Source organism: Rhea pennata, unplaced genomic scaffold (assembly GCF_028389875.1).
Source record: "Rhea pennata isolate bPtePen1 unplaced genomic scaffold, bPtePen1.pri scaffold_47, whole genome shotgun sequence".
In the NCBI taxonomy this organism is placed as follows: domain Eukaryota; kingdom Metazoa; phylum Chordata; class Aves; order Rheiformes; family Rheidae; genus Rhea; species Rhea pennata.
Window position 1 is genome coordinate 112,669 of NW_026907686.1, and position 576,716 is coordinate 689,384.

Here is a 576,716-nt window from a genome sequence, read left to right on the forward strand (position 1 = left end):
CAGTGTTTCTCTTTTCTCACTGAGAGTCATGTATTTGAGCTGAGACACATGGAAGGTGATATTTTGTTTGGGGTTTTTTGTTGTTCTTTAATGAGCACTCATTAAGCATGTCAGTGAAACACATGTGTCGATATCCTTTCACTTTTTGCTCCTAAAGTGGTACTGCTCAGCAGAAGCATCTAGCTAGTGGGGGCTCTGAGCAGAGCCTGAATTTGTGGATGAGCCCTCATGGGCAATTTATTTCCCACACACACCTCTGCATCTCTCTAGAGAGGTGCTGTTTCTCCCCACATTAGTATCTTCTTCCCCTTGCCTTTGTAGCAGGTCTGCTTCCTTGCTTTCCTAGGTATGATGTTTATTTGCATTGATGGAATTTTTCTCAGACTGGTGCCTTGAAAGCTTCAGATCTGTGGATCTGTGTGGTTTGCCCGATGCCATTGTGTTCATCCTTCCCATCCATAGTGGGACACTGATCTCTGAGAAGGCTTTCTCTATTTATTCCCTTTACTAGATTATTGCTGCAAGGCTTATGAGCAGATCCACGTCACCAAGGTGGAGGAGCGTGTCACCACCATCTGCCAGCGAGAGAACTCTTTCTATGTAGACACTGTACGAGCTTTCAGAGACCGTCGCTGTGAGTTCAAGGGGCTGCATGAGGTGCTGGGCTTGAATTTCTGTTTTATTTGTGCTGCCAAAGCTAGAAGGTCCTCACCTCTCACTGAAAACTTGAACCCTAAAGGATCATTTTGTTCAATCTGTATGGTCAGTAAGAAATATTAGCTTTCCTGACAGCTCTGGTGCAAGTGCAGGTTTTTCCCCTGCTGAATCCTAAACAGCTGCTGCCACAGTGGTTCCTAGCTCTCTGATGCAATCACTTTCAGTGCTAGGAAAGAAAACAGCTGGGGTTTTTTTTTGGCTTTTACTGGATCTAGAAAATCCTCAGCTCAACTATTTTGTGATCTGGTTTGTGTTCAGTGTTTTCAAAGAGAAAGATGAGACAAGCAGAGAAACAATTGATCTTAGGCTAAGAAGTGATTGATTCTAGGAGAAAGAAGCAGCATGTTCCAGTTCTCAAATGTTTGGAGTCTTGTGGCAGAGGGAGGAGCCTGAAATGTAGTTGCTAATATGTTGAAAGAAATGACAAGACGCTGGGACTCTGTCTCTGGAAGAGTTTAATAAAGAGCCATTTGCTTTGCAATTATTGCTAGTTCTGTCGTGAATCATGGAGGTGGCTGGGAGGCCTTTTCTGCAGAAATGGTTCTGCTGTTTGTCTCGATCTAATCTCTTGCTGCAAGCATTTAGTTCTTGCCAGCACAATACGTGGTGTGACAGAATTGATGTAGGATGGCAGTTCTGCTGGGATTAGGTAATTCTAACTATGGGTGTGAGTTACAGTTGATGCTGCAAGACTCTTCCCTAATATAGCATAATGCCTATGCCCAACGCTTCCCCCTGAAATGCAAAAGAAAGTGCAGAAAGAAAGAGGAATTATCTTCATAACTGATATTGTTCTAGGATCACAGTGTCATATTAGGATTGAGGTGGGGGGAATATCTGGCTATTGGTACTGCCTGTAGTGGAATGTAGGGTTGTCCTGACTCTGCCTCTTGCCATCAGGTGTGGAAGAAAAAGCTGTCTGCGGCTGTGGAGACAGGCGAAGCCTCTGAAGTGAAGCACTGCAAGAATATGGAAATCCTCTATGACTCCCTGCAGCTGGCACACAAGTGTGTCCTCAGTTCTTTCTATGGCTATGTCATGCGTAAAGGGTGAGTCTCACCTGTGGTCGTTGCTGAAGTCCTCCAGCAAAGAGCATTGTAAACCAGAGCTGTTCTAGTGAGGCTCTCACCTTGTTAACGTGCTTCCGAAGCACAAGGGGGATGATAGGTGATCCCTGTAACACTTTTTTTTTGTTCCTATTAATGACTTCTTATTTATTAGTCCCCTTAGCAGGGACTTTTGCTAAACAAGGCCCTGTAGCACTGACAATGGATGGCAGGGTTTGTCTATAGGTGATTCTTCAGGGTGTGTGGTTTCCTGAAGTATCACAGGGAAGGAAAAGGAAAATGATCTCCTGAGGGCTGCTGTGATTGTCTTTTTTGCCCTGAGACTTTATTTTCTGTACGACCTGATGCGCTTCCCCGCAGCTGTACTTAAGAGGTAGCACTGCAGCCTTTTGACTGTCCCTCCTCCATTCACAGAGCTTGCTGGTACTCCATGGAAATGGCTGGGATTGTGTGCTTCACTGGAGCAAATATGATCACACAGGCTAGGGAGCTGATTGAGCAGTTTGGGTGAGTATGTGCTGAGCTGAGGAAGAAAGGTTCTCCTGTATGTAGTGTGAGCAGATGGGTAAGGGCAGAATTTGACCGGCAGAGAAGTGGGGCAGTGGGATAGATGTGGGATTAATCAGTGGAAGCTCTGGTGTTCTGGAGATTCAGGTTTCTGACATTGCCATGGCTTATTAATGCAACTGGTGTTGTATGACTAGGACTTCCTTTGCAGAAAGGACACTGCCTCTGCCTGACTTGTGGACAGAGAACAGTTCTTTGGCATATTTTCCAATCTCTTCCTGATGGTGATTTTTTTTTCTTCCGTTCTTAGGAGACCTCTAGAACTGGATAGAGATGGGATTTGGTGTGTCCTTCCCAACAGCTTCCCGGAAAACTTTGTCATCGAGTCAACCAATGCAAAGAAGCCAAAGGTGACAATCTGCTACCCAGGTGCCATGCTGAACATCCCCGTGAAGGTGAGTCTGGCATCTGTACCAGCCAGCTGTACAGTCTGGTAAAAACAGTGAAAGGGAAGAAAATGTTTTAGCCTTCTGTAGGCCTGCAAGCCAATCAGGCAGTTCTTGTGAAGGGAGTAGCTCTACTGGCAGTGGAGTATGCATCTTTGTTCTCGGAGTTGGCTTCAGCCCAGAGGACAGCCTGTCTTTTGTCTCTGGTCCCCTGTGTAATGAGCAGGACGTTGGGGCTGACAGCTTTGCTTGCTACACAGCTACTCTCTGCCCTGCACAGCCCATAGCTCAAACCGGCGTTTGAGTGGAAGGAGAGACTCTGATATAGCAGAGAGGGTATAGTGTAAGAGACCAGGGTTGGTGTCTGCTTCTGTACATAGACTGCCAGAAGCAGTAGGAGTCAAGACAACAAGGTCCCGTGCTCTGCTTGCTCAGACATTTATAGCTATGAGCCAAAAGAAGTGACTTTAGAGTCTCCTGCACTTTTCTTCAGGTCTCATGTTTGAGTCCTACCTGCTAAATTGTTCTGTAGGTTTCCAAGGAGTTGCTTGGTCACAAGGAATCAGGATACTTTATTCTCTGCTAAGATAGGGTAAGTTATGCTCCCTCAGGAGAGCAGGGATTGATCTTTCCCATCATCCGGAAGGAACAAAGGCCGTCAGTGATCCCTTCAGACAGGATGATGTATCTGGGGGCTATCTGCTCGTATAATCAGCCGAGCTATTGAGTGAGGCTATTCTGTTGGGGCTGTGCCGGCAGGAAGGCTTCACAAATGATGAGTACTAGGAGCTGGCGGACCCAGCCTCTCTCACCTATGTCACACGCTCAGAGAACAGCATCTTCTTTGAAGTGGATGGGCCCTACTTGGCCATGATCCTCTCAGCGTCCAAGGAGGAGGGCAAGAAGCTGAAGAAAAGGTAAGAGTTCAAAGCTTGAAAAATCACCACTTCCCCAAGGGAAGGGCTTGAGGGTCCTTTTCCTTGACTACATTTGAGGCGTGTTAGTCCTTGCCCCGTGTTGCCAGTCCTCTGGAGCTGGCAGCATGTTTGGTTTGCTTGTTGCTGCATACCACCGAGATCATGCTGCCTTTAAACAGCAAGTTCCTTGCATGAGATCAGTCTTTGAATCCAGCTATGCCCTGGCCTTAATTGACACATCTGACAGTAAATTTCTGAAGATAACAGTAAAACAGCACTTCTCAAATTTTCTGATTAGTCATGGTCTCCCTGTTTGGTTCTGAGATGCAGAGGCAAACTTTGATTTTTCTTTCTATCTTTTCTCTTTAAATTCACTAATCTCTGTCTGTCCCTCTCTCAAGTTTACAGACCTCTAGTAATACTTTTCCCAGAGGTTTCCACTTTAATCCCCATCTAGGGGAAGGAGTGGATCTTGCCAGTGTCATCATGGCATAGAAAAGCAATTGCACTTGACTTCACTGACTTTCTCATGCAGCCTGCTTAAATACGAGCACGAGCAATCACGAGAGGACTGCCCACAGACCTGGGTCTGGGTTCAGAAAATACTGTCACTGTCCTCCAGCACTCTCTGTTCGTACAAGACTATGTTTGTTTCTGCTTGAATGTCTCTGTTGGATGAACTCCAGCATCCACTGTGAGTGCCTTTGCATGCCAAGGGAGTCTATCGCAGAAGTCAAGAGGATGTCAAGCACTGAATGAACTCTGCTCATAGGAGTCTTTATCTCAGGGGCCCTTGATTTTTTCCTGTGATTCTTGGGATGTCAGCAAGTGCACTTATTTCTTGCTCACTCTGCAAGTGGAAAGAGCAGTAGTGTGGAGCTGGCTGGCAGGTACCGCTGCCAGCTGAGGAAGAAAAGACTGCCTGGAGGAGGGGTGACAAAGTATGTACGCTTGAGTCTCACCTCTGTTCCACTGAAGCTTCCTGTGATGGTTGTATTGAGCCATACAAATAATTGGCAGGCATGTGAAATCCAAGAAACATGACAGAAGAAAAGAGGGCAGTGTGTTGTCATAGTTGTTTCGATAGCAATGTCCGGTTTCCTCTGAGTCCATTTTGCCAGCGTCCCCTCCTGTTTTCCAAACAAAGCTTCATTCTCCTGTATAAGGCTTTTCCTAGTATTTCACTCCACTTCTCTACTCCTCTCACCCTGACTCTCACTTCTTGCCCTTTATTTGTGTGCATTTAAGAACATTTTGCCAGTTAGTACTGGCAAATTGGGGGCAGAGGCTGATGTGCTTTTGCAGCTGGAGGTGAAGTAGTTCATGATGTTGTTGTCTCTAGCTGTGTAAATATGCCTAGATCATGGTAGTCCAGAGCCCCACAGCTTGGATTAATTTACCTGGTGGCTGCCTGGTTTGGCAATACTAGAAGTACTTTGGCAGGAGGGTAGTAAGCAGCATCCTGGGAGATGTGTTCCTTGGCACAGAGCTTGTGCAAAAGCTGGTCTATATCCTAGGTATGCAGTCTTCAATGAAGATGGATCCTTGGCTGAACTGAAAGGGTTTGAGGTGAAGCGATGGGGAGAGCTGCAGCTGGTGAAGATATTCCAGTCTTCTGTATTTGAGGCCTTTCTGAAAGGCACCACACTGGAGGAGGTCTCTGCCTCTGTAGCCAAGGTGGCTGATTACTGGTTGGATGTACTGTAGAGCAAGGTGAGTGTAGGGTTTGCAGGATATGCATCCGCTGCATGTTTGTCTTCCCAGGTAGGGGCCAGAGAAGGTCAAAGCTACCCTAACACTGTAGGGAGGATGGACTTTGTCGAGAATGGTTGGTCCGTTGTGCCTCTGATGGCTGTTTGTATGTAATTTCTGCCTCTTTGATTCTCTAGGGCTGCTCTTTAGGGTCTTTTAGCACCAGACGTGTTGTTACAGCACTTTTGTCAGCTGTTACCGCTTAATTGTGGGTAAGCGTTGTCCTCCAGTCACCTCTTTCACAGAGGTAGCGTGGTGGCCCTCTTGCACCAAGGACTTTCTCTAGAGCCACTCACTGAGACAGAGGATGGCAGAACCATTTGCCTGCAGAATCTTTTCTGAGGAGGCCAGAAGAGATTAGCTTTAAAATAACCAGCAAGAGCAGAGACAATGCCAGAAAACAGAGCCTCAAACCGGGGAGCAGGAGAGATGAAAAGCCGGAGCGACTGCTCTGCTTGGGAGTTTATTGGGAGCACTTCCCCTTTGTATTTTGCATCTGGCACTACAGAGCTGGGCCCACTAAGAGTTTGCCGTACAACATCATTTCAAAGTATTGCATTCACAGCAGGAGTTTTGATGCAGACCTCATGTCCGTGATCTCTATGTTCCATAGGTCGTGTTGGCAACTGGAGCAGAGATTGCTCACAAACTCCTCATAAAGACAGCCATATCAATTGGTTTAAATGTTCCATGTATTAATAGCAATGAGGTTTGATCATTAGGTTCCTGATAGTGATTTTTTTCCCCTTGTTCCTTTTTTCAGGCTGCCAACATGCCTGATTGAGAGCTGTTTGAGCTGATCTCAGAGAACTATTCCATGTCTCGCAAGCTAGAAGACTCCGGGGAGTGCACAGACAAAAGAAAATGAATGAGCTCTTCACTTCTGAAGGCAAGAGACAGGCAATAAGAGTGAGAGAAAGGAGCTGGCTGTGCTGATGGGCCTCTCTTGCTGATACTGTGTCCTCAGCACCCAAAACTTCCTGCTGTCGTTTCTCTCAGGTCCTTGCTAACCAGCACCAGGGGGGAACACCGAGCTCCCAGATTGGAGACATAGAGGATTTGGGGGCTGCTAAGCCCCTTCAGCCATTGGTTCCAGTTGCAAATAAACGGAAGCGGGTCCGTACGGCAGAGGAAAGCCAGCAGAGGTCCCAGTATCTGGAACTGTCGCAGTCCTGGTGAGAGATCCCGGGCCCACCTGCTGCCATGGGCACTACTAAGGTGAGTGCCCTCTCTGTGCTTCTATGACTGAAAACTACAAAGGGAAATGTTACCGGGAGAGTCCCACTAGCAGAGAAAGTCAGGCCAATGGCAACTTCACAGCTATGCCAGTAACATGATCAGGGTCTGAAGGTGGAAGGGCTTGGCTTTATGGTGCTTGATCCTCATGTGTAGGAGATGTGTGCTAATTTCTATGGTTCCTGTTCATGCACTCTCTCTCTGATTAGGAAGAACAACTGGTCTGGCTGTGCTACCACAAGAAGAAATGGGAGCTGCAGGCTCGGCGGCGCCAGGACCGTTGGAAGAAGCGGCACCTGGAGGATGGTGGAGTGATGACAGGCGGAGGCATAATCCGTGATACCCTCTCCAAAGGACTGAGCAGCTACCTGTTCAGGATGGCACGCGGCATCCTGGACTTGCCCTGGCAGATTGTGCAGGTACCAGGCAGCAAGGCAGGCCCACTCTTAACCCCTCACAGAGGCCAGTTCAGTGCCCTGTGCCTCATGTTTGCAATACCTGTAGTCAAACCTTGAACTTCAGGGACAGCTTACCTCAATCATGCTTTAGTTTTACCTCCTTGAAGGTCATGTGGGACTGCATAGCCTCAGGCTCAGAGAAGCTTTGTAAGGAAGTGAGGTCCTCAAGTGATTGTGCTTGATTGCAAATCTGGGACTTCTGTGTAGAGCCTGTAGAGCCTGTGTGGGGCAAGCTCAGCTGAGGAGCTGAATCCTAGATTTAGTCAATGCGAGCATGAAGAAGTTGATGGTACAATCCAAGCATTTTCTTAATTTCTTGTTATGCTTGGTTGCCTCTGCTATCTGAGACCCAGCCTCTTGTTGTGACACTTCTCATCTTCCAGAAAAGTCTTGTTTGGTTTAAGGTCCCGTGCAGCCTTTGACTGTGTGTGTAACCATGAGCTGGAGATGGGACACCTAATCCAGCATGTCCAAATGCTTTGGCTAAAGTCAGACAATGGCATGAATTTGTTAGCTAATGCTAGCCCAAAGCTAAGAGATGTGTTTGAGCCTTTACCAGGTGTCCTCTTCCCTTCAGAAGCACAATGACTGATCCTGCAGATCAGTCAGAGCTGTCTTCATTCATGTTCTGACGTTTCCTCTGGCAGGATGATTTTTTTCACTGTACCTGTAGGACAATAGCAGGATGTGGAGATGCCAGAGCTGAGAGCAATGAATCTTTGGGTCCACTGCTGTCTTTGTGGTCACCAATTGCTCCTTAATTGGAGAACAAAGACATAGGTAGCAGAGCCTTTGAAGATTCCAGAAGTGCTCCATGGCCTGTATGTAAGAGCTAAGAATGGGTTGCATCTGTCCAGCAAAGCTAACTGAAATCACTCTGTCCTGCAGATTGCTGAGAGCAGCCAAGCAGGCTTGTTGAGGCTGTGGGCAGTGATCGGAAGCGACCTGCACTGTATCAGACTGAGCATCCCAAGAGTGTTCTATGTCAATCAGCGTGTTGCAAAACCAGAGGAGGGAGCTGTCTACAGGAAGGTGGGGGTCATGTTTTTGACCCTGCTGCTTCTACAAGGGAAGACAGCTGGTTGAATACATACAAGTTGCTCTAGCCACTGCGGGCAGATACTACAGGCAGTTTGCCTCACAAGACCTCCCTGTCTAGCCCTGCTAATGCACCTTAATGCAGTCCCTTTTGCCTGCTGCTAATCTCAGCCTGACCAGAAAGCAGGTTGACAGTTACTGCAATGTGGACAAAGCATAAATCCCGCTAACTGCCTTAGGAATGACCAGCACCAGCAACTGGATTTCTTCCTGAGTCAGCATGTTTCTGGAAACATAAGGCTGGCTCAAACTACAACTCCTTGCTGCCCTTTAAGATTCCCCTGCTGTTGGGAGGAGCACGGCCTGAAGCAAGGTGCCCTGCTGAGTGTGTCTGTTTTCCTGGCAGGTGAACTGGATCTTGCCCCGCTCAAACTTGGTTTACAATCTCTACGACTACTCAGTCCCTGAAGACGCGTACCAAGAGCACATCAATGAAATCAATGCAGACCTGTCTGCTCCAGACGCTGAGGGAGTGTATGAGACTCAGGTAACCCTTCCAGGTGCTCGTTTTCCTTCCTCATCCTTTAAGGAGTGCTGAGTGGTAGCTGACTGGTCTGTGTACCAATGGCACAGATAGAGGCATGGGAGCTCAAAATGAAACAAGTTAGTAAGACGCTAAAAGGAAAGACCCTCTCGAGTAGCTTTCTCAGAAATGTACCCAGTTTTATATGAGCAAAGATACTTGTTTGGTTTCCAACCCCTTAGGGGAAAGAGGTTTAGATTTATTTGAAATTAGGAGACTCTGGGAAAAGATGGCACTTGAACGGGAAGAGTGAGTTTCCTCTAAACCAAACCAGAACCATCTTGCTAGCAGTTGAACTGCAAAGGTATGGGAGTTCTTTCGAGTAAAGATGAGGAAAACCCCAGCATGTGGCATGTACATAGGCCAGGGTGCAGTGATAAAACCTCTTTATTCCAGGAAGAAGGATAGGATACCACTTTTTAAAGTTCAGAAAGAGCAAAGAAGAACCTAAACTGTATTCAGTAGTAGACATACGAAAGCAGTGAGACCAAGATTAAATGTACTAGTGCTTCTAATGCTGAAAGTCTGAAATGAAGATGGGCAGCTGGGATGCCTGCTTTTAATGAAGATATTGATTGGTTAAGCAGTTCAAAACTTGGTGGCTTGAGGATTATCTGAGTGTCCCTGTCACTACAGGTGCCGTTACTATTCCGAGCCCTGATCCAGCTGGGTTGCGTGTGCATGGTCAGCAGGCAGCTTGTCAGACACCTCACAGGGCGAGAGGCTGACACTTTTGACATTGAACACCTGGAAATGCGCTCTCTGGCTCAGTTTACTTAGCTGGAGCCAGGTAAGGCACCCTAGGAGAAGGCTTGTCAGTGTACCCAGGACCAAATAGCTTGAAGATACTATTGATGCTGCATGTTTGCTCTGTGTCTCTAGGAAGTATTCGCCACATCTACCTCTACCAGAGCTCCCAGGGCAGCAAAGCGCTCTTTGGTCTTTTCATCCCCTCTCAGCGCAAAGCTGCAGTGTTTGTGCTGGACACGGTAAGAGTAGGGCTTAAAGGCTTGGGAGGGAACGCAAGGGGATCAGGCAGCGGTTTGGAGCTGAGCGGTTTCTTTGCACAGACACAGATCTCTATTGCTGTGCAGCAGGGATTCTCGTATTTTGAAGTGTACCAAGCAGGTCTGTTCCTCAACTGTCACGTGAAGCATTGTGATGTGTAGAGGAAAGAGCTTCCTTGAAATTTGCAGCCTGGAGCCTGTCTCTTTTGAACCCTGTTCCCTCTGATCACGTTTGCATTTGGTACAGGTATGCAGCAACCAGATGCCAAACCTCACCAACATGTACTCATCGAAGTGCAGTCTGTGCTGGAAAAAGTGGGCGAAGAACTACTGCTTCCAGACAAGCACACCTTTGAAGTGCGTGCTGAGACCGACCTCAAGACAGTCTACAGAGCCATTCAGCGGCTCCTGCAGGGCTGCAAGGTATGAGCTGAGGGCATGAGGAAGGTCCCCACTGAGACCTTGTCAGCGCAGGTACCTGGGAGGAGGAAAACATTGCATGGAAGGCATTGGTCCAGCAGTTCAAACAGCCTCTAAGCATAGCTCTCTGCACACAGCTAGTGCTCCAAAGTTGAAGGGTAAAAATGGATGTTGCCTGCGGGCTCTGGCTTGCCTGGGGTGAGCTTACATAGCGCAGTGCAAGCAGTGAGGCTAGATCATACCCCCAAACCCCAGCTCTCAGTTGTGGAGCTGGTTATTCAGTGGGAGGTGCTTCAAGAGACTCTGAGTACACTGTCTCTACTGTGTGGAGGACCAGGGACCACTACAGGAATGGGGCATGTGAGCACTCATTTACATGACATGCTGACCCTGGGGCACAGCACTACTGTGCACACAGCTTGGCCATGGGCATGATAAGCCAGCAAGCATGGCACGGCATTTCCCCCCACTCAGGCGTTAGCACAGCTTTCATCCTCATCACCCGCTGGGAAAGGCCAGGAATGCCACCATACTGGGGCACACGGCCCTGCCAGGGAAGCCAGCAGCACTGCTTGCAAGGCTGCTTACCCAGCGGAGCTCTGCCCCAGCAGTGGGCTTTCCAGATGAGTTGGGAGCATGGCTAGGCATCAGGGAGCATTCCCAGATGCAGAGTGGGGGGCCTCTAGGGTCTGGAGGGTGCTGGGGCTGAGCAGGGGATGCAGAACCTGGAGGGAGGATGGAACAGTGCTGAGTTCCTTCCCTGGATGGGAATTATCTACTCCCAAGAGGGCAGCAGAGGCAGCAGGGCCGGATGGGGCTGGAGACCAAATGCTGGGTGCACTGCCCTCCCCTGGCAATGTCATGGTATTTGCCAAGGTGTGTGGATGAGTCCCCACCACTGGGCGAGCAAACCTGCCAGTCCTGGCAGTGATACAGGCACACCTGCAGTCTATGCTTTGCTGCCAGCTGGCCTCCTGCTCTCCAGCCTCTGCACAGGGTCCTTGTAAGAGAGACCCTGGGCCTGGGAGCCTTGCAGGACTCTGCATGCACATGGTGGGCAGAAAGGACTGCTCAGGGGCTGCAGTGGATGTGCTGTGCTCCGAGCTGTTGAGGCTGGCTAAGCTGCCACTGCCCTCAGCCCATCCCAGCTAGCCCCTGCAGCATACTGCCAGGGCAGCAGGGCCAGGGACCTGCCTCCAGCTGCCTCTGAGTCTCAACAGTGCCAGTGTGTGAGTGATGATCCCGTGGAGCCAAGCACTAGAGCAGGTGCTGAGGGAACGCCCTGTGCCCAGCCAGCAAGACCTTGGGCCCTCTGGGAGGAGCATCCTCCCAGGACATGACACCTTCTCTGCCAGCTCCCTTAAGTTCTCTCCTGCCTGCTCCACCATGAAGCTCCGCTTGAAGATGGGGCAGTAAAGGGCAGAGGTGGTGTTGAAGGTGCAGCTTTTCAAGTAACTGCTCTCAGCAGCTTGAATGTTGCCCCTGGGGAGACAAACCCAGAGCCATGGCATAGAGCAGCACACCAATACGCCTCAATTTTCTTCCTAATATCGTGAAGCACCCAAACGAAACATTAAACCCCAGCTCTGCTCATTGGTATCCATGCCATCACTGACGGTCCCAGCTGATGAACGGTGAAGGGATTTCCTAGGAGAACTACATACCAGACGTGGATGTATGCAGGCACTCAGAAATGCACATGACTGACTAAGGGATGGCCTGCGCAGCAGGAGGGTGGAGAGCAGGAAGAGGAGGAACCCTGGGGTAGTTACCTGGTGAGATGCTGGCATTTTCAAAGGGATTCTTGTTCCCAAAGACTTTAACCGCTCCCTTTGCAAGGCCACATGCCCCATATCTACCCACCAGTGTGAGCATTCCTGCTCCTTCTTGCTCACTAATTACCATCCTCATCATCACCACCTTCCTCAGTGGAGGCAGGGACAAGCAAGAGTGAAGGACAGATGGATGGAGTAAGGGTTGGGAACTCCGTATCACAGAGACAGCAGCTGAGCACCAAAAAAACATCCTGTCCCAGCAGGTTGAGGGAGGTGATTACTGCCCTCTCCTCAGCACTGGTGAGGCCACAGCTGGAGTGCTGTGTGTGGGTGTGGTCTCACCAGTACAAGAAAGACATGGACCTACTGGAGCAAGTCCAGCAATGATGATGAAGGGACTAGAAGCATCTCTCATGCAAGGAGAGGCTGAGAGAAATGGGACTGTTAAGTCTGGAGAAGAGAAGGCTCAGGGGCATCTTATCAATGTGTACAAATACCTGATGGGTAAGAGTAAAGAAGATGGAGCCAGGCTCTTCTCAGTGGTGCCCCGTGATCATATGAGAGGCAGTGGGCATAAACTGAAATACAGTAATTGTGTCTGAACTTAAGAACAAACATTTTTTTACAGTGAGGGTGATCAAACACTGCACCAGGTTGCCCAGAGAGGTTAGAGAGTCTCTATCCTCGGAGATACCAAAAACCCGAGTTGGCTTGGCCTAGAGCAACCTGTTGTAGGTGACCCCGCTTTAAGCAGCTGTTGAACAAGGCAATCTCCAGAGGTGCTTCCAACCTCGGTCATTCTGGGAGCAACCTAGGAACAGGGATCCCCTGTGAAAAGCCGGCATCTCCTCCAGCTGTCAAATGGCACTGCTCCTGCACAGCTCCACTCCTGCCTCTCCATCCTTCAGGCTTGTCCACGTATTTCAACCACATCTTCCTGCTGTCAGTGAACACTCATTCCTCTGGTACCTAATTGTTACGGGAAATGGCTGTGCCATCCTCCATTGCACTTTAAGGAAGGCATCTGACCCATCTTTGGTGCCCGTACCCGACTCTCACTTCCTCTGCTGGACACGAAGCCAGCATTTCAGAGCTCTTCTCGGTGCCGCCAGCACTGGGCACACAGCGCCCTGTCTTCTGCCCTGTGATGACGAACACACAACGCTGAACTTCCTGGCAAATGGGATCCTGCCCAGTGTGCAGTGCTGCACAGATCACTTGTCCCTGCACATGCCCAGCTCTCTGTGGCCCAATATGTCCGTGTCGCCAGGGGTGCAATCATGGTCGCAGCTGCATACAGCACTGCAAACTGCTAGCCCCTGCAGGGTCATGGAGGACATGATGAGAACAGGACATGCACCTGGTAGTCCTACACTGTGGCTGCAGAGGGGACGGGGCACCCCATGTGCTTCCCCATCTCTGCATGGGTGCCAGCCCTTGCAAGCTGCCTGGGGTAAGCAGCCGTTAAGCGTGCCTGCGGTGGCCCTACTCTAGCATGGCTTTCCTTGGTGTGTCCTCTGGAGTAGACAGTCAACCCTCTTCTCCATTTCCTTGCATGGGAACTGAGCCAGGGGCAGCTGTGCTCACTAGGATTCCCCACGTCTCTGCATCTGCCAGCAAGCTCCGCTCAGTCTCCACACATCTCCCCTCCCGTGATCCCTCACTCAGCAGCCCGCAAACAGTGCCCAAGGCAGGCAGGGGGATCCCTGCCACAAACTGGTAGCGGCAGAGGAGCGCTGCAGGCACCAACATCACGTCCACGTGCAGCTCCGCACTGTCTGTCCTGGGGTCTCTGCTGGCAGCTCCACACATCTCTGTAACCCGCCATCCTCTCCATTCCTCTTCCCAAGGCCCACCTCACCTCAGGGCAGGGCTCTATCATCTGCGCAGGGCTGACCTCCACCCACGCAAGGATGCGGAAGGTGCTGCCGCCCTACGAAGCAACCAGCAGAGATGATGCTATTTGTAGGAAGGCAGAGCTATGCTTTGACACAAGGACATGCAAGCGTACGCACATGGAGATGAGACCACATGCATTCTCATGGAGAGTCACGTGTAGCTGTGCACACATGCATTTGCACATGCACGCACACAGGGGGCACACACAAACTGGGACAGTGCACACAGGTTCACACCTGTGCTCGTACCACCACGTACACATGCCTATTCACACAGGGACATGCAAGCCATGACTTTGCACTGCTGTGGAAAGCACCCCCTGGCAGCACTTTGCTGAATCTGGAGCTGGTTCTGCAGGCAGCACACAGGGCAGAGCTGCTGTCCCACGTACCCAACAGGCTTGAGCCAACCTTTGCTCTTTGGAAACGACCAAATCCTGTCGAGAATGGCAGTGGCAGGGAAAAACTCCAGCGCTGTGTCCTCACACCAGGGTCACCACTATCCCCAAATCACCTGCCTCCTGAAAGCTCCGATCTGCTTCAGTGCAACAGCAAGAAGCATTCTGCCTTCAAAGTCATTTCTCCACGGGTTCTTGCTGCTTTTAATCACAGATTGCTGAAAGCCTGAGGTGGGCAGGAGGTTTGCAGGCCTCTAGTCCACCCCTCTGCTCTAGGCAGGGCTAACTCCATGTAAAGCAGGCTGCTCAGGACCTTGTCCAGCTATGTTTTGAACCTCTCCAAGGACACAGGGCTCCCGCCTCACTGCAGCCTCTCCCAGGGCTGCACCGCTCTCAGGCACAAGAATAGTTTCCTTTCTACCAGTCCTAATTGCCCCAGGGGCACCTCAGGCCAGCTGCCTCTCGTGCCTTCACTGAGCACCTCTAAGAAGAGTCTGCCTCCATAGCCTCCTCCGGGTGCTGGATCACTGTCTTAGATCCCCCTTCATTATCCTTTCCCGAGACAGAACAAATGCAGCTCCTTCAGCCTTTCCTCCTAGGTTGTGTTCTCCAGCCCTGACCACCTTCATGGGCTCTGCTGCACTTGCTCCAGCTTACTGGCAGCTCTCATGGTCCCTGCACAGGGCACTGCATTCCAGATGTGGCCTCACTGTTGCCACCGAGAGGGGATTCATCTGGCTCAACATCTCTGTGAGAAGACTTCTGGGGATAGTGGAAGGCTCCGAGACTCTCTGTGTAAGAGAGGTCATCTAGCAGGTCTGACACACTGGCCAGGTGATGCTGGGTGGTGGCTGCAAGCCATGTCCACACTGGCAATGCTTGAGGCCAGCCCAAGCTCTTCCACAGACCAGCTTGGTAATTTCAAAAGCACTTGGCCAAAACCACCGCAAACTCATCCTCTCTCCCATGGCACCCCTTGAAAAAGCTAAGATCCTGCCCCAGTGCACCAGGCCATCTCCACTCTGGCCACGCAACAGGCCTGGGGCAGCTGCCACATCTGAAAGTGCCCCACCAAAGTCATGCGGTTGCCTCGAAAGACGAAAAGCTGAGAGAGTGCCTCTCCTCCGCGACGGAGCCCAGCATCAAAGGCACGTTCTTCTTCCCGCTTCTCACTTGCAGAGTCTGGCAAGGTCCAATCTGTTTCCCGCAAGCTATGGGGCAATACAAAGCTGATCTGCCCTCTGCTACAAGAAGCTGCAGCTGGCAATAATAGCCCTGGCAAACAAGGAGGTGAATGTCAGAGCTTCCCCTGACCTGATCTGAGAGTGCCCTCTCCCGCCCTGAACATCCAAAACCACAGAGGCCTGACGCTGCTTGTCAGGGCAGGCAGAGCATGGCGCACCTGCCTGGCTAAGGCCACAGGGCCCTGCCCGGTGCTACGTGCCAAGCTCCGCTGAGCCTGCCGCACAGCACTGCAAAGGTGACCTAACATGCAGTCCCAATGTGTCTGGGACGCAGCTATGGTTGCCTCATCGGGAGCCAAGGACAGTGCTGGGCCTGGAGGAGGGAACACAGGAGTCCCCATGCAGGCAGCGGGGACCACCACACACGACAGCTTCCTTTGCTGGGTCCATCTGGATGAAGGAGCAGTTGGGAAGCCCTTGCAGAAAGTCTGCTGCACATCTACTGCTCCAAGAGGCCACCCAAAGCAAGCAAGACAAGAGAAGAGGAGGGAGAAAGGCAGGTCGGAGCCTCATCTCGGCTGTGTGTGTGTGTGTGGGGAGAGTGGAGGCGGGGGGGGTGGTTGTGGGCTATGTACACCACAACATCGCACACCTTGCTTGGTGACTGTGTCATGCCCTAGACTTTGGTGAGGACAGAGCTCTGCGGGCTTATCTCCCATTCCTGGTAGCCCTTCTGAAGGATGACAGGAAAAGGCGCTATCAGTGATCTCCTCGCCTCTGGGACCCAGAGTGCTGCATCTGTACTACGGGATACTTGATGGGAATGGTTTGTGTTGCAACTTTTGTATCCATACTACATGATACTTGGTGGGAACGGTCCCTGCTGTAACTTTTGGGTGTCTAGAACACTACCGCTGTGTTAAGCAGAATACGAATAAGTAACTAACAAGGTCCTGGAAATCTGTGAGAAAGAACAGCGAACAGATCCGGTGGCTTCCAGCCACAGAATAACCGTGAGAAACAGTCAACCAGAAGGTCTGAAGTTGAAGAGTAATGAAATAGCGAACCCCAAAGTCAATGTGGCCCCCAAAATAAATCTGCACACGCGCGCAGTGTCATAGCCCGGTTATGCAACCGGGGCGGAGTTGGGCTAAACTCCCTGTGGTGCAGAGCAACCCTGCAAGCCCCACAACAGATCCTGCAGGCAGCAGGGTACCTGCGCTTCCTGGCAGCACAGCTGCACGACAAAGCTCTCAGGCCACAGCCACGACTCACACGACACACACAGCAGAGCCAGCAGAGGTTACAAGCATTGCACTTTTATTACATGCAGAGAGAGCTGACAAGTGGCAGCTGCTTCCTGATGCAGCATCAAGCCCGGAGCCTTTGCAAACGCACATTGTTTTGCACAAGGCAGAACAGCCCAAGCATATGGAATGCATGGAAGTGCCTGAGCTTGCCCCAGGGCAGAGAGCGAGAGAGCTGCAGGGCACAGCTGGTGTCTTGGTGCTGCAAGAGCAGGCAATCAGTGGCCTGCAAGGGCTCCGAGGAGCCCTGGGAGAGGGCTGTGCTCAGTGCTGCAGAGGAAGGCGAAAAACCCCCAGGCACTGCTGCCAATCTGTGCTGGGGGAAAATTCCTTCCTGACCCCAAAGGTGGCGATCGGCTGTTCCCTGCGCATGTGAGCAAGGCCTGCCTCCCGGCCAGCCCTGGGACGCTTCTCACGCCCACCGGGGCACACCAGCGCTGCCCAGCTCCTTTCCTCTCTCTCTCAAACTGAAGCCACTTTAGGGGCTCCAGAGCATGGCAAAATTTAAGGGAAAAAAAAAGAAAAGAAAAAAAAAGAAAAAAAAAGGAAGAAATAAAAAGCAAAAACCAGACCTGATAGAGCCTGGGGGAAAAAGCTCTTTCCTGGGCCCTGCAGGAGACCAGCTGGCCGGGTGCTCCAGAGTGTTGCCTGAGACCTATGACACTGATGATGAGCACTTGGAGCATCTTCGCATCGCATGGCCTGCATTTCCTGGGTGCTGCATGTGGCGCCAAAGCAGATAGGCATGGGGATCTTTGGAAGGGTCTCCGGCTCCGAGAATGGATGCCCTTGCTCTTTGCGGGCCATCGAGTTAACTTTCTCCACTGATCTCCAGCTGAAAAGGCCTGGAGCCCTTGCGGAGCTTGAGGGGCGTGTGAGGGGTCTTCTCCCACTCCCAAGGGCTTGCTCCGGTCTCTGAAAGACCAAAGTTACATCCGGCTTTGAATCCGAGCCTGCTCGGAGCACAGATTGGATCGGAGGGCCTCCAGCGAGCTCTTCCAACAGAAAACCTTCCACGATCGGATGGTGCACAAGGGCTGAATCAGCTGTGAGCTTCAGCGCGCTGCCTGCCCCTGAGCAAATGCCTGGGCACAGTCTGCGCTCGCACAAGAATGGCTACTGACAGTGGTGGCAGGGGTCACTTCCATTTCCCACAGGAGGCATGCACAGGCCAGCTGTGCCCAGCAGCGCCACACAAGTACAGCAATAAAAGCAGAAAGCCTGCTTGCCTTGGCCCCTTTGCGTCAGCTCAGCTGAGGCAGCTTAGAAGAGACCTGGAGCTGGCAGATGCTGACCTCCCTCTGCTTTCCTGAGAGTGAAAACACTGTGAAAACCTTGCTGTCACTTGGTATTGCTCTGTGCATCTTTGGAGGAGTGCCAGGCGGAAGAGGAAGAGGATCCACAGTCTTTCTGAGGCTGAGGCAAGCCAAAGACCCAGTCTTAGAGCCGGTGCTGGAAGGGGTCAAGGGCTGCAGGAGGAAGGGGTTGGTCGTGCCTATTTGTGTTGGGGAAGAGGCAGCCGGCACAGGAGACAGCGTTAGGCAGTGTTAGGGAGTGAAGCAGCAGACACAGGCACTTTCCAAGCCTGCGAGGCACGGGGCACGGCAGGGAGTGCTCTGAGCACCAAAGCAGGGCAGAGAAGGTGCAAAGCAAGAGCTGGCAGTAAGGTCAGAGGAAGGCCACAAAGAGGTCTCCATACCAAAGGGAGGTGCAGCTGCTGAGCACTCCATCGTTTGGCAGCCTGAGGTGCAGGCAGCCGTGCCCCCGCAAGTCCTGCGACAACGTCGCGCTGGGTGGTCGTCGAGAGCCCTGCTGCCCTCGTGGCGGTGGGTGCGCCTGCGCCCAAGGACAGCGTGCAGAGAGCCTCGGCCCTGGGCGGCAGCCAGCTGCGAGCCGGCTGCGGAGCCTGGCAGAGCGGCAGGGGCGCGGGCGCCTTCTAGCCCTGCTCGTGCCGCGAGCACTGTGACTGCGTTGCCGGGTCACAGTGCTGCGACATGGGGGCCCCGGGGCCGCGCTGCAGCCTCCCTGCCAGCCGTCTGCCGGCCCGGCGTCGGCGTGGCACAAGGCCCCGGGGCTGCCGGCCCTGCTGCAGCCCCTGTGCCCAGCACCCCAGGGCAGCTGCGCCTCCTGCTGCGGGGCCGTGCCCGGGCCATGGCCCAGGATGCCTGCGGGCCCCTTGCTCTGTGTCAACGCGCCCCACGCTGCCCCAGGCTTGTTCCAGGTCACTGCAGAAAGGGCAAGAGTCCGCTCCCATGCTGCCATTGGGAAGTGGCATCCCTGCGCCATGGCACCCCCTCCCTAGGCCATGGCCTGTTGCTGAAGGGGCCAAACCTCTCAAGAGCACCCTCAGAGGTGTCCCGCCCAGAGCATCCCCTGGTGTCCAACGGGACCTTGAAGATGGGCCAGCCTTTTGGTGCATGTACCATCCTAGCAGAGGACTCTCCTCCCCAGTGCCACGACCCATCTTTGGGGCCCATACCCGACACTCGCTTCCTCTGCTGGACACCAAGCCAGCATTTCAGAGCTCTTCTCGGTGCCGCCAGCACTGGGCACGCAGCGCCCTGTCTTCTGCCCTGTGAGGACGAACACACAACGCTGAACTTCCTGGCAAAACACACAACGCTGAACTTCCTGGCAAATGGGATCCTGCCCAGTGTGCAGTGCTGCACAGATCACTTGTCCCTGCACATGCCCAGCTCTCTGTGGCCCAACATGTCCATGTCGCCAGGGGTGCAGTCATGGTCGCAGCTGCATACAGCACTGCAAACTGCTAGCACCTGCAGGGTCATGGGGGACATGATGAGAACAGGACATGCACCTGGTAGTCCTACGCTGTGGCTGCAGAGGGGACGGGGCACCCCATGTGCTTCCCCATCTCTGCATAGGTGCCAGCCCTTGCAAGCTGCCTGGGGTAAGCAGCCGTTAAGCGTGCCTGCGGTGGCCCTACTCTAGCATGGCTTTCCTTGGTGTGTCCTCCGGAGTAGGCAGTCAACCCTCTTCTCCATTTCCTTGCATGGGAACTGAGCCAGGGGCAGCTGTGCTCACTAGGATTCCCCACGTCTCTGCATCCGCCAGCAAGCTCCGCTCAGTCTCCACACATCTCCCCTCCCGTGATCCCTCACTCAGCAGCCCGCAAACAGTGCCCAAGCCAAGGCAGGCAGGGGGATCCCTGCCACAAACTGGTAGCGGCAGAGGAGAGCTACAGGCACCAACATCACGTCCACGTGCAGCTCCGCACTGTCTGTCCTGGGGTCTCTGCTGGCAGCTCCACACATCTCTGTAACCCGCCATCCTCTCCATTCCTCTTCCCAAGGCCCACCTCACCTCAGGGCAGGGCTCTATCATCTGGGCAGGGCTGACCTCCACCCACGCAAGGATGTGGAAGGTGCTGCTGCCCTACGAAGCAACCAGCAGAGATGATGCTATTTGTAGGAAGGCAGAGCTATGCTTTGACACAGGGACATGCAAGCGTATGCACATGGAGATGAGACCACATGCATTCTCATGGAGAGTCACGTGCAGCTGTGCACACATGCATTTGCACATGCACGCACACAGGGGGCACAGACAGGGGCACACACACACTGAGACAGTGCACACAGGTTCACACCTGTGCTCATACCACCACGTACACATGCCTATTCACACAGGGACATGCAAGCCGTGACTTTGCACTGCTGTGGAAAGCACCCCCTGGCAGCACTTTGCTGAATCTGGAGCTGGTTCTGCAGGCAGCACACAGGGCAGAGCTGCTGTCCCACGTACCCAACAGGCTTGAGCCAACCTTTGCTCTTTGGAAACGACCAAATCCTGTCGAGAATGGCAGTGGCAGGGAAAAACTCCAGCGCTGTGTCCTCACACCAGGGTCACCACTATCCCCAAATCACCTGCCTCCTGAAAGCTCCGATCTGCTTCAGTGCAACAGCAAGAAGCATTCTGCCTTCAAAGTCATTTCTCCACGGGTTCTTGCTGCTTTTAATCACAGATTGCTGAAAGCCTGAGGTGGGCAGGAGGTTTGCAGGCCTCTAGTCCACCCCTCTGCTCTAGGCAGGGCTAACTCCATGTAAAGCAGGCTGCTCAGGACCTTGTCCAGCTATGTTTTGAACCTCTCCAAGGACACAGGGCTCCCGCCTCACTGCAGCCTCTCCCAGGGCTGCACCGCTCTCAGGCACAAGAATAGTTTCCTTTCTACCAGTCCTAATTGCCCCAGGGGCACCTCAGGCCAGCTGCCTCTCGTGCCTTCACTGAGCACCTCTAAGAAGAGTCTGCCTCCATAGCCTCCTCCGGGTGCTGGATCACTGTCTTAGATCCCCCTTCATTATCCTTTCCCGAGACAGAACAAATGCAGCTCCTTCAGCCTTTCCTCCTAGGTTGTGTTCTCCAGCCCTGACCACCTTCATGGGCTCTGCTGCACTTGCTCCAGCTTACTGGCAGCTCTCATGGTCCCTGCACAGGGCACTGCATTCCAGATGTGGCCTCACTGTTGCCGCCGAGAGGGGATTCATCTGGCTCAACATCTCTGTGAGAAGACTTCTGGGGATAGTGGAAGGCTCCGAGACTCCCTGTGCGAGAGATGTCATCTAGCAGGTCTGACACACTGGCCAGGTGATGCTGGGTGGCGGCTGCAAGCCATGTCCACACTGGCAATGCTTGAGGCCAGCCCAAGCTCTTCCACAGACCAGCTTGGTAATTTCAAAAGCACTTGGCCAAAACCACCGCAAACTCATCCTCTCTCCCATGGCACCCCTTGAAAAAGCTAAGATCCTGCCCCAGTGCACCAGGCCATCTCCACTCTGGCCACGCAACAGGCCTGGGGCAGCTGCCACATCTGAAAGTGCCCCACCAAAGTCATGCGGTTGCCTCGAAAGACGAAAAGCTGAGAGAGTGCCTCTCCTCCGCAACGGAGCCCAGCATCAAAGGCACGTTCTTCTTCCCGCTTCTCACTTGCAGAGTCTGGCAAGGTCCAATCTGTTTCCCGCAAGCTATGGGGCAATACAAAGCTGATCTGCCCTCTGCTACAAGAAGCTGCAGCTGGCAATAATAGCCCTGGCAAACAAGGAGGTGAATGTCAGAGCTTCCCCTGACCTGATCTGAGAGTGCCCTCTCCCGCCCTGAACATCCAAAACCACAGAGGCCTGACGCTGCTTGTCAGGGCAGGCAGAGCATGGCGCACCTGCCTGGCTAAGGCCACAGGGCCCTGCCCGGTGCTACGTGCCAAGCTCCGCTGAGCCTGCCGCACAGCACTGCAAAGGTGACCTAACATGCAGTCCCAATGTGTCTGGGACGCAGCTATGGTTGCCTCATCGGGAGCCAAGGACAGTGCTGGGCCTGGAGGAGGGAACACAGGAGTCCCCATGCAGGCAGCGGGGACCACCACACATGACAGCTTCCTTTGCTGGGTCCATCTGGATGAAGGAGCAGTTGGGAAGCCCTTGCAGAAAGTCTGTTGCTCATCTACTGCTCCAAGAGGCCACCCAAAGCAAGCAAGACAAGAGAAGAGGAGGGAGAAAGGCAGGTCGGAGCCTCATCTCGGCTGTGTGTGTGTGTGTGGGGAGAGTGGAGGCGGGGGGGGGGTGGTTGTGGGCTATGTACACCACAACATCGCACACCTTGCTTGGTGACTGTGTCATGCCCTAGACTTTGGTGAGGACAGAGCTCTGCGGGCTTATCTCCCATTCCTGGTAGCCCTTCTGAAGGATGACAGGAAAAGGCGCTATCAGTGATCTCCTCGCCTCTGGGACCCAGAGTGCTGCATCTGTACTACGGGATACTTGATGGGAATGGTTTGTGTTGCAACTTTTGTATCCATACTACATGATACTTGGTGGGAACGGTCCCTGCTGTAACTTTTGGGTGTCTAGAACACTACCGCTGTGTTAAGCAGAATACGAATAAGTAACTAACAAGGTCCTGGAAATCTGTGAGAAAGAACAGCGAACAGATCCGGTGGCTTCCAGCCACAGAATAACCGTGAGAAACAGTCAACCAGAAGGTCTGAAGTTGAAGAGTAATGAAATAGCGAACCCCAAAGTCAATGTGGCCCCCAAAATAAATCTGCACACGCGCGCAGTGTCATAGCCCGGTTATGCAACCGGGGCGGAGTTGGGCTAAACTCCCTGTGGTGCAGAGCAACCCTGCAAGCCCCACAACAGATCCTGCAGGCAGCAGGGTACCTGCGCTTCCTGGCAGCACAGCTGCACGACAAAGCTCTCAGGCCACAGCCACGACTCACACGACACACACAGCAGAGCCAGCAGAGGTTACAAGCATTGCACTTTTATTACATGCAGAGAGAGCTGACAAGTGGCAGCTGCTTCCTGATGCAGCATCAAGCCCGGAGCCTTTGCAAACGCACATTGTTTTGCACAAGGCAGAACAGCCCAAGCATATGGAATGCATGGAAGTGCCTGAGCTTGCCCCAGGGCAGAGAGCGAGAGAGCTGCAGGGCACAGCTGGTGTCTTGGTGCTGCAAGAGCAGGCAATCAGTGGCCTGCAAGGGCTCCGAGGAGCCCTGGGAGAGGGCCGTGCTCAGTGCTGCAGAGGAAGGCAAAAAACCCCCAGGCACTGCTGCCAATCTGTGCTGGGGGAAAATTCCTTCCTGACCCCAAAGGTGGCGATCGGCTGTTCCCTGCGCATGTGAGCAAGGCCTGCCTCCCGGCCAGCCCTGGGACGCTTCTCACGCCCACCGGGGCACACCAGCGCTGCCCAGCTCCTTTCCTCTCTCTCTCAAACTGAAGCCACTTTAGGGGCTCCAGAGCATGGCAAAATTTAAGGGAAAAAAAAAGAAAAGAAAAAAGAAAAAAAAAGGAAGAAATAAAAAGCAAAAACCAGACCTGATAGAGCCTGGGGGAAAAAGCTCTTTCCTGGGCCCTGCAGGAGACCAGCTGGCCGGGTGCTCCAGAGTGTTGCCTGAGACCTATGACACTGATGATGAGCACTTGGAGCATCTTCGCATCGCATGGCCTGCATTTCCTGGGTGCTGCATGTGGCGCCAAAGCAGATAGGCATGGGGATCTTTGGAAGGGTCTCCGGCTCCGAGAATGGATGCCCTTGCTCTTTGCGGGCCATCGAGTTAACTTTCTCCACTGATCTCCAGCTGAAAAGGCCTGGAGCCCTTGCGGAGCTTGAGGGGCGTGTGAGGGGTCTTCTCCCACTCCCAAGGGCTTGCTCCGGTCTCTGAAAGACCAAAGTTACATCCGGCTTTGAATCCGAGCCTGCTCGGAGCACAGATTGGATCGGAGGGCCTCCAGCGAGCTCTTCCAACAGAAAACCTTCCACGATCGGATGGTGCACAAGGGCTGAATCAGCTGTGAGCTTCAGCGCGCTGCCTGCCCCTGAGCAAATGCCTGGGCACAGTCTGCGCTCGCACAAGAATGGCTGCTGACAGTGGTGGCAGGGGTCACTTCCATTTCCCACAGGAGGCATGCACAGGCCAGCTGTGCCCAGCAGCGCCACACAAGTACAGCAATAAAAGCAGAAAGCCTGCTTGCCTTGGCCCCTTTGCGTCAGCTCAGCTGAGGCAGCTTAGAAGAGACCTGGAGCTGGCAGATGCTGACCTCCCTCTGCTTTCCTGAGAGTGAAAACACTGTGAAAACCTTGCTGTCACTTGGTATTGCTCTGTGCATCTTTGGAGGAGTGCCAGGCGGAAGAGGAAGAGGATCCACAGTCTTTCTGAGGCTGAGGCAAGCCAAAGACCCAGTCTTAGAGCCGGTGCTGGAAGGGGTCAAGGGCTGCAGGAGGAAGGGGTTGGTCGTGCCTATTTGTGTTGGGGAAGAGGCAGCCGGCACAGGAGACAGCGTTAGGCAGTGTTAGGGAGTGAAGCAGCAGACACAGGCACTTTCCAAGCCTGCGAGGCACGGGGCACGGCAGGGAGTGCTCTGAGCACCAAAGCAGGGCAGAGAAGGTGCAAAGCAAGAGCTGGCAGTAAGGTCAGAGGAAGGCCACAAAGAGGTCTCCATACCAAAGGGAGGTGCAGCTGCTGAGCACTCCATCGTTTGGCAGCCTGAGGTGCAGGCAGCCGTGCCCCCGCAAGTCCTGCGACAACGTCGCGCTGGGTGGTCGTCGAGAGCCCTGCTGCCCTCGTGGCGGTGGGTGCGCCTGCGCCCAAGGACAGCGTGCAGAGAGCCTCGGCCCTGGGCGGCAGCCAGCTGCGAGCCGGCTGCGGAGCCTGGCAGAGCGGCAGGGGCGCGGGCGCCTTCTAGCCCTGCTCGTGCCGCGAGCACTGTGACTGCGTTGCCGGGTCACAGTGCTGCGACATGGGGGCCCCGGGGCCGCGCTGCAGCCTCCCTGCCAGCCGTCTGCCGGCCCGGCGTCGGCGTGGCACAAGGCCCCGGGGCTGCCGGCCCTGCTGCAGCCCCTGTGCCCAGCACCCCAGGGCAGCTGCGCCTCCTGCTGCGGGGCCGTGCCCGGGCCATGGCCCAGGATGCCTGCGGGCCCCTTGCTCTGTGTCAACGCGCCCCACGCTGCCCCAGGCTTGTTCCAGGTCACTGCAGAAAGGGCAAGAGTCCGCTCCCATGCTGCCATTGGGAAGTGGCATCCCTGCGCCATGGCACCCCCTCCCTAGGCCATGGCCTGTTGCTGAAGGGGCCAAACCTCTCAAGAGCACCCTCAGAGGTGTCCCGCCCAGAGCATCCCCTGGTGTCCAACGGGACCTTGAAGATGGGCCAGCCTTTTGGTGCATGTACCATCCTAGCAGAGGACTCTCCTCCCCAGTGCCACGACCCATCTTTGGGGCCCATACCCGACACTCGCTTCCTCTGCTGGACACCAAGCCAGCATTTCAGAGCTCTTCTCGGTGCCGCCAGCACTGGGCACGCAGCGCCCTGTCTTCTGCCCTGTGAGGACGAACACACAACGCTGAACTTCCTGGCAAAACACACAACGCTGAACTTCCTGGCAAATGGGATCCTGCCCAGTGTGCAGTGCTGCACAGATCACTTGTCCCTGCACATGCCCAGCTCTCTGTGGCCCAACATGTCCATGTCGCCAGGGGTGCAGTCATGGTCGCAGCTGCATACAGCACTGCAAACTGCTAGCACCTGCAGGGTCATGGGGGACATGATGAGAACAGGACATGCACCTGGTAGTCCTACGCTGTGGCTGCAGAGGGGACGGGGCACCCCATGTGCTTCCCCATCTCTGCATAGGTGCCAGCCCTTGCAAGCTGCCTGGGGTAAGCAGCCGTTAAGCGTGCCTGCGGTGGCCCTACTCTAGCATGGCTTTCCTTGGTGTGTCCTCCGGAGTAGGCAGTCAACCCTCTTCTCCATTTCCTTGCATGGGAACTGAGCCAGGGGCAGCTGTGCTCACTAGGATTCCCCACGTCTCTGCATCCGCCAGCAAGCTCCGCTCAGTCTCCACACATCTCCCCTCCCGTGATCCCTCACTCAGCAGCCCGCAAACAGTGCCCAAGCCAAGGCAGGCAGGGGGATCCCTGCCACAAACTGGTAGCGGCAGAGGAGAGCTACAGGCACCAACATCACGTCCACGTGCAGCTCCGCACTGTCTGTCCTGGGGTCTCTGCTGGCAGCTCCACACATCTCTGTAACCCGCCATCCTCTCCATTCCTCTTCCCAAGGCCCACCTCACCTCAGGGCAGGGCTCTATCATCTGGGCAGGGCTGACCTCCACCCACGCAAGGATGCGGAAGGTGCTGCCGCCCTACGAAGCAACCAGCAGAGATGATGCTATTTGTAGGAAGGCAGAGCTATGCTTTGACACAGGGACATGCAAGCGTATGCACATGGAGATGAGACCACATGCATTCTCATGGAGAGTCACGTGCAGCTGTGCACACATGCATTTGCACATGCACGCACACAGGGGGCACAGACAGGGGCACACACACACTGAGACAGTGCACACAGGTTCACACCTGTGCTCATACCACCACGTACACATGCCTATTCACACAGGGACATGCAAGCCGTGACTTTGCACTGCTGTGGAAAGCACCCCCTGGCAGCACTTTGCTGAATCTGGAGCTGGTTCTGCAGGCAGCACACAGGGCAGAGCTGCTGTCCCACGTACCCAACAGGCTTGAGCCAACCTTTGCTCTTTGGAAACGACCAAATCCTGTCGAGAATGGCAGTGGCAGGGAAAAACTCCAGCGCTGTGTCCTCACACCAGGGTCACCACTATCCCCAAATCACCTGCCTCCTGAAAGCTCCGATCTGCTTCAGTGCAACAGCAAGAAGCATTCTGCCTTCAAAGTCATTTCTCCACGGGTTCTTGCTGCTTTTAATCACAGATTGCTGAAAGCCTGAGGTGGGCAGGAGGTTTGCAGGCCTCTAGTCCACCCCTCTGCTCTAGGCAGGGCTAACTCCATGTAAAGCAGGCTGCTCAGGACCTTGTCCAGCTATGTTTTGAACCTCTCCAAGGACACAGGGCTCCCGCCTCACTGCAGCCTCTCCCAGGGCTGCACCGCTCTCAGGCACAAGAATAGTTTCCTTTCTACCAGTCCTAATTGCCCCAGGGGCACCTCAGGCCAGCTGCCTCTCGTGCCTTCACTGAGCACCTCTAAGAAGAGTCTGCCTCCATAGCCTCCTCCGGGTGCTGGATCACTGTCTTAGATCCCCCTTCATTATCCTTTCCCGAGACAGAACAAATGCAGCTCCTTCAGCCTTTCCTCCTAGGTTGTGTTCTCCAGCCCTGACCACCTTCATGGGCTCTGCTGCACTTGCTCCAGCTTACTGGCAGCTCTCATGGTCCCTGCACAGGGCACTGCATTCCAGATGTGGCCTCACTGTTGCCGCCGAGAGGGGATTCATCTGGCTCAACATCTCTGTGAGAAGACTTCTGGGGATAGTGGAAGGCTCCGAGACTCCCTGTGCGAGAGATGTCATCTAGCAGGTCTGACACACTGGCCAGGTGATGCTGGGTGGCGGCTGCAAGCCATGTCCACACTGGCAATGCTTGAGGCCAGCCCAAGCTCTTCCACAGACCAGCTTGGTAATTTCAAAAGCACTTGGCCAAAACCACCGCAAACTCATCCTCTCTCCCATGGCACCCCTTGAAAAAGCTAAGATCCTGCCCCAGTGCACCAGGCCATCTCCACTCTGGCCACGCAACAGGCCTGGGGCAGCTGCCACATCTGAAAGTGCCCCACCAAAGTCATGCGGTTGCCTCGAAAGACGAAAAGCTGAGAGAGTGCCTCTCCTCCGCAACGGAGCCCAGCATCAAAGGCACGTTCTTCTTCCCGCTTCTCACTTGCAGAGTCTGGCAAGGTCCAATCTGTTTCCCGCAAGCTATGGGGCAATACAAAGCTGATCTGCCCTCTGCTACAAGAAGCTGCAGCTGGCAATAATAGCCCTGGCAAACAAGGAGGTGAATGTCAGAGCCTCCCCTGACCTGATCTGAGAGTGCCCTCTCCCGCCCTGAACATCCAAAACCACAGAGGCCTGACGCTGCTTGTCAGGGCAGGCAGAGCATGGCGCACCTGCCTGGCTAAGGCCACAGGGCCCTGCCCGGTGCTACGTGCCAAGCTCCGCTGAGCCTGCCGCACAGCACTGCAAAGGTGACCTAACATGCAGTCCCAATGTGTCTGGGACGCAGCTATGGTTGCCTCATCGGGAGCCAAGGACAGTGCTGGGCCTGGAGGAGGGAACACAGGAGTCCCCATGCAGGCAGCGGGGACCACCACACATGACAGCTTCCTTTGCTGGGTCCATCTGGATGAAGGAGCAGTTGGGAAGCCCTTGCAGAAAGTCTGTTGCTCATCTACTGCTCCAAGAGGCCACCCAAAGCAAGCAAGACAAGAGAAGAGGAGGGAGAAAGGCAGGTCGGAGCCTCATCTCAGCTGTGTGTGTGTGTGTGGGGAGAGTGGAGGCGGGGGGGGGGTGGTTGTGGGCTATGTACACCACAACATCGCACACCTTGCTTGGTGACTGTGTCATGCCCTAGACTTTGGTGAGGACAGAGCTCTGCGGGCTTATCTCCCATTCCTGGTAGCCCTTCTGAAGGATGACAGGAAAAGGCGCTATCAGTGATCTCCTCGCCTCTGGGACCCAGAGTGCTGCATCTGTACTACGGGATACTTGATGGGAATGGTTTGTGTTGCAACTTTTGTATCCATACTACATGATACTTGGTGGGAACGGTCCCTGCTGTAACTTTTGGGTGTCTAGAACACTACCGCTGTGTTAAGCAGAATACGAATAAGTAACTAACAAGGTCCTGGAAATCTGTGAGAAAGAACAGCGAACAGATCCGGTGGCTTCCAGCCACAGAATAACCGTGAGAAACAGTCAACCAGAAGGTCTGAAGTTGAAGAGTAATGAAATAGCGAACCCCAAAGTCAATGTGGCCCCCAAAATAAATCTGCACACGCGCGCAGTGTCATAGCCCGGTTATGCAACCGGGGCGGAGTTGGGCTAAACTCCCTGTGGTGCAGAGCAACCCTGCAAGCCCCACAACAGATCCTGCAGGCAGCAGGGTACCTGCGCTTCCTGGCAGCACAGCTGCACGACAAAGCTCTCAGGCCACAGCCACGACTCACACGACTCACACAGCAGAGCCAGCAGAGGTTACAAGCATTGCACTTTTATTACATGCAGAGAGAGCTGACAAGTGGCAGCTGCTTCCTGATGCAGCATCAAGCCCGGAGCCTTTGCAAACGCACATTGTTTTGCACAAGGCAGAACAGCCCAAGCATATGGAATGCATGGAAGTGCCTGAGCTTGCCCCAGGGCAGAGAGCGAGAGAGCTGCAGGGCACAGCTGGTGTCTTGGTGCTGCAAGAGCAGGCAATCAGTGGCCTGCAAGGGCTCCGAGGAGCCCTGGGAGAGGGCTGTGCTCAGTGCTGCAGAGGAAGGCGAAAAACCCCCAGGCACTGCTGCCAATCTGTGCTGGGGGAAAATTCCTTCCTGACCCCAAAGGTGGCGATCGGCTGTTCCCTGCGCATGTGAGCAAGGCCTGCCTCCCGGCCAGCCCTGGGACGCTTCTCACGCCCACCGGGGCACACCAGCGCTGCCCAGCTCCTTTCCTCTCTCTCTCAAACTGAAGCCACTTTAGGGGCTCCAGAGCATGGCAAAATTTAAGGGAAAAAAAAAGAAAAGAAAAAAAAAGAAAAAAAAAGGAAGAAATAAAAAGCAAAAACCAGACCTGATAGAGCCTGGGGGAAAAAGCTCTTTCCTGGGCCCTGCAGGAGACCAGCTGGCCGGGTGCTCCAGAGTGTTGCCTGAGACCTATGACACTGATGATGAGCACTTGGAGCATCTTCGCATCGCATGGCCTGCATTTCCTGGGTGCTGCATGTGGCGCCAAAGCAGATAGGCATGGGGATCTTTGGAAGGGTCTCCGGCTCCGAGAATGGATGCCCTTGCTCTTTGCGGGCCATCGAGTTAACTTTCTCCACTGATCTCCAGCTGAAAAGGCCTGGAGCCCTTGCGGAGCTTGAGGGGCGTGTGAGGGGTCTTCTCCCACTCCCAAGGGCTTGCTCCGGTCTCTGAAAGACCAAAGTTACATCCGGCTTTGAATCCGAGCCTGCTCGGAGCACAGATTGGATCGGAGGGCCTCCAGCGAGCTCTTCCAACAGAAAACCTTCCACGATCGGATGGTGCACAAGGGCTGAATCAGCTGTGAGCTTCAGCGCGCTGCCTGCCCCTGAGCAAATGCCTGGGCACAGTCTGCGCTCGCACAAGAATGGCTGCTGACAGTGGTGGCAGGGGTCACTTCCATTTCCCACAGGAGGCATGCACAGGCCAGCTGTGCCCAGCAGCGCCACACGAGTACAGCAATAAAAGCAGAAAGCCTGCTTGCCTTGGCCCCTTTGCGTCAGCTCAGCTGAGGCAGCTTAGAAGAGACCTGGAGCTGGCAGATGCTGACCTCCCTCTGCTTTCCTGAGAGTGAAAACACTGTGAAAACCTTGCTGTCACTTGGTATTGCTCTGTGCATCTTTGGAGGAGTGCCAGGCGGAAGAGGAAGAGGATCCACAGTCTTTCTGAGGCTGAGGCAAGCCAAAGACCCAGTCTTAGAGCCGGTGCTGGAAGGGGTCAAGGGCTGCAGGAGGAAGGGGTTGGTCGTGCCTATTTGTGTTGGGGAAGAGGCAGCCGGCACAGGAGACAGCGTTAGGCAGTGTTAGGGAGTGAAGCAGCAGACACAGGCACTTTCCAAGCCTGCGAGGCACGGGGCACGGCAGGGAGTGCTCTGAGCACCAAAGCAGGGCAGAGAAGGTGCAAAGCAAGAGCTGGCAGTAAGGTCAGAGGAAGGCCACAAAGAGGTCTCCATACCAAAGGGAGGTGCAGCTGCTGAGCACTCCATCGTTTGGCAGCCTGAGGTGCAGGCAGCCGTGCCCCCGCAAGTCCTGCGACAACGTCGCGCTGGGTGGTCGTCGAGAGCCCTGCTGCCCTCGTGGCGGTGGGTGCGCCTGCGCCCAAGGACAGCGTGCAGAGAGCCTCGGCCCTGGGCGGCAGCCAGCTGCGAGCCGGCTGCGGAGCCTGGCAGAGCGGCAGGGGCGCGGGCGCCTTCTAGCCCTGCTCGTGCCGCGAGCACTGTGACTGCGTTGCCGGGTCACAGTGCTGCGACATGGGGGCCCCGGGGCCGCGCTGCAGCCTCCCTGCCAGCCGTCTGCCGGCCCGGCGTCGGCGTGGCACAAGGCCCCGGGGCTGCCGGCCCTGCTGCAGCCCCTGTGCCCAGCACCCCAGGGCAGCTGCGCCTCCTGCTGCGGGGCCGTGCCCGGGCCATGGCCCAGGATGCCTGCGGGCCCCTTGCTCTGTGTCAACGCGCCCCACGCTGCCCCAGGCTTGTCCCAGGTCACTGCAGAAAGGGCAAGAGTCTGCTCCCATGCTGCCATTGGGAAGTGGCATCCCTGCGCCATGGCACCCCCTCCCTAGGCCATGGCCTGTTGCTGAAGGGGCCAAACCTCTCAAGAGCACCCTCAGAGGTGTCCCGCCCAGAGCATCCCCTGGTGTCCAACGGGACCTTGAAGATGGGCCAGCCTTTTGGTGCATGTACCATCCTAGCAGAGGACTCTCCTCCCCAGTGCCACGACCCATCTTTGGGGCCCATACCCGACACTCGCTTCCTCTGCTGGACACCAAGCCAGCATTTCAGAGCTCTTCTCGGTGCCGCCAGCACTGGGCACGCAGCGCCCTGTCTTCTGCCCTGTGAGGACGAACACACAACGCTGAACTTCCTGGCAAAACACACAACGCTGAACTTCCTGGCAAATGGGATCCTGCCCAGTGTGCAGTGCTGCACAGATCACTTGTCCCTGCACATGCCCAGCTCTCTGTGGCCCAACATGTCCATGTCGCCAGGGGTGCAGTCATGGTCGCAGCTGCATACAGCACTGCAAACTGCTAGCCCCTGCAGGGTCATGGGGGACATGATGAGAACAGGACATGCACCTGGTAGTCCTACACTGTGGCTGCAGAGGGGACGGGGCACCCCATGTGCTTCCCCATCTCTGCATAGGTGCCAGCCCTTGCAAGCTGCCTGGGGTAAGCAGCCGTTAAGCGTGCCTGCGGTGGCCCTACTCTAGCATGGCTTTCCTTGGTGTGTCCTCCGGAGTAGGCAGTCAACCCTCTTCTCCATTTCCTTGCATGGGAACTGAGCCAGGGGCAGCTGTGCTCACTAGGATTCCCCACGTCTCTGCATCCGCCAGCAAGCTCCGCTCAGTCTCCACACATCTCCCCTCCCGTGATCCCTCACTCAGCAGCCCGCAAACAGTGCCCAAGCCAAGGCAGGCAGGGGGATCCCTGCCACAAACTGGTAGCGGCAGAGGAGAGCTACAGGCACCAACATCACGTCCACGTGCAGCTCCGCACTGTCTGTCCTGGGGTCTCTGCTGGCAGCTCCACACATCTCTGTAACCCGCCATCCTCTCCATTCCTCTTCCCAAGGCCCACCTCACCTCAGGGCAGGGCTCTATCATCTGGGCAGGGCTGACCTCCACCCACGCAAGGATGTGGAAGGTGCTGCTGCCCTACGAAGCAACCAGCAGAGATGATGCTATTTGTAGGAAGGCAGAGCTATGCTTTGACACAGGGACATGCAAGCGTATGCACATGGAGATGAGACCACATGCATTCTCATGGAGAGTCACGTGCAGCTGTGCACACATGCATTTGCACATGCACGCACACAGGGGGCACAGACAGGGGCACACACACACTGAGACAGTGCACACAGGTTCACACCTGTGCTCATACCACCACGTACACATGCCTATTCACACAGGGACATGCAAGCCGTGACTTTGCACTGCTGTGGAAAGCACCCCCTGGCAGCACTTTGCTGAATCTGGAGCTGGTTCTGCAGGCAGCACACAGGGCAGAGCTGCTGTCCCACGTACCCAACAGGCTTGAGCCAACCTTTGCTCTTTGGAAACGACCAAATCCTGTCGAGAATGGCAGTGGCAGGGAAAAACTCCAGCGCTGTGTCCTCACACCAGGGTCACCACTATCCCCAAATCACCTGCCTCCTGAAAGCTCCGATCTGCTTCAGTGCAACAGCAAGAAGCATTCTGCCTTCAAAGTCATTTCTCCACGGGTTCTTGCTGCTTTTAATCACAGATTGCTGAAAGCCTGAGGTGGGCAGGAGGTATGCAGGCCTCTAGTCCACCCCTCTGCTCTAGGCAGGGCTAACTCCATGTAAAGCAGGCTGCTCAGGACCTTGTCCAGCTATGTTTTGAACCTCTCCAAGGACACAGGGCTCCCGCCTCACTGCAGCCTCTCCCAGGGCTGCACCGCTCTCAGGCACAAGAATAGTTTCCTTTCTACCAGTCCTAATTGCCCCAGGGGCACCTCAGGCCAGCTGCCTCTCGTGCCTTCACTGAGCACCTCTAAGAAGAGTCTGCCTCCATAGCCTCCTCCGGGTGCTGGATCACTGTCTTAGATCCCCCTTCATTATCCTTTCCCGAGACAGAACAAATGCAGCTCCTTCAGCCTTTCCTCCTAGGTTGTGTTCTCCAGCCCTGACCACCTTCATGGGCTCTGCTGCACTTGCTCCAGCTTACTGGCAGCTCTCATGGTCCCTGCACAGGGCACTGCATTCCAGATGTGGCCTCACTGTTGCCGCCGAGAGGGGATTCATCTGGCTCAACATCTCTGTGAGAAGACTTCTGGGGATAGTGGAAGGCTCCGAGACTCCCTGTGCGAGAGATGTCATCTAGCAGGTCTGACACACTGGCCAGGTGATGCTGGGTGGCGGCTGCAAGCCATGTCCACACTGGCAATGCTTGAGGCCAGCCCAAGCTCTTCCACAGACCAGCTTGGTAATTTCAAAAGCACTTGGCCAAAACCACCGCAAACTCATCCTCTCTCCCATGGCACCCCTTGAAAAAGCTAAGATCCTGCCCCAGTGCACCAGGCCATCTCCACTCTGGCCACACAACAGGCCTGGGGCAGCTGCCACATCTGAAAGTGCCCCACCAAAGTCATGCGGTTGCCTCGAAAGACGAAAAGCTGAGAGAGTGCCTCTCCTCCGCAACGGAGCCCAGCATCAAAGGCACGTTCTTCTTCCCGCTTCTCACTTGCAGAGTCTGGCAAGGTCCAATCTGTTTCCCGCAAGCTATGGGGCAATACAAAGCTGATCTGCCCTCTGCTACAAGAAGCTGCAGCTGGCAATAATAGCCCTGGCAAACAAGGAGGTGAATGTCAGAGCTTCCCCTGACCTGATCTGAGAGTGCCCTCTCCCGCCCTGAACATCCAAAACCACAGAGGCCTGACGCTGCTTGTCAGGGCAGGCAGAGCATGGCGCACCTGCCTGGCTAAGGCCACAGGGCCCTGCCCGGTGCTACGTGCCAAGCTCCGCTGAGCCTGCCGCACAGCACTGCAAAGGTGACCTAACATGCAGTCCCAATGTGTCTGGGACGCAGCTATGGTTGCCTCATCGGGAGCCAAGGACAGTGCTGGGCCTGGAGGAGGGAACACAGGAGTCCCCATGCAGGCAGCGGGGACCACCACACATGACAGCTTCCTTTGCTGGGTCCATCTGGATGAAGGAGCAGTTGGGAAGCCCTTGCAGAAAGTCTGTTGCTCATCTACTGCTCCAAGAGGCCACCCAAAGCAAGCAAGACAAGAGAAGAGGAGGGAGAAAGGCAGGTCGGAGCCTCATCTCGGCTGTGTGTGTGTGTGTGGGGAGAGTGGAGGCGGGGGGGGGGGTGGTTGTGGGCTATGTACACCACAACATCGCACACCTTGCTTGGTGACTGTGTCATGCCCTAGACTTTGGTGAGGACAGAGCTCTGCGGGCTTATCTCCCATTCCTGGTAGCCCTTCTGAAGGATGACAGGAAAAGGCGCTATCAGTGATCTCCTCGCCTCTGGGACCCAGAGTGCTGCATCTGTACTACGGGATACTTGATGGGAATGGTTTGTGTTGCAACTTTTGTATCCATACTACATGATACTTGGTGGGAACGGTCCCTGCTGTAACTTTTGGGTGTCTAGAACACTACCGCTGTGTTAAGCAGAATACGAATAAGTAACTAACAAGGTCCTGGAAATCTGTGAGAAAGAACAGCGAACAGATCCGGTGGCTTCCAGCCACAGAATAACCGTGAGAAACAGTCAACCAGAAGGTCTGAAGTTGAAGAGTAATGAAATAGCGAACCCCAAAGTCAATGTGGCCCCCAAAATAAATCTGCACACGTGCGCAGTGTCATAGCCCGGTTATGCAACCGGGGCGGAGTTGGGCTAAACTCCCTGTGGTGCAGAGCAACCCTGCAAGCCCCACAACAGATCCTGCAGGCAGCAGGGTACCTGCGCTTCCTGGCAGCACAGCTGCACGACAAAGCTCTCAGGCCACAGCCACGACTCACACGACACACACAGCAGAGCCAGCAGAGGTTACAAGCATTGCACTTTTATTACATGCAGAGAGAGCTGACAAGTGGCAGCTGCTTCCTGATGCAGCATCAAGCCCGGAGCCTTTGCAAACGCACATTGTTTTGCACAAGGCAGAACAGCCCAAGCATATGGAATGCATGGAAGTGCCTGAGCTTGCCCCAGGGCAGAGAGCGAGAGAGCTGCAGGGCACAGCTGGTGTCTTGGTGCTGCAAGAGCAGGCAATCAGTGGCCTGCAAGGGCTCCGAGGAGCCCTGGGAGAGGGCTGTGCTCAGTGCTGCAGAGGAAGGCGAAAAACCCCCAGGCACTGCTGCCAATCTGTGCTGGGGGAAAATTCCTTCCTGACCCCAAAGGTGGCGATCGGCTGTTCCCTGCGCATGTGAGCAAGGCCTGCCTCCCGGCCAGCCCTGGGACGCTTCTCACGCCCACCGGGGCACACCAGCGCTGCCCAGCTCCTTTCCTCTCTCTCTCAAACTGAAGCCACTTTAGGGGCTCCAGAGCATGGCAAAATTTAAGGGAAAAAAAAAGAAAAGAAAAAAAAAAAAAAGAGAAAGGAAGAAAAAAAGAAAGGAAGAAAAAAAAGCAAAAGCCAGACCTGAAAGAGCCTGGGGGAAAAAGCTCTTTCCTGGGCCCTGCAGGAGACCAGCTGGCCGGGTGCTCCAGAGTGTTGCCTGAGACCTATGACACTGATGATGAGCGCTTGGAGCATCTTCGCATCGCATGGCCTGCATTTCCTGGGTGCTGCATGTGGCGCCAAAGCAGATAGGCATGGGGATCTTTGGAAGGGTCTCCGGCTCCGAGAATGGATGCCCTTGCTCTTTGCGGGCCATCGAGTTAACTTTCTCCACTGATCTCCAGCTGAAAAGGCCTGGAGCCCTTGCGGAGCTTGAGGTGCGTGTGAGGGGTCTTCTCCCGCTCCCAAGGGCTTGCTCCGGTCTCTGAAAGACCAAAGTTACATCCGGCTTTGAATCCGAGCCTGCTCGGAGCACAGATTGGATCGGAGGGCCTCCAGCGAGCTCTTCCAACAGAAAACCTTCCACGATCGGATGGTGCACAAGGGCTGAATCAGCTGTGAGCTTCAGCGCGCTGCCTGCCCCTGAGCAAATGCCTGGGCACAGTCTGCGCTCGCACAAGAATGGCTGCTGACAGTGGTGGCAGGGGTCACTTCCATTTCCCACAGGAGGCATGCACAGGCCAGCTGTGCCCAGCAGCGCCACACAAGTACAGCAATAAAAGCAGAAAGCCTGCTTGCCTTGGCCCCTTTGCGTCAGCTCAGCTGAGGCAGCTTAGAAGAGACCTGGAGCTGGCAGATGCTGACCTCCCTCTGCTTTCCTGAGAGTGAAAACACTGTGAAAACCTTGCTGTCACTTGGTATTGCTCTGTGCATCTTTGGAGGAGTGCCAGGCGGAAGAGGAAGAGGATCCACAGTCTTTCTGAGGCTGAGGCAAGCCAAAGACCCAGTCTTAGAGCCGGTGCTGGAAGGGGTCAAGGGCTGCAGGAGGAAGGGGTTGGTCGTGCCTATTTGTGTTGGGGAAGAGGCAGCCGGCACAGGAGACAGCGTTAGGCAGTGTTAGGGAGTGAAGCAGCAGACACAGGCACTTTCCAAGCCTGCGAGGCACGGGGCACGGCAGGGAGTGCTCTGAGCACCAAAGCAGGGCAGAGAAGGTGCAAAGCAAGAGCTGGCAGTAAGGTCAGAGGAAGGCCACAAAGAGGTCTCCATACCAAAGAGAGGTGCAGCTGCTGAGCACGTCCATCGTTTGGCGGCCTGAGGTGCAGGCAGCCGTGCCCCCGCAAGTCCTGCGACAACGTCGCGCTGGGTGGTCGTCGAGAGCCCTGCTGCCCTCGTGGCGGTGGGTGCGCCTGCGCCCAAGGACAGCGTGCAGAGAGCCTCGGCCCTGGGCGGCAGCCAGCTGCGAGCCGGCTGCGGAGCCTGGCAGAGCGGCAGGGGCGCGGGCGCCTTCTAGCCCTGCTCGTGCCGCGAGCACTGTGACTGCGTTGCCGGGTCACAGTGCTGCGACATGGGGGCCCCGGGGCCGCGCTGCAGCCTCCCTGCCAGCCGTCTGCCGGCCCGGCGTCGGCGTGGCACAAGGCCCCGGGGCTGCCGGCCCTGCTGCAGCCCCTGTGCCCAGCACCCCAGGGCAGCTGCGCCTCCTGCTGCGGGGCCGTGCCCGGGCCATGGCCCAGGATGCCTGCGGGCCCCTTGCTCTGTGTCAACGCGCCCCACGCTGCCCCAGGCTTGTCCCAGGTCACTGCAGAAAGGGCAAGAGTCTGCTCCCATGCTGCCATTGGGAAGTGGCATCCCTGCGCCATGGCACCCCCTCCCTAGGCCATGGCCTGTTGCTGAAGGGGCCAAACCTCTCAAGAGCACCCTCAGAGGTGTCCCGCCCAGAGCATCCCCTGGTGTCCAACGGGACCTCGAAGATGGGCCAGCCTTTTGGTGCATGTACCATCCTAGCAGAGGACTCTCCTCCCCAGTGCCACGACCCATCTTTGGGGCCCATACCCGACACTCGCTTCCTCTGCTGGACACCAAGCCAGCATTTCAGAGCTCTTCTCGGTGCCGCCAGCATTGGGCATGCAGCGCCCTGTCTTCTGCCCTGTGAGGATGAACACACAACGCTGAACTTCCTGGCAAAACACACAACGCTGAACTTCCTGGCAAATGGGATCCTGCCCAGTGTGCAGTGCTGCACAGATCACTTGTCCCTGCACATGCCCAGCTCTCTGTGGCCCAACATGTCCATGTCGCCAGGGGTGCAGTCATGGTCGCAGCTGCATACAGCACTGCAAACTGTTAGCCCCTGCAGGGTCATGGGGGACATGATGAGAACAGGACATGCACCTGGTAGTCCTACGCTGTGGCTGCAGAGGGGACGGGGCACCCCATGTGCTTCCCCATCTCTGCATAGGGGAGCGGGGACTGTCATAAGTTACTCTCTTGAAGGTTAATTCATACAGAGAGTTTGTTAAATCATGTGAACAATTTATTTAATTAAGTAAGCAGCCACAAGCAAAACAGCGCTGGGCGGCCGGGGAGTCTCAGCTCCGCCAACGGCGCGCGCCTCCTTCACATACAGTCCCCTTTTTATAATCTGCGTTGTAATCTCCTGGGGCGTTTTGCACATGTGTGAGTTGCTGGGGGGGTCGTCTGAAGCTCTCTGGTGGTCGTGGAGAGGAAGGCCGTGGTCTTCTTCCGTCTCTTTATTTTGGTTTGTCTCCTTGTGAGTGATCACAGGGGTTTGCTTATCTGTTGTGTTGACTCCCTTTCGGGATGCTGTTCTGTGAGAAAATTACAGGCGCCTGCTTATCCTTTCTTTATCCTTTTACCTTCAAAACCTCTGAGCAGCTTGTTGCTTACTTCAGCTCTTCATAGTCCTGCAAGATAGCTAGGGCCCCGACACCGGTTCCACAAGGGGTCATATAAGCTTTTGTGCTTACCATAATTTATTTGTCTGACACCATGTCTCAACCCTGATTGTTGTAAAACCTCCTCCTCCCCCTCCATCGGCTTATTCCTCCTTCTAAACAATGAACAAATAGTTACCATTTATTACAATCCCTCCTTTTTCTTTTTGGTTACTTATTTTGTTCATTGAATTCCTGGAGCGCCCGGCGACTCAACGCTAATGCGTCCGCATCATTGTCTAATTCAAGTGATTCATACTTAGCACGTAGCAGCATTAGGTGTACAGCTTCTAGGCGGCTTTTTACAATTGCCATTATTTTATTAAAAATACATAGTCCAAAAGTTAATGTTATTATTAACAGTAGTAAAGGCCCTGCTATGGTTGACAACAAGGTGGTGAGCCAAGGTGAATGATTAAACCAGGATTCATACCAGTTCTGTCGAGCCTCATTTTCTCTTTTTCGTTTTTCTAGACCCTCTCGGAGTTTCATCATGGTATCTCTTACCACTCCAGTGTGATCAGCATATACACAACATTCCTCTCGCAGGGTGGCACAAAGCCCTCCTTGTTGTAAAAAGACCAAATCTAATCCCCTACAATTTTGTAGTACTACCTCTGAGAGGGATCTAACTGATTTTTTTAACACCGAAATGGATTGCTCGATCCTGGCCAAATCTTCGTCAACTGCGATACGCAGAGAGGTGAACTCTTGGCTTTGTTTTACTAGCGAGGCAACTCCAGTACCAGCTCCTGCAACCCCTAAAACCATTAATGTGGCCAGGGTTACAGTTGTGACTGGTTCCCTCTTTTCGAGATGGTAATCTGCTACAGTGTGGTGACTGTATATATATTCCTCAGAGTGGTATAGAATCCTTGGTATAATTATTACCTGTACACAAAAATCATGAGACGAATTGAAGAGTTTTAATGATAAGCATGGAGCGACTCCTAATGATGAGCATGCCCACCTCGTGTTGTTGGCCGGAATTAACCATTGGTGTGACTGGTCGCGATCCTCTAAGATGTTACAAAGACTGCCCTTTCCTCTGGGGACGGTACCCACGCACCTACCACTTCCAGATACCTGGGTTAGTGTTACCCCGATTTCTTGTCCCCAGTGGCATTGTGAGGGGTTACTTTCGTTTGAATAGACGGGATCGCCTAAATCTCCGATGGCCTCATAATATGGGGGTCTTATGTTAATACATAACCAGCAGCGTCTGGTTATATTTGGATTTGTTTGATTCAACACTCGATAACTAGCATCTATGACTTTCCATATGCTGTTCCCAGATGTGATTCTATGTTCCCCTGCAATGGTGGGGACTACATCTGTAGGGAATGACTCTATTGCACTATTGGGAGGTGTTGTAGATAGGTCTGGCCCAAGGGTTTTTGTAGGTTGGGCTTCTAGGATTCCCTTTGACAGTACACTATTTGGTCCGACTGGTTGGGAAATCTTGGCCTCCTCTTTTTTTATCAGTATGAGGCCTCCCCTATCAGGTCTGTGTGAATAGAGTCTAACGCCCCACATTTTCCCTAGTAACCAGCTGATATCTTCCGGCTTGGTTACATTTAGATACAGAACCTTGCAAATCTCCTCGTTCCTATAATGTCCTGTGTATCCCAAATTTTGTCCTTGCCATCCTTGGCAGGGATCTGCTCGACAACTACATCCTAGCGGTCCATAGCCCACTTCTAAGAACTTGTCGCGACCTGCCCCAGGATTCCAGTCTGTAGCAATGGTTTCACAGCCCCAATATGCACAATAGTATTCATTTGGATAATTACAATACCCCCTTCCCGGGTTTGAGCTCGGACAGAAGTAAAGTCCTGATTGGTTGAAACACATTGTTCCTGTAGTTAGGTTACACGGTGTAGTGCGGAAACTAGGGGCACCTGCTGTCGTTACTTGCTGTATAATCTGTTGATCTTCATATCTAATTAAACTCCACCGAAAAGGTCGATGGGGGTGGTGTGGTTGTAGGATACCGCAGCTGACCATGATAATAACGCTAATTCCCGTGTACCGCAAGAGCTAGTCGGGGCCCATTTCTCCTAATGTTATGTTTTACCTGGCCTCTTAACCTCCCCACCGCCTGCATTCCTCTGCCTCGCTTGTCAGTTCGGTTGCAGCGAACTACAAGGTATTGGTTCTTCTCGGCAGCAGTAGTGTTCTTCAGGGGAATCTGTTAGAGAGCCTTTGTCTAGGAGTGGGGCCCCTTCTCTCGTTACGGTACATGGACAGGGGAAATAATACTTATCGAGTCCGTTTAAGCGTTAATTTTAAGTCGGCGGAGCCTGGAACCGCCCTCCACTCTTCTCCCAGGATCGGTCCTTTCACATGGCTGGCATGAGTCCACCCTTTTTCTGCAGTCCGAACAGCCGTTTCTGTAGTAAGCAAAACAACGCAGGGGCCTTCCCACCGAGGTGCTAATGAAGTCTCTTTCCATGTTTTGATTAGAACTTTATCTCCAGGCTGTACTCGGTGTATGGCTATATCTAATGGGAGTCGCTGCACCACTAGGCCTCTTTTCTGTAACTCTCTATGTCGGCTCATTAACTGTGTTAGGTAGGGCTGTAATTGAGTATCTTGCGAATTGGGGTGGTCAAGAGGCATCTCTAAATCATATGGCATACCATAAAGCATTTCGAAAGGCGAAAGCCCCACGTCAGTTCGGGGCTGCGTTCGTATGTTTAATAAAGCAAGCGGTAAGCATTTTACCCAGGACGCCTTAGTTTCTAGCATAAGTTTTGTTAACTGTTTTTTAATTTCACCATTCATTCGTTCCACCTTTCCAGAGCTTTGAGGATGCCACGGAGTATGATATTCCCAGCTTACTCCTAAAGCTTTCATAGTTTCTCGGGACACCTTAGATATAAAATGGGGACCTCTATCAGAGTCAATTGTTTCTACAATTCCGTATCTGGGAATTATATTCTCAAGCAATATTTTTACCACAGTCTGAGCTGTAGCCCTTGCCATAGGGAATGCTTCAACAAAATGTGTGAGATGGTCTACATCACAAGCACATATTTGTACCGTCCTGTTTTTGGAAGTTCTGTAAAATCTAATTGAATTTTTGCAAAAGGTCGATGAGCCAGTTCTCGACCTCCCAACACTCTTTTTCTGACATGTTGAGCATTCACCTTTCGACAAGTTATGCAGTCATTCACAACCCTCTTTGCTATATTGTAAATTCCTACACACATATACTTTATAGCAAATTGATCTATCAATGCTTGAGTTCCCCAGTGCGTGTTCTCATGAAACCTCCGTAGCACTCCCAAGGCTACCGACTTTGGGAGTACTTCTCGCCCATCCGGCAGTACCCACTTTCCCTTATCAGCTTCTTTTATACCCATTTGTACCATCTTGTTCTTTTCTAGCGGCGTAAAGCAAAATAAGTGAGTAAACTGGTCTGTGCAAATAACAGCGTTCGTATTCAGGGGCCTCGTCCCCAGCCGCTTCCTCAAGGAAATTACACTGTATTCCTCCGACACTCCTTTCCTTCCAACAATCATAACATGTTAACTTCTTTAAATCCTTTCCACAATTTGGACGGTCTTCCCTCATCTTTATAACCTGTAAACTCATCAGGGCCGCTCGTTTAGCTTCCTGATCTGCCAAATTATTTCCTCTAATTTGAGGAGTAAAACCTCACTGATGTCCTTTTACATGGACTATATCAATCTCTTTTGGTTCTCTAATAGCCTGCAGGACCTGAGTAATCAGTTCCTGGTGTATCAATCCCTTCCCCTGCGAGTTGACAAGTCCCCTCTCTTCCCAGATTTTACCGAAAGTATTATTACCCCATAAGCATATTTAGAATCTGTGTATATCGTGCCGCTTTTGCCTTTTAACAACTTTAAAGCTCGCAGCATAGCATATAGCTCACAAGCCTGAGCAGACCAGCTTGGACTCAAGGGTCCTGATTCTACCACCTCGAGTGTCTTCCCATTCACCAATGCATACCCTGATTTCCTTTTTCCTTTAACTATTCTCAAAGAGCCATCTATAAATATTCGCTCGCCCTCAGGTAACTCCATCTCTTCACTGATGTCCTTTTACATGGACTATATCAATCTCTTTTGGTTCTCTAATAGCCTGCAGGACCTGAGTAATCAGTTCCTGGTGTATCAATCCCTTCCCCTGCGAGTTGACAAGTCCCCTCTCTTCCCAGATTTTACCGAAAGTATTATTACCCCATAAGCATATTTAGAATCTGTGTATATCGTGCCGCTTTTGCCTTTTAACAACTTTAAAGCTCGCAGCATAGCATATAGCTCACAAGCCTGAGCAGACCAGCTTGGACTCAAGGGTCCTGATTCTACCACCTCGAGTGTCTTCCCATTCACCAATGCATACCCTGATTTCCTTTTTCCTTTAACTATTCTCAAAGAGCCATCTATAAATATTCGCTCGCCCTCAGGTAACTCCATCTCTTCCAAGTCAGGTTGCAATTTTGTTTGCTCTTCTATATTTCGGAGGCAATTATGCTCTAAGGGTTTGCTTGGTTCTCCATAAAGGAACTGAGCAGGATTTTGTAAGGAAGTCATTTCTAAGGTTAACTTTGGAGAGGAGATTAGGATTCCTTCATACTTTAATAATCTAGCATCCGTGATCCATTTTTCAGCTTTTTGTTGTAGTACCCCTCATATATTATGAGGGGATATTACTTTAATTTCTCCTCCAAATGTAATCTTCTGCGCTTCTTCTACTAATAAGGTGGCTGCCACCACTACCTGCAGACAGCTAGGCCAGCCCCGGCTAACCGGGTCCAGTAATTTGGATAAATAGGCAACTGGCTTTTTACTTCCCACCCATTCTTGGGCAAGTACTCCATAGACAGTACCCTCAGTGCTGTTTACGAATAAAAAGAATGGATTTCTTAAATCTGGAAAGCTTAATACTGGGGGATGCATTAGTTCCTCTTTTAATTTTTCTTAAATGCTCTTCATCTTCTTCTGTCCACTTAAGTAATCCATCCTTATTTAATTTATTGTAGAGGAATTTGACCTCTCCGCTATAATCCTCTATCCACTGCCGACAATACCCAGTTAATCCTAACAGTTGCCGTACTTGCCTCTTTGTTGTTGGGGCCTTCAGAGCCGGGATACCACTAATTCTCTCCGGATCCAGTCTCTTAGTCCCCCCACTTAATCGATGGCCCAGATATCTTACCTCCTTCTCTACAAACTGCAACTTTGATTTTGAAACTTTCAACCCTTGCAGGCTAAGAAAATTTAACAACTGGACGCTAGCCTGCCTTACCACTTCTTCATCCTTTCCTGCTATCAACAGGTCATCCACATACTGTACTAATGTCACTCCCGGCACTTTATTATAGTCCTGCAGAATCTGTTCCAGGGCCTGTCCGAATAAATTTGGGGATTCGGTAAATCCTTGAGGGAGGACAGTCCATCTTAGTTGCTGTTTTCTATGGGTATCCGGGTCCTCCCATTCAAAGGCAAAATAATCCCTACTGCTCTCATCCAAAGGACATGCCCAAAACGCATCCTTCAAATCTATCACACTATACCATTGATCATCCGGGTGTAACTGATTTAATAGAGTATGTGGATTCGCTACTACTGGGAACCTAGTCACAGTTCTCTTATTGATTTCCCTCAAATCATGCACCAATCTATATTTGCCATCCTTTTTCCTTACTGGTAATATTGGGGTATTAAAAGGGGACATACAAGGTTCCAATAGCCCCCGTTGTAGTAACCTCCGAATCTCAGGTTTTAATCCCCGCCTGCCCTCTTCGGACAGGGGATATTGCTTAATCCTCGTTGGTACATCCGGGTTGGTTATAGTTACCTTAAAAGGTTTAATATTCAATTTACCCACACTGTCTGGAGTGTACCAAACTTACGGGTTTATGCTTTGTTCATCCTCTATTCAGAGAGGACACAATTTAATTTGTAGCCTATTATCTATCACTTCTAAACTTATGCCTAATTCTATTATCAAATCTCTACCTAACAGGTTATACTCAGCTTCGGGTACCAAAAGTAAAGGTCCCACACCTATCTTGGAACCTGATTCGATTAATACTTCTTTTATAACGGGGACCCCAAATGGTTCTCCTTTTGCCCCAATTATTTGTACCCTTTCTGCCGAGGCCTTACACCCTAAAGGTAAGGTTTGGACCGTAGATCTTTCAGCCCCTGTGTCTATGAGGAATTCCATTTCCTCACGCTGGGGACCCACTTTTAATTTATCAAGGGCTCGTTTTTTTCTCAGGTCCCCAGCAAATAGAGCCCCTGGCACCCCTACTCATCCTTGAACATCTGCTCATCCTCTTTTCTCTGTCGACATTATCTCTTAATATAACCCTTTTATTACAATAAAAACAGATCACATTTCTTTGTCCCTGACCATTTCTCCCTTCTTCTCTTTCAAGCTTCCCACACACCATCCTAGGCCTTCCTCTTTGACCTTCCCGTACTGCTGCCACCATCATTCGTACTTGTTTCTTCTCTTTTTCATCCTCTCTTCTAACATACGCCTTCTGTGCCTCTCTCAGGAGTTCATCTAAGCCCTTATCTTGCCAGTCCTCTATTTTCTCTAACTTTTTCCTAATGTCCGTCCAGGATTTGGCCACAAACTGAGTTTTAAGTAAGGCCCCTCCCACAGGAGTCCCTGGATCTAAGCCACTATACAACTGCAAGCTTTTTCGCAGCCTTTCTAACCATTCTGTCGGGGTCTCATCCCGCCCTTGCTGTTCATTAAAAGCCTTATTAATATTCTGTCCCCTCGGGACTGATTACCTTATCCCCTGAATGATAATGGTTCTTAAGCCTTGCATATGACTGCGATGGATTGGGTCCTGGTTATTCCAATTAGGCGACTGCATCGGCCACTTAACATCTGCTGCTGGACCTTGCTGGTGTTGTTGGTCCCAGATTCGCATGCCAGCTCGCCTAATCATCCCTCTTTCCTCAGATGTGAACAGGATTCCCAGGATGGACTGTAGCTCCTCCCAAGTGTAAATATTTGGTCCTAGAAACTGGTCCACCCGCTCTGCCACTCCCAGTGGGTCCTCTAGTAGGTTTCCCATTTCCTTCTTAAAATCTCTCACGTCCCCGGAATTAATGGGGACGGTTACATATCCCGTCCCCGGTTGGGGTCCTCCCATAGCTATTTCCCGCAGTGGATATAGTCCTCCTTCGAGACTTAACCCCTGTGCTCTGGTCTGACTCCTAGTCACTGACTCCCCACACCCTGGGGACCAGGGTTAGCCTCGCCATCCGACTCCCCCGAGGACAGAAGTTCAGTCGGCCCGGGAAGAGAAGGGGCTGTAGGTATAGGAGGAAGCATATAAGGGGGTGGCGATACTGGGATCTCTAATTCTTGCTTCTTTTTTCCCCCACCCTCCTTTTTCTTTTAATGGGTATAAAAGGGTTCTCGCCTCTGGATTTATCCAGAGGTGTGCATACTCGCTCTCTTCTAAGCTGAAGAGCTCCTTTGAATTTACGTAACTATTTAGGGCCTGGCATATCCAGTCCTCAAATGAACCAAAAGGGGCCCAGAAAACACTTTCTCCTTTTATAGGTTTGTTGCCCCAGACTTCAATACAATAATGGATCATCTTAACTTTTACTTTTTCCCTGCCTAGAAGGGGAATCATCCCAATATTTAATCATCAATCCTAGTGGGCTATCCGGGGGAATGGGAGGTAAGCCTCCGCTACGACCTCCCCCACCCATGGGACCAGAAGGCTTACTTTTCTTTTGTCCCATCTTCCGGAGTACCTTCACACACACACACACCCCGCTTCCCCCTTTTCGTGGCCCAGTCCCTCGCGGGATGTGGGAACCGCACTACCGAGGGGTCCGCACTCACTTTGTCCTTACTGGACGTCTCTCACGTGTACTCCGGGATACCCAACCCCAACCGAATGGATCACTGGCCTATACTTACTCAATCCTGAGTCCTCATTCGGTCTTCGTGCACAAAGATTACTTGGGGTTGCCGGCTCCTTTTTGCTTGTGGCTAATTTAGGGTTCGTCGGTGAAGGGCTTGAGTGAAAATCGCTCTCGGCAGAGGCGAACTCGGCGGGGCGCCTCCTCTTCCGAAGAGCTTTTCAGTCCATTGCCTTCATCCGAGTCACGGCACCATATTTGTCATAAGTTACACTCCTGAAGGTTAATTCATACGGAGAGTTCGTTAAATCATGTCAGTAATTTATTTAGTTAAGTAAGCAGCCACAAGCAAAACAGCGCTGGGCGGCCGGGGAGTCTTAGCTCCGCCAACGGCGCGCGCCTCCTTCACATACTGTCCCCTTTTTATAGTCTGCTAGTTTTGGGACGCGTTGTAATCTCCTGGTGCGTTTTGCGCATGTGTGAGTTGCTGGGGGGTTCGTCTGAAGCTCTCTGGTGGTCGTGGAGAGGAAGGCCGCGGTCTTCTTCTGTCTCTTCATTTTGGCTTGTCTCCTTGTGAGTGATCACAGGTGTTTGCTTATCTGTTGTGTTGACTCCCTTTCGGGATGCTGTCCTGTGAGTGATTACAGGCGCCTGCTTATCTTTTCTTCTTTATCCTTTTGCTTTCAAAGGAATTCCTTCTTGGTGACCTTTGAGCAACTTGTTGCTTACTTCAGCTCTTCATAGTCCTGCAAGATAGCTAAGGCCCCGACACCGGTTCCACAAGGGGTCATATAAGCTTTTGTGCTTACCATAATTTATTTGTCTGACACCATGTCTCAACCCTGGTTGTTGTAAAACCTCCTCCTCCCCCCCCCTCCATCGGCTTATTCCTCCTTTTAAACAATGAACAAATAGTTACAATTTATTACATCCCATGGCACTACGCATGCGCAAGGCTCAGCATGGGCGGGGCCAAGACCCTCCGGCAGTACTGCGCATGCGCGAGTCTCTGCGAGGGCGGGGGAGGCGCGGCTCTCGCTTACTACGCGTGCGCACGGGGCCGCACGGGCAGGGTGGAGCGCGGCTCCCGCGCACTGCGCACGCGTCACTCTCGGAGCCGGCGGGGCGCATGCGTAGACCGCGAGAAACCGCGGAGCCACGCTGGGGGGGGGGGGAGCGGCAACTCCTGGAGGCTGCGCGTGCGCAATCGCGTGGAGGGGGCGTGCTGCAAATACGCACCGCCGCCCGAAGCGGCCGCGCATGCGCAGTGCACTCCCGGCTCCCCCGGGGGACCGGCGTTTTGCGGGGGGGGTGTCAACAGCTCTCTCCTCCCAATGGTGACACAGGCACCGGGACCCATTTGGTCTGCAGTGTTTATTGCCATGGGCCCAGTTTGCCCAGCTCAGTGGGGGGGGGGAGGGGGCTGGTGACGTCGCTGGGGGGGTCACTCCAGGAGGCAGAGGTGAGAGGTCGAAGGTCACTTCCGGGGGGGGGAGGGAGATGGGGGGAGGCTCGAGGGGGTATTGAGGGGTTCGGGGGGGAATATCGGGGTCTTCAGAGGGCTCTGGGATTTGGGGAGATATTGGGGGCTTCGGAGGGGCTGGGAGGGACATTAGAGGCTTTGGGGCCGTCTGGGGAGGGTTTGGGGGGAAATAAGGGGCCTCGGGGGGGGGGCGGGGGGATATTAGGGGCTTCAAGGGGGGCCTGGGGAGGGCTTAGGGGGATTCTTGGAGGTTTGGGGGGATACTGGGGGCTTCAAAGGGGTCTGGGAGGGCATTGGGGGGCTATTGGGGTCTTCGGGTGGGGTTGGGAGGGATTTGGGGGGATATTGGGGTCTTCAGGGGGGTCTAGAAGGGATGTTAAGACCTTGTGAGTGGGGTCTGGGTAGGGTTTGGGGGTATTAGGGGCTTCGGGGGAAATTTGGGGGGATATTAGGGGCTTCAGGGGGGTCTAGGAGGGATATTAGGAGCTTGGGGGGCCCTGCGGAGGGTTTGGGGGATATTAGGAGCTTCGGGGGAAATGTGGGGTGATATTAGGAGCTGGGGGGGAGGGGGTCCGGCAGGAGAGAAGAGGCTTTTGGGGCGAATCAGTGGCGTTTTTGGGGGGCGGGCAGGGGGGAAACACGCAGCCTCAGCAGCCCCCCGGCGAGACCTTGCTGCCCCGCGACTGGCTCCGCCCGAGGCGCCGCTCGAGAGCGAAGCCATGCGCGACCGCGACAGCCGCGTCATGCAGGACGACGCCACTGCGAAAGGGGAGGGAAGGGCGGGGTGAGGCCACGCCCACCCCTGTCGTGGCCACGCCCACCCCATGGCCACGCCCCCCCATGGCCACACCCTCCCCCTCCAAAAAATATAACAGAGCTCCTGCAGGGAGAAGGCTGGCTGCTGCTGCTGCTGGCCACACCCCCTACCTGCTGGCCACCCCCCCCCCCCCAACATGCATGTGCTCCTGCTTCGGGCACTGGTCACGCCCCCCTGCCACTGAGCCACGCCCCTCTCTGGCCTGGATTGGCTGGTTGGCCACACCCCCTCCTCCGAGCTTGGCTCTGCCCCCATTGGACCTACCCAGCGCTGGCCACGCCCCCTCCCTGCGTCTACCCTAGTAACCCCCCCCCCCCCCCCCAATCAGCCAGCAACAACCTGATTGGCCATCTCCTGCGCTGGCAACGTCCCCTATTATCCACGCTTTACCCCCTGCTTAGCCACGCCCCCCACCCACGGCCACGCCCCCATTTGTCCAAGCGCCTCTGTTGGCCATGCCCCCCTCCTCCCCCAGCCACGCCCCTTGTCTATTATCTCCCCCTGCTGGCCACGCCCCCTCGCTGCTGATCACGCCCCCCCCCCCAGAGGCGACCTGGTGGTGTGTGTGGGGGGAGAACACACATGCCGCAGGGTTGGATGGGGGGGGGTGGGGAGGGAGGAACCGGGTGCACACGCGTGTGCAAGGGTGGGGGAGAGGAGGAACATGCGTGACTGTGGCGGCCGGGGGGACAGCACACGTGACCTCCCCACCCCATCGCACACGCGTGTGGGCCCGGTACTTGCGGCTCTGCCCCCTCTTTGATCTGGCTCTGCCCCCTTCTGTGATGCGGCTCCACCCCCTCTTTAATACAGCTCTGCCCCCATGATGCAGCTCCGCCCCTTCTTTGATATGGCTCCACCCCCTCTGTGATGGCGCTCCGCCCCCTCTGTGATGTGGGTCCGCCCTCCTTTATGATGCAGCTCTGCCCCCCCACCGCAAATTGGCTCCGCCCCCCGTGACCTGTGCTCTATTCCAGCCCCTGCTGCGGCTCCGCCCCTTCTATGACATTGGCCCCGCCCCTTCTATGACACGGCTCTGCCCTCCCGTGACATGCTCTCCTCCCTCCCCTGCTGCGGCTCCGCCCCCTCTATGACCCTGCCACCGTGTGAAGCAGCCCCGCCCCTTCTATGATGTGGCCCCGCCCCCCTCTGCGACGTGGCCCCACCTTCCCTCACGCTGTCCCCGCCCCCGGGCTTGAGGCCCACCCCCCCCGCACACCACCTCGCGTCCTCGTGGGGGGAGCCGTTGCCCACCACCAGCAGCACGGGGCACATGCAAGGGTGGGGGGGGTCAGGGGTCACGCCGGGGGTGGGGTCACGAGGTGCCCTAAGGGTTTTTTGGGGGGGAGGGGTCACGTGGGGTCAGGGGCAGGTCACCGTGTGGAGGGGGGGTCAAGGGTCACTGTGACGATCACAAGGAGCTCGAGGAGGGGAGGTCACAAGGGTCACCGGAGGGGGTCAGAAGGGCTGAGGGCCCGTTTTTTTGGGGGGAGAGGGCAATTGCATGGGGTCGGAGGTCACCCCAGTGGGGGGGGTCATCAGGGGGTCACTGCCAGGGGTCAGGGGTCACTCACTTGAGAAGCCATCACTGCTGCGCTCCAGGCCCAGGTCCCGGTGGCTGGGGGGCGGGGGAGAGTCACTCCAGCCCCACTGAGCCCCCCACGTTGGCCCATTTGCCCCCCCCCAAGTAGCTCCCATTGACCCCTCGTTGGCCCAGTTGACTCCCCACTGGCCCAGTTGCCCTGCAGTCAGCCCAGTTGTCCCCCAGTAGCCTCCACTGACCTTCTATTAGCCCTGTTGCCCCACCAACACCCTGGTTGCCCCCCCAAGTTGGCCCATTTGCCCCCCCCCAAGTAGCTCCCATTGACCCCTCATTGGCCCAGTTGACTCCTCACTGGCCAGTTGCCCTGCAGTCAGCCCAGTTGCCCCCCAGTAGCCTCCACTGACCTTCTGTTAGCCCTCTTGCCCCCCATTGACCCCCCCATTGACCCCTCACTGGCCCAGTTCACCCACAGTCTCCCCAGTTGCCCCCCAGTAGCCTCCACTGACCTTCTGTTAGCCCTCTTGCCCCACCAACACCCCTGTTGCCCCCTCATTGGCCCATTTGCCCCCCCAAGTATCTCCCGTTGACCCCTTGTTGGTCCAGTTGACCCCCCCCCCACCGGCCCAGTTCCTCCCCCACTGACCCCACCTGTTGTACATGGACCAGTAGAGGAGGGTGTTGGGGGCCATTGCCAGGGACCAGCGCTGCTGCTGCACCAGGGCCGAGTTGGCCGCGAGCTCCTCCTGCGGGGATGGCACCCCGGGGCACCTCAAAATCCCCCTCCCCAATTAACCCCGAAACCCCCTAAATCCCTAAAAAACCCTCCGTACCCCAAAACACCCCCAAGTACCCCCAAAAACAACCTAATGCCCCCCCCAGCAGGACGCGGGTGGGCCGCCAGGTCCTTCTGCAGCAACGTCACCTTTCAGACCCCCCCAAATACTGCTCACACCATGCCACCCCCCAAAAAAATCCCCCCCCAAAAAATCAAAATATCCCCCCAAACCCCCAAATATTCTCCAAAACACCTCCCAAAACCCCCCAAACCCACCCAAAATGCCCCTGAAGGTCCCACCTGGCTGAAGAGGTGGGCCAGGATCATCTCGGTGGAGGAGGACATCAGTCCTGAGAGCCGGAGGTGGGGAAGTCTCAGCCTGGGGCACCCATGGGTGATCCATGCCGGGGGGGGTGGGGTGGGGGGGGGTGGGACATGGGGACCCACAGAGACGTGGGGACCCACTGGAGACCCATGGGCACCCATAGGGCACCCATAGGGCCAAGGGACCCTACTGGGGACCCATGGGACACCACAGGGACACAGTGACCCACAGGGATGTGGGGACCCACAGGAGACCCACGGGCACCCACAGGGCACCCATAGGGCCAAGGGACCCTACCGGGGACCCATGGGATACCAGAGGGACACGGGGATCTACAGGGTCCCCGTAGGCCACAAGGACCCATCGGGACACCGGGACCCACAGGAGACCCATAGGGACAAGGGGACCCACTGGACACCCATAGGAGAACCCAAGGGACACCGGGACCCACAGGAGACCCATAGGGACAAGGGGACCCACCAGACACCCATGGGAGACCCCAAGGGACATTGGGACCCAGAGGGACAAGGGACCCACTGGAGATTCTGAGGACCTTTTTGGTGACCCCACAGGAGACCCCTAGGCCCATGGGGCCCCACGGGGAACCCATCGGGACACGTAGACCCATAGGGCACCCACAGGGACCCACTGGGGACACGGAGACCCAGAGGGATAAAGGGATCCGTAAAACACCCGTGGGGCCCAAGGACCCTTAGGAGACCCATAAGGATGTTTGGACCTAGAGGAGCCCCATAAGGACATCTGGACCTAGAGGAGCCCCATAAGGACGTTTCGACCTAGAGGAGACCCATAGGGACCCATGGGTGATTCATGGGCACACGGAGACCCCCTAGGACACCCACGGGGACCTGGACGAGACCCAGAGGGACATGGTGACCCACAGGAGCCCCATAGGGCCGATAATACCCACGGAAGACCCACAGCAGAGGACAAGCTCCTACAGAGGCCCCATAGAGGACGGAGACCGCCCCCACCCCATAACACCCAGGCCTGGGGGCACAGGGAGACCCCTTCGGCCCCTCCCCCTACCTCCGCCAGGCTCCACCGCCCCCGCCACCCCATAGGCCCCGCCCCTCTCACCTTGTGGGCAGCCCAGTCCATCCAGCCCTTGGCGTGGGGGTCGATGTTGATGAGCACCAGCCCCTCCACGGCCTCGGGTTGCGTCAGCTGGAGGTGGGGGGGGCAAAGCAGGGGATGTGTCATGGGTGGGGGGCAGGGTGGCCTGACCCCCCCCTCCCCACAGGGACCCACCGCTCACCCTGAATTTCGCCAGGACGAAGGCGCCAGCTCCCACCCCAATGCCGATGATGCTGTGGATGCTGCGGGGACGCAGGAGAGGTCGGGTCGGCCCTGACCCCACCACCTGCCACTTCACCTGGCCCCCTCCATGGGGCACACCCACCCCTCCAGACCCCATAGGGCCCCCCTGCCCCCTATAGGGCCCCCCCCAACTCACTTGAAGTGCTCAAGGATGCAGGGGATGGTTTCGGCCAGTTGCTCCAGAGAGGGGTACTGGTACCTGGGGGGGGCAGTCACGGTGGGTGCCAGGGTCCAGGAGGGCCACGAGAGAGTCAATGGGGCCAACAGGGGGGTCAACCGGGCCAAGGAGGGCCATGAGGGGGTCACTGGGGCCAATGGGGGGGTCAACGGTGCCAAGGAGGGCCACGAGGGGGTCAATGAGGCCAACAGGAGGGTCAACAGGGCCAAGGAGGGCCACAAGGGGGTCAATGGGGCCATCGAGGGGGGTCAACGGGGTCAAGGAGGGCCCTCTTTAGATAGGGGCCCAGGCGTCCAGGGTGTGTGTGGAGGGGCCCAGGCGTTCGGGAGGGGCCCAGGCGTCCGGGGAGGGGGGGCACTCATGCGTGTGCCCCACGTCAGGCCAGCCAAGCAGCGCTGGGTGCCCGAGCCGGCGGTTCCTGACCGCCACGGCGCCGACGGCCCCGAACGGCGTCTCCAGCCGCGCCCGGACCTGCCCGACGCTCGTTAACCCCCCGCTTAATTAACACCCCCCGCTTAATTACACCCCCCACCCGCTCCCATCCCTCATCACACCCTTAATTAACCCTCCTGTTCCCTATTAACCCCTTTATTAACCCCTTAATACCCCTTTATTAACACTATTAGCCCTTAATTAACCCTTCATTAAGCCTATTAGCCCTTTATTAACCCTTAATAATCCTATTAGCCCTCAATTAACCCTTCATTAAGCCTATTAACCTTTCATTAACCCCTTATTAATCCTACTAGCCCCACATTAGCCCCTTATTAATCGTAATATCCCTGTGTTAGCCAATTAGCCCTTGATTAACCCTTAATAACCCTCAATTAACCCTTTATCAACCCTTAAATCACCCTATTAACCCCTTATTAACCCTTATTAACCCTTTATTAAGGCTATTAACCCTTTATGATTCCTTAATTAACCCTTAAATCACCCTATTAACCCTTTATTAAGCCTATTAACCCTTAATGATCCTTTAATTAGCCCTTAAATCACCCTATTAACCCTATATTAAGCCTATTAAACCTTAATGATCCCTTAATTAGCCCTTAAATCATCTTATTATCCCTTTATTAACCCTTTATTAAGCCCATTAACCCTTAATGACCCCTTAATTAGCCCTTAAATCACCCTATTCACCCCTCATAAACCCTTTATTAACCCTATTAACCCTTAATTGCCCCTTAATTAACCCTTAAATCACCCTATTCACCCTTCATTAATCCTTTATTAACCCCATTAACCCTTAATTAGCTCTTTAACCCTTAAATCACCCTACTAACCTGCTATTAACTCTTTATTAACCCTTTATTAAGCCTATTAACCCTTAATTACCCCTTAATTAACCCTTAAATATCAACCCATTAACCCCTTATTAATCTATTAACCCTTCATTACCCCTTAATTAACCCTTAAATCACTCCATTAACCCCTTTTAACCCTATTAATCCCTTATCAGCCCCTTATTAACCTCCTTAACCCTTAATTAGCCCCTTATTAGCCCTTAATTAACCCCCATTAACCCTTTATTAACACGATTAACCCCCAATTAATCCCATTAACCCTTCACTAAGCCTTTATTAGACCCAAATAGCCCTTTATTAACCCCTTATTAGCCATTAATTAACCCCATTAACCATTTATTAGCCCTTTAACAGCCCTAATTAACCTCTCAAGTACCCCCCTCAAACTAACCTTTCATTAAAACCCCAATTAACCCTTTATTAACCCTTTATCAGCCCCCTAATTAACCCTTTAATTACTCCCGATCCCCCTTAATTAGCCCCAATTAATTGTTTATTAACCCCTATTAACTCTCTCATAAACCCTTTATTACCCACAATTAACCTTTTAATAACCCTTAATTAACACCCTAATTAGCCCTTAATCAACCCCCAATTAATCCTCTATCAACCCCGAATTAACCCCAATTAACCCCTTATCGAGCCCCGATTAACCCTTTATTAACCCCTAATTAACCTTTGATCAACCCCCAATTAATCCCTAATTAATCCCTAATTCACCACAATGAACCCCCAACTAATCCGTTATTAACCTCCAATTAACCCTTAATCAAACCCCAATTAACCCCTAATCGACCCCAATTAACCCCTAATTAACTGCAATGAACCCCCAATGAACCCTCTATTAACCCCTAATTAACTCAATCAAAAACCAATTAACCGCTAAAAGACCCCCAAGTAACCCTTTATTAACCCCTAATTACCCCCAATTAAACCCGTATTAACCCCCAATTAACCCCTAATTAACTCTTAATCAAACCCCAATTAACCCCTAACCGACCCCCAATTAACCCTTTATTAACCTCCAATTAACCCCCAATTAACACCTTGTTAACACCCAATTAAACCCTAATTAACCCCTAGTTAACCCTTAACCAACCCGTAATTAAACCATAATTAAGCCTTAATTAGCTCTTAATTAACCCGTAATTAACTCTTAATTAACCCTTAATTAACCCTCAATTAATCCTCAATTAACCCTTAACCCCCCTCGCTCTGAGGGGTCCCTGGACTCCTGGGCCCCGTCGGGGTCAGGGGCGGGGGTGGGGGGGGGAGGGGAGATGCCCAGACGCCTTGGCCCCCCGGGGTGGGGGAGGGGCCATTCACCTTTGCGGGGGCGTCGCCAGCTTCCTGCAGCTCCGCCATGTCCTGGGGGGGCGGGGTCAGAGGTCGTGACCTCCTACCCCCCCCACCCCCAACCCCATCCCCACCCTGCTCTCCCACAATGCCCTGTGACTGGGTGGAGGAGAGCGGGGCGAAGGGGCCCAGGCGTCCGGGGAGGGGTCCAGGTGTTCTGGGGGGTGCAGGAGTCTGGGAGGGGCCCAGGAGTCTGGGGGGGTGCCAGGAGTCCGTAGGGGGCCCAGGAGTCTGGCAGGGTCCCAGGAGTCCGGGGAGGGGCCCAGGAGTCCGGGAGGGGAGCAGGAGTCTGGGGAGGGGCCCAGGTGTCCCAGAGGGGCCCAGGTATCCGGGAGCGGCCCAGGCATTCGGGTGGGGCCCATGAAATTCGGGTGGGGCCCAGAAGTCTGGGAGGGGCCCTGGCGTCCGGGAGGGGCCCAGGTATCCGCGGAGGGGGCCCAGGTGTCTGGGAGGGTCCCAGGCGTCCCAGAGGGGCCCAGGTATCTAGGAGGGGCCCAGGCATCCAGGTGGGGCCCAGGAGTCCAGGAGGGGCCCGACATCTGGGAGGGGAGCAGGAGTCTGGGAGGGGCCTAGGCGTCTGGGAGAGGCCCAGGTATACAGGAGGGGCCCAGGTGCCCGGGTGGGGGGCAGGTGTCCGGGAGGGCCCAGGAGTCCCAGAAGGGCCCAGACATCTTGCAGGGGGGGGGGGCAAGTGTCTCAGAGGGGCCCAGGAGTCCAGGAGGGGCCCAGGTTTCCGGGGAGGTGGTGGTGGGGGGGCAGGAGTCCCAAGAGGCCCAGGAGTCCGGGAGGGGCCCAGGAGTCCCAAGGGGCCCAGGCATCCAAGAGGGGGCCAGATGTCTGGGAGGGGCCCAGGTCTCCCAGAGGGGCCCAGGTGTCCGGGTGGGGGCAGGAGTCCAGGAGGGGCCCAGGCATCCCAGATGGGCCCAGGACTCTTGCATTGGGGGGGGGGGAATGGCTAAGGGTCCCAGAGGGGCCCAGGAGTCCTGGAGGGGCCCAGGTGTCTGGGGAGGTGGGGGGGGCAGGAGTCCCAAGGGGCCCAGAAGTCCGGGAGGGGCCCAGGCATCAGGGTGGGGAGCAGGTGTCTAGGGAGGGGCCCAGGTGCCCCAGGGGGGCCCAGGTGTCTAGGAGGGGGCAAAAGTCCGGGAGGGTCCCAGGTGTCTGGGAGAACTTTCATCCCGACTCTCCTGGATTCAGTCCTCCCCTTCCTGATCATGCTGGCCTCCTACGTGTCCATCATAATTGCCATCCTGAGGATCCCCTCCAGCATGGGCAGGCAGAAGGCCTTCTCCACCTTCTCCTCATGCCTCACTGTCGTCACTGTTTTCTACGGCTCCCTCATCATTGTCCACATGCTGCCCAGAACCCCCAAAGTCAGACAGCTCAACTAGGTGTTTTCTTCTTCCTACACAGTCCTCACGCCACTGGTCAATTCCCAGTGCTCTGCACAATCTGCAGAGTAAGGAGCTCAGGGAGGCCCTGAGGAAAGGACTCAGGAAAGATTTGGGTGGCACCTAGAACTCATGCCAGTTGACATGGGCACAAACAACTTCGAACTGGTACAAAGCAAAGCGCTGCCTACTGCAGGACCTCTTTGGAAGTGTGTGGTCTAGAGACTGCCTGTGGAGTGGCCATGGCAGGAAAGGGAAAGCTCTGTGGAAAGAAATGATCTTATTTTAGAAAAAGAAAGGTAAAAGGGTCATGTGATAACTTTCTTTTGATAATAAGAGCATGGTGTTCCTACACGTATCAACTACTGAGAAGTTTTCTTTCTCAGAGAATCTGGAAGGAATAAACTTGGGATGGCATACAAATTCTTTCCATTGGCATGCCCTGGGGGTGGGGGGAAGAGGGGATCCATCCTGCTTTTGGTCCCTGAGATGGGAGACATTTCCCTAAGCATTGCACATCCCTGGCGTATAAGATAACATGTGAGCAGGCAGGGAATGTCCCAATTCTCCACGCTTGTATGAAAAATGTGTCTTTTCTATCTGAGGGCTGAGGTGGGTTAAATGTAATATGTGATGCGATAATGTGACGTGATAGAATGTGACGCGACAGAATGTGACGCCATAGAATATGAAGCCAGAGAATGTTTCTGATGAGATAGAATGTGATGCCATAGATTGTGAAGCGATAGAATTTTTTGTCACGCGATAGATTGTGACGCGATAGATAGTGACGACATCATAGAATGTTTGTGATGCGATAGAATGTGAGGAGATAGAATGTGGCACGATATAATCTTTGTGACGCGATAGAATGTATGTGACGCGATACAATGTGACGCAATAGATTGAGACACAATCGAATATTTGTGATGCGATACAATGTGACGCGATAGAATGTTTGTGATGCGATAGAACATGACGCGATAGAATGAGACATAATCGAATTTTTGTGACACGATAGAATGTTTGTGACGCCATAGAATGTGACGCCATAGAATGTGATGCATTAGAATGTTTTTACCGCAATAGAATGTGACGCGATAGAGTGTTTGTGACATGATAGAATGTGAAGTTATAGAATGTGACGCGATACAGTGTGACATCATAGCATATTTGTGACGCGATAGAACGTGACGCGATAGAATGTTTGTGCCGCGATTGAATATTTGTGACGCGATAGAATGTGATGTGATAGAATGTTTGTGACGCGATAGAATGTTTGTGATGTACAGAATGTGATGAGATAGAATGTGATGTGATAGAATATTTGTGACGCCATAGAATGTGACGCTGTAGAACGTGACGCGACAGAATGTTTGTGACGTGATAGAATGCGACACAATACAATGTTTGTGATACGACAGAATGTGATGCGATACAATGTGAAACGATAAAATGTTTGTGACGCGATAGAATGTGACGCAATAGAATGTTTGTGATGTGATAGAATGTGACGCGAAGGAATGTGATGCGATAGAATTTTTGTGAAGCCATAGAACGTGACCCGATAGAATGTTGGTGATGCAATAGATTGTGACGCGATAGATTATGACGCGATAGAATCTTTTTGACGCGATAGAAAGTGAGGCAATAGAATTTAACGCGATAGAATGCTTGTGACACCATAGAATGTGAAGCGATAGAATATGATGCGATAGAATGTTTGTGACGCGATAGAATGTGATGCGATAGAATGTTTGTGTGGCGATAGAATGTGAAGCGATAGAATGTTTGTGATGCGATAGAATGTTTGTGATGCGATAGAATGTGATGCGATAAAATGTGACGCGATAGAATTTCTGTGACCCGATAGAATGCGACGGGATAGAATATTTGTGACGCGACAGACTGTGACGTGATAGAATGTGACGCAATAGAATGTGAGGCGATAGAATGTTTGTGACGCGATAAAATGTGATGCGATAGAATGTGACGCGATAGAATGTGACGCGATACAATGTGACGCCATAGAATGTTTGTGATGCGAGAGAATGTGACGAGATGGAATGTGACGTCATAGAATGTTTCTGATGCCATAGAATGGGACGAGATAGAATGTTTGTGATGCAACAGAATTTGACGCCACAGAATGTAACGCGATAGAATGTTTGTGATGCAATAGAATGTTTTTGACACAATAGAATGTGACGCGATAGAATGTGACGCAATAGAACGTTTGTGACGCCACAGAATGTTTTTGACGCCATAGAACGTGACGGCATAGAATGTGACGCGATAGAATGTTTGTGACGTGATAGAATGTGACGCGATACAATGTTTGTGATGCGATACAATGTGACACGATAAAATTTTTGTCACGCCATAATTTGATGCAAAAGAATGTTTGTGACGCGATAGAATGTGACACGATAGAATGTGACGCAATAGAATGTGACGCGATAGAATGTTTGTGATGCGAAACAATGTGATGCGATTGAATTTTTGTGATGTGACAGAATGTGACGTGATAGAATGTGATGTGATACAATTTTTGTGACGTGATAGAATATTACACCATACAATCTGACGAGATAGAATGTTTGTGTCACGATAGAATATGAGGCGATAGAATATTTGTGATGTCATAGCATGTTACGTGATAGAATGTGATGTGATAGAACGTAATGCGATAGAATGTGACCTGATAGAATGTTTGTGATGCAATAGACTGTAACGCAACAGAATGTGACGCGATAGAATATTTGTAATGCAATAGGATGTGACGCGAAAGAATATGACACAATAGAATGTTTGTGATGCCATAGAATGTGAAGCGATAGAATGTTTGTGACGCAATAGAATTTTTGTGATGTGATAGAATGTGACACGATAGAATGTTTGTGACGCGATAGGATGTATTTGATGCAATAGAATGTGACGCGATAGAATGTGACGCGATAGAATGTGATGCGATAGGATGTTATTGATACATTAGAATGTGACGCTAGAGAATGTGACGCGATAGAATGTGACACGATAGAATGTTTGTGACCTGATAGAATGTGAGGCGATACAATGTTTGTGATGCGATACAATGTGACGCGATAAAATGTTTGTCACGCCATAATGTGACGCAAAAGAATGTTTGTGACATGATAAAATGTTTGTGATGCAATAGAATGTGACGGAAGAGAATGTGAGAAGATAGAATGAGACGCGATAGAATGTTTGTGACGCGATACAATGTGACACTATTGAATGTTACGCTATTGAATGTTTGTGACGTTATAGAATGTGGCAAAACATAATGTGAAGCGACAGAATGTTTGTGACGCGATAGAATGTGACACTATAGAATGTTACGCTATTGAATGTTTGTAATGCGATAAAAATGTGGCACAATATAATGTGACGTGATAGAATGTTTGTGACGTGATAGAATGTGACGCGATTGAATGTTTTTGACGCCGCAGAATATGACGCGATAGAATGTGACGTGATATAATGTCTGCGATGCAATAGAATTTTATGTGACAAAATATGACGCGAAAGAATGTGACACGATAGAATGTGACACGATAGAATGTGACGCAATAGAATGTGACGCGATAGAATGTTTGTGATGCGAAACAATGTGATGCGATTGAATTTTTGTGATGTGACAGAATGTGACATGATAGAATGTGATGTGATACAATGTTTGTGACGTGATAGAATGTTACGCCATACAATGTGACGAGATAGAATGTTTGTGTCGCAATAGAATATGAGCGATAGAATGTTTGTGATGCCATAGCATGTTACGTGATAGAATGTGATGTGATAGAACGTAACGCGATAGAATGTTTGCCATGCGATAGAATATGACGAGATGGAATGTGATGCGATAGAATGTGACCTGATAGAATATTTGTGATGCAATAGGATGTGACGCGAAAGAATGTGACACGATAGAAGGTTTGTGACGCCATAGAATGTGAAGCGATAAAATGTTTGTGACGCAACAGAATGTTAGTGATGTGATAGAATGTGACACCATAGAATGTTTGTGACGCGATCGGATGTTTCTGATGCAATAGAATGTGACGCGATAGGATGTTATTGATACATTAGAATGTGACGCTAGAGAATGTGACGCGATAGAATGTGACACGATAGAATGTTTGCGACGCGATAGAATGTGACGCCATAGAATGTGACGCCATAGGATGTTTGTGACGCGATGGAATCTTTGTGATGCAATAGACAGCGATGCGATAAAAAGCGACGCGATAGAATGTCTGTGACTCTATAGAATGTGTCGCATAGAATGTGACACGACAGAATGTTTGTGACGCGACAGACTGTGACGCGACAGACTGTTACACCATAGAATGTCTGTGACACGATAGAATGTGACGCGATTGAATGTTAGTGAAGCGATAGAATCTTTGTGATGCAATAGAAAGAGACGCAACAGAACGTGACGCGATAGAATGTTTGTGACGCGCTAGAATGTGTGATGCCACAGAAAGTGACGGGATATAATGTTTGTGACATGATAGAATGTGACGCGATAGAATGTGACGATATAGAATTTTTGTGACATGATAGAATGTTTGTGATGCAATAGAATGTGAAGCGATACAATATGACACGATAAAATGTTTGTGATGCCATAGAATGTGATGCGAGAGAATGTGACGCTATAGAATATTTGTGAAACTATAGAATGTGACGCGAAGTAATGTGAAGCGAAAGAATGCTTGTGATGCGATAGAATGTTTGTGAAGCGATAAAATATGATGCCATAGAATGTGATGCGATAGAATATTTGTGAACGCAATAGAATGTGACACGATAGAATGTTCTTGATGCAAGAGAATCTGATGCCATAGAATGTTTGTGAAGTGATAGAATATGAGGCGATAGAATGTGACGCGATAGAATGTTTGTGAGGCCATAGAATGTGACGCGAGAGAATGTGACGCGATAGAATGTGACGCGATACAATGTTTGTGACGCAATAGAATGTTTGTGATGAGATAGAATTTGACGCAATAGAATGTGATGCGAGAGAATGTGGTGCGATAGTATGTTTGTGACGTGATACAATGTGACGCGATAGAATTTTTCTGATGCAATAGAATGTGACACGAGGGAATGTGACGCGATAGAATGTTTGTGACGCGATAGAATGTGGCGCGATAGAATGTTTGTGACCCGAAAGAATGTTTGTGATGCAATAGAATCTTTGTGACATGATAGAATGTGACGCAATAAAATGTGACACGATAGAACGTTTGTGACGCGATAGATTGTTTGTGATGGGATAGAATGAGACGCGATAGAATGTGACGTAATAGATTGTTTGTGACGCAATAGAATGTGACGCAAGGGAATGTGACAGGATAGAATGTTTGTGACGCGATAGAATGTTTGTGATGGGATAGAATGTGACGCGATAGAATGTTTGTGATGCGAAAGAATGTTTGTGATGCAATAGAATGTGACGTGAGAGAATGTGACGCAATAGAATGTTTGTGACGTGAAAGACTGTGACGCGATAGAATGTGACGCGATAGAATGTTTGTGACGCGATAGAAAGTGACACGGCTGAGTGTTTGTGATGCCACAGAATGTGACGCGATAGAATGCGACACGATAGAAAGCGACGCCATAGAATGCTTGTGACACGATAGAATCTGACACTAGAGAATGTGATGCGACAGAATGTGACGCAATAGAATGTTTGTGACGCGATAGAATGTTTGTGATGCAATAGAATGAGACGCGATAGAACGTGAAGCGATAGAATGTTTGTGTGGCGATAGAATGTGACGCGATTGAATGTGATGCGATAGAATGTGACTCGATAGAATGTTAGTGATGAAATAGAGTTTGATACAATAGAATGTGAAGCGAAAGAATGTTTGTGACGCGATTGAATGTGATACGATAGAATGTTTGTGAGGCATGAAATGCGACACTATAGAACGTGATGCGATAGAACGTGAAGCGATAGAATGTTTGCCACGCGATAGAATGTGACGAGATGGAATGTGATGCGATAGAATGTGACGTGATAGAATGTTTGTGACAGGGTAGAATGTGAAGCGATAGAATGGTTGTGATGGAATAGACTGTAACGCGACAGAATGTGACGCAATACAATATTTGTGATGCAATAGGATGTGACGCGAAAGAATGTGACACAATAGAATGTGACGCCATAGAACGTTAAGTGATAGAATGTTTGTGACGCAATAGAATGTTTGTGATGTGATAGAATGTGACACGATAGAATGTTTGTGACGCGATAGAATGTTTGTGACGCGATAGAATGTGACGCCATAGAATGTGACGGGATAGAAAGTTTGTGACGCGATGGAATGTGATGCGATAGAATGTTCGTGACGCAATAGAATGTGACACGAGAGAATGTGATGCGATAGAATGTTTTATGACGCGATAGAATGTTTTATGACGCGATAGAATGTGACGCGATAGAATGTTTGTGATGCGAAAGAATGTGACGCGATAGAATGTGACGCGACAGAATGTTTGTTATGCGATAGAATGTGACGGCATTGAATGTGACACGATAGAATGTTTGTAACGCAATAGAATGTGACGCGATAGAATGTTTGTGAAGGCATATAAGGTGACGCGATAGAATGTGACGCCATAGAATGTTTGTGATGCGACAGAATGTGACGCCATTGAATGTTCGTGACGTGATAGAATGAACGCGATACAATGTTTGTGATGTGACAGAATGATTGTGATGCGATAGAATGTGATGCCATGGAATGTTTGAGATGCCTTAGAATGTGATACGATAGAATATGACGTAGTAGAATGTTTGTGAAGCGACAGAATGTGACGGCATAGAATGTGACGCGATAGAATGTTTGTCACGCGATAGAATGTTTGTGATGCGACTGAATGTGACGTCATAGAATGTTTCTGATGCGATAGAATGTGACGCGATACAATGTTTGTGACGCGATTGAATGTTTGGGATGCGATAGAATGTTTGTGATGCGATAGAATGTTTGTGACGTGATACAACGTGACGTGATAGAATGTTTCCGACGTGTTACAAATGGATGCGGGAGAATGTGACGCAATGGAATGTTTGTGATGCCATAGAATGTGACGCAATAGAATGTTTGTGATGCGATAGAATGTTCCTGACGAGATAGAATATTTGTGACGTGATACTATGTGACGTGATAGAATGTTTGTGAAATGATACAATGTGATGCGGAAGAATGTGATGCAATGGAATGTTTGTGACGCGATAGAATGTGACGCAATAGAATGTTTGTGATGCGATAGAATGTTCGTGACGCGATAGAATATTTGTGATGTGATACAATGTGACGTTACAGAATGTTTGTGACGTGATACAATGTGACGAGAGAATGTGACGCGATGGAATGTTTGTGACGACATAGAATGTGACGCCATAAAATTTGATGCGATAGAATGTTTGTGACAACATAGAATGTGAAGAGATAGAATGTTTGCGACGCCATAGAATGTAACGCAATAGAATGCTTGTGATGTTATAGAATGTGACGCCACAGAATGGCACACGAGAGAATGTTTTTGACGTGATAGAATCTGACGCCATAGATTGTGACGCGATACAATGTTTTTGACGTGATATCATGTCTGTGAGGCGATAGAATATTTGTGATGCGATAAATGTGACATAATAGAATGTGACGCAATAGAATGTTTGTGACGCGATAGAATGTTTGTGATGCGATAGAATGTGACGCAATAGACTGTGATGCGATAGAATGTTTGTGACGCGATGGAATGTTTGTGACGCCATAGAATGTGATGCCATACAATTTGACGCGATAGAATGTTTGTGAAAACACAGAATGTGACGCGATAGAATGTGACGGAATAGAATGCCACACAATAAAATGTGACGGGATAGAATCTGACGAAATAGAATGTTTGTGATGCGTTAGAATGTGATACGATAGGATGTTACGCAATAGAATGTTCGTGACGCAATAGAATATTTATGACACGATAGAATGTGACGAGATAGAATGTTTGTGATGCGACAGAATGTGACACAAAAGAATGCTTGTTATGTGATAGAATTTGATGCCAAAGAATGTTTGTTACGCCATAGAATGTGACGCGATAGAATGTTTGTGACAGCATAGAATGTGACGCAATAGATTGTTTGTGATGCGATAGAGTGTGACGTGATAGAATGTTACGCGATAGAATGTTTTTGACGTGATATAATGTTTGTGACGCGATAGAATGTTTGTGATGCAATAAATGTGACGCTATAGAATGTTTGTGATGCGATAGAATGTGACGGGATAGAATGTTTGTGACGCGATAGAATATGATGCGATGGAATGTTTGTGACGTGATAGAATGTGATGCGAAAGAATGTGATGTGATAGAATGTTTGTGAAGCGATAGAATGTGATGCAAGAGAGTGTTTGTGATGCAATAGAATGTGATACGATAGCATGTTACGCAATAGAATGTTTGTGACGCGATAGAATGTGACGCAATAGAATGTTTGTGATGCAATAAAATGTGATACGATAGGATGTTACGCAATAGAATGTGTGTGACGCGATAGAATGTGACACCATAGAATGTGACACGATAGAATGTTTGTGAAGCGATAGAATGTGACGCAAGAGAGTGTTTGTGATGCAACAGAATGTGATACGATAGCATGTTACGCAATAGAATGTTTGTGACGCAATAGAATGTGATGCAATAGAATGTTTGTGATGCAATAAAATGTGATACGATAGGATGTTACGCAATAGAATGTGTGTGACTCGATAGAATGTGACACCAAAGAATGTGACATGATAGAATGTTTGTGAAGCGATAGAATGTGATGTGATAGAATGTTTGTGACGGCAAAGAATGTGACGCGATAGAATGTTTGTGAAGCGATAGAATGTGATGCGATAGAATGTTTGTGACGGCATAGAATGTGATGCGATAGCATGTTTGTGACGTGAGAGAATGTGACGTGATAGAATGTGACACGATAGAATGTCACGCAATAGAATGTGACGTGAGAGAATGTGACGCGATAGAATGTGACGCGATAGAATGTGACGCGATAGAATGTGACACGATAGAATGTTTGTGACGCGATAGAATGTTTCTGACGCAATAGAATGTGAGGCGATAGAATGTTTGTGATGCATAGATTGTGATGTGATAGAATGTGAGGCAATACGATGTAACGTGATAGAATGTTTGTGACGCTATAGATTGTGATGCAACAGAATGTTTGTGATGCGATAGAATGTGACGCTATAGAATGTTTGTGACGCTATAGAATGTGACGCAATAGAATGCGTCTGATGTGATAGAATATGATGCGATCGATTGTGTCGCAATAGAATGTTTGTCACGCGATAGAATGTGACGCGATAGAATGTGACGCGATAGAGTGTTTGTGATGCAATAGAATGTGATGGGATAGAATGTTCGTGACGCGATACAATGTGAAGTGATAGAATGTGACGCGATAGAATGTGACACGATAGAATGTTTGTCACGTGAGAGAATGTGACACGATAGAATGTTTGTGACGCGACAGAATGTGACGTGTTAGAATATGACGCGACAGAACGTTTGTGACACGATAGAATGTGACGCAATGGAATGTTTGTGGTGCGATAGAATGTGACGAGATAGAATGTGACGCGATAGGATGTTTGTGACACCATTGAATGTCACGCAATAGAATGTTTGTGGTGCGATAGAATGTGACGCTATACAATGTGACGCAATAGAATGTTTGTGAAAACATAGAATGTGATGCGATAGAATGTTTGTGGTGCGATAGAGTGTGACGCGATTCAATGTGACGCAATAGAATGTTTGTGACAGCATAGAATGTGATGCGATAGAATGTTTGTGACGGCATAGAACGTGACGAGATAGAATGTTTTTGACGTGTTAGAATGTGACGTGATGGAATGTTTGGAACGCGATAGAATGTGAAGCAATAGAATGTGACGCGATAGAATGTTTGTGATGCATAGATTGTGACACGATAGAATGTTTGTGCTGTATAGAATATGACGCAATAGAATATTTGTGACGCGAAAGAATGTGACGCGATAGACTGTGACGCGATACTATCTATGTGACGCGATAGAATGTGACGCTATAGAACTTTTTGACACGATAGATTGTGACGCGACAGAATGCTTGTGATGCGATAGAATGTGACGCCATAGAATGTGACGAGAAAGAATGTCACGCAATAGAATGTGACGCGATAGAATGTGATGTGATAGTATGTTTGTTACACGATAGAATGTGAGGCCAGAGAATTTGACGCGATAGAATATTTGTGATGCATATATTGTCACGCCATAGAATGTTTGTGACAGGATAGAATGTGACGCGATAGAATGTTTCTGATGCGATAGAATGTGACGCGATAGGATATTTGTGATGCGATAGAACGTGACGTGATAAAATATTTGTGACGCGATAGAATGTGACGCAATAAAATACTTGTGATGCGATAGAATGTGACGCCAGAGAATGTGACGTAATAGAATGTTTTTGACGTGTTAGAATGTAACGTGATAGAATGTTTGTGACAGCATAGAATGTGACGAAATACAATGTGACGCGATAGAATATTTATTGACGTGATAGAATGTTTGTGACGTGATAGAATGTTTGTGATGCGATAGAATGTGACGCGATAGAATGTTTGTGACGCGATAGAATGTGACGCGATAGAATGTTTCTGATGGCATAGAACGTGACGTGATAGAATGTGACGCGACAGAATATTTATTGACGTGACAGAATGTTTGTGATGCGATAGAATGTGATGCGATAGAATGTGACGTAATAGAATGTTTGTGATGCGAGAGAATGTGACGCGATAGAATGTGAGGCGGTGGAGTGTTTGTGACGCCATAGAATGTGACGCTATAGAATGTTTGTGACGGCACAGAATGTGACGCGATTCAATGTTTGTGATGCATAGATTGTGACGCGATGGAATGTTTGTGACGCGATAGAATGTGACGCAATAGAATGCTTGTGATGCGATAGAATGTGACGCCAGAGAATGTGACGCGATAGAATGTTTTTGACGTGTTAGAATGTGACATGATAGAATGTTTGTGACGCGATAGAATGTTTGTGATGCGATAGAATGTGATGGGATAGAATGTGATGTAATGCAATGTTTGTGATGCGATAGAATATGACGCGATAGAATGTGACGTGATAGAATGTTTGCGAAGCCTTAAAATGTGACACGATGGAATGTTTGTGACAGCATAGATTGTGACGTGATGGAATGTTTGTGACGCGATATAATGTGACGCCAGAGAATGTCACCCGATAGAATGTTTTTGACGTGATAGAATGTTTGTGACGCGATAGAATGTGATGTAATAGAATGTTTGTGCTACGATAGAATGTGACGCGATAGAATGTTTGTGACGCGATAGAATGTGATGCAATAGAATGTTTGTGACGGCATAGAATGTGATGCCATAGAATGTTACGCGATAGAATAATTATTGACGTGATAGAATGTTTGTGACGCGATAGAATGTGATGCGATAGAATGTGACGCGAAATAATGTTTGTGACGGCACAGAATGTGACGCGATACAATGTTTGTGATGCATAGATTTTGACGCAATGGAATGTTTGTGACGCGATAGAATGTTACCCAGTAGATTGCTTGTTATGAGATAGAATGTGACGCAGAGAATGTAACGCGATAGAATGTTTTTGACGTGTTAGAATGTGACGTGATAGAATGTTTGTGATCCATAGAATGTGACGCCATAGAATGTGACGCGACAGAATATTTATTGACGTGATAGAATGTTTGTGATGCGATAGAATGTGATGCGATAGAATGTTCGTGATGCGAGAGTATGTGACGCGATAAAATGTTTGTGAGGCAACAGATTGTGACGCGACAGAATGGTTGTGGCGCGATAGAATGTGACACGATAGAATGTAACGTAATAGAATGTTTGTTATGCGATAGAATGTAACGTGATTGAATGTTTGTGACGCGATAGAATGTTTCTGATGCGATAGAATGTTTGTGATGCGATAGAATGTTCGTGACGCAATAGAATGTGACGCGATGAAATGTTTGTGAGGCAATAGATTGTGACGCGACAGAATGTTTGTGACGCGATAGAATGTGACACGATATAATGTAATGCAATAGAATGTGACGCGACAGAATTTTTGTGAAGCAATAGATTGTGACGCCAAAGAATGTTTGTGGCGCGACAGAATGTGACACGATAGAATTGAACGCTATATTATGTTACGCGATAGAATGTGACACGATAGAATGTTTGTGATGGCATAGAATGTGACGCGATAGAATGTGACGCGATATAATGTTTGTGATGCGATAGAATGTGACACGATACAATGTTTGTGATGCATAGATTGTGACGCAATGGAATGTTTGTGACACGATAGAATGTTACGCAGTAGAATGCTGGTCATGCGATAGAATGTGACGCAGAGAATGTAACGCGATAGAATGTTCTTGACGTGTTAGAATGTGACGCGACAGAGTGTTTGTGACGGCATAGAACGTTACGCGATAGAATGTTTGTGACGCGATAGAATGTGACGCAATAGAATGCTTGTGATTCGATAGAATGTTACGCCAGAGAATGTGACGCGATAGAATGTTTTTGACGTGTTAGAATGTGACGTGATAGAATGTTTGTGACGCGACAGAATGTGATGCGATAGAATGTGACGGTGATAGAATGTTTGTGATGCGATAGAATGTTACGCGATAGAATGTGACGCGATAGAATGTTTGTGACGCCATAGAATGTGACACCATAAATATTTGTGACGCCATAGAATGTGACGCCATAGAATGTGATGCAATAGAATATTTATTGACGTGATAAAATGTTTGTGACGCGATAACATGTTTGTGATGCGATAGAATGTGACGGGATAGAATGTTCGTGACGCGATAGAATGTGACGCCATAGAATGTGATGCGACAGAATATTTATTGACGTGATAGAATGTTTTTGATGCGAGAGAATGTGACGCGATAGAATGTGATGCGATAGAGTGTTTGTGACGCCATAGAATGTGACGCGATAGAATGTTTGTGATGGCATAGAATGTTACTCGATAGAATGTGACGCGATACAATGTTTGGGATGCATAGATTGTGACGTGATGGAATGTTTTTGACGCAATAGAATGTGACGTGATAGAATGCTTGTGATGTGATAGAATGTGACGCCAGAGATTGTGACACGATAGAATGTTTGTGACGCGATCGAATGTGACGCGATAGAATGTTTTTGACGTGTTAGAATGTGACGTGATAGAATGTTTGTGACGCGATAGAATGTTTGTGATGCGAGAGAACGTGACGCGATAGAATGTGATACGATAGAATGTAACGCGATAGAATGTGACGCGATAGAATGTTTGTGACGGCATAGAATGTGACGCGATAGAATGTTTGTGACGCAATAGAATGTTTGTGACGCGATAGAATGTGACGCAATAGAATGTAACGCAATAGAATGTGATGCGATAGAATGTGATGTAATAGAATGTTTGTGATGCGATAGAATATGACGCGATAGAATGTGACGTGATAGAATGTTTGCGAAGCCATAAAATGTGACGCGATAGAATGTTTGTGACGCGATAGAATGTGACGTGATGGAATGTTTGTGACAGCATAGATTGTGACGCGATGGAATGTTTGTGACGCGATAGAATGTGACGCAATAGAATGCCTGTGATGTGATAGAATGTGACGCGATAGAATGTTTGTGACGCGATAGAATGTGACGCGATACAATGTTTGTGACGGCATAGAATGTGACTCTATAGAATGTGACGCGATAGAATATTTATTGACGTGATAGAATGTTTGTGACGCGATAGAATGTGTTGCGATAGAATGTTTGTGATGCGATAGAATGTGACGCGATAGAATGTTTGTGATGGCATAGAATGTGACGCAATAGAATGTGACGTGATATAATGTTTGTGACGGCACAGAATGTGACGCTGTACAATGTTTGTGATGCATAGATTGTGACTCATTGGAATGTTTGTGATGTGATAGAATGTTACGCAGTAGAATGCTTGTGATGCGATAGGATGTGACGCAGAGAATGTAACGCGATAGAATGTTTTTGACGTGTTAGAATGTGACGTGATAGAATGTTTGTGATCGATAGAATGTGACGCCATAGAATGTGACGCGACAGAATATTTATTGACGTGATAGAATGTTTGTGATGCGATAGAATGTGATGCGATAGAATGTGACGCGATAGAATGTTTGTGATGCGATAGAATGTGACGGGATAGACTGTTCGTGACGCGAGAGAATGTGACGCGATGAAATGTTTGTGAGGCAACAGGTTGTGACGCGACAGAATCGTTGTGGCGCGATAGAATGTGACACGATAGAATGTAACGCGATAGAATGTGACGCGATAGAATGTGAGGAGATAGAATGTTTGTGACGCGATAGAATGTGACGCGATAGAATGTGACGTGGTAGAGTGTTTGTGACGCGATAGAATGTGACGCGATAGAATGTGAGGAGATAGAATGTTTGTGACGTGATAGAATGTGACGCCATAGAATGTGACGCAATAGAATATTTATTGACGTGATACACTGTTTGTGACGCGATCGAATGTTTGTGATGAGATAGAATGTGACGGGATAGAATGTTCGTGACGCGATAGAATGTGACGCGATAGAATGGTTGCGACGCCATAGAAAGGGACGCGATAGAATATTTGTGATGGCATAGAATGTGACGCGATAGAATGTGATGCGACAGAATGTTTGTGACGGCGTAGAATGTGACGCGATAGAATGTTTGTGATGCATAGATTGTGACACGATACAATGTTTGTGACGTGATAGAATGTGACGCTAGAGAATGTGACGCGATAGAATATTTATTGACGTGATAGAATGTTTGTGACGCGATAGAATGTGTTGCGATAGAATGTTTGTGATGCGATAGAATGTGACGCGATAGAGTGTTTGTGATGGCATAGAATGTGACGCAATAGAATGTGACGCGATATAATGTTTGTGACGGCACAGAATGTGACGCTATACAATGTTTGTGATGCATAGATTGTGACTCAATGGAATGTTTGTGACGTGATAGAATGTTACGCAGTAGAATGCTTGTGATGCGATAGAATGTGAAGATGAGAATGTAACGCGATAGAATGTTTTTGACGTGTTAGAATGTGACGTGATAGAATGTTTGTGATGCGATAGAATGTTTGTGATGAGATAGAATGTGACAGGACAGAATGTTCGTGATGAGATAGAATGTGACGGGATAAAATGTTTGTGAGGCAATAGATTGTGACGCGACAGAATGGTTGTGACGCCATAGAACGTGACACCATAAATATTTGTGACGCGATAGAATGTGATGCCATAGAATGTGATGCAATAGAATATTTATTGACGTGATAAAATGTTTGTGACGCGATAACATGTTTGTGATGCGATAGAATGTGACGGGATAGAATGTTCGTGACGCGATAGAATGTGACGCCATAGAATGTGATGCGACAGAATATTTATTGACGTGATAGAATGTTTTTGATGCGAGAGAATGTGACGCGATAGAATGTGATGCGATAGAGTGTTTGTGACGCCATAGAATGTGACGCGATAGAATGTTTGTGACGGCAAAGAATGTGACGCGATACAATGTTTGGGATGCATAGATTGTGACGTGATGGAATGTTTTTGACGCAATAGAATGTGACGTGATAGAATGCTTGTGATGTGATAGAATGTGACGCCAGAGATTGTGACACGATAGAATGTTTGTGACGCGATCGAATGTGACGCGATAGAATGTTTGTGACGCGATAGAATGTTTGTGATGCGAGAAAACGTGACGCGATAGAATGTGATACGATAGAATGTAACGCGATAGAATGTGACGCGATAGAATGTTTGTGACGGCATAGAATGTGACGCGATAGAATGTTTGTGACGCAATAGAATGTTTGTGACGCGATAGAATGTGACGCAATAGAATGTAACGCAATAGAATGTGACGCGATAAAATATGATGTGATAGAATGTTTGTGAAGCGATAGAATGTGATGCGATAGAATGTGATGTAATAGAATGTTTGTGATGCGATAGAATATGACGCGATAGAATGTGACGTGATAGAATGTTTGCGAAGCCATAAAATGTGATGCGATAGAATATTTGTGACGCGATGGAATGTGACATGATGGAATGTTTGTGACAGCATAGATTGTGACGCGATGGAATGTTTGTGACGCGATAGAATGTGATGCAATAGAATGCCTGTGATGTCATAGAATGTGACGCGATAGAATGTTTGTGACGCGATAGAATGTGACGCGATACAATGTTTGTGACGGCATAGAATGTGACGCTATAGAATGTGACGCGATAGAATATTTATTGACGTGATAGAATGCTTGTGACGCGATAGAATGTGTTGCGATAGAATGTTTGTGATGCGATAGAATGTGACGCGATAGAATGTTTGTGATGGCATAGAATGTGACGCAATAGAATGTGACGCGATATAATGTTTGTGACGGCACAGAATGTGACGCTATACAATGTTTGTGATGCATAGATTGTGACTCATTGGAATGTTTGTGATGTGATAGAATGTTACGCAGTAGAATGCTTGTGATGCGATAGAATGTGATGCAGAGAATGTAACGCGATAGAATGTTTTTGACGTGTTAGAATGTGACTTGATAGAATGTTTGTGATCGATAGAATGTGACGCCATAGAATGTGACGCGACAGAATATTTATTGACGTGATAGAATGTTTGTGATGCGATAGAATGTGATGCGATAGAATGTGACGCGATAGAATGTTTGTGATGCGATAGAATGTGACGGGATAGACTGTTCGTGACGCGAGAGAATGTGACGCGATGAAATGTTTGTGAGGCAACAGGTTGTGACGCGACAGAATCGTTGTGGCGCGATAGAATGTGACACGATAGAATGTGACGCGATAGAATGTGATGTGGTAGAGTGTTTGTGACGCGATAGAATGTGACGCTATAGAATGTGAGGAGATAGAATGTCTGTTACGCCATAGAATGTGACGCCATAGAATGTGACGCAATAGAATATTTATTGACATGATACACTGTTTGTGACACGATCGAATGTTTGTGATGAGATAGAATGTGACGGGATAGAATGTTCGTGACGCGATAGAATGTGACGCGATAGAATGGTTGTGACGCCATAGAAAGGGACGCGATAGAATATTTGTGATGGCATAGAATGTGACGCGATAGAATGTGATGCGACAGAATGTTTGTGACGGCGTAGAATGTGACACGATAGAATGTTTGTGATGCATAGATTGTGACACGATACAATGTTTGTGACGTGATAGAATGTGACACGATAGAATGTAACGGAATACAATGTGACGCGATAGAATGTGAGGAGATAGAATATTTGTGACGCTTCAGAATGTGATAAAATAGAATGTGACGTAATAGAATGTTTGTGATGTGATAGAATGTGACGCGATAGAATGTGACGTGATAGAATGTTTGTGATGGCATAGAACATGACGCGATAGAATGTTTGTGACGCGATAGAATGTGTCGCCATAGAATGTGACGCGATAGAATATTATTTGACGCGATGGAATGTTTGTAACGCGATAGAATGTTTGTGATGAGATAGAATGTGACAGGACAGAATGTTCGTGACGCGATAGAATGTGACGCGATAAAATGTTTGTGAGGCAATAGATTGTGACGCGACAGAATGTTTGTGACGTGATAGAATGTGAGACGATAGAATGTAACGGAATACAATGTTACGCGATAGAATGTGACGCGATAAGATGCTTGTGACGCAATAGATTGTCACACGACAGAATGTTTGTGATGCATAGATTGTGACGCGATAGAATGTTTGTGGCGCGATAGAAGGTGACGCCATAGAAGGTGATGTAATAGAATGTTTGTGATGCGATAGAATATGACGCGATAGAATGTGACGTGATAGAATGTTTGTGAAGCCATAAAATGTGACGCGATAGAATGTTTGTGACGCGATAGAATGTGACGTGATGGAATGTTTGTGACAGCATAGATTGTGACGCGATGGAATGTTTGTGACGCGATAGAATGTGACGCAATAGAATGGCTGTGATGCGATAGAATGTGATGCGATAGAATGTTTGTGACGCGATAGGATGTGACGCGATACAATGTTTGTGACGGCATAGAATGTGACGCTATAGAATGTGACGCGATAGAATATTTATTGACGTGATAGAATGTTTGTGACGCGATAGAATGTGTTGCGATAGAATGTTTGTGATGCGATAGAATGTCACGCGATAGAGTGTTTGTGATGGCATAGAATGTGACGCAATAGAATGTGACGCGATATAATGTTTGTGACGGCACAGAATGTGACGCTATACAAATGTTTGCGAGGCCATTGATTGTAACGCGACAGAATGTTCGTGATGCGATAGAATGTGACACGATAGAATGTAATGCAATAGAAGGTGAGGCGATAGAATGTTTGTGATGCATAGATTGTGACGCGATAGAATGTTTGTAATGTGATGGAATGTAACAGGATAGAATGTAACGCAATAGAACGTGACGCGATAGAATGTGACGCGATAGAATGTGAAGTAATGGAATGTTTGTGACGTGATAGAATGTTTCTGATGAGATAGAATGTGACTCGATAAAATGTTTGTGAGGTATTAGATGGTTGTGACGCGATAGAATGTGACACGATAGAATGTTTGTGATGCGATAGAATTTTTTTGACGCGATAGAATGTGATGGGATAGAATGTTTGTGGCGCGATAGAATGTGACACGATAGAATGTAACGCAATAGAATGTGACGCGATAGATTGTGACGCAACAGAATGCTTGTGATGCGATAGAATGTGACTCCATAGAATGTGACGCGATAGAATGATTGTGACGCGATAGAATGTGAAACGATAGAATGTGACGCGATAGAATGTTTGTGATGGCATAGAATGTGACGCGATAGAATGTTTGTGACGTAATGGAATGTGACGCAATAGAATGCTTGTGATGCGATAGAATGTGACGCCAGAGAATGTGACGCGAAAGAATGTTTTTGACGTGTTAGAATGTGACGTGATAGAATGTTTGTGACGTGATAGAATGTGACGACATAGAATGTGACGCGATAGAATATTTATTGACGTGATAGAATGTATGTGACGCGATAGAATGTGACGCGATAAAATGTTTGTGAGGCAATAGATTGTGACACAATAGAGTGCTTTTGATGCGATAGAATGTGACACAATAGAATGTAACGCAACAGAATGTGAAGCGATACAATGTGGCGCGATAGAATATTTGTGACGCGATAGAATGTGATGCGATAGAATGTGACGTAATAGAATGTTTGTGAAGCGAGAGAATGTGACGCTATAGAAAGTGACGCAATGGATGTTTGTGACGGCATAGAATGTGACGCGATAGAATGTTTGTGACGCGATAGAATGTTTGTGACGGCATAGAATGTGACGCGATAGAATGTTTGTGACACGATAGAAAGTGAAGCGATAGAATGTGACGCGATAGAATGTTTGTGATGGCATAGAATGTGACGCGATAAAATGTTTGTGACGCAATGGAATGTGACGCAGTAGAATTCTTGTGATGCGATAGAATGTGACACCAGAGAATGTGACGCGATAGAATGTGACGGGATAGAATGTTCGTGACACGATAGAATGTGACGCAATACAATGTTTGTGAGGCAATAGATTGTGACGCGACTGAATGTTTGTGACGCGACAGAAGGTGACACGACAAAAAGTAATGCAATAGAATGTGACGCGATAGAATGTTTGTGACGGCACAGAATGTGATGTGATACAATGTTTGTGATGCATAGATTGTGACGCGATAGAATGTTTCTGACGCGATAGAATGTGACACAATACAATTTAAGGGAATAGAATGTGATGAGAGAATGTGAGGCGATAGAATGTTTGTGACGCTATAGAATGTGACGTGATAGAATGTGACGTAAAAGAATGTAATGCGATAGAATGTGATTCAATAGAATGTGATGCGATAGAATATTTATTGACGTGATAGAATGTTTGTGATTCGATAGAATGTGACGCGATAGAATGTTTCTGGCGCGATAGAATGTGACACGATAGAATGTAACGCAATAGAATGTGACGCAATAGGATGTGAGGCAATAGAATGTGATACGATAGAATGTAACGCGATAGAATGTGACGCGATAGAATGTGACGTAATAGAATGTTCGTGACGCGAAAGAATGTGACTCGATAGAATGTGACGCGATAGAATGCTTGTGATGCGATAATGTGACGCAAGAGAATGTGACGCGACAGAATATTTATTGACGTGATAGAATGTTTGTGACGCGATAGAATGTTTGTGATGAGATAGAATGTGACGCGATAAAATGTTTGTGAGGCAATAGATTGTGACGCGACAGAATGGTTGTGACGCGACAGAATGTGAAACGATAGAATGTTTGTGACGCGATAGAATGTGAAGCAATAGAATGTGACGCGATAGAATATTTATTTACGCGATAGAATGTTTGTGATGCGATAGAATGTGACGGGATAGAATGTTTGTGGCATGATAGAATGTGAAACGCAAGAATGTAACGCAACAGAATGTGACGCAATACAATGTGACGTAATGGAATGTTTGTGACGGCATAGAATGTGACGCGATAGAATGTGACGTGATAGAATGTTTGTGATGGCACAGAATGTGACGTGATAGAATGTGACGCGATAGAGTGTTTGTGACGGCATAGAATGTGACGCGATAGAATGTACGTGACGCAATAGAATGTGATGCCATAAAATGTTTGCGAGGCGATTGTAACGCGCAGAATATTCGTGACGTGATAGAATGTGACACGATAGAATGTAATGCAATAGAATGTGAGCAATAGAATGTGACGCAATAGAATGTTTGTGACGCGATAGAATGTTTGTGACGCGATGGAATGTGACGCGATAGAATGTGAGGTAATGGAATGTTTGTGATGCGAAAGAATGTGACTCAATAGAATGTGACGCGATAGAATGTTTGTGACGCGATAGAATGTAATGCAATAGATGTGACACAATAGAATAATTATTGATGTCATAGATTGTTTGTGACACGATAGAATGTTTGTGATGAGATAGAATGTGACGCGATAAAATGTTTGTGAGGCAAAAGATTGTGACGCGACAGAATGGTTGTGATGCGATAGAATGTGACGCGATAGAATGTGACGCGATAGAATGTTTGTGATGCGATAGAATGTGAAGCGATAGAATGTTTCTGATGCAATAGAATGTGACGCAATAGAATGCTTGTGATGCGATAGAATGTGACGCTATAGAAAGTGACGCGATAGATGTTTGTGACGGCATAGAATGTGACGTGACAGAATGTTTGTGACGCGATAGAATGTGACACGATAGAGTGTTTGTGATGGCATAGAATGTGACGTGATAGAATGTGATGCGATAGAGTGTTTGTGACGCAATAGAATGTGACGCGAAAAAATGTTTGTGAGGGAATAGATTATGACGCGACAGAATGCTTTTGACGCGATAGAGTGTGACACAATAGAATGTAACGCGATAGAATGTGATGCAATGGAATGCGACGCTACAGAATGTTTGTGACGCGATAGAATGTGACGCGATAGAATGTTTCTGATGGCATAGAATGTGACGTGATAAAATGTGACGCGATAGAGTGTTTGTAACGGCATAGAATTTGACACGATAGAATGTTTGTGATGTGACAGAATGTAACGGGATAGAATGTTCGTGACGTGATAGAATGTGACACGATAGAATGAAATGAAATAGAATGTGACGCGTTAGAAGGTTTGTGACGGCATAGAATGTGACGCGATAAAATGTTCGTGAGGCAATAGATTGTGATGCGAAAGAATCTTTGTGACGCGATAAAATGAGACACGATAGAATGTAACGCAATAGAGTGTTTGTGATGCGATAGAATGTGACGCGATACAATGTTTGTGATGGCATAAAATGTGACGTGATAGAATGTGACGCGATAGAATGTTTGTGACGCGATAGAACGTGAGGCCATAGAATGTGACGCGATAGAATATTTATTGACGTGATAGAATGTTTGTGACGCGATAGAATATGACGCCATAGAATGTGACGCGACATAATATTTATTGACGTGATAGAATGTTTCTGACGCGATAGAATGTTTGTGATGAGATAGAATGTGACGGGATAGAATGTTCGTGACGCGATAGAATGTGACGCTATAAAATGTTTGTGAGCCAATAGATTGTTACGCGACAGAATGTTTATCATGGATAGATTGTGACGCGATAGAATATTGACACAATAGAATATAATGCAGTAGAATGTGAGGCGATAGAATATTTGTGACGGCATAGAATGTGACGCGATAGAATGTTTGTGATGCATAGATTGTGACGCGATAGAATGTGACACGATAGAATGTAAAGCAATAGAATGTTACGCGATAGAATGTTTGGGACGGCATGGAATGTGACGCAATAGAATGTTTGTGATGCGATAGAATGTGCAACAATAGAATGTAACTCAATAGAACGTGACGCGATAGAATGTGACGCGATAGAATGTTTGTGACGCGACAGAATGTGATGCGATAGAATGTGACGCGATAGAATGTTTGTGACGCGACAGAATGTGATGCGATAGAATGTGACGCGATAGAATGTTTGTGACGCGATAGAACGTGATGCAATAGAATGTGATGTAATGGAATGTTTGTGATGCGATAGAATGTGAGGCGATAGAATGTGACGCGACAGAATCGTTGTGACGCCATAGAAAGTGACGGGATAGAATGTTTGTGATGGCATAGAATGTGACGCGATAGAATGTTTGTTTGGCGATAGAATGTGATGCAATAGATTGTGACGCGACAGAATGTTTGTGACGCGATAGAATGTGACACGATAGAATGTAATGCAATAGAAAGTGACGTGATAGAATGTTTGTGACGCGATAGAATGTGACACGATAGAATGTAACTCAATAGGATGTGACGCGATAGAATGTGAGGAGATAGAATGTTTGTGACGCGATAGAATGTGACGCGATAGAATGTGACGTAATAGAATGTTTGTGATGCGATGGAATGTGAGGCGATAGAATGTTTCTGATGGCATAGAATGTGACCTGATAGAATGTGACGCGATAGAATGTTTGTGACGGCATAGAACATGACGCGATAGAACGTTCGTGACGCAAGGGAATGTGACGCGATAAAATGTTTGTGAGGCAACAGATTGTGACGCAACAGAATGGTTGTGACGCGATAGAATGTGACACAATAGAATATAATGCCATAGAATGTGACGCGATAGAATGTGACACGACAGAATGGTTGTGACGTCATAGAAAGTGACGCGATAGAATGCTTGTGATGGCATAGAATTTGACGTGATAGAATGTTTGTGACGCGATAGAATGTGACGCCAGAGAACGTGACGCGATAGAATATTTATTGACGTGATAGAATGTTTGTGATGAGATAGAATGGGAGGCGATAAAATGTTTGTGAGGCAATAGATTGTGATGCGACATAATGGTTGTGACGTAATAGAATGTGACGCGATAGAATGTAATGCAACGGAATGTTACGCGATAGAATGTTTGTGATGCATAGATATTGATGTGATAGAATGTTTGTGATGCGATAGAATGTGACTCGATAGAATGTAACGCAATAGAATGTGACGCGATAGAATGTGACACGATAGAATGATTGTGACGTGATAGAATGTGATGCGATGGAATGTGACATAAAAGAATGTTTGTGACGCGATAGAATGTGACGCCAAGGAATGTTTATGATGCGATAGAATGTGACGCGATAGAATATTTGTGATGGCATAGAATGTGACGCGATAGAATGTTTTTGATGCATAGATTGTGACGCTATAAAATGTTTGTGACGCGATAGAATGTGACACGATTGAATGTAACGCAATAGAATGTGACGCAATAGAATGTTTGAAATGCGATAGAATGTGATGCAATAGAATGTGTCGTAATAGAATATTTGTGATGCGATAGGATGTGAGGCGATAGAATGTAATGCCATAGAATGTAACGGGATAGAATGTTTGTGACGGCATACATTGTGACGCAATAAAATGTTTTCTGACGCGATAGAATGTGACACAATAGGATGTAAAGCAATAGAAAGTGACGCGATAGAATGTGACGCGACAGAATGTTTGTGACGCGATAGAATGTGACACGATAGAATGTAATGCAATAGAAAGTGACGCGATAGAATGTTTGTGACGCGATAGAATGTGACGCCATAGATCGTGACGTGATAGAATATTTATTGACGTGATAGAATATTTGTGACGCCATAGAATGTTTGAGATGCGATAGAATGTGACGCGACAGAATGTTTGTGACGCAATGGAATGTGACACGATAGAATGTAATGCAATAGAATGGTACGCGGTAGAATGTTTGTGATGCATAGATATTGATGTGATAGAATGTTTGTGATGCGATAGAATGTGACCCGATAGAATGTAACGCGATAGAATGTGATGCGATGGAATGTGACGTAATAGAATGTTTGTGACACGATAGAATGTGATGCGATAGATTGTGACGCTACAGAATGGTTGTGACGCAATAGAATGTGACGCGATAGAATGTTTGTGACGCCGTAGAATGTGACGCGATAGAATGTTTGTGACGGCATACAATGTGAAGCGATGGAATGTTTGTGACTTACAGATTATGACGTGATAGAATGTTTGTGACGCGATAGAATGTAACGCAATAGAAAGCTTCTGATGCAATAGAATGTGACGCCAGAGAATGTGACACGATAGAATTTTTATGACGTGTTAGAATGTGACGATATAGAATGTTTGCGACGGGATAGAATGTGATGCCATAGAACGTGACGCGATAGAATGTTTGTGACGCAACAGAATGTGATGCGATAGAATGTGACGGAATAGAATGTTCATGACGCGATAGAATGTTTGTGATGAGATAGAATGGGAGGCAATAAAATGTTTGTGAGGCAATAGATTGTGATGCGACAGAATGGTTGTGACGTAATAGAATGTGACACGATAGAATGTGACACGATAGAATGCTTGTGACGCGATAGAATGTGATGCGATAGAATGCTTGTGACGTGATAGAATGTGATGCGATGGAATGTGACGTAATAGAATGTTTGTAACGCGATACAATGTGATGCAATAGAATGTGACGTAATAGAATGTCTGTGATGCGATAGAATGTGACGCGATAGAATGTTTGTGACGCGATAGGATGAAACGCCATAGAATGTTTGCGATGCGATAGAATGTGACGCGATAGAATGTTTGTGATGCATAGATTGTGACGCTATAAAATGTTTGTGATGCGATAGAATGTGACACGATTGAATGTAACGCAATAGAATGTGACGCAAAAGAATGTTTGTGATGCGATAGAATGTGATGCAATAGAATGTGACGTAATAGAATGTTTGTGATGCGATAGAATGTGACGCGACAGAATGGTTGTGACGCCATAGAAAATGACGCGATAGAATCTTTGTGATGGCATAGAATGTGATGCGATAGAATGTTTGTGACACGATAGAATGTGATGCAATAGACTGTGACGCGACAGAATGTTTGTGACGCGATAGAATGTGACACGATAGAATATAATGCAATAGAAAGTGACGCGATAGAATGTTTGTGACGGCATAGAATGTGACACGATAGAATGTAACTCAATAGAATGTGACGCGATAGAATGTGATGTGATAGAATGTTTGTGATGCGATAGAATGTGACGCGATAGAATGGTTATGACGCCGTAGAATGTGATTCGATAGAAAGTTTGTGACGGCATAGAAAGTGACACGATGGAATGTATGTGATTCACAAATTGTGACGTGATAGAATGTTTGTGACGCAATAGAATGTGACGCAAAAAAATGTTTTTGAGGCAATAGATTGTGACGCGACAGAATGGTTGTGACGCAATAGAATGTGACACGATAGAATGTAATGCAGTAGAATGTTACGCGATAGAATGTTTGTGATGCATAGATATTGATGTGATAGAATGTTTGTGATGCGATAGAATGTGACTCGATAGAATGTAACGCAATAGAATGTGACGTGATAGAATGTGACACGATAGAATGTTTGTGACGCGATAGAATGTGATGCGATGGAATGTGACGTAATAGAATGTTTGTGACGCGATAGATTGTGATGCGATACAATGTGACGTAATAGAATATTTGTGATGCGATAGAATGTGACGCGATAGAATGTTTGTGACGGCATAGAATGTGACGCGATAGAATGTTTGTGACGCGATAGAATGTGACACGATAGAATGTAACTCAATAGAATGTGACGCGATAGAATGTGATGTGATAGAATGTTTGTGATGCGATAGAATGTGACGCGATAGAATGGTTCTGACGCCGTAGAATGTGATTCGATAGAAAGTTTGTGACGGCATAGAAAGTGACGCGATGGAATGTATGTGATTCACAAATTGTGACGTGATATAATGTTTGTGACGCGATAGAATGTGATGCAAAAAAATGTTTTTGAGGCAATAGATTGTGACGCGACAGAATGGTTGTGACGCAATAGAATGTGACACGATAGAATGTAATGCAGTAGAATGTTACGCGATAGAATGTTTGTGATGCATAGATATTGATGTGATAGAATGTTTGTGATGCGATAGAATGTGACTCGATAGAATGTAACGCAATAGAATGTGACGTGATAGAATGTGACACGATAGAATGTTTGTGACGCGATAGAATGTGATGCGATGGAATGTGACGTAATAGAATGTTTGTGACGCGATAGATTGTGATGCGATACAATGTGACGTAATAGAATATTTGTGATGCGATAGAATGTGACGCGATAGAATGTTTGTGACGCCAGAGGATGTGACGCCATAGAATGTTTGTGATGCGATAGAATGTGACGCGATAGAATGTTTGTGATGGCATAGAATGTGACGTGATAGAGTGTTTGTGACAGCATACAATGTGACGCAATAGAATGTTTTTGATGCATAGATTGTGACGCGATAAAATGTTTGTGACGCGATAGAATGTGACACGATTGAATGTAACACAATAGAATGTGATGCGATAGAATGTGACGCGATAGAATGTTTCTGATGCGATAGAATGTGATGCAATACAATGTGATGTAATAGAATGTTTGTGATGCGATAGAATGTGAGGCGATAGAATTTGACACGATAGAATGGTTGTGACGCCATAGAAAGTGATGCGATAGAATGTTTGTGAGGGCATAGAAAGTGACGCTTCAGAATGTTTGTGACGCGATAGAATGTGATGCAATAAATTGTTACACGACAGAATGTTTGTGACGCGATAGAATGTGACACGATAGAATGTAATGCAATAGAAAGTGACGCGATAGAATGTTTGTGACGCGATAGAATGTGACGCCATAGAACGTGACGCCATCGAATATTTATTGACGTGATAGAATGTTTGTGACGCCATAGAATGTTTGAGATGCGATAGAATGTGACAGAATAGAATATTTGTGACGTGATAGAATGTGACGCGAAAAAATGTTTGTGAGGCAATAGATTGTGACGCTACAGAATGGTTGTGAAGCAATATAATGTGACACGATAGAATGTAATGCAATAGAATGGTACGCGGTAGAATGTTTGTGATGCATAGATATTCATGTGATAGAATGTTTGTGATGCGATAGAATGTGACCCGATAGAAAGTAACGCAATAGAAGGTGACGCAATAGAATGTGACGCGATAGAATATTTGTTTCGCGATAGAATGTGATGTGATAGAATGTGACGCGATAGAATGTTTGTGACGCGATAGAATATGACGCGATAAAATGTTTGTGAGGCAATAGATTGTGACGCTTCAGAATGGTTGTGACGCAATAGAATGTGACACAATAGAATGTAACGCAATAGAATGTGATGCGATAGAATGTGACGCGATAGAATATTTGTGACGCGATAGAATGTGACGCGATAGAATGTTTCTGATGGCATAGAATGTGACGCCATAGAATGTGATGCGATAGAGTGTTTGTAACGGCATAGAATTTGACACGATAGAATGTTTGTGATGCATAATCGGGACGTGATAGAATGTTTGTGACGCGATAGAATGTGACGCAATAGAATGCTTCTGAAACGATAGAATGTGACGCCACAGAATGTGATGCGATAGAATGTTTTTGACGAGATAGAATGTGACGTGATAGAATGTTTGTGATGCGATAGAATGTGACGCGATACAATGTTTGTGATGGCATAAAATGTGATGTGATAGGATGTGATGCGATAGAGTGTTTGTGGCGGCATAGAAAGTGATGTGATACAATGTTTGTGATGCATAGATTGTGACGCAAGAAAATTTTTGTGACGCGATAGAATGTGACTCGATAGAATGTAACGCAATAGCACGTGACGCGATAGAATGTGACCCGATAGTATGTTTGTTTCGCAATAGAATTTGATGTGATAGAATGTGACGTGTTAGAATGTTTGTGATGCGATAGAATGTGACGCGATAGAATATGATGCGATAAAATGTTTGTGACGCCATAGAATGTGACGCGATGGAATGTTTGTGACGGCATAGAATGTGACGCGATGGAATGTTTGTGATTCATAGATTGTGACGCGATAGAATGTTTGTGACGCGATAGAATGTGACGCAATACCATGCTTGTGATGCGATAGAATGTGACGCCAGAGAATGTGACGCGATAGAATATTTATTGACGTTATAGAATGTTTGTGACGCCAAAGAATGTTTGAGATGTGATAGAATGTGACGTGATAGAATGTTTGTGACGCGATAGAATGTGACGCGAAAAAATGTTTGTGAGGCAATAGATTGTGACGCGACAGAATGGTTGTGACGCAATAGAATGTGACACGATAGAATGTAATGCAATAGAATGTTACGCGATAGAATGTTTGTGATGCATAGATATTGATGTGATAGAATGTTTGTGATGCGATAGAATGTGACTCGATAGAATGTAACGCAATAGAACGTGACGTGATAGAATGTGACGCGATGGAATGTTTTTTCGCGATAGAATGTGATGTGATAGAATGTGACGCGATGGAATGTTTGTGACGCCATAGAATGTGACGCGATAGAATGTTTGTGACGGCATAGAATGTGACGCTATGGAATGTTTGTGATTTACAGATTGTGACGTGATAGAATGTTTGTGACGCGATAGGATGAAACGCCATAGAATGTTTGCGATGCGATAGAATGTGACGCGATAGAATGTTTGTGATGCATAGATTGTGACGCTATAAAATGTTTGTGATGCGATAGAATGTGACACGATTGAATGTAACGCAATAGAATGTGACGCAAAAGAATGTTTGTGATGCGATAGAATGTGATGCAAGAGAATGTGACGTAATAGAATGTTTGTGATGCGATAGAATGTGACGCGACAGAATGGTTGTGACGCCATAGAAAATGACGCGATAGAATCTTTGTGATGGCATAGAATGTGATGCGATAGAATGTTTGTGACACGATAGAATGTGATGCAATAGACTGTGACGCGACAGAATGTTTGTGACGCGATAGAATGTGACACGATAGAATATAATGCAATAGAAAGTGACGCGATAGAATGTTTGTGACGGCATAGAATGTGACGCGATAGAATGTTTGTGACGCGATAGAATGTGACACGATAGAATGTAACTCAATAGAATGTGACGCGATAGAATGTGATGTGATAGAATGTTTGTGACGGCATAGAATGTGACGCGATAGAATGTTTGTGACGCGATAGAATGTGACACGATAGAATGTAACTCAATAGAATGTGACGCGATAGAATGTGATGTGATAGAATGTTTGTGATGCGATAGAATGTGACGCGATAGAATGTGATGTGATAGAATGTTTGTGACGCGATAGAATGTGACGCAATAGAATGCTTCTGAAACGATAGAATGTGACGCCACAGAATGTGATGCGATAGAATGTTTTTGACGAGATAGAATGTGACGTGATAGAATGTTTGTGATGCGATAGAATGTGACGCGATACAATGTTTGTGATGGCATAAAATGTGATGTGATAGGATGTGATGCGATAGAGTGTTTGTGGCGGCATAGAAAGTGATGCGATACAATGTTTGTGATGCATAGATTGTGACGCAAGAAAATGTTTGTGACGCGATAGAATGTGACTCGATAGAATGTAACGCAATAGCACGTGACGCGATAGAATGTGACCCGATAGTATGTTTGTTTCGCAATAGAATTTGATGTGATAGAATGTGACGTGTTAGAATGTTTGTGATGCGATAGAATGTGACGCGATAGAATATGATGCGATAAAATGTTTGTGACGCCATAGAATGTGACGCGATGGAATGTTTGTGACGGCATAGAATGTGACGCGATGGAATGTTTGTGATTCATAGATTGTGACGCGATAGAATGTTTGTGACGCGATAGAATGTGACGCAATACAATGCTTGTGATGCGATAGAATGTGACGCCAGAGAATGTGACGCGATAGAATATTTATTGACGTTATAGAATGTTTGTGACGCCAAAGAATGTTTGAGATGTGATAGAATGTGACGTGATAGAATGTTTGTGACGCGATAGAATGTGACGCGAAAAAATGTTTGTGAGGCAGTAGATTGTGACGCTACAGAATGGTTGTGACGCAATAGAATGTGACGCGATAGAATGTAATCCAATAGAATGGTACGCGGTAGAATGTTTGTGATGCATAGATATTGATGTGATAGAATGTTTGTGATGCGATAGAATGTGACTCGATAGAATGTAACGCAATAGAACGTGACGCGATAGAACGTGACGCGATAGAATGTTTGTTTCGCGATAGAATGTGATGTGATAGAATGTGACGTGTTGGAATGTTTGTGATGCGATAGAATGTGACGTAATAGAATGTTTGTGACGCCGTAGAATGTGACGCGATAGAATGTTTGTGACGGCATAGAATGTGACGCTATGGAATGTTTGTGATTTACAGATTGTGACGTGATAGAATGTTTGTGATGCGATAGAATGTTACGCAATAGAATGCTTGTGATGCGATAGAATGTGACGCCAGAGAATGTGACGCGATAGAATATTTATTGACGTGATAGAATGTTTGTGACGCCATAGAATGTTTGAGATGCGATAGAATGTGACATGATAGAATGTTTGTGACACGATAGAATGTGATGCGAAAAAATGTTTGTGCGGCAGTAGATTGTGACGCTACAGAATGGTTGTGACGCAACAGAATGTGACACGATAGAATGTAATGCAATAGAATGTTACGCGATAGAATGTTTGTGATGCATAGATATTGATGTGATAGAATGTTTGTGATGCGATAGAATGTGACTCGATAGAATGTAACGCAATAGAACGTGACGCGATAGAACGTGACGCGATAGAATGTTTGTTTCGCGATAGAATGTGATGTGATAGAATGTGACGTGTTGGAATGTTTGTGATGCGATAGAATGTGACGTAATAGAATGTTTGTGACGCCGTAGAATGTGACGCGATAGAATGTTTGTGACGGCATAGAATGTGACGCTATGGAATGTTTGTGATTTACAGATTGTGACGTGATAGAATGTTTGTGATGCGATAGAATGTGATGCGATAGAATGTGACGGAATAGAATATTCGTGACGCGATAGAATGTTTCTGATGAGATAGAATGTGACGCGAAAAAATATTTGTGAGGCAATAGATTGTGACGCTACAGAATGGTTGTGACGCAATAGAATGTGACGCGATAGAATGTAATGCAATAGAATGATACGCGGTAGAATGTTTGTGATGCATAGATATTGATGTGATAGAATGTTTGTGATGCGATAGAATGTGACTCGATAGAATGTAACGCAATAGAATGTGACGCGATAGAATGTGACACGATAGAATGTTTGTGACGCGATAGAATGTGATGCGATGGAATGTGACGTAACAGAATGTTTGTGACGCGATAGAATGTGATGCGATAGAATGTGACGTAATAGAATGTTTGTGATGCGATAGAATGTGACGCGATAGAATGTTTGTGACGCCATAGAATGTTACCCCATAGAATATTTGTGACGCCATAGAATGTGACGCGATAAAATTTTTGTGAGGCAATAGATTGTGACGCTTCAGAATTGTTGTGACGCAATAGAATGTGACGCGAGAGAATGTGACACGATAGAATGTTTGTGACGCGATAGAATGTGATGCGATAGAATGTGACGTAATAGAATGTTTGTGACGCGATAGAATATGACGCGAAAAAATGTTTGTGAGGGAATAGATTGTGACGCGACAGAATGCTTTTGACGCGATAGAATGTGACACAATAGAATGTAACGCAATAGAATGTGATGCGATAGAATGTGACGCGATAGAATGTTTGTGACGCGATAGAATGTGACGCGATAGAATGTTTCTGATGGCATAGAATGTGACGTGATAGAATGTGATGCGATAGAGTGTTTGTAACGGCATAGAATTTGACACGATAGAATGTTTGTGATGCATAGATCGGGACGTGATAGAATGTTTGTGACGCGATAGAATGTGACGCAATAGAATGCTTCTGAGGCGATAGAATGTGACGCCACAGAATGTGATGCGATAGAATGTTTTTGACGAGATAGAATGTGACGTGATAGAATGTTTGTGATGCGATAGAATGTGACGCGATACAATGTTTGTGATGGCATAAAATGTGACGTGATAGGATGTGATGCGATAGAGTGTTTGTGGCGGCATAGAACGTGACGTGATACAATGTTTGTGATGCATAGATTGTGACGCAAGAAAATGTTTGTGACGCGATAGAATGTGACTCGATAGAATGTTACGCAATAGAATGTGACGCGATAGAATGTGACCCGATAGAATGTTTGTGACGCGATAGAATGTGATGTGATTGAATGTGACGTGTCAAAATGTTTGTGATGCGATAGAATGTGACGCAATACAATGCTTGTGATGTGATAGAATCTGACGCCAGAGAATGTGACGCGACAGAATATTTATTGACGTGATAGAATGTTTGTGACGCCATAGAATGTTTGAGATGCGATAGAATGTGACATGATAGAATGTTTGTGACGCAATAGAATGTGACGCGAAAAAATGTTTGTGAGGCAATAGATTGTGACGCTACAGAATTGTTGTGACGCAATAGAATGTGACACGATAGAATGTAATGTAATAGAATTTTACGCGATAGAATGTTTGTGATGCATAGATATTGATGTGATAGAATGTTTGTGATGCGATAGAATGTGACTCGATAGAATGTAACGCAATAGAACGTGACGCGATAGAATGTGACGCGATAGAATGTTTGTTTCGCGATAGAATGTGATGTGATAGAATGTGACGTGTTAGAATGTTTGTGATGCGATAGAATGTGATGCGATAGAATATGATGCGATAAAATGTTTGTGACACCATAGAATGTGACGCGATAGAATGTTTGTGACGCCATAGAATGTGACGTGATAGAATGTTTGTGACGGCATAGAATGTGGCGCTATGGAATGTTTGTGATTTACAGATTGTGACGTGATAGAATGTTTGTGACGCGATAGAATGTTACGCAATAGAATGCTTGTGATGCGAAAGAATGTGACGCCAGAGAATGTGACACGATAGAATTTTTATGACGTGTTAGAATGTGACGGGATAGAATGTTTGCGACGGGATAGTATGTGATGCCATAGAACGTGACGCGATAGAATGTTTCTGACGCGACAGAATGTGATGCGATAGAATGTGACGGAATAGAATATTCGTGACGCGATAGAATGTTTCTGATGAGATAGAATGTGACGCGAAAAAATGTTTGTGAGGCAATAGATTGTGACGCTACAGAATGGTTGTGACGCAATAGAATGTGACGCGATAGAATGTAATGCAATAGAATGGTACGCGGTAGAATGTTTGTGATGCATAGATATTGATGTGATAGAATGTGATGCGATAGAATGTGACTCGATAGAATGTAACGCAATAGAATGTGACGCGATAGAATGTGACACGATAGAATGTTTGTGACGCGACAGAATGTGATGCGATGGAATGTGACGTAATAGAATGTTTGTGACGCGATAGAATGTGATGCGATAGAATGTGACGTAATAGAATTTTTGTGACGCCGTAGAATGTGACGCGATAGAATGTTTGTGACGCCATAGAATGTTACCCCATAGAATATTTGTGACGCCATAGAATGTGACGCGATAAAATTTTTGTGAGGCAATAGATTGTGACGCTTCAGAATTGTTGTGACGCAATAGAATGTGACGCGAGAGAATGTGACACGATAGAATGTTTGTGACGCGATAGAATGTGATGCGATAGAATGTGACGTAATAGAATGTTTGTGACGCGATAGAATATGACGCGAAAAAATGTTTGTGAGGGAATAGATTGTGACGCGACAGAATGCTTTTGACGCGATAGAATGTGACACAATAGAATGTAACGCAATAGAATGTGATGCGATAGAATGTGACGCGATAGAATGTGACGCAATACAATGCTTGTGATGCGATAGAATGTGACGCCAGAGAATGTGACGCGATAGAATATTTATTGACGTGATAGAATGTTTGTGACGCCATAGAATGTTTGAGATGCGATAGAATGTGACATGATAGAATGTTTGTGACGCAATAGAATGTGATGCGAAAAAATGTTTGTGAGGCAATAGATTGTGACGCTACAGAATGGTTGTTACGCAATAGAATGTGACACGATAAAATGTAATGCAATAGAATTTTACGCGATAGAATGTTTGTGATGCATAGATATTGATGTGATAGAATGTTTGTGATGCGATAGAATGTGACTCGATAAAATGTAACGCAATAGAACGTGACGTGACAGAATGTGACCCGATAGAATGTTTGTTTCGCGATAGAATGTGATGTGATAGAATGTGACGTGTTAGAATGTTTGTGATGCGATAGAATGTGACGCGATAGAATATGATGCGATAAAATGTTTGTGACGCCATAGAATGTGACGCGATAGAATGTTTGTGACGGCACAGAACGTGACGCGATGGAATGTTTGTGATTCATAGATTGTTACGTGATAGAATGTTTGTGACGCGATAGAATGTGACGCAATACAATGCTTGTGATGTGATAGAATCTGACGCCAGAGAATGTGACGCGATAGAATATTTATTGATGTGATAGAATGTTTGTGACGCCATAGAATGTTTGAGATGCGATAGAATGTGACATGATAGAATGTTTGTGACGCAATAGAATGTGATGCGAAAAAATGTTTGTGAGGTAATAGATTGTGACGCTACAGAATGGTTGTGACGCAATAGAATGTGACACGATAGAATGTAATGCAATAGAATGTTACGTGAAAGAATGTTTGTGATGCGATAGAATGTGACTCGATAGAATGTAACGCAATAGAACGTGACGCGATAGAATGTGACCCGATAGCATGTTTGTTTCGCGATAGAATGTGATGTGATAGAATGTGACGTGTTAGAATGTTTTTGATGCGATAGAATGTGACGCGATAGAATATGATGCGATAAAATGTTTGTGACGCCATAGAATGTGACGCGATAGAATGTTTGTGACGGCACAGAACGTGACGCGATGGAATGTTTGTGATTCATAGATTGTGACGCGATAGAATGTTTGTGACGCGATAGAATGTGACGCAATACAATGCTTGTGATGCGATAGAATGTGACGCCAGAGAATGTGACGCGATAGAATATTTATTGACGTGATAGAATGTTTGTGACACGATAGAATGTGATGCGAAAAAATGTTTGTGAGGCAGTAGATTGTGACGCTACAGAATGGTTGTGACGCAACAGAATGTGACACGATAGACTGTAATGCAATAGAATGTTACGCGATAGAATGTTTGTGATGCATAGATATTGATGTGATAGAATGTTTGTGATGCGATAGAATGTGACTCGATAGAATGTAACGCAATAGAACGTGACGCGATAGAACGTGACGCGATAGAATGTTTGTTTCGCGATAGAATGTGATGTGATAGAATGTGACGTGTTAGAATGTTTGTGATGCGATAGAATGTGACGTAATAGAATGTTTGTGACGCCGTAGAATGTGACGCGATAGAATGTTTGTGACGGCATAGAATGTGACGCTATGGAATGTTTGTGATTTACAGATTGTGACGTGATAGAATGTTTGTGATGCGATAGAATGTTACGCAATAGAATGCTTGTGATGCGATAGAATGTGACGCCAGAGAATGTGACACGATAGAATTTTTATGACGTGTTAGAACATGACGGGATAGAATGTTTGCGACGGGATAGAATGTGATGCCATAGAACGTGACGCGATAGAATGTTTGTGACGCGACAGAATGTGATGCGATAGAATGTGACGGAATAGAATATTCGTGATGCGATAGAATGTTTCTGATGAGATAGAATGTGACGCGAAAAAATGTTTGTGAGGCAATAGATTGTGACGCTACAGAATGGTTGTGACGCAATAGAATGTGACGCGATAGAATGTAATGCAATAGAATGGTACGCGGTAGAATGCTTGTGATGCATAGATATTGATGTGATAGAATGTTTGTGATGCTATAGAATGTGACTCGATAGAATGTAACGCAATAGAATGTGACGCGATAGAATGTTTGTGACGCGATAGAATGTGATGCGATGGAATGTGACGTAACAGAATGTTTGTGACGCGATAGAATGTGATGCGATAGAATGTGACGTAATAGAATGTTTGTGATGCGATAGAATGTGACGCGATAGAATGTTTGTGACGCCATAGAATGTTACCCCATAGAATATTTGTGACGCCATAGAATGTGACGCGATAAAATTTTTGTGAGGCAATAGATTGTGACGCTTCAGAATGGTTGTGACGCAATAGAATGTGACGCGAGAGAATGTGACACGATAGAATGTTTGTGATGCGATAGAATGTGATGCGATAGAATGTGACGTAATAGAATGTTTGTGACGCGATAGAATGTGACGCGATAGAATGTTTCTGATGGCATAGAATGTGACGTGATAGAATGTGATGCGATAGAGTGTTTGTAACGGCATAGAATTTGACACGATAGAATGTTTGTGATGCATAGATCGGGACGTGATAGAATGTTTGTGACGCGATAGAATGTGACGCAATAGAATGCTTCTGAGGCGATAGAATGTGACGCCACAGAATGTGATGCGATAGAATGTTTTTGACGAGATAGAATGTGACGTGATAGAATGTTTGTGATGCGATAGAATGTGACGCGATACAATGTTTGTGATGGCATAAAATGTGACGTGATAGGATGTGATGCGATAGAGTGTTTGTGGCGGCATAGAACGTGACGCGATACAATGTTTGTGATGCATAGATTGTGACGCAAGAAAATGTTTGTGACGCGATAGAATGTGACTCGATAGAATGTTACGCAATAGAATGTGACGCGATAGAATGTGACCCGATAGAATGTTTGTGACGCGATAGAATGTGATGTGATTGAATGTGACGTGTCAGAATGTTTGTGATGCGATAGAATGTGACGCAATACAATGCTTGTGATGTGATAGAATGTGACGCCAGAGAATGTGACGCGATAGAATATTTATTGACGTGATAGAATGTTTGTGACGCCATAGAATGTTTGAGATGCGATAGAATGTGACGTGATAGAATGTGACACGATAGAATGTGATGCGAAAAAATGTTTGTGAGGCAGTAGATTGTGACGCTACAGAATGGTTGTGACGCAACAGAATGTGACACGATAGAATGTAATGCAATAGAATGTTACGCGATAGAATGTTTGTGATGCATAGATATTGATGTGATAGAATGTTTGTGATGCGATAGAATGTGACTCGATAGAATGTAACGCAATAGAACGTGACGCGATAGAACGTGACGCGATAGAATGTTTGTTTCGCGATAGAATGTGATGTGATAGAATGTGACGTGTTAGAATGTTTGTGATGCGATAGGATGTGACGTAATAGAATGTTTGTGACGCCGTAGAATGTGACGCGATAGAATGTTTGTGACGGCATAGAATGTGACGCTATGGAATGTTTGTGATTTACAGATTGTGACGTGATAGAATGTTTGTGATGCGATAGAATGTTACGCAATAGAATGCTTGTGATGCGATAGAATGTGACGCCAGAGAATGTGACACGATAGAATTTTTATGACGTGTTAGAACATGACGGGATAGAATGTTTGCGACGGGATAGAATGTGATGCCATAGAACGTGACGCGATAGAATGTTTGTGACGCGACAGAATGTGATGCGATAGAATGTGACGGAATAGAATATTCGTGATGCGATAGAATGTTTCTGATGAGATAGAATGTGACGCGAAAAAATGTTTGTGAGGCAATAGATTGTGACGCTACAGAATGGTTGTGACGCAATAGAATGTGACGCGATAGAATGTAATGCAATAGAATGGTACGCGGTAGAATGCTTGTGATGCATAGATATTGATGTGATAGAATGTTTGTGATGCGATAGAATGTGACTCGATAGAATGTAACGCAATAGAATGTGACGCGATAGAATGTGACACGATAGAATGTTTGTGACGCGATAGAATGTGATGCGATGGAATGTGACGTAACAGAATGTTTGTGACGCGATAGAATGTGATGCGATAGAATGTGACGTAATAGAATGTTTGTGATGCGATAGAATGTGACGCGATAGAATGTTTGTGACGCCATAGAATGTTACCCCATAGAATATTTGTGACGCCATAGAATGTGACGCGATAAAATTTTTGTGAGGCAATAGATTGTGACGCTTCAGAATGGTTGTGACGCAATAGAATGTGACGCGAGAGAATGTGACACGATAGAATGTTTGTGACGCGATAGAATGTGATGCGATAGAATGTGACGTAATAGAATGTTTGTGACGCGATAGAATGTGACGCGATAGAATGTTTCTGATGGCATAGAATGTGACGTGATAGAATGTGATGCGATAGAGTGTTTGTAACGGCATAGAATTTGACACGATAGAATGTTTGTGATGCATAGATCGGGACGTGATAGAATGTTTGTGACGCGATAGAATGTGACGCAATAGAATGCTTCTGAGGCGATAGAATGTGACGCCACAGAATGTGATGCGATAGAATGTTTTTGACGAGATAGAATGTGACGTGATAGAATGTTTGTGATGCGATAGAATGTGACGCGATACAATGTTTGTGATGGCATAAAATGTGACGTGATAGGATGTGATGCGATAGAGTGTTTGTGGCGGCATAGAACGTGACGCGATACAATGTTTGTGATGCATAGATTGTGACGCAAGAAAATGTTTGTGACGCGATAGAATGTGACTCGATAGAATGTTACGCAATAGAATGTGACGCGATAGAATGTGACCCGATAGAATGTTTGTGACGCGATAGAAATGATGTGATTGAATGTGACGTGTCAGAATGTTTGTGATGCGATAGAATGTGACGCAATACAATGCTTGTGATGTGATAGAATATGACGCCAGAGAATGTGACGCGATAGAATATTTATTGACGTGATAGAATGTTTGTGACGCCATAGAATGTTTGAGATGCGATAGAATGTGACGTGATAGAATGTTTGTGACACGATAGAATGTGATGCGAAAAAATGTTTGTGAGGCAGTAGATTGTGACGCTACAGAATGGTTGTGACGCAACAGAATGTGACACGATAGAATGTAATGCAATAGAATGTTACGTGATAGAATGTTTGTGATGCGATAGAATGTGACTCGATAGAATGTAACGCAATAGAACGTGACGCGATAGAATGTGACGCGATAGAATGTTTGTGATGTCGTAGAATGTGACGCTATAGAATGTTTGTGACGGCTTAGAATGTGACGCTATGGAATGTTTGTGATTTACAGATTGTGACGTGATAGAATGTTTGTGACGCGATAGAATGTTACGCAATAGAATGCTTGTGATGCGATAGAATGTGAAGCCAGAGAATGTGACACGATAGAATTTTTATGACGTGTTAGAATGTGACGGGATAGAATTTTTGCGACGGGATAGAATGTGATGCCATAGAACGTGACGCGATAGAATGTTTGTGACGCGACAGAATGTGACGCGATAGAATGTAATGCAATAGAATGGTACGCGGTAGAATGTTTGTGATGCATAGATATTGATGTGATAGAATGTTTGTGATGCGATAGAATGTGACTCGATAGAATGTAACGCAATAGAACGTGACGCGATAGAACGTGATGCGATAGAATGTTTGTTTCGCGATAGAATGTGATGTGATAGAATGTGACGTGTTAGAATGTTTGTGATGCGATAAAATGTGACGCGATAGAATGTTTGTGACGCCGTAGAATGTGACGCTATGGAATGTTTGTGATTTACAGATTGTGACGTGATAGAATGTTTGTGACGCGATAGAATGTGACGCCAGAGAATGTGACACGATAGAATTTTTATGACGTGTTAGAACATGACGGGATAGAATGTTTGCGACGGGATAGAATGTGATGCCATAGAACGTGACGCGATAGAATGTTTGTGACGCGACAGAATGTGATGCGATAGAATGTGACAAAATAGAATATTCGTGACGCGATAGAATGTTTCTGATGAGATAGAATGTGAAGCGAAAAAATATTTGTGAGGCAATAGATTGTGACGCTACAGAATGGTTGTGACGCAATAGAATGTGACACGATAGAATGTAATGCAATAGAATGGTACGCGGTAGAATGTTTGTGATGCATAGATATTGATGTGATAGAATGTTTGTGATGCGATACAATGTGACTCGATAGAATGTAACGCAATAGAATGTGACGCGATAGAATGTGACACGATAGAATGTTTGTGACGCGATAGAATGTGATGCGATGGAATGTGACGTAATAGAATGTTTGTGACGCGATAGAATGTGATGCGATAGAATGTGACGTAATAGAATGTTTGTGACGCCATAGAATGTGACGCGATAAAATGTTTGTGAGGCAATAGATTGTGACGCTTCAGAATGGTTGTGACGCAATAGAATGTGACGCGAGAGAATGTGACACGATAGAATGTTTGTGACGCGATAGAATGTGATGCGATAGAATGTGACGTAATAGAATGTTTGTGACGCGATAGAATGTGACGCGATAGAATGTTTCTGATGGCATAGAATGTGACGTGATAGAATGTGATGCGATAGAGTGTTTGTAACGGCATAGAATTTGACACGATAGAATGTTTGTGATGCATAGATCGGGACGTGATAGAATGTTTGTGACGCGATAGAATGTGACGCAATAGAATGCTTCTGAGGCGATAGAATGTGACGCCACAGAATGTGTTGCGATAGAATGTTTTTGACGAGATAGAATGTGACGTGATAGAATGTTTGTGATGCGATAGAATGTGACGCGATACAATGTTTGTGATGGCATAAAATGTGACGTGATAGGATGTGATGCGATAGAGTGTTTGTGGCGGCATAGAACGTGACGCGATACAATGTTTGTGATGCATAGATTGTGACGCAAGAAAATGTTTGTGACGCGATAGAATGTGACTCGATAGAATGTAACGCAATAGAACGTGACGCGATAGAACGTGACGCGATAGAATGTTTGTTTCGCGATAGAATGTGATGTGATAGAATGTGACGTGTTAGAATGTTTGTGATGTCGTAGAATGTGACGCGATAGAATGTTTGTGACGGCATAGAATGTGACGCTATGGAATGTTTGTGATTTACAGATTGTGACGTGATAGAATGTTTGTGACGCGATAGAATGTTACGCAATAGAATGCTTGTGATGCGATAGAATGTGAAGCCAGAGAATGTGACACGATAGAATTTTTATGACGTGTTAGAATGTGACGGGATAGAATTTTTGCGACGGGATAGAATGTGATGCCATAGAACGTGACGCGATAGAATGTTTGTGACGCGACAGAATGTGACGCGATAGAATGTAATGCAATAGAATGGTACGCGGTAGAATGTTTGTGATGCATAGATATTGATGTGATAGAATGTTTGTGATGCGATAGAATGTGACTCGATAGAATGTAACGCAATAGAATGTGACGCGATAGAATGTGACACGATAGAATGTTTGTGACGCAATAGAATGTGAAGCAATGGAATGTGACGTAATAGAATGTTTGTGACGCGATAGAATGTGATGCGATAGAATGTGACGCGATAGAATGTTTGTGACGGCATAGAATGTGACGCGATGGAATTTTTGTGATTCATAGATTGTGACGCGATAGAATGTTTGTGACGCGATAGAATGTGATGCAATACAATGCTTTTGATGCGATAGAATGTGACGCCAGAGAATGTGACGCGATAGATATTTATTGACGTGATAGAATGTTTGTGATGCCATATAATGTTTGAGATGCGATAGAATGTGACATGATAGAATGTTTGTGACGCAATAGAATGTGACGCGAAAAAATGTTTGTGAGGCAATAGATTGTGACGCTACAGAATGGTTGTGACGCAATAGAATGTGACACGATAGAATGTAATGCAATAGAATGTTACGCGGTAGAATGTTTGTGATGCATAGATATTGATGTGATAGAATGTTTGCGATGCGATAGAATGTGACATGATAGAATGTTTGTGACACGATAGAATGTGACGCGAAAAAATGTTTGTGAGGCAATAGATTGTGACGCTACAGAATGGTTGTGACGCAATAGAATGTGACATGATAGAATGTAATGCAATAGAATGTTACGCGGTAGAATGTTTGTGATGCATAGATATTGATGTGATAGAATGTTTGCGATGCGATAGAATGTGACATGATAGAATGTTTGTGACACGATAGAATGTGATGCGAAATAATGTTTGTGAGGCATTAGATTGTGACGCTACAGAATGGTTGTGACGCAACAGAATGTGACACGATAGAATGTAATGCAATAGAATGTTACGTGATAGAATGTTTGTGATGCGATAGAATGTGACTCGATAGAATGTAACGCAATAGAACGTGACGCGATAGAATGTCACGCGATAGAATGTTTGTGATGTCGTAGAATGTGACGCTATAGAATGTTTGTGACGGCATAGAATGTGACGCTATGGAATGTTTGTGATTTACAGATTGTGACGTGATAGAATGTTTGTGACGCGATAGAATGTTACGCAATAGAATGCTTGTGATGCGATAGAATGTGAAGCGAGAGAATGTGACACGATAGAATTTTTATGACGTGTTAGAATGTGACGGGATAGAATTTTTGCGACGGGATAGAATGTGATACCATAGAACGTGACGCGATAGAATGTTTGTGACGCGACAGAATGTGACGCGATAGAATGTAATGCAATAGAATGGTACGCGGTAGAATGTTTGTGATGCATAGATATTGATGTGATAGAATGTTTGTGATGCGATAGAATGTGACTCGATAGAATGTAACGCAATAGAACGTGACGCGATAGAACGTGATGCGATAGAATGTTTGTTTCGCGATAGAATGTGATGTGATAGAATGTGACGTGTTAGAATGTTTGTGATGCGATAAAATGTGACGCGATAGAATGTTTGTGACGCCGTAGAATGTGACGCGATAGAATGTTTGTGACGGCATAGAATGTGACGCTATGGAATGTTTGTGATTTACAGATTGTGACGTGATAGAATGTTTGTGACGCGATAGAATGTTACGCAATAGAATGCTTGTGATGCGATAGAATGTGAAGCCAGAGAATGTGACACGATAGAATTTTTATGACGTGTTAGAATGTGACGGGATAGAATTTTTGCGACGGGATAGAATGTGATGCCATAGAACGTGACGCGATAGAATGTTTGTGACGCGACAGAATGTGACGCGATAGAATGTAATGCAATAGAATGGTACGCGGTAGAATGTTTGTGATGCATAGATATTGATGTGATAGAATGTTTGTGATGCGATAGAATGTGACTCGATAGAATGTAACGCAATAGAATGTGACGCGATAGAATGTGACACGATAGAATGTTTGTGACGCAATAGAATGTGAAGCGATGGAATGTGACGTAATAGAATGTTTGTGACGCGATAGAATGTGATGCGATAGAATGTGACGTAATAGAATGTTTGTGATGCGATAGAATGTGACGCGATAGAATGTTTGTGACGGCATAGAATGTGACGCGATAGAATGTTTGTGACGCGATAGAATGTGACGCAATACAATGCTTGTGATGCGATAGAATGTGACGCCAGAGAATGTGACGCGATAGATATTTATTGACGTGATAGAATGTTTGTGATGCCATATAATGTTTGAGATGCGATAGAATGTGACATGATAGAATGTTTGTGACGCAATAGAATGTGACGCGAAAAAATGTTTGTGAGGCAATAGATTGTGACGCTACAGAATGGTTGTGACGCAATAGAATGTGACACGATAGAATGTAATGCAATAGAATGTTACGCGATAGAATGTTTGTGATGCATAGATATTGATGTGATAGAATATTTGTGATGCGATAGAATGTGACTCGATAGAATGTAACGCAATAGAACGTGACGCGATAGAACGTGACGCGATGGAATGTTTGTTTCGCGATAGAATGTGATGTGATAGAATGTGACGTGTTAGAATGTTTGTGATGCGATAGAATGTGACGCGACAGAATGTTTGTGACGCCGTAGAATGTGACGTGATAGAATGTTTGTGACGCGATAGAATGTTACGCAATAGAATGCTTGTGATGCGATAGAATGTGACGCCAGAGAATGTGACACGATAGAATTTTTATGACGTGTTAGAATGTGACGGGATAGAATGTTTGCGACGGGATAGAATGTGATGCCATAGAATGTGACGCGATAGAATGTTTGTGACGCGACAGAATGTGATGCGATAGAATGTGACGGAATAGAATATTCGTGACGCGATAGAATGTTTGTGATGAGATAGAATGGGAGGCGATAAAATGTTTGTGAGGCAATAGATTGTGACGCGACAGAATGGTTGTGACGCAATAGAATGTGACACGATAGAATGTAATGCAATAGAATGTTACGCGATAGCATGTTTGTGATGCATAGATATTGATGTGATAGAATGTTTGTGATGCGATAGAATGTGACTCGATAGAATGTAACGAAATAGAATGTGACGCGATAGAATGTGATACGATAGAATGTTTGTGACGTGATAGAATGTGATGCGATGGAATGTAACGTAATAGAATGTTTGTGACGCGATAGAATGTGATGCAATAGAATGTGATGTAATAGAATGTCTGTGATGCGATAGAATGTGACGCGATAGAATGTTTGTGATGCGATAGAATGTGACGCGATAGAATGTTTTTGATGCATAGATTGTGACGCGATAAAATGTTTGTGATGCGATAGAATGTGACACGATTGAATGTAACGCAATAGAATGTGACGCAATACAATGTTTGTGATGCGATAGAATGTGATGCAATAGAATGTGATGTAATAGAATGTTTGTGATGCGATAGAATGTGAGGCGATATAATGTGACGCGACAGAATGGTTGTGACGCCATAGAAAGTGATGCGATAGAATGTTTGTGATGGCATAGAATGTGACGCGATAGAACGTTTGTGACACGATAGAATGTGATGCAATAGATTGTGACGCGACAGAATGTTTGTGACGCGATAGAATGTGACACGATAGAATATAATGCAATAGAAAGTGACGCGATAGAATGTGAGGAGATAGAATGTTTGTGACGCGATAGAATGTGATTCGATGGAATGTGACGTAATAGAATGTTTGTGACGCGATAGAATGTGATGCGATAGAATGTGACGTAATAGAATGTTTGTGATGCGATAGAATGTGACGCGATAGAATGTTTGTGACGCCATAGAATGTTACCCCATAGAATATTTGTGACGCCATAGAATGTGACGCGATAAAATGTTTGTGAGGCAATAGATTGTGACGCTACAGAATGGTTGTGACGCAATAGAATGTGATGCCATAGAATGTGACGTAATAGAATGTTTGTGACGCGATAGAATATGACGTTAAAAAAATGTTTGTGAGGGAATACATTGTGATGCGACAGAATGCTTTTGACGCGATAGAATGTGACACAATAGAATGTAACGCAATAGAATGTGATGCGATAGAATGTGACGCGATAGAATGTTTCTGATGGCATAGAATGTGACGTGATAGAATGTGACGAGATAGAATGTGACGCAATACAATGCTTGTGATGCGATAGAATGTGACGCCAGAGAATGTGACGCGATAGAATATTTATTGACGTGATAGAATGTTTGTGACGCCACAGAATGTTTGAGATGCGATAGAATGTGACGGAATAGAATGTTTGTGACGCGATAGAATGTGACGCGAAAAAATGTTTGTGAGGCAATAGATTGTGACGCGACAGAATGGTTGTGACGCAATAGAATGTGACACGATAGAATGTAATGCAATAGAATGTTACGCGGTAGAATGTTTGTGATGCATAGATATTGATGTGATAGAATGTTTGTGATGCGATAGAATGTGACTCGATAGAATGTAACGCAATAGAATGTGACGCGATAGAATGTGACGCGATAGAATGTTTGTGACGTGATAGAATGTGATGCGATGGAATGTAACGTAATAGAATGTCTGTGATGCGATAGAATGTGACGCGATAGAATGTTTGTGATGTGATAGAATGTGACGCCAAAGAATGTTTGTGATGCGATAGAATGTGACGCGATAGAATGTTTGTGATGGCATAGAATGTGACGCGATAGAACGTTTTTGATGCATAGATTGTGATGCGATAAAATGTTTGTGACGCGATAGAATGTGACACGATTGAATGTAACGCAATAGAATGTGACGCAATAGAATGTTTGTGATGCGATAGAATGTGTTGCAATAGAATGTGACGTAATAGAATGTTTGTGATGCGATAGAATGTGAGGCGATAGAATGTGACGCGACAGAATGGTTGTGACGCCATAGAAAGTGACGTGATAGAATGTGATGGCATAGATTGTGACGCGACAGAACGTTTGTGATGCGATAGAATGTGACGCGATAGAATATAATGCAATAGAAGGTGACGCGATAGAATGTTTGTGACGCCGTAGAATGTGACGCGATAGAATGTTTGTGACGCGACAGAATGTGACACGATAGAATGTAACTCAATAGAATGTGACGCGATAGAATGTGAGGAGATAGAATGTTTGTGACGCGATAGAATGTGACGTGATAGAACGTGACGCGATAGATTATTTATTGACCTGATAGAATGTTTGTGACGCCATAGAATGTTTGAGATGCGATAGAATGTGACGGAATAGAATGTTTGTGACGCGATAGAATGTGACGCGAAAAAATGTTTGTGAGGCAATAGATTGTGACGCGACAGAATGGTTGTGACGCAATAGAATGTGACACGATAGAATGTAATGCAATAGAATGTGATGCGATAGAATGTGACACGATAGAATGTTTGTGATGCGATAGAATGTGATGCAATACAATGTGATGTAATAGAATGTTTGTGATGCGATAGAATGTGAGGCGATAGAATTTTACGCGACAGAATGTTTGTGACGCGATAGAATGTGATGCGATAGAATGTGACGTAATAGAATGTTTGTGACGCGATAGAATATGACGCGAAAAAATGTTTGTGAGGCAATAGATTGTGACGCTACAGAATGGTTGTGATGCAATAGAATGTGACACGATAGAATGTAACGCAATAGAATGTGATGTGATAGAATGTGACGCGATAGAATGTTTCTGATGGCATAGAATGTGACGTGATAGAATGTGATGCGATAGAGTGTTTGTAACGGCATAGAATTTGACACGATAGAATGTTTGTGATGCATAGATCGGGACGTGATAGAATGTTTGTGACGCGATATAATGTGACGCAATAGAATGCTTCTGAGGCGATAGAATGTGACGCCACAGAATGTGATGCAGAGAATGTTTTTGACGAGATAGAATGTGACGTGATAGAATGTTTGTGATGCGATAGAATGTGACGCGATACAATGTTTGTGATGGCATAAAATGTGACGTGATAGGATGTGATGCGATAGAGTGTTTGTGGCGGCATAGAATGTTACGCGATACAATGTTTGTGATGCATAGATTGTGACGCAAGAAAATGTTTGTGACGCGATAGAATGTGACTCGATAGAATGTAACGCAATAGAACGTGACGCGATAGAATGTGACCCGATAGCATGTTTGTTTCGCGATAGAATGTGATGTGATAGAATGTGACGTGTTAGAATGTTTGTGATGCGATAGAATGTGACGCGATAGAATATGATGCGATAAAATGTTTGTGACGCCATAGAATGTGACGCGATAGAATGTTTGTGACGGCATAGAATGTGACGCGATGGAATGTTTGGATTCATAGATTGTGACGCGATAGAATGTTTGTGACGCGATAGAATGTGACGCAATACAATGCTTGTGATGCGATAGAATATGACGCCAGAGAATGTGACGCGATAGAATATTTATTGACGTTATAGAATGTTTGTGACGCCATAGAATGTTTGAGATGCGATAGAATGTTACGTGATAGAATGTTTGTGACGCGATAGAATGTGACGCGAAAAAATGTTTGTGAGGCAATAGATTGTGACGCGACAGAATGGTTGTGACGCAATAGAATGTGACACGATAGAATGTAATGCAATAGAATGTTACGCGGTAGAATGTTTGTGATGCATAGATATTGATGTGATAGAATGTTTGTGATGCGATAGAATGTGACTCGATAGAATGTAACGCAATAGAACGTGACGTGATAGAATGTGACGCGATGGAATGTTTGTTTCGCGATAGAATGTGATGTGATAGAATGTGACATGATAGAATGTTTGTGATGCGATAGAATGTGAGGCGATAGAATGTTTGTGACACCATAGAATGTGATGTGATAGAATGTGACGTGTTAGAATGTTTGTGACGCGATAGAATGTGATGCGATAGAATGTGACGTAATAGAATGTTTGTGATGCGATAGAATGTGACGCGATAGAATGTTTGTGACACCATAGAATGTGATGTGATAGAATGTGACGTGTTAGAATGTTTGTGACGCGATAGAATGTGATGCAATAGACTGTGACGCGACAGAATGTTTGTGATGCAATAGAATGTGACGCGATAGATTGTTTGTGACGCCATAGAATGTGACGCGATAGAATGTTTGTGACGGCATAGAATGTGACGCTATGGAATGTTTGTGATTTACAGATTGTGATGTGATAGAATGTTTGTGACGCGATAGAATGTTACGCAATAGAATACTTGTGATGCGACAGAATGTGATGCCAGAGAATGTGACACGATAGAATTTTTATGACGTGTTAGAATGTGACGGGATAGAATGTTTGCGACGGGATAGAATGTGATGCCATAGAACGTGACGCGATAGAATGTTTGTGACGCGACAGAATGTGATGCGATAGAATGTGACGGAATAGAATATTCGTGACGCGATAGAATGTTTCTGATGAGATGGAATGTGACGCGAAAAAATGTTTGTGAGGCAATAGATTGTGACGCTACAGAATGGTTGTGACGCAATAGAATGTGACGCGATAGAATGTAATCCAATAGAATGGTACGCGGTAGAATGTTTGTGATGCATAGATATTGATGTGATAGAATGTTTGTGATGCGATAGAATGTGACTCGATAGAATGTAACGCAATAGAATGTGACGCGATAGAATGTGACACGATAGAATGTTTGTGACGCGATAGAATGTGATGCGATGGAATGTGACGTAATAGAATGTTTGTGACGCGATAGAATGTGATGCGATAGAATGTGACGTAATAGAATGTTTGTGACACCGTAGAATGTGACGCGATAGAATGTTTGTGACGCCATAGAATGTTACCCCATAGAATATTTGTGACGCCATAGAATGTGACGCGATAAAATGTTTGTGAGGCAATAGATTGTGACGCTTCAGAATGGTTGTGACGCAATAGAATGTGACACGAGAGAATGTGACACGATAGAATGTTTGTGACGCGATAGAATGTGATGCGATAGAATGTGATGTAATACAATGTTTGTGACGCGATAGAATATGACGCGAAAAAATGTTTGTGAGGGAATAGATTGTGACGCGACAGAATGGTTGTGACGCGATAGAATGTGACACAATAGAATGTGATGCGATAGAATGTGAGGCGATAGAGTGTTTGTGATGCGATAGAATGTGACGCGATAGAATGTTTCTGATGGCATAGAATGTGACGTGATAGAATGTTTGTGACGCGATAGAATGTCACGCAATAGAATGCTTCTGAGGCGATAGAATATGACGCCAGAGAATGTGATGCGATAGAATGTTTTTGACGAGATAGAATGTGACGTGATAGAATGTTTGTGATGCGATAGAATGTGACGTAATACAATGTTTGTGACGCGATAGAATATGACGCGAAAAAATGTTTGTGAGGGAATAGATTGTGACGCGACAGAATGGTTGTGACGCGATAGAATGTGACACAATAGAATGTGATGCGATAGAATGTGAGGCGATAGAGTGTTTGTGACGCGATAGAATGTGACGCGATAGAATGTTTCTGATGGCATAGAATGTGACGTGATAGAATGTTTGTGACGCGATAGAATGTGACGCAATAGAATGCTTCTGAGGCGATAGAATATGACGCCAGAGAATGTGATGCGATAGAATGTTTTTGACGAGATAGAATGTGACGTGATAGAATGTTTGTGATGCGATAGAATGTGACGCGATACAATGTTTCTGATGGCATAATATGTGACGTAATAGGATGTGATGCGATAGAGTGTTTGTGGCGGCATAGAACGTGATGCGATACAATGTTTGTGATGCATAGATTGCGACGCAAGAAAATGTTTGTGACGCGATAGAATTTGACTCGATAGAATGTAACGCAATAGAACGTGATGCGATAGAATGTGACCCGATAGAATGTTTGTGACGCGATAGAATGTGATGTGATAGAATGTAACGCAATAGAACGTGACGCGATAGAATGTGACCCGATAGAATGTTTGTGACGCAATAGAATGTGATGTGATAGAATGTGACGTGTTAGAATGTTTGTGATGCGATAGAATGTGACGCGATAGAATATGATGCGATAAAATGTTTGTGACGCCATAGAATGTGTCGCGATAGAATGTTTGTGACGGCATAGAATGTGACGCGATGGAATGTTTGTGATTCATAGATAGTGACGCGATAGAATGTGACGCGATAGAATATGATGCGATAAAATGTTTGTGAGCCATAGAATGTGACGCGATAGAATGTTTGTGACGGCATAGAATGTGACGCGATGGAATGTTTGTGATTCATAGATAGTGACGCGATAGAATGTGACGCGATAGAATGTGACGCAATACAATGCTTGTGATGCGATAGAATGTGACGCCAGAGAATGTGACGCGATAGAATATTTATTGACGTTATAGAATGTTTGTGACGCCATAGAATGTTTGAGATGCGATAGAATGTGACGTGATAGAATGTTTGTGACGCGATAGAATGTGACGCGAAAAGTTTGTGAGGCAATAGATTGTGACGCTAGAGAATGTTTGTGACGCGATAGAATGTGACGCGATAGAACGTTTCTGATGGCATAGAATGTGACGTGATAGAATGTGATGCGATAGAGTGTTTGTAACGGCATAGAATTTGACACGATAGAATGTTTGTGATGCATAGATCGGGACGTGATAGAATGTTTGTCACGCGATAGAATGTGACGCAATAGAATGCTTCTGAGGCGATAGAATGTGACGCCACAGAATGTGATGCGAGAGAATGTTTTTGACGAGATAGAATGTGACGTGATAGAATGTTTGTGATGCGATAGAATGTGACGCGATACAATGTTTCTGATGGCATAAAATGTGACGTGATAGGATGTGATGCGATAGAGTGTTTGTGGCGGCATAGAACGTGACGTGATACAATGTTTGTGATGCATAGATTGTGACGCAAGAAAATGTTTGTGACGCGATAGAATGTGACTCGATAGAATGTTACGCAATAGAATGTGACGCGATAGAATGTGATGTGATAGAATGTGACGTGTCAGAATGTTTGTGATGCGATAGAATGTGACGCGATAGAATATGATGCGATAAAATGTTTGTGACGCCATAGAATGTGACGCGATAGAATGTTTGTGACGCCATAGAATGTGACGCGATGGAATGTTTGTGATTCATAGATTGTGACGCGATAGAATGTTTGTGACGCGATAGAATGTGACGCAATACAATGCCTGTGATGCGATAGAATGTGACGCCAGAGAATGTGACGCGATAGAATATTTATTGACGTGATAGAATGTTTGTGACGCCATAGAATGTTTGAGATGCGATAGAATGTGACATGATACAATGTTTGTGACGCAATAGAATGTGACGCGAAAAAATGTGAGGCAATAGATTGTGACGCTACAGAATGGTTGTGACGCAATAGAATGTGACACGATAGAATGTAATGCAATAGAATGTTACGCGATAGAATGTTTGTGATGCATAGATATTGATGTGATAGAATGTTTGTGATGCGATAGAATGTGACTCGATAAAATGTAACACAATAGAACGTGACGCGATAGAATGTGACGCGATAGAATGTTTGTTAAGCGATAGAATGTGATGTGATAGAATGTGACGTGTTAGAATGTTTGTGATGCGATAGAATGTGACGCGATAGAATGTTTGTGACGCCGTAGAATGTGACGCGATAGAATGTTTGTGACGGCATAGAATGTGACGCTATGGAATGTTTGTGATTTACAGATTGTGACGTGATAGAATGTTTGTGACGCGATAGAATGTTACGCAATAGAATACTTGTGATGCGATAGAATGTGACGCCAGAGAATGTGACACGATAGAATTTTTATGACGTTTTAGAACGTGACGGGATAGAATGTTTGCGACGGGATAAAATGTGATGCCATAGAACGTGACGCGATAGAATGTTTGTGACGCGACAGAATGTGATGCGATAGAATGTGACAAAATAGAATATTCGTGACGCGATAGAATGTTTCTGATGAGATCGAATGTGACGCGAAAAAATGTTTGTGAGGCAATAGATTGTGACGCTACAGAATGGTTGTGACGCAATAGAATGTGACACGATAAAATGTAATGCAATAGAATGGTACGCGGTAGAATGTTTGTGATGCATAGATCTTGATGTGATAGAATGTTTGTGATGCGATAGAATGTGACTCGATAGAATGTGACACGATAGAATGTTTGTGACGCGACAGAATGTGATGGGATGGAATGTGACGTAATAGAATGTTTGTGACGCGATAGAATGTGATGCGATAGAATGTGACGTAATAGAATGTTTGTGATGCGATAGAATGTGACGCGATAGAATATGATGCGATAAAATGTTTGTGACGCCATAGAATGTGACGCGATAGAATGTTTGTGACGGCATAGAATGTGACGCGATGGAATGTTTGTGATGCATAGATAGTGACGCGATAGAATGTGACGCGATAGAATATGATGCGATAAAATGTTTGTGACGCCATAGAATGTGACGCGATAGAATGTTTGTGACGGCATAGAATGTGACGCGATGGAATGTTTGTGATTCATAGATAGTGACGCGATAGAATGTGACGCGATAGAATGTGACGCAATACAATGCTTGTGATGCGATAGAATGTGACGCCAGAGAATGTGACGCGATAGAATATTTATTGACGTTATAGAATATTTGTGACGCCATAGAATGTTTGAGATGCGATAGAATGTGACGTGATAGAATGTTTGTGATGCGATAGAATGTGACGCGAAAAGTTTGTGAGGCAATAGATTGTGACGCTACAGAATGTTTGTGACGCGATAGAATGTGACGCGATAGAATGTTTCTGATGGCATAGAATGTGACGTGATAGAATGTGATGCGATAGAGTGTTTGTAATGGCATAGAATTTGACACGATAGAATTTTTGTGATGCATAGATCGGGACGTGATAGAATGTTTGTGACGCGATAGAATGTGACGCAATAGAATGCTTCTGAGGCGATAGAATGTGACGCCACAGAATGTGATGCGATAGAATGTTTTTGACGAGATAGAATGTGACGTGATAGAATGTTTGTGATGCATAGATATTGATGTGATAGAATGTTTGTGATGTGATAGAATGTGACTCGATAGAATGTAACGCAATAGAACGTGACGCGATAGAACGCGATGCGATAGAATATTTGTTTCGCGATAGAATGTGATGTGATAGAATGTGACGTGTTAGAATGTTTGTGATGCAATAGAATGTGACGCCATAGAATGTTTGTGACGCCGAAGAATGTGACGCGATAGAATGTTTGTGACGGCATAGAATGTGACGCGATGGAATGTTTGTGATGCATAGATAGTGACGCGATAGAATGTGACGCGATAGAATATGATGCGATAAAATGTTTGTGACGCCATAGAATGTGACGCGATAGAATGTTTGTGACGGCATAGAATGTGACGCGATGGAATGTTTGTGATTCATAGATTGTGACGCTACAGAATGGTTGTGACGCAACAGAATGTGACACGATAGAATGTAATGCAATAGAATGTTACGCGATAGAATGTTTGTGATGCATAGATATTGATGTGATAGAATGTTTGTGATGCGATAGAATGTGACTCAATAGAATGTAACGCAATAGAACGTGACGCGATAGAACGTGATGCGATAGAATGTTTGTGACGCGATAGAATGTGATGTGATAGAATGTGACGTGTTAGCATGTTTGTGATGCGATAGAATGTGACGCGATAGAATATGATGCGATAAAATGTTTGTGACACCATAGAATGTGACGCGATAGAATGTTTGTGACGGCACAGAACGTGACGCGATGGAATGTTTGTGTTTCATAGATTGTGACGCGATAGAATGTTTGTGACGCGATAGAATGTGACGCAATACCATGCTTGTGATGCGATAGAATGTGACGCCAGAGAATGTGACGCGATAGAATATTTATTGACGTGATAGAATGTTTGTGACGCCATAGAATGTTTGAGATGCGATAGAATGTGACGTGATAGAATGTTTGTGACACGATAGAATGTGATGCGAAAAAATGTTTGTGAGGCAGTAGATTGTGACGCTACAGAATGGTTGTGACGCAACAGAATGTGACACGATAGAATGTAATGCAATAGAATGTTACGCGATAGAATGTTTGTGATGCATAGATATTGATGTGATAGAATGTTTGTGATGCGATAGAATGCGACTCGATAGAATGTAACGCAATAGAACGTGACGCGATAGAACGTGATGCGATAGAATGTTTGTTTCGCGATAGAATGTGATGTGATAGAATGTGACGTGTTAGAATGTTTGTGATGCGATAGAATGTGACGCGATAGAATGTTTGTGACGGCATAGAATGTGACGCTATGGAATGTTTGTGATTTACAGAGTGTGACGTGATAGAATGTTTGTGACGCGATAGAATGTTACGCAATAGAATGCTTGTGATGCGATAGAATGTGACGCAATAGAATGTGACATGATAGAATTTTTATGACGTGTTAGAACGTTACAGGATACAATGTTTGTGACGCGACAGAATGTGATGCGATAGAATGTGACAAAATAGAATATTCGTGACGCGATAGAATGTTTCTGATGAGATAGAATGTGACGCGAAAAAATGTTTGTGAGGCAATAGATTGTGACGCTACAGAATGGTTGCGACGCAATAGAATATGACACGATAGAATGTAATGCAATAGAATGGTACGCGGTAGAATGTTTGTGATGCATAGATATTGATGTGATAGAATGTTTGTGATGCGATAGAATGTGACTCGATAGAATGTAACGCAATAGAATGTGACGCGATAGAATGTGACACGATAGAATGTTTGTGACGCGATAGAATGTGATGCGATGGAATGTGACGTAATAGAATGTTTGTGACGCGATAGAATGTCATGCGATAGAATGTGACGTAATAGAATGTTTGTGATGCGATAGAATGTGACGCGATAGAATGTTTGTGACGCCATAGAATGTTACCCCATAGAATATTTGTGATGCCATAGAATGTGACGCGATAAAATGTTTGTGAGGCAATAGATTGTGACGCTTCAGAATGGTTGTGACGCAATAGAATGTGACGCGAGAGAATGTGACACGATAGAATGTTTGTGACGCGATAGAATGTGATGCGATGGAATGTGACGTAATAGAATGTTTGTGACGCGATAGAATGTTTCTGATGGCATAGAATGTGACGTGATAGAATGTGATGCGATAGAGTGTTTGTAACGGCATAGAATTTGACACGATAGAATGTTTGTGATGCATAGATCGGGACGTGATAGAATGTTTGTCACGCGATAGAATGTGACGCAATAGAATGCTTCTGAGGCGATAGAATGTGACGCCACAGAATGTGTTGCGATAGAATGTTTTTGACGAGATAGAATGTGACGCGATACAATGTTTGTGATGGCATAAAATGTGATGTGATAGGATGTGATGCGATAGAGTGTTTGTGGCGGCATAGAACGTGACGCGATACAATGTTTGTGATGCATAAATTGTGACGCAAGAAAATGTTTGTGACACGATAGAATGTGACTCGATAGAATGTAACGCAATAGAATGTGACGCGATAGAATGTGACCCGATAGAATGTTTGTGACGCGATAGAATGTGATGTGATAGAATGTGACGTGTTAGCATGTTTGTGATGCGATAGAACGTGACGCGATAGAATATGATGCGATAAAATGTTTGTGACGCCATAGAATGTGACGCGATAGAATGTTTGTGATGGCATAGAATGTGACGCGATGGAATGTTTGTGATTCATAGATTGTGACGCGATAGAATGTTTGTGACGCGATAGAATGTGACGCAATACAATGCTTGTGATGCGACAGAATGTGACGCCAGAGAATGTGACGCGATAGAATATTTATTGACGTGATAGAATGTTTGTGACGCCATAGAATGTTTGAGATGCGATAGAATGTGACGTGATAGAATGTTTCTGACGCGATAGAATGTGACGCGAAAAAATGTTTGTGAGGTTATAGATTGTGACGCTACTGAATGGTTGTGACGCAATAGAATGTGACACGATAGAATGTAATGCAATAGAATGGTACGCGATAGAATGTTTATGATGCAATAGAATGTGACACGATAGAATGTAATGCAATAGAATGGTACGCGATAGAATGTTTATGATGCATAGATATTGATGTGATAGAATGTTTGCGATGCGATAGAATGTGACTCGATAGAATGTAACGCAATAGAACGTGACGCAATGGAATGTTTGTTTCGCGATAGAATGTGATGTGATAGAATGTGACGTGTTAGAATGTTTGTGATGCGATAGAATGTGACGCGATAGAATGTTTGTGACGCCGTAGAATGTGACGTGATAGAATGTTTGTGACGCGATAGAATGTTACGCAATACATACGATAGAATTTTTATGACGTGTTAGCATGTGACGGGATAGAATGTTTGCGACGGGATAGAATGTGATGCCATAGAACGTGACGCGATAGAATGTTTGTGACGCGACAGAATGTGATGCGATAGAATGTGACAAAATAGAATATTCGTGACGCGATAGAATGTTTGTGACGCGATAGAATGTGACGCGATAGAATGTGAGGAGATAGAATGTTTGCGACGCGATAGAATGTGACGCGATAGAACGTGACGCGATAGATTATTTATTGACCTGATAGAATGTTTGTGACGCAAAAGAATGTTTGAGATGCGATAGAATGTGACGCGATAGAATGTAATGCAATAGAATGTTACGCGATAGAATGTTTGTGATGCATAGATATTGATGTGATAGAATGTTTGTGATGCGATAGAATGTGACTCGATAGAATGTAAAGCAATAGAACGTGACGCGATAGAATGTTTGTTTCGCAATAGAATGTGATGTGATAGAATGTGACGTGTTAGAACGTTTGTGATGCGATAGAATGTGACGCGATAGAATGTTTGTGACGGCATAGAATGTGACGCTATGGAATGTTTGTGATTTACAGATTGTGACGTGATGGAATGTTTGTGACGCGATAGAATGTTACGCAATAGAATGCTTGTGATGAGATAGAATGTGACGCCAGAGAATGTGACACGATAGAATTTTTATGACGTGTTAGAACGTGACGCGATAGAATGTTTGTGACGCGACAGAATGTGATGCGATAGAATGTGACGGAATAGAATATTCGTGACGCGATAGAATGTTTGTGATGAGATAGAATGGGAGGCGATAAAATGTTTGTGAGGCAATAGATTGTGACGCGACAGAATGGTTATGACGTAATAGAATGTGACACGATAGAATGTAATGCAATACAATGTTACGCGATAGCATGTTTGTGATGCATAGATATTGATGTGATAGAATGTTTGTGATGTGATAGAATGTGACTCGATAGAATGTAACGAAATAGAATGTGACGCGATAGAATGTGATACGATAGAATGTTTGTGACGTGATAGAATGTGATGCGATGGAATGTGATGTAATAGAATGTCTGTGATGCGATAGAATGTGACGCGATAGAATGTTTGTGATGGCATAGAATGTGACGCGATGGAATGTTTTTGATGCATAGATTGTGACGCGATAAAATGTTTGTGACGCGATAGAATGTGACACGATTGAATGTAACTCAATAGAATGTGACGTGATAAAATGTGAGGAGATAGAATGTTTGTGACGCGATAGAATGTGATGCGATGGAATGTAACGTAATAGAATGTTTGTGACGCGATAGAATGTGATGCAATAGAATGTGATGTAATAGAATGTTTGTGACGCGATAGAATGTGATGCGATAGAATGTGACACAATAGAATGTTTGTGATGTGATAGAATGTGACGCGATACAATGTTTGTGACGCCATAGAATGTTACCCCATAGAATATTGGTGACGCGATAGAATGTGACGGGATAAAATGTTTGTGAGGCAATAGATTGTGACGCTACAGAATGGTTGTGACGCAATAGAATGTGATGCCATAGAATGTGATGTAATAGAATGTTTGTGACGCGATAGAATATGACGTGAAAAAAATGTTTGTGAGGGAATAGATTGTGACGCGACAGAATGCTTTTGACGCGATAGAATGTGACACGATAGAATGTAATGCAATAGAATGTTACGCGGTAGAATGTTTGTGATGCATAGATATTGATGTGATAGAATGTTTGTGATGCGATAGAATGTGACTCGATAGAATGTAACGCAATAGAACGTGACGCGATAGAACGTGACGCGATAGAATGTTTGTTTCGCAATAGAATGTGATGTGATAGAATGTGACGTGTTAGAATGTTTGTGATGCGATAGAATGTGACGCGATAGAATGTTTGTGACGGCATAGAATGTGACGCTATGGAATGTTTGTGATTTACAGATTGTGACGTGATAGAATGTTTGTGACGCGATAGAATGTTACGCAATAGAATGTTTGTGACGCGATAGAATGTGACGCAATAGAATGCTTCTGAGGCGATAGAATGTGACGCCACAGAATGTGATGCAGAGAATGTTTTTGACGAGATAGAATGTGACGTGATAGAATGTTTGTGATGCGATAGAATGTGACGCGATACAACGTTTGTGATGGCATAGAATGTGACGTGATAGGATGTGATGCGATAGAGTGTTTGTGGCGGCATAGAACGTGACGTGATACAATGTTTGTGATGCATAGATTGTGACGCAAGAAAATGTTTGTGACGCGATAGAATGTGACTCGATAGAATGGAACGCAATAGAACGTGACGCGATAGAACGTGACGCGATGGAATGTTTGTTTCGCGATAGAATGTGATGTGATAGAATGTGACGTGTTAGAATGTTTGTGATGCGATAGAATGTGACGCGATAGAATGTTTGTGATGGCATAGAATGTGACGCTATGGAATGTTTGTGATTTACAGATTGTGACGTGATAGAATGTTTGTGACGCGATAGAATGTTACGCAATAGAATGCTTGTGATGTGATAGAATGTGACGCCAGAGAATGTGACACGATAGAATTTTTATGACGTGTTAGAATGTGACGGGATAGAATGTTTGCGACGGGATAAAATGTGATGCCATAGAACGTGACGCGATAGAATGTTTGTGATGCGGCAGAATGTGACGCGATAGAATGTGACGGAATAGAATATTCGTGACGCGATAGAATGTTTCTGATGAGATAGAACGTGACGCGAAAAAATGTTTGTGAGGCAATAGATTGTGACGCGACAAAATGGTTGTGACGCAATAGAATGTGACGTGATAGAATGTAATGCAATAGAATGGTACGCGGTAGAATGTTTGTGATGCATAGATATTGATGTGATAGAATGTTTGTGATGCAATAGAATGTGACTCGATAGAATGTAACGCAATAGAATGTGACGCGATAGTATGTGACACGATAGAATGTTTGTGATGCGATAGAATGTGATGCGATGGAATGTGACGTAATAGAATGTTTGTGACGCGATAGAATGTGATGCGATAGAATGTGACGTAATAGAATGTTTGTGATGAGATAGAATGTGACGCGATAGAATGTTTGTGACGCCATAGAATGTTACGCCATAGAATATTTGTGACGCGATAGAATGTGACGCGATAAAATGTTTGTGAGGCAATAGATTGTGACGCTTCAGAAGGGTTGTGACGCAATAGAATGTAATGCCATAGAATGTGACGTAATAGAATGTTTGTGACGCGATAGAATATGACGCGAAAAAATGTTTGTGAGGGAATAGATTGTGACGCGACAGAATGCTTTTGACGCGATAGAATGTGACACAATAGAATGTAACGCAATAGAATGTGATGCGATAGAATGTGACGCGATAGAATTTTTCTGATGGCATAGAATGTGACGTGACAGAATGTGACGCGATAGAATGTGACGCAATACAATGCTTGTGATGCGATAGAATGTGACGCCAGAGAATGTGACGCGATAGAATGTAACGCAATAGAATGTGACGCGATAGAATGTTTGTGACGCGATAGAATGTGATGCGATGGAATGTAACGTAATAGAATGTCTGTGATGCGATAGAATGTGACGCGATAGAATGTTTGTGATGTGATAGAATGTGATGCGATGGAATGTAACGTAATAGAATGTTTGTGACGCGATAGAATGTGATGCGATAGAATGTGACGTAATAGAATGTCTGTGATGCGATAGAATGTGACGCGATAGAATCTTTGTGATGGCATAGAATGTGACGCGACAGAATGTTTTTGATGCATAGATTGTGACGCGATAAAATGTTTCTGACGCGATAGAATGTGACACGATTGACAGTAACGCAATAGAATGTGACGCAATAGAATGTTTGTGATGCGATGGAATGTGAGGCGATAGAATGTGACGCGACAGAATGGTTGTGACGCCATAGAAAGTGATGCGATAGAATGTTTGTGATGGCATAGACTGTGACGCGACAGAATGTTTGTGACGCGATAGAATGTGACACGATAGAATATAATGCAATAGAAAGTGACGCGATAGAATGTTTGTGACGGCATAGAATGTGACGCGATAGAATGTTTGTGACGCGATAGAATGTGACGCGATAGAATGTGAGGAGATAGAATGTTTGTGACGCGATAGAATGTGACGCGATAGAACGTGACGCGATAGATTATTTATTGACGTGATAGAATGTTTGTGACGCCATAGAATGTTTGAGATGTGATAGAATGTGACGGAATAGAATGTTTGTGACGCGATAGAATGTGACGCGATAGAATGTTTGTGAGGCAATAGATTGTGACGCGACAGAATGGTTGTGACGCAATAGAATGTGACACGATAGAATGTAATGCAATAGAATGGTACGCGGCAGAATGTTTGTGATGCATAGATATTGATGTGATAGAATGTTTGTGATGCGATAGAATGTGACTCGATAGAATGGAACGCAATAGAACGTGACGCGATAGAACGTGACGCGATGGAATGTGACGTAATAGAATGTTTGTGACGCGATAGAATATGACGCGAAAAAATGTTTGTGAGGGAATAGATTGTGACGCGACAGAATGCTTGTGACGCGATAGAATGTGACACAATAGAATGTAACGCAATAGAATGTGATGCGATAGAATGTGACGCGATAGAATGTTTGCGACGCGATAGAATGTGACGCGATAGAATGTTTCTGATGGCATAGAATGTGACGTGACAGAATCTGACGTGACAGAATGTGACGCAATACAATGCTTGTGATGCGATAGAATGTGACGCCATAGAATGTGACGCGATAGAATATTTATTGACGTGATAGAATGTTTGTGATGCGATAGAATGTGACGTGAAAAAATGTTTGTGAGGCAATAGATTGTGATGGTACAGAATGGTTGTGACGCAATAGAATGTGACACGAGAGAATGTAATGCAATAGAATGTTACGCGATAGAATGTTTGTGATGCATAGATATTGATGTGATAGAATGTTTGTGATGCGATAGAATGTGACTCGATAGAATATAAAGCAATAGAACGTGACACGATAGAATGTTTGTTTCGCAATAGAATGTGATGTGATAGAATGTGACGTGTTAGATTGTTTGTGATGCGATAGAATGTGACTCGATAGAATGTAACGCAATAGAACGTGACGCGATAGAATGTTTGTTTCGCAATAGAATGTGATGTGATAGAATGTGACGTGTTAGAATGTTTGTGATGCGATAGAATGTGACGCGATAGAATGTTTGTGACGCCGTAGAATGTGACGCGATAGAATGTTTGTGACGGCATAGAATGTGACGCTATGGAATGTTTGTGATTTACAGATTGTGACGTGATAGAATGTTTGTGACGCGATAGAATGTTACGCAATAGAATGCTTGTGATGCGACAGAATGTGACGCCAGAGAATGTGACACGATAGAATTTTTATGACGTGTTAGAATGTGACGATATAGAATGTTTGCGACGGGATAGAATGTGATGCCATAGAACGTGACGCGATAGAATGTTTGTGACGCGACAGAATGTGATGCGTTAGAAAGTGACGGAATAGAATATTCGTGACGCGATAGAATGTTTCTGATGAGATAGAATGGGAGGCGATAAAATGTTTGTGAGGCAATAGATTGTGACGTTACAGAATGGTTGTGACGTAACAGAATGTAACGCAATAGAATATAATGCAATAGAATGTTACGCGATAGCATGTTTGTGATGCATAGATATTGATGTGATAGAATGTTTGTGATGCGATAGAATGTGACTCGATAGAATGTAACGAAATAGAATGTGACGCGATACAATGTGATACGATAGAATGTTTGTGACGTGATAGAATGTGATGCAATGGAATGTAAAGTAATAGAATGTTTGTGACGCGATAGAATGTGATGCGATAGAATGTGACGTAATAGAATGTCTGTGATGCGATAGAATGTGACGCGATAGAATGTTTGTGACGCCATAGGATGTGACGCCATAGAATGTTTTTGATGCATAGATTGTGACGCGATAAAATGTTTGTGACGCGATAGAATGTGACACGATTGAATGTAACGCAATAGAATGTGACGCAATAGAATGTTTGTGATGCGATAGAATGTGATGCAATGGAATGTGACGTAATAGAATGTTTGTGATGCGATAGAATGTGAGGCGATATAATGTGACGCGACAGAATGGTTGTGACGTAATAGAATGTGACGCGATAGAATGTTTGTGATGGCATAGATTGTGACGCGACAGAATGTTTGTGACGCGATAGAATGTGACACGATAGAATGTAACTCAATAGAATGTGACGCGATAGAATGTGAGGAGATAGAATGTTTGTGACGCGATAGAATGTGACGCGATAGAACGTGACGCGATAGGTTATTTATTGACCTGATAGAATGTTTGTGACGCCATAGAATGTTTGAGATGCGATAGAATGTGACGGAATAGAATGTTTGTGACGCGATAGAATGTGACGCGAAAAAATGTTTGTGAGGCAATAGATTGTGACGAGACAGAATGGTTGTTACGCAATAGAATGTGACACGATAGAATGTAATGCAATAGAATGTTACGCGGTAGAATGTTTGTGATGCATAGATATTGATGTGATAGAATGTTTGTGATGCGATAGAATGTGACTCGATAGAATGTAACGCAATAGAACGTGACGCGATAGAACGTGACGCGATAGAATGTTTGTTTCGCAATAGAATGTGATGTGATAGAATGTGACGTGTTAGAATGTTTGTGATGCGATAGAATGTGACGCGATAGAATGTTTGTGACGGCATGGAATGTGACGCTATGGAATGTTTGTGATTTACAGATTGTGACGTGATAGAATGTTTGTGACGAGATAGAATGTTACGCAATAGAATGCTTGTGATGCGATAGATTGTGACACAATAGAATGTAACGCAATAGAATGTGATGCGATAGAATGTGACGCGATAGAATGTTTGTGACGCGATAGAATGTGACGCGATAGAATGTTTCTGATGGCATAGAATGTGACGTGACAGAATGTGACGCGATAGAAAGTGACGCAATAGAATGCTTGTGATGCGATAGAATGTGATGCCAGAGAATGTGACGCGATAGAATGTAACGCAATAGAATGTGACGCGATAGAATGTTTGTGACGCGATAGAATGTGATGCGATGGAATGTAACGTAATAGAATGTCTGTGATGCGATGGAATGTGACGCGATAGAATGTTTGTGACGTGATAGAATGTGATGCGATGGAATGTAACGTAATAGAATGTTTGTGACGCGATAGAATGTGATGCGATAGAATGTGACGTAATAGAATGTCTGTGATGCGATAGAATGTGACGCGATAGAATGTTTGTGACGCCATAGGATGTGACGCCATAGAATGTTTGTGATGCGATAGAATGTGATGCGATAGAATGTTTGTGGTGCGATAGAATGCGACGCGATAAAATGTTTGTGACGCAATAGAATGTGACACGATTGAATGTAACGATATAGAATGTGACGCAATAGAATGTTTTTGATGCGATAGAATGTGTTGCAATAGAATGTGACGTAATAGAATGTTTGTGATGCGATAGAATGTGAGGCGATAGAATGTGACGCGACAGAATGGTTGTGACGCCATAGAAAGTGACGCGATAGAATGTTTGTGATGGCATAGATTGTGACGCGACAGAATGTTTGTGACGCGATAGAATGTGACACGATAGAATATAATGCAATAGAAAGTGACGCGATAGAATGTTTGTGACGCGACAGAATGTGACGCGATAGAACGTGACGCGATAGATTATTTACTGACGTGATAGAATGTTTGTGATGCCATAGAATGTTTGAGATGCGATAGAATGTGACGGAATAGAATGTTTGTGACGCGATAGAATGTGACGCAAAAAAATGTTTGTGAGGCAATAGATTGTGACGCGACAGAATGGTTGTGACGCAATGGAATGTGACACGATAGAATGTAATGCAATAGAATGGTACGCGGTAGAATGTTTGTTATGCATAGATATTGATGTGATAGAATGTTTGTGATGCGATAGAATGTGACTCGATAGAATGTAACGCAATAGAATGTGATGCGATAGAATGTTTGTTTCGCAATAGAATGTGATGTGATAGAATGTGACGCGATAGAATGTTTGTGACGCGATAGAATGTGACGCGATAGAATGTTTCTGATGGCATGGAATGTGACGTGACAGAATGTGACGTGACAGAATGTGACGCAATACAATGCTTGTGATGCGATAGAATGTGACGCCAGAGAATGTGACGCGATAGAATATTTATTGACGTGATAGAATGTTTGTGACGCGATAGAATGTGACGTGAAAAAATGTTTGTGAGGCAATATATTGTGACGCTACAGAATGGTTGTGACGCAATAGAATGTGACACGATAGAATGTAATGCAATAGAATGTTACGCGGTAGAATGTTTGTGATGCATAGATATTGATGTGATAGAATGTTTGTGATGCGATAGAATGTGACTCGATAGAATGTAACGCAATAGAATGTGACGCAATAGAAGTGACACGATAGAATGTGACGCGATAGAATGTGATGCGATAGAATGTAACACAATAGAATGTGACGCAATAGAATGTTTGTGATGCGATAGAATGTTATGCAATAGAATGTGACGCGACAGAACGGTTGTGACGCTATAGAAAGTGATGCGATAGAATGTTTGTGATGGCATAGAATGTGACGCGATAGAACGTTTGTGACACGATAGAATGTGATGCAATAGATTGTGACACGACAGAATGTTTGTGACGCGATAGAATGTGACACGATAGAATATAATGCAATAGAAAGTGACGCGATAGAAAGTTCGTGACGGCATAGAATGTGACGCGATAGAATGTTTGTGACGCGATAGAATGTGACACGATAGAATGTAACTCAATAGAATGTGACGCGATAGAATGTGAGGAGATAGAATGTTTGTGACGTGATAGAATGTGATGCGATGGAATGTGACGTAATAGAATGTTTGTGACGCGATAGAATGTAAAGCGATAGAATGTGACGTAATAGAATGTTTGTGATGCGATAGAATGTGACGCGATAGAATGTTTGTGACGCCATAGAATGTGACCCCATAGAATATTTGTGACGCGATAGAATTTGACGCGATAAAATGTTTGTGAGGCAATAGATTGTGACGCTACAGAATGGTTGGGACGCAATAGAATGTGATGCCATAGAATGTGACGTAATAGAATGTTTGTGACGCGATAGAATATGACGTGAAAAAAATATTTGTGAGGGAATAGATTGTGACGCGACAGAATGCTTTTGACGCGATAGAATGTGGCACAATAGAATGTAACGCAATAGAATGTGACGCGATAGAATGTGACGCGATAGAATGTTTCTGATGGCATAGAATGTGACGTGATAGAATGTGACGCGATAGACTGTGACGCAATACAATGCTTGTGATGCGATAGAATGTGACGCGATAGAACGTGACGCGATAGATTATTTATTGACCTGATAGAATGTTTGTGACGCCATAGAATGTTTGAGATGCGATAGAATGTGACGGAATAGAATGTTTGTGACGCGATAGAATGTGACGCGAAAATATGTTTGTGAGGCAATAGATTGTGACGCGACAGAATGGTTGTGACGCAATAGAATGTGACACGATAGAATGTTTGTGATGCGATAGAATGTGACTCGATAGAATGTAACGCAATAGAACGTGACGCGATAGAACGTGAAGTGATAGAATGTTTGTTTCGCAATAGAATGTGATGTGATAGAATGTGACGTGTTAGAATGTTTGTGATGCGATAGAATGTGACGCGATAGAATGTTTGTGACGCCGTAGAATGTGACGCGGTAGAATGTTTGTGACGGCATAGAATGTGACGCTATGGAATGTTTGTGATTTACAGATTGTGACGTGATAGAATGTTTGTGACGCGATAGAATGTTACGCAATAGAATGCTTGTGATGCGATAGAATGTGACGCCAGAGAATGTGACAATATAGAATTTTTATGACGTGTTAGAATGTGACGATATAGAATGTTTGAGACGGGATAGAATGTGATGCCATAGAACGTGACGCGATAGAATGTTTGTGACGCGACAGAATGTGATGCGATAGAATGTGACGGAATAGAATTTTCGTGACGCGATAGAATGTTTGTGATGAGATAGAATGGGAGGCGAAAAATGTTTGTGAGGCAATAGATTGTGATGTTACAGAATGGTTGTGACGCAATAGAATATGATACGATAGAATGTAATGCAATAGAATGGTATGCGGTAGAATGTTTGTGATGCATAGATATTGATGTGATAGAATGTTTGTGATGCGATAGAATGTGACTCGATAGAATGTAACGCAATAGAATGTGACGCAATAGAATGTGACACGATAGAATGTTTGTGACGCGATAGAATGTGATGCGATAGAATGTGACGTAATAGAATGTTTGTGATGCGATAGAATGTGACGCGATAGAATGTTTGTGACGCCATAGAATATTACCCCATATAATATTTGTGACGCGATAGAATTTGACGCGATAAAATGTTTGTGAGGCAATAGATTGTGACGCTACAGAATGGTTGTGACGCAATAGAATGTGATGCCATAGAATGTGACGTAATAGAATGTTTGTGACGCGATAGAATATGACGCGAAAAAATGTTTGTCAGGGAATAGATTGTGACGCGACAGAATGCTTTTGACGCGATAGAATGTGACACAATAGAATGTAACGCAATAGAATGTGATGCGAGAGAATGTGACGCGATAGAATGTTTGTGACGCGATAGACTGTGACGCGATAGAATGTTTCTGATGGCATAGAATGTGACGTGATAGAATGTGACGCGATACAATGTGACGCAGTACAATGCTTGTGATGCGATAGAATGTGACGCCAGAGAATGTGACGCGATAGAATATTTATTGACGTGATAGAATGTTTGTGACGCCATAGAATGTTTGAGATGCGATAGAATGTGACGTGATAGAATGTTTCTGATGAGATAGAATGTGACGCGAAAAAATGTTTGTGAGGCAATGGATTGTGACGCTACAGAATGGTTGTGACGCAATAGAATGTGACACAATAGAATGTAATGCCATAGAATGTTACGTGATAGAATGTTTGTGATGCATAGATATTGATGTGATAGAATGTTTGTGATGCGATAGAATGTGACTCGATAGAATGTAACGCAATAGAATGTGACGCGATAGAATATTTGTGACGCGATAGAATGTGATGCGATGGAATGTAATGTAATAGAATGTCTGTGATGCGATAGAATGTGACGCGATAGAATGTTTGTGACGTGATAGAATGTGATGCGATGGAATGTAACGTAATAGAATGTCTGTGATGCGATAGAATGTGACGCGATAGAATGTTTGTGATGGCATAGAATGTGACGCGATAGAATGTTTTTGATGAATAGATTGTGACGCGATAAAATGTTTGTGACGCGATTGAATGTAACGCAATAGAATGTGACGCGATAGAATGTGATGCGATAGAATGTTTGTGACGCGATAGAATGTGATGCAATAGAATGTGACGTAATAGAATGTTTGTGATGCGATAGAATGTGAGGCGATAGAATGTGACGCGACAGAATGGTTGTGACGCCATAGAAAGTGACGCGATAGAATGTTTGTGACGCGATAGAATGTGATGCAATAGATTGTGACGCCACAGAATGTTTGTGACGCGATAGAATGTGACACGATAGAATATAATGCAATAGAAAGTGACGCGATAGAAAGTTTGTGACGGCATAGAATGTGACGCGATAGAATGTTTGTGACGCGATAGAATGTGAGGAGATAGAATGTTTGTGACGCGATAGAATGTGACGCGATAGAATGTGACGTGATAGAATGTTTGTGATGCGATAGAATGTGACGCCAGAGAATGTGACGCGATAGAATATTTATTGACGTGATAGAATGTTCGTGACGCCATAGAATGTTTGAGATGCGATAGAATGTGACTCGATAGAATGTAACGCAATAGAACGTGACGCGATAGAACGTGAAGTGATAGAATGTTTGTTTCGCAATAGAATGTGATGTGATAGAATGTGACGTGTTAGAATGTTTGTGATGCAATAGAATGTGACGCGGTAGAATGTTTGTGATGCAATAGAATGTGACGCGGTAGAATGTTTGTGATTTACAGATTGTGACGTGATAGAATGTTTGTGACGCGATAGAATGTTACGCAATAGAATGCTTGTGATGCGATAGAATGTGACGCCAGAGAATGTGACACGATAGAATTTTTATGACGTGTTAGAATGTGACGGGATAGAATGTTTGCGACGGGATAGAATGTGATGCCATAGAACGTGACGCGATAGAATGTTTGTGACGCGACAGAATGTGATGCGATAGAATGTGACAAAATAGAAAATTCGTGACGCGATAGAATGTTTCTGATGAGATAGAATGGGAGGCGATAAAATGTTTGTGAGGCAATAGATTGTGACGCGACAGAATGGTTGTGACGTAATAGAATGTGACACGATAGAATGTAATGCAATAGAATGTTACGCGATAGAATGTTTGTGATGCATAGATATTGATGTGATAGAATGTTTGTGATGCGATAGAATGTGACTCGATAGAATGTAACGCAATAGAATGTGACGCGATAGAATGTGATACGATAGAATGTTTGTGACGCGATAGAATGTGATGCGATAGAATGTGACGTAATAGAATGTCTGTGATGCGATAGAATGTGACGCGATAGAATGTTTGTGACGTGATAGAATGTGATGCGATGGAATGTAACGTAATAGAATGTTTGTGACGCGATAGAATGTGACGGGATAGAATGTTTGTGACGCGATAGAATGTGACGCGATAGAATGTTTGTGATGGCATAGAATGTGACGCGATAGAGTGTTTGTGACGGCATAGAATGTGACGCGATAGAATGTTTGTGATGGCATAGAATGTGACGCGATAAAATGTTTGTGACGCGATAGAATGTGACACGATTGAATGTAACGCAATAGAATGTGACGCGATAGAATGTGAGGAGATAGAATGTTTGTTACGCGATAGAATGTGATGCAATAGAATGTGACGTAATAGAATGTTTGTGATGCGATAGAATGTGACGCGATAGAACGTGACGATATAGATTATTTATTGACCTGATAGAATGTTTGTGACGCCATAGAATGTTTGAGATGCGATAGAATGTGACGGAACAGAATGTTTGTGACGCGATAGAATGTGACGCGAAGAAATGTTTGTGAGGCAATAGATTGTGACGCGACAGAATGGTTGTGACGCAACAGAATGTGACACGATAGAATGTAATGCAATAGAATGGTATGCGGTAGAATGTTTGTGATGCATAGATATTGATGTGATAGAATGTTTGTGATGCGATAGAATGTGACTCGATAGAATGTAACGCAATAGAATGTGACGCGATAGAATGTGACACGATAGAATGTTTGTGACGGCATAGATTGTGACGCAATAGAATGTTTGTGACGCGATAGAATGTGACACAGTAGAATGTAACGCAATGGAACGGGACGCGTTAGAATGTGACAGATAGAATGTTTGTGACGCGATAGAATGTGATGCGATAGAGTGTGACGTAATAGAATGTTTCTGATGCGATAGGATGTGACGCGATAGAATGTGACGCGATAGAATGTTTGTCACGCCATAGAATGTGACGCGATAGAATGTTTGTGATGCATACATTGTGACGCGATAGAATGTTTGTGACGCGACAGATTGTTTGTGACACGATAGAAAGTGACGGGATAGAGAGTTCATGGCGTGATAGAATGTGACACGATAAAATATTTGTGAGGCAATAGATTGTGACGCGACAGAATGTTTGTGACGCGATAGAATGTGACACGATACAATGTAACGCAATAGAATGTGACGTGATAGAATGTGAGGAGATAGAATGTTTGTGACGCGATAGAATGTGATGCGATAGAATGTGATGCGATAGAATGTTTGTGATGCGATAGAATGTGAGGCGATAGAATGTGATGCGATAGAGTGTTTGTGACGGCATAGAACGTGGCGCGATAGAATGTTTGTGACACGATAGAATGTGACGCAATAGAATTCTTGTGATGCGATAGAATGTGACGCCAGAGAATGTCACGCGATAGAATGTTTTTGACGTGTTAGAATGTGACGTGATAGAATGTTTGTGACGTGATAGAATGTTTGTGATGAGACAGAATGTGACGGCATAGAATGTTCGTGACGTAATAGAATGTGAAAAGATAAAAGGTTTGTGAAGCAATAGATTGTGACGCGACAGAATGTTTGTGGCGCGATAGAATATGATGCGATAGAATGTGATGTAATAGAATGTTTGTGATGCGATAGAATGTGACAAGATAGAATGTGACGCGATAGAATGTTTGTGATGTGATAGAATGTGACGCGATGGAATGTTTGTGACGCAATAGAATGTGACGCAATAGAATGCTAGTGATGCTATAGAATGTGACCCCAGAGAATATTTATTCACGTGATAGAATGTTTGAGATGCGATAGAATGTTTGTGATGAGATAGAATGTGACGGGATAGAATGTTTGTGAGGCAATAGATTGTGACGCGACAGAATGTTTGTGACGCGATAGAATGTGATGCGATAGAATGGTTGTGATGGCATAGAATGTGATGTGACAGAATGAGACACGATAGAATGTTTGTGATGCGATAGAATGTTACGCGATAGAATGTTCGTGACGCAATAGAATGCTTGTGATGCGATAGAATATGACGCAAGAGAATGTGACACGATAGAATGTTTTTGACGTGTTAGAATGTGAAGTGTTAGATTGTTTGTGACACGATAGAATGTGACGCCATAGAATGTGACGCGTTAGAATATTTATTGACGTAATAGAATGTTTGTGACGCGATAAAATGTGAGGCAATAGATTGTGACAGGACAGAATAGTTCTGACGCGATAGAATGTGACACAATAGAATGTAATGCAATAGAATGTAACGGGATGGAATGTTTGTGACAGCATAGAATGTGACGCGATAGAATGTGAGGGGATAGAGAGTTCGTGACATGATAGAATGTTACACGATAAAATGTTTGTGAGGCAATAGATTGTGACGCGACAGAATGTATGTGACGCAATCGAATGTGACACGATCTAATGTATAGCAATAGAATGTGACGCGATAGAATGTGAGGAGATAGAATGTTTGTGACGCGATAGAATGTGATGCGATAGAATGTGATGTGATAGAATGTTTGTGATGCGATAGAATGTCACGTGATAGAATTTGATGCGATAGAGTGTTTCTGAGGGCATAGAATGTGACGTGATAGAGTGTTTGTGATGGCATAGAATGTGACGCGATAGAATGTTTTTGATGCATAGATTGTGACGCGATAAAATGTTTGTGACCCGATAGAATGTGACACTATTGAATGTAACGCAATAGAATGTGACGTGATAGAATGTGACGCGATAGAATGTTTGTGATGCGATAGAATGTGATGTAATAAAATGTGACGTAATAGAATGTTTGTGATGCGATAGAATGTGAGGCAATAGAATGGTTGTGACGCCATAGAAAGTGACGCGATAGAATGTTTGTGAGGCAGTAGATTGTGACGCGACAGAATGGTTGTGACGCGATAGAATATTACACAATAGAATATAATGCAATAGAATGTGACGCGATAGAATGTTTGTGACGACATAGAATGTGACGCGATATAATGTTTGTGATGCATAGATTGTGATGCGATAGAATGTGACACGATTGAATCTTTGTGATGCATAGATTGTGATGCAATAAAATGTTTGTGACGCCATAGAATGTGACACAATAGAATGTAAAGCAATAGAAAGTGACGCGACAGAATGTGACGCGATAGAATGTTTGTGATGGCATAGAATGTGACGCGATAGAGTGTTTGTGACGGCACAGAATGTGACGCAATAGAATGTTTGTGATGCATAGATTTTGACACGATAGAATGTTTGTGATGCAATAGACTGTGACGTCAGAGAATGTGACACCATAGAATGTTTTTGACATGTTAGAATGTGACGTAATAGAATGTTTGTGACGTGATAGAATGTGAAGCCATAGAATGTGACGCGATAGAATATTTATTGACGTGATAGAATGTTTGTGACGCAATAGAATGTTTGTGATGCGATAGAATGTGATGGGATAGCATGTTCGTGACGTGATAGAATGTGGCGCGATAGAATGTTTGTGAGGCAATAGATTGTGACGCGACAGAATGCTTGTGACGCGATAGAATGTGACACGATAGAATGTAATGAAATAGAATGTAACGGGATAGAATGTTTGTGATGGCATAGAATGTGACGCGATAGAATGTTTGTGATGCATAGATTGTGACGCAATAAAATCTTTGTGATGCGATAGAATGTGACACAATAGAATGTAACGCAATAGAACGTTACGCGATAGAATGTGACGCGATAGAATGTTTGTGACGCGATGTAATGTGACGCGATATAATCTTTGTGAGTCATAGAATGTGACGCGATAGAATGTTTGTGACATCATAGAATGTGACGCGATAGAATGTTTGTGATGCATAGATTCTGATGCAATAAAATGTTTCTGACGCCATACAATGTGACGCGATAAAATATTTGTTAGGCAATAGATTGTGACGCGACAGAATGTTTGTGACGCGATACAATCTGACACAATAGAATGTAATGCAATAGAATGTGACGCGATAGAATGTTTGTGACGGCATAGAATGTGACGCGATAGAATGTAAGGCAATAGAATGTCACGCGATAGAATGTGATGTAATAGAATGTTTGTGACGCGATAGAATGTGATGCGATAGAATGTAATGTAATATAATGTGATGCGATAGAATGTGACACAATAGAATGTAATGCAATAGAATGTGACGAGATAGAAGGTTTGTGACGGCATAGAATGTGACGCGATAGAATGTGATGTAATAGAATGTTTGTGATGCGATAGAATGTGACACAATAGAATGTGACGCGATAGAATATTTATTGAGGTAATAGAATGTTTGTGACGGATAGAATGTTTGTGACGCGATAGAATGTGACGCCATAGAATGTGACGTGATAGAATGTGAGGAGATAGAATGTTTGTGACGCGATAGAATGTGACGCGAGAAAATGTTTGTTATGGCATAGAAAGTGACGTGAGAGAATGTGACGTGATAGAGTGTTTGTGACGGCATAGAACGTGACGCGATAGAACGTTTGTGACACGATAGAATGTGACGCAAGAGAATGCTTTTGATGCGATAGAATGTGATGCCAGAGAATGTGACGCGATAGAATGTTTTTGACGTTTTAGAATGTAATGTGATAGAATGTTTGTGATGGCATAGGATATGACGCGATAGAATGTGACACGATTGAATGTAACTCAATAGAATGTGACGTGATAAAATGTGAGGAGATAGAATGTTTGTGACGCGATAGAATGTGATGCGATGGAATGTAACGTAATAGAATGTTTGTGACGCGATAGAATGTGATGCAATAGAATGTGATGTAATAGAATGTTTGTGACGCGATAGAATGTGATGCGATAGAATGTGACATAATAGAATGTTTGTGATGTGATAGAATGTGACGCGATACAATGTTTGTGACGCCATAGAATGTTACCCCATAGAATATTGGTGACGCGATAGAATGTGACGGGATAAAATGTTTGTGAGGCAATAGATTGTGACGCTACAGAATGGTTGTGACGCAATAGAATGTGATGCCATAGAATGTGATGTAATTTTCTGGGCATTTTGAAACACTGTGTGTTCAGCTACTTCTGACACTTCCTTTTCTATATGTGTGTGTGTGTGTGTGTGTATATATACATATATATATATATAAATTTGTATTCAATGCCCTCCACACATACCTGTATTGAAAATATTTTTCTGAGCTTTGTTTTTTCACTTCTATAGTATACCTGTTTCTATTAGCATTGGGTTATGGGGCAAGTGGTCCTGTCCTTCGCTATGCCCTCCCTCCATCTAGTACTGCTGAAAGGGGGGTTGAGGGGGCTGTACGTATGTGTTTGTTTTCTTGATATTAGAGTTGGAGGAAATGAGCTGGCCTGGAGGGGCAGAGAAACCTGGCCCTAATGCAATCACTGCGTTGTGCAATTGAGTTAAGGTTTGGTCCAGCGGAGCCTCCAGTGGCTTCAACCTGCGCCAGGCAGCTCCTCTCAGCCCTGCATCATTGCTCCTGCTCTCCTCAGGGCAATGAGCTGCTGGAGGTGGGGGCAGGCACTTGCCTTCATCCTGCTGCTCTACAGTGAGAGGCTGGCTCCTTCCCCCAAGCCCTTCCCATAGGTTTGCCTGCTCAGAGTTGCTCTTTGGTCCTAGAGAAGCCAGGTCCTCTTCTTGGAATGAGGACAAGGTAGACTCCTCTTGCAATGGTATTACCTTGTTCCTGTGAGCAATTGCACCCCAAGTCAAAGGGGGAAGATGCTCCCCAGCCCAGAAGGGGAGCAAGAGGAGGTTTTGGTGCACCAGAAGTCCCCTGCCTGTACCCCTGGCATGTCCTCCATCTGCATCCCCACCCTCCAGCCTGTGGGAGAGCCTTCAAGACATGGCTTGGGGTCTTCCCTTGCCCGGTGTGACAAGACCCCTTTCCCCCAAACTTCTGCCTGGGCTGAGCTATGCTGGGGGAGGATGTGCTGAGCTGAGCTGCTGTAACCTGAGAGCCAGAAAATAATCAGGTTATGCCTGGGTGAGTTACTGCCAGGTACCTGCTGTGAATTGCTTTGGGGCATAGGCTCAGAGAGCTGCAGCCTCAGGGCAGGGTTGGTGTTGGCAGAGGTCCATGCACCAGGCTGGCAGGGGTTGGGGGTGACTTGTCCTCCTCCCCTACTGCTGCAGTGCAGGGCAAGCAGGTGCTTGTACTCATGTTCCCTACCACCCGGGCTCCGGGGCAAGAGCATCCGTGCCCTGGCACTGCAGCAGGGTGCAGCTTTTAGGGTGGAGGGTAGAACGATGCACATGTCCATCTCTCACCCCGCTAGCCATGACGCTGCACTGTCACCCTCTCCCTCCCCCCAGCACATGCTGCAGCAATCAGGCCCCAGGCAGCAAGGCTGGGTGGTTGCAGTTTATTGGGTACTGGCTGCTTGGCTAGTGCAGGACTTGCTCTAGTCCTCAGTACGGCTCCAGGGCCACCACCACTGCTGCAGCTCCATCTGTGGCAGCTTTGCAGGGGCACAGGGGATGAGCAGGGCAGGCCTACTCGAGATGTGCCCACCCCTGCCCCCAGCACCCTGGGTGCCCGCAGCCAGGAGCTGCTCCAGGATGGGGCTGCCAGTGCTCCAAGCCAGCCAGAAAATGGTAATGCCCATTCCCGGTGTGCTGAAGCAGAGCCAGTAGTCAGGCACTGCCTTCTGCTCCAGAGCAAAAGCTCCTGAAAGCCCCCACAGGAGCCAGCCAGGGCACCACGGGTCTGCCCTGCCACTGGGGCTTTTCTTGACCCCCAGCCTCTCACAGCAGCTGGCAGCCATGGGGCAGGACCTGCCTGGAGCTGCTTGAAGCATGGCTGAGGGAAGGGAGGGGGCCGTGGCTCTTGGTGGCCAGCAGCAGCAGCCGGCAAGGTGCCCGGTGCATCCTGGCCATGCACAGGGATCATCGCGTGGGAAAAGCAGGTAGCTCAGAGTCGAGCAGGGCCCGGACGGAGGAAGTGTTATTGCTGCCTGGCACAGTGGCTCCTTCCAGCTGTGTATGTGGTGGGGGAGGGACAAGCGGTCAGTCCCTGCGGGACAGACTCTCTGGAGGCTGGAGAGCCCTGAGGTGCTGTATGTCGTGGAGCAGCCTCTGAGGCACCTTCAGCCTGCCGCGGGGGTGAGAGATGGCTGGAGGGGCCAGATGCCCTGGCAGCCCCAGCCACATGCTGCTGCCCACCCTGCAGCCGTGCCCAGGCACCCTGCCCTGCCTTGCTGGCAGCGTGGCCACTGCTCTGTCCCAGAGGACCAAACCTCCAGGGCCAGGATCTAGGGTGGTGCCTGCTCAAATTTCCTGCTGCTATACACCTGGTCCTTGTTCATGCAGCTCAGCAGGATCCAGTCCCAGAGGAAGGAGCCCTGGAAGGTGAGAGAGGGAGGTCAGTGCTGGGAGTGCGCAGCTGGGCCGAGCCCCCGGCACCAATACTCACCATTCCCAGCGAGGTCAGAGCCATGGCCAGGTTGATGACAGTGGGGATGAGGCTAAACTTCCCTGCCTGGCAGAAAGGATGGGATCAGCAATCGCTGCCCAGCCCAGGTTGCCTCCTGCCTGGGCCTGCATTCACTCTGGGTTGGGCACAAGGAATGAGACTGAGCAGAGACCTCCCTCTGCCCAAGCCACAGTGTGGACAACCTACCCAAGCAGCAGCGCACACTATGAGGTCTTGCATTTCCTTCCAGCACACTTTGCACACTTTGCCAAAGGTTCTAATTTGAGGCACCTGGGATTCCCCCATTCCTCTGCAAGGCTGAGCGGAAGAGGCCTGGCTGTGTTCATCCCAGCTCTGAGGCAGCAGTGGAGAAGAGCTGCTTTTCCAGGACGGTCCTAGCACCACGGCAGCATATTATGCACATATGCACCCCAGTAGCACATGGACCATGCAAAATCCTACCTGGCCCTGCACGATGACATCAATATGGATCCCACAGGCCTTGATCAACACTCGTGTGTGGGTCCCGTTCCATTTGTAATACTTCGCAGACCTCCTGGGGAGACAGGTAGAAGGGCCCAGTGATGGGGACCAGCCACAGCAGGACCAGGGAGGGCAGGAGGAGGATGCAGGACTGCAAGTGCCACTGCCTGGGACAGTGGTTTTGGGATCGGGGCGGTGGAAGGAGTAGTGGGGGTTGCAGTCGGTTTCAGGCAGGCCCAGGTTACAGTTCCAGCTGATGACCACCCCACCCTGCAGCAGAAACCAGCAGGCCTAGCACAGCACCAGCACACCATGGACACAGTGAGCCCAGGGCACAGCACTACTGTGCACACAGCTTGGCCATGGGCATGATAAGCCAGCAAGCGAGCAGGGCATTTACCCCACTCAGGCATTAGCACAGCTGTCATCCTCATCACCCGCTGGGAAAGGCCAGGAATGCCACCATACTGGGGCACACGGCCCTGCCAGGGAAGCCAGCAGCACTGCTTGCAAGGCTGCTTACCCAGCGGAGCTCTGCCCCAGCAGTGGGCTTTCCAGATGAGTTGGGAGCATGGCTAGGCATCAGGGAGCATTCCCAGATGCAGAGTGGGGGGCCTCTAGGGTCTGGAGGGTGCTGGGGCTGAGCAGGGGATGCAGAACCTGGAGGGAGGATGGAACAGTGCTGAGTTCCTTCCCTGGATGGGAATTATCTACTCCCAAGAGGGCAGCAGAGGCAGCAGGGCCGGATGGGGCTGGAGACCAAATGCTGGGTGCACTGCCCTCCCCTGGCAATGTCATGGTATTTGCCAAGGTGTGTGGATGAGTCCCCACCACTGGGTGAGCAAACCTGCCAGTCCTGGCAGTGATACAGGCATACCTGCAGTCTATGCTTTGCTGCCAGCTGGCCTCCTGCTCTCCAGCCTCTGCACAGGGTCCTCGTAAGAGAGACCCTGGGCCTGGGAGCCTTGCAGGGCTCTGCATGCACATGGTGGGCAGAAAGGACTGCTCAGGGGCTGCAGTGGATGTGCTGTGCTCCGAGCTGTTGAGGCTGGCTAAGCTGCCACTGCCCTCAGCCCATCCCAGCTAGCCCCTGCAGCATACTGGCAGGGCAGCAGGGCCAGGGACCTGCCTCCAGCTGCCTCTGAGTCTCAACAGTGCCAGTGTGTGAGTGATGATCCCGTGGAGCCAAGCACTAGAGCAGGTGCTGAGGGAACGCCCTGTGCCCAGCCAGCAAGACCTTGGGCCCTCTGGGAGGAGCATCCTGCCAGGACATGACACCTTCTCTGCCAGCTCCCTTAAGTTCTCTCCCGCCTGCTCCACAATGAAGCTCCGCTTGAAGATGAGGCAGTAAAGGGCAGAGGTGGTGTTGAAGGTGCAGCTTTTCAAGTAACTGCTCTCAGCAGCTTGAATGTTGCCCCTGGGGAGACAAACCCAGAGCCATGGCATAGAGCAGCACACCAATACGCCTCAATTTTCTTCCTAATATCGTGAAGCACCCAAACGAAACATTAAACCCCAGCTCTGCTCATTGGTATCCATGCCATCACTGATGGTCCCAGCTGATGAACGGTGAAGGGATTTCCTAGGAGAACTACATACCAGACGTGGATGTATGCAGGCACTCAGAAATGCACATGACTGACTAGAGGATGGCCTACACAGCAGGAGGGTGGAGAGCAGGAAGAGGAGGAACCCTGAGGTAGTTACCTGGTGAGATGCTGGCATTTTCAAAGGGATTCTTGTTCTCAAAGACTTCAACCGCTCCCTTTGCAAGGCCACATGCCCCATATCTACCCACCAGTGTGAGCATTCCTGCTCCTTCTTTCTCAATAATTACCATCCTCATCATCACCACCTTCCTCAGTGGAGGCAGGGGCAAGCAAGAGTGAAAGATAGATGGGTGGAGTAAGGGTTGAGAACTCCGTATCACAGAGACAGCAGCTGAGCACCAAAAAAATGTCCTGTCCCAGCAGGTTGAGAGAGGTGATTACTGCCCTCTCCTCAGCACTGGTGAGGCCACAGCTGGAGTGCTGTGTGTGGGTGTGGTCTCACCAGTACAAGAAAGACATGGACCTACTGGAGCAAGTCCAGCAATGATGATGAAGGGACTAGAAGCATCTCTCATGCAAGGAGAGGCTGAGAGAAATGGGACTGTTAAGTCTGGAGAAGAGAAGGCTCAGGGGCATCTTATCAATGTGTACAAATACCTGATGGGTAAGAGTAAAGAAGATGGAGCCAGGCTCTTCTCAGTGGTGCCCCGTGATCATATGAGAGGCAATGGGCATAAACTGAAATACAGTAATTGTGTCTGAACTTAAGAACAAACATTTTTTTTACAGTGAGGGTGATCAAACACTGCACCAGGTTGCCCAGAGAGGTTAGAGAGTCTCTCTCCTTGGAGATACCAAAAACCCGAGTTGGCTTGGCCTAGAGCAACCTGTTGTAGGTGACCCCGCTTTAAGCAGCTGTTGAACTAGGCAATCTCCAGAGGTGCTTCCAACCTCCGTCATTCTGGGAGCAACTTAGGAACAGGGATCCCCTGTGAAAAGCCGGCATCTCCTCCAGCTGTCAAATGGCACTGCTCCTGCACAGCTCCACTCCTGCCTCTCCATCCTTCAGGCTTGTCCACGTATTTCAACCACATCTCCCTGCTGTCAGTGAACACTCATTCCTCTGGTATCTAATTGTTACGGGAAATGGCTGTGCTATCCACCATTGCACTTTCAGGAAGGCATCTGGCTGCACTCCACACACACACTCAGACAACACACATGCAAGTGCAGGGCCAGGGTGGCCCCCTTCTCCCCACTATGCCAAAGACCTGACTACAAAGCACTGCTGCTGCAGCAAGGCTGTCCTGGTCCCAGCAGCAGGGCCTGACCTGCACTCAGCTGCTTAGCATCACCTATATTGCTCTCCACTTTGTTCTATACCCTGTACACACATGGCAGCCTGGGTACCCACTGGTCTACTTGCTCCATCCCTAGGCCCCACATTGATCTCTTCCACATGGACATCCTTGGAGAAGCCGAAGCAGGGGAAGTGGATGTTCCTCTTGATAAGGATGGGGAACTGTGGTGCCATGTTCGCCACGGACTCACTGTGGAGAGACCTAAGCACTATGGCTTCGGGAGCAAAATGGTCCCTGTTGGCATGGCCTGTGCAAGGCCATCCCTGTGCCATGGCACCGCCTCCCTAGGCCATGGCCTGTTGCTGAAGGGGCCAAACCTCTCAAGAGCACCCTCAGAGGTGTCCCGCCCAGAGCATCCCCTGGTGTCCAACAGAACCTCGAAGATTGGCCAGCCTTTTGGTGCCTGTTCCATCCTAGCAGAGGACTCTCCTCCCCAGTGCCACGACCCATCTTTGGGGCCCGTACCCAACACTCGCTTCCTCTGCTGGACACCAAGCCAGCATTTCAGAGCTCTTCTCGGTGCCGCCAGCACTGGGCACGCAGCGCCCTGTCTTCTGCCCTGTGAGGACGAACACACAACGCTGAACTTCCTGGCAAATGGGATCCTGCCCAGTGCGCAGTGCTGCACAGATCACTTGTCCCTGCACATGCCCAGCTCTCTGTGGCCCAACATGTCCATGTCGCCAGGGGTGCAGTCATGGTCGCAGCTGCATACAGCACTGCAAACTGTTAGCCCCTGCAGGGTCATGGGGGACATGGTGAGAACAGGACATGCACCTGGTAGTCCTACGCTGTGGCTGCAGAGGGGACGGGGCACCCCATGTGCTTCCCCATCTCTGCATGGGTGCCAGCCCTTGCAAGCTGCCTGGGGTAAGCAGCCGTTAAGCGTGCCTGCGGTGGCCCTACTCTAGCATGGCTTTCCTTGGTGTGTCCTCCGGAGTAGACAGTCAACCCTCTTCATTTCCTTGCATGGGAACTGAGCCAGGGGCAGCTGTGCTCACTAGCATTCCCCACGTCTCTGCATCCGCCAGCAAGCTCCGCTCAGTCTCCACACATCTCCCCTCCCGTGATCCCTCATTCAGCAGCCCCCAAACAGTGCCCAAGCCAAGGCAGGCAGGGGGATCCCTGCCACAAACTGGTAGCAGCAGAGGAGAGCTACAGGCACCAACATCACGTGGATGTCAGAGCCTCCCCTGACCTGATCTGAGAGTGCCCTCTCCCGCCCTGAACATCCAAAACCACAGAGGCCTGACGCTGCTTGTCAGGGCAGGCAGAGCATGGCGCACCTGCCTGGCTAAGGCCACAGGGCCCTGCCCAGTGCTACGTGCCAAGCTCCGCTGAGCCTGCCGCACAGCACTGCAAAGGTGACCTAACATGCAGTCCCAATGTGTCTGGGACGCAGCTATGGTTGCCTCATCGGGAGCCAAGGACAGTGCTGGGCCTGGAGGAGGGAACACAGGAGTCCCCATGCAGGCAGCGGGGACCACCACACATGACAGCTTCCTTTGCTGGGTCCATCTGGATGAAGGAGCAGTTGGGAAGCCCTTGCAGAAAGTCTGCTGCTCATCTACAGGTCCAAGAGGCCACCCAAAGCAAGCAAGACAAGAGAAGAGAAGGGAGAAAGGCGGGTCGGAGCCTCACCTCGGCTGTGCGGGTTGGGGGGGTGTAGAGCGGAGGCGGGGGGTGGTTGTGGGCTACGTACACCGCAACATCGCACACCTTGCTTGGTGACTGTCATGCCCTTGACTTTGGTGAGGACAGAGCTCTGCGGGCTTGTCTCCCATTCCTGGTAGCCCTTCTGAAGGATGACAGGAAAAGGCGCTATCAGTGATCTCCTCGCCACTGGGACCCAGAGTGCTGCATCTGTACTACGGGATACTTGGTGGGTAGTCTAGAACACTACCGCTGTGTTAAGCAGAATACGAATAAGTAACTAACAAGGTCCTGGAAATCTGTGAGAAAGAACAGCGGTTGGTTACATAGAGATTTGGTGGCTTCCAGCCACAGAATAACCATGAGAAACAGTCAACAAGAAGGTCTGAAGTTGAAGAGTAACCCCAAAGTCAATGTGGCCCCCGAAATAAATCTGCACACGTGCGCAGTGTCATAGTCCGGTTATGCAACCGGGGCGGAGTTGGGCTAAACTCCCTGCACTTGCTGGCCCCATGTGCCGGGACTCCCGCCTACCGCGAATAACCATAAATACCGGAATTTTTCCAAAGGAGAGGGAAGTTGCTACACAACAGAGGGCCAAGTTGCCTCCTCGGGAACACCCAAAAGGATTGTACCTGCCATCTCTCTCTCTCTCATCATGTAGACGATTGGGACAAGCATTGGAGTGGTCCTTCTCGAGATTTCCATTGGGTCGGTCTCTTTGTAAGTATTTATGAATAAACTGCTTGCTGGTGAAGGGTGCTTGTGTGTGTGTGTGTGTGTGTGTGTGTGTGTGTGTGTGTTAGTGCTGCCTTGCCAAAGCGGACACTTGGCCCCCGGGAACCAGAGTGGAACAGGTGCTCCCTAGCACCATCTGTGGGCACCAGCACATGGGGCTAGGAGACACAGGGCTCTGCTGCCGTTTGAGGTATTTGAGGGCAGCAGGCAGGATGGGAAGGGCTCTGCTCGGCTACTTTGTTCACCAGGCACCTGTCATCCATCTCCTGCAGCTCTGGAAGTCCCTGGGATCTGGCACTGCAATGCTCCAGCTGCGCCTTCTCTTTCCTATCCCTCTGCTCCACTTCCAGTCACGCTTCCAGGAGATCATGGTATGGGGCAATATGTGGGCAAGGAGGTAATCTCAGAGCCACCAAAGGCAGGCAGAGTGGACAGACAGCTAAGAGAGAGCTGCCACACTCGCCTTGCCCTGTACAGCAACACATGCCCACGGTCTCTGCGGTATCTCCCGCAGCCTGCGGGCATGGCCCCTCCGTCACCTTGTCCCAAGCAGCTTCTGGAGAGCATAGGCTCCAGCATAGCTGCTTTGTGGCACAGGAGAGGGTGGAGGTGGTGTGTGGAGAGTCGTGCCAGAGCAAGCACCAACACCCTGCTCTCTCTGGCTGCCAGCAGTACCTGCTAATCTGGGCTTTGCACAGCTCAGGAAAGGTGAAAGCATCCCAAAGGCAGGGATGGGATGATGCCAGCGTCAGGTCCTCAGTGCCACAGAGGAGCCGCGGCAGCCACCTGCGAATAGCCCTTGCCATGCTGCTCTGCACAGGCAAGCAGAGCGCCCCAGCAGGGCAGTCTCAGGAGAGCCAGCCTCCCTGGCCTGGGATTTGCACCTCACGGCTACCTCGCCTGCGCAGGGCAGGCCTTCGTGGTTGGCAGAAAGCACAGGCAGAGCTCTGCCACCCACTTCCTTCAGCAGCCAAGCATTACCCATCTCCTGCAGACGTAGAAATCCCTGGGATCCAGCATTGCCAAGCTGCAGTCGTGCTATCCACAGGTGTGCAGGCCACGTGGGAAAAATGGGACAAGGCTCAGGGACAGCACCCCTGCAGGGGTCCCAGTCGGGGGCGTACAAGAAAAGTGGCCCTAAGAGCAGGATGTGAAGGGACTGGAGCAATGGGACAGGGCACGGGGAGATCACCATCAGGGTAGGACAGAGACACTGCGCCCCCCGCCTCTTGCAGCACTATGGCTTTAGCTGAAATCGCCTTCCCCCTCTCCCAGCAGAGGCAAGAGAAGCTGCCCTGGCAACTTGTGGGGCTGCGCAGGGGCTGTGTGCGGAGCAGGGATAAACCGTGCGGCAGCAATGCCCCACCGGGAGGCAGCAGCTCCCAGCCCCGCACTCGCCTGACCAAGTAAAGCAGGACGAGGAGCTGCAGCGCACGGTGCGTGGTGCCGAGGTGCCCGTTCCTCACCACCATCACCTGTGGGGTGGAGTAGCTGCACAGCGCCCACAGGCAATCCCGGGCACCCATTGCTGGCGTGATCAGCATGGCACAGCACGGCATGGCACGGCACGGCATGGCACAGCTTGGGGAACCACTGGAGCGATAAGGACTGACCCCCCACCCCCACCCCACCACCAACGACACCCCACAGCTGCCACACAGCCCCAGCCCAGCACGGACGCAACCCCTGCTGTGCCATGGGGACCACGGTGAGGGACGGGCATGGTCAGCACGGACGCAAGTGGAGAAGTCTGGAGCTGGCACTCACAGCACAGCACCACGGGTGGGGCAGCAGGCAGAGGAAAGAGGCTGCAGGCGAGGGATGGGGGCTGCAGGCAGGGGACGGGGGCTGCAGATGAGGGACAGGGGTTGGAGGCGAGGGAAGGGACTGGCAGGCAAGGCACAGGGCTGCCAGCAGGGGACAGACAGAGGCTGCAGGAAGGGTTGGGAAGCAGAGGTAGGACATCTGGTTGCCAGGTTCGAGGAGAGGAGAAAGGGGCGATGCAGGCTACAGGACCAAGAAAGTAGTGGGTGAGCTGTGTGTCGAGCTCCTGTTCACCAAATGTTGCAGGGGAACTGGAGGGACGCAGTGAAACTGGTGGCAGAATGGGTTAAAGCAGGGAAAAGGCAGTTCTTCCTTGTCTGGTGGCCCTGAACTGGAGAGAGTTGCTCCACAGGAGGTGGCGGAGGTACCAGCAGGGTTCAGACAGAGTGGAGACATGCATGGCAGAGAGATGCCAGCGGGAACTCGTCAGAGCCATACCCTAGCAGCCCAACTGCAAGATGCGGGGTGCCAGCCTGTGATTGGGTCCAGGTGTGCAGGTTTTGAGGGCTCTCTGCAGAGAGCAGCTTCTCCTCCTACTCTTGCCACTGATGAAGCCTTTGGGCTGGACAGCAGTATGAGCATGCCAAAGTGTGATGCTGCTGGAGCGGGGATTGTGGGGAAGGTGGTGGTTGTCATAAGTTACTCTCTTGAAGGTTAATTCATACAGAGAGTTTGTTAAATCATGTGAACAATTTATTTAATTAAGTAAGCAGCCACAAGCAAAACAGCGCTGGGCGGCCGGGGAGTCTCAGCTCCGCCAACGGCGCGCGCCTCCTTCACATACAGTCCCCTTTTTATAATCTGCGTTGTAATCTCCTGGGGCGTTTTGCACATGTGTGAGTTGCTGGGGGGGTCGTCTGAAGCTCTCTGGTGGTCGTGGAGAGGAAGGCCGTGGTCTTCTTCCGTCTCTTTATTTTGGTTTGTCTCCTTGTGAGTGATCACAGGGGTTTGCTTATCTGTTGTGTTGACTCCCTTTTGGGATGCTGTTCTGTGAGAAAATTACAGGCGCCTGCTTATCCTTTCTTTATCCTTTTACCTTCAAAACCTCTGAGCAGCTTGTTGCTTACTTCAGCTCTTCATAGTCCTGCAAGATAGCTAGGGCCCCGACACCGGTTCCACAAGGGGTCATATAAGCTTTTGTGCTTACCATAATTTATTTGTCTGACACCATGTCTCAACCCTGATTGTTGTAAAACCTCCTCCTCCCCCTCCATCGGCTTATTCCTCCTTCTAAACAATGAACAAAGAGTTACAATTTATTACACAAATGACCACGCCTCGGCTTTTGACATTATTTGTGACAGCAACTGCATTTGCTCACACCCGCCCTGCACACACTTGGTGTCCTCATCCAGGGCGCACCTGCCTCGTAGGCCTACAGGCGTGCGCTTTCACTCCGACGAAAGCAGCACGGGCTCAGCAAGGCCGGTCATGTCAGTGTCCCCAAACTAGGTGGCTTTTGCAAGCTGCTGACATCACGGAGGTGTCAGCTGGCAACGAGCATAGCATGGAGACACTCTAGCCACCGCTCTGCACTTGCAGATCCAGAAAGTGGGTGAAACCCGGCTCCGCTTCCAGCCAGGCAGGCTGCCAAGGAGCCAGGTGAGCCACAGAAGCAGAGCGCTTCCCAACAGCCTTGCCGCTGGACATCTTGTCGGCATGGCTGTAATGACGAAACCACTTCCCTAGGTCCCCTCCTTTGCAGCTCCTCCGTGCCTGTCTGTCTGTACTCCCTAAGGGGTTGGGCACTCTGGGAGGTGTTAGATCATGTCTCTTCCAGGTGGACACCAGCCCCTGAGCCTCATGTTTCTTTTGGGGCTGGGGCTGGCATCAGAGACTATCAACTGCCCAAGCAGGTGCAGCTGTCAGTACCTGGAAGTGAACTGCACAGGGCAACAGCTGCAAGAGCTCCCTGTGACCATCCCACTGGATACCAGGCAGCTGATTCCGGCAGCAAACAAGATCTCATACCTGCCTGCAGTGGAACTGAGCTTCCTCGCTGACCTGGTCTATCTGGACTGCCGGGAGAACCTCTTGGGGGATGGTCTGGATTTCACTTTACGCATCGGGAAGCGTAACCAGTAGCTAGGATATTGCTACTTCTATAAAGTGCCTGCCCCAGCTGCAGGCGGTATCACTGCGAGCTTGTTATCACTTTTGTCACTGCGAGTCACAAGCACCTTACAGCTGCAGTGCCAAGAGTGAGGAGCCCGAGGAGGCTCTGGGGAGAGCTGCAGAGAAGGCTACTGCTCTGATTTTCCTGCCTTTTCTTCAGCTGCTCGATAGACTGCATCTTTTTGTTGCTGCTGCAGTATCGCTGCGTCCATAACAGTCCGTTAAAAACCCCTCTCTCCGTGGAGATGCGTGAAGTGCTCTGCTCCTGCCTCTGTTCTGTCCTGCTCTGCTCAGCCTCTCCAGCCCTGAGCTGCCCACCGTTCTGCCAGTGTCCCCTTCACCTCAAATGCCTCCTGCAATGCCTTTTTCCGAAAAAAATATGGCAGCTGTTGTGCTAAAGCAGATCGAAACGACAGTTCCTATAACCTCCAGCTATCACAGTGCTTCTAGCTGTCAAAGCAGGTACATTTGACAGGTTCTCAGGATCAAGCCGTGATCCAAATGCTCTGAACTCGGCAAAAGACTTTTGCTGTTCCCATGGGGGGTTCTGGTTTGGGTACCGGTGAAATGCGATTGACAGGGTGAAACAGAATGCAAGTTAAGACTGTGGTCAGAAAAGCGTCCCTGTATCCTTATGACTGACGGGCTTCATACGTTCCCACTCTTCCGCCAGCATCCCAGAACAAATTGGCTCGCTTTTGTTTTAAGTTATCCACAATAATCAAGGTATATGCATTGCAGATGAGCGTCCGCTTGAGTTCCTCTGACTTCTGCAGCAGAAAGGCACTTACTCCCGAATAAGAGCAGTTTACTGAAGGCAGGAGCCTTCTTTCCTTACATCATCTGGCTCACCAAAATCCAGCTCTTTTCCATCTTATTGAGAGAGTCTACAGCTGGACCACAGATATTGAATATTCATGAGGCAAAGTAATTACTGGTTCCCTTTTCCAGAGAAACACTAGTGCCGAGGGTAAAAAATTGTTATGCAGCTATGAAATTTGTATTTGATTTTCCAAATTGAAAAGGAACACATCCTGCACCAATGAAAAAAGCTTGATCCTCAGTAATTCACAATAAAATAATGAAGGAGAGCTGGGGGGAAAAAAAAAAGGAAATTTGAGAAAACCTGTCCATCAAGTAAGAAAAAGGCAGAAAAGAACCATAAGGAAGGGCAAAGGAAGCTGGTGTTAGGACAGAACAGAATTAGGGATGTCTGAGTATCTTAATAGGCGTAGTAAATGCCTGTAAAGGTACTTATTGTCCTCATACAGATTACAGACAGTTATGGAACAGTGTAGAGAAGTCCTACCCCTAGCAGCCGCCAGGTAGTTTGGAGATAACACGTGGAAGCCCTGAACAGGAGAGTAAAGCTCACTGCAGGCGGTTTGGAAGGCTACGAGCAGAAAAGCAAGTGGCAGCGAGGACTGGACGTATTCGTGTGGGTCCCTGCACAATCCCGGGAAGGATGGGAAAGAGACCAAGGCACCTACTGAAACCTTTCTGATGAGGCTGGGAGGAGATGGAACAGACTGCGCCAGGGCTGGGAAGAAACGACCCGTCTCCCTGCTTCCACGTGTCAGGGCAGGGGAGAAAGAGCGGAAAGACTCAGCAGCAGCCAGCGGAGGCAGCTCCAGTTTCCTCCTCTGTCAGACTTTGCTGCTATGTCCCAGCCAGGTGCTGCGGGTGAGTCAGCGCGAGGTGTTGTATTTCCTGGAACTGGTGTGAGAACTGGGTAAACTTTAATGCTGCAGGTAAGTGTATCCATGCTGGGAACCCCGGATCACGTGCGCCTATCTGCATCCAGGCAGGGAAAAGCAACTCCCTGTTTGTCAGGCCTAGGCGGCCCTAAAATGAGGGTTGTCCCAGGAGCTGACAGCTCTAGCAGAGGGACGGTGGGACAGACGGAACTGAGGGGCAACGCAGAGCACTGAAATCTGCTGCAAGCAGATCCCTGTCCCGGCCTTTAGAGAGCCACTGCAGCTTCACAGACCACTTTGTGCCAGTGTTTTACGCTCAGCTGGAGCTGCGCACGGTCGAGGCGCAGGCGGGAAGTTCCCACAGCTCGACGGCTTGGGGTAAGGGTGAACGAGCCCCGCAGTTACGCTCCTGACAGCGCGCGATAACAGCACCAACGGTTTCTGCAGCTGTATCCACTCGTCAATGTATAACAAAATACAACATAACATAATACAGTATAAGTTGTTGCTCGTCCCTCTCCCCTGCTCCGTTTCCCTAAGGACCACCCATCCAGCACTTCCAGCAGCGACCGACACGGTTCTGTCGCAGTAACCGAGTCTGTCGCACTGATTTCAAAACCCCCGGGGGAAGGAGGCGGCTGTGCTGGAGGCCACACTGGCCTTCTACAAACACCAGGAAGAGACATTGCTTCCTACTACGCCCAGCCTTCACTAGCTCCAGAGGGAAAAGCCAGCACCTGTTTTCTCGTGGCCTAGACTACAATACGGCAGAGCACAGTCATTATTTCGGCGGAACTGAATTACTGAGGACTTTCCTCTTTTTCTTTCACACAACAAGCTCGGTGACCCCTAACTGCAAACAACCCAAGTTTCACAGCTTGACTCTGTGGATGCAGACCTCACTATGCCAGCATAAAACAACCTCTTTCAGCTTAGCCTATGGCATGTCAGAAGATGTTTAAGATTTTTTCAAAAAAATCACAAGTGCTTTTATATTAAAATGAAGGTGCTCAGTTAGCAGAACTCAACAGTGCAGGTACAGAAGTTTGCCACTGCGGTATAATCCAACCGGCAGTATTTTCCTATCGCGACAATAACACAGAAATCGTTCTGATCATTCTGGCAACCTGGTTTGGCAAGGGACGGACTACGTATTTTCCCCCAGGCTGTTCAGGGAAAGGAGTGTGAAGTGCGGAGACATTTTTCAAAGGCTTTAGGAAACTCCTCCACTGCTTTTCTAGCAGGACTCCTACCCACTATTGCTCAGGGCACGGACAAGTTAGTCTTGCTTCTGCTTTTCCCTCTGCAGGTGCCGAGAACATCACCTGCTACATGCCAGAAGGTCTACGCGGCTTGAAAATGCCCGCAGTGGAGGCACAGCTCCAGCTGGACTGCCTGATCCAACTGCACAAGCAGGACTATATCTTTCTGTGTCTCGTTGGCTTCTGTATATTCTCAGCTGGCACTGTGGCAGCCTGGCTGGCTGGCATCTGTGCAGTGATAGATGAACTCCACACTGCAAAAGGGGAGGAGGATGAAGAGGAAGACACAACCACTTAGAACGGGCCCTGGAGAAGCTTCTGAATGCCTGTCCCGAGACCTGAAACCAGGTCCTTCCTGTCCAATTTTGCAAATTGTGCGTCCCACTCCAGAAGTGATTTTTGTGAACCAAAATAAAACTACAGGAGAACAAAGTCCCTGTGTTACAGTTTTGCTCACTCTGCTGCCTCCACATTTATTCTTCCGCCGGGGCGCAGGACATCATTGGCAAAATAGCGAGTGGCCACTAGAACTGTGGACAGTGCCTATCTGCCAACCAGGAGCATTAGCACTCCTCCTGTACCACATGACACCCGCTGAAAAGCAGGATCAGCATGGGGCCTACCACGTCCCACAAACAGGCTCGAGGAATTATGTCCCATGCACAGGAAAGGCCCCAGAACTGTGCTGTAGCCAGGGAGTTTACCTTTACCAAGGTCTTTGGGCCACAAAACCCAGCAGAGCTTGCTGGGACCAGCCCCGAGAGCTCACTGGTGCCCCAAAGAATCTGAGAATCTTCTGCTGTGCAAAGGCAGGTATATGAGCAAAGAGATTAAAAACAGGGTTGTCAAGTCAGGTTCTTATATTTACATCTAGGCTCTAAAGCAGGGTGCTCCTGTCACCAGAAGCCCAGGGCTCCAGTTGGTGAGCAGTAGTGGGGGCCAAACGCTACTGGAAACCAGGTCACCTATTTCCAAGCCTTAATGCAAGCACAAGAGCTTAAGTTTAAGCTTTGAGTTTCTGAAAAGCTTGTATGTGCCCCCCCCCACCCCTTAAACCTGGGCAGCTCAATAAGAAAGAAACAAATTTTCTCCCCAGAGAAACTATAAAGAAGAAGCATCCACATGTCACAGTTAAATGCAGAGACTGACACTTTGGGGGAAAAATAATCTGGCATTTTTGTAACTGTTGGAAAAAAAAAAAAAAAGATGTCCTTCGGTTGGATCCAAAAATCGATTTAATTGCTTGAATGAGGATTTTGACCAGTCACTAAAATTCCAGAGGCGTCTAATTCCTGTAGCAGGTACTTCTCGGATTCTCCTGAGCACCCCACGAGCCCCTTGCAGGCCAGCGAGGGGCAATGCCAACACCTGCCCTGTGCAGACGAGCACCCGGATCCTTCACGCGGCACAACTGGCATCAGCAGGTAGGTTTGGTCCCGACCCTAAGGACTGCTCGGAGCAGGCCTCAATCATGCTGGATTAGCACGGGCTGAAGCGTTTTGCTCATTTAGGGCTTTCAGGAACCTGGGATCCCACCGGGTCCCGTTTTCTTCCTTTCTTACACCAGCAACGGTGAAAAGATGCCATCTGTCCTCCTGCAGTGGGACCCCACTACACCGCCACTGGTTTAGGAACATTTTGCACATTTGTCCCCTTACAGACCTAGAAAGTCCTCCTGAATTTAAAGGTTTGTATCATATATTGCTGAAGCTGGAATCTTTTAACATAAAATATATTGCCTACACATTATCAAAGTATTCTTGGAAATGACTTGTGTTTTGATACCAAAGTGTATATACAGACCAGAATAAAGGGAGGTGCAAATAAGATCCTGTCATTTGCCTAACATTGCCATTTGCCTAGGGAGGTATCTGCTTGCATGAAAACACACAGCAACTCCACGTGCCAGACGCTGGCTTCTTCGTCCGACACCAGCTGGATCTGGTGAAATAAAAGGGAAAAGCATGATAAAATTCCATTAAGCATGCTAAACAGGCTATCTTATAACCATTACACTGTGACCTGTCTGCAGACTGTGAATCAAAAGTGAAATTACCAAGAAGTGATCTTGCCTCTAATCCATAGGCCCCAAATAGGCAAGAGTGGACGCAGAAGCGCAGTCTAACGGGCGACAGACGTGTGTTTGTTCACGCGTATACCAGAGAAGTGTATAAAGGCTAAAAAAAAATCACCAGTTAGTTGCAGTAAAGTTTCTGTGGGAAAAGCAAAGCTGAAACAGTTTTTAAAAAGCTAAAAATCATCTCCTGAACTATCACGTTACCGAGCTCCAAGACTAACCTGATCTTAAAGGCAGAAAGATGATCAATTAGCTGAACTGGAATTTAAACTATAGCCTATATCAAGGTACACTCACCAATTTTCGGGTCCTCTCTGCAATATCTGACTTTTTTTGTGAGATCACTTCTTGCAAAGCTGTCTAACAAAAAAAGAAACAAAGCAACAAACTTACAACAGGAACATCTTTTCAACTGCTACCTCCTTTACTCTTCCAGCTTAGATCTGTCAACAGAACAGACAATTGCCCTAGTGTCGGTTAAGACTCTTTCAGGGGAAGAGCTACCTTATACTAAGCTAATCTCCCAGATGCAAGCCACAGTTAAGGTCGTACACCTCACTGCTATTTAAATCTCACTGATAGTTTCTTTGGAATGCCACAACTAGCAGATAAAATAGCAGTCTGTAGAAACTTAAAATATAGGGAAGGAAAACATTGTTGAAAAGCCACTGGGAGCATCGAGGAGGCAGGCAGCCGCAGGTGACTTGGAGCAGGGGTGACAGATGGCACTAACTTCGGAAGGTTCTCTCCATCAGAGTGGGCAGGCAGCGCAGAAAACAAGAACACAGCCCATAGCTCCCAAGAGCCAAAACAGCTACCTCTGTACTACGCAGTGCTATCAGCACCCTTCTCTGTACTACCACGCCAAAGCCTTTTCGGCATGCTTGCATGTCTCACTTGCCATCCCAACTCCATCCCTACCAGCAAATACTGGTGCCATTTTACTTCCTCTGCTCTCATCAGCCCTTGTGGTTTGTTACACACACCCAATCTTCTTTGCCAGAGGTCATGTTTTTACTTTGAGAAGGCCTACATTAATACACCAGGTCTCCAGTAATAAGAAGGTGAAACATGGTTAATATTAAAAGCAGACAGACGGCTTACAGTAGCACCTCCAAAAAAAATACTAACCAGATTTTCATTTCTCTGAAGTGACAGAAAAGGTTACCTGCGAGACCTAGAAGAAAGCTGCCCTTGCTGGAAAGTAGCACTCTTCCCTACCAACATCACCTTGGCTTTTTTTCTTTTCTTTTTTTTTTTTTAAGAGTCTTTCCTTGGGTAACCCTTCTTAGGCCTCAGTCTATTTCCCAACATAGTTCACCCTCAGTTCTGAGTAAACCCTTCAAATTCAATCGCAAGACAAATCAAAAATTTCATGGCAAAACACACATATTACTTTTAACAAGAAAAGAGGTGCCTCTGCTCTTCTGGTGAGAGGCGTGCGCTGACTGCTCCAGCAGGAGCTGAAAGAAGGCGCCAGCCGAGGTGCCCGGGAATTTCCGGCCCAGCAGGCTCAGCGCCTTCCTGAGGGTCGTCTTGGCCAGCTCCACGCGTCCCACGTTGTAGCACACCTGCCCAGGAGAAGGCTTCTTCAGGCGGTGCCCGAGGGCTCCGACTGAGCTCCCTCCACATTTCCCGCCCCTGCCCGACGCGAGGCCGAGGGCCTCGACCGGCTGGGGCCGGAGGACGTGGCGGTCGCAGGCAGGGCTGCTCACTGCGGCCGGGCCTCAAAGTGCCAGAGGTGTCCCCCCGTTGCCCCCGCCGGCTGCCCCGCGCCATCACGGCATCCTGCTCCTCCCGCCCCGAGAGCCCTCGCGGCCGCCCTGCCGCTTTACCTCCCCTTGCAGGCTCAGGAAGGTGGCTTCTTCAAAGCAGGCCGGCACCGGGGCTTTCTGAGCCGCCGAGCTCCTCAGGGCCTCTGCTTTGCGCAGGCTCGTGAAGGCCTTGGAGCAAGCGCACGGAGAGCGGGTGAGCGGCGCTGCGGAGCCCGCCTCCAGCCCCAGCACTCCCACCCGCCTGCACAGCTCCCCGCGGAGGCCGTGCCCCTGCCCCTGCCGATGCCACCCCAGCGCACGCCGCGGGCACGAGCGCTCCTCCGCACTGCCTCCCTGCTGGGGCGCCTCGCGCGAAGGTCCCGCTCCCCTGCCCCGCGGCTCTTGCCCCGGGACAGGCAAGCAGGAAGAAAACCCCGGCTCCGACCCCAGCCCTTCGCCCCCAAGGGCCCACAGAGGCCGGTCCTAGTGCAGGGGGGAAATGGGCTTGCCCTAGGCAAGGCCACCGAGAGGCCTCCACGTGCAGTGGCCTCTGGCACGCAGTACAACTCATCAGGTAGTTGTCAGAGACGTGCAAGCAGGCAGCCGCGCTCTCCAGCAGGTAGTAGAGGGCTCTGGCATCGTTGCCCATTGCCGTGTGGTGGTGAGCCAGGGGCACGAGCACCAGCTCCACGACGGCCTTGCACTCGCAGGAGCGCGCGGCCCCGGGCGTCCCTCTGCTCTGGCCGGGCACCGCAGGCACCCGTTCCGCCTGCGCCAGAAACCGCTCTGCCTCCCTACGCCAAGACGAGGGCACGGAGAAAGAAGAGACACGCTAGCACCACCGCACTGCCCTGGCTGCCCGCACTAACACCGCGCTCCAGCGCGGCACACGGCCGCGTGCACGGCTGCCTCATGCGGCTGCGCTGCGTTTCACAGCCTCCCCAGGCGCGGAGAGCGCTGCCCAGCTATTCTCGCTGCCCCACGCGGCAGCAGCCGCGCTCTCGCCCGGCTCCAAGCAAAGCCTGTGCTACTCCTAACACAGGGCTTTGGGGCACGGCGCCTCTTCTTCCTCTGTGTAATAAATTGTAACTCTTTGTTCATTGTTTAGAAGGAGGAATAAGCCGATGGAGGGGGAGGAGGAGGTTTTACAACAATCAGGGTTGAGACATGGTGTCAGACAAATAAATTATGGTAAGCACAAAAGCTTATATGACCCCTTGTGGAACCGGTGTCGGGGCCCTAGCTATCTTGCAGGACTATGAAGAGCTGAAGTAAGCAACAAGCTGCTCAGAGGTTTTGAAGGTAAAAGGATAAAGAAAGGATAAGCAGGCGCCTGTAATTTTCTCACAGAACAGCATCCCAAAAGGGAGTCAACACAACAGATAATCAAACCCCTGTGATCACTCACAAGGAGACAAACCAAAATAAAGAGACAAAAGAAGACCACGGCCTTCCTCTCCACAACCACCAGAGAGCTTCAGACGACCCCCCCAGCAACTCACACATGCGCGGGACGCACCGGGAGATTACAACGCAGACTATAAGGGGGGACTGTGTGTGAGGGAGGCGCGCGCCGTTGGCGGAGCTGAGACTCCCCGGCCGCCCAGCGCTGTTTTGCTTGTGGCTGCTTACTTAATTAAATAAATTGTTCACATGATTTAACAAACTCTCTGTATGAATTGACCTTCAAGAGAGTAACTTATGACACGCAACTGCCCATGCGACAGCGCTGCTTCAGGAGCAGCAGCCGCTTCCCGCGCAGCGCCGCCGCCCCACGACAGGCCGGGCCGGGCCGGGCCGGGCCGGGCCGCGCCGGGCACCGCCGCGCAGGCGCGTGCGCGGCAGCGGCAGCCGGGGCGGGGGCGGGGCCTGCCCGGGAAGGTGCCGCGAGGGGCGTGGCCAGCGCAGCCGCCGTGCTGCGGGGCAGAGGTCGAGGAAGAGAGCGACCATTGGCTGCGGTGCCGCTCTCTGATTGGTGCTCTCCCTGGGGAGGCGGGGCTGGCAGGCTTCCCGCTCGCGGGAGGTGGGGGCAGCGCGCGGGGCTGCTCCGGCCGCGGCGGGATGGTGCTGCGGGGAGGCGCGGAGCCGGGCGGCGGCGGCGGCGGCGGCGGCTGGGGGGGGGCAGTGAGCACTGGGGCCAGGCGGCAGCGGGAGGTGTGGAGGGGTGGGGGTGGGTCGCGGCGGGGACTGGGCGGCGGCTGGTGGCGCGGCGTCCTGCAGGGAGGATGGCTCCTCGCTGTCCTCCCTCAAGCGCCTGGAGCGCTCGCAGCGCACGGAGCGGCTGGACACACTGTTCGGCTTCGAGCGGCCCACGGAGCCTGGCGAGCGCACGGGCTGGCTCATCAACATGCACCCGGTAGGACTGGGCCGGGGGGGGGATGTCACCGGCGGGGGGTGTCACCCACAGGCACCTGGTAGGACTAGGGGGGACAACGATGGGGGGGGTCACCGACATGCACCTTGTAGGACGGGGGGCGAATGTCACTGATGAGAGGGGGAGATGTCTCCGACAGGCACCCGGTAGGACCTGGGTGTGAGGGGAGGTGTCACCAATAGACACCCAGTAGGACTGGGGCAGGGGAGGTGTCACCGACAGGCACCCGGTAGGACTGGGGTGGGAGGGGGCGTGGGGGGGTCGTGTGTCGTAACAGGCCATGTGCATGTGCAGACGGAGGTGCTGGGTGAGGACCGGCGGCTGGTGAGCGCTGTGGACTACTTCATCCCAGAGGATGGGAGCCGCTTCGAGGTGCATCCCGTTCCTCCAGCGCAGCGCTGGTGCCCGGGCTGAGCGTCCTGCCTGCCCCCACCGGTTTGGCTGTTCTGGGCCCCAGGCATCACCCACAAGGCAGCAGCACTGTCTGCCCTACGCTGGGTCCACCTGGGACCCTTGGGGGCCAAGGTGGGTGCTGCAGAGATGCAGGGATGTGTATGTGGCGCACAAATGCCAGCAACGCGCAGCAAGGGCAGCGCGGTGCCCGTTGCTTCCGTTGCGAACCGTTGGGTTGGTTTCTCACCTTGGCTGCGGGGTCGCGCAATGTTCACCGGTTTTGATTTCTCCTGGGTGGCCCTGCCCTATAATCTGTATTTCTACATCGCTACCCAGAAGGCGAGTATGGACTTGGAAGCTGCGCACTGGCAAGCGGGGTCTTGAGTAAACTAGTGGCCGAGGTCCCAGAGACAAGGGCAGGTTTGACTTGAAGGGTCCCCCAGTCAGCTGAGAGGCCTTGTGACCGACCATCTTCTTGGGTTGGTAGGAGAAAAATCCAGCTCCAGTGCTTCTGTTGGTGGTTTTGTCAGAGCTGTTAGAGAAGACCTGAGATGGGAAGCAGCTGTATCAGTATGGTGGCTCCACTAAGGTTTCTTAGAGGGAGGTTGGTTTGTTATGTGATGAATTATCCCTTCAAGGAGCTGTCATATTTTTCCTGTTCTTTTTTTGTCCTAAAATTGATCTCTGGAGCCTATTTCACTTCTTCTAAGCCCAAACAGGGGTAAATTTCCCCTCTCATCTCGTCTTGTTCCTGCTCGTGCTGCAAAACTAGGTTTGTTCTGACGGTGCTGTGAATTGACCATCAAAGAGAGCCCCAGTGTGAAGGAACAGATTTCCAGACGGCCAGGATTTCAGGACAGCCTCGTGTCCTCCCCTCACAATTGAGGACACTAGTGTCAGAACCTCTTGTGAGCTTGTCTTCTCCTCTGGAGAAGTGTCTGGCTTTGTTGCTCATTCTCCAGTTTCTTTGCAGGGCTGTGAACGAGAAGTGTCATCCTTCCTCTCCAAGAAGTTTCAAGGGAACATTTCAAAGCTGGGAACTGTCCCCAAAGAAGATTTGGATCTGGTCAGTATTCCTCTGCCTGCTGTACTATTGTATAACCCTAATCTTTCTTTCTTTCTTTCTTTCTTTCTTTCTTTCGAGCTCAAGTGGAGTAGAAAGGGGCTAAGCAGTAAAGGGAAGCAGTATGCTTACCTTTAATCTTCAAGCACTGTTTGCATTGCATGTCATGAATAGGCTAATTATTGCTTATTGATAGTAATTGCTTATTATAGTAATAGTAAATAAAGTATATGTTCTGCTCCAGCACATAGTCTTTTTCACAGGATGCTCAAGAAACTTCCTGAGCTAGAAATGCTTGGAGATTAAGAGTGTTGTGGCAGAGGGGGATAGTATACATTTACTCTTTCTTGGGTGTGTACTGGTGATTGCACTTGGAAACAGACAACAAGACAAGATGGCCCTTGGTGTGAAGTGGCATAGCTCATATGTTCTTCGCTGTCTTACATGCTTGCTAGCATCTCTTCTCACTCCTAGTCTTTCCATCCAATTACTACCTCTTCTTTGGCCAGTTCTTCCACGTGTGCCAGTATAATTTGCATTTCCAGCGCTTTCTTACTGTTAGCAGTCTTCCCCTTTCCCTCATTACTCTTTTCCACCCTTAGCTGGCACTGTCTTGTTGCTTCGTAGCCAAATCGCTTGGTGGGTCTTAAGCAGAACTACATTAAGTTATCCTTCCACGTGGTGGATGACTTGGTGAAGGTGCGGAAAGAGATCTCTCCTGCTGTGAGGAAAAACAGAGAGCGAGACCAGGCGAGCGATGTCTATACGTCTATGCTGTCAAGGAAAGAGGTCTCCTTAGGATGGTTGGCCCATGGGCTTCTTAGGATTCCCCTAGTCACACAGACTAAAAAGTACAAATGAGAATTCCAATTTTCTCTTTGGTTTCCTACACCTGATGTCTGATTTCAGTTGAACCATTTCAAAGGAAGAGGAATCTAGTGAAGTGAGCACTCCCTGCCCCACTGAGAGGTGTACATTTTTTGTTCCAGGTGATTCCTGGGGTGCCCAACTATTCTTAAACTCGTTGTTATGCTTTATAAATCCAATGCCATAAGAAACCTCTCTTATAAAAGCATAGAGGTAATAAGTGTTTTTTGCCTGCGCAATGTTTCCTCACGTGCTGTCAATCCTGATGACTCTCTTTCTCGAAGGGGGTTGTTGCATTAAAGAGAAGCTTTTGTTACTCCGTTCTCTCCTGTTAATGAATTTTGCTGTTTGGTTATCAGTGGGTACCACTGTTGCTACCTTGTCTCCTACAGTCAAGCCTGCTGCGTCTGAGATGTGCATAAACCTACTTAGGTAAATGAGAACTGCTCGTTAAATCATACTCTAAAGCTGATTTGAGTTTAATGTATTTGGTCATATTCAGGATCCGGTTGTTCTCGCCTTTGACATTGAAACTACCAAACTCCCTTTGAAGTTTCCTGATGCAGAGGCAGACCGGATCATGATGATCTCCTACGTGGTTGATGGGCAGGTAATGGAACAACAGTTCTTTTCTTCATGCTTTGGAGCAAAATGCTAGACAGCAAACGAGCATGTCACCTTTGGCGGTCTGGTCCCTGGCTTGCTTTGTTGCTAGTTGCTTGGTCTATATGTAATGGCTGTGGAAATAAAATTGAAGTCTAGTCTGAATGATGCATAAGGATTTCCTCGTTTTGTATGTTGGAGAACCCAGGTAAGGCTACTGGTGCCCCTTTGAGGGGCAGTAGTAATTTGGAGAGTATAGTCCTTAAGTTGTCTCCCTTTTGGCACCCTTAGTTGATTGTAAGCAATTGTTCAGAAGGTGACCTCCAAAGAGCCGTTCCCACTTGACAAAAGCTCTACCTATCAAGCTGTGCAAGGATTATCGCATCGATGGAAGACTATTTCATCCTTTAGGCAGTGTGTTCCGGTTGTTCAGGAACGTGTCCCTGGTGTAGCAGGGATCTGAGTCCTCAGTAACTCTTCCTTTGTCAACTCTCTAGGGCTATCTGATCACAAACAAGGAGATTGTCTGTGAGGATATTGAGGACTTTGAATTTACTCCGAAGCCGGAGTGTGAGGGTCCATCCTGTGTCTAATGAACCAGATGAGGTAAGTAGGTTCTACTTGGGAAATCAGGCTGCTTTTTATCTGCCTTGGTCTCTTGTAGGCCAAAGAGAGCTTATCACCCAATAGAGTGTATCTTTGGGGAGCACAGCAGACAGTCACGGTGCTGGTGATGCTTTCATTTCATGGTGTGATGATGAGGCAGATCGGGTTCTAGCTAGGTCAAGAGCAGAGGGGAAGGACTCCATCAGTTGTATTATATCCAGTGCCTGCCTGCAGGAGGTGAATTTGCTGAGTGTTTGTGTTTGTGGGGGAGACGTTTTTTGTTTTGGGGTTTTTTTTTTTTTTTAATCCTCTGTTGCATACTAGGCTCATTTAATGCAGAGGCGGTTTGAACATGTCCAGGAGACCAAACCTACTATCATTGTCACATACGATGGAGACTTCTTTGACTGGTAAGATCAGGAATGAAAGCTAACCTGGTTTCTAAAAGGAAATGTTGTCTAGGCCATGAGGTGAGATTGGGTACCAGCCTGTATGTCCTTTGTCTGGAGGTCACATAGCGGCCACATGCGTTCTTATCTACGCAGACTATCCAGCCAGTTTGGGAACCTGTTTACATCTTGATTATGTGCTCTTTATCTGGAGTGCTGGGCTGAATATTGGGTCGCCAGCCTGCAGAGGACTGTCGAAGAGGGGGAGGTGGAATTCAGAACTTTTTTTTTTTTTTTCCTGAGCAGAGCTATGTTTATTGGCTTTGAAATACAAACTTCTATAGAGTCTCATCAGTTGGTCCAGGGATTGCTGAGCTACTTCTAGATTGTTGTTGATTTGGCAATGTTTGTACACTGATGACCTCAGTAACTGGAGAACAGGCAAAGTGTCAAAAGAGAACTGCAGAACAATAGGGAGACCAGAGCAGCCAAGCCTTTGGGGAGCGAGGGAAACTCGATCATAATGTTCTGCCTCCTGGTATAGGATGTAAGCAAGCAGCTTCCTTCTTGCAGTAGCTCTGCCCTACAGGGAGTTTTCCCTGTGGCCAGCTCTCACGGGTAAGGTCTGGAGCAAAGGAGAATTCACAAGAAAAATTCCTCATTAAGTAGCTTACAAGAAAGCAATTCTGAAACCCTTGGGGTGGGGATGGGGTGGAGGAAAGGGACTGCTTTGTTTCTTCTCTTCTGCATTGTCTCTCTCCTCAGGCCTTTTGTGGAAGCAAGAGCAGCAGCTCATGGAATTAATATGTATCAGGAGATTGGATTTCAGAAGGGCAGCCAGGGAGAGTACAAAGCCCCGCAGTGCATCCACATGGATTGTCTGAGGTACCGAATGCTGCGTCTGTACCGTATAACTGCATCTTTATCTGTTAAATTTGTATAAAATGCCTACAGTTGATGTATTTGAATACTGTCCCTTTTCCATCTCTGTGCACTGCTATCATGAGTTACATCTTACTAGGAAAGGACTAGCACCCCCATCTTTGGTTGTGCTGCTTCTACTCGGTACTCCGTTGTGTGCCATTATGTACAGAAGTTACATCTTGCCCACACTAGCCTGAACGACTAACTCTGTTTATACAGTCTGCTGGTGGCTGTCATTGGGAGTTTGAGAACTGTCCTGGATAGCAGGTAAAAGGACAGGATAAGACCAAACCATTGTAGTGGGCACAGGGCCATATTCTAACCCAAAAGCCTGCCTAGCACAGAGAGGAAAAGAAAGGGTGTGTGTGTGTGTGTGTGTGTGTGTGTGTGTGTGTGTGTGTACAGGAGAGGGCTGTCTGTCCTGGCAGTTGTGACTTGAATGTTTTTTCACATTGGACCAGTGTCCAGACTCTGGAAAACAACTGCCTCTCTTTGCAGTCCTGCTGATACCTCCTCCTGTGTTTAAATGTTTATCTTTGAAGTCTCTGAAGTATGAGGGTTGAGAAAAATCTGAGCAATAGAAATGATTTGAATAGCAGAATTTGTACGAGTCAGGATTTAAGAGCATGGGTAGATATGCAGACTGTCTAAAGCTGTGCAGCTTCTTATTCCACTGCACTTGGATGTTCTGCTCTCACCTTTCCCTGTTAGAGTAATGCAGATCTTTTTGTACGTAGCAGCCCTTTCTGAAGTGCAGGGCTGTCTCTTCGTAGACTGGCATTTTCATTATTCTGTCTAGGTGGGTGAAGAGAGAGAGTTACCTGCCAGTGGGAAGTCACAACCTGAAAGCAGCAGCGAAAGCAAAACTGGGTTATGATGCAGTGGAGCTGGACCCTGAAGAGATGTGCCGGACGGCTACAGAGGAGCCTCAGGTATTCCCACCCGGTGCTGTATCTCTGGGCATCTGCAGTATTAGTGAACCTTTGAGTTAGAGCTTTGTGAAATCCTTTAAGTTAATGCAGTGTCTTTGAGAAGTTGTCAGTATATCTTGCTGAATTTCAGACACCTGAAAGAACTTAAGCTTAGGGAAGAATAGAATTTCCTTGATGTGTTTCTGGCATTGGCGTTGCACTGTATATTTGTGTTATTTACACTTCTGCAAAACGGTAGTACTCTGGGCATTGCAATGGAGCAGTACTTTGCTAGTGTCCAGGAGACACCTTAATGAGGTTTCTGCCAAAGCCCTGGAGATCTCTGTAGGCCAAGAGTGGCCTCCTGACCACTCCAGAGTGGCATCTGTGCAGATATGTGGCAGTGAGCTCATCTTCCCCATTTCTGCTAATTCGGAGCTGGCTTATGTAATTCAGGTTAAAGCAGAATGTCGTCTTAAGCCAACTGATAACTCTTTACATGCTGGGATGTTTGTGTGCAGAAATATACCTTTTGCATCTTCCTGCTGATTTCAACCTTTCATTGTTTCCCGTTGTACGTGTTAACTGCTGTATTAAATGTGACTGGGATTGATTTGTCTTTCTCCTCAACAGACTCTGGCCACCTGTTCGGTGTCTGATGCAGTTGCTACCTATTACATGTATATGAAGTATGTGTACCCTTTCATTTTCGCGTTGTGCACCATCCTTCCCATGGAGCCTGATGAGGTGAGTGCATGCCTGAAACAATTTCTTTTCTGGGCAGAGAGCTGCATGCTTCATGCAACAGTGACACATTGGCAATAGAACTAATTTCTACTGTTTGGATAGTTTTTCCCAAGGAAAGGAGGGAAAGTAGTCTCCAAATGCGCTTCCTTTCTGCAGTACAGCAGTCATAGCTGTTTTTCCATAGACCAGTTATGGGTAGCCTAAGTGAAGGAGTTGGTTTTGTTTCCTTACTGTGCTCCTTCTTGCCTTGGGCTTCAATACTGCCTGAATAAACACATCATGTTGGGCACCAAATCAGACATTTAAGTTCATTGATGGGGTGATAAGGCCAGCCTAATTCCAGCAGCACCCTTTACAGCGCTTCTTTCTAAGTCCAGTTTTTGATGTCTGTCTTTTACAGGTGTTAAGAAAAGGTTCTGGGACACTGTGTGAGGCATTGCTGATGGTTCAGGCCTATCACGCCAACATCCTCTTTCGCAACAAGCAGGAGCAGGAGTTCAGCAAACTTACAGATGATGGCCACGTGCTGGACTCGGAGACGTATGTAGGAGGCCAGGTGGAAGCTCTGGAACCCAGGGTTTTTCGCAGTGACATCCCTTGCGCTTTAAAAAGGTAAGGACACAATCAAGGTGTTGTGACAGAGGCTTTAAAATGGTAATGCAATGATGCTCTTTCTCTTCTTTCTGGAGAACATGGCAGTAGGGAATAACCCTCCAACTGGAATTACCATCCTCTGTTCTTTTGGCGGATACCCAATAGCAATACCTGTTATAAAACTTGGATACCTAATTTATGGCTTGAGTGTATGAACCTGCTTAGAGTTTAGGTGGGAAGGGTTGGAGAAGTTGCTCTTCATGACCTCAGACTGGCTATAGGGTAAAGACAGTGTTACAGCAAGGAGAGTGGTTCATTGCTGTTGTGTGGGTTTGTTTACTTTGTTTATTGGTTGGTTGAGCGTTTTTTTTGGGGGGGGGGGGTTAATTTTCTTTCAGCCAGTGGTTGTTGGCAGAGATGACTCTGTTTTTGTCTCATCAGGATTATATCTTTGTCCTTCTCCCACTCAAGCCAAGCTTCTTTTGGCCTCTTTTACCTGTTTCTGGTTGGTGCTACTGTCTAGATTATAAGTTTTAGAGGCAGCTTCTCTCTTTGCTGTGTGATACACCACACCTCAGTGCTGCTTATTTTAGTGGCCTTAATCTCGTGAATGATCTTAAGGGAACGTGCACTGTGAATTTAGAAGGACCTTAAATCTAAATCCTTGGCCCCTTAGAGCCTTAGATGTGTGAGCAGCTGACTGCTAGGTCAGCCCCGTAAGTGTTGCACTCTGGAACATGCATGCAATCTTCTCTTCTTATTAGCTGCCCTATATAGCCTCCTTTGCAGGAGAACTCCAAGGGCCGGGGAGCAGCCACCATCTCTTCTCTGCTTTGTGTTTTGCCTTAGTGCCAGTGGTGTAGGCTTTTGTGAGTTGTAGGGTTCTTAGCAGAAAGCCACCGTCCTTCAGTTCTAGAGAGCTCTCAAGTTGGCTGTGGAGGTCAGGCCAGCTAATTGGCCAACATTATCTGCCTGCTCACATCGGAGCTGATCAGTGAACGAAGGGGCATTTCAAGATGCCATTCAGCTGACCTGTTTCAGCCATCTGCCCTTCAGATGAGATGAATTGCTCTCTACCCATACTGAGACATGCTCTGCTAAGTAGTGAGCCTGTTTTCAAAGATCGCCGAAGCTACGCTGGAGCATGGATAATCTTGCAGAAGCTGTCACCCCCTGTCCCCCTTCCCTGGGCAGTGTGTGAGGATGGGTGTCAGGGCTAGAAGAGGTCTCGGTATCATTCCTGTATCCTTGCAGAATCCTGCTGCCTTTAACTTCCGGGTGCAGCATGTGGAGAAGATGCTCCGGCATGCTGTCGAAGAGGAAGAAGGTTTGCCGTTGGATCAAGTCACCAACTTCCAGGAGGTCTGTTGTCCTGCCTCAGCCTGCAGGGCCAGAGGCATGACTGGGCTTTCCAAGGAGAGCAGAACTGTGAGGGTGGAGTTGCAGCACATTTCTTTAGGCAAGCCTGGGTCCTGTGCACACATATTGGTGTTGTATAACAACTTTCTTCAGCTTTGAGTTCTGCCCCATGTCCATCTGTGCCTTATTTCCCATATTAATAAAGAACTGGCATAGGCTGGAGGCAAGGCTGATTTTTCTCATCCTGAATATGTCTGGTGAGACACCACATGTTAAAGATGCCTGTTTAGACTCATTTTATACTCCATGGAGAGAGACAGGAGAAACTTATCTGTAGACATTTGCAGTGTAGATGAAACCTACCTTGGAGGTCCAAAAGAAAACCTTAAAGATTGGTGGCTAAAGAAGACTCGCCGCTGCCACTCTTCTTAATCCTGTTCCTTTAGTTCTTCATACTCTTCCTCTGTTCCCCAGAATCAGTGGCAGGTGTCTCTGTGCATGTTGGAAGTAAAGGACCAAATATAGTGCGTATGTGACTGCATCATTAGTTCCTTCTTGTTTGAATTTTACTTTTTTACATCTCCCCGCAGGCTTGTGATGAAATCAAAGTCAAGCTGAATTCCTTGAAGGATGTTCCTAACGGAATTGAATGCCCCCTTATCTACCATTTAGATGTAGGGGCCATGTACCCCAACATCATTCTGACCAACAGGTTGCAGGTGGGTAACCTCAGTCCAGTCAGGAAGGTGTCTTCTGTTTTGTCTTGCAGATGGTCTAGGAGGTCCCTCCGATTTGATCCCCTTAGCGGCAAACAATAAACTTTCTGCCCTGGACAGGGGGATAAAATAAGGCTCGGTTTCAAATCCAGTCAGGCTGTTACAGTTGCCAGGTGTACAGAGCCGAAAGGTCTGTCCAAGGTAGAGCAATAGCTTTAGCTGGCTTCTTCCAAAGAATAGTCATTGTTTTTGCTGTAACTTGTGTTCTGAAAAGCTTCTAGAAAGGAAAACTTACTGGACATCACCTCTGTGATGTTCACATTTGTGTTCTTCTAGTACCCAACATCGATTCCTTCTGGCATATGTCACTGGAGACAGTTCTGTTTTCTCTAACATGGGTGTGTCTGACCTGTGTCCAGCCCTCAGCAATGGTGGATGAGGCCATGTGTGCTTCCTGTGACTTCAGCAAGCCAGGTGCTAATCGTCAGCGCCGGATGACTTGGCAGTGGAGAGGAGAATTCAGTAAGTGTAATTCTGCTGTCTGCTTTGTCAAGTTCCCTGTTGCACTGCAGCATGGATAGAGCTTGCAGCGTGAGCTGAAGACACAGAGACCACTTCCTGTTCCTCCCCTGGAAAGCTCCTAGTTGCTGTTCCTTTGCAGTGCCTGCAAGCCGCAGCGAGTATCACCGCATCCAGCAACGACTGGAGCCTGAGAAGTTTCCTCCTCTGTATCCAGATGGAGCACCCCGGGCGTTCCACGAGCTTTGCCGTGAAGAGCAGGCCAAGTATGAGAAGAAGCAACTGGCAGGTGAAAATAAATGGCATTATCTGGAGCAGGTTTTTGGTGCCTAGACTACAAACACATCATTAATTACTTGTCTCTCAGGTCTGGGGCTACTTAGTTCGTGCTGGCTCAGACTGAATTTGATCTCGGTTTCATGCTGCAACAGTTTTCCCCTAGGATCCCAACCAATTCCTGTACGTTTTTTGAGGTGAAGGCAAGTGCTGTTTTTTGTCTCAGTGTTTCTCTTTTCTCACTGAGAGTCATGTATTTGAGCTGAGACACATGGAAGGTGATATTTTGTTTGGGGTTTTTTGTTGTTCTTTAATGAGCACTCATTAAGCATGTCAGTGAAACACATGTGTCGATATCCTTTCACTTTTTGCTCCTAAAGTGGTACTGCTCAGCAGAAGCATCTAGCTAGTGGGGGCTCTGAGCAGAGCCTGAATTTGTGGATGAGCCCTCATGGGCAATTTATTTCCCACACACACCTCTGCATCTCTCTAGAGAGGTGCTGTTTCTCCCCACATTAGTATCTTCTTCCCCTTGCCTTTGTAGCAGGTCTGCTTCCTTGCTTTCCTAGGTATGATGTTTATTTGCATTGATGGAATTTTTCTCAGACTGGTGCCTTGAAAGCTTCAGATCTGTGGATCTGTGTGGTTTGCCCGATGCCATTGTGTTCATCCTTCCCATTCATAGTGGGACACTGATCTCTGAGAAGGCTTTCTCTATTTATTCCCTTTACTAGATTATTGCTGCAAGGCTTATGAGCAGATCCACGTCACCAAGGTGGAGGAGCGTGTCACCACCATCTGCCAGCGAGAGAACTCTTTCTATGTAGACACTGTACGAGCTTTCAGAGACCGTCGCTGTGAGTTCAAGGGGCTGCATGAGGTGCTGGGCTTGAATTTCTGTTTTATTTGTGCTGCCAAAGCTAGAAGGTCCTCACCTCTCACTGAAAACTTGAACCCTAAAGGATCATTTTGTTCAATCTGTATGGTCAGTAAGAAATATTAGCTTTCCTGACAGCTCTGGTGCAAGTGCAGGTTTTTCCCCTGCTGAATCCTAAACAGCTGCTGCCACAGTGGTTCCTAGCTCTCTGATGCAATCACTTTCAGTGCTAGGAAAGAAAACAGCTGGGGTTTTTTTTGGCTTTTACTGGATCTAGAAAATCCTCAGCTCAACTATTTTGTGATCTGGTTTGTGTTCAGTGTTTTCAAAGAGAAAGATGAGACAAGCAGAGAAACAATTGATCTTAGGCTAAGAAGTGATTGATTCTAGGAGAAAGAAGCAGCATGTTCCAGTTCTCAAATGTTTGGAGTCTTGTGGCAGAGGGAGGAGCCTGAAATGTAGTTGCTAATATGTTGAAAGAAATGACAAGACGCTGGGACTCTGTCTCTGGAAGAGTTTAATAAAGAGCCATTTGCTTTGCAATTATTGCTAGTTCTGTCGTGAATCATGGAGGTGGCTGGGAGGCCTTTTCTGCAGAAATGGTTCTGCTGTTTGTCTCGATCTAATCTCTTGCTGCAAGCATTTAGTTCTTGCCAGCACAATACGTGGTGTGACAGAATTGATGTAGGATGGCAGTTCTGCTGGGATTAGGTAATTCTAACTATGGGTGTGAGTTACAGTTGATGCTGCAAGACTCTTCCCTAATATAGCATAATGCCTATGCCCAACGCTTCCCCCTGAAATGCAAAAGAAAGTGCAGAAAGAAAGAGGAATTATCTTCATAACTGATATTGTTCTAGGATCACAGTGTCATATTAGGATTGAGGTGGGGGGGATATCTGGCTATTGGTACTGCCTGTAGTGGAATGTAGGGTTGTCCTGACTCTGCCTCTTGCCATCAGGTGTGGAAGAAAAAGCTGTCTGCGGCTGTGGAGACAGGCGATGCCTCTGAAGTGAAGCACTGCAAGAATATGGAAATCCTCTATGACTCCCTGCAGCTGGCACACAAGTGTGTCCTCAGTTCTTTCTATGGCTATGTCATGCGTAAAGGGTGAGTCTCACCTGTGGTCGTTGCTGAAGTCCTCCAGCAAAGAGCATTGTAAACCAGAGCTGTTCTAGTGAGGCTCTCACCTTGTTAACGTGCTTCCGAAGCACAAGGGGGATGATAGGTGATCCCTGTAACACTTTTTTTTTGTTCCTATTAATGACTTCTTATTTATTAGTCCCCTTAGCAGGGACTTTTGCTAAACAAGGCCCTGTAGCACTGACAATGGATGGCAGGGTTTGTCTATAGGTGATTCTTCAGGGTGTGTGGTTTCCTGAAGTATCACAGGGAAGGAAAAGGAAAATGATCTCCTGAGGGCTGCTGTGATTGTCTTTTTTGCCCTGAGACTTTATTTTCTGTACGACCTGATGCGCTTCCCTGCAGCTGTACTTAAGAGGTAGCACTGCAGCCTTTTGACTGTCCCTCCTCCATTCACAGAGCTTGCTGGTACTCCATGGAAATGGCTGGGATTGTGTGCTTCACTGGAGCAAATATGATCACACAGGCTAGGGAGCTGATTGAGCAGTTTGGGTGAGTATGTGCTGAGCTGAGGAAGAAAGGTTCTCCTGTATGTAGTGTGAGCAGATGGGTAAGGGCAGAATTTGACCGGCAGAGAAGTGGGGCAGTGGGATAGATGTGGGATTAATCAGTGGAAGCTCTGGTGTTCTGGAGATTCAGGTTTCTGACATTGCCATGGCTTATTAATGCAACTGGTGTTGTATGACTAGGACTTCCTTTGCAGAAAGGACACTGCCTCTGCCTGACTTGTGGACAGAGAACAGTTCTTTGGCATATTTTCCAATCTCTTCCTGATGGTGATTTTTTTTTCTTCCGTTCTTAGGAGACCTCTAGAACTGGATAGAGATGGGATTTGGTGTGTCCTTCCCAACAGCTTCCCGGAAAACTTTGTCATCGAGTCAACCAATGCAAAGAAGCCAAAGGTGACAATCTGCTACCCAGGTGCCATGCTGAACATCCCCGTGAAGGTGAGTCTGGCATCTGTACCAGCCAGCTGTACAGTCTGGTAAAAACAGTGAAAGGGAAGAAAATGTTTTAGCCTTCTGTAGGCCTGCAAGCCAATCAGGCAGTTCTTGTGAAGGGAGTAGCTCTACTGGCAGTGGAGTATGCATCTTTGTTCTCGGAGTTGGCTTCAGCCCAGAGGACAGCCTGTCTTTTGTCTCTGGTCCCCTGTGTAATGAGCAGGACGTTGGGGCTGACAGCTTTGCTTGCTACACAGCTACTCTCTGCCCTGCACAGCCCATAGCTCAAACCGGCGTTTGAGTGGAAGGAGAGACTCTGATATAGCAGAGAGGGTATAGTGTAAGAGACCAGGGTTGGTGTCTGCTTCTGTACATAGACTGCCAGAAGCAGTAGGAGTCAAGACAACAAGGTCCCGTGCTCTGCTTGCTCAGACATTTATAGCTATGAGCCAAAAGAAGTGACTTTAGAGTCTCCTGCACTTTTCTTCAGGTCTCATGTTTGAGTCCTACCTGCTAAATTGTTCTGTAGGTTTCCAAGGAGTTGCTTGGTCACAAGGAATCAGGATACTTTATTCTCTGCTAAGATAGGGTAAGTTATGCTCCCTCAGGAGAGCAGGGATTGATCTTTCCCATCATCCGGAAGGAACAAAGGCCGTCAGTGATCCCTTCAGACAGGATGTTGTATCTGGGGGCTATCTGCTCGTATAATCAGCCGAGCTATTGAGTGAGGCTATTCTGTTGGGGCTGTGCCGGCAGGAAGGCTTCACAAATGATGAGTACTAGGAGCTGGCGGACCCAGCCTCTCTCACCTATGTCACACGCTCAGAGAACAGCATCTTCTTTGAAGTGGATGGGCCCTACTTGGCCATGATCCTCTCAGCGTCCAAGGAGGAGGGCAAGAAGCTGAAGAAAAGGTAAGAGTTCAAAGCTTGAAAAATCACCACTTCCCCAAGGGAAGGGCTTGAGGGTCCTTTTCCTTGACTACATTTGAGGCGTGTTAGTCCTTGCCCCGTGTTGCCAGTCCTCTGGAGCTGGCAGCATGTTTGGTTTGCTTGTTGCTGCATACCACCGAGATCATGCTGCCTTTAAACAGCAAGTTCCTTGCATGAGATCAGTCTTTGAATCCAGCTATGCCCTGGCCTTAATTGACACATCTGACAGTAAATTTCTGAAGATAACAGTAAAACAGCACTTCTCAAATTTTCTGATTAGTCATGGTCTCCCTGTTTGGTTCTGAGATGCAGAGGCAAACTTTGATTTTTCTTTCTATCTTTTCTCTTTAAATTCACTAATCTCTGTCTGTCCCTCTCTCAAGTTTACAGACCTCTAGTAATACTTTTCCCAGAGGTTTCCACTTTAATCCCCATCTAGGGGAAGGAGTGGATCTTGCCAGTGTCATCATGGCATAGAAAAGCAATTGCACTTGACTTCACTGACTTTCTCATGCAGCCTGCTTAAATACGAGCACGAGCAATCACGAGAGGACTGCCCACAGACCTGGGTCTGGGTTCAGAAAATACTGTCACTGTCCTCCAGCACTCTCTGTTCGTACAAGACTATGTTTGTTTCTGCTTGAATGTCTCTGTTGGATGAACTCCAGCATCCACTGTGAGTGCCTTTGCATGCCAAGGGAGTCTATCGCAGAAGTCAAGAGGATGTCAAGCACTGAATGAACTCTGCTCATAGGAGTCTTTATCTCAGGGGCCCTTGATTTTTTCCTGTGATTCTTGGGATGTCAGCAAGTGCACTTATTTCTTGCTCACTCTGCAAGTGGAAAGAGCAGTAGTGTGGAGCTGGCTGGCAGGTACCGCTGCCAGCTGAGGAAGAAAAGACTGCCTGGAGGAGGGGTGACAAAGTATGTACGCTTGAGTCTCACCTCTGTTCCACTGAAGCTTCCTGTGATGGTTGTATTGAGCCATACAAATAATTGGCAGGCATGTGAAATCCAAGAAACATGACAGAAGAAAAGAGGGCAGTGTGTTGTCATAGTTGTTTCGATAGCAATGTCCGGTTTCCTCTGAGTCCATTTTGCCAGCGTCCCCTCCTGTTTTCCAAACAAAGCTTCATTCTCCTGTATAAGGCTTTTCCTAGTATTTCACTCCACTTCTCTACTCCTCTCACCCTGACTCTCACTTCTTGCCCTTTATTTGTGTGCATTTAAGAACATTTTGCCAGTTAGTACTGGCAAATGGGGGGCAGAGGCTGATGTGCTTTTGCAGCTGGAGGTGAAGTAGTTCATGATGTTGTTGTCTCTAGCTGTGTAAATATGCCTAGATCATGGTAGTCCAGAGCCCCACAGCTTGGATTAATTTACCTGGTGGCTGCCTGGTTTGGCAATACTAGAAGTACTTTGGCAGGAGGGTAGTAAGCAGCATCCTGGGAGATGTGTTCCTTGGCACAGAGCTTGTGCAAAAGCTGGTCTATATCCTAGGTATGCAGTCTTCAATGAAGATGGATCCTTGGCTGAACTGAAAGGGTTTGAGGTGAAGCGATGGGGAGAGCTGCAGCTGGTGAAGATATTCCAGTCTTCTGTATTTGAGGCCTTTCTGAAAGGCACCACACTGGAGGAGGTCTCTGCCTCTGTAGCCAAGGTGGCTGATTACTGGTTGGATGTACTGTAGAGCAAGGTGAGTGTAGGGTTTGCAGGATATGCATCCGCTGCATGTTTGTCTTCCCAGGTAGGGGCCAGAGAAGGTCAAAGCTACCCTAACACTGTAGGGAGGATGGACTTTGTCGAGAATGGTTGGTCCGTTGTGCCTCTGATGGCTGTTTGTATGTAATTTCTGCCTCTTTGATTCTCTAGGGCTGCTCTTTAGGGTCTTTTAGCACCAGACGTGTTGTTACAGCACTTTTGTCAGCTGTTACCGCTTAATTGTGGGTAAGCGTTGTCCTCCAGTCACCTCTTTCACAGAGGTAGCGTGGTGGCCCTCTTGCACCAAGGACTTTCTCTAGAGCCACTCACTGAGACAGAGGATGGCAGAACCATTTGCCTGCAGAATCTTTTCTGAGGAGGCCAGAAGAGATTAGCTTTAAAATAACCAGCAAGAGCAGAGACAATGCCAGAAAACAGAGCCTCAAACCGGGGAGCAGGAGAGATGAAAAGCCGGAGCGACTGCTCTGCTTGGGAGTTTATTGGGAGCACTTCCCCTTTGTATTTTGCATCTGGCACTACAGAGCTGGGCCCACTAAGAGTTTGCCGTACAACATCATTTCAAAGTATTGCATTCACAGCAGGAGTTTTGATGCAGACCTCATGTCCGTGATCTCTATGTTCCATAGGTCGTGTTGGCAACTGGAGCAGAGATTGCTCACAAACTCCTCATAAAGACAGCCATATCAATTGGTTTAAATGTTCCATGTATTAATAGCAATGAGGTTTGATCATTAGGTTCCTGATAGTGATTTTTTTCCCCTTGTTCCTTTTTTCAGGCTGCCAACATGCCTGATTGAGAGCTGTTTGAGCTGATCTCAGAGAACTATTCCATGTCTCGCAAGCTAGAAGACTCCGGGGAGTGCACAGACAAAAGAAAATGAATGAGCTCTTCACTTCTGAAGGCAAGAGACAGGCAATAAGAGTGAGAGAAAGGAGCTGGCTGTGCTGATGGGCCTCTCTTGCTGATACTGTGTCCTCAGCACCCAAAACTTCCTGCTGTCGTTTCTCTCAGGTCCTTGCTAACCAGCACCAGGGGGGAACACCGAGCTCCCAGATTGGAGACATAGAGGATTTGGGGGCTGCTAAGCCCCTTCAGCCATTGGTTCCAGTTGCAAATAAACGGAAGCGGGTCCGTACGGCAGAGGAAAGCCAGCAGAGGTCCCAGTATCTGGAACTGTCGCAGTCCTGGTGAGAGATCCCGGGCCCACCTGCTGCCATGGGCACTACTAAGGTGAGTGCCCTCTCTGTGCTTCTATGACTGAAAACTACAAAGGGAAATGTTACCGGGAGAGTCCCACTAGCAGAGAAAGTCAGGCCAATGGCAACTTCACAGCTATGCCAGTAACATGATCAGGGTCTGAAGGTGGAAGGGCTTGGCTTTATGGTGCTTGATCCTCATGTGTAGGAGATGTGTGCTAATTTCTATGGTTCCTGTTCATGCACTCTCTCTCTGATTAGGAAGAACAACTGGTCTGGCTGTGCTACCACAAGAAGAAATGGGAGCTGCAGGCTCGGCGGCGCCAGGACCGTTGGAAGAAGCGGCACCTGGAGGATGGTGGAGTGATGACAGGCGGAGGCATAATCCGTGATACCCTCTCCAAAGGACTGAGCAGCTACCTGTTCAGGATGGCACGCGGCATCCTGGACTTGCCCTGGCAGATTGTGCAGGTACCAGGCAGCAAGGCAGGCCCACTCTTAACCCCTCACAGAGGCCAGTTCAGTGCCCTGTGCCTCATGTTTGCAATACCTGTAGTCAAACCTTGAACTTCAGGGACAGCTTACCTCAATCATGCTTTAGTTTTACCTCCTTGAAGGTCATGTGGGACTGCATAGCCTCAGGCTCAGAGAAGCTTTGTAAGGAAGTGAGGTCCTCAAGTGATTGTGCTTGATTGCAAATCTGGGACTTCTGTGTAGAGCCTGTAGAGCCTGTGTGGGGCAAGCTCAGCTGAGGAGCTGAATCCTAGATTTAGTCAATGCGAGCATGAAGAAGTTGATGGTACAATCCAAGCATTTTCTTAATTTCTTGTTATGCTTGGTTGCCTCTGCTATCTGAGACCCAGCCTCTTGTTGTGACACTTCTCATCTTCCAGAAAAGTCTTGTTTGGTTTAAGGTCCCGTGCAGCCTTTGACTGTGTGTGTAACCATGAGCTGGAGATGGGACACCTAATCCAGCATGTCCAAATGCTTTGGCTAAAGTCAGACAATGGCATGAATTTGTTAGCTAATGCTAGCCCAAAGCTAAGAGATGTGTTTGAGCCTTTACCAGGTGTCCTCTTCCCTTCAGAAGCACAATGACTGATCCTGCAGATCAGTCAGAGCTGTCTTCATTCATGTTCTGACGTTTCCTCTGGCAGGATGATTTTTTTCACTGTACCTGTAGGACAATAGCAGGATGTGGAGATGCCAGAGCTGAGAGCAATGAATCTTTGGGTCCACTGCTGTCTTTGTGGTCACCAATTGCTCCTTAATTGGAGAACAAAGACATAGGTAGCAGAGCCTTTGAAGATTCCAGAAGTGCTCCATGGCCTGTATGTAAGAGCTAAGAATGGGTTGCATCTGTCCAGCAAAGCTAACTGAAATCACTCTGTCCTGCAGATTGCTGAGAGCAGCCAAGCAGGCTTGTTGAGGCTGTGGGCAGTGATCGGAAGCGACCTGCACTGTATCAGACTGAGCATCCCAAGAGTGTTCTATGTCAATCAGCGTGTTGCAAAACCAGAGGAGGGAGCTGTCTACAGGAAGGTGGGGGTCATGTTTTTGACCCTGCTGCTTCTACAAGGGAAGACAGCTGGTTGAATACATACAAGTTGCTCTAGCCACTGCGGGCAGATACTACAGGCAGTTTGCCTCACAAGACCTCCCTGTCTAGCCCTGCTAATGCACCTTAATGCAGTCCCTTTTGCCTGCTGCTAATCTCAGCCTGACCAGAAAGCAGGTTGACAGTTACTGCAATGTGGACAAAGCATAAATCCCGCTAACTGCCTTAGGAATGACCAGCACCAGCAGCTGGATTTCTTCCTGAGTCAGCATGTTTCTGGAAACATAAGGCTGGCTCAAACTACAACTCCTTGCTGCCCTTTAAGATTCCCCTGCTGTTGGGAGGAGCACGGCCTGAAGCAAGGTGCCCTGCTGAGTGTGTCTGTTTTCCTGGCAGGTGAACTGGATCTTGCCCCGCTCAAACTTGGTTTACAATCTCTACGACTACTCAGTCCCTGAAGACGCGTACCAAGAGCACATCAATGAAATCAATGCAGACCTGTCTGCTCCAGACGCTGAGGGAGTGTATGAGACTCAGGTAACCCTTCCAGGTGCTCGTTTTCCTTCCTCATCCTTTAAGGAGTGCTGAGTGGTAGCTGACTGGTCTGTGTACCAATGGCACAGATAGAGGCATGGGAGCTCAAAATGAAACAAGTTAGTAAGACGCTAAAAGGAAAGACCCTCTCGAGTAGCTTTCTCAGAAATGTGCCCAGTTTTATATGAGCAAAGATACTTGTTTGGTTTCCAACCCCTTAGGGGAAAGAGGTTTAGATTTATTTGAAATTAGGAGACTCTGGGAAAAGATGGCACTTGAACGGGAAGAGTGAGTTTCCTCTAAACCAAACCAGAACCATCTTGCTAGCAGTTGAACTGCAAAGGTATGGGAGTTCTTTCGAGTAAAGATGAGGAAAACCCCAGCATGTGGCATGTACATAGGCCAGGGTGCAGTGATAAAACCTCTTTATTCCAGGAAGAAGGATAGGATACCACTTTTTAAAGTTCAGAAAGAGCAAAGAAGAACCTAAACTGTATTCAGTAGTAGACATACGAAAGCAGTGAGACCAAGATTAAATGTACTAGTGCTTCTAATGCTGTAAGTCTGAAATGAAGATGGGCAGCTGGGATGCCTGCTTTTAATGAAGATATTGATTGGTTAAGCAGTTCAAAACTTGGTGGCTTGAGGATTATCTGAGTGTCCCTGTCACTACAGGTGCCGTTACTATTCCGAGCCCTGATCCAGCTGGGTTGCGTGTGCATGGTCAGCAGGCAGCTTGTCAGACACCTCACAGGGCGAGAGGCTGACACTTTTGACATTGAACACCTGGAAATGCGCTCTCTGGCTCAGTTTACTTAGCTGGAGCCAGGTAAGGCACCCTAGGAGAAGGCTTGTCAGTGTACCCAGGACCAAATAGCTTGAAGATACTATTGATGCTGCATGTTTGCTCTGTGTCTCTAGGAAGTATTCGCCACATCTACCTCTACCAGAGCTCCCAGGGCAGCAAAGCGCTCTTTGGTCTTTTCATCCCCTCTCAGCGCAAAGCTGCAGTGTTTGTGCTGGACACGGTAAGAGTAGGGCTTAAAGGCTTGGGAGGGAACGCAAGGGGATCAGGCAGCGGTTTGGAGCTGAGCGGTTTCTTTGCACAGACACAGATCTCTATTGCTGTGCAGCAGGGATTCTCGTATTTTGAAGTGTACCAAGCAGGTCTGTTCCTCAACTGTCACGTGAAGCATTGTGATGTGTAGAGGAAAGAGCTTCCTTGAAATTTGCAGCCTGGAGCCTGTCTCTTTTGAACCCTGTTCCCTCTGATCACGTTTGCATTTGGTACAGGTATGCAGCAACCAGATGCCAAACCTCACCAACATGTACTCATCGAAGTGCAGTCTGTGCTGGAAAAAGTGGGCGAAGAACTACTGCTTCCAGACAAGCACACCTTTGAAGTGCGTGCTGAGACCGACCTCAAGACAGTCTACAGAGCCATTCAGCGGCTCCTGCAGGGCTGCAAGGTATGAGCTGAGGGCATGAGGAAGGTCCCCACTGAGACCTTGTCAGCGCAGGTACCTGGGAGGAGGAAAACATTGCATGGAAGGCATTGGTCCAGCAGTTCAAACAGCCTCTAAGCATAGCTCTCTGCACACAGCTAGTGCTCCAAAGTTGAAGGGTAAAAATGGATGTTGCCTGCGGGCTCTGGCTTGCCTGGGGTGAGCTTACATAGCGCAGTGCAAGCAGTGAGGCTAGATCATACCCCCAAACCCCAGCTCTCAGTTGTGGAGCTGGTTATTCAGTGGGAGGTGCTTCAAGAGACTCTGAGTACACTGTCTCTACTGTGTGGAGGACCAGGGACCACTACAGGAATGGGGCATGTGAGCACTCATTTACATGACATGCTGACCCTGGGGCACAGCACTACTGTGCACACAGCTTGGCCATGGGCATGATAAGCCAGCAAGCATGGCACGGCATTTCCCCCCACTCAGGCGTTAGCACAGCTTTCATCCTCATCACCCGCTGGGAAAGGCCAGGAATGCCACCATACTGGGGCACACGGCCCTGCCAGGGAAGCCAGCAGCACTGCTTGCAAGGCTGCTTACCCAGCGGAGCTCTGCCCCAGCAGTGGGCTTTCCAGATGAGTTGGGAGCATGGCTAGGCATCAGGGAGCATTCCCAGATGCAGAGTGGGGGGCCTCTAGGGTCTGGAGGGTGCTGGGGCTGAGCAGGGGATGCAGAACCTGGAGGGAGGATGGAACAGTGCTGAGTTCCTTCCCTGGATGGGAATTATCTACTCCCAAGAGGGCAGCAGAGGCAGCAGGGCTGGATGGGGCTGGAGACCAAATGCTGGGTGCACTGCCCTCCCCTGGCAATGTCATGGTATTTGCCAAGGTGTGTGGATGAGTCCCCACCACTGGGCGAGCAAACCTGCCAGTCCTGGCAGTGATACAGGCACACCTGCAGTCTATGCTTTGCTGCCAGCTGGCCTCCTGCTCTCCAGCCTCTGCACAGGGTCCTTGTAAGAGAGACCCTGGGCCTGGGAGCCTTGCAGGACTCTGCATGCACATGGTGGGCAGAAAGGACTGCTCAGGGGCTGCAGTGGATGTGCTGTGCTCCGAGCTGTTGAGGCTGGCTAAGCTGCCACTGCCCTCAGCCCATCCCAGCTAGCCCCTGCAGCATACTGCCAGGGCAGCAGGGCCAGGGACCTGCCTCCAGCTGCCTCTGAGTCTCAACAGTGCCAGTGTGTGAGTGATGATCCCGTGGAGCCAAGCACTAGAGCAGGTGCTGAGGGAACGCCCTGTGCCCAGCCAGCAAGACCTTGGGCCCTCTGGGAGGAGCATCCTCCCAGGACATGACACCTTCTCTGCCAGCTCCCTTAAGTTCTCTCCTGCCTGCTCCACCATGAAGCTCCGCTTGAAGATGGGGCAGTAAAGGGCAGAGGTGGTGTTGAAGGTGCAGCTTTTCAAGTAACTGCTCTCAGCAGCTTGAATGTTGCCCCTGGGGAGACAAACCCAGAGCCATGGCATAGAGCAGCACACCAATACGCCTCAATTTTCTTCCTAATATCGTGAAGCACCCAAACGAAACATTAAACCCCAGCTCTGCTCATTGGTATCCATGCCATCACTGACGGTCCCAGCTGATGAACGGTGAAGGGATTTCCTAGGAGAACTACATACCAGACGTGGATGTATGCAGGCACTCAGAAATGCACATGACTGACTAAGGGATGGCCTGCGCAGCAGGAGGGTGGAGAGCAGGAAGAGGAGGAACCCTGGGGTAGTTACCTGGTGAGATGCTGGCATTTTCAAAGGGATTCTTGTTCCCAAAGACTTTAACCGCTCCCTTTGCAAGGCCACATGCCCCATATCTACCCACCAGTGTGAGCATTCCTGCTCCTTCTTGCTCACTAATTACCATCCTCATCATCACCACCTTCCTCAGTGGAGGCAGGGACAAGCAAGAGTGAAGGACAGATGGATGGAGTAAGGGTTGGGAACTCCGTATCACAGAGACAGCAGCTGAGCACCAAAAAAACATCCTGTCCCAGCAGGTTGAGGGAGGTGATTACTGCCCTCTCCTCAGCACTGGTGAGGCCACAGCTGGAGTGCTGTGTGTGGGTGTGGTCTCACCAGTACAAGAAAGACATGGACCTACTGGAGCAAGTCCAGCAATGATGATGAAGGGACTAGAAGCATCTCTCATGCAAGGAGAGGCTGAGAGAAATGGGACTGTTAAGTCTGGAGAAGAGAAGGCTCAGGGGCATCTTATCAATGTGTACAAATACCTGATGGGTAAGAGTAAAGAAGATGGAGCCAGGCTCTTCTCAGTGGTGCCCCGTGATCATATGAGAGGCAATGGGCATAAACTGAAATACAGTAATTGTGTCTGAACTTAAGAACAAACATTTTTTTTACAGTGAGGGTGATCAAACACTGCACCAGGTTGCCCAGAGAGGTTAGAGAGTCTCTCTCCTTGGAGATACCAAAAACCCGAGTTGGCTTGGCCTAGAGCAACCTGTTGTAGGTGACCCCGCTTTAAGCAGCTGTTGAACTAGGCAATCTCCAGAGGTGCTTCCAACCTCCGTCATTCTGGGAGCAACCTAGGAACAGGGATCCCCTGTGAAAAGCCGGCATCTCCTCCAGCTGTCAAATGGCACTGCTCCTGCACAGCTCCACTCCTGCCTCTCCATCCTTCAGGCTTGTCCACGTATTTCAACCACATCTTCCTGCTGTCAGTGAACACTCATTCCTCTGGTACCTAATTGTTACGGGAAATGGCTGTGCCATCCTCCATTGCACTTTAAGGAAGGCATCTGACCCATCTTTGGTGCCCGTACCCGACTCTCACTTCCTCTGCTGGACACCAAGCCAGCATTTCAGAGCTCTTCTCGGTGCCGCCAGCACTGGGCACGCAGCGCCCTGTCTTCTGCCCTGTGAGGACGAACACACAACGCTGAACTTCCTGGCAAATGGGATCCTGCCCAGTGTGCAGTGCTGCACAGATCACTTGTCCCTGCACATGCCCAGCTCTCTGTGGCCCAATATGTCCGTGTCGCCAGGGGTGCAATCATGGTCGCAGCTGCATACAGCACTGCAAACTGCTAGCCCCTGCAGGGTCATGGAGGACATGATGAGAACAGGACATGCACCTGGTAGTCCTACACTGTGGCTGCAGAGGGGACGGGGCACCCCATGTGCTTCCCCATCTCTGCATGGGTGCCAGCCCTTGCAAGCTGCCTGGGGTAAGCAGCCGTTAAGCGTGCCTGCGGTGGCCCTACTCTAGCATGGCTTTCCTTGGTGTGTCCTCCGGAGTAGACAGTCAACCCTCTTCTCCATTTCCTTGCATGGGAACTGAGCCAGGGGCAGCTGTGCTCACTAGGATTCCCCACGTCTCTGCATCTGCCAGCAAGCTCCGCTCAGTCTCCACACATCTCCCCTCCCGTGATCCCTCACTCAGCAGCCCGCAAACAGTGCCCAAGGCAGGCAGGGGGATCCCTGCCACAAACTGGTAGCGGCAGAGGAGCGCTGCAGGCACCAACATCACGTCCACGTGCAGCTCCGCACTGTCTGTCCTGGGGTCTCTGCTGGCAGCTCCACACATCTCTGTAACCCGCCATCCTCTCCATTCCTCTTCCCAAGGCCCACCTCACCTCAGGGCAGGGCTCTATCATCTGCGCAGGGCTGACCTCCACCCACGCAAGGATGCGGAAGGTGCTGCCGCCCTACGAAGCAACCAGCAGAGAGGATGCTATTTGTAGGAAGGCAGAGCTATGCTTTGACACAAGGACATGCAAGCGTACGCACATGGAGATGAGACCACATGCATTCTCATGGAGAGTCACGTGTAGCTGTGCACACATGCATTTGCACATGCACGCACACAGGGGGCACACACAAACTGGGACAGTGCACACAGGTTCACACCTGTGCTCGTACCACCACGTACACATGCCTATTCACACAGGGACATGCAAGCCATGACTTTGCACTGCTGTGGAAAGCACCCCCTGGCAGCACTTTGCTGAATCTGGAGCTGGTTCTGCAGGCAGCACACAGGGCAGAGCTGCTGTCCCACGTACCCAACAGGCTTGAGCCAACCTTTGCTCTTTGGAAACGACCAAATCCTGTCGAGAATGGCAGTGGCAGGGAAAAACTCCAGCGCTGTGTCCTCACACCAGGGTCACCACTATCCCCAAATCACCTGCCTCCTGAAAGCTCCGATCTGCTTCAGTGCAACAGCAAGAAGCATTCTGCCTTCAAAGTCATTTCTCCACGGGTTCTTGCTGCTTTTAATCACAGATTGCTGAAAGCCTGAGGTGGGCAGGAGGTTTGCAGGCCTCTAGTCCACCCCTCTGCTCTAGGCAGGGCTAACTCCATGTAAAGCAGGCTGCTCAGGACCTTGTCCAGCTATGTTTTGAACCTCTCCAAGGACACAGGGCTCCCGCCTCACTGCAGCCTCTCCCAGGGCTGCACCGCTCTCAGGCACAAGAATAGTTTCCTTTCTACCAGTCCTAATTGCCCCAGGGGCACCTCAGGCCAGCTGCCTCTCGTGCCTTCACTGAGCACCTCTAAGAAGAGTCTGCCTCCATAGCCTCCTCCGGGTGCTGGATCACTGTCTTAGATCCCCCTTCATTATCCTTTCCCGAGACAGAACAAATGCAGCTCCTTCAGCCTTTCCTCCTAGGTTGTGTTCTCCAGCCCTGACCACCTTCATGGGCTCTGCTGCACTTGCTCCAGCTTACTGGCAGCTCTCATGGTCCCTGCACAGGGCACTGCATTCCAGATGTGGCCTCACTGTTGCCGCCGAGAGGGGATTCATCTGGCTCAACATCTCTGTGAGAAGACTTCTGGGGATAGTGGAAGGCTCCGAGACTCCCTGTGCGAGAGATGTCATCTAGCAGGTCTGACACACTGGCCAGGTGATGCTGGGTGGCGGCTGCAAGCCATGTCCACACTGGCAATGCTTGAGGCCAGCCCAAGCTCTTCCACAGACCAGCTTGGTAATTTCAAAAGCACTTGGCCAAAACCACCGCAAACTCATCCTCTCTCCCATGGCACCCCTTGAAAAAGCTAAGATCCTGCCCCAGTGCACCAGGCCATCTCCACTCTGGCCACGCAACAGGCCTGGGGCAGCTGCCACATCTGAAAGTGCCCCACCAAAGTCATGCGGTTGCCTCGAAAGACGAAAAGCTGAGAGAGTGCCTCTCCTCCGCGACGGAGCCCAGCATCAAAGGCACGTTCTTCTTCCCGCTTCTCACTTGCAGAGTCTGGCAAGGTCCAATCTGTTTCCCGCAAGCTATGGGGCAATACAAAGCTGATCTGCCCTCTGCTACAAGAAGCTGCAGCTGGCAATAATAGCCCTGGCAAACAAGGAGGTGAATGTCAGAGCTTCCCCTGACCTGATCTGAGAGTGCCCTCTCCCGCCCTGAACATCCAAAACCACAGAGGCCTGACGCTGCTTGTCAGGGCAGGCAGAGCATGGCGCACCTGCCTGGCTAAGGCCACAGGGCCCTGCCCGGTGCTACGTGCCAAGCTCCGCTGAGCCTGCCGCACAGCACTGCAAAGGTGACCTAACATGCAGTCCCAATGTGTCTGGGACGCAGCTATGGTTGCCTCATCGGGAGCCAAGGACAGTGCTGGGCCTGGAGGAGGGAACACAGGAGTCCCCATGCAGGCAGCGGGGACCACCACACACGACAGCTTCCTTTGCTGGGTCCATCTGGATGAAGGAGCAGTTGGGAAGCCCTTGCAGAAAGTCTGCTGCACATCTACTGCTCCAAGAGGCCACCCAAAGCAAGCAAGACAAGAGAAGAGGAGGGAGAAAGGCAGGTCGGAGCCTCATCTCGGCTGTGTGTGTGTGTGGGGGGAGAGTGGAGGCGGGGGGGGGTGGTTGTGGGCTATGTACACCACAACATCGCACACCTTGCTTGGTGACTGTGTCATGCCCTAGACTTTGGTGAGGACAGAGCTCTGCGGGCTTATCTCCCATTCCTGGTAGCCCTTCTGAAGGATGACAGGAAAAGGCGCTATCAGTGATCTCCTCGCCTCTGGGACCCAGAGTGCTGCATCTGTACTACGGGATACTTGATGGGAATGGTTTGTGTTGCAACTTTTGTATCCATACTACATGATACTTGGTGGGAACGGTCCCTGCTGTAACTTTTGGGTGTCTAGAACACTACCGCTGTGTTAAGCAGAATACGAATAAGTAACTAACAAGGTCCTGGAAATCTGTGAGAAAGAACAGCGAACAGATCCGGTGGCTTCCAGCCACAGAATAACCGTGAGAAACAGTCAACCAGAAGGTCTGAAGTTGAAGAGTAATGAAATAGCGAACCCCAAAGTCAATGTGGCCCCCAAAATAAATCTGCACACGCGCGCAGTGTCATAGCCCGGTTATGCAACCGGGGCGGAGTTGGGCTAAACTCCCTGTGGTGCAGAGCAACCCTGCAAGCCCCACAACAGATCCTGCAGGCAGCAGGGTACCTGCGCTTCCTGGCAGCACAGCTGCACGACAAAGCTCTCAGGCCACAGCCACGACTCACACGACACACACAGCAGAGCCAGCAGAGGTTACAAGCATTGCACTTTTATTACATGCAGAGAGAGCTGACAAGTGGCAGCTGCTTCCTGATGCAGCATCAAGCCCGGAGCCTTTGCAAACGCACATTGTTTTGCACAAGGCAGAACAGCCCAAGCATATGGAATGCATGGAAGTGCCTGAGCTTGCCCCAGGGCAGAGAGCGAGAGAGCTGCAGGGCACAGCTGGTGTCTTGGTGCTGCAAGAGCAGGCAATCAGTGGCCTGCAAGGGCTCCGAGGAGCCCTGGGAGAGGGCCGTGCTCAGTGCTGCAGAGGAAGGCAAAAAACCCCCAGGCACTGCTGCCAATCTGTGCTGGGGGAAAATTCCTTCCTGACCCCAAAGGTGGCGATCGGCTGTTCCCTGCGCATGTGAGCAAGGCCTGCCTCCCGGCCAGCCCTGCGACGCTTCTCACGCCCACCGGGGCACACCAGCGCTGCCCAGCTCCTTTCCTCTCTCTCTCAAACTGAAGCCACTTTAGGGGCTCCAGAGCATGGCAAAATTTAAGGGAAAAAAAAAGAAAAGAAAAAAAAAGAAAAAAAAAGGAAGAAATAAAAAGCAAAAACCAGACCTGATAGAGCCTGGGGGAAAAAGCTCTTTCCTGGGCCCTGCAGGAGACCAGCTGGCCGGGTGCTCCAGAGTGTTGCCTGAGACCTATGACACTGATGATGAGCACTTGGAGCATCTTCGCATCGCATGGCCTGCATTTCCTGGGTGCTGCATGTGGCGCCAAAGCAGATAGGCATGGGGATCTTTGGAAGGGTCTCCGGCTCCGAGAATGGATGCCCTTGCTCTTTGCGGGCCATCGAGTTAACTTTCTCCACTGATCTCCAGCTGAAAAGGCCTGGAGCCCTTGCGGAGCTTGAGGGGCGTGTGAGGGGTCTTCTCCCACTCCCAAGGGCTTGCTCCGGTCTCTGAAAGACCAAAGTTACATCCGGCTTTGAATCCGAGCCTGCTCGGAGCACAGATTGGATCGGAGGGCCTCCAGCGAGCTCTTCCAACAGAAAACCTTCCACGATCGGATGGTGCACAAGGGCTGAATCAGCTGTGAGCTTCAGCGCGCTGCCTGCCCCTGAGCAAATGCCTGGGCACAGTCTGCGCTCGCACAAGAATGGCTGCTGACAGTGGTGGCAGGGGTCACTTCCATTTCCCACAGGAGGCATGCACAGGCCAGCTGTGCCCAGCAGCGCCACACAAGTACAGCAATAAAAGCAGAAAGCCTGCTTGCCTTGGCCCCTTTGCGTCAGCTCAGCTGAGGCAGCTTAGAAGAGACCTGGAGCTGGCAGATGCTGACCTCCCTCTGCTTTCCTGAGAGTGAAAACACTGTGAAAACCTTGCTGTCACTTGGTATTGCTCTGTGCATCTTTGGAGGAGTGCCAGGCGGAAGAGGAAGAGGATCCACAGTCTTTCTGAGGCTGAGGCAAGCCAAAGACCCAGTCTTAGAGCCGGTGCTGGAAGGGGTCAAGGGCTGCAGGAGGAAGGGGTTGGTCGTGCCTATTTGTGTTGGGGAAGAGGCAGCCGGCACAGGAGACAGCGTTAGGCAGTGTTAGGGAGTGAAGCAGCAGACACAGGCACTTTCCAAGCCTGCGAGGCACAGGGCACGGCAGGGAGTGCTCTGAGCACCAAAGCAGGGCAGAGAAGGTGCAAAGCAAGAGCTGGCAGTAAGGTCAGAGGAAGGCCACAAAGAGGTCTCCATACCAAAGGGAGGTGCAGCTGCTGAGCACTCCATCGTTTGGCAGCCTGAGGTGCAGGCAGCCGTGCCCCCGCAAGTCCTGCGACAACGTCGCGCTGGGTGGTCGTCGAGAGCCCTGCTGCCCTCGTGGCGGTGGGTGCGCCTGCGCCCAAGGACAGCGTGCAGAGAGCCTCGGCCCTGGGCGGCAGCCAGCTGCGAGCCGGCTGCGGAGCCTGGCAGAGCGGCAGGGGCGCGGGCGCCTTCTAGCCCTGCTCGTGCCGCGAGCACTGTGACTGCGTTGCCGGGTCACAGTGCTGCGACATGGGGGCCCCGGGGCCGCGCTGCAGCCTCCCTGCCAGCCGTCTGCCGGCCCGGCGTCGGCGTGGCACAAGGCCCCGGGGCTGCCGGCCCTGCTGCAGCCCCTGTGCCCAGCATCCCAGGGCAGCTGCGCCTCCTGCTGCGGGGCCGTGCCCGGGCCATGGCCCAGGATGCCTGCGGGCCCCTTGCTCTGTGTCAACGCGCCCCACGCTGCCCCAGGCTTGTTCCAGGTCACTGCAGAAAGGGCAAGAGTCCGCTCCCATGCTGCCATTGGGAAGTGGCATCCCTGCGCCATGGCACCTCCTCCCTAGGCCATGGCCTGTTGCTGAAGGGGCCAAACCTCTCAAGAGCACCCTCAGAGGTGTCCCGCCCAGAGCATCCCCTGGTGTCCAACGGGACCTTGAAGATGGGCCAGCCTTTTGGTGCATGTACCATCCTAGCAGAGGACTCTCCTCCCCAGTGCCACGACCCATCTTTGGGGCCCATACCCGACACTCGCTTCCTCTGCTGGACACCAAGCCAGCATTTCAGAGCTCTTCTCGGTGCCGCCAGCACTGGGCACGCAGCGCCCTGTCTTCTGCCCTGTGAGGACGAACACACAACGCTGAACTTCCTGGCAAAACACACAACGCTGAACTTCCTGGCAAATGGGATCCTGCCCAGTGTGCAGTGCTGCACAGATCACTTGTCCCTGCACATGCCCAGCTCTCTGTGGCCCAACATGTCCATGTCGCCAGGGGTGCAGTCATGGTCGCAGCTGCATACAGCACTGCAAACTGCTAGCCCCTGCAGGGTCATGGGGGACATGATGAGAACAGGACATGCACCTGGTAGTCCTACACTGTGGCTGCAGAGGGGACGGGGCACCCCATGTGCTTCCCCATCTCTGCATAGGTGCCAGCCCTTGCAAGCTGCCTGGGGTAAGCAGCCGTTAAGCGTGCCTGCGGTGGCCCTACTCTAGCATGGCTTTCCTTGGTGTGTCCTCCGGAGTAGGCAGTCAACCCTCTTCTCCATTTCCTTGCATGGGAACTGAGCCAGGGGCAGCTGTGCTCACTAGGATTCCCCACGTCTCTGCATCCGCCAGCAAGCTCCGCTCAGTCTCCACACATCTCCCCTCCCGTGATCCCTCACTCAGCAGCCCGCAAACAGTGCCCAAGCCAAGGCAGGCAGGGGGATCCCTGCCACAAACTGGTAGCGGCAGAGGAGAGCTACAGGCACCAACATCACGTCCACGTGCAGCTCCGCACTGTCTGTCCTGGGGTCTCTGCTGGCAGCTCCACACATCTCTGTAACCCGCCATCCTCTCCATTCCTCTTCCCAAGGCCCACCTCACCTCAGGGCAGGGCTCTATCATCTGGGCAGGGCTGACCTCCACCCACGCAAGGATGTGGAAGGTGCTGCTGCCCTACGAAGCAACCAGCAGAGATGATGCTATTTGTAGGAAGGCAGAGCTATGCTTTGACACAGGGACACGCAAGCGTATGCACATGGAGATGAGACCACATGCATTCTCATGGAGAGTCACGTGCAGCTGTGCACACATGCATTTGCACATGCACGCACACAGGGGGCACAGACAGGGGCACACACACACTGAGACAGTGCACACAGGTTCACACCTGTGCTCATACCACCACGTACACATGCCTATTCACACAGGGACATGCAAGCCGTGACTTTGCACTGCTGTGGAAAGCACCCCCTGGCAGCACTTTGCTGAATCTGGAGCTGGTTCTGCAGGCAGCACACAGGGCAGAGCTGCTGTCCCACGTACCCAACAGGCTTGAGCCAACCTTTGCTCTTTGGAAACGACCAAATCCTGTCGAGAATGGCAGTGGCAGGGAAAAACTCCAGCGCTGTGTCCTCACACCAGGGTCACCACTATCCCCAAATCACCTGCCTCCTGAAAGCTCCGATCTGCTTCAGTGCAACAGCAAGAAGCATTCTGCCTTCAAAGTCATTTCTCCACGGGTTCTTGCTGCTTTTAATCACAGATTGCTGAAAGCCTGAGGTGGGCAGGAGGTATGCAGGCCTCTAGTCCACCCCTCTGCTCTAGGCAGGGCTAACTCCATGTAAAGCAGGCTGCTCAGGACCTTGTCCAGCTATGTTTTGAACCTCTCCAAGGACACAGGGCTCCCGCCTCACTGCAGCCTCTCCCAGGGCTGCACCGCTCTCAGGCACAAGAATAGTTTCCTTTCTACCAGTCCTAATTGCCCCAGGGGCACCTCAGGCCAGCTGCCTCTCGTGCCTTCACTGAGCACCTCTAAGAAGAGTCTGCCTCCATAGCCTCCTCCGGGTGCTGGATCACTGTCTTAGATCCCCCTTCATTATCCTTTCCCGAGACAGAACAAATGCAGCTCCTTCAGCCTTTCCTCCTAGGTTGTGTTCTCCAGCCCTGACCACCTTCATGGGCTCTGCTGCACTTGCTCCAGCTTACTGGCAGCTCTCATGGTCCCTGCACAGGGCACTGCATTCCAGATGTGGCCTCACTGTTGCCGCCGAGAGGGGATTCATCTGGCTCAACATCTCTGTGAGAAGACTTCTGGGGATAGTGGAAGGCTCCGAGACTCCCTGTGCGAGAGATGTCATCTAGCAGGTCTGACACACTGGCCAGGTGATGCTGGGTGGCGGCTGCAAGCCATGTCCACACTGGCAATGCTTGAGGCCAGCCCAAGCTCTTCCACAGACCAGCTTGGTAATTTCAAAAGCACTTGGCCAAAACCACCGCAAACTCATCCTCTCTCCCATGGCACCCCTTGAAAAAGCTAAGATCCTGCCCCAGTGCACCAGGCCATCTCCACTCTGGCCACGCAACAGGCCTGGGGCAGCTGCCACATCTGAAAGTGCCCCACCAAAGTCATGCGGTTGCCTCGAAAGACGAAAAGCTGAGAGAGTGCCTCTCCTCCGCAACGGAGCCCAGCATCAAAGGCACGTTCTTCTTCCCGCTTCTCACTTGCAGAGTCTGGCAAGGTCCAATCTGTTTCCCGCAAGCTATGGGGCAATACAAAGCTGATCTGCCCTCTGCTACAAGAAGCTGCAGCTGGCAATAATAGCCCTGGCAAACAAGGAGGTGAATGTCAGAGCTTCCCCTGACCTGATCTGAGAGTGCCCTCTCCCGCCCTGAACATCCAAAACCACAGAGGCCTGACGCTGCTTGTCAGGGCAGGCAGAGCATGGCGCACCTGCCTGGCTAAGGCCACAGGGCCCTGCCCGGTGCTACGTGCCAAGCTCCGCTGAGCCTGCCGCACAGCACTGCAAAGGTGACCTAACATGCAGTCCCAATGTGTCTGGGACGCAGCTATGGTTGCCTCATCGGGAGCCAAGGACAGTGCTGGGCCTGGAGGAGGGAACACAGGAGTCCCCATGCAGGCAGCGGGGACCACCACACATGACAGCTTCCTTTGCTGGGTCCATCTGGATGAAGGAGCAGTTGGGAAGCCCTTGCAGAAAGTCTGTTGCTCATCTACTGCTCCAAGAGGCCACCCAAAGCAAGCAAGACAAGAGAAGAGGAGGGAGAAAGGCAGGTCGGAGCCTCATCTCGGCTGTGTGTGTGTGTGTGGGGAGAGTGGAGGCGGGGGGGGGTGGTTGTGGGCTATGTACACCACAACATCGCACACCTTGCTTGGTGACTGTGTCATGCCCTAGACTTTGGTGAGGACAGAGCTCTGCGGGCTTATCTCCCATTCCTGGTAGCCCTTCTGAAGGATGACAGGAAAAGGCGCTATCAGTGATCTCCTCGCCTCTGGGACCCAGAGTGCTGCATCTGTACTACGGGATACTTGATGGGAATGGTTTGTGTTGCAACTTTTGTATCCATACTACATGATACTTGGTGGGAACGGTCCCTGCTGTAACTTTTGGGTGTCTAGAACACTACCGCTGTGTTAAGCAGAATACGAATAAGTAACTAACAAGGTCCTGGAAATCTGTGAGAAAGAACAGCGAACAGATCCGGTGGCTTCCAGCCACAGAATAACCGTGAGAAACAGTCAACCAGAAGGTCTGAAGTTGAAGAGTAATGAAATAGCGAACCCCAAAGTCAATGTGGCCCCCAAAATAAATCTGCACACGCGCGCAGTGTCATAGCCCGGTTATGCAACCGGGGCGGAGTTGGGCTAAACTCCCTGTGGTGCAGAGCAACCCTGCAAGCCCCACAACAGATCCTGCAGGCAGCAGGGTACCTGCGCTTCCTGGCAGCACAGCTGCACGACAAAGCTCTCAGGCCACAGCCACGACTCACACGACACACACAGCAGAGCCAGCAGAGGTTACAAGCATTGCACTTTTATTACATGCAGAGAGAGCTGACAAGTGGCAGCTGCTTCCTGATGCAGCATCAAGCCCGGAGCCTTTGCAAACGCACATTGTTTTGCACAAGGCAGAACAGCCCAAGCATATGGAATGCATGGAAGTGCCTGAGCTTGCCCCAGGGCAGAGAGCGAGAGAGCTGCAGGGCACAGCTGGTGTCTTGGTGCTGCAAGAGCAGGCAATCAGTGGCCTGCAAGGGCTCCGAGGAGCCCTGGGAGAGGGCTGTGCTCAGTGCTGCAGAGGAAGGCGAAAAACCCCCAGGCACTGCTGCCAATCTGTGCTGGGGGAAAATTCCTTCCTGACCCCAAAGGTGGCGATCGGCTGTTCCCTGCGCATGTGAGCAAGGCCTGCCTCCCGGCCAGCCCTGCGACGCTTCTCACGCCCACCGGGGCACACCAGCGCTGCCCAGCTCCTTTCCTCTCTCTCTCAAACTGAAGCCACTTTAGGGGCTCCAGAGCATGGCAAAATTTAAGGGAAAAAAAAAGAAAAGAAAAAAAAAAAAAAGAGAAAGGAAGAAAAAAAGAAAGGAAGAAAAAAAAGCAAAAGCCAGACCTGATAGAGCCTGGGGGAAAAAGCTCTTTCCTGGGCCCTGCAGGAGACCAGCTGGCCGGGTGCTCCAGAGTGTTGCCTGAGACCTATGACACTGATGATGAGCGCTTGGAGCATCTTCGCATCGCATGGCCTGCATTTCCTGGGTGCTGCATGTGGCGCCAAAGCAGATAGGCATGGGGATCTTTGGAAGGGTCTCCGGCTCCGAGAATGGATGCCCTTGCTCTTTGCGGGCCATCGAGTTAACTTTCTCCACTGATCTCCAGCTGAAAAGGCCTGGAGCCCTTGCGGAGCTTGAGGTGCGTGTGAGGGGTCTTCTCCCGCTCCCAAGGGCTTGCTCCGGTCTCTGAAAGACCAAAGTTACATCCGGCTTTGAATCCGAGCCTGCTCGGAGCACAGATTGGATCGGAGGGCCTCCAGCGAGCTCTTCCAACAGAAAACCTTCCACGATCGGATGGTGCACAAGGGCTGAATCAGCTGTGAGCTTCAGCGCGCTGCCTGCCCCTGAGCAAATGCCTGGGCACAGTCTGCGCTCGCACAAGAATGGCTGCTGACAGTGGTGGCAGGGGTCACTTCCATTTCCCACAGGAGGCATGCACAGGCCAGCTGTGCCCAGCAGCGCCACACAAGTACAGCAATAAAAGCAGAAAGCCTGCTTGCCTTGGCCCCTTTGCGTCAGCTCAGCTGAGGCAGCTTAGAAGAGACCTGGAGCTGGCAGATGCTGACCTCCCTCTGCTTTCCTGAGAGTGAAAACACTGTGAAAACCTTGCTGTCACTTGGTATTGCTCTGTGCATCTTTGGAGGAGTGCCAGGCGGAAGAGGAAGAGGATCCACAGTCTTTCTGAGGCTGAGGCAAGCCAAAGACCCAGTCTTAGAGCCGGTGCTGGAAGGGGTCAAGGGCTGCAGGAGGAAGGGGTTGGTCGTGCCTATTTGTGTTGGGGAAGAGGCAGCCGGCACAGGAGACAGCGTTAGGCAGTGTTAGGGAGTGAAGCAGCAGACACAGGCACTTTCCAAGCCTGCGAGGCACGGGGCACGGCAGGGAGTGCTCTGAGCACCAAAGCAGGGCAGAGAAGGTGCAAAGCAAGAGCTGGCAGTAAGGTCAGAGGAAGGCCACAAAGAGGTCTCCATACCAAAGAGAGGTGCAGCTGCTGAGCACGTCCATCGTTTGGCGGCCTGAGGTGCAGGCAGCCGTGCCCCCGCAAGTCCTGCGACAACGTCGCGCTGGGTGGTCGTCGAGAGCCCTGCTGCCCTCGTGGCGGTGGGTGCGCCTGCGCCCAAGGACAGCGTGCAGAGAGCCTCGGCCCTGGGCGGCAGCCAGCTGCGAGCCGGCTGCGGAGCCTGGCAGAGCGGCAGGGGCGCGGGCGCCTTCTAGCCCTGCTCGTGCCGCGAGCACTGTGACTGCGTTGCCGGGTCACAGTGCTGCGACATGGGGGCCCCGGGGCCGCGCTGCAGCCTCCCTGCCAGCCGTCTGCCGGCCCGGCGTCGGCGTGGCACAAGGCCCCGGGGCTGCCGGCCCTGCTGCAGCCCCTGTGCCCAGCACCCCAGGGCAGCTGCGCCTCCTGCTGCGGGGCCGTGCCCGGGCCATGGCCCAGGATGCCTGCGGGCCCCTTGCTCTGTGTCAACGCGCCCCACGCTGCCCCAGGCTTGTCCCAGGTCACTGCAGAAAGGGCAAGAGTCTGCTCCCATGCTGCCATTGGGAAGTGGCATCCCTGCGCCATGGCACCCCCTCCCTAGGCCATGGCCTGTTGCTGAAGGGGCCAAACCTCTCAAGAGCACCCTCAGAGGTGTCCCGCCCAGAGCATCCCCTGGTGTCCAACGGGACCTCGAAGATGGGCCAGCCTTTTGGTGCATGTACCATCCTAGCAGAGGACTCTCCTCCCCAGTGCCACGACCCATCTTTGGGGCCCATACCCGACACTCGCTTCCTCTGCTGGACACCAAGCCAGCATTTCAGAGCTCTTCTCGGTGCCGCCAGCATTGGGCATGCAGCGCCCTGTCTTCTGCCCTGTGAGGATGAACACACAACGCTGAACTTCCTGGCAAAACACACAACGCTGAACTTCCTGGCAAATGGGATCCTGCCCAGTGTGCAGTGCTGCACAGATCACTTGTCCCTGCACATGCCCAGCTCTCTGTGGCCCAACATGTCCATGTCGCCAGGGGTGCAGTCATGGTCGCAGCTGCATACAGCACTGCAAACTGTTAGCCCCTGCAGGGTCATGGGGGACATGATGAGAACAGGACATGCACCTGGTAGTCCTACGCTGTGGCTGCAGAGGGGACGGGGCACCCCATGTGCTTCCCCATCTCTGCATAGGGGAGCGGGGACTGTCATAAGTTACTCTCTTGAAGGTTAATTCATACAGAGAGTTTGTTAAATCATGTGAACAATTTATTTAATTAAGTAAGCAGCCACAAGCAAAACAGCGCTGGGCGGCCGGGGAGTCTCAGCTCCGCCAACGCGCACGCCTCCTTCACATACAGTCCCCTTTTTATAATCTGCGTTGTAATCTCCTGGTGCGTTTTGTGCATGTGTGAGTTGCTGGGGGGTTCGTCTGAAGCTCTCTGGTGGTTTTGGAGAGGTAGGCCGCGGTCTTCTTCTGTCTCTTTATTTTGGTTTGTCTCCTTGTGAGTGATCACAGGGGTTTGCTTATCTGTTGTGTTGACTCCCTTTCGGGATGTTGTTTTGTGAGAAAATTACAGGCGCCTGCTTATCTTTTCTTTATCCTTTTACCTTCAAAACCTCTGAGCAGCTTGTTGCTTACTTCAGCTCTTCATAGTCCTGCAAGATAGCTAGGGCCCCGACACCGGTTCCACAAGGGGTCATATAAGCTTTTGTGCTTACCATAATTTATTTGTCTGACACCATGTCTCAACCCTGATTGTTGTAAAACCTCCTCCTCCCCCTCCATCGGCTTATTCCTCCTTCTAAACAATGAACAAATAGTTACCATTTATTACAATCCCTCCTTTTTCTTTTTGGTTACTTATTTTGTTCATTGAATTCCTGGAGCGCCCGGCGACTCAACGCTAATGCGTCCGCATCATTGTCTAATTCAAGTGATTCATACTTAGCACGTAGCAGCATTAGGTGTACAGCTTCTAGGCGGCTTTTTACAATTGCCATTATTTTATTAAAAATACATAGTCCAAAAGTTAATGTTATTATTAACAGTAGTAAAGGCCCTGCTATGGTTGACAACAAGGTGGTGAGCCAAGGTGAATGATTAAACCAGGATTCATACCAGTTCTGTCGAGCCTCATTTTCTCTTTTTCGTTTTTCTAGACCCTCTCGGAGTTTCATCATGGTATCTCTTACCACTCCAGTGTGATCAGCATATACACAACATTCCTCTCGCAGGGTGGCACAAAGCCCTCCTTGTTGTAAAAAGACCAAATCTAATCCCCTACGATTTTGTAGTACTACCTCTGAGAGGGATCTAACTGATTTTTTTAACACCGAAATGGATTGCTCGATCCTGGCCAAATCTTCGTCAACTGCGATACGCAGAGAGGTGAACTCTTGGCTTTGTTTTACTAGCGAGGCAACTCCAGTACCAGCTCCTGCAACCCCTAAAACCATTAATGTGGCCAGGGTTACAGTTGTGACTGGTTCCCTCTTTTCGAGATGGTAATCTGCTACAGTGTGGTGACTGTATATATATTCCTCAGAGTGGTATAGAATCCTTGGTATAATTATTACCTGTACACAAAAATCATGAGACGAATTGAAGAGTTTTAATGATAAGCATGGAGCGACTCCTAATGATGAGCATGCCCACCTCGTGTTGTTGGCCGGAATTAACCATTGGTGTGACTGGTCGCGATCCTCTAAGATGTTACAAAGACTGCCCTTTCCTCTGGGGACGGTACCCACGCACCTACCACTTCCAGATACCTGGGTTAGTGTTACCCCGATTTCTTGTCCCCAGTGGCATTGTGAGGGGTTACTTTCGTTTGAATAGACGGGATCGCCTAAATCTCCGATGGCCTCATAATATGGGGGTCTTATGTTAATACATAACCAGCAGCGTCTGGTTATATTTGGATTTGTTTGATTCAACACTCGATAACTAGCATCTATGACTTTCCATATGCTGTTCCCAGATGTGATTCTATGTTCCCCTGCAATGGTGGGGACTACATCTGTAGGGAATGACTCTATTGCACTATTGGGAGGTGTTGTAGATAGGTCTGGCCCAAGGGTTTTTGTAGGTTGGGCTTCTAGGATTCCCTTTGACAGTACACTATTTGGTCCGACTGGTTGGGAAATCTTGGCCTCCTCTTTTTTTATCAGTATGAGGCCTCCCCTATCAGGTCTGTGTGAATAGAGTCTAACGCCCCACATTTTCCCTAAGTAACCAGCTGATATCTTCCGGCTTGGTTACATTTAGATACAGAACCTTGCAAATCTCCTCGTTCCTATAATGTCCTGTGTATCCCAAATTTTGTCCTTGCCATCCTTGGCAGGGATCTGCTCGACAACTACATCCTAGCGGTCCATAGCCCACTTCTAAGAACTTGTCGCGACCTGCCCCAGGATTCCAGTCTGTAGCAATGGTTTCACAGCCCCAATATGCACAATAGTATTCATTTGGATAATTACAATACCCCCTTCCCGGGTTTGAGCTCGGACAGAAGTAAAGTCCTGATTGGTTGAAACACATTGTTCCTGTAGTTAGGTTACACGGTGTAGTGCGGAAACTAGGGGCACCTGCTGTCGTTACTTGCTGTATAATCTGTTGATCTTCATATCTAATTAAACTCCACCGAAAAGGTCGATGGGGGTGGTGTGGTTGTAGGATACCGCAGCTGACCATGATAATAACGCTAATTCCCGTGTACCGCAAGAGCTAGTCGGGGCCCATTTCTCCTAATGTTATGTTTTACCTGGCCTCTTAACCTCCCCACCGCCTGCATTCCTCTGCCTCGCTTGTCAGTTCGGTTGCAGCGAACTACAAGGTATTGGTTCTTCTCGGCAGCAGTAGTGTTCTTCAGGGGAATCTGTTAGAGAGCCTTTGTCTAGGAGTGGGGCCCCTTCTCTCGTTACGGTACATGGACAGGGGAAATAATACTTATCGAGTCCGTTTAAGCGTTAATTTTAAGTCGGCGGAGCCTGGAACCGCCCTCCACTCTTCTCCCAGGATCGGTCCTTTCACATGGCTGGCATGAGTCCACCCTTTTTCTGCAGTCCGAACAGCCGTTTCTGTAGTAAGCAAAACAACGCAGGGGCCTTCCCACCGAGGTGCTAATGAAGTCTCTTTCCATGTTTTGATTAGAACTTTATCTCCAGGCTGTACTCGGTGTATGGCTATATCTAATGGGAGTCGCTGCACCACTAGGCCTCTTTTCTGTAACTCTCTATGTCGGCTCATTAACTGTGTTAGGTAGGGCTGTAATTGAGTATCTTGCGAATTGGGGTGGTCAAGAGGCATCTCTAAATCATATGGCATACCATAAAGCATTTCGAAAGGCGAAAGCCCCACGTCAGTTCGGGGCTGCGTTCGTATGTTTAATAAAGCAAGCGGTAAGCATTTTACCCAGGACGCCTTAGTTTCTAGCATAAGTTTTGTTAACTGTTTTTTAATTTCACCATTCATTCGTTCCACCTTTCCAGAGCTTTGAGGATGCCACGGAGTATGATATTCCCAGCTTACTCCTAAAGCTTTCATAGTTTCTCGGGACACCTTAGATATAAAATGGGGACCTCTATCAGAGTCAATTGTTTCTACAATTCCGTATCTGGGAATTATATTCTCAAGCAATATTTTTACCACAGTCTGAGCTGTAGCCCTTGCCATAGGGAATGCTTCAACAAAATGTGTGAGATGGTCTACATCACAAGCACATATTTGTACCGTCCTGTTTTTGGAAGTTCTGTAAAATCTAATTGAATTTTTGCAAAAGGTCGATGAGCCAGTTCTCGACCTCCCAACACTCTTTTTCTGACATGTTGAGCATTCACCTTTCGACAAGTTATGCAGTCATTCACAACCCTCTTTGCTATATTGTAAATTCCTACACACATATACTTTATAGCAAATTGATCTATCAATGCTTGAGTTCCCCAGTGCGTGTTCTCATGAAACCTCCGTAGCACTCCCAAGGCTACCGACTTTGGGAGTACTTCTCGCCCATCCGGCAGTACCCACTTTCCCTTATCAGCTTCTTTTATACCCATTTGTACCATCTTGTTCTTTTCTAGCGGCGTAAAGCAAAATAAGTGAGTAAACTGGTCTGTGCAAATAACAGCGTTCGTATTCAGGGGCCTCGTCCCCAGCCGCTTCCTCAAGGAAATTACACTGTATTCCTCCGACACTCCTTTCCTTCCAACAATCATAACATGTTAACTTCTTTAAATCCTTTCCACAATTTGGACGGTCTTCCCTCATCTTTATAACCTGTAAACTCATCAGGGCCGCTCGTTTAGCTTCCTGATCTGCCAAATTATTTCCTCTAATTTGAGGAGTAAAACCTCACTGATGTCCTTTTACATGGACTATATCAATCTCTTTTGGTTCTCTAATAGCCTGCAGGACCTGAGTAATCAGTTCCTGGTGTATCAATCCCTTCCCCTGCGAGTTGACAAGTCCCCTCTCTTCCCAGATTTTACCGAAAGTATTATTACCCCATAAGCATATTTAGAATCTGTGTATATCGTGCCGCTTTTGCCTTTTAACAACTTTAAAGCTCGCAGCATAGCATATAGCTCACAAGCCTGAGCAGACCAGCTTGGACTCAAGGGTCCTGATTCTACCACCTCGAGTGTCTTCCCATTCACCAATGCATACCCTGATTTCCTTTTTCCTTTAACTATTCTCAAAGAGCCATCTATAAATATTCGCTCGCCCTCAGGTAACTCCATCTCTTCACTGATGTCCTTTTACATGGACTATATCAATCTCTTTTGGTTCTCTAATAGCCTGCAGGACCTGAGTAATCAGTTCCTGGTGTATCAATCCCTTCCCCTGCGAGTTGACAAGTCCCCTCTCTTCCCAGATTTTACCGAAAGTATTATTACCCCATAAGCATATTTAGAATCTGTGTATATCGTGCCGCTTTTGCCTTTTAACAACTTTAAAGCTCGCAGCATAGCATATAGCTCACAAGCCTGAGCAGACCAGCTTGGACTCAAGGGTCCTGATTCTACCACCTCGAGTGTCTTCCCATTCACCAATGCATACCCTGATTTCCTTTTTCCTTTAACTATTCTCAAAGAGCCATCTATAAATATTCGCTCGCCCTCAGGTAACTCCATCTCTTCCAAGTCAGGTTGCAATTTTGTTTGCTCTTCTATATTTCGGAGGCAATTATGCTCTAAGGGTTTGCTTGGTTCTCCATAAAGGAACTGAGCAGGATTTTGTAAGGAAGTCATTTCTAAGGTTAACTTTGGAGAGGAGATTAGGATTCCTTCATACTTTAATAATCTAGCATCCGTGATCCATTTTTCAGCTTTTTGTTGTAGTACCCCTCATATATTATGAGGGGATATTACTTTAATTTCTCCTCCAAATGTAATCTTCTGCGCTTCTTCTACTAATAAGGTGGCTGCCACCACTACCTGCAGACAGCTAGGCCAGCCCCGGCTAACCGGGTCCAGTAATTTGGATAAATAGGCAACTGGCTTTTTACTTCCCACCCATTCTTGGGCAAGTACTCCATAGACAGTACCCTCAGTGCTGTTTACGAATAAAAAGAATGGATTTCTTAAATCTGGAAAGCTTAATACTGGGGGATGCATTAGTTCCTCTTTTAATTTTTCTTAAATGCTCTTCATCTTCTTCTGTCCACTTAAGTAATCCATCCTTATTTAATTTATTGTAGAGGAATTTGACCTCTCCGCTATAATCCTCTATCCACTGCCGACAATACCCAGTTAATCCTAACAGTTGCCGTACTTGCCTCTTTGTTGTTGGGGCCTTCAGAGCCGGGATACCACTAATTCTCTCCGGATCCAGTCTCTTAGTCCCCCCACTTAATCGATGGCCCAGATATCTTACCTCCTTCTCTACAAACTGCAACTTTGATTTTGAAACTTTCAACCCTTGCAGGCTAAGAAAATTTAACAACTGGACGCTAGCCTGCCTTACCACTTCTTCATCCTTTCCTGCTATCAACAGGTCATCCACATACTGTACTAATGTCACTCCCGGCACTTTATTATAGTCCTGCAGAATCTGTTCCAGGGCCTGTCCGAATAAATTTGGGGATTCGGTAAATCCTTGAGGGAGGACAGTCCATCTTAGTTGCTGTTTTCTATGGGTATCCGGGTCCTCCCATTCAAAGGCAAAATAATCCCTACTGCTCTCATCCAAAGGACATGCCCAAAACGCATCCTTCAAATCTATCACACTATACCATTGATCATCCGGGTGTAACTGATTTAATAGAGTATGTGGATTCGCTACTACTGGGAACCTAGTCACAGTTCTCTTATTGATTTCCCTCAAATCATGCACCAATCTATATTTGCCATCCTTTTTCCTTACTGGTAATATTGGGGTATTAAAAGGGGACATACAAGGTTCCAATAGCCCCCGTTGTAGTAACCTCCGAATCTCAGGTTTTAATCCCCGCCTGCCCTCTTCGGACAGGGGATATTGCTTAATTCTCGTTGGTACATCCGGGTTGGTTATAGTTACCTTAAAAGGTTTAATATTCAATTTACCCACACTGTCTGGAGTGTACCAAACTTACGGGTTTATGCTTTGTTCATCCTCTATTCAGAGAGGACACAATTTAATTTGTAGCCTATTATCTATCACTTCTAAACTTATGCCTAATTCTATTATCAAATCTCTACCTAACAGGTTATACTCAGCTTCGGGTACCAAAAGTAAAGGTCCCACACCTATCTTGGAACCTGATTCGATTAATACTTCTTTTATAACGGGGACCCCAAATGGTTCTCCTTTTGCCCCAATTATTTGTACCCTTTCTGCCGAGGCCTTACACCCTAAAGGTAAGGTTTGGACCGTAGATCTTTCAGCCCCTGTGTCTATGAGGAATTCCATTTCCTCACGCTGGGGACCCACTTTTAATTTATCAAGGGCTCGTTTTTTTCTCAGGTCCCCAGCAAATAGAGCCCCTGGCACCCCTACTCATCCTTGAACATCTGCTCATCCTCTTTTCTCTGTCGACATTATCTCTTAATATAACCCTTTTATTACAATAAAAACAGATCACATTTCTTTGTCCCTGACCATTTCTCCCTTCTTCTCTTTCAAGCTTCCCACACACCATCCTAGGCCTTCCTCTTTGACCTTCCCGTACTGCTGCCACCATCATTCGTACTTGTTTCTTCTCTTTTTCATCCTCTCTTCTAACATACGCCTTCTGTGCCTCTCTCAGGAGTTCATCTAAGCCCTTATCTTGCCAGTCCTCTATTTTCTCTAACTTTTTCCTAATGTCCGTCCAGGATTTGGCCACAAACTGAGTTTTAAGTAAGGCCCCTCCCACAGGAGTCCCTGGATCTAAGCCACTATACAACTGCAAGCTTTTTCGCAGCCTTTCTAACCATTCTGTCGGGGTCTCATCCCGCCCTTGCTGTTCATTAAAAGCCTTATTAATATTCTGTCCCCTCGGGACTGATTACCTTATCCCCTGAATGATAATGGTTCTTAAGCCTTGCATATGACTGCGATGGATTGGGTCCTGGTTATTCCAATTAGGCGACTGCATCGGCCACTTAACATCTGCTGCTGGACCTTGCTGGTGTTGTTGGTCCCAGATTCGCATGCCAGCTCGCCTAATCATCCCTCTTTCCTCAGATGTGAACAGGATTCCCAGGATGGACTGTAGCTCCTCCCAAGTGTAAATATTTGGTCCTAGAAACTGGTCCACCCGCTCTGCCACTCCCAGTGGGTCCTCTAGTAGGTTTCCCATTTCCTTCTTAAAATCTCTCACGTCCCCGGAATTAATGGGGACGGTTACATATCCCGTCCCCGGTTGGGGTCCTCCCATAGCTATTTCCCGCAGTGGATATAGTCCTCCTTCGAGACTTAACCCCTGTGCTCTGGTCTGACTCCTAGTCACTGACTCCCCACACCCTGGGGACCAGGGTTAGCCTCGCCATCCGACTCCCCCGAGGACAGAAGTTCAGTCGGCCCGGGAAGAGAAGGGGCTGTAGGTATAGGAGGAAGCATATAAGGGGGTGGCGATACTGGGATCTCTAATTCTTGCTTCTTTTTTCCCCCACCCTCCTTTTTCTTTTAATGGGTATAAAAGGGTTCTCGCCTCTGGATTTATCCAGAGGTGTGCATACTCGCTCTCTTCTAAGCTGAAGAGCTCCTTTGAATTTACGTAACTATTTAGGGCCTGGCATATCCAGTCCTCAAATGAACCAAAAGGGGCCCAGAAAACACTTTCTCCTTTTATAGGTTTGTTGCCCCAGACTTCAATACAATAATGGATCATCTTAACTTTTACTTTTTCCCTGCCTAGAAGGGGAATCATCCCAATATTTAATCATCAATCCTAGTGGGCTATCCGGGGGAATGGGAGGTAAGCCTCCGCTACGACCTCCCCCACCCATGGGACCAGAAGGCTTACTTTTCTTTTGTCCCATCTTCCGGAGTACCTTCACACACACACACACCCCGCTTCCCCCTTTTCGTGGCCCAGTCCCTCGCGGGATGTGGGAACCGCACTACCGAGGGGTCCGCACTCACTTTGTCCTTACTGGACGTCTCTCACGTGTACTCCGGGATACCCAACCCCAACCGAATGGATCACTGGCCTATACTTACTCAATCCTGAGTCCTCATTCGGTCTTCGTGCACAAAGATTACTTGGGGTTGCCGGCTCCTTTTTGCTTGTGGCTAATTTAGGGTTCGTCGGTGAAGGGCTTGAGTGAAAATCGCTCTCGGCAGAGGCGAACTCGGCGGGGCGCCTCCTCTTCCGAAGAGCTTTTCAGTCCATTGCCTTCATCCGAGTCACGGCACCATATTTGTCATAAGTTACACTCCTGAAGGTTAATTCATACGGAGAGTTCGTTAAATCATGTCAGTAATTTATTTAGTTAAGTAAGCAGCCACAAGCAAAACAGCGCTGGGCGGCCGGGGAGTCTTAGCTCCGCCAACGGCGCGCGCCTCCTTCACATACTGTCCCCTTTTTATAGTCTGCTAGTTTTGGGACGCGTTGTAATCTCCTGGTGCGTTTTGCGCATGTGTGAGTTGCTGGGGGGTTCGTCTGAAGCTCTCTGGTGGTCGTGGAGAGGAAGGCCGCGGTCTTCTTCTGTCTCTTCATTTTGGCTTGTCTCCTTGTGAGTGATCACAGGTGTTTGCTTATCTGTTGTGTTGACTCCCTTTCGGGATGCTGTCCTGTGAGTGATTACAGGCGCCTGCTTATCTTTTCTTCTTTATCCTTTTGCTTTCAAAGGAATTCCTTCTTGGTGACCTTTGAGCAACTTGTTGCTTACTTCAGCTCTTCATAGTCCTGCAAGATAGCTAAGGCCCCGACACCGGTTCCACAAGGGGTCATATAAGCTTTTGTGCTTACCATAATTTATTTGTCTGACACCATGTCTCAACCCTGGTTGTTGTAAAACCTCCTCCTCCCCCCCCCTCCATCGGCTTATTCCTCCTTTTAAACAATGAACAAATAGTTACAATTTATTACATCCCATGGCACTACGCATGCGCAAGGCTCAGCATGGGCGGGGCCAAGACCCTCCGGCAGTACTGCGCATGCGCGAGTCTCTGCGAGGGCGGGGGAGGCGCGGCTCTCGCTTACTACGCGTGCGCACGGGGCCGCACGGGCAGGGTGGAGCGCGGCTCCCGCGCACTGCGCACGCGTCACTCTCGGAGCCGGCGGGGCGCATGCGTAGACCGCGAGAAACCGCGGAGCCACGCTGGGGGGGGGGGGAGCGGCAACTCCTGGAGGCTGCGCGTGTGCAATCGCGTGGAGGGGGCGTGCTGCAAATACGCACCGCCGCCCGAAGCGGCCGCGCATGCGCAGTGCACTCCCGGCTCCCCCGGGGGACCGGCGTTTTGCGGGGGGGGGTGTCAACAGCTCTCTCCTCCCAATGGTGACACAGGCACCGGGACCCATTTGGTCTGCAGTGTTTATTGCCATGGGCCCAGTTTGCCCAGCTCAGTGGGGGGGGGGAGGGGGCTGGTGACGTCGCTGGGGGGGGTCACTCCAGGAGGCAGAGGTGAGAGGTCGAAGGTCACTTCCGGGGGGGGGAGGGAGATGGGGGGAGGCTCGAGGGGGTATTGAGGGGTTCGGGGGGGAATATCGGGGTCTTCAGAGGGCTCTGGGATTTGGGGAGATATTGGGGGCTTCGGAGGGGCTGGGAGGGACATTAGAGGCTTTGGGGCCGTCTGGGGAGGGTTTGGGGGGAAATAAGGGGCCTCGGGGGGGGGGCGGGGGGATATTAGGGGCTTCAAGGGGGGCCTGGGGAGGGCTTAGGGGGATTCTTGGAGGTTTGGGGGGATACTGGGGGCTTCAAAGGGGTCTGGGAGGGCATTGGGGGGCTATTGGGGTCTTCGGGTGGGGTTGGGAGGGATTTGGGGGGATATTGGGGTCTTCAGGGGGGTCTAGAAGGGATGTTAAGACCTTGTGAGTGGGGTCTGGGTAGGGTTTGGGGGTATTAGGGGCTTTGGGGGAAATTTGGGGGGATATTAGGGGCTTCAGGGGGGTCTAGGAGGGATATTAGGAGCTTGGGGGGCCCTGCGGAGGGTTTGGGGGATATTAGGAGCTTCGGGGGAAATGTGGGGTGATATTAGGAGCTGGGGGGGAGGGGGTCCGGCAGGAGAGAAGAGGCTTTTGGGGCGAATCAGTGGCGTTTTTGGGGGGCGGGCAGGGGGGAAACACGCAGCCTCAGCAGCCCCCCGGCGAGACCTTGCTGCCCCGCGACTGGCTCCGCCCGAGGTGCCGCTCGAGAGCGAAGCCATGCGCGACCGCGACAGCCGCGTCATGCAGGACGACGCCACTGCGAAAGGGGAGGGAAGGGCGGGGTGAGGCCACGCCCACCCCTGTCGTGGCCACGCCCACCCCATGGCCACGCCCCCCCATGGCCACACCCTCCCCCTCCAAAAAATATAACAGAGCTCCTGCAGGGAGAAGGCTGGCTGCTGCTGCTGCTGGCCACACCCCCTACCTGCTGGCCACCCCCCCCCCCAACATGCATGTGCTCCTGCTTCGGGCACTGGTCACGCCCCCCTGCCACTGAGCCACGCCCCTCTCTGGCCTGGATTGGCTGGTTGGCCACACCCCCTCCTCCGAGCTTGGCTCTGCCCCCATTGGACCTACCCAGCGCTGGCCACGCCCCCTCCCTGCGTCTACCCTAGTAACCCCCCCCTCCCCCCATCAGCCAGCAGCAACCTGATTGGCCATCTCCTGTGCTGGCAACGTCCCCTATTATCCACGCTTTACCCCCTGCTTAGCCACGCCCCCCACCCACGGCCACGCCCCCATTTGTCCAAGCGCCTCTGTTGGCCATGCCCCCCTCCTCCCCCAGCCACGCCCCTTGTCTATTATCTCCCCCTGCTGGCCACGCCCCCTCGCTGCTGATCACGCCCCCCCCCCCCCAGAGGCGACCTGGTGGTGTGTGTGGGGGGAGAACACACATGCCGCAGGGTTGGATGGGGGGGGGTGGGGAGGGAGGAACCGGGTGCACACGCGTGTGCAAGGGTGGGGGAGAGGAGGAACATGCGTGACTGTGGCGGCCGGGGGGACAGCACACGTGACCTCCCCACCCCATCGCACACGCGTGTGGGCCCGGTACTTGCGGCTCTGCCCCCTCTTTGATCTGGCTCTGCCCCCTTCTGTGATGCGGCTCCACCCCCTCTTTAATACAGCTCTGCCCCCATGATGCAGCTCCGCCCCTTCTTTGATATGGCTCCACCCCCTCTGTGATGGCGCTCCGCCCCCTCTGTGATGTGGGTCCGCCCTCCTTTATGATGCAGCTCTGCCCCCCCACCGCAAATTGGCTCCGCCCCCCGTGACCTGTGCTCTATTCCAGCCCCTGCTGCGGCTCCGCCCCTTCTATGACATTGGCCCCGCCCCTTCTATGACACGGCTCTGCCCTCCCGTGACATGCTCTCCTCCCTCCCCTGCTGCGGCTCCGCCCCCTCTATGACCCTGCCACCGTGTGAAGCAGCCCCGCCCCTTCTATGATGTGGCCCCGCCCCCCTCTGCGACGTGGCCCCACCTTCCCTCACGCTGTCCCCGCCCCCGGGCTTGAGGCCCACCCCCCCCGCACACCACCTCGCGTCCTCGTGGGGGGAGCCGTTGCCCACCACCAGCAGCACGGGGCACATGCAAGGGTGGGGGGGGTCAGGGGTCACGCCGGGGGTGGGGTCACGAGGTGCCCTAAGGGTTTTTTGGGGGGGAGGGGTCACGTGGGGTCAGGGGCAGGTCACCGTGTGGAGGGGGGGTCAAGGGTCACTGTGACGATCACAAGGAGCTCGAGGAGGGGAGGTCACAAGGGTCACCGGAGGGGGTCAGAAGGGCTGAGGGCCCGTTTTTTTGGGGGGAGAGGGCAATTGCATGGGGTCGGAGGTCACCCCAGTGGGGGGGGTCATCAGGGGGTCACTGCCAGGGGTCAGGGGTCACTCACTTGAGAAGCCATCACTGCTGCGCTCCAGGCCCAGGTCCCGGTGGCTGGGGGGCGGGGGAGAGTCACTCCAGCCCCGCTGAGCCCCCCACGTTGGCCCATTTGCCCCCCCCCAAGTAGCTCCCATTGACCCCTCGTTGGCCCAGTTGACTCCCCACTGGCCCAGTTGCCCTGCAGTCAGCCCAGTTGTCCCCCAGTAGCCTCCACTGACCTTCTATTAGCCCTGTTGCCCCACCAACACCCTGGTTGCCCCCCCAAGTTGGCCCATTTGCCCCCCCCCCAAGTAGCTCCCATTGACCCCTCATTGGCCCAGTTGACTCCTCACTGGCCAGTTGCCCTGCAGTCAGCCCAGTTGCCCCCCAGTAGCCTCCACTGACCTTCTGTTAGCCCTCTTGCCCCCCATTGACCCCCCCATTGACCCCTCACTGGCCCAGTTCACCCACAGTCTCCCCAGTTGCCCCCCAGTAGCCTCCACTGACCTTCTGTTAGCCCTCTTGCCCCACCAACACCCCTGTTGCCCCCTCATTGGCCCATTTGCCCCCCCAAGTATCTCCCGTTGACCCCTTGTTGGTCCAGTTGACCCCCCCCCCACCGGCCCAGTTCCTCCCCCACTGACCCCACCTGTTGTACATGGACCAGTAGAGGAGGGTGTTGGGGGCCATTGCCAGGGACCAGCGCTGCTGCTGCACCAGGGCCGAGTTGGCCGCGAGCTCCTCCTGCGGGGATGGCACCCCGGGGCACCTCAAAATCCCCCTCCCCAATTAACCCCGAAACCCCCTAAATCCCTAAAAAACCCTCCGTACCCCAAAACACCCCCAAGTACCCCCAAAAACAACCTAATGCCCCCCCCCAGCAGGACGCGGGTGGGCCGCCAGGTCCTTCTGCAGCAACGTCACCTTTCAGACCCCCCCAAATACTGCTCACACCATGCCACCCCCCAAAAAAAATCCCCCCCCAAAAAATCAAAATATCCCCCCAAACCCCCAAATATTCTCCAAAACACCTCCCAAAACCCCCCAAACCCACCCAAAATGCCCCTGAAGGTTCCACCTGGCTGAAGAGGTGGGCCAGGATCATCTCGGTGGAGGAGGACATCAGTCCTGAGAGCCGGAGGTGGGGAAGTCTCAGCCTGGGGCACCCATGGGTGATCCATGCCGGGGGGGGTGGGGTGGGGGGGGGGTGGGACATGGGGACCCACAGAGACGTGGGGACCCACTGGAGACCCATGGGCACCCATAGGGCACCCATAGGGCCAAGGGACCCTACTGGGGACCCATGGGACACCACAGGGACACGGTGACCCACAGGGATGTGGGGACCCACAGGAGACCCACGGGCACCCACAGGGCACCCATAGGGCCAAGGGACCCTACCGGGGACCCATGGGATACCAGAGGGACACGGGGATCTACAGGGTCCCCGTAGGCCACAAGGACCCATCGGGACACCGGGACCCACAGGAGACCCATAGGGACAAGGGGACCCACTGGACACCCATAGGAGAACCCAAGGGACACCGGGACCCACAGGAGACCCATAGGGACAAGGGGACCCACCAGACACCCATGGGAGACCCCAAGGGACATTGGGACCCAGAGGGACAAGGGACCCACTGGAGATTCTGAGGACCTTTTTGGTGACCCCACAGGAGACCCCTAGGCCCATGGGGCCCCACGGGGAACCCATCGGGACACGTAGACCCATAGGGCACCCACAGGGACCCACTGGGGACACGGAGACCCAGAGGGATAAAGGGATCCGTAAAACACCCGTGGGGCCCAAGGACCCTTAGGAGACCCATAAGGATGTTTGGACCTAGAGGAGCCCCATAAGGACATCTGGACCTAGAGGAGCCCCATAAGGACGTTTCGACCTAGAGGAGACCCATAGGGACCCATGGGTGATTCATGGGCACACGGAGACCCCCTAGGACACCCACGGGGACCTGGACGAGACCCAGAGGGACATGGTGACCCACAGGAGCCCCATAGGGCCGATAATACCCACGGAAGACCCACAGCAGAGGACAAGCTCCTACAGAGGCCCCATAGAGGACGGAGACCGCCCCCACCCCATAACACCCAGGCCTGGGGGCACAGGGAGACCCCTTCGGCCCCTCCCCCTACCTCCGCCAGGCTCCACCGCCCCCGCCACCCCATAGGCCCCGCCCCTCTCACCTTGTGGGCAGCCCAGTCCATCCAGCCCTTGGCGTGGGGGTCGATGTTGATGAGCACCAGCCCCTCCACGGCCTCGGGTTGCGTCAGCTGGAGGTGGGGGGGGCAAAGCAGGGGATGTGTCATGGGTGGGGGGCAGGGTGGCCTGACCCCCCCCTCCCCACAGGGACCCACCGCTCACCCTGAATTTCGCCAGGACGAAGGCGCCAGCTCCCACCCCAATGCCGATGATGCTGTGGATGCTGCGGGGACGCAGGAGAGGTCGGGTCGGCCCTGACCCCACCACCTGCCACTTCACCTGGCCCCCTCCATGGGGCACACCCACCCCTCCAGACCCCATAGGGCCCCCCTGCCCCCTATAGGGCCCCCCCCAACTCACTTGAAGTGCTCAAGGATGCAGGGGATGGTTTCGGCCAGTTGCTCCAGAGAGGGGTACTGGTACCTGGGGGGGGCAGTCACGGTGGGTGCCAGGGTCCAGGAGGGCCACGAGAGAGTCAATGGGGCCAACAGGGGGGTCAACCGGGCCAAGGAGGGCCATGAGGGGGTCACTGGGGCCAATGGGGGGGTCAACGGTGCCAAGGAGGGCCACGAAGGGGTCAATGAGGCCAACAGGAGGGTCAACAGGGCCAAGGAGGGCCACAAGGGGGTCAATGGGGCCATCGAGGGGGGTCAACGGGGTCAAGGAGGGCCCTCTTTAGATAGGGGCCCAGGCGTCCAGGGTGTGTGTGGAGGGGCCCAGGCGTTCGGGAGGGGCCCAGGCGTCCGGGGAGGGGGGGCACTCATGCGTGTGCCCCACGTCAGGCCAGCCAAGCAGCGCTGGGTGCCCGAGCCGGCGGTTCCTGACCGCCACGGCGCCGACGGCCCCGAACGGCGTCTCCAGCCGCGCCCGGACCTGCCCGACGCTCGTTAACCCCCCGCTTAATTAACACCCCCCGCTTAATTACACCCCCCACCCGCTCCCATCCCTCATTACACCCTTAATTAACCCTCCTGTTCCCTATTAACCCCTTTATTAACCCCTTAATACCCCTTTATTAACACTATTAGCCCTTAATTAACCCTTCATTAAGCCTATTAGCCCTTTATTAACCCTTAATAATCCTATTAGCCCTCAATTAACCCTTCATTAAGCCTATTAACCTTTCATTAACCCCTTATTAATCCTACTAGCCCCACATTAGCCCCTTATTAATCGTAATATCCCTGTGTTAGCCAATTAGCCCTTGATTAACCCTTAATAACCCTCAATTAACCCTTTATCAACCCTTAAATCACCCTATTAACCCCTTATTAACCCTTATTAACCCTTTATTAAGGCTATTAACCCTTTATGATTCCTTAATTAACCCTTAAATCACCCTATTAACCCTTTATTAAGCCTATTAACCCTTAATGATCCTTTAATTAGCCCTTAAATCACCCTATTAACCCTATATTAAGCCTATTAAACCTTAATGATCCCTTAATTAGCCCTTAAATCATCTTATTATCCCTTTATTAACCCTTTATTAAGCCCATTAACCCTTAATGACCCCTTAATTAGCCCTTAAATCACCCTATTCACCCCTCATAAACCCTTTATTAACCCTATTAACCCTTAATTGCCCCTTAATTAACCCTTAAATCACCCTATTCACCCTTCATTAATCCTTTATTAACCCCATTAACCCTTAATTAGCTCTTTAACCCTTAAATCACCCTACTAACCTGCTATTAACTCTTTATTAACCCTTTATTAAGCCTATTAACCCTTAATTACCCCTTAATTAACCCTTAAATATCAACCCATTAACCCCTTATTAATCTATTAACCCTTCATTACCCCTTAATTAACCCTTAAATCACTCCATTAACCCCTTTTAACCCTATTAATCCCTTATCAGCCCCTTATTAACCTCCTTAACCCTTAATTAGCCCCTTATTAGCCCTTAATTAACCCCCATTAACCCTTTATTAACACGATTAACCCCCAATTAATCCCATTAACCCTTCACTAAGCCTTTATTAGACCCAAATAGCCCTTTATTAACCCCTTATTAGCCATTAATTAACCCCATTAACCATTTATTAGCCCTTTAACAGCCCTAATTAACCTCTCAAGTACCCCCCTCAAACTAACCTTTCATTAAAACCCCAATTAACCCTTTATTAACCCTTTATCAGCCCCCTAATTAACCCTTTAATTACTCCCGATCCCCCTTAATTAGCCCCAATTAATTGTTTATTAACCCCTATTAACTCTCTCATAAACCCTTTATTACCCACAATTAACCTTTTAATAACCCTTAATTAACACCCTAATTAGCCCTTAATCAACCCCCAATTAATCCTCTATCAACCCCGAATTAACCCCAATTAACCCCTTATCGAGCCCCGATTAACCCTTTATTAACCCCTAATTAACCTTTGATCAACCCCCAATTAATCCCTAATTAATCCCTAATTCACCACAATGAACCCCCAACTAATCCGTTATTAACCTCCAATTAACCCTTAATCAAACCCCAATTAACCCCTAATCGACCCCAATTAACCCCTAATTAACTGCAATGAACCCCCAATGAACCCTCTATTAACCCCTAATTAACTCAATCAAAAACCAATTAACCGCTAAAAGACCCCCAAGTAACCCTTTATTAACCCCTAATTACCCCCAATTAAACCCGTATTAACCCCCAATTAACCCCTAATTAACTCTTAATCAAACCCCAATTAACCCCTAACCGACCCCCAATTAACCCTTTATTAACCTCCAATTAACCCCCAATTAACACCTTGTTAACACCCAATTAAACCCTAATTAACCCCTAGTTAACCCTTAACCAACCCGTAATTAAACCATAATTAAGCCTTAATTAGCTCTTAATTAACCCGTAATTAACTCTTAATTAACCCTTAATTAACCCTCAATTAATCCTCAATTAACCCTTAACCCCCCTCGCTCTGAGGGGTCCCTGGACTCCTGGGCCCCGTCGGGGTCAGGGGCGGGGGGGGGGGGGGAGGGGAGATGCCCAGACGCCTTGGCCCCCCGGGGTGGGGGAGGGGCCATTCACCTTTGCGGGGGCGTCGCCAGCTTCCTGCAGCTCCGCCATGTCCTGGGGGGGCGGGGTCAGAGGTCGTGACCTCCTACCCCCCCCACCCCCAACCCCATCCCCACCCTGCTCTCCCACAATGCCCTGTGACTGGGTGGAGGAGAGCGGGGCGAAGGGGCCCAGGCGTCCGGGGAGGGGTCCAGGTGTTCTGGGGGGTGCAGGAGTCTGGGAGGGGCCCAGGAGTCTGGGGGGGTGCCAGGAGTCCGTAGGGGGCCCAGGAGTCTGGCAGGGTCCCAGGAGTCCGGGGAGGGGCCCAGGAGTCCGGGAGGGGAGCAGGAGTCTGGGGAGGGGCCCAGGTGTCCCAGAGGGGCCCAGGTATCCGGGAGCGGCCCAGGCATTCGGGTGGGGCCCATGAAATTCGGGTGGGGCCCAGAAGTCTGGGAGGGGCCCTGGCGTCCGGGAGGGGCCCAGGTATCCGCGGAGGGGGCCCAGGTGTCTGGGAGGGTCCCAGGCGTCCCAGAGGGGCCCAGGTATCTAGGAGGGGCCCAGGCATCCAGGTGGGGCCCAGGAGTCCAGGAGGGGCCCGACATCTGGGAGGGGAGCAGGAGTCTGGGAGGGGCCTAGGCGTCTGGGAGAGGCCCAGGTATACAGGAGGGGCCCAGGTGCCCGGGTGGGGGGCAGGTGTCCGGGAGGGCCCAGGAGTCCCAGAAGGGCCCAGACATCTTGCAGGGGGGGGGGGGCAAGTGTCTCAGAGGGGCCCAGGAGTCCAGGAGGGGCCCAGGTTTCCGGGGAGGTGGTGGTGGGGGGGCAGGAGTCCCAAGAGGCCCAGGAGTCCAGGAGGGGCCCAGGAGTCCCAAGGGGCCCAGGCATCCAAGAGGGGGCCAGATGTCTGGGAGGGGCCCAGGTCTCCCAGAGGGGCCCAGGTGTCCGGGTGGGGGCAGGAGTCCAGGAGGGGCCCAGGCATCCCAGATGGGCCCAGGACTCTTGCATTGGGGGGGGGGGGAATGGCTAAGGGTCCCAGAGGGGCCCAGGAGTCCTGGAGGGGCCCAGGTGTCTGGGGAGGTGGGGGGGGCAGGAGTCCCAAGGGGCCCAGAAGTCCGGGAGGGGCCCAGGCATCAGGGTGGGGAGCAGGTGTCTAGGGAGGGGCCCAGGTGCCCCAGGGGGGCCCAGGTGTCTAGGAGGGGGCAAAAGTCCGGGAGGGTCCCAGGTGTCTGGGAGAACTTTCATCCCGACTCTCCTGGATTCAGTCCTCCCCTTCCTGATCATGCTGGCCTCCTACGTGTCCATCATAATTGCCATCCTGAGGATCCCCTCCAGCATGGGCAGGCAGAAGGCCTTCTCCACCTTCTCCTCATGCCTCACTGTCGTCACTGTTTTCTACGGCTCCCTCATCATTGTCCACATGCTGCCCAGAACCCCCAAAGTCAGACAGCTCAACTAGGTGTTTTCTTCTTCCTACACAGTCCTCACGCCACTGGTCAATTCCCAGTGCTCTGCACAATCTGCAGAGTAAGGAGCTCAGGGAGGCCCTGAGGAAAGGACTCAGGAAAGATTTGGGTGGCACCTAGAACTCATGCCAGTTGACATGGGCACAAACAACTTCGAACTGGTACAAAGCAAAGCGCTGCCTACTGCAGGACCTCTTTGGAAGTGTGTGGTCTAGAGACTGCCTGTGGAGTGGCCATGGCAGGAAAGGGAAAGCTCTGTGGAAAGAAATGATCTTATTTTAGAAAAAGAAAGGTAAAAGGGTCATGTGATAACTTTCTTTTGATAATAAGAGCATGGTGTTCCTACACGTATCAACTACTGAGAAGTTTTCTTTCTCAGAGAATCTGGAAGGAATAAACTTGGGATGGCATACAAATTCTTTCCATTGGCATGCCCTGGGGGTGGGGGGAAGAGGGGATCCATCCTGCTTTTGGTCCCTGAGATGGGAGACATTTCCCTAAGCATTGCACATCCCTGGCGTATAAGATAACATGTGAGCAGGCAGGGAATGTCCCAATTCTCCACGCTTGTATGAAAAATGTGTCTTTTCTATCTGAGGGCTGAGGTGGGTTAAATGTAATATGTGATGCGATAATGTGACGTGATAGAATGTGACGCGACAGAATGTGACGCCATAGAATATGAAGCCAGAGAATGTTTCTGATGAGATAGAATGTGATGCCATAGATTGTGAAGCGATAGAATTTTTTGTCACGCGATAGATTGTGACGCGATAGATAGTGACGACATCATAGAATGTTTGTGATGCGATAGAATGTGAGGAGATAGAATGTGGCACGATATAATCTTTGTGACGCGATAGAATGTATGTGACGCGATACAATGTGACGCAATAGATTGAGACACAATCGAATATTTGTGATGCGATACAATGTGACGCGATAGAATGTTTGTGATGCGATAGAACATGACGCGATAGAATGAGACATAATCGAATTTTTGTGACACGATAGAATGTTTGTGACGCCATAGAATGTGACGCCATAGAATGTGATGCATTAGAATGTTTTTACCGCAATAGAATGTGACGCGATAGAGTGTTTGTGACATGATAGAATGTGAAGTTATAGAATGTGACGCGATACAGTGTGACATCATAGCATATTTGTGACGCGATAGAACGTGACGCGATAGAATGTTTGTGCCGCGATTGAATATTTGTGACGCGATAGAATGTGATGTGATAGAATGTTTGTGACGCGATAGAATGTTTGTGATGTACAGAATGTGATGAGATAGAATGTGATGTGATAGAATATTTGTGACGCCATAGAATGTGACGCTGTAGAACGTGACGCGACAGAATGTTTGTGACGTGATAGAATGCGACACAATACAATGTTTGTGATACGACAGAATGTGATGCGATACAATGTGAAACGATAAAATGTTTGTGACGCGATAGAATGTGACGCAATAGAATGTTTGTGATGTGATAGAATGTGACGCGAAGGAATGTGATGCGATAGAATTTTTGTGAAGCCATAGAACGTGACCCGATAGAATGTTGGTGATGCAATAGATTGTGACGCGATAGATTATGACGCGATAGAATCTTTTTGACGCGATAGAAAGTGAGGCAATAGAATTTAACGCGATAGAATGCTTGTGACACCATAGAATGTGAAGCGATAGAATATGATGCGATAGAATGTTTGTGACGCGATAGAATGTGATGCGATAGAATGTTTGTGTGGCGATAGAATGTGAAGCGATAGAATGTTTGTGATGCGATAGAATGTTTGTGATGCGATAGAATGTGATGCGATAAAATGTGACGCGATAGAATTTCTGTGACCCGATAGAATGCGACGGGATAGAATATTTGTGATGCGACAGACTGTGACGTGATAGAATGTGACGCAATAGAATGTGAGGCGATAGAATGTTTGTGACGCGATAAAATGTGATGCGATAGAATGTGACGCGATAGAATGTGACGCGATACAATGTGACGCCATAGAATGTTTGTGATGCGAGAGAATGTGACGAGATGGAATGTGACGTCATAGAATGTTTCTGATGCCATAGAATGGGACGAGATAGAATGTTTGTGATGCAACAGAATTTGACGCCACAGAATGTAACGCGATAGAATGTTTGTGATGCAATAGAATGTTTTTGACACAATAGAATGTGACGCGATAGAATGTGACGCAATAGAACGTTTGTGACGCCACAGAATGTTTTTGACGCCATAGAACGTGACGGCATAGAATGTGACGCGATAGAATGTTTGTGACGTGATAGAATGTGACGCGATACAATGTTTGTGATGCGATACAATGTGACACGATAAAATTTTTGTCACGCCATAATTTGATGCAAAAGAATGTTTGTGACGCGATAGAATGTGACACGATAGAATGTGACGCAATAGAATGTGACGCGATAGAATGTTTGTGATGCGAAACAATGTGATGCGATTGAATTTTTGTGATGTGACAGAATGTGATGTGATAGAATGTGATGTGATACAATTTTTGTGACGTGATAGAATATTACACCATACAATCTGACGAGATAGAATGTTTGTGTCACGATAGAATATGAGGCGATAGAATATTTGTGATGCCATAGCATGTTACGTGATAGAATGTGATGTGATAGAACGTAATGCGATAGAATGTGACCTGATAGAATGTTTGTGATGCAATAGACTGTAACGCAACAGAATGTGACGCGATAGAATATTTGTAATGCAATAGGATGTGACGCGAAAGAATGTGACACAATAGAATGTTTGTGATGCCATAGAATGTGAAGCGATAGAATGTTTGTGACGCAATAGAATTTTTGTGATGTGATAGAATGTGACACGATAGAATGTTTGTGACGCGATAGGATGTATTTGATGCAATAGAATGTGACGCGATAGAATGTGACGCGATAGAATGTGATGCGATAGGATGTTATTGATACATTAGAATGTGACGCTAGAGAATGTGACGCGATAGAATGTGACACGATAGAATGTTTGTGACCTGATAGAATGTGAGGCGATACAATGTTTGTGATGCGATACAATGTGACGCGATAAAATGTTTGTCACGCCATAATGTGACGCAAAAGAATGTTTGTGACATGATAAAATGTTTGTGATGCAATAGAATGTGACGGAAGAGAATGTGAGAAGATAGAATGAGACGCGATAGAATGTTTGTGACGCGATACAATGTGACACTATTGAATGTTACGCTATTGAATGTTTGTGACGTTATAGAATGTGGCAAAACATAATGTGAAGCGACAGAATGTTTGTGACGCGATAGAATGTGACACTATAGAATGTTACGCTATTGAATGTTTGTAATGCGATAAAAATGTGGCACAATATAATGTGACGTGATAGAATGTTTGTGACGTGATAGAATGTGACGCGATTGAATGTTTTTGACGCCGCAGAATATGACGCGATAGAATGTGACGTGATATAATGTCTGCGATGCAATAGAATTTTATGTGACAAAATATGACGCGAAAGAATGTGACACGATAGAATGTGACACGATAGAATGTGACGCAATAGAATGTGATGCGATAGAATGTTTGTGATGCGAAACAATGTGATGCGATTGAATTTTTGTGATGTGACAGAATGTGACATGATAGAATGTGATGTGATACAATGTTTGTGACGTGATAGAATGTTACGCCATACAATGTGACGAGATAGAATGTTTGTGTCGCAATAGAATATGAGCGATAGAATGTTTGTGATGCCATAGCATGTTACGTGATAGAATGTGATGTGATAGAACGTAACGCGATAGAATGTTTGCCATGCGATAGAATATGACGAGATGGAATGTGATGCGATAGAATGTGACCTGATAGAATATTTGTGATGCAATAGGATGTGACGCGAAAGAATGTGACACGATAGAAGGTTTGTGACGCCATAGAATGTGAAGCGATAAAATGTTTGTGACGCAACAGAATGTTAGTGATGTGATAGAATGTGACACCATAGAATGTTTGTGACGCGATCGGATGTTTCTGATGCAATAGAATGTGACGCGATAGGATGTTATTGATACATTAGAATGTGACGCTAGAGAATGTGACGCGATAGAATGTGACACGATAGAATGTTTGCGACGCGATAGAATGTGACGCCATAGAATGTGACGCCATAGGATGTTTGTGACGCGATGGAATCTTTGTGATGCAATAGACAGCGATGCGATAAAAAGCGACGCGATAGAATGTCTGTGACTCTATAGAATGTTTCGCATAGAATGTGACACGACAGAATGTTTGTGACGCGACAGACTGTGACGCGACAGACTGTTACACCATAGAATGTCTGTGACACGATAGAATGTGACGCGATTGAATGTTAGTGAAGCGATAGAATCTTTGTGATGCAATAGAAAGAGACGCAACAGAACGTGACGCGATAGAATGTTTGTGACGCGCTAGAATGTGTGATGCCACAGAAAGTGACGGGATATAATGTTTGTGACATGATAGAATGTGACGCGATAGAATGTGACGATATAGAATTTTTGTGACATGATAGAATGTTTGTGATGCAATAGAATGTGAAGCGATACAATATGACACGATAAAATGTTTGTGATGCCATAGAATGTGATGCGAGAGAATGTGACGCTATAGAATATTTGTGAAACTATAGAATGTGACGCGAAGTAATGTGAAGCGAAAGAATGCTTGTGATGCGATAGAATGTTTGTGAAGCGATAAAATATGATGCCATAGAATTTGATGCGATAGAATATTTGTGAACGCAATAGAATGTGACACGATAGAATGTTCTTGATGCAAGAGAATCTGATGCCATAGAATGTTTGTGAAGTGATAGAATATGAGGCGATAGAATGTGACGCGATAGAATGTTTGTGAGGCCATAGAATGTGACGCGAGAGAATGTGACGCGATAGAATGTGACGCGATACAATGTTTGTGACGCAATAGAATGTTTGTGATGAGATAGAATTTGACGCAATAGAATGTGACGCGAGAGAATGTGGTGCGATAGTATGTTTGTGACGTGATACAATGTGACGCGATAGAATTTTTCTGATGCAATAGAATGTGACACGAGGGAATGTGACGCGATAGAATGTTTGTGACGCGATAGAATGTGGCGCGATAGAATGTTTGTGACGCGAAAGAATGTTTGTGATGCAATAGAATCTTTGTGACATGATAGAATGTGACGCAATAAAATGTGACACGATAGAACGTTTGTGACGCGATAGATTGTTTGTGATGGGATAGAATGAGACGCGATAGAATGTGACGTAATAGATTGTTTGTGACGCAATAGAATGTGACGCAAGGGAATGTGACAGGATAGAATGTTTGTGACGCGATAGAATGTTTGTGATGGGATAGAATGTGACGCGATAGAATGTTTGTGATGCGAAAGAATGTTTGTGATGCAATAGAATGTGACGTGAGAGAATGTGACGCAATAGAATGTTTGTGACGTGAAAGACTGTGACGCGATAGAATGTGACGCGATAGAATGTTTGTGACGCGATAGAAAGTGACACGGCTGAGTGTTTGTGATGCCACAGAATGTGACGCGATAGAATGCGACACGATAGAAAGCGACGCCATAGAATGCTTGTGACGCGATAGAATCTGACACTAGAGAATGTGATGCGACAGAATGTGACGCAATAGAATGTTTGTGACGCGATAGAATGTTTGTGATGCAATAGAATGAGACGCGATAGAACGTGAAGCGATAGAATGTTTGTGTGGCGATAGAATGTGACGCGATTGAATGTGACGCGATAGAATGTGACTCGATAGAATGTTAGTGATGAAATAGAGTTTGATACAATAGAATGTGAAGCGAAAGAATGTTTGTGACGCGATTGAATGTGATACGATAGAATGTTTGTGAGGCATGAAATGCGACACTATAGAACGTGATGCGATAGAACGTGAAGCGATAGAATGTTTGCCACGCGATAGAATGTGACGAGATGGAATGTGATGCGATAGAATGTGACGTGATAGAATGTTTGTGACAGGGTAGAATGTGAAGCGATAGAATGGTTGTGATGGAATAGACTGTAACGCGACAGAATGTGACGCAATACAATATTTGTGATGCAATAGGATGTGACGCGAAAGAATGTGACACAATAGAATGTGACGCCATAGAACGTTAAGTGATAGAATGTTTGTGACGCAATAGAATGTTTGTGATGTGATAGAATGTGACACGATAGAATGTTTGTGACGCGATAGAATGTGACGCCATAGAATGTGACGGGATAGAAAGTTTGTGACGCGATGGAATGTGATGCGAAAGAATGTTCGTGACGCAATAGAATGTGACACGAGAGAATGTGATGCGATAGAATGTTTTATGACGCGATAGAATGTTTTATGACGCGATAGAATGTGACGCGATAGAATGTTTGTGATGCGAAAGAATGTGACGCGATAGAATGTGACGCGACAGAATGTTTGTTATGCGATAGAATGTGACGGCATTGAATGTGACACGATAGAATGTTTGTAACGCAATAGAATGTGACGCGATAGAATGTTTGTGAAGGCATATAAGGTGACGCGATAGAATGTGACGCCATAGAATGTTTGTGATGCGACAGAATGTGACGCGATTGAATGTTTATGACGCAAGAAATGTGATGCTATAGAATGTTTGTGATGCGATAGAATGTGACGCCATTGAATGTTCGTGACGTGATAGAATGAACGCGATACAATGTTTGTGATGTGACAGAATGATTGTGATGCGATAGAATGTGATGCCATGGAATGTTTGTGATGCCTTAGAATGTGATACGATAGAATATGACGTAGTAGAATGTTTGTGAAGCGACAGAATGTGACGGCATAGAATGTGACGCGATAGAATGTTTGTCACGCGATAGAATGTTTGTGATGCGACTGAATGTGACGTCATAGAATGTTTCTGATGCGATAGAATGTGACGCGATACAATGTTTGTGACGCGATTGAATGTTTGGGATGCGATAGAATGTTTGTGATGCGATAGAATGTTTGTGACGTGATACAACGTGACGTGATAGAATGTTTCCGACGTGTTACAAATGGATGCGGGAGAATGTGACGCAATGGAATGTTTGTGATGCCATAGAATGTGACGCAATAGAATGTTTGTGATGCGATAGAATGTTCCTGACGAGATAGAATATTTGTGACGTGATACTATGTGACGTGATAGAATGTTTGTGAAATGATACAATGTGATGCGGAAGAATGTGATGCAATGGAATGTTTGTGACGCGATAGAATGTGACGCAATAGAATGTTTGTGATGCGATAGAATGTTCGTGACGCGATAGAATATTTGTGATGTGATACAATGTGACGTTACAGAATGTTTGTGACGTGATACAATGTGACGAGAGAATGTGACGCGATGGAATGTTTGTGACGACATAGAATGTGACGCCATAAAATTTGATGCGATAGAATGTTTGTGACAACATAGAATGTGAAGAGATAGAATGTTTGCGACGCCATAGAATGTAACGCAATAGAATGCTTGTGATGTTATAGAATGTGACGCCACAGAATGGCACACGAGAGAATGTTTTTGACGTGATAGAATCTGACGCCATAGATTGTGACGCGATACAATGTTTTTGACGTGATATCATGTCTGTGAGGCGATAGAATATTTGTGATGCGATAAATGTGACATAATAGAATGTGACGCAATAGAATGTTTGTGACGCGATAGAATGTTTGTGATGCGATAGAATGTGACGCAATAGACTGTGATGCGATAGAATGTTTGTGACGCGATGGAATGTTTGTGACGCCATAGAATGTGATGCCATACAATTTGACGCTATAGAATGTTTGTGAAAACACAGAATGTGACGCGATAGAATGTGACGGAATAGAATGCCACACAATAAAATGTGACGGGATAGAATCTGACGAAATAGAATGTTTGTGATGCGTTAGAATGTGATACGATAGGATGTTACGCAATAGAATGTTCGTGACGCAATAGAATATTTATGACACGATAGAATGTGACGAGATAGAATGTTTGTGATGCGACAGAATGTGACACAAAAGAATGCTTGTTATGTGATAGAATTTGATGCCAAAGAATGTTTGTTACGCCATAGAATGTGACGCGATAGAATGTTTGTGACAGCATAGAATGTGACGCAATAGATTGTTTGTGATGCGATAGAGTGTGACGTGATAGAATGTTACGCGATAGAATGTTTTTGACGTGATATAATGTTTGTGACGCGATAGAATGTTTGTGATGCAATAAATGTGACGCTATAGAATGTTTGTGATGCGATAGAATGTGACGGGATAGAATGTTTGTGACGCGATAGAATATGATGCGATGGAATGTTTGTGACGTGATAGAATGTGATGCGAAAGAATGTGATGTGATAGAATGTTTGTGAAGCGATAGAATGTGATGCAAGAGAGTGTTTGTGATGCAATAGAATGTGATACGATAGCATGTTACGCAATAGAATGTTTGTGACGCGATAGAATGTGACGCAATAGAATGTTTGTGATGCAATAAAATGTGATACGATAGGATGTTACGCAATAGAATGTGTGTGACGCGATAGAATGTGACACCATAGAATGTGACACGATAGAATGTTTGTGAAGCGATAGAATGTGACGCAAGAGAGTGTTTGTGATGCAACAGAATGTGATACGATAGCATGTTACGCAATAGAATGTTTGTGACGCAATAGAATGTGATGCAATAGAATGTTTGTGATGCAATAAAATGTGGTACGATAGGATGTTACGCAATAGAATGTGTGTGACTCGATAGAATGTGACACCAAAGAATGTGACATGATAGAATGTTTGTGAAGCGATAGAATGTGATGCGATAGAATGTTTGTGACGGCAAAGAATGTGACGCGATAGAATGTTTGTGAAGCGATAGAATGTGATGCGATAGAATGTTTGTGACGGCATAGAATGTGATGCGATAGCATGTTTGTGACGTGAGAGAATGTGACGTGATAGAATGTGACACGATAGAATGTCACGCAATAGAATGTGACGTGAGAGAATGTGACGCGATAGAATGTGACGCGATAGAATGTGACGCGATAGAATGTGACACGATAGAATGTTTGTGACGCGATAGAATGTTTCTGACGCAATAGAATGTGAGGCGATAGAATGTTTGTGATGCATAGATTGTGATGTGATAGAATGTGAGGCAATACGATGTAACGTGATAGAATGTTTGTGACGCTATAGATTGTGATGCAACAGAATGTTTGTGATGCGACAGAATGTGACGCTATAGAATGTTTGTGACGCTATAGAATGTGACGCAATAGAATGCGTCTGATGTGATAGAATATGATGCGATCGATTGTGTCGCAATAGAATGTTTGTCACGCGATAGAATGTGACGCGATAGAATGTGACGCGATAGAGTGTTTGTGATGCAATAGAATGTGATGGGATAGAATGTTCGTGACGCGATACAATGTGAAGTGATAGAATGTGACGCGATAGAATGTGACACGATAGAATGTTTGTCACGTGAGAGAATGTGACACGATAGAATGTTTGTGACGCGACAGAATGTGACGTGTTAGAATATGACGCGACAGAACGTTTGTGACACGATAGAATGTGACGCAATGGAATGTTTGTGGTGCGATAGAATGTGACGAGATAGAATGTGACGCGATAGGATGTTTGTGACACCATTGAATGTCACGCAATAGAATGTTTGTGGTGCGATAGAATGTGACGCTATACAATGTGACGCAATAGAATGTTTGTGAAAACATAGAATGTGATGCGATAGAATGTTTGTGGTGCGATAGAGTGTGACGCGATTCAATGTGACGCAATAGAATGTTTGTGACAGCATAGAATGTGACGCAATAGATTGTTTGTGATGCGATAGAGTGTGACGTGATAGAATGTTACGCGATAGAATGTTTTTGACGTGATATAATGTTTGTGACGCGATAGAATGTTTGTGATGCAATAAATGTGACGCTATAGAATGTTTGTGATGCGATAGAATGTGACGGGATAGAATGTTTGTGACGCGATAGAATATGATGCGATGGAATGTTTGTGACGTGATAGAATGTGATGCGAAAGAATGTGATGTGATAGAATGTTTGTGAAGCGATAGAATGTGATGCAAGAGAGTGTTTGTGATGCAATAGAATGTGATACGATAGCATGTTACGCAATAGAATGTTTGTGACGCGATAGAATGTGACGCAATAGAATGTTTGTGATGCAATAAAATGTGATACGATAGGATGTTACGCAATAGAATGTGTGTGACGCGATAGAATGTGACACCATAGAATGTGACACGATAGAATGTTTGTGAAGCGATAGAATGTGACGCAAGAGAGTGTTTGTGATGCAACAGAATGTGATACGATAGCATGTTACGCAATAGAATGTTTGTGACGCAATAGAATGTGATGCAATAGAATGTTTGTGATGCAATAAAATGTGATACGATAGGATGTTACGCAATAGAATGTGTGTGACTCGATAGAATGTGACACCAAAGAATGTGACATGATAGAATGTTTGTGAAGCGATAGAATGTGATGCGATAGAATGTTTGTGACGGCAAAGAATGTGACGCGATAGAATGTTTGTGAAGCGATAGAATGTGATGCGATAGAATGTTTGTGACGGCATAGAATGTGATGCGATAGCATGTTTGTGACGTGAGAGAATGTGACGTGATAGAATGTGACACGATAGAATGTCACGCAATAGAATGTGACGTGAGAGAATGTGACGCGATAGAATGTGACGCGATAGAATGTGACGCGATAGAATGTGACACGATAGAATGTTTGTGACGCGATAGAATGTTTCTGACGCAATAGAATGTGAGGCGATAGAATGTTTGTGATGCATAGATTGTGATGTGATAGAATGTGAGGCAATACGATGTAACGTGATAGAATGTTTGTGACGCTATAGATTGTGATGCAACAGAATGTTTGTGATGCGATAGAATGTGACGCTATAGAATGTTTGTGACGCTATAGAATGTGACGCAATAGAATGCGTCTGATGTGATAGAATATGATGCGATCGATTGTGTCGCAATAGAATGTTTGTCACGCGATAGAATGTGACGCGATAGAATGTGACGCGATAGAGTGTTTGTGATGCAATAGAATGTGATGGGATAGAATGTTCGTGACGCGATACAATGTGAAGTGATAGAATGTGACGCGATAGAATGTGACACGATAGAATGTTTGTCACGTGAGAGAATGTGACACGATAGAATGTTTGTGACGCGACAGAATGTGACGTGTTAGAATATGACGCGACAGAACGTTTGTGACACGATAGAATGTGACGCAATGGAATGTTTGTGGTGCGATAGAATGTGACGAGATAGAATGTGACGCGATAGGATGTTTGTGACACCATTGAATGTCACGCAATAGAATGTTTGTGGTGCGATAGAATGTGACGCTATACAATGTGACGCAATAGAATGTTTGTGAAAACATAGAATGTGATGCGATAGAATGTTTGTGGTGCGATAGAGTGTGACGCGATTCAATGTGACGCAATAGAATGTTTGTGACAGCATAGAATGTGATGCGATAGAATGTTTGTGACGGCATAGAACGTGACGAGATAGAATGTTTTTGACGTGTTAGAATGTGACGTGATGGAATGTTTGGAACGCGATAGAATGTGAAGCAATAGAATGTGACGCGATAGAATGTTTGTGATGCATAGATTGTGACACGATAGAATGTTTGTGCTGTATAGAATATGACGCAATAGAATATTTGTGACGCGAAAGAATGTGACGCGATAGACTGTGACGCGATACTATCTATGTGACGCGATAGAATGTGACGCTATAGAACTTTTTGACACGATAGATTGTGACGCGACAGAATGCTTGTGATGCGATAGAATGTGACGCCATAGAATGTGACGAGAAAGAATGTCACGCAATAGAATGTGACGCGATAGAATGTGATGTGATAGTATGTTTGTTACACGATAGAATGTGAGGCCAGAGAATTTGACGCGATAGAATATTTGTGATGCATATATTGTCACGCCATAGAATGTTTGTGACAGGATAGAATGTGACGCGATAGAATGTTTCTGATGCGATAGAATGTGACGCGATAGGATATTTGTGATGCGATAGAACGTGACGTGATAAAATATTTGTGACGCGATAGAATGTGACGCAATAAAATACTTGTGATGCGATAGAATGTGACGCCAGAGAATGTGACGTAATAGAATGTTTTTGACGTGTTAGAATGTAACGTGATAGAATGTTTGTGACAGCATAGAATGTGACGAAATACAATGTGACGCGATAGAATATTTATTGACGTGATAGAATGTTTGTGACGTGATAGAATGTTTGTGATGCGATAGAATGTGACGCGATAGAATGTTTGTGACGCGATAGAATGTGACGCGATAGAATGTTTCTGATGGCATAGAACGTGACGTGATAGAATGTGACGCGACAGAATATTTATTGACGTGACAGAATGTTTGTGATGCGATAGAATGTGATGCGATAGAATGTGACGTAATAGAATGTTTGTGATGCGAGAGAATGTGACGCGATAGAATGTGAGGCGGTGGAGTGTTTGTGACGCCATAGAATGTGACGCTATAGAATGTTTGTGACGGCACAGAATGTGACGCGATTCAATGTTTGTGATGCATAGATTGTGACGCGATGGAATGTTTGTGACGCGATAGAATGTGACGCAATAGAATGCTTGTGATGCGATAGAATGTGACGCCAGAGAATGTGACGCGATAGAATGTTTTTGACGTGTTAGAATGTGACATGATAGAATGTTTGTGACGCGATAGAATGTTTGTGATGCGATAGAATGTGATGGGATAGAATGTGATGTAATGCAATGTTTGTGATGCGATAGAATATGACGCGATAGAATGTGACGTGATAGAATGTTTGCGAAGCCTTAAAATGTGACACGATGGAATGTTTGTGACAGCATAGATTGTGACGTGATGGAATGTTTGTGACGCGATATAATGTGACGCCAGAGAATGTCACCCGATAGAATGTTTTTGACGTGATAGAATGTTTGTGACGCGATAGAATGTGATGTAATAGAATGTTTGTGCTACGATAGAATGTGACGCGATAGAATGTTTGTGACGCGATAGAATGTGATGCAATAGAATGTTTGTGACGGCATAGAATGTGATGCCATAGAATGTTACGCGATAGAATAATTATTGACGTGATAGAATGTTTGTGACGCGATAGAATGTGATGCGATAGAATGTGACGCGAAATAATGTTTGTGACGGCACAGAATGTGACGCGATACAATGTTTGTGATGCATAGATTTTGACGCAATGGAATGTTTGTGACGCGATAGAATGTTACCCAGTAGATTGCTTGTTATGAGATAGAATGTGACGCAGAGAATGTAACGCGATAGAATGTTTTTGACGTGTTAGAATGTGACGTGATAGAATGTTTGTGATCCATAGAATGTGACGCCATAGAATGTGAGGCGACAGAATATTTATTGACGTGATAGAATGTTTGTGATGCGATAGAATGTGATGCGATAGAATGTTCGTGATGCGAGAGTATGTGACGCGATAAAATGTTTGTGAGGCAACAGATTGTGACGCGACAGAATGGTTGTGGCGCGATAGAATGTGACACGATAGAATGTAACGTAATAGAATGTTTGTTATGCGATAGAATGTAACGTGATTGAATGTTTGTGACGCGATAGAATGTTTCTGATGCGATAGAATGTTTGTGATGCGATAGAATGTTCGTGACGCAATAGAATGTGACGCGATGAAATGTTTGTGAGGCAATAGATTGTGACGCGACAGAATGTTTGTGACGCGATAGAATGTGACACGATATAATGTAATGCAATAGAATGTGACGCGACAGAATTTTTGTGAAGCAATAGATTGTGACGCCAAAGAATGTTTGTGGCGCGACAGAATGTGACACGATAGAATTGAACGCTATATTATGTTACGCGATAGAATGTGACACGATAGAATGTTTGTGATGGCATAGAATGTGACGCGATAGAATGTGACGCGATATAATGTTTGTGATGCGATAGAATGTGACACGATACAATGTTTGTGATGCATAGATTGTGACGCAATGGAATGTTTGTGACACGATAGAATGTTACGCAGTAGAATGCTGGTCATGCGATAGAATGTGACGCAGAGAATGTAACGCGATAGAATGTTCTTGACGTGTTAGAATGTGACGCGACAGAGTGTTTGTGACGGCATAGAACGTTACGTGATAGAATGTTTGTGACGCGATAGAATGTGACGCAATAGAATGCTTGTGATTCGATAGAATGTTACGCCAGAGAATGTGACGCGATAGAATGTTTTTGACGTGTTAGAATGTGACGTGATAGAATGTTTGTGACGCGACAGAATGTGATGCGATAGAATGTGACGGTGATAGAATGTTTGTGATGCGATAGAATGTTACGCGATAGAATGTGACGCGATAGAATGTTTGTGACGCCATAGAATGTGACACCATAAATATTTGTGACGCCATAGAATGTGACGCCATAGAATGTGATGCAATAGAATATTTATTGACGTGATAAAATGTTTGTGACGCGATAACATGTTTGTGATGCGATAGAATGTGACGGGATAGAATGTTCGTGACGCGATAGAATGTGACGCCATAGAATGTGATGCGACAGAATATTTATTGACGTGATAGAATGTTTTTGATGCGAGAGAATGTGACGCGATAGAATGTGATGCGATAGAGTGTTTGTGACGCCATAGAATGTGACGCGATAGAATGTTTGTGATGGCATAGAATGTTACTCGATAGAATGTGACGCGATACAATGTTTGGGATGCATAGATTGTGACGTGATGGAATGTTTTTGACGCAATAGAATGTGACGTGATAGAATGCTTGTGATGTGATAGAATGTGACGCCAGAGATTGTGACACGATAGAATGTTTGTGACGCGATCGAATGTGACGCGATAGAATGTTTTTGACGTGTTAGAATGTGACGTGATAGAATGTTTGTGACGCGATAGAATGTTTGTGATGCGAGAGAACGTGACGCGATAGAATGTGATACGATAGAATGTAACGCGATAGAATGTGACGCGATAGAATGTTTGTGACGGCATAGAATGTGACGCAATAGAATGTAACGCAATAGAATGTGACGCGATAGAATGTGGTGTGATAGAATGTTTGTGAAGCGATAGAATGTGATGCGATAGAATGTGATGTAATAGAATGTTTGTGATGCGATAGAATATGACGCGATAGAATGTGACGTGATAGAATGTTTGCGAAGCCATAAAATGTGACGCGATAGAATGTTTGTGACGCGATAGAATGTGACGTGATGGAATGTTTGTGACAGCATAGATTGTGACGCGATGGAATGTTTGTGACGCGATAGAATGTGACGCAATAGAATGCCTGTGATGTGATAGAATGTGACGCGATAGAATGTTTGTGACGGCATAGAATGTGACGCTATAGAATGTGACGCGATAGAATATTTATTGACGTGATAGAATGTTTGTGACGCGATAGAATGTGACGCAATAGAATGCCTGTGATGTGATAGAATGTGACGCGATACAATGTTTGTGACGGCATAGAATGTGACGCTATAGAATGTGACGCGATAGAATATTTATTGACGTGATAGAATGTTTGTGACGCGATAGAATGTGTTGCGATAGAATGTTTGTGATGCGATAGAATGTGACGCGATAGAATGTTTGTGATGGCATAGAATGTGACGCAATAGAATGTGACGTGATATAATGTTTGTGACGGCACAGAATGTGACGCTGTACAATGTTTGTGATGCATAGATTGTGACTCATTGGAATGTTTGTGATGTGATAGAATGTTACGCAGTAGAATGCTTGTGATGCGATAGGATGTGACGCAGAGAATGTAACGCGATAGAATGTTTTTGACGTGTTAGAATGTGACGTGATAGAATGTTTGTGATCGATAGAATGTGACGCCATAGAATGTGACGCGACAGAATATTTATTGACGTGATAGAATGTTTGTGATGCGATAGAATGTGATGCGATAGAATGTGACGCGATAGAATGTTTGTGATGCGATAGAATGTGACGGGATAGACTGTTCGTGACACGAGAGAATGTGACGCGATGAAATGTTTGTGAGGCAACAGGTTGTGACGCGACAGAATCGTTGTGGCGCGATAGAATGTGACACGATAGAATGTAACGCGATAGAATGTGACGCGATAGAATGTGAGGAGATAGAATGTTTGTGACGCGATAGAATGTGACGCGATAGAATGTGACGTGGTAGAGTGTTTGTGACGCGATAGAATGTGACGCGATAGAATGTGAGGAGATAGAATGTTTGTGACGTGATAGAATGTGACGCCATAGAATGTGACGCAATAGAATATTTATTGACGTGATACACTGTTTGTGACGCGATCGAATGTTTGTGATGAGATGTGACGGGATAGAATGTTCGTGACGCGATAGAATGTGACGCGATAGAATGGTTGTGACGCCATAGAAAGGGACGCGATAGAATATTTGTGATGGCATAGAATGTGACGCGATAGAATGTGATGCGACAGAATGTTTGTGACGGCGTAGAATGTGACGCGATAGAATGTTTGTGATGCATAGATTGTGACACGATACAATGTTTGTGACGTGATAGAATGTGACACGATAGAATGTAACGGAATACAATGTGACGCGATAGAATGTGAGGAGTTAGGATGTTTGTGACGCTTTAGAATGTGATAAAATATAATGTGACGTAATAGAATGTTTGTGATGCGATAGAATGTGACGCGATAGAATGTGACGTGATAGAATGTTTGTGATGGCATAGAACATGACGCGATAGAATGTTTGTGACGCGATAGAATGTGACGCCATAGAATGTGACGCGATAGAATATTATTTGACGTGATAGAATGTTTGTGATGAGATAGAATGTGACAGGACAGAATGTTCTTGACGCGATAGAATGTGACGCGATAAAATGTTTGTGAGGCAATAGATTGTGACGCGACAGAATGTTTGTGACGTGATAGAATGTGAGACGATAGAATGTAACGGAATACAATGTTACGCGATAGAATGTGACGCGATAAGATGCTTGTGACGCAATAGATTGTCACACGACAGAATGTTTGTGATGCATAGATTGTGACGCGATAGAATGTTTGTGGCGCGATAGTAGGTGACGCCATAGAAGGTGATGTAATAGAATGTTTGTGATGTGATATAATATGACGCGATAGAATGTGACGTGATAGAATGTTTGCGAAGCCATAAAATGTGACGCGATAGAATGTTTGTGACGCGATAGAATGTGACGTGATGGAATGTTTGTGACAGCATAGATTGTGACGCGATGGAATGTTTGTGACGCGATAGAATGTGACGCAATAGAATGGCTGTGATGCGATAGAATGTGACGCGATAGAATGTTTGTGACGCGATAGGATGTGACGCGATACAATGTTTGTGACGGCATAGAATGTGACGCTAGAGAATGTGACGCGATAGAATATTTATTGACGTGATAGAATGTTTGTGACGCGATAGAATGTGTTGCGATAGAATGTTTGTGATGCGATAGAATGTGACGCGATAGAGTGTTTGTGATGGCATAGAATGTGACGCAATAGAATGTGACGCGATATAATGTTTGTGACGGCACAGAATGTGACGCTATACAATGTTTGTGATGCATAGATTGTGACTCAATGGAATGTTTGTGACGTGATAGAATGTTACGCAGTAGAATGCTTGTGATGCGATAGAATGTGAAGATGAGAATGTAACGCGATAGAATGTTTTTGACGTGTTAGAATGTGACGTGATAGAATGTTTGTGATGCGATAGAATGTTTGTGATGAGATAGAATGTGACAGGACAGAATGTTCGTGATGAGATAGAATGTGACGGGATAAAATGTTTGTGAGGCAATAGATTGTGACGCGACAGAATGGTTGTGACGCCATAGAACGTGACACCATAAATATTTGTGACGCGATAGAATGTGATGCCATAGAATGTGATGCAATAGAATATTTATTGACGTGATAAAATGTTTGTGACACGATAACATGTTTGTGATGCGATAGAATGTGACGGGATAGAATGTTCGTGACGCGATAGAATGTGACGCCATAGAATGTGATGCGACAGAATATTTATTGACGTGATAGAATGTTTTCGATGCGAGAGAATGTGACGCGATAGAATGTGATGCGATAGAGTGTTTGTGACGCCATAGAATGTGACGCGATAGAATGTTTGTGACGGCAAAGAATGTGACGCGATACAATGTTTGGGATGCATAGATTGTGACGTGATGGAATGTTTTTGACGCAATAGAATGTGACGTGATAGAATGCTTGTGATGTGATAGAATGTGACGCCAGAGATTGTGACACGATAGAATGTTTGTGACGCGATCGAATGTGACGCGATAGAATGTTTGTGACGCGATAGAATGTTTGTGATGCGAGAGAACGTGACGCGATAGAATGTGATACGATAGAATGTAACGCGATAGAATGTGACGCGATAGAATGTTTGTGACGGCATAGAATGTGACGCGATAGAATGTTTGTGACGCAATAGAATGTTTGTGACGCGATAGAATGTGACGCAATAGAATGTAACGCAATAGAATGTGACGCGATAGAATGTGATGTGATAGAATGTTTGTGAAGCGATAGAATGTGATGCGATAGAATGTGATGTAATAGAATGTTTGTGATGCGATAGAATATGACGCGATAGAATGTGACGTGATAGAATGTTTGCGAAGCCATAAAATGTGATGCGATAGAATGTTTGTGACGCGATGGAATGTGACGTGATGGAATGTTTGTGACAGCATAGATTGTGACGCGATGGAATGTTTGTGACGCGATAAAATGTGATGCAATAGAATGCCTGTGATGTCATAGAATGTGACGCGATAGAATGTTTGTGACGCGATAGAATGTGACGCGATACAATGTTTGTGACGGCATAGAATGTGACGCTATAGAATGTGACGCGATAGAATATTTATTGACGTGATAGAATGCTTGTGACGCGATAGAATGTGTTGCGATAGAATGTTTGTGATGCGATAGAATGTGACGCGATAGAATGTTTGTGATGGCATAGAATGTGACGCAATAGAATGTGACGCGATATAATGTTTGTGACGGCACAGAATGTGACGCTATACAATGTTTGTGATGCATAGATTGTGACTCATTGGAATGTTTGTGATGTGATAGAATGTTACGCAGTAGAATGCTTGTGATGCGGTAGAATGTGATGCAGAGAATGTAACGCGATAGAATGTTTTTGACGTGTTAGAATGTGACTTGATAGAATGTTTGTGATCGATAGAATGTGACGCCATAGAATGTGACGCGACAGAATATTGACGTGATAGAATGTTTGTGATGCGATAGAATGTGATGCGATAGAATGTTTGTGACAGGGTAGAATGTGAAGCGATAGAATGGTTGTGATGGAATAGACTGTAACGCGACAGAATGTGACGCAATACAATATTTGTGATGCAATAGGATGTGACGCGAAAGAATGTGACACAATAGAATGTGACGCCATAGAACGTTAAGTGATAGAATGTTTGTGACGCAATAGAATGTTTGTGATGTGATAGAATGTGACACGATAGAATGTTTGTGACGCGATAGAATGTTTGTGACGCGATAGAATGTGACGCCATAGAATGTGACGGGATAGAAAGTTTGTGACGCGATGGAATGTGATGCGATAGAATGTTCGTGACGCAATAGAATGTGACACGAGAGAATGTGATGCGATAGAATGTTTTATGACGCGATAGAATGTTTTATGACGCGATAGAATGTGACGCGATAGAATGTTTGTGATGCGAAAGAATGTGACGCGATAGAATGTGACGCGACAGAATGTTTGTTATGCGATAGAATGTGACGGCATTGAATGTGACACGATAGAATGTTTGTAACGCAATAGAATGTGACGCGATAGAATGTTTGTGAAGGCATATAAGGTGACGCGATAGAATGTGACGCCATAGAATGTTTGTGATGCGACAGAATGTGACGCGATTGAATGTTTATGACGCAAGAAATGTGATGCCATAGAATGTTTGTGATGCGATAGAATGTGACGCCATTGAATGTTCGTGACGTGATAGAATGAACGCAATACAATGTTTGTGATGTGACAGAATGATTGTGATGCGATAGAATGTGATGCCATGGAATGTTTGTGATGCCTTAGAATGTGATACGATAGAATATGACGTAGTAGAATGTTTGTGAAGCGACAGAATGTGACGGCATAGAATGTGACGCGATAGAATGTTTGTCACGCGATAGAATGTTTGTGATGCGACTGAATGTGACGTCATAGAATGTTTCTGATGCGATAGAATGTGACGCGATACAATGTTTGTGACGCGATTGAATGTTTGGGATGCGATAGAATGTTTGTGATGCGATAGAATGTTTGTGACGTGATACAACGTGACGTGATAGAATGTTTCCGACGTGTTACAAATGGATGCGGGAGAATGTGACGCAATGGAATGTTTGTGATGCCATAGAATGTGACGCAATAGAATGTTTGTGATGCGATAGAATGTTCCTGACGAGATAGAATATTTGTGACGTGATACTATGTGACGTGATAGAATGTTTGTGAAATGATACAATGTGATGCGGAAGAATGTGATGCAATGGAATGTTTGTGACGCGATAGAATGTGACGCAATAGAATGTTTGTGATGCGATAGAATGTTCGTGACGCGATAGAATATTTGTGATGTGATACAATGTGACGTTACAGAATGTTTGTGACGTGATACAATGTGACGAGAGAATGTGACGCGATGGAATGTTTGTGACGACATAGAATGTGACGCCATAAAATTTGATGCGATAGAATGTTTGTGACAACATAGAATGTGAAGAGATAGAATGTTTGCGACGCCATAGAATGTAACGCAATAGAATGCTTGTGATGTTATAGAATGTGACGCCACAGAATGGCACACGAGAGAATGTTTTTGACGTGATAGAATCTGACGCCATAGATTGTGACGCGATACAATGTTTTTGACGTGATATCATGTCTGTGAGGCGATAGAATATTTGTGATGCGATAAATGTGACATAATAGAATGTGACGCAATAGAATGTTTGTGACGCGATAGAATGTTTGTGATGCGATAGAATGTGACGCAATAGACTGTGATGCGATAGAATGTTTGTGACGCGATGGAATGTTTGTGACGCCATAGAATGTGATGCCATACAATTTGACGTGATAGAATGTTTGTGAAAACACAGAATGTGACGCGATAGAATGTGACGGAATAGAATGCCACACAATAAAATGTGACGGGATAGAATCTGACGAAATAGAATGTTTGTGATGCGTTAGAATGTGATACGATAGGATGTTACGCAATAGAATGTTCGTGACGCAATAGAATATTTATGACACGATAGAATGTGACGAGATAGAATGTTTGTGATGCGACAGAATGTGACACAAAAGAATGCTTGTTATGTGATAGAATTTGATGCCAAAGAATGTTTGTTACGCCATAGAATGTGACGCGATAGAATGTTTGTGACAGCATAGAATGTGACGCAATAGATTGTTTGTGATGCGATAGAGTGTGACGTGATAGAATGTTACGCGATAGAATGTTTTTGACGTGATATAATGTTTGTGACGCGATAGAATGTTTGTGATGCAATAAATGTGACGCTATAGAATGTTTGTGATGCGATAGAATGTGACGGGATAGAATGTTTGTGACGCGATAGAATATGATGCGATGGAATGTTTGTGACGTGATAGAATGTGATGCGAAAGAATGTGATGTGATAGAATGTTTGTGAAGCGATAGAATGTGATGCAAGAGAGTGTTTGTGATGCAACAGAATGTGATACAATAGCATGTTACGCAATAGAATGTTTGTGACGCGATAGAATGTGACGCAATAGAATGTTTGTGATGCAATAAAATGTGATACGATAGGATGTTACGCAATAGAATGTGTGTGACGCGATAGAATGTGACACCATAGAATGTGACACGATAGAATGTTTGTGAAGCGATAGAATGTGACGCAAGAGAGTGTTTGTGATGCAACAGAATGTGATACGATAGCATGTTACGCAATAGAATGTTTGTGACGCAATAGAATGTGATGCAATAGAATGTTTGTGATGCAATAAAATGTGATACGATAGGATGTTACGCAATAGAATGTGTGTGACTCGATAGAATGTGACACCAAAGAATGTGACATGATAGAATGTTTGTGAAGCGATAGAATGTGATGCGATAGAATGTTTGTGACGGCAAAGAATGTGACGCGATAGAATGTTTGTGAAGCGATAGAATGTGATGCGATAGAATGTTTGTGACGGCATAGAATGTGATGCGATAGCATGTTTGTGACGTGAGAGAATGTGACGTGATAGAATGTGACACGATAGAATGTCACGCAATAGAATGTGACGTGAGAGAATGTGACGCGATAGAATGTGACGCGATAGAATGTGACGCGATAGAATGTGACACGATAGAATGTTTGTGACGCGATAGAATGTTTCTGACGCAATAGAATGTGAGGCGATAGAATGTTTGTGATGCATAGATTGTGATGTGATAGAATGTGAGGCAATACGATGTAACGTGATAGAATGTTTGTGACGCTATAGATTGTGATGCAACAGAATGTTTGTGATGCGATAGAATGTGACGCTATAGAATGTTTGTGACGCTATAGAATGTGACGCAATAGAATGCGTCTGATGTGATAGAATATGATGCGATCGATTGTGTCGCAATAGAATGTTTGTCACGCGATAGAATGTGACGCGATAGAATGTGACGCGATAGAGTGTTTGTGATGCAATAGAATGTGATGGGATAGAATGTTCGTGACGCGATACAATGTGAAGCGATAGAATGTGACGCGATAGAATGTGACACGATAGAATGTTTGTCACGTGAGAGAATGTGACACGATAGAATGTTTGTGACGCGACAGAATGTGACGTGTTAGAATATGACGCGACAGAACGTTTGTGACACGATAGAATGTGACGCAATGGAATGTTTGTGGTGCGATAGAATGTGACGAGATAGAATGTGACGCGATAGGATGTTTGTGACACCATTGAATGTCACGCAATAGAATGTTTGTGGTGCGATAGAATGTGACGCTATACAATGTGACGCAATAGAATGTTTGTGAAAACATAGAATGTGATGCGATAGAATGTTTGTGGTGCGATAGAGTGTGACGCGATTCAATGTGACGCAATAGAATGTTTGTGACAGCATAGAATGTGATGCGATAGAATGTTTGTGACGGCCTAGAACGTGACGAGATAGAATGTTTTTGACGTGTTAGAATGTGACGTGATGGAATGTTTGGAACGCGATAGAATGTGAAGCAATAGAATGTGACGTGATAGAATGTTTGTGATGCATAGATTGTGACACGATAGAATGTTTGTGCTGTATAGAATATGACGCAATAGAATATTTGTGACGCGAAAGAATGTGACGCGATAGACTGTGACGCGATACTATCTATGTGACGCGATAGAATGTGACGCTATAGAACTTTTTGACACGATAGATTGTGACGCGACAGAATGCTTGTGATGCGATAGAATGTGACGCCATAGAATGTGACGAGAAAGAATGTCACGCAATAGAATGTGACGCGATAGAATGTGATGTGATAGTATGTTTGTTACACGATAGAATGTGAGGCCAGAGAATTTGACGCGATAGAATATTTGTGATGCATATATTGTCACGCCATAGAATGTTTGTGACAGGATAGAATGTGACGCGATAGAATGTTTCTGATGCGATAGAATGTGACGCGATAGGATATTTGTGATGCGATAGAACGTGACGTGATAAAATATTTGTGACGCGATAGAATGTGACGCAATAAAATACTTGTGATGCGATAGAATGTGACGCCAGAGAATGTGACGTAATAGAATGTTTTTGACGTGTTAGAATGTAACGTGATAGAATGTTTGTGACAGCATAGAATGTGACGAAATACAATGTGATGCGATAGAATATTTATTGACGTGATAGAATGTTTGTGACGTGATAGAATGTTTGTGATGCGATAGAATGTGACGCGATAGAATGTTTGTGACGCGATAGAATGTGACGCGATAGAATGTTTCTGATGGCATAGAACGTGACGTGATAGAATGTGACGCGACAGAATATTTATTGACGTGACAGAATGTTTGTGATGCGATAGAATGTGATGCGATAGAATGTGACGTAATAGAATGTTTGTGATGCGAGAGAATGTGACGCGATAGAATGTGAGGCGGTGGAGTGTTTGTGACGCCATAGAATGTGACGCTATAGAATGTTTGTGACGGCACAGAATGTGACGCGATTCAATGTTTGTGATGCATAGATTGTGACGCGATGGAATGTTTGTGACGCGATAGAATGTGACGCAATAGAATGCTTGTGATGCGATAGAATGTGACGCCAGAGAATGTGACGCGATAGAATGTTTTTGACGTGTTAGAATGTGACATGATAGAATGTTTGTGACGCGATAGAATGTTTGTGATGCGATAGAATGTGATGGGATAGAATGTGATGTAATGCAATGTTTGTGATGCGATAGAATATGACGCGATAGAATGTGACGTGATAGAATGTTTGCGAAGCCTTAAAATGTGACACGATGGAATGTTTGTGACAGCATAGATTGTGACGTGATAGAATGTTTGTGACGCGATAGAATGTGTTGCGATAGAATGTTTGTGATGCGATAGAATGTGACGCGATAGAATGTTTGTGATGGCATAGAATGTGACGCAATAGAATGTGACGTGATATAATGTTTGTGACGGCACAGAATGTGACGCTGTACAATGTTTGTGATGCATAGATTGTGACTCATTGGAATGTTTGTGATGTGATAGAATGTTACGCAGTAGAATGCTTGTGATGCGATAGGATGTGACGCAGAGAATGTAACGCGATAGAATGTTTTTGACGTGTTAGAATGTGACGTGATAGAATGTTTGTGATCGATAGAATGTGACGCCATAGAATGTGACGCGACAGAATATTTATTGACGTGATAGAATGTTTGTGATGCGATAGAATGTGATGCGATAGAATGTGACGCGATAGAATGTTTGTGATGCGATAGAATGTGACGGGATAGACTGTTCGTGACGCGAGAGAATGTGACGCGATGAAATGTTTGTGAGGCAACAGGTTGTGACGCGACAGAATCGTTGTGGCGCGATAGAATGTGACACGATAGAATGTAACGCGATAGAATGTGACGCGATAGAATGTGAGGAGATAGAATGTTTGTGACGCGATAGAATGTGACGCGATAGAATGTGACGTGGTAGAGTGTTTGTGACGCGATAGAATGTGACGCGATAGAATGTGAGGAGATAGAATGTTTGTGACGTGATAGAATGTGACGCCATAGAATGTGACGCAATAGAATATTTATTGACGTGATACACTGTTTGTGACGCGATCGAATGTTTGTGATGAGATAGAATGTGACGGGATAGAATGTTCGTGACGCGATAGAATGTGACGCGATAGAATGTTTGTGACGCGATAGGATGTGACGCGATACAATGTTTGTGACGGCATAGAATGTGACGCTAGAGAATGTGACGCGATAGAATATTTATTGACGTGATAGAATGTTTGTGACGCGATAGAATGTGTTGCGATAGAATGTTTGTGATGCGATAGAATGTGACGCGATAGAGTGTTTGTGATGGCATAGAATGTGACGCAATAGAATGTGACGCGATATAATGTTTGTGACGGCACAGAATGTGACGCTATACAATGTTTGTGATGCATAGATTGTGACTCAATGGAATGTTTGTGACGTGATAGAATGTTACGCAGTAGAATGCTTGTGATGCGATAGAATGTGAAGATGAGAATGTAACGCGATAGAATGTTTTTGACGTGTTAGAATGTGACGTGATAGAATGTTTGTGATGCGATAGAATGTTTGTGATGAGATAGAATGTGACAGGACAGAATGTTCGTGATGAGATAGAATGTGACGGGATAAAATGTTTGTGAGGCAATAGATTGTGACGCGACAGAATGGTTGTGACGCCATAGAACGTGACACCATAAATATTTGTGACGCGATAGAATGTGATGCCATAGAATGTGATGCAATAGAATATTTATTGACGTGATAAAATGTTTGTGACACGATAACATGTTTGTGATGCGATAGAATGTGACGGGATAGAATGTTCGTGACGCGATAGAATGTGACGCCATAGAATGTGATGCGACAGAATATTTATTGACGTGATAGAATGTTTTCGATGCGAGAGAATGTGACGCGATAGAATGTGATGCGATAGAGTGTTTGTGACGCCATAGAATGTGACGCGATAGAATGTTTGTGACGGCAAAGAATGTGACGCGATACAATGTTTGGGATGCATAGATTGTGACGTGATGGAATGTTTTTGACGCAATAGAATGTGACGTGATAGAATGCTTGTGATGTGATAGAATGTGACGCCAGAGATTGTGACACGATAGAATGTTTGTGACGCGATCGAATGTGACGCGATAGAATGTTTGTGACGCGATAGAATGTTTGTGATGCGAGAGAACGTGACGCGATAGAATGTGATACGATAGAATGTAACGCGATAGAATGTGACGCGATAGAATGTTTGTGACGGCATAGAATGTGACGCGATAGAATGTTTGTGACGCAATAGAATGTTTGTGACGCGATAGAATGTGACGCAATAGAATGTAACGCAATAGAATGTGACGCGATAGAATGTGATGTGATAGAATGTTTGTGAAGCGATAGAATGTGATGCGATAGAATGTGATGTAATAGAATGTTTGTGATGCGATAGAATATGACGCGATAGAATGTGACGTGATAGAATGTTTGCGAAGCCATAAAATGTGATGCGATAGAATGTTTGTGACGCGATGGAATGTGACGTGATGGAATGTTTGTGACAGCATAGATTGTGACGCGATGGAATGTTTGTGACGCGATAAAATGTGATGCAATAGAATGCCTGTGATGTCATAGAATGTGACGCGATAGAATGTTTGTGACGCGATAGAATGTGACGCGATACAATGTTTGTGACGGCATAGAATGTGACGCTATAGAATGTGACGCGATAGAATATTTATTGACGTGATAGAATGCTTGTGACGCGATAGAATGTGTTGCGATAGAATGTTTGTGATGCGATAGAATGTGACGCGATAGAATGTTTGTGATGGCATAGAATGTGACGCAATAGAATGTGACGCGATATAATGTTTGTGACGGCACAGAATGTGACGCTATACAATGTTTGTGATGCATAGATTGTGACTCATTGGAATGTTTGTGATGTGATAGAATGTTACGCAGTAGAATGCTTGTGATGCGATAGAATGTGATGCAGAGAATGTAACGCGATAGAATGTTTTTGACGTGTTAGAATGTGACTTGATAGAATGTTTGTGATCGATAGAATGTGACGCCATAGAATGTGACGCGACAGAATATTTATTGACGTGATAGAATGTTTGTGATGCGATAGAATGTGATGCGATAGAATGTGACGCGATAGAATGTTTGTGATGCGATAGAATGTGACGGGATAGACTGTTCGTGACGCGAGAGAATGTGACGCGATGAAATGTTTGTGAGGCAACAGGTTGTGACGCGACAGAATCGTTGTGGCGCGATAGAATGTGACACGATAGAATGTGACGCGATAGAATGTGACGTGGTAGAGTGTTTGTGACGCGATAGAATGTGACGCGATAGAATGTGAGGAGATAGAATGTCTGTTACGCCATAGAATGTGACGCCATAGAATGTGACGCAATAGAATATTTATTGACATGATACACTGTTTGTGACACGATCGAATGTTTGTGATGAGATAGAATGTGACGGGATAGAATGTTCGTGACGCGATAGAATGTGACGCGATAGAATGGTTGTGACGCCATAGAAAGGGACGCGATAGAATATTTGTGATGGCATAGAATGTGACGCGATAGAATGTGATGCGACAGAATGTTTGTGACGGCGTAGAATGTGACACGATAGAATGTTTGTGATGCATAGATTGTGACACGATACAATGTTTGTGACGTGATAGAATGTGACACGATAGAATGTAACGGAATACAATGTGACGCGATAGAATGTGAGGAGATAGAATATTTGTGACGCTTTAGAATGTGATAAAATAGAATGTGACGTAATAGAATGTTTGTGATGTGATAGAATGTGACGCGATAGAATGTGACGGGATAGAATGTTTGTGAAGCCATAAAATGTGACGCGATAGAATGTTTGTGACGCGATAGAATGTGACGTGATGGAATGTTTGTGACAGCATAGATTGTGACGCGATGGAATGTTTGTGACGCGATAGAATGTGACGCAATAGAATGGCTGTGATGCGATAGAATGTGATGCGATAGAATGTTTGTGACGCGATAGGATGTGACGCGATACAATGTTTGTGACGGCATAGAATGTGACGCTATAGAATGTGACGCGACAGAATATTTATTGACGTGATAGAATGCTTGTGACGCGATAGAATGTGTTGCGATAGAATGTTTGTGATGCGATAGAATGTGACGCGATAGAGTGTTTGTGATGGCATAGAATGTGACGCAATAGAATGTGACGCGATATAATGTTTGTGACGGCACAGAATGTGACGCTATACAAATGTTTGCGAGGCCATTGATTGTAACGCGACAGAATGTTCGTGATGCGATAGAATGTGACACGATAGAATGTAATGCAATAGAAGGTGAGGCGATAGAATGTTTGTGATGCATAGATTGTGACGCGATAGAATGTTTGTAATGTGATGGAATGTAACAGGATAGAATGTAACGCAATAGAACGTGACGCGATAGAATGTGACGCGATAGAATGTAAGTAATGGAATGTTTGTGACGTGATAGAATGTTTCTGATGAGATAGAATGTGACTCGATAAAATGTTTGTGAGGTATTAGATGGTTGTGACGCGATAGAATGTGACACGATAGAATGTTTGTGATGCGATAGAATGTTTTTGACGCGATAGAATGTGATGGGATAGAATGTTTGCGGCGCGATAGAATGTGACACGATAGAATGTAACGCAATAGAATGTGACGCGATAGATTGTGACGCAACAGAATGCTTGTGATGCGATAGAATGTGACGCCATAGAATGTGACGCGATAGAATGATTGTGACGCGATAGAATGTGAAACGATAGAATGTGACGCGATAGAATGTTTGTGACGGCATAGAATGTGACGCGATAGAATGTTTGTGACGTAATGGAATGTGACGCAATAGAATGCTTGTGATGCGATAGAATGTGACGCCAGAGAATGTGACGCGATAGAATGTTTTTGACGTGTTAGAATGTGACGAGATAGAATGTTTGTGACGTGATAGAATGTGACGACATAGAATGTGACGCGATAGAATATTTATTGACGTGATAGAATGTATGTGACGCGATAGAATGTGACGCGATAAAATGTTTGTGAGGCAATAGATTGTGACACAATAGAGTGCTTTTGATGCGATAGAATGTGACACAATAGAATGTAACGCAACAGAATGTGAAGCGATACAATGTGGCGCGATAGAATATTTGTGACGCGATAGAATGTGATGCGATAGAATGTGACGTAATAGAATGTTTGTGAAGCGAGAGAATGTGACGCTATAGAAAGTGACGCAATGGATGTTTGTGACGGCATAGAATGTGACGCGATAGAATGTTTGTGACGCGATAGAATGTTTGTGACGGCATAGAATGTGACGCGATAGAATGTTTGTGACACGATAGAAAGTGAAGCGATAGAATGTGACGCGATAGAATGTTTGTGATGGCATAGAATGTGACGCGATAAAATGTTTGTGACGCAATGGAATGTGACGCAGTAGAATTCTTGTGATGCGATAGAATGTGACACCAGAGAATGTGACGCGATAGAATGTGACGGGATAGAATGTTCGTGACACGATAGAATGTGACGCAATACAATGTTTGTGAGGCAATAGATTGTGACGCGACTGAATGTTTGTGACGCAACAGAAGGTTACACGACAAAAAGTAATGCAATAGAATGTGACGCGATAGAATGTTTGTGACGGCACAGAATGTGATGTGATACAATGTTTGTGATGCATAGATTGTGACGCGATAGAATGTTTCTGACGCGATAGAATGTGACACAATACAATTTAAGGGAATAGAATGTGATGAGAGAATGTGAGGCGATAGAATGTTTGTGACGCTATAGAATGTGACGTGATAGAATGTGACGTAAAAGAATGTAATGCGATAGAATGTGATTCAATAGAATGTGACGCGATAGAATATTTATTGACGTGATAGAATGTTTGTGATTCGATAGAATGTGACGCGATAGAATGTTTCTGGCGCGATAGAATGTGACACGATAGAATGTAACGCAATAGAATGTAACGCAATAGAATGTGACGCAATAGGATGTGAGGCAATAGAATGTGATACGATAGAATGTAACGCGATAGAATGTGACGCGATAGAATGTTCGTGACGCGAAAGAATGTGACTCGATAGAATGTGACGCGATAGAATGCTTGTGATGCGATAATGTGACGCAAGAGAATGTGACGCGACAGAATATTTATTGACGTGATAGAATGTTTGTGACGCGATAGAATGTTTGTGATGAGATAGAATGTGACGCGATAAAATGTTTGTGAGGCAATAGATTGTGACGCGACAGAATGGTTGTGACGCGACAGAATGTGAAACGATAGAATGTTTGTGACGCGATAGAATGTGAAGCAATAGAATGTGACGTGATAGAATGTGACGTAAAAGAATGTAATGCGATAGAATGTGATTCAATAGAATGTGACGCAATAGAATATTTATTTACGCGATAGAATGTTTGTGATGCGATAGAATGTGACGGGATAGAATGTTTGTGGCATGATAGAATGTGAAACGCAAGAATGTAACGCAACAGAATGTGACGCAATACAATGTGACGTAATGGAATGTTTGTGACGGCATAGAATGTGACGCGATAGAATGTGACGTGATAGAATGTTTGTGATGGCACAGAATGTGACGTGATAGAATGTGACGCGATAGAGTGTTTGTGACGGCATAGAATGTGACGCGATAGAATGTACGTGACGCAATAGAATGTGATGCCATAAAATGTTTGCGAGGCAGAATATTCGTGACGTGATAGAATGTGACACGATAGAATGTAATGCAATAGAATGTGAGCAATAGAATGTGACGCAATAGAATGTTTGTGACGCGATAGAATGTTTGTGACGCGATGGAATGTGACACGATAGAGTGTTTGTGATGGCATAGAATGTGACGTGATAGAATGTGATGCGATAGAGTGTTTGTGACGCAATAGAATGTGACGCGAAAAAATGTTTGTGAGGGAATAGATTATGACGCGACAGAATGCTTTTGACGCGATAGAGTGTGACACAATAGAATGTAACGCGATAGAATGTGATGCAATGGAATGCGACGCTACAGAATGTTTGTGACGCGATAGAATGTGACGCGATAGAATGTTTCTGATGGCATAGAATGTGACGTGATAAAATGTGACGCGATAGAGTGTTTGTAACGGCATAGAATTTGACACGATAGAATGTTTGTGATGTGACAGAATGTAACGGGATAGAATGTTCGTGACGTGATAGAATGTGACACGATAGAATGAAATGAAATAGAATGTGACGCGTTAGAAGGTTTGTGACGGCATAGAATGTGACGCGATAAAATGTTCGTGAGGCAATAGATTGTGATGCGAAAGAATCTTTGTGACGCGATAAAATGAGACACGATAGAATGTAACGCAATAGAGTGTTTGTGATGCGATAGAATGTGACGCGATACAATGTTTCTGATGGCATAAAATGTGACGTGATAGAATGTGACGCGATAGAATGTTTGTGACGCGATAGAACGTGACGCCATAGAATGTGACGCGATAGAATATTTATTGACGTGATAGAATGTTTGTGACGCGATAGAATATGACGCCATAGAATGTGACGCGACATAATATTTATTGACGTGATAGAATGTTTCTGACGCGATAGAATGTTTGTGATGAGATAGAATGTGACGGGATAGAGTGTTCGTGACGCGATAGAATGTGACGCTATAAAATGTTTGTGAGCCAATAGATTGTTACGCGACAGAATGTTTATCATGGATAGATTGTGACGCGATAGAATATTGACACAATAGAATATAATGCAGTAGAATGTGAGGCGATAGAATATTTGTGACGGCATAGAATGTGACGCGATAGAATGTTTGTGATGCATAGATTGTGACGCGATAGAATGTGACACGATAGAATGTAAAGCAATAGAATGTTACGCGATAGAATGTTTGGGACGGCATGGAATGTGACGCAATAGAATGTTTGTGATGCGATAGAATGTGCAACAATAGAATGTAACTCAATAGAACGTGACGCGATAGAATGTGACGCGATAGAATGTTTGTGACGCGACAGAATGTGATGCGATAGAATGTGACGCGATAGAATGTTTGTGACGCGACAGAATGTGATGCGATAGAATGTGACGCGATAGAATGTTTGTGACGCGATAGAACGTGATGCAATAGAATGTGATGTAATGGAATGTTTGTGATGCGATAGAATGTGAGGCGATAGAATGTGACGCGACAGAATCGTTGTGACGCCATAGAAAGTGACGGGATAGAATGTTTGTGATGGCATAGAATGTGACGCGATAGAATGTTTGTTTGGCGATAGAATGTGATGCAATAGATTGTGACGCGACAGAATGTTTGTGACGCGATAGAATGTGACACGATAGAATGTAATGCAATAGAAAGTGACGTGATAGAATGTTTGTGACGCGATAGAATGTGACACGATAGAATGTAACTCAATAGAATGTGACGCGATAGAATGTGAGGAGATAGAATGTTTGTGACGCGATAGAATGTGACGCGATAGAATGTGACGTAATAGAATGTTTGTGATGCGATGGAATGTGAGGCGATAGAATGTTTCTGATGGCATAGAATGTGACCTGATAGAATGTGACGCGATAGAATGTTTGTGACGGCATAGAACATGACGCGATAGAACGTTCGTGACGCAAGGGAATGTGACGCGATAAAATGTTTGTGAGGCAACAGATTGTGACGCAACAGAATGGTTGTGACGCGATAGAATGTGACACAATAGAATATAATGCCATAGAATGTGACGCGATAGAATGTGACACGACAGAATGGTTGTGACGTCATAGAAAGTGACGCGATAGAATGCTTGTGATGGCATAGAATTTGACGTGATAGAATGTTTGTGACGCGATAGAATGTGACGCCAGAGAACGTGACGCGATAGAATATTTATTGACGTGATAGAATGTTTGTGATGAGATAGAATGGGAGGCGATAAAATGTTTGTGAGGCAATAGATTGTGATGCGACATAATGGTTGTGACGTAATAGAATGTGACGCGATAGAATGTAATGCAACGGAATGTTACGCGATAGAATGTTTGTGATGCATAGATATTGATGTGATAGAATGTTTGTGATGCGATAGAATGTGACTCGATAGAATGTAACGCAATAGAATGTGACGCGATAGAATGTGACACGATAGAATGATTGTGACGTGATAGAATGTGATGCGATGGAATGTGACATAAAAGAATGTTTGTGACGCGATAGAATGTGACGCCAAGGAATGTTTATGATGCGATAGAATGTGACGCGATAGAATATTTGTGATGGCATAGAATGTGACGCGATAGAATGTTTTTGATGCATAGATTGTGACGCTATAAAATGTTTGTGACGCGATAGAATGTGACACGATTGAATGTAACGCAATAGAATGTGACGCAATAGAATGTTTGAAATGCGATAGAATGTGATGCAATAGAATGTGTCGTAATAGAATATTTGTGATGCGATAGGATGTGAGGCGATAGAATGTAATGCAATAGAATGTAACGGGATAGAATGTTTGTGACGGCATACATTGTGACGCAATAAAATGTTTTCTGACGCGATAGAATGTGACACAATAGGATGTAAAGCAATAGAAAGTGACGCGATAGAATGTGACGCTATAGAAAGTGACGCGATAGATGTTTGTGACGGCATAGAATGTGACGTGACAGAATGTTTGTGACGCGATAGAATGTGACACGATAGAGTGTTTGTGATGGCATAGAATGTGACGTGATAGAATGTGATGCGATAGAGTGTTTGTGACGCAATAGAATGTGACGCGAAAAAATGTTTGTGAGGGAATAGATTATGACGCGACAGAATGCTTTTGACGCGATAGAGTGTGACACAATAGAATGTAACGCGATAGAATGTGATGCAATGGAATGCGACGCTACAGAATGTTTGTGACGCGATAGAATGTGACGCGATAGAATGTTTCTGATGGCATAGAATGTGACGTGATAAAATGTGACGCGATAGAGTGTTTGTAACGGCATAGAATTTGACACGATAGAATGTTTGTGATGTGACAGAATGTAACGGGATAGAATGTTCGTGACGTGATAGAATGTGACACGATAGAATGAAATGAAATAGAATGTGACGCGTTAGAAGGTTTGTGACGGCATAGAATGTGACGCGATAAAATGTTCGTGAGGCAATAGATTGTGATGCGAAAGAATCTTTGTGACGCGATAAAATGAGACACGATAGAATGTAACGCAATAGAGTGTTTGTGATGCGATAGAATGTGACGCGATACAATGTTTGTGATGGCATAAAATGTGACGTGATAGAATGTGACGCGATAGAATGTTTGTGACGCGATAGAACGTGACGCCATAGAATGTGACGCGATAGAATATTTATTGACGTGATAGAATGTTTGTGACGCGATAGAATATGACGCCATAGAATGTGACGCGACATAATATTTATTGACGTGATAGAATGTTTCTGACGCGATAGAATGTTTGTGATGAGATAGAATGTGACGGGATAGAATGTTCGTGACGCGATAGAATGTGACGCTATAAAATGTTTGTGAGCCAATAGATTGTTACGCGACAGAATGTTTATCATGGATAGATTGTGACGCGATAGAATATTGACACAATAGAATATAATGCAGTAGAATGTGAGGCGATAGAATATTTGTGACGGCATAGAATGTGACGCGATAGAATGTTTGTGATGCATAGATTGTGACGCGATAGAATGTGACACGATAGAATGTAAAGCAATAGAATGTTACGCGATAGAATGTTTGGGACGGCATGGAATGTGACGCAATAGAATGTTTGTGATGCGATAGAATGTGCAACAATAGAATGTAACTCAATAGAACGTGACGCGATAGAATGTGACGCGATAGAATGTTTGTGACGCGACAGAATGTGATGCGATAGAATGTGACGCGATAGAATGTTTGTGACGCGACAGAATGTGATGCGATAGAATGTGACGCGATAGAATGTTTGTGACGCGATAGAACGTGATGCAATAGAATGTGATGTAATGGAATGTTTGTGATGCGATAGAATGTGAGGCGATAGAATGTGACGCGACAGAATCGTTGTGACGCCATAGAAAGTGACGGGATAGAATGTTTGTGATGGCATAGAATGTGACGCGATAGAATGTTTGTTTGGCGATAGAATGTGATGCAATAGATTGTGACGCGACAGAATGTTTGTGACGCGATAGAATGTGACACGATAGAATGTAATGCAATAGAAAGTGACGTGATAGAATGTTTGTGACGCGATAGAATGTGACACGATAGAATGTAACTCAATAGAATGTGACGCGATAGAATGTGAGGAGATAGAATGTTTGTGACGCGATAGAATGTGACGCGATAGAATGTGACGTAATAGAATGTTTGTGATGCGATGGAATGTGAGGCGATAGAATGTTTCTGATGGCATAGAATGTGACCTGATAGAATGTGACGCGATAGAATGTTTGTGACGGCATAGAACATGACGCGATAGAACGTTCGTGACGCAAGGGAATGTGACGCGATAAAATGTTTGTGAGGCAACAGATTGTGACGCAACAGAATGGTTGTGACGCGATAGAATGTGACACAATAGAATATAATGCCATAGAATGTGACGCGATAGAATGTGACACGACAGAATGGTTGTGACGTCATAGAAAGTGACGCGATAGAATGCTTGTGATGGCATAGAATTTGACGTGATAGAATGTTTGTGACGCGATAGAATGTGACGCCAGAGAACGTGACGCGATAGAATATTTATTGACGTGATAGAATGTTTGTGATGAGATAGAATGGGAGGCGATAAAATGTTTGTGAGGCAATAGATTGTGATGCGACATAATGGTTGTGACGTAATAGAATGTGACGCGATAGAATGTAATGCAACGGAATGTTACGCGATAGAATGTTTGTGATGCATAGATATTGATGTGATAGAATGTTTGTGATGCGATAGAATGTGACTCGATAGAATGTAACGCAATAGAATGTGACGCGATAGAATGTGACACGATAGAATGATTGTGACGTGATAGAATGTGATGCGATGGAATGTGACATAAAAGAATGTTTGTGACGCGATAGAATGTGACGCCAAGGAATGTTTATGATGCGATAGAATGTGACGCGATAGAATATTTGTGATGGCATAGAATGTGACGCGATAGAATGTTTTTGATGCATAGATTGTGACGCTATAAAATGTTTGTGACGCGATAGAATGTGACACGATTGAATGTAACGCAATAGAATGTGACGCAATAGAATGTTTGAAATGCGATAGAATGTGATGCAATAGAATGTGTCGTAATAGAATATTTGTGATGCGATAGGATGTGAGGCGATAGAATGTAATGCAATAGAATGTAACGGGATAGAATGTTTGTGACGGCATACATTGTGACGCAATAAAATGTTTTCTGACGCGATAGAATGTGACACAATAGGATGTAAAGCAATAGAAAGTGACGCGATAGAATGTGACGCTATAGAAAGTGACGCGATAGATGTTTGTGACGGCATAGAATGTGACGTGACAGAATGTTTGTGACGCGATAGAATGTGACACGATAGAGTGTTTGTGATGGCATAGAATGTGACGTGATAGAATGTGATGCGATAGAGTGTTTGTGACGCAATAGAATGTGACGCGAAAAAATGTTTGTGAGGGAATAGATTATGACGCGACAGAATGCTTTTGACGCGATAGAGTGTGACACAATAGAATGTAACGCGATAGAATGTGATGCAATGGAATGCGACGCTACAGAATGTTTGTGACGCGATAGAATGTGACGCGATAGAATGTTTCTGATGGCATAGAATGTGACGTGATAAAATGTGACGCGATAGAGTGTTTGTAACGGCATAGAATTTGACACGATAGAATGTTTGTGATGTGACAGAATGTAACGGGATAGAATGTTCGTGACGTGATAGAATGTGACACGATAGAATGAAATGAAATAGAATGTGACGCGTTAGAAGGTTTGTGACGGCATAGAATGTGACGCGATAAAATGTTCGTGAGGCAATAGATTGTGATGCGAAAGAATCTTTGTGACGCGATAAAATGAGACACGATAGAATGTAACGCAATAGAGTGTTTGTGATGCGATAGAATGTGACGCGATACAATGTTTGTGATGGCATAAAATGTGACGTGATAGAATGTGACGCGATAGAATGTTTGTGACGCGATAGAACGTGACGCCATAGAATGTAATGCAATAGAAAGTGACGCGATAGAATGTTTGTGACGCGATAGAATGTGACGCCATAGATCGTGACGTGATAGAATATTTATTGACGTGATAGAATATTTGTGACGCCATAGAATGTTTGAGATGCGATAGAATGTGACGCGACAGAATGTTTGTGACGCAATGGAATGTGACACGATAGAATGTAATGCAATAGAATGGTACGCGGTAGAATGTTTGTGATGCATAGATATTGATGTGATAGAATGTTTGTGATGCGATAGAATGTGACCCGATAGAATGTAACGCGATAGAATGTGATGCGATGGAATGTGACGTAATAGAATGTTTGTGACACGATAGAATGTGATGCGATAGATTGTGACGCTACAGAATGGTTGTGACGCAATAGAATGTGACGCGATAGAATGTTTGTGACGCCGTAGAATGTGACGCGATAGAATGTTTGTGACGGCATACAATGTGAAGCGATGGAATGTTTGTGACTTACAGATTATGACGTGATAGAATGTTTGTGACGCGATAGAATGTAACGCAATAGAATGCTTCTGATGCAATAGAATGTGACGCCAGAGAATGTGACACGATAGAATTTTTATGACGTGTTAGAATGTGACGATATAGAATGTTTGCGACGGGATAGAATGTGATGCCATAGAACGTGACGCGATATAATGTTTGTGACGCAACAGAATGTGATGCGATAGAATGTGACGGAATAGAATGTTCATGACGCGATAGAATGTTTGTGATGAGATAGAATGGGAGGCAATAAAATGTTTGTGAGGCAATAGATTGTGATGCGACAGAATGGTTGTGACGTAATAGAATGTGACACGATAGAATGTGACACGATAGAATGCTTGTGACGCGATAGAATGTGATGCGATAGAATGCTTGTGACGTGATAGAATGTGATGCGATGGAATGTGACGTAATAGAATGTTTGTAACGCGATACAATGTGATGCAATAGAATGTGACGTAATAGAATGTCTGTGATGCGATAGAATGTGACGCGATAGAATGTTTGTGACGCGATAGGATGAAACGCTATAGAATGTTTGCGATGCGATAGAATGTGACGCGATAGAATGTTTGTGATGCATAGATTGTGACGCTATAAAATGTTTGTGATGCGATAGAATGTGACACGATTGAATGTAACGCAATAGAATGTGACGCAAAAGAATGTTTGTGATGCGATAGAATGTGATGCAATAGAATGTGACGTAATAGAATGTTTGTGATGCGATAGAATGTGACGCGACAGAATGGTTGTGACGCCATAGAAAATGACGCGATAGAATCTTTGTGATGGCATAGAATGTGATGCGATAGAATGTTTGTGACACGATAGAATGTGATGCAATAGACTGTGACGCGACAGAATGTTTGTGACGCAATAGAATGTGACACGATAGAATATAATGCAATAGAAAGTGACGCGATAGAATGTTTGTGACGGCATAGAATGTGACGCGATAGAATGTTTGTGACGCGATAGAATGTGACACGATAGAATGTAACTCAATAGAATGTGACGCGATAGAATGTGATGTGATAGAATGTTTGTGATGCGATAGAATGTGACGCGATAGAATGGTTATGACGCCGTAGAATGTGATTCGATAGAAAGTTTGTGACGGCATAGAAAGTGACGCGATGGAATGTATGTGATTCACAAATTGTGACGTGATAGAATGTTTGTGATGCGATAGAATGTGACGCAAAAAAATGTTTTTGAGGCAATAGATTGTGACGCGACAGAATGGTTGTGACGCAATAGAATGTGACACGATAGAATGTAATGCAGTAGAATGTTACGCGATAGAATGTTTGTGATGCATAGATATTGATGTGATAGAATGTTTGTGATGCGATAGAATGTGACTCGATAGAATGTAACGCAATAGAATGTGACGTGATAGAATGTGACACGATAGAATGTTTGTGACGAGATAGAATGTGATGCGATGGAATGTGACGTAATAGAATGTTTGTGACGCGATAGATTGTGATGCGATGCAATGTGACGTAATAGAATATTTGTGATGCGATAGAATGTGACGCGATAGAATGTTTGTGACGGCATAGAATGTGACGCGATAGAATGTTTGTGACGCGATAGAATGTGACACGATAGAATGTAACTCAATAGAATGTGACGCGATAGAATGTGATGTGATAGAGTGTTTGTGATGCGATAGAATGTGACGCGATAGAATGGTTCTGACGCCGTAGAATGTGATTCGATAGAAAGTTTGTGACGGCATAGAAAGTGACGCGATGGAATGTATGTGATTCACAAATTGTGACGTGATAGAATGTTTGTGACGCGATAGAATGTGATGCAAAAAAATGTTTTTGAGGCAATAGATTGTGACGCGACAGAATGGTTGTGACGCAATAGAATGTGACACGATAGAATGTAATGCAGTAGAATGTTACGCGATAGAATGTTTGTGATGCATAGATATTGATGTGATAGAATGTTTGTGATGCGATAGAATGTGACTCGATAGAATGTAACGCAATAGAATGTGACGTGATAGAATGTGACACGATAGAATGTTTGTGACGCGATAGAATGTGATGCGATGGAATGTGACGTAATAGAATGTTTGTGACGCGATAGATTGTGATGCGATACAATGTGACGTAATAGAATATTTGTGATGCGATAGAATGTGACGCGATAGAATGTTTGTGACGCCAGAGGATGTGACGCCATAGAATGTTTGTGATGCGATAGAATGTGACGCGATAGAATGTTTGTGATGGCATAGAATGTGACGTGATAGAGTGTTTGTGACAGCATACAATGTGACGCAATAGAATGCTTGTGATGCGACAGAATGTGATGCCAGAGAATGTGACACGATAGAATTTTTATGACGTGTTAGAATGTGACGGGATAGAATGTTTGCGACGGGATAGAATGTGATGCCATAGAACGTGACGCGATAGAATGGTTGTGACGCGACAGAATGTGATGCGATAGAATGTGACGGAATAGAATATTCGTGACGCGATAGAATGTTTCTGATGAGATAGAATGTGACGCGAAAAAATGTTTGTGAGGCAATAGATTGTGACGCTACAGAATGGTTGTGACGCAATAGAATGTGACGCGATAGAATGTAATGCAATAGAATGGTACGCGGTAGAATGTTTGTGATGCATAGATATTCATGTGATAGAATGTTTGTGATGCGATAGAATGTGACTCGATAGAATGTAACGCAATAGAATGTGACACGAGAGAATGTGACACGATAGAATGTTTGTGACGCGATAGAATGTGATGCGATAGAATGTGACGTAATAGAATGTTTGTGACGCGATAGAATATGACGCGAAAAAATGTTTGTGAGGGAATAGATTGTGACGCGACAGAATGCTTTTGACGCGATAGAATGTGACACAATAGAATGTAACGCAATAGAATGTGATGCGATAGAATGTGACGACGCGATAGAATGTGACGCGATAGAATGTTTCTGATGGCATAGAATGTGACGTGATAGAATGTGATGCGATAGAGTCTTTTTAACTGCATAGAATTTGACACGATAGAATGTTTGTGATGCATAGATTGGGACGTGATAGAATGTTTGTGACGCGATAGAATGTGACGCAATAGAATGCTTCTGAGGCGATAGAATATGACACCAGAGAATGTGATGCGATAGAATGTTTTTGACGAGATAGAATGTGACGTGATAGAATGTTTGTGATGCGATACAATGTGACGCGATACAATATTTGTGATGGCATAAAATGTGACGTGATAGGATGTGATGCGATAGAGTGTTTGTGGCGGCATAGAAAGTGATGCGATACAATGTTTGTGATGCATAGATTGTGACGCAAGAAAATGTTTGTGACGCGATAGAATGTGACTCGATAGAATGTAACGCAATAGAACGTGATGCGATAGAATGTGATCCGATAGAATGTTTGTGACGCGATAGAATGTGACTCGATAGAATGTAACGCAATAGAACGTGACGCGATAGAATGTGACCCGATAGAATGTTTGTGACGCGATAGAATGTAATGTGATAGAAGTGAGGTGTTAGAATGTTTGTGATGCGATAGAATGTGACGCGATAGAATATGATGCGATAAAATATTTGTGACGCCATAGAATGTGACGCGATAGAATGTTTGTGATTCATAGATAGTGACGCGATAGAATGTGACGCGATAGAATATGATGCGATAAAATGTTTTTGACGCCATAGAATGTGACGCGATAGAATGTTTGTGACGGCATAGAATGTGACGCGATGGAATGTTTGTGATTCATAGATAGTGACGCGATAGAATGTGACGCGATAGAATGTGACGCAATACAATGCTTGTAATGCGATAGAATGTGACGCCAGAGAATGTGACGCGATAGAATATTTATTGACGTTATAGAATGTTTGTGATGCCACAGAATGTTTGAGATGCGATAGAATGTGACGTGATAGAATGTTTTTGACGCGATAGAATGTGACGCGAAAAGTTTGTAAGGCAATAGATTGTGACGCTACAGAATGGTTGTGACGCAATAGAATGTGACTCGATAGAATGTAACGCAATAGAACGTGACGCGATAGAATTTGACGAGATGGAATGTTTGTTTCGCGATAGAATGTGATGCGATAGAATGTGACGTAATAGAATGTTTGTGATGCGATAGAATGTGACGCGATAGAATGTTTGTGACGGCATAGAATGTGACGCGATAGAATGTTTGTGACAGTATAGAATGTGATGCTATGGAATATTTGTGATTTATAGATTGTGACGTGATAGAATGTTTGTGACGCGATAGAATGTGACTCGATAGAATGTAACGCAATAGAACGTGACGCGATAGAATATGATGCGATAAAATGTTTGTGACGCCATAGAATGTGACGCGATAGAATGTTTGTGACGCGATAGAATGTGACGCGATAGAATGTTTCTGATGGCATAGAATGTGACGCCATAGAATGTGATGCGATAGAGTGTTTGTAACGGCATAGAATTTGACACGATAGAATGTTTGTGATGCATAATCGGGACGTGATAGAATGTTTGTGACGCGATAGAATGTGACGCAATAGAATGCTTCTGAGGCGATAGAATGTGACGCCACAGAATGTGATGCGATAGAATGTTTTTGACGAGATAGAATGTGACGTGATAGAATGTTTGTGATGCGATAGAATGTGACGCGATACAATGTTTGTGATGGCATAAAATGTGACGTGATAGGATGTGATGCGATAGAGTGTTTGTGGCGGCATAGAACGTGACGCGATACAATGTTTGTGATGCATAGATTGTGACGCAAGAAAATGTTTGTGACGCGATAGAATGTGACTCGATAGAATGTAACGCAATAGAACGTGACGCGATAGAATGTGACCCGATAGCATGTTTGTTTCGCGATAGAATGTGATGTGATAGAATGTGACGTGTTAGAATGTTTGTGATGCGATAGAATGTGACGCGATAGAATATGATGCGATAAAATGTTTGTGACGCCATAGAATGTGACGCGATAGAATGTTTGTGACGGCATAGAATGTGACGCTATGGAATGTTTGTGATTTACAGATTGTGATGTAATACAATGTTTGTGACGCGATAGAATGTTACGCAATAGAATGCTTGTGATGCGACAGAATGTGACGCCAGAGAATGTGACACGATAGAGTTTTTATGACGTGTTAGAATGTGACGGGATAGAATGTTGACGACGGGATAGAATGTGATGCCATAGAACGTGACGCGATAGAATGTTTGTGACGCGACAGAATGTGATGCGATAGAATGTGACGGAATAGAATATTCGTGACGCGATAGAATGTTTCTGATGAGATAGAATGTGACGCGAAAAAATGTTTGTGAGGCAATAGATTGTGACGCTACAGAATGGTTGTGACACAATAGAATGTGACGCGATAGAATGTAATGCAATAGAACGGTACGCGGTAGAATGTTTGTGATGCATAGATATTGATGTGAGAGAATGTTTGTGATGCGATAGAATGTGACTCGATAGAATGTAACGCAATAGAATGTGACGCGATAGAATGTGACACGATAGAATGTTTGTGACGCGATAGAATGTGATGCGATGGAATGTGACGTAACAGAATGTTTGTGACGCGATAGAATGTGATGCGATAGAATGTGACGTAATAGAATGTTTGTGACGCGATAGAATATGACGTGAAAAAATGTTTGTGAGGGAATAGATTGTGACGCGACAGAATGCTTTTGACGCGATAGAATGTGACACAATAGAATGTAACGCAATAGAATGTGATGCGATAGAATGTGATGCGATAGAATGTTTGTGACGCGATAGAATGTGACGCGATAGAATGTTTCTGATGGCATAGAATGTGACGTGATAGAATGTGATGCGATAGAGTGTTTGTAACGGCATAGAATTTGACACGATAGAATGTATGTGATGCATAGATCGGGACGTGATAGAATGTTTGTGACGCGATAGAATGTGACGCAATAGAATGCTTCTGAGGCGATAGAATGTGACGCCACAGAATGTGATGCGATAGAATGTTTTTGACGAGATAGAATGTGACGTGATAGAATGTTTGTGATGCGATAGAATGTGACGCGATACAATGTTTGTGATGGCATAAAATGTGACGTGATAGGATGTGATGCGATAGAGTGTTTGTGGCGGCATAGAACGTGATGCGATACAATGTTTGTGATACATAGATTGTGACGCAAGAAAATGTTTGTGACGCGATAGAATGTGACTCGATAGAATGTTACCCAATAGAATGTGACGCGATAGAATGTGACCCGATAGAATGTTTGTGACGCGATAGAATGTGATGTGATAGAATGTGACGTGTCAGAATGTTTGTGATGCGATAGAATGTGACGCGATAGAATATGATGCGATAAAATGTTTGTGACGCCATAGAATGTGACGCGATAGAATATTTGTGACGGCATAGAATGTGACGCGATGGAATGTTTGTGATTCATAGATTGTGACGCGATAGAATGTTTGTGACGCGATAGAATGTGACGCAATACAATGCTTGTGATGCGATAGAATGTGACGCCAGAGAATGTGACGCGATAGAATATTTATTGACGTGATAGAATGTTTGTGACGCCATAGAATGTTTGAGATGCGATAGAATGTGACATGATAGAATGTTTGTGACACGATAGAATGTGATGCGAAAAAATGTTTGTGAGGCAGTAGATTGTGACGCTACAGAATGGTTGTGACGCAACAGAATGTGACACGATAGAATGTAATGCAATAGAATGTTACGCGATAGAATGTTTGTGATGCATAGATATTGATGTGATAGAATGTTTGTGATGTGATAGAATGTGACTCGATAGAATGTAGCGCAATAGAACGTGACGCGATAGAACGTGACGCGATAGAATGTTTGTTTCGCGATAGAATGTGATGTGATAGAATGTGACGTGTTGGAATGTTTGTGATGCGATAGAATGTGACGTAATAGAATGTTTGTGACGCCGTAGAATGTGACGCGATAGAATGTTTGTGACGGCATAGAATGTGACGCTATGGAATGTTTGTGATTTACAGATTGTGACGTGATAGAATGTTTGTGATGCGATAGAATGTTACGCAATAGAATGCTTGTGATGCGATAGAATGTGACGCCAGAGAATGTGACACGATAGAATTTTTATGACGTGTTAGAATGTGACGGGATAGAATGTTTGCGACGGGATAGAATGTGATGCCATAGAACGTGACGCGATAGAATGTTTGTGACGTGACAGAATGTGATGCGATAGAATGTGACGGAATAGAATATTCGTGACGCGATAGAATGTTTCTGATGAGATAGAATGTGACGCGAAAAAATGTTTGTGAGGCAATAGATTGTGACGCTACAGAATGGTTGTGACGCAATAGAATGTGACGCGATAGAATGTAATGCAATAGAATGGTACGCGGTAGAATGTTTGTGATGCATAGATATTGATGTGATAGAATGTTTGTGATGCGATAGAATGTGACTCGATAGAATGTAACGCAATAGAATGTGACGCGATAGAATGTGACACGATAGAATGTTTGTGACGCGATAGAATGTGATGCGATGGAATGTGACGTAACAGAATGTTTGTGACGCGATAGAATGTGATGCGATAGAATGTGACGTAATAGAATGTTTGTGATGCGATAGAATGTGACGCGATAGAATGTTTGTGACGCCATAGAATGTTACCCCATAGAATATTTGTGACGCCATAGAATGTGACGCGATAAAATTTTTGTGAGGCAATAGATTGTGACGCTTCAGAATTGTTGTGACGCAATAGAATGTGACGCGAGAGAATGTGACACGATAGAATGTTTGTGACGCGATAGAATGTGATGCGATAGAATGTGACGTAATAGAATGTTTGTGACGCGATAGAATATGACGCGAAAAAATGTTTGTGAGGGAATAGATTGTGACGCGACAGAATGCTTTTGACGCGATAGAATGTGACACAATAGAATGTAACGCAATAGAATGTGATGCGATAGAATGTGACGCGATAGAATGTTTGTGACGCGATAGAATGTGACGCGATAGAATGTTTCTGATGGCATAGAATGTGACGTGATAGAATGTGATGCGATAGAGTGTTTGTAACGGCATAGAATTTGACACGATAGAATGTTTGTGATGCATAGATCGGGACGTGATAGAATGTTTGTGACGCGATAGAATGTGACGCAATAGAATGCTTCTGAGGCGATAGAATGTGACGCCACAGAATGTGATGCGATAGAATGTTTTTGACGAGATAGAATGTGACGTGATAGAATGTTTGTGATGCGATAGAATGTGACGCGATACAATGTTTGTGATGGCATAAAATGTGACGTGATAGGATGTGATGCGATAGAGTGTTTGTGGCGGCATAGAACGTGACGTGATACAATGTTTGTGATGCATAGATTGTGACGCAAGAAAATGTTTGTGACGCGATAGAATGTGACTCGATAGAATGTTACGCAATAGAATGTGACGCGATAGAATGTGACCCGATAGAATGTTTGTGACGCGATAGAATGTGATGTGATTGAATGTGACGTGTCAAAATGTTTGTGATGCGATAGAATGTGATGCAATACAATGCTTGTGATGTGATAGAATCTGACGCCAGAGAATGTGACGCGACAGAATATTTATTGACGTGATAGAATGTTTGTGACGCCATAGAATGTTTGAGATGCGATAGAATGTGACATGATAGAATGTTTGTAACGCAATAGAATGTGACGCGAAAAAATGTTTGTGAGGCAATAGATTGTGACGCTACAGAATGGTTGTGACGCAATAGAATGTGACACGATAGAATGTAATGTAATAGAATTTTACGCGATAGAATGTTTGTGATGCATAGATATTGATGTGATAGAATGTTTGTGATGCGATAGAATGTGACTCGATAGAATGTAACGCAATAGAACGTGACGCGATAGAATGTGACGCGATAGAATGTTTGTTTCGCGATAGAATGTGATGTGATAGAATGTGACGTGTTAGAATGTTTGTGATGCGATAGAATGTGATGCGATAGAATATGATGCGATAAAATGTTTGTGACACCATAGAATGTGACGCGATAGAATGTTTGTGACGCCATAGAATGTGACGTGATAGAATGTTTGTGACGGCATAGAATGTGGCGCTATGGAATGTTTGTGATTTACAGATTGTGACGTGATAGAATGTTTGTGACGCGATAGAATGTTACGCAATAGAATGCTTGTGATGCGAAAGAATGTGACGCCAGAGAATGTGACACGATAGAATTTTTATGACGTGTTAGAATGTGACGGGATAGAATGTTTGCGACGGGATAGAATGTGATGCCATAGAACGTGACGCGATAGAATGTTTGTGACGCGACAGAATGTGATGCGATAGAATGTGACGGAATAGAATATTCGTGACGCGATAGAATGTTTCTGATGAGATAGAATGTGACGCGAAAAAATGTTTGTGAGGCAATAGATTGTGACGCTACAGAATGGTTGTGACGCAATAGAATGTGACGCGATAGAATGTAATGCAATAGAATGGTACGCGGTAGAATGTTTGTGATGCATAGATATTGATGTGATAGAATGTGATGCGATAGAATGTGATTCGATAGAATGTAACGCAATAGAATGTGACGCGATAGAATGTGACACGATAGAATGTTTGTGACGCGATAGAATGTGATGCGATGGAATGTGACGTAATAGAATGTTTGTGACGCGATAGAATGTGATGCGATAGAATGTGACGTAATAGAATTTTTGTGACGCCGTAGAATGTGACGCGATAGAATGTTTGTGACGCCATAGAATGTTACCCCATAGAATATTTGTGACGCCATAGAATGTGACGCGATAAAATTTTTGTGAGGCAATAGATTGTGACGCTTCAGAATTGTTGTGACGCAATAGAATGTGACGCGAGAGAATGTGACACGATAGAATGTTTGTGACGCGATAGAATGTGATGCGATAGAATGTGACGTAATAGAATGTTTGTGACGCGATAGAATATGACGCGAAAAAATGTTTGTGAGGGAATAGATTGTGACGCGACAGAATGCTTTTGACGCGATAGAAAGTGACACAATAGAATGTAACGCAATAGAATGTGATGCGATAGAATGTGACGCGATAGAATGTGACGCAATACAATGCTTGTGATGCGATAGAATGTGACGCCAGAGAATGTGACGCGATAGAATATTTATTGACGTGATAGAATGTTTGTGACGCCATAGAATGTTTGAGATGCGATAGAATGTGACATGATAGAATGTTTGTGACGCAATAGAATGTGATGCGAAAAAATGTTTGTGAGGCAATAGATTGTGACGCTACAGAATGGTTGTGACGCAATAGAATGTGACACGATAAAATGTAATGCAATAGAATTTTACGCGATAGAATGTTTGTGATGCATAGATATTGATGTGATAGAATGTTTGTGATGCGATAGAATGTGACTCGATAAAATGTAACGCAATAGAACGTGACGTGACAGAATGTGACCCGATAGAATGTTTGTTTCGCGATAGAATGTGATGTGATAGAATGTGACGTGTTAGAATGTTTGTGATGCGATAGAATGTGACGCGATAGAATATGATGCGATAAAATGTTTGTGACGCCATAGAATGTGACGCGATAGAATGTTTGTGACGGCACAGAACGTGACGCGATGGAATGTTTGTGATTCATAGATTGTGACGCGATAGAATGTTTGTGACGCGATAGAATGTGACGCAATACAATGCTTGTGATGCGATAGAATGTGACGCCAGAGAATGTGACGCGATAGAATATTTATTGACGTGATAGAATGTTTGTGACACGATAGAATGTGATGCGAAAAAATGTTTGTGAGGCAGTAGATTGTGACGCTACAGAATGGTTGTGACGCAACAGAATGTGACACGATAGAATGTAATGCAATAGAATGTTACGCGATAGAATGTTTGTGATGCATAGATATTGATGTGATAGAATGTTTGTGATGCGATAGAATGTGACTCGATAGAATGTAACGCAATAGAACGTGACGCGATAGAACGTGACGCGATAGAATGTTTGTTTCGCGATAGAATGTGATGTGATAGAATGTGACGTGTTAGAATGTTTGTGATGCGATAGAATGTGACGTAATAGAATGTTTGTGACGCCGTAGAATGTGACGCGATAGAATGTTTGTGACGGCATAGAATGTGACGCTATGGAATGTTTGTGATTTACAGATTGTGACGTGATAGAATGTTTGTGATGCGATAGAATGTTACGCAATAGAATGCTTGTGATGCGATAGAATGTGACGCCAGAGAATGTGACACGATAGAATTTTTATGACGTGTTAGAATGTGACGGGATAGAATGTTTGCGACGGGATAGAATGTGATGCCATAGAACGTGACGCGATAGAATGTTTGTGACGCGACAGAATGTGATGCGATAGAATGTGACGGAATAGAATATTCGTGACGCGATAGAATGTTTCTGATGAGATAGAATGTGACGCGAAAAAATGTTTGTGAGGCAATAGATTGTGACGCTACAGAATGGTTGTGACGCAATAGAATGTGACGCGATAGAATGTAATGCAATAGAATGGTACGCGGTAGAATGCTTGTGATGCATAGATATTGATGTGATAGAATGTTTGTGATGCGATAGAATGTGACTCGATAGAATGTAACGCAATAGAATGTGACGCGATAGAATGTGACACGATAGAATGTTTGTGACGCGATAGAATGTGATGCGATGGAATGTGACGTAACAGAATGTTTGTGACGCGATAGAATGTGATGCGATAGAATGTGACGTAATAGAATGTTTGTGATGCGATAGAATGTGACGCGATAGAATGTTTGTGACGCCATAGAATGTTACCCCATAGAATATTTGTGACGCCATAGAATGTGACGCGATAAAATTTTTGTGAGGCAATAGATTGTGACGCTTCAGAATGGTTGTGACGCAATAGAATGTGACGCGAGAGAATGTGACACGATAGAATGTTTGTGACGCGATAGAATGTGACGCGATAGAATGTTTCTGATGGCATAGAATGTGACGTGATAGAATGTGATGCGATAGAGCGTTTGTAACGGCATAGAATTTGACACGATAGAATGTTTGTGATGCATAGATCGGGACGTGATAGAATGTTTGTGACGCGATAGAATGTGACGCAATAGAATGCTTCTGAGGCGATAGAATGTGACGCCACAGAATGTGATGCGATAGAATGTTTTTGACGAGATAGAATGTGACGTGATAGAATGTTTGTGATGCGATAGAATGTGACGCGATACAATGTTTGTGATGGCATAAAATGTGACGTGATAGGATGTGATGCGATAGAGTGTTTGTGGCGGCATAGAACGTGACGCGATACAATGTTTGTGATGCATAGATTGTGACGCAAGAAAATGTTTGTGACGCGATAGAATGTAACTCGATAGAATGTTACGCAATAGAATGTGACGCGATAGAATGTGACCCGATAGAATGTTTGTGACGCGATAGAATGTGATGTGATTGAATGTGACGTGTCAGAATGTTTGTGATGCGATAGAATGTGACGCAATACAATGCTTGTGATGTGATAGAATGTGACGCCAGAGAATGTGACGCGATAGAATATTTATTGACGTGATAGAATGTTTGTGACGCCATAGAATGTTTGAGATGCGATAGAATGTGACGTGATAGAATGTGACACGATAGAATGTGATGCGAAAAAATGTTTCTGAGGCAGTAGATTGTGACGCTACAGAATGGTTGTGACGCAATAGAATGTGACACGATAGAATGTAATGCAATAGAATGTTACGCGATAGAATGTTTGTGATGCATAGATATTGATGTGATAGAATGTTTGTGATGCGATAGAATGTGACTCGATAGAATGTAACGCAATAGAACGTGACGCGATAGAACGTGACGCGATAGAATGTTTGTTTCGCGATAGAATGTGATGTGATAGAATGTGACGTGTTAGAATGTTTGTGATGCGATAGAATGTGACGCGATAGAATGTTTGTGACGCCGTAGAATGTGACGCGATAGAATGTTTGTGACGGCATAGAATGTGACGCTATGGAATGTTTGTGATTTACAGATTGTGACGTGATAGAATGTTTGTGATGCGATAGAATGTTACGCAATAGAATGCTTGTGATGCGATAGAATGTGACGCCAGAGAATGTGACACGATAGAATTTTTATGACGTGTTAGAACATGACGGGATAGAATGTTTGCGACGGGATAGAATGTGATGCCATAGAACGTGACGCGATAGAATGTTTGTGACGCGACAGAATGTGATGCGATAGAATGTGACGGAATAGAATATTCGTGATGCGATAGAATGTTTCTGATGAGATAGAATGTGACGCGAAAAAATGTTTGTGAGGCAATAGATTGTGACGCTACAGAATGGTTGTGACGCAATAGAATGTGACGCGATAGAATGTAATGCAATAGAATGGTACGCGGTAGAATGTTTGTGATGCATAGATATTGATGTGATAGAATGTTTGTGATGGGATAGAATGTGACTCGATAGAATGTAACGCAATAGAATGTGACGCGATAGAATGTGACACGATAGAATGTTTGTGACGCGATAGAATGTGATGCGATGGAATGTGACGTAACAGAATGTTTGTGACGCGATAGAATGTGATGCGATAGAATGTGACGTAATAGAATGTTTGTGATGCGATAGAATGTGACGCGATAGAATGTTTGTGACGCCATAGAATGTTACCCCATAGAATATTTGTGACGCCATAGAATGTGACGCGATAAAATTTTTGTGAGGCAATAGATTGTGACGCTTCAGAATGGTTGTGACGCAATAGAATGTGACGCGAGAGAATGTGACACGATAGAATGTTTGTGACGCGATAGAATGTGATGCGATAGAATGTGACGTAATAGAATGTTTGTGACGCGATAGAATGTGACGCGATAGAATGTTTCTGATGGCATAGAATGTGACGTGATAGAATGTGATGCGATAGAGTGTTTGTAACGGCATAGAATTTGACACGATAGAATGTTTGTGATGCATAGATCGGGACGTGATAGAATGTTTGTGACGCGATAGAATGTGACGCAATAGAATGCTTCTGAGGCGATAGAATGTGACGCCACAGAATGTGATGCGATAGAATGTTTTTGACGAGATAGAATGTGACGTGATAGAATGTTTGTGATGCGATAGAATGTGACGCGATACAATGTTTGTGATGGCATAAAATGTGACGTGATAGGATGTGATGCGATAGAGTGTTTGTGGCGGCATAGAACGTGACGCGATACAATGTTTGTGATGCATAGATTGTGACGCAAGAAAATGTTTGTGACGCGATAGAATGTGACTCGATAGAATGTAACGCAATAGAACGTGACGCGATAGAACGTGACGCGATAGAATGTTTGTTTCGCGATAGAATGAGATGTGATAGAATGTGACGTGTTAGAATGTTTGTGATGTCGTAGAATGTGACGCGATAGAATGTTTGTGACGGCATAGAATGTGACGCTATGGAATGTTTGTGATTTACAGATTGTGACGTGATAGAATGTTTGTGACGCGATAGAATGTTACGCAATAGAATGCTTGTGATGCGATAGAATGTGAAGCCAGAGAATGTGACACGATAGAATTTTTATGACGTGTTAGAATGTGACGGGATAGAATTTTTGCGACGGGATAGAATGTGATGCCATAGAACGTGACGCGATAGAATGTTTGTGACGCGACAGAATGTGACGCGATAGAATGTAATGCAATAGAATGGTACGCGGTAGAATGTTTGTGATGCATAGATATTGATGTGATAGAATGTTTGTGATGCGATAGAATGTGACTCGATAGAATGTAACGCAATAGAATGTGACGCGATAGAATGTGACACGATAGAATGTTTGTGACGCGATAGAATGTGAAGCGATGGAATGTGACGTAATAGAATGTTTGTGACGCGATAGAATGTGATGCGATAGAATGTGACGTAATAGAATGTTTGTGATGCAATAGAATGTGACGCGATAGAATGTTTGTGACGGCATAGAATGTGACGCGATGGAATGTTTGTGATTCATAGATTGTGACGCGATAGAATGTTTGTGACGCGATAGAATGTGACGCAATACAATGCTTGTGATGCGATAGAATGTGACGCCAGAGAATGTGACGCGATAGATATTTATTGACGTGATAGAATGTTTGTGATGCCATATAATGTTTGAGATGCGATAGAATGTGACATGATAGAATGTTTGTGACGCAATAGAATGTGACGCGAAAAAATGTTTGTGAGGCAATAGATTGTGACGCTACAGAATGGTTGTGACGCAATAGAATGTGACACGATAGAATGTAATGCAATAGAATGTTACGCGATAGAATGTTTGTGATGCATAGATATTGATGTGATAGAATATTTGTGATGCGATAGAATGTGACTCGATAGAATGTAACGCAATAGAACGTGACGCGATAGAACGTGACGCGATGGAATGTTTGTTTCGCGATAGAATGTGATGTGATAGAATGTGACGTGTTAGAATGTTTGTGATGCGATAGAATGTGACGCGATAGAATGTTTGTGACGCCGTAGAATGTGACGTGATAGAATGTTTGTGACGCGATAGAATGTTACGCAATAGAATGCTTGTGATGCGATAGAATGTGACGCCAGAGAATGTGACACGATAGAATTTATATGACGTGTTAGAATGTGACGGGATAGAATGTTTGCGACGGGATAGAATGTGATGCCATAGAATGTGACGCGATAGAATGTTTGTGACGCGACAGAATGTGATGCGATAGAATGTGACAAAATAGAATATTTGTGACGCGATAGAATGTTTGTGACGCGATAGAATGTGACGCGATAGAATGTGACGCGATAGATTATTTATTGACGTGATAGAATGTTTGAGATGCGATAGAATGTGACGCGATAGAATGTTTGTGACGCGACAGAATGTGATGCGATAGAATGTGACGGAATAGAATATTCGTGACGCGATAGAATGTTTGTGATGAGATAGAATGGGAGGCGATAAAATGTTTGTGAGGCAATAGATTGTGACGCGACAGAATGGTTGTGACGCAATAGAATGTGACACGATAGAATGTAATGCAATAGAATGTTACGCGATAGCATGTTTCTGATGCATAGATATTGATGTGATAGAATGTTTGTGATGCGATAGAATGTGACTCGATAGAATGTAACGAAATAGAATGTGACGCGATAGAATGTGATACGATAGAATGTTTGTGACGTGATAGAATGTGATGCGATGGAATGTAACGTAATAGAATGTTTGTGACGCGATAGAATGTGATGCAATAGAATGTGATGTAATAGAATGTCTGTGATGCGATAGAATGTGACGCGATAGAATGTTTGTGATGCGATAGAATGTGACGCGATAGAATGTTTTTGATGCATAGATTGTGACGCGATAAAATGTTTGTGATGCGATAGAATGTGACACGATTGAATGTAACGCAATAGAATGTGACGCAATACAATGTTTGTGATGCGATAGAATGTGATGCAATAGAATGTGATGTAATAGAATGTTTGTGATGCGATAGAATGTGAGGCGATATAATGTGACGCGACAGAATGGTTGTGACGCCATAGAAAGTGATGCGATAGAATGTTTGTGATGGCATAGAATGTGACGCGATAGAACGTTTGTGACACGATAGAATGTGATGCAATAGATTGTGACGCGACAGAATGTTTGTGATGCGATAGAATGTGACACGATAGAATATAATGCAATAGAAAGTGACGCGATAGAAAGTTCGTGACGGCATAGAATGTGACGCGATAGAATGTTTGTGACGCGATAGAATGTGACACGATAGAATGTAACCAAATAGAATGTGACGCGATAGAATGTGAGGAGATAGAATGTTTGTGACGCGATAGAATGTGATGCGATGGAATGTGACGTAATAGAATGTTTGTGATGCGATAGAATGTGACGCGATAGAATGTTTGTGACGCCATAGAATGTTACCCCATAGAATATTTGTGACGCCATAGAATGTGACGCGATAAAATGTTTGTGAGGCAATAGATTGTGACGCTACAGAATGGTTGTGACGCAATAGAATGTGATGCCATAGAATGTGACGTAATAGAATGTTTGTGACGCGATAGAATATGACGTTAAAAAAATGTTTGTGAGGGAATACATTGTGATGCGACAGAATGCTTTTGACGCGATAGAATGTGACACAATAGAATGTAACGCAATAGAATGTGATGCGATAGAATGTGACGCGATAGAATGTTTCTGATGGCATAGAATGTGACGTGATAGAATGTGACGAGATAGAATGTGACGCAATACAATGCTTGTGATGCGATAGAATGTGACGCCAGAGAATGTGACGCGATAGAATATTTATTGACGTGATAGAATGTTTGTGACGCCACAGAATGTTTGAGATGCGATAGAATGTGACGGAATAGAATGTTTGTGACGCGATAGAATGTGACGCGAAAAAATGTTTGTGAGGCAATAGATTGTGACGCGACAGAATGGTTGTGACGCAATAGAATGTGACACGATAGAATGTAATGCAATAGAATGTTACGCGGTAAAATGTTTGTGATGCATAGATATTGATGTGATAGAATGTTTGTGATGCGATAGAATGTGACTCGATAGAATGTAACGCAATAGAATGTGACGCGATAGAATGTGACGCGATAGAATGTTTGTGACGTGATAGAATGTGATGCGATGGAATGTAACGTAATAGAATGTCTGTGATGCGATAGAATGTAACGCGATAGAATGTTTGTGATGTGATAGAATGTGACGCCAAAGAATGTTTGTGATGCGATAGAATGTGACGCGATAGAATGTTTGTGATGGCATAGAATGTGACGCGATAGAACGTTTTTGATGTATAGATTGTGATGCGATAAAATGTTTGTGACGCGATAGAATGTGACACGATTGAATGTAACGCAATAGAATGTCACGCAATAGAATGTTTGTGATGCGATAGAATGTGTTGCAATAGAATGTGACGTAATAGAATGTTTGTGATGCGATAGAATGTGAGGCGATAGAATGTGACGCGACAGAATGGTTGTGACGCCATAGAAAGTGACGTGATAGAATGTGATGGCATAGATTGTGACGCGACAGAACGTTTGTGATGCGATAGAATGTGACGCGATAGAATATAATGCAATAGAAGGTGACGCGATAGAATGTTTGTGACGGCATAGAATGTGACGCGATAGAATGTTTGTGACGCGACAGAATGTGACACGATAGAATGTAACTCAATGGAATGTGACGCGATAGAATGTGAGGAGATAGAATGTTTGTGACGCGATAGAATGTGACGTGATAGAACGTGACGCGATAGATTATTTATTTACCTGATAGAATGTTTGTGACGCCATAGAATGTTTGAGATGCGATAGAATGTGACGGAATAGAATGTTTGTGACGCGATAGAATGTGACGCGAAAAAATGTTTGTGAGGCAATAGATTGTGACGCGACAGAATGGTTGTGACGCAATAGAATGTGACACGATAGAATGTAATGCAATAGAATGTGATGCGATAGAATGTGACACGATAGAATGTTTGTGATGCGATAGAATGTGATGCAATACAATGTGATGTAATAGAATGTTTGTGATGCGATAGAATGTGAGGCGATAGAATTTTACGCGACAGAATGTTTGTGACGCGATAGAATGTGATGCGATAGAATGTGACGGAATAGAATGTTTGTGACGCGATAGAATATGACGCGAAAAAATGTTTGTGAGGCAATAGATTGTGACGCTACAGAATGGTTGTGATGCAATAGAATGTGACACGATAGAATGTAACGCAATAGAATGTGATGTGATAGAATGTGATGCGATAGAATGTTTCTGATGGCATAGAATGTGACGTGATAGAATGTGATGCGATAGAGTGTTTGTAACGGCATAGAATTTGACACGATAGAATGTTTGTGATGCATAGATCGGGACGTGATAGAATGTTTGTGACGCGATAGAATGTGACGCAATAGAATGCTTCTGAGGCGATAGAATGTGACGCCACAGAATGTGATGCAGAGAATGTTTTTGACGAGATAGAATGTGACGTGATAGAATGTTTGTGATGCGATAGAATGTGACGCGATACAATGTTTGTGATGGCATAAAATGTGACGTGATAGGATGTGATGCGATAGAGTGTTTGTGGCGGCATAGAATGTTACGCGATACAATGTTTGTGATGCATAGATTGTGACGCAAGAAAATGTTTGTGACGCGATAGAATGTGACTCGATAGAATGTAACGCAATAGAACGTGACGCGATAGAATGTGACCCGATAGCATGTTTGTTTCGCGATAGAATGTGATGTGATAGAATGTGACGTGTTAGAATGTTTGTGATGCGATAGAATGTGACGCGATAGAATATGATGCGATAAAATGTTTGTGACGCCATAGAATGTGACGCGATAGAATGTTTGTGACGGCATAGAATGTGACGCGATGGAATGTTTGGATTCATAGATTGTGACGCGATAGAATGTTTGTGACGCGATAGAATGTGACGCAATACAATGCTTGTGATGCGATAGAATGTGACGCCAGAGAATGTGACGCGATAGAATATTTATTGACGTTATAGAATGTTTGTGACGCCATAGAATGTTTGAGATGCGATAGAATGTTACGTGATAGAATGTTTGTGACGCGATAGAATGTGACGCGAAAAAATGTTTGTGAGGCAATAGATTGTGACGCGACAGAATGGCTGTGACGCAATAGAATGTGACACGATAGAATGTAATGCAATAGAATGTTACGCGGTAGAATGTTTGTGATGCATAGATATTGATGTGATAGAATGTTTGTGATGCGATAGAATGTGACTCGATAGAATGTAACGCAATAGAATGTGACGCGATAGAATGTGACGCGATAGAATGTTTGTGACGGCATAGAATGTGACGCTATGGAATGTTTGTGATTTACAGATTGTGATGTAATAGAATGTTTGTGACGCGATAGAATGTTACGCAATAGAATGCTTGTGATGCGACAGAATGTGACGCCAGAGAATGTGACACGATAGAGTTTTTATGACGTGTTAGAATGTGACGGGATAGAATGTTGACGACGGGATAGAATGTGATGCCATAGAACGTGACGCGATAGAATGTTTGTGACGCGACAGAATGTGATGCGATAGAATGTGACGGAATAGAATATTCGTGACGCGATAGAATGTTTCTGATGAGATAGAATGTGACGCGAAAAAATGTTTGAGGCAATAGATTGTGACGCTACAGAATGGTTGTGACACAATAGAATGTGACGCGATAGAATGTAATGCAATAGAACGGTACGCGGTAGAATGTTTGTGATGCATAGATATTGATGTGAGAGAATGTTTGTGACGCGATAGAATGTGACCCGATAGAATGTTTGTGACGCGATAGAATGTGATGCGATGGAATGTGACGTAACAGAATGTTTGTGACGCGATAGAATGTGATGCGATAGAATGTGACGTAATAGAATGTTTGTGATGCGATAGAATGTGACGCGATAGAATGTTTGTGACGCCATAGAATGTTACCCCATAGAATATTTGTGACGCCATAGAATGTGACGCGATAAAATTTTTGTGAGGCAATAGATTGTGACGCTTCAGAATTGTTGTGACGCAATAGAATGTGACGCGAGAGAATGTGACACGATAGAATGTTTGTGACGCGATAGAATGTGATGCGATGGAATGTGACGTAATAGAATGTTTGTGACGCGATAGAATATGACGCGAAAAAATGTTTGTGAGGGAATAGATTGTGACGCGACAGAATGCTTTTGACGCGATAGAATGTGACACAATAGAATGTAACGCAATAGAATGTGATGCGATAGAATGTGACGCGATAGAATGTTTGTGACGCGATAGAATGTGACGCGATAGAATGTTTCTGATGGCATAGAATGTGACGTGATAGAATGTGATGCGATAGAGTGTTTGTAACGGCATAGAATTTGACACGATAGAATGTTTGTGATGCATAGATCGGGACGTGATAGAATGTTTGTGACGCGATAGAATGTGACGCAATAGAATGCTTCTGAGGCGATAGAATGTGACGCCACAGAATGTGATGCGATAGAATGTTTTTGACGAGATAGAATGTGACGTGATAGAATGTTTGTGATGCGATAGAATGTGACGCGATACAATGTTTGTGATGGCATAAAATGTGACGTGATAGGATGTGATGCGATAGAGTGTTTGTGGCGGCATAGAACGTGACGTGATACAATGTTTGTGATGCATAGATTGTGACGCAAGAAAATGTTTGTGACGCGATAGAATGTGACTCGATAGAATGTTACGCAATAGAATGTGACGTGATAGAATGTGACCCGATAGAATGTTTGTGACGCGATAGAATGTGATGTGATTGAATGTGACGTGTAAAAATGTTTGTGATGCGATAGAATGTGACGCAATACAATGCTTGTGATGTGATAGAATCTGACGCCAGAGAATGTGACGCGACAGAATATTTATTGACGTGATAGAATGTTTGTGACGCCATAGAATGTTTGAGATGCGATAGAATGTGACATGATAGAATGTTTGTGACGCAATAGAATGTGACGCGAAAAAATGTTTGTGAGGCAATAGATTGTGACGCTACAGAATGGTTGTGACGCAATAGAATGTGACACGATAGAATGTAATGCAATAGAATGGTACGCGATAGAATGTTTGTGATGCATAGATATTGATGTGATAGAATGTTTGTGATGCGATAGAATGTGACTCGATAGAATGTAACGCAATAGAACGTGACGCGATAGAATGTGACGCGATAGAATGTTTGTTTCGCGATAGAATGTGATGTGATAGAATGTGACGTGTTAGAATGTTTGTGATGCGATAGAATGTGATGCGATAGAATATGATGCGATAAAATGTTTGTGACACCATAGAATGTGACGCGATAGAATGTTTGTGACGCCATAGAATGTGACGTGATAGAATGTTTGTGACGGCATAGAATGTGGCGCTATGGAATGTTTGTGATTTACAGATTGTGACGTGATAGAATGTTTGTGACGCGATAGAATGTTACGCAATAGAATGCTTGTGATGCGACAGAATGTGACGCCAGAGAATGTGACACGATAGAATTTTTATGACGTGTTAGAATGTGACGGGATAGAATGTTTGCGACGGGATAGAATGTGATGCCATAGAACGTGACGCGATAGAATGTTTGTGACGCGACAGAATGTGATGCGATAGAATGTGACGGAATAGAATATTCGTGACGCGATAGAATGTTTCTGATGAGATAGAATGTGACGCGAAAAAATGTTTGTGAGGCAATAGATTGTGACGCTACAGAATGGTTGTGACGCAATAGAATGTGACGCGATAGAATGTAATGCAATAGAATGGTACGCGGTAGAATGTTTGTGATGCATAGATATTGATGTGATAGAATGTGATGCGATAGAATGTGACTCGATAGAATGTAACGCAATAGAATGTGACGCGATAGAATGTGACACGATAGAATGTTTGTGACGCGATAGAATGTGATGCGATGGAATGTGACGTAATAGAATTTTTGTGACGCCGTAGAATGTGACGCGATAGAATGTTTGTGACGCCATAGAATGTTACCCCATAGAATATTTGTGACGCCATAGAATGTGACGCGATAAAATTTTTGTGAGGCAATAGATTGTGACGCTTCAGAATTGTTGTGACGCAATAGAATGTGACGCGAGAGAATGTGACACGATAGAATGTTTGTGACGCGATAGAATGTGATGCGATAGAATGTGACGTAATAGAATGTTTGTGACGCGATAGAATATGACGCGAAAAAATGTTTGTGAGGGAATAGATTGTGACGCGACAGAATGCTTTTGACGCGATAGAATGTGACACAATAGAATGTAACGCAATAGAATGTGATGCGATAGAATGTGACGCGATAGAATGTGACGCAATACAATGCTTGTGATGCGATAGAATGTGACGCCAGAGAATGTGACGCGATAGAATATTTATTGACGTGATAGAATGTTTGTGACGCCATAGAATGTTTGAGATGCGATAGAATGTGACATGATAGAATGTTTGTGACGCAATAGAATGTGATGCGAAAAAATGTTTGTGAGGCAATAGATTGTGACGCTACAGAATGGTTGTGACGCAATAGAATGTGACACGATAAAATGTAATGCAATAGAATTTTACGCGATAGAATGTTTGTGATGCATAGATATTGATGTGATAGAATGTTTGTTTCGCGATAGAATGTGATGTGATAGAATGTGACGTGTTAGAATGTTTGTGATGCGATAGAATGTGACGCGATAGAATATGATGCGATAAAATGTTTGTGACGCCATAGAATGTGACGCGATAGAATGTTTGTGACGGCACAGAACGTGACGCGATGGAATGTTTGTGATTCATAGATTGTTACGTGATAGAATGTTTGTGACGCGATAGAATGTGACGCAATACAATGCTTGTGATGTGATAGAATGTGACGCCAGAGAATGTGACGCGATAGAATATTTATTGACGTGATAGAATGTTTGTGACGCCATAGAATGTTTGAGATGCGATAGAATGTGACATGATAGAATGTTTGTGACGCAATAGAATGTGATGCGAAAAAATGTTTGTGAGGCAATAGATTGTGACGCTACAGAATGGTTGTGACGCAATAGAATGTGACACGATAGAATGTAATGCAATAGAATGTTACGTGATAGAATGTTTGTAATGCGATAGAATGTGACTCGATAGAATGTAACGCAATAGAACGTGACGCGATAGAATGTGACGCGATAGCATGTTTGTTTCGCGATAGAATGTGATGTGATAGAATGTGACGTGTTAGAATGTTTGTGATGCGATAGAATGTGACGCGATAGAATATGATGCGATAAAATGTTTGTGACGCCATAGAATGTGACGCGATAGAATGTTTGTGACGGCACAGAACGTGACGCGATGGAATGTTTGTGATTCATAGATTGTGACGCGATAGAATGTTTGTGACGCGATAGAATGTGACGCAATACAATGCTTGTGATGCGATAGAATGTGACGCCAGAGAATGTGACGCGATAGAATATTTATTGACGTGATAGAATGTTTGTGACACGATAGAATGTGATGCGAAAAAATGTTTGTGAGGCAGTAGATTGTGACGCTACAGAATGGTTGTGACGCAACAGAATGTGACACGATAGAATGTAATGCAATAGAATGTTACGCGATAGAATGTTTGTGATGCATAGATATTGATGTGATAGAATGTTTGTGATGCGATAGAATGTGACTCGATAGAATGTAACGCAATAGAACGTGACGCGATAGAACGTGACGCGATAGAATGTTTGTTTCGCGATAGAATGTGATGTGATAGAATGTGACGTGTTAGAATGTTTGTGATGCGATAGAATGTGACGTAATAGAATGTTTGTGACGCCGTAGAATGTGACGCGATAGAATGTTTGTGACGGCATAGAATGTGACGCTATGGAATGTTTGTGATTTACAGATTGTGACGTGATAGAATGTTTGTGATGCGATAGAATGTTACGCAATAGAATGCTTGTGATGCGATAGAATGTGACGCCAGAGAATGTGACACGATAGAATTTTTATGACGTGTTAGAACATGACGGGATAGAATGTTTGCGACGGGATAGAATGTGATGCCATAGAACGTGACGCGATAGAATGTTTGTGACGCGACAGAATGTGATGCGATAGAATGTGACGGAATAGAATATTCGTGATGCGATAGAATGTTTCTGATGAGATAGAATGTGACGCGAAAAAATGTTTGTGAGGCAATAGATTGTGACGCTACAGAATGGTTGTGACGCAATAGAATGTGACGCGATAGAATGTAATGCAATAGAATGGTACGCGGTAGAATGTTTGTGATGCATAGATATTGATGTGATAGAATGTTTGTGATGCGATAGAATGTGACTCGATAGAATGTAACGCAATAGAATGTGACGCGATAGAATGTGACACGATAGAATGTTTGTGACGCGATAGAATGTGATGCGATGGAATGTGACGTAACAGAATGTTTGTGACGCGATAGAATGTGATGCGATAGAATGTGACGTAATAGAATGTTTGTGATGCGATAGAATGTGACGCGATAGAATGTTTGTGACGCCATAGAATGTTACCCCATAGAATATTTGTGACGCCATAGAATGTGACGCGATAAAATGTTTGTGAGGCAATAGATTGTGACGCTTCAGAATGGTTGTGACGCAATAGAATGTGACGCGAGAGAATGTGACACGATAGAATGTTTGTGACGCGATAGAATGTGATGCGATAGAATGTGACGTAATAGAATGTTTGTGACGCGATAGAATGTGACGCGATAGAATGTTTCTGATGGCATAGAATGTGACGTGATAGAATGTGATGCGATAGAGTGTTTGTAACGGCATAGAATTTGACACGATAGAATGTTTGTGATTTACAGATTGTGACGTGATAGAATGTTTGTGACGCGATAGAATGTTACGCAATAGAATGCTTGTGATGCGACAGAATGTGACGCCAGAGAATGTGACACGATAGAATTTTTATGACGTGTTAGAATGTGACGGGATAGAATGTTTGCGACGGGATAGAATGTGATGCCATAGAACGTGACGCGATAGAATGTTTGTGACGCGACAGAATGTGATGCGATAGAATGTGACGGAATAGAATATTCGTGACGCGATAGAATGTTTCTGATGAGATAGAATGTGACGCGAAAAAATGTTTGTGAGGCAATAGATTGTGACGCTACAGAATGGTTGTGACGCAATAGAATGTGACGCGATAGAATGTAATGCAATAGAATGGTACGCGGTAGAATGTTTGTGATGCATAGATATTGATGTGATAGAATGTGATGCGATAGAATGTGACTCGATAGAATGTAACGCAATAGAATGTGACGCGATAGAATGTGACACGATAGAATGTTTGTGACGCGATAGAATGTGATGCGATGGAATGTGACGTAATAGAATGTTTGTGACGCGATAGAATGTGATGCGATAGAATGTGACGTAATAGAATTTTTGTGACGCCGTAGAATGTGACGCGATAGAATGTTTGTGACGCCATAGAATGTTACCCCATAGAATATTTGTGACGCCATAGAATGTGACGCGATAAAATTTTTGTGAGGCAATAGATTGTGACGCTTCAGAATTGTTGTGACGCAATAGAATGTGACGCGAGAGAATGTGACACGATAGAATGTTTGTGACGCGATAGAATGTGATGCGATAGAATGTGACGTAATAGAATGTTTGTGACGCGATAGAATATGATGCGAAAAAATGTTTGTGAGGGAATAGATTGTGACGCGACAGAATGCTTTTGACGCGATAGAATGTGACACAATAGAATGTAACGCAATAGAATGTGATGCGATAGAATGTGACGCGATAGAATGTGACGCAATACAATGCTTGTGATGCGATAGAATGTGACGCCAGAGAATGTGACGCGATAGAATATTTATTGACGTGATAGAATGTTTGTGACGCCATAGAATGTTTGAGATGCGATAGAATGTGACATGATAGAATGTTTGTGACGCAATAGAATGTGATGCGAAAAAATGTTTGTGAGGCAATAGATTGTGACGCTACAGAATGGTTGTGACGCAATAGAATGTGACACGATAAAATGTAATGCAATAGAATTTTACGCGATAGAATGTTTGTGATGCATAGATATTGATGTGATAGAATGTTTGTTTCGCGATAGAATGTGATGTGATAGAATGTGACGTGTTAGAATGTTTGTGATGCGATAGAATGTGACGCGATAGAATATGATGCGATAAAATGTTTGTGACGCCATAGAATGTGACGCGATAGAATGTTTGTGACGGCACAGAACGTGACGCGATGGAATGTTTGTGATTCATAGATTGTTACGTGATAGAATGTTTGTGACGCGATAGAATGTGACGCAATACAATGCTTGTGATGTGATAGAATGTGACGCCAGAGAATGTGACGCGATAGAATATTTATTGACGTGATAGAATGTTTGTGACGCCATAGAATGTTTGAGATGCGATAGAATGTGACATGATAGAATGTTTGTGACGCAATAGAATGTGATGCGAAAAAATGTTTGTGAGGCAATAGATTGTGACGCTACAGAATGGTTGTGACGCAATAGAATGTGACACGATAGAATGTAATGCAATAGAATGTTACGTGATAGAATGTTTGTAATGCGATAGAATGTGACTCGATAGAATGTAACGCAATAGAACGTGACGCGATAGAATGTGACGCGATAGCATGTTTGTTTCGCGATAGAATGTGATGTGATAGAATGTGACGTGTTAGAATGTTTGTGATGCGATAGAATGTGACGCGATAGAATATGATGCGATAAAATGTTTGTGACGCCATAGAATGTGACGCGATAGAATGTTTGTGACGGCACAGAACGTGACGCGATGGAATGTTTGTGATTCATAGATTGTGACGCGATAGAATGTTTGTGACGCGATAGAATGTGATGCGAAAAAATGTTTGTGAGGCAGTAGATTGTGACGCTACAGAATGGTTGTGACGCAACAGAATGTGACACGATAGAATGTAATGCAATAGAATGTTACGCGATAGAATGTTTGTGATGCATAGATATTGATGTGATAGAATGTTTGTGATGCGATAGAATGTGACTCGATAGAATGTAACGCAATAGAACGTGACGCGATAGAACGTGACGCGATAGAATGTTTGTTTCGCGATAGAATGTGATGTGATAGAATGTGACGTGTTAGAATGTTTGTGATGCGATAGAATGTGACGTAATAGAATGTTTGTGACGCCGTAGAATGTGACGCGATAGAATGTTTGTGACGGCATAGAATGTGACGCTATGGAATGTTTGTGATTTACAGATTGTGACGTGATAGAATGTTTGTGATGCGATAGAATGTTACGCAATAGAATGCTTGTGATGCGATAGAATGTGACGCCAGAGAATGTGACACGATAGAATTTTTATGACGTGTTAGAACATGACGGGATAGAATGTTTGCGACGGGATAGAATGTGATGCCATAGAACGTGACGCGATAGAATGTTTGTGACGCGACAGAATGTGATGCGATAGAATGTGACGGAATAGAATATTCGTGATGCGATAGAATGTTTCTGATGAGATAGAATGTGACGCGAAAAAATGTTTGTGAGGCAATAGATTGTGACGCTACAGAATGGTTGTGACGCAATAGAATGTGACGCGATAGAATGTAATGCAATAGAATGGTACGCGGTAGAATGTTTGTGATGCATAGATATTGATGTGATAGAATGTTTGTGATGCGATAGAATGTGACTCGATAGAATGTAACGCAATAGAATGTGACGCGATAGAATGTGACACGATAGAATGTTTGTGACGCGATAGAATGTGATGCGATGGAATGTGACGTAACAGAATGTTTGTGACGCGATAGAATGTGATGCGATAGAATGTGACGTAATAGAATGTTTGTGATGCGATAGAATGTGACGCGATAGAATGTTTGTGACGCCATAGAATGTTACCCCATAGAATATTTGTGACGCCATAGAATGTGACGCGATAAAATGTTTGTGAGGCAATAGATTGTGACGCTTCAGAATGGTTGTGACGCAATAGAATGTGACGCGAGAGAATGTGACACGATAGAATGTTTGTGACGCGATAGAATGTGATGCGATAGAATGTGACGTAATAGAATGTTTGTGACGCGATAGAATGTGACGCGATAGAATGTTTCTGATGGCATAGAATGTGACGTGATAGAATGTGATGCGATAGAGTGTTTGTAACGGCATAGAATTTGACACGATAGAATGTTTGTGATGCATAGATCGGGACGTGATAGAATGTTTGTGACGCGATAGAATGTGACGCAATAGAATGCTTCTGAGGCGATAGAATGTGACGCCACAGAATGTGATGCGATAGAATGTTTTTGACGAGATAGAATGTGACGTGATAGAATGTTTGTGATGCGATAGAATGTGACGCGATACAATGTTTGTGATGGCATAAAATGTGACGTGATAGGATGTGATGCGATAGAGTGTTTGTGGCGGCATAGAACGTGACGCGATACAATGTTTGTGATGCATAGATTGTGACGCAAGAAAATGTTTGTGACGCGATAGAATGTGACTCGATAGAATGTTACGCAATAGAATGTGACGCGATAGAATGTGACCCGATAGAATGTTTGTGACGCGATAGAAATGATGTGATTGAATGTGACGTGTCAGAATGTTTGTGATGCGATAGAATGTGACGCAATACAATGCTTGTGATGTGATAGAATATGACGCCAGAGAATGTGACGCGATAGAATATTTATTGACGTGATAGAATGTTTGTGACGCCATAGAATGTTTGAGATGCGATAGAATGTGACATGATAGAATGTTTGTGACACGATAGAATGTGATGCGAAAAAATGTTTGTGAGGCAGTAGATTGTGACGCTACAGAATGGTTGTGACGCAACAGAATGTGACACGATAGAATGTAATGCAATAGAATGTTACGTGATAGAATGTTTGTGATGCGATAGAATGTGACTCGATAGAATGTAACGCAATAGAACGTGACGCGATAGAATGTGACGCGATAGAATGTTTGTGATGTCGTAGAATGTGACGCTATAGAATGTTTGTGACGGCATAGAATGTGACGCTATGGAATGTTTGTGATTTACAGATTGTGACGTGATAGAATGTTTGTGACGCGATAGAATGTTACGCAATAGAATGCTTGTGATGCGATAGAATGTGAAGCCAGAGAATGTGACACGATAGAATTTTTATGACGTGTTAGAATGTGACGGGATAGAATTTTTGCGACGGGATAGAATGTGATGCCATAGAACGTGACGCGATAGAATGTTTGTGACGCGACAGAATGTGACGCGATAGAATGTAATGCAATAGAATGGTACGCGGTAGAATGTTTGTGATGCATAGATATTGATGTGATAGAATGTTTGTGATGCGATAGAATGTGACTCGATAGAATGTAACGCAATAGAACGTGACGCGATAGAACGTGATGCGATAGAATGTTTGTTTCGCGATAGAATGTGATGTGATAGAATGTGACGTGTTAGAATGTTTGTGATGCGATAAAATGTGAGGCGATAGAATGTTTGTGACGCCGTAGAATGTGACGCGATAGAATGTTTGTGACGGCATAGAATGTGACGCTATGGAATGTTTGTGATTTACAGATTGTGACGTGATAGAATGTTTGTGACGCGATAGAATGTGACGCCAGAGAATGTGACACGATAGAATTTTTATGACGTGTTAGAACATGACCGGATAGAATGTTTGCGACGGGATAGAATGTGATGCCATAGAACGTGACGCGATAGAATGTTTGTGACGCGACAGAATGTGATGCGATAGAATGTGACAAAATAGAATATTCGTGACGCGATAGAATGTTTCTGATGAGATAGAATGTGACGCGAAAAAATATTTGTGAGGCAATAGATTGTGACGCTACAGAATGGTTGTGACGCAATAGAATGTGACACGATAGAATGTAATGCAATAGAATGGTACGCGGTAGAATGTTTGTGATGCATAGATATTGATGTGATAGAATGTTTGTGATGCGAGAGAATGTGACTCGATAGAATGTAACGCAATAGAATGTGACGCGATAGAATGTGACACGATAGAATGTTTGTGACGCGATAGAATGTGATGCGATGGAATGTGACGTAATAGAATGTTTGTGACGCGATAGAATGTGATGCGATAGAATGTGACGTAATAGAATGTTTGTGATGCGATAGAATGTGACGCGATAGAATGTTTGTGACGCCATAGAATGTTACCCCATAGAATATTTGTGACGCCATAGAATGTGACGCGATAAAATGTTTGTGAGGCAATAGATTGTGACGCTTCAGAATGGTTGTGACGCAATAGAATGTGACGCGAGAGAATGTGACACGATAGAATGTTTGTGACGCGATAGAATGTGATGCGATAGAATGTGACGTAATAGAATGTTTGTGACGCGATAGAATGTGACGCGATAGAATGTTTCTGATGGCATAGAATGTGACGTGATAGAATGTGATGCGATAGAGTGTTTGTAACGGCATAGAATTTGACACGATAGAATGTTTGTGATGCATAGATCGGGACGTGATAGAATGTTTGTGACGCGATAGAATGTGACGCAATAGAATGCTTCTGAGGCGATAGAATGTGACGCCACAGAATGTGTTGCGATAGAATGTTTTTGACGAGATAGAATGTGACGTGATAGAATGTTTGTGATGCGATAGAATGTGACGCGATACAATGTTTGTGATGGCATAAAATGTGACGTGATAGGATGTGATGCGATAGAGTGTTTGTGGCGGCATAGAACGTGACGCGATACAATGTTTGTGATGCATAGATTGTGACGCAAGAAAATGTTTGTGACGCGATAGAATGTGACTCGATAGAATGTAACGCAATAGAACGTGACGCGATAGAACGTGACGCGATAGAATGTTTGTTTCGCGATAGAATGTGATGTGATAGAATGTGACGTGTTAGAATGTTTGTGATGTCGTAGAATGTGACGCGATAGAATGTTTGTGACGGCATAGAATGTGACGCTATGGAATGTTTGTGATTTACAGATTGTGACGTGATAGAATGTTTGTGACGCGATAGAATGTTACGCAATAGAATGCTTGTGATGCGATAGAATGTGAAGCCAGAGAATGTGACACGATAGAATTTTTATGACGTGTTAGAATGTGACGGGATAGAATTTTTGCGACGGGATAGAATGTGATGCCATAGAACGTGACGCGATAGAATGTTTGTGACGCGACAGAATGTGACGCGATAGAATGTAATGCAATAGAATGGTACGCGGTAGAATGTTTGTGATGCATAGATATTGATGTGATAGAATGTTTGTGATGCGATAGAATGTGACTCGATAGAATGTAACGCAATAGAATGTGACGCGATAGAATGTGACACGATAGAATGTTTGTGACGCAATAGAATGTGAAGCGATGGAATGTGACGTAATAGAATGTTTGTGACGCGATAGAATGTGATGCGATAGAATGTGACGCGATAGAATGTTTGTGACGGCATAGAATGTGACGCGATGGAATGTTTGTGATTCATAGATTGTGACGCGATAGAATGTTTGTGACGCGATAGAATGTGACGCAATACAATGCTTGTGATGCGATAGAATGTGACGCCAGAGAATGTGACGCGATAGATATTTATTGACGTGATAGAATGTTTGTGATGCCATATAATGTTTGAGATGCGATAGAATGTGACATGATAGAATGTTTGTGACGCAATAGAATGTGACGCGAAAAAATGTTTGTGAGGCAATAGATTGTGACGCTACAGAATGGTTGTGACGCAATAGAATGTGACACGATAGAATGTAATGCAATAGAATGTTACGCGGTAGAATGTTTGTGATGCATAGATATTGATGTGATAGAATGTTTGCGATGCGATAGAATGTGACATGATAGAATGTTTGTGACACGATAGAATGTGACGCGAAAAAATGTTTGTGAGGCAATAGATTGTGACGCTACAGAATGATTGTGACGCAATAGAATGTGACACGATAGAATGTAATGCAATAGAATGTTACGCGGTAGAATGTTTGTGATGCATAGATATTGATGTGATAGAATGTTTGCGATGCGATAGAATGTGACATGATAGAATGTTTGTGACACAATAGAATGTGATGCGAAAAAATGTTTGTGAGGCATTAGATTGTGACGCTACAGAATGGTTGTGACGCAACAGAATGTGACACGATAGAATGTAATGCAATAGAATGTTACGTGATAGAATGTTTGTGATGCGATAGAATGTGACTCGATAGAATGTAACGCAATAGAACGTGACGCGATAGAATGTGACGCGATAGAATGTTTGTGATGTCGTAGAATGTGACGCTATAGAATGTTTGTGACGGCATAGAATGTGACGCTATGGAATGTTTGTGATTTACAGATTGTGACGTGATAGAATGTTTGTGACGCGATAGAATGTTACGCAATAGAATGCTTGTGATGCGATAGAATGTGAAGCCAGAGAATGTGACACGATAGAATTTTTATGACGTGTTAGAATGTGACGGGATAGAATTTTTGCGACGGGATAGAATGTGATACCATAGAACGTGACGCGATAGAATGTTTGTGACGCGACAGAATGTGACGCGATAGAATGTAATGCAATAGAATGGTACGCGGTAGAATGTTTGTGATGCATAGATATTGATGTGATAGAATGTTTGTGATGCGATAGAATGTGACTCGATAGAATGTAACGCAATAGAACGTGACGCGATAGAACGTGATGCGATAGAATGTTTGTTTCGCGATAGAATGTGATGTGATAGAATGTGACGTGTTAGAATGTTTGTGATGCGATAAAATGTGACGCGATAGAATGTTTGTGACGCCGTAGAATGTGACGCGATAGAATGTTTGTGACGGCATAGAATGTGACGCTATGGAATGTTTGTGATTTACAGATTGTGACGTGATAGAATGTTTGTGACGCGATAGAATGTGATGCCAGAGAATGTGACACGATAGAATTTTTATGACGTGTTAGAACATGACGGGATAGAATGTTTGCGACGGGATAGAATGTGATGCCATAGAACGTGACGCGATAGAATGTTTGTGACGCGACAGAATGTGATGTGATAGAATGTGACAAAATAGAATATTCGTGACGCGATAGAATGTTTCTGATGAGATAGAATGTGACGCGAAAAAATGTTTGTGAGGGAATAGATTGTGACGCGACAGAATGGTTGTGACGCGATAGAATGTGACACAATAGAATGTGATGCGATAGAATGTGAGGCGATAGAGTGTTTGTGACGCGATAGAATGTGACGCGATAGAATGTTTCTGATGGCATAGAATGTGACGTGATAGAATGTGATGCGATAGAGTGTTTGTAACGGCATAGAATTTGACACGATAGAATGTTTGTGATGCATAGATCGGGACGCAAGAAAATGTTTGTGACGCGATAGAATTTGACTCGATAGAATGTAACGCAATAGAACGTGATGCGATAGAATGTGACCCGATAGAATGTTTGTGACGCGATAGAATGTGACGCAATAGAATGCTTCTGAGGCGATAGAATATGACGCCAGAGAATGTGATGCGATAGAATGTTTTTGACGAGATAGAATGTGACGTGATAGAATGTTTGTGATGGCATAAAATGTGATGTGATAGGATGTGATGCGATAGAGTGTTTGTGGCGGCATAGAACGTGACGCGATACAATGTTTGTGATTCATAAATTGTGACGCAAGAAAATGTTTGTGACGCGATAGAATGTGACTCGATAGAATGTAACGCAATAGAATGTGACGCGATAGAATGTGACCCGATAGAATGTTTGTGACGCGATAGAATGTGATGTGATAGAATGTGACGTGTTAGCATGTTTGTGATGCGATAGAACGTGACGCGATAGAATATGATGCGATAAAATGTTTGTGACGCCATAGAATGTGACGCGATAGAATGTTTGTGACGGCATAGAATGTGACGCGATGGAATGTTTGTGATTCATAGATTGTGACGCGATAGAATGTTTGTGACGCGATAGAATGTGACGCAATACAATGCTTGTGATGCGATAGAATGTGACGCCAGAGAATGTGACGCGATAGAATATTTATTGACGTGATAGAATGTTTGTGACGCCATAGAATGTTTGAGATGCGATAGAATGTGACGTGATAGAATGTTTCTGACGCGATAGAATGTGACGCGAAAAAATGTTTGTGAGGTTATAGATTGTGACGCTACTGAATGGTTGTGACGCAATAGAATGTGACACGATAGAATGTAATGCAATAGAATGGTACGCGATAGAATGTTTATGATGCAATAGAATGTGACACGATAGAATGTAATGCAATAGAATGGTACGCGATAGAATGTTTATGATGCATAGATATTGATGTGATAGAATGTTTGTGACGCGATAGAATGTGACTCGATAGAATGTAACGCAATAGAACGTGACGCGATGGAATGTTTGTTTCGCGATAGAATGTGATGTGATAGAATGTGACGTGTTAGAATGTTTGTGATGCGATAGAATGTGACGCGATAGAATGTTTGTGACGCCGTAGAATGTGACGTGATAGAATGTTTGTGACGCGATAGAATGTTACGCAATACATACGATAGAATTTTTATGACGTGTTAGCATGTGACGGGATAGAATGTTTGCGACGGGATAGAATGTGATGCCATAGAACGTGACGCGATAGAATGTTTGTGACGCGACAGAATGTGATGCGATAGAATGTGACAAAATAGAATATTCGTGACGCGATAGAATGTTTGTGACGCGATAGAATGTGACGCGATAGAATGTGAGGAGATAGAATGTTTGCGACGCGATAGAATGTGACGCGATAGAACGTGACGCGATAGATTATTTTTTGACCTGATAGAATGTTTGTGACGCAAAAGAATGTTTGAGATGCGATAGAATGTGACGCGATAGAATGTAATGCAATAGAATGTTACGCGATAGAATGTTTGTGATGCATAGATATTGATGTGATAGAATGTTTGTGATGCGATAGAATGTGACTCGATAGAATGTAAAGCAATAGAACGTGACGCGATAGAATGTTTGTTTCGCAATAGAATGTGATGTGATAGAATGTGACGTGTTAGAACGTTTGTGATGCGATAGAATGTGACGCGATAGAATGTTTGTGACGGCATAGAATGTGACGCTATGGAATGTTTGTGATTTACAGATTGTGACGTGATGGAATGTTTGTGACGCGATAGAATGTTACGCAATAGAATGCTTGTGATGAGATAGAATGTGACGCCAGAGAATGTGACACGATAGAATTTTTATGACGTGTTAGAACGTGACGCGATAGAATGTTTGTGACGCGACAGAATGTGATGCGATAGAATGTGACGGAATAGAATATTCGTGACGCGATAGAATGTTTGTGATGAGATAGAATGGGAGGCGATAAAATGTTTGTGAGGCAATAGATTGTGACGCGACAGAATGGTTATGACGTAATAGAATGTGACACGATAGAATGTAATGCAATACAATGTTACGCGATAGCATTTTTGTGATGCATAGATATTGATGTGATAGAATGTTTGTGATGTGATAGAATGTGACTCGATAGAATGTAACGAAATAGAATGTGACGCGATAGAATGTGATACGATAGAATGTTTGTGACGTGATAGAATGTGATGCGATGGAATGTGATGTAATAGAATGTCTGTGATGCGATAGAATGTGACGCGATAGAATGTTTGTGATGGCATAGAATGTGACGCGATGGAATGTTTTTGATGCATAGATTGTGACGCGATAAAATGTTTGTGACGCGATAGAATGTGACACGATTGAATGTAACTCAATAGAATGTGACGTGATAAAATGTGAGGAGATAGAATGTTTGTGACGCGATAGAATGTGATGCGATGGAATGTAACGTAATAGAATGTTTGTGACGCGATAGAATGTGATGCAATAGAATGTGATGTAATAGAATGTTTGTGACGCGATAGAATGTGATGCGATAGAATGTGACATAATAGAATGTTTGTGATGTGATAGAATGTGACGCGATACAATGTTTGTGACGCCATAGAATGTTACCCCATAGAATATTGGTGACGCGATAGAATGTGACGGGATAAAATGTTTGTGAGGCAATAGATTGTGACGCTACAGAATGGTTGTGACGCAATAGAATGTGATGCCATAGAATGTGATGTAATAGAATGTTTGTGACGCGATAGAATATGACGTGAAAAAAATGTTTGTGAGGGAATAGATTGTGACGCGACAGAATGCTTTTGACGCGATAGAATGTGACACAATAGAATGTAACGCAATAGAATGTGATGCGATAGAATGTGACGCGATAGAATGTTTGTGACGCGATAGAATGTGACGCGATAGAATGTTTCTGATGGCATAGAATGTGACGTGATAGAATGTGACGCGATAGAATGTGACGCAATACAATGCTTGTGAAGCGATAGAATGTGACGCCATAGAATGTGACGCGATAGAATATTTATTGATGTGATAGAATGTTTGTGACGCCACAGAATGTTTTAGATGCGATAGAATGTGACGGAATAGAATGTTTGTGACGCGATAGAATGTGACGCGAAAAAATGTTTGTGAGGCAATAGATTGTGACGCGACAAAATGGTTGTGACGCAATAGAATGTGACACGATAGAATGTAATGCAATAGAATGGTACGCGGTAGAATGTTTGTGATGCATAGATATTGATGTGATAGAATGTTTGTGATGCGATAGAATGTGACTCGATAGAATGTAACGCAATAGAATGTGACGCGATAGAATGTGACACGATAGAATGTTTGTGACGCGATAGAATGTGATGCGATGGAATGTGACGTAATAGAATGTTTGTGACGCGAAAGAATGTCATGCGATAGAATGTGACGTAATAGAATGTTTGTGATGCGATAGAATGTGACGCGATAGAATGTTTGTGACGCCATAGAATGTTACCCCATAGAATATTTGTGATGCCATAGAATGTGACGCGATAAAATGTTTGTGAGGCAATAGATTGTGACGCTTCAGAATGGTTGTGACGCAATAGAATGTGACGCGAGAGAATGTGACACGATAGAATGTTTGTGACGCGATAGAATGTGATGCGATAGAATGTGACGTAATAGAATGTTTGTGACGCGATAGAATGTGACGCGATAGAATGTTTCTGATGGCATAGAATGTGACGTGATAGAATGTGATGCGATAGAGTGTTTGTAACGGCATAGAATTTGACACGATAGAATGTTTGTGATGCATAGATCGGGACGTGATAGAATGTTTGTGACGCGATAGAATGTGACGCAATAGAATGCTTCTGAGGCGATAGAATGTGACGCCACAGAATGTGTTGCGATAGAATGTTTTTGACGAGATAGAATGTGACGCGATACAATGTTTGTGATGGCATAGAATGTGACGTGATAGGATGTGATGCGATAGAGTGTTTGTGGCGGCATAGAACGTGACGTGATACAATGTTTGTGATGCATAGATTGTGACGCAAGAAAATGTTTGTGACGCGATAGAATGTGACTCGATAGAATGGAACGCAATAGAACGTGACGCGATAGAACGTGACGCGATGGAATGTTTGTTTCGCGATAGAATGTGATGTGATAGAATGTGACGTGTTAGAATGTTTGTGATGCGATAGAATGTGACGCGATGGAATGTTTGTGATGTGATAGAATGTGATGCGATGGAATGTAACGTAATAGAATGTCTGTGATGCGATAGAATGTGACGCGATAGAATGTTTGTGATGTGATAGAATGTGATGCGATGGAATGTAACGTAATAGAATGTCTGTGACGCGATAGAATGTGATGCGATAGAATGTGACGTAATAGAATGTCTGTGATGCGATAGAATGTGACGCGATAGAATCTTTGTGATGGCATAGAATGTGACGCGACAGAATGTTTTTGATGCATAGATTGTGACGCGATAAAATGTTTCTGACGCGATAGAATGTGACACGATTGAAAGTAACGCAATAGAATGTGACGCAATAGAATGTTTGTGATGCGATAGAATGTGACGCGATAGAATGTGACGCGACAGAATGGTTGTGACGCCATAGAAAGTGATGCGATAGAATGTTTGTGATGGCATAGACCGTGACGCGACAGAATGTTTGTGACGTGATAGAATGTGACACGATAGAATATAATGCAATAGAAAGTGACGCGATAGAATGTTTGTGACGGCATAGAATGTGACGCGATAGAATGTTTGTGACGCGATAGAATGTGACGCGATAGAATGTGAGGAGATAGAATGTTTGTGACGCGATAGAATGTGACGCGATAGAATGTTTGTGAGGCAATAGATTGTGACGCGACAGAATGGTTGTGACGCAATAGAATGTGACACGATAGAATGTAATGCAATAGAATGGTACGCGGCAGAATGTTTGTGATGCATAGATATTGATGTGATAGAATGTTTGTGATGTGATAGAATGTGACTCGATAGAATGGAACGCAATAGAACGTGACGCGATAGAACGTGACGCGATGGAATGTGACGTAATAGAATGTTTGTGACGCGATAGAATATGACGCGAAAAAATGTTTGTGAGGGAATAGATTGTGACGCGACAGAATGCTTGTGACGCGATAGAATGTGACACAATAGAATGTAACGCAATAGAATGTGATGCGATAGAATGTGACGCGATAGAATGTTTGCGACGCGATAGAATGTGACGCGATAGAATGTTTCTGATGGCATAGAATGTGACGTGACAGAATGTGACGTGACAGAATGTGACGCAATACAATGCTTGTGATGCGATAGAATGTGACGCCAGAGAATGTGACGCGATAGAATATTTATTGACGTGATAGAATGTTTGTGATGCGATAGAATGTGACGTGAAAAAATGTTTGTGAGGCAATAGATTGTGATGGTACAGAATGGTTGTGACGCAATAGAATGTGACACGATAGAATGTAATGCAATAGAATGTTACGCGATAGAATGTTTGTGATGCATAGATATTGATGTGATAGAATGTTTGTGATGCGATAGAATGTGACTCGATAGAATGTAACGCAATAGAACGTGACGCGATAGAATGTTTGTTTCGCAATAGAATGTGATGTGATAGAATGTGACGTGTTAGAATGTTTGTGATGCGATAGAATGTGACGCGATAGAATGTTTGTGACGCCGTAGAATGTGACGCGATAGAATGTTTGTGACGGCATAGAATGTGACGCTATGGAATGTTTGTGATTTACAGATTGTGACGTGATAGAATGTTTGTGACGCGATAGAATGTTACGCAATAGAATGCTTGTGATGCGACAGAATGTGACGCCAGAGAATGTGACACGATAGAATTTTTATGACGTGTTAGAATGTGACGATATAGAATGTTTGCGACGGGATAGAATGTGATGCCATAGAACGTGACGCGATAGAATGTTTGTGACGCGACAGAATGTGATGCGTTAGAAAGTGACGGAATAGAATATTCGTGACGCGATAGAATGTTTCTGATGAGATAGAATGGGAGGCGATAAAATGTTTGTGAGGCAATAGATTGTGACGTTACAGAATGGTTGTGACGTAACAGAATGTAACGCGATAGAATGTAATGCAATAGAATGTTACGCGATAGCATGTTTGTGATGCATAGATATTGATGTGATAGAATGTTTGTGATGCGATAGAATGTGACTCGATAGAATGTAACGAAATAGAATGTGACGCGATACAATGTGATACGATAGAATGTTTGTGACGCGATAGAATGTGACGCGATAGAACGTGACGCGATAGGTTATTTATTGACCTGATAGAATGTTTGTGACGCCATAGAATGTTTGAGATGCGATAGAATGTGACGGAATAGAATGTTTGTGACGCGATAGAATGTGACGCGAAAAAATGTTTGTGAGGCAATAGATTGTGACGAGACAGAATGGTTGTGACGCAATAGAATGTGACACGATAGAATGTAATGCAATAGAATGTTACGCGGTAGAATGTTTGTGATGCATAGATATTGATGTGATAGAATGTTTGTGATGCGATAGAATGTGACTCGATAGAATGTAACGCAATAGAACGTGACGCGATAGAACGTGACGCGATAGAATGTTTGTTTCGCAATAGAATGTGATGTGATAGAATGTGACGTGTTAGAATGTTTGTGATGCGATAGAATGTGACGTGATAGAATGTTTGTGACGGCATGGAATGTGACGCTATGGAATGTTTGTGATTTACAGATTGTGACGTGATAGAATGTTTGTGACGAGATAGAATGTTACGCAATAGAATGCTTGTGATGCGATAGAATGTGACACAATAGAATGTAACGCAATAGAATGTGATGCGATAGAATGTGACGCGATAGAATGTTTGTGACGCGATAGAATGTGACGCGATAGAATGTTTCTGATGGCATAGAATGTGACGTGACAGAATGTGACGCGATAGAATGTGACGCAATAGAATGCTTGTGATGCGATAGAATGTGATGCCAGAGAATGTGACGCGATAGAATGTAACGCAATAGAATGTGACGCGATAGAATGTTTGTGACGCGATAGAATGTGATGCGATGGAATGTAACGTAATAGAATGTCTGTGATGCGATAGAATGTGACGCGATAGAATGTTTGTGACGTGATAGAATGTGATGCGATGGAATGTAACGTAATAGAATGTTTGTGACGCGATAGAATGTGATGCGATAGAATGTGACGTAATAGAATGTCTGTGATGCGATAGAATGTGACGCGATAGAATGTTTGTGACGCCATAGGATGTGACGCCATAGAATGTTTGTGATGCGATAGAATGTGATGCGATAGAATGTTTGTGGTGCGATAGAATGTGACGCGATAAAATGTTTGTGACGCAATAGAATGTGACACGATTGAATGTAACGATATAGAATGTGACGCAATAGAATGTTTTTGATGCGATAGAATGTGTTGCAATAGAATGTGACGTAATAGAATGTTTGTGATGCGATAGAATGTGAGGCGATAGAATGTGACGCGACAGAATGGTTGTGACGCCATAGAAAGTGACGCGATAGAATGTTTGTGATGGCATAGATTGTGACGCGACAGAATGTTTGTGACGCGATAGAATGTGACACGATAGAATATAATGCAATAGAAAGTGACGCGATAGAATGTTTGTGACGCGATAGAATGTGACGCGATAGAACGTGACGCGATAGATTATTTACTGACGTGATAGAATGTTTGTGATGCCATAGAATGTTTGAGATGCGATAGAATGTGACGGAATAGAATGTTTGTGACGCGATAGAATGTGACGCAAAAAAATGTTTGTGAGGCAATAGATTGTGACGCGACAGAATGGTTGTGACGCAATAGAATGTGACACGATAGAATGTAATGCAATAGAATGGTACGCGGTAGAATGTTTGTTATGCATAGATATTGATGTGATAGAATGTTTGTGATGCGATAGAATGTGACTCGATAGAATGTAACGCAATAGAATGTGATGCGATAGAATGTTTGTTTCGCAATAGAATGTGATGTGATAGAATGTGACGCGATAGAATGTTTGTGACGCGATAGAATGTGACGCGATAGAATGTTTCTGATGGCATGGAATGTGACGTGACAGAATGTGACGTGACAGAATGTGACGCAATACAATGCTTGTGATGCGATAGAATGTGACGCCAGAGAATGTGACGCGATAGAATATTTATTGACGTGATAGAATGTTTGTGACGCGATAGAATGTGACGTGAAAAAATGTTTGTGAGGCAATATATTGTGACGCTACAGAATGGTTGTGACGCAATAGAATGTGACACGATAGAATGTAATGCAATAGAATGTTACGCGATAGAATGTTTGTGATGCATAGATATTGATGTGATAGAATGTTTGTGATGCGATAGAATGTGACTCGATAGAATGTAAAGCAATAGAACGTGACGCGATAGAATGTTTGTTTCGCAATAGAATGTGATGTGATAGAATGTGACGTGTTAGAATGTTTGTGATGCAATAGAATGTGACGCGATAGAATGTTTGTGATGCCGTAGAATGTGACGCGATAGAATGTTTGTCACGGCATAGAATGTGACGCTATGGAATGTTTGTGATTTACAGATTGTGACGTGATAGAATGTTTGTGACGCGATAGAATGTTACGCAATAGAATGCTTGTGATGCGATAGAATGTGACGCCAGAGAATGTGACACGATAGAATTTTTATGACGTGTTAGAATGTGACGGGATAGAATGTTTGCGACGGGATAGAATGTGATGCCATAGAACGTGACGCGATAGAATGTTTGTGACGCGACAGAATGTGATGCGATAGAATGTGACAAAATAGAATATTCGTGACGCGATAGAATGTTTCTGATGAGATAGAATGGGAGGCGATAAAATGTTTGTGAGGCAATAGATTGTGACGCGACAGAATGGTTGTGACGTAATAGAATGTGACACGATAGAATGTAATGCAATAGAATGTTACGCGATAGAATGTGAGGAGATAGAATGTTTGTGACGTGATAGAATGTGATGCGATGGAATGTGACGTAATAGAATATTCGTGACGCGATAGAATGTTTGTGATGAGATAGAATGGGAGGCGAAAAATGTTTGTGAGGCACTAGATTGTGACGTTACAGAATGGTTGTGACGCAATAGAATATGACACGATAGAATGTAATGCAATAGAATGTTACGCGGTAGAATGTTTGTGATGCATAGATATTGATGTGATAGAATGTTTGTGATGCGATAGAATGTGACTCGATAGAATGTAACGCAATAGAATGTGACGCAATAGAAGTGACACGATAGAATGTGACGCGATAGAATGTGATGCGATAGAATGTAACACAATAGAATGTGACGCAATAGAATGTTTGTGATGCGATAGAATGTTATGCAATAGAATGTGACGCGACAGAACGGTTGTGACGCTATAGAAAGTGATGCGATAGAATGTTTGTGATGGCATAGAATGTGACGCGATAGAACGTTTGTGACACGATAGAATGTGATGCAATAGATTGTGACACGATAGAATGTTTGTGACGCGATAGAATGTGACACGATAGAATATAATGCAATAGAAAGTGACGCGATAGAAAGTTCGTGACGGCATAGAATGTGACGCGATAGAATGTTTGTGACGCGATAGAATGTGACACGATAGAATGTAACTCAATAGAATGTGACGCGATAGAATGTGAGGAGATAGAATGTTTGTGACGTGATAGAATGTGATGCGATGGAATGTGACGTAATAGAATGTTTGTGACGCGATAGAATGTGATGCGATAGAATGTGACGTAATAGAATGTTTGTGATGCGATAGAATGTGACGCGATAGAATGTTTGTGACGCCATAGAATGTGACCCCATAGAATATTTGTGACGCGATAGAATTTGACGCGATAAAATGTTTGTGAGGCAATAGATTGTGACGCTACAGAATGGTTGGGACGCAATAGAATGTGATGCCATAGAATGTGACGTAATAGAATGTTTGTGACGCGATAGAATATGACGTGAAAAAAATATTTGTGAGGGAATAGATTGTGACGCGACAGAATGCTTTTGACGCGATAGAATGTGGCACAATAGAATGTAACGCAATAGAATGTGACGCGATAGAATGTGACGCGATAGAATGTTTCTGATGGCATAGAATGTGACGTGATAGAATGTGACGCGATAGACTGTGACGCAATACAATGCTTGTGATGCGATAGAATGTGACGCCAGAGAATGTGACGCGATAGAATATTTATTGACGTGATAGAATGTTTGTGACGCCACAGAATGTTTGAGATGCGATAGAATGTGACGGAATAGAATGTTTGTGACGCGATAAAATGTGACGCGAAAAAATGTTTGTGAGGCAATAGATTGTGACGCGACAGAATGGTTGTGATTAATAGAATGTGACACGATAGAATGTAATGCAATAGAATGGTACGCGGTAGAATGTTTGTGATGCATAGATATTGATGTGATAGAATGTTTGTGATGCGATAGAATGTGACTCGATAGAATGTAACGCAATAGAACGTGACGCGATAGAACGTGAAGTGATAGAATGTTTGTTTCGCAATAGAATGTGATGTGATAGAATGTGACGCGGTAGAATGTTTGTGACGGCATAGAATGTGACGCTATGGAATGTTTGTGATTTACAGATTGTGACGTGATAGAATGTTTGTGACGCGATAGAATGTTACGCAATAGAATGCTTGTGATGCGATAGAATGTGACGCCAGAGAATGTGACACGATAGAATTTTTATGACGTGTTAGAATGTGACGGGATAGAATGTTTGCGACGGGATAGAATGTGATGCCATAGAACGTGACGCGATAGAATGTTTGTGACGCGACAGAATGTGATGCGATAGAATGTGACAAAATAGAAAATTCGTGACGCGATAGAATGTTTCTGATGAGATAGAATGGGAGGCGATAAAATGTTTGTGAGGCAATAGATTGTGACGCGACAGAATGGTTGTGACGTAATAGAATGTGACACGATAGAATGTAATGCAATAGAATGTTACGCGATAGAATGTTTGTGATGCATAGATATTGATGTGATAGAATGTTTGTGATGCGATAGAATGTGACTCGATAGAATGTAACGCAATAGAATGTGACGCGATAGAATGTGATACGATAGAATGTTTGTGACGCGATAGAATGTGATGCGATAGAATGTGACGTAATAGAATGTCTGTGATGCGATAGAATGTGACGCGATAGAATCTTTGTGACGTGATAGAATGTGATGCGATGGAATGTAACGTAATAGAATGTTTGTGACGCGATAGAATGTGATGCGATAGAATGTGACGTAATAGAATGTCTGTGATGCGATAGAATGTGACGCGATAGAATGTTTGTGACGTGATAGAATGTGATGCGATGGAATGTAACGTAATAGAATGTTTGTGACGCGATAGAATGTGATGCGATAGAATGTGACGTAATAGAATGTCTGTGATGCGATAGAATGTGACGCGATAGAATGTTTGTGATGGCATAGAATGTGACGCGATAGAACGTGACGCGATAGATTATTTATTGACCTGATAGAATGTTTGTGACGCCATAGAATGTTTGAGATGCGATAGAATGTGACGGAATAGAATGTTTGTGACGCGATAGAATGTGACGCGAAAATATGTTTGTGAGGCAATAGATTGTGACGCGACAGAATGGTTGTGACGCAATAGAATGTGACACGATAGAATGTTTGTGATGCGATAGAATGTGACTCGATAGAATGTAACGCAATAGAACGTGACGCGATAGAACGTGAAGTGATAGAATGTTTGTTTCGCAATAGAATGTGATGTGATAGAATGTGACGTGTTAGAATGTTTGTGATGCGATAGAATGTGACGCGATAGAATGTTTGTGACGCCGTAGAATGTGACGCGGTAGAATGTTTGTGACGGCATAGAATGTGACGCTATGGAATGTTTGTGATTTACAGATTGTGACGTGATAGAATGTTTGTGACGCGATAGAATGTTACGCAATAGAATGCTTGTGATGCGATAGAATGTGACGCCAGAGAATGTGACAATATAGAATTTTTATGACGTGTTAGAATGTGACGATATAGAATGTTTGAGACGGGATAGAATGTGATGCCATAGAACGTGACGCGATAGAATGTTTGTGACGCGACAGAATGTGATGCGATAGAATGTGACGGAATAGAATATTCGTGACGCGATAGAATGTTTGTGATGAGATAGAATGGGAGGCGAAAAATGTTTGTGAGGCAATAGATTGTGATGTTACAGAATGGTTGTGACGCAATAGAATATGATACGATAGAATGTAATGCAATAGAATGGTATGCGGTAGAATGTTTGTGATGCATAGATATTGATGTGATAGAATGTTTGTGATGCGATAGAATGTGACTCGATAGAATGTAACGCAATAGAATGTGACGCAATAGAATGTGACACGATAGAATGTTTGTGACGCGATAGAATGTGATGCGATAGAATATGACGTAATAGAATGTTTGTGATGCGATAGAATGTGACGCGATAGAATGTTTGTGACGCCATAGAATATTACCCCATATAATATTTGTGACGCGATAGAATTTGACGCGATAAAATGTTTGTGAGGCAATAGATTGTGACGCTACAGAATGGTTGTGACGCAATAGAATGTGATGCCATAGAATGTGACGTAATAGAATGTTTGTGACGCGATAGAATATGACGCGAAAAAATGTTTGTCAGGGAATAGATTGTGACGCGACAGAATGCTTTTGACGCGATAGAATGTGACACAATAGAATGTAACGCAATAGAATGTGATGCGAGAGAATGTGACGCGATAGAATGTTTGTGACGCGATAGACTGTGACGCGATAGAATGTTTCTGATGGCATAGAATGTGACGTGATAGAATGTGACGCGATACAATGTGACGCAGTACAATGCTTGTGATGCGATAGAATGTGACGCCAGAGAATGTGACGCGATAGAATATTTATTGACGTGATAGAATGTTCGTGACGCCATAGAATGTTTGAGATGCGATAGAATGTGACGGAATAGAATGTTTGTGACGCGATAGAATGTGACGCGAAAAAATGTTTGTGAGGCAATAGATTGTGACGCTACAGAATGGTTGTGACGCAACAGAATGTGACGCGATAGAATGTAATGCAATAGAATGTTACGCGGTAGAATGTTTGTGATGCATAGATATTCATGTGATAGAATGTTTGTGATGCGATAGAATGTGACTCGATAGAATGTAACGCAATAGAATGAGACGCAATAGAATGTGACACGATAGAATGTTTGTGACGCGATAGAATGTGATGCGATGGAATGTGACGTAATAGAATGTTTGTGACGCGATAGAATGTGATGCGATAGAATGTGACGTAATAGAATGTTTGTGATGCGATAGAATGTGACGCGATAGAATGCTTGTGACGCCATAGAAAATGTTACCCCATAGAATATTTGTGACGCCATAGAATGTGACGCGATAAAATGTTTGTGAGGCAATAGATTGTGACGCTACAGAATGGTTGTGACGCAATAGAATGTGATGCGATAGAATGTGACGTAATAGAATGTTTGTGACGCGATAGAATATGACGCGAAAAAATGTTTGTGACGGAATAGATTGTGACGCGACAGAATGCTTTTGACGCGATAGAATGTGACACAATAGAATGTAACGCAATAGAATGTGATGTGATAGAATGTGACGCAATAGAATGTTTGTGACGCGATAGACTGTGACGCGATAGAATGTTTCTGATGGCATAGAATGTGACGTGATAGAATGTGACGCGATAGAATGTGACGCAATACAATGCTTGTGATGCGATAGAATGTGACGCCAGAGAATGTGACGCGATAGAATATTTATTGACGTGATAAAATGTTTGTGACGTGATAGAATGTTTGTGATGAGATAGAATGTGACGCGAAAAAATGTTTGTGAGGCAAGAGATTGTGACGCGACAGATTGGTTGTGACGCAATAGAATGTGACACAATAGAATGTAAGGCAATAGAATGTTACGCGATAGAATGTTTGTGATGCATAGATATGTGATAGAATGTTTGTGATGCGATAGAATGTGACTCAATAGAATGTAACGCAATAGAATGTGACGTGATAGAATGTGACACGATAGAATGTTTGTGACGCGATAGAATGTGATGCGATGGAATGTAACGTAATAGAATGTCTGTGATGCGATAGAATGTGACGCGATAGAATGTTTGTGACGTGATAGAATGTGATGCGATGGAATGTAACGTAATAGAATGTTTGTGACGCGATAGAATGTGACGGGATAGAATGTTTGTGACGCGATAGAATGTGACGCGATAGAATGTTTGTGATGGCATAGAATGTGACGCGATAGAGTGTTTGTGACGGCATAGAATGTGACGCGATAGAATGTTTGTGATGGCATAGAATGTGACGCGATAAAATGTTTGTGACGCGATAGAATGTGACACGATTGAATGTAACGCAATAGAATGTGACGCGATAGAATGTGAGGAGATAGAATGTTTGTGACGCGATAGAATGTGATGCAATAGAATGTGACGTAATAGAATGTTTGTGATGCGATAGAATGTGAGGCGATAGAATGTGACGCGACAGAATGGTTGTGATGGCATAGATTGTGACGCGACAGAATGGTTGTGACGGCATAGAATGTGACGCGATAGAATGTAACTCAATAGAATGTGACGCGATAGAATGTGAGGAGATAGAATATTTGTGACGCGATAGAATGTGACGCGATAGAACGTGACGATATAGATTATTTATTGACCTGATAGAATGTTTGTGACGCCATAGAATGTTTGAGATGCGATAGAATGTGACGGAACAGAATGTTTGTGACGCGATAGAATGTGACGTGAAGAAATGTTTGTGAGGCAATAGATTGTGACGCGACAGAATGGTTGTGACGCAACAGAATGTGACACGATAGAATGTAATGCAATAGAATGGTATGCGGTAGAATGTTTGTGATGCATAGATATTGATGTGATAGAATGTTTGTGATGCGATAGAATGTGACTCGATAGAATGTAACGCAATAGAATGTGACGCGATAGAATGTGACACGATAGAATGTTTGTGACGGCATAGATTGTGACGCAATAGAATGTTTGTGACGCGATAGAATGTGACACAGTAGAATGTAACGCAATGGAACGGGACGCGTTAGAACGTGACAGATAGAATGTTTGTGACGCGATAGAATGTGATGCGATAGAGTGTGACGTAATAGAATGTTTCTGATGCGATAGGATGTGACGCGATAGAATGTGACGCGATAGAATGTTTGTCACGCCATAGAATGTGACGTGATAGAATGTTTGTGATGCATACATTGTGACGCGATAGAATGTTTGTGACGCGACAGATTGTTTGTGACACGATAGAAAGTGACGGGATAGAGAGTTCATGGCGTGATAGAATGTGACACGATAAAATATTTGTGAGGCAATAGATTGTGACGCGACAGAATGTTTGTGACGCGATAGAATGTGACACGATACAATGTAACGCAATAGAATGTGACGTGATAGAATGTGAGGAGATAGAATGTTTGTGACGCGATAGAATGTGATGCGATAGAATGTAATGCGATAGAATGTTTGTGATGCGATAGAATGTGAGGCGATAGAATGTGATGCGATAGAGTGTTTGTGACGGCATAGAACGTGGCGCGATAGAATGTTTGTGACACGATAGAATGTGACGCAATAGAATTCTTGTGATGCGATAGAATGTGACGCCAGAGAATGTCACGCGATAGAATGTTTTTGACGTGTTAGAATGTGACGTGATAGAATGTTTGTGACGTGATAGAATGTTTGTGATGAGACAGAATGTGACGGCATAGAATGTTCGTGACGTAATAGAATGTGAAAAGATAAAAGGTTTGTGAGGCAATAGATTGTGACGCGACAGAATGTTTGTGGCGCGATAGAATATGATGCGATAGAATGTGATGTAATAGAATGTTTGTGATGCGATAGAATGTGACAAGATAGAATGTGACGCGATAGAATGTTTGTGACGCCATATAATGTGACGCGATAGAATGTTTGTGATGTGATAGAATGTGACGCGATGGAATGTTTGTGACGCAATAGAATGTGACGCAATAGAATGCTAGTGATGCTATAGAATGTGACCCCAGAGAATGTGACGCGATAGAATATTTATTCACGTGATAGAATGTTTGAGATGCGATAGAATGTTTGTGATGAGATAGAATGTGACGGGATAGAATGTTTGTGAGGCAATAGATTGTGACGCGACAGAATGTTTGTGACGCGATAGAATGTGATGCGATAGAATGGTTGTGATGGCATAGAATGTGATGTGACAGAATGAGACACGATAGAATGTTTGTGATGCGATAGAATGTTAGGCGATAGAATGTTCGTGACGCAATAGAATGCTTGTGATGCGATAGAATATGACGCAAGAGAATGTGACACGATAGAATGTTTTTGACGTGTTAGAATGTGAAGTGTTAGATTGTTTGTGACACGATAGAATGTGACGCCATAGAATGTGACGCGTTAGAATATTTATTGACGTAATAGAATGTTTGTGACGCGATAAAATGTGAGGCAATAGATTGTGACAGGACAGAATAGTTCTGACGCGATAGAATGTGACACAATAGAATGTAATGCAACAGAATGTAACGGGATGGAATGTTTGTGACAGCATAGAATGTGACGCGATAGAATGTGAGGGGATAGAGAGTTCGTGACATGATAGAATGTTACACGATAAAATGTTTGTGAGGCAATAGATTGTGACGCGACAGAATGTATGTGACGCAATCGAATGTGACACGATCGAATGTATAGCAATAGAATGTGACGCGATAGAATGTGAGGAGATAGAATGTTTGTGACGCGATAGAATGTGATGCGATAGAATGTGATGTGATAGAATGTTTGTGATGCGATAGAATGTCACGTGATAGAATTTGATGCGATAGAGTGTTTCTGAGGGCATAGAATGTGACGTGATAGAGTGTTTGTGATGGCATAGAATGTGACGCGATAGAATGTTTTTGATGCATAGATTGTGACGCGATAAAATGTTTGTGACCCGATAGAATGTGACACTATTGAATGTAACGCAATAGAATGTGACGTGATAGAATGTGACGCGATAGAATGTTTGTGATGCGATAGAATGTGATGTAATAAAATGTGACGTAATAGAATGTTTGTGATGCGATAGAATGTGAGGCAATAGAATGGTTGTGACGCCATAGAAAGTGACGCGATAGAATGTTTGTGAGGCAGTAGATTGTGACGCGACAGAATGGTTGTGACGCGATAGAATATTACACAATAGAATATAATGCAATAGAATGTGACGCGATAGAATGTTTGTGACGACATAGAATGTGACGCGATAGAATGTTTGTGATGCATAGATTGTGATGCGATAGAATGTGACACGATTGAATCTTTGTGATGCATAGATTGTGATGCAATAAAATGTTTGTGACGCCATAGAATGTGACACAATAGAATGTAAAGCAATAGAAAGTGACGCGACAGAATGTGACGCGATAGAATGTTTGTGATGGCATAGAATGTGACGCGATAGAGTGTTTGTGACGGCACAGAATGTGACGCAATAGAATGTTTGTGATGCATAGATTTTGACACGATAGAATGTTTGTGATGCAATAGACTGTGACGTCAGAGAATGTGACACCATAGAATGTTTTTGACATGTTAGAATGTGACGTAATAGAATGTTTGTGACGTGATAGAATGTGAAGCCATAGAATGTGACGCGATAGAATATTTATTGACGTGATAGAATGTTTGTGACGCAATAGAATGTTTGTGATGCGATAGAATGTGACGGGATAGCATGTTCGTGACGTGATAGAATGTGGCGCGATAAAATGTTTGTGAGGCAATAGATTGTGACGCGACAGAATGCTTGTGACGCGATAGAATGTGACACGATAGAATGTAATGAAATAGAATGTAACGGGATAGAATGTTTGTGATGGCATAGAATGTGACGCGATAGAATGTTTGTGATGCATAGATTGTGACGCAATAAAATCTTTGTGATGCGATAGAATGTGACACAATAGAATGTAACGCAATAGAACGTTACGCGATAGAATGTGACGCGATAGAATGTTTGTGACGCGATGTAATGTGACGCGATATAATCTTTGTGAGTCATAGAATGTGACGCGATAGAATGTTTGTGACATCATAGAATGTGACGCGATAGAATGTTTGTGATGCATAGATTCTGATGCAATAAAATGTTTCTGACGCCATACAATGTGACGCGATAAAATATTTGTTAGGCAATAGATTGTGACGCGACAGAATGTTTGTGACGCGATACAATCTGACACAATAGAATGTAATGCAATAGAATGTGACGCGATAGAATGTTTGTGACGGCATAGAATGTGACGCGATAGAATGTAAGGCAATAGAATGTCACGCGATAGAATGTGATGTAATAGAATGTTTGTGACGCGATAGAATGTGATGCGATAGAATGTAATGTAATATAATGTGATGCGATAGAATGTGACACAATAGAATGTAATGCAATAGAATGTGACGAGATAGAAGGTTTGTGACGGCATAGAATGTGACGCGATAGAATGTGATGTAATAGAATGTTTGTGATGCGATAGAATGTGACACAATAGAATGTGACGCGATAGAATATTTATTGAGGTAATAGAATGTTTGTGACGGATAGAATGTTTGTGACGCGATAGAATGTGACGCCATAGAATGTGACGTGATAGAATGTGAGGAGATAGAATGTTTGTGACGCGATAGAATGTGACGCGAGAAAATGTTTGTTATGGCATAGAAAGTGACGTGAGAGAATGTGACGTGATAGAGTGTTTGTGACGGCATAGAACGTGACGCGATAGAACGTTTGTGACACGATAGAATGTGACGCAAGAGAATGCTTTTGATGCGATAGAATGTGATGCCAGAGAATGTGACGCGATAGAATGTTTTTGACGTTTTAGAATGTAATGTGATAGAATGTTTGTGATGGCATAGGATATGACGCGATAGAATGTGACGCAATAGAATTCTTGTGATGCGATAGAATGTGACGCGATGGAATGTTTGTGACGCAATAGAGTGTGACGCAATAGAATGCTTGTGATGCGATAGAATGTGACGCCATAGAATGTGATGCGATAGAATATTCATTGACGTGATAAAATGTTTGAAATGCGATAGAATGTTTGTGATGAGATAGAATGTGACGGGATAGAATGTTCGTGACGTGATAGAATGGGACACGATAAAATGTTTGTGAGGCAATAGATTGTGAGGCAATAGAATGCTTTTGATGCGATAGAATGTGACGCGATAGAATGTTTGCGATGGCATAGAATGTGACGCGATAGAATGTTTGTGACGCGATAAAATGTGACGCGATAGAACGTTTATGATGGCATAGAATGTGACATGATAAAATGTGACGCGATAGAGTGCTTGTGATGGCATAGAATGTGACACGATAGAATGTTTGTGATGCATAGATTGTGATGTGAGAGAATGTTTGTGACGCGATAGAATGTGACGCAATAGAATGCTTGTAGTGCGATAGAATGTGACGCCGGAGAATGTGACACGATAGAATGTAAGGCAATAGAATGTGACGCTATAGAATGTTTGTGACGCCATAGAATATGACGCTATAGAATATTTCTGACGCGATAGAATGTTACACGATAGAATGTTTGTGATGGCATAGAATGTGACGTGATAGAATGTGACGCAATAGAATGATTGTGACGACAGGGAATGTGAAGCGATTGAATCTTTGTGACTCGATAGAGTGTGACGCGAAAGAATGTGTCGCGATAGAATGTCTGTGACACGATACAATGTTACGCAATAGAATTTTCGTGACGCGATAGAATGTGACGCGATAGAATGTTTCTGACGCAATAGAATGTGACACAATAGAATGCTTGTGATGCGATAGAATGTGACGCCAGAGAATGTGACGCGATAGAATGCGACGTGATAGAATGTTTGTGACGCGATAGAATGTGACGCGATAAAATGTTTGTGATGCGATAGAATGTGACGCCATAGAATGTGACGCGATAGAATATTTATTGACGTGATAGAATGTTTGTGACACGATAGAATGTTTGTGATGCGATAGAATGTGACGGGATAGCATGTTCGTGACGCGACAGAATGTGACGCGATAAAATGTTTGTGAGGCAATAGATTGTGACACGACAGAATGGCTGTGACGCGATAGAATGTGACACAATAGAATGTAACGCAATAGAATGTGACGCGGTAGAATGTTTGTGACGGCATCGAATGTGACGCGATAGAATGTTTGTGATGCATAGATTGTGACGCGATAGATTGTTTGTGACGCGATAGATTGTTTGTGACGTGATAGAATGTGACGGGATAGAGAATTCGTGCCGTGATAGAATGTGACACGATAAAATGTTTTTGAGGCAATAGATTGTGACGCGACAGAATGTTTGTGACGGCATAGAATGTGACGCGATAGAATGTTTGTGATGCATAGATTGTGACGCGATAGAACGTTTGTGACGCGAGAGAATGTGACACGATAATATGTAACGCAGTAGAATGTGACGCCATAGAATGTGAGGAGATAGAATGTTTGTGACGCGACAGAATGTGATGCGATAGAATGTTATGTGATAGAATGTTTGTGATGCGATAGAATGTGACGCCACAGAATGTGACGCGATAGAATATTTATTGACGTGATAGAATTTTTGTGACGCGATAGAATGTTTGTGACGTGATAGAATGTGACGGGATAGAATGTTTGTGACGCGGTGGAATGTGACACGATAAAATGTTTGTGAGGCAATAGATTGTGACGCGACAGAATGGTTCTGACGCGATAGAATGTGACACAATAGAATGTAACGCAATAGAACGTGACGCGATAGAATGTTTCTGACGGCATAGATTGTGACGCAATAGAATGTTTGTGATGCATAGATTGTGACGCAATAAAATGTTTGTGACGCGATAGAATGTGACACAGTAGAATGTAATGCAATGGAACGGGATGCGATAGAATGTGACAGATAGAATGTGACGCGATAGAATGTGATGCGACAGAATGTGACGTAATAGAATGTTTGTGATGCGATAGATGTGACGCGATAGAATGTGACGCAATAGAATATTTGTGACGCCATAGAATGTGACGCGATAGAATGTTTGTGATGGCATAGAATGTGACGCGATAGAGTGCTTGTGACTGCATAGAATGTGACGCGATAGAATGTTTGTGATGCATACATTGTGACGCGATAGAATGTTTGTGACGCGACAGATTGTTTGTGACACGATAGAATGTGACGGATAGAGAGTTCGTGGCGTGATAGAATGTGACACGATAAAATGTTTTTGAGGCAATAGATTGTGACGCGACAGAATGTTTGTGACACGATACAATGTGACACAATATAATGTAATGCAATAGAATGCGACGCGATAGAATGTTTGTGACGGCAGAGAATGTGACGCGATAGAATGTTTGTGATGCATAGATTGTGACGCGATAGAACGTTAGTGACGCGATAGAATGTGATACGATAGAATGTAACGCAATAGAATGTGACGTGATAGAATGTGAGGAGATAGAATGTTTGTGATGCGATAGAATGTGACGCGATAGAATGTGACGCAATAGAATGTTTGTGATGGCATAGAATGTGACGTGATAGAATGTGACGCGATAGAGTGTTTGTGACGGCATAGAACGTGGCGTGATAGAATGTTTGTGACGCGATAGAATGTGACGCAATAGAATACTTGTGATGTGATAGAATGTGATGCCAGAGAATGTCACGCGATAGAATGTTTTTGATGTGTTAGAATGTGACGTAGTAGAATGTTTGTGACGTGATGGAATGTTTGTGATGAGACAGAATGTGACGGCATAGAATGTTCGTGACGTAATAGAATGTGACGCGATAAAAGGTTTGTGAGGCAATAGATTGTGACGTGACAGAATGTTTGTGACGGCATAGAATGTGACGCGATAGAATGTAATGCAATGAATGTTTTTGACGCGGTAGAATGTGACGCGATAGAATGTGACGGGATAGAATGTTTGTGACGCCATATAAAGTGACGCGATGGAATGTTTGTGATGGCATAGGATATGACGCGATAGAATGTGACGCAATAGAATTCTTGTGATGCGATAGAATGTGACGCGATAGAATGTTCGTGACGCGATAGAATGTGACGGGATAAAATGTTTGTGAGGCAATAGATTGTGACGCGACAGAATGTTTGTGGCGCGATAGAATATGATGCGATAGAATGTGACGTAATAGAATGTTTGTGATGCGATAGAATGTGACAAGATAGAATGTGACGTGATAGAATGTTTGTGACGCCATATAATATGACGCGATGGAATGTTTGTGATGGCATAGGATATGACGCGATAGAATGTGACGCAATAGAATTCTTGTGATGCGATAGAATGTGACGCGATAGGATGTTTGTGACGCAATAGAACGTGACGCAATAGAATGCTAGTGATGCAATAGAATGTGACGCCATAGAATGTGACGCGATAGAATATTTATTGACGTGATAGAATGTTTGAGATGCGATAGAATGTTTGTGATGAGATAGAATGTGACGGGATAGAATGTTCGTGACGCGATAGAATGGGACACAATAAAATGTTTGTGAGGCCATAGATTGTGAGGCAATAGAATGCTTTTGACGCGATAGAATGTGACGCGATAGAATGTGACGTAATAGAATGTTTGTGACGCGATAGATTGTGACGCGATAGAATGTTTCTGACACGATAGATTGTGATGCAATAGAATGTCTGTGATGCGATAGAATGTGACTTGATAGAATGTTTGTGACGCTATAGAATGTGACGCGATAGAATGTTTGTGATGCGAAAGAATGTGATGCGATCGAATGTGACGTAACAGAATGGTTGTGAAGCGATAGAATGTGACGCCATGGAATGTGACACGATAGAATGTTTGTGATGGCATAGAATCTGACGCGATAGAATGTTTGTGACGCGATAAAATGTGACGCGATAGAATGCTTGTGATGCGATAGAATGTGACGCCAGAGAATGTGACACGATAGAATGTAAGGCAATAGAATGTGACGCGATAGAATGTTTGTGACGTGATAGAATGTTACACGATAGAATGTGACGTAATAGAATGTTTGTGACGCCATAGAATATGACGCTATAGAATCTTTGTGACGCGATAGAATGTTACACGATAGAATGTTTGTGATGGCATAGAATGTGACGTGATAGAATGTGACGCAATAGAATGATTGTGACGCCAGGGAATGTGACGCGATTGAATCTTTGTGACTCGATAGAGTGTGACGCGATAGAATGTGTCGTGATAGAATGTCTGTGACGCGATAGAATGTTACGCAATAGAATGTTTCTGATGCAATAGAATGTGAGGCGATAGAATGTTTGTGACACGATAGAATGTGACGCAATACAATGCTTGTGATGCGATAGAATGTGACGCCAGAGAATGTGACGTGATAGAATGCTTGTGACGCGATAGAATGTGACGCCATAGAATGTGACGCGATAGAATATTTATTGACGTGATAGAATGTTTGTGATGCGATAAAAATGTTTGTGATGCGATAGAATGTGACGGGATAGAATGTTCGTGACGCGATAGAATGTGACGCGATAGATTGTTTGAGAGGCAATAGACTGTTAGGCAATAGAATGCTTTTGACGCAATAGAATGTGACACAATAGAATGTAACGCAATAGAATGACGCGATAGAATGTGACGCGATAGAATGTTTGTGACGCGACAGAATGTGATGCGACAGAATGTGACGTTATAGAATGTTTGTGAAGCGATAGAATGTGACGGCATAGAATGTGACGTGATAGAATATTTATTGACGTGATAGAATGTTTCTGACGCAATAGAATGTTTGTGATGAGATAGAATGTGACGGCATAGCATGTTCGTGAAGCGATAGAATGTGACGTGATAAAATGTTTGTGAGGCAATAGATTGTGACGCGACAGAATGGTTGTGACGTGATAGAATGTGACACAATAGAATGTAACGCAATAGAATGTGACGCGATAGAATGCTTGTGATGCGATAGAATGTTACGCGATAGAATGTGACGCGATAAAATGGGAGGCAATAGAATGTTCGTGATGCAACAGAATGTGACGCGATAGAATGTGACGCGATAAAATGTTTGTGACGCAATAGATTGTGACGCGATAGAATGTTTGTGACGCTATAGAATGTGACGCAATAGAATGCTTCTGATGCGATAGAATGTGATGCGATAGAATGTGACGCGATAGAATGTTTGTGACGCGATAGAATGTGACGCAATTGAATGCTTGTGATGCGATAGAATGTGACGCCAGAGAATGTGACGGGATAGAATGTTTTTGACGTGTTAGAATGTGACGTGATAGAATGTTTGTGACACCACTGAATGTGACGCCATAGAATGTGACGCGATAGAATATTTATTGACGTTTGAATATTTGTGACACGATAGAATGTTTGTGATGCGATAGAATGTGACGGGATAGAATGTTCGTGACGCGATAGAATGTGACGTGATAAAATGTTTGTGAGGCAATAGATTGTGACGCGACAGAATGGTTGTGACGCGATAGAATGTGATACGATAGAATGTAACACAATAGAATGTGACGCGATAGAATGTGACGCCATAGAATGTGACGCGATAGAATGTTTGTGACGCGATAGAATGTGATGCGATAGAATGTGATGAGATAGAATGTTTGTGATGTGATAGAATGTTTGTGACGCGATAGAATGTGATGAGATAGAAAGTTTGTGACGCCATAGAATGTGACATGACAGAATGTTTGTGACGCCAGAGAATGTTACGCGATAGAATGTTTGTGACGATAGAATGTGACGCGATAGAATGTTTGTGACTTGATAGAATGTGACGCGATAGAATTTTTCTGACACGATGGAATGTGACGTTATAGAGTGTTTGTTATGCATAGATTGTGACACGATAGAATGCTTGTGACACGATAGAATGTGACACGATAGATGTGATGCGACAGAACGTTTGTGACACGATAGAATATATGTGATACGATATAAGATGTCGTGATAGAACAGGTCGATTCCGTGATAGAATAGGTCGCTATATAGTATATGTGACTCAATAGAATCCATTCTACCTCAACTATATTCCATCTTCTTTCCTGGTACAGCCTCAAGGACCAGCTAGGGTTTCAGAAGATGGTTGGATGGGGTGAGCCGTCATGCTTTGTCCAGCTTTAAGAGGAGATGGAGAAGCCTGGGTGAGGCAAGCAGTTCCTGTTGCTCAGGGCTAGCAAAAGAGATTCAAGCAACACCTGGGTCTCCCTCTTCCACACCCTCCCCTTCCCTGGCCACTGAGGGAACAGCAAAACCCACTCCAGCTGTTCTCTGGCTCCACCTGAAGCTCTGCTCCCCGCCCATCACCTGCTTGTAGGGAGATGACACTGTCATCCTCCCTCCTAGATCTTTTACTCTTGGAGGATCAGGCTTCCCTCCCCAGCCCTCCTTCCTATTGCAAAGCTTTTACCAGTCCTCCAGAGCCCAGGATGGGAGTAGGCTTGGGGGCCACATTCCCCACGCATCTCAATTCCTTTATCTCCCTGTGCTATGGGACCTCGGGAGTTACATCCTACCTGATGGTGTTTGCCACCAGGGAACATTCCTGAATCCTCTTCAGCTTTCTCACCAAGAGCCTCAGGTCCTCTTCTGCAAAGACGATCTCTCACCAGTCAGGCCTGTGCTTACCTTTTGCACAGGGCTACTGGGGTTATTCCACCCCAGGTTCAAGACTCCTTTCCTTGCCTGAATTTCAGGAGGCTCCTGCCAGCCCAAATCTGCAGTGCACTGAGGTTCCTCTGAATAGCAACCAGCCCTCTAGAGTACTGAGCAGCAGACGACAGAGACCAGAGCTCTCAAGTCACTGATGGATGGCAACTGAACAAACCTTCCCAGGACAGACCCGCAGAGGATCAAGCAGTTCATTGATCACAAGGGCACAAAATTATCTGGGGTCTCCTGGAGATATTGCAGGGGGGTTGCGGGATGGTGTAGATTTTGGTCTGGCATGTTTTATGGAGATTATGGGAGTGTAGAAAGCTTATGCTGGGATGTTCAAACAGAGAGCCAAAAGCAGGGAAAGGAGGAGGTCCAGGGGAATCAAGAAGAGCAAAAATGGGAAAATGGAGGAGAGGGTAAAAGAAAGAGAGCAGTTCCATGTCGACAAGCTGCTGGTCAGTATGCTTGTCTGGCTGACATTAGGGTTTGACGAATGTGAGAGCATCTGCTTCATGAAGATTATCTGGTCTCAGACCATTTCAGTGCAAAAGGGATAGTAAGTAAAGAGAGAGCACTTAAAAAACCCACATAGACATAAACATGATAGACAAGGAGTAACAGAGATGATGCCGAGACCAACATTCCCCAGTCATTAATGGATGTGCCGTGACAAAAGTACAAGCATAGCTTTGGAGAGGGCTAACCTAGACTTTGTAATAGATAAGAAGTGGGAAACAAGACACTAAGACTTTGGATATTCAAGAGGTGCTTGGGGGGCTGTGCAAAACTGACTAAGGAATGTCTAGGGAAGAGGATCAGGGTGGAAAAAGGATCTGAGGTAACATCTTTTCTCAACTGACTTGCTGACCACTGGCAGAAAAAGGAGCCAGACTGATTCACTGGGCTTATTTCTATGTCTCCCTCAGAAGAAGATGAATCATCTTCCAGATTCTCCCGCTGTCTCTCTGATGATGACAAAGTGAGCCTCGACCACAATCTGAGATGTCCAGTTTATAGCATGATGTGACACTCACCTCCTCCTCTGGAGGATCACTGTACTGTGATGGCAGCACACTGGAGAGTATCCAAAACACCTTCCAGATGCCTGGATGCACCTGAAGAGTCCTTAGGCATCCTTCAGATGATGTACAATAAAATCCTCCAGAATGTCTTTAATCTCAGTGTACAACTACTGCTTGATAAGTTTGTTGTTGTTTGAAACAGTTCTATTATCTGCCTGGCTTGCAGTTCCATCACTTTAATTCCTTTTAGCTCTTGGCTCTTAAATGTGTAACGCATCCTTTTGCAGGGGCGAGGGGAGGCACACAGAGGCTGAAAAGGTCTTAATAGGTCATGAAGTTAGATCTATGGATATTAAGGCCCCTATCAGGTATGATCAGTGCAAAGAAATGCAATACGGAGTTGATGTTCTCAGCATATTTGTCATGGTCAGGTGGGATGCCCATGGCCTGCTCAATTACACACATAACCTACATAGCATCTGACCTAACTCCTCACACTTCCCTAAGAAAGAGGAAGAACCAACATTTCTAGGACATGAATCACCCTGCTTTCAGAGAAATGATTAAAAATTACTAGGGAGAAACATTCATTCAGCTCCAGCTCCATACACCCAGTGGGCGTATTGGGAGCCTCCCAAGATAGCCATTGCAGACTGAGGAGGGCAGTTACTGCCTATGGGTGTATGAGAGTCATTCTGGGATGCTGGGATTGTGCAAGACTTACTATAGAGTGTTTGGGGAAGGATCAAAGGTAGGAAAGGGGCAGTATTAAAGTTGTTTGAGGAGCAACAAATATGAGAAAATAGATGGAAAAGGACAGAAAAGGAAGGGATGTCATGTAAACAGACTGCTGGTCAGTACAATGGTCTGGTCATGCCCTGCTCCTTATCCCCCCAGTCTCTCCTGTCTTCTTAATAAACTCAGTTTTATGGGGTGAGGGGGCTCTCTACTCCGTACTCGTGTGTGTGAGGAGGTGTTGGGGCCAGACACCGGAGGGGGAACTACACATCCTAGGGGCCCACATGCCCGGGATGCCAGCATCTGGAGAGACTGGAGTGTGTGCGTTTGCGTGGGCATGTCAGTGCATGTAACTGCCAGCGCACATCAAGCCAGACTAGCTAGCAAGTAGGAAAAGAGGTTTGGGAGCAGGTTACCAGAGAGGCCTTAAGTCTGGGCTGGATACTGGAGAGCCCAGAGGGTCTGTGAGTTTGCTGCTGGAGGGACAAGGTGGTCCAAACCGGCTACTGGAGAAACTGTAGATCCTGGGGGTCTGCTACTGAAAGGGCCACAGGTCTGGAACAGGAAGGGAAGTTGCCCTTTATGTGACAGAGCTGTGGGAACGCATGGAGCTCTGCCTTGGGATGCATGATGAGAGTTGCTGGGTCAGGATTTAGGGGGCAGACCCACATGGGCGATGTGGTGGGTGTGATAGGTGCCGCAGAGGCAAGCATGGAACTCAGGATGGTGCAGCGCATAGAAGAGGGCTTTGCTCTGGGACACTCCCCAAGAGTTTAGGAGCCCCAGGTGCACCATGGCCAGAGCCACCACGCTGTGGGGTTGCTGCAGCCTAGTGGCACATCCTCGCATGACCCCATGACTGTTGAACAAATCTAGTCAGCAAAGGGGAAGTGACACCACAGACTCACAGGGTAGTCACCTAGATGCCATGGATTTCTCCACTGAATGACCTGTTCATGTACGTACTGTTGTCATCAACTGCACACTGATGTCTGTTGAACACACGTACTGTAGTCAACTGATCATCGGATTATCTCTTCCTGTGCCTGTTGTTATTGACTGCGGCCATACAGCTGTAGCATAAGGGTGGTCTGGTGTTGTTTGACTGAGTAACGAATTAAGCCCGAAAAGGATAAAGGAGTAAGCCATGTACCGCTGCGTGGACTCAGACTCGTTGCCAGCTAGCCTGCTGACCTGACAACCCGTCCATCAGTGGGGACAACCCTGAGGCCAGCTGTCAGGGAGGACATGAATCATCCCAGCACAGCTTGAGCATGATGAGAACATGGGGAAAACTGTTACTGGAGCGTAACATCTGTCATATGCATAGAACCACTTATCTCTGATAAACTCCTGTACTTGACACACAATTACTCTCAAGCTCAGTGTGACTAATCCTGGAACCTGAAAGACTCCCGAATGCCCCTCCATTGGTGCATCACAGCCATGTGCCTCCTGCTGGCCTAGTAGGTACTGAGGTTGAAGTGACCTCACAAGCACAAACAGCAGCCATGGGCCTGGCACTGACCTACCAGAGCCACAGGCACAAGCGACCTCACTGCCTGCATCAAAGCCATGTGAAAGCTCCCAGTCCATCAGGGACCGAGGCAGAAGTGGCTTTACGAGCGTTAACCGCATCAGTATGTCTGTGCTGGCCAGTGAGGGGCTGAGGCAGAAAGGACCCCACAAGAACAAACAGCAGCAAGGTGCCAGCTCCTGGTCTAGCACGTCTTGAGACACAATGATCTCAGCATCATCACCAAAGCCACGTGCATGCGGCTGCTCTCTCAGGTTCTCAGGCACAACATCCTCACCAAGACAGCCAGCAGTGATGTGCCTGATGCTGGCCTACCAGGTATGGATTGAAAAGGGGCCTCACATTAAGCCCTGAAGCCGTGTCCTTGCAGCTGCCCTATCAGCTACTGAGTCACCATTGACCTAACAAAATGTCAGCAGCAGCAGTGTGCCTGCTACTGGCCTATCCCACACCGAGGCACCACTGAGCTCACACTAAGCCTCGAAGTCATGTGCCTGCTGTTGGCCAATCATGGACTGAGGCAGAAGCACCTCACAATCTGCACAAACAGCAGGTAGGTGCCTCCTCCTGGCCCGTGAGGTGCTGAGGCAGAAGTCACCTCACAGTCAGCACCAAAGCCAGGTGCCAGCAGCTCACCTATCAGGTACTGAGGATAAAGGGACCACACAAGCACCCATCCTCCCCATGAGCCTGCTGCTGACCTATCAGGTACTCAGGCAGGAAGGACCTCAAAGTCCACACTGAAGCTATTGATCAGTTTCTTGCTTATTTGGAGAACACAAAGAGGTGAAATCACAGGAACCTGCACCAACCAAGAGCCTGCTGATGGTCGATCAACCCCAGAGAACAAAGTGACCTCACAAGCAGAATCCAAGGAACTTCTGCTGACCTGTTGTTAACATAGTCCCAAGTGACTTTACAGGCACACATATCATACATGTGCCTTTAACTGACCTATCAGGCACACCAGGGGAAAAAAGTCACTCTCAGCATCCAAGCCATGTTCAGCCTGGCAGCTTTCATGGCCTGCCACCTTCTGCTGGTGTATGAAGTACTCCGGGAAGTCAGACATGCTAGAATGGCCAGATGCGACTGTATGTCTTAAACTCTTTATTTGTACTTCAGAGATAACAGTGGGACATCTGTGCTCCCACGTCTCCTGGGAACCGACTGCTTATAGCTGTGTGTCTTGGGTGGCATGTCTTTCACCACTTCTCCCCAGGTGTGGAAGGTGAGTAGCCCACTGATTGCTCTCATGTGAGACAAGTGAGGCTTTCCCCCACCTGCAGCCATATGGCTGTTGCTGTCTCTCTTCAGAGAGAGCAGGAGAGGGGGGACAGAGAAGCTCCCACAAGCTGCCAGTAACAAACTCTCTCCAGACACAAGAGCCATGGGACAGGTCTATGCAGCAGGAGGGGACTAGCAGTTTCCCAGGGTTTGTTCTCAAGACAGGAAAAATCAACAGTAACTTAAAGACAACTGGTCATCCGTCAGAAACAGCCATGAGTCTGCCTGTCTGCACAGCTCTTTGGATTACTACATCAAAGCCACAGGCAGGACAGTTCCCAGAGCCATTCCCTTCAGGATGCAGGACACTCGCCACTTGCACACTCTCCAGGCACTGCTCTGCTCCTGCCTTCCCCTGGCTCCTCAGCCCAGACACACACGGAAGCTCTTGTGGTGACACCAGAAGGTGGCCAAAGCACTCTGGGCTCACAAGGCATGTGGAAAAACCTAAGCACAAGACCAGGGCCACAGCTGGCTCCTTGGGCAATGCTGCTGCTTTTGGAGGGAAGGAGGCTGCTCCCTGCAGGCACAGCAGGCTGCTGCCTCATCCCTGGACCCCATCATGCCATGAACAAATGAGGGGCATGCGTGAACACCGGGACAACGGTTAGGGGATTTGTTTTGTAACGCCGAAGTTACAGACTCAACTCAGAAATGCTTGGAGGTCCTGCAGGTCTCCTGAGCACAAAGCAACCTCTGTCCCTTTCCTTTCATTAGCTGGACAGGGAGGCTGTGTGAAGGGAGAAAGGGTGCAGAGGCTCTGAAACGAGGCTCCAGCAAGGAGACCACCCCAGACTGGAGCTCTGCTGAAATGCCAGCTGCCCTGGGGGCACAGGCTCTGGAGCAGGAGACCTGGCTCTGCACTTGGGTTCATGGGGCACTGGCTGATGCCTTAGCGCCATGTGCTGCCTGGCACTGGGCACATCTTCATCCCTTGCAGGGTGAGAAGCCCAAGCACTGTGAGACTTCCTCAGCTCACACACAGGAGGCTTTCAGGCACTTAGACACAGGCCTTCAAGACATGCTGCACTTCATGAGAAGAGTCTTTAATTCATCTTAATGGCCATTTTATAGCCCCATAGGAAAGAGGGGGCACAACAGCATTCGCTGAGCAGGCCAATAGTAATAGCATTTCTGATGTGAGGAAGCGGAAGTAGAGCAGAGGTACCAGGAGGTGAACTCACACCCTGTCACCCATGGAAGCCAGGTGCATTGAGGGGAGCCTTCGCATCCATATGTAGCCTCACCTCACTCACTTGCAGCTGCTTGCAGAGGGTCATGATCTTGGCAAACATGTTGACAGCTACAGGGATGCACCCTGGCATCCTCCCTCCATCCATGCGGGCACTAGAACTGAACCTGGAGCCTACATGAGTGGAGGAACCTAGAAAGAAAGAATTGGAGGGTTATCATCAGTTCTGCTGACCTAACATAGTCACAGCTGCCCAGGGCAAAAGTCTCCCCTCTGTACTTAACCGAACAATCATCAGAGCACAGACAGTCGGACCCTTGGAGACACTGGTCTCCTGGTTTGGGCAAAACTAAGACCTTTTTTTGGATGCTTGGTCTTGTCTGAGCTTTCCAGTTCCCAAAAGGCACTGACACACAGGAGGAAGTCCAGCACAAGGACACCAAAACGGTCAGGGGCTGAAGCATGGGGCAGATGAGGAGAGGCTGGAAGAGCTAGGTATGTTCAGCCCAGGCAAGAGAGGGCCCAGAGAGATTGTGACTCTCCACCCTTGGAGATATTCAGAACTTGACGGGACAGGACTGGAGCATCCTCACCCTCTGGGCCATGCCTTGATCAGGCTGCTGGACCCCCACCTCCACAGGTCCTCACTGCAGGCTCAATGCATTTGCTATTTTGAGACTGCATTCCCAAGGGACCAGTGGCTTTGGAGCTGCCACCCTGAGTGCTGACCAAAGACAGGCACCTCAAAGTCACCCATCACCCCAAGAGGCCTGACTTCCTCTGAGGTGGCACCCCGCTATCTGTAAGGGTCTGGGCAGGCACAAAGAGGAGAAATGGCTCTGACTCATTTGAGTAACTCCCCACCTCTCTGAAGGACTCGAATGGCTTAGTGCCTGCAATGGGAAGATGGAATGAGTGTCCAGATTCAACAGAAAGTCATTAAGGTATCAGCAAACAGTGAGCATCTCTGGGTCATATGGGGATGCTCCAAGGAGGGAACACGGTCACCAACAATCCCCACACCACATCCCCAGAAAGGACACCGTGATGGCACACTGGTCCCTGGGAGTGCAGTCAGGTCCTCACCTTGCAGTGCTCCCTTCTCCCAGCCTGGCAGGGCTCCCATAGCACTGCTCTCTCCAGACACCTCCTCCTGCACACAGCACCAACACACTGGGGTCTCCATCCCCACCACAGGGTACCCACCACACTGTGACACACTGCCTCCCGACATGCCTCACAGAAGGTGTGGGAGAGCCAAGCTTGTTTTTACCCATTTTTGGTGCAAGACACTGTCCTCTAAACCGTCACGAGGGGGCAGGCTGGAGGAAGGACCATTTCTCTTTCCTCTCTTACAAAGTATTTGACCATCAGGGCTCCCCTCATGGGCACCCTGACTTCTCAGCACTGCAGGGAGACTATCCCCTCAGGCCTCAGCAGGGATGAGATCAAAAACAAGAGTGGTCACACTGCAAAAGCTCTAGGACTCTTCCTCAAAAAAGGGGGGGCAACTCTAAAAGTGCTCAGGTAGAAAACACCAAGTGTCAAGGGCTTCAAGCACACAAGGTCCTCAACGCCTGCCTAAAAGATGGCAGCTTCCTTGGACGACAGCTGTGCTCACCACCACTCCCTTGGCTCCAGCAACTTGCAGCAATGCATCTAGAGCTAAGTGGGGCTCCTCACACCCATCCAAGGCTCAGGAGAAAACACAGCGCCTTGCCCATGTCAGCAGTGGCAGCACCTAACACCACCACACCTAGTACATTGCTGCCTGCATGTGGGCTGCTCTCTTGTGTCCCTGCTGCAGCACAGACAGCAGGATGATGGGAGAATTCAGAGACTGCAGCTGGGAGGAGGAGAGGTGCAGTCCTCGCAGGGCACTCTTGCTTGGCTCGCCTACTCAAAGGGACTCCTTGCCTAGGGAGATCTGGCACAGCAAGGGAGCAGCACCTTCCAGTTCATCTCCTAGGAACATACTTACCCGCATACTTACCCTCTCTCTGCAAAGCTTTCACTCCTCCAAGGAGCTTCCAGCACACTAACGCCCAGCCAGCAATGAGCAACACACATGGCCCTCTCCTCCCTGAGCAAACTCTGCTGCAAGGGAAAGCTCTCATGAAGAAAAGCAAGCGAGCAGAAAGGGAAAAAGCAGCCTTGGTTCACACTTCAGAGCAAGCAGAAACACTCCCTGCCCTTTAGGCAGCATCCTGCCTGCACATCCTGGCAAGAGCTGAGGAAACACAAGGCCTGAACCTCATCGCAGAGAAGGCAGCAGGCTCCCAGCATCCCTGCCTCACACCATCAAGGTACCTGGCTGCTGCAAGCCAAGCCACCTCCTCACCACACAGTGATCCTCATCCCCTCAGCCTAAGGCACTCCTCACAAAGAGCACTGCTCTCTCCAGACACCTCCTCCTCTGATCAGCACCAGGACACTGGGGTATCATCTGTGCCCACCACAAGGTACCCCACCACTCTGACACACCACATGCCCGCTCCTCACCTCACAGAGGGTTGCCACCCAACATGCAGCTATACATCAGGGATACACAGTGCACACAACCAGCCATGGCTGCAGCTAGGGGACCCTCAGGACACATCAACCCTCAGAGATATCATCCACATCTTGGAGAAAAAGCTCAGCAGCCCCCTCATGTTTTGATGGGGCAGAGTTTTCTGCAGCACACAGACAACAAAAATCAGACATTACCAATGTCACTGCTCGCACCTTCTCTTAATCCATTTAGCAGCATAAAAATTCTACCTGGACTCCCTCAGACACTGGTGCAGGGGTGCAAGTCTGTCCTGAGGAAAAAGCCCCAAGTCACACTCCAGGTCTGTGTTTACAGCGGTGAGGCTGACGCTGGCCCATCAGGGACTCAGGAAGAGATCACAGTCACCACCACAGCCACGTGCCTGACACAGGAGCTGGGGAAAGGCCTGCAAGTGATTCTGGGGAGCATTTCCTGACAGGAACATCGCACGGGAGCAGCAACCACGGGGTGAAGGCAGCAGGGCCTCACGGCCCAGGCAGAGGGAGAAGCCGCCCCACAGCGCAGGCACCTGGCTCCTTCCGCAGGGCAGAGCCATAGGCTGCGCTCCGATTGGCTGGTAGAGCCGTCAGTCAGGCCCAGCCCTGCCCCCTGCCCTTGCAGCCCCAGGACACTGCCATGGCAACGCTACGCCCCACCCCCCCATGTGATCCCCGTGGCAGCCCCGCCCCTCCCCTCCCCTCCCCTCCTGTCGCGGGAGTTTGCCATCTTGTGGGCGGCAGCACGGGGCACGGTGGGGCCTCAGGGAGGCCGGTGCCGGGTGCCCGGGCAGTGTGGGGCCCTGGGGCCCGGCCGCTGCCCCGCAGGGCTGGGCTCTGCTGCAGGGGCCCCACGGGGCTCCTTGCTGCCCTGCGCCCGGGGGCCGTGCCAGGAGTGGGGGGCAGCCCTGGGGCCTGTGCTGGTTCCAGCCCTGGTGCCAGTGTGGTGGCCCTGGTCATGGCCAGGGTGCTGGAGGCCACGGGCAGCGTGCTGCTGCCCCCAGGGCAGGGCAGGGCAGGGCCGTGTCCTCTCGCCCCTTCTGCCCCGGCCCCCTCCCCACAGCAGCCCTGGGGCTTGACAGCGCTTGTGCTGGGCCCATCAGGGCTGGGCCATGGCCAGGCAGGGGCTGCTCTCTGTGGGGCTGGGCTGGGCCCCGGGGGGGTCACTCCGAAGGGCTGAGGAGCCCCAGGAGCTCAGGAGCCTTGGGGCTCAGGGCAGCCCCATTCCCAGGGCCCAGCAGTCCTGGCTGCCACATTCTGCCCTGAACCAGGCAGCACCCTCAGGTAGGGCTCTTGTGGCAGCCCCCACACTGCGCAGTCACCCCACAGATCAGGGCCCACAGCCATTTTTGCAGTTAACAGTTTCTGTGCAACATGTCAGGAAGGAGCCCCTGCCGCCCTTACCCTTGGTGCAGAGCATAGGAGACTTGGGAATAAACAGCTGGAGTCCAAGCTCATAGTGTCAGTGCAGGAGGTCTCCGTCTGCCTTGCTCCCTTGCCCTCAGCTCACCTCTCGATGCAGGGAGGAAGGATGCTCTTCCTGTCTGGTAACCCAAAACTCCCCTCCAACATGACCCTGCTCCTCTGCCTGTTAGCGAGCAGTCCCAACATGCTCCCGCTGCCTCCTGTACCTGCTGCTTGCCATGAAGCAGCTCTGAAGGGCAGCAGTGGGGAGGGTGAGAGCAGTGCCCAGCAGCGCCTGGGCCTTGCAGGGAAGTGAGGACATCACCATGTCACCAGGGAGACCTTCTTGTGATGTGTCACATCCCACTGTGACCTCAGCTATTGTCATCTGGAGCTCAGTAGGTCATTCCCATGGAGACGGCACAGCGAGGGAGAGCACACTCACTTCCTGGAAAGTAGTCACCTCTCCTCACCCCAGTTAAGTTCCAAATATTTCTAATAAACCCTTCAGGAACATCTCCAGATGGTTCCAAAGGCTGTGAAATATTTAAAATGAGGCACTAGAGAGGTCATGTCTGTGCCCCTGCACCGACAGGTCTCTGCACTGGGCAGACCTCTGCAGGAAGCTGGGGCTTTGGGGTTGATTTGGAGGTTGACATCCTTCAAAGACAGGATCAGAGTCATATGACATCCACATGACAGCACAAAGTGTGACCAGGCACTGAGATGCTTTTAGTGAGCTTCATAACTGCTTTCCCCTGTGGGTTGCTTTGGTGAGCTTCAAAACTGATAGCTACTGTGGGTCACTCTCTTTGTAGAAGTAGGATGTAGAACAGTACAGGACAGGATGTAGTCTTCCTCCCTGAAGCACCAAAACAGATTTTTTAAAAACTGCTCAGCAAGCTTTCTTGGTCTGCAGCGCTTGAGATGGAGATGATACGCCACAAAAGAGCAAACGTGCCCTTAATACACACCATCCAGAGGACTTTGCCTGGGATGCTGGTCCTTGCCAGTCTCCAAGGCCATGGGGCAGACCAGGTAGTAAATATGAAGAAGTGTTCCCCCTTTTTCATGAATTTTGCCCAGCTTTCCTTCTGGCTGAGCCTGGGGAAAGCAGTTCTCATCTCTGGAACTCTGTTGGTCCTTAGGCTTTTCCACATCACCTTGGGGCAGTGCTTCTCCCCGGGTACAGCCCCTGACACCCTGCATAACCCCAGCACCCTGCCTATCTTGGGAGACTGTACAGCCCTGGCTCCCTGAATCCCCCACATTTTTGACCCTGGGCTTCTGAGGACATGCCCATGCAGTGCAGTGCTGCTTTCCAGGCTGTGGTGCAGAGCCCGAAAGGCAGTGCTGTGCCTCCGGACCTGCCTTTTGGCTCATTGAGGTGTTTGTGCAGTGACCAGCTCCCAGCTCTGCAGCTGCTGGAGTTTGAGAATGTCCCTACACCCAGCCTTCCTGATTGTCCTAGTTTTGCACTGTCCTTGGGCGACTCTTGCAGAAGGGAAGCTCCATCCCCCTTGAATACTGTCAGAGATGGGGCTTTCCAAGTCACTGCAAAAGGAAGGACTCCTTTACTTCCTTGGGTTGCTTGTTCAGCCCTTGGCACTGCCTAGCTGATGCTGTGAGCCCCAGCCCTGCACCCTTAGCTCTTTACCTTGTCTATTGTATGTCTGCTCAAAGACTCCTCTAGGCACCTGGGGCATGGGAAGTGTTGCTTTAGAGAGCTCACTTGAAGATGTTTCACGTTGTGTAGCTGAAGGCCTCATGGAGGCTAGTGTAGGACATGGCCATACCCCTTTATCCTCTCCTGCTGCTGCTGTGAGGGTCCAGGAAGGTGTGTGGGGAGAGCAATGGGTTTTGTGTGGGTGGGGTGGGTTTCCCTCCACGTGCCTGAGTTCTGCAGGAGTGGCTCAGAGTAACCAGGAAAAATCTCTTTTCTTTAGGGCCTCACATCAAGGCTTTTCCAGATGTTTGTACAGAAACACAGCCTGGTCCTAGAGGCCCAAGAGCAGCACAGCCCACATGGCCTGGGTCCTGTAGGAGCTGTGTTACTCTCTCTTCTTTTTCCACATGCTCCAATTAAATTGACGTTTTCTATCATCACCTTTACAGCACCCTAGCTGGACATTTTAAGTTTCCCTTTTTTCCATTTTTCCTCCTCTTACTCTTGATTCATAAAGATACTGAGCTGCTGATTTGCCCTTCAGGGAGTTTAAGGCTTATTCCATCTTCCGTAATCTGTCCCTTTAGCCAAGTGTTTAATTCTGTTTCTATCTACAGTTTCCTATCCGTCCTCTAGCGAGGCTGTCTCTTGTGGAAAGTGAACCTCATTGAAGGCAACTTAGTATAGTGTTGAGGAGTGTAATTATTTTAATGAAACTATGTCATATTTTGTTTTTATCTTTTTATCCTCTGTTTATGATTTTTGAAAAAAAAAAGTCCTTGTCCATTTGCAGCTAGTTTTCCAGGTAAAGCAGGAGGGAATTGGAACCTATGAGCTGTAACACTCAGTTGCAGACTTGAGTGGAATAAGGTTAGCTTTTACCAAGAGTGATGTCAGTCCCAGGTGGCTGAGGAGAGCACTAGCTATGTTGGGGACATGGGGAGGAAGATTGTCCTCCCAGGGTCTGACCTCCAGGACACTGCTTTTCCTAGATGTCCTGACTTCCCTAGGAGACACTCTGGATGGATCTCAACAGGAGACTGTTGCTGTCACTTCTTCTGAAAGCTCCAAAATAATAATCCTAAAAGAAACCCTCAAAACTAGGAATTCTTGTGTATTATTGAAGTCTCCATCTTTCAGCTATACTCTTGACACCTCTCCACTTAGACTACAGGACCTGAGGAAAATTATAGGGAGATGCTTTATCAGGGCATTATGCATCTTAATGAGCCCCACAGTACATGTGGTGCTGAGTTGATGGAACTCAGCTCCTGAGAGGAGACTGAAGAAAGAATTCCAGCAGTAGAAGTCAGAAGCAAAGCCCAAGTTTTATCAAGTGTTATTGGGTCCCACTGAGCACCATTATCCACAAAGACTCCCCAGGGGCTAATTAGAGCAGAAAATTGTACTCACAGATTACAGGCAGGCAAAGGAAATGTGCAGACAGCTCTGATTGCCAACCCTTGATATGTTTTATCAATCAAAATGCCCGAGCACAGGCACCGGACACTGAATCCCTAGGAAGGGAGATCCTTTCCCTCTCACGTTGCCCATGCCTGTTTCTGGGGCAGCGTGCAGGTGGGGGTGTGCAGTACCAAGTGCAGGACAACCACATGACTCCTCCCAGGCTCCCTGAGGTGCCAGGAGACAACGAGGCCCCAGTGTCTCCTGGTGGGGCTCAGTGTCAGAGAGAACAACCATAGCCAAGGAGACACAGACGTCAGTTCTGTAAGGGCCCTTCAGCCTTGCCAGGGCCCTTGGCCATTTCCAACTCAGGCTGTTCTGTGCTGTCTCCTACCTGTTCCTGTGTCCCTGGAGACTGTAGACACACAGTCTGCTTCCCCACCTTGCTCTCACTCCGGGTTCTCCCTTGCTGATGTTTTTCTGTCCTCGCTGGCTGTTCCTTGAAACACAGAGCCATGGGCTGATCACAGACTGTTTCTGGTGACCTTTTGCACCACAGCACTACCCTTAGAGTGGTATTTCTTCAGCCTACTGTCCAGTCTGGACTTTCCAGGCTGTAGTGTATGGCTCTGTGTAGTGTAGTGTATTCCCCTTCCATGCTGCTTCCACTACCAAGACCAGCTCCTGAGAACCCCAAATGGGTCACACTCGAGGTGAGTTGAGGAGGATAATAACTCCCCTTGTCTGGGTGGCCATGCTCGTCCTAATGCAGCCCCGTAGGCTTTTGGTCTTATTCTGAGGGAGGGAGCATGCACCAATGGCTCCTAGGGCATCCCTCGTAACACTCAGGCCTTCTCCTGGATGAAACCACTCCTCAGCTGGTCAGGTCCCAAACTATCCTGATGCACAGGGTTTTTGGTTTTTCCTAGGTGCAGCACTTGCCACTTCTCTTTGTAAGACTTGATGAGGTTTCTGCTGGCTGAATCCTTCCGTTCCTAATGTACCCCCCCCCCCCCAGACTGAGGCTGTCCTGTGGCACTGTTAATATGTGTATGTCACACACATATGGCTCCCCCTGACCTATGGTGCCTCCAACAAGACAACAAGATGTGCAATGCATTCTAGTGCTTGGACATCCTCTCAGCAGGGAGGTTTTCTGCTTCTCTTCAGCCTGTTTCTCTCTGGCTTCAACCTATAGCTGTTATGTCTCTTTATCCTGCCACACACCATTATGCAGAACCTATCTTTATCTTCCTGATGACCTCCTCATAAAGGGAGATCCTTGTTCTGGGGAGCCCAAAATTGGATGCAATATTGCACATTCTGTCTAAAAAGTTCCAAGGAGAAGGAGATAATCACTTCCCTTGACCTCCTGGCCATGCTCCTATTCATACAGCCCAGGCTGCTGTTGGCCTTCTCTGCTGCCTGGGCACACACCTGTCTCATACTTTGCCTTCTGTCTGCCCAAATCTGCAGGTCCTTTTCTGCAGAGCTACTCCATGGACACTCAGTCCCCAGCCTGTATCTCTGCAGGATTTTCTTCTGTCCCAAGTGCAGGGACATGGCCCTTGTCCTTGCTGGATTTCATGAGATTCCTGACCTGGCTTTCCTCCTGCCAATCTAGGGCCCTCTCAGTGGCAGCCCTCAAGCCTAAGACTGCTCCCCACTCAGGTTGGGGTCATCTACAAGCGTGCTGAAAGTTACCCTCTCCGGGTCATTCACGAAGGTTTAAAACAGGACAGGTTCCAGGGAGGAGCCTGTGTTACTCCATTACTCTTGAACTCTTCAGGAAGAGTACCGTCCTTTCACGAGTATCTTCTGAGCCTCATCATCCAATTATGTGGCCATTTGGTTGTCTACCCATTCAGACCATGAAATCCTATTTGGTGTGCTAGTCTGCTATGGGAGAAAGTGTCAGAAGCCTTCCTAAGCTCGAGTTAACTCACGTTCACTGCTCTCTGATGGTTCACCAATACAGTTCATTCAACATAGAAGGCCATGCAGTTGGGGAGGCATGATTTATCCTTGTAAAACTATATGGACTGTTCCCAGTCACCTTCTTCTCCTTCACGGATCAGAACTGTGATCAGAGAGGACTCACTCCATGACACTCGCCTGATCAGAGTGAGTCTGAACAGCCTGTACTTCCCCAGCTTGTCCCTGTGGCCTTTTTGGAAGATGGATAACACTGTATTTCTGCAATTTTGGGGACCTCCCTGAGTCTCCACACCTTTCCAAGATGATAGAAAGTGGCCTTGCAAGATAGCAGCCAGCTCTCTCAGCATTCTCAGCTGCAGCCTGTCCAATGCCATAGACTTGTGTTCTTGCAAAGAATTCCTGACTCAACTATCGAACACTCCTGGTCCTTCAGAGGTGCCTCCATTGGGAGCCCTCTACCAGTCTCCCCAGTAGGCCCAAGTCTGCTCTTCTGACTGCCAGAGTCTGGAGTCTGCTTCTCCTCTTTACAAGCCTGACACTGAATATCACATCCATGAAGAGTTCTTCCCTGCTGGAGGTTCCAAAGCAAGGAAAATGGCACCTTTGTTGGTATATCTGGCTTAGCTGTGGTAGGAGGTGGTCCTCCACACTCTCCAGAATCCCCCTGGATAGTTTGAACTCTGCTGCATTGTCATCCCAGTGAGAGTCAGTGAGATGAATATCTCCCCATGAGAATCAGGCTCTGTGATCCATAGGCTTCCTCAGGGTGCTTCAGAATGTAGCAGTTCTGTCACAGGTTGTGCATCTCTATGTCCAGCTCTTTATGTGCCGGTTTGTATGTATTTATGTATATTCGGAATGTGGAACCTCAGCTGTGGCACCAGGGCTGAGCACAGACTTGTCGCTGTGAAATGTGGTCCCAGAGCCAAGGACACTGTGTACGCAAAGGCCCCATTTTAGAGCAGAAGCATGCTGGTGTAGATGGCAACTGAGGATATAATGCTGACATGAGGCTCCCACTAAGAGAATAAATACTACAGTACTCAAGGCCAGAGACAGAGCTGGGTCATGCAGTAATGGCAGAACAGTTGTTTTGTAGCCAAGGTGACTGCAGTATCTTGGGGCCTGTGACAGAAGTGACCAGATCTCCAGGAAGGAGAAGGTGCCACTGAGAAAGTCCCTTGACCTGAACAGCCTGCAATGCAGTCACACTGTGGCTGTATCATTAGCACAGTCCCTGTTCATGTCTGTGGGAATCAGAAAAAGTTTGGAGACAGGAGAACAACTGGGTTCTGAGAGTGTAGGCCTAATTGTGGAGAGCTTTTTGTGATATGCTGTCCATCTTTGCAGCATGCTTGGCTGTAAATGGGATAGACTTTGTGTGAAGACGGTGATGGGAACCCACTCTCTGGGGATACGCAGGAAATCCAAGATGCCCTGGAGTGTTTGACAGCAACCACTCCAGAAAGGCATGGAGTTCCTGGAGGTCCTGTGCTGGACCTGCTGGAAACGTGGTGGTTGTGCTGCACACCCCATGCATCTGACATGGCCCTGAAGGCCTCTTGTCATTGCATTAAATCAAGTGTGAGCACTGAATCACAGGAGCTGTTTGCAATGTTGGGATCTGTATGTGTCCTGGCTTTGGAGTGAGTGGAGCTCTTGCAGTTGTTGGTAGCAAGTGTCATTGCAGATGGCCAAGGAGATTCTCCACTTGGCCCCTGTGGTAGGCGACACGGGGCGCTGTGGAAGATCACGGGATGTGACGTCCTGACGAGGCAGGGTTAAGACAGGAAAAGACAGTGCGAGCGCGTATATAAAGAATTATAACGACGCAATAAACGCCATTTGCCGCATCCTCCCTAGGGAGTCAGTGTGGTGTGGCCCAGGGGCGGGCGGGGTTGCGGGCTCCTGACCTCACCCTAACTGGGTATTGTTGCGACGGCAACAAAGTGGTGACCCCGACGTGATAGGGTGAGGGTGGTCGCCGGGGCGACGGGGGTGGCGCTAGACAGACGATGGAAGCAGTGATTAAGGTAATTCAAATGTGCGCGAAGGAATGGGGAACTTCTGTGAAGTCGAGCGCAATTTCGGCGTGTGTTGAACGCCTAATCCAGGAGGGTGCTGTGCAGCGTCCTGCTGACATTCTTATCTCATCAAATTGGCCTCGGTGCTCCGAGGTGTTAGCAGAGCGGACTATGTCCGGCCACTCGGGAAAAGACCTTAAGACTTGGGGTGTTGTGCTTACCCTGCTTCGCCGAGCGCGGGAGGAGCAGGAGGCTTGGCAGGCAGCACGGGGCTTGCTGTATGACTCACAGCCGCAGCTCACCCAAACGGGGGACCCCTCGAACTCGCCGGGGGTATCCAAATCGGTGACGCGAGCAGCTGACAACGCCGATGAGGACCATTTGTCCCCATTGGAGCCGCAAGTTCTGCCGGTGCAGCCCATGTCGGCTGCAGCGCCGCAAACGCGTAATCCTACACCTCCTAGTTATCCTTGGGAGGAGTTGCGAGCCGCCCATTACACTCCGGGCGAGGGAGGATTGCCTCCTGTCCGGGAAGAGCCTGAGAGTGAGGCAGACGCCTCGCTTCCATCGGCTCCCGTCGACAGGCGTCCGGTGGTGCCTGCCGACGACTGGTTACCGGGATGCTTGATTAGACAAATGTGGAGAGACACGGGGACAACGGGAGGAGAGGGAGATAGGACAGGAACTAACACAGACGCCTCGCGTCCATCGGCCCCCATCGACAGGCGTCCGGTGGTGCCTGCCGATGACTGGTTGCCGGGATGCTTGATTAAATCTAATTGGGGAGCCGAGGGAGCACCGGGGGGGGAGAGGAGCAGGACAGAAGCTGATGCAGACATGCAGAAATTAACGGAGCAGTTGCAGCGTATGCGCGGTCCATCAGCGGCTGCGCACTCGTCTGAGCGACAAGATGTGGGCACAACGAGGGCGGGGGGTGAAGGAGAATGGAAAGAACAACAGGACGTGGGGAGAGGTGGTAGTCAAGACAACCCAGACAGTCAAGGCCACTCAGAACTTAGCTCAGACTTGCGCAAGGTGCTCGAGGTGCTGCAACGATTGGAGGAAGAAGTTGGGAGGCAGAAACGTATAGTGCAGCAAGGGGGTGGGAAGCGAAGCAGTGACACAATCCAGCTGCCCAATTGGGACCTTGTTGCTAAAGATGTGTTGCTATCTGGTTTGGCCGTCCGCCCGGGAGCAGCGGTACAGATGTTCCCTGTGACTGTAACCGCAGCGGGGACGGAGTGGCGGCCTTGGGATGCTAAAGTGATTACACAATTGATTAAAACAAAGGCAGAACACGGCCTGAATCACCCGCTCACGCAGGCAATGCTTGATAACCTGTTGGGTGCAGGCCCGGCCACCCCGGCGGACTGTCGCCAATTAGCGCAGATGATTTTAACACCGACTGAGAATGTCCTGTGGAAAGAGCAGTGGGCGAGTAGGCTACATCAAACGTTGATACAGGCGACGCAAGATCCGCAGAGCCCCCTCAGGCACTCCACTTTGGGGCGCCTGAAAGGGTCTGATGCAGGGCTAACCGCCCAACAGCAAGCGGCCGGTCTACGGACTGCAGAATTGAACGCCACAGCGCGGGCAGCCCGTGAAGCATTCAATGATCTGCAGCGTTATGTGAAACCCCCCGAACCATGGACACAGGTGAAGCAAGGATTAACGGAAAATTTTGCCGATTTTTGCAACCGTTTGCAGGCCTCCCTAGAATCGGCAGCAACCTTGCCGGGGGAGGCCAAGAACGCAGTTATGCTGGAGTGTATTCGTCAGCAGGGCAATGAGCAGACTAAGAGCGCACTGCTCACGGCGCCAAAAGGAGCGTCGATAGGGGCAACCATAAAGCATGTCTTGGAGCATGCCCAGAATGTGCCGTCCGGAGTAACTTTTCCTCACAAATGCATAGTGCATTTGTGCCCCACTCTAGTGTGCTAGCGGCCATGATAACAAAGATGCGGACGGCTGCTCTGCGTATGTTCGGTACCGAACCCTCCACTCTCTGGCTCCCGTATAAAACCCAGTGCTGGGAGGAGCAATTATGCAACCAAAAAAAAAAAAAAAAAAAAAAAAAAAATAGTGCTAGCTTTAGAAGGATACCCTGGGAAGATACGATGTGGGCCAACGCTCCAAGGTTGGACTCACTTGCACATTATTCACCCAAGTACTGACGCGACCTCAACCAGGCCTGACAGTCTTTACAGATGCCTCGTCACAAACGGGCTGAGCGGTAGTAGTATGGCAAGACAAGGGTGAATGGCAGTCTGTTTCTGCCCAAGATACCGCTCAATCAGTACAATTTTTGGAGGCAAAAGCCGTGTGCCTGGCTCTCGACTTACCGTATGAGGGCCATGTAAACATTGTCACAGATTCTATGTTTTCTTTAAGCTCCTGGCCTCCATGGCCACGCCCGGCTGGGCGGGCACGGATATTGCCTGTATGCTTGAGAACCATCTACAGGATCGCGGAAGTACTGTGTCCATATTATATGTAAAGAGCCATTCCAATGTCCCTGGATACTACCAAAGGGGTAACACAGTGGCAGACCAAGCCGCGACGCGGGTGTACACCCTTCAGGACGCACGCGCACTCCATGACCACTTTCACATAGGTGCACGTGGACTAGCCAAATCGTGCAACATTTCCATCTCAGACGCAAGAGCAGTGGTAGCCACCTGCCCATACTGTCAACATAGTCCTTTGTGGGGGGCGGGAGTTAACCCTCGAGGTCTACAGCCTAACCAGATCTGGCAAACTGACTTTACCTGGCATGCGCCCTTCCAACCGCAAGCGTGGCTTGCCGTCACCATTGATACGGCCAGCACGTACCTTGTAGCTACCTGTCACCGTAAAGCAACCGCCAAAGCAGTACAATCTCATTGGGAAACAACAATCGCTGTCTTGGGACTTCCTGAGGTCATCAAAACAGACAATGGAGCCGCATTTGTTGCTCATAGTTCCCGGGAGTGGGCCAACAAATGGGGCATCCAATTAAAACAGGGAATTCCATATAACAGCCAAGGTCAGGCCATAGTCGAACGTACCCATCAAGTTCTGAAGCAACGCTTACGGGCGCTTGGGGAGGGGGACGGATTGGGCATAGGTGGGAAGCGTGTCCCCTTACCCCTCCAGGCCAACCTTTTAGCTCGCGCACTATTTGGCCTGAATCATTTTGTGCGTGGGGAAAATCGAAATGCTCCGGTCGACAAACATTGGGCCAAAGCAGCGGTGGAAGACGGCCCTCCAGTCAGGGTTCGAGATCCTGAGTCAGGGGTCTGGGAGGATGGTTGGACCTTTATAACAGGAGGAAGAGGATATGCGGCGATCCGCAAGGGAGAGGCAATATGCTGGGTACCAGCGCGGTGGATACGTCCTGATGTCCATCAATAATACTCACCTTAGTTCTCAAGTGTCTTTTGCAGGTTCCGTAAGGAGGAAATACGTTCTTGTGACCGGCTGATATCATGAGAGCAGCATCGCGGGAAAGAGAATGATGCCGAGTTCACAAGGATTGGGAGTTGCTATGCACGCTTAGCTTTGCTTTAGGGCTTTCACACTGGCTTGAGAATTACAAGGCTGCAGCCCGCTTACAGCACTGGCATCCCTGGCTTTGCCGCATGTGTACGCAGCTTGCGGCGTACAATTAATGAGTTACGGCGTCCTCACTCTGGGTATCAACGTCTCCTGATGATTCAAGAAACAACAACTGTATTGTAGCATGGAGAGGGGGACTTGTGGTAGGCGACACGGGGCGCTGCGGAAGATCACGGGATGTGACGTCCTGACGAGGCAGGGTTAAGACAGGAAAAGACAGTGCGAGCGCGTATATAAAGAATTATAACGACGCAATAAACGCCATTTGCCGCATCCTCCCTAGGGAGTCAGTGTGGTGTGGCCCAGGGGCGGGCGGGGTTGCGGGCTCCTGACCTCACCCTAACTCTGGGTATTGTTGCGACGGCAACAGGCCCCCAGCTCGTGCTCTGGAAGGATTTGTGCCTCATAGTTAGTCAGAGCAGGCAGGCAGACCCCGGCACATGTCTTGGATGACCTCTGTCTCTTCCAGTGCCACCAGGTGTTTGTGTGTGAACAGCTTTCTCCCATTCTATTTCACCTTTGATTCCAATGGGAGCTTCGAGAAGGAGATCCCATGCAGACACTTATTTTGTTTACCCCCAAACGTGGGCAAAGGGAATCCCACATCCTATGAGTTTGTGGATGCATGGGATGGAACGGAATGTCACTCCACCCCAGGGGCTTCTCAATGGGTGTTAGATGTATTGATGAACTCCTCTAAACAGGTCCCTGAAGCACAGGTAAATGAACTCCCTTCTTATCCCTGCATCTAGGTGTCCTGTCTTCCTATGAGATGGGAGCAGGGCCTTCTAGAGTGGGATGTTTCCACCTCTCTTAGGTAATCATCCTCTGATGAGACCAACTGCAATGCTGGACTCAGTCTCTCTCCACTCTTTTGGGAAGGACCATTGCTGATTATTTTAGTCTGCTTCAGTGGACCTTTACTGTGACCCTGCTGCCTTTCAGGAGCTGTCAATCCTGGAGTCCCAAGGACATCTTGAGTGTGCACAGGGGACAGAGACAGTCATGCTTTCTGCTGGGACTCTGCTTCTGAGCTGCACCTGGCTCCTGTAATCATGGTTGTCCATGGCAACCTGTCAGGTGCTGCAGAAAGATGTCTCTGTCCAGGAGCAGCTCCTCTTAAAAGAGCAGCAAGGCTCAGAGCCAGGTTCTTTCCCTCTCTCTTTAACTGAGAAGTTAAAGACAATTGGGAGTGGGAGGATGGCTGAGACTCCCTGCAGGGATAAACCTTCACAGCCCCTGGCATAGTAAGTCTCTGGCTGCAGGGCAATGCTGCTGTGGTTCCTGGCAGGTTCTTCTGCAGCTGGCACCTTCCACAGCTGAAAGGGTCTCTCAGGGTGGCTCTCCCAGCTTCTCCTGTTTGTAGCAGGTGGTGCTTTAGAGCAGGGATTCATGCTATGTGGTCAGAGGGACAGGGCATCATAGGATGTTGCAGGCATATGAAGCCAGGGAGTGCACCCAGGTCTGCCCAGGGCTGTAATTCAGAGCAGTGTCCCTGCACCCCGTGGTGCTGTGTGCCTGGGGCAGTGACTGTGCTGCCTGTGAGGGTTAGCACTCGGCCTGCCCAGAGAGGTCTCCACAGCACTGTGGGGGAATTTCTTGCTGGAAGCAGTGATCTCCAGCAGGGCAAATTCATTCTCAAATTCAAATTCGGTTTAGATGGTGTGGGTAAGAGCTGCTCTCAGCTCCAGCTCTCCCCCAGGATAGTTCCAAGAGACCTTTCTTAGAGGACAGTCAGGGCAGGGACAGAGGTCACCTTAAAGATCGGGGGCTCTCCTGAGTCTATGCTTTCATTTTCCTGCTGTTTGCAGAGTGCTGACAGGGAAAAGACATGACAGAGAGAAACAGCTCCCAGGAGGAAAAACTCCAAGCACTGAAGAGATGATCAGTGAAGGAGAGGAAACTAGAACAATAAATGCTGTGGGAGGGGGAATTTGGAGACCTCCCTGTCATCCCCTTCAATGCAGATCTCAATCTCTAAGCAAGCGCTGCTGGGTCTCCTCTCCCACCCAGCAGACCCTCCTTACTCAAGGCCAGGGGGTCCAGGGGATGAGCCTCCTCCTTGGCACCTGAGCTCCAGCAGAGGAGAGAGGCATCTCTTATTGCAGCATGCCTGTTTCCCAGTGTGTGACAAGGGGGTTGAGAGTGACTGTCCTGTGAAGTTGCCATCTGGGAGGTGGTGTGGACAGGTGGGTGAGGGGAAGGCTTTCCTGAGCACCTCTCTATCTCTCACTACTCACTTTCCCTTTGATAGGAAGATAACAGTATTGTTCCTTGTTTCCTCACCTCTCCGTGCTGCTCTGTTTCTTGCTCTTGTGTTTTGTGGTTTTAAGGAGGGGTTCAACTACAGTTATGGTATTGACCCTGTGGGTCGGTCCTGTGTCATGTTTGCTTTGTAGCAGTGACATGTCTGATTCTCCTTCCAACCTTCTAGGCAATAGATTTCATCCAGTGGCGGAATGATCTTACTCTCCCTTAAGGAGATGCCCCATCCTTAGCACTCCCGACTGTCTCTCTGGGCTGTCCTGCCAGACTGCAAGCTGCCCTGCAGAAGACCACAGCTCTCCTGTAACACACCTGTGGTAGCTGAGAGTCCTTGTGCAGGTCATATGAGTCAGAGAGGTCATGAAATGCTCTGAAGAGCTCTTCATAGTATACTCTCTGCATATCTGGGCTGAGAGAAATGAATTTGGAAATGTTCTCTTTGAAACTGAACTCTTCCACTCTCAGCTCCACGCCATTTCTTTCTTTGAGCAATATGTGAGTGTGGTTGTCCTTCAGCTGGGAGAGGTGAGAACACAGGGCAGCTGGTAGCAAGATTCATGGACAGACCAGATCCCCTGACTCCGTACGAAGTCGCTGTGAGGCCTTTTTCCTCTTGGGACGTGCAGGTGCTCATGCTGAGGGCAACTGAATTGCCAGAGATTTCTGCCTCATCAAAAAATACTCCCATGGTATGATATAGGCATCTAAAACCTCAGAAATATTTTAAAAAGCCCCTCCAGTGCAGCCCAATTTCTGGAGAAAACCAGTGTTTAAATGTTCCACAAAGCAGGTGGATGTAACCTGCTGCAGGATGTGTACCTCAGAGCTAGACATTTCCCACTGCCAATACGGTGTCTGCAGGAAGAGTGAAGATGGTAAACTGAAATGAGGACAGGGTCTGTCTCACTGGGACAGAGACATCTGGAAAGGATGGGGTCACCCCTGTCTTCACTGCCCTGTTTCTCCCCCTTGGCAAAGTCAAAGCTGGTGTGGCTGATTCAGATACAGACCCTGCTGTTGAAGAGGGCAAGGCTGTGGGAGGTGAATCCCTCACAAGGATTTTCCCTTTTGGAGTCAGCTTCCGTGAGTGCTGTATTCATCTTGCACCATGACAAAAAGAGAATATTCCCCTGGGTCACCAGACCAAATCCCTTTTCCTAAGGACAGGGTGCCTATTCCCAAATATCCACACCAAATACACAGGACAGTCTGATACTTCTGTTTGCACTCTCACGCCCCAATTGAGGAAAGGCAAAGGAGAGAGGAACTATGACTGGTACTCTGAGGAGTGGAATGGGTTTTGGTCAGAGGAGCATGTTCTAACTTGCCAATGCCTTTTCCTTCTTGCACAGTGCCCGGAACCAAGGCAGAGCAAATGTCCAGTGGCAGCTCCCCCAGTGAGTTCCTCCTCCTGGCGTTCGCAGACACCCGGGAGCTGCAGCTCCTGCACTTCTCACTCTTCCTGGGCATCTACCTGGCTGCCCTCCGGGGCAACAGCCTCGTCATCACAGCCGTAGCCTGTGACCAACACCTCCACACCCCCATGTACTTCTTCCTCCTCAACCTCTCCATTCTCAACCTCGGCACCATCTCTGTTACTGTCCCCAAATCCATGGCCAATTCCCTGTGGGACACCAGGGCCATTTCCTACTCAGGATGTGCTGCCCAATTATTTTTATTTGCCTTTTTCTTGTCAGCTGAACACTCTCTCCTCACAGTCATGGCCTATGATTGCTACGTTGCCATCTGCACACCCCTACACTATAGCACACTCATGGACAGCAGAGCCTGTGTCAAAATGGCAGTGGCTGCCTGGGCCAGTGGTTTTCTCCATGCTCTCCTGCACACTGCCAACACATTCTCCATACCCCTCTGCCAGGGCAACACAGTGGACAATTTCTTCTATGAGATTCCCCAGATCCTCAAGCTCTCCTGCTCTGACTCCTACCTCAGGGAAGTTGGGTTTACTGTGGTTAGTGCTTGTTTATTCTTTGGGTGTTTCATTTTCATTGTGCTGTCCTACGTGCAGATCTTCACTGCTGTGCTGAGGATCCCCTCTGTGCAGGGCCAGCACAAAGCCTTTTCCATGTGCCTCCCGCGCCTGGCTGTGGTCTCCCTGATCATCAGCACTGGCCTGTTTGCCTACCTGAAGCCCCCCTCCCTCTCTTCCCCAGCTCTGGATCTGGTGGTGGCTGTTCTGTACTCGGTGATGCCTCCAACCATGAACCCCCTCATCTACAGCATGAGGAACAAGGAGCTCAAGGATGCACCGAGGAAAATGGTTCAGCTAGTACTAGTTCAGCAGCAATAAGCTGCCCATCTCTCCTCACAAGTAGTTCCCAGTTTACCTCTGGCAACTCTTGTCCTTTGGGAGTTCTGTCTATGATAGTCATGTTTCTACACAAATGTTTGACTTCTTCCCTCGTTTCTAGAGGTGCACACCCCATCCATCGGACCCAGAATCATTCTATAAATCTGCTGATCACTGTGTGGGAGCTGACCTCCCAATCAGCATCTCTGTAATAAAAGGGGATCTGCTCAGCACAGTGCCTGAATGTTGGGCTCTTCTTCCCAAGCTGGAGCCAGGAATACACTCAGGGAACTGCACCTGAAAAGGCCCTGTTGCCATGACTGAGTTTTCCATTAGTCATGGAACATCACCTCATTGAGTGATGTGTGAGGGAGTGAGGAGTAGATTCAGCTCTCTCTTGTGGGTGCCCAGTGTCCCTGGAGAAGGTGAGTGGTCATGAGGTATCCGCACCTCCAGGGGCACCATTTCCTTGGACGAGTAGTGAGTGGAGACTCCCAAAACCAAGCAGAGTCAACCAAAGGTAAAGGGCCAAACCAGGTTTGGAATGCAGCAAATGAGGGCTCTGCAATCTCAGGAGAGGGAGTGGGCTGTGACACATCTGAGCCACTGGAAATGCCCTGTGATTGCTCCAGGCATCTTCCACAGCCACCGAGCCTGGGGAGGGGGTTGTCAGGTGCAATGATGCTGATCCAGCTGCGTCTGTGCTGTCCATCACAGCTGGTACAGACTCACCCCATGGCCACATAGCTTGCTCACTCTGCAGAGCAGCTCTGCCAGCCTGGGGCCCTGTGGGAAGCACAGGGCGGAGGTGTAGGAACAGCTGGTGAGGCCAGCATGGGCATACTGCTGGCCAGCGGGGCTGCAGGCAGCCAGGGTGAAGGATCTCCTGGTCATGAGAGCAGTGCAGACATGGAGTGACTGGCCTCCATTTCGTTGTGCTATTGCTGGCCCCCAGCCATGGGGCTGATGAGGAGGCTGACACTCCTCTCTGCCCCCACCCCCTTGGAGCTGCTGTCTGCTTTAGAGGGACTGGGGCTATGGAGTGAGTGCCCAAAGCTCTGCAGTCCTCTGCAGCAGGCACTGCTGCAGGGCCACCACTAGCCTGGACTGCACTGCTGGGTGGGCTGGGCAGTGGGCAGGGGAGGTGGGGAGAGCCAGAGAAGGGCTGGGCTGGGCTGGAAAGGGCCATGGCAAAGGAAAAACGCCAGGAGGTAGCTACTGCATGTGAACGGGTAGTGTGGGAGCACAGAGCCATGTGCTTGCAGGGCAAATGCAGGTCTCCTGGGGAAGGCACCAGGACGTGAAGGGTACAGGAGAACAGAGCCTGGCTGGTCCCTGTGTTGCATGCTGTGACCGCAGTGTGGGAAAGGGAGAGTTAGCAGCATATAGAGACACTCAAGGTGCATAAGGGGTCAGTCAGGATAGATTTAGTAGAAGACTTGCTCTCCAAACTGCACTGGGAGCTCTGGGAACTGCCCAGGAGGGTCACTGATGGGATGCCAGTGGATGCACGGGTCAGACGCCCAGGCAGGACTCCTATCGTATCCTAAAGGCCCCTTAAATCTCCTACCACTATTTCCTTATCTCAGCTGTGCTGACCCGCAGTAGCTGCTGGCTGCCAAGCAGCTAGGCATTGTTGACAAAATGGAATACGCACGTCTGATCTTTACAGGAATTGGGTCAGTGTGTAGAGAGCACACGCTGGGGCTGCTCTCATGTATTCTGCCCATCACTGACTCTTCACCAGACCTCCTGCAGATGTTCTCACTGCACAGGCACGCACTGGGAAAACTGCCCCAGGGCGATCGTCCCAGAGCAGCCCCTCCCATCACCCCTTTCCAGTGCTGGCTGCTCCCCTCAGCTGAGGGCTGGTCCCAGCCACTTCTGTCTTCCTGCAGGTCTCCTTGCAGGCAAACCTCAGAGGATGGCTGTCTGCTGACCCCCATGTGGGGTACAGACAGAGTTGAGCAGGGGGTGGGTGCTCAGATCCCCCAGACTCTGCTGAGAGGCTTGGTGAACTTGGGGGGTCTCTGGCAGAGCTTACCCAGGAAAGCGGAGGCAGAAAAGCCCTTTCCATATCCTGCACTGGAGAGCAGCTCATAGCCTGGCAGCAAAACACAGAGAACATCTCTGTTGCCTGGAGCTGTCCCTGCTGGGAGCTCTTTCTCTCTCCCTCTCATCTTTTCCCTCTCAGGGCTCACAGACCTTCCCTCCCTCTGAGGGCTCAGTTCTGCCTTACAGAAACCTCGCCGGACCAGGCATTGTCCAGGGCGATCTCTGTGCATGCAGGTCCGAAGGAGCAGGTCACAGAAACCCTGCTAAGCACATAAAGGTGATGCTAGTGCTGCTGGTGGTGAAGGTGGTGGTGAAGCCCAAATACATGCAAACCTAGGCAGCCTGAGGTGCAGCCAGGAGCAAAAGCAGATGCATAAGCTGTCACAGGAGTGCCACATAGTTAGAATAACTGAGATGTGTTTGAACCATTCACATGACTGGAGTCCTTCAAAGGCAGGGTACAAGTTCCTCAGAAGAGACCACCAGGGAGGATGAAGTGGGGGGATGCCCTATCTGTGAAGTGGTAGCTTGGATGTATGGAACTCTTCCATAGGATGGACCACGTTAGGCAGCTCTGAAGTGCAGAGAAGCTCAGGAAAGCCGACAGGTAATTAAGCACTTGTCAAGCACGAGAACGCTCCATATGAACAGTTTGTAAAGTTAGGAGACTTCTCTGGACCCTAGCTTGGCTAATCAGGGAGCTCCTTCATGAGCTCCAAGGCAATAAGGCAGCATAGGGAAAGGGGAAGAAGGCAGAGGCTACAAAGGAGACATTTAGAGATATCATCCGGCAAAGTAGGGATGATGTTAGGAAGCCAAAGCTCCGCTGTGACAGAGACACTTGCAGGGGATGTGAAGGACAGGAAGAAGAGCTGCTACTGCTTCAGTAACAGTAGAAAAATAGAAAAGGAAATGCGGCTCGCTGCTGAAAGAGCAAGGGATTTTAGCAAAAACAGATGCAGATAGGTCTGGGGAATTCAAGTCCTTCCCATCTTCAGTCTTTGCCAACAAGATCTCCCAGGCTGTTGTGCCTACAGTCAGGAATCCTGAGGAGAAAACCAACCCACAGTGCCTAAGTCTTGAATAAAGGATGACTTGCAAGAAGTCAAACGATAACATGTCTATCACATTGGATGGCTGTCATCCATGGACACTGAGAGAGCTGGCTGCTGTGACAGCAAGGTCTATGATCTTTGAAAGGTGTGGAGATTGGTGTGTGTGTTCAGGGAAGTCCCAGTGAACAAAAGGAGGAATATCTGGAGCTTCTCTTCTAAAAAGGCACCGAAAACAAACCAGGGAGCTGCGGGCACTTTCAGCCTGACTCAGTGTGTCAGGAAGCCAGTCCTCTCAGATCACATTTCTGAACACATGAGGGAGAAGAAGGTGTCTGGGAACAGTCAGCATGGAGTTACTGAAGGTAAAACATTCCTCAGCAACCTGATTGCCTTCTGCGATAGAAGACCAGCACTTATGGAGCAAGGGAGAACAGTGGATATCCAGTAGACATCCAGATGGGCAAAAAGCTGATTGGATGATCAAGCTCAGAGGGCTTTCCTGATGGGTCATGCTTTACTGGGAAGCCAGGTAAAAGTGGGGTATGCAGGGGTATACCCCGTATGCTGTCCAGTTGGAAAGATTCCTCAGTGACCTGCAGAATGGGAATCCCATCACCCTTGTAGAAGACACCTAGTTGGGAGGAATAGTCATAACCTCGAGGGCCGTCATTTAGAAGGAGCTCAGTAGGAAGGAGAAATGGGCTGTCAGGACCACTGTGAAATTCAACAAGGACAAATGCCAGGTCCTGCCCCTGGAATAGAGCAACACCCTGCTGTGAGAGGGGTTGGGAGTGCCTGTCTGGGCAGCAGCTCAGCAGAAAAGGATGTAGGAGTCTTTGTAGCAGGGAGCTAAACATCAGCCAGCAGCCTACCCTGGCAGCAAAGGAGGCCACAGCATCCTAGACTGCATAACTAGGAGATCGAAGGTAATTCTCCCCCTCTACTCAGCATCGTTAGAGCACATTTAGATACTGCATCCAGTTGATGGATGTAGAGGACCGCTGTTTGTCACTCGGAGTGAGTTCAGTGGCAGGCCCCAAAGAGGACTGGGGCTGGCTCAGCTGCTCTGTGAGGAGGGGCTGGGGGAACGAGCCATGTTCATAAGGATAAGGAAAGTTGTGGGGGGCTCACAGAATCTTCCCAAGTCAAGGCTACCACCAATACAGAATCAGGTTTGTGCAGCCACACAAGGCAAGTGCTTGAGCATCACTGCTCGCTGCAGTCACTGTGCATCTGGGAGAAGTGGTTTTAAAGTTCTGAAGAAATATTCTGTCTTTTGAAGTTTGCCAGCTTTAAAAGCTGTAGCACTGTATCACTGCCACTTGAAAGAGTACCTCTGAGAGCTCCACTGTGGAAGACCTTTTCCTTTTAAATTTCACATGATCTAAACTGCTCTCTGAGACTTCGTGCTGGATATCAGCCCCTAGATAGCGTTTTTATTATTATTTATCACAGCTCAGGGCAGTGTGCAGAGGGCTGCAAGAAGAGCTCAGATCCTCAAGTCTTTCTCCCCCCAGCTATAATTCACTGGATTGAACTGTGGAGGGGAGTAACTAGATGGTTAAGTAAGGTCTAATTGGGGGATACTACTGCATTATAAGCAAAGACTTTCTAGGATCATGCTACATTAGAAGAAAAAAGTGTCTGCACCAACAACTTATACGTGTAGTATTCCTCCTTAGCCTTTGCTAGTAAGAGAGGGAGGCAACTACCATGCTCTTGGCCTAAAAATACTTGTTGCTGGACAGATCTGAGAAGTGTTAAATTCAAGAACTTCTGTTCTAGTTAGATTCCCGGGGGCCAAACATCCAGTTTGGCAAGCCAACACAAACTCACACTCACACACACACACACACACAAACACTGTTCAGTAGCAAGCAGTGTATTAGTAGATACTTACAAACAGACCAACCCGATGGTAATCTCGAGAAGGACCACCTCAATGCTTGTCCCAATCATCTGCATGGTGAGAGAGGGAGTCGGCAGGCACAATCTTTTCAGGCATCCCTGAGGAGGCAACGTGGTCCTCTGCTGTGTAGCAGCCTCTCTCTCCTTCGGAAAAACTCCGATATTTATGATTCTTTGCAGTAGGCGGGAGTCCCAGCACCTGGGGCCAACAAGTGCGGGGAGTCTAGCCCAGCTCCGCCCCAGTTGCATAACCAGGCTATGATACTGCGCACATGTGCAGACTTATTTTGGGGGCCACATTTGACTTTGGGGGTGGCTACTTCATTACTCTTCAACTTCTGACCTTCATGTTGACTGCTTCTCATGGTGATTCTGTGGCTGGAAGCCACAGAATCTATATGTAACCAACCGCTGCTCTTTCTCAGAGATTTCCAAGACCTTGTTAGTTACTTGTTTGTATCCCGCTTAACACAGCGGTATTGTTCTAGGCACTAAAAAGTTACAACACTAGACCATTCTCACCAAGTATCCCATAGTACAGATACAAAAAGTTACAACATGGACCATTCCCATCAAGTATCACCTAGTACAGATACAGATGCCAGAAAAGAGCAAACGTTCCCTTAATATACATCATCCAGAGGGCTTTTTTTCTGGCACACTGGTCCATGCCAGTCTCCAAAGCCATGGGGGAGACCAGGTAGCAAATCTGGGGAAGTCTTCCCCTTTCCCGTGAATTCTGCCCAACTTTCCTTCTGATTGAGCAGACACACGATAGACAGGGCAGAAAGCTAAGGGTGCGGGCCTGGGGATCGCAGCATCTCTCTTATGAGGATAAGCTGTGACAGTTGGGCCTGTTTACCCTGTAGAAGAGAAGACTGAGAGGGGATCTTATCAGTGTGCATAAATACGTTAAGGGAAGGTGTTAAGAGGATGGAGCTGGAATCTTCTCTGTGATGGCAAGTGACAGGACAAGAGGCAATGGGCAAAAACTGAAACACAGGAAGTTCCTCCTGAATATAAGAAAGAACTTCTTTATCGTGAGAGTGACAGAGCACTAGAACAGGTTGCCCAGAGAGGCTGTGGAGTCTGCTTCTCTGGAGATATTCAAAAGGCACCTGGAGAGGAGACAATCCTGTCCAACATTCTCTAGGTGACTGTGCTTGAGCAGGAGGTTGGACTAGAGGATCTCCAAAGGTCCCTTCCAGTGTCAACCATTCTGTGATTTCTCACAGTATTCAAGGGGAATGGAGCCTCCCTTCTGCAAGAGTGTCCTGGGATAGGGCAGAGATGAGGCAGAGCAGGAAGGCTGGTTGTAGGGACATTCTCAAACACCAGCAGCTGCAGAGTGGGAAGTTGATCGCCTCACAAACACCTGAATGAGCCAAAATGCAGGTCCTGAGGTGCAGCACTGCCTTTCCAGCTCTGCACCAGAGTCTGGACAGCAGCACTGCAGTGTGTGGGCATGTCCTCAGAAGCCCAGGGTCAAAAATGTGGGGGATTCAGGGAGCCAGGGCTGCACAGTCTCCCAAGATAGGCAGGTGTGGTGGGAGATGCAGGGCACCAAGGCAGTACAGTACCCCAGGAGAGGCAGGGCACTAGGGGGATACAAGGTGTCAGGAGCTGTACGCAGGGGAGAAGCACTGCCCTGAGTTGATGCTGAAAAGGCCAAGGACAAACTGAGGTCCAAAGATGAGAACTGCTTTCCCCAGTCTCAAACAGAAGGCAAGCTGGGCAGAATTCATGGAAAAGGGGAACACTTCCCTGGATTTTCCACCTGATCTCCCCCATGGCTTTGGAGACTGGCAAGGACCAGGGTCCCAGATAAAGCCCTCTGGATGATGTGTATTAAGGGCATGTTTGCTCTTTTATGGCATCTCATCTCCCCCTCAAGCACTGTGGACGAAAAATCTTGCTGAGCACTTTTAAAAACAAAGAATCTGGTTTGGTGCTTCAGGGAGGAAGACCACATCCTGTCCTATGCTGTTGTACATCCTACTTCTACAAAGAGAGTGACCCGCAGCACTTATCAGTTTTGAAGCTCAGCAAAGGGACCCACAGGGGAAAACAATTTGCAAGCTCACTGAAAGCATGTCAGGGGGCCGGGGTAGAAGGGGCGAGAGGACACGGCCCTGCCCTGCCCTGCCCTGGGGGCAGCAGCATGCTGCCCGTGGCCTCCAGCGCCCCGGCCATGCCCAGGGCCCCCACGCTGGCACCAGGGCTGGAACCAGCACAGGCCCCAGGGATGACTCCCGTGCCCGGCATGGCCCCAGGGTGCAGGACAGCGAGGAGCCCCGTGGGGCCTCTGCGGCAGAGCCCAGCCCTGCAGGGCAGCGGCCAGGCCCCAGGGCCCCGCACTGCCCGGGCACCCGGTGCTGGGCTGCCCTGAGGCCCCGCCATGCCCCACACTGCCACCCACAAGATGGCGCCATCCTGCGTGGTGGAAAATGCAAGAGAACATAATGAAATGTTAAAGTATAGAATGGACTGGACTTGCCTGGACTTGGCTGGACTGGACTGGACTGCAATGGAATGAAATGGAATGGAATTAGATGGCAAGCGTTGGTTTGGTGTGACTGCAAGGCAACAAGACAGGGTCAGATACCAGTGGAGAGAGACACTCAGAGTTTGTGTGGGGTTAAACAGGAGAGAGTTAATAAAAGATTTACACTTCAAGCTGAACAGGGAAAACTGGGAACCGTGAGGGGAGGTGTTGCCAGCAGGAGACTGCTGGAGGCACTGGCTGGATGCATGGCTTAGATGCCCAGGTGGGACTCTCCCGATGTATTCCAAGGGCCCCCCACTTTTATCTACTAGAACCATTTCCTTATCTTAGGTGTGCTAGCCATGTGCCAGCTACTGTCTGGGAAGCAGCCAGGCATTGCAGACAGAACCGAATATGCATGCCTGGTTCTGATCAGAATTTGGTCAATGTGCAATTCCACACGCTGGGCCTGCTACCATGTACTCTGCCAGTCACTGACTCCTGGTCAGACCTTCTGTGGGGGTTCTCACTACAGAGGGACTGCTGGAGATCTCCAGGACCATGATCTGCTCTGAGCTGGGATAACTTCACAGTTACATCGGTTGGTAAATGCTTTCTCCAGGAGACTTTTTAAAGATCTGTAGCACTTGGTCCCTTCCCCAGTGCTACGCAGCTATCATGGTTACTATTTGTTTTTCCTTAAACTCATTTGAAATTACCTTTGTTGCTTGTTCCTGTTGCCTCTTGTCCTTTCCTACCCCATCACTCTGGCCCCACGCAGACCATCCCATCTACTTTGATCGAGGACGATCACAGGCTCACCTCCAAGCACAACCTTGCTGGGATCTTGTAGGACCACAGACAGGCCATGGTGACCAGCTTTAAGCAGACCTGTGTGCTGCAGATCCCTGTGTGGCCTCAGATGAGAATGTATGGAGACGTAAAAATGGCCCAGGGCAGAGCCTGTGGGCTGATGTCAGGGCAGAGGTGAGGCAGCAGGGGTGAGAAGACTTCCAGCAGCTCCTCTCCGCACTTGGCTAGGGAGTGACACACCCAGTAGTGCTCTTGAGAGAGGATGGTGACACAGGACAGGAGAGAGACTGCCCCTGAGAGACTATGAGAGACTAACAGCAGTGAGTCCCCTCCATGATCATCTGGAGCTGCTCTGGCTGCAGAGGGGCTACCAGGAGCTCTGCAGCTGGTGTTGCCCACCCTGCACTTCCCACCCAGGGTGCTCCTTTGATTCCCTGGAGCCTAAACAAAGAGGAGCCCTGTCTCACTGTGATCTGAGGCCACTTGTGGGATTCCAGCAGTGTGGGAGCTTCTAGAGTGCCATGGCTCCTGTCTGCATCCCATCCCAGTTCTGGCCCAGCCCTCTTGCCCTGCATGCAGCCCCAGGGCCCTGCTCTGAAAGCACAGCACAGGACAGGGTGCATTCTAGGGGGAAACATGCCTCCAGTATGGTCCCCATGACAGCCCTTGGTGCCCTGGCCACCATGACCCTCCTGTCTGGCCACCTCCCACCAGTCCTTAGCCCCTGCCCAGCCCTGATGCTGTCCTCCCAGGGTTAGCAGAATGGCCATGCTCTGGGGTCTGCTGGCATCTGGACCCACAGAAAGGCCAGGCAAGATGGTCATTTCCCCCACACAGGTGCAGAGCCCAGCAGGCAAATGGAGCTGATCACATTCAAAGGTCACCTTTCACCGGGACTACAGTAGATGGTCGGTGCTGGAAATAGCTGGCCAGAGGAGCTGGGTGTGTGAGGAGTTTCCTGGCACAGTTTCTCCTCTCGGTTCATGAAACAAGAAGCTAGGCTGGATCTTTGCCCTGTGGCACCCTGCTTGAGGGCCCCTATGGGAGGAGGATGGTCTACAGGCCCAGGATTTAGCTCCAGGACCTCGTCTGCGTGTTTCCTGGCAGTCCTGCAGAGGACCCAGGAGGGTGCTTATCCTCCCAGGGCTCACAGCTGCATGCCTAGCCCTCCAGCTGAGCAGAGAGCCTTGTCTGGGGTGATTTTTGGGGTAAGGACCAGCATGCAGAGTAAGTGAGATTGTCTCAAGGATGTGTGTTGTGGACAGGGCCTGAGGGACTACAGCTTTGGAGGAAGGGCCCAGCCTTCAGGCACGGCCCCAGGAAGAACCTACTTTATAAGGATACTGTGAGGGAGTCAGCTCTGACCCGGGGTCAGACACAACTTTATCTGGGTAGCAGGTGAGACAGAGCAGTCTCAGTAAAAGTGGAATGAATCCACCTGTTTCTGTAGCAACATGATAATAATAACAACAGTAATAACAGCAATAATAAAAAACAAGTGAACAAAAAAAGCTCAGTCCTGGTACAAGACACAGCAGGAGTCATTTGTGGAGAGCAATGGCAATTTAGCAACAGCTGAAAAATGTCCATGAAATCACTTTCCTCAGTGCATCCTTGAGCTCCTTGTTCCTCATGCTGTAGATGAGGGGATTCACTGCTGGAGGCATCACCGAGTACAGAACAGCCACCACCAGATCCAGAGCTGGGGAAGAGAGGGAGGGGGGCTTCAGGTAGGCAAACAGGCCAGAGCTGACAAACAGGGAGACCACGGCCAGGTGCGGGAGGCACATGGAAAAGGCTTTGTGCTGGCCCTGCACAGAGGGGATCCTCAGCACAGCAGTGAAGATCTGCACGTAGGACAGCACAATGAAAATGAAACACCCAAAGGCTAAAAACAAACTAACCACAATAAGTCCAGCTTCCCTGAGGTAGGAGTCAGAGCAGGAGAGCTTGAGGATCTGGGGAATCTCACAGAAGAACTGGTCCACTGTGCTGCCTTGGCAAAGGGATATGGAGAATGTGTTGGCAGTGTGCAGGAGAGCATGGAGAAAACCACTGGCCCAGGCAGCTGCTGCCATTTTGACACAGGCTCTGCTGTCCATGAGTGTGCTATAGTGCAGGGGTTTGCAGATGGCAATGGAACAGTCATAGGCCATGACTGTGAAGAAAGAATACTCTCCTCCAAACAAGAAGAAGAACAGAAAAACTTGTGCAGCACATCCTGAGTAGGAAATGGCCCTGGTGTCCCACAGGGAATTCGCCATGGATTTGGGGACAGTGGTGGAAATGGAGCCAAGGTCGAGGAGGGAGAGGTTCAGCAGGAAGAAGTACATGGGGGTGTGGAGGTGGTGGTCGCAAGCTACAGCCGTGATGATGAATCCGTTGCCCAGGAGGGCAGCCAGGTAGATGCCCAGGAAGAGTGAGAAGTGCAGGAGCTGCAGCTCCCGTGTGTCTGCGAATCCCAGGAGGAGGAACTCATTGGGGGAGCTGCTGTTGGACAAATTGCTGTCTTTGGACATGGAGGACTGTCGAAAGGAGAAAAGACATCAAGTTAGAAGAGACATTTCAAGCAAAAAACTTCCCACGTTACTGTACTCATACAACCCACACACTGCCTCTCTCTTTACTGAGTGCATCTTTGTAGAGTTCCCTTGCTTGAGTTCCACTTTTCACTGGCTGAGTATGCTGTGAGGAACAGTGACCAGAGGAGTCAGTCCTGCTGTGCAGTAGCGGGAATGGAGTAGTGGGGGTGACTGGCTCTAACAATCACAATTTTTATCAGCTGAAATCCATTAATTGTGTGAAAAGGGCTTTTCAGCATCTTCATTCCAAATTGTAAAGAATGGAGGTTTTGGAACAGAGTTTTAGGGATATTTTATTTTCTTTTCCATGTTCCCAACACCCCTGGGTAGCATTCCTCAAAGGTAGAAATCCTTGGCATTTCTACTTTGAGTCCAGAGAAAACAGATTCACTGTCCCTTGTTGCAGAGTGAGGACGGCTAGTCTGTCTATTAGTCCTATTCCCAGCAGTCCTGTGCTTCCACCTCTTTGAGCTGCTGGATATATGCACTCATACATTGTCTTAAAGGGAAACCAGACCCTGCTGAGAGCAGAGGTGTCTCCTATCAAATTGCAGGTCTCCAAACTTCCCTCCCTTTCTCCATGCACCTGAGGGAGCTCTCCACACTTCCCTTCTAGCCAAGGACACACAGGGCTCTTTTCAGCTGCCCATATACTGCCACCATCTCCATACTCCCAGCATGTCTGAACCTTCTCGATTTGTCTCTCAGATATCACAGTGATGGTATGGGACAGCACTGCCTTTCTGGAGGGCAGCTCTCAGCCTGGCAGAACACCACAGGGAAACAAAGAACCATTAAGACTACAGAGGGTTTCTCCTTAACGGAGGATCAGCTAATTCTGCAACCCAAGAGACAGCATTTCTGGAGCCAAACAGGTTAGAAGGGGGCTGTGGACCCCTCACTTCCGTGCAGATTCCTCTGTCGCACAACTCACAGTGTTGGTGTCTGAACTGAAGCTGAAAACCCATCCACCCCAGAAAGCCCGAGAGAAGAGCAGGAGCTGCACAGACCAGAGAGGAAACAAGGAGCAGCACCATGATCCTGCTTCTAAGGGAGGCAAGAAGAGAGACAGGGAGGGGGGTCTTGGGAAAGCCTTCCCCTTACCCAGGTGGGCATGATTTGCCCAAATCTGTCCTCCCATAATCACTGTGTTAGCAGTTCCTACTCATTCCCTGCCCATCTCTGCTGCCTGCAGCAGTCCCTGCTGAGACCTTTCTCTGTCCCAACATCTTTTCCCTGTCAGTGCTCACAGACCCCATTCCTCTGTGTGCTCAGTTCTACAGAAACCTCCTGGGACTGTGCTCTGTCCAGAGGCATGTCTGCACATGCAGTTCATTAGGAGCAGGTCATGTAAACCCCAGGGAGGCCACAAGGTTGATGCTGATGCTGGCTGTAGGCTAAGGTCAGGGTCGAAGGGGTTTGCTTAGCTTTCTCACAGAGCTACTGATTTCTGTGTGTGAACTCTTGTGAGTCCCAGTTCCCTGCCAAACAGAAAACTCACCTTTTTTTCTCCCTGTCAGAATTAGGGAGAAAACCAAAAGCACAGAGACCAGAGTGAAAGCTCCTTCCCTTTCAAGTAGCCCTTCTCTTGCTCTTCCATTTGACAAGACCCCTTGAACATGTCCTATGAATGAATTGGAGCTCTGAGCAGCCTTGACCCATGCAGCACCCTCTCAAAGGGAAAATGAACCTGCCTGGGCCAGAGTTAGTGCTGTCATTCAGAGCTTCTCCCTGCAGTGCCATTGGGAGCTGCCCGGGCAGGCTGAGTTCTGACCCTCACAGGTGGCAGAGTCACCACCCTGAGCACCCAGCACCTTGGGGTGCAGGGATGCTGCTCTGAATCACTGCCCTGCGCAGACCTGGATGCACGCCCCAGCAGCACACCGCTGCAGTATCCCTGGGAGAAGGAAGAAGGGTGCCGTGTCCCTGTGACAGTCTGCAGCCAAACCCCTATTCTGAAGCATCTCCTCCTCCTGCCATATGCCCTGGATACTCCAGAAAAAAAGATCATTAAAAATCCTATCAGAAGACCCCTCCAGGAACCTCCGTAGCATTGCCCTGCAGCCAGAGACCTACCGTGTCAGGGGCTGGGAAGATTTCTCCCACAAGGAGCTCTCCTCTCTCTTCCCACTCCACACTGCCTTTCACATCTCTCTGCCTTGTCTCATCTCATGTTAGCAGCAGCAGGCAGTGACCGGAGCGCTTCTGCTCTTTGCAGAGGAGCTGCTCCTGCACACAGCTGTCTCTGGGCAGTGCTGCCAGGTTGCCACGAGCTCCCTCTGTCCTTGTAGCCTGGCTCTGCTCTGGAGTAGAGACCCAGCTGAAGGCATGAATTTCTCTGTCCCTTGGGTGACCTCCTCCAGGGACATGTTCCCTGAAGTAGACTAAAATTATCATCAGTGGGTCCCTCTCTAAGCACTGAAGGAAGACAGACTCCATCATTGCAGTTTGTCTCCTCAGAGAATGATTATCTGCAAGAGGTGGAAATGTCCCACCGTGGAAGCCCCTGTTCCCATCTTTCAACTAGAGAGGACTAGAAAGGGGCAAAGAAAGGAGTTAATGTACCCATGTTTCAGGTATTGATTTGGATGAGTCAATCTGGGCATCGCATATCCGTTTAGAAGCCCTTGTGCTGGAGTGCCATTCAGATGGCTCCCACGAACTCCACAGATGGATGGGACCTGAGATTCTCCTTGCCTAAACTGAAGTGAGCACAACAGAGATGTCTGCACATGAGCTTCTTGCCTCAGCTCCCGTTGTAATCACGGGAGATGGAGGGTGTGAGTCAGCTGCCCACACACAAACATCTGGTGACAAAGGTGGTCCAAGGCATGTGCCAGTGTCTGCTTGCTCTGACAGAGTGATGGTGAGACCTGTGTCCTTCTAGAGCATCAGATGGGGATCAGGTGGGGAATTTTCTTGGCCATCTCAAATGACACTAGATGTCTTCTGGTACTACGAGAGCTCCACTCAGTATGAAGCTGAGACAAGGGCAGATCCCTCCTTTCACACTGTTAGTGTAGTTCAGGGAAGACACTTGATTCAGTGACAGAAACGAGGCTGGCAGGGCCATGTCAGATGCCCCTGGTGTCAGGCTTGTTTCTAGCGGATACAGCATGGGACCTAGAGGAAAACCAGGCTCTTTTGGAATGCTTGCTGAACAACTGCCCCAGGGCATCTTAGGTTTCCTGCTGATGCCCAGACAAATGAATCCCACCACTGCCTTTAGGGAAATTCCATCCCGTCTGCATCCAAGTGTGCTGCATAAATGGGAGGCACATCACACCAAGGACTCTGCTCTAGTCTCTGCACTCTCCAACCCTACTTGCTCTCCTCCCCCTCAACCTCATCTGGAGTCTCCCTTCTGTAAGATTTGCCCTGGGACAATGCAAAGATGAGGAAGAGCAAGAAGGCTGGTTGTAGAGACGTTCTCAAATTCCAGCAGCTGCAGAGCTGGGAGCTGGTCACTGCACAAACACCTGAATGAGCCAAAATGCAGGTCTGGAGGTGCAGCACTGCCTTTCCAGCTCTGCACCAGAGTCTGGACAGCAGCACTGCAGTGTGTGGGCATGTCCACAGAAGCCCAGGGTCAAAAATGTAGAGGATTCAGGGAGCCGGTTCTGCACAGTCTCCCAAGAGAGCCAGGGTGTTGTGAGAGATCCATGGTGCCAAGGCAGTACAGGCTCTCAGGAGAAGCAGGACACCGTGGGGATGCCGGGTGTCAGGTACTGTACCCAGGGGAGAAGCACTGCTCCAGGGTGACATGGAAAAGCCCAAGGAATAACAGAGGTCCAGAGATGAAAACTGCTTTCCCCAGGCTCAATCAGAAGCAAAACTGGGCAAAATTAAAGAAGAATGGGAAAACTTCCCTAGATTTGCTACGTGTTTTCCCCTACTTCTTTGGAAACTGGCCAGAACCAGCACCCCAGATAAAGCCCTATGGATGATGTGTATTAAGAGCGCGTTTGCTCTTTTCTGACATTTTGTCTCCATCTTAAGTACTGCAGACCAAGAAAACTTACTGAGGAGTTTTAGAAACAAAGCCTGCTTTGGTGCCTCAAGGAGGAAGGCTGCCTCCTGTCCCCTATTGTCCTGTATTCTACTGCTACAAAACCAGCCACCCATAGAAGCCAGTTTTGAGGCTCACAAAAAGCATCTCAGCACCTGGTCATGCTTTGTGCTGTCATGTGAGGTGCCACATGACTTTGATCTCATCTTTGAGACTTGACCTCTCTAATGCCTCATTTAAAATATTTCACAGCATTTGGCACCATCTGGAGATGTTCCTGCAGCTTTGGAAAGTAACTGGGGAGAGTGGAGGTGATTACTCTCCAGAACATGAGGGGAAATCCCTCTGTTCTTTCTCTGGCTGTGCCATCTCCATGGTGATGACCCACTGAGCTCCCAGATGACATGAGCTGAGGTCACAGTGGGATGTGACACATCACAGGAAGGTCTTCCTGGTGCCACAGGGATGTCCTCACTTCCCTGCAAGCCACAGGCACTGCTGTCATGCTCCCCACCACTGCCCTTCAGAGCTGCTCCATGACAAGGAGTGGGAACAGGAGGCAGCAGGGCCACACTGGGGTCCCTCACTGACAGGCACAGGAGCAGAGACACATTGGAGAGGAGTTCTGGGTTACGAGACTGGAAGAGCGTCCTTTCCCTCCAGCTAGAGAGATCAGCTGAGGGCAAGAGGGCTAGCAAGACGAGGGACTGCTGGACTGAGACCATCAGCCCACATCTCAGTTCCTTGTTCCCAGTGTGCCTGGGGCTGAGGCTGCCCTGAGCCCCAAGGCTCGTGTGTGCTGGCTCTGTCACCTCTTGGCAGGGGGCAATCCAAGGGCAGCTTTCCCTGGGAATGGGTCCACCTTTCAGATCTGGCTCTGACAGGATATTGGTCCTCTATCTTGCAGGCTCGGATGTCCTGCAGATGCTGTAGGCTCTCAAGAGCCTGCTAGAAGTGCCAATATAGGAAATGGATGCACCTTCTAATAACCCCAAGTCATCTACTTCTGAGGGAGAACCTTTCTTCCTTCTGAATCCTTTGATGCTTCCAACTTGACAGTGCATGTTTTGGGCTCAGAGATGTTCTCTTCAGAGGGCCACAGCCTCTGTCCTCCTGCAAAAAGGAGTCAAACCTCTGCACCCAAAGGACAGTCTGTATTGGAGAGCAGCTTGGAAGCAGGTGGAGGTGCCAACCCCACCCCACAAGTCCCTGCTGACCTCAACCATTTTTCTCTGAGCCGTGATGTGCAGTGCTGGTAGGAGTCCAACAGGGACATCTCCCCCAGCCTCCTTCTGGCCCCACACCTCCACTGCCCAGCACTGTCAGGCCCCGACCTGCTCTCCCCCTGGCTGCCCCGTATCCCTGAGGCTCCTCAGTTCTTTGGAGCAACATGCTGGGGCCGAGCCCAGTCTAGCCCTGGGGAGAGCACCCTGGAGGGGGAGAGACTGACTATAAGCAGAGGAGGCAGGGCTATGGATGCATCCAGATGCCAGTGGGTGCCTTGATGCTGGGGCAGGGACAGAGATAGTGTTGCTGCCCTAGGGCTGCTTTCCTTCAGGAGCTCCAGCTCCATGGTGGAGCCATGACCATGGGACACAGTGACCTGGGACAGAGGGGAGCTGCCCTTCAAGCCAGATGTGCCAGCCTGCCCCCAACAAGCTTGGTCAGGGTGGCTGTTAGGGTTTGGGGCAGGAAGCTTTGCCTCTGTTGGGTGCTGGAGACCCATTTTCAAGTCTTTCACAGAGCTGTTGTGGCCACCACAATCCCCACATGCTGCTCAGTGCTGCATTTGCAAGCTCCTGGCCAGCATCTGACCAGACTGCTTGTGTCCTCACCAGGGTCTTTCCCCATGTTCACTGTTGTCCTGAAAACTCCATTTACGATGTGCTCTGAGTGTGGCTGTCCCCATGTGTCCTGCCATGCCCCAACTGTTGCTGTTGCTCCAGACCTCTTGCTTGGCCCTGAGACCCTCCTGGCAGCAGCCTGGAGGGTGTTTCCATAGTAGGTCTGTCCCTGGGAGCTGCTTGGCTTTTCCAGGGCCTTGGAAGCTGATGGGCAAGTAGTCCTTCACTCGCCATTAGCCCTGCTCACAGGTCAGGGTGAAGAGCTGCTGAATCCTGGCTCTGCTGGTTTCCCCAGCTGAGATGCCCTGGCCTGAGTCCTTCCCTGCATTTCTCAAATTGTCAGTGCACAAAGTAGAAGAGCACTTGTTGTCCTTAGTGTGTGGAGGATTTGCTGGGTCTTTCAGCATTGAGGAAGGGAGCAGACTTTTGAGTTGTGGGAAGGCTTCTCTCTCTGCCTGGGACATGAGGCCCTGCCATCTTCAGCTCCATGATCGCTGCTCCCATGTAATCCTCCTGTTAGGAGATATTACCAAGAATTACTTGCAGACTTTTCCTCAATTCCTGTGACAGGCACATGGCTGTTGTGGTGACTGTGAGGACATCTCTTTGTGAGTCCCTGATAAGGCAGCATCAGGCATATAGCTTGGAAATTCCTTGTGATGCCACTAGAGACAGAGCAACTGCAAGGCCAGCATCTTAACCAGGACTGGGAATTGACTCAGAAGTTCCGCCTGTCCCAGCAGCATATAGACCTGCAGCAGGCAGTTGGCTGTAGATGTAGTCATGGAGTTTGACTTTGTACTGCTTCCTAAGTATAGGCTTGTACCCTCCACCAGCTGCTGAGGGAGTCCAACCAGAATTTTTATCCTGCTAAATGAATTAAGAGCAGGTATGAGCAGTGACATTGGGAATCTCTGATTTCCAGTGTGTATGCGAAATTCTGAAAAGCAAGATTTTTTTTCCATTCTTGCAAAGAGCTATTTTTTTCAATACACTTCAACCAATGATGAGAACTTTGCACAAAGGCCCTTACAGACACAGAGAGACCATCACTGCCTGAGGTGCCCTGTGGAGCTGTATTGCCATGTGGTGCTGAGAAATGTGAGACAGGAACTATGGGAACCTTTCTGGAATATCACTTGGTCACCAAGAGAAGCCTCTCAAAACCTCTCTGTGGGACAACATTTCTCTTTCCACTGAGTAGAAAGGGAAGTCCAGACAGCTGGGTTAGTCAGAGACATCTGCACTGAAAGGGTCTGGCACTGAGTCAGATAATTTCCATCCCTGTCATCACCTCAAATGGAGCTGCACTTCACGACCATGCAAGGAATGGAAAGGGAGAGTGGCTAGATGTTTAGACATCACTACAACTGAGGAACACTGAGATTGGTGCAAATTAGGCCATTTATAAATACAGTATTTTAGTGAAGCTGATCAGCTTGCATCAGACTCTCTGGGCATATGCCCTTTCCATAGTTTCCCAGTTTTACTCTTCTGGTTGCTCTTTATCCATTCTGATGCCTCTCAACTCTCCAGTTGCTGCTCCGAGCTTCTGGGAGTCTGTAGATTGTGTCATTTTTCAGGAGTCTCATTGTCTCTTTAGCCAGCTCCTTTGTTGTGTTTCAGTCCATCCTTTCCTACCCATCAGTTGAAAACATTTCAAGGATCATTATGTCTTGTGGGCAGTGGACCTCACTGGAGGCAGCTTGGGCTTGCCATACAATTGAGGAGTGCCTTTCAGCTTTTATTAAACTGTTTCAAATTATAATTTTGTTTGGTTGGTTTTAAGAAAATTCCTTCTGTGTCTGCTTGCAGCTAATTCTCTAAGGAAAGCAGGTGGGAACTGGTGCACATGAGCTGTAGCATTCAGCTACAGAGTTATGTGGAGAAAGGTCAGATTTTAACAAGAGTGATGAATGTCCCCAGTGGCAGATAAGAGAAATGGCAGGTCTGGGGAGGTGGGGAGGAAGGTTGTCCATACCTGCCTCTTATCAAAAATACTGCTTTTTCTACATATCTGGACTTCATTAGGAGGCATTGTGGGTCAGTGGGAATTGGAGAAGGTGGGTATCCCTTAATCTGAAAACCAGAAAAAGCCTAAGAAGCAGACATCTTTCTCTTCCAGATGCTCCTGAAACCTCCCCAATTAGCCACAGAAGAACTGAGAAGCTGATGAAAATTATGGAAAGAGGCATGGCTCCTTAGGGGATTTTGCATTTTAATGACCCCTCAGGTCTTTAGCCCATGAACCTCAGGTGCTGATAGCAGACTGAAGAAACATCTCAAGAAGTTAAAGTCAGAAGGAAATCCCAAGTTTCTTGGAGCATTAGCAGGTCCCACTGAGGGTCGTTACCAACCAAGCCTCCCCAGGGGCTGATTAGAGCAGAAAGTTGGAGGCACTGATTGCAGGTAGGCAAAGGCAATGTACAGGTGCCTCTGATGCCTAGTCAACCTTGATGTGTGCTCTCAAGCAGAGTGACCAGGCACTGACACCACTCCCCTGGGAAGGCTGATCCTTCCATCATGCTTTGCTTAGGGCTTTTCCTGGGGCCAGTTTGTGGGTGGGGGTGCACAGTGCGGAGTGCAGGACCATGATATGGCAGCTCCTGGGCTCCCAGGGGACAAGGAGGCATCAAGGCCACAGTGCTTTATGGAAACAGTACCTTCTCATGGACCTTGGTGACAGAGACACCAGCCACATCCAAGGGGACAGAGACCTGAGTTCTGTTGGAGGCTTTCAGCCACGGCAGTGCCCTCAGCCATCTCCACCACAGCCTGTCCTATGCTTTCCCATGCCTGCGCCTGCTTCCCTGCAGCCTGTACACACCCAGCCTGCTTCCCCACTTGCTCTCACCCGGGGCTCTCCCTACCTCTCCTGATGTCTTCCTGTCCTCACTTGCTTTTCCTTGAAACACAAAGACATGCATTCACCACAGACTCCCTCTGGTTGACCTGTAGCACCACAACACCAGCCTTCAAGAGATTTTTTTCCCAAAAGTGACATCTAAACCCCACAAGCTGCTGTTTGTGTCTTTTTCTGCTTCTCATGCTGTTTCCCGCTATGAAGAAATGCTCCCTCATCTCTGAAAGCACCCTTCAAGCAGTCACAGGCTACTGTTCTACTGCCCTTGGCCTCAACTTCACCAGGCTAAAGATGCCCAGGTCCTTCAGTCTCTCCTCATGGATGGAATTATTCCCACCTAGGCACAGCACCTGACACTTCTCTTTTAAATCTTCATGAGGTATCTGTTGTCCGAATCACCCAAGTTTCTCAAGATCCTTTAGGACTGAAGCTCTTCTGTGTCAAAACATAAGAGAACAAAACCACTCCACCACCAACACCATAGCCAATAGATGGAGGGTAAGCAGGGGTGGACTGTATGGGAGGGGACGCGAGTGGTAGAGGAGACAAACATGAAAGAAGGGAAAGAAAAAAAGATGAGGAAATTAAAAGCGAAGCAAAGGATTGATCAGGGCTTTTGGGGGATTCCTGCCAAGAAGCCCTGCATTTGAATATTTCTGACTGGAGGAGGACAGGAAAGTTGGCCTTCTTCCACTGTCACAGGGTACCTTGGTACTTTCCGTGATATCAATAAGGGAAGATCAAGAATGGGAAGATTCATGGACTCCTTCAGGCTAGAAGGGACCTCAGCAGGTCCCTAGCCCAATCGCCTTGTTCACAGCAGGATCAGTTCTGAGGTTAGACCATATTGCTCTGTTCTTCATCCAGTCTGGTCTTGGAAACCTCCAAGGGAGGACACTGCACAGCCTCTCTGGCAATCAGTTCCAATGCTTCTCCACAGAGCAAGTGCCCCAGCTGCCAGACTATTTTGAAGGCCCTCAGCCAAATTTGCTCCCAGTTACCAATCTCTTTCTTTTCCTGGGAAACCAAAAGTGGATGCAGTGTTCTAGGTGTGGCCTAATGAATCCTGACTAGAAGGCAATCATCATTCACCTCGACCTCCTGGCTGTGCTCCTGGTCATACAGCCCACAATGCTTTTGGCCTTCTTTGCTGCCAGGGAATGCTACTAGCTCCTGTTCTGCCTCTGTTCACCAGAACCTTCAGGTCCTTTCTCACGGAGCTGCTCTCCAGGCACTTTGGCCCCAGTCTGTAACACTACTGGATGCTGGTTTATCACAGGTGCAAGACCTGGCATTTGGCCTCGTTGAATTCCCTGAGGTGCCTGAATTCCCTGAGATGCCTGACAGCCCATTCCTCCTGCCTGTCCAGGTCCCTCTGAATGGCTGCCCTCAAGAATATGGCTGCCCCCCCACCACATCCCCAGTCTGAGATCACCTACAAGCATGACGATTGTTGCCTGCTTTGTGTCATTAATAAACAGTACAAGTTCCTGGAGAGACCCTGTGGTGCTCCTCCTCTCCATGGCCTCCAGGAAGAGTACTACCCATTCACCACTGCCTTCCGAGCCTGACCAACCAAGCAGCTTTTTACCCATCCAGTTGTCTGCTCTTTTAGACTGAAACATTCTGATGTGCATGCAAGAATACTGTGGGAGACAATGTCAAACACCTTGCTAAAGTTTTGGGAAAAGACATTTATTCTTCTCCATCCACAAATACAGCTCTTTATTCATAGCAGATAGTCAGACTGGTGAGGTACAATTTCCTGTGGGTAAATGCATTCTAACGGTTCCCAGGCGTCTTCTCCATCATATTCCTGGAAATGTGATCTGAGAGGATTCATTCCATGATTCACTCCTCACCAAAGTGAGGCTGAGCTGCCTGCAGCTCCACAGGTTGTTCCTGTGGCCATTATTGAAGATGGCTGTAACGTTTTCCTTTCTCCAGACATTGGGACTTCACCCCATCTCCACAATCTTCCAAAGATGATAGCGAGTGGCCTTGCAGTGACAGCAGTCGGCTCTCACAATGTCCTTGTATGCAGCCCATCCAACCCCATTGACTTGTATAGTCTGAGTTCTCCCAAGTAAATCCCTCACTAACCTCATCCATTGTTGCCTGTTTTTCTCCTCTGCAGTCTTGACTCAAGGTATAACAGCCCAGGAGACCTTGCTTGTGGAAACAGAAGCTAACAAGGGGCTGAGTTCTCAGACCTGTCTGCATCTGCTGCTACAAGATTCCCTGTTCCATTTAGCAGTGAAGCCACATTTTTCCTTTTTATTCTTTATTCTCACTGAAGCAGTAGTAGCTCATCTTTATGCCCTTGGCATCCCCTGCAAGTGTCAGTCCTACAGGAGTTTTTCTTCCCTAACATCATTCCTATTGGGCAATATTTCTAAATTCTTCCATTACAGCTTCTCCCTCCTTTTGCTTCTGGTATGCTGCCTTAGTGGCCTCGGGAGCTGAAGAGCTGCATCTCATGGGTCCTCCCATCAGTCCCAGGTACTGGCCAGTGTCTGCTCCTCTGAAGTCCAGGGTCTGTACTCTGCTACTGTCCTTCCTCACCTCCCTGAAGATCTAGGAATGCACATTTTCATGGTCACAGTAGACAAGGCTGACACTTACTATCCCATTTCTGATCTTCACTGTTTCAAATTTCCAGATACAAGAAAGCATCACTCTTAGCAGCCCATCTGGCAGCTGTATGAAAGAGTTGTCCTTGATGCCCTTCAGAAACCTCCTGGACAGCTTGCGCTCTGCTCTTTGCCCTTCCATTGAATGTCAGGAGGCTTAAAGTCCCCCCAGGAGGAACCAGGGTCTCTGATGGACAGACTTTATCACTTGGCTAACAGGAGATGTCATCCACCTCCTCACCCTGATTGGGTAGTCTGTAGCACCCATCATGATGTCACCCTCAAAGTGTCGCTCACCCACAAGCTCTCACCCAAACCCTTCTCCATCCCATGCAAAAGCTCTACACATCTGAGCTTCCCCTTCACATAAAGGAAATCGCCCCTTCTCATCTTCCTTGACAGTCTCTCCTGAAGTGCTTGAACTCTGCAAGCACAGCCCTCCACTCCCGTGAGTGATCTCACCACATCTCAGTCATTCCAATGATGTTTCAGGCCCGTGACAGCTTGTGCATCTCCATATGCTCCTAACTGTGTCCCAAGATGCATGCATTTGTGCGTATTTGGGTTGCAGAGCCTCAGGTGTGGCACTGAGAAAAGATCGATCATGGTAAAAACCTGTTTCCAAGAGCCAAGGGCACTGTGTGTGCAACGGTCCCACTTCAGAGCAGAGCCATGCTGGCATGGATAGCAGGTAGCAATGGAATGGTTAAAGAAGGTTCCCAATAAAAGAAAAAAAAGAACCTGCAGTGCCCAAGGGCAGGGAGAAACAGAGCTGAGCTGTTTCTAAACATCAGGAGAGGGGTTTGATGCCTGAGCTGACTCTGCAGCAATATGAGGCCTGTGACAGAACGGAATCCATCTCCAGGCAGGACAAGGTGGCACTGAAGAAGTCCCTGGGCCTGGGCAGCCTCTGATCCAGCCATCCTGAGGTCATCTTTAGCCCAGTCCTGGTTCAAACCCTCCAGGGGTGAGATGACGTTGAGGGGGAGGAAGGCAAGCAGGGTTTGAGAGTGCAGAGACTAGAGTGGAGACCTTGGTGTGATGTGCCTCCCATTTATGCAGCATGCTTGGAGGCAGACGGGATGGACTTTCGCTAAAGGCAGTGGTGGGATTCATTGGTCTGGGCACAGGTAGAAAAGCCTTAGATAACCGGGAGTGTTTGCCCAGAAACCACTCTGAAAGGGATAGCTGTCCTGTAGGTCCGAGATGGTTGTGCTACAAACCCCAGGCATCTGACGTGGACCTGTCTGACTGTTTTATCTTATTAAATCAAGGGTCTGCACTGAATTACGTTAGCAGTTTGCACTGTGGGCATCTCCGTGTGTCTCTGTGTCGTAGTGGGTGGTGCTCTAACAGTAGTGGGAAATAGTGTCATTTCAGATGTCCAAGGAAATTCCCCACCTGGCCCCCACCTCATGCTCTAGAAGGATGCAGGTCTCTGCCTTGCTCCATCAGAGCAAGCAGACACTGGCACATGCCTTGGACCACCTTTGTCTCTGTAACTGTCACCAGGTGTTACCAGGTAACTGACTCCCACTCTCCACCTCCACTGATTACAACAGCTTAGGCAAGGAGTTTGCACACAGACACTTATGTTGTGCACACTTCAGCTTCAGCAAGCAGAATCCCACCTCCTGTGTGTTGTAGAGTTCATGGGAGGGAGCTGAATCCCATTCCAACCTGGGGGTTTCTACACTGCCATGAGATGCCTCAGCTGACTCTTCTGAATCAACACCTGAACCATGGGTAAATGAACTCCCTTCCTGACCCCATCAAGGAGTCCTGCCTAGTTAAGACATAGGAATAGGGGCTTCCAGTGTGGGACATTTCCACCTCTTGTAGGTTACCATCCTCTGATGAGACAATTTGCAATGCTGGAATCAGCTTTTCCTCAGTGCTTAGAGAGGAAGTATTGGTGATTATTTTGTCTCTTTCAGAGAACATTTCCCAGGAGGAGGGAGCCCAAGGGACAGAGAAATTCATGCCTACAGCTGGGCCCCTGCTCCTTAGCAGGGCCAGGCTCCTGAGACTGAGGGCGCTCATGGTAATCTGACAGCACTGCCCAGAGAGAGCTCTGTCCAGGAGCAGCTGCTCTGCTAAGAGCAGCAAGGCTCCGGGCACTGCCTGCTGCTGCTGCTATGAGATGAGATGAGGCAGAGAGAAGTGAAAAGCAGCTTTGAGTGGGAGGACAGAGGAGAGCTCCTTGTGGGAGAAATCTTCCCAGCCCCTGATACGGTAGGTCTCTGCCTGCAGGGCAATGCTACGGAGGTTCCTGGAGGGGTCTCCTGAACCCAGACCAAATGAGGCTATCTTGGCTGACAGACTTTTTAAGGATCACCCTTGTGGTTCCTTCAGGGCATAAGAAGTCATATAAGATGCTTCAGAGCATGGATTCAGCTACACACAGTCAGAGGGACAGGGAATGCTGCTCCCTTCTTCCAGGGATGGATGCAGGGGTGTGAAGCTGGGGGTATGCACACAGGTCTGCCCAGGTTTGTGATTCAGAGCAGTGTCCTTGAGCCCCTGGGTGCTGTGTGCCTGGGAATCTCCTGCCTGCAAGAGCTAGCGCTCAGCATGCCTGAAGAGCTCACTGTGCTACTTTGGGACAAAGCTCTAGATGAGAGGAGTGATCCAAAGTGGGTCAGATTTGTTCTTGTGTTGAGAGGTGACGCATGGGTCAAGGTTGCTCACAGCTCTAGCTCAGGCACTGGACATGTCCAAGGGATCTTTTCAAGAGGCAGAGCAGGAGAAGGGCTACTTGAAAGGGAAGGAGCTTTTCTTCTGGTCTCTGTGCTTCCAATTTTCTCCCTAATTCTGTCAGGGAGAAAAAAAAATGAAAGTGTTTTCTGTTTTGGCAAGGAACTGGGACTCCACAGCCTTCACTCCGAGAGATTGATAGGTCTATGAGAAATCTCTCCAAGCCGCTTAGTCCTCACCTTAGCCTCCAGACAGCATCAACATCACATTTTTGACCTCCCCAGGGTTTATGTGACCTGTTCCTTAGGACCTGCATACAGAGAGATGCCCCTGGAAAGTGCCCTGATCCAGGAGATTTCTGTAGGGCAGAGCTGAGCACCCAGAGGGTGGGTTGAGGTCTGTTAGAATTGTCTGGGAAAAGACCATAAGACAGAGAGAGAGCTCCGAGGCACCTTCCTCTGAGCACCTTCCTCCCCTGTGTCTCCTCTCTCACGCTGCAAAGCCTCTGTCCTGACAGCCATGGGGTCCAGGCCATGAGCCTCCTCCCCTGCAGCCGGACCTCCAGCAGAGGAGAAGGGCATACCTCAGGCCCGTTTCATGCTACCCAGCAAAGGGGCTGAGAAAAACTGCCCTGCAATGACACCATCTGCCGGGCTGCATGCCCAGCTGGGTAAGGTGAAGGCTTTCCCAAGTCTGGCCCCTCTATCTCTCTCTCCTTGCCTCCCTTGGCAGCAGGATCACACTGTTAATCCTTGTTTCCCCTCCATGCTTCTCCTGTTCTTGTCCTTGGGCTCTCTGGGGTTGGATGTTGACATGTGGAGCCCCAGGAAATGCAGTCCATGGGGTTGGGAAATGAGCTGACTCTCCCTTAAGGAGAGTTTCCCTGTGGTGTCCTGCTGGGCTGCGAGCTGCCCTCTAGAAAGGCTCCGCTGTCTCAGAACACCTCTGTGATATCTGAGATACCCATGAATAAGCTGCAGAGGTGCTTGGCTAGAAGGGGAGTGTGGAGACCTCCCTCTGGTGCCTGCAGAAAGGGAGGGAATTTTGGAGATCTGCACTTGGACACTGGATCCATCTGCTCTCAGCAGGGTCTGGTTTCTTTTTAGAGTAACATCATCCTCCAGCTCAAAGAGGTGTTAGCACAGGAGAGCTGGGAATGAGACTAACAGGCAGGTGAGATGTTCCCACTCGAAGTGACAGTGGATGTTTTCTTCTCAGGACTCAGAGTAGAAATGCCGAGGATTTCTGCTCTAAAGAGCACTCCCAGGGATGACAGGGGCATCTCAAAGAAAATAATATGAAAAAGATCCTCAAAACACATTTCTGCAATTCTTATTGTTTAGAATTGGGAGTGAAGATGCTGCAAAACCCTTCCACAAGAGGAATGGATTTCACTTAACAGAAATTGTTAATGTCAGAGTGAGTCACCAGAATTCTCACATACCCCCTGCAGGTACAGTAGGACAGACACTTGGGACCATGGGCAGAGGTCTTTGCTCTTCATGACGCACTCAGTCAGCATAAATGAGAGCTGGAGGAAGGGAACTGCACAAAAGGCATCCCAATAAAGAGAGAAGCAATATGGGATTGTTAAGAAGAAAATTATTTATTTATCTATTTATTTATTGTTCTATAAAAGTCTCTCCTAACTTCTTAATGTCTTTTCTTCTTTCAACAGCCCTTGTGATTAATGTGAACAAATGTCCAACAGCAGCTCCCTCAGTGAGTTCCTCCTCCTGGCATTTGCAGACACACAGGACCTGCAGCTCTTGCACTTCTCGCTCTTCCTGGGCATCTACCTGGCTGCCCTCCTGGGCAACGGATTCATCATCACAGCTGTAGCCTGTGACCACCCCCTCCACACCCCCATGTACTTCTTCCTGCTGAACCTCTCCCTCCTCGACCTTGGCACCATCTCCACCACTGTCCCCAAATCCATGGCGAATTCCCTGTGGGACACCAGGGCCATTTCCTACTCAGGATGTGTTGCACAAATGTTTCTATTTCTCTTCTTGTTAGGAGAGAGTATTGTCTTCTCACAGTCATGGCTTATGAGCGCTACGTTGCCATCTGCACACCCCTACACTATAGCACACTCATGGACAGCAGAGCCTGTGTCAAAATGGCAGCAGCTGCCTGGGCCAGTGATTTTCTCCATGCTCTCCTGTACACTGCCAACACATTTTCCATACCCCTCTGCCAAGGCAACACAGTGGACCAGTTCTTCTGTGAGATTCCCCAGATCCTCAAGCTCTCCTGCTCTGACTCCTACCTCAGGGAAGTTGGGCTTCTTGTGGTTAGTGCTTTTTTATTCTTTGGGTGTTTCATTTTCATTGTGGTGTCCTATGTGCAGATCTTCACCGCTGTGCTGAGGATCCCCTCTGAGCAGGGCCGGCATAAAGCCTTTTCCATGTGCCTCCCTCATCTGACCATGGTCTCCCTATTTGTCAGCACAGCATTTTTTGCCTACCTGAAGCCCCCCTCCCTCTCCTTCCCAGCTCTGGATCTGGTGGTGGCTGTCCTGTACTCAGTGGTTCCTCCAGCAGTGAAGCCCCTCATCTACAACATGAGGAACAAGGAGCTCAAGGATGCCCTGAGGAAACTGATCCAGTGGGTCCAATGTCAGCACCAATAACCATCTCATGTGCATCCACTCAATGGTCACATGGCATTTGGCATCAAGGATCTGTGCGATTCATTTTTTTCCTTACTTTTTGCTGATACTTTCTTGTGAAAAGAAAGAAAAATGTTTTGATTTATGCCACTTCTCTCTCATTGGAATATGACTCACAGAGTACGCTGAAGTAGCGAGCTAGGCTTCCCCCTTCATCATCAGAGATGGGAGAATTTTGGAGCCTGCTAGTGTGAGCTCCCTCGGATGCCCCCCAGTGCAGTGAGGAGATTTTTCCCTTTGCAGTGTCTCTTTCAGCACTGACACCAAGGGAGCTTGGGGGACAGAGTCAGGCTCAGGTGAGTACAGACAAGGTGAGATCCTGAGTCCCCTGCCCTTTTGGAAAGCTCAGCTCCCCTGGCCGCTGTCAGGGTGTGATCTCACACCCACCTCCTGTGAGGGAGGATCCAGCAGATGGCTGGTCCCTTCCCTGTATAGAGCTCCAGCACTCACAGCAGAGCAGGAGTGGAGAGGAGGAGAGTTTAGATGCAGCCTGTTGGAACAGACCTTCTGCTCCTCGGGACCATCTCTACACTGCTGCAGCAGGCATTTACTTGCTGTGGTCTTCACTTGAGGCCTGCACATTTCCTGGACCTGCATCCACCATCAGCAGCAGCACCTTCTCTTCTCAGGCCTGCTCTTCTCATTTCTAGACTGCCCTGCTGTGCTCTCATGTATGTATATGGCCTAAGTGCTCTTTGTAACATGGTGCTTCCTTGTGCATTTCTGTGAGCTCAGGCAGGACCAGGCACTGGACACCCTTATGCCAGACTTGGCCTCCACAATAACATTTCCATATTAAAACATTTCCATAATAAAAGCGGATCTCCTCTTTGACCTGTTCAAATTCTGCCTTTCTTCAGAAGTTAGAGTCAAAAATAAGCCCAAGGGATTGCACAACAAAAGGGCCTGCTCTTCTGCTTGCCAACTCTATAGCCTCCAGGGGATGTGCTCAGATTCCCTGGCTGATCTGCTACAGACTGCAGGTCGGGTTCAGGGTTCACCTCTCAGTGACCATTGGAGATGGGGGATGGTCTCCAAATTGCCTGCCCAGGGCTGTCCCACAGGTGGCAGTTCTGATGAGAGATGGCCATCCTTCTAGAGGGGAATCTGAGCCCCAGGAGAGCTCAGGGGATCTCCAGGGAGAGTGTTTGCTTGGGGGTGGGCAGTGAGTGGAGCCTCACAAAACGAGGGACGCTCCATGGTGGAGTGACCAGAAAGTAAGGCACTAAATCCAGATATGCATGGGGAAATGAGGACTCTGCAATCCCCGGAGAGGCAGGGAGGACCAAGGAGGCCCTGGGAACAGTCACTGGAGAGCGATTCCTGCACCCTCAGTGAAACACCACAGGCTGGAGCTAGTGCCCACCCAAACACATCTCCTGACACTGCAGATGCCCTGGGGTCACTCTGAGCACAATCCATGAGCACAGACACACGCCAGTAATCGGCGGTGGTGATCCCTACCTGGCCAAATCTGCTTCCTAACCTGACCAGCATTACCAGAACTGAGGCAGGAGTCACTATGTGACCCCAAGGCCCCACAGCCTGCTTGCACTGCAGAGCAGCACTGCCAGCTTGGGTCTTGTCAGGAGCACAGAGCAGGGGTGTGGGAATGGCCAGGCCAGCATGGACATGCTGACCTGGGGAAAGGCTCTCTGGAGAGCAGGGATGTCATAGGAGAAGATCAAGGCAGCACTCAGAAATAGGAAATGAGAACAAGAACCAGGTTTCTCTGTGCACCTGCACAGGTGGCTGTGTCCCCAGGGCAGCAGGAGCTGCCGAGGGGCTGCAGGGCCAGCACTCTCATGCTGTGCTTGGTGGCAAGGTGGGGGGCATGGAGGGGCTGCAGGCAGACAGGAAGGAGGATCCGCTGGGCACCAGAACAGGGGAGACAGAGAGAGACCAGGCCTCACTGCAGGACCTCATCCTCCTTGGTGTGGAGCTGCTGTGATATGCCTGAGATATGCTGTGGACATGGCTGTACCTGGCCCTGCTCCTCTCACCTCTTGATCTGACACTGTCTTCCTTCTGCTGACCTAAATCCTCATCTGTACCTCAGAACTGTCCCCTGACTACAGCCAGGAAAGCCTTGGCCAGAAAAGCTGTGACCCAAGCCTGATCCCACTCTGTCATGGCTGGCAGAGGGAGGAGAGCACCCAGGGCAGAGCAGAATGAGCTCGACTGGGAGATGGTCATGGGGAAGATCCAAAGGTCCCTGGCTCAGCCCTGGGCGTGGCAAACTCCCTCATGCACCCTGAGAGGCTTTGGTTGCCTCTTTCACCCTCCCTGTGCTCCTCTCCCATCAGCGAAGGCCGAGTCCAGCATCGCCTGGGGACTCTCTTCCCTATGGGGAGGAAAGAGAGGGCCTTCAGCAGCCTCACGCTGTCCTTTCCACCCCTGGCCTTTGCATTTGTACGTGCCTGGGTCTGCCCACTTGCCTTCAACACAGTCACAGCTGCCCTGTAGCCCAAAAAAATCCTGGCACTCCTGCCCTCCAGCTGGCACCCACCCCACACCTGGAGCCTGGCCAGCCACAAACGCATCTCCCATCCAGTGCCCCAGCCATGCAGCCAAGGGCAGGAGTCTTCGCCCCAGTTTCCCTGCTCCTCCTCTGCTCTTGGCACTGCTGCTGCTGTGCCCATGTCAAACTCTCCTGCCACCAGAATGCCCCAGGGCCTGAGGCAGCTCAATCTCCCTCCAGGGCCGCACTGGAGACATTCAGGAGCAAGCAGAGGTGGGACTGGCACCACCAGGGTGGGTCAGGAGACAGCAGCTCCCCTCCCTCATACTGGAGCTGAGGCTGGGGCTGGGCACAGCATTTCCCTGGGGAGCTCCTGTAGAAACCACTGCAAGGGATGCTCCACCTCTGTCCTGGCAGCAGCTCCAGCACTGTGGGTGCTGGCGTGGAAGGGAACAGAGAGGGTCAAGGGGGCCAGGCTGCCTGGGGGAACATCATGACCTTGTCTGTGCATTAAAGGAAGGGGTGCGGAAAGCCGGAACTCAGCTGGAGCTGACACCAGAGACCTCTGCTGTGCTGGGGCTCTCCAGGGCTGCCTGAGCAGACCTCAGGCTGTGCTGGGCAGGGGGCTCGTGCCAGGCTCCAGCTGCCATGGGTCTGGCCGAATGCCTGGACATGGAAAGGGCTGGAGTATTACTAAATGACTCTTAAATGATCTCTCAGTCTGGGGGAGTCTGAGCACCCAGTCCCTGACCAGCCCGGGCTGTGCCCCATGTGGTAGTCAGCAGACAGCTGTGCTCCAGGATGTGCTGGGACCTGGTGCAAAAGAGAGGCCATGCAAGGCTGGGATTTTCCCCTCTGACAGGACACAGAGACATGTGAGGGGCTGCTCTGGGACGATGGCCCTCGTGTAGCTTCCCAATGTGTCTGTGCTATACAAGGAACACCCTGGGCTCTTCTCTCCTGCACCCTCCAAGTCCTGGTGCCTTTCTCAGGACACCTGCATTTGCCCTGCAAGCACACAGCTGTGTGCTCCAATGCTGCTGTTCAGACATAGTAGCTGAATGGCAGCATTTTCCTTCTCCCAGGGCCGTGTGTGCTTGTGCCAGGCTCAGGTATTTAGTGTGCATCTCCCAGGAAAAGGTACCAGGCTGGGGAGGCTGCTAGAGATGGTGAGGATCGAAAACAGTGGATTTAGTGGTATCTCCTACATTGAAACTTCCCCTTTCCAACCATCTGTGCTACTCAGAGCTACTTTCACAGGGGCTGGCGTGTCCAAGTAACAGCGACTTTTGTTTCTTCAGATTTCCTTCTGCATCAGAGGCTGGATGAGGCAGTCTCCTTCAGTCTCAAGTCAGAAGGGTTTTCTTCCAAATACACTTTGCAGGTGAGGAAGTCCCAAGGGGCAAGCGTGACTAAAAAGGCAGGAGAAGGCAGACAGCTGAGCCTGTCACAGCCTGATCATCTCCTCCTGTGGTAACCAACACCAGTGACATCAGAGACCCTGACAAGCCTCCCAGCTTGGAATCAGGCACAGAGCACAAAGGGGAATTGTAGAGAATTGGCTGGACGAGCATGGATATCAGGCCATGCAAATGAGCAACCCTGACTTGCTGATACGGAGTAACCTTGGAGACACCTTGAAGGACAAGTAATGAGGGAGTAAGAATGAATGCTATATAAAAACAGGATGAAGGGGTTGGCGAGACGGGACAGTGAATATGTGGATAGCCAATAGCACAGAGCTTTGTGGCGTGAACTATAGTAGTAAGCCAATTAGATATAGCCAGCAGGATGCTTGAGCGTGTGAACAGCATACGATGGTATATAAGCAGGTTAAGTTGCTGAAATAAACGGATCATATTGCTAACTCATATTGAGTCGTCTTATGATTCCGCAAGCCCGCCTCCGACAGGGAAGCAGTTGCCTGGCCGCTGGCAGAGCAGCAGCTCACCTGACCAAATACAGCCAATTTGCCACCACTACTCATGATTGTAAAGCATCAGAGCTGCAGGATGTGCAGGCGTTCTGCAGGTAGCAGCCCCATGAAGGGTTGATAGAGTGGCTGTTAAAACTGTGGGATGATGGGGCAGAGGCAGCTTATTCTGCTAGAGAGGAGCTCGGTAGGATGGGGTCTCCGCCCCAGGGTCCTACCCTCTGCAACACCCTCCACATCCTGCAACTGCAAAACCGAGGTAGTCTCTTTCTCTCAGTGTCCAAAAAGTTCCAGAGAGGCCAACTAAATCCCTGCTTGCAACGAAATCCCGGCTTGATGAGCCCATTCAGTGGACTCCATGCTGGACCCATGACAGTGGGCACCTGGCACAAGTCCCCTGCCCAGCACAGCCTGGGAGGTGGCTCAGGCCTCTCTGGAGAGCCCCAGCCCTACAGGGAACAGCCCTTCTGGCCTGTTGTCTTCAGAGCCAGAAGCGTCCTCCCAAGCCATTCCACAGCCCTGTTGCTGCTGCTCAGCTGCTCAGGCTAAAGTGACCTCACAGCTGCTCTGCTGATGCTGTTCCTGCTGCTGGCCTATCCGGTACTCGGGCAGCAGTGACCTCACGGTCTGCACTGAGGCCATGAACCTGCTTCTGGCCTGTCAGCAGCAGAGGTAGAGGGGACTTTACATGAAACCAACAGCAACCAAGGGCCTCCTGTTGGCGCATCAGCTGCAGAGCAGGAAGTGACCTCACAATCAGCATCAGAGCCCTGTCCCTGCCTTTGACCTGTCAAGTACTCAGGCAGCAATGACCTCACAAAGAACATACAAGCCATGTGCCTGTTTCTGGCCTATCACCACCAGAGACTGAGGTGACATCACTAGAAGATACAAGAGCTTCCTGCTGGCCTATCAGGTCTGAGGCAGCAGTAACCTCACAATCAGAATGGAAGCCATGTGCCCACTGCTGGCCTATCAGCACTCAGGCAGAAGTGACCTCACAAGCACAAACTTCTGTCTTCTCTCTGCTTCTGCTGTATCAAGTGCTGATGGAAAAACGATCTCAAAATCAGTGTCAAAGCCATAAGCCTGTTCCTGGCCTCTGAGTAGCAGATACAGAGGAAACAGAAAGTATTTCCATGAACCAAGAGTCTGCTGTAGCCCACCAGCTTCAGAGAGAAGTGACCTCACAACATGGATCTGAGCCATGTGCCTGCTGCTGGCCTATCAGGTGCTTGGGTGGTGGTGACCTCACAAGTACAAACTCCAGCCATGTCCCTGGTGCTGGCCAGTTATGTTCTCACACACAGGTCACCATGTCATTCACTCCCACGAACCCGAGGAATGGTGATCTCCAGGATTTGCTTGCTCCTGCAGTGGCTTCCCAGGAGCTGGGAGAGGGCTTAGGAGGGACCTGGCCCCAGGCACCTGTCAGCACCTTCACCTCACGAGAGGCGGGACCTGTCCCTCCTCCCCTCAGTCCTTGGAGCAGCCAGCTCCTCTCCAGCAGGGTGACAGGAGCCTGAGCTCTCCTTGCCCACCAGGAAGGCATGCTCCCATAAGCACAGCCAGCTGTTTGTCCCCAAGCACCAGGCCTAGGAAGCGTGTGCAGGGGTGTTAGCACAGCCCCAGGTAGTGCAGTGCCATGAGGATCCTGCCAGGCCTGCTCTTCCAGCACTTCCTCAAAAAGCATGCTTGGGAGGAACAGAAAGGGCCAGGTCCCATCTGTGCCCTTCCAGCTGGGTGAAGGGAACACCTTGAGTGCTTATGGGAGTCCATCAGGAGCATGCCCTCAGGTGCTGCTGCTCATGGAAGAAATGGCCTTTCTGGAGAGGTGGTAAATGCACCCATAGCTAGAGATGTTTACTGGTGGGACCCCTGGCCTGAGTCTCCCTGTTTTGATTCATTTCTACTTTCTTCCTCCACCTCTCCCACAAAGAAATTTGTCTTACTCTGTGAGGTGAGTCAGGAGCCCCTGGCACGAGCAGAGGAGCCTGTATCCAGCCCTGTGGCTCAGGGCTTGGGATCCTTGGCACCTCGGGCGGGCCACTGCCACTTGGCTTTTCCAGACCGGTGCTGTGAGCTCTCACACACATACTTACTCTTTCAAGGGCTCCACAGATCATCATAATTCTTCACAGTTTTGTTTATTATGCAAGGGAAAAGATAGAAGGTATTGTTGACTGAGGTGTGACCCTAGCAAGTATCACTGAAGAGGAGAGAGGGCATCAAGTAGTTTACAGCCACCGTCAGGACATTCAGTCCCAATCTTTTCTCTTTCAGACTAAACTCAGGCTTCATCCCACAGCCACTGAAGACAATAGAAAGAGTTTTTGGGGTTTTTTTTTTGTTTGTTTTTTTTTCCCCACATCAATGTTCTGGAGTATCAGTCATAGTGCTTCAATCTTAGTTTTAGTTAGATTTGCACAGATATATCACTGAATCATAATTCTGGGCATGCTATCAGAGGTCAAATAAATCAGAAGTCCCCCTGGCACTCTCCCCTGTGAGCAAGTCTGGGCACATTTGGCTTGGGCCACTTGGCCCATGGCAAAAATACTTCTCTCCTCTCCTCTCCTCTCCTCTCCTCTCCTCTCCTCTCCTCTCCTCTCCTCTCCTCTCCTCTCCTTTCCTCTCCTCTCCTCTCCTCTCCTCTCCTCTCCTCTCCTCTCCTCTCCTCTCCTCTCCTCTCCTCTCCTCTCCTCCCCTCCCCTCCCCTCCCCTCCCCTCCCCTCCCCTCCCCTCCCCTCTTCACTTTTCTATTTTCTTTTCTTTTTTCTTCTCTTTTTGGTCCTTTATTTATCATACCTCTCTCTCCAAGATGGGCAGTCTGCTAATTCAGCACTTTCTTTATTTTGCTTCTCTTTAGTTGATGCTGCCAGAGTGGTTCGTCTGTCCCACTGCACTCACCCTGCTGTCTGCACTCTTGCTAGTACAGCCCAGAGTAACGGTGGCCATCCTTGCTACAGGAGCACCCTGTTGACCTCTCGCCAATTTGATGTCCACCAAGACCTGCAGGTCATTGCCTAGATCCTCTTTCTTGTCCTTCTTGAAGATGGATGTAATGTCTTGTGGGGAGGTGGGGAGGGCCAGGGGCCAGGCAGCAGCTGCAGGGCTGTGTCAGCTCCTGCTGCACTGCTGGTCCCTGCGGTGTGGGGAAAGGGGACGGGAGATGGGACAATGCAAGGGTGGTAGCAGGTCAGCAGGACAGGGGCAAGGGGCAGTGGAGGCTGCAGTGAGGGGTTGTGGTCAGTGTTTTCGCAGCACAGCAGCTGTGGTGTTCATCTCACACGCAAAAATAGTGCCCTGTTTCTCTGGGGCTCACGTCACCTCCCATCAGGACAGGGACATAGGAGGAGGATTCTCTGCCTGTCCTGGTGCTCAGGGCAAGATTCCCAAGTCTGGCACAGTCTTGCTGAGGGACGTCTTGGTCCTCAGCCTCTGCCTGGCACAGCTGGAGCAGGGATAAGAGCTCATGGGGACGGGCAGGGAGAGCTCTCCTGGGAGGTTCTCTTTTGCAGTGGAGTGCTGAGGAGCATCATGGCTCCCATCTGTACCCCATCCCTGCACCCCACACAGTGCCATGGCCCTACTGTGTAGGCACCGCACAAGGTTCGGTGCATTCAGGGTTGGGAGAGCATCTCCCTGTCATGGGTCCCATAACAGCCCTCCGTGACTCATCCACCCACAGCCCTCCTGCTTTAGCCGCCTCCCCAGCATCGAGCCCCTGCGCAGCCCAGGCCTTCTCCCACACTGGAGATCATACATAGCCATCCTCTAGGGTCTGCCAGGGTCCGGGCTAGGAGAGGGGCCAGGATGGGCTGACTGTTCCCCTAAACACAGGCAGCGAGCCCAGGAGGAAGGAGCTGGCCACACGTCAGAATGCACCCAGAAACCAGGGATGCGTAAGGAGCACTAGAAATGGCCGGTGTGAGAGGCCGGTCTGTGACAAATGCCTGGGGGCACCATGCCATGGTCGCTCCATGCAACCAAGAGCACAGACCGACCTCCTCTCCTCTGCACCAGGCATGTCTTGGTTGCCCTCCATGAGACCTGGCTCTACATCACAACACCCCTAGCCTGTGTCCTCACCCTGCCAGCTCACACAGCTGAGCTGACATTGGCACTTTTCCTCTCTCAGGCCCTTTCCAGCCCAGCCCAGCCTCTCCCCGTCTCTCCCCATCTCCCCTACCCTCTCCACAGCCCACTCAGCAAAGTAGCCCAGGATGGTGGTGGCCCCACAGCAGTGCCTGCCACAGGGGGCTGCAGAGCTCTGGGCACTCACTCCACAGCCCCAGCCCCACAGCAGGCACAGCAGCTCCATGGGGAAGGAGATGTGTCAGCTCCATCAGCCTCCAAGCTGAGACTGGCCCCCGTGACACAAGGAGGCAGAGCACAGTGACACTCTGTGTCCCTTGTTCTGGTGACCAGGAGATTCCTGGGATGTTGGATGGGCATCATTGCACCTGACAATTCCCACCAAAGTGTCTGTGGCTCTGGAGGATGCTCTCAGCAAGTACAGGGCATTTCAAATGCCTCAGGCTCTGTCCCAGATCGCCTGAACGTGAGAGGCAATTTCTTCACTGTGAGAGTGATGGAGCACTGGAACAGGTTGCCCAGAGAGGTTGTGGAGTCTCCTTCTCTGGAGATATTCAAGGCCTGCCTGGATGCAACCCTATCTAACATGCTCTAGGTGACCCTGCTGAGCAGGGAGGTTGGACTAGATGATCTCCAGAGGTCCCTTCCAACCTTACTGATTCTAGCCCATGGTTTTTGATTGAAGATGGTATGAAAAACTCCCCAAGTTCCCTCCTCTGTGCTTGCTCAGTGCCCACTGCCTCTTCTGGGATTGTAGAGCTCTCACTAGCCTGGACATTCATCGGTTTTGCCCTCTACCTTTGGGTAACTCCACTTGACTTTGTGAAGCTCCCTTCACCTCGAGGCACATGGTGCCCTTGGAGGTGCCCTGTGCTCTCCTGGGGGCTCCAAACTCCCTTTGAGAAGGACAGGCATCAGTCTCCAGCCCTGTCATATGGGAGATGCTGTTTGACCATTCACCACCTGCAGGAGCACTGGGCATCCACAAGTCAGAATTGAATCCAGCCCTCATTCCCTAACACATCACCGATGTGCTCATTGGCTTGAGCCCAAGCAGTACCTGGAGATACAAGTCTTTCAGCGTGAAAGTCCTTGAGACATTCTTGGCTCCAGTGTTAAAAGAAGAGCCCAATCTTCAAGCACTGCACTGCACTGCCTTTTATTAGAGAGAGGCCAGCTGTGACACAGGGACAGACAGACAGAGACTAAACTCTCCTCCTCTCCACTCCTGCTCTGCTGTGAGTGCTGGAGCTCTATACAGGGAAGGGACCAGCCATCTGCTGGATCCTCCCTCACAGGAGGTGGGTGTGAGATCACACCCTGACAGCGGCCAGGGGAGCTGAGCTTTCCAAAAGGGCAGGGGACTCAGGATCTCACCTTGTCTGTACTCACCTGAGCCTGACTCTGTCCCCCAAGCTCCCTTGGTGTCAGTGCTGAAAGAGACACTGCAAAGGGAAAAATCTCCTCACTGCACTGGGGGGCATCCGAGGGAGCTCACACTAGCAGGCTCCAAAATTCTCCCATCTCTGATGATGAAGGGGGAAGCCTAGCTCGCTACTTCAGCGTACTCTGTGAGTCATATTCCAATGAGAGAGAAGTGGCATAAATCAAAACATTTTTCTTTCTTTTCACAAGAAAGTATCAGCAAAAAGTAAGGAAAAAAATGAATCGCACAGATCCTTGATGCCAAATGCCATGTGACCATTGAGTGGATGCACATGAGATGGTTATTGGTGCTGACATTGGACCCACTGGATCAGTTTCCTCAGGGCATCCTTGAGCTCCTTGTTCCTCATGTTGTAGATGAGGGGCTTCACTGCTGGAGGAACCACTGAGTACAGGACAGCCACCACCAGATCCAGAGCTGGGAAGGAGAGGGAGGGGGGCTTCAGGTAGGCAAAAAATGCTGTGCTGACAAATAGGGAGACCATGGTCAGATGAGGGAGGCACATGGAAAAGGCTTTATGCCGGCCCTGCTCAGAGGGGATCCTCAGCACAGCGGTGAAGATCTGCATATAGGACACCACAATGAAAATGAAACACCCAAAGAATAAAAAAGCACTAACCACAAGAAGCCCAACTTCCCTGAGGTAGGAGTCAGAGCAGGAGAGCTTGAGGATCTGGGGAATCTCACAGAAGAACTGGTCCACTGTGTTGCCTTGGCAGAGGGGTATGGAAAATGTGTTGGCAGTGTACAGGAGAGCATGGAGAAAATCACTGGCCCAGGCAGCTGCTGCCATTTTGACACAGGCTCTGCTGTCCATGAGTGTGCTATAGTGTAGGGGTGTGCAGATGGCAACGTAGCGCTCATAAGCCATGACTGTGAGAAGACAATACTCTCTCCTAACAAGAAGAGAAATAGAAACATTTGTGCAACACATCCTGAGTAGGAAATGGCCCTGGTGTCCCACAGGGAATTCGCCATGGATTTGGGGACAGTGGTGGAGATGGTGCCAAGGTCGAGGAGGGAGAGGTTCAGCAGGAAGAAGTACATGGGGGTGTGGAGGGGGTGGTCACAGGCTACAGCTGTGATGATGAATCCATTGCCCAGGAGGGCAGCCAGGTAGATGCCCAGGAAGAGCGAGAAGTGCAAGAGCTGCAGGTCCTGTGTGTCTGCAAATGCCAGGAGGAGGAACTCACTGAGGGAGCTGCTGTTGGACATTTGCTCTGTCTCGGTTCAGGGCACTGTCCAAGGAGGAAAAGGCATTGACAAGTTAGAACAGGCTTTTCTGAGCAAAACCCTCTCCATTCTTCAAAGCATCCCAACATTACCTCTCTCTTTTACCTTGTTCAGCTCCTTTCCTGGCCCACAGCTTGTGCTGAGGGTGCCCAGCAACGCAGGGGCCTCTGACCATGAGCTCCAGAAGAATCAGCCACTGAGATTTGTAAATGGAGGTGTCAGACTTCCCCGTGTATTTGGTGGAGATACCTGGGAATAGATGCCCTGAGCTGAGGAAAGGGGATTTGTTCTGGTGACCCAGGGGGAATATTCTCTTTTTATCCTTACGAGAGAAAAACTTAGCACTCATGGCAACTGTGCCTGAAAGAGAATGTCCTTCTGAGGGGTTCATCTCTCCAGGCTTTACCCTCTTGAACTGGGTGTCTGTATCTGGATCAATCACACCAGCTCCCACCCTGCCAAGGGAGGGAAACAGTGCAGTGAAGGCAGGGGTTGACCCAGTCCTTCTTAAGCATGTCTTTCCAACTGAGAAGGACCCTGCCCTCCCATCACTGTACTAACTGCAATGTTTCTCCAGGCAGCGTAGTGGGAGTGTGATGTTGTTGCCTCAGCTGCAGCTGAACCCCCTCCTTAGCCCCAGAGAGCAGGAGAGCAAAACCAGACCAGTACAGAGAGGTGAGGAAACAAGGAGTAGTTGCTCTATCACTCCTGCCACAGGAAAAAGCAAAGAGTAAGGGAGAGACGGGCACTCAGGAAAGAATTCCCCTCACCCAGCTGTGCACACCACCTCCCAGGTGGCAACATCGCAGGACAGTGGCTCTCAGCCCTTTTGCCACACAGTGGGAAATGGGCATGTTGCAATAAGAGATGCCTCTCTCCTCGGCTGGAGCTCAGGCTGCGAAGAGGACTGTCATGCCCTAGACCCCCTGGCTGTGAGGGCGGACGTCTACTAGGTGGGAGAGGAGACCCAGCAGTGCTTGCTTAGAGATTGAATTGAAGAGGATGACAGGGAGGTCTCCAAATTACCCCTCCCCCCCCCCAGAGCATTTTTTGTTCTAGTTTCCTGTCCTTCACTGAGCATATCTTCACTGCTCGGAGCTTTTCCTCCTGGGAGCTGTTTCTCTCTGCCCTGTTTCTTCCCTGTGAGCACTCTGCAAACAGGAAAATGAAAGCACAGACTCAGGAGAGTCCCCAGTCTTTAAGGTAACCTCTGTTACCCTCACAGGCAGCACAGTCACTGCCCCAGGCACACAGCACCACGGGGCACAGGGACACTGCTCTGAACTACAGCGCTGGGCAGACATGGGTGCATTCCCTGGCTTTACTCCCCTGCAGCATTCTGTGATGCCCTGTCCCTCTGACCACATAGCAATGAATCCCTGCTCTAAAGCACCACCTGCTACAAACAGGAGGAGCTGGGAGAGCCACCCTGAGAGACCCTTTCAGCTATGGAAGGTGCCAGCTGCAGAAGAACCTACCAGGAACCACAGCAGCATTGCCCTGCAGCCAGAGACTTACTGTGTCGGGATCTGTGAAGGTTTATCCCTGCAGGGAGCTCTCAGTCATCCTCCCACTCCCAATTGTCTTTAACTTCTCAGTTAAAGAGAGAGGGAAAGAACCTGGCTCTGAGCCTTGCTGCTCTTTTAAGAGGAGCTGCTCCTGGACAGAGCTGTCTCTCTGCAGCACGTGACAGATTGCCAAGGGCTACCATGGTTACAGGAGCCAAGTGCAGCTCAGAGGCAGAGTCCCAGCTGAAAGCATGACTGTCTCTGTCCCCTGTGCACACTCAAGATGTCCTCAGAACTCCAGGACTGACAGCTCCTGAAAGGCAGCAGGCTCACATGAAGTCCACTGAAGAAGACTAAAATAATCAGCAACGGTCCTTCCTGAAAGAGTGGAGAGAGACTGAGTCCAGCCTTGCAGTTAGTCTCATCAGAGGATGGTTATCTAAGAGAGGTGGAAACGTCCCACTCTAGAAGGCCCTGCTCCCATCTCATAGGAAGACAGGACACCTAGACACAGGGAGAAGAAAGGAGTTCATTTACCTGTGCTTCAGGGACCTGTTTAGAGGAGTTCATCAATACATCTAATGCCCACTGAGAAGCCCCAAGGGTGCAGTGGCATTCAGTTCCTTCCTGTGCACCCACAAACTCATAGGATGTGGGATTCCCCTTGCCCACATTTGGGGGTAAACAAAATGAGTGTCTGCATGGGAGCTCCTTCTCAAAGCTCCCATTGGAATCAAAGGTGAAATAGGGTAGGAGAAAGTTGTTCACGCACAAACACCTGGTGGCACTGGAACAGACAGAGGTCATCCAGGACATGTGCCGGTGTCTGTCTGCCTGCTCTGACAGAGTAACTATGAGACACAAATCCTTCCAGAGCACGAGCTGGGGGCCAAGTGGAGAATCTCCTTGGCCATCTGCAATGACACTTGCTACCGACAACTGCAAGAGCTCCACTCACTCCAAAGCCAGGACACATACAGATCCCAACATTGCAAACAGCTCCTGTGATTCAGTGCTCACACTTGATTTAATGCAATGACAAGAGGCCTTCAGGGCCATGCCAGATGCATGGGGTGTGCAGCACAACCACCACATTTCCAGCAGGTCCAGCACAGGACCTCCAGGAACTCCATGCCTTTCTGGAGTGGTTGCTGTCAAACACTCCAGGGCATCTTGGATTTCCTGCGTATCCCCAGAGAGTGGGTTCCCATCACTGTCTTCACACAAAGTCTATCCCATTTACAGCCAAGCATGCTGCAAAGATGGACAGCATATCACACCAAGTTCCCACATATTTGCCTACACTCTCAAAGCCCAGTTGTTCTCCTGTCTCCAAACTTTTTCTGATTCCCACAGGCATGAACAGGGACTGTGCTAATGATACAGCCACAGTGTGACTGCATTGCAGGCTGTTCAGACCCAGTGACTTTCTCAGTGGCACCTTCTCCTTCCTGGAGATCTGGTCACTTCTGTCACAGACCCCAAGATACTGCAGAGTCACCTTGGGTACAAAACACCTCTTCTGCCACAACTGCATGGCCCAGTTCTGTCTCTCTCTGGCCTTGGGTACTGTAGCGTTTACTCTCTTAGCGGAAGCCTCATGTCAGCATTACATCCTCAGTTGCCATCTTCACCAGCATGTCTCTGCTCTGAAGCGGGGCCTTTGCATACACGGTGTCCTTGGCTCTGGGACCACATTTCACAGCAACAAGTCTGTGCTCAGCCCTGGTGCCACAGCTGAGGTTCCACATCCCAAATATACACAAATGCACAAAGCCTGGCACGCAAACAGCAGGAAGTAGAGATGCACAACCTGTGACAGAACTGCTACATTCTGAAGCACTCTGAGGAAGCCTATGGATCACAGAGCCTGATTCTCATGGGGGGACTTTAATCTCCCTGACTCTCATTGGGAAAGCAGTGCAGCAGGATTCAAACTATCCAGGGGGATTCTGGAGGGTGTGGAGGACCACCTCCTACCACAGCTAAGCCAGATATACCAACAAAGGTGCCATTTTCCTTACCTTGTAACCTGTCAATGGGGAAGAACTGATCAGGGATGTGATATTCAGTGTCAGGCTTGTAAAGAGGAGAAGCAGACTCCAGACTCTGGCGGTCAGGAGAGCAGACTTGGGCCTACTAGGGGGGCTGGTAGAGGGGTCCCATGGGAGGCACCTCTGAAGGGTCAGGAATGCTTGATAGGTGAGTCAGGAATTCTTTGCAAGAACACAAGTCTATGGCATTGGATGGGCTGCAGCTGAGAATGCTGAGAGAGCTGGCAGCTCTCTTGCAAGGCCACTTTCTTTCATCTTGTAAAGGTGTGGAGTCTCGAGGAAGCCCCAATGTCTGGAGAAAGGCAAAGTGGCATCTATCTTCCACAAAGGTCACAGGGACAAACTGGGGAAGCATAGGCTGTTCAGACTCACTTTGATCAGGAGAGTGTCATGGAGTGAGTCTTCTCTGATCACAGTTCTGGGCCCATAAAGGAGAAGAAGGTGACTGAGAACATTCCATATAGGTTTACCAAGGGTAAATCATGCCTCCCCAACTGCATGGTCTTCTATGTTGAACAAACTGTATTGGTGAACCATCAGAGAGCAGTGAACGTGAGTTAACTCGAGCTTAGGAAGGCTTCTGACACTTTCTCCCACAGCAGACTAGCACACCAAATAGGATTTCATGGTCTGAATGGGTAGACAACCAAATGGCCACATAATTGGATGATGAGGCTCAGAAGATACTCGTGAAAGGACAGTACTCTTCCTGAAGAGTTCAAGAGTAATGGAGTAACACAGGCTCCTTCCTGGAACCTGTCCTGTTTTAAACCTTCATGAATGACCCGGAGAGGGTAACTTTCAGCACGCTTATAGATGACCCCAACCTGAGTGGGGAGCAGTCTTAGGCTTGAGGGCTGCCACTGAGAGGGCCCTAGATTGGCAGGAGGAAAGCCAGGTCAGGAATCTCATGAAATCCAGCAAGGACAAGGGCCATGTCCCTGCACTTGGGACAGAAGAAAATCCTGCAGAGATACAGGCTGGGGACTGAGTGTCCATGGAGTAGCTCTGCAGAAAAGGACCTGCGGATTTGGGCAGACAGAAGGCAAAGTATGAGACAGGTGTGTGCCCAGGCAGCAGAGAAGGCCAACAGCAGCCTGGGCTGTATGAATAGGAGCATGGCCAGGAGGTCAAGGGATGTGATTATTTCCTTCTCCTTGGAACCTTCTAGACAGAATGTGCAATATTGCATCCAATTTTGGGCCCCCCAGAACAACGACCTCCCTGTACAAGGAGGTCATCAAGAAGGTAAAGATAGGTTCTGCATAACAGTGTGTGGCAGGATAAAGAGAGACAACGGCTGTAAGTTGAAGCCAGAGAGAAACAGGCTGAAGAGAAGCAGAAAACCTCTCTGCTGAGAGGATGTTCAAGCACCTGAATGCATTGCCCATCTTGTTATCTTGCTGGAGGCACCATAGGTCTAGGGGAGCCATCAACAGACACATATTAACAGTGCCACAGGACAGCCTCAGTCTGTGGGGAACTTGAGAAATGGAAGGATTCAGCCAGCAGAAACCTCATCAAGTCTTACAAAGAGAAGCGGCAAGTGCTGTGCATAGGAAAGAAAAACCCTGTGTATCAGGATAGTTTGGGACCTGACCAGCTGAGGAGTGGTTTCATCCAGGAGAAGGCCTGAGTGTTACGAGGGATGCCCTAGGAGCCATTGGTGCATGCTCCCTCCCTCAGAATAAGGCCAAAAGCCTACGGGGCTGCATTAGGACAAGCATGGCCACCCAGACAAGGGGAGTTATTATCCTCCTCAACTCAGCACGAGTGTGACCCATTTGGGGTTTTCAGAAGCAGTTCTTGGTAGTGGGAAGCAGCATGGAAGGGGAAAGAGCTACAAAACTATAGCTTGAGAAGTCCAGACTGGACAGTAGGCTGAAGAAATATCACTCCAAGGGTAGTGCTGTGGTGCAAAAGGTCACCAGAAGTCTGTGATCAGCCGATGGTTGTGCGTTTCCAAGAACAGCCAGTGAGGACAGAGAGATATCAGTAAGGGAGGGGAGAATCTGGAGAGAAATCAAAGTGGAGAAGCAGGTTGGGAGTCTACAGTCTCCAGGGACACAGGAGTGGGACAGCACAGAATGGCCTGAGTTGGAAATGGCCAAGGGCCCTGGCAAGGCTGAAGGGCCCTGACAGAACTGACGTCTGTGTCTCCTTGGCTATGGCTGTTCTCTCTGCCACTGAGCCCCACCAGGAGACACCGGGGCCTCATTGCCTCCTGGCAGCCCAGGGAGCCCAGGAGGAATCATGTGGTTGTCCTGCACTTGGTACTGCACACCCCCACCTGCACGCTGCCCCAGAAACAGGCATGGGCAATGGGAAAGGGAAAGGATCTCCCTTCCTAGGGATTTGGTGTCCGGTGACTGTGCTTGGGCATTTTGCTTGATAAAACACATCAAGGGTTGGCAATCAGAGCTGTCTGCACATTTCCTTTGCCTGCCTGTAATCTGTGAGTACAATTTTCTGCTATAATCAGCCCCCAGGGAGTCTTTCTGAATAACAGTCCTCAGTGAGACCCAATAACACTTGATAAAACTTGGGCTTTGCTTCTGACTTCTACTGCTGGAATATTTCTTCAGGTTCCTCTCAGGAGCTGAGTTCCATCAACTCAGCACCACATGTACTGTGGGGCTCATTAAAATGAAAAAAGCCCTGACGAACCATGCCCCTCACTGTAATTTTCTTCAGATCCTGTAGTCTAATTGGAGAGGTGTCAAGAGTGTAGCTGAAAGATGGAGACTTCAATAATACACAAGAATTCCTAGTTTTGAGGGTTTCTTTTAGGATTATTATTTTGGAGCTTTCAGAAGAAGTGACAGCAACAGTCTCCTGTTGAGATCCATCCAGAGTGTCTCCTAGGGAAGTCAGGACATCTAGGAAAAGCAGTGTCCTGGAGGTCAGACCCTGGGAGGACAATCTTCCTCCCCATGTCCCCAACATAGCCAGTGCTCTCCTCAGCCACCTGGGACTGACATCACTCTTGGTAAAAGCTAACCTTATTCCACTCAAGTCTGCAACTGAGTGTTACAGCTCATAGGTCCCAATTCCCTCCTGCTTTACCTAGAGAACTAGCTGCAAATCATCAAGCAAGGACTTTTTTTTTATTGCAAAAACATAAAAAGAAAATAAAAAGACAGAAACAAAATATGATAGAGTTTCATTAAAATAATTACAGTTCTCAACACTATACTAAGTTACCTTCAATGAGGTTCACTTTCCAAAGGAGATAGCCTCTCTAGAAATCTTTCGGACAAATAGGAAACTGTAGATAGAAACAGAATTAAAGACTTGGCTAAATGGACAGATTTTGGAAGATGGAATAAGCCTTAAACTCCCTGAAGGGCAAATCAGCAGCTCTGTATCTTTATGAATCAAGGGTAAGAGGAGGAGGAAAACTGGAAAAGGGGGAAACTTAAAATGTCCAGCTAGGGTGCTGTAAAGGTGATGATAGAAAACGTCAATTTAATTGGAGCATGTGGAAAAAGAAGAGAGAGTAACACAGCTCCTACAGGACCCAGGCCATGTGGGCTGCGCTGCTCTTGGGCCTCTAGGACCAGGCTGTGTTTCTGCACAAACGTCTGGAAAAGCCTTGATGTGAGGCCCTAGAGAAAAGAGATTTTTCCTGGTTACTCTGAGCCACTCCTGCAGAACTCAAGGCACATGGAGGGAAACCCCTCGCACCCACACAAAACCCATTGCTCTCCCCACACACCTTCCTGGACCCTCACAGCAGCAGCAGGAGAGGATACAGGGGCATGGCCATGTCCTACACTAGCCTCCACCAGGCCTTCAGCTACACAACGTGAAACATCTTCAAGTGAGCTCTCTAAAGCAACACTTCCCATGCCCCAGGTGCCTAGAGAAGTCTTTGAGTAGACATACAATAGACAAGGTAAAGAGCTAAGGGTGCAGGGCTGGGGCTCACAGCATCAGCTAGGCAGTGCCAAGGGCTGAACAAGCAACCCAAAGAAGTAAAGGAGTCCTTCCTTTTGCAGTGACTTGGAAAGCCCCATCTCTGACAGTATTCAAGGGGGATGGAGCCTCCCTTCCGCAGGAGTCACACCAGGCAGTGCAAAACTAGGACAATCAGGATGGCTGGGTGTAGGGACATTCTCAAACTCCAGCAGCTGCAGAGCTGGGAGCTGGTCACTGCACAAACACCTCAATGAGCCAAAAGGCAGGTCTGGAGGCACAGCACTGCCTTTCGGGCTCTGCACCACAGCCTGGACAGCAGCACTGCACTGCATGGGCATGTCCTCAGAAGCCCAGGGTCAAAAATGTGGGGGATTCAGGGAGCCAGGGCTGTACAGTCTCCCAAGATAGGCAGGGTGCTGGGGTTATGCAGGGTGTCAGGGGCTGTACCCAGGGAGAAGCACTGCCCCAAGGTGACGTGGAAAAGCCCAAGGACCAACAGAGTTCCAGAGATGAGAACTGCTTTCCCCAGGCTCAGCCAGATGGAAAGCTGGACAAAATTCATGGAAAGGGGGAACACTTCTTCATATTTACTACCTGGTCTGCCCCATGGCTTTGGAGACTGGCAAGGACTAGCATCCCAGGCAAAGTCCTCTGGATGGTGTGTATTAAGGGCACATTTGCTCTTTTGTGGCATCTCATCTCCATCTCAAGCACTGCAGACCAGGAAATCTTGCTGAGAATTTTTTTTTTAATCTGTTTTGGTGCTTCAGGGAGGAAGACTACATCCTGTCCTGTACTGTTCTACATCCTACTTCTACAAAGAGAGTGACCCACAGTAGCTATCAGTTTTGAAGCTCACCAAAGCAACCCACAGGGGAAAGCAGTTATGAAGCTCACTAAAAGCATCTCAGTGCCTGGTCACACTTTGTGCTGTCATGTGGATGTCATATGACTCTGATCCTGTCTTTGAAGGATGTCAACCTCCAAATCAACCCCAAAGCCCCAGCTTCCTGCAGAGGTCTGCCCAGTGCAGAGACCTGTCGGTGCAGGGGCACAGACATGACCTCTCTAGTGCCTCATTTTAAATATTTCACAGCCTTTGGAACCATCTGGAGATGTTCCTGAAGAGTTTATTAGAAATATTTGGAACTTAACTGGGGTGAGGAGAGGTGACTACTTTCCAGGAAGTGAGGGGAAATCTCTGTGTGCTCTCCCTCGCTGTGTCGTCTCCATGGGAATGACCTACTGAGCTCCAGATGACAATAGCTGAGGTCACAGTGGGATGTGACACATCACAAGAAGGTCTCCCTGGTGACATGGTGATGTCCTCACTTCCCTGCAAGGCCCAGGCACTGCTGGGCACTGCTCTCACCCTCCCCACTGCTGCCCTTCAGAGCTGCCTTCAGAGCAGCAGGGACAGGAGGCAGCGGGAACATGTTGGGACTGTTCGCTAACGGGCAGAGGAGCAGGGACATGTTGGAGAGGAGTTTTGGGTGACCAGACAGGAAGAGCATCCTTCCTCCCTGCATCGAGAGGTGAGCTGAGGGCAAGGGAGCAAGGCAGACGGAGACCTCCTGCACTGACACTATGAGCTTGGACTCCAGCTGTTTATTCCCAAGCCTCCTATGCTCTGCACCAAGGGTAAGGGTGGCAGGGGCTCCTTCCTGACATGTTGCACAGAAACTGTTAACTGCAAAAATGGCTGTGGGCCCTGATCTGTGGCGTGACTGCGCAGTGTGGGGGCTGCCACAAGAGCCCTGCCTGAGGGTGCTGCCTGGTTCAGGGCAGAATGTGGCAGCCAGGACTGCTGGGTCCTGGGAATGGGGCTGCCCTGAGCCCCAAGGCTCCTGTGCTCCTCAGCCCTGTGGAGTGACCCCCCTGGGGCCCAGCCCAGCCCCACACAGAGCAGCCCCTGCCTGGCCATGGCCCAGCCCTGATGGGCCCAGCACAAGCACTGTCAAGCCCCAGGGCTGCTGTGGGGAGGGGGCCGGGGCAGAAGGGGCGAGAGGACACGGCCCTGCCCTGCCCTGCCCTGGGGGCAGCAGCATGCTGCCCGTGGCCTCCAGCACCCCGGCCATGACCAGGGCCCCCACGCTGGCACCAAGGCTGGAACCAGCACAGGCCCCAGGGCTGCCCCCCACGTCTGGCACGGCCCCCGGGCGCAGGGCAGCAAGGAGCCCCGTGGGGCCCCTGCAGCAGAGCCCAGCCCTGCGGGGCAGCGGCCGGGCCCCAGGGCCCCACACTGCCCGGGCACCCGGCACCGGCCTCCCTGAGGCCCCACCGTGCCCCGTGCTGCCGCCCACAAGATGGCAAACTCCCGCGACAGGAGGGGAGGGGAGGGGAGGGGCGGGGCTGCCACGGGGATCACATGGGGGGGTGGGGCGTAGCGTTGCCATGGCAGTGTCCTGGGGCTGCAAGGGCAGGGGGCAGGGCTGGGCCTGACTGACGGCTCTACCAGCCAATCGGAGCGCAGCCTATGGCTCTGCCCTGCGGAAGGAGCCAGGTGCCTGCGCTGTGGGGCGGCTTCTCCCTCTGCCTGGGCCGTGAGGCCCTGCTGCCTTCACCCCGTGGTTGCTGCTCCCGTGCGATGTTCCTGTCAGGAAATGCTCCCCAGAATCACTTGCAGGCCTTTCCCCAGCTCCTGTGTCAGGCACGTGGCTGTGGTGGTGACTGTGATCTCTTCCTGAGTCCCTGATGGGCCAGCGTCAGCCTCACCACTGTAAACACAGACCTGGAGTGTGACTTGGGGCTTTTTCCTCAGGACAGACTTGCACCCCTGCACCAGTGTCTGAGGGAGTCCAGGTAGAATTTTTATGCTGCTAAATGGATTAAGAGAAGGTGCGAGGAGTGACATTGGTAATGTCTGATTTTCGTTGTCTGTGTGCTGCAGAAAACTCTGCCCCATCAAAACATGAGGGGGCTGCTGAGCTTTTTCTCCAAGATGTGGATGATATCTCTGAGGGTTGATGTGTCCTGAGGGTCCCCTAGCTGCAGCCATGGCTGGTTGTGTGCACTGTGTATCCCTGATGTATAGCTGCATGTTGGGTGGCAACCCTCTGTGAGGTGAGGAGCGGGCATGTGGTGTGTCAGAGTGGTGGGGTACCTTGTGGTGGGCACAGATGATACCCCAGTGTCCTGGTGCTGATCAGAGGAGGAGGTGTCTGGAGAGAGCAGTGCTCTTTGTGAGGAGTGCCTTAGGCTGAGGGGATGAGGATCACTGTGTGGTGAGGAAGTGGCTTGGCTTGCAGCAGCCAGGTACCTTGATGGTGTGAGGCAGGGATGCTGGGAGCCTGCTGCCTTCTCTGCGATGAGGTTCAGGCCTTGTGTTTCCTCAGCTCTTGCCAGGATGTGCAGGCAGGATGCTGCCTAAAGGGCAGGGAGTGTTTCTGCTTGCTCTGAAGTGTGAACCAAGGCTGCTTTTTCCCTTTCTGCTCGCTTGCTTTTCTTCATGAGAGCTTTCCCTTGCAGCAGAGTTTGCTCAGGGAGGAGAGGGCCATGTGTGTTGCTCATTGCTGGCTGGGCGTTAGTGTGCTGGAAGCTCCTTGGAGGAGTGAAAGCTTTGCAGAGAGAGGGTAAGTATGCGGGTAAGTATGTTCCTAGGAGATGAACTGGAAGGTGCTGCTCCCTTGCTGTGCCAGATCTCCCTAGGCAAGGAGTCCCTTTGAGTAGGCGAGCCAAGCAAGAGTGCCCTGCGAGGACTGCACCTCTCCTCCTCCCAGCTGCAGTCTCTGAATTCTCCCATCATCCTGCTGTCTGTGCTGCAGCAGGGACACAAGAGAGCAGCCCACATGCAGGCAGCAATGTACTAGGTGTGGTGGTGTTAGGTGCTGCCACTGCTGACATGGGCAAGGCGCTGTGTTTTCTCCTGAGCCTTGGATGGGTGTGAGGAGCCCCACTTAGCTCTAGATGCATTGCTGCAAGTTGCTGGAGCCAAGGGAGTGGTGGTGAGCACAGCTGTCGTCCAAGGAAGCTGCCATCTTTTAGGCAGGCGTTGAGGACCTTGTGTGCTTGAAGCCCTTGACACTTGGTGTTTTCTACCTGAGCACTTTTAGAGTTGCCCCCCCTTTTTTGAGGAAGAGTCCTAGAGCTTTTGCAGTGTGACCACTCTTGTTTTTGATCTCATCCCTGCTGAGGCCTGAGGGGATAGTCTCCCTGCAGTGCTGAGAAGTCAGGGTGCCCATGAGGGGAGCCCTGATGGTCAAATACTTTGTAAGAGAGGAAAGAGAAATGGTCCTTCCTCCAGCCTGCCCCCTCGTGACGGTTTAGAGGACAGTGTCTTGCACCAAAAATGGGTAAAAACAAGCTTGGCTCTCCCACACCTTCTGTGAGGCATGTCGGGAGGCAGTGTGTCACAGTGTGGTGGGTACCCTGTGGTGGGGATGGAGACCCCAGTGTGTTGGTGCTGTGTGCAGGAGGAGGTGTCTGGAGAGAGCAGTGCTATGGGAGCCCTGCCAGGCTGGGAGAAGGGAGCACTGCAAGGTGAGGACCTGACTGCACTCCCAGGGACCAGTGTGCCATCACGGTGTCCTTTCTGGGGATGTGGTGTGGGGATTGTTGGTGACCGTGTTCCCTCCTTGGAGCATCCCCATATGACCCAGAGATGCTCACTGTTTGCTGATACCTTAATGACTTTCTGTTGAATCTGGACACTCATTCCATCTTCCCATTGCAGGCACTAAGCCATTCGAGTCCTTCAGAGAGGTGGGGAGTTACTCAAATGAGTCAGAGCCATTTCTCCTCTTTGTGCCTGCCCAGACCCTTACAGATAGCGGGGTGCCACCTCAGAGGAAGTCAGGCCTCTTGGGGTGATGGGTGACTTTGAGGTGCCTGTCTTTGGTCAGCACTCAGGGTGGCAGCTCCAAAGCCACTGGTCCCTTGGGAATGCAGTCTCAAAATAGCAAATGCATTGAGCCTGCAGTGAGGACCTGTGGAGGTGGGGGTCCAGCAGCCTGATCAAGGCATGGCCCAGAGGGTGAGGATGCTCCAGTCCTGTCCCGTCAAGTTCTGAATATCTCCAAGGGTGGAGAGTCACAATCTCTCTGGGCCCTCTCTTGCCTGGGCTGAACATACCCAGCTCTTCCAGCCTCTCCTCATCTGCCCCATGCTTCAGCCCCTGACCGTTTTGGTGTCCTTGTGCTGGACTTCCTCCTGTGTGTCAGTGCCTTTTGGGAACTGGGAAGCTCAGACAAGACCAAGCATCCAAAAAAAGGTCTTAGTTTTGCCCAAACCAGGAGACCAGTGTCTCCAAGGGTCCGACTGTCTGTGCTCTGATGATTGTTCGGTTCAATACAGAGGGGAGACATTTGCCCCGGGCTGCTGTGACTATGTAAGGCCAGCAGAACTGATAATAACCCTCCAATTCTTTCTTTCTATGTTCCTCCACTCATGTAGGCTCCAAGTGCAGTTCTAGTGCCTGCACAGATGGAGGGAGGATGCCAGGGTATGTTGCTGTAGCTGTCAACATCTTTGCCAAGATCATGACCCTCTGCAAGCAGCTGCAAGTGAGTGAGGTGAGGCTACATATGGATGTGAAGGCTCCCCTCAATGCACCTGGCTGCCATGGGTGACAGGTATGAGTTCACCTCCTGGTACCTCTGCTCTCCTTCTGCTTCCTCATGCCACAAAAACTGTTACTACTGGCCTGCTCAGCAGGTGCTGTTGTGCCCCCTCCTTTCCTTTGGGGCCTATAAAATGGCCATTAAGATGAATTAAAGACTCTTCTCATGAAGTGCAGCATGTCTTGAAGGCCCGTGTCTAAGTGCCTGAAAGCCTCCTGTGTGTGAGCTGAGGAAGTCTCACAGTGCTTGGGCTTCTCACCCTGCAAGGGATGAAGATGTGCCCAGTGCCAGGCAGCACGTGGCACCAAGGCATCAGCCAGTGCCCCGTGAACCCAGGTACAGAGTCAAGTCTCTTGCTCCAGAGCCTGTGCCCCCAGGGCAGCTGGCATTCAGCGGAGCTCCAGTCTGGGGCGGTCTCCTTGCTTGGGTCTCAGTTCAAAGACTCTGCATCCTTTCTCCCTTCACAGAGCCTCCCTGCCCAACTGCTGAAAGGAAAGGGACAGAGGTTGCTTTGTGCTCAGGAGACCTGCAGGACCTCCAAGCATTTCTGAATTGTGTCTGTAACTTCAGCATTACAAAACAAATCCCCTAACCATTGTCCCCAGGTGGAGGTTCATGGCATAGTGGGGTCCAGGGATGAGGCAGCAGTCTGCTGTGCCCACAGGGAGCAGCATCCTTCCCTCTGAAAGCAGCAGCATTGCCCAAGGAGCCAGCTGTGGCCCCGGTCTTGTGCTCAGGTTTTTCCACATGCCTTGTGAGCCCAGAGTGCCTTGGCCACTTTCTGGTGTCACCACAAGAGCTTCTGTGTGTGTCTGGGCTGAGCAGCCAAGGGAAGGCAGTGAGCAGAGCAGTGCCTGGGGAGTGTGCAAGTGGCGAGTGTCCTGTATCCTGAAGGGAAAGACTCTGGGGATTTGTTGTGCCTGTGGCTTTGATGTGGTGATCCAGAGAGCTGTGCAGACAGGCAGACTCATGGCTGTTTCTGATGGATGACCAGTTGTCTCTAAGTTCCTGTTGATTTTTCCTGCCTTGAGGACACACCCTGGGAAACTGCTAGTCCCCTGCTGCTGCATAGAACTGTCCCATGGCTCTTGTGTCTGGAGAGAGTCTGTTACTGGCAGCTTGTGGGAGCTTCTCTGTCCCCCCTCTCCTGCTCTCTCTGAAGAGAGGGAGAGGAAGCAACAGCCATATGGTTGCAGGTGGGGGAAAGCCTCACTTGTCTCCCGTGAGAGCAACCACTGAGCTGCTCACCTTCCGCACTGGGGAGAAGTGGTGAGAGTCATGAAACCCAAGACACATAATTGTAAGCAGTGGTTCCCAGGAGAGCTGGGAGCACAGATGTCCCACTGTTATCTCTGAAGTACAAATAAAGAGTTTAATACATGCAGTCACATTTGGCCATTCCAGCGTGTCTGAGTTCCCTGAGTACCTCATATGCCAGCAGAAGGTGGCAGGCCATGAAAACAGCCAGGCCGAACATGGCTTGGATGCTCAGAGTGACTTTTTTTCCCCTAGTGTGCCTGATAGGTCAGTTAAAGGCACATGTATGATACGTGTGCCTGTAAAGTCACTCGGGACTATGTGACTGACAGGTCAGTAGAAGGCACGTTCCTTGGATGCTGCTTGTGAGCTCACTTTGTTCTCTGGGGTTGATTGACCATCAGCAGGCTCTTGGTTGGTGCAGGTTCCTGTGCTGTCACCTCTGTGTATTCTCCAGATAAACAAGAAACTGATTAATAGCTTCAGTGTGGACTTTGAGGTCCTTTCTGCCTGAGTACCTGATAGGCCAGCAGCAGGCTCATGGGGAGGATGGGTGCTTGTGAGGTCCCTTTATCCTCAGTACCTGATAGGCAAGCTGCAGGCACCTGGCTTGGGTGCTGACTGTGAGGTGACTTCTGCCTCAGCACCTCATAGGCCAGGGAGAGGCACCCACCTGCTGTTTGTGCAGATTGGGAGGTGCTTCTGCCTCAGTCCGTGATAGGCCAGCAGTAGGCACATGGCTTCGAGGCTGAGTGTAAAGTCAATGTAGCCTTGGTATGCACATTGCTGCTGCTGCCACTTGCGAGGTCGATGGTGAGTCAGTAGCTGATAGGACAACTGCAGGGACACAGTTTCAGGGCTTAATGTGAGGCCCCTTTACAATCCATACCTGGTAGAGCAGCGTCATGGAGATTACTGCTGGGTTGTCTTGGTTACTGCCCTTTTCCTACGTTTGATCCTTCCCTAAACACTCCATAGTAAGTCTTGCACCATCCCATCATTCCAAAATGACTCTCATACACCCATAGGCAGTAACTCCCATCCTCAGTCTGCAAGGCCATCCTGGGAGGCTCTCCCATTGGGTGTATGTGAGTCTTACACACGGATATGTTGGATCTGCTCTGAACGAATGTTTCTCCTCAGTAATTTGTAATCATTTCTCTGAAAACACGGTGATTCATGTCCTAGAAATGCTGATTCTTCCTCTTTCTTTCTTAGGGAAGTATGAGGAGTTAGGTCAGATTAAAATGCTATGTGGGTTATGTGTGTAATCCCACCTGACCACGATAAATGTCCTGAGGACATCAACTCCATAGTGCATTTCCTTGCACTGATCATAACTGAGAGGGGCCATAGCATCCATAGATCTAACTTACTAAGACCTTTTCAACCTCTGTGTGCCTCCGCTCCCCCCTGCAAAAGGATGTGTCAGACGTTCAAGAGCCAAGATCTAAAACAAATTAAAGTGATGGATGTGCAAGCCAGGCAGACAATAGCACTATTTAAAAGTTTAAACGACAACAAACATATTGAGCAGCAATTGTGCACTGAGATTAAAGGCATGCTGGAGGATTTTATTGAACACCATCTGAAGGATGCTTAGGGACTCTTTGGGTGCATCCAGGTATCTGGAAGGCGTTTTGGATGCTCTGCAGTGTGCTACCATCACAGTACAGTGATCTTCCAGAGCAGGATGTGAGTGTCACGTCATGCCAAACTGAGTATCTCAGATTGTGGTCTAGGCTCACTTTGTCATCATTAGAGAGACAGCGGAAGAATCTGGAAGATGATCTGTCTTCTTCTGAGGGAGACACAGAAATAAGCCCAGTGAATCAGTCTGGCTCCTTTTTCTGCCAGTGGTCAGCAAGTCAGTTTTGAAAAGATGTTACCTCAGATCCTTGTTCTACCCTGATTCCCTTCCCTAGACATTCCTTAGTCAGTTTTGCACATTCCTTCAAGCACTTCTCAAATATCCAAAGCCTTCATGTCTTCTTTCCCACTTCTTATCTATTATGAAGTCTAGGTTGGCCCTCTCCAAAGCTATGCTTGTACTTTCTTCATGGCCCATCAGTTAATGACTGGGGAATGTTGGTCTCAGCATCATCTCTGTTACTCCTTGTCTATCGTGTTTGTGTCTATGTGGTTTTCCTAAATGCTTTCTCTTTACTTATTATCCCTTTTGCACTGGAAAGGTCTGAGACCAGATAGTCTTCATGAAGCAGATGCTCTCACATTATGCATACCCTTACGTCAGCCAGACAAGCGTACTGACCAGCAGCTTGTTGACATGGAACTGCTCCCTTTCTTTGCCCCTCCCTTCCATTTCACCATTCTTCCTCTTCTTGATTCCCCTGGATCTCCTCTTTTCCCCACTTTTGGCCTTCTTCCTGGACATCCCAGCATAAGCTTTCTACACTCCCCTAATCCTCATAAAACATGCCAGACCAAATTCTACGCAGTGTGACAGCCTCTCTCCAATATCCCCGGAAGAGTCTCCCCTTTCCCAGGAGACCCCGGATAATTTTGTGCCCTTGTGATCAGTTAATGGATCGGGGCTTGATCCTCTGCAGGTCCATCGTGGGAAGGTTTACTCAGTGCCCATCCATCAGTGACCTGAGAGCTCTGGTCTCTGTCATCTGTTGCTCAGTACTCTAGAGGGCTGGTTGCTATTCATAGGAACCTCAACGCACTGCAGATTTGGGCTGGCAGGAGCCTCCTGAAATTCAGACAAGGAAAGGAGAGAGTCTTGAACCTGGGGTGGGATAACCCCAGTAGCCCTGTGCAAAAGGTGAGCACATGCCTGACTGATGAGAGATCAGCTTTTCAGAAGAGGACTTGTGACTCTTGGTGAGAAAGCTGAAGAGGATTCAGGAGTGTTTCTTGGTGGCAAATACCATCAAGTAGGATGAGACTCCCAAGGTCCCATAGCACAGGGAGATAAAGGAGTTGAGATGCGTGGGGAATGTGGTCCCCAGGCCCACCCCTGTCCTAGGCTCTGGAGGACTGGTAAAAGCTTTGCAATAGGAATGAGGGCTGGGGAGAGAAGCCTGATGCTCCAAGAGAAAAGGAGTAGGGAGGAAGGATGATAGTGCCATCTCCCTACAGGAAGGTGATGGGTGAGGAGCAGAGCTGCAGCTGGAGTCAGAGAAGAACAGCTGGAGTGGGTTTTGCTGTTCCCCCAGTGGACAGGGACAGTGTGGAAGGGGGAGGCCCAGGTGTTGCTTGAATCTCTTTTGCTAACCCTCAGCAACAGGAACTGCCTGCCTCACTCAGGCTTTTCCATTTCCTCTTGCTGCTGGAGAAGGCATGACTGCTCACCCCATCCAACCACTTGTTGTAACCCTAGCTGGTCCTTGAGGTTGTGCCAAGCCAAAGGAGGGAATATAGTTGAGGTGGGTTTAACCCACCTAAGCCCCCAAACAGAAACGGCACATTTTTCCTTAGAAGTCCAGAGAGATGTAATATTCACTGCCGGCTGACATGCCAGCTTCTACCCTAGAAATGTGCAATGCTGAGGGAGATGTCTTCCAGCTCAGGGTCCAAAAGCAGAATGGATCCCCCCCAGGCATTCGCTTGGAAGGAATTTGTATGTCATCCCAAATTTATTCCTTCCAGATTCTCCGAGAAAGAAAACTTCTCAACAGTTGATTCGTGTAGGACCACCATGCTCTTTATTATCAAAAGAAAGTTAACACATGACCTTTTTACCTTTCTTTTTCTAAAATAAGAGCATTTCTTTCCACAGAGCTTTCCCTTTCCTCCCATTAGCACTTCACAGGCAATCTCAAGGCCGCACACTTCCAAAGAGGTCCTGCAGTAGGCAGCGCTTTGCTTTGTACAAGTTGGAAGTTGTCTGTGACCATTTCAACTGGCATGACCTCTAGGTACCACCCAAATCTTTCCTGAGTGCTTTCCTCAGGGCCTTCCTGAGCTCCTTGCTCTGCAGACTGTAGGTGAGGAGATTGACCAGGGTGGTGAGGATGATGTAGAAGAAGGAGAACACCTTGTTGAGCTGTCTGAGTCTGGGGGTTCTGGGCAGCATGTGGACAATGATGAGGGAGCCATAGAAAACAGTGACAACAGTGAGGTTCGAGGAGCAGGTGGAGAAGGCCTTCTGCGTGCCCATGCTGGAGGAGATCCTCAGGATGGCAATTATGATGGACACGTAGGAGGCCAGCGTGATCAGGAAGGGGAAGACTGAATCCAGGAGAGTCAGGATGAAAGTTACTATTTTAACTACACTGGTGTCACTGCAGGCGAGCTCCAGGAAAGGAGTAAAACCAGAGAAGTTGTCAGTTGCAGCAGGGCCACAGAACTTTAACCTTGATAAGAAGACAGTGGCTATAATAGAAAACACCAAATTCCTGGCCCGGACCCAGCTGCCATCAGGAGACAAACCTTCCAGGTTATGAGGCTTGCATAGAGCAGGGGCTGGCATATGGCCCAGTACCAGTCATAGGACATGGCTGCCAGCAGGAAACACTCACTAGCTGCAAAACCAATGAGAAAATAGAGCTGAGTCATATACCCTGAGCAGAGATAGTCCTGTCCCCAGTCTGGAAGTTGGCCAACAGCTGGGGCAGGATGGTGGAGCTGCAGCAGGTTGATTGCCTGATTGCCAAAGGACAGCTTGCCCAAGAAGAATTACATGGATGCTGGTCCATTACATGCAGATGCTGGTCTGCCACCACCAGCACAACAACGAGGCTGTTCCCAACCACGGTCACCAAGCAGATAGTTAGCAAGAGCAGAAGGGTGATATCTGGAGTGAGGGGGATGTTCCCCATTCCCAGCAGGAGGAACTCACTTGATGATGTGCAGTTATTCCCTTTCTCTTTCTCCATACGATGTTGTATGTGTACAACATCGACAAGGGTGACTATGAACTACTTGACGCCTTCTGTGCTCTTCAGCCATGTTTCCTAGGGCCACACCTCAGTCTACCATGTCTCTATTCTTTCCCTCGCATAATAGAGCAGAACTGTGAAGAAAGAACTGAGTCTAAGGAAATGCCAGGCCAAAAATCTGGGCATCTGAGGGAAAGAGTAAGTATGTGCGTGAGAGCTCACAGCACAAGTCTGGAAAAGCCAAGTGGCGGTGACCCTGCTGAGGTGCCAAAGATCCCAAGCCCTGAGCCACAGGGCTGGATTCGGCCTCCTTTACTTGTGGTGTGGACTCCTGACATACTGCACAGAGTAAAATGAATTTCTGTGGGAGAAGTGGAGAAAGAAAGTAGAAATGAATCAAAAGAGGGAGATTTGGGTCAGGAGTTTCAGCACTAAACATCTCTAACTATAGGTACATTTGCCACTTCTCTGGAAAGGCCATTTCTTCCATGACCATCAGCACCTGAGGGCATGCTCCTGATGGACTCTCATAAGCACTCAGGGTGTTACGTGCAGCCAGCTGGAGGGGCACAGATGGGACCTAGCCCTTCCTGTTCCTCCCAAGCATGTTGTTTGAGGAAGTGCTGGAAGAACAGGCCTGACGGGATCCTCATGGCACTGCACTGCCTGGGGCTGTGAGAACAGCCCTGCACACACTTCCTGGACTAGGCACTTGGAGACAAGCAACCAACAGTGCTTATGGGAGCATGCCTTCCTGATGGGTAAGGAGAGCTCAGGTTCTTGTCACCCTGCTGGAGAGGAGCTGGCAGCTCCAAGGACTGAGGGGAGGAGGGACAGGTCCCATAGCTCATGAGGTGATGGTGCTGACATGCATTTTGCCAGGTCCCTGCTACTTCCTACGCCCTTTCCCAGATCCTGGAAAGCCACTGCAGGAGCAAGCAAATCCTGGAGAACACCATTCCCCGGGTTCGTGGGAGTGAATGACATGGTGACCTGTGTGTGAGACCATGACAGGCCAGCACCAGGGACATGGCTGGGGTTTGTGCTTGTGAGGTCACCACCACCCAAGCACCTGATAGGCCAGCAGCAGGCACATGGCTTAGATCCATATTGTGAAGTCACTTCTCTCTGAAGCTGGTGGGCTACAGCAGACTCTTGGTTCATGAAAATTCTTTCTGTTTCCTCTGTATCTGCTACTCAGAGGCCAGGAACAGGCTTATGGCTTTGACACTGATTTTGAGATCGTTTTTCCATCAGCACTTGATACAGCAGAAGCAGAGAGAAGACAGAAGTTTGTGCTTGTGAGGTCACTTCTGCCTGAGTGCTGATAGGCCAGCAGTGGGCACATGGCTTCCATTCTGATTGTGAGGTTACTGCTGCCTCAGTACCTGATAGGCCAGCAGGAAGCTCTTGTATCTTCTAGTGATGTCACCTCAGTCTCTGGTGGTGATAGGCCAGAAACAGGCACATGGCTTGTATGTTCTTTGTGAGGTCATTGCTGCCTGAGTACTTGACAGGTCAAAGGCAGGGACAGGGCTCTGATGCTGATTGTGAGGTCACTTCCTTCTCTATAGATTATATGTCATCAGCAGGCTCTCCGATGCTTTTGGTTCATGTAAAGTCCCCTCTACCTCTGCTGCTGACAGGCCAGAAGCAGGTTCATGGCCTCAGTGCAGACCGTGAGGTCACTGCTGCCCGAGTATCGGATACGCCAGCAGCAGGAACAGCATCAGCAGAGCGGCTGTGAGGTCACTTTAGCCTGAGCAGCTGAGCAGCAGCAACAGGGCTGTGAAATTGCTTGGGAGGATGCTTCTGGCTCTGAAGACAACAGGCCAGAAGGGCTGTTCCCTGCAGGGCTGGGGCTCTCCAGAGAGGCCTGAGCCGCCCCCCAGGGTACACTGGGCAGGGGGCTTGTGCCGGGCTTCTGCTGCCTTGGATCCAACAGGGTGCCTGGAGTCCACTGGATGGGCTTATCCCTGTGTTCCTGCAAGCAGGGATTTGGCTGGCTTCTCTGGGACTTTTTGGACCCTGAAAGGAAGAGACTACCTCAGTTTTGCAGTTGCAGGATGTGGAGGGTGTTGCTGAGGGTGGGATCCTGGAGCGGAGACCCCATCCTACCGAGCTCCTCTCCAGCAGAATAAGCAGCCTCTGCCCCATCATTCCACAGTCTTAAAAACCACTCTAACAACCCTCCATGGGGCTGCTGCCTGCAGAACCCCTGTACATCCTGCAGCTCTGATGCTTTACAATCATGAGTAGTGGTGGCCCCTTGCAAATTGGCTGTATTTGGTCAGGTGAGCAGCTGCTCTGCCACTGGCCAGGCAGTTGCCTCCCCTTCATGCTCTGTGCCTGATTCCAAGCTGGGAGGCTCATTGGGGTCTCTGATGTCACAGATGCTGGTGACCAGAGGAGGAGATGATCAGGCTATTACAGGCTCAGTTTTCCGACTTCTCCCACCTTTCAAGTCAGGCTTGTCGTTTGGGGCTTCCCAACCTGGAAGCTGTATTTGGAAAAGAAAAGAAAAAACTGACTTGAAATTGAAGGAGATGATTGCCTCATCTAGACTCTGGTACAGAAGGAAATCTGAAGAAACCAAAGTCTCTGCTGCTTGGACACGTCAGCCCCTGTGAATGTAGCTCTGAGTAGCACCAATGGTTGGAAATGGGAAGTCTTGACATAGGAAGTACCAGTAGCTCTTCGATGCTGGAGGGCATTTTCATATTTTCAACATGCTTGGAAGGTGAAATTCTCTTCTGAGTCCTCCTGGGAAACATTCGCTGGGACTAGAGTTTGGGGCAGTAATGCTTTTCCTGTTGGAAACATCACAGTCTTTGCAGAAGATAAATCTTGCCTAGAAACCTAGAGTGGCTCCATTTTGACCCAGCAGCACCTCTAAGCTGGTGGAGGAGGTGGCCTTGGATGGTATTTATAACTCTTGGCCTCGCTGAGGCACTCCTCAGGTGCAGATAATCCCTCCAGCTCCAGAATCCGTTGTTTTGGATCCTCACCATCTGTAGCAGCCTCCCCTGCCTGGTACCTTTTCCTGGGAGACACACACCAAGTACCTGAGCCTGGCACAAGAACACATGGCCCTGGGAGAGGGAACATGCTGCCATTCAGTTACTGTGTGTGAACGCGCAGTGTGGGAGCACAGAGCTGTGTGCTTGTGGGGCAAATGAAGGTCTCAAGGGAAAGGCACCAGAACATGGAGGGTGCAGGAGAGAAGAGCCTAGGGTGTTCGCTGTGTTGCATGGACACACTGGGGAAGCTGCATGAGGGGCCATCATCCCAGACCAGCCCCACACAGGTCTGTGTATCCCGGCAGAGGGGAAAATCCCAGTCTTGCATGGCCTCTCTTTTGCACCAGATCCCAGCAAATCCTGGAGTACAGCTGTTTTCTCACCACCACATGGGGCACAGCCCAGAATGTGCAAGGGCTGAGTGGTCAGACCGCCTCCACCCCTAGAGTCTGAGGGATTGTTTAAGAGTCATTTAATAATACTCCAGCCCTTTCCACATCCGAGGTCCCTGGTGCCTGCTCCAGCTGAACTCTGGCATTCCTCACCCCTTCCTTGCTTGCATGGACAAGGTTGCAATGTTCCCCCAGGCAGCCTGTGCCCCTTCTACTCTGTGTGCACTTCCACCCAAGCAGCCGTAGCTCTGGTGCTGCTGCCAGGATGGAAGTGGAGGATCTCCCACAGCGGTTCCTTGAGGAGCTCCCCAGGGAAACGTTCTGCCCAGCCCCACAGTCCCATCATGATAGAGGAGATCTGCCTTCTCTCAACCCACCCTCAAAGTGCCAGCCGCACCTAAGCCTGCTCCCGAATGTCTCCAGCACAACCCTCGAGGGAGTTGGAGCTGCCTTGGGCAATCTAGCACAGCAGCAGTGGTGCCCAGAGCAGAGGATGAACAAGGCAGTTGAGGTGAAGACTCCTGCCCTTGGTTGCACAGCTGGGACATTGGATGGCTGACGACTTTGTGGCTGGCCAGGCTCCAGGTGTGGGGTGGATCTTTGCTTGAGGTTAGGAGCATCAGAATTTTCATGGGCTTCAGTGCAGCCCTGATCATGCTGAAGGGAAGTGGGCAGACCCAGGCACGCACAGCTGCAAAGGCTGAGGGTGGAAAAGGCAGTGTGGGGCTGGTGAAGGCCCTCTCTCTCCTCCCTATGGGGAAGAGAGTCCCCAGGAGATGCCGAACTCTGCTTTGGCCAGCGGAAGGGGAGCACGGGGCAGGGTGGAAGAGGCAGATGGAACTTCTCGAGATGCAAGAAGGAGTTTTCCGACACCTAAGGGTGAGCCAGGGATCTTTGGCTCTTTCCCCTGAGGCTCTCCCAGTTGGACTTACCTTTCCCCGGCAGCTGTGCTGGAGCAGAGGGTGAGGAGCAAGAATTCATGGAATTGCAGAGTAGTTCTGGTGGGAAGAGACCTCTGGAGGTCTCCAGTCTAAGATCCTGGGCAACATAGAGCTGGTTGGAGGCCTCCAGTCTTGTCTGGCCATCGCCAGATTGTGCTTGACCCTCATTACTTGCTCTGCTCCTCTTGTCTGGGCACTTCAGGATGGCCCCCTCCCATCAGTGCGTCACTGCCATGTCTACCTTACCAGAACCCTTGGCTCCCCTCTCTGCTTCCCACGTGGAGCAGCCCTTCTGTGGGGCCATGGGCCATGCTGGTCGGGGCAGGAAGCAGACCTAGCTGGACAGGGATCACCGCTGCTGATATTATTGGCTGCTGTGTGTGCTCTTGCACAGTGCTCAGAATGGCCCCAAGGTGTCTGCAATGGCAGGAGATGTGTTTGGGTGGGCACCAGCTCCAGCCTGTGTTGTTTCACTGAAGGTGCAGGAATCACCCTCAGAGACCCTTCCCGGGGTCTCCTGAGTCTCTACTGCCTCTCCGGGGATTGCAGAGTCCTCCTTTGGCCGTATGTACTGGGAGTTAATGCTTAACCTTCCGTTTCTCCACCATGGACTGTCCCTCACTTTGTGAGGCTCCACTCAGTGCCCACCCCCAGGCACATGTTGTCCCTGGAGATCCTCTGAGCTCTCCTGGGACTCAGATTCCCCTCCAGAAGGGTGAGTATCTATCTTTCATCAGCACTGCCATCTGTGCGATAGACCTGGGCAGGCAATTCAGAGCCCATTCCCCATCTCCACTGGCACTGGTCACCAAGTAATGAGCTCTGAGTGCAGCCCTCAGTCCCCAACAGATCACCCAGAGACACTGAGTTTTCTCTCCCAGATCCCATGCAGTTCACAAGCAGAACACCAAATCCTTGGTTCTGCAAGCCCTTGGGGGTATTTTTGACTGCAGCTTGTGAAGGAAGGCCAGACTTCAGGCACATCATATGGGATATCCTCTTTTATTATGGAAATTATTATTATTATGGAGGTCAGGTCTGGCATAAGGGTGCCCATTGCCTCATCCTGCCTGTACTTCCAGAACACATGAACTTAGAAACACAACCCAACCCCACCACATTATGAGAACTTCTGTGCCATAGTAACAGAATGGAGCAGAGAAGTCCAGCATAGGAATGAGGAGAACAACTCCAAAAAGGGAAATTCCTGCTGATGGGAAGGGATATGACTCCAGTAAAGCTGTAGCCCCCACTCAAAGCTGCAGCAAGGACAGTCCTGCTGTGGCAGTGGTGTGATGATACTGTCAAGCTCAGGATCTGTTCTCACAAGCTGCTGCCTGACTCCCATCCAACCTAGTCCCCCTCCACTTGTAGTGTTGGAGAGCTGGAGAGGCAAGGGACCAGCTGATGGTGACAGCTGCTTGCACCCTTGCAGAAGTGGGCTGTAAGATCACACCCTGACTGTGGCCAGGGGAGCGGAGCTCTCCTAATGGACATGGGACCCATGGTCTCACCCTGTCTGTACTCATCTGCACCTGACTCTGTGCCCCTGAGCTCCCTTGGGGTCAGCGCCAAAAGAGACTTTGGAAGAGGAGAATCTCCTCATTGCACTGCAGGCATCCAAGGGAGTTCAGACGAGCAGGCTCTGAGGTTCTCCCATCTCTGATGGTGAAGGGGGAAGCCCGGCTCCCTGCTTCAACACAGTCTGTGAGTTATATTCAAATGAGAGAGAAATGTCACAAATAAAAACTTTTTTCTTTCTTTTCACAAGAAAGTATCAGTGAGAAGTAAGGAAAAAAAATGAATCACACAGGTCCTTGATGCCAGATGACATGGGACTGATGAGAGGATGCATATGGAATGGTTATTGGTGCTGCCATTGGAGCCATTGAACCAGTTTCCTCAGTGCATCCTTGAGCTCCTTGTTCCTCATGCTGTAGATGAGGGAGTTCACTGCTGGAGGCATCACTGAGTTCAGAACAGCCACCACCAGAGCTGGAGCTGGGGAGGAGATGGAGGGGGGCTTCATGTAAGCAAAAAATGCAGTGCTGACAAATAGGGAGATCACAGCCAGGTGCGGGAGGCACATGGAAAAGGCTTTGTGCCAGCCCTGCTCAGAGGGGATCCTCAGCACAGCAGTGAAAATCTGCACGTAGGACAGCATGATGAAAATAAAAAACCCAAAAAACAAGCAGGCACTAACCACAATAAGCCCAGCTTCCCTGAGGTAGGAGTGTGAGCAGGAGAGCTTGAGGATGTGGGGAATCTTGCAGAAGAACTGGTCCATCTGTTGCCTTGGCACAATGGTATTGAAAATGTGTTGGCAGTTTGCAGCACAGAATAGAGAAGAGCAGTGACCCAGGCAGCTGCTGCCATTTTGACACAAGCTCTGCTGCTCATGAGGGTCCCAAAGCACAGTGGTCTGCAGATGGCAACATAGCGATCGTAGGCCATGACTGTAAGAAGACAATACTCTCCTCTTAACAAGAAGACAAGTAGAAAGACTTGTGCAGCAGATCCCCAGTAAGAAATGGCCTTGATGTCCCACAGGGAATTGGCGATGGATTTGGGGATAGTGGTGGAGACACTGACAAGGTTGAGGAGGGAGAGGTTGAGGAGGAAAGAGTACATAGGGGTGTGGAGGCGGTAGTTGCAGGCCATAGCCTGGAACCTCTGTCCCCTCTCCTCTGTCCTTGGAGTGGCGAGCTGCTGAGGCTCCTGAGCCTGACGTCTCTTTGCCCATCCTGAGGGCATGCTCCTGATGGACTTCCATAAGCACTGTTGGTTGCTTGTCTCCAAGTGCCTAGTCCAGGAAGTGTGTGCAGGGCTGTTCTCACAGCCCCAGGCAGTGCAGTGCCATGAGGATCCCGTCAGGCCTGTTCTTCCAGCACTTCCTCAAACAACATGCTTGGGAGGAACAGGAAGGGCTAGGTCCCATCTGTGCCCCTCCAGCTGGCTGCACGTAACACCCTGAGTGCTTATGAGAGTCCATCAGGAGCATGCCCTCAGGTGCTGATGGTCATGGAAGAAATGGCCTTTCCAGAGAAGTGGCAAATGTACCTATAGTTAGAGATGTTTAGTGCTGAAACTCCTGACCCAAATCTCCCTCTTTTGATTCATTTCTACTTTCTTTCTCCACTTCTCCCACAGAAATTCATTTTACTCTGTGCAGTATGTCAGGAGTCCACACCACAAGTAAAGGAGGCCGAATCCAGCCCTGTGGCTCAGGGCTTGGGATCTTTGGCACCTCAGCAGGGTCACCGCCACTTGGCTTTTCCAGACTTGTGCTGTGAGCTCTCACGCACATACTTACTCTTTCCCTCAGATGCCCAGATTTTTGGCCTGGCATTTCCTTAGACTCAGTTCTTTCTTCACAGTTCTGCTCTATTATGCGAGGGAAAGAATAGAGACATGGTAGACTGAGGTGTGGCCCTAGGAAACATGGCTGAAGAGCACAGAAGGCGTCAAGTAGTTCATAGTCACCCTTGTCGATGTTGTACACATACAACATCGTATGGAGAAAGAGAAAGGGAATAACTGCACATCATCAAGTGAGTTCCTCCTGCTGGGAATGGGGAACATCCCCCTCACTCCAGATATCACCCTTCTGCTCTTGCTAACTATCTGCTTGGTGACCGTGGTTGGGAACAGCCTCGTTGTTGTGCTGGTGGTGGCAGACCAGCATCTGCATGTAATGGACCAGCATCCATGTAATTCTTCTTGGGCAAGCTGTCCTTTGGCAATCAGGCAATCAACCTGCTGCAGCTCCACCATCCTGCCCCAGCTGTTGGCCAACTTCCAGACTGGGGACAGGACTATCTCTGCTCAGGGTATATGACTCAGCTCTATTTTCTCATTGGTTTTGCAGCTAGTGAGTGTTTCCTGCTGGCAGCCATGTCCTATGACCGGTACTGGGCCATATGCCAGCCCCTGCTCTATGCAAGCCTCATAACCTGGAAGGTTTGTCTCCTGATGGCAGCTGGGTCCGGGCCAGGAATTTGGTGTTTTCTATTATAGCCACTGTCTTCTTATCAAGGTTAAAGTTCTGTGGCCCTGCTGCAACTGACAACTTCTCTGGTTTTACTCCTTTCCTGGAGCTCGCCTGCAGTGACACCAGTGTAGTTAAAATAGTAACTTTCATCCTGACTCTCCTGGATTCAGTCTTCCCCTTCCTGATCACGCTGGCCTCCTACGTGTCCATCATAATTGCCATCCTGAGGATCTCCTCCAGCATGGGCACGCAGAAGGCCTTCTCCACCTGCTCCTCGAACCTCACTGTTGTCACTGTTTTCTATGGCTCCCTCATCATTGTCCACATGCTGCCCAGAACCCCCAGACTCAGACAGCTCAACAAGGTGTTCTCCTTCTTCTACATCATCCTCACCACCCTGGTCAATCTCCTCACCTACAGTCTGCAGAGCAAGGAGCTCAGGAAGGCCCTGAGGAAAGCACTCAGGAAAGATTTGGGTGGTACCTAGAGGTCATGCCAGTTGAAATGGTCACAGACAACTTCCAACTTGTACAAAGCAAAGCGCTGCCTACTGCAGGACCTCTTTGGAAGTGTGCGGCCTTGAGATTGCCTGTGAAGTGCTAATGGGAGGAAAGGGAAAGCTCTGTGGAAAGAAATGCTCTTATTTTAGAAAAAGAAAGGTAAAAAGGTCATGTGTTAACTTTCTTTTGATAATAAAGAGCATGGTGGTCCTACACGAATCAACTGTTGAGAAGTTTTCTTTCTCGGAGAATCTGGAAGGAATAAATTTGGGATGACATACAAATTCCTTCCAAGCGAATGCCTGGGGGGGATCCATTCTGCTTTTGGACCCTGAGCTGGAAGACATCTCCCTCAGCATTGCATATCTCTAGATTATAAGCTAACATGTGAGCAGGCAGGGAATGTTCCACTTCTCTGGACTTCTAAGGAAAAATGAGCCCTTTCTGCTTGGAGGCTTAGGTTGGTTAAATGCAATATGTGACGCGACAGAATGGATGCGATAGAATGTGAAGCGATAGAATGTTTGTGACGCAATAGAATGTGAGGCGATAGAATGTGACGTAATAGAATGTGCCGTGATAGAATGTGACTCGATAGAATGTTTGTAATGCGATAGAATGTGACACAATAGCATGTTGTGCGATAGAATGTTTGTGAAGCGATAGAATTTGAGGTGATAGAATGTGACACGATAGAATGTTTGTGATGCAATAAAATGTTACACGATAGAATGTGACGCGATAGAATGTTTGTGATGCGATAGAATGTGACGCGATAGAATGTGACGCGTAGAATGTTTGTGATGCGATAGAATGTTTGTGACGCGATAGAATTTGACGCGATAGAATGTTTGTGACGTGATAGAATGTTTGTGACTCGATTAAATGTGACGCAATACAATGTTTGTGACACCATAGAATGTGATGCAATAGAATGTAATGCGATAGAAAGACTGTGAAGCGATAAAAAATTTGTGACTCGATAGGATGTGACGTGATAGAATAGCTGTGAAGTGATAGAATGTTTGTGACGCGATAGAATATTTGTGACATGATAGAATGTGACATGGTACAATGTTTGTGATGGCATAGAATATGACGCAGTAGAATGTGATGCAATAGAATGTGTGTGACGCCGTAGAATGTGACGTGATAGAGTGTTTGTTACGCAATAGAATGTGACACCATAGAATGTTTGTGACGCCATAGAATGTGACGCGATAGAATGTCATGTGATAGAATGTTTCTGATGCGATAGAATGTTATACGATAGAATGTTTGTGACGCGATAGAATGTGAAGCGATAGAATGTTTGTGATGCAATAGAATGTGAAGCGATAGAATGTTTGTGATGCGATAGATTGTGACGCGATAGAATGTGACGCGATAGAATGTGACAGGATAGAATGTTTCTGATGCGATATAATGTTTGCGACGCTATAGAATGTGACACAATAGAATGTTTCTGATGCTATGGAATGTGATGTGATAGAATGTTTTTGACGCAATAGAATGTTTTTGACGTGATAGAATGTGGCGCAATAGAATGTTTCTGACACGATAGAATGTTTGTGACGCGATAGAATGTGACGCAATAGAATGTGATGCGATAGAAAGGCTGTGAAGCGATAGAATATTTGTGACTCGATAGAATGTGATGCAATAGAATGTGATGCGATAGAAAGTCTGTGGAGCGATAAAATGTTTGTGACGTGACAGAATGTGACGTGATAGAATGTGATGCGATAGAATGTTTGTGACGCGATAGAATGTGACGCGACAGAATGTGATGCGATAGGATGGCTGTGACGCGATAGAGTGTGACATGAGAGAGTGTGGCGCCAGTGAGCTTGCTCCCGTTTGGTGCTTCCCTATCTTCTCCAGGGCCATCCCACTTGCTGTCTTCCAAGCAGAGCCCAGTGTATGGAAGCACTACCTTCGGAAATGACTGAAGAGCCCCTCACTGCAGGACTTCAGCATGCGGGCGGTGAGTTGAACGCCCCTATGGAGCAGCACAGCCTTTGATTCTCCAGCACTAGGCTGCAGCTCCTCCCTCGGGAGGCACTATGTTGGCAGCAGTTACTTGTTGTCACAAAGTGAAGTGCTGTGGAGAGTGCTGCAAGCAAGGAGAAATGCTGGTCCCTGCATCACCCAGCAGAGCCCAGAGCAGCACCTTTCTCCTCCATCTCCTTCACTGTCTACTATTGTGCGTCTTGCCCAGATTCTGGACTGGGACTACTATATTGAGAGACTAGGCAGCACCATCCAGAAAATAATCACTCTTGCTGCAGCACTGCAGCAGGTATGGATGTGGGAAAGGACAGGAGGGCTGCAGGTCCGTGGTGATGGGAGGAAAGGCAGAGGGCATTGGCTTTGGGGACTGCTTATGTGTGATTTGACAACATTCCTCAGGTAAAGAACCTTGTCCCATGGGACTGGCATTCCGACTGGCTGCGCAAGAAACTCCTAGAGAAGAATGATGTGTACAAACAAAAGAAAATTAATGAGCTCTTCACTTCTGAAAGCAAGAGACAGGTAATAAGAGTGAGAGAAAGGAGTTGGCTGTACTGATGGCCATCTCTTGCTGATACTGTGGCCTCAGCACCCAAAACATCCTGCTGTCATTTCTCTCAAGTCCTTGCTAACCAGCACTGGGGGGGAACACCCAGCTCCCAGACTGGAGACATAGAGGATTTGAACCAACCCTTCAGCCGCTGGTTCCAGTTGCAAATAAATGGAAGCGGGTCCCTACGGCAGAGGAAAGCCAGCAGAGGTCCCAGTATCTGGAACTGTCGCAGTCCTGGCGAGAGATCCTGGGCCCACCTGCTGCCATGGGCACTACTAAGGTAAGTGAAGTAGACTGGGCAGGAGGAATGCAGGAAACATCCTAGGAGTATGATCAGCTGCCTAGCTAGCTAGGGAACAGGGCGTAGCAAGCTGCATGTTTACTGAAACCCTCTGCGCTTCTATGACTGAAAACTACAAAGGGAAATGTTACCGGGAGAGTCCCACTAGCAGAGAAAGTCAGGCCAATGGCAACTTCACAGCTATGCCAGTAACATGATCAGGATCTGAAGGTGGAAGGGCTTGGCTTTATAGTGCTTGATCCTCATGTATAGGAGATGCATGCTAATTTCTATGGTTCCTGTACATGTACTCTCTCTCTGATTAGGAAGAACAACTGGTCTGGCTGTGCTACCACAATAAGAAATGGGAGCTGCAGGCTCGGCAGTGCCAGGAGCATCGGAAGAAGTGGCGCCTGGAGGATGGTGGAGTGATGACAGGCGGAGGCATAATCCGTGATACCCTCTCCAAAGGACTGAGCAGCTACGTGTACAGGACGGCACGCAGCATCCTGGACTTGCTCTGGCAGACTGTGCAGGTACCAGGCAGCAAGACAGGCCCACTCTTAACCCCTCACAGAGGCCAGTTCAGTGCCCTGTGCCTCATGTTTGCAATACCTGTAGTCGAACCTTGAACTTCAGGGACAGCTAACCTCAATCCTACTTTAGTTTTACCTCCTTGACTGCATAGCCTCAGGCTCAGAGAAGCTTTATAAGGAAATGAGGTTCTCAAATGATTGTGCTTGATTGCAAATCTGGGACTTCTGTGTAGACCCTGTGTGGGGTAAGCTCAGTTGAGGAGCTGGGCAACTGTGCCTTGAATCCCAGATTTAGTCAATGCGAGCATGAAGAAGTTGGTGCTACAATCCAAGCATTTTCTTAATTTCTTGTTATGCTTGGTTGCCTCTGCTATCTGAGACCCAGCCTCTTGTTGTGACACTTCTCATCTTCCAGAAAAGTCTTGTTTGGTTTAAGGTCACGTGCAGCCTTTGACTCTGTGTGTAACCATGAACTGGAGATGGGACACCTAATCCAGCATGTCCAAATGCTTTGGCTAAAGTCAGACAATGGCATGAATTTGTTAGCTAATGCTAGCCCAAAGCTAAGAGATGTGTTTGAACCTTTACCAGGTGTCCTCTTCCCTTCAGAAGCACAACGCAACATGCTGCCTGCAGATCAGTCAGAGCTGTCTTCATTCATGCTCTGACGCTTCCTCTGACAGGACGATTTTTTTCACTGTACCTGTAGGACAATAGGAGGATGTGGAGCTGCCAGAGCTGAGAACAATGAATCTTTGGGTCTACTACTGTCTTTGTGGTCACCAATTGCTCCTTATTTGGAGAACAAAGACATAGGTAGTAGAGCCTTTGAAGATCCCAGAAGTGCTCCATGGCCCGTATGTAAGAGCTAAGAATGGGTTGCATCTCTCCAGCAAAGCTAACTTAAATCACCCTGTCCTGCAGATTGCTGAGAGCAGCCAGCCTGGCTTGTTGAGGCTGTGGGCAGTGATCAGAAGTGACCTGCACTGTATCAGGCTGAGCATCCCAAGAGTGTTCTATGTCAATCAGCGCATTGCAAAACCAGAGGAGGGAGCTGTCTACAGGAAGGCGGGGGTCATGTTTTTGACCCTGCTGCTTCTACAAGGAAAAACAGCTGATTGAATTCATATAAGTTGCTCTAGCCACTGCGGGCAGACATTATGGGCAGTTTGCCTCACAAGACCTCCCTGTCCAACCCTGCTAATGCACCTTAATGCAGTCCCTTTTGCCTGCTGCTAATCTCAGCCTGACCAGAAAGCAGGTTGACAGTTACTGCAATGTGGACAAAGCATAAATCCCGCTAACTGCCTTAGGAATGACCTGCACCGGCAGGTGGATTGCTTCCTGAGTCAGCATGTTTCTGGAAACATAAGGCTGGCTCAAAGTACAGCTCCTCGCTGCCCTTTAAGATTCCCCTGCTGTTGGGATGAGCACAGCCTGAAGTAAGGTGCCCTGCTAAGTGTATCTGTTTTCCTGGCAGGTGAATTGGATCTTGCCCCACTCAAACTTGGTTTACAATCTCTATGACTACTCAGTCCCTGAAGACATGTACCAAGAGCACATCAATGAAATCAATGCAGCCCCATCTGCTCCAGACGTTGAGGGAGTGTATGAGACTCAGGGAACCCTTCCAGGTGCTCGTTTTCCTTCCTCATCCTTTAAGGAGTGCTGAGTGGTAGCTGACTGGTCTGTGTACCAATGGCACAGGTAGAGGCACGGGAGCTCAAAATGAAACAAGTTAGTAAGACGCTAAAATGAAAGACCCTCTCGAGTAGCTTTCTCAGAAATATGCCCAGTTTTATATGAGCAAAGATACTTGTTTGGTTTACAACCCCTTAGGAGAAAGAGGTTTAGATTTATTTGAAATTAGGAGACTCTGGGAAAAGATGGCACTTGAACAGGAAGAGTGAGTTTCCTCTAAACCAAACCAGAACCATCTTGCTAGCAGTTGAACTGCAAAGGTATGGGAGTTCTTTAGAGTAAAGATGGGGAAAACCCCAGCATGTGGCATGTACATAGGCCAGGGTGCAGTGATAAAACCTCTTTATTCCAGAAAGAAGGATAGGATACCACTTTTTAAAGCTCAGAAACAGCAAAGAAGAACCTAAACTGTATTCAGTAGTAGACGTATGAAAGCAATGAGACCAAGATTAAATGTACTAGTGCTTCTAAAGCTGTAAGTCTGAAATGAAGATGGGCAGCTGGAATGCCTGCTTTTAATGAAGATGTTGATTCATTAAGCAGCTCAAAGCTTGGTGTCTTGAGGATTATCTGAGTGTCCCTGTCACTACAGGTGCCGTTACTATTCCGAGCCCTGATCCAGCTGGGTTGCGTGTGCATGGTCAGCAGGCAGCTTGTCAGACACCTCACAGGGCGAGAGGCTGACACTTTTGACATTGAACACCTGGAAATGCGCTCGCTGGCTCAGTTTACTTAGCTGGAGCCAGGTAAAGGCACCCTAGGAGAAGGTTTGTCAGTGTACCCAGGACCAAATAGCTTGAAGATACTACTGATGCTGCATGTTTGCTCTGTGTCTCTAGGAATTATTCACCACATCTACCTCTACCAGAGCTCCCAGGGCAGCAAAGCGCTCTTTGGCCTTTTCATCCCCTCTCAGCACAAAGCTGCAGTGTTTGTGTTGGACACGATAAGAGTAGGGCTTAAAGGCTTGGGAGGGAACGCAAGGGGATCAGGCAGCAGTTTGGAGCTGAGCAGTTTCTTTGCACAGACACAGATCTCTACTGCTGTGCAGCAGGGATTCTCGGATTTTGAAGTGTACCAAGCAGGTCTGTTCCTCAACTATCACGTGAAGCATTGTGAAGTGTAGAGGAAAGAGCTTCCTTGAAATTTGCAGCCTGCAGCCTGTCTCTTTTGAACCCTGTTGCCTCTGATCAGGTTTGCATTTGGTACAGGTACGCAGCAAGCAGATGCCAAACCTCACCATCATGTATTCATCAGAGTGCAGTGCTGTGCTGGAAAAAGTGGGCGAAGAACTACTGCCTCCAGACAAGCACGCCTTTGAAGTGCATGCTGAGACCAACCTCAAGACAGTCTACAGAGCCACTCAGCGGCTCCTGCAGGGCTGCAAGGTATGAGCTGAAGGCATGAGGAAGGTCCCCACTGAGACCTTGTCAGCGCAGGTACCTGGGAGGAGGAAAACATTGCATGGAAGGCATTGGTCCAACAGTTCAAACAGCCTCTAAGCATAGCTCTCTGCACACAGCTAGTGCTCCAAAGTTCAAGGGTAAAAATGGATGTTGCCTGAGGGCTCTGGCTTGCCTGGGTGAGCTTACATAGCGCAATGCAAGCAGCGAGGCTAGATCATACCCCCAAACCCCAGCTCTCAACTGTGGAGCTGGTTATTCAGTGGGAGGTGCTTCAGGAGACTCCGAGTACACTGTCTCTACTATGTAGAGGACCAGGGACCACTACAGGAATGGGGCATGTGAGCACTCATTCACACAGCTGGTTTCCTGCTGAGCAGAGGTGCCGGCTGAAGGGATGTACCAGGGCATGTCCTCTCCTCCTTTGTGTCGGATGAGCGCCGGGGCCCCACACTTCTTGCTGTGCAGTCTAACTGGGACCTGAAATGACTGGCAAGTGGGATTCCCATCATCGAGGAGTTTCCTTTGGTCCCTGTCCGAGTAACAGATGCCATCAGCTATTCAGTCCTGGACTGGCAGCGTCGTGCAGCCCGCCACATGATCCACCACTAGCTCAACTTGGACACATGCCTATCCCAGGCTTTTGAGGTGGGCAGGTGCGTGTGGTGGCCACAGTCCCCTAGAGAGGTTACTTTGTTCGTGCTTGGGTGGGAAAGGGAGACTGCAGGAGCCTGAGGTCAAGATGAGGCCAGAAGCTGTCACCTTCTGTGCTTTTGCCCGTGTTGGGACAAGCAAATATGATGCTGGCACAGTTCTTCTGTTGATGTGTTTACCCCGATGACTGTACCTCTTTCCTTTCCTCAGATATTACCACATCCCCATTGGGAATCTCCCTGATGACATGTCTACCTTTGGTTCTGACCTGTTTTTCTCCCGCCCCCTCTGTCGCCACAACCATTTGGTGTGGCTCTCACCGACAGCCCACCCAGAGCTGGGGGGTAAAGAGGCTGATGACAACCGTTTAGTTATGGAGTTTGACGAGAGAGCCTCAGTGGAGATAAACAACCCTGGCTGCTACTCCACAGGTAGGATAGCACTGAGTGGGGGCAGAGCCAAGTGCTCTTTCATGAGCTCGGGAGAAGGATGGATGCAGTGGCAGAAGAGTATCTGAGCAGTTCTGCAGTTGCTGACAGCTTCAGAAGTTGAGCAATGATGATCTGGACAGGATATACGCAGTTTGCATCTCCTGGGGATAGAAGGTCCTGTATGCAATAGAAAAAATGCACGTAGGCATTTAAATACAGATTATTTCCTAGTTTGTGGCCTCTCATAGCAGCATTCAGAAGATCACTTCTGGTGGTCCCTAGGATGAATCTTTCTGTGATGCAAAACAAGCTGACTGATAGTTCTTCTGAGCACCTCTGCTGCAGTTTCCAGAAAAAGCTGGTGGCCCCTGGAGGGGAAGTAGATCCAAGTTTTGTTGGAAGGTGCTCTACTGTTTAGCTGTGCAGTGAATGGGGCCATGCATACATAGCATCACATCCACAGAGGGGAGAGGTCTGGCCATGTGCCAAAAGTGTCCTTTAAAGCCTGTAATACAAGGTGTGTGGCAGTCTGGAGAGCAGCACAGTTTCCCATGCTGCTGCAGTACTATATAGGCTTTCACCATTTCCTGATATGAATATCTTGATGTTGCACTTGGTGGATGCAGCAACACCTGTAAAGAGCTCTTACAGCTTGTGGAAAGTCCTGGCAACTGGGTGCATTCATCATACCTGGAGAGGGGATTGTGTCCTTGCTGTTTCTCTGCCCTGCTTGCCCGTTGACAGGTTGTGTTTGTTCACAGTGTGTCTGGAGCTGGATATTCAGAGCTTGGCTGTAAACACAGTGTTACAGTCCCATCACATCAATGACATGGAAGAAGTTTCCAGCGTGAGTATCAGTTTTGATGTGATCCAGCAGGCATCTCTAGAAGACATGGTGACAGCGAACCAAGGTGCCAACATTCCAGCCAGCTATGATGAGAGTGCCCTGTGCTCCAACCCTTTCAGGAATGTCTGTAAGGGTCAGCATGAGATGGAGCATCTATTCCATCCTGCCTGATGCGCTCAGGGTCCTGCCTCTCCTTCCCAGCTGACTGGCTGGCTTTAGCCTCTCCAGATTCTTACTAGCATGTGGTTTGTGGGGTGCCTTGAAGCACAACAGGCAGCTGGCTTGGCAGAGGGAAGGAGGCGAAGCCCAGCTTTGTCTGTTGACATCCTCCCTTTTAGGCTTGCGGATCAGCTCTATCTAGTGGCTCAGCCAGCATATGTGAGGAGCTGCCTTTGAAGAGTTTGCCCTTTCCTGTTTCTCTTCTCTTCACCTCCACAAGGTCACGGAGGCACATATTTGCCCTGTGGCTTATGTGCTGAGAGCTAATGCATCTGGCTTTGGCAGAGTTCTCACTTGCTCTAGTGTTATCTGAAAACATGTCAGTGTGTGAAAGGAGGAAGGGCTCATGTGCCTGGTGTGATGCTCATCTCTGCTCCGTGGCAGGATTCTGAAGAGCATGGTGGTTGTAATAAATTGTAACTATTTGTTCATTGTTTAGAAGGAGGTTTTACAACAATCAGGGTTGAGACATGGTGTCAGACAAATAAATTATGGTAAGCACAAAAGCTTATATGACCCCTTGTGGAACTAGTGTCGGGGCCCTAGCTATCTTACAGGACTATGAAGAGCTGAAGTAAGCAACAAGCTGCTCAGAGGTTTTGAAGGTAAAAGGACAAAGAAAAGATAAGCAGGCGCCTGTAACTTTCTCACAGAACAGCATCCCAAAAAGGGAGTCAACACAACAGATAAGCAAACCCCTGTGATCACTCACAAGGAGACAAACCAAAATAAAGAGACAAAAGAAGACCACGGCCTTCCTCTCCACGACCACCAGAGAGCTTCAGACGACCAGCCCAGCAACTCACACATGCGCGGGACGCACCGGGAGATTACAACGCAGACTATAAGGGGGGACTGTGTGTGAGGGAGGCGCGCGCCGTTGGCAGAGCTGAGACTCCCCGGCCGCCCAGCGCTGTTTTGCTTGTGGCTGCTTACTTAATTAAATAAATTGTTCACATGATTTAACAAACTCTCTGTATGAATTAACCTTCGAGAGAGTAACTTATGACAAATTTGGTGCCGTGACTCGGATGAAGGCAATGGACTGAAAAGCTCTTCGGAAGGGGAGGCGCCCCGCCAAGTTCGGCGGCCTCTGTCGAGAGCGATTTTCACTCAAGCCCTTCACCGACGAACCCTAAATTAGCCACAAGCAAAAGAAGCTGGCAACCCCAAGTAATCTTTGTGCACGAAGACCGAATGAAGACTCAGGATTGAGTAAGTATAGGCCGGTGATCCATTCGGTTGGGGTTGGGTATCCCGGAGTACACGTGAGAGACGTCCAGTAAGGACGAAGCGAGTGCGGACCCCTCGGTAGTGCGGTTCCCATATCCCGCGAGGGACTGGGCCACGAAAAGGGGGAAGCGGTGTGTGTGTGTGTGTGAAGGTACTCTGGAAGATGGGACAGAAGAAAAGTAAGCCTTCTGGTCCCATGGGTGGGGGAGTTTGTAGTGGAGGCTTACCTCCCATTCCCCTGGATAGCCCACTAGGATTGATGATTAAATATTGGAATGATTCCCCTTCTAGGCGGGGAAAAAGTAAAGTTAAGATGATATATTATTGTATTGAAGTCTGGGGCAACAAACCTATAAAAGGAGAAAGTGTTTTCTGGCCCCCTTTTGGTTCATTTGAGGACTGGATATGCCAGGCCCTAAATAGTTACGTAAATTCAAAGGAGCCCTTCAGCTTAGAAGAGAGCAAGTATGCACACCTCTGGATAAATCCAGAGGCGAGAACCCTTTTATACCCATTAAAAGAAAAAGGAGGGCGGGGGAAGAAAGAAGCGAGAATTAGAGATCCCATTATCGTCACCCCCTTATATACTCCCTCCTATACCTACGGCCCCTTCTCTTCCCAGGCCGACTGAACTTCTGTCCTCGGGGGAGTCGGATGGCGAGGCTAACCCTAGTCCCCAGAGACCAGTAAATAGGAGTCAGACTAGAGCACAGGGGTTAAGTCTCGAAGGAGGATTATATCCACTGCGGGAAATAGCTATGGAAGGACCCCAACCGGGGACGGGATATGTAGCCATCCCCATTAATTCCGGGGACGTGAGAGATTTTAAGAAGGAAATGGGAAACCTACTAGAAGACCCACTGGGAGTGGCAGAGCAGGTGGACCAGTTTCTAGGACCAAATATTTACACTTGGGAGGAGCTACAGTCCATCCTGGGAATCCTGTTCACAATTGAGGAAAGAGGGATGATTAGGCGAGCTGGCATGCGAATCTGGGACCAACAACACCAGCAAGGTCCGGCAGCAGATGTTAAGTGGCCGATGCAGTCGCCTAATTGGAATAACCAGGACCCAATCCATCGCGGTCATATGCAAGACTTAAGAACCATTATCATTTAGGGGATAAGGGAATCAGTCCCAAGGGGACAGAATATTAATAAGGCTTTTAATGAACAGCAAAGGCGGGATGAGACCCCGACAGAATGGTTAGAAAAGCTGCGAAAAAGCTTGCAGTTGTATAGTGGCTTAGATCCAGGGACTCCTGTGGGAGGGGCCTTACTTAAAACTCAGTTTGTGGCCAAATCCTGGACGGACATTAGGAAAAAGTTAGAGAAAATAGAGGACTGGCAAGATAAGGGTTTAGATGAACTCCTGAGAGAGGCACAGAAGGTGTATGTTAGGAGAGAGGACGAAAAAGAGAAGAAACAAGTACGAATGAATGGTGAAATTAAAAAACAGTTAACAAAACTTATGCTAGAAACTAAGGCGTCCTGGGTAAAATGCTTACCGCTTGCTTTATTAAACATACGATCGCAGCCCCGAACTGATGTGGGGCTTTCGCCTTTCGAAATGCTTTATGGTATGCCATATGATTTAGAGATGCCTCTTGACCACCCCAATTTGCAAGATACTCAATTACAGCCCTACCTAACACAGTTAATGAGCCGACATAGAGAGTTACAGAAAAGAGGCCTAGTGGTGCAGCGACCCCCATTAGATATAGCCATACACCAAGTACAGCCCGGAGATAAAGTCCTAATCAAAACATGGAAAGAGACTTCATTAGCACCTCGGTGGGAAGGGCCCTACGTTGTTTTGCTTACTACAGAAACAGCTGTTCGGACTGCAGAAAAAAGGTGGACTCATGCCAGCCGTGTGAAAGGACCGATCCTGGGAGAAGAGTGGAGGGCGGTTGCAGGCTCTACCGACTTAAAATTAACGCTTAAACGGACTCGATAAGTATTATTTCCCCTGTCCATGTACCGTAACGAGAGAAGGGGCCCCACTCCTAGACAAAGGCTCTCTAACAGATTCCCCTGAAGAACACTACTGCTGCCGAGAAGAACCAATACCTTGTAGTTCGCTGCAACAGAACTGACAAGCGAGGCAGAGGAGTGCAGACGGTGGGGAGGTTAAGAGGCCAGGTAAAACATAACATTAGGAGAAATGGGCCCCGACTATCTCTTGCGGTACACGGGAATTAGCGTTATTATCATGGTCAGCTGTGGTATTCTACAACCACACCACCCCCATCGACCTTTTCGGTGGAGTTTAATTAGATATGAAGATCAACAGATTATACAGCAAGTAACGACAGCAGGTGCCCCTAGTTTCCGCACTACACCGTGTAACCTAACTACAGGAACAATGTGTTTCAACCGACCAGGACTTTACTTCTGTCCGAGCTCAAACCCAGGAAGGGGGTATTGTAATTATCCAAATGAATACTATTGTGCATATTGGGGCTGTGAAACCATTGCTACAGACTGGAATCATGGGGCAGGTCACGACAAGTTCTTAGAAGTGGGCTATGGACCGCTAGGATGTAGTCGTCGAGCAGATCCCCGCCAAGGATGGCGAGGACAAAATTTGGGATACACAGGACATTATAGGAACGAGGAGATTTGCAAGGTTCTGTATCTAAATGTAACCAAGCCGGAAGATATCAGCTGGTTACTAGGGAAAATGTGGGGCGTTAGATTCTATTCACACGGACCTGATAGGGGAGGCCTCATACTGATAAAAAAAGAGGAGGCCAAGATTTCCCAACCAGTCGGACCAAATAGCATACTGTCAAAGGGAATCCTAGAGGCCCAACCTACAAAAACCCTTGGGCCAGACCTATCTACAACACCTCCCAATAGCGCACTAGAATCATTCCCTACAGATATAGTCCCCACCATTGCAGGGGAACATAGAATCACATCTGGGAACAGCATATGGAAAGTCATAGATGCTAGTTATTGAGTGTTGAATCAAACAAATCCAAATATAACCAGACGCTGCTGGTTATGTATTAACATAAGACCCCCATATTATGAGGCCATCGGAGATTTAGGCGATCCCGTCTATTCAAACGAAAGTAACCCCTCACAATGCCACTGGGGACAAGAAATCGGGGTAACACTAACCCAGGTATCTGGAAGCGGTAGGTGCGTGGGTACCGTCCCCAGAGGAAAGGGCAGTCTTTGTAACATCATAGAGGATAGCGACCAGTCACACCAATGGTTAATTCCGGCCAACAACACAAGGTGGGCATGCTCATCATTAGGAGTCACTCCATGCTTATCATTAAAACTCTTCAATTCGTCTCATGATTTTTGTGTACAGGTAATAATTATACCAAGGATTCTATACCACTCTGAGGAATATATTTACAGTCACCACACTGTAGCAGATTACCATCTCGAAAAGAGGGAACCAGTCACAACTGTAACCCTGGCCACATTAATGGTTTTAGGGGTTGCAGGAGCTGGTACTGGAGTTGCCTCGCTAGTAAAACAAAGCCAAGAGTTCACCTCTCTGCGTATCGCAGTTGACGAAGATTTGGCCAGGATCGAGCAATCCATTTCGGCGTTAGAAAAATCAGTTAGATCCCTCTCAGAGGTAGTACTACAAAATCGTAGGGGATTACATTTGGTCTTTTTACAACAAGGAGGGCTTTGTGCCACCCTGTGAGAGGAATGTTGTGTATATGCTGATCACACTGGAGTGGTAAGAGATACCATGATGAAACTCCAAGAGGGTCTAGAAAAACGAAAAAGAGAAAATGAGGCTCGACAGAACTGGTATGCATCCTGGTTTAATCATTCACCTTGGCTCACCACCTTGTTGTCAACCATAGCAGGGCCTTTACTACTGTTAATAATAACATTAACTTTCAGACCATGTATTTTTAATAAAATAATGGCAATTGTAAAAAGCCGCCTAGAAGCTGTACACCTAATGCTGGTACGTGCTAACTATGAATCACTTGAATTAGACGATGATGCGGACGCATTAGCATTGAGTCGCCGGGCGCTCCAGGAATTCAATGAACAAAATAAGTAACCAAAAAGAAAAAGGAGGGATTGTAATAAATTGTAACTATTTGTTCATTGTTTAGAAGGAGGTTTTACAACAATCAGGGTTGAGACATGGTGTCAGACAAATAAATTATGGTAAGCACAAAAGCTTATAGACCCCTTGTGGAACTAGTGTCGGGGCCCTAGCTATCTTACAGGACTATGAAGAGCTGAAGTAAGCAACAAGCTGCTCAGAGGTTTTGAAGGTAAAAGGACAAAGAAAAGATAAGCAGGCGCCTGTAACTTTCTCACAGAACAGCATCCCAAAAAGGGAGTCAACACAACAGATAAGCAAACCCCTGTGATCACTCACAAGGAGACAAACCAAAATAAAGAGACAAAAGAAGACCACGGCCTTCCTCTCCACGACCACCAGAGAGCTTCAGACGACCCCCCCCCCAGCAACTCACACATGCGCGGGACGCACTGGGAGATTACAACGCAGACTATAAGGGGGGACTGTGTGTGAGGGAGGCGCGCGCCGTTGGCGGAGCTGAGACTCCCCGGCCGCCCAGCGCTGTTTTGCTTGTGGCTGCTTACTTAATTAAATAAATTGTTCACATGATTTAACAAACTCTCTGTATGAATTAACCTTCGAGAGAGTAACTTATGACAGTGGTGAGCTGGGTGAAGGAGATCACACAGTATCCCAACATCTATGCAGCCAACCAGGTGATTCGCTTTTACCACTGGCTCCGCTCTCCTTCCTCACTGCTTTATGACCGAGCTTTGCATCGCCCTCTGCACAACATGATGAAGAAGCTTTTCCTACAGTAAGTGAAAATGGAGCTTGCCATGCCCTGTGTGTGGAGCAGACAGATGTAGCCATGGGTGTGACTCTACTGGCACCCATAGCTGGGTCTTTTTGAGCCCCTGTGGCACAACCTCTGGAAAGGCCCAGTAACTTCCGGATGCATAGCTGGTCCAACTTTTGTTGGAGTGCCTGCCATACTGTGGTTGGAGCTCCCTTAGATGGCAAGACCAACGCATTTGACTTCTGGTTGTGCTGGAGCAGTATATCCTTGTATGTTGTGTTGTGGTTTGCTGTTCCCTGTTTAATGGCAGCTAAACAGCAGCAGTTCCTCCAGCCTACTGCCTCCAGCTCCTGTGTTCTGCTTGTAGGTTAGTGGCCGAGTTCAAGCATCTTGGCTCTTCAGTGGTTTATGCCAACTTCAACCAGATCATCTTGTGCACCAAGAAACAGCAAATTGAGGATGCCATCAGCTACATGGAGTGTATCATCAACAGGTGGGGCACACTTGGCTGCCAAAGGATACACTCAGCAAGCCAGGCCTGGAGAAAATCTTCTGGAGGCTGAGCTAAGACATGGCTCAAGGTGTGGAAGGAGGATGCTGATTGTTTGCCTCTTCTTGGTCCTCAGCACTGCATTTCTTGCAAAGTTAGCTCTGGAAGAAAGGGGACAAGGTCAACTGGTTCTTGTGCCATCATGCCCAGAGTAGGGATCTGTCCCTTAACTGTGCTGTATGGGGCAATATTCCAAAAATATCGGTACAATTCAATCTAAAGAGACCTTTAGGAGAATGTGAGCAGTTGCGCTCTGCCCAGTCTCTTATACTCTGGCAGCTCTCAGCATCCCAGCTATGATGTGTAGGCTCCTAAGAGAGGCATCTTGACACAAGAGGTAGTTGAAGCTTGGGTATGATTCCTCTGCAGCCCTTAGTTCTGCTAATGACTGCTCTGCAGCCTTTTGTACTGAGTCCATTCGCTGAAGCATGGTTGGATGTGAGAAGTGAACTGCTCTCTTGCTAACATCACCTGCTCCTCATTGCCTCCCATGGAGAAGGTTATTAGCTAGGGAAGATGCCAACATTGTGTGTGACTGCAGTCTCTTCCCTCCAGCATCCACTCAAAGGAGATCTTTCTGACTATTTCCTTCTGCCGCTGCTGGGAATTCCTGATCTGGATGGATCCAGCAAATTACGGAGGTATCAAGGGAAGAGTGCATTCTAGCATCCACTCTGGGGAGGTAAGAGATGGGAAGTGCTCAGCTCCAGAGACAGGGGTGCAGTGGGTTGAGTTGAGCAGGGAGCTATTGGTTTGGATATAGGGAATTGCTATGATATCACCAACCGAAAGCCTGGGCATGGCTTGTGCTCCATTCCAGCAGGACACTAGCAAGAGTCAAGTATTGGATGAGGACAGTGAGGAAGAAGAGGAGAATAAGGAAGAAGAGGAGGAGGATGGAGAAGCAAATGTGGAGGACTTGCTAGAGAATAGTTGGAACATTGTGCAGTTTCTCCCCCAGGCTGCTTCCTGTCAGAACTGCTTCCTCATGATTGTGTCAGGTGAGTGCAGTCTGCTGCTCACCTGGTCCTACTTTGAATGTTACCTCTGGTGACTAGAGCTATCCCCACCCTGCTGCTGCCCAAGCCATATCCACAGCATTCCCCACAGCTTCTTGAAGCTCTGTGTGCTACTGAGAAGGTTCTGATGTTGATCCAAAGAACCCCTTAGAGTCAAAGACTGCACTGTGCTAGATGTGGTACAGAAGGGACCACCTCCATGTCTGTAAATATCATTGTTTGGGTGGTTTCAGCACCAGTGTGAACTCTCAGAGAGGGGAAAAATGTCATTAGTTCCTGATTAGTCATTGGTGCCCCAGGAGGGTCAACAAGCACAGTAGCACTTGTGCCACTCTCCCATCGTGGACTGCATCTGGAGCTTTTCTTATGTGTCTCTGCAGCCTACATTGTGGCTGTGTACCACAGCATGAAGGAGGAGCTGCAGCACAATGCCCCTGGGAGCGCTCCCATCAAGAGGAGAGCCACGAGCCAGGTGTCCTGGGAGGCATTGGGAGAGACAGGAGCCATGCCTGGTGAGTACGGTTAGCCACAGTTAGCCATGGGAGAGCTGTGAGCAGCACTGCTGAGCCAGTCCTGCAGCAGGAAGAGAGCTGCCCACCTTGCTGCCCCCACATGCTTCCATATGGCTCAAGAGCTCTCTCTGCTCCTCCTCTCCAGGCATGATCACTTTCTCACAGGATTACGTGGCCAACGAGCTCACGCAGAGCTTCTTCACCGTCACTCAGAAGATCCAGAAGAAGATGGCCGGTTTCTGTAATGCCACTGAGCCCTCAGACATGTTACCAGTGCTACCTGGCTCCTACTTGCCACTCAACAACCCAGCTCTAGAGTTCATCAAATATGTCTACAAGGTTAGTGGGGTGGGCCATGTTTTGGGGTTTGTTTTTGTTTGTTTTTTGTTTTTTTGTAAATAATCTGTTAGAATTCTACAATCAATTTGTAGATGGGGGAGATGCGAGAGTCCCCGTGAGGACTGTCTTCTCTGCTGGTGGCCTTACCTAACACTTTCTCCTGTAGGTGTTGTCCCTGGATGCCAGTATAACTAACCAAGTAAACAAACTATGCTGGAACCTGCTGCACCTCATTGAGGTGGGTGAGTTCTCAGAAGAAGCCCAGTTTCAGGACCCTTGCCACTCCTACGTGCTCCCTGAAGTCATCTGCAGGAAGTGGAATTTTTGCAGGGACTTGGATGTGTGCAAGGACCCTGTCCTCTCACAGGTACAACCTTCCTTTCCCAGGAAATCCCTTTTGCCCTGGCTGCATGCATGAAGTCCCTTTTGGGGACACCAGAAGCCCTAGCATGGTTGTGCTCTCAGCCTGTCATTCACTCACATGTTGTCTGTCTTTCTCTCTCTCTCTCAATCCTTTTGCTTTGAATGTCTGCTTGGTTCCATGACAATGGTAAACCTCCCTTCAGGGTTATTTTCTGCTCATCCCCTTTCCTAGCTGCCTGTGACAGTTTGAGGTGTGCTGGTGCTTTGGCTGATGCTTTATCCCCTCCCGAAATTGGTTATGGCTTCCTGGCACTTGGGGCTCTCAGAATGCTCTTGTTAGGCTGCGAGGGCTGAGGCTGCACCATGCTTTCTCTTGGGAAGAGTCACACTTGTGTTCATCTTCCTTCTCTCTGCCCCTCGGATGGGTCAGTGCTGCCCAGTTGTGCATGCTCCAACTGCCAGGCCCAGTATGACTCGGATTCCATTGAAATGGCACTGGTGGAAGCGCTGCAGAAGAAGCTAATGTCCTTCCTGCTGCAGGACCTGGTGAGTGCTGGGCTGCCGCGCTGCAGGAGCCTGCCCTTGATGTGGCAGGCTGCAGCAGGAGGGCTGAGGCTGCTCTCTGCTCCTTGGAACCAGAGCAACCCAACTTTACCTCTGTGACTGATGTGATGCAGTGGGGATATGATGAGGAGAGTTTGGCTCGAGCACTCTCCACTTCTTCTCAGCACATAGCTGCAGCCTTTTGCTGGCTGGCTGAGGCTTGACCCATTGACCTTGTATCCGTGGTGTGTCCCCAGAGAGCCCTGTCAAAGGACTGAGCTGCTCAGCCTTGTCTGCTATCCCAGCTAAAACCCCTTTGCCTCTAGATGTGCAAGAAGTGTCATGGTGTGAAGGAGACACCTATGCCTGTGTACTGCAATTGTGCTGGATATTTTGCCCTCACCATTTCTTCCCAGGTATGTGTGCATCTTGCCATCAGGTCCAGCCTCCTGGCAGCAGCTCCTCTGTAACAGCCAGTGAAAAACCCAGTGATAACTTGTCTCTTTCAGCCCATCTGGCACAAGTTCATCTTTGTGTGCTTTCTGGACGTTTAGTCATTGCTTTGTGCCCAAGCCAGCCAGTCCTGCCTGAGCAGCTTGCAGAGCTTCTCTTGGCCTGCACACCTGTGGATAGCATGGCTGCAGGGTGGCAATGCTGGATCCCAGGGATTTCTACGTCTGCGTGAGATGGGTAATGCTTGGCTGCTGAAGGAAGTGGGTGGCAGAGCTCTGCCTGTGCTTTCTGCCAACCGTGAAGGCCTGCCCTGTGTGGGCGAGGTAGCCGTGAGGTGCAAACCTCAGGCCAGGGAGGCTGGCTCTCCTGAGACTGCCCTGCTGGGGTGCTCTGCTTGCCTGTGCAGAGCAGCATGGCAAGGGCTGTTTGCAGGTGGCTGCCGCGGCTCCAATGTGTCACTGAGGACCTGACGCTGTCCTCATCCCATCCCTGCCTTTGGGATGCTTTCAGCTTTCCTGAGCTGTGCAAAGCCCAGATTAGCAGGTTCTGCTGGCACTCACAGAGAGCAGGGTGCTGGTGCTTGCCCTGGCATGACTCCCCACCCACCACCTCCACCCCCTCCCATGCCACAAAGCAGATGTGCTGGAGCCTATGCTCTCCAGAAGCTGCATGGGACCAGGTAACGGAGGGGCCATGCCCGCAAGCCGGGGGAGATACAGCAGAGATGCTGGGCATGTGTTACTGTACAGGGCAAGGCAAGTGTGGCAGCTCTCTCTTAACTGTCCATCCACTCTGCCTGCCTTTGGTGGCTCTGAGATTACCTCTTTGCCCACACATTGCTCCACACCATGATTTCCTGGAAGCATGATTGGAAGTGGAGCAGAGGGATAGGAAAGAGGAGGCCCAACTGGAGCACTGCAGTGGCAGATCCCAGGGACTTCCAGAGCTGCAGGAGATGGATGACACGTGCCTGGTGAACAAAGTAGCCGAGCAGAGCCCTTCCCATCCTGCCTGCTGCCCTCAAATACCTCAAATGGCAACAGAGCCCTGTGTCTCCTAGCCCCATGTGCTGGTGCCCACAGATGGTGCTAGGGAGCACTTGTTCCACTAAGGTTCCCGGGGGCCAAGTGCTGGCTTGCCAAAGCGGACACAAACAAACACACACACACTCACACTCTTCAGCAGCAAGCAGTTTATTTGTAAGTATTTACAAAGAGACTGACCTGACGGAAATCTCAAGAAGGAACACTCCAATGCTTGTCCCGATCATCTGCATGATGAGAGAGAGACAGTCAACAGGCACAATCCTTTTGGGCGTCCCTGAGGAGGCAACGTGGCCCTCTGTTGTGTAGCAGCCTCCCTCTCCTTTGGAAAAGTTCCGGTGTTTATGGTTATTCGTGGTAGGCGGGAGTCCCGGCATATGGGCCCGGCAAGTGCAGGGAGTTTAGCCCAACTCCGCCCCAGTTGCTTAACCGGGCTATGATACTGCGCACATGTGCAGATTTATTTCGGGGGCCACATTGACTTTGGGGTTCACTATTTCATTACTCTTCAACTTCAGACCTTCTTGCTGACTGTTTCTCACAGTTATTCTGTGGCTGGAAGCCACCGAATCTGTTCGCTGTTCTTTCACAGATTTCCAGGACCTTGTTAGTTACTTATTCGTATTCTGCTTAACACTGCAGTGTTGTTCTAGACACCCAAATTTACAGCACAGACCATTCCCAGCAAGTATCACATAGTACGGTTACAAAAGTTACAGCACGGGCCATTCCCACCAAGTATCACCTAGTACGGATACAAAAGTTGCAACACAGACCATTCCCACCAAGTATCACTTAGTACGGATACGAAAGATGCAACACAGACCGTTCCCGCCAAGTATCACGTAGTACAGATACAGCACTCTGGGTCTGAGAGGCAAGGAGATCACTGATAGCTCCTTTTCCTGTCCTTTCCTTGTACATCTATGTTCATCCTTCAGAAGGGCTACCAGGAATGGGAGACAAGCCTGCAGAGCTCTGTCAGCACCAAAGTCAAGGGCGTGACACAGTCACCAAGCAAGCTGTGGGATGTTGGGGTGTACTTAGCCCACTACCCCCCCGCCTCCGCTCCACACCCACCCCTGGCCGAGTTGAGGCTCCGACCTTCCTTTCTCCCTTCTCTTCTCTTGTCTTGCTTGCTTTGGGTGGCCTGTTGCAGCAGTAGATGAACAGCAGACTTTCTGCAAGGGCTTCCCAACTGCTCCTTCACCCAGATGGACCCAGCAAAGGAAGCTGTCCTGTGTGGTGGTCCGCGCTGCCTGCATGGGGACTCCTGTGTTCCCTCCTCCAGGCCCAGCACTGTCCTTGGCTCCCGCTGAGGCAACCACAGCTGCATCCCAGCCTCATTGGGACTGCATGTTAGGTCACCTTTGCAGTGCTGTGCGACAGGCTCAGCGGAGCTTGGGGAGCTTGGCACGTAGCACCGGGCAGGGCCCTGTGGCCTTAGCCAGGCAGGCGCGCCATGCTCTGCGTGCCCTGACAAGCAGCGTCAGGCCTCTGTGGTTTTGGATGTTCAGGGCAGGAGAGGGCACTCTCAGATCAGGTCAGGGGAAGCTCTGACATTCACCTCCTTGTTTGCCAGGGCTATTATTGCCAGCTGCAGCTATTTGTAGCAGAGGGCGGATCAGCTTTGTATCGCCCCAAAGCTTGCAGGAAACAGATTGAACCTTGCCAGACTCTGCAAGTGAGAAGCGGGAAGAAGAACGTGCCTTTGATGCTGGGCTCCGTCGTGGAGGAGAGGCACTCTCTCAGCTTTTCGTCTTTCGAGGCAACCGCATGACTTTAGTGGGGCACTTTCAGATGTGGCAGCTGCCCCAGGCCTGTTGCGTACCCAGAGTACAGATGGCCTGGTGCACTGGGGAAGGCTCTTAGCTTTTTCAAGGGGTGCCATGGGAGAGAGGATGAGTTTGCAGTGGTTTTGGCAAAGAGCTTTTGAAATTACCAAGCTGGTTTGTGGAAGAGCTTGGGCTGGCCTCGAGCATTGCCAGTGTGGACATGGCTTGGAGCCGCCACCCAGCATCACCTGGCCAGTGTGTCAGACCTGCTTGATGGCCTCTCTCGGACAGAGAGTCTCGGAGCCTTCCACTACCCCCAAAAATCTTGTCACAGAGATGTTGAGCCAGATGAATCCCCCCTAGGTGGCAACAGTGAGGCCACATCTGGAATGCAGTGCCCTGTGCAGGGACCATGAGAGCTGCCAGTAAGCTGGAGCAAGTGCAGCAGAGCCCATGAAGATGGTCAGGGCTGGAGAATACAACGTAGGAGGAAAGGCTGAAGGAGCTGCGTTTGTTCTCTCAGGAAAGGATAATGAAGGGGGATCTAAGACAGTGATCCAGCACCCGGAGCAGGATATGGAGGCAGACTCTTCTTAGAGGTGCTCAGTGAAGGCACAAGAGGCATCTGGCATGAGGTGCCCCTGGGGCAATTAGGACTGGTAGAAAGGAAACTATTCTTGTGCCTGAGAGTGGTGCAGCCCTGGGAGAGGCAGCAGAGAGGCGGGAGCCCTGTGTCCTTGGAGAGGTTCAAAACATAGCTGGACAAGGTCCTGAGCAGCCTGCTTTGCATGGAGTTAGCCCTGCCTAGAGCAGAGGGGTAGACTAGAGGCCTGCAAACCTCCTGCCCACCTCAGGCTTTCAGCGACCTGTAATTAAAAGCAGCAAGAAGCCATGGAGAAATGACTTTGAAGGCAAAATGCTTCTTGCTGTTGCACTGCAGCAGATCGGAGCTTTCATGGGGCAAGTGATTTGGGGACAGCGGTGACCCTGGTGTGAGGACACAGTGCTGGAGTGTGTCCCTGCCACTGCCATTCTCGACAGTATTTGTTTCCAAAGAGCAAAGGTTGACTCAAGCCTGATGGGTACATGGTACAGCAGCTCTGCCCTGTGTGCTGCCTGCAGAACCAGCTCCAGATTCAGCAAAGTGCTGCCAGGGGGTGCTTTCCACAGCAGTGCAAAGTCATGGCTTGCGTGTCCCTGTGTGAATAGGCATGCATAGGTGGTGGTATGAGCACAGGGGTGAACCTATGTTCACTATCCCAGTGTGTGTGTGTGTGTGTGTGTGCCCCTGTGCGCGTGCATGTGCAAATGCATGTGTGCACAGCTGCACGTGACTCTCCATGAGAATGCACGTGGTCTCATCTCCATGTGCATACGCTTGTGTGTGCCTGTGTCAAAGCATAGCCGTGCCTTCCTACAAATAGCATCATCTCAGCTGGTTGCTTCGTAGGTCGGGAGCACCTTCCGCATCCTTGCGTGGGTGGAGTTCAGCCCTGCCCTGATAATAGAGCCCTGCCCTGAGGTGAGGTGGGTCTGGGAAGAGGAATGGAGAGGATGGTGGGTTACAGAGATGCATGGAGCTGCCAGCAGGGACCCCTGGACAGTCAGTGCGGAGCTGCACGTGGACGTGATGTTGGTGCCTGTAGCTCTCCTCTGCCGCTACCACTTTGTGGCAGGAATCTGCATTCCACCCTTGGCTTGGGCACTGTTTGGGGGCTGCTGAGTGAGGGATCACGGGAGGGGAGATGTGTGGAAACTGAGTGGAGCTTGCTGGCGGATGCAGAGACCTGGGGAATCCTAGTGAGCACAGCTACCCCTGGCTCAGTTCCCATGCAAGGAAATGGAGACAAGGGTTGACTGTCTACTCCGGAGGACACACCAAGGAAAGCCATGCTAGAGTAGGGCCACCACAGGCACGCTTAACGGCTGCTTACCTCAGGCAGCTTGCAAGGGCTGGCACCCGTGCAGATATGGGGAAGCACATGGGGTGCCCCGTCCCCTCTGCAGCCACAGCGTAGGACTACCAGGTGCATGTCCTGTTCTCATCATGTCCCCCTTGACCCTGCAGGGGCTAACAGTTTGCAGTGCTGTATGCAACTGCGACCATGACTGCACCCCTGGCGACATGGACATGTTGGGCCACGGGGAGCTGGGCATGTGCAGGAACAAGTGATCTGTGCAGCACGGCACACTAGGCAGGATCCCATTTGCCAGGAAGTTCAGCATTGTGTGTTCATCCTCCCAGGGCAGAAGACAGTGCGCTGCGTACCCAGTGCTGGCGGCACCGAGAAGAGCTGTGAGATGCTGGCTTGGTGTCCAGTGGAGGAAGCGAGTGTCAAGTGTGGGCCCCAAGGATGGGTTGTGACCCTGGGGAGGATATTCCTCGGCTAGGATGGAACAGGCACCAAAAGGCTGGCCCGTCTTCGAGGTCCTGTTGGACACCAGGGGATGCTCTGGTCGGGACACCTCTGGGGGTGCTCTTGAGAGGTTTGGCCCCTTCAGCAATAGGCCATGGCCTAGGGAGGGGGTGCCATGGCACAGGGATGCCACTTTCCAATGGCAGCATGGGAGCGAACTTTTGCCCTTTCTGCAGTGACCTGGGGCAAGCCTGGGGCAGCGTGGGGCATGTGGAAACAGAGCAAGGGGCAGGCAGCCATCCTGGGCCATGGCCTGGGCATGGCCGTGCAGCGGGAGGCACAGCTGCCCTGGGGTGCTGGGCACAGGGGCTGCAGCAGGGCTGGCAGCCCCGGGGCCTTATGCCATGCCGACGCTGGGCCGGCAGACGGCTGGCAGGGAGGCTGCAGCGCGGCCCCGGGGCCCCCATGTTGCAGCACTGTGACTCGGCAACACAGTCACAATGCTCGCAGCACGAGCAGGGCTATAGGGCGCCCGCACCCCTGCTGCTGTGCCAGGCTCGGCAGCCGGCTCGCAGCTGGCTGCCGCCCAGGGCCGAGGCTCTCTGCAGGCTGTCCTTGGGCGCAGGCGCACCCACCGCCACAAGGGCAGCAGGGCTCTCGACAGCCACCCAGCGCGACGTTGTCGCAAGACGTGCGGGGGCATGGCTGCCTGCACCTCAGGCCGCCAAACGATGGACGCGCTCAGCAGCTGCACCTCCCTTTGGTATGGAGACCTCTTTGTGGCCTTCCTCTGACCTTACTCCCAGCTCTTGCTTTGCACCTTCTCTGCCCTGCTTTGGTGCTCAGAGCACTCCCTGCCATTCTTCGCAGGCTTGGAAAGTGCCTGTGTCTGCTGCTTCACTCCCTAACACTGCCTAACGCTGCCTCCTGTGCTGGCTGCCTCTTCCCCAACACAAATAGGCACGACCAACCCCTTCCTCCTGCAGCCCTTGACCCCTTCCAGCACCGGCTCTAAGACTGGCTCTTTGGCTTGCCTCAGCCTCAGAAAGACTGTGCATCCTCTTCCTCTTCTGCCTGACACTCCTCCAAAGACGCACAGAGCAATACCAAGTGACAGCAAGGTTTTCACAGTGTTTTCACACTCAGGAAAGCAGAGGGAGGTCAGCACCTGCCAGCTCCAGGTCTCTTCTAAGCTGCCTCAGCTGAGCTGACGCAAAGGGGCCAAGGCAAGCAGGCTTTCTGCCTTTATTGCTGTACTCGTGTGGCGCTGCTGGGCACAGCTGGCCTGTGCATGCCTCCTGTGGGAAATGGAAGTGACCCCTGCCACCACTGTCAGCAGCCATTCTTCTGGGAGCGCAGACTGTGCCCAGGAATTTGCTCACAGGCAGGCAGCAGGCTGAAGCTCACAGCTGATTCAGCCCTCGTGTACCATCTCATCGTGGAAGGTTTTCACTGGAAGAGCTTGCTGGAGGCCCTCTGATCCAATCTGTGCTCTGGGTAGGCTTGGATTCAAAGCCGGATGTAACTTTGGTCTTTCAGAGACTGGAGCAAGCCCTTGGGAGTGGGAGAAGACCCCTCACATGCACCTCGAGCTCCCCAAGGGCTCCAGGCCTTTTCAGTTGGAGAGCAGTGGAGAAAGTTAACTCGATGGCCCACAAAGAGCAAGGGCATCCATTCTTGGAGCTGGAGACCCTTCCAAAGCTCCACATGCCTATCTGCTTTGGTGCCACATGCAGCACCCAGGAAATGCAGGCCATGCGATGCGAAGATGCTCCAAGTGGTCATCGTCAGTGTCATACGTCTCGGGTAACACTCTGGAGCACCTGGCCAGGTGGTCTCCCGCAGGGCCCAGGAAAGAGTTTTTTTCCCCAGGCTCTATCAGGTCTGTGTGGGGGGATTGAGGTTTTTTTTGATTTTGCCATGTTCTGGAGCCCCTAAAGTGGCTTCAGTTTGAGAGAGAGAGGAAAGGAGCTGGGCAGCGCTGGTGCCCCCCGGTGGGCGTGAGAAGCATCCCAGGGCTGGCCAGGAGGCAGGCCTTGCTCACATGCGCAGGGAACAGCCGATCGCCAGCTTTGGGGTCAGGAAGGAATTTTCCCCCAGCACAGATTGGCAGCAGTGCCTGGGGGTTTTTCGCCTTCCTCTGCAGCACTGAGCACGGCCCACTCCCAGGGCTCCTCGGAGTGGAGTGCCTGCTCTTGCCGCACCAAGACACCAGCTGTGCCCTGCAGCTCTCTCGCTCTGTGCCCTGGGGCAAGCTCAGGCACTTCCATGCATTCCATATGCTTGGGCTGTTCTGCCTTGTGCAAAACAATGTGCGTTTGCAAAGGCTCCGGACTTGATGCTGCATCAGGAAGCAGCTGCCACTTGTCAGCTCTCTCTGCATGTAATAAAAGTGCAATGCTTGTAACCTCTGCTGGCTCTGCTGTGTGTGTCATGTGAGTCGTGGCTGTGGCCTGAGTGCTTTGTCGTGCAGCTGTGCTGTCAGGAAGCGCAGGTACCCTGCTGTCTGCAGGGCCTGTTGTGGGGCTTGCAGGGTTGCTCTGTACCACAGTGCTACCGCAAAGCATGCTCAGTTGCTGTCTCGTGAGCATTGAGTCAAGCCACTGGAATTGAGAAATGGATCCCTTGGGTGCCTTGCGGTCCACAGGTGTTTCTCTCCAGTAGACCACGTCTGTTCCTCTTGCTGTGGCCCAGGGCTATGTCTCGCCATCCCTGCCACTCATCGCCAGCACAGGAAGGCCAGGACTGGCCCCACAGCGCGTTCGGGCACACAATTGCCTGCAATGACTGTGAGCAACACACTCCACCCAGAGCCCTGCAGGCAACGCTAGCACCCCCTACCTTGCCTGGCAGAGTGTGCTCCCAAGACTCTTTCCCCACAGGCACGCATGTGACACAAGGCTCTTCCCAGAGCCCAGACCCTCCGCAGGGGGCTTCCCACCTTGCAGCCCCAGTGCCTGCCATACTGCCACACACCCTCTGGCTCCAGCAGCACGCTCTGTCCCACTCTTGGAAGCCAAGCCAAGCCAAGGCTGCCAGGGAAGGTGACAGTGGGCTAAGCAGAGGCTGCAGGCAGGACAACACCTCTGTCACCACCACCTTCCCCACAATCCCCCCTCCAGCAGCATCACTCTTTGGCATGCTCAGACTGCTGCCCAGCCCAAAGGCTTCATCAGTGGCAAGGGTAGGAGGAGAAGCTGCTCCCTGCGGAGAGCCCTCAAACCTGCACACCTGCACCCAGTCCCAGGCTGGCACCCCACATCTTGCAGTCAGCCTGCTAGGGTATGGCTCTGACAAGTTCCCGATGGCATCTCTCTGCCATGCATGTCTCTACTCTGTCTGAACCCTGCTGGTACCTCCACCACCTCCTGTGGAGCAACTCTCTCCAGTTCAGGGCCAAAAGACAAGGAAGAACTGCCTTTTACCTGCTTTAACCCAGTCTTCCGCCAGTTTCACTGTACCACTCCAGTTCCCCCGCAACATTTGGTGAACAGGAGCTCGACACACAGCTCACCCACTACTTTCTTGGCCCTGTAGCCTGCATCGCCCCTTTCTCCTCCCCTCCAACCTGTAAACCAGCTGTCCTACCTCTGCTCCCCAACGCTTCCTGCAGCCCCTGTCTGTGCCCTGCTGGCAGCCCTGTGCCTTGCCTGCCAGTCCCTTCCCTCGCCTCCAACCCCTGTCCCTCATCTGCAGCCCCCATGCCCTGCCTGCAGCCCCAATCCCTTGCCTGCAGCCTCTTTCCTCTCCCTCTGCCCCACCCGTGGTGCTGTGCTGCGAGTGCCAGCTCCAGGCTCCTCCACTCGCGTCCATGCCAGTCCCTCGCTGTGGTCCCCATGGCACAGCAGGGGTTGTGTCTGTGCCGGGTCGGGGCTGTGTGGCGGCTGTGGGGTGTCATTGGGGGTGGGCAGGTGGGGTCAGTGCTTCCTGCTCCAGTGGTTCCCTGAGCCATGCTGTGCCATGCCGATCCCGGCAGCAATGGGTGCCCGGCATTGCCTGTGGGCGCTGTGCAGCTACTCCACCCCACAGATGATGGTGGTGAGGAACTGGCGCCTCGGCACCGTGCACCGTGAGCTACAGCTCCTCGTCCTGCTTGACTTGGTCAGGCAAGTGTGGGGCTGGGACCTGCTGCCTCCCGGTGTGGGCATCGCTGCGACGCGGTTTATCTGTGCTCCCCACACAGCCTCTGCGCAGCCCCACAAGTTGCCAGGGCAGCTTCTCTTGCCTCTGCCGGGAGAGGGGGGGAGGCGACTTCAGCTAAAGCCATAGTGCTCCAAGAGCGGGGTGCAGTGTCTCTGTCCTGCCCTGAGGGTGATCTCCCCATGCCCTGTCCCATTGCTCCAGTCCCTTCACACCCTGCTCTTAGGGCCACTTTTCTTGTACGCCTCTGACTGGGACCCCTGCAGGGGTGCTGTCCCTAAGCCTTGTCCCATTTTTCCCATGTGGCCTGCACACCTGTGGATAGCACGACTGCAGGGTGGCAATGCTGGATCCCAGGGATTTCTACGTCTGCATGAGATGGGTAATGCTTGGCTGCTGAAGGAAGTGGGTGGCAGAGCTCTGCCTGTGCTTTCTGCCAACCGTGAAGGCCTGCCCTGCGTGGGCAAGGTAGCCGTGAGGTGCAAACCTCAGGCCAGGGAGGCTGGCTCTCCTGAGACTGCCCTGCTGGGGTGCTCTGCTTGCCTGTGCAGGGCAGCATGGCAAGGGCTGTTTGCAGGTGGCTGCCGCAGCTCCAATGTGTCACTGAGGACCTGACGCTGTCCTCATCCCATCCCTGCCTTTGGGATGCTTTCAGCTTTCCTGAGCTGTGCAAAGCCCAGATTAGCAGGTTCTGCTGGCACTCACAGAGAGCAGGGTGCTGGTGCTTGCCCTGGCATGACTCCCCGCCCACCACCTCCACCCTCTCCCATGCCACAAAGCAGATGTGCTGGAGCCTATGCTCTCCAGAAGCTGCTTGGGACAAGGTGACGGAGGGGCCATGCCCGCAGGCTGTGGGAGATACCGCAGAGACCATGACCGTGGGCATGTGTTGCTGTACAGGGCAAGGCAAGTGTGGCAGCTCTCTCTTAACTGTCCGTCCACTCTGCCTGCCTTTGGTGGCTCTGAGATTACCTCTTTGCCCACATATTGCCCCACACCATGATCTCCTGGGAGCATGATTGGAAGTGGAGCAGAGGGATAGGAAAGAGGAGGCCCAGCTGGAGCACTGCAGTGGCAGATCCCAGGGACTTCCAGAGCTGCAGGAGATGGATGACACGTGCCTGGTGAACAAAGTAGCCGAGCAGAGCCCTTCCCATCCTGCCTGCTGCCCTCAAATACCTCAAATGGCAGCAGAGCCCTGTGTCTCCCAGCCCCATGTGCTGGTGCCCACAGATGGTGCTAGGGAGCACTTGTTCCACTCAGGTTCTCGGGGGCCAAGTGTCCGCTTTTGCAAATCAGCACTAATGTTGGAGAAATACTGTGAGAAAAACCTTGCAAATAGTTAACAAGACTCAAGGGCAAGGTAGAGAGAAAAGCAGTACTGCAAAGGATAACCAGCTCCAGCTGAAGAACCTGGGTAAAAGCACAGCACCTTGAAGAATGTGAGGGGTAGGTAAGACAAAAACAGCAGAATAACCCAGAAGTGACCTTAGATTCAATAAGGCTTATTAACATATTAAACTTCACACTCCTAAATCAATAATGAGATGGAAATGACATGATAATGATGTTACCGCCTCTTCTTCGCTTCCTATGCTAATTAACAGGAATGTGAAAGCGTAAGCAGAGAGCGATTACCTGAGGTAATGAAATTGTAACCAATAGAAAGATTTGTATAAAGTACTCCCTGAAAAGTGTGTATAAATCAAGAACAAGAGGGGGAGAAGGTGTGCTAGCTTTGTGGATTTGCCACCTAGCACCCATCTCCGTGCAGAAATGAAATAAACAAATATCTCGACCCTTCTTTCTAATATCCTGAGCTGACTGACCACTGAAGAGCACATTAAACTGTCTTTGATTTGTTTCCTCATTTGGATCCAGCTCTGTCCATTTTCTGGCTGCTTCGCATAATCTTTCATAAAAGGCTGAGGGATTTTCTTCAGGCCCGTGATTTACTTCACACAGCTCTGATACATTCTTTGGTTTCGGAACCCCGTACCGAACCCCGTATAAAATTAGCTGTTGATACTGCCTCAAGAGCGCCCTACTCCCACTCGGAATGGAATGATAACCATTTTCCCTTCCTGAAAAGGAAACCTTAATGGCAGCCCCAATGAGGATTTCTCCGGGAGACTGGGAGATCAACAGTGTTAGGACCAGCACAAGGCATACACTTTACTAGCGCTAAAATATAATCAGTCAGGGTTTATTGAAGGCTCTCTCTTCTGCCCTGTGTCATCTTCCAAGAAAGAGAAGAAAGAGCATCCTGAACAGCCACAAATGAAACCCAAGTGTTTCCCAAAGCATCTCCTGGCTGTGTCTTCACTGGCCTCTTGATGTGCTGGGAACCTCCTTGCGCCTCCCCTGCTCACGGGGAATGTGCTTTTCTGCTCCCAGGAACTGACCCGGGAAATCCAGAGGGAAAAGGGAAAATCCCCCTCCCCACACCAGACGGGAGTGTGCAGGGTTGTTTGATTCAGCACTGCCTACAAGAACACAGGACATGTAGTTCAGATTTCTCCCTGCTGCTCAGTCCTGATGTTCAAAAAAACCCCCCCACAGTCCAGAAGCACCTACAATGGCTGGATTTGTTTTATTCAAAGTTCAAAAATACCAACTGCCAACAACAGCATGGCAATGAGGTGGCCAAGAAGTTACAGTGACGCACTGCTAATCTATTCTGCACTGTGCTCAATCAACATCCTCATCAAAGATGCTCCAGTTCCTGACTCCAGTCCAGCCCAGAAGGAGTCTTTGGGGGCAGTGGATGGTCTGCAGTCACTGTCCCTACAGGCAAGCATTTTCAAGGTCATTCTCAAAGCTGTCCAAGCAATCACCTGCTTCTCCCCACTCCTCTCACTTGAGCTCAGTCACAACAAAAGCCAAACATCTCTGGAGGGTACATCCCTTGGGAGCTGGCTCTGGGACAGCAGATCTGCTGGTGCCTGGGACATGTATGTTGCTATGGGACATCCTTTCTGGACCATATGGGACGGCCAGAGAAGCTGAAGAGCAGCACGGAGGACGTATGTGTGTCTTGCTGAAGCTGAGCTGAGCTGAGCTGTGCCATCCCCCTCCCTGATAGAAAGGACAGAAGAGGGACCAGCATGCATCCACACTGAGTGGTCACATCTGTACATCTCCCTCCTGAATGGGGAGAAGGGAGGGTGCAGTGCCAGGGGCAGCCAAAGAGGCCAGCTGAGTCCCTGCTCCTGTGACTGTGTGGGAACGTGGGAGTGCTTCAGAGCTCTGCCTGCTGTGCAGACAGCTCTGCCAGAGACCCCTGTGGCAGCGTTAGACCTTTATCTGCCCGGAGCACAACCTCAGCGGAGTGGGCAGCACCCTTCCTCCAGTCTGTGCTCGATCCTTGGCCTGACTTGCTGGTCGGAGAGAAGCTGAGACTGGAGACCGGGGAGGGGGGGATGCAGACATTTGTGCTGTGAGCTGGCACAGAGAACAAAAAGTTCAGGAGATGTAGAAAAACCCAGTAATTTTGTAGAGCAAAACTGAGTACCAGTCTCTGATCTGGGGCTCTTGTGAAGCCAAGGTTTTACAGTCCTGTTTCACCCTGCCTGCTACAACCCAGGGGAGTCACTGCGATTCTGCTGTGCCTTGGGCCCTTTCAGCAGGAGGAAGCTAATGCAGAGGAACATTCACTAGGGGTCCCAGGCAGATCTCTCTGTGCTCTTTCTCTTCCACAACACAGCCTGCTTTTTCTTTCCCTTTTACACCTCTCATTCCAAGCACCAGCTCCAAGAAATCTTTGGGGAATTAATCACAGCCACGGATTCTGCATTTTTAACCATTTGCCCCTCCAGAAAGGAAACCTTAATGGCAGCCTAAAGAGGACACCTCAGGTAGGCTGGGTCCAAAGAGATCCATCCCTTCATGGCCTCCAGCACTTCACCTCAAGTCTTCAGCAGCTCCCACTGGTGGGAGAACAAGTGTCTCTCCTGGTTTAAACAATGTCATACTTTATAAGAAACACCCAAGCAGAAACCTGAGCCTTTTGAAGGGACATCCCTAACAAGGAGAGGTGCCTGTGGAAATCCACATCATGATACAGACCTCTGGAAAACATCCTCATGGGCTGATAACTGGAACCGCCCAACCAGTGGTCTAGGTGCCTTCAGGGTGTCCCCACACTGCTAAGGGCATTGCAGCATCAGCTGTGGCCCTTTGAAAAAACACAGTATGCAGTTATACCAAGATACACAGGCTTGGAGTGATCGGGTTCAGCTACTGTCAACAGAGGCTCTTTTTTCTGCAGAATCCAAAGACATGCATGTACCTGAGAAAGAGTCATCACTAGGACTGGAGCTGCTCCAGCCTCTAGGCTGAGGTAAAAATATGAGATATCACCATTAGAACACAGGGTGTCCTAATGCACTAGCAGTGGACTGAAGCTATTCTTCAAGTACATATTTTCCACAGCAATGTGTCAGCCTCCTGCCTTCCTCTGCCTGAATTTGCTCTGTCCTCTTCCCTTTTACAGGCAGTGTTGGTGACAGGCCTAACTGGTTCCCTGAGAGAATAAAAGCAAGCTTCAGCACAGAGTATTTGTTGGTATGAATTTGCAGGGTATGAACCCTGCAGCTGCAACGTTTTCTAGGTTTCACGAGTAACAGCGGGAACTCCCAGCTCACTGCCAAGGAAGGCACTCCCAGCTCAGCACCCTAAGCCAGCTCACAGAGGCAGGCTCTCTTGTGCTCCTGCTCTCTTGCTCAGGGACACTGGGGGCCCTGGCTGCAGAGAGGCACAGCTGCCACTGGAACTGTACCAGCTGCACTCCCCAGCCCAGCAGTCACTGCATGCTCTGGTTTCCCTAACACACAGGCATCATCTCACCTTCCTCCTCTCACAGCTCTTCCAGGGAACACTTGAATGCATCCAGGTTCCAGGACTGCTCTCTGGGGACTTTTGCATCCCCTCACAGCACCAAAGGCATGCAGCTAAGTGCGGGAAGCCCAGAAATAATCGTTACACCTACAAGCTGGTCCTCTAGCCTTGGCCAACAGAAACACGCCCTTTAGGTCTCAGAGGCTCCCCTGAAGATGTATGTGAGCATCAAGGGAGCTTTCACTGCCATCTTCTTCCTACAAGCAGCACCATTGCTGCACTCACAGAATCTTCCAAAATGTGCACACTACCTTTCCATCAAGAGCAGGCTGCTCTACTAGACTCAGGAGAGAACTAGAATTCACACGGTGCTTTCCGAGGTTCGATTTGATGAGACCAAAGTGACACACCTCGGCTTCAGAATTAAAAGCACCAAACACACTAAGAGTCTTGCACAAGGTCTCCTTCTCCTGTCTCACTGCACAGGAGGGTCCCCTTGCAGTTACATAGACTGCAACAACATCTGCCACAGTAAATCACAAACAGCAATAAATGCCACATACCAGAGATGAAAGGCCTCTCCAAAAAGCCACCGCTGACTGATCTTCCTATCTCCTAAGGAAGGAGCCCAGAGACACACAAGCAGTTAGAGGTATTACACCAGGTGACAAGGGACAGCAATTACCTGGCATCCCTCTTCCTTCCATATGCTTGGCTCCTCTATCGGAGACAAGCACTCTGTGACTGCCTCCTTCCCAAAACATCTTCCAAGATGTGCACAAGAAACTGGTGCAGACAGCAAAACCAGACAGGCTGGATGATGAGAAACTTGCATGTGCTCTTCCTGCTCACATGCCATTTTTTGGCATTTGGGGGGAGGGCAACTGTAAGAGGACATTGAAGGATTCACATCACAGAGGACAGGAAAAAGGGGCAGTCATTTCAGCTGGGGACAAAATCCTTCTGAGAAGCAAGTCCCATCACGCCAGGGAGTTTATCAGAAATTTCCGCTGTACTATTTTCCTCACAGCTTCTGAAAATCCCGCAGAATATCCAGCTGCTTTATCTGGGAAGCTTCTCTCCAAGGATCTTCAGAGAAAGTAGTAACTTACATTTCAAAGAATACAACACAAAAACAGAAAGGCTTCTTTGCACATGGAAATCCATAGAAACCATTAACCCGCAGGATCCCTCCCAGGCTTTGAATTCGGGAGCCACCTGAGAGGCAGGGTCACAAGTGTCTACAGGCACATCTACAATCAAATACAAATGAGAAGGTACCAGTGTGATTTTTCCAATATGATACAAACTGCAGGGAAGGCGAGTGGATCATGTCACTCCACAGGATGTACATGTGGGTCTAGATTGTCAAAGTTGCAGAGCAGGGCAGGTGCCCTTTCAACTGGAACTGGCACCTCCCCAAATCCTGCATTGATGCAGGATTTTACATCCCCCAAAGATCAGCTGCACCAACAGCCTGGCCCTTGGTGCAATGTCCCTGACAAGGAAGTCTCTAATGGGACACCAAAGAAGTCACAGCTGGAGAGGCAGCATTTTGCCCCAGCACACAAAACAGACCCTTTACACTTGTCTTGTACAAGAGCCCACTGGACAGGCAAAGCTTGAGTCCTAACTACCCCTGACTCTTCCTCTGGGCTTCATACCAAAGATGTTTGCTGAGTAACCTGGATTCATCTGGAGGGCAGAAAACTATTACAAGAGAAAAGCCGATTCGTGCCAGTATTGAACAGCCACACCTCACCTGTGGGATTCAGACCTCTCTCCAAAACCTCAGCTAGCTGAGAATCTGCAGAAGCCTCCCTCCAGCCATATCTGCAACTGGAGAAGAGATTTCTTTCACTTATGTATTCAGATATATGGCTTTGGAGTCACAAAAGTGATCACCGGAGTGCAAAGAGAAATTGCATAACATCACAAGCTGCTTCATTCAGGGAAAAAAAAGTATTAACTACTTGCCTGTAGCATTCTGCAGAGAGGTCAAGACCTCGTCCAGACGAAAGGCTGCGAAAGCTTCACCTACAGGCACATCTGCAATCAGAGAGGAGATTTGTTTTGCTTCTCTGTAATGACAGACGTCTTTTGAGCTACCATCCAGATTACAGCAGGGAAAAAGATGTTTGTTTAAAAAATCCTGTCCCTGGTAGCAAATAAAAACTGACTCCTTACCCCTGGGGTCCTGCAGATGCTCCCAAACCTCGTCCAGCTGAGCAGCCAGATGTGCAGCATCCACAGGTACATCTGTAAGCCCCGAGGCACTACCAGAGGCTGCTGAAGGGCTGCAGCAGAGCCAGCGACAGCCGTACCCGTCTATGGCACAACTCAGGGCAGCAGCAGGTTTGCAGGCAAAGCCAGTGCTGGGCTTGGCCAAGCTTTCCTCTTCCAGCCTCTTCAGGCTGTCTCCTGCCGCGCCAGCTCCCAAAAAGGCCCCGTGGGCCCCATGTCCCCTTGTGCCCTGCACCTCCATACTACCTTCCCACCGCCTGCCTGCTGCAGGGGCCTGTATTGGCTCCGGCACCAGCCCCAGCACCAGCACCAGTGGTGCTGCCAGCCAGGTCACTCGTGCTGCTGTCTCTGTGCTGTCTGTCCACACTACCTGGGCCCAGCGCTCCCTGCGGTGCAGCCTGGGCATCCCGGGCACACAAAGACCCTTTCAAAGCTGAGAGAGTGCAGCCTTGCAAGGACATAGGCCAAAATGTTCAGCTCCCACAGACTCAATCTGTGAGGGCCCCACGCACTTCTGTGGGCAGAGCTCTGGAAAGGAATCCCTCCCTTGACCCTTGCATGCTGCCTATAGTTCATCTCCCCCTCAACCCCCCTCCACTAAGCATAGGAGCTGGAGCGGGGGGATGTTGTTCTTGAAGACCAAGGCAAAGAAGGCACCAAGGACCTCACCTTTACCAGCCTCTGCTCTCTCTCTCCTACTGCTCATGCAGTGACAGAAGATTTTCTTATTGCCCTTGACACCCCTTGCAAGGCTCAGCTCCAGATGAGCTTTCTCTTTCCTAAGGCCATGCCCACGTGCTTGGGCAACGCTTCTAAACTCTTTCTCTGTAGCCTTGTCCCTTCTCCCTGCTTCTGTCTCCCACATGCTGCCTTTTTGCCTTCTAACTGCATCAGGAATTCGCTGTTTAGCAGCAGTAGTCTCCTGCTGTGCCCGTTCTCCTGAGCATGGGGCTGCACTCTTCTGGCACTTGGAGGCAGCTGCTTTTAAAGGTTTGCCAGCTTCCCTGCTCTCCTTCCCCCTTCAGAGCTGCCTCCCATGACATGCCCCCTACCAGCTGCCTCAAGGAGGTGAAATCTGCTCTCTCAAAGGCTGCATCTGTCCATTTGATACTGTCCTTCCCCACTGCCCTCAGCATCTTGAACCTCCAGGACTGCATGGTGACTACAGGCACCAGTACCTGCCCACCAGCATCCTGGGCTGCATTAGGAGGGCAGTCACCTCCAGGTGATTCTTCTCCTCTCCTCAGACCCAGTGAGGCCACACCTGGACTACTGTGTGCAGTTCTGCCCTCCCCACTACAAGAGAGACATGGCCATACTGCAGCAAGTCCAGCAAAGGGCCATGGAGATGATTACGGGACTGCAGCATCATATGCGGAGAGGCTGAGAGAGCTGGGAGTGCTCAGCATGGAGAAAAGAAGTCTTGCAGGGAATCTGATCAATGTGTGTCAATAGCCAACAGGAGGGAGAACAGCGGATGGAGGCCGACTCTTCACCCTGGGGCCCAGTGACAGGACAAGATGCAATCAGCAGAAACTGGCATCTAGGAAATTCTCTTGAAACACGAGGGACAGGTTTTTCACTCAGAGGGGGTGGTCAAAAACTGCCTAGGTCACCCAGAGAGGCTGTGGGGTCTCCGCTGTTGGAGATATTGAAAACCTGACTGAACGTGGCCCCAAGCAACCTGCTCTAGCTGACCCCCACCCTCTGCTGTTCCGTGGTTCCTTAACCCCGAGGTTGTTGATGTTCAAATCTCAGAAGCCTGAGTTCTCCCAGGCAGAGAGGATGCCACGCAGCAAGCTAGAAAGCTTCCTGGTCTTCAGAAGTATACAGACAGTGTATTAAGAGAGAGCAAACAGGTAAATCTTCCTTTAAAAAGCAGAATCACCCAGAACTCACTGAGATCAAGGGCAGGTCCTTGCCACCTCCCTCTGCTCTGCAGGAAGCATGTCTGCTTGCCCTTAGATTGCTCTCGGTAGTTCTGCGTATCCCGCTCCACTTTCAAGCCTCAGCTATACGTTACCTGACACCCCCATCCCCACCCCTGCCCCCTCCACAGGCAGCTCTGTCTGGCGAATGCTTCCCTTCCTCCTTCAGAAATGCTGGGCAATTCCACAGATTCATCCCTTATTTCTGCCTCTCCTCATGTTACCTCTGATGACTTCTCTGAATTCCAGATCGGTTGGGGCCTTATTTACATGGTTTGAGTTACCAAGCCACAGGTCGGATTTTCTCCTAACTGCAGCCTGTTCCCTTCACAGCCACACGCACATACACACAGGGCCCTCCAGCCTGACAGCACTGCGCAGAGAGCGCACCCGAACCCTTGGAGGAGCCGAGACGCACCTGCGTTCCCCACGCGCACTGCCCCCAGCAGAGAAGCCCATGGAGGTGGGTGCCACCCACTCTCACTGAGCAGCCCACAACTGACAGGACATGCAGAGCGACAGGGCTTGCTCTTATTGCACTGAGAGAGGCCACCACACTGCCGCCTGCCGCCAAAGCCCCCGCCCTGCCCACTGTGAAGACACTGTCAGCTTGGGGAAGTAGCAAGGTCGGCGAGGCCCCTGTTCTCTCTGTAAGTTCATCACCTCTTCACCCTGCCTTTAAAAGAACAGGGTCAGAGCTGCCAGGGACAGCGGGTGTTGCTGAATTCTGCTACCTTTGGCTGGATGGCAGCGCTGAGGGGCCCTCTCTCTGCCCAAAGAAATAACATTGCTGCCTGACAGAGAACTCACATGTCTGGGCCTGAACCTTCAACTAGACAGCTCAGGAAGCACCCTGAAATCTGTGGAAAAGTGTGAAGATCCAGGAAGGCTTGCCAAAGGTGTCCAAGCCCTGGCACAATGTCCTTTCCCAAAGGAACACTGGTCCTGTGGTCAGGGCATCCTCTCTGTGCAGCTCAGGGCACCCTTGTGATGGCACCTCTGAGCTTCTGGGGCTGCTTTGCTCTCAATGCAGCTCCCCAGGGGCAGAGTCCTGCCCAGCTTAGCTCACCACCAGGCTGCTGATGAGCGTCTGTGAAAGACCCAGCAGGAGCTCCACTCACGCATGCCACTCTCATGGGGGTTGGGATGATTTGGGGCCAGCAGTAGCCCAAAGTGCTCAATTCCAAAGGTGCCTTCTGTCTTTCCCATACTCCTACTGGGATAACTGAGCTGACGACGATGCTGTGCATCTATGGCCAGTGCTCTGTGGGCACCAAGGGGCTGCAGGGGTCTCTGGAAACACTCAGGCACCTCGCTGCCTCTTCCTCAGTGCCCACCGGCAGCTCTGAGCTGCACCTGGCAATGTCCCGCAGGCTAGGCTATGCAAGGAAGGGGTGATGGAGAGTGGGCTTTGGGGAAGTGCTGAGTCCCAAGCAGCACAGGAATGCTTTTGAAGAGGAGAAGCAGAAAGGGCTGCGCTGAGGCTGGGTACCCAAGAATGGCAAGGTTGCCCGTCGTCCCCAGGCACAGTATGTTGGTTCCCGAGGCATCTGGCTGATCCCAGTTCATCAAGGAAGAGTTGCTCTGAGGCATGACTGAATGCACGTGCCCACAGCCTCCCGTGTTCGGCTGATTAAAGTGGTATTGGTGCAAACAGGGCCTCTCCTCTTTCTGAGGAAGGAGGCAGAGAGCTTCTGCACATCCTAGGCAGTTCCCGAGCCTGAACATTTTTCAACGCCCTTCCTTGCTCTCTTCCTTAGTTGGCAGGAGCTTGACCCACGACCCCTCCCTTTTTGAGGGCACCCAGGCCTTCCAGGTTATTAGCCCACCAGTGCCCACATTCTTTTGTCTCAGCCCCAAAGGTGCCTCCTCTGGGTTTCAGTGCCAATGGTTCTTCTGCACCCCCACCTGCACCCTAGTCCAGCCCTGACATCACCCTCACAGTCTTCCTGACAAAGGGAATGATCTTGGCCTCTCTTTCTTCAGCAGAGCACAGTGTCAGCAGTTGAGGCACCTACCATGGATGGCAGCTCCTCATCCTCAGCTCTCCCCAGCCCTCTGCAGCACACCACACCAACACCGGCAGCTCCAGACGCTACACGTCCCATCTGTCTGGACACCTTATGTCATAAGTTACTCTCTTGAAGGTTAATTCATACAGAGAGTTTGTTAAATCATGTGAACAATTTATTTAATTAAGTAAGCAGCCACAAGCAAAACAGCGCTGGGCGGCCGGGGAGTCTCAGCTCCGCCAACGGCGCGCGCCTCCCTCACACACAGTCCCCCCCTTATAGTCTGCGTTGTAATCTCCCGGTGCGTCCCGCGCATGTGTGAGTTGCTGGGGGGGTCGTCTGAAGCTCTCTGGTGGTCGTGGAGAGGAAGGCCATGGTCTTCTTCTGTCTCTTTATTTTGGTTTGTCTCCTTGTGAGTGATCACAGGGGTTTGCTTATCTGTTGTGTTGACTCCCTTTTTGGGATGCTGTTCTGTGAGAAAGTTACAGGCGCCTGCTTATCTTTTCTTTGTCCTTTTACCTTCAAAACCTCTGAGCAGCTTGTTGCTTACTTCAGCTCTTCATAGTCCTGCAAGGTAGCTAGGGCCCCGACACTGGTTCCACAAGGGGTCATATAAGCTTTTGTGCTTACCATAATTTATTTGTCTGACACCATGTCTCAACCCTGATTGTTGTAAAACCTCCTCCTCCCCCTCCATCGGCTTATTCCTCCTTCTAAACAATGAACAAATAGTTACAATTTATTACAATCCCTCCTTTTTCTTTATGGTTACTTATTTTGTTCATTGAATTCCTGGAGCGCCCAGCGACTCAACGCTAATGCGTCCGCATCATCGTCTAATTAAAGTGATTCATACTTAGCACGTACCAGCATTAGGTGTACAGCTTCTAGGCGGCTTTTTACAATTGCCATTATTTTATTAAAAATACATGGTCCAAAAGTTAATGTTATTATTAACAGTAGTAAAGGCCCTGCTATGGTTGAAACACATTGTTCCTGTAGTTAGGTTACATGGTGTAGTGCGGAAACTAGGGGCACCTGCTGTTGTTACTTGCTGTATAATTTGTTGATCTTCATATCTAATTAAACTCCACCGAAAAGGTCAATGGGGGTGGTGTGGTTGTAGGATACCGCAGCTGACCATGATAATAACGCTAATTCCCATGTACCGCAAGAGATAGTCGGGGCCCATTTCTCCTAATGTTATGTTTTACCTGGCCTCTTAACCTCCCCACCGTCTGTACTCCTCTGCCTCGCTTGTCAGTTCTGTTGCAGCGAACTACAAGGTATTGGTTCTTCTCGGCAGCAGTAGTGTTCTTCAGGGGAATCTGTTAGAGAGCCTTTGTCTAGGAGTGGGGCCCCTTCTCTCGTTACGGTACATGGACAGGGGAAATAATACTTATCGAGTCCGTTTAAGCGTTAATTTTAAGTCGGCGGAGCCTGCAACCGCCTTCCAATCTTCTCCCAGGATCGGTCCTTTCACACGGCTGGCATGAGTCCACCCTTTTTCTGCAGTCCGAACAGCTGTTTCTGTAGTAATCAAAACAACGTAGGGGCCTTCCCACCGAGGTGCTAATCTAATGAAGTCTCTTTCCATGTTTTGATTAGGACTTTATCTCCGGGCTGTACTCGGTGTATGGCTATATCTAATAGCAAAATAGTGAGTAAACTGGTCTGTGCAAATAACAGCGTTCGTATTCAGGGGCCTCGTCCCCAGCCGCTTCCTCGAGGAAATTACACTGTATTCCTCCGACACTCCTTTCCTTCCAACAATCATAACATGTTAACTTCTTTAAATCCTTTCCACAATTTGGACGGTCTTCCCTCATCTTTATAACCTGTAAACTCATCAGGGCCGCTCGTTTAGCTTCCTGATCTGCCAAATTATTTCCTCTAATTTGAGGAGTAAAACCTCACTGATGTCCTTTTACATGGACTATATCAATCTCTTTTGGTTCTCTAATAGCCTGCAGGACCTGAGTAATCAGTTCCTGGTGTATCAATCCCTTCCCCTGCAAGTTGGCAAGTCCCCTCTCTTCCCAGATTTTACCGAAAGTATGTATTACCCCATAAGCATATTTAGAATCTGTGTATATCGTGCCGCTTTTGCCTTTTAACAACTTTAAAGCTCGCAGCATAGCATATAGCTCACAAGCCTGAGCAGACCAGCTTGGACTCAAAGGTCCTGATTCTACCACCTCGAGTGTCTTCCCATTCACCAATGCATACCCTGATTTCCTTTTTCCTTTAACTATTCTTGAAGAGCCATCTATAAATATTTGCTCGCCCTCAGGTAACTCCATCTCTTCCAAGTCAGGTCGCAATTTTGTTTGCTCTTCTATATTTCGGAGGCAATTATGCTCTAAGGGTTCGCTTGGTTCTCCACAGAGGAACTGAGCAGGATTTTGTAAGGAAGTCATTTCTAAGGTTAACTTTGGAGAGGAGATTAATATTCCTTCATACTTTAATAATCTAGCATCCGTGATCCATTTTTCAGCTTTTTGTTGTAGTACCCCTCGTGTATTATGAGGGGATATTACTTTAATTTCTCCTCCAAATGTAATCTTCTGTGCTTCTTCTACTAATAAGGCGGCTGCCACCACTACCTGCAGACAGCTAGGCCAGCCCCGGCTAACCGGGTCCAGTAATTTGGATAAATAGGCAACTGGCTTTTTACTTCCTGCCCATTCTTGGGCAAGTACTCCATAGGCAGTACCCTCAGTGCTGTTTACGAATAGAAAGAATGGCTTTCTTAAATCTGGAAAGCTTAATACTGGGGGATGCATTAGCTCCTCTTTTAGTTTTTCTAAATGCTCTTCAGCTTCTTCTGTCCATTTAAGTAATCCATCCTTATTTAATTTATTGTAGAGGAATTTGACCTTTCCGCTATAATCCTCTATCCACTGCCGACAATACCCAGTTAATCCTAACAGTTGCCGTACTTGCCTCTTTGTTGTTGGGGCCTTCAGAGCCAGGATACCACTAATTCTCTCCGGATCCAGTCTCTTAGTCCCCCCACTTAATCGATGGCCCAGATATCTTACCTCCTTCTCTACAAACTGCAACTTTGATTTTGAAACTTTCAACCCTTGCAGGCTAAGAAAATTTAACAACTGGACGCTAGCCTGCCTTACCACTTCTTCATCCTTTGCTGCTATCAACAGATCATCCACATACTGTACTAATGTCACTCCCGGTACTTTATTATAGTCCTGCAGAATCTGTTCCAGGGCCTGTCCGAATAAATTTGGGGATTCAGTAAATCCTTGAGGGAGGACAGTCCATCTTAGTTGCTGTTTTCTATGGGTATCCGGGTCCTCCCATTCAAAGGCAAAATAATCCCTGCTGCTCTCATCCGAAGGACATGCCCAAAACGCATCCTTTAAATCTATCACACTGTACCATTGATCATCCTGGTGTAACTGATTTAACGGAGTATGTGGATTTGTTACTACTGGGAACCTAGTCACAGTTCTCTTATTGATTTCCCTCAAATCATGCACCAATCTATATTTGCCGTCCTTTTTCCTTACTGGTAATATTGGGGTATTAAAAGGGGACATACAAGGTTCCAATAGCCCCTGTTGTAGTAACCTCTGAATTTCAGGTTTTAATCCCCGCCTGCCCTCTTCGGACAGGGGATATTGCTTAATTCTCGTTGGTACACCCAGGTTAGTTATAGTTACCTTAAAAAGTTTAATATTCAATTTGCCCACACTATCTGGAGTGTACCAAACTTACGGGTTTATGCTTTGTTCATCCTCTATTCGGAGAGGACACAATTTAATTTGTAGTCTATTATCTATCACTTCTAAACTTATGCCTAATTCTATTATCAAATCTCTACCTAACAGGTTATACTCAGCTTCGGGTACCAAAAGTAAAGGTCCCACACCTATCTTGGAACCTGATTCGATTAATACTTCTTTTATAACGGGAACCCCAAATGGTTCTCCTTTTGCCCCAATTACTTGTACCCTTTCTGCCGAGGCCTTACACCCTAAAGGTAAGGTTTGGACCGTAGATCTTTCAGCCCCTGTGTCTATGAGGAATTCCATTTCCTCACGCTGGGGACCCACTTTCAATTTTATCAAGGGCTCGTTTTTTTTTTCTCGGGTCCCCAGCAAATAGAGCCCCTGACACCCCTACTCATCCTTGAACATCTGCTCATCCTCTTTTCTCTGTCGACATTCTCTCTTAATATGACCCTTTCTATTACAATAAAAACAGATCACATTTCTTTGTCCCTGACCATTTCTCCCTTCTTCTCTCTCAAGCTTCCCACGCACCATCCTAGGCCTTCCTCTTTGACCTTCCCGTACTGCTGCCACCATCATTCGTACTTGTTTCTTCTCTTTTTCATCCTCTCTCCTAACATACACCTTCTGTGCCTCTCTCAGGAGTTCATCTAAACCCTTATCTTGCCAGTCCTCTATTTTCTCTAACTTTTTCCTAATGTCCGTCCAGGATTTGGCCACAAACTGAGTTTTAAGTAAGGCCCCTCCCACAGGAGTCCCTGGATCTAAGCCACTATACAACTGCAAGCTTTTTCGCAGCTTTTCTAACCATTCTGTCGGGGTCTCATCCCGCCTTTGCTGTTCATTAAAAGCCTTATTAATATTCTGTCCCCTTGGGACTGATTCCCTTATCCCCTGAATGATAATGGTTTTTAAGTCTTGCATATGACCGCGATGGATTGGGTCCTGGTTATTCCAATTAGGCGACTGCATCGGCCACTTAACATCTGCTGCCGGACCTTGCTGGTGTTGTTGGTCCCAGATTCGCATGCCAGCTCGCCTAATCATCCCTCTTTCCTCAATTGTGAACAGGATTCCCAGGATGGACTGTAGCTCCTCCCAAGTGTAAATATTTGGTCCTAGAAACTGGTCCACCTGCTCTGCCACTCCCAGTGGGTCTTCCAGTAGGTTTCCCATTTCCTTCTTAAAATCTCTCACGTCCCCGGAATTAATGGGGATGGCTACATATCCCATCCCCGGTTGGGGTCCTCCCATAGCTATTTCCCGCAGTGGATATAATCCTCCTTCGAGACTTAACCCCTGTGCTCTAGTCTGACTCCTATTTACTGGTCTCTGGGGACTAGGGTTAGCCTCGCCATCCGACTCCCCCGAGGACAGAAGTTCAGTCGGCCTGGGAAGAGAAGGGGCCGTAGGTATAGGAGGGAGTATATAAGGGGGTGACGATAATGGGATCTCTAATTCTCGCTTCTTTCTTCCCCCGCCCTCCTTTTTCTTTTAATGGGTATAAAAGGGTTCTCGCCTCTGGATTTATCCAGAGGTGTGCATACTTGCTCTCTTCTAAGCTGAAGGGCTCCTTTGAATTTACGTAACTATTTAGGGCCTGGCATATCCAGTCCTCAAATGAACCAAAAGGGGGCCAGAAAACACTTTCTCCTTTTATAGGTTTGTTGCCCCAGACTTCAATACAATAATATATCATCTTAACTTTACTTTTTCCCCGCCTAGAAGGGGAATCATTCCAATATTTAATCATCAATCCTAGTGGGCTATCCAGGGGAATGGGAGGTAAGCCTCCACTACAAACTCCCCCGCCCATGGGACCAGAAGGCTTACTTTTCTTCTGTCCCATCTTCCAGAGTACCTTCACACACACACACACACACCGCTTCCCCCTTTTTGTGGCCCAGTCCCTCGCGGGATGTGGGAACCGCACTACCGAGGGGTCCTCACTCGCTTCGTCCTTACTGGACGTCTCTCACGTGTACTCCGGGATACCCAACCCCAACCAAATGGATCACCGGCCTATACTTACTCAATCCTGAGTCTTCATTCGGTCTTCGTGCACAAAGATTACTTGGGGTTGCCTGCTCCTTTTGCTTGTGGCTAATTTAGGGCTCGTCGGTGAAGGGCTTGAGTGAAAATCGCTCTCGACAGAGGCCGCCGAACTCGGCGGGGCGCCTCCCCTTCCGAAGAGCTTTTCAGTCCATTGCCTTCATCCGAGTCACGGCACCAAATTTGTCATAAGTTACTCTCTTGAAGGTTAATTCATACAGAGAGTTTGTTAAATCATGTGAACAATTTATTTAATTAAGTAAGCAGCCACAAGCAAAACAGCGCTGGGCGGCCGGGGAGTCTCAGCTCCGCCAACGGCGCGCGCCTCCCTCACACACAGTCCCCCCCTTATAGTCTGCGTTGTAATCTCCCGGTGCGTCCCGCGCATGTGTGAGTTGCTGGGGGGGGTCATCTGAAGCTCTCTGGTGGTCATGGAGAGGAAGGCCATGGTCTTCTTTTGTCTCTTTATTTTGGTTTGTCTCCTTGTGAGTGATCACAGGGGTTTGCTTATCTGTTGTGTTGACTCCCTTTTTGGGATGCTGTTCTGTGAGAAAGTTACAGGCGCCTGCTTATCTTTTCTTTGTCCTTTTACCTTCAAAACCTCTGAGCAGCTTGTTGCTTACTTCAGCTCTTCATAGTCCTGTAAGATAGCTAGGGCCCCGACACTAGTTCCACAAGGGGTCATATAAGCTTTTGTGCTTACCATAATTTATTTGTCTGACACCATGTCTCAACCCTGATTGTTGTAAAACCTCCTTCTAAACAATGAACAAATAGTTACAGTTTATTACAGCCATCGGTGTGCTAGGTGTGGTGTGGTTAGGTGCTGACCCTGCTGACCCTGGCAAGGGACCGGATTTTGCCTGCACTTTGGGTGGTGGTGAGGAGCCCCACTTAGCTCTAGCTGCATTGCTCGGAGTAGCTAGAGTCAAGGTAGTGGTGGTGAGCACATACATCCCACCGCTAGCCTCCCAGCTGTTTGGCGTGCATTATGTCCCCTCTGTTCTTGAAGCCTTTTACTGCTGGCTCCACTGTGGGAAGGCCGAAGTTCAGGAGCTGTGTCATGTCAGGTACTGCTCTGGAGATGGCTCAGCACCACGCTTTGTCCTCTGGCATCACTCCCTGGATTCTCTGAGGATGATCGATGGCAAATGGCAGGTCATCAAGGCCAGGGCCCAAGTCTGTGTGCTCCCTGACTGAGTTTCAGTGCCAACCTCAGCTGTCGAGTGTTGTGGAGTGGCCTGTGAATTGGACAGTCAAGTCCTTCTGCTCCTGTCAGGCATGGTGGGTCATGCTTCCTGGTGTACCTAAGACAAGGAGTACCATCTTTGACCCTTTCTTGCCCAAAGCATCCTTCTGGCAGCAGGCGATGCCCAAGCAACCTTGCATTTATTTCAGAGATTCACAAAGCTGCCATGAGCTCCAGCAGTCTCTGAGGCCACTGTATTTCCCTTGGTGCTGAAGCCTGCCCCCAGCCAGTCATCTCTGGGTACCTTGTGGGCTGTCGGGGCAGCTGTCATCTGCATGTGGAGAATGAGCCTGTGGATCTGTCCTCCTTTTTTGTTCAAGTGAAGCTACCTTTTGCCATTTCAGAAGAAAGTGTTTGTCCTGCCTCCGAGCTGTAGGGAAGAGAAGGCGTGAGGATGGGCTTCCCTTTGAAGGCTCTAGGGGCCTGTCAGTAGGGAGGCCCCTTTGGGTGAGTGCCTTGAGGGAACGTGAGGCAAAAGTGAGCGGCAAGAGCTGGCCTGATCAGCAGCTGTGAGAGCGCTTGCTCTCTGCTTCCTGGAGATGGGAAGTGACCATGTCAGGGCTGTGAGTGGATGTTCAGAGGAAGCACCGTTTCCAAGGCGTTAGAGGCCTAGAAGGGACTGGAAGGGCTGGAGAGTTGTGCTTTCTGTGTCGTGGGGCCCTTGGGGGTGTCCTGTGTGCTGCCATGTGTGGTGCTGTGCCCTGTGCACCACTGATGCACAGGCACATGTTGGCTCAGTGTTGTGCTGCTCAGCATGGGAGGAGGTGTGTGGAGAGAGCAGTGCTCTGCTCCCAGAGGCCAGCCTGCCATCCCAGCGTCCTTGTGGGAGCCCTGGGTGAGCACTGGTGCTGACTGTGCTCCCTCCTTGGAGCATCCTGGTGTGAGCGAGGGATGCTTGCAGTTAGTTATTTTCTGTCAGCTGAGGTTCAGGCTTGCAGTTTCTGAAGGTCTTGATGCTTCCTGAGTCTTCTGGGTTTTACGGACTCTGCTGGAGAAAGTGGTCTGCTCATTCCTTCAAGGCTTTCTGTGGAATCTGGACCCTCCTTGCATCTTCCCATCTCAGAACGTCCTGCATCCTAATCGATTCTGTCTTTCTTTCTTTCTAGGTTGCTCCAGTTGTGTAGGTTCCCCGTGCAATCCTCGAGCCACTGAGGATGGAGGCAGGATGCCAGGGTGTGTCCCTGTACCTGTCAGCATCTTTGCCACCATTGTGAGCCCTCTGTGAAAGCAGCTGCAAGTGAATGAGATGAGGCTATGTGTGGATGTGAAGGCTTCCATGAATGCACCCATCTTCCGTGGGTGACCTGGGGCGTGTGTGACCTCTGCTGTGCTGCACGTCCCACATCATACAGATGCTGTTACTGCCAGCACACTCAGGAAATGAGAACCTTCCTTTTCCTAGAAGGTTGTGGTGCCCTGTAGGATGAGTGAAAGAGCCTTATAATGAAAGCCAGCATCTGTCGAGTGCCTTTGTGTGAGTGCCCGAAATCCTTGGTAGCTTGAATGGAGGTCTCAGAACTTTTGGGCTCCTGGCTCTGCGAGGGCTGAAGATGTGCCCAGGGCCAGGCTGCTCGTGGCACTCAACCCTCAGTGCTGTGTGGACCCAGCTGTGGAGCCGGGACTCCTGCTGCAGAGGCCGCGCAGCCAGGAGAGCTGGCATTTCAGCAGCCCTCCAGCCTGGGGCTGTCTCCTTGCTAGGGCCTCATTTCAAAACCTCTGCATCTTTGCAGTGTTCCCTCCATACTTAGGTGGAGATTCTTGAGCAGATTGGGGATGGAAAGCAGCAGCCTGCTCTGCCCAAAGAGAGCAGGATCCTGCCCAGTGTAAAGAACCGCATCATGCCAGGAGCCAGCTCTGTGCCTGATCATTTGCACGTGCCTTGTGAGCCTGGAGTGCCTTGGCCACCTTTGGTGTTAGTGCAAGAGCTTCCCTGTGTGCCTGGGTTTTGGAGTCAAGGGAAGGCAGTGAGGAGAGCAGTGCCTGGGGCGTGTGCAAGTGGGGAGTGCCCTGCATGCCTGTCTTCTTGCTGGCACTTGGTTGCATGTAGTAGATGAGGCAGCTGTGTGGGGCAGAGACGGTGGCACAGCTGGCACAGCAGAGGTCTGGCATTCTGTGGAGGGCTGTTGCAGTGCTGAGTTGCTCTGTCAGTGTCAGACAGCCTTTCCAGTGCAGCTGCTGCCTGGGCTGATCTCTCAACATTGGCCCTAGAAATGGAAGTGGCATCCTGCTGTCAGTTTGTAGGTGCTTGTATCCGTACTACGTGAGACTTGATGGGAATGGTCTGTGTTGTAACGTTTTAGTACCTAGAACAATACCGCTGTGTTAAGTGGCATACAAATACGTAACTAACAAGGTCTTGGAAATCTGCGAGGAAGAACAGCAGTTGGTTACGTATGGATTGCGTGGCTTCCAGCCACAGAATAACCATGAGAAGCAGTCAACATGAAGGTCAGAAGTTGAAGAGTAGTGAAATAGCGACCCCCAAGGTCAAGTGTGGCCCCCGAAATAAGTCTGCACACGCGTGCAGTATGATAGCCCGGTTATGCGACTGGGGCGGAGTTGGGCTAGACTCCCTGCATTTGATGGCCCCATGTGCCAGGACTCCAGCCTACCGCAAATAATCATAAATACCTGATTTTTTCCGAAGGAGGGAGAGGCTGCTACACAACAGAGGACCACTTTGCCTCCTCGGGGACACCCACAAATATTGTGCCTGCCGACTCTCTCTGTCGCCATGCAGATGATCGGGACAAGCATTGGAGTGGTCCTTCTCGAGATTACCATTGGGTCGGTCTGTTTGTAAGTATCTCCTAATAAACTGCTTGCTCCTGAAGAGTGTTTGTGTGTGTGTGTGTGTGTGTGTGTGTGTGTGTGTGCATGGCTTGCCAAACCAGATGTTTACTCCCGGGAATCTATCTACAACATAAATTGGTGACGAGAAAGGGATTCCCGTGGTTTGCAGCATAGTGAGATTGGTGAAGCGAACAGCTGTACAGACGCTGAGCCGCCTGCATTGGTGGCACTCGTTGAGTGGGGTTAACAGCTGTACCGAGGCCTCGCGACCTGCATTGGTGGGACTCGGTCAGTGGGGTGCACAGCTCTACCGAGGCTGCTCAACCTGCATTGGTGGGACTCGGTCAGTGAAGTGAGCAGCTGTACCGAGGCTGTGCCACCTGCATTGGTGGGACTCGGTCAGTGGGGTGCACAGCTGTACCGAGCCCATACCACCTGAATTGGTGGGACTCGGTCAGTGGAGTGCACAGACGTACGGATGCAGCACCACCTGCACTGGTGGGACTCCGTCAGTGGGCTGCACAGCTGCACTGAGGCTAAACCACCTGCTTTGGTGCAACTCAGTCAGTGGGGTGCACAGCTGTATCAAGCCCGAACCAACTGAATTGGTGAGATTCGGTCAGTGGGGTTCACAGCTGTACCGAGGCTGAGCCGCCTGCATTGGTGGGACTCGGTCAGTGGGGTGCACAGCTGTACCGAGGCTGCGCCACGTAGATTGGTGGTACTCGGTCAGTGGGGTGCACAGCAGTATCGATGCTGAGCCACTTGCATTGGTGGTACTCGGTCAGTGGGGTGCACAGCTGTACCAAGGCAAGCCACCTGCTTTGGTCGGACTCGGCAGTGGGGTGATAACTCTACTGAGGCCTCGCCACCTGCATTGGTGGGATTTGGTCAGAGGGGTGCACAGCTGCACCGAGGCCTTGCCACCTGCATTGGTGGGACTTGGTCAGTGGGGTGACAGTTGTACGGAGGCCGAGCCAGCTGCATTGGTGGGACTCGATCAGTGGGGTGCACAGCTGCACCGAAGCCTCGCCACCTGCAATGGTGTGACTCGGTCACTGGGGTCCACAGCTATAATGAGGCCTTGCCACCTGCATTGGTGGGAGTCGGTCAGTGGCGTGCACAGCTGTACGGAGGCCTCGCCACCTGCATTGCTGGGACTTGATCAGTGTGGTGTACAGCTGTAATGAGGCCTTGCCACCTGCATTGGTGGGACTCGATCAGTGGGGTGCACAGATGTAATGAGGCCTTGCCACCTGCATTGCTGGGACTTGGTCAGTGGGCTGCACAGCTACACTGAGGCCTCGCCACCTGCACTGGTGGGACTCGGTCAGTGGGGTGCACAGCAGTATCGATTCCGAGCCACTTGCATTGTGTGTGCACAGCATGTAGTCCGTTGGTGCAGGCAGTGGGAGAGGCTGGAGAAAAATGGGCCAGTGCCTGTTTGATTTTTCCGTGGAAGGATGCTGTGTCGTGCTAGGGGCTGGTGGCCGGGGCCAGGGAGATCTTTGAGGAAGGCGCCTGTGAGCATCCGTAGGAGAACTGTGGGCTGATGGCCCTCTAAGACCTGGATAACTGTATTAGAGTGTAGAAGGCAGGGGATGTCCCAGGATGCAGCAGGTGTACCTGGTTGACCCCTGTTGTGGAGGAAAGAAAGTGGGAGGTGAGAAAGGAGCTGCCTTCACAACAAGAAGCCCCACTGCACCTTTGCCCATAGATGTGGTCGATGCCCAGGGCGTTGGCTGGAGGAATAGGCCAGGCAGGATGCTCACGGCACTGTGGCCCCTTTGGCTGCGGTGCCCAAGCAGCCCGCGGTGCGAGTGCTGCTGGTTGCCAGGCTGCCAAGCCCCAGCAGCACGCACCGGCAGTGCCCACGGGGAGATGGCTGCTAAGCCAGGAACGGGCCGGGGGACACAGGCTCTTCGCTCCGTGTGTGCTGAGAGCAGGCAGATGGGGTTGCAGGGAGCTGGGCGGGATGCATCAGCCAGGGTTGACGGTGGCGGTGCTGGAGAGTGCTCCCTGGCAGCTGGCAAGCTGCTCCCCGCCACAGGCAAGACACTGCTGTCCCTGGAAAGCTGCAGGGAGAAAACCTTCCAAGCTGGTGTTGAAGCAAAGGAAGAGACAGATGCTCTTGCTGAGCTGCCGTCAGAGTCGTGGGATGCCTCTGCTCTGTGCTGCTCTTAGCTGCATAGCAAAGGGGCTGAGGAGAGATGGGAGGGAGGCATCTCAGCAGTGGGGTGATGCTGCCACTTGCCACGTGCGCCCCCAGGACTAGTGCTGGCTTCATCGCCCTTCCTGCAAATGCCTCCCTCCCTTTTTCAGGCTCAGTCGGGGGCCATGGAAGACACACTGGATCGTCAGACGGAGCAGGACGTGGTGACCAGCGTCATCGGCGCCCAGGTATCAGGAAAGCCCTGAGCTGAGGCCAGAGACCTTGTCAGGAAGGGCTTTGGAGGGTCTGTGGCACCGGGCGCAGGTCCTGGGCTTGTGGGGGAGCACAGTGTCACGTTGAGCCCCTGCACCAGAACGTCTGTATCAGAGGAGCCATGGCTCTGGGGCCGAGAGGGAGATCATCTTGCCTTGTGTCATTGCCGCGACAGCCAGACCCATCCTTTCCTCCCTTTCTGATTGCCCCGCTGGGAACCCACCTTTGCATGAGGCTTGGGGCCGGCTTGTGGTGCATTCGCAGGTTTCCCTGAAGGACCAGTTGCCTTGGGAGCTGCAGCCCGGCTGTGCAGCTCGCCCATTAGGCTCCCGAGAAAGGTGTCAGCGAGGCTGTGGTGGCGGCCTGGTATTCATCCTGGCGTGGCAGGCAGCTCGCCTCTGCCATGGGGACCCCTGCAGCCAAGGCCTCTGTTGTCCTTGTAAAGTTTTGCAGGTGGGATGCTGTGGAAGAGGCAGGCCCTAGAGCCCTGCCGCGAGGGGCACCATGGAGGTGGCTGGGAGCGCTTGGTGCTGAGGCAGACCTCAAAGGATTGGAGGCTCTTGGGCTATTCACTTGTTATTAATTCCTCCGGGCTTTTACTCCCTTGAGTTGGGATAGGCAGGTTGTCCCTGGGAGCTCGGTGCTAATCTGCAAGAGGCCGAAGAAGGCTCCTTCTGACTCACTGTGCCAAATATTGCTTCCTTTCCAGAGCCCGCAGAGGATTGCAGAGCCAGGTGCAGTCCCCAGAGCGAGCAAGAAAAAGGTAAGCGCCTATCATAGCACCCAACACCCTTACTCTTGAGCTGCCCTATCCGCACGCGTAGCTTGGGCGGGCTCTGCAGATGAGTGTGTTGTCGCAGGCTTTCTAGCAGAGCTGCAAAAAAGGGCCTTTTTAAAGCAGTGAGAAAAATGGAGGCTCTGCACGTAGTCTCCCTGTGAGACAGCATGCAAGAGCCAGCACGAGAGTGCGCACCGTCAGAGTGAGCCGTGCCCGTGAGGAAGGGCTGTCTTTGCGGGTGCTGCGGGCTGCCCGTGCCTGATGAGGGGCCTCAGCCCTTTTTGCAGCATGCCCGTGTTTGTGTGCAGCTGGCAGCAGGGCCCCGGTGTGCTGGGTGCCGCCAAGGCAGGCAGGAGCAACTGACGTCCTGGGAGGGGACGCACATTCCCCCTGAGCAGGACCTGCATGTGCAGAACATCCGTGGCCTCTGTGTGGCTTGTCTTGTAGCGCCAGTGCTGCTGGGGACACAGCAGCACCTTGCCCTCGCTGCCCTGGTGATGCCTCGGGACAACGTGCCCTTGCTGTGTTTGCAGGCAGTGTGCAGACAACCTGCACTCACAGCCAATGAGACGCCACGGAGGCTGCCCACAACGCAGCGATACGGAGCAACTGCTGCCAAGGAGACGCCAGAGCCGGTGAGGCCTTGGGACAGGGCAGCACAGTGTGCTGGCAGCTGTGCCCTGCTGCCAGCCCAGGAAATGGGAGCAGGCTCTGTTTGCTCGTGGAGCTGAAAAAGAGCCCACCAAGGCGGGCACGACTGGTCCCACCACAGCGCCAGCCTGCCGAGGCTCAGAGTTAGCGTGCGCACCAAACTGTAGAAGGCCATGCCTGCACGTGTGAGGCATAAAACGCTGTGCGGTGTGCACAGCATGTTGTCCGTTGGTGCAGGCAGTGGGAGAGGCTGGAGAAAAATGGCCAGTGCCTGTTTGATTTTTCCGTTGAAGGATGCTGTGTCGTGCTAGAGGCTGGTGGCCGGGGCCAGGGAGATCTTTGAGGAAAGCGCCTGTGTGCATCCGTAGCAGAACTGTGGGCTGATGGCCCTCTAAGACCTGGATAACTGTATTAGAGTGTAGAAGGCATGAAGGGGATGTCCCAGGATGTAGCATTTGTACCTGGTTGACTGCTGTTGTGGAGGAAAGAAAGTGGGAGGTGAGAAAGGAGCTGCCTTCAGCACAAGACGCCCCACTGCACATTTGTCCATAGATGTGGTAAATGCCCAGAGTCTTGGCTGGAGGAATAGGCCAGGCGGGATGCTCACGGCACTATGGCCCCTTTGGCTGCGGTGCCCAAGCAGGTGCATGTGGCTGACTGGTGTTCTGCAGGGAACAGGCGGGGAGCTAAGGAAGGAGCTGCCTTCAGCACCACATGCCCCACTGCACCTTTGCCCGTAGATGTGATGGATGGCCAGGGTCTTGGCTGGAGGAATAGGCCAGGCGGGATGCTCACGGCACTGTGGCCCCTTTGGCTGCGGTGCCCAAGCAGCCCGCGGTGCGAGTGCTGCTGGGTGCCAGGCTGCCAAGCCCCAGCAGCACGCACCGGCAGTGCCCACAGGGAGATGGCTGCCAAGCCGGGAATGGGCCGGGGGGACACAGGCTCATCGCTCCTTGTGTGCTGAGAGCAGGCAGATGGGGTTGCAGGGAGCTGGGCGGGATGCATCAGCCAGGGTTGACGGTGGCGGTGCTGGAGACTGCTCCCTGGCAGCTGGCAAGCTGCTCCCCGCCACAGGCAAGACACTGCTGTCCCTGGAAGGCTGCAGGGGGAAAAAAAAGCCTTCCAAGCTGGTCTTGAGCCAAGGAAGTGATGGATGTTATAGCTGAACTCGCAGCAGAGTCGTGGGATGCCTCTGCTGCGTCGTCCTCCTCCTCCCGCCCGAGAAAAGGGCCGGAGGAGAGATGGGAGGCAGTTCAGCAATGGGGTGATGCTGCCGCTAGCCAGCCGTGCCCCCAGCACTAGGGCTGGCTTCATCCCTCTTGCTGCAAATGCTTCCTTTCCTTTTTTCCGTCTCAGAAGGGGGCCACGAGGAGCACAGCGGATCATCGGACAGAGCAGGACGTGGAGAAGAGCGGCATCGGTGCCCAGGTATCATGAAAGGCCTCAGCTGAGGCCAGAGACCTTGTCAGGAAGGGCTCTGGAGGGGCTGTGGCACAAGGCGCAGGTGGCGGGCTCGTGGGGGAGCACGGTGTGCCGTTGAGCTCCTGCAGCAGAACATCTGAATCACAGCAGGCATGGCGCTGGGGCCGAGAGGGAGATCGTCTTGCCTTCGGCCATTGCCCTGCCACCCAGACCCATCCTTTGGCCCTCTTCCCAGGCTTGGGGCCGGCTTGTGGTGCATTCGCACCTCTCCCGGAAGGACAAGTTGCCTTTGCAGCTGCAGCCTGGCGGTGCAGCCGCCCCATTCCGCTCCTGAGAAAGGAGTCAGAGAGGCTGTGGTGGCAGCCTGCTATTCATTGTGGTGCGTCAGCCAGCTCACGTGTGAGCTGGGGACGTCTGGAAGCCAAGGCCTCTGTTGTCTTGTAGGGTTTTGCAGGTGGGATGCTGTGGAAGAGGCAGGCCCTAGAGCCCTGAGGCAAGGGGCACCGTGGAGGTGGCTGGGAGCACTTAGTGGTGGGCTTGTCCTCAAAGGATTGGAGGCTCTTGGGCTAGTCCCTTGTTCTTATTTCCTCCAGGCTTTTACTCCCTTGAGCTGGCATAGGCAGGTTGTCCCTGGGAGCTCACTGCCAATCTCCCAAAGGCCGAAGAAGGCGCCTTCTGACTCATTGTACCAAATACTCCTTCCTTTCCAGAGCCTGCAAAGGATTGAAATGCCGAGTGTAGTGCCCCGAGCAAGCAAGAAGAAGGTAAGCGCCTATCATTGCTGCCGACATCCTTACCCTTGAGCGGCCCTATCCACACGCGTAGCTTGGGCGGGCTCTGCACATGAGTGTCTTGGTGCAGGTTTCTAGGAGAGCTGAAAAAAGCATATTCAACCAGGTGAGAAAAAGCGAGGCTCTGCACACAGTCTCCCTGTGAGACAGCACGCAAGAGCCGGCACGAGAGCGCGCAGTGTGAGAGTGAGCCGTGTGCATGGGGAAGGGCTGTCTTTGCGGGTGCTGTGGGCAGCCCGTGCCTGATGAGGGGACTCCGCCCTTTGCAGCATGCCCGTGTTTGTGTGCAGCTGGCAGTAGGGCCCCGGTGTGCTGGGTGCCGCCAAGGCAGGCAGGAGCAACTGACGTCCTGGGAGGGGACGCACATTCCCCCTGAGCAGGACCTGTGTGTGCAGAACATCCGTGGCCTCTGTGCGGCCTGTCTTGCGCCCCCAGTGCTGCCGGGGACGCAGCAGCACCTTGCCCTCGCTGCGCTGGTGATACTCCGGGACCAACTGGCCTTCCTGGCTTTCCAGGCAGCGCGCAGGAAGTCTACCACCATGGACAGAGTGACCCGACGGAGGCTTCCAGCAAAGAAGCGGCATATACAGGGTTCTGCTGAGGAGACGCCAGAGCCGGTGAGGCCTTTGTATAGGGTAGTAGTGGCCCTACGTGGCACTGTGTATTTCTGTAGGCTCCAAGTGCCATGGGCCCTGGACAGCCAGAATTCCTGGAAGAGATTAAATGGAGCTGCCAGGCAGCAGGGCTTCCAACTTGGCTCCATACCAGAGCACTGCAAGCCTTTTGTGCTCTGCTCTGTTCCTGGTACAAGAGGTGGAACCAGGCTCTCTTTCCTTGTGTGGCTGAATGCAGATGTGGAAAGTTAGGCACAGCAGGTCTCACTACACCACCAGCATCAGGAGGCTCAGACCTCCTGTTGGGACCAAACTGTAGAAGCCCGTGACTGTGTGTTTGAGGCAGAAAATGCTCTCTGGTGTCCAAAGCACCTAGAAAGTTGGCCTGTAGGGACAGGTCGGACAGAGATGAGCCAGTGTCTGTTTGAGTCTCCCTGGAAGGATCCTGTGTTCTGCTAGGGGATGGTGGACGGGGACAGGGAGATCTTTCAGGATCTCCTGTCAGGCTGCTCTCCACCTCCTCTAAAGCTCCAGGGAAAAAACCTTCCAAGCTGGTCTTGAGCCAAAGGAAGAGACGGATGCTATTGCTGAGCTGCCATCAGAGTCGTGGGATGCCTCTGTTCTGTGCTGCTCTCACCCACATAGGAAAGGGGCTGAGGAGAGATGGGAGGGAGGCATCTCAGCAGTGGGGTGATGCTGCCACTTGCCACATGCGCCCCCAGGACTAGTGCTGGCTTCATCGCCCTTCCTGCAAATGCCTCCCTCCCTTTTTCAGGCTCAGAAGAGGGCGAGGAGGACCACATCAGATCATCAGACAGAGCAGGACATGACGACCAGTGTCGTCGGTGCTCAGGTATCAGGAAAGCCCTGAGCTGAGGCCAGAGACCTTGTCAGGAAGGGCTTTGGAGGGTCTGTGGCACCGGGCGCAGGTCCTGGGCTTGTGGGGGAGCACAGTGTCACGTTGAGCCCCTGCACCAGAACGTCTGTATCAGAGGAGCCATGGCTCTGGGGCCGAGAGGGAGATCATCTTGCCTTGTGTCATTGCCCTGCCAACCAGACCCATCCTTTCTCCCTTTCCTCTTGGCCTCATTCTGACTGCATCTTCGGACCAGGCTTGGGGCAGGCGTGTGGTGTATTCACACCTTTCTCTGAAGGGCAAGCTGCTTTCACAGCCATGCAGCTCCCCCATAACGCTCCTGAGAAAGGTGCCATAGTGGCTGTGCTGCCAGCATCGTATTGAGCCCTGTGTGCCAGCCAGCTCACTTCTGAGGCGGGGACCCCCACAGCCAAGGCATCTCTTGTCCTCCTAGGTTTTCACCACCTCCCTCCTTGGGGCTCCTGTAGAGTCCATGGACTGGTGCTCTGAAGCAGGGGCAAGAAGGAGAAAGCTAAGACCCCCCTACCAGTCCAAGCTAAGAAGGTGAGAGCCTGTGTACAGCAGGCAGCAGGCATACGCGGGGCTGTTCAAGCCTCCCAGGCGCTCCTGCCATATCCCCGAGCGCAGCCAACCGCCAACATTGCTCACAGGTCAGGAACAGACTGGGGCTGGCAGTGGGGGGCGGCATGGGGTTCCTGCTCAGTGCCCACAGCCGGGGCAGGGACTTGCCCCCATGCAAGTTGTGGCTAGGGGTTGCAAGACAGGCCTGGCACCGGTGTGCTCTAGGTCGCTCCTTCTCCCAAGGGCCAAGTCACACGGCAGCCTGGGCCATGCTCCACCAGCCCCTGACGCCAAGGCTGTGCTGTCACCTGTGTGGTGGCAGTGGGCCTCAGAGGGATGTGGGGGGATCACTCTGGGCTCCTTCCCCAGTGCTGAGCCCAGCACATGTGACTGTAGGACACAGCAATCCCTGACTGATCTGACATCAGGAGCCCACATCCCTGCGCTGCTGACCTTCAACAGACCACAGCAAGGAGGTATGCTAAGGGCCGTGCAGTTCAGAGGGGGCCACCCTGCACCCCCGCTCCCCACCACTGCTGGGGAAAGGGTCTCCTCGGGAGGGAGCAGTGGGGGAGAGGAGTGCCCGAGGGACGGCTCCTGCCAGCAGAGAGCCCAGCCGTGGGCGCTCCCAGTCCTTCGGGCTGGCATGCACTGGTAACACAGACAGGAGGGCGCACCAGCCACCAACAGCTTTACCAGCCCCCTCCCTTAGCACAGAGCACTGAACACAGCCATGAGGAGAAAACAAAGTATTTGATTAAGGCAGCTACAAATGGACTTTTATAATGCTGTGCAGAGTTTTAGCAGTCTGGGAAAAGGGGCCTCAATCTACTATCTAAAAGACTGGAAAATGCTGGGATGGTGCCAAAAGACAGGGACTGCTGCAAAGGACAGCACTGTCTTGTATGCTGTAACACCTGGCAAAGCAGAGGGGGTAGACGCTGAGCCCCAGCGCTTCCTGTGCAGCACCAACTTCTACTTCTGCTCCAATTCAGCACAAACATGCTCCCCCGAGGCTTGTTTCGAGGAGCGTCCTGGTTGGAAATGCTGTCGTGGGAGAATAACCTCCTGGCAAAGACACTGTATTACAGGCACCCAAGCTTTTCACTGCCACCAAAACCATGGGCCTGCAGGCCTCCTTGATCATTCTCTTGGCAAAACCAGGAGTTTTAGTCAGAAACAACTGTTGTAATCTGTAATGCATCATTGTCTTTAGCCTCCAAAGATGGACAGCGTTGGATTGCGAGCCTTCAGGAGCCACGAGGAAGACAGAGCGTAGCCAGCAGTCATCCCCCGCGGCCGCCCACAATCGCCACTTCAGCCACTAGCGAGAAAAACAAAATCAGGAGAATAGTGGAGGGGAGAGCCAAGATAGAGCGTAGAAGGGCTATAAGGCAAAAGGCTCATAAGGCAATAGGCTCATAATCTGGTACTATACTACCTGCAGATTTCTGATAGATACAGTTCTGTGTAAATTGTACTGTAGCCTGACAGATTAAACTATAGTGTAAATTTTACTATATGCTGTTAAGTTGTATTACAAGTATGTAATAATGAATACACAAATAAAACTATGACATTCTGCATGGGGAGCTGAGTGATGCTGCTGGGGAGGCCCTGGGCAGGGAGCTCTATGTAACCCAGGAACTCTCCGAATGCTGCAGGGTCCCTCTTCCAACATGGTCTGGGAGCGGGGTGGGGAGGAGGTAGCAGGATCCCACGGCAGGGCCTGATCCCTGCTGCCCCCTCCCTGCCTGGCCCCCACAGCCTCCTGAGCTGCAGCGAGGCACCGCGAGGCCTTTGGGGGGATGTGAGGAGACTCCCCAGCCCCGAGCGCGGCTGGCTCTGTGCCCCAAGCAGGCAGCTGGACATGCGGCCCCTGGGGCCGGCAGCGGACGGGCAGCTGTCCACACGGGGCCGGGTGCCAGGGACCTTCCTTGCACCGCCGTGCCCCGCGGCTGGGCGCTGGCAGGTCACTGTCACCCCGGGAGCTGAAACCGGCTGGGCCGTGGGGCCTTCTATGCCCCCCGCCTCCAGTCAGGGTCTGCTCCTCTCAGGACCCCTCATCTGCCCTCCCGTGCAGCCCATGGCCCTGCCATGTCCTTCTGTCTGGAAGTTTTGTCAGGATTTAGCAGAATTTGGGGCACAGTGACATTGTTAAGATTGATCTCAATCTTCCTTCATGAATGTTAAGAAAATCTTATAACCATCAATTAATAATTACACGATGTGAGTACTCATCAATTTAAATAAATACATGGAAATACAAATGCTGTGAGAGCTTTCTTCAAAAATCTTTTCAAGTTATTTTTTTGGAAGGGCTCCTTCCACCTTACCACCAAGCTTATACTTTCCAGAGGGCGCTTCAGGGGGCTCCGATGACTATTTTGCTCTTTTTTGCTCCAGCAGAGGTTGGGCTCAGTGCTGATGGAGAGGGAAGGTCTTGGTAGGGGGCGAGAGCTTCCTCGGTGGCTCCTCGGGTATGGGTCTCCCCCACAACCCCCTCGGTGTGTCTTTCCGTGCACCCCAACACTCTCCTGCTGCCTTTTGGAGAAACCCAGATCCCTCTAAAGGATATGGTATCTGGCAAAATATCTCCCCTCAGACCACTTTTTCCCCTGCCTTGGGGTTGGTGATATCGGACAAGGTTCAGCTGACAGTCAAAGCCCAGGATAGGGGTTGGCACAGAGAAAGCCTCAAGCTCTCAAAAGGCACGTGCAGGCCCCTGGGTGGCCGACAACATCTACCCTGGCCAGCACGCTCAAGCTCTCCGCTGTCGCAAGCGTGTCTCTTCCAGCGTTGGCATCCACAGAGGTTTCAGAGCTGTGCTCTGGCAGGAGGTCAGAGGAGGGAATGGCTTTGGCGGTTGCGGAGCGGGGAGAGGCTTTGGGAAGGGCTGGGGTTTGGCGTACAGTTTCCAGCAATCAGCTAAGGTGTGTTTTAGAGCTTGGGGTTAGAGGACTGGGTTAAGGCTGGAGTTTGGGGCTTACACATTAAGGCTAGGCATAAGAGCTAGCGACTAGAGTGACTCTTGGGGAAAGATCTGAGGATTACCTGTAAGGCATTACAGGTTTGGATCTGGGCTTCGTGATTAGAGTATGGGATGGGGACTAAAATAAGGCATTGAGGGTTAGGGTAGGCTTTAGGGTTAGAGGTAGTGCTTAAGGTCAGTGGTTAGACTTGGCTGCAAGGGCCTCACCCAAGTGGTCTCACAGTCACCGACCTCATCACCAGTACTTGAATCGCCTATACCTCCCCCAAATCTGTTACCTGTTACTACCACTCGCTGTGATCTCGCTAATTCACAGGATGCCCCACTGTGCGAAACAAACCTCATCTGTACGCGCTCATTAGATCAAAAAGCAAACCAAGGGTTGATCCCTTCCCTACAGACTAGCGCTAAAATAACATTCCTCACCTTCTCAATCATTACAGCCGGTGCCGCTACCGCCCCTCTGAGTGTCTCCAGAGAAGGAGACTCCACAGCCTCTCTGGGAAACCTGTTCCAGCGCTGGGTCTCTCTCGCAGTGAAGAAGTTCTTCCTTACATTCAGGCGGAACTTCCTGTGCTTCAGTTTGTGCCCGTTGCCTCTTGTCTGTTGCTTGGCACCGCTAAAAAGAGTCCGGCCCCACCCTCTTGACACCCCCTCCACGGCATTTCTGTACATTGACAAGATCCCCTCTCAGTTTTCTCTTCTCCAGGCTAAACAGGCCCAGCTCTCGCAGCCGTTCCTCAGAGGGCAGATGCTCCAGTGCCCCGATCAGCTCTGTAGTCCTCCGCTGGACTCTCTCCAGTCGCTCCACGTCTCTCTCGTACTGGGGAGCCCAGAACCGGATGCAGTACTCCAAGGAGGCCTCATCAGGGCTGAGGAGAGCAGCAGAATCACCTCCCTTGACCTGCTGGCAACACCTTTCCTAATGCACCGCAGGTTACCTTTGGCCTTCTTGGCCACAAGAGCACATTGCTGGCTCATGGTCAACTTGCTCTCCACCAGCACTCCCAGGTCCTTCTCTGCAGAGCTGCTTTCCAGCAGGTCAGCCCAAACCATCCTCGTGCTCTCCGTCAGGCTCCCATCCGTGCCGCCTCTCTCTCCCTCCAGCCCCACGGTTCGCCTCGACCCTGCGCTCTGGCGTGCCTGGGAGTCCATTGCGCACTGGGAGCAGGTGTTTGCCTGCTGCTTCTTGTCCCTCCTCAGGATCCTCTCCTGGGGACCTGCCTCTCTGGCACCAAAGGCAGCAGCTGCCTCCTGATCCAGCCGCTCTCCTCAGAGTGAGGACCCCGGGGGCCCTGCTCACAGCGGGGACACAGTCCCCATGGAGACCGCCCCATCACAGTGGCCTTGTGGGCACCATGCCACCACCATCACAAAGCCCTGCGGCTCCCGTGGCAACAGCCCTCTCCACGGCATTCCGGCATGGCAGCACCCCTCTGCCGGTATCTCACAAGGAAAAACTCAAGGTGGCAAAAAATGACTGTGTCCTCCAGTCCAGCTTTTACCCAGAGTTTCATGTGGGTCCTTCATTCACACCTCGCCAACATTTGATTCCCAGCAGACACAAAGCAGAACCCAGCCTCCTCCAGGGAACACCCAGGGATAACTACAGACAGGCTGAACAGGGGCTGGGGAAGCTCTGGGGGGAAGGACCAGCCGCGGCAGGGCAGGCTCATCCCCCCATGGAGAGGGGGCTGCGAGGGGAAGGGCTGCTCACAGCTCCCGCTCGACCCCAGGACACTTCGCAGGGGCTTCTCAGGAGGAAGCTCCAGGCAGGGATGACACCAAAGCCAAGGAGCTTCCCCACGTCTCTGCTTTCAGGTCCCTGCTGCTGGGGTGGGGGGAAGGGAGCCTGGACAAGAACCCAAGACTCCAAAACTAGCGGAGAGACCAGTAGGTCTGCAAGGAAGCTCAAAAAGTGCCTTCCCCCACTCCCCACCCACGCACAGCACCAGCAGCACCTTTGCTGGCCCCAGCAGGATCTGTCCCCGCTGCCCCTGAGCACCTGCCAACACGCAGATGTCCCTCAACACTGCCCTGCTGCCGGGAGGCGTCTGTGGGGCAGATCTGAGCGCACAGGGCTGTGATGGGGCTGTGGGTCAGTGCTCTCCTGAGGAGAGGTCACCTTCAGATCAATTGTCCCTGGGGAGCTGTCCTGGGGGGCTCGAGTGCCCTCCAGAAGGGCACTGATCTCCTGCAGTCACTTTGCTGCAAGACCTGAGAGCCTGGTTCTGGCCATGGCCGTCAGGACCCTCTGCGTGCCCTGCTCCTCACGGTGCCCACAGCCGGGCTCGGCGCAGAGAGGAGCTGGGGACCTGCCCCGGGGAAAGCAGGGCTGTCAGCAGGGGCACCAGGGCGCTGGCAGCCTCCTGCCTCCTGCCTGGCCCCCACAAAAGCACCGCTGCACCCGCGGCCTTTCCTCACAGCAGGGACGGCACTGAGAAACGGCCGCTGCCGTCGGCACCGAGCCGCGGGGCCGCCAGGAGAAGGGGCGCGAGAGCCGGGGGCTGCCGGGGCCGGAGGCGGCCCAGGCCGGGCCGGGCCTTCCCCAGCCGCTGCTGCCACACAGCCGGGCCGCGGCGGCTCCGGCTGCCCCCGCGCGCACGGCCGCTCGCTCTGCCCAGCCCGCGGCCCTCGGCCCCGGCGCGGCAGCTCCCGGCGCTGCGGCTAAAGGCTCCGGGCGGCCCCGGGCCGGGAGACGCTGCCTCTCGCCCCCTCCCTGCCCCCTCACCGCCCTCCTCTGGGCCACTGCGCATGCTCCGCCCTGCCTGGACACGCCACGCCCCTCTTGGCCACGCCCCTCCCCTCCCCTCTCTGCCCCACCCCTCCCAACCCGGCCCCTGCACCGCGCACGCGCACTGCTGCCTCCCTCCAGCCTCTCCCTGGTGTCCCGCCCCGGGAGGCCACGCCCCACGGGAGCCACTGGGGGAGAGCGGGGTGGGCGGGGCTGCAGGGTGAGAGGCGTCACTTCCGGGTGTGGGGGCGGGGCCTGTGTGCCCACAGCTGCCGGTGCTGCTGCGTGGGGAGATGCTGCTGCCGGGCGCTGCTGCCGCAGGGCCCCGCTCTGCCCCGGGGCCTGGGTGAGTCTGCGGGAGGGGAGGGGAGGGGAGAGGAGAGGAGAGGGGAGGAGAGGAGGGACGGGAGAGAAACCTCTGTGCTGCGCTGGGGGCAGCTGCTGCCTGTGAGCACCCCGGGGACGCGGCGGGGGTTTTCAGCCCGCGCTGCGGCCTGGTGGGTGCTGAGAAGCCCTGAGCTGTGAGAGCTGCAGCACTGGCGACCGCGCAGGCAGCAGGGCAGGAGGGAGAGGAACAGAGCAGCCGCTGCGTGTGCTGCTTCTGGCCGTGGATGTTCTCCCCTCGCGGAAAGCTGGAACACCCTGGGTGTGTGTGGGGAGAGTGCTGGGGAAAGTGGACAGGCAGGAGCTGCTGCTGCACTGTGCTGGGGCAGTGAAGTGTACGGTTTCCTTGATCAACCTGTGAAAATGTGACTTTTTTGTTCAGTTTTCAATTAAGAGGAGTCACAAGCTGTCATGTGCAGGAACGGGGAGAAAAGAGGGCTGTGAAAAGAGCAGGGCCTGAGGCCTGAGCTAACTATGTGCAGAGTTGAAGCACTTTGTTGAAAGCGTCCTCTCTTCCTGCAGTCGCTAAGGGGGGAAGCAAAAGGCTGGCCACAAATGGCAGTGTCTTTGCTAGACAAAGGAGAAGGTCGTGAACACAGCCTTGCATGGAGAGCATTTTCAAAGGATTTACAGGTAGGTCCCATTTTCTCAGTTTATTTCCAATACTGCTCCACACCAGTAAGCTTATTCCTTTCTCCCAGGCCCTTGGTAAACCCTAAATGGTAAAGCCATTTGATGGTAGCCCTCTCATCGAGGTGTACGTTCCATCTAGAGACGGAGGGAGCTAAGCGTAGACTCACTCTTCTGTGTTGTGTCCAGCCGTGTTCCCTGGCTGTGGCTACTTTAGAAGATCTGAGATGTCACCATGCATTTCCGAATTGTGAAGAGAAAATGCTCTACGTGTGTGATCAGACCACTTCTAAACCCCCAAGTGTCTGAGAAAGGACAGAGCCAGGGTCTCACAGATGCTGAGCGCTCTGCGAAAGCTGGAGAAAGGGGTGCTTCCATTCAAGAGTGGGTCTTGTTACCGTAGCCACACCTTTAAACTGTAGCTATGTCTGCATGTCACACTGGGAAGGTTGACTGGTGCTTTGTGTCTGCGGGAAGGCTGGTGCAGGCAAGTTGTGACTGAAGACAGCTCCACTGAAACTGATGTTGTGCTCAAAGTTGAGCCGGGGGACACAGAAATATTTTGCCTTCTTGATCTTTACCTTCCATCGAAAGGTCCATACCAGACCATGCGGAATGAGAATGTATCTTTCTAGGACTAGGTTTGTGTTTACCATCTACCCCACACTATTTTCTGCTTGACCTTAGAAGCATGTTGAGAGCAACTGTTCCCTGTGTTCAGTGGAAGGTGCAGTTGAAAATATCAGTTCTGTTGTAGGAAGTTTCTGTGCAGCAGACACAAAAGGGAGATGATCCAGTAGTGATGGTGCCAGGTGGTTTTGGGAGCAGAAGAGTTGAAAAGAAGGGATTTTGTGGAAGAAAGAGTGGAGAATCCTTAAGAGTGTTGGCTAGTGCCAGCAGGAGGGATCCCAAGTCAGCAGTGACGTGGATGGCAGGTTGTGTGCCTCTGCGCGTGGGCAGCAGCAAGAACATTTCACCTGAAAGTGTTAAAATCTCTTGGCTGAAAAAGTCTAAATGAGGCAGAGCCTTTGTGCTACTATAGCTTTTGTTGGAAGCTAGGGAATAAAACGAGCTCTCTCTGGAAAGTAGCAGGTGTGGGAGGAATCTTCTGTGTAAAACTGGAGGTCTGTAACGTGTGAAGGTGTCCTGAATTGTGCCCTGAGGAGAGGTCAGGTTAAATTAGTTTGGTGACAAACAAGCTGCTTCTGCATCCTGCAGTTCATAAGAATGCCATGTGTACACATTTACTACTGTCCCAAAGAGGGTGTTTTTTCTTGTATCCTGTTTATTACTTAAATAATAGCTCACAGGTACATCTTTTGACCTGTCTGAGATTATTAAGGAAACAGATGTGTTTTGTAATTACTTTCGAGCATGTCCTGGAAGTAGGGGACTAATTTGGTCCGAGGTGGAGTGTCAAGATTTAACCTCTAGCAGCTGCCTTGCTTCTGTGCTCATCAGTTTTGACATGGTATCTGACAGGCCTGTTTGTCAGAGTTCAGGCTTCCTGCTCAGCCAGTGAGTGTTCGGAAGCTGTCTGCATTGTCACCCGTAAACTGGCAGTCTCGTACGTGTAATTGGCCTTGAAGGTTGACTTGTGGTTTTTCTCTTAACACTTTGTCGTCCCTCAGCGCAGCTATGAAGGGTGGTGATCGTGGGGGGCCCCGGTGATCTCAGAGAAATGATCTGGTTGTGTAGAGTCTCTTCTTCCAGCACTGGATTGAATGCCTGAAAAGCACAATGTGTTTGGGATACTACGAGTTACACTTGTAGGCCTCTCCCCTGAAAAGCTTGTGCTATTTCCAGGAACTCCTCAGGTTAAAAAAAAAGGAGAAAAAGAAAAAGCCAAGAAGGGATTAATCCTTTCTCTGTAGACTCACTAAAATATTAATTTTCTAGTTACATGTGCTAGTTCACTGATGCATTAACATGATAATTCATTAAGTTGCATGCTTACGATCAGTAGTTACCTGACTGACAGTGAGAGCTCTCATTCTTCCTCCTCCTTCACGATGCAGGTGTGCTCTGAATTGCACACCGGTCCGGTCCTTTTGGTTACTGGGAAAGGATTGACTTAATTCCAAAGAGTTCCAGACTTGGCAGGTATAAACAAAGAATTACTGAGAAACCTGCAAGGACAGCAGACCTCCTTGTTTTTGCCCGTGAGGATGTGGTGTTTGTGTCTGCTCTCGCTGTAGCCTAGTGGTGCTGCCCCAGCCTACCTCAGGCCTCAGCATGAGGCAGGTGTAAGGCGCAAAGGCTGAGGCAGAGTGAAGAGTCCCATCTCTGGTGACAGTGAAAGTACTCCTTTTGGGGGCAGTAGGAGCACCTACAGGGGCATCTTCAGTGCCTGTGTATTTGCTTGGTGTTCAGAGTCTGTGTGGTTTTTATGATACTCCTTTCCAGGTGGAGAGAGTCACCCTGCTGACTGGCCTCTAAACTGCAAGTGAGCATCTTGGAGACGTCCAGTTGCAACTCGGTGTGCTGGTCTTTACCTGGAGCGAGCTAAGTGTGCTTGGAGGCAAGTATGGTTGGAAATGTTTGTGTTTTCCCTGGCAGGATAACATGCAGCTTGCAGTCTTCCTCCCCAGTAGATCACCAAGGACTTTACAGAGGAGGTGCTGGTGGCTTCCCCCTTTTCCAACGAGTGAAAGCGACACAGCAAAAGAGAAGGGCTCCTGCCATGCGTTGAGGGAAGAAAGTGGGATAGGACATGAGCTCTTGTTTCTCTTTTCTCTTTTTTTCTCTTGCTGCTCCCAAAGAATAGTGCTGGAAGCTGATGTGATGTTTTCCGTTGTCCATGTGTGCAATGGAGGTTGTAGCCAGAAAATGCAGAAAGTGCCCCTCTTAACCCTGAGGTGATTCATCACATGGACCAGGTGGATTCTTTTAAGAGGAATTGTATCTTTTTTTGGAGCGATTAGGCAAAAAAGCTAAATAGTTCAACGCAGAATTCTACTGTCCCTGTGCTTTGCAGTAGGCTCTTCAGTAAGATAACCCTTATCACAGAATATGTATAAATAGAGGCCCTGATGGGGTTTCCTTGCCTTGCTTTAACATCAGAGATGTGTTCTGTTGAGTGTATCTGTAGGTAAACTGAGGCAGCAATACATTTGTGTGCTTGAAAAAATTCTACAGAAGCAGAACTTACAGAAATTCTTACAGAAGCAGTAAAAGGTAGTTTCTGAAGAATTTTTAAAATCTATATGTAGACTATACGTAGACTCAAAGTATAGGAAACTCCTTGCCATAAGTGAAGGCTTAGTGTCGGGTGTGATAAAAGGAAAGTACACAAACCGTGTCCTAGTTATAAAACGTTGTCCGCAGCGTATAGCTCTCAGCTGATCCTGAAGTTGGACCGCATAAGCTATTAAACTGTCTGGCAGGGGGTCATTATATGGGGGTCGTTCAGGCAGGATCTGCTCTCATTAACATTGGAGAGGGTTTCCTAGGGACTATTTGCCTCTGATTCATTAATGGGAGGCAAGCCACTTTCTGAGTACTTTCAGTCAGCCGCTTGATGTTAGCCATGTCAGTGCTGACTGGGTCTCCCCTCTCTAAGGGGTCTAAACCTCCTGCCCGATATGCTGCCCTTTGGGTTAGGGACCAAGGATCCCGAGGGTCGTTCGCAGTGACAAATACCCCAGGTCCCCAATAACCCCGAGCTTCTTCCTCCGACAACATTATACGATCTCCGCCGGTAAGCGAGACTCTCCAGACATACTCAGTTTCTGTTTCTCCTGGTTCCCTAGAATATTTCTCCCAAATTTTGGCTAACTCTGTAGAGGAGTGGGGAACAGTACAGACTGTAACTTTGGCTCTATGTGATCTCTACTATCTGCTTTTATTAGGGGTCTCAACACTACCTCCCCCTTCTCCTTAGGATATTTTTCCCCCAGGTGCTCTAATTCTTCTATGGGATAGCACGAGTCACATGACTCCGACACTTTATTTTCCCCTTCCAAAATACCACTATACCACTTACCCAAATTATCTGTGACCTGGAAAGGGCCTCCTGTTCTCTCCTCCACGCCCTCTCCAAGGACGCCTCTAAACGCTTGTTGTTCCCCTGCTCTCTTGCTAGCTGTTCCCTGAGGCTCTCAGTCTCAGCCTTGAGTTGTTCCTGCATTGCTTTTACCAGGTCATGCAGGGATTGAACCGCCCCCTTTTCCGCTCGCCGATTAGCTTGGTTCTCCTGCTGGGCAGCTGTGGGGCTGCCCCTAACACTGCGCGGACTACAGCTTTCCCTTTGCCGTGTTTCAAATTCCGCTCTTCAGTCAACAGGGTTATTCCGTCTGTCACTGCCCGTGGGTCGTGCCAATGTTGTTGAGCCCAGGTCATTCCCAGTGGAGAGGGATGAGCATAATACTCCAATTTCTCTAAATGTGGGGATACGTCTACCCCTGTTACTCCCTTGGAGGTCATTTATATTTCAGTTCTCTGCCCTCTGAGGGTGAAAAGTTCTTTCGTCCCGGGAGCAACCCCTTTCACCCCAGGGGAAAACTCCAATGCTATCCCAGTTTCCTTTGGCAGTTGTTTCTGTTCTAAAACATGGTATCCTGTTTGTGACACCTGTTAATAATGTCACAATACAAATCTGCGACCCTGGGTCTCAAAACAGATTGCGCTAGGTTTCATGATACCCCATGGACAAATAAAGGTGAAGTCAACACCAAGCAACTGATAAATCCAATTAAACCTGTTTATTGACTACACAAGAGGAAGGACTAAGCGGTCCCAGGTGCAATCCTAGCTATTTTATACCGTATGTTATACCACAGTAGCAAAATGAACTTTCGGCACCCTACATTATCAGTGAGTTAGAGGAGGCTGAAGGAGAGAAAAGGGGAAAAGGAAAGGAAGAGAAGGAGAGAGACGATAGGGAAGAGAGAGATCACCACTCTCGGTTCCAGTGATGTCTTGTCCCGCGTTGTCCTTGACTGGAGGTTCCTGGAAAGTGGGCTGGCAGTTACCTGCCTTATCTTGCACCTTGTATAGTTTCTTTTTTTCCGAGATCCTCCCCTGAGGCAGAATTTTGTCCGAAAGTTTGAGCGGGCGTACTGCGTTGTTCAGAAAGTTCTCAAAATGGGTCTGGGGGAGTAGGGGTTCCAGGTGGTTGACTTGACCTCTCTATTGCCGTGACCATGGTAGGACCTTTCTGTGCGCACATGCCCTTAATCTTTAGTCAGGATGGGGGAGTTAATGCAGGGGGCAGCACCGTCTTGCCTGCACCAGGCCTGCCATCTCTCACCGCTTCCTAGCTCTGGAAAGAGCTTGTTTAAGGCATACCTCATGTATCATGTCCCTGACACTGGGGTGTACCAATACAGGTTTTCCTGCTGATAAGAAGGAATAAGGATCAGTCCCAAAGATGCTGAGAATGTGCCCTGTGCCCACTTGGTGCCTACTGAATAACCTGCTGAAGGCAGCGCATATGCACCGAACATGAGGCTACAGTTGTCTTAGGCAGCAGGCAACTAAGGCTGCCTGGCATGGTAGGATGTAGTTGTAGTTCTGCAAGGAGGTATGTTGTGTTTTTGTACTGTAGCTGTGAGTGTCCTAGAGCTGAGGAAATGGGTGGCTGTTTGAATAGAAGCAGGTGGGAAAAGGGAGGGGAATGATTGCGCCCCTTCTCCTGGCGGCTCGGTGCCGGCGGCGGTGGCCGTTTCTCAGCGCCGTCCCTGCTGTGAGGAGAGGCCGCGGGTGCAGCGGTTCTGGTGGGGGCAGCAGGCTGGAGGCAGGAGGCAGCCAGCACCCCGGTGCCCCTGCTGACAGCCCTGCTTTCCCCGGGGCAGGTCCCCAGCTCCTCTCTGCGCCCAGCCCGGCTGTGGGCACCGTGAGGAGCAGGAAACGTGAAGGCTCCTGAAGGCCATGGCCAGAACCAGGCTTTCAGGTATTGCAGCAAAGCGGCAGCGGGAGATCTGTGCCCTTCTGGAGGGCACTTGAGTCCCACAGGACACCTCCCAGAAGCAGTCGAGGGTCTGAAGGTGACGTCTCCTCAGGAGAGCACTGACCCACAGCCCCATCACAGCCCTGTGCGCTCAGCTCTGCCCCACAGATGCCTCCCGGCAGCAGGGCAGTGTTGAGGGACATCTGCATGTTGGCAGGTGCTCAGGGGCAGCGGGGACAGATCCTGCTGGGGCCAGCAAAGGTGCTGCTGGTGCTGTGCGTGGGTGGGGAGTGGGGGAAGGCACTTTCTGAGCTTCCTTGCAGACCTGCTGGTCTCTCCACCAGTTTTGGAGTCTTGGGTTCTTGTACAGGCTTGGCAGCTCCTCTCCCTTCCCCCCACCCCAGCAGCAGGGACCTGAAGGCAGAGACGTGGGGAAGCTCCTTGGCTTTGGTGTCATTCCTGCCTGGAAATTCCTCCTGAGAAGCCCCTGCGAAGTGTCCTGGGGTCGAGCGGGAGCTGTGAGCAGCCCTTCCCCTCGCAGCCCCTCTCCATGGGGGGATGAGCCTGCCCTGCCGCGGCTGGTCCTTCCCCCAGAGCTTCCCCAGCCCCTGTTCAGCCTGTCTGCAGTTATCCCTGGGTGTTCCCTGGAGGAGGCTGGGTTCTGCTTTGTGTCTGCTGGGAAACAAATGCTGGTGAGGTGTGAGTGAAGGATCAGCATGAAACGTGTCTGTGACTAAAAGCTGAACTGGAGGACACAGGTGTGGGTATTTTTTTATTTTTCTTTTTGCTGCCTTGAGTTTTACCTCCTGAAATACTGGCAGCTTCTGAATTTCATAGAATCATAGAATCAGTAAGGTTGGAAGGGACCTCTGGAGATCATCTAGTCCAACCTCCCTGCTCAGTAGGGTCACCTGGAGCATGTTGGACAGGGTTGCGTCCAGGCGGACTTTGAATATCTCCAGAGAAGGAGACCCCACAATCTCTCTGGGCAACCTGTTCCAGTGCTCCGTCACTCTCACAGTGAAGAAATTCCCCCTCACGGTCAGGCGGAACTTCCTGTGCTTCAAATTCTTCCCATTGCCTCTTGTCCTGTCACACGGGGCAACTGAAAAGAGTTTCTCCCCGTCCCCTTGACACCCTCCCTTCAAGTACTTGTACACATTGATAAGGGAGGGATTTCTGGTGAGAACAGAGCCCCATGAGTAGGAAGAGAAAAAAAGAGAAAAAGCAGGAAATGGAGAACAAGAAAAGTCTTTTTCTAAAAGAAAAAAAATAGGTTTCCTATTAATTGCAATGAATTAATGGTTTTATCTCCATTCCCCCCAGCCTTCCAACTCAAGCGCTTAATTTCATTCTGGCTGTGCCAGGGCACAAGGAGAAAAGGCAGTCCAGGGGCTACGGCCTGGCTCTTGAGTGCAGCCCTAGGGCAGGGGCTCGAGCAAAGTAAATGAGTGTGCGAGAAACCTAGCCCAGCTCATGAAGCTCAGCACTGGAGCTCCATTTTTTTTTCTCTTGTCACAGTGGTAGGTTGGGGGCTGTTGACACATGGAGCTAAGGAGGGCGTAAAACCCTGCTGCAGCAGCACGTGGACCATTGCTTCTGGTCCTTCTCTCAGCCCATGACAGTCCGTGCCGTTTTGTAGTGAGAGGGATTTCTGTCTGAAAACGAGCTCTTGAGTAGGAAGAGGATTACAGGAGAGGCAAGCAGCTACTTCCATGGCAGACCAGGGCTTACAGCAGCTGGAGGAGGTCCTCAAACTGAGCCCAATATTAAAATTATCTTTTCTCTTTTGTTTGCTCACAAGCACTGGTAATGAGCAGCAGGAGTCAGATTTTTCTAAGTTTTGTAATTTTTATTGTTATGAGCAAGGTTCCTCTTGGTTTGCAGCAGAAGAAAGCACCCTGAGCAGCTTTTTGTTACGACTTTCAAGCAACAGTAAATTGTTACATATCCAATACTTTAGTTTACATAACCAACTAGATCTATGCATGATTCTTAGTTCTACCAATCCCCTTGTTGTGTTAGAGTACCAGATAGTTCCATGCCAGCCTCATATGGTCCATCTTAAAATCATCCATTAGCTGATGCTGATTTTGCACCTCTTCTAGTGTTGTACCTTTGTCCTGCTGACTGGATTAAACTGGCTTCTTTGCAGATCTTCACCTTTGTACGAGAAACATGGCTAAGGCAACATCAGGTAAGATGTTCTGCTTGCAGAGCGTGCAATCTTTCATGTTCTTTTCCTGCAAAACTAGAGCGTAATGGAAATGTCCTCAACATTCCCTCCGTTTACTTCATGCGTACCTGCTCTCAGTGTTACCCGGTCTATACTTATATCCCCTTACACATGAGAGGCAAGTTGAGCACACTGGACCCATGCATGAGACACAACAGAAAAGCACAGTTCCTCCTGCCAGAAATAACATTAAAATGATTAAAATATGCCTGCCCATGCTCCCAGATCTGGGAGCCATGACTGCAACCGTGACCAATCTATTGACGGGGTATTAGCCAGCGAGTGCTCTTTGGGTCTTTGATGGAAGGTACAAACATGTCATTGAATGACATTTACATCATACTCCATTCTTTTGATTTGTTTGCATACAAACAACAGGCGGTGTATAGCAGTACACACACTCCGCCCTGTGTGGCCAACAGCTAATCTAGGGCCCATCGATTTTGGATGGCTAATTGAGAGAGCGCTCTCACTTCTCTTTGTAGATTTTTTAAGGCATCTGCAGTAGTGTTTTGAATGACTGCAAGGGTGGTGGAGATACTGGCAAGAGCTATTTCACCTCAGCCTCACCTAGACCTGGAAACAGTGCACACACAAATAGATTCACAGAGGAGAAACTCACTTGGGTCACTCTCATGGCCCTTGACTATGCTGTTGTCCTTCTGGACATAAAAATCTTCTGTAAATGGCTTTCATCTCCTGGCAAGACACAAAAGGGAACAGTTGGTCTTGCCTTTTCATTATTACCCTGAAATCCAAGCTGTGAGCCTTTGCCCTGGAGCGCCTACACAAGGACAACAGCATGTCACTTCCATTTCTAGTGCCTAGGTAGAGCGATCAGCCCAGGGAGCAGCTTCACTGGAAAGGGTGTCTGACACTGGCAGAGCAACTCAGCACTGCAACAGCCCTCAACCTCACGCCAGACCTCTGCTGAGCCAGCCAGTCTACGAGCACCCTGTCTCTGCCCCACTCTGCTGGCTGGTCCGCTACATGCAACCAAGTGCCAGCCAGAAGAGATGCATGCAGGACACTCACCACTTGCACACTCCTAAGCACTGCTCTGCTCGCTGCCCTCCCTACTATAGACAGCAGCAGACAGGGCATCCCCAGGTGCCCCGTAACACAGAAAGCCCCAGTCCCAAGCCCTTCTGTTCCCTTCTAGTCCTCCAAGGCCTTACAACAGGCACTGCCTCTCAAAATCCACTCACAGCCCAGGACCTGCTCACTTACCAACTCCTAGAAATAGCGAGCATGCACTCTCACAGGGGCTGATCAGGCCAGCGCTTGCCTCTCGCGTGTGCCTCAACTTCCATGAAAATGAAATCGCAGAACAGAGGGAACATAATGCATTCCAAACAGCTGGGAGGTTAGTGGTAGGATGTATGTGCTCATCACCACTGCCTTGACTCCAGCTACTCCAAGCAATGCAGCTAGAGCTACATGGGGCTCCTCACAACCACCAAAAGTGCAGACAAAATCCAGCACCTTCCACCTTGCCAGGGTCAGCAGTGTCAGCACCTAACCACAGCACACCTAGCACACTGATGGCTACACGTGGCTGCTTGCTTATTTCCTTGCTGCAGCACAGAAAGGTCACACTACAGCAGGATGGTGGGGTAACTTGCAGACACTGCACCTGGAAGAAAGAGAAACCTGGGCTGCGCATCCCTCGCAGGACACTTTTCCTTGCTGCTCCCATTCAAAGGCACTCTTCCAAACAGATCTCCTACAGGAAGGATTCAGCCCCTTGACAGTCAGCTCCTAAGAACATATCTGCCCTTCTCCAGAGACCACCACACCACAAGGCCTTCACTCCTTCAAAGAGCTTCCAGCAGGCCAATGCCCAGCCAGCAAGTTGCATCTCCCACAACGTCCTCTCCTCTCAGCAAACACTGCTGCAGACCAAAGCTCTCATGAACCAAAGGAAAAGAGAACAATGGAGGGAAAATGCAGGCTTGCTTCACATTGTAGAGCAAGGAGAAACACTCCCTGGCCTTTAGGCAGCCTCCATGCTGCAGATCCCGGAAAGCGCTTAGCAACCCCAAGGCCTGAACCTCAGTGCATCAAAGGCAGCAGGCTGCCAGCAACTCTGGCCCATGATACCAGGGCGGCCTAGGCCTGGCGAGCATATTCACACCCTCACCTTGAGGCACTCCCCACGCACAGCACCACTCTCTCCAGCTATCTCCTCCCATGCTGAGCACCAAAACCAGCTCGCCCACACAGCCCCCCACAGGGCACCCCTGCGCTGTGACACCCTGCATCCACCTCTGCTCGCCTCACACAGGGTTGCCAGCAAACACGCACCTCTGCATCAGCAACACGCAGGGCACCCCAAGTGCCCCACAACACAGCAGGCCCAACTCTCCAGCTCTTCAGTTCCCTTCTAGTCCTCCAAGGCTCTGCAACAGGCACTGCCTCTCAGCATCCACTCACAGTCCTATACCTGGTCACTTCCCATCTCCAGGAAGCAGAGGAGCACTCTCACAAGGACTGATCAGGCCACCTCTTGCCATTCGTTTGTGCCTCAACTTCCCTGAACAAGAAATCTCTTTGAAAATGTGGACCATACCTGTTTGGGGGTGACATTCCTTCTGTCTCCTCCAACAGTCTTTGCAACCATTCTCCAGGGACTGCATACGCGGACAGAAAAACACCAACCTCCAATGTGTTAGTTCCAAATGTGTCGTAAAAGCAGGTGGACACCTGAAAGACAGCGACAGCATTCAGACCGTGCAGGAAAATCTCACAAGCTCCCTACTGTTTTTACAGGGGGAATTTCTAAAGCACACACACACACTCTGGGAATAACAGATTACTAGCACCACTGCATACACCACCACTAGATTTATTCAGTAGTTTAAAAAGTCTAGTTGGACTCCCTAGATGACCAGTGGTAGGCTGCAAGCTTCTGCTTAGCAACTTAGCAAATGCAAAGTCAAACTCCATGTCCATGTTCACCAGAGAACATCATCCACATTTTAAACGTAGCAGTACAAACTCAGGATGACAGAGTGGACTAGAATTTGTGTCAGATGATGGGGAACATCTACTTCTGCTTGATTAATTAGTTGCCTTTCACTACTGCTGTAGAGCTCTGCAGGGGTCAATCCCTCCTCTGGGCACACGCAGCAAACCCAGGAGTCACCTCACCACCAGCATCCAGGCCGTGTAGCTTCTCCCGACCAGTCAGCTGCTCACAGAGAGGTGACCTCGTGAGTCCAAACTCCCAGCACATGCCTGCTGCTGGCCGATGGGCTTCAGGGACAGAACTTTCCTCAAAATAACTTCCCCAGCCACGAACCACTGCTGCCCTGGCAGGCACTCGGACAAAAGAGACCTCACACTCGACGCCCGTGACTAACTGCCTGCTGCTGGTGTATCGGGGACTCAGGAAGACGGGACCTCACAGTCCCCTGCGCAGCCAGGTCTCCGTCACTGGCCGAGAAGCCTCTAAGGCAGCAATCACCTCACTAGGGCTTCCTCAGCCAGGAGACGAATCCTGGCTGATCAGCTGCTCGGACAGAAATGATCTCAAAAACACATCCCAGCACGGACCTGCTGCTGCCCTATCCACTGCTCCGCTGGGAGTGACATCACAAGCCACAGCCACGCCTCCCCCCTCCAGCTGGCCTATCAGGAACGCGGGCAGAAGTGACCTCATCAGCAGCAGCTGAGCCCTGGGCCTCCTCCAGGCCTGCCAGCTACCTACAGAGCCTTGATGGACACGGGGCGTTTTCTGATACAGCCCTTTTAAACACTAGGGACCTCACTGCCCACCCTGTTGCTGCCTGCAGCTCCCCCTGCCTTTTCCCAAGGCCGAGCCAGCTCCCGAATGGCCTCCCTGATTCACAGCAGCAAAGCACCCATTACATAGCAGTTGCAGCCCCCCCAAAAAAAGATCAGCTTTAGCCTAGGCAGTCTCTATATGTAGCAAGAGGAGCAGTGCTTCATGTCCCAGGCAGAGGGAGAAGCCTTCCTGCATCTCAGAAGTCTACTTCCTTCGCAAATGCTGAACAAACCCAGCAAATCCTGTACACATCAAGCACAACAAGCACTCTCCGATGTTATGTGCTGACAATGTCAGACATGGGGAAGGACTCTGTCCAGGATATTTCAATTGCTGAGTTTGAAACTGGTCGTTCGTCAACTTCCAAGGCCCCTGGACAGCAAAACACCTCACAGCTAACAGAACTCTTCTGCAAACACCCTTCAGTCTGCTCCCAGGGTCACAGGTCCTGGAGCAAACCAAGAGGCATGGAGCAAGCACGACGACTCGCGCACGAGACCTCGCGAGGACACCAGCAACCTGCTCTCACTTTGCCCTGCAGCTCCCAAACACAGCTCTCAGCAGCACCTGGGGGCTGCAGGGGCAGCACCAGATCAGGGAACCTGAAAATGCACCTGAAAATGCATCTCGTACCCACAACACAGGCAAAGCTCCCTGCACCCAAACGCCACCGAGTCGTCATGTCCTGCTCTGTCTGATGATCTGATGTGGTCCTCCTCGCCCTCTTCTGAGCCTGAAAAAGGGAAGGCAGCATTTGCAGGAAGGGCGATGAAGCCAGCACTAGTCCTGGGGGCGCATGTGGCAAGTGGCAGCATCACCCCACTGCTGAGATGCCTCCCTCCCATCTCTCCTCAGCCCCTTTCCTATGTGGGTGAGAGCAGCACAGAACAGAGGCATCCCACGACTCTGATGGCAGCTCAGCAATAGCATCCGTCTCTTCCTTTGGCTCAAGACCAGCTTGGAAGGTTTTTTCCCTGGAGCTTTAGAGGAGGTGGAGAGCAGCCTGACAGGAGATCCTGAAAGATCTCCCTGTCCCCGTCCACCATCCCCTAGCAGAACACAGGATCCTTCCAGGGAGACTCAAACAGACACTGGCTCATCTCTGTCCGACCTGTCCCTACAGGCCAACTTTCTAGGTGCTTTGGACACCAGAGAGCATTTTCTGCCTCAAACACACAGTCACGGGCTTCTACAGTTTGGTCCCAACAGGAGGTCTGAGCCTCCTGATGCTGGTGGTGTAGTGAGACCTGCTGTGCCTAACTTTCCACATCTGCATTCAGCCACACAAGGAAAGAGAGCCTGGTTCCACCTCTTGTACCAGGAACAGAGCAGAGCACAAAAGGCTTGCAGTGCTCTGGTATGGAGCCAAGTTGGAAGCCCTGCTGCCTGGCAGCTCCATTTAATCTCTTCCAGGAATTCTGGCTGTCCAGGGCCCATGGCACTTGGAGCCTACAGAAATACACAGTGCCACGTAGGGCCACTACTACCCTATACAAAGGCCTCACCGGCTCTGGCGTCTCCTCAGCAGAACCCTGTATATGCCGCTTCTTTGCTGGAAGCCTCCGTCGGGTCACTCTGTCCATGGTGGTAGACTTCCTGCGCGCTGCCTGGAAAGCCAGGAAGGCCAGTTGGTCCCGGAGTATCACCAGCGCAGCGAGGGCAAGGTGCTGCTGCGTCCCCGGCACCACTGGGGGCGCAAGACAGGCCGCACAGAGGCCACGGATGTTCTGCACACACAGGTCCTGCTCAGGGGGAATGTGCGTCCCCTCCCAGGACGTCAGTTGCTCCTGCCTGCCTTGGCGGCACCCAGCACACCGGGGCCCTACTGCCAGCTGCACACAAACACGGGCATGCTGCAAAGGGCGGAGTCCCCTCATCAGGCACGGGCTGCCCACAGCACCCGCAAAGACAGCCCTTCCCCATGCGCACGGCTCACTCTCACACTGCGCGCTCTCGTGCCGGCTCTTGCGTGCTGTCTCACAGGGAGACTGTGTGCAGAGCCTCGCTTTTTCTCACCTGGTTGAATATGCTTTTTTCAGCTCTCCTAGAAACCTGCACCAAGACACTCATGTGCAGAGCCCGCCCAAGCTACGCGTGTGGATAGGGCCGCTCAAGGGTAAGGATGTCGGCAGCAATGATAGGCGCTTACCTTCTTCTTGCTTGCTCGGGGCACTACACTCGGCATTTCAATCCTTTGCAGGCTCTGGAAAGGAAGGAGTATTTGGTACAATGAGTCAGAAGGCGCCTTCTTCGGCCTTTGGGAGATTGGCAGTGAGCTTCCAGGGACAACCTGCCTATGCCAGCTCAAGGGAGTAAAAGCCTGGAGGAAATAAGAACAAGGGACTAGCCCAAGAGCCTCCAATCCTTTGAGGACAAGCCCACCACTAAGTGCTCCCAGCCACCTCCACGGTGCCCCTTGCCTCAGGGCTCTAGGGCCTGCCTCTTCCACAGCATCCCACCTGCAAAACCCTACAAGACAACAGAGGCCTTGGCTCCAGACGTCCCCAGCTCACACGTGAGCTGGCTGACGCACCACGATGAATAGCAGGCTGCCACCACAGCCTCTCTGACTCCTTTCTCAGGAGCGGAATGGGGCGGCTGCACCGCCAGGCTGCAGCTGCAAAGGCAACTTGTCCTTCCGGGAGAGGTGCGAAAGCACCACAAGCCGGCCCCAAGCCTGGGAAGAGGGCCAAAGGATGGGTCTGGGGGGCAGGGCAATGGCCGAAGGCAAGACGATCTCCCTCTCGGCCCCAGCGCCATGCCTGCTGTGATTCAGATGTTCTGCTGCAGGAGCTCAACGGCACACCGTGCTCCCCCACGAGCCCGCCACCTGCGCCTTGTGCCACAGCCCCTCCAGAGCCCTTCCTGACAAGGTCTCTGGCCTCAGCTGAGGCCTTTCATGATACCTGGGCACCGATGCCGCTCTTCTCCACGTCCTGCTCTGTCCGATGATCCGCTGTGCTCCTCGTGGCCCCCTTCTGAGACGGAAAAAAGGAAAGGAAGCATTTGCAGCAAGAGGGATGAAGCCAGCCCTAGTGCTGGGGGCACGGCTGACTAGCGGCAGCATCACCCCATTGCTGAAATGCCTCCCATCTCTCCTCCGGCCCTTTTCTCGGGCGGGAGGAGGAGGACGACGCAGCAGAGGCATCCCACGACTCTGCTGCGAGTTCAGCTATAATATCCATCACTTCCTTGGCTCAAGACCAGCTTGGAAGGCTTTTTTTTCCCCCTGCAGCCTTCCAGGGACAGCAGTGTCTTGCCTGTGGTGGGGAGCAGCTTGCCAGCTGCCAGGGAGCAGTCTCCAGCACCGCCACCGTCAACCCTGCCTGACGCATCCCGCCCAGCTCCCTGCAACCCCATCTGCCTGCTCTCAGCACACACGGAGCGATGAGCCTGTGTCCCCCCAGCCCGTTCCCGGCTTGGCAGCCATCTCCCCGCGGCCACTGCCGGTGCGTGCTGCTGGGGCTTGGCAGCCTGGCACCCAGCAGCACTCGCACTGTGGGCTGCTTGGGCACCGCAGCCAAAGGGGCCACAGTGCCGTGAGCATCCCGCCTGGCCTATTCCTCCAGCCAAGACTTTGGGCATTTACCACATCTATGGACAAATGTGCAGTGGGGCATCTTGTGCTGAAGGCAGCTCCTTTCTCACCTCCCACTTTCTTTCCTCCACAACAGGGGTCAACCAGGTACAAATGCTATATCCTGGGACATCCCCTGCATGCCTTCTACACTCTAATACAGTTATCCAGGTCTTAGAGGGCCATCAGCCCACAGGTCTCCTACGGATGCTCACAGGCGCCTTCCTCAAAGATCTCCCTGGCCCCGGCCACCAGCCCCTAGCACGACACAGCATCCTTCCACGGAAAAATCAAACAGGCACTGGCCCATCTTTCTCCAGCCTCTCCCACTGCCTGCACCAACGGACAACATGCTGTGCACACCGCACAGCGTTTTATGCCTCACACGTGCAGGCATGGCCTTCTACAGTTTCGTGTGCACGCTAGCTCTGAGCCTCGGCAGGCTGGCGCTGTGGTGGGACCAGTCGTGCCCGCCTTGGTGGGCTCTTTTTCAGCTCCACGAGCAAACAGAGCCTGCTCCCATTTCCTGGGCTGGCAGCAGGGCACAGCTGCCAGCACACTGTGCTGCCCTGTCCCAAGGCCTCACCGGCTCTGGCGTCTCCTTGGCAGCAGTCGCTCCGTATCGCTGCGTTGCGGGCAGCCTCTGTGGTGTCTCCTTAGCCGTGAGCGCAGGTTGTCTGCACACTGCCTGCAAACACAGCAAGGGCACGTTGTCCCGAGGCATCACCAGGGCAGCGAGGGCAAGGTGCTGCTGTGTCCCCAGCAGCACTGGCGCTACAAGACAGGCTGCACAGAGGCCACGGATGTTCTGCACATGCAGGTCCTGCTCAGGGGGAATGTGCATCCCCTCCCAGGACGTCAGTTGCTCCTGCCTGCCTTGGCAGCACCCAGCACACCGGGGCCCTACTGCCAGCTGCACACAAACACGGGCACGCTGCAAAGGGCTGAGGCCCCTCATCAGGCACAGGCGGCCCGCAGCACCCACAAAGACAGCCCTTCCCCATGCGCACGGCTCACTCTGACGGTGCGCACTCTCATGCTGGCTCTTGCATGCTGTCTCACAGGGAGACTATGTGCAGAGCCTCCATTTTTCTCACTGCTTTAAATAGGCCCTTTTTTGCAGCTCTGCTAGAAAGCCTGCAACAAAACACTCACGTGCAGATCCTGCCCAAGCTACGTGTGTGGATAGGGCAGCTCAAGAGTAAGGGTGTTGGGCGCTATGATAGGCGCTTACCTTTTTCTTGCTCGCTCTGGGGACTGCACCTGGCTCTGCAATCCTCTGCGGGCTCTGGAAAGGAAGCAATATTTGGCACAGTGAGTCAGAAGGAGCCTTCTTCGGCCTTTTGCAGATTAACACTGACTTCCCAGGGACAACCTGCCTATCCCAGCTCAAGGGAGTAAAAGCCCGGAGGAATTAATAACAAGTGAATAGCCCAAGAGCCTCCAATCCTTTGAGGTCTGCCTCAGCACCAAGCGCTCCCAGCCACCTCCATGGTGCCCCTCGCGGCAGGGCTCTAGGGCCTGCCTCTTCCACAGCATCCCACCTGCAAAACTTTACAAGGACAACAGAGGCCTTGGCTGCAGGGGTCCCCATGGCAGAGGCGAGCTGCCTGCCACGCCAGGATGAATACCAGGCCGCCACCACAGCCTCGCTGACACCTTTCTCGGGAGCCTAATGGGCGAGCCGCACAGCCGGGCTGCAGCTCCCAAGGCAACTGGTCCTTCAGGGAAACCTGCGAATGCACCACAAGCCGGCCCCAAGCCTCATGCAAAGGTGGGTTCCCAGCGGGGCAATCAGAAAGGGAGGAAAGGATGGGTCTGGCTGTCGCGGCAATGACACAAGGCAAGATGATCTCCCTCTCGGCCCCAGAGCCATGGCTCCTCTGATACAGACGTTCTGGTGCAGGGGCTCAACGTGACACTGTGCTCCCCCACAAGCCCAGGACCTGCGCCCGGTGCCACAGACCCTCCAAAGCCCTTCCTGACAAGGTCTCTGGCCTCAGCTCAGGGCTTTCCTGATACCTGGGCGCCGATGACGCTGGTCACCACGTCCTGCTCCGTCTGACGATCCAGTGTGTCTTCCATGGCCCCTGACTGAGCCTGAAAAAGGGAGGGAGGCATTTGCAGGAAGGGCGATGAAGACAGCACTAGTCCTGGGGGCGCACGTGGCAAGTGGCAGCATCACCCCACTGCTGAGATGCCTCCCTCCCATCTCTCCTCAGCCCCTTTCCTATGCAGCTAAGAGCAGCACAGAGCAGAGGCATCCCACGACTCTGACGGCAGCTCAGCAAGAGCATCCGTCTCTTCCTTTGCTTCAACACCAGCTTGGAAGGTTTTCTCCCTGCAGCTTTCCAGGGACAGCAGTGTCTTGCCTGTGGCGGGGAGCAGCTTGCCAGCTGCCAGGGAGCAGTCTCCAGCACCGCCACCATCACCCCTGCCTGACGCATCCCGCCCAGCTCCCTGCAACCCCATCTGCCTGCTCTCAGCACACACGGAGCGAAGAGCCTGTGTCCCCCGGCCCGTTCCCGGCTTGGCAGCCATCTCCCCGTGGGCACTGCCGCTGGGTGCTGCTGGGGCTTGGCAGCCTGGCACCCAGCAGCACTCGCACTGTGGGCTGCTTGGGCACCGCAGCCAAAGGGGCCACAGTGCCGTGAGCATCCCGCCTGGCCTATTCCTCCAGCCAACGCCCTGGGCATCGACCACATCTATGGGCAAAGGTGTAGTGGGGCTTCTTGTGCTGAAGGCAGCTCCTTTCTCACCTCCCACTTTCTTTCCTCCACAACAGGGGTCAACCAGGTACACCTGCTGCATCCTGGGACATCCCCTGCCTTCTACAGTCTAATACAGTTATCCAGGTCTTAGAGGGCCATCAGCCCACAGTTCTCCTACGGATGCTCACAGGCGCCTTCCTCAAAGATCTCCCTGGCCCCGGCCACCAGCCCCTAGCACGACACAGCATCCTTCCACGGAAAAATCAAACAGGCACTGGCCCATCTTTCTCCAGCCTCTTCCACTGCCTGCACCAACGGACAACATGCTGTGCACACCGCACAGCGTTTTATGCCTCACACGTGCAGGCATGGCCTTCTACAGTTTCGTGTGCATGCTAGCTCTGAGCGGCAGGCTGGCGCTGTGGTGGGACCAGTCGTGCCCGCCTTGGTGGGCTCTTTTTCAGCTCCACGAGCAAACAGTGCCTGCTCCCATTTCCTGGGCTGGCAGCAGGGCACAGCTGCCAGCACACTGTGCTGCCCTGTCCCAAGGCCTCACCGGCTCTGGCGTCTCCTTGGCAGCAGTCGCTCCGTATCGCTGCGTTGCGGGCAGCCTCTGTGGTGTCTTCTTGGCCATGAGCGCAGGTTGTCTGCACACTGCCTGCAAACACAGCAAGGGCACGTTGTCCCGAGGCATCACCAGGGCAGCGAGGGCAAGGTGCTGCTGTGTCCCCAGCAGCACTGGCGCTACAAGACAGGCTGCACAGAGGCCACGGATGTTCTGCACATGCAGGTCCTGCTCAGGGGGAATGTGCGTCCCCTCCCAGGACGTCAGTTGCTCCTGCCTGCCTTGGCGGCACCCAGCACACCGGGGCCCTACTGCCAGCTGCACACAAACACGGGCACGCTGCAAAGGGCTGAGGCCCCTCATCAGGCACAGGCGGCCCGCAGCACCCACAAAGACAGCCCTTCCCCATGCGCACGGCTCACTCTGACGGTGCGCACTCTCATGCTGGCTCTTGCATGCTGTCTCACAGGGAGACTATGTGCAGAGCCTCCATTTTTCTCACTGCTTTAAATAGGCCCTTTTTTGCAGCTCTGCTAGAAAGCCTGCAACAACACACTCACGTGCAGATCCTGCCCAAGCTACGCGTGTGGATAGGGCAGCTCAAGAGTAAGGGTGTTGGGCGCTATGATAGGCGCTTACCTTTTTCTTGCTCGCTCTGGGGACTGCACCTGGCTCTGCAATCCTCTGCGGGCTCTGGAAAGGAAGCAATATTTGGCACAGTGAGTCAGAAGGAGCCTTCTTCGGCCTTTTGCAGATTAACACTGACTTCCCAGGGACAACCTGCCTGTCCCAGCTCAAGGGAGTAAAAGCCCGGAGGAATTAATAACAAGTGAATAGCCCAAGAGCCTCCAATCCTTTGAGGTCTGCCTCAGCACCAAGCGCTCCCAGCCACCTCCATGGTGCCCCTCGCGGCAGGGCTCTAGGGCCTGCCTCTTCCACAGCATCCCACCTGCAAAACTTTACAAGGACAACAGAGGCCTTGGCTGCAGGGGTCCCCATGGCAGAGGCGAGCTGCCTGCCACGCCAGGATGAATACCAGGCCGCCACCACAGCCTCGCTGACACCTTTCTCGGGAGCCTAATGGGCGAGCCGCACAGCCGGGCTGCAGCTCCCAAGGCAACTGGTCCTTCAGGGAAACCTGCGAATGCACCACAAGCCGGCCCCAAGCCTCATGCAAAGGTGGGTTCCCAGCGGGGCAATCAGAAAGGGAGGAAAGGATGGGTCTGGCTGTCGCGGCAATGACACAAGGCAAGATGATCTCCCTCTCGGCCCCAGAGCCATGGCTCCTCTGATACAGACGTTCTGGTGCAGGGGCTCAACGTGACACTGTGCTCCCCCACAAGCCCAGGACCTGCGCCCGGTGCCACAGACCCTCCAAAGCCCTTCCTGACAAGGTCTCTGGCCTCAGCTCAGGGCTTTCCTGATACCTGGGCGCCGATGACGCTGGTCACCACGTCCTGCTCCGTCTGACGATCCAGTGTGTCTTCCATGGCCCCCGACTGAGCCTGAAAAAGGGAGGGAGGCATTTGCAGGAAGGGCGATGAAGCCAGCACTAGTCCTGGGGGCGCACGTGGCAAGTGGCAGCATCACCCCACTGCTGAGATGCCTCCCTCCCATCTCTCCTCAGCCCCTTTCCTATGCAGCTAAGAGCAGCACAGAGCAGAGGCATCCCACGACTCTGACGGCAGCTCAGCAAGAGCATCCGTCTCTTCCTTTGCTTCAACACCAGCTTGGAAGGTTTTCTCCCTGCAGCTTTCCAGGGACAGCAGTGTCTTGCCTGTGGCGGGGAGCAGCTTGCCAGCTGCCAGGGAGCAGTCTCCAGCACTGCCACCATCACCCCTGCCTGACGCATCCCGCCCAGCTCCCTGCAACCCCATCTGCCTGCTCTCAGCACACACGGAGCGAAGAGCCTGTGTCCCCCCGGCCTGTTCCCGGTTTGGCAGCCATCTCCCCGTGGGTACTGCCTGTGGGTGCTGCTGGTAGTGTTTGCTCTTGCCTGCTGTCCATTTGCACACCCTGATTTTTTTCAGTAGTTTTTATATGGCTTTTTTTAAGAAAAATCTGTGCTGGACAATCTCCGCTCATCTAGAGAGGCTTACCAAGCTACCCAGAGGTAGAACAACAGAAGAGTGAGGATGTTGAGGGATATGATGGATGCTTACGTCGTTCCCAGTTGTTTTTTGGCCTTGGATCGGTGTTGTGATCCTTTCCAGGAGCTAAAAAAGAAGAAATATTTGGTACAAGAAGTCAGAAGCAGCCTTCTTCCGCCTTCTGGAGATTGGCAGTGACCTCCCAAGGACAACATGCATATCCCATCACAGGCAATAACCCCAAAGAATAATGTCAACAACACAGCCCCAGCAAGTCCCCAGCCTGTGAGGACTCACCACAAACTGCTCCCATTGCCCTCCCCACTTGCCATGCCTATTTACACTGCTGGGGCCTGGATGCTCCACTGCATTCCACTCCCCTCCATGCACTGCTGCCCGCCCACCTGTCCGAGGGACACACGGAACCCCCTTTACCTCCAGTGAGGCTGCGGGCTTCTCCTGCCTCTGGGGGATGTCCTGGGTCCAGCAGACAACTGTGTCCAAAGTGGGCGCTGTCGGTGCTGTGCTGTCAATGGCAATTGGCAGGGGCAAGCAGGCCCGTGGCTCTGGGCTCCTGGCCCACTCCAGCATGGGCTGTGGACTCCTGGCAGGACTTGGCACAGCAGGTGGCCTGGGGTGCGTTGGCATATTCCTCATCTTCCAGGCACATCTCTGGCAGGACCCATCAGAATTAAGCCTTTTACTAACCCCTGCACTGTACACGCACAAGACAAGGGACCAGGATCCTGCACCTAACATCCTCCTTCCCACCGGCATCGGGGGGAGGCTCCTCTACTCCTCACTTTCCTAAACACTTGCATGGGGACATTCATCCTTGGGATGCTCATGTGCTGCTTGCCTCTGGGTGAGATGGGAGTGAAACCCTCCCTTTGTTTTAGCTACTGACCTCTGCCCATAGGGAAGACTCTACAACAAACTGCTCACCAATCAACGCCCACTCCAAAAATACCCTGATACTGCCCAATCCTTTGCTCCAGAAGTGGGTCCAGACCTATCAGAAAGCCCCATCTTCCAACAGCACCCTGTACCGTGGCTCCCATCACACATGGCCTGGCTTACTCGTCCGTGATCCTTCCCCACCCAGGGGTTGTGTGGCCCCCAGTGCCTCCCTTCCCCCCACTCCTCAAGCCCTTCCTTGGTTGCAGCAGGGAACCCGCTGTCCCGATGCCTTGCCCCAGCACGCTACTCTTACGCAGACAGGGTGTCACTTCAGGGAGTGGCAGCTTGGGGCCCCACAGGTGCCCCCAGCGCCACCATCGCTGCAGACACAAGCCCTGGGAGGCTGCAGACCCAAGCTCTTCTTGGGAGGAGAGCAGCCCAGAGCTGAGGACATGGAGGGCTGTGAGCGGCGCTTACATTCTTCACGTTGGGGTTGTGGACTGGGAGCCACATCCTGCATGGCTCCAGAGTCTGTCAAAATAGAAATTGTCAGGTCAGTGGCTCAGAAGGAGCCTTTTATGGCACTTTCAGAGAAGAAAGAGAATTACAGTCTCGGCACGCGGGGAAGCTGGAAATAAATCTGCTCACTGCCCCAAAGCACTGAGTAGGCTTTAACCCTGAAACACCCTGATTTCACCCACTCCTTTGCTCCAGACACAACATCCTGACTTAATCCTCCCCTTAGCTCCACAAGTGGGGAGGAACCACCAGTTACCCCCATTTTCTGCAGTGCCTGTGCACTGATGCTCCCTCCCCAGGTGGCTAGGTAGCATGAGCTCCCGACTCTCCCCTCCACGGTCTGCCGAGTGCCCAAAGCTGCCCATCTCCCCGCTCCCACAGCCCTTCCTCAGCACACCGGGACATGCTGCTGCTGTGCCTGGCCCCAGCGTGCTCCTCTTACCTGGACGGGACGCGATAACATTTCAGCGGTCACCATCATGGTGCCACCCAGGTTTCCCCATCGGCCTGTCGTCCTGGTCTGCTTTGGAGTCTGGCAGCTTGCCATCAGGGACTGCAATGACACACGGTGGCCTGGGCTGAGCAAAGGGGCAGATGGGAAGCTGGGGGGATGGGGCTCCCCCCAAGCACGGCCCCACATCCAGGCCTTGCAGAAGATCCTGTGCCAGGGGCAGCTGGCAGCCCTGGCACTGCCAGCAACTCTGTCATTCCCTTCGTGGCACCGCACAGCTCTCTTGCCCCACATGCTGCCCCATGGCAGCCCCACCATCCTGAACACTGCCCCACGATAGCCCATTGCCCTCCATGCTGCCCCATGACACCCCTGTCCCCCCACAAGGGGCCCTGCCACCCTGCATGCTGCCCCATCGCAGCCCCAGCGCTTCCTAGGGAGCCAGACAGCTGCTCCTTGGGCTTGTGTCCCTTCTTCTGTTCCAGCTTTCTCTAGCACCCAGGCTATTTGCACTTTAAAAGCACAGCTGGTGAGCCACCCACAGGTTCCTCGGTGGGCATTCAGGACTTTTTCGGAAGGGGCACATATTTCCAGAGCTCCCAGTTTTGCATTAACACCCCGCACGCTGCTGTGTGCGCCTGGGCTCTCTTACCCTCACTCTACACACAAGCAACCTCTCCTGCCCCTGGGGGCTGCCCTCACCCCAGCCTCCTCAGTTGCACCAGTGGGCAACTGACCCTGACTGCTGTGCTTGAGCTGCCCTGGCCACTCCATCCCAGGCTCCATCTTGGTTCCAATCTTCATCCCGGGCCCCATCCCACTCCCACGCCCCATCCTGCTCTGATGGGGCTTTGGCAGCACAACCCCCATCCCATACGTGCCTGGGCAGAGCATGCTATTTTCAGCCCAGGACCGCTCCAGAGGGAGCCTCTTTTCTTACACTGTTTCTACACTGTTACTCTGCAGAGTCCCATTCCTCTCCGACACCACCACTCGCTTGAAATGGCCTCCCTGGAGACACCCCGAGCAGCCCTGCTACAGCCTGAGCTTTGGCCAGCACCTTATCTCAAACCTGGCTTGTTGCAGAGCCTTGAGCTTGACTCTCCTCCCACCTAGCCTGCAAGCTCCTGGGGGGCAATGACTACAGCACGATAGGGAAACTGAGGCAGGGAGGTGGTGGTGAAGGCACAAAGATGGCGGAACAAGCGCACAAAAGAGCCTTTTCTCCTACCTCACAGGGAACACGGGTATCTGGCGGTCTTCGCCACAGGCTGCCAAAAGCCTGTGTTTTCTTTCTTCTCTGGCCAGAGGTAGGAGCTGAGGTCTGAGGAAAACCAAGCGAGCTGACATCAGGGATGGGGCACTGGTGGGGCACCAGGGCCCGCACCAGGCTGGGACTCACCAAGGCACACATGATTTCAGCCACAATGGAGCCAGTCAGTTTCTTCCCATGGACAGCAGATCTTTGTCTGGCGACGTAGGGCTGCACACAGCGCTCAGACGCGGCTCCTGCAAGATGCACCAGGCTGGTGTGTGATGGGGCTGCCACGGCTGGTGCTCCCCAGCACGGACTGTCCTCATGGCAGGGGAAGGGCCATGCCACAGTCTGACCCCAGATGCTGTCCCGGGAACCTGGGCTGGGCTGGGGTGGGGGGGGCAGTGCATCTTCCCCATTGCCTCCAGTGCCAGGAGCCAGTGGTGCTTCTGGCCAGGAGGCTCTTACCCAGCTGGGTGTGCTGCAGCTTCGCTTTCCCGTCACTGGCTGTCCGCTTGGCCGTCCCCCAGCCCTTCAGCTGGCTGAGACACCACAGCCACAGGACCCAGAGGACGGTCCCCAGGAACGTTAGAAACCGCCGCACGGTGCCCTGCTGGGAGAGGGGACAGGGCACAGCTGAGGGTCTCCGTGCCCTTGCCGTGGCCTCGGTCAAGGACAGGGCAGGGACACTCTTCTCCAGGGGAGCAAGGCAGAGTGCCTTGAGGAGCGGAGGTGCTAGCCCCGAGTGCGTGGCCATCAGGGAGGGGAGCCCATCTTGTGGCCCCCAGTACCGCAATGGGGCTGCTGCAGTGTGAGGGACTGCATCCCTGGGGCTCCAGCCCTGCAGGATGCACCACCCGGACCCAGGGCTCTTTGCAGTGGTCGGTGGCAGCCTTTCACCCTCGTGTCAGCCTCGTCTTTGCCCACAGGCTTTATGGGGCTGGCGCTGGGCAGCTTCAGGCATTTTTGGACCAAAGGAAAAGCTCTTTCACTTTTGATGCAAAGAGCCCCTGCCCTGCAGGTACTCCTGCCACATGCTTGGACCCCAAGGCATTGTTTGGATTTTAAAGGAGAGCATCAGTCACGTGTTTTTGCCCCAGGGACCCTCACCAGCAGGAGCGTAAGCCCCCCGGAAAGCTCTCCTGGGATGGGGAGGGAGCCTCGGAGGGGACGTCTGCGGCATTCAGCTCGGAAGGGCTGTGGGGACCCAGGACACGACAGCTGTCACGGCAGCAGCACCCAAGGCACTGCTTTGGTCCCCATCTGCCACCCCCCAGCAGTCAGGAGATGCCGGGAGCAATGACCCCAGCCCCCAGCCCCATGGCCCTGGCCTGCTTCCCAGCCCACCCCCACACACCCAGCGCCTCCTACCCGCATCGGTGGCGGCACCCTCCTCTCCAGCCTGACTCGCCTCCTCATCGCTGGCGCCGAGCGGAGCAGGACCCTGTCCCGCTCTGGGGAGAGCCAGGACCCTCCTGCTGCCCCACGCAGTGCCACGGACTGCGCCTGCAGCCTGGTGCATCCGTGTTGCCACGGCGATAACTGCCCCACAGCGATGGAATCAGGGCCGGGCTGGACCACGGGGCTCAGGGGGCCCAGAACATCCCCTCAGGGGTGGACGGGGGCTCCCAGCAGTGATCCGCCTCAAAAAATGGGCACAGCCCCCTCCTCCACGGCATCTGGCCTCAGCCCTGCCACCACCGTCCTCGCAGGATGGCTCTGGGGGGGCGGGGGGAACTGGGGACCCCGTGGTCGGGGGCACCGCTCGACCCCTGCTGCAGCCCATGCCGTGGCACGTGCTGCCCTGGGCCGTTCCCCGTGCGGGCATGGCGGCTGTTACAGGTTTTGCACAGGTTGGTGCTTCCCAAGCAACACATTTTTTACTTCAAAATGCAGTTAGCAACATTGTAATTGGAGAAGATCTTTACCTGTTTTCTCTTTGCATGACGGAGGGTTAATAGCTGGATTAAAAAAAAAAAATCCTCCAAACCTTTTGTCTCTCTTGCCTTACTAGGTAACTTCTCCATCATCGTTAATCAGCAATGAACAGCTCTAGTACCTAAGCTCTGAGGAAATTAAAAACAAAAAAGAAAAATAAAAGTGGGGCCCCAAAAGAGCATATCCTACTCCAAAAAATAAGTACTCTTGGAAACAAAGCTTAATCATGATCTGAATATGAGAGAAATGAGGCTAAGTTAGCTTCCTGGTTTTAGAAGGCAAGATTTTCCTAAGTTAGCAGGGCACTTTAAAATGCCTCCTCTAGAATTAAAGCTCAGTGAAGTGCTCATTAAGAAACAGAGATAAAGTGGTGGCCTTTGCCATCCCTTGCTTTGCCTGTGTTGTATTTACTCTCCCGGCTGCCCTTTACTATGAACCTTGAAGGCAGCTCCAAAGGGAGCAGGCGGGGTTCAGCTGACCAGACCGGGCTTTGATGGGCAGCTTCTGTTTTTAATTTGAACCAAGGTCTCTGAAGTCGCGTGCAGAGTGCTCTCACCACCATGCTGCCAGTGAAAAGCAGGCTTCCTCCTCCGGTGATAACTGGAGGGAAAGTGCTCACGTCTCCCAGGGAGTTTGCAGTGAGCGTCTGTGCTGGGCATCACACTATCTGCCTTCCCCAAAAAGGCAGGCAGGAGCTGTGGGCACAGGAGCGGTGCCTGCACTTACCTTGTCATACGCTCCAACAAACAATCCTTTCTGCCCCTACAACCAGCAAAAAGGGGCCCATGTCCACAGAGCTCTTGGCTGAGCAGCTCCACTGATGTGCACACACCAGCCCTGCACAGCACTTGTATAAACCCACAGATCTGCATTTGCTCCTCCAGCCTTTGCACTTCCTTGCCCGCAGCCCTGGGAAGCCCCTTACCCATAACAGGCACACACGAGTGCTGCCTGCTCCACGTTTACTGCACAACCAGGCTCCTTCTCTTCAGGCAACTGCCGGTGTCTCTCATTTTGGCACTGGGTGTGGGTTTGCTGAGGGACACTCTCCAAATCCATCAGCAAGAAGCAGCCTGTGACCTCCTTGCGGGTGGCCAGAGAGATTTTCAGTTTCTTTGGCACGAGGGTTGTGTGCAACAAATTCCCAGCTTTCCTCTTTAGCCCGAAAAGCCTCTTCAGGTTTACGACACTGCACGGCCGTTCCAGTATTTTGTAAATTTCATACTTCTTTCCAATGTGCCCAAGATGGCAAGACAGTTTCCTCGGAGCCTGCTGTGCATTTGTGACACTGGCGGAAGACGTGGACTGCAGGACAACACGTAGAGTTTGAGCGTGCATGAAGGGGCAAGAGCAGGCATCATCTGGAAGGACTGGGAAAATTGCAGGAAGGCAATGACACAAAATCCCAGCCACGCTGTGCATTCGAGCAGCACCTGGACTAATTATTCCGCCTTACGGTACCTCTTGGGTTTATGTGGGAGCACAGCCAAACGGAGGCAGTAAAGAAGGAATCCTAAGAGAAATTTAGCAAACATTCTTTAACATCTTCAGTAAGGACCTAGGTAATGGGACCAAATGAATCCTGGACAAGTTGGCAGATCACACAAAACTGAGAGCAGTGGCTGATTCAGCAGATGCTCATGCCCACCAGCAGCAGCCACGTGAACATCGCTGGCCTAGCAGGCCCTGAGGCCTGAGAGTCCTCACCGACAGAGGCAGCGTCCAAGGACATAACAGTGGTCCGGCAGCCGCCGAGGCACAAGGGACGTCACGAGCAAAACCAGCACTCAGGGCCCCAGCACTGGCCTATCAGGCTCGGAGGCACAAGGGACATCGCAAGCACGGCCAGCACCCAGGAGCCTGCGCTGCTCCATGAGGCACTGAGGCAGAATGGCCTCAGCAGAGCAAAGATCAGCCATGCGCCCAGCATGGCCAGGCTAGGTACGGAGGCAGAAGTGACCTCACAGCCACAAGCAGCAGCCATGGGCTTACGACAGTTCTATAAAATACCGCTGCACAAGGGACCTCACAACAGTTAACAGCAGCCTTTGAACCAGCACTGGCCTGCCAGGCACTGTGCACGGCGCACCTCACAACCGCTATCTGCAGCCACACCACCAGCACAGTCATACCAGGCACTGGTGCGGGAGCCACCTCACATCCACAAATAGCATCCATAGGCCTGGCTCTGGCCTACCCAGGCCTCAGGCAGAAGCGACCTCACAAGCACAAACAACACCCGTAAGCCTGGCACTGCCCTGTCAGGCACTGAGGCCCAAGTGACCTCACACGCACAGCCCGCAGCCATGGGCCTGCCACTGCCCTAGCAGGCAGTCAGGCTGAACTGACATTTACCATGTGGAAGTCTTTCAAACGGGTATCAAAGAACTTCATTGCTACTTGCCTCTTTGGCTCTGAGGAAGTAGTGACTTCACAGGCTTCATCAAAGCCACGGGCCATCTGCTGGCCTATCAGACAGCAAGGCAATAGGCACCTCACAAGCAAAAACAGCAGCTATGTGCCTACCACTGGCCTCTCAAATACTGAAACAGCCAGGCACGCTTATGGAAGCTGTCGCATCCGTACACAGCCTCATCTCATTCACTTGCAGCTGCTTTCACAGAGGCTCGCGATGGTGGCAAAGACATTGACAGCTACAGGGACACACCCTGGCGTACTGCCTCCATTCCCAGCAGCTCAAGGACTGCGCTGGGAACGTACACAACTGGAGCAACCTAGAAAGAAAGGCAGAATCGGAGTGTTACTGTCAGTTCTGCTGCCCTTCCATAGTCGCCACAGTTAGGGGCAAATGTCACAGTTAGGGGCGCTGGAGCCTGCGGGTGACGTGCTGCTGCCCCCCTCCTGCCCTTCCCGGCCCCTTCCCCAGGGTAGTCCAGGGCTCGGCAGCCCCCCCCGCTGCACCTGGCAGGGCTGGGCCATGGCCAAGCAGGGGCTGCTCTGTGTGGGGCCGGGCTGTGCCCCGAGGGGTCGCTCCAGAGGGCTGAGGAGCCCCATGCGGGCACAGGGCAGCAAGGGGGAGACCAGCTCTGGGCCTGCTGGTGCCAGGGAGGGGAGGTGTGGGGTTGTGAGGAGCGTTGGGGGAGATAGCTGTGTCAGGGTCACCCCAGCACTGCACACCCAGAGAAAAATCCTTGGGGTAGCCAGCACTTATGGGGTGGCAATGGTGCCTCCACCTGTGCAAGAAATGCTGCCAGCGGGCAGAGACCTCCTGTTCTTTGACAGCGCTTCCCACCTGCTCCTCAGCAGCTCCAGGCAGACAGGCAGAGGCTCTCAAGGCCAGTGTCACGGCTCAGCTCTGCACCTTTGTGAGGACATGTGCAGAAGCCCGTGAGCCCTGTGCATCAGGCTGCAGAGGCAGCCTGTGCCTTTGGTGGGAGCAAGCTGGGCTCCGGCTGCGCTGCACTGCTGCGTGCAGCTGCTGCTGCTGCCCCGCTTGTGGGCAGAAGGACACCCAGGGTGGAGGCTGTTGCCTTGGTACGAGTGGCTGCTGAAGAGCAGGAAACCTGAGGCCTGTGTGCAAGGGAAGCTCTGGCTGCATGCTACCTGGCTGAGCTGGGCCCAGAGCTGCTCTCTGCCCCTCAGCATAGAGCTCACAGGCTCCGTGGCGGCCTTGGAGCATGCAGGTCGGTGTGCTTTGTGCCAGGGAAACTCCCCAGGGCCAGCAAGAAATTCCCACCTGGCCGCAGCAGCTCCTGCCTGCCTCTTGCCCCCCAGCTCCTTTGCCAAACCAGCCCAGTGCTCTCCGGGCGGCTCCCATGCCTGCTGCCTGCCTCTGCCTCCAGCCCCATGGCTCACCTCACCCCTGCACTCCAGCCGGCCTGGCAGTGCGTGCGCAGCCTGGCAGCAGGCATTTGCATGCCGCTCCTTCTCCCTCTGCACGATCCTCTCCTGGGCACCTGCTCCTCTGGCCCCAAGGGCAGTTGCTGCCTCCTCATGGAGCCGCTCTCCTCAGAGGGAGCACCTCAGGGGCTCACTCGCATCCCAGCAGGGACAGTTAGTCTTGTGCTGACACCAGAAGGTGGCCAAGGCACTCTAGGCTCACAGGGCATGTGCAAGTGATCGGCACAAGATCAGGCACAGGGCTGGCTCACTGGGCAATGCTGCTGCTTTCAGAGGGAAAGATTCTGCCTTCTTCAGGCAGAGCAGGCTGCAACTTTCCACCTCCATCCCCTAAGGAACCTCCACCTAGTCATGGCAGCGGTGGGGTTTTTCTTTAATAATACAAAAGCTACAGACATAATGTAGAAATATTTGAGAGCCCGGAAGGCCTCCTCAGCCCAAAGTAACCTCGGTTCCTTTCCTTTAGTTACTTCAACAAGAAGCCCCCGTGAAGGGAAAAAAAGCATGCAGAGGCTTTGAAATGAGGCCCAAGCAAGGAGACAGCCCCAGGCTGGCAGGCTGATGAAATGCCAGCTGCCTGGCTGCACGGGCTTTGAAGCAGCAGTCTGAGCTCCACAGGTGGATCCACAACCTGAGCCTGGGCACCTCTTCAGCCCTCACAGAGACAGGAGCCCAAGAACTGTGAGACATCCTCAGTTTCAAGCTACAGAGTCTTTGGCACACTCAGACTAATACGTGGCACCACAACCGTCTAGGAAAAGGAGGGAACACACTAGTATTTGCAGCGCAAGCTGGCAGTAACAGCATTTGTGTGACGCAGAACTTGCAGCACAGCGGACGTGAACCCACACGCCAAGTCACCCATGGAAGCCAGGCGCACTTACAGAAGCCTTCACATCCATACCTAGTAGCCTCACCTCATTCACTTGCAGCTGCTTGCGCAGAGGGCTCCCAGTAGTGGCAAAGATGCTGACAGGTACAGGGACACACCCCGGCATCCTGCCTCCATCCTCGGCGATTCTAGGACTACATGACTGGAGTAACCTAGAAAGAGAGAGAAAATCAGTGTTAATGTCAGTTCTGCTGGCCTTCCACAGTCACAACAGTCGGGGGCAAATGTCTCCCCTCTGCGCTGAGCTGCATTTGTGAGAGCACAGGTGAGACCACTTCTGTGTATCGGGTCCCCTCTGGCCACTCCAGTTCTGGAAAGGCACGAACACGCAGCAGGGAGTCCAGCACAGGGACACCAAGACAGTCAAGGGCTGGAGCATGGGGCATACAAGTAGAGGCTGAGAGAGCTCGGAATCTTCAGCCTAGACAGGAGAAGGCCAAGGGGGACATACATGCTGAGCACAGCTGTCTTATGGAGGGCCCAGAGAAGACAGAGCTGGATTTTTTTGGAGGTACACACTGAGAGCATGAGAGGCCACAGGGACAAATTGGACAATGGGGAATTCTTCTTAGATGTTAAGAAGAACCCTTGTTCTCCAGGAGGGTGGCCAAACTGTGGCACACGGATCCAGACAGGTTCTCAGATCTCCATCCAGGCAGATAATCAAATCTCTACTGAGAAAGGCCCAAATATACCTCCTCCACTGGGACTTGCCTTCAGCAGGGAGTTAGATCCCTACCTCCAGATGTCCGCCCCCACCACCGCAGGCTCAAGGCATCTGCTATTCTGAGACTCTTTCCAAAGGGACCAGTGGCTTTGCAGATGCTGCCTCCAACACTGACCAAGGACAGGTGCCTCCCTGGACAAGGAGCCACCCATCACCCTGAGAGCCCTGACCTCTTGTGAGGTTGCATCTCCCCTGTCTGGAAGTGGAAGGGTCTCTGTAGGCACAAACTTGAAAAATGGTTCTGATGGCTTGCATTAACTACCAATCTCTCTGATGGCTCAGAATGGGTTAGGGTCTGAGACGAGGAGGTGCAAGGAGCATCTGGATTCAACAGAAAGCCTTGAAGCAGTGAGAAGATCACTTTCTCCAGGGGAAACAGTAACATCTCAAAGACTCAGGAAAGCAGCAAGACCTTCAAAAACTGCAAGCCTGAACCTCAGCTGACAGAAATCACCAAACTGCAAGTATCTCTGGCTTGCACCACCATGCTCTCAGGTGAGAACACGGTCACCAAGAGTCCTCACCCAGGTTTCCCAGAAGGACACAATGATGGCAGGCTGGGCTCTCGCTGCACAGCACTGCTCTGTCTAGACAGCTCCTCCCATGCTGAGCACCAAACCACTGGGGCCACCACACAGCTCCGCCACAGCCCCTTGACAGTCAGCTTCCAAGAACATACCGGACTGCCTCCAACAGCCATCTTGCCAGAAGGCCTTCACTCCTTCAAAGAGCTTACAGCATTCCCTTGCCCACTTGGCAACAAGTATCTCCCACCCGCTCCTCCACTCTCAGGAAACACTGCTACAGATAAAAGATTAGGAAAATCTCATTAGGAAAAGCAAACAAGAGGCAAGGAAGGAAAAAGCAGGCTTCGTTCGCATCTCAGAACAAGAAGAAACACTCCGTGCCCTTTAGGCAGCATCCTACCTGCACATCCTGGCAAGAGCTTAGCAAGCTCAAGGCCTGGACCTCAGGGCACCGAAGGCAGCAGTCTGCCAGCATCTCTGGCCCATGACACCATGGCAGCCTGGGGCCTTTGAGCAAACACCTCCTTAGCTCACAGGGCTCCCCAGCTCCCCAACCTGGCAGCACTCCCCCTGCACTGTACTTCTCCCTCCAGCTACATTCCCCCATGCCGAGCACCAAGGCACTACAGCTACCAACCACCAGCCACCAAGCCCCACCACAGGCCATGCTTTTAGAGTGATGCAAACTGCATCCATCGCCCATTGCCTCTAAAATGGAGTTGCCAGCCAACATGCACAATTGCATCAGCAACACACACGGCACTGTACCACATATGAAAGCAGGCAGGGCACCCCTAAGTGCCCCACAACATACAAAGCCCAATTCCCCATCCTTCAACTCCCTTCTAGTCCTCCCAGGCCTTGCAACTGGCACTGCCCCTCAACATCCACTCACAGCCCAGGGCCTGCTCACTTACCACCTCCAGAAAGCACAGAGCAAGGGCTCCCACAAGGGCTGAGCAGGACAGCTCCTGCCTCCTGCTTGTGCCTCAACTTCCCTGAACAAGAAATCTCTTTGAAAACGGGGACCATAACTTTGGGGGGATGACGTTCCTTCTGTCTCCTCCAACACCCTTTGCACTCCTTCTCCAGTGACTGCATACTCGGACAGAAACTCAGAGACCTCTAACGCGTTACACTTCCAAATGTGTCATAAAAGCAGGTGGACACCTGAAAGACAGCGACAGCATTTAGATCTTGCAGGAAAATATCACAACCTCCCTGCTGTCTCTACAGGGGGAATTTCTACTTCACAGGAAGTGCAAGGTCAAACTCCATGTCCTTGTTCACCAGAGAACATCACCCACATTTTAAACGTAGCAGTACTAACTCAGGATGATGGAGTCGAACAGAATTTGTGTCAGATGGTATGGAACATCTACTTCTGCTTGACTGAGTAGTTGCATTTCCATATTGCTGTAGAGCTCTGCAGGGGTCAATCCCTCCTCTGGGCACATGCAACAAACTCAGGACTCACCTCACCACCAGCATCCAGGCCGTGTGTGTTCTCCTGACCAGTCAGCTGCTCACAGAGAGGTGACCTCGTGAGTCCAAACTCCCAGCACATGCCTGCTGCTGGCCGATGGGCTTCAGGGACAGAACTTTCCTCAAAATAACTTCCCCAGCCATGAACCACTGCTGCCCTGGCATGCACTCGGACAAAAGAGACCTCACACTCGACGCCCGTGACTAACTGCCTGCTGCTGGTGTATCGGGGACTCAGGAAGACGGGACCTCACAGTCCCCTGCGCAGCCAGGTCTCCGTCACTGGCCGAGAAGCCTCTAAGGCAGCAATCACCTCACTAGGGCTTCCTCAGCCAGGAGACGAATCCTGGCTGATCAGCTGCTCGGGCAGAAATGATCTCAAAAACACATCCCAGCGCGGACCTGCTGCTGGCCCTGCTCACAGCCCCAGCAGCACCTTCGGGAGCTCCTGCAGGAAAGCAGCCCCCTCGCCAGCACCGCTGCCCCTTTCCCAGCGAGCGCGCACCCGCCGGCATCTGAACGCACCCGCAGCCCCCACCAGCCCCGCTCGCACCCGCTCTCACTCCCGCCCCCTTCGCGCCTGCTTCGCTCCCTCCCCTCTTGCACCTCTCCCTTCTCTTGCCCTTTTCCCGCTCTGGACTCCGATTGGCTGTGAGAGCCATCACTCAAACCCATCCCCGCCCTCCTCCTCATGACAGCCAATAGCAGGGCTGCACTCAGGCGATGCCATGGCAACACTGCACCCTCCCGCCCTAGCAGCCAGCTCCGCCCCCTCCCCCGCGGGACGGCACCATCTTGTTGGGGGCAGCGCGGGGCGCAGCGGGGCCTCGGGGCAGCCCGGCGCCTGGTGCCCGGGCAGTGCGGGGCCCCGGGCCGGCCGCTCTGCCACAGGGGCCCCGCAGGGCTCCTCGCTGCCCTGCAGCCTGGGGGCCGTGCTGGGCTTGGAGGGCAGCCCTGGGGCCTGTGCTGGGCCAGCCCTCGTGCAGGCGATGGGGCCCTGGGAATGGCCGGGGTGCTGGAGCCTGCGGGTGACGTGCTGCTGCCCTCGGGCAGGGCAGTGTCCTCTCGCCCCTCCTGCCCCGGCCCCTTCTCCAGGGTAGCCCAGGGCTCGGCAGCCCTCCCGCTGCTCCTGGCAGGGCTGGGCTGTGGCCAAGCAGGGGCTGCTCTGTGTGGGGCTGGGCTGTGCCCCGAGGGGTCACTCCAGAGGGCTGAGGAGCCCCATGGGGGCACAGGGCAGCAAGGGGGAGACCAGCTCTGGGCTTGCTGGTGCTAGAAAGAGGAGGTGTGGGGTCGTGAGAGGGCGGGAGGAAATGGCTTTGTTTGGCTCACCCCAGCACTGCCCAGAGAAAAATCCTTGCGTCAGTCAGGACTCTGACAGTGGGGACTGTGCCTCCACCCATTTCCAAAGTGCTCTCCCAATTAGGCTTTCTTTTGCATGTAGACATTTGAGTCTAATTTGCACAAGGACACGGGCTATGACCTTCTCGAGATGGATTCTCTGAGCACAAAACATGCTGTGGCAACTTTAAAGCATGAAAGGAACAGAGGTTCTCTCAAACATGCAGAGGATGTGGGGTTATTACAAGGTGGTTTCCTTATTGTATATGGACATTCCCAGCAGGCTCTTGAGAGCCCCATGAGAGTGGTAGGATACCCCAGCCTCTGGGATGTAGGACCCGAATTCCTCTCAGAGTCAGACTGCAAATGAAGACCCAATCCCAGGGAAACCTGCCATGAATTCCCATACCCCCCACACACACACCCGAAAAGGCAATGGAGCTGGCCCCACAGAAGCCTTGGGTCTCAGGGCATCTCCCGCCCCATGACCCAGGAGTCCTGGCAGTCCACTAAGCCAGATGGGACCCTCAGTGATGACCCTTGCGGCAGCACCCAGCCCTGTCCAGACACACCCACAGCCCTGGATTCAGTTACCAATCTTTGTGCAACATCTCGGGAAGAAGTACCCGAAGCCCTTACCCTCAGTGGAGGGCTGCAGGAGCCTTGGGAACAAGGAACTGTGGTCCAGGCTGATGGTGTCCATCCAGCAGTCCTCCTTGCTTGCCCCTTTGCCTTCGGCTCACTTCTGCAGCGCAAGAGGCGGGACGTTCTTCTCTTCGCCCAAAACTCCTTTTCATAGGATTGTTAAGGTTGGAAGGGACCTCTGGAGGTCATCTAGTCCAACCCTCAAATGAGTGGCCCATACAGGGATCGAACCCACAACCTTGGTATTATTGGCACCCCGCTCTAACCAGCTGAGCTAAACCTAACCCCTTTTCATCGTGCTCCTGTTCCTCTGCATGTCAGCGACGGGTCCCAGCACGGCCCCATTAACTGCTGTCTCCAGTCTTGCCATGGAGCCACTACAAAGGGCAGCGGTAGGGAGTGTGGGAGCAGTGCCCAGCAGTGCCTGGGCCTTGCAGGGAAGTGAGGGCCCCCACCCAGGACACCACGGAGACCTCCCTGTGATGCAGCACATCCCGCTGTGACCTCAGCTCATGTCATCTGGGGGTTCACTATGTCGTTGCCATGGAGATGGCACCGCTAGGGAGAGAGCAGAGAGATTTCCTCTCCCCTCCTGGAAAGCAGTCACCTCCCTTCCCCAGTTATTTTCCCAAACTTTCTGATAAATCCTTCAAGAATATCTCCAGATGGTGCCAAAGTCAGGGAAATACCTGAAGTAGGGAACTGGAGAGGTCACTTCTGGGCTCCTGCACTCCCTGGCTGCTGCACTAGGCAAATCTCCTAGGGTTGGTTTGGGGTTTGGCATTTTTACAGGATCAAAGTCAGGTGGGATGAGAAAGCACAAGGGGTGGCCACAGGCTGAGATGCTTTGGTGAGCCTCAAAACTGGTTGCTGCTGTGCATCGCTCTTTTATGCAAAGTAGGGTGTAGGAGAATAAGGGACAGGACATAACCTTCCTGCTTTAGGCACCAAAGCAGGGTCTTAGATTTGGAAAGTCTTCGGCAAGGTTTCTCGCTCTGCGGTGCTTAAGACAGAGAGGATATGCCAGAAAAGAGCAAACACACATCATCCAGAGGCCTTTACCCAGGACCCTCGTCCCTGCCAGACTCTGTGGGCCAGAGTCATGGGCCAGGCCGCGTAGCCAATCTGGGGAAGTTTTCCCATGAACTTAGTCCACCTTTCCTTCTGTGTGAGCCTGAGGAAAGCCAAGTCTCATCTCTGGGCTTCAGATGGTCCTTGGGCTTTTCAGTGTCCCCCTGGGGCTCTGCTTCTCCCCTGGTTACGCTCCTTAGCCCCCTGCCCTTCCCCACACCAGCACCCTGGCTCCTCCAGGGATCTGTGCAGCCCGAACACTCTGGATCCGCACTGGCACCCTTGCTCTCCCATGGTCTGTACAGCCCTGGCACCTGGATCTCCCACATTTGAGGATTCGAGGCTTCTCAGGACACCCCTCATACTGCAGCGCTGCTGTCCGGGCTATGGTGCAGAGCCGACGAGGCAGTGCAATGCCTCAGGGCCTGCATTTGGACTCATTCAGGAATTCGTAAGAGCAGCCCCCAGCTCAGCAGCTGCCAAAGCTTGCGAGCGTCCCTACAGCCAACCTTCCTGCTTGCTCTTCCTAGTCTCTGCAGAGTGCTGGGGCAAGTCTTGCAGAAGGGAGACTCCACCCACCTTAAATACTGCCAGAGATGTGCTTTTCCAAGTCCCTACAGAAGGAGTTAGCTTGCTTAGTCGGCCTCTAGTCATCTGTGACACGGGGAGCCCAACTCTACCTGCTGGCATCTCTGCCCTTTCTCTGCCTTGCCTCCTGTGTGCCTACCCAGTCTTCTCCATGCACTAGAGGCATGGGAAGTGTTGCCTGAGAGAACTCACCTGAAGCTATGACACCTTCTGGAGCTGAAGGCCTGATGGAGGCAAGTCTGGGACGTGGCTGTGCCCCCATGTCCTCTCCTACTCCCAGCCCAAAGGCTAAGAAAGTTCTCTGGGGAGAGCAGTTGGTTTGGTATGGCTGGGATGGGTTTTCCTCAATATCCCTGGGTCCTGCCTGCATTGCTCTGAGTGCCCAGAAAATTCCTCTTCGCTAGGGGCTTGCATCAATGTTTTCCAGACTTTTGTACAGAAGATGTGGTTCATCAGGGCTTTCTGCATTTCAGTGAGCCTCTTGGTGTTCTTGGTGCTGAGTCCGTGAATCGCACCTACTGAGAGGAGACAGAACAAAACTCAAGAAGTCAAAGTCAGCAGTAGATCCCAAAGTTTCATAGAGCATTAATGGATCCCACTGAGGGCCATTTTAGCAACAACAACTCACCCAGATCTAATTAGAGCAGAAAACTGTAATCACTGATTACAGGTAGGCAAAGGAAATGTGCAGGGGGCTCTGGTGACATGTAAACCCTTGAGGTGTTTTCTCAAACAAAAAAGCCAAGTACAGCCATGGAGCCGCTGGGACGGGAGATCCTTTCCCTGCTGCGTTGCCCAGGGCTCCTCCTGGGGCCTATGTGCAGGTTCAGCGTGCGCAATGCTGAAGGCAGGACAACGGGCTGACACCGCTCAGAGTCCCCAGAGGGGCAAGGGAGAGACAAGGAGGCCCTGGTGTCTGCTGGTAGGCCTTGGTGGCAGACACAACAGCCACAGTTCTGCCAGGAGAAGGGGCGCAAGAGCCGGGGGCTGCCGGGGGCCAGAGGCGGCCCAGGCCGGGCCGGGCCTTCCCCAGCCGCTGCTGCCACACAGCCGGGCCGCGGTGGCTCCGGCTGCCCCCGCGCGCACGGCCGCTCGCTCTGCCCAGCCTGCGGCCCTCGGCCCCGGCGCGGCAGCTCCCGGCGCTGCAGCTAAAGGCTCCGGGCGGCCCCAGGCCGGGAGACGCTGCCCCGCGGCAGCAGCCGCCTCTCGCCCCCTCCCTGCTCGCGGGGCCCGGGCAGCCCCGGACCCGCCCCCGCCCCACCCCTCACTGCCCTCCTCTGGGCCACTGCGCATGCTCCGCCCTGCCCGGACACCCCACGCCCCTCTTGGCCACGCCCCTCCCCTCTCCGCCCCGCCCCTCCCCACCCAGCCCCTGCACTGCGCACGCGCACTGCCGCCTCCCTCCAGCCCCTCCCTGGTGTCCCGCCCCGGGAGGCCATGCCCCACGGGAGCCACTGGGGGAGAGCAGGGTGGGCGGGGCTGCAGGGTGAGAGGGGTCACTTCCGGGTGTGGGGGCGGGGCCTGTGTGCCCACGGCTGCCGGTGCTGCTGCGTGGGGAGATGCTGCTGCCGGGCGCTGCTGCCGCAGGGCCCCGCTCTGCCCCGGGGCCTGGGCGAGTCTGCGGGAGGGGAGGGGAGGGGAGAGGAGAGGAGAGGGGAGGAAAGGAGGGACGGGAGAGAAACCTCTGCGCTGCGCTGGGGGCAGCTGCTGCCTGTGAGCACCCCGGGGACGCGGCGGGGGTTTTCAGCCCACGCTGTGGCGTGGCAGGTGCTGAGAAGCCCTGAGCTGTGAGAGCTGCAGCACTGGGGACCGCGCAGGCAGCAGGGCAGGAGGGAGAGGAACAGAGCAGCCGCTGCGTGTGCTGCTTCTGGCAGTGGATGTTCTCCCCTCGTGGAAAGGGGAGAAGTGGCCGAGTGGACAGCGAAGTGGATTGAGAACTGGCTGAAAGGCAGAGCTCAGAGGGTTGTCATCAGCGGCGTGGAGTCCAGTTGGAGGCCTGTGGCTAGTGGCGTCCCCCAGGGCTCAGTACTGGGTCCCATCCTGTTTGACTTTTTCATCAGTGACCTGGATGAGGGGACGGAGTGCCACCTCAGCAAGTTTGCTGATGATACCAAGCTGGGAGGAGTGGCTGACACACCTGAGGGTCGTGTAGAATGCAGAGTCCTGCACCTAGGGATAAATAACCCTAGGCACCTGCCTGAGAGTCCTGTCTGGCTCGGGAGACAATGTGGCAGCCAGGGCTCCTGGGTCCTGGGGCTGGGGCTGGGGCTGCCCTAATCCCCAAGGCTCTTCTGGGGATGAGGGAAATCCAGGGCCAGGTATCCCTGGGAGTGGGATGCCTTTGGGGTGCCAAAAGGCACCTTTGTCAGTGCAAGAGTGACCTCTCCAGGGCCCCTTTCTAGCTAATTCCCTGACTTTGGCATCATCTGGAGACATTCCTGAAAGGATTTATCAGAAAATTTTGGAAAATAACTGGGGGAAGGGAGGGGATTGCTTTCCAGGATGTGAGAGGAAATCTTCGTGCTCTGGGTGGGGGCCCTCACTTCCCTGTGAGGCCCAGGCACTGCTGGGCACTGCTCACACAGTCCCCACCGCGGTCCTTCGTAGTGGCTCCGTGGCAAGCAGGGGGCACAGGAGGCAATGGGGCTGTGCTAGGACCCCTTGTCGACATGCAGAGGAGCAGCAGCATGTTGGAAAGGAGTATTGGGTGATGAGATGGGAAGAGCGTCCCTCGTCCTGGGCTTGAGAGGTGAGCTGAGGGCAAAGGGACAAGTGAGATGGAGGACTGCTGCGTGGACGCCATCACCCAGGAATGCACTTCCTTGTTTCCAGTGCTTTTGTAGCTTTCCAGTGAGGATTGACACCGTTTGCATCCTTTTATGATTCGAACTTGGCAGAGCAGATTTGGGGCTCAGAGATGCCATCCTGAGATGGCCATAGCCTCTGTCCTCCTGCACATCGGGCTCCAATCTCTGCACCGAAAAGAAAGCCTGTTCGGGAGAGCGCTTTGTGACCAGGTGGAGGTGCCATTGTCACCCTGTAAGTCCTGGCTGCCCCAAGGACATTTCTGTGTGGGGTGCGGTGCTGGGGTGAGCCCAACATGGCCATCTCCCCCAGCGCTCCTCACGACCCCACATCTCCACTCCTTGGCACCGGCAGGCTCAGAGCTGGTCTCCCCCTTGCTGCCCTGTGCCCCCATGGGGCTCCTCAGCCCTCTGGAGTGACCCCTCGGGGCACAGCCCAGCCCCACACAGAGCAGCCCCTGCTTGGCCACAGCCCAGCCCTGCCAGGAGCAGCGGGAGGGCTGCCGAGCCCTGGGCTACCCTGGGGAAGGGGCCGGGGCAGGAGGGGCGAGAGGACACTGCCCTGCCCGAGGGCAGCAGCACATCACCCGCAGGCTCCAGCACCCCGGCCATTCCCAGGGCCCCATCGCCTGCACGAGGGCTGGCCCAGCACAGGCCCCAGGGCTGCCCTCCAAGCCAAGCACGGCCCCCAGGCTGCAGGGCAGCGAGGAGCCCCGCGGGGACCCTGTGGCAGAGTGGCCGGGCCCGGGGCCCCGCACTGCCCGGGCACCCGGCGCCGGGCTGCCCCGAGGCGCCGCCGCGCCCCGCGCTGCCGCCCACAAGATGGCGCCGTCCCGCGGGGGAGGGGGCGGAGCTGGCTGCCAGGCTGGGAGGGTGCAGTGTTGCCATGGCATCGCCTGAGTGCAGCCCTGCTATTGGCTGTCATGAGGAGGAGGGCGGGGATGGGTTTGAGTGATGGCTCTCACAGCCAATCGGAGTCCAGAGCGGGAAAAGGGCAAGAGAAGGGAGAGGTGCAAGAGGGGAGGGAGCGAAGCAGGCGCGAAGGGGGCGGGAGTGAGAGCGGGTGCGAGCGGGGCTGGTGGGGGCTGCGGGTGCGTTCAGATGCCGGCGGGTGCCCGCTCGCTGGGGCAGGGGCAGCGGTGCTGGCGAGGGGGCTGCTTTCCTGCAGGAGCTCCCGAAGGTGCTGCTGGGGCTGTGAGCAGGGGACCCAGCGCCCTGTCACCGAGGGGAACTGACCTGCGAGCCAGGCGTGCCGGCCTGCCCCGAGCAGCTGGGCCGGGGCGGCTCGGTGGCGTTTGGGTGCAGGGAGCTTTGCCTGTGTTGTGGGTACGAGATGCATTTTCAGGTGCTTCCCTGATCTGGTGCTGCCCCTGCAGCCCCCAGGTGCTGCTGAGAGCTGTGTTTGGGAGCTGCAGGGCAAAGTGAGAGCAGGTTGCTGGTGTCCTTGCGAGGTCTCGTGCGCGAGTCTTCGTGCTTGCTCCATGCCTCTTGGTTTGCTCCAGGACCTGTGACCCTGGGAGCAGACTGAAGGGTGTTTGCAGAAGAGTTCTGTTAGCTGTGAGGTGTTTTGCTGTCCAGGGGCCTTGGAAGTTGACGAACGACCAGTTTCAAACTCAGCAATTGAAATATCCTGGACAGAGTCCTTCCCCATGTCTGACATTGTCAGCACATAACATCGGAGAGTGCTTGTTGTGCTTGATGTGTAGAGGATTTGCTGGGTTTGTTCAGCATTTGCGGAGGAAGTAGACTTCTGAGATGCAGGAAGGCTTCTCCCTCTGCCTGGGACATGAAGCACTGCTCCTCTTGCTACATATAGAGACTGCCTAGGCTAAAGCTGATCTTTTTTTGGGGGGGCTGCAACTGCTATGTAATGGGTGCTTTGCTGCTGTGAATCAGGGAGGCCATTCGGGAGCTGGCTCGGCCTTGGGAAAAGGCAGGGGGAGCTGCAGGCAGCAACAGGGTGGGCAGTGAGGTCCCTAGTGTTTAAAAGGGCTGTATCAGAAAACGCCCCGTGTCCATCAAGGCTCTGTAGGTAGCTGGCAGGCCTGGAGGAGGCCCAGGGCTCAGCTGCTGCTGATGAGGTCACTTCTGCCCGCGTTCCTGATAGGCCAGCTGGAGGGGGGAGGCGTGGCTGTGGCTTGTGATGTCACTCCCAGCGGAGCAGTGGATAGGGCAGCAGCAGGTCCATGCTGGGATGTGTTTTTGAGATCATTTCTGTCCGAGCAGCTGATCAGCCAGGATTCGTCTCCTGGCTGAGGAAGCCCTAGTGAGGTGATTGCTGCCTTAGAGGCTTCTCGGCCAGTGACGGAGACCTGGCTGCGCAGGGGACTGTGAGGTCCCGTCTTCCTGAGTCCCCGATACACCAGCAGCAGGCAGTTAGTCACGGGCGTCGAGTGTGAGGTCTCTTTTGTCTGAATGCCTGCCAGGGCAGCAGTGGTTCGTGGCTGGGGAAGTTATTTTGAGGAAAGTTCTGTCCCTGAAGCCCATCGGCCAGCAGCAGGCATGTGCTGGGAGTTTGGACTCACGAGGTCACGTCTCTGTGAGCAGGTGACTGGTCGGGGGAAGCTACATGGCCTGGATGCTGGTGGTGAGGTGACTCCTGGGTTTGCTGCGTGTGCCCAGAGGAGGGATTGACCCCTGCAGAGCTCTACAGCAGTAGTGAAAGGCAACTAATTAATCAAGCAGAAGTAGATGTTCCCCATCATCTGACACAAATTCTTGTCCACTGTGTCATCCTGAGTTTGTACTGCTACGTTTAAAATGTGGGTGATGTTCTCTGGTGAACATGGACATGGAGTTTGACTTTGCATTTGCTAAGTTGCTAAGCAGAAGCTTGCAGCCTACCACTCGTCATCAAGGGAGTCCAACTAGACTTTTTAAACTACTGAATAAATCTAGTGGTGGTGTATGCAGTGGTGCTAGTAATCTGTTATTCCCAGAGTGTGTGTGTGTGCTTTAGAAATTCCCCCTGTCAAAACAGTAGGGAGCTTGTGAGATTTTCCTGCATGGTCTGAATGCTGTCGCTGTCTTTCAGGTGTCCACCTGCTTTTACGACACATTTGGAACTGTAACACATTGGAGGTTGGTGTTTTTCTGTCCGAGTATGCAGTCCCTGGAGAATGGTTGCAAAGACTGTTAGAGGAGACAGAAGGAATGTCACCCCCAAGCACGTATGGTCCACATTTTCAAAGAGATTTCTTGTTCAGGGAAGTTGAGGCACAAACGAATGGCAAGAGGTAGCCTGATCAGTCCTTGTGAGAGCGCTCCTCTGCTTCCTGGAGATGGGAAGTGACCAGGTATAGGACTGTGAGTGGATGCTGAGAGGCAGTACCTGTTGCAGAGCCTTGGAGGACTAGAAGGGAACTGAAGAGCTGGAGAGTTGGGCCTGCTGTGTTGTGGGGCACTTGGGGTGCCCTGCGTGTTGCTGATGCGGAGGTGCGTGTTTGCTGGCAACCCTGTGTGAGGCGAGCAGAGGTGGATGCAGGGTGTCACAGCGCAGGGGTGCCCTGTGGGGGGCTGTGTGGGCGGGCTGGTTTTGGTGCTCAGCATGGGAGGAGATAGCTGGAGAGAGGGGTGCTGTGCGTGGGGAGTGCTGCCAGACTAGGGAGCTGGGGAGTGCCTCAAGGTGAGGGTGTGAATATGCTCGCCAGGCCTAGGCCGCCCTGGTATCATGGGCCAGAGTTGCTGGCAGCCTGCTGCCTTTGATGCACTGAGGTTCAGGCCTTGGGGTTGCTAAGCGCTTTCCGGGATCTGCAGCATGGAGGCTGCCTAAAGGCCAGGGAGTGTTTCTCCTTGCTCTACAATGTGAAGCAAGCCTGCATTTTCCCTCCATTGTTCTCTTTTCCTTTGGTTCATGAGAGCTTTGGTCTGCAGCAGTGTTTGCTGAGAGGAGAGGACGTTGTGGGAGATGCAACTTGCTGGCTGGGCATTGGCCTGCTGGAAGCTCTTTGAAGGAGTGAAGGCCTTGTGGTGTGGTGGTCTCTGGAGAAGGGCAGATATGTTCTTAGGAGCTGACTGTCAAGGGGCTGAATCCTTCCTGTAGGAGATCTGTTTGGAAGAGTGCCTTTGAATGGGAGCAGCAAGGAAAAGTGTCCTGCGAGGGATGCGCAGCCCAGGTTTCTCTTTCTTCCAGGTGCAGTGTCTGCAAGTTACCCCACCATCCTGCTGTAGTGTGACCTTTCTGTGCTGCAGCAAGGAAATAAGCAAGCAGCCACGTGTAGCCATCAGTGTGCTAGGTGTGCTGTGGTTAGGTGCTGACACTGCTGACCCTGGCAAGGTGGAAGGTGCTGGATTTTGTCTGCACTTTTGGTGGTTGTGAGGAGCCCCATGTAGCTCTAGCTGCATTGCTTGGAGTAGCTGGAGTCAAGGCAGTGGTGATGAGCACATACATCCTACCACTAACCTCCCAGCTGTTTGGCATGCATTATGTTCCCTCTATTCTGCGATTTCATTTTCATGGAAGTTGAGGCACACGCGAGAGGCAAGTGCTGGCCTGATCAGCCCCTGTGAGAGTGCATGCTCGCTATTTCTAGGAGGTGGTAAGTGAGCAGGTCCTGGGCTGTGAGTGGATTTTGAGAGGCAGTGCCTGTTGCAAGGCCTTGGAGGACTAGAAGGGAACAGAAGGGCTTGGGACTGGGGCTTTCTGTGTTATGGGGCACCTGGGGATGCCCTGTCTGCTGCTGTCTATAGTAGGGAGGGCAGCGAGCAGAGCAGTGCTTAGGAGTGTGCAAGTGGCGAGTGTCCTGCATGCATCTCTTCTGGCTGGCACTTGGTTGCATGTAGCCGACCAGCCAGCAGAGCGGGGCAGAGACAGGGTGCTCGTAGACTGGCTGGCTCAGCAGAGGTCTGGCGTGAGGTTGAGGGCTGTTGCAGTGCTGAGTTGCTCTGCCAGTGTCAGACACCCTTTCCAGTGAAGCTGCTCCCTGGGCTGATCGCTCTACCTAGGCACTAGAAATGGAAGTGACATGCTGTTGTCCTTGTGTAGGTGCTCCAGGGCAAAGGCTCACAGCTTGGATTTCAGGGTAATAATGAAAAGGCAAGACCAACTGTTCCCTTTTGTGTCTTGCCAGGAGATGAAAGCCATTTACAGAAGATTGTTATGTCCAGAAGAACAACAGCATAGTCAAGGGCCATGAGAGTGGCCCAGGTGAGTTTCTCCTCTGTGAATCTATTTGTGTGTGCACTGTTTCCAGGTCTAGGTGAGCCTGAGGTGAAATAGCTCTTGCCAGTATCTCCACCACCCTTGCAGTCATTCAAAACACTACTGCAGATGCCTTAAAAAATCTACAAAGAGAAGTGAGAGCGCTCTCTCAATTAGCCATCCAAAATCGATGGGCCCTAGATTAGCTGTTGGCCACACAGGGCGGAGTGTGTGTTCTGCTATACACCGCCTGTTGTTTGTATGCAAACAAATCAAAAGAATGGAGTATGATGTAAATGTCATTCAATGACATGTTTGTACCTTCCATCAAAGACCCAAAGAGCACTCGCTGGCTAATACCCCGTCAATAGATTGGTCACGGTTGCAGTCATGGCTCCCAGATCTGGGAGCATGGGCAGGCATATTTTAATCATTTTAATGTTATTTCTGGCAGGAGGAACTGTGCTTTTCTGTTGTGTCTCATGCATGGGTCCAGTGTGCTCAACTTGCCTCTCATGTGTAAGGGGATATAAGTATAGACCGGGTAACACTGAGAGCAGGTACGCATGAAGTAAACGGAGGGAATGTTGAGGACATTTCCATTACGCTCTAGTTTTGCAGGAAAAGAACATGAAAGATTGCACGCTCTGCAAGCAGAACATCTTACCTGATGTTGCCTTAGCCATGTTTCTCGTACAAAGGTGAAGATCTGCAAAGAAGCCAGTTTAATCCAGTCAGCAGGACAAAGGTACAACACTAGAAGAGGTGCAAAATCAGCATCAGCTAATGGATGATTTTAAGATGGACCATATGAGGCTGGCATGGAACTATCTGGTACTCTAACACAACAAGGGGATTGGTAGAACTAAGAATCATGCATAGATCTAGTTGGTTATGTAAACTAAAGTATTGGATATGTAACAACTTACTGTTGCTTGAAAGTCATAACAAAAAGCTGCTCAGGGTGCTTTCTTCTGCTGCAAACCAAGAGGAACCTTGCTCATAACAATAAAAATTACAAAACTTAGAAAAATCTGACTCCTGCTGCTCATTACCAGTGCTTGTGAGCAAACAAAAGAGAAAAGATAATTTTAATATTGGGCTCAGTTTGAGGACCTCCTCCAGCTGCTGTAAGCCCTGGTCTGCCACGGAAGTAGCTGCTTGCCTCTCCTGTAATCCTCTTCCTACTCAAGAGCTCGTTTTCAGACAGAAATCCCTCTCACTACAAAACGGCACGGACTGTCATGGGCTGAGAGAAGGACCAGAAGCAATGGTCCACGTGCTGCTGCAGCAGGGTTTTACACCCTCCTTAGCTCCATGTGTCAACAGCCCCCAACCTACCACTGTGACAAGAGAAAAAAAAATGGAGCTCCAGTGCTGAGCTTCATGAGCTGGGCTAGGTTTCTCGCACGCTCATTTACTTTGCTCGAGCCCCTGCCCTAGGGCTGCACTCAAGAGTCAGGCCGTAGCCCCTGGACTGCCTTTTCTCCTTGTGCCCTGGCACAGCCAGAATGAAATTAAGCGCTGGAGTTGGAAGGCTGGGGGGAATGGAGATAAAACCATTAATTCATTGCAATTAATAGGAAACCTATTTTTTTTTCTTTTAGAAAAAGACTTTTCTTGTTCTCCATTTCCTGCTTTTTCTCTTTTTTTCTCTTCCTACTCATGGGGCTCTGTTCTCACCAGAAATCCCTCCCTTATCAATGTGTACAAGTACTTGAAGGGAGGGTGTCAAGGGGACGGGGAGAAACTCTTTTCAGTTGCCCCGTGTGACAGGACAAGAGGCAATGGGAAGAAATTGAAGCACAGGAAGTTCCGCCTGACCGTGAGGGGGAATTTCTTCACTGTGAGAGTGACGGAGCACTGGAACAGGTTGCCCAGAGAGATTGTGGGGTCTCCTTCTCTGGAGATATTCAAAGTCCACCTGGACGCAACCCTGTCCAACATGTTCCAGGTGACCCTACTGAGCAGGGAGGTTGGACTAGATGATCTCCAGAGGTCCCTTCCAACCTTACTGATTCTATGATTCTATGAAATTCAGCAGCTGCCAGTATTTCAGGAGGTAAAACTCAAGGCAGCAAAAAGAAAAATAAAAAAATACCCACACCTGTGTCCTCCAGTTCAGCTTTTAGTCACAGACACGTTTCATGCTGATCCTTCACTCACACCTCACCAGCATTTGTTTCCCAGCAGACACAAAGCAGAACCCAGCCTCCTCCAGGGAACACCCAGGGATAACTACAGACAGGCTGAACAGGGGCTGGGGAAGCTCTGGGGGGAAGGACCAGCCGCGGCAGGGCAGGCTCATCCCCCCATGGAGAGGGGCTGCGAGGGGAAGGGCTGCTCACAGCTCCCGCTCGACCCCAGGACACTTCGCAGGGGCTTCTCAGGAGGAAGCTCCAGGCAGGGATGACACCAAAGCCAAGGAGCCTCCCCACGTCTCTGCCTTCAGGTCCCTGCTGCTGGGGTGGGGGGAAGGGAGAGGAGCTGCCAAGCCTGGACAAGAACCCAAGACTCCAAAACTGGTGGAGAGACCAGCAGGTCTGCAAGGAAGCTCAGAAAGTGCCTTCCCCCACTCCCCACCCACGCACAGCACCAGCAGCACCTTTGCTGGCCCCAGCAGGATCTGTCCCCGCTGCTCCTGAGCACCTGCCAACACGCAGATGTCCCTCAACACTGCCCTGCTGCCGGGAGGCGTCTGTGGGGCAGAGCTGAGCGGTTCAATCCTTGCATGACCTGGTAAAAGCAATGCAGGAACAACTCAAGGCTGAGACTGAGAGCCTCAGGGAACAGCTAGCAAGAGAGCAGGGGAACAACAAGCATTTAGAGGCGTCCTTGGAGAGGGCGTGGAGGAGAGAACAGGAGGCCCTTTCCAGGTCACAGATAATTTGGGGTAAGTGGTATAGTGGTATTTTGGAAGGGGAAAATAAAGTGTCGGAGTCATGTGACTCGTGCTATCCCATAGAAGAATTAGAGCACCTGGGGGAAAAATATCCTAAGGAGAAGGGGGAGGTAGTGTTGAGACCCCTAATAAAAGCAGATAGTAGAGATCACATAGAGCCAAAGTTACAGTCTGTACTGTTCCCCACTCCTCTACAGAGTTAGCCAAAATTTGGGAGAAATATTCTAGGGAACCAGGAGAAACAGAAACTGAGTATGTCTGGAGAGTCTCGCTTACCGGTGGAGATCGTATAATGTTGTCGGAGGAAGAAGCTCGGGGTTATTGGGGACCTGGGGTATTTGTCACTGCGAACGACCCTCGGGAGCCTTGGTCCCTAACCAAAGGGCAGCATATCGGGCAGGAGGTTTAGACCCCTTAGAGAGGGGAGACCCAGTCAGCACTGACATGGCTAACATCAAGCGGCTGACTGAAAGTACTCAGAAAGTGGCTTGCCTCCCATTAATGAATCAGAGGCAAATAGTCCCTAGGAAACCCTCTCCAATGTTAATGAGAGCAGATCCTGCCTGAACGACCCCCATATAATGACCCCCTGCCAGACAGTTTAATAGCTTATGCGGTCCAACTTCAGGATCAGCTGAGAGCTATACGCTGCGGACAACGTTTTATAACTAGGACACGGTTTGTGTACTTTCCTTTTATCACACCCGACACTAAGCCTTCACTTATGGCAAGGAGTTTCCTATACTTTGAGTCTACGTATAGTCTACATATAGGTTTTAAAAATTCTTCAGAAACTACCTTTTACTGCTTCTGTAAGAATTTCTGTAAGTTCTGCTTCTGTAGAATTTTTTCAAGCACACAAATGTATTGCTGCCTCAGTTTACCTACAGATACACTCAACAGAACACATCTCTGATGTTAAAGCAAGGCAAGGAAACCCCATCAGGGCCTCTATTTATACATATTCTGTGATAAGGGTTATCTTACTGAAGAGCCTACTGCAAAGCACAGGGACAGTAGAATTCTGCGTTGAACTATTTAGCTTTTTTGCCTAATCGCTCCAAAAAAAGATACAATTCCTCTTAAAAGAATCCACCTGGTCCATGTGATGAATCACCTCAGGGTTAAGAGGGGCACTTTCTGCATTTTCTGGCTACAACCTCCATTGCACACATGGACAACGGAAAACATCACATCAGCTTCCAGCACTATTCTTTGGGAGCAGCAAGAGAAAAAAAGAGAAAAGAGAAACAAGAGCTCATGTCCTATCCCACCTTCTTCCCTCAACGCATGGCAGGAGCCCTTCTCTTTTGCTGTGTTGCTTTCACTCGTTGGAAAAGGGGGAAGCCACCAGCACCTCCTCTGTAAAGTCCTTGGTGATCTACTGGGGAGGAAGACTGCAAGCTGCATGTTATCCTGCCAGGGAAAACACGAACATTTCCAACCATACTTGCCTCCAAGCACACTTAGCTCGCTCCAGGTAAAGACCAGCACACCAAGTTGCAACTGGACGTCTCCAAGATGCTCACTTGCAGTTTAGAGGCCAGTCAGCAGGGTGACTCTCTCCACCTGGAAAGGAGTATCATAAAAACCACACAGACTCTGAACACCAAGCAAATACACAGGCACTGAAGATGCCCCTGTAGGTGCTCCTACTGCCCCCAAAAGGAGTACTTTCACTGTCACCAGAGATGGGACTCTTCACTCTGCCTCAGCCTTTGTGCCTTACACCTGCCTCATGCTGAGGCCTGAGGTAGGCTGGGGCAGCACCACTAGGCTACAGCGAGAGCAGACACAAACACCACATCCTCACGGGCAAAAACAAGGAGGTCTGCTGTCCTTGCAGGTTTCTCAGTAATTCTTTGTTTATACCTGCCAAGTCTGGAACTCTTTGGAATTAAGTCAATCCTTTCCCAGTAACCAAAAGGACCGGACCGGTGTGCAATTCAGAGCACACCTGCATCGTGAAGGAGGAGGAAGAATGAGAGCTCTCACTGTCAGTCAGGTAACTACTGATCGTAAGCATGCAACTTAATGAATTATCATGTGAATGCATCAGTGAACTAGCACATGTAACTAGAAAATTAATATTTTAGTGAGTCTACAGAGAAAGGATTAATCCCTTCTTGGCTTTTTCTTTTTCTCCTTTTTTTTTAACCTGAGGAGTTCCTGGAAATAGCACGAGCTTTTCAGTGGAGAGGCCTACAAGTGTAACTCGTAGTATCCCAAACACATTGTGCTTTTCAGGCATTCAATCCAGTGCTGGAAGAAGAGACTCTACACAACCAGATCATTTCTCTGAGACCACCGGGGCCCCCCACGATCACCACCCTTCATAGCTGCGCTGAGGGACGACAAAGTGTTAAGAGAAAAACCACAAGTCAACCTTCAAGGCCAATTACACGTACGAGACTGTCAGTTTACGGGTGACAATGCAGACAGCTTCCAAACACTCACTGGCTGAGCAGGAAGCCTGAACTCTGACAAACAGGCCTGTCAGATACCATGTCAAAACTGATGAGCACAGAAGCAAGGCAGCTGCTAGAGGTTAAATCTTGACACTCCACCTCGGACCAAATTAGTCCCCTACTTCCAGGACATGCTCAAAAGTAATAACAAAACACATCTGTTTCCTTAATAATCTCAGACAGGTCAAAAGATGTACCTGTGAGCTATTATTTAAGTAATAAACAGGATACAAGAAAAAACACCCTCTTTGGGACAGTAGTAAATGTGTACACATGGCATTCTTATGAACTGCAGGATGCAGAAGCAGCTTGTTTGTCACCAAACTAATTTAACCTGACCTCTCCTCAGGGCACAATTCAGGACACCTTCACACGTTACAGACCTCCAGTTTTACACAGAAGATTCCTCCCACACCTGCTACTTTCCAGAGAGAGCTCGTTTTATTCCCTAGCTTCCAACAAAAGCTATAGTAGCACAAAGGCTCTGCCTCATTTAGACTTTTTCAGCCAAGAGATTTTAACACTTTCAGGTGAAATGCTCTTGCTGCTGCCCACGTGCAGAGGCACACAACCTGCCATCCACGGCACTGCTGACTTGGGATCCCTCCTGCTGGCACTAGCCAACACTCTTAAGGATTCTCCACTCTTTCTTCCACAAAATCCCTTCTTTTCAACTCTTCTGCTCCCAAAACCACCTGGCACCATCACTACTGGATCATCTCCCTTTTGTGTCTGCTGCACAGAAACTTCCTACAACAGAACTGATATTTTCAACTGCACCTTCCACTGAACACAGGGAACAGTTGCTCTCAACATGCTTCTAAGGTCAAGCAGAAAATAGTGTGGGGTAGATGGTAAACACAAACCTAGTCCTAGAAAGATACATTCTCATTCCGCATGGTCTGGTATGGACCTTTCGATGGAAGGTAAAGATCAAGAAGGCAAAATATTTCTGTGTCCCCCGGCTCAACTTTGAGCACAACATCAGTTTCAGTGGAGCTGTCTTCAGTCACAACTTGCCTGCACCAGCCTTCCCGCAGACACAAAGCACCAGTCAACCTTCCCAGTGTGACATGCAGACATAGCTACAGTTTAAAGGTGTGGCTACGGTAACAAGACCCACTCTTGAACGGAAGCACCCCTTTCTCCAGCTTTCGCAGAGCGCTCAGCATCTGTGAGACCCTGGCTCTGTCCTTTCTCAGACACTTGGGGGTTTAGAAGTGGTCTGATCACACACGTAGAGCATTTTCTCTTCACAATTCGGAAATGCATGGTGACATCTCAGATCTTCTAAAGTAGCCACAGCCAGGGAACACGGCTGGACACAACACAGAAGAGTGAGTCTACGCTTAGCTCCCTCCGTCTCTAGATGGAACGTACACCTCGATGAGAGGGCTACCATCAAATGGCTTTACCATTTAGGGTTTACCAAGGGCCTGGGAGAAAGGAATAAGCTTACTGGTGTGGAGCAGTATTGGAAATAAACTGAGAAAATGGGACCTACCTGTAAATCCTTTGAAAATGCTCTCCATGCAAGGCTGTGTTCACGACCTTCTCCTTGGTCTAGCAAAGACACTGCCATTTGTGGCCAGCCTTTTGCTTTCCCCCTTAGCAACTGCAGGAAGAGAGGAAGCTTTCAACAAAGTGCTTCAACTCTGCACATAGTTAGCTCAGGCCTCAGGCCATACTCTTTTCACAGCCCTCTTTTCTCCCCGTTCCTGCACATGACAGCTTGTGACTCCTCTTAATTGAAAACTGAACAAAAAAGTCACATTTTCACAGGTTGATCAAGGAAACCGTATACTTCACTGCCCCAGCACAGTGCAGCAGCAGCTCCTGCCTGTCCAATTTCCCCAGCACTCTCCCCACACACACCCAGGGTGTTCCAGCTTTCCGCGAGGGGAGAACATCCACGGCCAGAAACAGCACATGCAGCGGCTGCTCTGTTCCTCTCCCTCCTGCCCTGCTGCCTGCGCGGTCCCCAGTGCTGCAGCTCTCACAGCTCGGGGCTTCTCAGCACCCGCCAGGCCACAGCGCGGGCTGAAAACCCCCGCCGCGTCCCCGGGGTGCTCACAGGCAGCAGCTGCCCCCAGCGCAGCGCAGAGGTTTCTCTCCCATCCCTCCTCTCCTCCCCTCTCCTCTCCTCTCCCCTCCCCTCCCCTCCCGCAGACTCGCCCAGGCCCCGGGGCAGAGCGGGGCCCTGCGGCAGCAGCGCCCGGCAGCAGCATCTCCCCACGCAGCAGCACCGGCAGCTGTGGGTGCACAGGCCCCGCCCCCACACCCGGAAGTGACCCCTCTCACCCTGCAGCCCCGCCCACCCCGCTCTCCCCCAGTGGCTCCCGTGGGGCGTGGCCTCCTGGGGCGGGACACCAGGGAGGGGCTGGAGGGAGGCAGCAGTGCGCGTGCGCTCTGCAGGGGCCGGGTGGGGAGGGGCGGGGCGGAGAGGGGAGGGGAGGGGCGTGGCCAAGAGGGGCGTGGCGTGTCCGGGCAGGGCGAAGCATGCGCGGTGGCCCAGAGGAGGGTGGTGAGGGGCGGGGCGGGGGCGGGTCCGGGGCTGCCCGGGCCCCGCGGGCAGGGAGGGGGCGAGAGGCGGCTGCTGCCGCGGGGCAGCATCTCCCGGCCCAGGGCCGCCCGGAGCCTTTAGCCGCAGCGCCGGGAGCTGAGGCACCGGGGCCTAGGGCCGCGGGCTGGGCAGAGCGAGCGGCTGTGCGCGCGGGGGCAGCCGGAGCCGCTGCGGCCCGGCTGTGTGGCAGCAGCGGCTGGGGAAGGCCCGGCCCGGCCTGGGCCGCCTCCAGCCCCGGCAGCCCCCGGCTCTCGCGCCCCTTCTCCTGACGGCCCCGCGACTCAGTGCCGACGGCAGCGGCTGTTTCTCAGCGCCTTCCCTGCTGTGAGGAGAGGCCGCGTGTGCAGCGGTGCTTTTGTGGGCGCCAGGCAGGAGGCAGGAGGCTGCCAGCGCCCTGGTGCCCCTGCTGACAGCCCTGCTTTCCCCGGGGCAGGTCCCCAGCTCCTCTCTGCGCCCAGCCCGGCTGTGGGCACCGTGAGGAGCAGGACGCGCAGAGGGTCCTGACGGCCATGGCCAGAACCAGGCTCTCAGGTCTTGCAGCAAAGCGACTGCAGGAGATCAGTGCCCTTCTGGAGGGCACTCGAGCCCCTCAGGACAGCTCCCCAGGGACAGTTGATCTGAAGGTGACGTCTCCTCAGGAGAGCACTGACCCACAGCCCCATCACAGCCCTGTGCGCTCAGCTCTGCCCCACAGATGCCTCCCGGCAGCAGGGCAGTGTTGAGGGACATCTGCGTGTTGGCAGGTGCTCAGGGGCAGCAGGGACAGATCCTGCTGGGGCCAGCAAAGGTGCTGCTGGTGCTGTGTGTGGGTGGGGAGTGGGGGAAGGCACTTTCTGAGCTTCCTTGCAGACCTGCTGGTCTCTCCGCTAGTTTTGGAGTCTTGGGTTCTTGTACAGGCTCCTTTCCCCCCACCCCAGCAGCAGGGACCTGAAGGCAGAGACGTGGGGAAGCTCCTTGGCTTTGGTGTCATCCCTGCCTGGAAATTCCTCCTGAGAAGCCCTGCGAAGTGTCCTGGGGTCGAGCGGGAGCTGTGAGCAGCCCTTCCCCTCGCAGCCCCTCTCCATGGGGGGATGAGCCTGCCCTGCCGCGGCTGGTCCTTCCCCCCAGAGCTTCCCCAGCTCCTGTTCAGCCTGTCTGTAGTTATCCCTGGGTGTTCCCTGGAGGAGGCTGGGTTCTGCTTTGTGTCTGCTGGGAATCAAATGTTGGCGAGGTGTGAGTGAAGGACCCACATGAAACGTGTCTCTGGGTAAAAGCTGGACTGGAGGACACGGTCATTTTTTGCCACCTTGAGTTTTTCCTTGTGAGATACCGGCAGAGGGGTGCTGCCATGCCGGAATGCCGTGGAGAGGGCTGTTGCCACGGGAGCCGCAGGGCTTTGTGATGGTGGTGGCATGGTGCCCACAAGGCCACTGTGATGGGGCGGTCTCCATGGGGACTGTGTCCCCGCTGTGAGCAGGGCCCCCGGGGTCCTCACTCTGAGGAGAGCGGCTGGATCAGGAGGCAGCTGCTGCCTTTGGTGCCAGAGAGGCAGGTCCCCAGGAGAGGATCCTGAGGAGGGGCAAGAAGCAGCAGGCAAACACCTGCTCCCAGTGCGCAATGGACTCCCAGGCACGCCAGAGCGCAGGGTCGAGGCGAGCCGTGGGGCTGGAGGGAGAGAGAGGCGGCACGGATGGGAGCCTGACGGAGAGCACGAGGATGGTTTGGGCTGACCTGCTGGAAAGCAGCTCTGCAGAGAAGGACCTGGGAGTGCTGGTGGAGAGCAAGTTGACCATGAGCCAGCAATGTGCTCTTGTGGCCAAGAAGGCCAAAGGTAACCTGCGGTGCATTAGGAAGGGTGTTGCCAGCAGGTCAAGGGAGGTGATTCTGCTGCTCTCCTCAGCCCTGGTGAGGCCTCCTTGGAGTACTGCATCCGGTTCTGGGCTCCCCAGTACGAGAGAGACGTGGAGCGACTGGAGAGAGTCCAGCGGAGGACTACAGAGCTGATCGGGGCACTGGAGCATCTGCCCTCTGAGGAACGGCTGCGAGAGCTGGGCCTGTTTAGCCTGGAGAAGAGAAAACTGAGAGGGGATCTTGTCAATGTACAGAAATGTCGTGGAGGGGGTGTCAAGAGGGTGGGGCCGGACTCTTTTTAGCGGTGCCAAGCAACAGACAAGAGGCAACGGGCACAAACTGAAGCACAGGAAGTTCCGCCTGAATGTAAGGAAGAACTTCTTCACTGCGAGAGAGACCCAGCGCTGGAACAGGTTTCCCAGAGAGGCTGTGGAGTCTCCTTCTCTGGAGACACTCAGAGGGGCGGTAGCGGCACCGGCTGTAATGATTGAGAAGGTGAGGAATGTTATTTTAGCGCTAGTCTGTAGGGAAGGGATCAACCCTTGGTTTGCTTTTTGATCTAATGAGCGCGTACAGATGAGGTTTGTTTCGCACAGTGGGGCATCCTGTGAATTAGCGAGATCACAGCGAGTGGTAGTAACAGGTAACAGATTTGGGGGAGGTATAGGCGATTCAAGTACTGGTGATGAGGTCGGTGACTGTGAGACCACTTGGGTGAGGCCCTTGCAGCCAAGTCTAACCACTGACCTTAAGCACTACCTCTAACCCTAAAGCCTACCCTAACCCTCAATGCCTTATTTTAGTCCCCATCCCATACTCTAATCACGAAGCCCAGATCCAAACCTGTAATGCCTTACAGGTAATCCTCAGATCTTTCCCCAAGAGTCACTCTAGTCGCTAGCTCTTATGCCTAGCCTTAATGTGTAAGCCCCAAACTCCAGCCTTAACCCAGTCCTCTAACCCCAAGCTCTAAAACACACCTTAGCTGATTGCTGGAAACTGTACGCCAAACCCCAGCCCTTCCCAAAGCCTCTCCCCGCTCCGCAACCGCCAAAGCCATTCCTCCTCTGACCTCCTGCCAGAGCACAGCTCTGAAACCTCTGTGGATGCCAACACTGGAAGAGACACGCTTGCGACAGCGGAGAGCTTGAGCGTGCTGGCCAGGGTAGATGTTGTCGGCCACCCAGGGGCCTGCACGTGCCTTTTGAGAGCTTGAGGCTTTCTCTGTGCCAACCCCTATCCTGGGCTTTGACTGTCAGCTGAACCTTGTCCGATATCACCAACCCCAAGGCAGGGGAAAAAGTGGTCTGAGGGGAGATATTTTGCCAGATACCATATTCTTTAGAGGGATCTGGGTTTCTCCAAAAGGCAGCAGGAGAGTGTTGGGGTGCACGGAAAGACACACCGAGGGGGTTGTGGGGGAGACCCATACCCGAGGAGCCACCGAGGAAGCTCTCGCCCCCTACCAAGACCTTCCCTCTCCATCAGCACTGAGCCCAACCTCTGCTGGAGCAAAAAAGAGCAAAATAGTCATCGGAGCCCCCTGAAGCGCCCTCTGGAAAGTATAAGCTTGGTGGTAAGGTGGAAGGAGCCCTTCCAAAAAAATAACTTGAAAAGATTTTTGAAAAAAGCTCTCACAGCATTTGTATTTCCATGTATTTATTTAAATTGATGAGTACTCACATCATGTAATTATTAATTGATGGTTATAAGATTTTCTTAACATTCATGAAGGAAGATTGAGATCAATCTTAACAATGTCACTGTGCCCCAAATTCTGCTAAATCCTGACAAAACTTCCAAACAGAAGGACATGGCGGGGCCATGGGCTGCACGGGAGGGCAGATGAGGGGTCCTGAGAGGAGCAGACCCTGACTGGAGGCGGGGGGCATAGAAGGCCCCACGGCCCAGCCGGTTTCAGCTCCCGGGGTGACAGTGACCTGCCAGCGCCCAGCCGCGGGGCACGGCGGTGCAAGGAAGGTCCCTGGCACCCGGCCCCGTGTGGACAGCTGCCCGTCCGCTGCCGGCCCCAGGGGCCGCATGTCCAGCTGCCTGCTCGGGGCACAGAGCCAGCCGCGCTCTGGGCTGGGGAGTCTCCTCACATCCCCCCAAAGGCCTCGCGGCGCCTTGCTGCAGCTCAGGAGGCTGTGGGGGCCGGGCAGGGAGGGGGCAGCAGGGATCAGGCCCTGCCGTGGGATCCTGCTACCTCCTCCCCACCCCGCTCCCAAGCCATGTTGGAAGAGGGACCCTGCAGCGTTCGGAGAGTTCCTGGGTTACATAGAGCTCCCTGCCCAGGGCCTCCCCAGCAGCATCACTCAGCTCCCCATGCAGAATGTCATAGTTTTATTTGTGTATTCATTATTACATACTTGTAATACAACTTAACAGCATATAGTAAAATTTACACTATAGTTTAATCTGTCAGGCTACAGTACAATTTACACAGAACTGTATCTATCAGAAATCTGCAGGTAGTATAGTACCAGATTATGAGCCTATTGCCTTATGAGCCTTTTGCCTTATAGCCCTTCTACGCTCTATCTTGGCTCTCCCCTCCACTATTCTCCTGATTTTGTTTTTCTCGCTAGTGGCTGAAGTGGCGATTGTGGGCGGCCGCGGGGGATGACTGCTGGCTACGCTCTGTCTTCCTCGTGGCTCCTGAAGGCTCGCAATCCAACGCTGTCCATCTTTGGAGGCTAAAGACAATGATGCATTACAGATTACAACAGTTGTTTCTGACTAAAACTCCTGGTTTTGCCAAGAGAATGATCAAGGAGGCCTGCAGGCCCATGGTTTTGGTGGCAGTGAAAAGCTTGGGTGCCTGTAATACAGTGTCTTTGCCAGGAGGTTATTCTCCCACGACAGCATTTCCAACCAGGACGCTCCTCGAAACAAGCCTCGGGGGAGCACGTTTGTGCTGAATTGGAGCAGAAGTAGAAGTTGGTGCTGCACAGGAAGCGCTGGGGCTCAGCGTCTACCCCCTCTGCTTTGCCAGGTGTTACAGCATACAAGACAGTGCTGTCCTTTGCAGCAGTCCCTGTCTTTTGGCACCATCCCAGCATTTTCCAGTCTTTTAGATAGTAGATTGAGGCCCCTTTTCCCAGACTGCTAAAACTCTGCGCAGCATTATAAAAGTCCATTTGTAGCTGCCTTAATCAAATACTTTGTTTTCTCCTCATGGCTGTGTTCAGTGCTCTGTGCTAAGGGAGGGGTCTGGTAAAGCTGTTGGTGGCTGGTGCGCCCTCCTGTCTGTGTTACCAGTGCATGCCAGCCCGAAGGACTGGGAGCGCCCACGGCTGGGCTCTCTGCTGGCAGGAGCTGTCCCTCGGGCACTCCTCTCCCCCAATACTCCCTCCCGAGGAGACCCTTTCCCCAGCAGTGGTGGGGAGCGGGGGTGCAGGGTGGCCCCCTCTGAACTGCACGGCCCTTAGCGTACCTCCTTGCTGTGGTCTGTTGAAGGTCAGCAGCGCAGGGATGTGGGCTCCTGATGTCAGATCAGTCAGGGATTGCTGTGTCCTACAGTCACATGTGCTGGGCTCAGCACTGGGGAAGGAGCCCAGAGTGATCCCCCCACATCCCTCTGAGGCCCACTGCCACCACACAGGTGGCAGCACAGCCTTGGCATCAGGGGCTGGTGGAGCATGGCCCAGGCTGCCGTGTGACTTGGCCCTTGGGAGAAGGAGCGACCTAGAGCACACCAGTGCCAGGCCTGTCTTGCAACCCCTAGCCACAACTTGCATGGGGGCAAGTCCCTGCCCCGGCTGTGGGCGCTGAGCAGGAACCCCATGCCACCCCCCACTGCCAGCCCCAGTCTGTTCCTGACCTGTGAGCAATGTTGGCGGTTGGCTGCGCTCGGGGATATGGCAGGAGCGCCTGGGAGGCTTGAACAGCCCCGCGTATGCCTGCTGCCTGCTGTACACAGGCTCTCACCTTCTTAGCTTGGACTGGTAGTGGGGTCTTAGCTTTCTCCTTCTTGCCCCTGCTTCAGAGCACCAGTCCATGGACTCTACAGGAGCCCCAAGGAGGGAGGTGGTGAAAACCTGGGAGGACAAGAGATGCCTTGGCTGTGGGGGTCCCCGCCTCAGAAGTGAGCTGGCTGGCACACAGAGCTGAATACGATGCTGGCAGCACAGCCACTATGGCACCTTTCTCAGGAGCGTTATGGGGGAGCTGCATGGCTGTGAAAGCAGCTTGCCCTTCAGAGAAAGGTGTGAATACACCACACGCCTGCCCCAAGTCTGGTCCGAAGATGCAGTCAGAATGAGGCCAAGAGGAAAGGGAGAAAGGATGGGTCTGGTTGGCGGGGCAATGACACAAGGCAAGATGATCTCCCTCTCGGCCCCAGAGCCATGGCTCCTCTGATACAGACGTTCTGGTGCAGGGGCTCAACGTGACACTGTGCTCCCCCACAAGCCCAGGACCTGCGCCCGGTGCCACAGACCCTCCAAAGCCCTTCCTGACAAGGTCTCTGGCCTCAGCTCAGGGCTTTCCTGATACCTGAGCACCGACGACACTGGTCGTCATGTCCTGCTCTGTCTGATGATTTGATGTGGTCCTCCTCGCCCTCTTCTGAGCCTGAAAAAGGGAAGGCGGCATTTGCAGGAAGGGCGATGAAGCCAGCACTAGTCCTGGGGGCGCATGTGGCAAGTGGCAGCATCACCCCACTGCTGAGATGCCTCCCTCCCATCTCTCCTCAGCCCCTTTCCTATGTGGGTGAGAGCAGCACAGAACAGAGGCATCCCACGACTCTGACGGCAGCTCAGCAATAGCATCCGTCTCTTCCTTTGGCTCAAGACCAGCTTGGAAGGTTTTTTCCCTGGAGCTTTAGAGGAGGTGGAGAGCAGCCTGACAGGAGATCCTGAAAGATCTCCCTGTCCCCGTCCACCATCCCCTAGCAGAACACAGGATCCTTCCAGGGAGACTCAAACAGACACTGGGTCATCTCTGTCCGACCTGTCCCTACAGGCCAACTTTCTAGGTGCTTTGGACACCAGAGAGCATTTTCTGCCTCAAACACACAGTCACGGGCTTCTACAGTTTGGTTCCAACAGGAGGTCTGAGCTTCCTGATGCTGGTGCTGTAGTGAGAACTGCTGTGCCTAACTTTCCACATTTGCATTCAGCCACACAAGGAAAGAGAGCCTGGTTCCACCTCTTGTACCAGGAACAGAGCAGAGCACAAAAGGCTTGCAGTGCTCTGGTATGGAGCCAAGTTGGAAGCCCTGCTGCCTGGCAGCTCCATTTAATCTCTTCCAGGAATTCTGGCTGTCCAGGGCCCAGGGCACTTGGAGCCTACAGAAATACACAGTGCCACGTAGGGCCACTACTACCCTATACAAAGGCCTCACCGGCTCTGGCGTCTCCTCAGCAGAACCCTGTATATGCCGCTTCTTTGCCGGAAGCCTCCGTCGGGTCACTCTGTCCATGGTGGTAGACTTCCTGCGCGCTGCCTGGAAAGCCAGGAAGGCCAGTTGGTCCCGGAGTATCACCAGCGCAGCGAGGGCAAGGTGCTGCTGCGTCCCCGGCACCACTGGGGGCGCAAGACAGGCCGCACAGAGGCCACGGATGTTCTGCACATGCAGGTCCTGCTCAGGGGGAATGTGCGTCCCCTCCCAGGACGTCAGTTGCTCCTGCCTGCCTTGGCGGCACCCAGCATGCCGGGGCCCTACTGCCAGCTGCACACAAACACGGGCACGCTGCAAAGGGCGGAGTCCCCTCATCAGGCACGGGCTGCCCACAGCACCCGCAAAGACAGCCCTTCCCCATGCGCACGGCTCACTCTCACACTGCGCGCTCTCGTGCCGGCTCTTGCGTGCTGTCTCACAGGGAGACTGTGTGCAGAGCCTCGCTTTTTCTCACCTGGTTGAATATGCTTTTTTCAGCTCTCCTAGAAACCTGCACCAAGACACTCATGTGCAGAGCCCGCCCAAGCTACGCGTGTGGATAGGGCCGCTCAAGGGTAAGGATGTCGGCAGCAATGATAGGCGCTTACCTTCTTCTTGCTTGCTCGGGGCACTACACTCGGCATTTCAATCCTTTGCAGGCTCTGGAAAGGAAGGAGTATTTGGTACAATGAGTCAGAAGGCGCCTTCTTCGGCCTTTGGGAGATTGGCAGTGAGCTCCCAGGGACAACCTGCCTATGCCAGCTCAAGGGAGTAAAAGCCTGAAGGAAATAAGAACAAGGGACTAGCCCAAGAGCCTCCCATCCTTTGAGGACAAGCCCACCACTAAGTGCTCCCAGCCACCTCCACGGTGCCCCTTGCCTCAGGGCTCTAGGGCCTGCCTCTTCCACAGCATCCCACCTGCAAAACCCTACAAGACAACAGAGGCCTTGGCTCCAGACGTCCCCAGCTCACACGTGAGCTGGCTGACGCACCACGATGAATAGCAGGCCGCCACCACAGCCTCTCTGACTCCTTTCTCAGGAGCGGAATGGGGCAGCTGCACCGCCAGGCTGCAGCTGCAAAGGCAACTTGTCCTTCCGGGAGAGGTGCGAATGCACCACAAGCCGGCCCCAAGCCTGGGAAGAGGGCCAAAGGATGGGTCTGGGGGGCGAATGCCGAAGGCCGAAGGCAAGACGATCTCCCTCTCGGCCCCAGCGCCATGCCTGCTGTGATTCAGATGTTCTGCTGCAGGAGCTCAACGGCACACCGTGCTCCCCCACGAGCCCGCCACCTGCGCCTTGTGCCACAGCCCCTCCAGAGCCCTTCCTGACAAGGTCTCTGGCCTCAGCTGAGGCCTTTCATGATACCTGGGCACCGATGCCGCTCTTCTCCACGTCCTGCTCTGTCCGATGATCCGCTGTGCTCCTTGTGGCCCCCTTCTGAGACGGAAAAAAGGAAAGGAAGCATTTGCAGCAAGAGGGATGAAGCCAGCCCTAGTGCTGGGGGCACGGCTGGCTAGCGGCAGCTTCACCCCATTGCTGAACTGCCTCCCATCTGTCCTCCGGCACTTTTCTAGGGCAGGAGGAGGAGGATGACGCAGCAGAGGCATCCCACGACTCTGCTGCAAGTTCAGCTATAACATCCATCACTTCCTTGGCTCAAGACCAGCTTGGAAGGCTTTTTTTTCCCCCTGCAGCCTTCCAGGGACAGCAGTGTCTTGCCTGTGGTGGGGAGCAGCTTGCCAGCTGACAGGGAGCAGTCTCCAGTACCACCACCGTCACCCCTGGCTGACGCATCCCGCCCAGCTCCCTGCAACCCCATCTGCCTGCTCTCAGCACACAAGGAGCGATGAGCCTGTGTCCCCCCGGCCCGTTCCCGGCTTGGCAGCCATCTCCCCGCGGCCACTGCCGGTGCGTGCTGCTGGGGCTTGGCAGCCTGGCACCCAGCAGCACTCGCACCGCGGGCTGCTTGGGCACCGCAGCCAAAGGGGCCACAGTGCCGTGAGCATCCCGCCTGGCCTATTCCTCCAGCCAAGACCCTGGGCATTTACCACATCTATGGACAAATGTGCAGTGGGGCGTCTTGTGCTGAAGGCAGCTCCTTTCTCACCTCCCACTTTCTCTCCTCCACAACAGGGGTCAACCAGGTACACCTGCTGCATCCTGGGACATCCCCTGCATGCCTTCTACACTCTAATACAGTTATCCAGGTCTTAGAGGGCCATCAGCCCACAGTTCTCCTACGGATGCTCACAGGCGCCTTCCTCAAAGATCTCCCTGGCCCCGGCCACCAGCCCCTAGCATGACACAGCATCCTTCCACGGAAAAATCAAACAGGCACTGGCCCATCTTTCTCCAGCCTCTCCCACTGCCTGCACCAACGGACAACATGCTGTGCACACCGCACAGCGTTTTATGCCTCACACGTGCAGGCACGGCCTTCTACAGTTTCGTGTGCACGCTAGCTCTGAGCCTCGGCAGGCTGGCGCTGTGGTGGGACCAGTCGTGCCCGCCTTGGTGGGCTCTTTTTCAGCTCCACGAGCAAACAGAGCCTGCTCCCATTTCCTGGGCTGGCAGCAGGGCACAGCTGCCAGCACACTGTGCTGCCCTGTCCCAAGGCCTCACCGGCTCTGGCGTCTCCTTGGCAGCAGTCGCTCCGTATCGCTGCGTTGCGGGCAGCCTCCGTGGCGTCTCCTTGGCCGTGAGCGCAGGTTGTCTGCACACTGCCTGCAAACACAGCAAGGGCACGTTGTCCCGAGGCATCACCAGGGCAGCGAGGGCAAGGTGCTGCTGTGTCCCCAGCAGCACTGGCGCTACAAGACAAGCCGCACAGAGGCCACGGATGTTCTGCACATGCAGGTCCTGCTCAGGGGGAATGTGCATCCTCTCCCAGGACGTCAGTTGCTCCTGCCTGCCTTGGCGGCACCCAGCACACCGGGGCCCTACTGCCAGCTGCACACAAACACGGGCACGCTGCAAAAAGGGCTGAGGCCCCTCATCAGGCACGGGCGGCCTGCAGCACCCGCAAAGACAGCCCTTCCTCACGGGCACGGCTCACTCTGACAGTGCGCACTCTCATGCTGGCTCTTGCGTGCTGTCTCACAGGGAGACTATGTGCAGAGCCTCCATTTTTCTCACTGCTTTAAACAGGCTTTTTTTTGCAGCTCTGCTAGAAATTCTGCAACAACACACTCATCTGCAGAGCCCGCCCAAGCTACGCGTGTGGATAGGGCAGCTCAAGAGTAAGGGTGTTGGGCGCTATGATAGGCGCTTACCTTTTTCTTGCTCGCTCTGGGGACTGCACCTGGCTCTGCAATCCTCTGCGGGCTCTGGAAAGGAAGCAATATTTGGCACAGTGAGTCAGAAGGAGCCTTCTTCGGCCTCTTGCAGATTAGCACCGAGCTCCCAGGGACAACTTGCCTATCCCAGCTCAAGGGAGTAAAAGCCCGGAGGAATTAATAACAAGTGAATAGCCCAAGAGCCTCCAATCCTTTGAGGTCTGCCTCAGCACCAAGCGCTCCCAGCCACCTCCATGGTGCCCCTCGCGGCAGGGCTCTAGGGCCTGCCTCTTCCACAGCATCCCACCTGCAAAGCTTTACAAGGACAACAGAGGCCTTGGCTGCAGGGGTCCCCATGGCAGAGGCGAGCTGCCTGCCACGCCAGGATGAATACCAGGCCGCCACCACAGCCTCGCTGACACCTTTCTCGGGAGCCTAATGGGCGAGCCGCACGGCCGGGCTGCAGCTCCCAAGGCAACTGGTCCTTCAGGGAAACCTGCGAATGCACCACAAGCCGGCCCCAAGCCTCATGCAAAGGTGGCTTCCCAGCGAGGCAATCAGAAAGGGAGGAAAGGATGGGTCTGGCTGTCGCGGCAATGACACAAGGCAAGATGATCTCCCTCTCGGCCCCAGAGCCATGGCTCCTCTGATACAGACGTTCTAGTGCAGGGGCTCAACGTGACACTGTGCTCCCCCACAAGCCCAGGACCTGCGCCCGGTGCCACAGACCCTCCAAAGCCCTTCCTGACAAGGTCTCTGGCCTCAGCTCAGGGCTTTCCTGATACCTGGGCGCCAATGACGCTGGTCACCACGTCCTGCTCTGTCTGATGATCCAGTGTGTCTTCCATGGCCCCCGACTGAGCCTGAAAAAGGGAGGGAGGCATTTGCAGGAAGGGCGATGAAGCCAGCACTAGTCCTGGGGGCGCACGTGGCAAGTGGCAGCATCACCCCACTGCTGATCTCCCATCTCTCCTCAGCCCCTTTCCTATGCAGCTAAGAGCAGCACAGAGCAGAGGCATCCCACGACTCTGACGGCAGCTCAGCAAGAGCATCCGTCTCTTCCTTTGCTTCAACACCAGCTTGGAAGGTTTTCTCCCTGCAGCTTTCCAGGGACAGCAGTGTCTTGCCTGTGGCGGGGAGCAGCTTGCCAGCTGCCAGGGAGCAGTCTCCAGCACTGCCACCGTCAACCCTGGCCGACGCATCCTACCCAGCTCCCTGCAACCCCATCTGCCTGCTCTCAGCACACAAGGAGTGAAGAGCCTGTGTCCCCCCGGCCTGTTCCCGGCTTGGCAGCCATCTCCCTGTGGGTACTGCCTGTGGGTGCTGCTGGTAGTGTTTGCTCTTGCCTGCTGTCCATTTGTACACCCTGATTTTTTTCAGTAGTTTTTATATTGCTTTTTTTAAGAAAAATCTGTGCTGGACAATCTCCGCTCATCTAGAGAGGCTTACCAAGCTACCCAGAGGTAGAACAACAGAAGAGTGAGGATGTTGAGGGATATGATGGATGCTTACGTCGTTCCCAGTTGTTTTTTCGCCTTGGATCGGTGTTGTGATCCTTTCCAGGAGCTAAAAAAGAAGAAATATTTGGTACAAGAAGTCAGAAGCAGCCTTCTTCCGCCTTCTGGAGATTGGCAGTGACCTCCCAAGGACAACATGCATATCCCATCACAGGCAATAACCCCAAAGAATAATCTCAACAACACAGCCCTAGCAAGTCCCCTGCCTGTGAGGACTCACCACAAACTGCTCCCATTGCCCTCCCCACTTGCCATGCCTATTTACACTGCTGGGGCCTGGATGCTCCACTGCATTCCACTCCCCTCCATGCACTGCTGCCCCCCCACCTGTCCGAGGGACACACGGAACCCCCTTTACCTCCAGTGAGGCTGCGGGCTTCTCCTGCCTCTGGGGGATGTCCTGGGTCCAGCAGACAACTGTGTCCAAAGTGGGCGCTGTCGGTGCTGTGCTGTCAATGGCAATTGGCAGGGGCGAGCAGGCCCGTGGCTCTGGGCTCCTGGCCCACTCCAGCATGGGCTGTGGACTCCTGGCAGGACTTGGCACAGCAGGCGGCCTGGGGTGCGTTGGCATATTCCTCATCTTCCAGGCACATCTCTGGCAGGACCCATCAGAATTAAGCCTTTTACTTACCCCTGCACTGTACACGCACAAGACAAGGGACCAGGATCCTGCACCTAACATCCTCCTTCCCACCGGCATCGGGGGGAGGCTCCTCTACTCCTCACTTTCCTAAACACTTGCATGGGGACATTCATCCTTGGGATGCTCATGTGCTGCTTGCCTCTGGGTGAGATGGGAGTGAAACCCTCCCTTTGTTTTAGCTACTGACCTCTGCCCATAGGGAAGACTCTACAACAAACTGCTCACCAATCAACGCCCACTCCAAAAATACCCTGATACTGCCCAATCCTTTGCTCCAGAAGTGGGTCCAGACCTATCAGAAAGCCCCATCTTCCAACAGCACCCTGTACCGTGGCTCCCATCACACATGGCCTGGCTTACTCGTCCGTGATCCTTCCCCACCCAGGGGTTGTGCGGCCCCCAGTGCCTCCCTTCCCCCCACTCCTCAAGCCCTTCCTTGGTTGCAGCAGGGAACCCGCTGTCCCGATGCCTTGCCCCAGCACGCTACTCTTACGCAGACAGGGTGTCACTTCAGGGAGTGGCAGCTTGGGGCCCCACAGGTGCCCCCAGCGCCACCATCGCTGCAGACACAAGCTCTGGGAGGCTGCAGACCCAAGCTCTTCTTGGGAGGGGAGCAGCCCAGAGCTGAGGACATGGAGGGCTGTGAGCGGCGCTTACATTCTTCACGTTGGGGTTGTGGACTGGGAGCCACATCCTGCATGGCTCCAGAGTCTGTCAAAATAGAAATTGTCAGGTCAGTGGCTCAGAAGGAGCCTTTTATGGCACTTTCAGAGAAGAAAGAGAATTACAGTCTCGGCACGCGGGGAAGCTGGAAATAAATCTGCTCACTGCCCCAAAGCACTGAGTAGGCTTTAACCCTGAAACACCCTGATTTCACCCACTCCTTTGCTCCAGACACAACATCCTGACTTAATCCTCCCCTTAGCTCCACAAGTGGGGAGGAACCACCAGTTACCCCCATTTTCTGCAGTGCCTGTGCACTGATGCTCCCTCCCCAGGTGGCTAGGTAGCATGAGCTCCCGACTCTCCCCTCCGCGGTCTGCCGAGTGCCCAAAGCTGCCCATCTCCCCGCTCCCACAGCCCTTCCTCAGCACACCGGGACATGCTGCTGCTGTGCCTGGCCCCAGCGTGCTCCTCTTACCTGGACGGGACGCGATAATGTTTCAGCGGTCACCATCATGGTGCCACCCAGGTTTCCCCATCGGCCTGTCATCCTGGTCTGCTTTGGAGTCTGGCAGCTTGCCATCAGGGACTGCAATGACACACGGTTGCCCAGGCTGAGCAAAGGGGCAGGTGGGAAGCTGGGGGGATGGGGCTCCCCCCAAGCACGGCCCCACATCCAGGCCTTGCAGAAGATCCTGCGCCAGGGGCAGCTGGCAGCCCTGGCACTGCCAGCAACTCTGTCATTCCCTTCGTGGCACCGCACAGCTCTCTTGCCCCACATGCTGCCCCATGGCAGCCCCACCATCCTGAACACTGCCCCACGATAGCCCATTGCCCTCCATGCTGCCCCATGACACCCCTGTCCCCCCACAAGGGGCCCTGCCACCCTGCATGCTGCCTCATCGCAGCCCCAGCGCTTCCTAGGGAGCCAGACAGCTGCTCCTTGGGCTTGTGTCCCTTCTTCTGTTCCAGCTTTCTCTAGCACCCAGGCTATTTGCACTTTAAAAGCACAGCTGGTGAGCCACCCACAGGTTCCTCGGTGGGCATTCAGGACTTTTTCGGAAGGGGCACATATTTCCAGAGCTCCCAGTTTTGCATTAACACCCCGCACGCTGCTGTGTGCGCCTGGGCTCTCTTACCCTCACTCTACACACAAGCAACCTCTCCTGCCCCTGGGGGCTGCCCTCACCCCAGCCTCCTCAGTTGCACCAGTGGGCAACTGACCCTGACTGCTGTGCTTGAGCTGCCCTGGCCACTCCATCCCAGGCTCCATCTTGGTTCCAATCTTCATCCCAGGCCCCATCCCACTCCCACGCCCCATCCTGCTCTGATGGGGCTTTGGCAGCACAACCCCCATCCCATACGTGCCTGGGCAGAGCATGCTATTTTCAGCCCAGGACCGCTCCAGAGGGAGCCTCTTTTCTTACACTGTTTCTACACTGTTACTCTGCAGAGTCCCATTCTTCTCCGACACCACCACTCGCTTGAAATGGCCTCCCTGGAGACACCCCGAGCAGCCCTGCTACAGCCTGAGCTTTGGCCAGCACCTTATCTCAAACCTGGCTTGTTGCAGAGCCTTGAGCTTGGCTCTCCTCCCACCTAGCCTGCAAGCTCCTGGGGGGCAATGACTACAGCACGATAGGGAAACTGAGGCAGGGAGGTGGTGGTGAAGGCACAAAGATGGCGGAACAAGCGCGCAAAAGAGCCTTTTCTCCTACCTCACAGGGAACACGGGTATCTGGCGGTCTTCGCCACAGGCTGCCAAAAGCCTGTGTTTTCTTTCTTCTCTGGCCAGAGGTAGGAGCTGAGGTCTGAGGAAAACCAAGCGAGCTGGCATCAGGGATGGGGCACTGGTGGGGCACCAGAGCCCGCACCAGGCTGGGACTCACCAAGGCACACATGATTTCAGCCACAAAGGAGCCAGTCAGTTTCTTCCCATGGACAGCAGATCTTTGTCTGGCGATGTAGGGCTGCACACAGCGCTCAGACGTGGCTCCTGCAAGATGCACCAGGCTGGTGTGTGATGGGGCTACCACGGCTGGTGTTCCCCAGCACGGACTGTCCTCATGGCAGGGGAAGGGCCATGCCACAGTCTGACCCCAGATGCTGTCCCGGGAACCTGGGCTGGGCTGGGGTGGGGGGGGGCAGTGCATCTTCCCCATTGCCTCCAGTGCCAGGAGCCAGTGGTGCTTCTGGTCAGGAGGCTCTTACCCAGCTGGGTGTGCTGCAGCTTCGCTTTCCCGTCACTGGCTGTCCGCTTGCCCGTCCCCCAGCCCTTCAGCTGGCTGAGACACCACAGCCACAGGACCCAGAGGACGGTCCCCAGGAACGTTAGAAACCGCCGCACGGTGCCCTGCTGGGAGAGGGGACAGGGCACAGCTGAGTGTCTCTGTGCCCTTGCCATGGCCTCGGTCAAGGACAGGGCAGGGACACTCTTCTCCAGGGGAGCAAGGCAGAGTGCCTTGAGGAGCGGAGGTGCTAGCCCCGAGTGCGTGGCCATCAGGGAGGGGAGCCCATCTTGTGGCCCCCAACACCGCAATGGGGCTGCTGCAGTGTGAGGGACTGCATCCCTGGGGCTCCAGCCCTGCGGGATGCACCACCTGGACCCAGGGCTCTTTGCAGTGGTCGGTGGCAGCCTTTCACCCTCGTGTCAGCCTCGTCTTTGCCCACAGGCTTTATGGGGCTGGCGCTGGGCAGCTTCAGGCATTTTTGGACCAAAGGAAAAGCTCTTTCACTTTTGATGCAAAGAGCCCCTGCCCTGCAGGTACTCCTGCCACATGCTTGGACCCCAAGGCATTGTTTGGATTTTAAAGGAGAGCATCAGTCACGTGTTTTTGCCCCAGGGACCCTCACCAGCAGGAGCGTAAGCCCCCCGGAAAGCTCTCCTGGGATGGGGAGGGAGCCTCGGAGGGGATGTCTGCGGCATTCAGCTCGGAAGGGCTGTGGGGACCCAGGACACGACAGCTGTCACGGCAGCAGCACCCAAGGCACTGCTTTGGTCCCCATCTGCCACCCCCCAGCAGTCAGGAGATGCCGGGAGCAATGACCCCAGCCCCCAGCCCCATGGCCCTGGCCTGCTTCCCAGCCCACCCCCACACACCCAGCGCCTCCTACCCGCTGCGGTGGCGGCACCCTCCTCTCCAGCCTGACTCGCCTCCTCATCGCTGGCGCCGAGCGGGGCAGGACCCTGTCCCGCTCTGGGGAGAGCCAGGACCCTCCTGCTGCCCCACGCAGTGCCACGGACTGCGCCTGCAGCCTGGTGCATCCGTGTTGCCACGGCGATAACTGCCCCACAGCGATGGAATCAGGGCCGGGCTGGACCACGGGGCTCAGGGGGCCCAGAACATCCCCTCAGGGGTGGACGGGGGCTCCCAGCAGTGATCCGCCTCAAAAATGGGCACAGCCCCCTCCTCCACGGCATCTGGCCTCAGCCCTGCCACCACCGTCCTCGCAGGATGGCTCTGGGGGGGCGGGGGGAACTGGGGACCCCGTGGTCGGGGGCACCGCTCGACCCCTGCTGCAGCCCATGCCGTGGCACGTGCTGCCCTGGGCCGTTCCCCGTGCGGGCATGGCGGCTGTTACAGGTTTTGCACAGGTTGGTGCTTCCCAAGCAACACATTTTTTACTTCAAAATGCAGTTAGCAACATTGTAATTGGAGAAGATCTTTACCTGTTTTCTCTTTGCATGACGGAGGGTTAATAGCTGGATTAAAAAAAAAAAATCCTCCAAACCTTTTGTCTCTCTTGCCTTACTAGGTAACTTCTCCATCATCGTTAATCAGCAATGAACAGCTCTAGTACCTAAGCTCTGAGGAAATTAAAAACAAAAAAGAAAAATAAAAGTGGGGCCCCAAAAGAGCATATCCTACTCCAAAAAATAAGTACTCTTGGAAACAAAGCTTAATCATGATCTGAATATGAGAGAAATGAGGCTAAGTTAGCTTCCTGGTTTTAGAAGGCAAGATTTTCCTAAGTTAGCAGGGCACTTTAAAATGCCTCCTCTAGAATTAAAGCTCAGTGAAGTGCTCATTAAGAAACAGAGATAAAGTGGTGGCCTTTGCCATCCCTTGCTTTGCCTGTGTTGTATTTACTCTCCCGGCTGCCCTTTACTATGAACCTTGAAGGCAGCTCCAAAGGGAGCAGGCGGGGTTCAGCTGACCAGACCGGGCTTTGATGGGCAGCTTCTGTTTTTAATTTGAACCAAGGTCTCTGAAGTCGCGTGCAGAGTGCTCTCACCACCATGCTGCCAGTGAAAAGCAGGCTTCCTCCTCCGGTGATAACTGGAGGGAAAGTGCTCACGTCTCCCAGGGAGTTTGCAGTGAGCGTCTGTGCTGGGCATCACACTATCTGCCTTCCCCAAAAAGGCAGGCAGGAGCTGTGGGCACAGGAGCGGTGCCTGCACTTACCTTGTCATACGCTCCAACAAACAATCCTTTCTGCCCCTACAACCAGCAAAAAGGGGCCCATGTCCACAGAGCTCTTGGCTGAGCAGCTCCACTGATGTGCACACACCAGCCCTGCACAGCACTTGTATAAACCCACAGATCTGCATTTGCTCCTCCAGCCTTTGCACTTCCTTGCCCGCAGCCCTGGGAAGCCCCTTACCCATAACAGGCACACACGAGTGCTGCCTGCTCCACGTTTACTGCACAACCAGGCTCCTTCTCTTCAGGCAACTGCCGGTGTCTCTCATTTTGGCACTGGGTGTGGGTTTGCTGAGGGACACTCTCCAAATCCATCAGCAAGAAGCAGCCTGTGACCTCCTTGCGGGTGGCCAGAGAGATTTTCAGTTTCTTTGGCACGAGGGTTGTGTGCAACAAATTCCCAGCTTTCCTCTTTAGCCCGAAAAGCCTCTTCAGGTTTACGACACTGCACGGCCGTTCCAGTATTTTGTAAATTTCATACTTCTTTCCAATGTGCCCAAGATGGCAAGACAGTTTCCTCGGAGCCTGCTGTGCATTTGTGACACTGGCGGAAGACGTGGACTGCAGGACAACACGTAGAGTTTGAGCATGCATGAAGGGGCAAGAGCAGGCATCATCTGGAAGGACTGGGAAAACTGCAGGAAGGCAATGACACAAAATCCCAGCCACGCTGTGCATTCGAGCAGCACCTGGACTAATTATTCCGCCTTACGGTACCTCTTGGGTTTATGTGGGAGCACAGCCAAACGGAGGCAGTAAAGAAGGAATCCTAAGAGAAATTTAGCAAACATTCTTTAACATCTTCAGTAAGGACCTAGGTAATGGGACCAAATGAATCCTGGACAAGTTGGCAGATCACACAAAACTGAGAGCAGTGGCTGATTCAGCAGATGCTCATGCCCACCAGCAGCAGCCACGTGAACATCGCTGGCCTAGCAGGCCCTGGGGCCTGAGAGTCCTCACCGACAGAGGCAGCGTCCAAGGACATAACAGTGGTCCGGCAGCCGCCGAGGCACAAGGGACGTCACGAGCAAAACCAGCACTCAGGGCCCCGGCACTGGCCTATCAGGCTCGGAGGCACAAGGGACATCGCAAGCACGGCCAGCACCCAGGAGCCTGCGCTGCTCCACGAGGCACTGAGGCAGAATGGCCTCAGCAGAGCAAAGATCAGCCAGGCTAGGTACGGAGGCAGAAGTGACCTCACAGCCACAAGCAGCAGCCATGGGCTTACAACAGTCCTATAAAATACCGCTGCACAAGGGACCTCACAACAGCTAACAGCAGCCTTTGAACCAGCACTGGCCTGCCAGGCACTGTGCGCGGCGCACCTCACAACCGCTATCTGCAGCCACACCACCAGCACGGTCATACCAGGCACTGGTGCGGGAGCCACCTCACATCCACAAATAGCATCCATAGGCCTGGCTCTGGCCTACCCGGGCCTCAGGCAGAAGCGACCTCACAAGCACAAACAACACCCGTAAGCCTGGCACTGCCCTGTCAGGCACTGAGGCCCAAGTGACCTCACACGCACAGCCCGCAGCCATGGGCCTGCCACTGCCCTAGCAGGCAGTCAGGCTGAACTGACATTTACCATGTGGAAGTCTTTCAAACGGGTATCAAAGAACTTCATTGCTACTTGCCTCTTTGGCTCTGAGGAAGTAGTGACTTCACAGGCTTCATCAAAGCCACGGGCCATCTGCTGGCCTATCAGACAGCAAGGCAATAGGCACCTCACAAGCAAAAACAGCAGCTATGTGCCTACCACTGGCCTCTCAAATACTGAAACAGCCAGGCACGCTTATGGAAGCCGTCGCATCCGTACACAGCCTCATCTCATTCACTTGCAGCTGCTTTCACAGAGGCTCGCGATGGTGGCAAAGATTGACAGCTACAGGGACACACCCTGGCGTACTGCCTCCATTCCCAGCGGCTCGAGGACTTCGCTGGGAACGTACACAACTGGAGCAACCTAGAAAGAAAGGCAGAATCGGAGTGTTACTGTCAGTTCTGCTGCCCTTCCATAGTCGCCACAGTTAGGGGCAAATGTCACAGTTAGGGGCGCCGGAGCCTGCGGGTGACGTGCTGCTGCCTCCCTCCTGCCCTTCCCGGCCCCTTCCCCAGGGTAGTCCAGGGCTCGGCAACCCCCCCCCCCCCGCTGCACCTGGCAGGGCTGGGCCATGGCCAAGCAGGGGCTGCTCTGTGTGGGGCCGGGCTGTGCCCCGAGGGGTCGCTCCAGGGGGCTGAGGAGCCCCATGCGGGCACAGGGCAGCAAGGGGGAGACCAGCTCTGGGCCTGCTGGTGCCAGGGAGGGGAGGTGTGGGGTTGTGAGGAGCGCTGGGGGAGATAGCCGTGTCAGGGTCACCCCAGCACTGCACACCCAGAGAAAAATCCTTGGGGTAGCCAGCACTTATGGGGTGGCAATGGTGCCTCCACCTGTGCAAGAAATGCTGCCAGCGGGCAGAGACCTCCTGTTCTTTGACAGCGCTTCCCACCTGCTCCTCAGCAGCTCCAGGCAGACAGGCAGAGGCTCTCAAGGCCAGTGTCACGGCTCAGCTCTGCACCTTTGTGAGGACATGTGCAGAACCCCTGAGCCCTGTGCGTCAGGCTGCAGAGGCAGCCTGTGCCTTTGGTGGGAGCAAGCTGGGCTCCAGCTGCGCTGCACTGCTGCGTGCAGCTGCTGCTGCTGCCCCGCTTGTGGGCAGAAGGACACCCAGGGTGGAGGCTGTTGCCTTGGTACGAGTGGCTGCTGAAGAGCAGGAAACCTGAGGCCTGTGTGCAAGGGAAGCTCTGGCTGCATGCTACCTGGCTGAGCTGGCCCCAGAGCTGCTCTCTGCCCCTCAGCATAGAGCTCACAGGCTCCGTGGCGGCCTTGGAGCATGCAGGTCAGTATGCTTTGTGCCAGGGAAACTCCCCAGGGCCAGCAAGAAATTCCCACCTGGCCGCAGCAGCTCTCCTCCTGGGCACCTGCTCCTCTGGCCCCAAGGGCAGTTGCTGCCTCCTCATGGAGCCGCTCTCCTCAGAGGGAGCACCTCAGGGGCTCACTCGCATCCCAGCAGGGACAGTTAGTCTTGTGTTGACACCAGAAGGTAGCTACGGCACTCTAGGCTCACAGGGCATGTGCAAGTGATCGGCACAAGATCAGGCACAGGGCTGGCTCACTGGGCAATGCTGCTGCTTTCAGAGGGAAGGATTCTGCCTTCTTCAGGCAGAGCAGGCTGCAACTTTCCACCTCCATCCCCTAAGGAACCTCCACCTAGTCACGGCAGCGGTGGGGTTTTTCTTTAATAATACAAAAGCTACAGACATAATGTAGAAATATTTGAGAGCCCGGAAGGCCTCCTCAGCCCAAAGTAACCTCGGTTCCTTTCCTTTAGTTACTTCAACAAGAAGCCCCCGTGAAGGGAAAAAAAGCATGCAGAGGCTTTGAAATGAGGCCCAAGCAAGGAGACAGCCCCAGGCTGGCAAGCTGATGAAATGCCAGCTGCCTGGCTGCACGGGCTTTGAAGCAGCAGTCTGAGCTCCACAGGTGGATCCACAACCTGAGCCTGGGCACCTCTTCAGCCCTCACAGAGACAGGAGCCCAAGAACTGTGAGACATCCTCAGTTTCAAGCTACAGAGTCTTTGGCACACTCAGACTAATACGTGGCACCACAACCGTCTAGGAAAAGGAGGGAACACACTAGCATTTGCAGCGCAAGCTGGCAGTAACAGCATTTGTGTGACGCAGAACTTGCAGCACAGCGGACGTGAACCCACACGCCAAGTCACCCATGGAAGCCAGGCGCACTTACAGAAGCCTTCACATCCATACCTAGTAGCCTCACCTCATTCACTTGCAGCTGCTTGCGCAGAGGGCTCCCAGTAGTGGCAAAGATGCTGACAGGTACAGGGACACACCCCGGCATCCTGCCTCCATCCTCGGCGATTCTAGGACTACATGACTGGAGTAACCTAGAAAGAGAGAGAAAATCAGTGTTACTGTCAGTTCTGCTGGCCTTCCACAGTCGCAACAGTCGGGGGCAAATGTCTCCCCTCTGCGCTGAGCTGCATTTGTGAGAGCACAGGTGAGACCACTTCTGTATATCGGGTCCCCTCTGGCCACTCCAGTTCTGGAAAGGCACGAACACGCAGCAGGGAGTCCAGCACAGGGACACCAAGACAGTCAAGGGCTGGAGCATGGGGCATACAAGTAGAGGCTGAGAGAGCTCGGATTCTTCAGCCTAGACAAGAGAAGGCCAAGGGGGACATGCATGCTGAGCACAGCTGGCTTGTGGAGGGCCCAGAGAAGACAGAGCTGGATTTTTTTGGAGGTGCACACTGAGAGCATGAGAGGCCACAGGGACAAATTGGACAATGGGGAATTCTTCTTAGATGTTAAGAAGAACCCTTGTTCTCCAGGAGGGTGGCCAAACTGTGGCACACGGATCCAGACAGGTTCTCAGATCTCCATCCAGGCAGATAATCAAATCTCTACTGAGAAAGGCCCAAATATACCTCCTCCACTGGGACTTGCCTTCAGCAGGGAGTTAGATCCCTACCTCCAGATGTCCGCCCCCACCACCGCAGGCTCAAGGCATCTGCTATTCTGAGACTCTTTCCAAAGGGACCAGTGGCTTTGCAGATGCTGCCTCCAACACTGACCAAGGACAGGTGCCTCCCTGGACAAGGAGCCACCCATCACCCTGAGAGCCCTGACCTCTTGTGAGGTTGCATCTCCCCTGTCTAGAAGTGGAAGGGTCTCTGTAGGCACAAACTTGAAAAATGGTTCTGATGGCTTGCATTAACTACCAATCTCTCTGATGGCTCAGAATGGGTTAGGGTCTGAGACGAGGAGGTGCAAGGAGCATCTGGATTCAACAGAAAGCCTTGAAGCAGTGAGAAGATCACTTTCTCCAGGGGAAACGGTAACATCTCAAAGACTCAGGAAAGCAGCAAGACCTTCAAAAACTGCAAGCCTGAACCTCAGCTGACAGAAATCACCAAACTGCAAGTATCTCTGGCTTGCATCACCATGCTCTCAGGTGAGAACACGGTCACCAAGAGTCCTCACCCAGGTTTCCCAGAAGGACACAATGATGGCAGGCTGGGCTCTAGCTGCACAGCACTGCTCTGTCCAGACACCTCCTCCCATGCTGAGCACCAAACCACTGGGGCCACCACACAGCTCCGCCACAGCCCCTTGACAGTCAGCTTCCAAGAACATACCGGACTGCCTCCAACAGCCATCTTGTCAGAAGGCCTTCACTCCTTCAAAGAGCTTACAGCATTCCCTTGCCCACTTGGCAACAAGTATCTCCCACCCGCTCCTCCTCTCTCAGCAAACACTGCTACAGATAAAAGATCTCATTAGGAAAAGCAAACAAGAGGCAAGGAAGGAAAAAGCAGGCTTCGTTCGCATCTCGGAACAAGAAGAAACACTCCGTGCCCTTTAGGCAGCATCCTACCTGCACATCCTGGCAAGAGCTTAGCAAGCTCAAGGCCTGGTCCTCAGGGCACCGAAGGCAGCAGTCTGCCAGCATCTCTGGCCCATGACACCATGGCAGCCTGGGGCCTTTGAGCAAACACCTCCTTAGCTCACAGGGCTCCCCAGCTCCCCAACCTGGCAGCACTCCCCCTGCACTGTACTTCTCCCTCCAGCTACATTCCCCCATGCCGAGCACCAAGGCACTACAGCTACCAACCACCAGCCACCGAGCCCCACCACAGGCCATGCTTTTAGAGTGATGCAAACTGCATCCATCGCCCCTCACCTCTAACATGGAGTTGCCAGCCAACATGCACAACTGCATCAGCAACACACACGGCACTGTACCACATATGAAAGCAGGCAGGGCACCCCTAAGTGCCCCACAACATACAAAGCCCAATTCCCCATCCTTCAACTCCCTTCTAGTCCTCCCAGGCCTTGCAACTGGCACTGCCCCTCAACATCCACTCACAGCCCAGGGCCTGCTCACTTACCACCTCCAGAAAGCACAGAGCAAGGGCTCCCACAAGGGCTGAGCAGGACAGCTCCTGCCTCCTGCTTGTGCCTCAACTTCCATGAAAATGAAATCTCTTTGAAAACGGGGACCATAACTTTGGGGGGATGACATTCCTTCTGTCTCCTCCAACACCCTTTGCACTCCTTCTCCAGTGACTGCATACTCGGACAGAAACTCAGAGACCTCTAACACGTTACACTTCCAAATGTGTCATAAAAGCAGGTGGACACCTGAAAGACAGCGACAGCATTTAGATCTTGCAGGAAAATCTCACCACCTCCCTGCTGTCTCTACAGGGGGAATTTCTACTTCACAGGAAGTGCAAGGTCAAACTCCATGTCCATGTTCACCAGAGAACATCACCCACATTTTAAACGTAGCAGTACTAACACAGGATGATGGAGTCGAACAGAATTTGTGTCAGATGGTATGGAACATCTACTTCTGCTTGACTGAGTAGTTGCATTTCCATATTGCTGTAGAGCTCTGCAGGGGTCAATCCCTCCTCTGGGCACATGCAACAAACTCAGGACTCACCTCACCACCAGCATCCAGGCCGTGTGTGTTCTCCTGACCAGTCAGCTGCTCACAGAGAGGTGACCTCGTGAGTCCAAACTCCCAGCACATGCCTGCTGCTGGCCGATGGGCTTCAGGGACAGAACTTTCCTCAAAATAACTTCCCCAGCCACGAACCACTGCTGCCCTGGCAGGCACTCGGACAAAAGAGACCTCACACTCGACGCCCGTGACTAACTGCCTGCTGCTGGTGTATCAGGGACTCAGGAAGACGGGACCTCACAGTCCCCTGCGCAGCCAGGTCTCCGTCACTGGCCGAGAAGCCTCTAAGGCAGCAGTCACCTCACTAGGGCTTCCTCAGCCAGGAGACGAATCCTGGCTGATCAGCTGCTCGGGCAGAAATGATCTCAAAAACACATCCCAGCGTGGACCTGCTGCTGGCCCTGCTCACAGCCCCAGCAGCACCTTCGGGAGCTCCTGCAGGAAAGCAGCCCCCTCGCCAGCACCGCTGCCCCTGCCCCAGCGAGCGGGCACCCGCCGGCATCTGAATGCACCCGCAGCCCCCACCAGCCCCGCTCGCACCCGCTCTCACTCCCGCCCCCTTCACGCCTGCTTTGCTCCCTCCCCTCTTGCACCTCTCCCTTCTCTTGCCCTTTTCCCGCTCTGGACTCCGATTGGCTGTGAGAGCCATCACTCAAACCCATCCCCGCCCTCCTCCTCATGACAGCCAATAGCAGGGCTGCACTCAGGCGATGCCATGGCAACACTGCACCCTCCCAGCCTGGCAGCCAGCTCCGCCCCCTCCCCCGCGGGACGGCGCCATCTTGTGGGCGGCAGCGCGGGGCGCGGCGGCGCCTCGGGGCAGCCCAGCGCCGGGTGCCCGGGCAGTGCGGGGCCCCGGGCCCGGCCGCTCTGCCACAGGGGCCCCGCGGGGCCCCTCGCTGCCCTGCAGCCTGGGGGCCGTGCTGGGCTTGGAGGGCAGCCCTGGGGCCTGTGCTGGGCCAGCCCTCGTGCAGGTGATGGGGCCCTGGGAATGGCCGGGGTGCTGGAGCCTGTGGGCAACATGCTGCTGCCTTTGGGCAGGGCAGTGTCCTCTCGCCCCTCCTGCCCCGGCCCCTTCCCCAGGGTAGCCCAGGGCTCGGCAGCCCTCCCACTGCACCTGGCAGGGCTGGGCTGTGGCCAAGCAGGGGCTGCTCTGTGTGGGGCTGGGCTGTGCCCTGAGGGGTCACTCCAGAGGGCTGAGGAGCCCCATGGGGGCACAGGGCAGCAAGGGGGAGACCAGCTCTGGGCTTGCTGGTACTAGAAAGAGGAGGTGTGGGGTCGTGAGAGGGCGGGAGGAAATGGCTTTGTTGGGCTCACCCCAGCACTGCCCAGAGAAAAATCCTTGCGTCAGTTAGGACTCTGGCAGTGGGGACTGTGCCTCCACCCATTTCCAAAGTGCTCTCCCAATTAGGCTTTCTTTTGCATGTAGACATTTGAGTCTAATTTGCACAAGGACACGGGCTATGACCTTCTCGAGATGGATTCTCTGACCACAAAACATGCTGTGGCAACTTTAAAGCATGAAAGGAACAGAGGTTCTCTCAAACATGCAGAGGATGTGGGGTTATTACAAGGTGGTTTCCTTATTGTATATGGACATTCCCAGCAGGCTCTTGAGAGCCCCATGAGAGTGGTAGGATACCCCAGCCTCTGGGATATAGGACCCAAATTCCTCTCAGAGTCAGACTGCAAATGAAGACCCAATCCCAGGGAAACCTGCCATGAATTCCCATACCCCCCCGACACACCCGAAAAGGCAATGGAGCTGGCCCCACAGAAGCCTTGGGTCTCAGGGCATCTCCCGCCCCATGACCCAGGAGTCCTGGCAGTCCACTGAGCCAGATGGGACCCTCAGTGATGACCCTTGCGGCAGCACCCAGCCCTGTCCAGACACACCCACAGCCTTGGATTCAGTTACCAATCTTTGTGCAACATCTCGGGAAGAAGTACCCGAAGCCCTTACCCTCAGTGGAGGGCTGCAGGAGCCTTGGGAACAAGGAACTGTGGTCCAGGCTGATGGTGTCCATCCAGCAGTCCTCCTTGCTTGCCCCTTTGCCTTCGGCTCACTTCTGCAGTGCAAGAGGCGGGACGTTCTTCTCTTCGCCCAAAACTCCTTTTCATAGGATCGTTAAGGTTGGAAGGGACCTCTGGAGGTCATCTAGTCCAACCCTCAAATGAGTGGCCCATACAGGGATCGAACCCACAACCTTGGTATTATTGGCACCCCGCTCTAACCAGCTGAGCTAAACCTAACCCCTTTTCATCGTGCTCCTGTTCTTCTGCATGTCAGCGACGGGTCCCAGCACAGCCCCATTAAGTGCTGTCTCCAGTCTTGCCATGGAGCCACTACAAAGGGCAGTGGTAGGGAGTGTGGGAGCAGTGCCCAGCAGTGCCTGGGCCTTGCAGGGAAGTGAGGGCCCCCACCCAGGACACCATGGAGACCTCCCTGTGATGCAGCACATCCCGCTGTGACCTCAGCTCATGTCATCTGGGGGTTCACTATGTCGTTGCCATGGAGATGGCACCGCTAGGGAGAGAGCAGAGAGATTTCCTCTCCCCTCCTGGAAAGCAGTCACCTCCCTTCCCCAGTTATTTTCCCAAACTTTCTGATAAATCCTTCAAGAATATCTCCAGATGGTGCCAAAGTCAGGGAAATACCTGAAGTAGGGAACTGGAGAGGTCACTTCTGGGCTCCTGCACTCCCTGGCTGCTGCACTAGGCAAATCTCCTAGGGTTGGTTTGGGGTTTGGCATTTTTACAGGATCAAAGTCAGGTGGGATGAGAAAGCACAAGGGGTGGCCACAGGCTGAGATGCTTTGGTGAGCCTCAAAACTGGTTGCTGCTGTGCATCGCTCTTTTATGCAAAGTAGGGTGTAGGAGAATAAGGGACAGGACATAACCTTCCTGCTTTAGGCACCAAAGCAGGGTCTTAGATTTGGAAAGTCTTCGGCAAGGTTTCTCGCTCTGCGGTGCTTAAGACAGAGAGGATATGCCAGAAAAGAGCAAACACACATCATCCAGAGGCCTTTACCCAGGACCCTCGTCCCTGCCAGACTCTGTGGGCCAGAGTCATGGGCCAGGCCGCGTAGCCAATCTGGGGAAGTTTTCCCATGAACTTAGTCCACCTTTCCTTCTGTGTGAGCCTGAGGAAAGCCAAGTCTCATCTCTGGGCTTCAGATGGTCCTTGGGCTTTTCAGTGTCCCCCTGGGGCTCTGCTTCTCCCCTGGGTACGCTCCTCAGCCCCCTGCCCTTCCCACACCAGCACCCTGGCTCCTCCAGGGATCTGTGCAGCCCGAACACTCTGGATCCGCACTGGCACCCTTGCTCTCCCATGGTCTGTACAGCCCTGGCACCTGGATCTCCCACATTTGAGGATTCGAGGCTTCTCAGGACACCCCTCATACTGCAGCGCTGCTGTCCGGGCTATGGTGCAGAGCCGACGAGGCAGTGCAATGCCTCAGGGCCTGCATTTGGACTCATTCAGGAATTCGTAAGAGCAGCCCCCAGCTCAGCAGCTGCCAAAGCTTGCGAGCGTCCCTACAGCCAACCTTCCTGCTTGCTCTTCCTAGTCTCTGCAGAGTGCTGGGGCAAGTCTTGCAGAAGGGAGACTCCACCCACCTTAAATACTGCCAGAGATGTGCTTTTCCAAGTCCCTACAGAAGGAGTTAGCTTGCTTAGTCGGCCTCTAGTCATCTGTGACGCAGGGAGCCCAACTCTACCTGCTGGCATCTCTGTCCTTTCTCTGCCTTGCCTCCTGTGTGCCTACCCAGTCTTCTCCATGCACTAGAGGCATGGGAAGTGTTGCCTGAGAGAACTCACCTGAAGCTATGACACCTTCTGGAGCTGAAGGCCTGATGGAGGCAAGTCTGGGACGTGGCTGTGCCCCCATGTCCTCTCCTACTCCCAGCCCAAAGGCTAAGAAAGTTCTCTGGGGAGAGCAGTTGGTTTGGTATGGCTGGGATGGGTTTTCCTCAATATCCCTGGGTCCTGCCTGCATTGCTCTGAGTGCCCAGAAAATTCCTCTTCGCTAGGGCCTTGCATCAATGTTTTCCAGACTTTTGTACAGAAGATGTGGTTCATCAGGGCTTTCTGCATTTCAGTGAGCTTCTTGGTGTTCTTGGTGCTGAGTCCGTGAATCGCACCTACTGAGAGGAGACAGAACAAAACTCAAGAAGTCAAAGTCAGCAGCAGATCCCAAAGTTTTATAGAGCATTAATGGATCCCACTGAGGGCCATTTTAGAACCAACAACTCACACAGATCTAATTAGAGCAGAAAACTGTAATCACTGATTACAGGTAGGCAAAGGAAATGTGCAGGGGGCTCTGGTGACATGTAAACCCTTGAGGTGTTTTCTCAAACAAAAAAGCCAAGTACAGCCATGGAGCCGCTGGGACGGGAGATCCTTTCCCTGCTGCGTTGCCCAGGGCTCCTCCTGGGGCCTATGTGCAGGTTCAGCGTGCGCAATGCTGAGGGCAGGACAACAGGGTGACACCGCTCAGAGTCCCCAGAGGGGCAAGGGAGAGACAAGGAGGCCCTGGTGTCTGCTGGTAGGCCTCGGTGGCAGACACAACAGCCACAGTTCCGCCAGGAGAAGGGGCGCAAGAGCCGGGGGCTGCTGGGGGCCGGAGGCGGCCCAGGCTGGGCCGGGCCTTCCCCAGCCGCTGCTGCCACACAGCCGGGCCGCGGCGGCTCCGGCTGCCCCCGCGCGCGCGGCCGCTAGCTCTGCCCAGCCCGCGGCCCTCGGCCCCAGCACGGCAGCTCCCGGCGCTGCGGCTAAAGGCTCCGGGCGGCCCCGGGCCGGGAGACGCTGCCCCGCGGCAGCAGCCACCTCTCGCCCCCTCCCTGCCCGCGGGGCCCGGGCAGCCCCGGACCCGCCCCCGCCCCGCCCCTCACCGCCCTCCTCTGGGCCACTGCGCATGCTCCGCCCTGCTCAGACACCCCACGCCCCTCTTGGCCACGCCCCTCCCCTCCCCTCCCCGCCCCGCCCCTCCCCACCCGGCCCCTGTACTGCGCACACGCACTGCTGCCTCCCTCCAGCCCCTCCCTGGTGTCCCGCCCCAGGAGGCCACGCCCCACGGGAGCCACTGCGGGGGAGCGGGGTGGGCGGGGCTGCAGGGTGAGAGGCGTCACTTCCGGGTGTGGGGGCGGGGCCTGTGCGCCCACGGCTGCCGGTGCTGCTGCGTGGGGAGATGCTGCTGCCGGGCGCTGCTGTCGCAGGGCCCCGCTCTGCCCCGGGGCCTGGGCGAGTCTGCGGGAGGGGAGGGGAGGGGAGAGGAGAGGAGAGGGGAGGAGAGGAGGGACGGTAGAGAAACCTCTGCGCTGCGCTGGGGGCAGCTGCTGCCTGTGAGCACCCCGGGGACGCGGTGGGGGTTTTCAGCCCGCGCTGTGGCCTGGCGGGTGCTGAGAAGCCCTGAGCTGTGAGAGCTGCAGCACTGGGGACCGCGCAGGCAGCAGGGCAGGAGGGAGAGGAACAGAGCAGCCGCTGTGTGTGCTGCTTCTGGCCGTGGATGTTCTCCCCTCGTGGAAAGGGGAGAAGTGGCCGAGTGGACAGCGAAGTGGATTGAGAACTGGCTGAAAGGCAGAGCTCAGAGGGTTGTCATCAGCGGCGTGGAGTCCAGTTGGAGGCCTGTGGCTAGTGGCGTCCCCCAGGGCTCAGTACTGGGTCCCATCCTGTTTGACTTTTTCATCAGTGACCTGGATGAGGGGACGGAGTGCCACCTCAGCAAGTTTGCTGATGATACCAAGCTGGGAGGAGTGGCAGACACACCTGAGGGTCGTGTAGAGTGCAGAGTCCTGCACCTAGGGATAAATAACCCTAGGCACCTGCCTGAGAGTCCTGTCTGGCTCGGGAGACAATGTGGCAGCCAGGGCTCCTGGGTCCTGGGGCTGGGGCTGGGGCTGGGGCTGGGGCTGCCCTAATCCCCAAGGCTCTTCTGGGGATGAGGGAAATCCAGGGCCAGGTATCCCTGGGAGTGGGATGCCTTTGGGGTGCCAAAAGGCACCTTTGTCAGTGCAAGAGTGACCTCTCCAGGGCCCCTTTCTAGCTAATTCCCTGACTTTGGCATCATCTGGAGACATTCCTGAAAGGATTTATCAGAAAATTTTGGAAAATAACTGGGGGAAGGGAGGGGATTGCTTTCCAGGATGTGAGAGGAAATCTTCGTGCTCCCTGGCTGGGCCATCTCCACGGCAATGACATAGTGAGCCCCCAGATGACACGAGCTGAGGTCACAACGGGATGTGCTGCATCACAGGGAGGTCTCCGTGGTGTCCTGGGTGGGGGCCCTCACTTCCCTGTGAGGCCCAGGCACTGCTAGGCACAGCTCACGCAGTCCCCACCGCGGTCCTTCGTAGTGGCTCCGTGGCAAGCAGGGGGCACAGGAGGCAATGGGGCTGCGCTAGGACCCCTTGTCGACATGCAGAGGAGCAGCAGCATGTTGGAAAGGAGTATTGGGTGATGAGATGGGAAGAGCGTCCCTCGTCCTGGGCTTGAGAGGTGAGCTGAGGGCAAAGGGACAAGTGAGATGGAGGACTGCTGCGTGGACGCCATCACCCAGGAATGCACTTCCTTGTTTCCAGTGCTTTTGTAGCTTTCCAGTGAGGATTGACACCGTTTGCATCCTTTTATGATTCGAACTTGGCAGAGCAGATTTGGGGCTCAGAGATGCCATCCTGAGATGGCCACAGCCTCTGTCCTCCTGCACATCGGGCTCCAATCTCTGCACCGAAAAGAAAGCCTGTTTGGGAGAGCGCTTTGTGACCAGGTGGAGGTGCCATTGTCACCCTGTAAGTCCTGGCTGCCCCAAGGACATTTCTGTGTGGGGTGCGGTGCTGGGGTGAGCCCAACATGGCCATCTCCCCCAGTGCTCCTCACGACCCCACATCTCCACTCCTTGGCACTGGCAGGCTCAGAGCTGGTCTCCCCCTTGCTGCCCTGTGCCCCCATGGGGCTCCTCAGCCCTCTGGAGTGACCCCTTGGGGCACAGCCCAGCCCCACACAGAGCAGCCCCTGCTTGGCCACAGCCCAGCCCTGCCAGGTGCAGCGGGAGGGCTGCCGAGCCCTGGGCTACCCTGGGGAAGGGGCCGGGGGGGCAGGAGGGGCGAGAGGACACTGCCCTGCCCGAGGGCAGCAGCACGTCACCCGCAGGCTCCAGCACCCCGGCCATTCCCAGGGCCCCATCGCCTGCACGAGGGCTGGCCCAGCACAGGCCCCAGGGCTGCCCTCCAAGCCCAGCACGGCCCCCAGGCTGCAGGGCAGCGAGGAGCCCCGCGGGGCCCCTGTGGCAGAGCAGCCGGGCCCAGGGCCCCGCACTGCCCGGGCACCCGGCGCCGGGCTGCCCCGAGGCGCCGCCGCGCCCCGCGCTGCCGCCCACAAGATGGCGCCGTCCCGCGGGGGAGGGGGCGGAGCTGGCTGCCAGGCTGGGAGGGTGCAGTGTTGCCATGGCATCACCTGAGTGCAGCCCTGCTATTGGCTGTCATGAGGAGGAGGGCGGGGATGGGTTTGAGTGATGGCTCTCACAGCCAATCGGAGTCCAGAGTGGGAAAAGGGCAAGAGAAGGGAGAGGTGCAAGAGGGGAGGGAGCAAAGCAGGCGTGAAGGGGGCGGGAGTGAGAGCGGGTGCGAGCGGGGCTGGTGGGGGCTGCGGGTGCATTCAGATGCCGGCGGGTGCCCGCTCGCTGGGGCAGGGGCAGCGGTGCTGGCGAGGGGGCTGCTTTCCTGCAGGAGCTCCCGAAGGTGCTGCTGGGGCTGTGAGCAGGGGACCCAGCGCCCTGTCACCGAGGGGAACTGACCTGCGAGCCAGGCGTGCCGGCCTGCCCCGAGCAGCTGGGCCAGGGCGGCTCGGTGGCGTTTGGGTGCAGGGAGCTTTGCCTGTGTTGTGGGTACAAGATGCATTTTCAGGTGCATTTTCAGGTTCCCTGATCTGGTGCTGCCCCTGCAGCCCCCAGGTGCTGCTGAGAGCTGTGTTTGGGAGCTGCAGGGCAAAGTGAGAGCAGGTTGCTGGTGTCCTCGCGAGGTCTCGTGCGCGAGTTGTCGTGCTTGCTCCATACCTCTTGGTTTGCTCCAGGACCTGTGACCCTGGGAGCAGACTGAAGGGTGTTTGCAGAAGAGTTCTGTTAGCTGTGAGGTGTTTTGCTGTCCAGGGGCCTTGGAAGTTGACGAACGACCAGTTTCAAACTCAGCAATTGAAATATCCTGGACAGAGTCCTTCCCCATGTCTGACATTGTCAGCACATAACATCGGAGAGTGCTTGTTGTGCTTGATGTGTACAGGATTTGTTGGGTTTGTTCAGCATTTGCGAAGGAAGTAGACTTCTGAGATGCAGGAAGGCTTCTCCCTCTGCCTGGGACATGAAGCACTGCTCCTCTTGCTACATATAGAGACTGCCTAGGCTAAAGCTGATCTTTTTTTGGGGGGGCTGCAACTGCTATGTAATGGGTGCTTTGCTGCTGTGAATCAGGGAGGCCATTCGGGAGCTGGCTCGGCCTTGGGAAAAGGCAGGGGGAGCTGCAGGCAGCAACAGGGTGGGCAGTGAGGTCCCTAGTGTTTAAAAGGGCTGTATCAGAAAACGCCCCGTGTCCATCAAGGCTCTGTAGGTAGCTGGCAGGCCTGGAGGAGGCCCAGGGCTCAGCTGCTGCTGATGAGGTCACTTCTGCCCGTGTTCCTGATAGGCCAGCTGGAGGGGGGAGGCATGGCTGTGGCTTGTGATGTCACTCCCAGCGGAGCAGTGGATAGGGCAGCAGCAGGTCCGTGCTGGGATGTGTTTTTGAGATCATTTCTGTCCGAGCAGCTGATCAGCCAGGATTCGTCTCCTGGCTGAGGAAGCCCTAGTGAGGTGATTGCTGCCTTAGAGGCTTCTCAGCCAGTGACGGAGACCTGGCTGCGCAGGGGACTGTGAGGTCCCGTCTTCCTGAGTCCCCGATACACCAGCAGCAGGCAGTTAGTCACGGGCGTCGAGTGTGAGGTCTCTTTTGTCCGAGTGCCTGCCAGGGCAGCAGTGGTTCGTGGCTGGGGAAGTTATTTTGAGGAAAGTTCTGTCCCTGAAGCCCATCGGCCAGCAGCAGGCATGTGCTGGGAGTTTGGACTCACGAGGTCACGTCTCTGTGAGCAGGTGACTGGTCGGGGGAAGCTACATGGCCTGGATGCTGGTGGTGAGGTGACTCCTGGGTTTGCTGCGTGTGCCCAGAGGAGGGATTGACCCCTGCAGAGCTCTACAGCAGTAGTGAAAGGCAACTAATTAATCAAGCAGAAGTAGATGTTCCCCATCATCTGACACAAATTCTAGTCCACTCTGTCATCCTGAGTTTGTACTGCTACGTTTAAAATGTGGATGATGTTCTCTGGTGAACATGGACATGGAGTTTGACTTTGCATTTGCTAAGTTGCTAAGCAGAAGCTTGCAGCCTACCACTGGTCATCTAGGGAGTCCAACTAGACTTTTTAAACTACTGAATAAATCTAGTGGTGGTGTATGCAGTGGTGCTAGTAATCTGTTATTCCCAGAGTGTGTGTGTGTGCTTTAGAAATTCCCCCTGTCAAAACAGTAGGGAGCTTGTGAGATTTTCCTGCATGGTCTGAATGCTGTCACTGTCTTTCAGGTGTCCACCTGCTTTTACGACACATTTGGAACTAACACATTGGAGGTTGGTGTTTTTCTGTCCGAGTATGCAGTCCCTGGAGAATGGTTGCAAAGACTGTTGGAGGAGACAGAAGGAATGTCACCCCCAAACAGGTATGGTCCACATTTTCAAAGAGATTTCTTGTTCAGGGAAGTTGAGGCACAAACGAATGGCAAGAGGTGGCCTGATCAGTCCTTGTGAGAGTGCTCCTCTGCTTCCTGGAGATGGGAAGTGACCAGGTATAGGACTGTGAGTGGATGCTGAGAGGCAGTGCCTGTTGCAGAGCCTTGGAGGACTAGAAGGGAACTGAAGAGCTGGAGAGTTGGGCCTGCTGTGTTGTGGGGCACTTGGGGTGCCCTGCGTGTTGCTGATGCAGAGGTGCGTGTTTGCTGGCAACCCTGTGTGAGGCGAGCAGAGGTGGATGCAGGGTGTCACAGCGCAGGGGTGCCCTGTGGGGGGCTGTGTGGGCGAGCTGGTTTTGGTGCTCAGCATGGGAGGAGATAGCTGGAGAGAGTGGTGCTGTGCGTGGGGAGTGCCTCAAGGTGAGGGTGTGAATATGCTTGCCAGGCCTAGGCCGCCCTGGTATCATGGGCCAGAGTTGCTGGCAGCCTGCTGCCTTTGATGCACTGAGGTTCAGGCCTTGGGGTTGCTAAGCGCTTTCCGGGATCTGCAGCATGGAGGCTGCCTAAAGGCCAGGGAGTGTTTCTCCTTGCTCTACAATGTGAAGCAAGCCTGCATTTTCCCTCCATTGTTCTCTTTTCCTTTGGTTCATGAGAGCTTTGGTCTGCAGCAGTGTTTGCTGAGAGGAGAGGACGTTGTGGGAGATGCAACTTGCTGGCTGGGCATTGGCCTGCTGGAAGCTCTTTGAAGGAGTGAAGGCCTTGTGGTGTGGTGGTCTCTGGAGAAGGGCAGATATGTTCTTAGGAGCTGACTGTCAAGGGGCTGAATCCTTCCTGTAGGAGATCTGTTTGGAAGAGTGCCTTTGAATGGGAGCAGCAAGGAAAAGTGTCCTGCGAGGGATGCGCAGCCCAGGTTTCTCTTTCTTCCAGGTGCAGTGTCTGCAAGTTACCCCACCATCCTGCTGTAGTGTGACCTTTCTGTGCTGCAGCAAGGAAATAAGCAAACAGCCACGTGTAGCCATCAGTGTGCTAGGTGTGCTGTGGTTAGGTGCTGACACTGCTGACCCTGGCAAGGTGGAAGGTGCTGGATTTTGTCTGCACTTTTGGTGGTTGTGAGGAGCCCCATGTAGCTCTAGCTGCATTGCTTGGAGTAGCTGGAGTCAAGGCAGTGGTGATGAGCACATACATCCTACCACTAACCTCCCAGCTGTTTGGCATGCATTATGTTCCCTCTGTTCTGCGATTTCATTTTCATGGAAGTTGAGGCACACGCGAGAGGCAAGCGCTGGCCTGATCAGCCCCTGTGAGAGTGCATGCTCGCTATTTCTAGGAGGTGGTAAGTGAGCAGGTCCTGGGCTGTGAGTGGATTTTGAGAGGCAGTGCCTGTTGCAAGGCCTTGGAGGACTAGAAGGGAACAGAAGGGCTTGGGACTGGGGCTTTCTGTGTTATGGGGCACCTGGGGATGCCCTGTCTGCTGCTGTCTATAGTAGGGAGGGCAGCGAGCAGAGCAGTGCTTAGGAGTGTGCAAGTGGCGAGTGTCCTGCATGCATCTCTTCTGGCTGGCACTTGGTTGCATGTAGCCGACCAGCCAGCAGAGCGGGGCAGAGACAGGGTGCTCGTAGACTGGCTGGCTCAGCAGAGGTCTGGCGTGAGGTTGAGGGCTGTTGCAGTGCTGAGTTGCTCTGCCAGTGTCAGACACCCTTTCCAGTGAAGCTGCTCCCTGGGCTGATCGCTCTACCTAGGCACTAGAAATGGAAGTGACATGCTGTTGTCCTTGTGTAGGTGCTCCAGGGCAAAGGCTCACAGCTTGGATTTCAGGGTAATAATGAAAAGGCAAGACCAACTGTTCCCTTTTGTGTCTTGCCAGGAGATGAAAGCCATTTACAGAAGATTGTTATGTCCAGAAGAACAACAGCATAGTCAAGGGCCATGAGAGTGGCCCAGGTGAGTTTCTCCTCTGTGAATCTATTTGTGTGTGCACTGTTTCCAGGTCTAGGTGAGGCTGAGGTGAAATAGCTCTTGCCAGTATCTCCACCACCCTTGCAGTCATTCAAAACACTACTGCAGATGCCTTAAAAAATCTACAAAGAGGAGAAGTGAGAGCGCTCTCTCAATTAGCCATCCAAAATCGATGGGCCCTAGATTAGCTGTTGGCCACACAGGGCGGAGTGTGTGTACTGCTATACACCGCCTGTTGTTTGTATGCAAACAAATCAAAAGAATGGAGTATGATGTAAATGTCATTCAATGACATGTTTGTACCTTCCATCAAAGACCCAAAGAGCACTCGCTGGCTAATACCCCGTCAATAGATTGGTCACGGTTGCAGTCATGGCTCCCAGATCTGGGAGCATGGGCAGGCATATTTTAATCATTTTAATGTTATTTCTGGCAGGAGGAACTGTGCTTTTCTGTTGTGTCTCATGCATGGGTCCAGTGTGCTCAACTTGCCTCTCATGTGTAAGGGGATATAAGTATAGACCGGGTAACACTGAGAGCAGGTACGCATGAAGTAAACGGAGGGAATGTTGAGGACATTTCCATTACGCTCTAGTTTTGCAGGAAAAGAACATGAAAGATTGCACGCTCTGCAAGCAGAACATCTTACCTGATGTTGCCTTAGCCATGTTTCTCGTACAAAGGTGAAGATCTGCAAAGAAGCCAGTTTAATCCAGTCAGCAGGACAAAGGTACAACACTAGAAGAGGTGCAAAATCAGCATCAGCTAAAGGATGATTTTAAGATGGACCATATGAGGCTGGCATGGAACTATCTGGTACTCTAACACAACAAGGGGATTGGTAGAACTAAGAATCATGCATAGATCTAGTTGGTTATGTAAACTAAAGTATTGGATATGTAACAACTTACTGTTGCTTGAAAGTCATAACAAAAAGCTGCTCAGGGTGCTTTCTTCTGCTGCAAACCAAGAGGAACCTTGCTCATAACAATAAAAATTACAAAACTTAGAAAAATCTGACTCCTGCTGCTCATTACCAGTGCTTGTGAGCAAACAAAAGAGAAAAGATAATTTTAATATTGGGCTCAGTTTGAGGACCTCCTCCAGCTGCTGTAAGCCCTGGTCTGCCATGGAAGTAGCTGCTTGCCTCTCCTGTAATCCTCTTCCTACTCAAGAGCTCGTTTTCAGACAGAAATCCCTCTCACTACAAAACGGCACGGACTGTCATGGGCTGAGAGAAGGACCAGAAGCAATGGTCCACGTGCTGCTGCAGCAGGGTTTTACACCCTCCTTAGCTCCATGTGTCAACAGCCCCCAACCTACCACTGTGACAAGAGAAAAAAAAAATGGAGCTCCAGTGCTGAGCTTCATGAGCTGGGCTAGGTTTCTCGCATGCTCATTTACTTTGCTCGAGCCCCTGCCCTAGGGCTGCACTCAAGAGCCAGGCCGTAGCTCCTGGACTGCCTTTTCTCCTTGTGCCCCGGCACAGCCAGAATGAAATTAAGCGCTTGAGTTGGAAGGCTGGGGGAATGGAGATAAAACCATTAATTCATTGCAATTAATAGGAAACCTATTTTCTTTTCTTTTAGAAAAAATCTTTTCTTGTTCTCCATTTCCTGCTTTTTCTCTTTTTTTCTCTTCCTACTCATGGGGCTCTGTTCTCACCAGAAATCCCTCCCTTATCAATGTGTACAGTACCTGAAGGGAGGGTGTCAAGGGGATGGTTGCCCCTTTTTTTTCAGTTGCCCCGTGTGACAGGACAAGAGGCAATGGGCAGAAATTGAAGCACAGGAAGTTCCGCCTGATCGTGAGGGGGAATTTCTTCACTGTGAGAGTGACAGAGCACTGGAACAGGTTGCACAGAGAGATTGTGGGGTCTCCTTCTCTGGAGATATTCAAAGTCCGCCTGGACGCAACTCTGTCCAACATGCTCCAGGTGACCCTACTGAGCGGGGAGGTTGGACTAGATGATCTCCAGAGGTCCCTTCCAACCTTACTGATTCTACGATTCTATGAAATTCAGCAGCTGCCAGTATTTCAGGAGGTAAAACTCAAGGCAGCAAAAAGAAAAATAAAAAAATACCCACACCTGTGTCCTCCAGTTCAGCTTTTAGTCACAGACACGTTTCATGCTGATCCTTCACTCACACCTCACCAGCATTTGTTTCCCAGCAGACACAAAGCAGAACCCAGCCTCCTCCAGGGAACACCCAGGGATAACTACAGACAGGCTGAACAGGGGCTGGGGAAGCTCTAGGGGAAGGACCAGCTGCGGCAGGGCAGGCTCATCCCCCCATGGAGAGGGGGCTGCGAGGGGAAGGGCTGCTCACAGCTCCCGCTCGACCCCAGGACACTTCCCAGGGGCTTCTCAGGAGGAAGCTCCAGGCAGGGATGACACCAAAACCAAGGAGCTTCCCCACGTCTCTGCTTTCAGGTCCCTGCTGCTGGGGTGGGGGGAAGGGAGAGGAGCTGCCAAGCCTGGACAAGAACCCAAGACTCCAAAACTGGTGGAGAGACCAGCAGGTCTGCAAGGAAGCTCAGAAAGTGCCTTCCCCCACTCCCCACCCACGCACAGCACCAGCAGCACCTTTGCTGGCCCCAGCAGGATCTGTCCCCGCTGCCCCTGAGCACCTGCCAACACGCAGATGTCCCTCAACACTGCCCTGCTGCCGGGAGGCGTCTGTGGGGCAGAGCTGAGCGCACAGGGCTGTGATGGGGCTGTGGGTCAGTGCTCTCCTGAGGAGACGTCACCTTCAGACCCTTGACTGCTTCTGGGAGGTGTCCTGAGGGACTCAAGTGCCCTCCAGAAGGGCACAGATCTCCCGCTGCCGCTTTGCTGCAATACCTGAAAGCCTGGTTCTGGCCATGGCCTTCAGGAGCCTTCACGTTTCCTGCTCCTCACGGTGCCCACAGCCGGGCTGGACGCAGAGAGGAGCTGGGGACCTGCCCCGGGGAAAGCAGGGCTGTCAGCAGGGGCACCGGGGCGCTGGCTGCCTCCTGCCTCCAGCCTGCTGCCCCCACCAGAACCGCTGCACCCGCGGCCTCTCCTCACAGCAGGGACGGCGCTGAGAAACGGCCACCGCCGCCGGCACCGAGCCACCAGGAGAAGGGGCGCAATCATTCCCCTCCCTTTTCCCACCTGCTTCTATTCAAACAGCCACCCATTTCCTCAGCTCTAGGACACTCACAGCTACAGTACAAAAACACAACATACCTCCTTGCAGAACTACAACTACATCCTACCATGCCAGGCAGCCTTAGTTGCCTGCTGCCTAAGACAACTGTAGCCTAATATTCGGTGCATATGCGCTGCCTTCAGCAGGTTATTCAGTAGGCACCAAGTGGGCACAGGGCACATTCTCAGCATCTTTGGGACTGATCCTTATTCCTTCTTATCAGCAGGAAAACCTGTATTGGTACACCCCAGTGTCAGGGACATGATACATGAGGTATGCCTTAAACAAGCTGTTTCCAGAGCTAGGAAGCGGTGAGAGATGGCAGGCCTGGTGCAGGCAAGACGGTGCTGCCCCCTGCATTAACTCCCCCATCCTGACTAAAGATTAAGGGCAGGTGCGCACAGAAAGGTCCTACCATGGTCATGGCAATAGAGAGGTCAAGTCAACCACCTGGAACCCCTACTCCCCCAGACCCATTTTGAGAACTTTCTGAACAACGCAGTACGCCTGCTCAAACTTTTGGACAAAATTCTGCCTCAGGGGAGGATCTCGGAAAAAAAGAAACTATACAAGGTGCAAGATAAGGCAGGTAACTGCCAGCCCACTTTCCAGGAACCTCCAGTCAAGGACAACGCGGGACAAGACATCACTGGAACCAAGGGTGGTGATCTCTCTCTTCCCTATCGTCTCTCCTTCTCTTCCTTTCCTTTTCCCCTTTTCTCTCCTTCAGCCTCCTCTAACTCACTGATAATGTAGGGTGCCGAAAGTTCATTTTGCTACTGTGGTATAACATACGGTATAAAATAGCTAGGATTGCACCCGGGACCGCTTAGTCCTTCCTCTTGTGTAGTCAATAAACAGGTTTAATTGGATTTATCAGTTGCTTGGTGTTGACTTCACCTTTATTTGTCCATGGGGTATCATGAAACCTAGCGCAATCTGTTTTGAGACCCAGGGTCGCAGATTTGTATTGTGACATTATTAACGGGTGTCACAAACAGGATACCATGTTTTAGAACAGAAGCAACTGCCAAAGGAAACTGGGATAGCATTGGAGTTTTCCCCTGGGGTGAAAGGGGTTGCTCCCGGGATGAAAGAACTTTTCACCCTCAGAGGGCAGAGAACTGAAGTATAAATGACCTCCAAGGGAGTAACAGGGGTAGACGTATCCCCACATTTAGAGAAATTGGAGTATTATGCTCATCCCTCTCCACTGGGAATGACCTGGGCTCAACAACATTGGCACGACCCACGGGCAGTGACAGACGGAATAACCCTGTTGACTGAAGAGCGGAATTTGAAACACGGCAAAGGGAAAGCTGTAGTCCGCGCAGTGTTAGGGGCAGCCCCCACAGCTGCCCAGCAGGAGAACCAAGCTAATCGGCGAGCGGAAAAGGGGGCGGTTCAATCCTTGCATGACCTGGTAAAAGCAATGCAGGAACAACTCAAGGCTGAGACTGAGAGCCTCAGGGAACAGCTAGCAAGAGAGCAGGGGAACAACAAGCGTTTAGAGGCGTCCTTGGAGAGGGCGCGGAGGAGAGAACAGGAGGCCCTTTCCAGGTCACAGATAATTTGGGGTAAGTGGTATAGTGGTATTTTGGAAGGGGAAAATAAAGTGTCGGAGTCATGTGACTCGTGCTATCCCATAGAAGAATTAGAGCACCTGGGGGAAAAATATCCTAAGGAGAAGGGGGAGGTAGTGTTGAGACCCCTAATAAAAGCAGATAGTAGAGATGACATAGCGCCAAAGTTACAATCTGTACTGTTCCCCACTCCTCTACAGAGTTAGCCAAAATTTGGGAGAAATATTCTAGGGAACCAGGAGAAACAGAAACTGAGTATGTCTGGAGAGTCTCGCTTACCGGCGGAGATCGTATAATGTTGTCGGAGGAAGAAGCTCGGGGTTATTGGGGACCTGGGGTATTTGTCACTGCGAACGACCCTCGGGAGCCTTGGTCCCTAACCCAAAGGGCAGCATATCGGGCAGGAGGTTTAGACCCCTTAGAGAGGGGAGACCCAGTCAGCACTGACATGGCTAACATCAAGCGGCTGACTGAAAGTACTCAGAAAGTGGCTTGCCTCCCATTAATGAATCAGAGGCAAATAGTCCCTAGGAAACCCTCTCCAATGTTAATGAGAGCAGATCCTGCCTGAATGACCCCCATATAATGACCCCCTGCCAGACAGTTTAATAGCTTATGCGGTCCAACTTCAGGATCAGCTGAGAGCTATACGCTGCGGACAACGTTTTATAACTAGGACACGGTTTGTGTACTTTCCTTTTATCACACCCGACACTAAACCTTCACTTATGGCAAGGAGTTTTCTATACTTTGAGTCTACGTATAGTCTACATATAGGTTTTAAAAATTCTTCAGAAACTACCTTTTACTGCTTCTGTAAGAATTTCTGTAAGTTCTGCTTCTGTAGAATTTTTTCAAGCACACAAATGTATTGCTGCCTCAGTTTACCTACAGATACACTCAACAGAACACATCTCTGATGTTAAAGCAAGGCAAGGAAACCCCATCAGGGCCTCTATTTATACATATTCTGTGATAAGGGTTATCTTACTGAAGAGCCTACTGCAAAGCACAGGGACAGTAGAATTCTGCGTTGAACTATTTAGCTTTTTTGCCTAATCGCTCCAAAAAAAGATACAGTTCCTCTTAAAAGAATCCACCTGGTCCATGTGATGAATCACCTCAGGGTTAAGAGGGGCACTTTCTGCATTTTCTGGCTACAACCTCCATTGCACACATGGACAACGGAAAACATCACATCAGCTTCCAGCACTATTCTTTGGGAGCAGCAAGAGAAAAAAAGAGAAAAGAGAAACAAGAGCTCATGTCCTATCCCACTTTCTTCCCTCAACGCATGGCAGGAGCCCTTCTCTTTTGCTGTGTTGCTTTCACTCGTTGGAAAAGGGGGAAGCCACCAGCACCTCCTCTGTAAAGTCCTTGGTGATCTACTGGGGAGGAAGACTGCAAGCTGCATGTTATCCTGCCAGGGAAAACACGAACATTTCCAACCATACTTGCCTCCAAGCACACTTAGCTCGCTCCAGTTAAAGACCAGCACACCGAGTTGCAACTGGATGTCTCCAAGATGCTCACTTGCAGTTTAGAGGCCAGTCAGCAGGGTGACTCTCTCCACCTGGAAAGGAGTATCATAAAAACCACACAGACTCTGAACACCAAGCAAATACACAGGCACTGAAGATGCCCCTGTAGGCACTCCTACTGCCCCCAAAAGGAGTACTTTCACTGTCACCAGAGATGGGACTCTTCACTCTGCCTCAGCCTTTGCGCCTTACACCTGCCTCATGCTGAGGCCTGAGGTAGGCTGGGGCAGCACCACTAGGCTACAGCGAGAGCAGACACAAACACCACATCCTCACGGGCAAAAACAAGGAGGTCTGCTGTCCTTGCAGGTTTCTCAGTAATTCTTTGTTTATACCTGCCAAGTCTGGAACTCTTTGGAATTAAGTCAATCCTTTCCCAGTAACCAAAAGGACCGGACCGGTGTGCAATTCAGAGCACACCTGCATCGTGAAGGAGGAGGAAGAATGAGAGCTCTCACTGTCAGTCAGGTAACTACTGATCGTAAGCATGCAACTTAATGAATTATCATGTGAATGCATCAGTGAACTAGCACATGTAACTAGAAAATTAATATTTTAGTGAGTCTACAGAGAAAGGATTAATCCCTTCTTGGCTTTTTCTTTTTCTCCTTTTTTTTTAACCTGAGGAGTTCCTGGAAATAGCACGAGCTTTTCAGGGGAGAGGCCTACAAGTGTAACTCGTAGTATCCCAAACACATTGTGCTTTTCAGGCATTCAATCCAGTGCTGGAAGAAGAGACTCTACACAACCAGATCGTTTCTCTGAGACCACCGGGGCCCCCCACGATCACCACCCTTCATAGCTGCGCTGAGGGACGACAAAGTGTTAAGAGAAAAACCACAAGTCAACCTTCAAGGCCAATTACACGTACGAGACTGTCAATTTATGGGTGACAATGCAGACAGCTTCCGAACACTCACTGGCTGAGCAGGAAGCCTGAACTCTGACAAACAGGCCTGTCAGATACCATGTCAAAACTGATGAGCACAGAAGCAAGGCAGCTGCTAGAGGTTAAATCTTGACACTCCACCTCGGACCAAATTAGTCCCCTACTTCCAGGACATGCTCGAAAGTAATTACAAAACACATCTGTTTCCTTAATAATCTCAGACAGGTCAAAAGATGTACCTGTGAGCTATTATTTAAGTAATAAACAGGATACAAGAAAAAACACCCTCTTTGGGACAGTAGTAAATGTGTACACATGGCATTCTTATGAACTGCAGGATGCAGAAGCAGCTTGTTTGTCACCAAACTAATTTAACCTGACCTCTCCTCAGGGCACAATTCAGGACACCTTCACACGTTACAGACCTCCAGTTTTACACAGAAGATTCCTCCCACACCTGCTACTTTCCAGAGAGAGCTCGTTTTATTCCCTAGCTTCCAACAAAAGCTATAGTAGCACAAAGGCTCTGCCTCATTTAGACTTTTTCAGCCAAGAGATTTTAACACTTTCAGGTGAAATGCTCTTGCTGCTGCCCACACGCAGAGGCACACAACCTGCCATCCACGGCACTGCTGACTTGGGATCCCTCCTGCTGGCACTAGCCAACACTCTTAAGGATTCTCCACTCTTTCTTCCACAAAATCCCTTCTTTTCAACTCTTCTGCTCCCAAAACCACCTGGCACCATCACTACTGGATCATCTCCCTTTTGTGTCTGCTGCATAGAAACTTCCTACAACAGAACTGATATTTTCAACTGCACCTTCCACTGAACACAGGGAACAGTTGCTCTCAACATACTTCTAAGGTCAAGCAGAAAATAGTGTGGGGTAGATGGTAAACACAAACCTAGTCCTAGAAAGATACATTCTCATTCCGCATGGTCTGGTATGGACCTTTCGATGGAAGGTAAAGATCAAGAAGGCAAAATATTTCTGTGTCCCCCGGCTCAACTTTGAGCACAACATCAGTTTCAGTGGAGCTGTCTTCAGTCACAACTTGCCTGCACCAGCCTTCCCGCAGACACAAAGCACCAGTCAACCTTCTCAGTGTGACATGCAGACATAGCTACAGTCTAAAGGTGTGGCTACGGTAACAAGACCCACTCTTGAACGGAAGCACCCCTTTCTCCAGCTTTCGCAGAGCGCTCAGCATCTGTGAGACCCTGGCTCTGTCCTTTCTCAGACACTTGGGGGTTTAGAAGTGGTCTGATAACACACGTAGAGCATTTTCTCTTCACAATTCGGAAATGCATGGCGACATCTCAGATCTTCTAAAGTAGCCACAGCCAGGGAACATGGCTGGACACAACACAGAAGAGTGAGTCTACGCTTAGCTCCCTCCGTCTCTAGATGGAACGTACACCTCGATGAGAGGGCTACCATCAAATGGCTTTACCATTTAGGGTTTAATCCCGGGGCAGAAGCAGCACAGGCAGCGGCTGCTCTGTTCCTCTCCCTCCTGCCCTGCTGCCTGCGCGGTCCCCAGTGCTGCAGCTCTCACAGCTCAGGGCTTCTCAGCACCCGCCAGGCCGCAGCGCGGGCTGAAAACCCCCGCCGCGTCCCCGGGGTGCTCACAGGCAGCAGCTGCCCCCAGCGCAGCACAGAGGTTTCTCTCCCGTCCCTCCTCTCCTCCCCTCTCCTCTACTCTTCCCTCCCCTCCCCTCCCCTCCCCTCCCGCAGACTCGCCCAGGCCCCGGGGCAGAGCGGGGCCCTGCGGCAGCAGCGCCCGGCAGCAGCATCTCCCCACGCAGCAGCACTGGCAGCCGTGGGCGCACAGGCCCCGCCCCCACACCCGGAAGTGACCCCTCTCACCCTGCAGCCCCACCCACCCCGCTCTCCCCCAGTGGCTCCCGTGGGGCGTGGCCTCCCGGGGCGGGACACCAGGGAGGGGCTGGAGGGAGGCAGCAGTGCGTGTGCGCAGTACAGGGGCCGGGTGGGGAGGGGCGGGGCGGGGAGGGGAGGGGAGGGGCGTGGCCAAGAGGGGCGTGGGGTGTCTGAGCAGGGCAGAGCATCCGCGCCGGGAGCTGCCGCGCCTGGGCCGAGGGCCGCGGGCTGGGCAGAGCGAGCGGCCGTGCGCGCGGGGGCAGCCGGAGCCACCGCGGCCTGGCTGTGTGGCAGCAGCGGCTGGGGAAGGCCCGGCCCGGCCTGGGCCGCCTCCGGCCCCGGCAGCCCCCGGCTCTTGCGCCCCTTCTCCTGGCGGCCCCTCGGCTCGGTGCCGACGGCAGCGGCCGTTTCTCAGCGCCGTCCCTGCTGTGAGGAGAGGCCACGGGTGCAGCGGTGCTTTTGTGGGCGCCAGGCAGGAGGCAGGAGGCTGCCAGCGCCCTGGTGCCCCTGCTGACAGCCCTGCTTTCCCCGGGGCAGGTCCCCAGCTCCTCTCTGCGCCCAGCCCGGCTGTGGGCACCGTGAGGAGCAGGATGTGCAGAGGGTCCTGACAGCCATGGCCAGAACCAGGCTTTCAGGTCTTGCAGCAAAGCGACTGCAGGAGATCAGTGCCCTTCTGGAGGGCACTCGAGCCCCTCAGGACAGCTCCCCAGGGACAGTTGATCTGAAGGTGACGTCTCCTCAGGAGAGCACTGACCCACAGCCCCATCACAGCCCTGTGCGCTCAGCTCTGCCCCACAGACGCCTCCCGGCAGCAGGGCAGTGTTGAGGGACATCTGCGTGTTGGCAGGTGCTCAGGGGCAGCGGGGACAGATCCTGCTGGGGCCAGCAAAGGTGCTGCTGGTGCTGTGCGTGGGTGGGGAGTGGGGGAAGGCACTTTCTGAGCTTCCTTGCAGACCTGCTAGTCTCTCCACCAGTTTTGGAGTCTTGGGTTCTTGTACAGGCTCCTTTCCCCCCACCCCAGCAGCAGGGACCTGAAGGCAGAGACGTGGGGAAGCTCCTTGGCTTTGGTGTCATCCCTGCCTGGAAATTCCTCCTGAGAAGCCCTGCGAAGTGTCCTGGGGTCGAGCGAGAGCTGTGAGCAGCCCTTCCCCTCGCAGCCCCCTCTCCATGGGGGGATGAGCCTGCCCTGCCGCGGCTGGTCCTTCCCCCAGAGCTTCCCCAGCCCCTGTTCAGCCTGTCTGTAGTTATCCCTGGGTGTTCCCTGGAGGAGGCTGGGTTCTGCTTTGTGTCTGCTGGGAATCAAATGTTGGCGAGGTGTGAGTGAAGGACCCACATGAAACGTGTCTCTGGGTAAAAGCTGGACTGGAGGACACGGTCATTTTTTGCCACCTTGAGTTTTTCCTTGTGAGATACCGGCAGAGGGGTGCTGCCATGCCGGAATGCCGTGGAGAGGGCTGTTGCCACGGGAGCCGCAGGGCTTTGTGATGGTGGTGGCATGGTGCCCACAAGGCCACTGTGATGGGGCGGTCTCCATGGGGACTGTGTCCCCGCTGTGAGCAGGGCCCCCGGGGTCCTCACTCTGAGGAGAGCGGCTGGATCAGGAGGCAGCTGCTGCCTTTGGTGCCAGAGAGGCAGGTCCCCAGGAGAGGATCCTGAGGAGGGGCAAGAAGCAGCAGGCAAACACCTGCTCCCAGTGCGCAATGGACTCCCAGGCACGCCAGAGCGCAGGGTCGAGGCGAGCCGTGGGGCTGGAGGGAGAGAGAGGCGGCACGGATGGGAGCCTGACGGAGAGCACGAGGATGGTTTGGGCTGACCTGCTGGAAAGCAGCTCTGCAGAGAAGGACCTGGGAGTGCTGGTGGAGAGCAAGTTGACCATGAGCCAGCAATGTGCTCTTGTGGCCAAGAAGGCCAAAGGTAACCTGCGGTGCATTAGGAAGGGTGTTGCCAGCAGGTCAAGGGAGGTGATTCTGCTGCTCTCCTCAGCCCTGGTGAGGCCTCCTTGGAGTACTGCATCCGGTTCTGGGCTCCCCAGTACGAGAGAGACGTGGAGCGACTGGAGAGAGTCCAGCGGAGGACTACAGAGCTGATCGGGGCACTGGAGCATCTGCCCTCTGAGGAACGGCTGCGAGAGCTGGGCCTGTTTAGCCTGGAGAAGAGAAAACTGAGAGGGGATCTTGTCAATGTACAGAAATGTCGTGGAGGGGGTGTCAAGAGGGTGGGGCCGGACTCTTTTTAGCGGTGCCAAGCGACAGACAAGAGGCAATGGGCACAAACTGAAGCACAGGAAGTTCCGCCTGAATGTAAGGAAGAACTTCTTCACTGCGAGAGAGACCCAGCGCTGGAACAGGTTTCCCAGAGAGGCTGTGGAGTCTCCTTCTCTGGAGACACTCAGAGGGGCGGTAGCGGCACCGGCTGTAATGATTGAGAAGGTGAGGAATGTTATTTTAGCGCTAGTCTGTAGGGAAGGGATCAACCCTTGGTTTGCTTTTTGATCTAATGAGCGCGTACAGATGAGGTTTGTTTCGCACAGTGGGGCATCCTGTGAATTAGCGAGATCACAGCGAGTGGTAGTAACAGGTAACAAATTTGGGGGAGGTATAGGCGATTCAAGTACTGGTGATGAGGTCGGTGACTGTGAGACCACTTGGGTGAGGCCCTTGCAGCCAAGTCTAACCACTGACCTTAAGCACTACCTCTAACCCTAAAGCCTACCCTAACCCTCAATGCCTTATTTTAGTCCCCATCCCATACTCTAATCACGAAGCCCAGATCCAAACCTGTAATGCCTTACAGGTAATCCTCAGATCTTTCCCCAAGAGTCACTCTAGTCGCTAGCTCTTATGCCTAGCCTTAATGTGTAAGCCCCAAACTCCAGCCTTAACCCAGTCCTCTAACCCCAAGCTCTAAAACACACCTTAGCTGATTGCTGGAAACTGTATGCCAAACCCCAGCCCTTCCCAAAGCCTCTCCCCGCTCCGCAACCGCCAAAGCCATTCCTCCTCTGACCTCCTGCCAGAGCACAGCTCTGAAACCTCTGTGGATGCCAACACTGGAAGAGACACGCTTGCGACAGCGGAGAGCTTGAGCGTGCTGGCCAGGGTAGATGTTGTCGGCCACCCAGGGGCCTGCACGTGCCTTTTGAGAGCTTGAGGCTTTCTCTGTGCCAACCCCTATCCTGGGCTTTGACTGTCAGCTGAACCTTGTCCGATATCACCAATCCCAAGGCAGGGGAAAAAGTGGTCTGAGGGGAGATATTTTGCCAGATACCATATCCTTTAGAGGGATCTGGGTTTCTCCAAAAGGCAGCAGGAGAGTGTTGGGGTGCACGGAAAGACACACCGAGGGGGTTGTGGGGGAGACCCATACCCGAGGAGCCACCGAGGAAGCTCTCGCCCCCTACCAAGACCTTCCCTCTCCATCAGCACTGAGCCCAACCTCTGCTGGAGCAAAAAAGAGCAAAATAGTCATCGGAGCCCCCTGAAGCGCCCTCTGGAAAGTATAAGCTTGGTGGTAAGGTGGAAGGAGCCCTTCCAAAAAAATAACTTGAAAAGATTTTTGAAAAAAGCTCTCACAGCATTTGTATTTCCATGTATTTATTTAAATTGATGAGTACTCACATCATGTAATTATTAATTGATGGTTATAAGATTTTCTTAACATTCATGAAGGAAGATTGAGATCAATCTTAACAATGTCACTGTGCCCCAAATTCTGCTAAATCCTGACAAAACTTCCAAACAGAAGGACATGGCGGGGCCATGGGCTGCACGGGAGGGCAGATGAGGGGTCCTGAGAGGAGCAGACCCTGACTGGAGGCGGGGGGCATAGAAGGCCCCACGGCCCAGCCGGTTTCAGCTCCCGGGGTGACAGTGACCTGCCAGCGCCCAGCCGCGGGGCACGGCGGTGCAAGGAAGGTCCCTGGCACCCGGCCCCGTGTGGACAGCTGCCCGTCCGCTGCCGGCCCCAGGGGCCGCATGTCCAGCTGCCTGCTCGGGGCACAGAGCCAGCCGTGCTCGGGGCTGGGGAGTCTCCTCACATCCCCCCAAAGGCCTCGCGGTGCCTCGCTGCAGCTCAGGAGGCTGTGGGGGCCGGGCAGGGAGGGGGCAGCAGGGATCAGGCCCTGCCGTGGGATCCTGCTACCTCCTCCCCACCCCGCTCCCAGGCCATGTTGGAAAAGGGACCCTGCAGCGTTCGGAGAGTTCCTGGGTTACATAGAGCTCCCTGCCCAGGGCCTCCCCAGCAGCATCACTCAGCTCCCCATGCAGAATGTCATAGTTTTATTTGTGTATTCATTATTACATACTTGTAATACAACTTAACAGCATATAGTAAAATTTACACTATAGTTTAATCTGTCAGGCTACAGTACAATTTATACAGAACTGTATCTATCAGAAATCTGCAGGTAGTATAGTACCAGATTATGAGCCTATTGCCTTATGAGCCTTTTGCCTTATAGCCCTTCTACGCTCTATCTTGGCTCTCCCCTCCACTATTCTCCTGATTTTGTTTTTCTCGCTAGTGGCTGAAGTGGCGATTGTGGGCGGCCGCGGGGGATGACTGCTGGCTACGCTCTGTCTTCCTCGTGGCTCCTGAAGGCTCGCAATCCAACGCTGTCCATCTTTGGAGGCTAAAGACAATGATGCATTACAGATTACAACAGTTGTTTCTGACTAAAACTCCTGGTTTTGCCAAGAGAATGATCAAGGAGGCCTGCAGGCCCATGGTTTTGGTGGCAGTGAAAAGCTTGGGTGCCTGTAATACAGTGTCTTTGCCAGGAGGTTATTCTCCCACGACAGCATTTCCAACCAGGACGCTCCTCGAAACAAGCCTCGGGGGAGCACGTTTGTGCTGAATTGGAGCAGAAGTAGAAGTTGGTGCTACACAGGAAGCGCTGGGGCTCAGCGTCTACCCCCTCTGCTTTGCCAGGTGTTACAGCATACAAGACAGTGCTGTCCTTTGCAGCAGTCCCTGTCTTTTGGCACCATCCCAGCATTTTCCAGTCTTTTAGATAGTAGATTGAGGCCCCTTTTCCCAGACTGCTAAAACTCTGCGCAGCATTATAAAAGTCCATTTGTAGCTGCCTTAATCAAATACTTTGTTTTCTCCTCATGGCTGTGTTCAGTGCTCTGTGCTAAGGGAGGGGTCTGGTAAAGCTGTTGGTGGCTGGTGCGCCCTCCTGTCTGTGTTACCAGTGCATGCCAGCCCGAAGGACTGGGAGCGCCCACAGCTGGGCTCTCTGCTGGCAGGAGCTGTCCCTCGGGCACTCCTCTCCTCCACTGCTCCCTCCCGAGGAGACCCTTTCCCCAGCAGTGGTGGGGAGCGGGGGTGCAGGGTGGCCCCCTCTGAACTGCACGGCCCTTAGCGTACCTCCTTGCTGTGGTCTGTTGAAGGTCAGCAGCGCAGGGATGTGGGCTCCTGATGTCAGATCAGTCAGGGATTGCTGTGTCCTACAGTCACATGTGCTGGGCTCAGCACTGGGGAAGGAGCCCAGAGTGATCCCCCCACATCCCTCTGAGGCCCACTGCCACCACACAGGTAGCAGCACAGCCTTGGCGTCAGGGGCTGGTGGAGCATGGCCCAGGCTGCCGTGTGACTTGGCCCTTGGGAGAAGGAGCGACCTAGAGCACACCAGTGCCAGGCCTGTCTTGCAACCCCTAGCCGCAACTTGCATGGGGGCAAGTCCCTGCCCCGGCTGTGGGCGCTGAGCAGGAACCCCATGCCGCCCCCCACTGCCAGCCCCAGTCTGTTCCTGACCTGTGAGCAATGTTGGCGGTTGGCTGCGCTCGGGGATATGGCAGGAGCGCCTGGGAGGCTTGAACAGCCCCGCGTATGCCTGCTGCCTGCTGTACACAGGCTCTCACCTTCTTAGCTTGGACTGGTAGTGGGGTCTTAGCTTTCTCCTTCTTGCCCCTGCTTCAGAGCACCAGTCCATGGACTCTACAGGAGCCCCAAGGAGGGAGGTGGTGAAAACCTAGGAGGACAAGAGATGCCTTGGCTGTGGGGGTCCCCGCCTCAGAAGTGAGCTGGCTGGCACACAGAGCTGAATACGATGCTGGCAGCACAGCCACTATGGCACCTTTCTCAGGAGCGTTATGGGGGAGCTGCATGGCTGTGAAAGCAGCTTGCCCTTCAGAGAAAGGTGTGAATACATCACACGCCTGCCCCAAGTCTGGTCCGAAGATGCAGTCAGAATGAGGCCAAGAGGAAAGGGAGAAAGGATGGGTCTGGTTGGCGGGGCAATGACACAAGGCAAGATGATCTCCCTCTCGGCCCCAGAGCCATGGCTCCTCTGATACAGACGTTCTGGTGCAGGGGCTCAACGTGACACTGTGCTCCCCCACAAGCCCAGGACCTGCACCCGGTGCCACAGACCCTCCAAAGCCCTTCCTGACAAGGTCTCTGGCCTCAGCTCAGGGCTTTCCTGATACCTGAGCACTGACAACACTGGTCGTCATGTCCTGCTCTGTCTGATGATCTGATGTGGTCCTCCTCGCCCTCTTCTGAGCCTGAAAAAGGGAAGGCGGCATTTGCAGGAAGGGCGATGAAGCCAGCACTAGTCCTGGGGGTGCACGTGGCAAGTGGCAGCATCACCCCACTGCTGAGATGCCTCCCTCCCATCTCTCCTCAGCCCCTTTCCTATGTGGGTGAGAGCAGCACAGAACAGAGGCATCCCACGACTCTGATGGCAGCTCAGCAATAGCATCCGTCTCTTCCTTTGGCTCAAGACCAGCTTGGAAGGTTTTTTTCCCTGGAGCTTTAGAGGAGGTGGAGAGCAGCCTGACAGGAGATCCTGAAAGATCTCCCTGTCCCCGTCCACCATCCCCTAGCAGAACACAGGATCCTTCCAGGGAGACTCAAACAGACACTGGCTCATCTCTGTCCGACCTGTCCCTACAGGCCAACTTTCTAGGTGCTTTGGACACCAGAGAGCATTTTCTGCCTCAAACACACAGTCATGGGCTTCAACAGTTTGGTCCCAACAGGAGGTCTGAGCCTCCTGATGCTGGTGGTGTAGTGAGACCTGCTGTGCCTAACTTTCCACATTTGCATTCAGCCACACAAGGAAAGAGAGCCTGGTTCCACCTCTTGTACCAGGAACAGAGCAGAGCACAAAAGGCTTGCAGTGCTCTGGTATGGAGCCAAGTTGGAAGCTCTGCTGCCTGGCAGCTCCATTTAATCTCTTCCAGGAATTCTGGCTGTCCAGGGCCCATGGCACTTGGAGCCTACAGAAATACACAGTGCCACGTAGGGCCACTACTACCCTATACAAAGGCCTCACCGGCTCTGGCGTCTCCTCAGCAGAACCCTGTATATGCCGCTTCTTTGCCGGAAGCCTCCGTCGGGTCACTCTGTCCATGGTGGTAGACTTCCTGCGCGCTGCCTGGAAAGCCAGGAAGGCCAGTTGGTCCCAGAGTATCACCAGCGAGGGCAAGGTGCTGCTGCGTCCCCGGCAGCACTGGGGGCGCAAGACAGGCCGCACAGAGGCCACGGATGTTCTGCACACGCAGGTCCTGCTCAGGGGGAATGTGCGTCCCATCCCAGGACGTCAGTTGCTCCTGCCTGCCTTGGCGGCACCCAGCACACCGGGGCCCTACTGCCAGCTGCACACAAACACGGGCACGCTGCAAAGGGCGGAGTCCCCTCATCAGGCACGGGCTGCCCACAGCACCCGCAAAGACAGCCCTTCCCCATGCGCACGGCTCACTCTCACACTGCGCGCTCTCGTGCTGGCTCTTGCGTGCTGTCTCACAGGGAGACTGTGTGCAGAGCCTCGCTTTTTCTCACCTGGTTGAATATGCTTTTTTCAGCTCTCCTAGAAACCTGCACCACGACACTCATGTGCAGAGCCCGCCCAAGCTACGTGTGTGGATAGGGCCGCTCAAGGGTAAGGATGTCGGCAGCAATGATAGGCGCTTACCTTCTTCTTGCTTGCTCGGGGCACTACACTCGGCATTTCAATCCTTTGCAGGCTCTGGAAAGGAAGGAGTATTTGGTACAATGAGTCAGAAGGCGCCTTCTTCGGCCTTTGGGAGATTGGCAGTGAGCTTCCAGGGACAACCTGCCTATGCCAGCTCAAGGGAGTAAAAGCCTGGAGGAAATAAGAACAAGGGACTAGCCCAAGAGCCTCCAATCCTTTGAGGACAAGCCCACCACTAAGTGCTCCCAGCCACCTCCACGGTGCCCCTTGCCTCAGGGCTCTAGGGCCTGCCTCTTCCACAGCATCCCACCTGCAAAACCCTACAAGACAACAGAGGCCTTGGCTCCAGACGTCCCCAGCTCACACATGAGTAGGCTGACGCACCACGATGAATAGCAGGCTGCCACCACAGCCTCTCTGACTCCTTTCTCAGGAGCGGAATGGGGCGGCTGCACCGCCAGGCTGCAGCTGCAAAGGCAACTTGTCCTTCCGGGAGAGGTGCGAAAGCACCACAAGCCGGCCCCAAGCCTGGGAAGAGGGCCAAAGGATGGGTCTGGGGGGCGGGGCAATGGCCGAAGGCAAGACGATCTCCCTCTCGGCCCCAGCGCCATGCCTGCTGTGATTCAGATGTTCTGCTGCAGGAGCTCAACGGCACACCATGCTCCCCCACGAGCCCGCCACCTGTGCTTTGTGCCACAGCCCCTCCAGAGCCCTTCCTGACAAGGTCTCTGGCCTCAGCTGAGGCCTTTCATGATACCTGGGCACCGATGCCGCTCTTCTCCAGGTCCTGCTCTGTCCGATGATCCGCTGTGCTCCTTGTGGCCCCCTTCTGAGACGGAAAAAAGGAAAGGAAGCATTTGCAGCAAGAGGGATGAAGCCAGCCCTAGTGCTGGGGGCACGGCTGGCTAGCGGCAGCTTCACCCCATTGCTGAACTGCCTCCCATCTCTCCTCCGGCCCTTTTCTAGGGCGGGAGGAGGAGGACGACGCAGCAGAGGCATCCCACCACTCTGCTGCGAGTTAAGCTATAATATCCATCACTTCCTTGGCTCAAGACCAGCTTGGAAGGCTTTTTTTTTCCCCCTGCAGCCTTCCAGGGACAGCAGTGTCTTGCCTGTGGCGGGGAGCAGCTTGCCAGCTGCCAGGGAGCAGTCTCCAGCACCGCCACCGTCACCCCTGCCTGACGCATCCCGCCCAGCTCCCTGCAACCCCATCTGCCTGCTCTCAGCACACACGGAGCAAAGAGCCTGTGTCCCCCGGCCCGTTCCCGGCTTGGCAGCCATCTCCCCGTGGGCACTGCCGGTGCGTGCTGCTGGGACTTGGCAGCCTGGCACCCAGCAGCACTCGCACCGCGGGCTGCTTGGGCACCGCAGCCAAAGGGGCCACAGTGCCGTGAGCATCCCGCCTGGCCTGTTCCTCCAGCCAAGACCCTGGGCATTTACCACATCTATGGACAAATGTGCAGTGGGGCATCTTGTGCTGAAGGCAGCTCCTTTCTCACCTCCCACTTTCTTTCCTCCACAACAGGGGTCAACCAGGTACAAATGCTATATCCTGGGACATCCCCTGCCTTCTACACTCTAATACAGTTATCCAGGTCTTAGAGGGCCATCAGCCCACAGTTCTCCTACGGATGCTCACAGGCGCCTTCCTCAAAGATCTCCCTGGCCCCGGCCACCAGCCCCTAGCACGACACAGCATCCTTCCACGGAAAAATCAAACAGGCACTGGCCCATCTTTCTCCAGCCTCTCCCACTGCCTGCACCAACGGACAACATGCTGTGCACACCGCACAGCGTTTTATGCCTCACACGTGCAGGCATGGCCTTCTACAGTTTCGTGCACACGCTAGCTCTGAGCCTCGGCAGGCTGGCGCTGTGGTGGGACCAGTCGTGCCCGCCTTGGTGGGCTCTTTTTCAGCTCCACGAGCAAACAGAGCCTGCTCCCATTTCCTGGGATGGCAGCAGGGCACAGCTGCCAGCACACTGTGCTGCCCTGTCCCAAGGCCTCACCGGCTCTGGCGTCTCCTTGGCAGCAGTCGCTCCGTATCGCTGCGTTGCAGGCAGCCTCCGTGGCGTCTCCTTGGCCGTGAGCGCAGGTTGTCTGCACACTGCCTGCAAACACAGCAAGGGCACGTTGTCCCGAGGCATCACCAGGGCAGCGAGGGCAAGGTGCTGCTGTGTCCCCAGCAGCACTGGCGCTACAAGACAGGCTGCACAGAGGCCACAGATGTTCTGCACATGCAGGTCCTGCTCAGGGGGAATGTGCGTCCCCTCCCAGGACGTCAGTTGCTCCTGCCTGCCTTGGCGGCACCCAGCACACCGGGGCCCTACTGCCAGCTGCACACAAACACGGGCACGCTGCAAAGGGCGGAGTCCCCTCATCAGGCACAGGCGGCCCGCAGCACCCACAAAGACAGCCCTTCCCCATGCGCACGGCTCACTCTGACGGTGCGCACTCTCGTGCTGGCTCTTGCATGCTGTCTCACAGGGAGACTATGTGCAGAGCCTCCATTTTTCTCACTGCTTTAAATAGGCCCTTTTTTGCAGCTCTGCTAGAAAGCCTGCAACAAAACACTCACGTGCAGATCCTGCCCAAGCTACGCGTGTGGATAGGGCAGCTCAAGAGTAAGGGTGTTGGGCGCTATGATAGGCGCTTACCTTTTTCTTGCTCGCTCTGGGGACTGCACCTGGCTCTGCAATCCTCTGCAGGCTCTGGAAAGGAAGCAATATTTGGCACAGTGAGTCAGAAGGAGCCTTCTTCGGCCTTTTGCAGATTAACACTGACTTCCCAGGGACAACCTGCCTATCCCAGCTCAAGGGAGTAAAAGCCCGGACGAATTAATAACAAGTGAATAGCCCAAGAGCCTCCAATCCTTTGAGGTCTGCCTCAGCACCAAGCGCTCCCAGCCACCTCCATGGTGCCCCTCGCGGCAGGGCTCTAGGGCCTGCCTCTTCCACAGCATCCCACCTGCAAAACTTTACAAGGACAACAGAGGCCTTGGCTGCAGGGGTCCCCATGGCAGAGGCGAGCTGCCTGCCACGCCAGGATGAATACCAGGCCGCCACCACAGCCTCGCTGACACCTTTCTCGGGAGCCTAATGGGCGAGCCGCACAGCCGGGCTGCAGCTCCCAAGGCAACTGGTCCTTCAGGGAAACCTGCGAATGCACCACAAGCCGGCCCCAAGCCTCATGCAAAGGTGGCTTCCCAGCGGGGCAATCAGAAAGGGAGGAAAGGATGGGTCTGGCTGTCGCGGCAATGACACAAGGCAAGATGATCTCCCTCTCGGCCCCAGAGCCATGGCTCCTCTGATACAGACGTTCTGGTGCAGGGGCTCAACGTGACACTGTGCTCCCCCACAAGCCCAGGACCTGCGCCCGGTGCCACAGACCCTCCAAAGCCCTTCCTGACAAGGTCTCTGGCCTCAGCTCAGGGCTTTCCTGATACCTGGGCGCCGATGACGCTGGTCACCACGTCCTGCTCCGTCTGACGATCCAGTGTGTCTTCCATGGCCCCCGACTGAGCCTGAAAAAGGGAGGGAGGCATTTGCAGGAAGGGCGATGAAGCCAGCACTAGTCCTGGGGGCGCACGTGGCAAGTGGCAGCATCACCCCACTGCTGAGATGCCTCCCTCCCATCTCTCCTCAGCCCCTTTCCTATGCAGCTAAGAGCAGCACAGAGCAGAGGCATCCCACGACTCTGACGGCAGCTCAGCAAGAGCATCCGTCTCTTCCTTTGCTTCAACACCAGCTTGGAAGGTTTTCTCCCTGCAGCTTTCCAGGGACAGCAGTGTCTTGCCTGTGCGGGGAGCAGCTTGCCAGCTGCCAGGGAGCAGTCTCCAGCACCGCCACCGTCACCCCTGCCTGACGCATCCTGCCCAGCTCCCTGCAACCCCATCTGCCTGCTCTCAGCACACACGGAGCAAAGAGCCTGTGTCCCCCGGCCCGTTCCCGGCTTGGCAGCCATCTCCCCGTGGGCACTGCCACTGAGTGCTGCTGGGGCTTGGCAGCCTGGCACCCAACAGCACTCGCACTGCAGGCTGCTTGGGCACCGCAGCCAAAGGGGCCACAGTGCCGTGAGCATCCCGCCTGGCCTATTCCTCCAGCCAACGCCCTGGGCATCGACCACATCTATGGGCAAAGGAGCAGTGGGGCTTCTTGTGCTGAAGGCAGCTCCTTTCTCACCTCCCACTTTCTTTCCTCCACAACAGGGGTCAACCAGGTACACCTGCTGCATCCTGGGACATCCCCTGCCTTCTACACTCTAATACAGTTATCCAGGTCTTAGAGGGCCATCAGCCCACAGTTCTCCTACGGATGCTCACAGGCGCCTTCCTCAAAGATCTCCCTGGCCCCGGCCACCAGCCCCTAGCACGACACAGCATCCTTCCACGGAAAAATCAAACAGGCACTGGCCCATCTTTCTCCAGCCTCTCCCACTGCCTGCACCAACGGACAACATGCTGTGCACACCGCACAGCGTTTTATGCCTCACACGTGCAGGCATGGCCTTCTACAGTTTCGTGCACACGCTAGCTCTGAGCCTCGGCAGGCTGGCGCTGTGGTGGGACCAGTCGTGCCCGCCTTGGTGGGCTCTTTTTCAGCTCCACGAGCAAACAGAGCCTGCTCCCATTTCCTGGGCTGGCAGCAGGGCACAGCTGCCAGCACACTGTGCTGCCCTGTCCCAAGGCCTCACCGGCTCTGGCGTCTCCTTGGCAGCAGTCGCTCCGTATCGCTGCGTTGCGGGCAGCCTCCGTGGCGTCTCCTTGGCCGTGAGCGCAGGTTGTCTGCACACTGCCTGCAAACACAGCAAGGGCACGTTGTCCCGAGGCATCACCAGGGCAGCGAGGGCAAGGTGCTGCTGTGTCCCCAGCAGCACTGGCGCTACAAGACAGGCTGCACAGAGGCCACAGATGTTCTGCACATGCAGGTCCTGCTCAGGGGGAATGTGCGTCCCCTCCCAGGACGTCAGTTGCTCCTGCCTGCCTTGGCGGCACCCAGCACACCGGGGCCCTACTGCCAGCTGCACACAAACACGGGCACGCTGCAAAGGGCGGAGTCCCCTCATCAGGCACAGGCGGCCCGCAGCACCCACAAAGACAGCCCTTCCCCATGCGCACGGCTCACTCTGACGGTGCGCACTCTCGTGCTGGCTCTTGCATGCTGTCTCACAGGGAGACTATGTGCAGAGCCTCCATTTTTCTCACTGCTTTAAATAGGCCCTTTTTTGCAGCTCTGCTAGAAAGCCTGCAACAAAACACTCACGTGCAGATCCTGCCCAAGCTACGCGTGTGGATAGGGCAGCTCAAGAGTAAGGGTGTTGGGCGCTATGATAGGCGCTTACCTTTTTCTTGCTCGCTCTGGGGACTGCACCTGGCTCTGCAATCCTCTGCAGGCTCTGGAAAGGAAGCAATATTTGGCACAGTGAGTCAGAAGGAGCCTTCTTCGGCCTTTTGCAGATTAACACTGACTTCCCAGGGACAACCTGCCTATCCCAGCTCAAGGGAGTAAAAGCCCGGACGAATTAATAACAAGTGAATAGCCCAAGAGCCTCCAATCCTTTGAGGTCTGCCTCAGCACCAAGAGCTCCCAGCCACCTCCATGGTGCCCCTCGCGGCAGGGCTCTAGGGCCTGCCTCTTCCACAGCATCCCACCTGCAAAACTTTACAAGGACAACAGAGGCCTTGGCTGCAGGGGTCCCCATGGCAGAGGCGAGCTGCCTGCCACGCCAGGATGAATACCAGGCCGCCACCACAGCCTCGCTGACACCTTTCTCGGGAGCCTAATGGGCGAGCCGCACAGCCGGGCTGCAGCTCCCAAGGCAACTGGTCCTTCAGGGAAATCTGCGAATGCACCACAAGCCGGCCCCAAGCCTCATGCAAAGGTGGGTTCCCAGCGGGGCAATCAGAAAGGGAGGAAAGGATGGGTCTGGCTGTCGCGGCAATGACACAAGGCAAGATGATCTCCCTCTCGGCCCCAGAGCCATGGCTCCTCTGATACAGACGTTCTGGTGCAGGGGCTCAACGTGACACTGTGCTCCCCCACAAGCCCAGGACCTGCGCCCGGTGCCACAGACCCTCCAAAGCCCTTCCTGACAAGGTCTCTGGCCTCAGCTCAGGGCTTTCCTGATACCTGGGCGCCGATGACGCTGGTCACCACGTCCTGCTCCGTCTGACGATCCAGTGTGTCTTCCATGGCCCCCGACTGAGCCTGAAAAAGGGAGGGAGGCATTTGCAGGAAGGGCGATGAAGCCAGCACTAGTCCTGGGGGCGCACGTGGCAAGTGGCAGCATCACCCCACTGCTGAGATGCCTCCCTCCCATCTCTCCTCAGCCCCTTTCCTATGCAGCTAAGAGCAGCACAGAGCAGAGGCATCCCACGACTCTGACGGCAGCTCAGCAAGAGCATCCGTCTCTTCCTTTGCTTCAACACCAGCTTGGAAGGTTTTCTCCCTGCAGCTTTCCAGGGACAGCAGTGTCTTGCCTGTGCGGGGAGCAGCTTGCCAGCTGCCAGGGAGCAGTCTCCAGCACCGCCACCGTCACCCCTGCCTGACGCATCCCGCCCAGCTCCCTGCAACCCCATCTGCCTGCTCTCAGCACACACGGAGCAAAGAGCCTGTGTCCCCCGGCCCGTTCCCAGCTTGGCAGCCATCTCCCCGTGGGCACTGCCACCGAGTGCTGCTGGGGCTTGGCAGCCTGGCACCCAACAGCACTCGCACTGCAGGCTGCTTGGGCACCGCAGCCAAAGGGGCCACAGTGCCGTGAGCATCCCGCCTGGCCTATTCCTCCAGCCAACGCCCTGGGCATCGACCACATCTATGGGCAAAGGTGCAGTGGGGCTTCTTGTGCTGAAGGCAGCTCCTTTCTCACCTCCCACTTTCTTTCCTCCACAACAGGGGTCAACCAGGTACACCTGCTGCATCCTGGGACATCCCCTGCCTTCTACACTCTAATACAGTTATCCAGGTCTTAGAGGGCCATCAGCCCACAGTTCTCCTACGGATGCTCACAGGCGCCTTCCTCAAAGATCTCCCTGGCCCCGGCCACCAGCCCCTAGCACGACACAGCATCCTTCCACGGAAAAATCAAACAGGCACTGGCCCATCTTTCTCCAGCCTCTCCCACTGCCTGCACCAACGGACAACATGCTGTGCACACCGCACAGCGTTTTATGCCTCACACGTGCAGGCATGGCCTTCTACAGTTTCGTGCACACGCTAGCTCTGAGCCTCGGCAGGCTGGCGCTGTGGTGGGACCAGTCGTGCCCGCCTTGGTGGGCTCTTTTTCAGCTCCACGAGCAAACAGAGCCTGCTCCCATTTCCTGGGCTGGCAGCAGGGCACAGCTGCCAGCACACTGTGCTGCCCTGTCCCAAGGCCTCACCGGCTCTGGCGTCTCCTTGGCAGCAGTCGCTCCGTATCGCTGCGTTGCGGGCAGCCTCCGTGGCGTCTCCTTGGCCGTGAGCGCAGGTTGTCTGCACACTGCCTGCAAACACAGCAAGGGCACGTTGTCCCGAGGCATCACC

General features: G+C 49.7%; 2 protein-coding genes, 1 long non-coding RNA gene and 2 pseudogenes across 3 annotated transcripts; 4 read left to right on the forward strand and 1 right to left on the reverse strand.

The window, feature by feature from the left end:
* Nucleotides 1-6,274, forward strand: part of LOC134154869 (DNA polymerase epsilon catalytic subunit A-like) — a 17,927-nt pseudogene extending 11,653 nt beyond the window's left edge.
* Nucleotides 6,275-135,186: 128,912 nt separating this feature from the next.
* On the reverse strand, nt 135,187-139,289 carry LOC134154870 (P2X purinoceptor 2-like; the record flags this gene model as incomplete). Its single annotated transcript, XM_062601502.1, has 7 exons — nt 135,187-135,276; nt 135,348-135,413; nt 135,810-135,903; nt 135,955-136,100; nt 137,109-137,247; nt 138,850-138,930; nt 139,207-139,289. Coding segments are annotated over 7 exons (699 nt in total), but the record flags the coding sequence as incomplete, so codon positions are not given.
* Nucleotides 139,290-152,164: 12,875 nt separating this feature from the next.
* Nucleotides 152,165-418,341, forward strand: LOC134154871 (DNA polymerase epsilon catalytic subunit A-like; annotated as a pseudogene).
* Nucleotides 324,734-328,696, forward strand: LOC134154865 (uncharacterized). The gene is made up of 2 exons (XR_009961378.1): nt 324,734-324,830; nt 328,247-328,696. It is a non-coding gene; the product is annotated as an uncharacterized LOC134154865 (long non-coding RNA).
* On the forward strand, nt 332,059-332,994 carry LOC134154874 (olfactory receptor 14A16-like). Its single transcript, XM_062601504.1, has one exon. It carries the CDS (start codon nt 332,059-332,061, stop codon nt 332,992-332,994), a length of 936 nt encoding a protein of 311 aa, XP_062457488.1.
* Nucleotides 418,342-576,716: the final 158,375 nt, after the last annotated feature.

Bases quoted from the DNA above. Each gene is read 5' to 3' on its own strand.
- LOC134154874 (XM_062601504.1), top strand. From the start codon at position 332,059: ATGTCCAGTGGCAGCTCCCCCAGTGAGTTCCTCCTCCTGGCGTTCGCA.